General features: G+C 40.0%; 15 protein-coding genes and 2 long non-coding RNA genes across 38 annotated transcripts in view; 8 read left to right on the forward strand and 9 right to left on the reverse strand.

The window, feature by feature from the left end:
* herpud2 (HERPUD family member 2) overlaps positions 1–8,347 on the forward strand; it is an 11,789-nt gene extending 3,442 nt beyond the window's left edge. For both annotated transcript variants that reach the window (XM_074652962.1, XM_074652963.1), the window contains exons 3-9: positions 3,470–3,547; positions 4,276–4,377; positions 4,667–4,812; positions 6,145–6,270; positions 6,433–6,771; positions 6,999–7,110; positions 7,465–8,347. In XM_074652962.1, the coding sequence (XP_074509063.1) occupies positions 3,470–3,547; positions 4,276–4,377; positions 4,667–4,812; positions 6,145–6,270; positions 6,433–6,771; positions 6,999–7,110; positions 7,465–7,668 (1,107 nt within the window). In that variant the 3' untranslated portion in view covers positions 7,669–8,347. The remainder of the gene's footprint in view (positions 1–3,469; positions 3,548–4,275; positions 4,378–4,666; positions 4,813–6,144; positions 6,271–6,432; positions 6,772–6,998; positions 7,111–7,464) is intronic.
* Positions 8,348–17,790: 9,443 nt separating this feature from the next.
* tbx20 (T-box transcription factor 20) lies at positions 17,791–35,613 on the reverse strand. Its single transcript, XM_074652966.1, has 8 exons — positions 35,197–35,613; positions 32,378–32,615; positions 31,514–31,678; positions 29,306–29,414; positions 26,454–26,612; positions 24,790–24,866; positions 21,405–21,517; positions 17,791–20,809 (listed from the first exon to the last, which is right to left on the reverse strand). The coding sequence occupies exons 1-8, from the start codon at positions 35,324–35,326 to the stop codon at positions 20,481–20,483; spliced, it is 1,320 nt and encodes a 439-aa protein (XP_074509067.1). The 5' UTR covers positions 35,327–35,613; the 3' UTR covers positions 17,791–20,480.
* A 76,270-nt stretch (positions 35,614–111,883) lies between these two features.
* On the forward strand, positions 111,884–143,095 carry dpy19l1l (dpy-19-like 1, like (H. sapiens)). The gene is made up of 22 exons (XM_074652967.1): positions 111,884–112,270; positions 113,979–114,003; positions 114,103–114,190; positions 115,682–115,819; positions 116,761–116,881; positions 119,506–119,599; positions 119,840–119,897; positions 123,452–123,543; positions 125,470–125,569; positions 127,426–127,503; positions 131,606–131,692; positions 131,951–132,010; positions 132,328–132,408; positions 134,168–134,269; positions 134,646–134,717; positions 137,140–137,219; positions 138,007–138,031; positions 139,091–139,210; positions 139,372–139,546; positions 141,227–141,326; positions 142,463–142,588; positions 142,790–143,095. Exons 1-22 carry the CDS (start codon positions 112,030–112,032, stop codon positions 142,959–142,961), a joined length of 2,235 nt encoding a protein of 744 aa, XP_074509068.1. The 5' UTR covers positions 111,884–112,029; the 3' UTR covers positions 142,962–143,095.
* A 443-nt stretch (positions 143,096–143,538) lies between these two features.
* On the reverse strand, positions 143,539–147,235 carry LOC141778605 (uncharacterized). Its single transcript, XR_012596108.1, has 2 exons — positions 145,576–147,235; positions 143,539–145,519 (listed from the first exon to the last, which is right to left on the reverse strand). It is a non-coding gene; the product is annotated as an uncharacterized LOC141778605 (long non-coding RNA).
* Positions 147,236–151,378: 4,143 nt separating this feature from the next.
* On the reverse strand, positions 151,379–185,574 carry LOC141779820 (uncharacterized). The gene is made up of 28 exons (XM_074654855.1): positions 185,421–185,574; positions 184,901–184,965; positions 184,063–184,348; positions 183,526–183,671; positions 182,684–182,963; positions 181,547–181,695; positions 180,540–180,621; positions 178,767–179,085; positions 173,958–174,022; positions 173,433–173,497; positions 172,599–172,884; positions 172,065–172,210; positions 171,373–171,652; positions 168,494–168,641; positions 166,273–166,324; positions 166,105–166,165; positions 165,418–165,485; positions 163,823–164,102; positions 161,858–162,012; positions 160,977–161,256; positions 159,811–159,965; positions 158,930–159,209; positions 156,959–157,113; positions 156,078–156,357; positions 154,113–154,267; positions 153,232–153,511; positions 152,065–152,219; positions 151,379–151,522 (listed from the first exon to the last, which is right to left on the reverse strand). Exons 2-28 carry the CDS (start codon positions 184,962–184,964, stop codon positions 151,512–151,514), a joined length of 4,683 nt encoding a protein of 1,560 aa, XP_074510956.1. The 5' UTR covers position 184,965; positions 185,421–185,574; the 3' UTR covers positions 151,379–151,511.
* A 1,424-nt stretch (positions 185,575–186,998) lies between these two features.
* Positions 186,999–193,923, forward strand: LOC141778613 (uncharacterized). Its single transcript, XM_074652981.1, has 6 exons — positions 186,999–187,055; positions 187,217–187,284; positions 188,383–188,668; positions 192,130–192,284; positions 192,891–193,173; positions 193,387–193,923. The coding sequence occupies exons 1-6, from the start codon at positions 187,045–187,047 to the stop codon at positions 193,535–193,537; spliced, it is 954 nt and encodes a 317-aa protein (XP_074509082.1). The 5' UTR covers positions 186,999–187,044; the 3' UTR covers positions 193,538–193,923.
* A 4,765-nt stretch (positions 193,924–198,688) lies between these two features.
* Positions 198,689–204,031, reverse strand: LOC141778617 (uncharacterized). The gene is made up of 6 exons (XM_074652984.1): positions 203,951–204,031; positions 203,588–203,655; positions 201,986–202,271; positions 200,688–200,842; positions 200,104–200,377; positions 198,689–199,860 (listed from the first exon to the last, which is right to left on the reverse strand). Exons 1-6 carry the CDS (start codon positions 203,953–203,955, stop codon positions 199,710–199,712), a joined length of 939 nt encoding a protein of 312 aa, XP_074509085.1. The 5' UTR covers positions 203,956–204,031; the 3' UTR covers positions 198,689–199,709.
* A 2,724-nt stretch (positions 204,032–206,755) lies between these two features.
* Positions 206,756–210,862, reverse strand: LOC141778614 (uncharacterized). Its single transcript, XM_074652982.1, has 6 exons — positions 210,715–210,862; positions 210,357–210,424; positions 208,918–209,197; positions 208,479–208,633; positions 207,862–208,141; positions 206,756–207,059 (listed from the first exon to the last, which is right to left on the reverse strand). Exons 2-6 carry the CDS (start codon positions 210,418–210,420, stop codon positions 206,909–206,911), a joined length of 930 nt encoding a protein of 309 aa, XP_074509083.1. The 5' UTR covers positions 210,421–210,424; positions 210,715–210,862; the 3' UTR covers positions 206,756–206,908.
* Positions 210,863–213,172: 2,310 nt separating this feature from the next.
* Positions 213,173–225,585, reverse strand: nod1 (nucleotide-binding oligomerization domain containing 1). Of its 5 annotated transcripts, XM_074652969.1 has the most exons (13): positions 225,424–225,549; positions 225,200–225,275; positions 224,227–224,423; positions 223,869–224,043; positions 220,390–222,199; positions 220,198–220,281; positions 218,906–218,989; positions 218,695–218,778; positions 216,936–217,019; positions 216,759–216,842; positions 216,592–216,675; positions 216,384–216,467; positions 213,173–213,973 (listed from the first exon to the last, which is right to left on the reverse strand). In XM_074652969.1, exons 3-13 carry the CDS (start codon positions 224,401–224,403, stop codon positions 213,901–213,903), a joined length of 2,823 nt encoding a protein of 940 aa, XP_074509070.1. In that variant the 5' UTR covers positions 224,404–224,423; positions 225,200–225,275; positions 225,424–225,549; the 3' UTR covers positions 213,173–213,900. The 5 variants fall into 5 exon arrangements, with proteins under 5 accessions (XP_074509070.1, XP_074509073.1, XP_074509069.1 ...); XM_074652972.1 differs by lacking the exon at positions 225,200–225,275 and having other exon boundaries at positions 220,390–222,195; positions 225,424–225,585; XM_074652968.1 differs by lacking the exon at positions 225,200–225,275 and having other exon boundaries at positions 225,424–225,585.
* Positions 225,586–228,122: 2,537 nt separating this feature from the next.
* Positions 228,123–228,486, reverse strand: LOC141778608 (uncharacterized). The gene is made up of 2 exons (XR_012596109.1): positions 228,364–228,486; positions 228,123–228,293 (listed from the first exon to the last, which is right to left on the reverse strand). It is a non-coding gene; the product is annotated as an uncharacterized LOC141778608 (long non-coding RNA).
* Positions 228,487–229,011: 525 nt separating this feature from the next.
* On the reverse strand, positions 229,012–235,192 carry LOC141778607 (uncharacterized). The gene is made up of 8 exons (XM_074652973.1): positions 235,058–235,192; positions 233,746–233,801; positions 233,598–233,641; positions 231,902–232,131; positions 231,530–231,795; positions 230,299–230,412; positions 230,028–230,169; positions 229,012–229,585 (listed from the first exon to the last, which is right to left on the reverse strand). The coding sequence occupies exons 2-8, from the start codon at positions 233,782–233,784 to the stop codon at positions 229,446–229,448; spliced, it is 975 nt and encodes a 324-aa protein (XP_074509074.1). The 5' UTR covers positions 233,785–233,801; positions 235,058–235,192; the 3' UTR covers positions 229,012–229,445.
* A 1,539-nt stretch (positions 235,193–236,731) lies between these two features.
* On the forward strand, positions 236,732–245,523 carry dek (DEK proto-oncogene). 3 transcript variants are annotated; one of them, XM_074652980.1, is made up of 12 exons: positions 236,732–236,870; positions 238,816–238,977; positions 239,919–240,011; positions 240,166–240,275; positions 240,617–240,711; positions 240,915–241,044; positions 241,770–242,123; positions 242,562–242,738; positions 243,018–243,108; positions 243,634–243,776; positions 243,940–244,008; positions 244,938–245,523. In XM_074652980.1, exons 2-12 carry the CDS (start codon positions 238,854–238,856, stop codon positions 244,947–244,949), a joined length of 1,398 nt encoding a protein of 465 aa, XP_074509081.1. In that variant the 5' UTR covers positions 236,732–236,870; positions 238,816–238,853; the 3' UTR covers positions 244,950–245,523. The 3 variants fall into 3 exon arrangements, with proteins under 3 accessions (XP_074509081.1, XP_074509079.1, XP_074509080.1); XM_074652978.1 differs by lacking the exon at positions 244,938–245,523 and having other exon boundaries at positions 236,768–236,870; positions 243,940–244,093; XM_074652979.1 differs by lacking the exon at positions 244,938–245,523 and having other exon boundaries at positions 236,768–236,870; positions 243,637–243,776; positions 243,940–244,093.
* A 1,868-nt stretch (positions 245,524–247,391) lies between these two features.
* On the reverse strand, positions 247,392–336,527 carry LOC141778620 (atrial natriuretic peptide receptor 1-like). Of its 2 annotated transcripts, XR_012596111.1 has the most exons (23): positions 335,869–336,523; positions 331,748–332,561; positions 294,965–295,152; positions 289,641–289,754; positions 283,399–283,534; positions 267,324–267,418; positions 264,407–264,542; positions 264,207–264,291; positions 263,654–263,771; positions 262,627–262,701; positions 262,020–262,097; positions 261,825–261,929; positions 261,442–261,513; positions 261,147–261,309; positions 260,620–260,775; positions 254,362–254,530; positions 253,712–253,858; positions 251,762–251,885; positions 251,355–251,423; positions 250,218–250,392; positions 249,475–249,573; positions 248,959–249,202; positions 247,820–247,960 (listed from the first exon to the last, which is right to left on the reverse strand). XR_012596111.1 is itself a non-coding variant. In XM_074652988.1 (22 exons), exons 2-22 carry the CDS (start codon positions 332,502–332,504, stop codon positions 249,057–249,059), a joined length of 3,207 nt encoding a protein of 1,068 aa, XP_074509089.1. In that variant the 5' UTR covers positions 332,505–332,561; positions 335,869–336,527; the 3' UTR covers positions 247,392–249,056. The 2 variants fall into 2 exon arrangements, 1 of the variants encoding a protein (XP_074509089.1); XM_074652988.1 differs by having other exon boundaries at positions 247,392–249,202; positions 335,869–336,527.
* Positions 336,528–339,519: 2,992 nt separating this feature from the next.
* On the forward strand, positions 339,520–366,101 carry smarcc1a (SWI/SNF related BAF chromatin remodeling complex subunit C1a). 3 transcript variants are annotated; one of them, XM_074652985.1, is made up of 29 exons: positions 339,520–339,792; positions 341,907–342,026; positions 342,170–342,255; positions 342,459–342,540; positions 342,678–342,770; positions 342,911–342,980; positions 343,217–343,286; positions 344,431–344,506; positions 344,779–344,904; positions 346,370–346,488; positions 347,205–347,335; positions 347,999–348,058; positions 348,216–348,253; positions 349,092–349,213; positions 349,634–349,705; positions 349,813–349,926; positions 350,743–350,896; positions 351,064–351,174; positions 351,445–351,504; positions 351,869–352,127; positions 352,257–352,418; positions 352,618–352,686; positions 354,387–354,442; positions 355,851–356,004; positions 356,384–356,562; positions 357,028–357,162; positions 359,840–360,164; positions 360,929–361,054; positions 362,190–362,480. In XM_074652985.1, exons 1-29 carry the CDS (start codon positions 339,607–339,609, stop codon positions 362,279–362,281), a joined length of 3,447 nt encoding a protein of 1,148 aa, XP_074509086.1. In that variant the 5' UTR covers positions 339,520–339,606; the 3' UTR covers positions 362,282–362,480. The 3 variants fall into 3 exon arrangements, with proteins under 3 accessions (XP_074509086.1, XP_074509087.1, XP_074509088.1); XM_074652986.1 differs by having other exon boundaries at positions 346,394–346,488; XM_074652987.1 differs by lacking the exon at positions 352,618–352,686 and having other exon boundaries at positions 339,521–339,792; positions 362,190–366,101.
* A 14,689-nt stretch (positions 366,102–380,790) lies between these two features.
* Positions 380,791–441,560, forward strand: cspg5a (chondroitin sulfate proteoglycan 5a). Of its 10 annotated transcripts, XM_074652993.1 has the most exons (7): positions 380,791–381,385; positions 404,078–405,068; positions 420,360–420,548; positions 429,229–429,307; positions 433,572–433,628; positions 437,387–437,488; positions 440,496–440,636. In XM_074652993.1, the coding sequence occupies exons 1-6, from the start codon at positions 381,286–381,288 to the stop codon at positions 437,471–437,473; spliced, it is 1,503 nt and encodes a 500-aa protein (XP_074509094.1). In that variant the 5' UTR covers positions 380,791–381,285; the 3' UTR covers positions 437,474–437,488; positions 440,496–440,636. The 10 variants fall into 10 exon arrangements, with proteins under 10 accessions (XP_074509094.1, XP_074509097.1, XP_074509099.1 ...); XM_074652991.1 differs by lacking the exon at positions 437,387–437,488 and having other exon boundaries at positions 380,800–381,385; positions 429,232–429,307; positions 440,496–441,560; XM_074652990.1 differs by lacking the exon at positions 437,387–437,488 and having other exon boundaries at positions 380,801–381,385; positions 440,496–441,560.
* A 13,043-nt stretch (positions 441,561–454,603) lies between these two features.
* elp6 (elongator acetyltransferase complex subunit 6) lies at positions 454,604–458,309 on the forward strand. The gene is made up of 7 exons (XM_074653004.1): positions 454,604–454,881; positions 455,029–455,107; positions 455,326–455,396; positions 455,627–455,751; positions 456,071–456,278; positions 456,544–456,705; positions 457,582–458,309. Exons 1-7 carry the CDS (start codon positions 454,828–454,830, stop codon positions 457,705–457,707), a joined length of 825 nt encoding a protein of 274 aa, XP_074509105.1. The 5' UTR covers positions 454,604–454,827; the 3' UTR covers positions 457,708–458,309.
* Positions 458,310–458,890: 581 nt separating this feature from the next.
* The window catches only part of scap (SREBF chaperone), a 37,762-nt gene continuing 9,563 nt past the window's right edge, over positions 458,891–487,089 (forward strand). The window contains exons 1-15 of one of the 3 annotated variants that reach the window (XM_074653003.1): positions 458,891–459,142; positions 467,314–467,514; positions 471,125–471,245; positions 471,681–471,838; positions 472,917–473,137; positions 474,142–474,247; positions 474,830–475,002; positions 476,044–476,170; positions 478,593–478,705; positions 479,506–479,600; positions 480,090–480,188; positions 481,429–481,641; positions 482,250–482,638; positions 482,982–483,131; positions 486,629–486,830. In XM_074653003.1, the coding sequence (XP_074509104.1) occupies positions 467,393–467,514; positions 471,125–471,245; positions 471,681–471,838; positions 472,917–473,137; positions 474,142–474,247; positions 474,830–475,002; positions 476,044–476,170; positions 478,593–478,705; positions 479,506–479,600; positions 480,090–480,188; positions 481,429–481,641; positions 482,250–482,638; positions 482,982–483,131; positions 486,629–486,830 (2,289 nt within the window). In that variant the 5' untranslated portion in view covers positions 458,891–459,142; positions 467,314–467,392. Of the gene's footprint in view, positions 459,143–461,626; positions 461,843–462,829; positions 463,135–467,313; positions 467,515–471,124; positions 471,246–471,680; positions 471,839–472,916; positions 473,138–474,141; positions 474,248–474,829; positions 475,003–476,043; positions 476,171–478,592; positions 478,706–479,505; positions 479,601–480,089; positions 480,189–481,428; positions 481,642–482,249; positions 482,639–482,981; positions 483,132–486,628; positions 486,831–487,089 lie in introns of those variants that run through there. The other 2 variants (XM_074653002.1, XM_074653001.1) reach the window with 2 other exon arrangements.

Genomic DNA, 487,089 nt, shown 5'->3' on the forward strand with positions numbered 1-487,089 from the left:
AGTAGCTCTCATGTGCCATGGTTTTCTTTGCTGCCTTCGTTCTGGCTCTACTTAAGCAATTTCCCTCCGGATAAATAAAAACGTATCTAATGTTAGTGTCTTAACTTAAGAGTTAAATACACCAGGAGGACCAGGAGTGACTCCTGAAAGGTTACAATGATGTTTAGGTGGACATAGAACTAGATGCATTTTGGCCTTTGACTAAATTCTACCAAAAGACAAATACAGGGCTCTGACTAACAATTATTTTCATTATCAATTTATTTGCCATTTAGTTTTTCAAGTAATCAATTAACCGGTTGGTCTACAAAACTGTACAAGTATACAACAAATAATCAAATTACAATTACAATTTCGGCTTCCAACAATTATGAAAACAAGATAATCGACATAACACGCATTCCATTTCGCAATGACGCTCTCATTTTGTGTCTTGTGTTATAAATCCAGCGCACCAAATTGATGCATCTAACTTTAAAATGTAAGCTGCAAAATGTTCTTTCTAATCGCATGACATTCCCAAAGTCAAAGTGTAATCGTGTTAAATAATCGGGATCTCAATATTGACCGAAACAATCGTGATTATTGAAATATGAATAAAACTGAAATGAAAAAATCTTGTAAAATAATCCACATATTCATGAATCACTTCATTGAACGTTCACACATCAACAGCTGAAGTAACAAAGGATAAAATTAAACTGTCATTTTATCTCTTGAGCACCAAACACTCCTGTAAAGTTTGTAGTTTCATGGAGCACAGTCGCTGCCTGAATTCATGTCAGTTACAAAACTTGTGACAAGAATAAAACCCTTTTCAAACCACTCCTTCCAAACATGCTTAGAATGTTCCTGACAATCATATGACAACAAAAATGCTCCTGTCTTTACCCTTAGCAACGACTGTGTACAGGTTGTTAACAGGTGCATTGTGTGAATAGTTGAGCAACCACCTACTGCTCACACATCTGGTGAAAATAATCTCCTCCTAAAGTTACTATTTAACAAATGGACTGCTGGATTGTCATGGAGGAGTTGAGCGGTTACTTGGGGAACGCTGTAGTTTCCATGTTTGTTTCTATACCTCAAATTTCAAACTTTTTGACCGCTTTGCGCTTTAAAAAAAATCAGCGTTGCAACAGTTTACACTTAGCAGATTGTGACTGAAGTTGTGAAGTTTATGACGAGCAGACTGAAAGGGAAAAAAATGCCCTTTCAAATTTGTCTGTTTCATTTTGTCATGATAAAAAACAAAACAAATATAAAGAGCAAAGCAGAGCTGTTGTTAAAATGTCAGTGAAAGTGTGTGCCTCAAATCTGTGTGTGTAAAATAATCAGAACATGCTGCAAAAAGAGAAAGAAGACAATATTATAAAAGAAAGCATAGCACACATACAGTAAATGCAACCATTGACTAGTATTGTCAGTGAGAGTAAGGTGATAACCTTTGAGCTTCTGTTATTTTATATACTTCACTTGTCAGTTTACTGTCATGGGCAAGTGTAACTATAAAATGACTCAAAGCACAGAGCTTCATGAAGCACAGAGAATATGATCGTACACACTGGGTGTGCTTTTAGTAAGATTTGAAATATAATCTCTAGCCCAGCAATCTAATCTAATCCAGAGGTGCCGAATCACTCACCTCTCATGTTAGAACATTCCTCACAACAACAAGGTGGAAACAGAAACATCAGAGCCAACTAGAAAATGTTTACTCTAGGGCTGTAACGTGATAACGCGTTAACGCAAATTCATTTTAACGCCACTAATTTCTTTAATGCATTAGCGCAACTTGAGATTTTTAGGTCGTAGTGGGCTCAGTTTTAAAGCTAGAGCAAAGCTACTGGCATCATATCAAACTATAAACCTAATGAACCCATTGGTACCAACCATGTCATACTAGCTTGTCGTGAAAGAGGCTAAATAACGCTCCAAACTTACGCAAAATTTTGGCGAGGAAAATCTGGCATGGCCATTTTCAAAGGGGTCTCTTAACCTCTGACCTTTAGATATGTGAATGAAAATGGGTTCTATGGGTACCCACGAGTCTGCCCTTTACAGACATGCCCACTTTATGATAATCACATGCAGTTTGGGGCAAGTCATAGTCAAGTCAGCACACTGACACACTGACAGCTGTTGTTGCCTGTTGGGCTGCAGTTTGCCATGTTATGAATTGAGCATATTTGTTATGCTAAATGCAGTACTTGTGAGGGTTTCTGGACAATATTTGTCATTGTTTTGTTAATTGATTTCCAATAATAAATGTATACATACATTTGCATAAAGCAGCATATTTGCCCACTCCCATGTTGATAAGAGTATTAAATACTTGACAAATCTCCCTTTAAAGTACATTTTGAACAGCGATTAATTATGGAAAATCATGCGATTAATCGCAATTAAATATTTTAATCGATTGACAGCCCTAGTTTGTTCATTTAAAAGGCTGATGTAAAAGTGGGCTTGCCATGACAGAGCGTTAGCTGACAGTCTTGACCTTGGAAAACAGCAGTTGAGAAAAGTCTCACAACAAGGTCCATTCTGTAGCTGTTTTGATGCTCGTGATCATATCACATGATCTTCATAGGCACATGGAGTTTGATGGGGTTTCATGGAATTGTAGACCCTCAAATTTCCATTTTCCAGAGCACTTAAAGGACTTTTCATCCAGGTTTTACAAGCTGAGGTTCATTCTTGATCTTGGAAACACTTGAAACTTTTGTTGATGTTTGAGGTTTTAGCTCTCGGGCCCTTTATCTGTTTACACTGTAAAGAAAAGACTTATGTGGCTGCGATAGTCACACAGCCAGTGACGTAAATGCACTTGCCTGTTGCGTTTTTTACTTTTTATTTCAATGCTTGGCATAGTACATAGTACATACAATACAATACAAGAGATGAAAAGAAAGAGGAAAAATATAATATATAATAATGATAACAAAATTGAGAAAAAATGCCCTAGATGGAGTTACAAAAAGAAAACCTCAATTTATTGTGTGAGTAATGTCATTGCTGGACTCCATCTCCTAATGAAATTAGGTCTTTGAATCCTCAGTGAGTTAGTTATTAGTTATACATTTCATATATGTCCCACAGTTTTTGTATCCATAATTTATAGGTGGGAGGAGGGTTGTAATACATTTCATTGCCATTGTAAACAGAATTTGGAGTACATATTTTGAACTCCTTCCTACTATCCCCTCAGGTATAATTCCCAACAGGGAGAGTCTTGTGGGATGTCAATATGCATAATTTCCCCAGCAGCTCTGAATACATCATGCCATTATATTTTTAGCTTTGGGCACGACCAGAATGTATACACATAGTTGCCCACTTGCGCCCCACAATTCCTCCAGGCTTGTTGCTGTTTTAATAAATAAAAGAAAACGCATTTACACGGCTTTACTCTGTCTGTACACTGGTCATTTCTTTGTCTCACCATTCGATGCTGTTTGTGTTGTAGCTGTCCAAAGACCAGCGGCTGGTGTACTCAGGAAGGCTCCTTCAAGACCACCTACAGCTCAAAGATGTGCTTAGAACGGTAAGAGCTACTGTACTGCTGTGATTTGTGTGCACGCAGGTGAATGCATGGATACAATGTAGTTTAGCAACCCACCCAAATAGATGTGTCTCTATCTAAAAAAAGGTGTTTTAAATGTATTTTGATTTTTTTCTTCAACTACTACTGCAACTAACGATTATTTCCATTATCGATTAATCTGCAGATTATTTTCTCGATTAATCGTTTTGTCTATAAAATGTCACAAAATAGTAAAGAATACCCATTACAATTTCCCACAGTTCAAATTGATGTCTTCAAATGTCTTTTTTTTTGTCCAACCAAGAGTCCAAAACTCAAAATATTAAGTTTATAATCATGTCTGACAAAGCAAAGCATCAAACTAACACATTTGAGAAGCTTGGGCAAGCAAATATTTAGCATTTTTGCTTAAAAAAATGACACACATCCAGCTTGTTCACATGTCTGTGTGTGTTTGTGTGTGTGTGCGTGTGCTGTGGGGGAACTGAAACAGGCTGCCAGGGAAACAATAGCTGATCTGATGTGTTTTACCAACAAAGGGGGAGTATTGTGTCTGAATTCTGGCCCTTTCCACACTAATCCTTCCTCTCTCTCTCTGCTCTGTTGCTGCTTTAACCTCCTCCTCCTCCTCCTCCTCTTCTTCTTCTTCTTCTTCTTCTTCTTCTTCTTCTTCTTCTCTCTCTTCCTCCCACATCCTCGGCTTGTGCCCTGACCTTCTCGACCCGCAGCAGGATGAATACCACATGATGCATCTAGTGTGCAGCTCTCACAGCCCCCCAGCCTCGCCCATGCCTCGGAGCCCTTCTAACTCTTCTGCTTCTGCCTCCAGCGTGAGTAGCCTGACACACACCACACACTCTTCACCTCCTCCTGTCAGGCTCAAACAATGTGTGTGAGACAGCTTTGTTGTTTGGAGTTCAGGCTCCTTTACAGCTTTATGCTCAGTCAAACATTTATGAGAGCTGGTGAACCATGTCGACTTCCACTTGTTTGATTTAGAGTTCAGTCCCCAAAAACACTCCTTTTATGAAACATTCTGCTTTCTTTGTATTGATTATATAACAATGCAACAACGTGCTCAACTCAGCTTCTGATTGGTGTTCACATGTCGTCCCTCAGAGTTCAGACAGTGCCAGCTCCGCCTCCCCTACCAGTCAGCCAGCCTCCTCCTCCTCTTCTTCTGTCCCAGAAAGTTATGATGGGCTGAGGTATCGTGGTGGCGTCCCCCAGTACAACCCCCAGAGCCCTGCTGGTGTCCCTCAGTGGTAAGCAAGTCTCTGACGCCACAATATAACTGATACACAACTCATTCTCATTTCAGTGTTTTCTTAAAAATAGGGCAAAGGTGGTGTCAGCTGTGACCTACTGGACTTTTTTTCTTTGTAGAAACAGAAAGCTCAACTTATGACTTAGATAACCTTTTTAATTTATACAGTAAAGGAAGTCTGTTGTGTTGTCAATATATTTTATCAAGAAGTCTTAACTCTTTGGCGTACTGTGACTTTTTCTTGCGCACCGGCACTTCTCACAAGCTGCCAGTACTCTTTTCTGCCATATCAGGTTCTCTGTGAGACTCATAAAGCGATTCATAAAAGCGCAGTGCCAGCATATTTATGCTTCTTAAGCTGTATGAACATAAAAACAATGAGGGGAAACATCTGGACAAGCCACAAGTAGCACGGAGGAGGTCGGGGGGAGGGGGGATGAGAACGAGAATGCTGTAACTTATCAATACAATGTTTACAATGTGTTCCTTTTCTTGGGGGAGGACCCCCAAACCCAATATCTCCAAGTATCTTTTATTCACTGTTGAAATTCAGAATATCTCTGTATAATATGTTGGAGCATCCTGACTGGGACTCTGCTCCTAAAACCTGAATGATACCAGACTATAGGCTACAAATAACACAGGAAATCACTTTAACTATTAACACTAAACACACCACCGTAACCCTATAATGTTCCAGTTGGAATATTATTGGAGTATTATGGGCCCAATATAGAAGTTGCATAACCATAGTATAATAATAGCAATAAAATCTCAGCTGATTATGACTGACATGCTTAAAGAAATAATGAATAAATAGGAATAACTCACAAGAGGTTGCTGATACCGGCCGATACACACGCCAACATGGGAATAAGTACTGGCTCTTATTTTCTTCCACTTCAAGCACTGCCACACAGGCCAGCCGAAGCAAATCCTTTTTACAGTATAATCCTTAAAATGTACATTGAAATATTATAGGAACTATTTAATCTAATCTAATCCAACCCAACAGTCCTGCAATAAACCTGTTAAGACCTTTTAAGAAGCTTATGTCTGCGAGAGAGTTGCTGATTCAACACTATTGTCATTTGCGTTAGTGGTGTTGTGTTGGATTTCATTACACTGAAAGGAGAACTGTAGAATAAGTTTGAGGTCTGTGATCGTTACTTTACAAACAACCCGTTTAAGGAACCAAGAAGATTAAAAAAAACATTTAAAAATCTTCCAATGTGGATATTAATAAAGAGTGAAAACAGAATATGTTGTTGTCATTAGACTGTTTGTTGGTGTTAATACATTTAATAACAATGATAATATTCCTCCACAGGCCAGATGGAGCCCAGGTCCCTTTACAGGGCGACCTCCCTGCCAACATGCCCCCTCACCCCATGTACATGCCCATGCAGATGCTGTGGTGGCAGCAGATGTATGCACGCCACTACTACATGCAATAGTAAGTTGAAGAAATGTGTCTGTAAAAGGTCACGGCTGTTTATACCCTGATTTGATCTTTTTATAATCGCTACCATATCACGATTATTATTAATAATAGCGAGGGCTTAGTTTATTGTTGTATTTTCTTCTAAATATCTGAATCTTTTCGCTTCCTCATCAGTCAAGCAGCAGTAGCGGCCTCTCAGCCTCCCAGCGACCCCCCTCCTTCCCCTCCCTCCGCCTCGCCACATCAACCCGCCCAGCCCAACGAAGCCGTGCAGCCGCCGCCACTTGGGCCCAACCCGGCCCCCAACCCTCTACCCGAGAACCAGCCGGCCAACCCCAACATCCAGATGAATGCGCAGGGCGGGGCGGTGATGAACGACGACGAGCTGAACCGCGATTGGCTGGACTGGTTGTACACGGTGTCTCGCGCCGGCGTCCTGCTCAGCATCGTTTACTTCTACTCCTCTTTTAGCCGCTTCGTCATGGTGATCGGCGCCATGCTGCTCGTCTACCTGTGAGTCACTTATATTTTAGAGATGCATATTTTTACATTTCTCACATTTGCTTTAATTTCTATTCAGTTTGCTTATTGTGTGTTGATGACCAAAATCAGTTTTCACCAATTTTTCAATGTGAATTTTTTTTGTTTTGAAAGCAGAGTACCGCTGTTCAAACATGTCTGTATGTGAGGTAAAAGCTTTAAACCCACGTTTATGATTATGTTTGTGTTTCTTTCCTCAGGCATCAGGCTGGTTGGTTTCCCTTCAGGCCGGAGCAGCAGAACCCCCGAGGAGGAGAAAGGGCCGCGCCTCCTCAGGAGGAAGCAGAGAGACACCAGGACATACAGGAAATGGTGAGATGAAGAACGTCTCTCAGCCTCCTGGCTAATCTTGTTAGTTTGAGCTGTTTCTCGTAAATTTATGACCTTAATTTTGGAAATTCTGATTTTTATCTCTGAATATTACCCCCTCACCCGGCTCTGTAATTTATTTATTTATTTACCTACAATGGCCCTAATACACCATCCTACCCAATTTCTACCAAATTTTATTAAAATCAAATATTGGAGATTTACTGATGAAAATCAAAACATATAGTATTGGTCATTGACGAAGCTAATTATTAGATTGCTTGTCTGAATGTAGCATTACATCATCACTATTTTCTGTATCTCTAACATGGCTGTCTCCTCTCATCTGTGTCCCAGGAACGTCTGATGGATGAGGGGATGGAGGACGACGACAGCGGTGAGGAAGGAGGTGGCGGCCCTGAGGACCAGGCCCAGGCGGCTGCTGCTGCCGCCGCCGCCGCCGTCGTCCCCGAGCCAGGCTTCCTTACCACCGCGTGGTCCTTCATCAGCACTTTCTTCACCTCGCTCATCCCAGAGGGACGGCCCCAACCGGCCAACTAGGCAGACCCTTTCCCTCTGCCCTACTTCTCATATACCCCTCTTCCTCCTGCCAGCAGGTACCGCTCTACAGAAGTATCACCTTTACCACCTTCATCTTCACTGTCCTAAATACCCCCGAATCATCTTCAGATACCCCCACACGTTCAAATACCCTTTTACCCCAGACCGCCCGGTACCAACCCCAGCCAGTCGGCTACAAAACCTCCTACATGCTGCCAACGAACGGACCGATATTTATGACAATAAAGGAACATGTAGAAAGTTAATCTCACGTTGTGTTAATGGATTAAATGCTTCAGCAGTGAAAGTTGTTTTTTTCTTTCATCGGTAGTGAATTCATTGAGACATGGCGATGGTGAGAGACCCTGGAGGGAGCTGTCTTCCATTTTAAACAGTGATATGGTCATGCTTTTGAAACTTTTAAATGAGCGATGTGATCCAAAAAAAAAAGAAAGTGAGGAATCTCCCTAAAATGACAGGCAGATTTGTGTCGTTAAACCATGAAAAACCACATCCCTAAAGACATTTTCATGTTTGCACACGATGTGCATAAAGACATTGCAGCTACTGAAGCACATTGTTTTCCCACTCTGTGTATTTGAACATTATTTACACATGTAAGTATATGCATCTTTAATTCCTGAATATATGCTTTTTTTGAATAAAAATCTTGCTGCGGTTCGACTCGTCTGCTGTTTTACTTCCTGTTATTTAACCTGTAGTTCCTCTGTTGTCCTGCAGGTGGCGGTATGCACACACAGATGTTAAAATGGCTCAGAGTTTAGAAGGAAGTTTGCTGATTGAACTTCCTTTTATGGGACTTTCCTAAGTGTTCATGCAACAATTGTTTTCATACTTTGATGATTTCATTCTTTAAGTTTTGTAAGTTTATAGTTTACTTCTGCTTTTGCATAAACCTAAAATTATTTGTGACATTTTCTTATTTCCATATTTTCTGTTGGGTACCATTTTTTCCAGCACTAAGACAAAAACATTGTGACTTTGTGATTGCTTAAAATGGTTCATAGCATATAATTATTATAATATGAATACTATAAAAAAATAAAGTAATTTACAAAAAAGCAAGTTACAGAATATTTCACATATTGCTTCCCAATAATAAGAGCAAATATTAAAATGCAAATAGTAAGAAAGAGCAAACTGGACTATATTAAACTAAATGAAAATAAAATAAATAAAAAGACAACTTGAGTTCAATGAAATCAAATAAAAGTAACTTCAGGATAAGCTGATAAGGGTATGTTTTAAGAAGAGATACAGATATAATATGTATAACATAAATATGTTGCAACTTTACGCATTATTTTATTCGAGTAATTTTCGAGTAAAATTATTGTACCTACATTTAGGTTTTTATTTCACACTTGCTTTGGTAATGTAACGTTTCCCATGCAAATAAAGCACTTTTGAATTGAATAGATATAAAGGAGGAAACTGACTGTTGCTTTAATATCATCATTGTGCATCATTTTACATTACGCTTGTTATGCAGCTGAAGACTGGATTACAGGAAAATATGTATGAAACTATGCACAATACAGTATATGAACAACTATGCAGTCATACAGTTAAAACATGACTTCCAAGAGGTTTAGAAACCTTTGTTTCAGATTTCACAGAGCACACGCGTGTGAGGTTATTTCCCTGCAGCTCCACACTCATTCATCTTTTTTAGCCCTGCTAGCAGCGTAGCTTTAATGTCTGGTTATCCACCACATTTATCCAGACTGAATTATCTCAACAACCATTGGACGGATTGCCATGAAATTGTGTCCATTCATTAATTCATGGTTCCTTGAGGATGAACCTTATTGACTTTGGCGATCCCCTGACTTTTCCGCTAGTGCCATCATCAGCTCTACTTTGGTTTATGACCAAATACCTGCAAAACTATAATCAGCCAGAGCTTATAATGTCATGATTAGTATCCCATTTTCAGTGCTAATTAGCAAATATTAGCATGTTAAAGGGGTTACCATGGTTACACGTCTCCAACCGGGCAGGGAGGCTCTCAGGAAGCGATGACGTAAATTACTGCTCAGTGCATCCGAAAAGATACATAGTACTGTTTATTCACACAAAAGTATACGATAGTACACATATTGGGTATGTAATGCACAGTATGTGGTATCTTATTTTAAGAAATTAAATATTGTCTCATAATTATCATTATAAGTGCCTTGCTCAGCAGCTCAGTGGTAGAAAGGGAAAAGAGGTGTTTCAAAGACTTCACCTGCTGAGATGGTGTCTGGATCTATGGATTGTAGTGACCTTCAGCAACACATAGCCTCCACATTTTGCACAGACTTTATGACGTAGTTATATTATAAAAGAGCCTTAATGAGAGTTTGAATTTGGTCCCTGCTGGATGTTAAAGTTAAACATGTGCAGGCTCTGACGCTATCCTCACTGATAGAGAGGTGAGCAGGGAAGCAGCTCAGACAGCGATGCACTTCAGAGAGTCCTCCAAAACCCCCCTAATCAAATGACCATGGATTTTTGTGTAGTTGGTCGTAGAAGGCCCAATTAATTATGCATGACAGCGGCTTGACGGCCATTTGATTTTGTTATGCGCGCCCCCTCCGAGCCGCCGATCCAATCAGGTTAGGATCCCCCCCTCCCTTCCTCCCTCTCTCTCTCTCTCTCCCTGGGGTTAGACTCCCCTTATCGGAGGGAGAGATTTCTTTAAGAGGGTGTTTGGGGCCTTGTAGGACATTTCATCATCATAATAAGTCCTTGTTATGCAGACGGCTCTCTCCTGTTTCCCTGCTATCAGGCCTCGTTGTCTTTGGAGAGGCAGCAGTTGGGCTGGACACATGCCACGGAGATAGAGTGACTTTATTAAGTAAACAGGGAGAAGATGGGGATGAGAGATAGAGTGTGTGACACCTGTAAGGACGGGATGGTGATGCACTGTAGCACCTGCTTTCAGTAAAAGCACCCTGACTGAGCATGTGCAGTAAAAGTTTCATGTTTAGACAAGAACCTGACTGATATTACAGATATATTGTTAGAGATGATTACGTATGTGTGTTAACCGATAAGTAAAAAGAAAATGCTGAAGACGTGTCTGAATTTACAGAAAATCAGCAAAACAAAATGCAGATTAATCCATGTTTCCATCCACTACTGTTGTGTGAATATTAGGAGTTGGGTGCATCAAGACAAACAGTTGATGCAGCTAATTCTGCAGTCAGGTGCCATTAAAGCATTGCAGAGGAAGAGAGTGCAACAAAATGACCTAATTAAAAGACTACCAGTCTAACCTCAAATGATGTAGATTCATGTAGAAACATGATGGAAATATGACATTTATGTTTTGTTATTTTAGGGACAAAATAAGCGTGTCAGAGGTAATATTATGTAACATGTAAAGTGGATTTTCTCAACTGTGTCTGACACTGGAAGGAAAACTTTTACAGCATCTTTTAGCCGATGTAATCCTCCGACTCACTACTGTCAAAAACACGTACAAGATAACGTTTGTGATTAACGTGATTATCTTGTGATTCAATTGATTCCCAAACGTAACGGCATCCACATAAAAAAAAGTTTTGCATTTAGCTTAGAGTTCAAATTGTTAACCAAAGATCCCAATTTAGGCAGTGGTGAAAAAGTAAAAGTAGAAATACCATGTATTTGTAGTGACTACTTGCTACACTAAAAAGCCACTGAGGCGCTGCTACTGTGAGATTTAGTAATGACTTATGCTTCCAATAAATGCCCAGTTTGATCAAAAGTTCAGATTTATAACTCCCATCTATACAGCTCAACATTTGCTGTTCCTGTATTGTCCGTGATTCCTTTTCTCATGAAAAAAACCCAAACCAACAAGTGGCTAAATGATGATACAATAGGTCGTCATGTCAACACGTCCGCCTTCACAGCCTCGTTGTGTATACTAGCACTCATACGACCAGTGCAGTTTGTTTATAGCCTAACGTTAGCTTTTTGCTTCTGGCGATTGCATTTACACTTCAAACATTATAAAAGTGGTGTTTATTTGTGGAGATTGTTTTACTGAACAAAATGTGTAAGTATCATAAACGTTTGGTTGCCACAGAGTTTATTTTCTGGAATAATCCAAAATCCAGTGGAAAAATCCCATTGGTTTTTTGTTGAGGGAACCAGGGCGATGCTAACTTCCTGGTTGGCCTACACAAATGCATCATCCCTGCAGCTCTCTATAGTCCCAATATAGTTGCAACTGTCCCCAGTCTCCCCTAGCATAAAATGAAAGTAAAGTACCTCAAAATTGTACAATATAGTGCAGTACTACTACTGATTTTGGGTTATCTCATAATAGCATTTCTAAAAAAACATTTTTAGGGTCCCATAAATATCAGAAGTAATCTGACAGCAGCCTTAATGTCAGACTACATCTGGTCTCAGAAACCTTTGTTTGTAATCATTTATACTCGGGCAGAAATCCCACCGTTTGTGGGCAGCAAGTGAATTTAGTTTGAGCTCTGTCAGGAAGTCCTGTCGTCTCTGTTTGTCCTCGGGCAACTTTGCTTTCAAGGTGTATTTCCTCTAAAACGATTTTCCAATGTTTGCCAACAGGTTTCACATTTCAGCACAAACTCTTGCGTGTGTTTGTGTCCTTTGTCTTCCCTGAAGCACTTTGTGGCCTGTTTGTTAAAAGCGCTTTATCGCTAAATTTGACTTGGCACGTCTCGTCAGGACAGACTGCGGCTGATGAGACTCTTGACCTGCAGATAAAACATCCATTAAGTGGCTTGTCTGGGGCGATTCTCTACTCTTACCCTATTAGCATATTGTTAGTCATTTGCGAGATGGGTGCAGCAATGGATACACGCTGCCGTTGTTTCAGCCAGTCACCACGCCATAAAGAACCACCTCTCACTCTGCTGCTGTGCTAAATGACGTCTCCGACATTGTAATGCTCGCCGGCTGTCCTTCGCCAGACGATTGGAACGACCGCTAAAAGCCCGGGGGAAGGAAAAAAAAAGGGCCAAAATGCAAAATTGATGGAAATGACATTAGATTCAGCTCATGCTCCTCACTGTGTAAATTATGCCCCAAAATGGACTCTCTGGCCCGACTGTTGGCTCCAATTTGTTAGGCCATACCTCACGGTGGCTCGTCTTGCCCTTCCCCTCTCCCTTTAATCCAATCAGAGCCACACTGGATGTTATTTATTTGTTTATTTATTTATTTTCGAAGGATGTAACCGATTCTTATCAGGGTAGAAGTGGGGCCTTCTTCCTGGTGAAACGGTGACTAACGTCCAGCCATCGATCCGTCAGTTCGTCTGCGGTGGCGGGTGATGCTTCTGGTGATAGACGACAGGGTGTGTGTTTATATGTATGAGTGTGTATACTTCATGTAGTGGAGTCAATAGTGCAGATATGGGTGTGTTTTTTCAGTCCATGTATTGTGAATGAACATCAACAATAAACAGGCTCATAGGAACGTTATTTTGAGCTGATTTCATGTTTGACATTGTTTTGTTTTATTTTTAGTAATGAACATTTTTGGACCAAACGTCTCCCATCGAGTGCTGCTGCTTGCCTGTAATGTTTATGATCATAAAAGCATCGGCAAAATGCCTAAAATGTAAATCTACAACATTTCAGTGCTCCCGTTTAAATATGTTTGTGATGCATTTCAGTTCCAGGTCTATTAGCTCTACAGTAAATTATGATTCATGATCTCAGCGCCGGCTTTAATAATTCAAACTCCTCAGAGTTTCTGAGTGCATGTTGTTCAGTCTCATTTAGTCCATCATTCATTTTGTCATTTTTGGCGCGGATCACTCTTTGATTTTGTCTTGCAGGAGACATCTTCGGTTAAACACGGATAAGGCTGCTATTCTATAGCCTTCTATTCTATTCTAGCTGCGACAGCGACGCTGGTGTTGGTTTCACCTTGTCTGTGTGTGTGTGTGTGTGTGTGTGTAACCGGTTGACTGCTGCGTTGTGTTGGTCAGATAGTAAATACGCCGTGACACTCGGATCTCTTTATGGTTGACCTCTGTTTATTCTGACAGCCGAGCCGTGGCAAAATAATCATAACACCAAATATACAGTAAAATATAGCTGATAAACAAACAGAACCTCCATGTTAAATGTCAATTTGTAGTTTCTCCCAGTCAAAACAGATCAGTTTTGTGTAATTAAAACAACGAGAGAAGATATAGAGGGACATAATGACCCAGTTACATATGTGTCATCACGGCAAAATGTGATCTTGGAAACACCTACTGTAGCCGGAACTACGGCAGAACAGGTTTTGAGTACTTTGCCAGGTGTTTGTTCTGTCTGTCTGTGGACAGATTTTGTCACCATGATAGCGTCACAAACATGCAAGATGCAGTCATGAAACTTTATAGGTGTGTAGTTGAGATCAAAATGAAGGCACTGAAGTTGTAATTCCACCGTTTGGACACTATAGAAATTTGCTTCAAAGCTCGGCGTTCTTCCTGGGGGCTTGGCAGGAAGTGGGGAAGGGGCCATTGGCCCGATTTTGGCGTCGCGCCTGGTGTGATCCCATTGCAATATGGTCCCTAGTTCCATTACTGTCAACAAGAAAATAAACCAACTACGGAAAAAAGGCCATGGTTGCAATCATTTTAAGAGTTAATTATCTCATCATCTTGTTTTCTCAAGATAACGGGCTGAATATCTAAATAATGTGATAATAACAATATCAAGATAACAGAATATAACGTCAAGTTATTCCAACCACGTAACTAACAATGAGTTCACTAGTCTCTCAGAGCTTTCCAACTTCCCTTTCCTGTCTGCGGTTCTCAACCCCAAGCATTTATTCTTCCAGAAAATAGGTTGCACAATTTCCTAAAACAGCTAAGCTCAGTAGCTTTTAGCAACCTGAGGAAATATTGCATTTGTTGGGGACTATTTCCAGCGGCAGATTAATCCACATTTGGTGCTCTAGTGAGTATTTCTGGCAGCCGGACAGTGTATGTGGGATTGAGTTAAAATAAACTACAGATCAGTGTAGTATGAAGCGAGTTTACTGACAGCAAACACAGGATTACTAGACAGACAGGGGAAAACTAAGGGAGAGAGTGGCAGTGGGCTGGTAAATATACTGCAGGGGTTAATGGGGGGATGGGCAACAGGTGAGGCAGTCAGGTGATTTGGTGATAGCAGGATGAACAGGTTTACTGCAGGACTCACTGATGTGTTTTTAATAGTTTTTGGACAACAATGGGACTCTATGGCACAGAGGAGGAAGATATATCAGGCTTTGATACACATACAATACTTGTTATAGTAGTAGATAAAGCTGCATGAAAATGGAAATGCTCAAGTAAAGTACATGGACCTTGTAATTTGTGCTTAAGTACTATAGTTGACTAAATGTACTTAGTTACATTCACTGATCGAGGCCCTGAAACTGAAACAGCTAAAAGGAATTCAGCCATTATTCATTTTATTATTTAAATATACTTTTGTGACATGTCAAAGATGTCTTTGTTGTTTACTCATTTTTCAAAAATCCTGTCTTTGACTATTAATAAAAGTGTGATTTTTCATGTGATCTAAAAATGTCAAAGTTGTACTGTTAGTTACTTGCCGTACCAAATTTCAAGACTTTTGACCAATCAGAAAAATGTTCCTTATCATACTAAATATAGTCTTTGGGCACAAATGGGTTGAGAAAAAAACTCATTAATCTACTGAGAGATATAACTTTTTGGCAACAGGTCACAACCTTGTCTCATACAGATTATGGCTGATTTTTGCAGTTATAAATACACATTCAGAAAGTTTTCAGACCTCTTCACTGTTTTGCAGTCATGTTGCAGCCTCATGCTAAAATGTATTCCTCCCCCCCTCATCCATCTTCACGCAATACCCAATAATCACAAAACAAAACAGGATTTATTAAAAGGAAAAAAATGAAACGTCACATTGACACAAGACGCTTTGCTCAGACTTTAGCTCAGGTGCCTCCTTTTTCTCTTGATAATCTTTGAGATGTTTCTGATCGGAGTCCACCTGTGGTCACTTCAACTGGTTTGGACATGATCTGGAGAGACACACACCTTGAGGTCTCACAGCTGAGCGATCAGAGCAGAAACCGAGCCACGAGTTGGAAGGGACCCGCCTGCAGAGCTCAGAGACAGGACTGTTGTTGTTGACTGCTACAGAAACATTTCTGCTGCAATGAAGGTTCCCAAGAGCACAGCGGCCTCAATAATTATTCTAAGCACACAACCAAGACAATCTGAATGTCAATGTGATATTTCATATTTTTCTTTTAAATAAACTTGCAAAAATATTTTTTGCATGAACAAGTCTGTAAGAGAGTTATTAACATCTGGAGGTTTAACTTTATATGTATGAACTATTTGGGTATCAGCCGATACACCAGCTGACCACTAGGCGGTGCTGTAGGATAGGTTTGTGATAGTTGAAAGCCTCTCGACAACCACACAGGTGTTTTCAGTTATTGTGGCTGATTAGACCTCTGCTCAGGTTGCTGTGATTGGAATTTATTAGGTCACAAATCTTCATCTACCAATAAGAATGATAAAGTTGTAATTTGTCCAGGAGACTGAGGAAGATGTCACTCAATTAGTCTGTACACAGTCCTGAGAAGAGGTCTAATCAGTCATGTTAACTGAAAACACCTGTGTGTTCAGGGGCTTTTAACATTTAATATTTCATCTCATAAAATCCAAACTGGGAGATACAAACTTCTTCGAAGGACTGCTTACATTTTTGCATGGGAAAAAAAAAAAAAATTAATTACTCAGATAGAAAATGTCTCACTGAATTGTCAGGTGATACAGAAACCTAAATAAATACCTGTTTCAGTTGTTTTTAAATGATTTAATTTATTTCTGACAAGCTGTGATTCATGGAGAGAGAAAAGTGAACATAACGTCAGTCAGTGAAAACAATAACTCAAAGAGTTTTGGGTGGTGATATATATTTCTCAAGGTTTACAAATAACTATTTTTTTTTTTTTTAAATGCGGCATAATACATTACACATTATTTCCAGAGAGCAAAATAAATATATTGCACTTAAAAATCATCAAAACACAATCTCGTTCGGTGTCGTATTCATATTATGGCATACAATGAAAAGTTTTTGTTAAAAAAAAGAGATTATTTTCAGTGGTAAGTCGGTACTGTGCGTATGGTTCAAAAGGGAGAAAACGTGTTTTACATGTATGGAACTCAACATTCAGTTCATTTGTACAGTAAAGGACCAAGATTTGATTTCCAAAGCAAAGAAAACAAAGTACAAAATGTTTTTGACTTTTTTCACGAAACAGATGAGATAAAATGAACTGCTTGCACATGATTGATATGCAAGGGGTCAGAACAGAACATGTATGTCCATAATCACCTTCAACAGGCTTCATATGATGTACAAATGTGGCAAACTGAGACATTTACAGTGTTTGTGTAATCAGCTCATGTTTGTTTGAATTCTGCCTCCACAGAGCAGCACTTCATCGTCCATCACACACACCTAAATCAACACAACGCGCCACTTTTGATGGGTCTACATGTTGCTTTCACGACGCAAGAAGCTGAAATATTTCATGTCTTTCTTTGTTTTTTGTGCATAAAACGTGACAGACCCACTGCAAAAAGCCTCCATCCCAACCAGTCATTGTCAATTATTGTGTCCTTAAAAGTCATATTTTCCCCCTGTGGGAAGAATAATTTAAGTTATATATAATCCAACTTGTATCAGTCATCTTCTAGAAATGAAACACGTAACTCAAGTGATACTTGAATGGACACTTCAAAAAAAAAAAGTTTTAAGTAGAGCCTGATCACTACTGATTTTTTTAAGCTGATACCAATATTGATATTTGAAATTTTAATGAAATTCAAATAATGATGTCAGCCAATTCATAAATACATAACATAAGAAAACATATTTGATAAGCATCACTTAAATCGGTTTGGTCAAGAATTTAAAACTGAAATAATCAGCTTATTAATCGATTAGTCAATCAACAAGTACTTTACTACATTAATCATTTTTCAAACATTTAATGCTTCTCAAATGTCAGGATTTTATACTTTTCTTTGTGAAATATGATAATAAACTGAATATTTTGGGGGGGGGGGGGGGGTTTGGACTGCTGGTCGAAAAAAAAAAAAGCAATTTCTATTTGCCATATTTAGCTCTTAGAAATTTTAACAAATATTTCTAACTTCTTTTGGACAAAACTATAAAAAGCAGAATAATAAATATGTGTTTGAAAATAATATCTCTGGGAGACAAATCATGCATTTAGAAACACAGTTTCTAAATAACTTTAAACATATTTTTTCCTTTCTGTAACTGATTTTGTTCAGCCGACGTAAACACAGATAGTGATACATCGGTTTCAGTCTAGTTCTAGTTTTTGGACTCATTAGACAAGTTTCTTGATAAGATGGAGAGTTTTTTGATGTGGAGCTCCTGTGTCTTCATGATAAAATGTATTTCAAAAATACTAGCACTAATCATCACTCCAGGTAGGATCATCTCAACTGTGTAGCTTGTATTTCTCTATATTTTTCAAATAAATTACTCCACCAGTGAGCTGCCATTTTTATGCACCTGCACCGTTACTGAGTGTGAGTCGACTCCAGCAGCTTCCAGCCTCTTAATTCCTCCCTGCATGTTTTAAATGAGACAGCAGAGAGCCATTATTTCCAGGTGTGGAGGCCCTGTCGACACGCTCTGATACGGCCATGTATCAGCTCGGTAACACCTGCTAAAGACCGGCCGCTAAAAGGCTGCAGTCAACAGTTGGCAACTGAAAACACGGTGATGTTTCTCCACAGATGCTGCTGTCTGTTTGCAATGAAAAACATGAAACCACACTGCTGTTACACTTCAAAATGTTTCTGGACATAAAAGCGATTACACTGCATGATCAAGGTGTTCAAATTCTACCAGTGAAAACAGATTTATGAGGGCTTCCATTCATGGCCAGTTTCACACAGTGAATTAAAATATGACAACTTTAAAACTGATGATTTGAAATCAACACATTTTTGTGGTTGAATCCCTCTTATTTAAAGCCCGGTCACTCCAGGAAGCAACGCCACGAAATGAATCTGTGTCAAAGGCCTGGTGATTTGGGGACTACTTCCACTCTCCGGCTCTCCGTTCCCTCAAAAGGTCAGCACCATAGATTGTATATAAAAATGGACGACATGACACATCCCCAAAAGTGAAGCCAAAACATCTGGATCGCCCCCTGGTGGCCGGCTGCAGTATCGTTCATAAATCCCGCCTCCTCCATGTTAGTGGATGGGACATGGGCCAAACTAAAAAGTCGAAGTACACGTCAAATAAATTTTTCCCAAAGATGTTTCTGTCATTTTAGGTAGTTCTCATCACGATGACGTATGCTCAAGTGTTCATTTTTCTGATAAGTCTGGTTTTAATTAGTTATTTGATGCTATAAAAAGGGGGTGAGATGTCATGATTGACAGCTGTGAATGAGCAGATGTAACTTTAACTTCCCATAATCGTAACGAGTCTGTGTAATAGAACATGTGTCAATTTGATTGTAAATTAAGTTATAGAGATATTATGGTTTGTTGTTGTGTCCGTCTAGCCAAACAGCTACCATGGTGCTAACGTAGCAGCAAGTTGGCTCAAGTTAACAAGCTGCAGCCGTGCTCGGCTCGTGATTGGCTCGGGCGGATGTGTGGGCGGGACCTCCAGCCCCCCCGATCACTACTGCACAGACTCTGGCTCCAAATTACATCAAAATCTCAAGATAGCAGATCTCTTATCTGGGATATTTTGGCTTCACTTTTGTATAGTTGGAGGAAGTGGAGACGCGTCGTCCATTTATATATCCTATATACTAGTCTATGATCAGCACTGTCTAGACGATCAATAGTGGGGAAGTTCACCAAAGTGTCACGCCAGGTGAAATATTTGTGCAGATTTATCCACAGATTCTATTGAAATGAATTGATTTCGCTGCCAAAGTTTGCCGTTTTTAAATGCTGGTGTGACCGGGCCTTTAAAGTATGCAAGGAGCCTTCACCCCCCCATCCCATATTATTCCATATAAAGTTTACCCAGCGTGTTTGTCTACTGCGGTCAGCATGCGTCCTATGATTATTTATTTTTTTGCACTCTACAGTGAGAATTTTCCTATGAGTAAATGTTGCATTTTCATCTTTGTACAATGCATCTTAACATGTTTTTCAACAGAGCATGAAGTTTGAACTGTACATATGGCTGGCTTACTAGAAAACTGAGGAAAGCTGAGATTCTGATATGCTGAAATGTTCACAGACTCAGAGCCTCGGTGTCCAACATACTGTACTGTAGCATCAGATGAGTCTCTCCAAAAATCCCCATGTTGAAGGATCACACAGCAACCTGCCATCTTTAAGCCTCGGTGGAGACTGTTACACCTTTAGAGGATCTTCTAAATATTGTTAAAATGAGTTTGAGGATCCACTTTCCGTTCTTCAAGGGCCAAGACCAAACATGCTCCTTGTATCATCTCACATTAGGTTTTATAGTTCGTTTTGAGGTTGTAAGTGTTTGTATGATGTCATTAAAATGTTCGTAGAAACCTGCTGTTGTGTCCGCAGGTCCTGTGGAGGAGCCACAGTCCTTTTTTTCTTGATTTTTCTAGATCGGTACGCCACATCCTCTTCACCTCACTCTCTGTAGGTGAACTATTTACAAAGACCAGGGGGAAAGATACAAACAGGATGAGGAGTGATGAGGTGGAGCGGAGAAGTAACTGGTTGCACTGGATCGGGGATCGGAGCGAAGATCGGCCGTCTCCTCCCCAGGACGGAGTCATACAAAGGGCGTCATGACCGAGGAGGAGTGGCGTAGTCCCTGGATGGCGGCATAGGGGCCCTGCTGGAAGTAGTGGTGGTAGCGGGGCATGTGGAAGGAAGGGAAGGACGGCCCGCTGCCCTGCATGGTTCCAGCCAGAGCGGTGGGCGTCAGCGGCATGCCCAGCCGGCTGTAGGGGGGCAGGGAGCCCTGGATGGGGTGAGGCAGGGAGCCGGCGCCGGCGCCCATCGCCGACAGAGACTGTGGGTGCTGGAAGCCCGAGAATCCCGAAGTGGTGGTGACCCAGGAGCTCAGGGAGAGGTTGTCTGAGACGTTGAACGCTGAGCCTGCAGGAGACACAAGGTAGATGTAAATATTAGGGGTCATACATACTTAAAGGTTAAAGGATAACGCTGCTAATATTCTTTATTTTTCTTGTTGTCAACAAATCCAATGAAAATAAACTTCCTGTTCCTGTATGTCACAGAGCTCCATTGTTGTCCAAAAACACAGACATTGTTGTTTATTTTGAGTCAGTCCCAAATACACAGTCCTGCTGCAGGAAATATTCAATAGAGCACCAAATGTGTGAAAATAGTTCCTAACAAATGCACTATTTCCTTCCGTTTCAGAATAGGTTGCTAAAAGTACAGTGCCCAGCTGTGTGCCTTTTTAAAAAAGGAAATTTGTAGACTATATTTAAAGATTTACACCTTCAGTAGGAACCAATAAGCTTGAAACTGAGTCAGAAAGCAGAGACTAGAGATGGACAAAAACAGATAGCTGGTTTTTGGTCTTTTCATGGGATTTGTTGACAATAAAAGAAATACAGATTAACACCAGCCTCGTCCTACATTAAGTTCTTTTGCTCTTTTTGCAGGATGCCTCTCATCTCCTGTATCTGAGCTGACATGATCTGTTGTGGGTGTGATGGCCACTCACCTCTGGTGTGTACGTTGTGTCCGTCCTCGCCCATGTTCTCCTCGTCGCCAGCGTAAGTTCGGATCGGCGACCGGGCGTACGAGTGCTTGTGGATCAGATTCTCAACACTTTCCCTGCAGCAAAAGCCGAAGAGAGAGCCCCAAAATAAATCTCTTTTTTTTCCATTTTAGGTGTTTATTTTGTGGAGTTGCACCCCAATACAAATTCTTGTTTTTTCACAAAAGTTAAATTTTGGAATCTGATAAAATCTTGTAAAAAAGTGATCAAGAATTCAACATGAACATAACTCTTATCATCTTATGTAACTTTCATATATTGTATTAATGCAAAACATGTTTCAAATATTTAAGATGTTGTGTTTAACACATTACATTGGCTCCAGTTTTCACAGGGTCCCATATTTTGGTTGGTGTTATTACAGGTCTACCTGTACGAAGTCACACTCGTCAATACTTCAATCTTTTTTCTTAGTTAACACTTTTGCGTCACAAGATGTGATGGGTCACAGATTTCAGTGCAACACAAAGTATTTTTGTTCTGTTTACCAACTACGTTTCTGTTTGCATATTTCCTTGCATTCATGTAATATTTTTGTTGACATGTCTGTAAATGTATGTGTGTAGTTGTTCTCACGTTTGTGCAGACTGTGCATGTAGATTTTGGCATGTTTTGTGTGCATGTTCACCGTCCCACAAAGTGCATTAGCTCATTTGAGTCTTGTCAGATAGCACTTCTCAAACACAGTGACACAAATTGTTGGAGGAGGTAGTGAGCGTGTGTGTGTGTGTGTGTGTGGGTGGACAGGCAAGTGGTCTGTATCATGAGAGCCATGCGTCCACATTAGCAGCCACCCAAACCCCCCCTCTGCAGCTCCCGCCCCTCCAATTAGGTTAGGAAAGTGCAATATCTGTCAGCAGAGGAGTACAAATGTGTGTGTTTTTATCAGCGTCGGGCCCCTCCGGCACAGAGGCCACAGCAAACTCACACAATGCATGGCAGGGCAGGAGGGAGGCGAGGGGAGGTGGGGGGGCCGGGCCATGCTGGTTTCAATCAGTCACTGCAGCCAATTGAATTACAGTGTGTTTTAGTGCAGTGGCCGACTCCAGACTAATGTGATTTCTGCAGCTCCCTGAAGATCAATTGATCAGGTCTAATTCACAGCCCTCAAAAAGAGAAAGACAGAGGAGAAGGAGGAGGAGGTGGAGGAGGAGGAGGAGGAGAGGGGGGGCGTCTGGCTCAGATTCGGACGTCTCTGGTTTGGGATGTTTGATTGAGGGAAATGGGCAGATGGTTTGATTTTGTCAGCTGATTTTGGCCGTAGTGCCGGAATCAGGAATTACGAGAAGTGTGTGTTTTGGCAGCGTCCATAAAAAATCCTTTGGACTGGGATTTGTAACTGTAAATCTGTCTGTGTGCGTGTGTGTGTGTGTGTGTGTGTGTGTGTGTGTGTGTGTGTGTGTGTGTGTGTGTGAGGCATCTGTCTCATACACAATATGATACATTACTTAAAATAGCTTGGATATAATATAGAATAAAACTACAGTATAGTATAGGGGAAAATAAAGAAATAAAGGACAAAGGAAAGAATGAAAGAAAAATGCAGTGACAACAACAACAAGGGAAAATGAAAAGTAGAAAAAATCGAAAGGATGATTGAATGAAAGAAAAAAGAGAAATACAAGAAGGAGAGCTGGAGAGATGGAAAAACAAGAAAAGGAAGGAATTAAAGAAAAGAGGACAGACAACAACGCAAGAAAGGAAGACGGGAAGAGAAGGCCGATAGAAAGAAAGGAAAGGGTGAAAGAAAGAGACAACAGAGGAGAAAAGAAGGAAGAAAAGAGGAAAGGAAGGAAAGAAGAAAAAAACGACAAAAGAACAAAGCAGCAAGAAAAAACACAAAAAGAATGAAAGATAAATAAGGAAATGGATGAACAGAACTAGAAAGAAGACAAGAAATATGTAATTCAGAATGAACTGGAGAAGAAGAATGACAGAGAAAAGGAAGGACAACAAGGTAAGTGAAAGAAAGGAAGGCAAGAAAAAAAGAGAGTGATGGACAACAAGGAAGGAAAGACGGAGTAAAAGAGAAGACAGCGGGAGAAGAAAGATGAGAAATATAAAGAAAAAAATAAAGAGACAAGAAAGTAAATAAGGAAGTAAAGAATTAAAGAAAAGAGGAAAGACGACAACGTAAGAAGGGAAGTCATGAAGAGAAGGTAAAAAAGATAGAGGGCAGAAATGAAAGGGTGAAAGAAAGAAAGACAGCAAAGGAAAAAAGAAGGAAAAAAATGGCAAAGAAAGAAAAAAAAGACAGCAAGAAAAAACAGACAAAAAAAAGGAAAGACAAGAAAGGAAACGGATGGATAGAACCAGAAAGAAGACAAGAAAGATGTAATTCAGAATGAACTGGAGAGGAAGAATGACAGAGAAAAAGAAGGACAACAAGGTAAAACTGCAAAAATGCAAAATCTTACCAGATACCAATTACTGTAATTACTAGAAATTTAAAATATCGCGTAACACTTAATATAAAACACAATCACCTAACAAGTAACATTACAGTGACTTGTTTTTAGACAATGAATCTTGGATATCTTGTTAAGTGACAAAATACTACTTTTAAGCATTACAGGCTAATTATGAATCTATGACACACAGCTTTTCCTAATAATAGTGAAATATAGCTCACACTTAGTTCTCCGAGCTAATTTCAAGATCTCTTTTTATCATGAAAGGATTAAATATTACATTTTATTTCAAGAGATAATTTACAATTGTGGCAGATTTTTTTTGTTCTTATTAAAAGTGAAAACACCTTGTATTTGTTGTTTTTATTTTACTTATTTTTGGAGTAGCTTAGGAGGGAAGACACGAATAAAAGAGAGTGATTGAGCAACAAGGAAGAAAAGGCCGGGTCAAAGAGAAGACAAGGAAAACAGAAGAAGAAAGACAAGAAGGAAAGAATGAAAGAGGCAAGAAAGTAAATAAGGAAGGGATTAGGATTGGAAGGCTAAAATGAAAGAGAGAAGAAAAAACAGACACAAAAAGAGAGGAAGGACTTGAGAAAGGAGTGACATATGGAAAGATAGAAACAAAAAGGTCAGAAGGAAAGGCAGAATACAAAGATAAGAAGATGGAAAACTGAAATACAATAAATGAAGGCCAGGTGATAAATCTTGTTAGAAGGAATTATCTGTTTCATTCTGACACAAACAGAGAGAGATAAACAAAGTATAGCTTCTGTATTTACTAATGAGCAGCAGGATATCTAACACACACACACACACACACACACACACACACACACACACACACACACACTCCTCCCTTGTTGAGTATCTTATCGTGTGTAAACAAACAGTGCAGGACCCAGAATCCCCTGTACCTCTCCATGTCCGTCAGCCGCGACGAGTCCCGGAAACCTTTGGCAAATGGGTTGCTGTCAATCTTCAGTTTGGTGATCTGGAAACACAGCAGGAGAGAAAAGTGTAAATGTTTCTCCTCTTTTTTTGATTTAGCGAGCAGAGTATATTTACAGTCTGTTTCATGTCTTTTCTCTCCAGCCTCAACATGCTGCTTCCTGCAGCTCGGCTCTCTTCTCTACAAACACAATGGAGCTCAGGCTTTAGAGCTATTCATAGTCATTAATAGGGATATCCTGATCAAGGTGTTTTGGCCTCTTTAATATTGGGTGCAGTGGTGGAATGTATCTAAGTACATTTACTCAAGTACTGTACTTGAATACAATTTTTAGGTACTTGTACGTTACTTGGGTTTTTCCATTTTATGCTACTTTATACTTTTACTCCACTACGTTTTGGAAGACAATATTGTACTTTTTACTACGCTATGTTTATTTGACAAAATTAGTTACTTTGCAGATTCTGAATATTATAACAAAATATAAATCAACTCATAAATAATGACATATTGTTACAGATTAAGCTACCCAGAAGCACATAAAGTAATTGAAATTAGCTCCACCTTTACCAGCTGCAACATTAAAGTGATGCATAAATGCATCAATAATTAAAATTCAGTGATATAATATTTTTTGTTTTCTGAAATGAACCATTTTACATGAGTACTTTTACTTTTTAGATTTATCTTAAATGCAGGACTTTTACTTGTACGAGTATTTTTACACTGTAGTATTCCTAATTTTACGATATACAATATATACAGATATATATATATACAGATATATTAAGATATCTGTATACTTCTTCCACCACTTCAGATACCTATGATACTTATATTTACATAAATGTTGATTAATTATGTATTTAGATGTGTCCTGATCAAGTTTTTTTGGCCCTGATCCAAGGGTGCCAGTGGTGGAATGTAACTAAGTACATTTACTCAAGTACTGTATTAAGATTTCCATTTTCTGCTACTTTATACTTCTACTCCGCTACATTTTGGAAGCCAATATTTCATTATTAATACAAAATATAAATCAACTTCAAACATACTATACTAATATACTATGATATATTAGCTACTCAGAAGCATACAAAGTAGTAAAATATAATAAACATTTAAAAATATATATATATATAACAATATACATTACAATGTGCTCATATTTCTTCTGAAAAAATATGATATATATTAAATAAAATATAACATAATAATAATAATAATAATAATAATAATAATAATAATAATAATAATAATAATAATAATAATATTTACCTAAATGTTGATTTGTATCTAACAAATACGTCAGATGTTCAGGAATAATCTGGTGCTTGTCATTGAGTTTTATGTGATTTTATTGTATCATTGTTTGTGTTTTGTGCTGTTCAGTATTAAATGTAATTTCATATTTAGTAGCTGTTCTGGAGCTTCCTCAAGGTCTTCCTCAAGGTCAAGAATGAACTTTCAATCTCAACTTTTAAGATGATTGTGTTATCCAGTCAAAAGTTCCAGAACAGCTACTAAATGGAGCTTGTAGCTATTTTATTAATTTAAAATGTCATGGGTTTGGCAGTTGATCCAAAGAAGAACAAGAGAACATGTGGCTGTCAGCTGTCAATCACTCACCAGCTGGTTCTGATAGGCCGTGACAGCGGTGAAGACGGTCTCGACGAAGACAAAGGTGCGGAACTCCTCAGACTTGAGGTTAAGCAGTGAGGCGGTGTGTTCCTTCTTCTTGATGATGTGGCACCGCGGCTGGTACTTGTGCATGGAGTTGAGGATGATCTGCAGAAGACAAGCAGAGCCACAATCAATGATGATCGATAAGAAACATACAGGTTCAACAGTCACACTGTCAGGGACGACCAGCAGACAGAAATAGCATACAGTGTTAGTGTTGATGCATCTGGGTCAGGTGGGTGAAGTGGGTAGAAAAAGCTGACAGCAATCCTCTCTGCATCACGTTTTGGTAATGATCATAACTTTAATATCTTTGGTAATTTGAAGACATTACCTTGAGTTCTGAGAAATTATGTAAGGTATTTTTTCACTATTGTCATTGACATTTTTTAGACTAAATGATTAAAAAAATATAAAGAAAATAATCAACATTTCAACCTGCTTACCTAAAGTTTGCTAAAGTTTTTTAAATAATGACATTCTTTTCCTGATATTTTGTATTCTATAAATACATTAAAATATTGTCAAAAGATATAATAACATAAAAACAAATAAACCTAGAAATAAATATTGAAATAAATGTACATAGAAACATTTTTAGAATGGCATAACACTTCATTGTTTCTTCTTTGCTCCTGATTTTGCATATATTTTGCAATGGAAAGCAGTCATATCAGACCGACTTGCTGGTCTGGTTGAAAGAGGGAGAAAAAAAAGGAGAGGAAAAAAAACAACTGAGCTTATAAACTGGCAGAGAGAGACCAGGATGCAGTGCAGGGAGACAAAGAATAAAACAACGGTGGTGGAACAAAGAGAATATATATATATATATATATATATATATATATATATATATATATATATATATTCATATATAGAGAGAGGAGTGTGAACAGATAAAGTTGTTAACACTCCTCAACAATCGTCCTGTCTGGCTGCAGCACAGGAACCAGTTTCTATTTATCTTTCTCAACCACTGACTCAGTGTCAGTCCATTTATGTGTTTTAACACAATATGATAGGTGCTAAAGAGTGCAGACTGTCTACTGTAAGTGTGTGATACAAGACTATGCACTATATACTGTATATTACTTTCATATTTGCCAGTGGGGCTGATTATTTCAGTTGAGAAAGTAAAAAAAAAAAAGGTTCTGTTTTTATTTTTCTGAATGGTATTATACATTTTAGGATATTTTGGGGTGTATTTATTTTGGATACAGTAATGCTTTATTCACTTTCAGATTACATTACTGTTTTAAAATGTGCAGCTGTAGAGTACAAATTTATTTCATTTCAATTATTCATTCATTTATTATAGTATGTATCTCGCTAAAACCATACATTTCTTTACTGGTATGAATGATTTACTAACAGAAGCTGTGTGATAAACAGAATAGTATACAATATGTCAGTATTATTTCTATGCCACTAGATTGGATTCTATTTTTCTAAATGTCAAGGCTTCAGCAGCACTGACACAAACAGAAAATAAATAAAACAGATATTTGTCTGATTCTCAAATTATGGGGAAATTATTTCTTCATTTTAATTAATATTATAATGATAGAGGAGTTTTATTTTGCAATAATAACATTCATTTAGTGGTGGAAAAAATGCCATCTTACTCAACTTACTTCGAATACAGATGACCTCATGACCATGATCTCTTTTTTGGTATACATTTATAATATTTTTCTTAAAACAAGCAGATTACGTATATATCTTTTACCTGATAAAATATTTGTTTTAAATGATACATTTTAAAATATGTTTTGATATATTTATAAAATATTTGTTTTTTCATAAAATATATATTTTTTAATATTTAAATCCAAAGCCTGTTATATTTCTCTTTTACACAACTACTGTAAATTCACTATATGGATTAATATCAATCAAAAAATTATATAAAATAAATGAATCCAAAGTTAAATAAAGAAAAGGGTTATACAGTACAGCATTTTTGTTTTTATACTCACGCGCTATATTTGTTTTGGTTACTTCCATGTAAATGTCAGGAGCTATTTTTGGACTGGAACAAAAAAAAGTGTAACACACACACACACACACACACACACACACACACACACACACACACACACACACACACACACACAACCTTCAAGTTTCCCAGGCTGTGTCTTACTTTTGGCTAATTAATGGATAAACGTTAAATGTTTTTCTGCTCCCTGCTTGTGTTTGGTGGTATGATGCCTTCAGTGAAAGGAGGATTAAAGGAGCAATTTGCTCTCTGTCAGGTGAGTAATTATAATGCCACACCAGTCTTTAAAACATGACAGAGAGAGACAAAGCTTTTCATGGAGATTCATGACTGACTTTCTAACTTAGATATATTTCTGTACAATACATTTTTTAAAATGTTTTTCATTCAATTTGGTCGGGGGGGGATACCATTTTAACAATTAATCATTTAATTTAGATTGGCTTTTAATACCTAGTAGCGTTGTGACATTTTTCCTGTGCTTTTTATGTACCTTTTTTATGATCTCATGATATGTTATGTTTTTATTCCTGTTATTTCTTGATGTTAATGTAAAGCACTTTGGGTACCTTTTGGTTATTGTAAAGGGCTATACAAATAAATGTTGATGTTGATTAACAGGAGAAAAACACTATTCGACTTCAACATAACACCTGTATTATACGCCTGAGAACTGGAACTAGCTAGTATTAGTAACAGTAACAGTAAAGCCTCTATATGGGTTAATAATACTTGACGTGGCTTTTTTTTTATTTTTCTCGAGACAAAAGAGGAATATAAAGTAACAAGTGCTCACATGTCCGTGTTGATCCAGTTCGTTGTTTGTCAGTTTGACTTTCTCGAAGGAAACCATCTGCTTGACGAGCTGCTCTCCGGTGAACGGTGAGTCCGGGTGGACGTACAACCTGCAGGAGAAGAAGAAGAAGAAACAGCGATAATAACTTCCTCAGCTGTGATTGGCTGAGACGCGTTCGAAGAGAACGTTCGATAGCCAATCAACGCACAGCTTTGAACAGCGCTAATTAGGGCAATTATAAATCGCTTAGCTCAGCGCTGTTTAAAGTAACGGGTGAATATTGTGGAATATTCTTTTTCTGTTTTTTTTTTTAAAAGGGTTTTATTTGAAAGCAAATCATGTTCAGATTGACAAATTGCCCAAACAACATTTAAGCTATTGTTACTGTCATTGCTCCACTTTTTCCCGAAAAATTATTCGATTTAATTAAGCATATTTGGACAATTTATGCTGGGAATTTAGACCGTATGCATGCAGGCATTTTTTACTGAGAAATACTGAGGTCGTCCAGAAACAAAACGAGTCCCCATTTTTTTCAGTCAGGAAATACATTTTAGAATAGAAAAAAATAGAAAATACTTTATTGTGTACTTTTTGCGTGCAAAAGGAATAGGCTACATTTGTCTTTTGCATTTGCATGTGCAAAATCTGCTATTAATAATTTTATTTTTAGTGGAGGAAATAGTGACTCCTTTATTTATTTGCTTATTTTTGCTTTAGCTGAAAGTGGTCCAAGTTGAGTTTATTGAGTCTGAGGCCACTGAAATCAGCACATAAAATACCCATCGTGTGTAACTTTTAGTAGAATGTAAACTAGCTAAACCCCCCCAAAATTCTCAGTAAATAAATGTATTAATTAATTTAAAAAATAAAATACCTATAGGACATGACCTCTTGTCATTGCCTGGATGCATGGCATGTCGTGACTAATGCTAAAAATCAGGGCTTCAGCTGGTCTATTGGCTTGAATTGACATCTTCATGACATCAATCAGCATGGTATGAATGTTCCCAGATGCTTCCTGGTAAAGATTAAATTATTTCATCGGTCTCCATGACGGTGGTGGCAGCTCGCACAGCTCTTTTTGGTCTCCAGTTTTTTCTTTCTTCGCGAGTTGTTGAAGATGTTCAATTAAAAAAAAAAAAAAAAAAAAATCCTATAGGCCTATATTATATTTTCACAACTTGTTCGTTTGTCAACATTGCAAATTATCAACAAAATGCAACAAAATAAACAAAATAAAACATTATATAGCCTTTTGAATTTGGATTTTGCGATTTATTTATTATCTAAAATATTTGTATTTTATTTTTTCTTGCTCTTTGCTTCCCATATAGTGATGAAAATATACGTTATCCTTTCTAATACAGACTAATAGGTCTATATCTTTATGTCACACGAAGTAACAATATGGCTGATATATCTTTGTTATAGCTTTTCACAGTCTCTCACTGAGGATTTATTGAGGTATTATTCAGGTGTACCATGAAAGGTGAATCTCAGCTCTTTGGTCTCCAGTTTTTCTTCAAGATTTGTTGATGATGTTCAATTAAAAACAAAAAAGAAAAAAAAAATCCTATATAGGCCTGTATATTATATTATATTTTCACAACAGTTGATGTGAAGTTGAAACTCGTTCGTTTGTCAGCACTGCAAATTATTAACAAAATACACCACAATAACAAAATAAACAAAATAAAACATTATATAGCCTTTTGAATTTTGATTTTGAGATTTATTTATTATCTAAATTATTTTTTTCTTGCTCTTTGCCTCCCATATAGTGATTGTTTGAACACCGGCAATATTTGCACTATCTGTTTATATCATGTTTATTATTGTTTATAGCTTATTTTGTATATTGTATATTGGTAGAAATTTAATTTTTTTTATTCTTATTTTATTCTAACGTTTTTATCTATTCTTTTGTTATTACACTGTTTAACTTGCACCAACAAAACCAAAGCAAATTCCTTGTGTATACCTCTTAGCAATAAACACGATTCTGATTCTGATGTAAATATACGTTCTCCTTTCTAATACAGGACATCTAAGACTAATAGGCCTTTCTTATCTTTATGTCACATGAAGCAACAACATGGCTGATATATCTTTGTTATAGCTTTTCACAGTCTCTCTCACTGAGGATGTATCGAGGTATTATTCAGGTGAGCCATTAAAAGGTGTGCAGGTTGAATCTCTCTGTACCTGGCCGGTAGAGGAGGGTCTGCCTTGCCGGCCACCAGCCAGGAGGAGCGGTGGTAGGCGTACCGGTACCGCTTGTTGTCCACCGGGACGATGTCCATCAACACGATGTACTTAGAGTCCTGATCCACTCCGGAGAAAGACACCCGGATGGTGGGGAACATCCTCCTGATGGAGCAGGGACACATGATTATTATTAGTAATATAACAATAATAAATAATAATAATAATAATAATAATTATAATGATAATGATATTAATAATGATAATGATAATGATAATAATAATAATAATAATAATAATAATAATAATAATAATAATAATAATAATAATAATAATAATTGGACAAGTGTGTGTTATGTGTATGTTACTTTATGGCAAATCAAATCAAATAATTATCATCCAGATATTTTTAGAAATACTGCAGTCAAAAAAAAGTGATCTGACCAGACATATAGCCTACATTTTATACATATTTAGTTTCTTGGATTTTAATATTTTTCTTATTCAATTATTTGTACATTTTATTTCCTAAATGTGATTTCAGAGCCACGCAGGAATACATTTCTGGTGGGTAAATAGTCCCTTATAATCCCTTATAGCCTATATATTTGTTTGCACACATATTTGTTATCACCAACAAAACCAAAGCAATTTCCTAGTGTATACCTCTTACACCTGTATTATTATAATTACTACTAGAAGTATATTTTTTAATTATTATTGTTGTTGTTAAACCGTCTTGCATGGGGCTGTACATCATAAAATAATAATAATAATAATAATAATAATAATAATAATAATAATAATAATAATTTATTTTAATAATAATAATGAAAAAAAAAAAAAAATCAATTGATGGTTTACCTTCCAGACTTGGTGATGATCATCTCGGTGCCGAGATCGTGGAATTTGTCCCACAGCTCTTTGGTCTCCAGGCTGCAGGAGATCTTGGCCATCTCCTCACTAGGGATGCTGGGAGTTGTTGGGATGAGCGGCTCTGTGCACGCGGCGGGCGCGCTCCCGCTGAAGTCCCCGTGCGCGTCCAGAGTGGACAGGTCAGCCAGAGACTGCTGGTTGCAGGACGACTTCTCCACAAATTGCTCTGTTTTTGTTTTGACGGAAAACAGAGAAATAAACACAAAGTGTGAAGATGATTTTTTTTTTTTTTTCAATTATTGTCATCAGTGACATCTGTATCAGTATCACATCTGTGTGTCTTTAAGGAATACAAAGAGAAATACATGTTGGTAAATAAAGTCAGTGAGTCACACTCATATACTTTCATTTTGTGAAGTCCAACATATTACAACATAATACATATTCAAGATGATGCTTCTGTCCCAAAATATAAGATATTAGCTCCTGCCCTGCTTTGAACCTGCACATTATAATACATTCCAACATTTTCTGTTATAAATACTAGAAGTGAAGCTTTTATTCTTTTTTGTATGTTCAACATTGTGTAAAAAAAGATGCAACTTGGTAATTTATAGAGTATGGTGTTGTTGCTTTATATTTTAAGGGTTAATTACACTGACTTTTTATTCCCAGATTAATTTACCTACAGGTGAGTTGGATCAAAAACCCTTGACTGTGAAGAATCCGTCACACTTTCCATCACTTGTACTCAATTTATTAACGACGTTTCCACGATCAGAAGACTCCAGCAACACTTTCTGGCACATATTAAGGTCAACAAACTCCTCAGATATAAAAACAAACATGACATTGAGCTCCATTTGTAGTAAATTTACCCAAATTATAGAAAATAGGTTCACATCACAAATTATTTTGTTCCTCAGTCCGTCAAACTGTTAAATGAGAGTTTGGCTTCTAAATTGAAAGCACCGCAGCTACTTATTCATAATGTGTGATGTCATATATGTTTGTTGTTTGGTTAAATGTTATGTTTTGTTATGTAGACAAATTATAGAAAAATATCCTGATAATAAAGTGAGATAAGGGAGTATATTACAGGGCTGTTTTTTTGCATGCTTGCTTGCTTTTTTGAGTGTAGTGTTGGTGTTAACACTCAGGGAGAATAAAACATGTCATTTCCAGTTAATGTAATTTTTTTTGGGGTTAATTTTTGGTTAAAGAGAAATACATGTTGGTAAATAAAGTCAGCGAGCGTCCATGTAGTTTACAATCTAATACGTTTAATACATTTTTAATATTTCCTTTTATTGTTGTCATTATTATTACTGGATTATCCACACTGTTGAGTCTCCAGTGTCATGGGAAATAAAAGGGAATAACATTTTAAACCCTGCATTTTATATTTAAATCTATAAAATATGTTAATCGTGAAGGGGAAAGAAACACAATTTCACTCAAATTCTAAATATGAAAAGCTAAATAAATAAATAAATAAATAAATAAACTGGCTGTTCTGCCAGTGTTTTATTCTGTTTTATATATATATATATTTATTCACAAACAACATATACATTATATTTGGTGCAGCAACCCATGGATGGATTTCTGTTAAAATGTCAAATGACACAAAAGGTTCACCTATGGGACAGAAAATAAAATAAAATAAAATTCAACAAGTGTTCATTCATTTTATGTAAAAATTTAGATGATCCACACAAACAAACTCACATCACTGTGTCAACCTGTCGAATTACTACACATTCCCACTTGTGTTTTTTAATTATAATGAGTATTTTTAAAAATAGAAATAGTTCCATTTTAAACAATAACCTCATTTGTAAATTCAACAGGTTATTTTTTACAATTATTTGTGAAATTATGGGAATGTTGCTGAGGTTTTCTGTCACATTGTTTAGGCTACCTATGAATTTGTAGGTTATAGCTATAGTCTATATTCTGAAGCCTTGACCTTCATCGGACAGCTGTTTTTTCCCCCTCAGGATGTTGTAACACTCATATAGACTAATTATTCAACTTCTATTTTCTTCTCTGCTGCTGCTGCAGTGGTCCTACTAAATCCTTCATTAACTCTCAGGGTTTTTGCATAAAACAGTTGTAATCTTTTTTTTATATACTTTATTTTTTCCCTTTTTTCAAAGCTGTTTTCATATATGCAATCCACTGTTTTAAGAAATTATAACAGTCTATAAACCAACTTTTAAGCAGCTGAGTTTACATACAAACCCATCAAGTAACACTAGAGAGAAAACAACCTCAACATTCAAAACCGAAACAAAACCAAGAAAAGAAATAACAATAATAATAATAATGACAAAAAGAAAGAGTAGAGTTAAAAAAACAAAACGACAAAGCAAACAAAAAAAAATGTGAATTTTAATAATAATGAATAATTTAAAAATAGAAATTGTTCCATTTAAAACAACAACCTCATTTGTAAATTCAACAGGTTATTTTTTACATTTATTTGTGAAATGATGGGAATGTTGCTGATGTTTTCTGTCACCTTTTTTACGCTACTTATTTATTAATTTGTAGGTTATAGCTATAGCCTATTTTATAACCTATTTTCAGCTATTTTGGTTTCCTCAGGATGTTGTAACACTCTATAGACTATTTATTCAACTTCTATTTTCTTCTATGCTGCTGCAGTGGTCCTATAATAAATCCTTCATTAACTCTCAGGGTTTTTGTGCGTAAAACAGTTGTAATCTTCCGCACCAAATCACCTGAATTAAACTAAAATTAAGTGTTTTTATTATTATTATTATTACTTCCATCCTTACCGAGAGGCTTGATGGTGTTCTCCTCTGTCTCTTTGTCCTTACTGGGCTTCCCACTGGACATCAGAGCGGCTATGGAGAAAGCATTTGCCCGGGATGAGAGCTGCGGTTTCGGGGATGACGTGTACTCCATGTCGGTCGGTGGAAAAAAAAAAGGCTTGGACCAAAAATATTCCCCTTTTAATAATAAATAATAAATAAAAATGTAAAAAAAATCCTCAGAAAAAAGATCAACTTCGCCTGTTTTTGGCTCCAAGAAAAAAAGCGAAAAAAAAAAATACGCACAGTTTTGTCCTTCGATTTCGCTCTTTGCGCACAAGAATCTGCTCACTTTTGGAAACACTTGTCACTGCAGAGCTGTGAGTCTTGTTGGCTGCATGGTGAAAGACTAAAGGAGGCGGACTGGACTCCACTGACTGATCTGGTGCTCTTTGGGAAGCTTCAGTCTGGACTCAGCCTCCTCTTATAATCCCAGTCTGTCCTCCAATCACTGCCTCTGCTTCCACGTCACACTCCCACTGTCCCACAGCAAGCTCTGATACCCAGCAGCCAATTAAAAAACATGGAGCTGTCAGGGGCTTTTTGTTCATGCCAAAGACCCCTGAGAGAGTGTGTGGTAATAATATGACTTCATACACTGTTAAGAATTTCCCAATAAAATAACAGTAAAGTACTGGCAGCAGGGTTGCATTTATGTTACTGTAAAAATAACATTATTGTACTGTCACTGACATTTATAAGCTTTGTACTGTTAGTAGTTTGAACATTATTAATTTCACAGTATTTTACAGTTAATTTACTGTTTAAAGATACATTATATAGCACCTTTCTTTTACATTATCTTACTGATTTGTTTTAATGCACTATTTCTTTTTTACAGACATTTTAATAAACATTATTTTTTGCCTATAGATGAATAGACTTAGCAGGTTACAGACATAGGAATAGTCACACTAAATACAATTAAAGGCACTTGTTAGGAAAAAGGCTATAATAGACTTGTTGACACTTTTCCCAAAAATGTCTGTTGTACATGATTTTACAATCATGTACAATGTACAAGCCTCACATGAGCAGATCAGGTCCCAGAATTAAAAAATACTGCATGAAACTGTTACTGATGATACTTTAGACAGCTGATCAGCAGTAAAGTGCTGTTTTTTAAGAATGCATTATAGTTCAGTTAAAAAAACGGCCTATGAGCGTAATTTAACAGGTTTTCTTTTGTATTAACAGTAAAGCACTGTTTTTAGCAATAACAGGTTAATACTGTTGAAATCCTGCTGTAAATTAACAGCAATTATTTACAGTGTAGAAGTAAAACTTATATTTCCCTATACCCCTTTCTCACTTCTCCTCTAATAACTCATATATCATAGAATGATTATATAATATAATATATAAACTATCCCAGATTTATTTACATCCCAAATTAAATACATGAGCAGCATCCCAAGTTTATTTACAACCCACATATCCACCTGGAGTTAAAAAAGCAGATATAAACCACCCCTTAACGCAAACCTTTATCACAACTGTTCCTCAACCATATACAGTACCTCCCAAAAATATATTTTTTGTATAGCTTTTTAAAGTGATTTATATTTGTGCTCCGCTTCAACCCATCACCCAACCCATTCCACAAATACACCCCACAGACTGAAATACACATATTCTTCTTTGTTGTACGAACACAATATGACTTCATACTGTCTATACCGGGGTGATGAGAGAGGGGGAAATGACAAACATATGGTGAGGGAAATATCATTCTTTTGCACTCATTGCACAATATAAAGGAGAGGAATAAAAATGTACTTTATGTTTGCAGGACCTCTCATGGACCCCTGGAGGGCCCCAGACCACATGTTGAGAAACCCAGAATGTCAGAGACGCTTGCCCAAGATGGTGCTATTTGATAATTAATGGCAGCAGTAAGGTGATGATGACAGCTTCACACACACTATTATACTTTTATTTTGTGAAGTCCAACATATGAACTAAGATTGAAGATGATGCTTCTGTACCAAAATATAAGATATTAGCTCCTGTCCTGTTTTGAACCTGCACATTATAATACATTCCAATATTTTCTGTGATAAATACTATAAGTGAAGCTTTTATTCTTTTTGTATGTTTAACATTGTGTAAAAAAAGGTGCAAGTTGGTTATTTATAGAGTATGGTGTTGTTGCTTTATATTTTAAGGGTTAATTACACTGACTTTTTATTCCCAGATTAATTTACCTACAGGTGAAAACCCCTTGACTGTGACACACTTTCCATCACTTGTACTCAATTTATTAATGACGTTTCCACGATCAGAAGACTCCAGCAACACTTTCTGGCACATATTAAGGTCAACGAGCTCCTCAGATATAAAAAACAAACATAACATTGAGCTCCATTTGTAGTCAATTTACCCAAATGATAGAAAATAGGTTCACATCATTTATTTTGTTCCTCAGTCTGTCAAACTGTTAAATGAGAGTTTGGGTTAAGTACTGCAGCTACTTATTCCTAATGTGTGATGTAATATATGTTTGTTGTTTGGTTAAATGTTATGTTTTGTTATGTAGACAAATTATAGAAAAATATCCTGATAATAAAGTGAGATAAGGGAGTATATTACAGGGCTGTTTTTTTTGCATTGCTTGCTTGCTTGCATTGCTTGCTTGCTTTTGTAATGTTGGTGTTAACACTCAGGGAGAATAAAACATGTGATTTCCATTTTTTTGGTTAATTTTTTTGTCCCATAGCAGAGATGGCACTTTAGATTTTGCAATCATTCATTTTAAAATGAACGTCTCAAGTGAAAAGACATATATGACAGAGGTACTCCGGATTCTGCCTTTTGTCCTCATTATGTGGTGTGAGGTGTGTGAGACCCTCAGCAACTGTGAGAAATGCCTTTACAACACACACACACACACACACACACACACACACGCACACACACACGCACGCACACACACGCACACACACACACACACACACAGGAACCTTATTGAGTGCAGGAGCAGCAGTCTTGGGTTAATCCGTTCTGTGACACACACCAGTGAGCCCCTAATCTGTCTCTCACACACACACACACACACACACACCAAGCTCTCACGTGACAACAGGAAATGCAGGTTATTTCTATGAGGTCTACAGTAACAGTAATAATTGCTGTAACAGTGCAGCATCCTGGTTGGTTTTAATGGTGACAGCAGACCGGCCTGCAGTCTGTACTGCAGGTTTTCTAAAGCTGTTATCATCTTATTACTGTGTTTAGTCACTCATTCAATCTTATATCCAAGAAGAAAGCTTTCAGGACGGATTAAAGAAATCTTTTTTATTTCCTGTGCTTTTAACTTGATAGGGTCTGAATCCGGTCTAGACTTCACCTAAAGAGTCTTTATCAAAACAAAATGCTTTTTCTTCCTCCAGACGACTGATAGGTACTCAGGGTTCAACGCTAATGTTTCTTTGTTTTTTTAGACATGCCCGAAGTCAATTTTTAGTTGCCCCAATACAAATTGTTTCATTTCAAATAACAACAAAGACTAATTGTCATGTTTTATCCGCCTAGCTCTCAAACTTGCAGCAAACTGCTCAATACATAGTTGGAGTTTCGCCCACATCCTCTCCAACGCCACCCAACTAAACTCCTGTTTCCAGGATAACTGAAATGATCACTTGCGCTTCAGCTCTTAAACTTGTTCTTTACCCGCCGCCATTTTCTCGCAAGTGCCCAATCTGTACTGAGCTCAAGTTTCAAGTTTAGTTTATTTATTGATCACAATTAAAAACAACAAAAGTTGACCAAAGAGCTGAACAGTGGTAAAACAACAATACAATATAGAAGAAGGCTCACTCCTCAGCTACTTCCATCATCAGCTTGTGGAAAAAAAACAATGTGTTTAATTCTTTTTTACCACTTGCTTGATCGGGCAAGTGAGTTGCTAGATTTACTAGTCCAACTTGGCATTTTGCGTGCCCTGTTGCAAAAGGGCAAACCGTATTCTTGAGCCCGCTTGGTTTACAACAGCCAATCCGAGAATCAGAAGCAGCTTTATTGGACAAGTATATGAACAGGGCTGTCAATCGATTAAATATTTTTATAAATTTTTTTATCTGTTAAAAATGTACCTTAAAGGGAGATTTGTCAAGTATTTAATACTCTTATCAACATGGGAGTGGGCAAATATGCTTGCTTTATGCAAATGTATGTATATATTTATATTGGAAATCAATTTACATGACATTTTTTTATATGTTGATAGATTGACAGCCATAATATAAATGTATATATAACAATCAACAATGACCAACGACATACAATGTCTGTATACAAAGTAAAGTGTTTCTGTAATTGTAAACAAATAAAATAATGCCAAGAAATACATATTGAATGCATGAAGTAGGTGGTTATGTAAAGCATGTATGTATACATGTCTGTATACAGTGAGCATGATTCATATTTGACAGTGATGGATGTTGTTAAAGCACAGTGTGTATTTTAAACTGTAAATATATAATTCATATAAATAAATATATGTTTTAGTGTTACAGGGTTACTGATACTATATGACTGATATATTAGTTCACTATTGTTTTCAAAATGTAAATCAAAATGTTTGATGCTGAGATAGAAGTAAAAGCTTACGAGGAGCCCCTAAAGGCATCATGTTTCCAAAACGCTGACTTCAGATTTCTTTCCAAAGGTGTCAGTGTGTGCGTGTGTGTGTGTGTGTGTGTGTGTGTGTGTCCTCAATGTCACTCTCTCTCTCTCTCTCTCTCTCCTCTCTCTGAGATGGAGGCTCACATAAACACCGAGCCAGAGACCGGCGGAGCAGCTAAACCCATTAGGAGACTCCTGAATGCAGATCCTGCTGCTGCAGATATTTAATAAGAGACCTGCGCCGGCAAATCAGATTACCTTTGCAATTGCCAGTGGATAATGTGCTAAAAGCTTTCCCACTTAAGCGTTACTCCTTACTGAATATTATTCACACTTTGAGGGGCCAGAGCAGCCTTAAAGAAACAGCCGGCCTCACAGTGAACTGTGGGAAACAGATGGTGGTTAGTGTGTTTGGTGCCTTTCACAACTGAATACAGGATGAGACACAGATCAAACAGGGGAATTAGAGAATGCATAGTCTTCCTATTTTGTTTTTTATTCATGGTTCAAAAATTATAATACAGCTTATTTACATGTTAAGTGATTTTATCCCAACTTGTCTTTATTTCATTGAAAGTATATATTGTTTTCCACTATTTAGGGTGATTCCTTGTACCTTTGTATATACTTGTATAGTTTTGTACATATGACCTAGATTTATATATTAGTGTATTTTCTTAATGTATGTCCTTGTACGTACTTGCAACAGGGGTGGTATATCAGGTGTTTATATTATAGATATGACGGTTATTTATGGGGGGACATATTTTGTATTTATACTGTGTGTATATACTATATGTTCCTTTCTATACTATAATCTTTTTTATGTACCTCTCTGTAGCCCTGAGCTACTATCGGTGCATATATCTAATCTATAATGTATTTTCCTGTTAATATTGTTAAAATAAACGGGTGTAGTATGTCACATGTGAGTTTTGTATGCAGTATGGGTATTTAAGATGGCCACTCTCTACACATAAGAGCCTGGTGCTCGAAACGTTACAGCATAAAATCCTTCTAACGGGAGCTATTTGGTGTGCTGATCCATCGGTTTTATTACCTCCGCCAAGGCCGAAGGCCTAGGAAGGAGGTTATGTTTTCACCAGCGTTGGTTTGTTGGTTTGTCCGTTTGGAGGATTACTCCAAAAGTCTGCGATGGATTTGAATGAAATCTTTTGGAGGGGTGGGGTGTAGCACAATGAACAATCCATTCGACTTTGGTGGCAATCCAGGTCATGATCCGGCTTCGGGAATTTTTTTTAATAACTCCGCTCAGCCTGTGCATTAACATCACAGGATTTAAGACATGCGCAGTGTAACTGATGACGCGTTCATGACGCGTCACCCAGCGACGTACATGAAACCTGCCTTGGCGGAGGTCTGCGCTCTCCGAGTGCACTTCTAGTTCTAAAAAGTATTTAGTACCTGCAAAACATGTCTCTTTTAACAGGGCATGTAAGTCTTGAAATGTTGAAAACCTTACACCTGAAAATAATGATTTCCATCGGAAACAACTGAGCGAATCTCTTCTGTTGTTCAGTTTTTATTCTGAGTGGATAAAACAACTTCTTACAATACATTTATTAGACTATATTTTGCAGCGTGCGGTGCTCTTCCTGCGTCACATCAGTATTTCTCAGCAGCAGCAGCAGGTAACAGGATATAGGTGACGGCTCACCACACTGAGAGCCTACAAGCTGCAGCACTCAGGGATATGACGACGAAACCATCTGAACAATTATTCCCCGGGATAAATGGCCGCGGCGTGAAAAGGTCAGCAACAAACGACAGCCAATTCCCCGCAGAGTGGAATCTGAGGAAAAATAATCGCCCCGTGATTGAATTGCATCCTGGGACATTTGAGCCACAGTAATGAAATGGCTGTTGTTGTGACCCGACCCTTTCACCTCCACGACGATTCTTTACCAGATTACGGATCAGGCAGCAGGGGCGACTATTTGCCTACAGGAATACATTTAATATATGTACATAGGTTTGTTTTGTCAATGTAAATCCCCATTATCACAGATACTTGTGCATATTACATGTCAGCGTTCACCTGCAGGGCTGACGGGGCCACAGAGGGACGTTATCTGAGAAGAGACATTTATGACTACAGGTATAATATCCGCTCTTTAAAACTAGTGTTTAGCCACACTAGTGGCTAACGTCTGCCATGGAAATGTCCGTCTGTCGTTGGCCAGACTCACTTGGACAGACTTTGGTCCAGACTGAAACATCTCAACAACTATTGGATGGATTGCCATGAAATTTTGTACGAATATTCACAATTCTCAGAGAAGGAATTTGTAAGGTACCCTGCCTTCGCCCAATGTCAGCTAGGATCGGCTCCAGCCCCCCGGTGACCGTGAATAGGATAAGCGGTTATGGATAATGAATGAAATAATGTTGTTTTTGTCCTGAATACTTTTACAGAGAATGCTAATATTGGACGGGGAAAAAGTGAAGTTATTTGTTTTTCAGAACAAGGTTTATTTTCTGAGCTTTCGCGCTGTGAATGATAGCATCAACCAATCACTATTTGCAGACCGAGTTGCACCTAAATTAATGAAACAACAGCACGGAGGCTCCATAGTCTGAACCAGAACTACTAACTTTATTATTCTTTTCAACCTTGACAAAGGCAGCGCAGACCAGATCTACTCCTTCCATTCTTACCTTTCACAATAAAAGCCCTAGACATATAATATTCGCAGGCGAGTATTTTGCATTTTCGTGTCGTTTATTCTCATGCCTCAAAGCAAAGATGAAGTGAGCCGTATTGATGGGTTCATTAGTACTCAGTTTTATATGTTTTTATCTGCTGCTCAAAGTTTCTGATATGACTTCATATTGTTAAAATGGGATCAAATACAACATTGATGTATGCCAATAAAACAATATTCATGCAGAGAATCAGCGGTGTTTTCTTTTTATTGCAGAAACAGATCACATCAGATCACACATTAGCTGACATGACGAAGCTTTGATCTGAAGCATGTCTTCACCAAAGTGGACTCTTATTCACCTGCTGCATGAATCAGCCCTCCACACACACACACACACACACACACACACACACACGCACACACACACACACACACACACACACACACACACACGTCCAGAGCTTGAGGCATGCAGTGGTCGGTCTGTTGCCTCCGTTCATATGACTAATTAGACCAGCTTCACACTGCGCCGTTCCTTTTGATGCTGATCCCTGGTGCTAATTGCTGCGTCAGTCCCGGGCCACAGCCAGGTTAAGTTCAAATGCAGGACCGACGTCTCCACTCACCCCCACTCTGTCTCCCCCCCCCCAACAAACCCCCGTCCACCTCTACTCATCTCCCCCATGAAGAGCTTTAACAAACAGGTTTGTCACAAAACGCTTTATAGAGAAGTTAAGGACGAACACAGAGCCTAAGAGCAAACACGTGCGTGTTTCATTTATTATTATTTCACTAACCTATTAACAAATTTGTGAGCAAACTGGTCTTTTAGCAGCATTTTTAAAAGCAGTGCAGGGTGCTTTCAATGTTGATATAAATACGTTTCTAATCGTATTCCGCGCAAACAAACACAGGACTTTCACGCAGGGGACCGCTGTTCGTGTCCCGTGTGAAACCAAAAGTCAACGTTGACTGTTTAAAACTGTGACCGTAATTCGGGAGATAGTACGTTTCCCTCAAAATGTAATTGAGAATGCAGATTAGTTGTATGGGAACGTAATTTTGAAGGAGACAGGGTTGTTAACGAATAGGAAACCCCCTCCGAATTTCTGAATTTCTAGAAATTTCCGTAACCGTCTGAAACCGACAATGCAACATTGGCTAAATGAGAGAGTAGGCAGGGTTTGAACTTCTCTCTCAAGCTCGATTTTTTGTTTTTCACTCCACCATCAAGTGTGGTCGTTTCGAGCAGCTATAAACACTTTTACCCTCTGATTTGGTCGGAAGACATGTTGTACGAACTACTTTGTTTCGAGCATACCCTGACCTTGATTGTTTTTATACAATCTGGTCTTAATTCTCTTTGTTCTGGACCTAATTTCTTTTGGTAATAAAAATAGTTTACAAAAAATTTAGTCATTTTCACTCCGCAAATTTGCTAATCTCCAACAACATGGCAATGCATGTCTGCTGAAACCATTAAAGAACTAAAGATCACAGGGTTACTGCTACAACTGAAGAGTCAAGAGTCAAAATGTCAAGACTGAATGTTACGTTCATGAATGAATACGAAAAAAGTTGATATTTATGTATTTTTTTATATTTTTATCCAGAGTTCCTTGCTTGGCGTTAAATACTGTCAAACACACAGCTGTAGCTTCAAGATCAAGTCAGTGACTTTTGGATTATGGAGCATTTTTCCTCAACCTCCCGTCCTCCCCCCTTCCTTCCCCCCTTAAAGTCTGTTTTGCCCAACCTCAATGGGATTACACTGGGCCTTGGTGAAGGATAGGTCAAATGAAAAGAAAGAGGGGGGTGGAGGAGAGGGGCGAGGATGTGATGGATCAGGGGACTGATGAGCCACAAACACTGTGATACTGTGAGATGGAGCTTTGGGAGAGAGTTAAGAGAGGAGACGTCATTTAACTCTGCAACCACTTTATTTTTGAAGGACGACATCATACTGCCAACTGTTTTCCAAAAGCACAACATTTTAGATCAATTTCTGACGTTCCAGGCAGCCATTGATCTCACAGCTGTTTGCACAAAAAGGCGTATAAATACCACAATAATGCGCAAGGCGCTTAGCGTGCAATAAGTACGCCTTTCTTGATTTCCACATGTCATTTGTACGCCGTGTATCTTGTACTGACTGCAATGTAAACACATCCATGTATAAATGCTACGGTAAGTGTTAGTGACGTAGAAAAAAAAGTGAGAAAGATCAGTTATGGCAGGTGGGTGGGTGTGGAAGTGGATGGGTCCAACAAACACTGGACTTTTAACCAGGACATCCGTGTTCGAGACCGTTGTTTACCGGTGTTTTGTTTTGTACGTTAGTCTTGTGTTTTTTATTGACGTTTGTGACGTGTTTTCCGTAGTTGGGTTACGTTGTTTCCGTACATATTATACTTAGTTTACATACTTTTTTAAAGCCCAACTATGACGTTTTTCCTGACCCTAACTAAGTGGTTTTCTTGCCTGAACCTAAGTGCGGACGTTTGCATGGTGTACAAATGACACGTGAAAAAAGTGGCGTGCAAATGACACGCAAAAAGGCTAAAATGCGTACTGATGACACGAGGAATGTCTGTTTAACGTTGTGGTATTTATACGCCTCCCCGTGAGACCGGGTTGGATCTCAGTACATTGCGAAAATCAACATTGGACGTAACCGTTTGCAGAATTGTCTAAAGAATCATCAAAAAATCAATGTTCTTGCATGTAGCGATATTGTTTTTGTACTGTGGGGACACAGGAGGAGGTGCAGAGTCAGGACACCAAAGTATCTTTTAAATGAGGTGTAGGTGGAAACTAGAATAAAACCTTATAGTCTACTTGACTTTTCTGGAATAAAGTTTGTTTATAGTCTTTTCCAAACAGGCTGTAAGGCTTTCCTTGCATGTCTTGTGCCTGAAAGTGTTTTGTGTCCGTCCTTGTCCCTCACCCAGCCATCTGCCCTGTCTGTCTCTACACGACTATCGGACATTCAGCTGGTCAAACAAGTGTTAGATCTTTAAATGGGAATGTTTGACTCCACACTGAATAATTGAGGAGCTCTGTGGTTTAAAAAAAGGCAGATTAATGCACATCTACAGGCTCTCTGCTGTGCGTCCTGAGAGAGCGTGACAGACACCGACGTGCTTAACCAAACACCCAAACCCTTTTTGCAGCATAGCACGAACAACCAGAAGATTTTAGCGGCAGGGGGTGGTGCTAAAAGCTAACAGTGGGATTTTAGAAATACACCCCTCCACCCTGCAGCCTCCTTGTACATCTCTTTAAGGAGGAGTGCTGTAATTGTGTTGTGATTCTGCAGACCGCATCGACCCTGTTGACCCCCCGGGGAGGCTGTTTCTGAGACGTGCCAAGAGTCACATCTCTAAATATGGCCAGAGCGAGGGGGGGAGTCGTCTCTGCATGTTAGACTGTGGACTTCACCTCCGTGTCCTTCTATTAGTTTGACCTCAACTTCAGAACTCCACACTTCAGCTCCACAGATTTTCACTTTGGCAAGGAGAGAGAAGGCGGTCCGCTCACAGGAAGCTTCACACCGAGGCTGCAAAGTCAAAGTCAAAGCCAAGGTCATTGTACGACTTATAAAGTTGTATGGAAGTATTTCTTTTAAGTATGTCATTGCTTTCTTTGCATCTTCAAGGTTAAGCATTTGGTGCTGAATATTTGTAATATTTGTAATAGTAATATATACTTTTCTTGCTTTTGGTGTGTCATTTGTCCACCATATAGTCTGTACTGACTGCAATGTGAACGCATCAGCATGAATATGCTACGCTCAGAGCTAGTGACGTAGAATAAAAAGTGAGAAAGACCGATTATGGCGGGCGAGTGATGAGGTGGATGGGTCCAACAAACACACAACTTTTAACCAGGAAACTGGTGTTCGAGACTAGTGTTTTGTTTTGTAAGTTACATTAGTGACATTGGTGAAGTGTTTTTAATGTGTTTTCCGTACATGTTACGTTATTTCCGTACATATTGTACTTAGTTTACGTACTTATTTTAAGCCAAACCATGACGTTTTCCCTCAACCTAAGTGGTTTTGTTGCCTCAACCTAACTGTGGACGTTACCATAGTTTTGTTTCGTGGCGTACAAATGACATGTGAAAAGTGGCGTTTAAATGCCACATGAAAAGGCTAAAATGCGCCCTAATGCCAGCGGAACGTCATAGTACTGTTGTGGGGTGGAGCTAAGTACAACTGAACACTGAACAAGACATTTTTAGGCAACCAGAATGTTACAATTAACTTTGATGAACTGAAAACACACTGTGAAAGGGTTAAAGTCCTAAGACGAAAACACGGACAACTCCCAGACTGGACAACGCCGTGGTAGTGACCTTTCAATCACAAGGTAGCCACGCCCTGAAGCATATCCTACTTTATGGTCTATTTGACTCTAAATGGGACCATAATTTACTGAATGAACATCATGCTGTACTGAAGAAGACTTGAAACTAGCGATAGTGGGGGTAGCTGGGGGCTGCAGGCCGGATCTGAGAGCAGAGAGCAGAGAGCAGAGGGACGCAGGGTGCTAACAGCCGTCGGAGCGAGGGACTCAAAGGCGCCGTATGTGCAAAGAGCCCCTGTTAGTAGAACTGACTTTAACCTTTATTCAGTTCAAGACCCCAACAACCCAGAGCACCCCTCACCTACTAGCCGTCTAGCCTTCACAGGTGAGTGACGGAGATGCCAATCAAGCCTACACAGTCCTGACGGATCTAATCAACCAGAATAAGTGAAAACACCGGTGTAGGTGCACCACGGGTGTGGGAGAGGGAAAGAAATAAACCAAATTAGATAACCAGGATAATATTAAATAAAAATCCTGTTGTGATCGGGACCAAAGCGAGCCGGATCTTAAAGTTATCGAACTGTTTGTTCTTTTTTTTACATAAAATACATTCAGAGATTTAAACATCTAAATCCATAAACTCTCACCTTCAGTTAATCTCTCACACACTCTCATATGGACTACGTGTGGGATCGGAAAAAACGATCTATAAGCCGTAATCTTGCGTTCTCATGGCCTGTGTTCGTCTGGACGTGAACACTGCTACAAGTGGGATTAGCATCGTGGCTAAAATAACACAGAGGAAACTGGAGGAGAGCCAAACAGCCCAAAGAAAAGGTCTATTGTTGTCCAAGTATTATTATTGCATGGAATTACCTGCGCTTATAGTTACACCACACACACAGATGAACACACACATGCACAAACACAGGTTGAGATTATTGTACATGCAAACATTGTAAGCCACATTGTGCTAATTTAGCAGTTTTCACGTGTATTTGATAATAATCCATGCAGATGTTGCCTCCGTTGGGGTTTTCATACAGTACATGAACAGCAGACGAGTGATCGCCTCCTCCGCCGTGTCCCCATCAATATTATCGATCCTCCTGCGTTTAATCCTCATGTTTATCCGCTCCAGGTACATAATTGCTGGATTCCCGCAAGTGTGAAAGGCACAAAGAGCCGGCGTCCTCTCACCTCCGGCAGCCGATAACGTCAGAGTTTGCGGCGCTGGTCAGGATGTGAGGTGATCCGCTTTCAGTATTTGACCCCATTAAAATGGCCGTCGCGGGCCAGAGTTCAAGAAGAGGATTATGGCGTTTTACCAATGACCCGTTTGAACCCTGAAGGGTGCCACAGCGGTGATTAGAGAATATTATCAAGGTGACGTGGCTGAGACACAACACGGAGAGAGGAGAGAGGAGAGAGAGAGAGAGAGAGAGAGAGAGAGAGAGAGAGAGAGAGAGAGAGAGAGAGAGGTTGTATGAGTTGTATATTTTTAGCCATGCTGGCTCAGATGTTGTTCAGTCCGCCACTTTGGTTCGGACTGAAATAAATCAAAAACTATTAAACAGATTACCATGAAATTTTGTACAGACATTTATGGTTCCCGGACAATGAATCCTGACTGTGGTGATCCTGTGCCTTTTCATCTAGCGCCACCATGAGGTTGACATTTGTTTTGAGTGTCTCAACAACTTCAGGGCTGCCAACTTTTCAATTTAGTTTGCTGTAGGATAGTAAAATTACTTTATATTTTACATAGTCAGGGTCATCCTGACAGGATTACATAGAAAATCTTATCAAACCTCTGATAGAAAATATTTTATGAGAGTTTAAAAATGAGGACATTTTCTATCCGTTACAATGTATTTTGAAGGGATTTCCCCTTTAATTTTCTAATAGTAAAGTAAATGTAAAATGTGTTTAAGTTGTACATGGTCATTCTGAACATGACTCCATTGAAAATTTCAGCAAACCTCTGAAGGAAAATATTTATTCAATTGATTTATGAGAGTTTAATTGTGTTAAATGTGTCACCTATTAATGAAAACTGTTTTGTCAAATTGGGAATTCTTTGCTGACATTTGTTTTTTGTATATAAAATGTGAGAATCTATTGCTGAAATTGGAGTTTTTCTTCGTCCTTTTTGGCCATTCCAAGTACCGGTATCGTAACAGCACAAATAAACATGCATTAAAATCCAAGCCGTGGACTGGCTGTGCTGTGCTGCTCTGTCTTGTCTGTCCGTGAGCTGTCAGTGTCCTCTTGTCGCGACGTTATCAGTTATAATTTTGTTTTTCACTTGAGAGTGTCTGAAAAGTGTCTGGCAGCTCTGCTACAACTATTGTCCAATATTTTGGTTTATGACTAAATATATGCTAAACTAACTACATTTAGTAAATTTCATGTTTAGTTTCACTTATCTGATATAACAGAGGACAGTGATAAAAAGAAACACATATTAATCTTCGCTATAAAGGCATTTCCATGATCATAATTAAGATTTTTGAAGTTGAAGGTCTTTCTGGCTGAGGAGAGTCAGAGGAGCAGAGATGGAAGGATTGTGAGTGTTGAGGGAGAGATGAGGAGGAGGAGGAGGAGGAGGAGGGGGCCTCTTCCTCGTGCCTCCAGTCGAGCAGAAAATCTCAGCAAATTAGTTACCGCGACGACGGCTGGTCGGGGAGCTTTCATCCAGCGCAGCAGGGGAGCCGCCATGGGATCGGGATAAGAAGCACCCCTTCATAACAACATCTTCCCTCCCTCCTCTCACCCCTTCAGCCACTATCCAACCATCCATTACTGTTTCCTGGAGCAGCCGAGGGCTCGACGGGCTGTTTGGCTGTTAAACGGCTCTCCGGCATTAGCACCCCTGAAAAGGTGTCACATAAACACCAAGCAGCTGCTAAGAACTGCTGCAGACCCAAGAGAGAGGACCTGAATCTCTGTGTACAAGTACACAAAGAACACACACACAAATGCAATGACAAACAATGTGAACTTGAAATAATAAGGTTCCAGCATAAACCTCCAAAACGTTCTACACACTGTCCAAAGCCTGCAAACTGAAACTCTTTATTTATCAAATGGACAATGTGATGATGATGATGACCTACCATGGGTCAACAAGTTAACTCCTCTTTTTTTAGAATTTAGGAAACATCATCTGATTGATGAGCAGCTACATGAGTTACAAACTCAGTAAGACAAGTTTATTCTGTAGCACCTTTCAATAACAAGGCAATTTAAAGTGCTTTACATGAGAAATAAAAAAGGTATGCATACAAAATATGCTCACATCATAACATGGTAAACTGAAGCCCAACAGGCAACAACAGCTGTCAGTGTGTCAGTGTGCTGACTTGACTATGACTTGCCCCAAACGGCATGTGATTATCATAAAGTGGGCATGTCTGTAAAGGGGAGACTCGTGGGTACACATAGAACCCATTTTCATTCACATATCTTGAGGTCGGAGGTTCAAGGGACCCCTTTGAAAATGGCCATGACAGTTTTTCCTCACCAAAACTTAGCGTATTTTTGTAGCCTCCTTCGCGACAAGCTAGTATGACATGGTACCAATGGATTCCTTAGGCTTTGTAGTTTCATATGATGCCAAAACAATAATAATACAACAATACAACCTTAAAAATCGCAAGTTGCGTCGTGTTAAAGACATTAGTGGCGCTAGAACAAATTTGCATGAACGTTTACTCTGACAGGAGGTGAAAATCTGTAGGACTTTAGATTACTTTTATAAATTAATTTAGAAGCATATAGATTATTTTTGTAATTAGTTTCTATGACTTTATTAATTCGTTAGGCTATATTATTGCTGCTCTTTTCCACCGTGGTGTTTTCTCTCTAATCGGGTCTATTCAGGTCAACTGTATTTTGGATTGGGTCTATGTGGGTCGGGTCTGACTGTGCTTGTGAAGTGTCTAACTAAAGGCTCATAAAAGGATACAAATCCTCACAGTCCAGTGGGACATGCGTGTGCACACTCTGTACTCTACATGCATGTGCACACACTTTGTCTTCAACCCTCCAGAGAAATGCACTAACTGCTGAGGACTGTCAGATGCCCAGTGGACACACTGCTGCTAAAATCTATGGAAGACTGAACATACAAAGTATCACCTCTGAATGGTCGCCCATCTGCACACACACACACACACACACACACACACACACACACACACACACACTGTAAGTCAGTCTGTCACATGACACATACACACTGTCACACATCCCTGCAGCCCAACTCCCGACACAAATAAAAATAGTGTCCATTTTGTCAGCCGATACATTCAACGTCTCTCCGAGCTGAGGAATGAAAATCAATCACCTACATAAGAATCATGTTTTATCAGGTTTTAAAACATGCACGATTGATTTCTCCAGCTTCACTTCCAAAGATACAGAGCCCGGTGAGTGCAAGAGGGGATTTTAAATGCTTTTAAATGACTTAACGTGTTTCCTGAAATGAATAACTCCTGCCTTAGCGTTTGTTTTAATCTTGAACATTGTATTAATTCCCACTACACGTTTTAATATGCCTTTCTGCACGACCAGAGGCCTGTACTACGAAGCGAGTTCAACATACCCGTGGTATCTTCTCGTTATCTGGCTTAACGAACCCTAACAACCGGCATGCTAAACCGTCCTACGACGGTGGTTATCTACTCTGTAAATTTTAGCCTGGATGATGACTTTAAATTCTTCGTTTTTGTGTAATATAATTTTACAATCTGCGCACAGAGCTCCGATTGGTCAGTAGGCGGTGCTTTTATTTTAGTTGATCTCTTATCTCGAACATAACCTGCTCCAAAGTGGTCAGCATAAGTTACCATGGCAATCTGAACTGATGGTTAAACCTGAAGTTACCTCGCTAACCCCAAATCTTGCTTCGTAGTACAGGCTTCTAATCCTGCAACTTTTAAACTCAGATTGCTCCGTTGCTCAATAGACCGGCAGCCACATTGAATGTTCATCAATGAGCCACTAAAAAAAACAGCCTTTTTACACAAAACTGCACAACTTTAATGAGCTGAAAAGTGTGTTCAGTTTGTGTAAAATCAGATGTTAACAAATCAACAGAAGTAACTTTTTTCCTAGAAATTAAGTGTTGATAGCTCTGTCATTACTTTGCTGACAATTCCTCCGCACTGCTCTGAAAGAGAAGGTGTAGAATGACGGCGTGATGATAGATAAATGTGGCCAGGGACTTCTGTTTCTCTGTGACCTTTGACCCCTGCCCTGCCTCCCTGTCTGTGGCCGTTCAACGGCAGCAGCATGACGATGGATGACGAACACTCGCAGCACACAGTCGCAGCAACATATGTGTCTTTGAGCTCAGATGTGACAAACAGATTTACACACAGATATAAACACACACTTGGCTTTCTGGTCCAGTCTATGAGGTTGTTGAGGGTAGAGAGGTCAGGTCTAAGGGTGTGTGTGTGTGTGTGAGTGCTGGAGGATTAGCTCAGAGACAGACAGCCCGTCCCTGAACCCTCAGGCCTCCCACTGTGACCTGATGACCCCCCACCTCCACGGCACCCTGGACTCTGATAAACCCTCAGAGCTCCACACTGCTGGATCAGGATTCATGGCTGTTTCATTCAATGTATGCTCATACTGTACAACGATTCGTATGATATCTTACGATATCTTCATGTGTTTTCCTACGAATGTCCAGCAACAATTTTCACTCATTACATGCATACAGTCTTTTCAAAATCAACTTCCGTCTTCACAGGAAACAACTTGGTTAGGTTTAGGAAAAGATTGTGATTTGGGTGACAAATAAATCAATGTTGACTTCTGGGACACAAACAGCGGTCTGCTGGGTGAATGTCCAATGTTTTTTAACCCACCCGTCCTCCCAGACCTCCTTCCTATGCAACATTTGTTGCTCTTTATACTTCCTGGTTCACGATTACATGTATCAGATTGATTTTGTGGGAAATACACAAATTACAGTGGATTACTTTTTCGTAGGTATAGCTACGACCGATGTATGAGAGCAGCCTGTTTCATTTCTACATCATTGTTCAGGCTGACATCACCTTTTTTACGTCATTGACAGTGAGAATACATGTTCAATAAACGATAACAAACAATGAAGTCATGATAGACAAAGTAGTAACAATTGAGTAAAATTGTCAGTAAAATTGACCAGTGCATGAAAAACAAACTTTTCCTCTAGTGTCTCCCTTTAACTGAAAGTATTAGCTTCAAAATATACTTAAAGTACCAGAAGTGTCTGTGTCAGGTCAGTGTATTCAGCTCATAGATAAACTATCTCACAGATCCTAATAGTAGCTCCTTTACAGCCCATTAGTGAGTCACAATTATAGAATGTCTTAAATTAGTGAACACAACACGTCTCCGCTCCTATCAGCGTACCACTCTGGTCAGTATTGTCCAACACCCCCCTATTTACTTAGAAACCCAATCAGTTCCCTACAGACTGTAAAGGAGTTTAAAGGAGAAGATGCTCTCATCAAGGAAGTGCTGCCAAATTTCAAAATAAAATAATTATTGGTAAATTGTTTTGCCTGTCTTGTAAGTACTGAAAATGTATTTTATTTTATTTTGTATTATACTGGTATTATATTAATTATATATAATTGGATTCTGGTATACTTTCTTGTTGGATTCTTCTTTTTTTCACATATTGGATTTCATAAATAACTCCACAATTACAAATTCCCAAGAAGGAACTAGTGATTCCATTAATTCAAGTAAACGTCATGCTGTGTCAGTCGACGAGCCAGTAGCCAAGTTTCCATCAAAAAGTAGCACAAATCTTAACCAAATTTTTCTGAAAATCTGCAAAAGGAAATGCTAATTAATGCAAGTTACCATCCACTACAGTTAGGAGTTGTTTCATCAAGATCAACAGCTGGTGATGCTAATTCTCCAGTCAGGTGCCATTAAACTTTTACAGAGGAAGATTGCATAATTAAAAGATCGCCAGTCAAACCTTAAAATGGTGGGAAAATAATATCAATATAAATATGGCATTTCTGTTTCTTTCATTCTTTCATGTGAAGAAGGTTATAGTCTCCTAATCGCTCCACAGATTTGATGTTTTCATCTCTTCAGTGGATGTTCAAGTCACATGCTTCATTTCCATCATGATTATTTTTTCAGAATATGCAGATTATACACAATGATAGAGCAACACTTTGTGTCTAATGTCACAGTACATTCTGCATTCTCATATCTTTACAAATTACATCAATTAGCATAATTAAGTTTAGTGTATTTTCTAAAATCACAATCAGCAATGCTTACTCTAATTGGCCAGTTAGATGTGCTGTAAATAAAATGCTGTGTCTCATTGGACATTATCGAGCCTGAATTTACTGATGCATCAAAATGTTAAATAAAAATAAAAATCCTTTAGGGACAGTTCACTAAGACAACCCGATCTCATGGGAAGGCGTATAAATAGCACGACATTACAAGAACATTCCGTGTGTCATGAGGACGCATTTTAGCCTTTTCGCGTGGCATTTGTATGCCACGCAACAGAACTACGGTAACGTTCAGAGTTAGGTTTAGGCAACAAAACAACTTAGTTAGGTTTAGGAAAAACATCATGGTCGGGCTTAAAATAAGTACGTAAACTTAGTCAAATACTTATGGAAACAACGTAACATGTACGTCACTAGCTCTGAGATTAGCATATTTACAGGGATGCGTTTACATTGCAGTCAGTACAGACTACATGGCAAAAAAGCAAGAACGGCCTTCTTGTCGCACACTTTTGCCTGGCGCATTATCGCGTCATTCATGCGCCTTTTCGTGCTACGGGGCTGACTAAGAAGGGATGTCGAGGCATCCCTTCTTAGTCAGGCATAGATGGCAGTATTAATATTGTTAACTCTCTTGTCAGCAACTCAGTCAGGATCTGGCTGTGGTCTTTTGAATGATTCGGCTCCTCTACTTGTCTTATCTGAGCGCGCTTTGAGTGGTATGTAACGCTAACAGTGACGGCCTGCTGTCCTCCCACCCCTTTCCCAGGGAGGGGGGGCGGTCAGGTCTGGATCACTGTGTCTGTGTGTGTGTGTGTGTGTGTGTGTGTGTGTGTGTGTGTTTACTGTGAGAGTGAAAGTGTCTGAGCATTTAAGTAGGAAAGAGAAAGCTGTGTGTGAGTCAACCCCAGTGAGTCGGTCTGTCATGCAGGAAGGGCCTGTGCATGTGTGTTTGTCTGTATTTTGTGTGTATTAGTATCAGCAGGGGAAGAAGTATTCAGAACTTTAACTTAAGTAAAAGTCAAGTAAAAGTACCAAAGAATGACTCTGTTGCAAATAAAAGTCCTGCATTTAAAAGTTTACTTAAGTAAAAGTACAAAAAATATGACCATTACAACATACTTAAAGTACCAAAATTAAACATGCACGTTTGCAGAATGACCTATTTCATATCTGTACTTTTACTCAAGTGTTGCTTTCAGGTACTTCATCGATGTATAAATAACCTGAATCTGCAAAGTAACTAAACGTGACAATGTGTGTGTGTGTGTGCAGACTGGAGAACGGCGGTGCTCTGGTCCATACTGGGATGACTGGGATGGTGTTGACAGTGCTTTGCTCTCTCCATATTTGTACATGGTTAGTGTGTCAAGAAGTAGCCAAGGAGCTGAGAGATAAGGAGGGACGTCTGGATGGTGTGTGTGTGTGTGTGTGTGTGTGTGTGTGTGTGTGTGTGTGTTTTCACATACTCAAGGTGTATTTATATTATATATATTATATATTATATTGTCTACTGAACCATATCCCCAAATCAGAGCTCTGCACTTTCATGCTGTTTTTTCTATAAAAAGAAAAAGCATAAATGACTTCCTGTTTATCAGCCAATGAGACGACAGAGCTGCAGATTGTCATGGCGCGCTGTCAGTCCTGATTTCATTAGCAGGCCAGATAAGAGACATAAGACGACACAGAGAAAAGGAAGGATAATGCATACTGAGAGTCATTAGTTTTTGTTTCCAACATTTACTTATTCTATATAAATTTTATAGTACAAATGTAACAAATTTAAAAGAAATGAATAAAAATACATGTGGTTCAGGTATATATTTTAAAAATGGTGCTTTTTGTAAATGAAATTAGGACAGTAGAGGCCAATACAGTGCTTGCCACCGCAAGGTTGTGTGAGTTTATATAGAAAATAATAGCGGCATTAGTGTAACGTTGTCACATGGACTTGCATTTATATAGCATTTATCAACCTGCAGCTGTTGAGTGAAGAATCAGCAAGTAAGTAAACAAAATAACTTTGTAATGTAGCAAGTCACAATCTGTCTAAATACACAATAAAGAAGTGAATGCTACCAAAATGTTGTGCAAAGTAAAAAAAAGTGTTGTACTGTATGTAAAGTTTATTTTTATTTTTTTCTTTGGGCTGACCAACCCTGTCTCCGACAAAATTACGTTCCCATACAACTAAACTGCATAACCAAAATAGGTTTTGAGGGAAACGTATTTTCCCCCGGATTACGGTCGCAGTTTTAAACAGTTTTAAACATGTGGTTAACGTTGCGAATTCAAACAAAACAAAACAAAAACGCAACAAAACTACTTCATTAAGTTTAGGTAAAAAAACAACTGGGTTAGGTTTAGTAAATAAACATCATGATTTGGCTTAAAATGACTATGACATTGAAATAAAACAAAACAAAAATTCAACAAATGACTACATTTCACACGGGACACAAACTTTCCTGGGGGAAGCCTTGTGTTTGTTGGACCCAATCAACCACCCATCTCACCCGCCAGTACTGGACTTTCTCACTTGTTATACTCATTATTATACCAATAACGTTATTATTCAACATAACTTTCATTATACTACGTCACCTGCTCTGTGGGTCGCCCGTTGTATTACGTCACTCGTTGCAGCCATCCATGGATACGTAAAAGACAAACGTAATCCGCGGCAAAATATGTTTCCTTTCAAATGCAATTTAGTTGTATGGGAATTTTTAGGAGACTGGTCTTGGTCCACTCACACACAGGTGTTTTCAACTAATCTAATTAGACCTTCCTCAGAACTGTGTTGGTGTGTACATACTGTCATTGATTGGCTGTGACACCTTATGAGAGGAGGTCCAATCAGCTATTAACCTGAAGCACCTGTGTAGGTGTGAAGGGCTTTTAAACACTAAGACAAGAAAATGAAATACTGGAAAAATGAAAAAAAAATCAAATTGGATCTCACAAAGACACACAAACACTCACTCACACAGTTTTCAGTTAGTAATCAGGGAATACGGGAACTGGTCTTAAATGGCGGAGATGGATCCTGGTTAACTTATTTACCCATCAGGCTCTGCTTCCTAAAGCCTCAACTCTTTTTTTTTTCTCCTGTTTTAAAAGCTTTTCAGAGTGATAAGCCTCCAGTTCTCCCTCCCATGGGATGGATGATGCTGTTGTCACGGCAACCCTGAGACAACCCACCACCTCCAGACACACTTCCCCTTTTTGGTCCAGTGATGTCATTCAAGGCTTGGAGACAGACGGCGGCTAAACACACACAGTAAACACACGCACACACACACACACACGCACACACACACACACACACACACTTATCAGGGTCTCAGAGACATGGAGGACATCAGTGTTTTTGGTGGGGGGTTGTGGTTGGTGGTGGAGCCGTGGTGGGACGGGAGGTGTGTGTATGGGGGACTGATAAGGGGGTCCAGGGACCAGGGGGGAAGCAGAGAGCTGACAGGACAGACAGACAGACAGACAGACAGACAGACAGACAGACAGACAGACAGACAGACAGACAGACAGGATACAGTAGATTCTATCCTTATTCTATAGTGATCCTATAGCAAGAACGCCTTTCTTGATTTCCGCGTGTCATTTACACGACATGTATCCTGTACTGACTACAATGCATCCGCGTATGTAAGAGTGACGTAGAATAAAAAGTGAGAAAGACCGCTTAAAGTCAGCGGGTCCAACAAACACTGGACTTTTAATCAGGAGACCCGTGTTCGAGATTGTTTTTTCCCGGTGTTTTGTTTTGTAAGTTATGTTAGTGACGTTAGTGACGTTAGTGACGTTAGTGACGCGTTTTCTGTAGTTGTGTTACATGTTTCCGTACATGTTTTACTGAGTTTACTTATTTTAAGCCCAACCATGACATTTTTCCCTAACCCTAACTAACTGGTTTTCTTGCCTAGGTTTAGGCAAGAAAACCAAAGCGGTGTACAAATGACACGTGAAAAGGCTAAAATGCGTACTCATGGCCTACGAAATGTCTGTGTAATGTCATGGTATTTACATGCCTTCCCGTGAGACCTGGTTGGATTGGAGTGTTGTATGTAAATTAAAGAAGTACATTTATTTTTGGGGGCTGACACAACCATGGTTAACCCACAGAGGTGTTTTCACTTAATCTGATTACTGACCTCTTCTAAGAGCTGCAAAGTCAAAATACTTCATTAGTTGTGAACAAAACACACTGTTGTGTTTTCTGTTTTCTTTTTTTCTTTATTAATTTTTTATGTATATATATATATATATATATATATATATATATATATATAAATAATATATTAATTGTTGCAAAAATAAAACAGCAGTGACTTTAAAGGTGGTACAACAATGATAAGAACAGGGGAGAAGTACCCAAGAAAAGACTAAGACAACAAGGTGACATTCAGAGCTTGAAATGACAGAACAAACCAAACAAACAAAAGAAAACAAACATAACAAAACCAAAAAAACGGAAATAATAGTCATAATAATCTAGTAATAGCATCTTAAATATAAAAAATAAAAAAGATCACAATAATAATAAAACATATTTTTGAAATAATAATAAAATAACTAGGTGGCAATAATAAGGGCAGTTTTCTCAATATCATAATCCTCTGCTTTTTTCTTCAGCGTTTCTTACTTAAATTTACCTTGAGAATCGTAGTTATCATTTTCCATTTTTATGAAAGCAAGCTTTTGACTTTTTATTTAAAAAAGCAGTTGTACATATTTTAAAATGATGATTCATCGTAGAAATTCTCTGTGGGTCAAATAAATAACTCTTCACACTTTACAACTCTAATCTGTTCAAATCAAGTGTTGTCAGGTTTTAGTATTCTATCAATTTTTTATTATTCTATTTAAGTCTCAAGTCAAGAAAAGTCAGATTTATATGACTGAATATATCTGTATATAGCACTTAAACATGAAAGCAATTATTAAAGCACTAAAGTATACAGAAAACTCAGCTTAAGCTAAAGTTTTGGTGAATTAAAAAGTTTCATTCATTAAAAGTTTATTTAAACAACACTTATCACAATCAACAATTCCAACGTGCTTCACAAAAACAAAACATAAAAATTCACAAAAAAATGTGCAGTTATTTTTGCAATATTTAAGTAGAGCAGGTGTCTCTTTTTTCAGATATCTCCTGTTGGAGCGTTTTAGCTCTTAAAATGCTAATTATCGTTAACACTCAGTCGGTTCAGTTATCAGTTTCCTCCGGATGATAAAACTGTGTAACGCCTGTGAACAGCACTTCCTGTAACAGACCTGCCGAAGGAGATCTGCTGTTTATCTCACTGATAGGCCAGACTCCAGGAAAAAAAGTGTTGAGAACAGCAGCGTCTAGCTCTGTCATTTCACACGCACACACACACACACACACACACACACACACACACACGCACACACACACACACACACACACACACACACACGCACGCACGCACGCACGCACGCACGCACGCACACACACACACACACACGCACACACACACACACACACACACACACACACACACACACACACACACACACACACACACGCGCACACACATACAGAGGACAGAGTGATGCCACATGTGATGAGCAACAAGGAGGCTGCTGATTGAAAGCAGCACATCTCTCCATTTTTCTCTCGTAGATGGTTAAATGAACAAGGCAACTTGTTTTGTTTCCGGGTTGCAACTTTCTTCTCTGTTTACTGGCGGATTTCAGTCATACATAAAACATAGCCTGTACCGCCAACTTCTGACAAAACTACATAGCCGAGTTTATCAGCTCCAAACCAGTTGATGGAATCTCGCCTAATTTCCTTTTTGCAACATTTAAAAAGTTCACTTAAAATTCGTTTGGCAACTTAATGGAAACACAAATGCAAACTCTCACCTCAACTTTATTTATATAGCACCTTTCATACAATCATGCAGCCCAAAGAGCTTCACAGAGCAAGATTAAAAAAGCACAGACAAAAAACAAAGAAAAACTAAAAAATATACAATAATAATAATAATAATAATAATAATAATAATAATAATAATAAATACAATTTTGCAAGACAAAAGAATTACAACAATAAACAATAAAATGTTAAAATAAATAAAAGTCACTAGAATAAATAGGCACAAGAGGTAGAAATAGTACAAAAAACAATATATATATATATTCCTGGGAAGTAATAATTGTAAAATCAAGGGAAACCCCTTGTTTCAACCCGAGCCAAAGCCTGATATACAATATATTAGTCACTAGAAGCTTGGTGACGCAGTGACTATATGTCTATATGACTATATGACCTAGCTCGCACTAGTCAGTCATTAAACTAACGGGATCGCTAACAGGTCAATAAGTTCACACCATTTATTCAAGAGATGTATTTGTACTTTTGAGACTGTCTTGTCTCATAACTCTCTACAAAGCATTCCTCTTGTGTAGAGCAGTTTATACTACGACAGAAGAATAAGGTGGATGGAACAACACCGCTAATAAGTACACGATAGCTTCTCTTGCTATTGGTCAACAGCGTAAAATCTGGGTGTCAGAGTTTTCACCAAAGTTGAACTCGACGAACAGCGAGCGAATTAACTGATCGCTGCAATTCCACCAAAATGAATTGTCACAAAATGTTGTTGTTTTAAATGCTGCTGACCAGGCTGTAAGAAATAAAATTATAAAAGATTTTGTGTGTGTTTTTAGAAGGCACTGTGAATCACGGCACACTGAGTCTTCACATCAGCTAACCGAGTAACATGAGGTGTAAAATGGGTGGTGAGGTCAAAACAATGGCCGGCCGATGGAGAGGGAAGTAGGAGGGACGAAAGAGAGGAAGTAGGAAGAGCAGGAGGAAAACTGTCTGTCTCTCTGCTCTGAAGGTGGAAACAGGCTTGTGTGTTTTTCCCACACTGGTGATAGAGCTATCTGTGTCGGTCCCAGTCATCCTGGCAGTGCCCCCCCGTTCCCCCTCCACCCCTCCACCTCCACCTCAGCCCTGCATGGCTCGCAGGCTGTCCTCAGGAGGAGCCAGCCAATAAAGATAAGCTTGACGGAGGAGCCAGCCAATAAATGATAAGCCTCCGAGGAGCCAGCCAATAAAAGATAAGCCCCGGGGCCATGTCTGTGACTTCTTCACTGATCTTCCTTCGGCAGATACAAGGCTCCGCGCTGATATGTCTGGCGTCTCACTGGCATCCACACACAACATATATGCTGCTCACACAGCGCCATTGAAGCTGTATTTAAATCCAATTTCTTCTTTTGTGCAACCAGAGTTCTGGCCATCAGTCCTATCAGTCATGACAACAGCCTCATAATGGAGTCCATTAGGGCAAATAACATCAGGCTTTCAAACATAATCAACCATTTATTTTAAAGCTGCCGTCCTAAACACCTACTATATTTGGCAGAGATGCTTCCTGGCTGTACGGTAGCCTGCTAGCTGCATTATTATGTGCAGTTTTACAATGCAAAGTGAGGCGTTTTCACTTTCACTTCCAGTTTCACTTCCTCTTCCATCCTAAGTAGGCTGAGTGTCCATCCTTTTCATTAACACCTTGTTTCCCTGCAGGTTGCAGGCCTACTGGTCCCTTGAGAGTCTCCCCCATTTACCAAACAGTATAGTTTGACAACTTATAGACCCCTCTGGAGTCAGTTTTGGACGTTAGGGATGGGTCATTTTCCGCTCTTTGCATGCATAGTGTCTTTTTAAAATAAACTTCTATCATTCTAACGTTAGGTTTACTACTTTTTAGGTTTACTTACACAACAAAACTACTTGGTTAGGTTTAGTAAAAGATCATGGTTGGGGTTAAAATAAGTCAGTTTGTTCCGTAAAATAAGTATGCGTTTTACGTAACTGGCGCTACATAACTTATGTAAAAAAATAGGGCTGTCAAAGTTAACGCGATGATAACGCAACGCAAATTTGTTTTAACGCCACTAATGTAACGCATTAACGCAACTTGCAATTTTTACCTCATAGCGAGCTCAGTTGTGGTAGTGGACTTTCTTGCTCTTTATACTACATCAGTTGCTCCGAGCATCTAATAATGCCATGGATGGGTTCACATTGGAGTTAGTTGAAAGCCCGGTGCATCTCATACAGACGCTAAAGGGCGCCTCGGTATCACGCGCTGATGGGAACTGACCAAGCTGCATATTTGACGCATTAGGAGTGAGAACGGGTTGATCTGTCAAAGTGTCGTTGGGCAAGGCGCTGAACCCCCGAGTTGCGAAGACCAGCTTCTTGCATGGTAGTTCACTGCAGTATATTTACTAAGATGTTGACTTTGGCCTTGGATGTGTAACAGACTCTCCATCACGTTATCCACTCAGCCACTCAGAATCCAGACCTCTTACATTTCCGCTATTATTTTCCTCTTAAACGTCCGTGACGCTGAGCTGAGCAGATCAACAGGATGTCCAAAATTAATCAGACAAACAACAGAGTGTATTTTTCTTTATCTACTCCCGCTGTGATCATCTGAACACGAGGCCCACCACAGGAATCTGCAGCACATTTGATAATCTGACAAATGTTTAATAAAAGGCATTTTTCAGCGTTCATTTTGTTCTAATGGACGCTAAATGGGAAGTATACATCGGACATTGGCACATGAAGACAGAGGAGCCGTCTTTGAGCCAACAGAGATAAAGTGAGAGTCCTGCTCTGTCTCACACACACACACACACAAACACACACACTCACACACACACCTCCCTCCACCCTAACAGCACCCTCAGCAAGCCCCCCTGTTCTCTAGTCGCTAATGACGGACAGCTGAAGGCACACTCCTGGGGCGCCAATCAAATTTGCAGGCCTGTAATTGGATTATGGCGGGCAGGGGGGAGGGCTTTTATCTCTCCCCCTCTCTCCCTCTTGTTTGTGCTCTTGTCTGCGGGTGAATGATGGACAAAAGAGCAGCCTGTCAACGTCAACTCGAGGCTGACAGAGGATGTGTGTGTTTGTGTGTGTGCTGATTGTTTAGAGGTTTGGAGCCAGCTTCCACGGCTGCTGAGTGCACTGACATGACTTTGTTTTTATATATACGTCTATCTGTGTGTGTAGATCTGTTTGGAGGCATGTGTGAGTCTTTGTAGCTGTGTGTGTGTTTGGGTTTGAAGCAGGCAAAGAGCTAAATATCACTTAGCTCATTGCCTCGTCTCTGTTGCCTTTTCACCAAGGCTCAACACCAGAACGACACAAAGGCAGCTGTCCACCGGCCAAGTCTCCAAAAGGAAAAGAGAAGATGACAAATCACAGACACAATGGAGCTAACAGCCACTGGAGAGGCTTCGCTGAGTGAAGATGCTGCTGGAGATGAAGTGAAGAGAAAGACAAGAAATCCAGGAGAGTAGGGAAGCCTGCAGCGAGTAGTCACTCTAATAAAGTGCATCAAAAACATGGTTGGCTTGCTGGTTTTATTATCACTGACTTGTCAAAAGTATCACAAAGATAAAAAGAAATTAATGCATAATGTAATTAACAATGTATTAATCTGCAAAACATTATTGCTCAATGTTTTTTTGTTGGTTATTTTCTGCAATATCTGAAATGGTCATAGTTTGGTTTCAAAAGGTGGGACACCATGAAGTCTGTGATTCTTCAGCAGCACAAAACAAAAGAAAAATATTTGATTTATTTACATGCATTTATGATAATAACAACAATAAATAAATATTAACTTTATTTCTATAGCACAGTTCATGCCTGAATGCAAGCAAAGTGCTTTACATAAAAGCAAATAATCAGAAACATTTACAATAAAACAAGGATGAGTACCATAAAATATGATAAATCTGAATTGAAAAAGACAAGATAAAACACTTTGGGAAAAGCAATAATAAACTGATGTGTCTCAAGACTTTGTTTAAAAGTGCCTACAGTTATAAAGTCCTGCATCAAACTAGAACACAAAACAGTCTTCAGGTTTTCCATAAATTCATAATTAAATAATATAACATTTGGTCTGTGTTTATTTTTATTTATGAACTAATCCTGAAAACTATATTTGCTTTCACTGATAGAGAACTGGGACTGAAATAGATTCTATGACAGGAACACTGTACTTTGTAGCCTGATTTGATTTGACAGATAATGTCTTTTTAAAAAAAAAAAAAAAAAAAAAAAAAAAAAATTACACAATTGTCATTCTTTTATTCAAACACCTGCAGCGGAGGATGAGTTGTGTTTTGAGTCCTGAGTGTCCGCAGAAAACTAGGCCAACAAAAAGTCCAACAACACAAAGGTTAACTTGGCTGCACAGTAATAACTGAGGGCGATGATGAGAGATGTATATCAATATTTTTTATTAACTCAGACAAGAGGACACTGTTTAGTGAGATTTTAGTGAATAAATCAAACAAAAAATAAATAAAAGTGAGGGTGGAAAATACGGCTTCAGTATGGTTAAAATATATTCCACTTTTAGAAACTTAGACGAACCCATATACAAAAAGTCTGTGAAATTCATGTTTCCAAACGTGAAGACGTCTATGTCCAAAAAGAAAACATGCCGATGTATAGATTTACCGTATGTGAAATGCTGTGGTAATGTTCTTTATGTGAAATGTTTGTCCTTGACAAAAAAGCATGTGGCATACTGTAGATGTGATATTTTACACACACATGTGTGAAAAAATCTGAAAAACACGTGTCTATGGTGAATTGATCACATACTGAATTAAAAACTCCGAAGTTTAAATACATGAAAAGGAAGAACGAACAATGTTGAAGTTTTAGGGGGATTTTTCCTTCAATATTAGAAACTAAGAAGTGTTTTAGCCTCCTGTCTGTCACCCATGAAGACTTGCTCTTTGACCACAGCCAACACCGACACACACTCATCCACCTCGTACACACACACTCTAAATATAATATATATTTTTTCCCAGATGAATGTTAACCATCACCCTGGTTTTACAGCAGAGACACAGAGGAGCTAATCAGAGTAATGGCTCGATTAACTCACCACTGCTGACACACAGACGCACCCCGAGGCTGCTCAGACACACACTCCTCTCAGCACTACGTGTGTGTCCTGCTGTCAACATGACAGTAATGATGACGTCTGAACAACACACACACACACACACACACACACACACACACACACACACACACACACACACAGTGTACAAGACATGCATGGATAGAAATACACAGATACACAAAGACACACAGTCACCTGCTGCCTGGATTATGTCTCTCTGTCACCTGAACATCTGTTCTCTGTAGGACGGCCTATGTGTGTGTGTGCGTGTGTGTGTGTGTGTGTGTGTGTGTGTGTGTGTGTGTGTCTGGTGAGAAAGCTGGTACATGTATAACGACAGTTTCTCTTTTTGCTGAAATATCAAAACTTTTTTCAATAATATTTTTTATATTTAATTGTTATATTTTTAAAAAGGCTGCAAACAGCCCTGTTTTTCAGCCTTGAGACAAAACATTTTCAGATCATTCAATGGGAGTATTAACTGGTTTATTTAGTTTAAGTACAATTTCCCCATAAAAGGAAAATATTTTCAAAAATCACCAAATCTTTGGACACCAACATGGCATTTTAACTTATACAAAAATAATCAAATATCAAATTCAACATCAGATTGTCTGTTCTAGTTCACTAATTAACAGAACTAGTAATGTGACTGTAGTTGCTGAGATGTTTGGGCCCTGCCGGATGACTGACAGCAGGCACGCTTGTCACCCATCATGCTGTCAGTGTCGGCGGCTCTGGAGACGCTCCGTGTGGGAACGTTCTGGAAAAGCGAGCTCCTATCAGCGCTTTCACACCGGCGTCCTGTCACCTTCCTCAGCCGACACCAGTGAAGCAGCCAGAGAAGAGAGCGTCATGGTGTGAAACAGAGCCGCTAACTCATGTCACTGGTTGATTAAAGGTCTCTGAAACATCCAGGAGGGTCTATAGAAACAGAGAAAGAGTCTCTCATTACTACAGCAATGACTGCCAGCGTGCCCTTGAGCAAACCACCCAAAGGAAAAAAAAACGTCCTGTTGGAGAAATCTCCAATTTAAAAAAGGAAAATGCATAAAATGAGCGTTATTGTAATGTTGCGGTAGGTAAGGATATTTATTAAGAACAAGTGATGATAACCATAAAAAATAATCATGTTACGGATTTAAATCTTAACCAGTTTATGAAATTCTGCATACCTGTTTGTATGTATTACATAAGTGAACATAGTTTCAGAAACACCCATTTACAGTATTTTGTCATTTTGGACAAAATTGCATTGACTTACATTCATTCCACTTCCTCTAACTTTAACTGTAAACACTATGTGTCTATCGCCAACCTTAAACTTGACCTAAACCTAAAGATAACCAAAGAAAGGAGCCTTAACCCTAAAATGATTTTTCCCAATGTTGGAGGTGAACCCCCCCATAAAATGAATCTGTGAACAGATTTTAGTTTGTATTTAAATAAAATGTGTATAAGAGATCTGAACTGGCATCTTCACCTCTTGTCAAACAAAGAGAGAGATCGCATTTATAAAATGTATTTTAAGATGTAAACAAAAGAGTTGGGATGGGGTTACAAGATTGCTGAGCTAAACAGAAAATCAATGAGTGGTATCTAAATCCATAAATAAGAGACAACAAACATAAAACATGACTGACAGGCTTTAAAACCCAGATGAAACCCAGAAGAAACAGGAGTTGGCAGGTCAAAAATAGACAGAGACAGAGATATGAAGTGTCTAAGTTTGTCCATGTACACGCGCTGTGAGTGTGTCTGTATTTAGTCGTTGCTTTTGTGTTCATGCACGTTATTTTTCTGTTTATGTATGAGTGTGTTTCTGTGTGTGTGTGTGATCGCAGACAGGGCGTCTGGATGCTGCTGAGAACTTCCAGAGCCCCGAAGCAGAGTGCCTGTCCCTCAACCACGCCGGCTCTGAAACACACTCAAGACAAGTTAATCCTCCAGAGCTCGGCTTTATCTGCACCCACCCACCCTCCATTGCTCCCCCAACTCCTTCACTCCCTCCATCTCTCCCCTCCTCGCTCACACGTTCCCTCCGTCTTCGTCCCTCCCTTCCCGCTCTGTGATCGATCACGTACTTTGCTAGCGCTCGTTCGGCCCTCCATTCGTGGTAAATGCTTCCATTTCTCAAACTGTCCACATCCACTTCTTGCAGCAAACATCTTTATGTGGTTAACAGGGTGTAGGGTATTCAGTGGGTCCTTGTTCAGTTACATGTGGACATAAAGGCAGCGATTTGCCAGTAATTGTACTTTTCACAGTTTGGTATTTAGCTAGCAGAAAACTCATTTGATTTGACAATTGATTGATTTTAAATCTGTCTGTGCTAGCAGTGACGGTCAACTTGTGTTTTTATTTTCCAGCCTTGTCTTTATTAAACTCATATGTTCACTTTAGGGCTGTCACAATATCAGATGTTCACCACAAAATTATTGTAGCCAACATAATTCACGATAACAATATTATTGCGATATCTAAAGAAAAAATTGGGGAAAAAGTAAAATTCATATATAACTTTGTTTATTGGACAAACGACCCAACTGGCCCGAAGTGTTATTCCCATCTGGTTGAATCACCTGGTAAGTGACACTATTACATTTAATCAATATATGATGAAGTAAACGTAACTTTAAAATACGATTGATATATGATGTAATAGATTTGAATATTTGAGTGAACTCCATGCCGTTTCCGGACAGTAGGAGCGCTAATGTTACTCAATGCCGTTATGTTTTGACATATGTGATATCACGCAGGGATTTACACACAGTGCAACCTCAAGAACTACAGGTCCTTGGAAGCTCACAACTTCTTCACCAGTGGCTTCATGGGGGTTGTACTGGGGTCATCACAAAATGTCGAGGTCAGACACTGATCTGTTTGGTTGTGATGTGAAGCCACCCTGGAGGATGACAGACGCAGGCACAGTTTGTGTTGGTTCAGGGGGCTTACTGAACCCTGTAGAAATGCATCTATATACAGTATATGTTTTTATAATAACATATACTTATAATTTATTGTAATGATGACTAATATCGACCTTGTTGTGCCTTCATATTGACAGAATAAGAAACCAACAAGATAAGAAGATAGATTTGCTTCGCTTCGTCGCTCGCGAAGTTCATTCCAATAGAAAACAATGCAATCAAAGTGCTGGTGTTGCATTCTGTTTGAAGGGTGTTATATGTCGGCTACACACATCTCATTACATTAGACCTCTCTGTGTTGTACACATTACATTCCCTCTAGATATTTAGTGTTTTCCCCAGGTCAATCAGCTCCCGGCTCATTCCTCGGTCTAATCACCTCATTCCACCTCACCCGAGCTTCTTCGCCAATCTCTCCACCTGCACTTCATCCTCTCGTCAGATCAGTTTGTATTTAAGTCCAGGTTTTCAGTTCAGTCTTTGTTGGATTATTTTACGGAACAAAACGCCTAAGTATCATAAACATGTGTTTGCCAGAGAGCTTATTTTCTGCATTAATCCGAAAGCCATTGGCTTTTTGTCGAGGGAACCAGGGCGATGCTAACTTCCTGGTTGGCCTACAAAAACCTGGAGCGCTCTATTGCTTGTACAATATAAGACCTTTTATTTTAGTTGATTAATACCTGCAGCCGTCACACAGCAGCAAGAATGAAATCTTTAGTCTCCAATTTGAGAGTTTTATTTTGCGCACAGCAGCAGTAACTTCAGTTTTAAATTGTCATGTTTTCACAGAGCCATCAACAGTACCTGTGTCTATATGAAGTATCTGTTAAATGGCACGACTCTAACTGCCTTTCACATCTCACAGAAACAGTTTTTGAACAGCGTTGTTCAACGTGTGGATCAGCAGCTTGACCCTTGTGATCTTTACCGTCACTCTATAGGTAGAAGAAGCATCAGTCTCAATTTGCAAGACATTTCCAGGACGTTGTGTGAACTCATAACAGCCTTCACAGTCACACATTTAATAAGGATCTTCAAAATATGATTTTAACTTGACCTCGTTCTTGAGCAGGGCTGCAACTTCAACAGTTCATAGCAGGACTTGGACATTTCCAGGACTGTGAAAGAAGGAAAGCTTCCAGGTTTTCCAGAATGAGAGGGAACAATGTACATGTATGTGGAGAAACCGAAACTGTAAAGTTTTGATAAAGACCTTCCAGTCCTGGAATCCTGCTGCTGCCAAATTCTGTATTTTACAGATAGGTGCTTTCCCTTTGCCTGACGACAACGTATCGAAGAGGGATAGGTGGATTAGTGACATGGCCCTCGTGTCTGCTTTGGGCTTGTCCAAAGATAGGTCACATGACCCGGTGACCTACCCTTCTGCAGAGAGCGCCGTCTGTCAGCGCAGGCCTGCTGGGATGCAGAGCTCAGCATCAGACTCTCTCACACCATCCCAGAGCTGGATGCCTGAGGATTAAAGTGTGTGCTGAGAGGTAGATCTGTTTTGTTTCTCTAATGCGCTAAGTACTTGTGAGCAGTGTATAGGTGCACATTCAGGGAAAAAATGTGTGTGTGTGTGTATGATATTCATAAGTGTGCATGTATGTGCGGGTGTGATTGTGCGTCGAGAGTGTGTGCATTTCTTTAAATGGTGATTTGACTGTATAAGTACCTGGGAAATCTGTCAGTAATAAATACAGTGAAGCTTAAGTGTGTGTAAACACGTCTGCAGTACCAGACTGTGAAACGCTCTCCTGTGGATGGAGGCAGTTGGGAAAATCGAGCAGGTTTAGTGCCACATACATCTGTCTCTCTGATGTTTTTAATGTCTGAGATAACTGTTATTACTTTATAACAGACCGTTGCTATGGACGCAGCTCCTATGTCGGACCATTTTTGTGTGAAGTTATTGATTTCTTAAGTAAGTAGCCATGTAATGAGCGGGATAATGGACAGTAGGCAGGTCATTGTTATGAAATAAACCCCTTCAGGGTGCTGCAAGACCCCTCCGCATCACCCTGTCAGAGTTTATTTCACAACAATGACCGGCTCGCTGCACATTGTCCTTTACTTACTTACCTCCAATTTTTCCAAATATTTTTACACAAAATGTACTTAATGCACCAAAAGAAATCATTAAATTAAAGTACCTCACTGATATTATGTGAATTTGATATGTATATATGACAAATACTTGAAAGAAAGTAATGGACACCCAAAAGCACGGTTAATAATGCTGTTTTTTAAAAACTGTATTGATTTAGTTAGCTTGTCAGTATCCATGCAGACATGTCATTTAAAATCAATAAAACGTACAAGACTTTTTGATGTTGCCACTGCAGAGTATAGGTCATTTTTATTGGAAACGTGGGAAGAAATTGAATATTTTATCTGTAATAATCTGTCTGAATTAAAAAGTCTTGTACTTCAGCAGGAGGTGTTTATTTTATTTTAACAAAGTGAATGTTTTCAAAGGAGAAAGGAAGCCAAGGGGGTTTAGACAAAGTAATTCCTAATGAGAATACAAATATCCTGGTAAGTAAAGCGTAATCATAAAACAGAGATCAACGTAGTAATCCGCTCATATAAATGCTGAAGCAGTATCATCCTGTTCCTGCACAGCTGTACGTGCTCCACGGCTCCAGCATCATCTCCATTCCTTCCCCTCGGGGGGCTGATACTAAAGGCCGTCGACCCATTCGAGGCATTTACCGCGTCAGGGTGCAAAGTGGGCTGCCATTCTCACCCAAATCCTCCCAAAGCTCCCTTCTCTATCCCGGGCCAGGCCTGTGGAGAGGCAGGCCAGTCTCCACAGGTGAAGCCCTGGAGAAGATGACAGCCTCTCTTCAGCAGGGCTTAGCTCCTCTTGTGTGGCTTTGAGGCTCTCAGCCAGTGGATCCCCTCGGGGCCGTAGTTGCAGCTACACCCTCAACAACACAGGTACTGTTGTGCACTGTTTAGATCCACAGAGATGAATACCAAAAATGGGACATACAGCAATTTGTGCTGCAGATATAACAGACATGTTTATGCTCTTTGAAGTGAGCGGATCGCCAGCGGCCCGCTCCAATTGTCGTCTGTTAACACCCCTGCCGAGGAACGTTTGTTCACCGAGGAGGTGCGAACACTGAGGTATAACCTGAGAGATCAAAGATAGAATGGCTGTCAAGTGGTTTAAGTCGTGGCTTGTCAGTGACCTCAGTGAACGGAGGCAATATTACATCAAGTCCTGTAACAGTAACACACTCACAAACCACACAAATCTTTTAGGTGCAATACACTTGAGCACTTTTCTTTTTTAGGAAGGAAATGGCTACCTGAAGTTAATTACTTAGAGCCAGTCTGCAAAAAAAGGATTGTACCACAATGGATTTTAAAAAAGACCTCATGTCCTTTGAACACAGTTTGTATAATTCATGTTCTAGATTTATTTATTTAAAAAATATTTTGGTAACACTTCATTTTACAGGTCTGCAAATTTCAGTTTATTTGATACATTGTCAAGTAGTGTGTATAAATGACAAAAGTTTGTTTGGTTTGCTGCCCGGGATAGTAGATCAGCTGCTCAGCAGTTCAATCAAGGAAAGTGCCAACAGGTTTGCTTCATTATGTCTCTTAGCAGGGAGAGACTGGGCTCTGTTAAGATGTAGGATGATATAGGTGAGATAGTTCTGCAGTACATGATATTCTATAATGTTTGATGGGCTCATTGGTATGTGTGAGTGCCCCTAGATAGATTGAGATGTCAGCAGTAACTTAGAGATCTTGTATTAATGCTCTGTTCATTATTCTGTGTGATAATTTGGATGCTTGCTCAGTTTAGCTCCCCCTACACTTACCTGGTCAGGTGGTAGGGTCCAGTTAGGTGAGGCTCAGAAGATAAAATCCCATTCACTGGAGTAAGGAGGGGGGGAAAGGAGTTGGCAGCTTGCTGTGAAGCTGCAGCTTTCTTTTGTTTGGTGTTCTTTTGATTCATCATATTTGATTGATCATACCGTTCCCTCCAGTTTTCAGGAAATTGGACTCCTGAGTTCAACATGCCAAATTCGAAGAGCTCCTAAACAAAGTCACTAGTTGAACGTGACATTTGCTGAATTTGCTGCCTGTTTGCTACTTCATCATGTAACTCTAATGCACACTCTGGAAACTAGGTGGTCTGAGCCACGATGAACAGGAACTCAACATCTCTTCATTGACTCGTAAAAGCTGACACAAGCAAAACAACCGCTCATAACAAACTGCATCCTACTTCCCATGGCATGAATGAGCGAAAGTGTGAGAGGGCGTACGCGTTGTTGCTCTGCATTTTTTTTTACAGCGACCGGTTGTTGTGTTTGACGCCTGGTGTTTTGTTTAGGAAGAGAAAGCTCTCCGTGTCTCATGCTGATGGCAGTTCCCACTCGGGAGCTTTTGTCCTGAACTTGACAGCTTCTCATTCATCTAGACCAAAAACTCAAAAGACAGTTTGAAATGTCTTAGTCACCACTGGTTCCAACAGGAAACACTGACGATCAACATCCTGTTACATGAGCCAAAGATAGGAACCAGCCTGGTGAAACACAGCAGTTAAAAGTGAAAGCACACATTCTCTGACTGCAAGACAGTGGAAAGCAGTACAGCAACTTTTACACTTCACCGCTTTCGTTGCTTCAAAGTGAGACATTTTGCACAAACACTATCTGTTCAAAATGTAATTTAAAGGGAGATTTGTCAAGTATTTAATACTTTTATCAACATGGGAGTGCTTGACTTATGCAAATGTGTATATATTTATCATTAGAAATCAATTAACAACACAAAACTATGATACATATTGTCCAGAAACCCTCACAGGTACTGCATTTAGCATACAAAATATGCTCAAATTATAACATGGCAAACCCCCCTACATGATGTGCTTCGGTAAAACTGGAAAGATGTTGACAGATTCAAACTTCCTGGATCAATAACTCATAACCGAAGCGTTGTTAAAACACAAACAACGGCTCTTTCTAACCGTAGTAAGGTAGACAATGAGCTACAAGCTCATTTGAATCAAAACGAGCCGTCCTCCGAGCTGGACACATAACATTGGTCTCTCTGTGCAGCCGGCTGACACATGTTGTGTTTGTTATCTGTTTAACATGTACTCTCAGTTATTTTGTGGGCATTTTTGTGCACCATATCACCTCAGCTGGAGCCTGTTTTTCATCAGCGACCAAGGTATTTCTGAGATTATAGAATTATCTTTCAACATGTTTGAGCAACCCAAATATTGGGACACTCACTTGACTCACACATTACCATGTTAACTTTAAATTCATGTCCTGAAAGTGTATTTGTGTTTTTACTGAGACGGCAGCAGAGGAATGTCTCTGTGTGTGGTAGGGGGATATCGAGCAACGTGAGGAATGCTAACAGACTGCTGGTCTTTATTTGGTCTGGCTCTGGCTCTTATCTACCTCCGCCTCTCGCAACCTAACCTCGTTCTCGGTATCGACCAATCACAGCCCGGTTTGAACCCCGGGAGCCAATCCTAACGGAGGCAGGGCAAAAACGGCAGTAATCTTTTTGTTTTTCCGGTGAATGGGAAATCAAACGTAGACAATAATAATATGTTCAAAAGAATGTAGTTTGTGATAAGATGAGAAAGTGATGAATACAAACCCGCCATCGCTGAGACAATCAGCATCTTGAAATATTACAGGACACGTCAGTGAACAGATATAGTAGCAGTAGGCTATGATATGTTTGGTGCTAAAGAGCAACTTGCAGGTTGAATTTCTTACTAAAGTTATACTTAACTTTTCCTGGAAATTATCATTTTAACAGTTAATTCAGGATTTAACGTGTTTATAAGACATAAGGGTAAAAAGTAGGCCTTCTCAGACAACAACTCAATTTCTTGCCGATGGCCGTTATTTCTCATAACCCTTGTCCGTTCTCTTGGACGCCTAGCAGGCCCATAATTATAAGGCTGTGGTCCATCATATGTGTATGAATATACATTTCCAACCTCTTCAGTGTCAAGTCTAGCATTGGGATCCATATTTCTTGTTGTTAAACTTGACCTAGCTTGGTCGCTCTCCCTTGCTGTCACGTCAAATTAGTTTGTTTTTTTTGAGACGGAAATAAAAATGAATATAAAAACAACTCCAGATGTCACTGTGGTTTAGATGTAGTTCCTTCATCATTTTCCTACACACTTATTCAATGGGATCTTTAACCTGCAAGTTGCTCTTTAAATCTGAATGCAAAGCTGTACTGTCAAATGAATATTATGATCTAAAGTCCGCCCATGGTGCATAATCTGTAATCTGTACATTTTCACCACAAATTATTTCTGCATTCTCCAGACACAAACTTTGTCTGAAAAGTGAAGCCAATGCTGAAGTGCCTTAAACTTGCATTCTTTCTAATAGCCAGCAGGGGGCGACTCCTCTGGTTGCAAAAAGACGTCTGATTGTATAGAAGTCTATGAGAAAATGAGCCTACTTCTCACTTGATTTATTACCTCAGTAAACATTGTAAACATGAGTTTATGGTCTCAATCGCTAGTTTCCAGTCTTCTTCAATACAGCATGATGTTCATTTAGTAAATTATGGTCCCATTTATAGTCAAACAGAACATAAAACAGGGTATGCTTTAGGGCGTGGCTACCTTGTGATTGACGGGTCGCTACCACGGTGTTGTTCGGTCTGGGAGTTGTCTGTGTTTTCATCTTACAACTTCAACCCTTTCACAGTGTGTTTTCAGTTCATGTTGGTTAATTATAACCTTTTTTGTCTCCTAAAACTGTCTTATTCAGCGTTTGGTTTACTTAGCTCCACCATATTGCCCAGAGGAGGAATCCACCTGACTTTGCTGATCCCCTGACTTTCCCTATAACGCCACCAGCAGGTCAACATTTTGTCTTTTAATGAAATATCTCAACAAATATTGATCCAACACCAACATGAGGTTAGTCTTGTTTTCCTTAATTTGTAGTTATAGATACAAATTTGCAACTCAAGCAAAATATCTGGGACATTACTGGTTCAGTTTTGATGAAACTTAACATGAGTGCGTCTTCTCGTGCCTGCACAAGTCATGTGGAATAACATGTTTTTTTTCTTCTTGTTTTTAAGGTCTTAAATGTTCCTGAGAGTCATGTATTGAAGCCAAACATGTAACCTTTTTTTCTTCCAATCACCAAAAATGGCAATTGATGACATCATCAGATAGGGGTTGAGCTAATCTGGTCTTGTTGTCGGTCGGCAGCGGCGGCGGCAGCGTGGTGTGACGCGTTGCATCAGACTTGGAGCCACAGGGCTGCTCGGCTGCTCAGGATCTGGCTCTGCGGGGCCACAGCAGTGTTTATGGAGCCGGGCTGGAGATTAGCATGACTGCACACACACACATACACACACACACACACACACACACACACACTCTCTCTCCCTGTTTCTTTCTCGCAGGGTTTCCACTCTCAGACTGCTCATGAACACTCGCTGTACCCCTCCTCTTTTTTCAGGGGGTTCCCTTATCGTAGGCCTGGAGACTGGAGCAGCGACACTATCTACAGATGTGGGGAGGATGTGTGTATGTGTGTGTGTGTGTCTGTGAGCAACAGAGAGAGAGAGATTGAAGTGCTAGCGGCTGACTTGAAAAGGGTCAGAGCGTCAGATACGGCTGTCGCCAGCGCCGTCATGCCTTGGAAACTCCAACGCAACCCAACAAGGCATCATGGCAGGAGTTCACTGGAACCTTATCGCAACACACGGCCAATAATCACAAATGCTGTTGAAACATGAGCGCATCGGGTGATGACCTCATGCTTTTGAGGAAACATTATGGAGTTTGAATTTAGCCACTGTGAGATTTTAGATGTATATAATGTTCGGCGTCAAAATTTGAGCCATGTCAGAGAGGTCGAAGCAGAGCCCCACTAGACAGGTCATACATGTTTAGAGTATCACAAGGGGTTATGTACATATACAGTACATGACCACCAGTGTTTGTGCGCGTGTGTGTGTGTGTGTTTGATAAGGAGCAGGGTGATGGCGCCATGTTGATCCTCCTCTCAACAGCGCTGCAGTAGTTCCCATGCTGTCCACATCCTTTAATGAGTGTGATATGTGTGTTCTCTGTGGATGTGTTGCACACAGGATTTTCAGCTGTGTTTGTTTTTTATTCAGTGTATGTTTTATTCAAAACTCATTTTAACATTATACACTATAACTTTCACATTACACTGGTATTGCACATATTTTTGTGTGTATATATGTGTGTATTTGTATATCTTCCTTGTAAATATGATTTATTTTCCTTCCTCTAGGGCTACTTTTTATATACTCTGTTCTATTTTATTGTGTGATTCTATTCAAATTAAAATATTTGAGTATCTGTTTATACATTTTCCGTGTGTGTAGCATGGTGGGGGCTACAACTGCTTTTCATTGTGCAATCCTGTATTATATGATTTCAATAAAGCTGAACCTGGAACCTTGTACAAATATACATACCTTTTCTTTGACACAGTCCACGAGCGTAATAATTCAAAAATAGAACGAAAGAAAAACAAGCGAGATAAGTAAACAACCAAAAAGACTACAGATCACCAAAAATAAATAAATAATATATAACAGATTAACTAATATCCCAAACCCTCTCATAGATGTTGCACCTGAATTTCTTTTTTTTAAATCTGTCATCCGATAAAAAACTGAAGGAATTACGTGGGTGCAATGGTCCCAAATGGGGCTAATGAAAGAATGACGTCATACTACTGTCTAATTTTTCCTACATCTTGGGTTTCACGACCATTCCAACCTGTTCTGCAATCACCTGCCGCAATCTAAATCTATCTTTAAATTCCACATTTCTATATTATTTTTAATCTTTATTGTAAAATAACATAAAATAAGCCTGGCTAACTGTTAACTGGGGATAACAGACACTTTAAAGGTTGTTTGAGCCATGTTTCACGTTTTTTCAGAACCTCTTTCCAAAAAAAATCCCACAAAGCATGTAGAAATGTGCCCATTTGTAAACTGTTTTTGGTTAAATAACATCTATATACAATTTTATAATGCATGAACTTCTTGCTTCCTCTGTTGCCCTGCCAACATGTATTTGTGTTTTTAAATGTGTGTCCATGTGAGACTGTGTGTTTGATCTAGTCAAAAGAAGCCTATCTGTAAGTGTGTGTGTGTGTGTTGTCTCCAGAGAGGGGCATTCTGATACTATTGTTAGTGAAATCTAATCTGTGTGTGTGTGTGTGTGTGTGTGTGTGTGTGTGTGTGTGTTGTATGGGGTGGAGGGGTTTGGGCACCAGGGGATGGTGTGTGTGTTGTTGGTTTGGAGGACATTGTGCTGAGCTCGGGTCTTCAGCAGCCTCTTTCTCCATTAATGCTCCATTAGCCAAATTAGAGGCCTAATTGGGAAGGCGAGGAGAGCTATACGCTCTTAAAGGCAGTGTGTGTGTGTGTGTGTGTGTGTGTGTGTGTGTGTGTGTGTTGGGTCATTTACTGTAAAGGCGGACATTTAAAGGGACGTTTCATTTCAGATTTGAGGGCTCTTATCAGCAGGGCCTGTGAATGGATAAAGGTGCAATGTTGGATGAGAATCGTTGGGACTTTTTGGTTGAATATTGGACGGATCAGAGCTCTGACGACAGTCGCTGATGCTAATGGACCGTCCCCAAGCTTTAAAGGGACAAAGGCTGCAAATTTGATTAGCGAGTTATTAGCTAATTAGCTAGCTACTTACTGTGCTTGTTGCCCTCAAGGCCTGGTGGTGGGGAGGTTAACTGGAGGAGACATAAGGTAGTGTGAGTAGAGTATGAGCATGGCTAGGAGATTTTACAAATCTTAAAGTATTTTTGAAAATGTGAGACCCCACACATAACCACATGTTATGTTATGTAATGTTAATAGTGTTGTTCCTATAGTGTGTGGTGAGCAATGATTTGGCCAAAACAGCACACCACACACTTAACAGACTCCATTCGTGAACAACAAGAGTCCCGACTAAAACAAAAAAACTCGCAACAACTCTCGCGATCAAACGTGAACAAACATGGCGGACGACGGGTAAGAAGAATTAGCGATGTTTCTCGTTTTAACCAAGAGACATTTTTCTGATTAATAGTACGAAAAAATGTGTTTATTAACTTTCTTTAGTTGATACTTGATACTTTGGCTTTCTAATAAATGCATCTGTGTGCATGCATCATATTTGGCTGCATGCCTAGTGTGTGCGCTGATAAGAACAATAAAGCCTCGATCTGTGTGAAATTTCCCAGACCCGGCCTCTCTGCTGAAAGTGCTCTAAAGTAGTTGGCAGAAACAGCCGCTCCATGATAAACTGTAAATGACTGAGAGTTAGCTTAACCTAATCCCCTCTTGTAGGAGACCTGCAGGTCTCTCCAGCAACCTAACAGGTCTGTGTGTCCCGAGATCTCCACACCTCCGCACTTATCAAAGACTCGTATATCACACAAGTCTCTCAAAGCCCCTCTCGCTGGCCTGGCTCCACAAATGAATGCTCGCACGAAGAATTGCAATGCGGAGTGGAGGTGGAGGGAATAATGAGGGTTAGTTAAAGCTGCAGTGGCAAAGACAGGGTTCGGGTTTATGTAAAAATACATTTTAGTTGTATCTAAATTTATAAAAATGGAGCAGCAGTATATGACTTTAAAGTCACATAAGACTCTACATCAATTCCCAAGGGTGTAGGAGCTGGATTGGAATTGAGCCTTGGAGTTTTAGAAGGAACTAGTTTGGATGAAACATACTAGCAGTTTTACAGTTTTGCATCCCAGGTATCACACTCATTGATGGTAGCTAAAAATAGCTGCTTTTGGAAGACTGTGTGTCTCTCACTAAACCGAGCTGTCTCTCTCCTCACTGTTGAATCACGGCCTTGTTTACTAAGAAAACAGTGCAGCATCCAGGTATTGTGCTGCAGGATCAGCACCGAGGTCCGAGTCCGGAGAAAAGAATGGATGTTGGTTTGACGGTTTCTGCTCTAAGACACATCGGAGAGACAGACGACCAGGGTGTGTGGTCGCACAGGCTGGTGAACACAAAAAATCAAAAGGGTTTATCATTTCATGTTTGTGAAATATTCAGTTGGTAAAAATGGTATCATTCAATTGGTTACTGCGTTTACTTTACTTTATTATTTGAACCTTTCTCCCTTTTTTCCTACATGTACATATTGTTTAACGTCCCTTACAATGACGGGCTAACTGCAGTTATTTATTTAAACTGAAAGCACAAACATGTATAACAGCAAACATTAAAATAAGGGCATACAGAGATACATTTCTTTTTATTTTCCGTTATTTTGTTGTTGTCAGCTTTTTTATGTTCAACAATTATACAAAAGAAGTAGAATTTTTAATGAGGTAGAAATACCATGATGCAGGTTTTTAAAAGCACGAAAGATGGGAAAAGTGTCATGACCAGAAAGACTTTCACAAGCTGTATACTGGAGCTGCAGAATCATTTTAACATCGACTGTCCGAAATCTATAAGGGCCACATTGAGAGGAAAAAAAATAAATCTGAGATTTCAAGAATAAAGTCAGAAGTTTAAGAGAAAAAAGTCGTAATATTATGAAAATAAAGTCATAATATTAAATGGATTCTGTTCTCACTGCAATCGATCTGCACGAGGGTTTGCTTGGAAAAGACCGCTTGCGAGAGGTTGTCTCGGAACCGGTTGTTTTGGTCTGCACAAGAGAACGATTACTGTGTTCACAACTGCCCAAGAGTTTGATTAAAACGGGCTAAATTTTAATAGACCATATATAAATAATACACCACTTGCACATGTAATCACTGATGCCCCAGAGGCTCATGGGTGATAATCCACAGGCACATCTCCACCTCCACTTCTGAGACAGTCTAGAAGTGTCTGAGGATGATCAATCAATAATTTTAATGGCTGTTGTAAGTCTTTGCTGAGGATCTCTCTGGGGAGATGATGATCGATTATCATGTGATAGGGATGTGACAATGAGCACAAAATATTCTGATCAGATTTACATTTTTTAAACTTTATTTACCTGATAGCTTTGACTTTTTTGTTTTCGTAAATGTATTGCACCCTCTGATGGTCTCTTATTTTAAATGATTGATTGATTCTTGTCAGCCACAGCAGTTTGGGAAAAAATGATCTTGTGTCCGAACTCTCGACATCTTCCTTTATAAAGACAACCTGCTCTGCTGTGGTTTGCCCTTGGCCGAGGCGCTGTCCCCTGGAAACCCTGTCGATATCCAGAAGAACCGGAGCCTCGGTGGGTAACTGGGTTACCGAGCCTGTAATTTGTAAGTAATAGAAGTTGTCCTGGATGAGGGCACATAGATATGGTCCAGGAAATGTTTTTAAACGTGGGAGGCAGCGTGGAAGGGGGGGATCCAGAGAGGCCTCTCCACTTCAATCCTGGTAAACGGGGACAAACAGGATTAAGTTGGAGGTAGCGGGTTGGGGAGAGGGCATGCTTTCCTCTGGACTTTCAACAGCTCTGAGTGGATACTGCCAAAGAGGCGAGGAAAAATGGTCAAACGTACTCATTCTTTTAGCCGGGCTGGTCCGCCGTACGACGGCAGTTAATTCTCATTGGTGGAAAAGTGCAGCGACGTAAAGAGGATATTGTAGTTCTACCTGCAGTCGAGGGTTTTAGGAGAGATCGTGGTTGTTGTTCAGTAATTTATCTCTATTACTCGTATATGCACCTGAAGGTGGCAGTTCAATTAAATCTGATGACGTTAAGAAGGCTCTCAATATGCAAATTAAACCCAAATGTGGCACATGCAAGATGGTGACCTCAAGTGTAGAACAACATCCCATTTTTTAAGATCATGGGTGCAGTAAGTATGTTTGGGGCGGAACATTAGACAAAACATCCCTAACTCAAGGTCAAATTACTTGCTTTATCTGCCACTTTCAACTAGAGCTGTAATGGTTTGTGTATTCCTCCCGAACCGTCACGGTGTGGCGCTCGCAGCCGCAGACTACATGTTATACATGTTCATGTATTTTCAATTTCACAGCACTTTCTTAGCATTAAGTGACTTTTTGGCCTCACTGCTGTTGCATGTGCAGCCCAGTCGCCCGGAGAAAATGTCATTGTACGTTTCTGCAAACCACAGATACGTGGATTGTGGACGTTTTGCTTATCAGAGCAAGTGATGTAGTATATCAAGCGATCGTTAATGAAAGTTATGTGGTACAATAGCGAGTATAACAAAAGGCAGCCCGGGAGACCGCTACGTGTCCAATGTAAACGTTTATACGTTCCGTTGTTTTATGAAACGTTATTAAGCTTGTTACGTAACGTTACATAATAAAGTCCACTAAGGCGGTAGTTTTTTATTTTCGGTTGTTACGTTACGTTGGTAAGTTATTATTTTAACACAAACCATGATGTTTTACAACGATAACTTTGTGTCGTGTGTTTCTGCAAGCGTGACACAAGGCCGATATTAAAATATTTGTGATTCAGAAGCGTCGACATTAAATGTATCACGTAGTTTGCAGAAATGTACAATGCCAATTTTCTCTGGCGACTGGCTCGGCATGTGTGTGTGCGTGTGATTGACAATTCTGCAGCAGAGTGGTGAGTGTGATAAAGTGAAACTGTACGCACATGAAAACATGCCCAGGAGTTGCTGTAAAGTGAAAGAGCAACACTTTCTTCTCCATTATTACCACCGCTAAGGTGCCCTCAAGCAAGACACTTAACTTAACCTCTAAGCTGTTTTGTGGCCAACAGATCAGGCTGCTGTTGTACTGGGAAGCTTCCAGGTCAGGAGTGGAGTATTTGATAAAAGAGGATTTGTACTTTGGAAAATCTATCCTGGACAAAAATATGGGTAGAAGAAAAAATAAATCTTTAAAAAAAGAAAAAGGATCCTCACACACATAAACACACATTTCTTCTCATCCCTCAAGGAAAAAAAAAAAAGGCTCCTCTACTGGCCTTGTTCCGGCCGTGGTACAGTTATAGCAACATTTCACTCCAGGGGCTTGTAATTGAATAACTCCATCCCTATAAAAGCAATTGTACGGTTATTATCTTCTTAGGGCCCCATTTGTGTGGAGTGGCACTTAGGAGCAGGATAGTCAGAGGGGCTAATCTCATATTTGGATTTTCTTAGTCATCAGATTCGCCAATGTCATTGCTCCTGCTGCTGCTGCCCATTGCAGTCGGTGTGATGATGATGGGTTCGCCGTGACCTCCTGACTGATGAGTCTCTGTGTGTGTGTGTGAGTATCCGTGTGCTTCAGTATTGGCAGGCGCTGGCTCATCAATGAGGTCACTATCGGGTGTGTGCGTGGCGACGCTGTCAGTGTGTGAGGTCATTTAGCACATTCTCGGGGTTTGCGGGGGGAACCGTGGAGATGTTTGAGGGGGGAAGTGAATATGGATGAGATTGATGGACTGCCAGGAGGAATTATTTTCCCGAGCTGATCAATGTGGCCCAGTTAAAACCTTGTGATTTGATTAGGCTTGACCACTTAGCTAATCTCCCTCTCTGATTCTATGTCAAGCACATGCAAAGAAAGAACACTTTCCTGAAGTTATGCAAAGATAATAAAGGTGTGAATAGACTTTAGGAACATTTAGTGATAACAGAAGGCTGGCAGTTTGAATCCTTTGGCTGCCAAATCTGTGTGGTTTAAGGAAAGGTCTGATTTATTAAAACTTGGGTCTTATTTCTGTAGTTTTGTCCATAATTTCTATCAGTTTTGTTAACATATTGAGACGTATTGCTGAGATTACTGTGACGCTACAACGAAGTCCGACAAGGCAAGAAACAAGCTGACAGTTTAGACAGATTATCTAAACTTGACTAAGGACTAAACCTGACTTGTTTTGGTCTTTTTTCAAGAAAAGATGCCAACATCTCTTGTTTTTATCATTGTAGACAAAATATCTTTGGGTTTTCTTTGAGTGTTGATCAGTAAAAAAAAAAGCAATGTGAAGACATAATTTTGGGCTCTATTTTGTGACATTTTATTAATAAATTATTATTCAAGAAAATAAGATAAAATAAATCAATAAAGAAAATAATTATTAGTTGCAGTCCTAATGTAAACCACTTTATTTGGAGGTAAAACCAAAATGAGTGGACCTGAAATGTCAATAATGACCCCTCATTGCAAAGGAAAACACATAAAGTTGAGTATTTAAAGAGGAATGGATGTTAAAACAGACAGTTTGGGTGGTAATTTTACCATTCACCTTCATTTTGTCTTGAAATAATCTAAACTGTCAGTTTGTTTCCAATCTGTCTGATCGTCTGACTGCTCGTGTTTTTTGCCCTGTTGGACTTCTTTGCAATGTCAATATCATGCAATGCAATTACAATTTCATTACTAAAATTGTGTGGTGTTTATGTAACATGGCAAAAATAAAGGGTAAGGGTAAAATAATGGGATTTTATCCACCACCATCAGACCAGACTGAAACATCTCAACAACTATTTGATGGACTGGCATGACATTTTGTAAAGACATTCATGGTGCCCAGAGGATGAATGTAATTAAATTCACAGAATAAATTGTAAAAACTTTGGCACCATCATCAAATTTCACTTTGTCAAATACTTTGATTTAAGACTATACCTGCAACGTGACAATCGTTACGCGACAAACGTCACTAACGTAACTTACAAAACACCGGTCTTCTGGTTAAAAGTCCAGTGTTTGTTGGACCATAAATGGTCTTTCTTGCTTTTATACTACGTCACTAACTCTTACTGTAGCCTCAAATGTTTTCAGAAATAGATTTTGGTGGGTTGGTTAGACGGAATAACAGAAAGTTTAAGAGCAGGTCGCCATGTTGTTTCCTGTTTGAAACAGCGAGCAGAAAACCAGAGACCAATCAGATGGATTCCACGATAGGGTACGTCTTTCCTGTTAGCATGACTGTGGACTCTTAGTGTTGTTTTAACCCATAGTTTATTTCCAACCATGATCTGTTCCTTACCTTAATCAAGCAGTTTATAGCTGCCTGACCATAACCACAGTGTAGATGATATATGCAGATATTATAGGATTAATTAAAAAAAATCATTGACACTGAATTCTCAAAAATATCGCCATTAAGCGTAATCTTGCGTCAATGTTCCCCTTGGCCTATTAGATCATTTTAAAATGATGCAACTGCTGTTTGGACACGGAATCCTCTTTTTTGCTAGGTGCGTTTCTCATGTTTCTTTGAAATGCGCAGGAGGCGGAGCACTGTGTTGGTGTTTTTCACATCCAGATGGTTTCTGATCGTCAAAACCAAGAGCTGCACCCACCACATTATTGCCAACTCGATCTGCTTCTTCTGCTCTTCCCGGGGGTGAAAGCTGTCAGAGGGCATGCTAGACGATGGGTGTCAGACTAAATAAACGCCGGGCAGCCAGGCTTGTTTGTATGGTGTTAACAGTTTGACTGCAGAACCCCCACCACACCCCTTGAACCCGCCAAAAAAGAAGAACCCTTCCTTGATGATGAACCAGGGTCGGAGACGAGCAGAGGAGCCCCCACAAACTGAAGGATTTACTGGTAAAAATATACATTCTGGATGAAAACACACAGGTTGTATATATAATGTGGGTATATTTAGGCAGACACACAACAACACACACAATGAAAGGAGCTCACGTGGGTTCCAGCCAGTATTGATCTTTTAACATAGGATTATACAGTCTGGCTCTATAGGCTTAGCGGCCTTTAATTCCCTCACAGAATAGATAGACTGACTTTGGCTCTATACATATCTGGATCAATGCAAATCTACTTTCGCCCCAGCGGTTCAATTTTAAGCGAATTCCATTAGCCATAAGTAAAAGTTTTCTTGGGTAATGTGATTAGAGAAAGGGAGGAGGGGGGGCGCTCCTCACCGATGGAGTGTCTCTCTGAAAGCGGTGAAACGTTTCTTTTTTTCCTCCTTCCTCTTCTTCTTCTTGCATCTCTCTCCGCACGCTGTCGCTTTTTCTTTTTCACCGGCATGACCTGCGGCGGTGGACGAGGAAGTGTCGAGAGACTAACAGGTTGTGATGCACACACACACACACACACACACACAGACACACGTTAGCAGGCACATGACAGAAGGGTTGATTGATTCTGGTTTTTGAGGACTGACACTGAGTTTTTGTACTTTCTATATTACTGATATTTTCCAGTCCGCAAAATTGCAGCTTTACTTATGTCAGCATGAAAAAAGCCTCTCAAGCAGCTTTTAGAGCTTAGACTGCTAAAACCACTAGTCGATTTAATCAGTTGGTTGAATGACGATCTATAAATCAGTAATTCCTCATCAAAAAACAGTAATTTTGATAATGGATCGATGCTCGGGAGGTGTTGCTTTTCTCCGTTTTATTGTTATACATTCTAAATCTTTGGGTTTTGGAGTGTTAGTCCTACAAAATAAGTAATTTCAAGATGTTACCTTGAGCTCTGGGGAACTCATTTACCATTATTTCTTTAGGTTATATTGACTCCTATTCATTTTTATAATAATTAAAATAGCTGTTAGTTGCGGCCATAAACAAACATGTGGCCCTCAAAAGTCTCCTTTTAAACCTAAAAAGAAACCTTAAAAAAAATCAATGTTAGTTCTTGTAATTCTCCATGGCATTATTTTTCAGGAAATCCTTTCTTTAATGTGATTTTACATGTGAATGTATACGTGCATATGCATATACACTGATCAGCCACAACATTATGACCACTGACAGGTGAAGTGAATAACATTGATTATCTCGTTACAATGGCACCTGGCAGTGGGTGGGATATATTAGGGAGCAAGTGAACATTTTGTCCTTGAAGTTGATATCACATAAGTTTGATAAGTTGATTTTTCTGATTCCATCACGGAAGCAGAAAAAATGGGCAAGCGTAAGGATGTGAGCGACGAAGGACCAAATTGTGATGGCTAGACGACTGGGTCAGAGCATCTCCAAAACTGCAGCTCTTGTGGGATGTTCCCGGTCTGCAGTGGTCAAGACCTACCAAAAGTTGTCCAAGGAAGGAAAACCAGTGAAAAATATTATTATTTATTTTTTTATTATTATTTACTTATTCTATCTTTATGCTGCTGCAACACCTGAATTTCCCCTTTGGGGACCAATAAAGGCTTATCTTATATTGATAACTAAATGGAAAAAAAAAATGTTTAAAAACCCCAACGATAAAATATAATTTGTAGTTTTTAACAGGCTGTTCTCATCAAAATTGTCAGATTTTTGTCTCCATCATGTTGTCAAGTTTCAGCAGTGACTGACCGATATCTGATATTAAATAAAAGATCAATATCATCCCAATGCATTGGTCTAATCCTGTTACACACACACAACAGTGGATGAGACAGTAACAGGACAACTGACGTCCACTGATTGAACTTAATGCATCTGAGAGAATAGACACGCAACATCAAAACACACAAATTATTCTGAACATTGTCCTGAGTAGAAAATGTAATCACAATGACACAACTGCTCGTGTATTACGACCATTCACAGAGCTCCCAGCAGGCCCGGCTTTACCTACAACAATAGCAGCGCTAATATTAGAACAACAGGCCGTTATTCCTCTTCACTGCCACTCTCGTCCCTAACCTGATTTTCTTTTCCTTACAGTAATTCGTTTGGTGTTCAGATTGTTGGAGGGCGGCCTCACGCTGTGTGCGGAGCGGCAACTGCCTGTAAATGGACGCTGAATGTCTTTGTTGTGTTGACGGGCAGGAAGGAGAGGTCGCTGTCTGTCAGCCACCGGCTTTGTTTGACTCCTTTGATATGTCAGTTAAAGTGCAGGGCGGGACGAGCTCGGCCTGCTGCTGATTGTTCACTTTTGGTCCTGGTATTAAAATTCTGTCAATTACAGGAGAAGAGACTTTATGTCTCCATATGGTCCGTATTGACTTCTGCAGGAGGGACACAAATTAACATCGGTATGCTAACACCTTTATGTCTGAGTGAAGGTGGTTTATCCTCATAAGCAGGCTTAAACACATGCCCAATTGGTTGCATTAGCACATGCCAAGTCACTGTTGACTTTTTTAATATTCAACATAATCGGGACGAGTTGCCCGGCAACCAGCAGAGACTCCAGGATGTCATCCCTCCCAAGAAATAGTTCAACACTTTGGATTAGGTACAGATTAAACGAACAAGAAAAAAATAAATTAAACACATAAAAATAGATTTCAATTTTGGTTTGGATTGTATCTGTATCTGGAGGTGTAATGAGGTACCTCCATCAGGGGTGTAAAGTAACTAAATACATTTACTGAAGTACAATTAGTTCCATTTTATGCTACTTCATACTTCTACTCCACTACAATTCAGAGGGAAATATTGTACTTTTTACTCCACTACATTTATATGACAGTTATAGTTGCTATTTACATATAAATTATACAATAGTTAACACAAAGATGAATTCATATTTGTCTAGCAAAACCTTTTTTTCTTCTTTACTACCCGATTTATCAATTCCCAATCTCTGAATCCATCGGCTATCGGTCTGATGATACATCAGCCTCTGGGGGCTTTATTTCTGGGGTTCCGGTGTAGCCAGCAGATATCGGGACCAAGACTTCCTTTTTCCGTGCACTGCTCATTGTTTACAGTCCGATTATTAACTTGAGACTGGTGTTTGAGTCGAGGGACGAGTAGCCAGTTTACAAGCTAATTATAAATCAATAAAAAACTAAGTCATCATCAGATGATAGTAAGTGGGATCCCAGATCGCGTTTTGGCCTATGCATTCTGCCTCTTATCCTGTTGCCTACAGATTCTGCATTCATATGCAAATATCTATTTATAGAGAAGAATCAATCCCTGACCTCCCAGACTTATCTTGTGACACCTTATAGGCTGCCCAACCCCTAGTTTGGGAACCACTGGGCTAAACTACCTGATACAGCTTTAGTTAGTAGTTACTATGCAGATTCAGATTAATACAAAATATAATCAACAAATAAATGATGATATAATAGTATAGTTTAAGATCAAACTTTATTGAATCCCTGGGGGAAAACTCACAAGTTGCCCAGCAGATAAAGTAGTTAAATTAGCTGCACCTTTACCAGCTACAACATTAAAGTGATGAACACAGAAATAATTAGAAAACAATAATATAATATAGATCTGAAACGTGCCATTCTGCATAATGAGTACTTGTACTTTTACTTGTGTATTTCTCCACTGTGGTATTGCAAATTTGACTACAATATCTGAGTACTTCTTCCACCTCTGGTGATCACTTTGAAACATGTTAATTAGCTTTGGTTTCCAGACCATGTGGGTCAAACCTTCATTTTTCTTACTACACCTCTCTGTTCTCTCAGTATTCATCTGACGAGGCAGTGAGCTGAAGTACTGCAGTAAAAACCCGTCTAACAAGCTGCTGACAGCGCGCTGAATCAGGGGCATAAGCAAGGAAAACCGTGGAGATGGATTTAAGTATGCCCCTCGTCATTAGCCTCAACATAATCAAATCATTTTACTCATTCAGAAGTTCTCGGGGGCCCGGCCCGGGATGACGAACGCTGTCGAGAAGGCTTCATTGCCCCCTCAGTCTCGCTCTGCCTGCTGTCGCTGCTGTCCGGTGTGCTGCTGCTGCTGCTGCTGTTGCCAAACAAGGTCACTTAACAGCTTTTAATTGGTCGTGTCTGTCTCCAGATGCTTGGAAAAATATGTTGGCACTGCAGGTTTTAGTGAGTTAAATGTTAACTGTGGGTGAAACTGTGGCTAGAACACGTGCACTAATGGATATGAAGTGGAGATAGAGGGAAAAAATGGAAAAAGCTCAGTGGAAGTGAAAAGCAGCAATGTGGTAAAGACAATAAATATTCAACTTTTTTGTATTTTTTTCTTTGTAATTATTCTACAGTATTTCACGTTGCATCATGTTTCTCTACATTTTTTTTAATTTTAATTTGAAAACCAGCATAAATTTGGGGATTATATAGCACTTGACATCATGACACTGTTTTATTTCATAGTAGGTCAAAAGAAAGCATCCAAGCAAAAGAGAAGAAAATAGAGAGATGTGTTTTTCAGTAGAAGTGAAAACAAATATTTACATCTTGTTTTTGTGTCTGAAGACTTTCCTCTCATCTGTGACTCTTCATGTTTTCCAGAGCTCAGAAGTGATTTCTACTCTCTCTCTCTCTCTCTCTCTCTCTCTCTCTGCAGTACTTTGTCCTAATTGTATCTAAGGTCAGGATGCTTTTCGTGCTGTTATCTCCCCCTAGAGGTTAAAAGAGGAATAACACAGCTAGTGCCCATGTAACTACCTCTAGCTGGTTTTATAATGACCATATTTTTGCAGGGTAAGACAGGCAGTTTTGCATGACAGCTGCAGTTAAAACAAAACTAAATAAAGAGATGAAGAGAATTACATGAGGAGTCACTATGACATTAAATGCTAAATTGATCCAAAAACTTATTTCAACAAACTTGTGTTGGAAGTTCACATCCAAAAATGAGTATAAGCTTTTCTTTTTTCTGTTTTTTTTCTGTATGTTAAGTACAAAGAAATATAGCTGAATTTTATTGTCCCGCATGAGACACTTGGCTAAGAACAGACTCATCTGTCAGTAAAAGAGATTTAAAAAATAAATATCGCAGGTGTCCACTTTCATTCCATAATCTATATATTATGTATATTATGTATAAGAATATTCTTATACATGTACAATACAAAAGAAAGTATATACTTACTTTCCACTCTTAATATGCATATATGTCCTTAATTTTAATTTTGACAAGATATTTTCAAACCATTTTTCTTTGAACTTGAATAAAAATTTTACATTTGACAGAGATTACATTAAAACACAAATTATTTTGTAAATATATGTAAATAAATAGAACTGAATTTTTGCTCCAAATAAACAGCTTCTTACCTAGGTCAACAGATAATAAGTTGAGTTTATGAGTCTGAACCATAGACTATAAAGATGGACGACACGTCCCCACTTCCTCCCACTTCTACATCATTTGGAGCCAGAGTCTGTGCAGTAGTGATCGGGCCGTGGAGCCGCAGTATCGAGGTCATCCGCCCGAACCAATCGCGAGTCGAGCACGGCCGCAGCTTGTCAGCGAGAGAAACTCACAGCTGCCAATCATGACGTCTCACCCCCCTTTTATAGCATTAAATAAATTATTAAAACCAAACTTATCTGATAAATGAAAATGAACACTTGAACATAAATCAGTGTGATAAGAACTACCTAAAATGACAGAGACCATCTTTGAGAAAAATCTATTTGACGTGTACTTTGACTTTATTTTGGTGTCCTGTCCACTAACATGGAGGGGGCGGGCTTTATGACCTATATTGCAGCCAGCCACCAGGGGGCGATCCAGATGTTTTGGCTTCACTTTTGGGGAGCTGTCATGTCGTACATCTTTATATACAGTCTATGGTCTGAGCCGTGTGTGTGAGAGACTGTGATCTACTTGACTGTGTGTGCATCAAAGTGTGTATCTGAATTCTCCGGGTCCAGCTGATTCAGTTTGTTTGTGTTCGGCCAGCTCAGTGACAGACGTGCGCCGCTCTTTAACACCCTCCTGCTCTCGGTCAGTGAGAGATATATTGTTCCCTGGAACTTTTGGTTCCCATGAATCCGAGCTGTGTGTCCCGAGCTGGCAGCAGAAGAGCTGCCCGCCACATCAATTCATCAACACCGCCGGCCGCCAGTTTCACATGTGGTGTCTCCTCCAAGTGTGCCAGAGGTGTGTGTGTGTGTGTGTGTGTGTGTGTGTGTGTGTGTGTGTGTGGCCTCTGGACGGTAACACACAGCTCTTTTGTCTGCATATCTCCTTCTGACATTTTCCTGTTCTGTCTCTCAGTTTATCGCCACAATTCCATCAAATCAATAATTAAACAGCTATATTGCTGTAACGTGTTGAGGATCCATTTTTATTCACATTGATAGACTTTTTTTTAACTGTGTTCAAACTGCATGTGTCTTCAACTCATAACGTCAGGCAGTTGACAACAAAGTAACGTTACATAGAAAGTAAAAAATAGAGAATTGTACACTTCATCGGACAACTTGCATTCAAACATGCGCGAGTTGTCGGGAGACGCCACCGCAGTCATGGCAACTTTCACTTCCGTTACTACCACGGATTCATGATGTTCGTCCTTTTATTTCCCCTACTTCCTCTGAAAAAAACTGTAAGCTGTGTTCAGACAGAGCGCAAGGTGAATTTTAGAGGTGATCAATGGAAAGACGGGAGTCTTAGACTCTAATCTGCAGCACAAATTGAGGCAAAGACACATTCACACAAGTGAAAAAAATTGTAACTCAATCGAACAATTCGCTCTTACTTCTGGATAATTATTAAAATGCTTCATAAATGTACCGAAACCGTTTGAGGTCAGTCAGAGGCTGAGCCGGAACACACACACACACACACACACGCACACACACACACACACACACACACACACACACACACACACACACACACACACACACACACACACACACACACACACACACACACACACACACACACACACACACACAGTCCTGTTTCCATCATGTTAGAGGACATTACATTGACTTGAATTAATCCCTGGAGATTTACCCTAACCATAACCACTACTTGCCTAATCCTAACCCAAACCTTAACCTTACCCTAACCTTCCACCAAGTCTTCACCCTAATATGTAATGATTGACGTTTTGCCCCCAAACGGAAGGCGAGTCCCCACAATGTGACGGTGTAAACAGATTTATGTCCCTACAACATGAGTAATTCACACCCATTCCTGTACACATCATCTTTGCTTCGGTTTGTGGCTAATATGCAGCTGATATCTGTAATTGCTGTTTTAGGCAAAAAAAACACAGACTGCACAAATGGTCCAGCAGTTATATCAAAATCCACCTTATTTACATATAATATTGGCTTAACTGACAACAAAATTAACTTAAACATAGATTGATAGTTCAAATAAAACTTTTATTCCGCAAACAAAATGTGTGTAAATGAGAAAAGTGTAAATGTGTTATCGGCCCGTAGTGTTTGGTGTGAAGGCTGTCAATCAAGCTCTGGTGCAGATTGACAGTAAATCCATGCTGGAGAAAGTGAGATGTTACTGGAAAAGTGGTAATGTGCTCAGCAAATATTTGATTTGATAAACACATTTTTAAAAGCATGCATTTCATGAAGGACCGGGCAGCTAAAATATGTTGTTCAGCTTGCTGCCGTTTGTTAAAGAAAAAGAGTGATTAAGACAAAAGAAAGAAAATCATATTTTTAAATAAGTCCAGTGCATTTCACTGAGAGTCAGTGATAAACTGATGAACCAACACATCATTTATTTCACTGAGCCACAAGTCAGCAAATTCTTTACCACCATGCTTTTTGTAATCTTCAGAAGTCCCCCTCATCATTCATTTTGAACCAACTAAAAGCCAGTGATGGCAGCGTTTGATTTTTAGCCCATTTTCCAGATTAGAATCCAAACCAATAAAGCAGAGTCTGGCTTCTGTGTTTTTATTTATTAAAATTAAAGCCTGAAACTTTATCCCATCTGCTTAATTTGTTGCAATTTTCTCTGAATTAATCGTTAATGTCGCGGTAAACTGAATTAGGTCCCATTTGTGTTACAGCACACAGCAGTAGACGTCACTTATTCTCTCAAACCTGCCTCTAATTTATTCATTAAATTGTCCAATTCTGCTACACGAGTCAGTGGCTGTAAAGAAATTATAAGTAGACAATGAATTATTTATCCATGTTTGGGCCAGGGATAAAACAAATGAGTCTTATTATAGCTAAATGATGTTTTATTTATTTAGTGTGAGCCAAAAGGTTTATATCATGTTGTTAATTAATTAAAGTCATGTCAGGCCTGTTGGACTGTGTTTAAAATTGATTTAAACATACTTTGTATTCAAATTTAAGTACTTTGTATTTAGATTTTACATGTTAAATTACTATTTAAAGAATACTGACTAAAAAAAGATATGTTTTTTTTGTTTTTTTTACCCTAATATTGCTGATCAAGATGAATCAAACTTGGGTGTTTGTGCGTCAAATGAAGGTCATAAATCCAGTGAAGGTGTAATATTGTTACTGATGAATCTAAAATAAATCTCAAACTTTACAAAGTATATAAAGATGAATCCAAAGCAAAACTTGAATATGCTCATTTTGATGAGACAAACGATTTGTGAGTGAGAAGTGTCACCTATGATTTTAATTTAATTGTACTATGTCAAGCCATGTGTGTGTGCTGTATTCAAGCTATTTAGTATCCATATGAATATGTTAAAACTGCTGCCATCAGCCTGTGCAGTGATGATTTGTCAAGTTGCTCTTTAACTAAAGATGGGAGTCAATGAGGTTAATCATTTCTCCACTGGCTCCTCCGCCCGGCCGATCTTTCTTCGTTAGGACCTCGAGCCATCCGTCACGGGGAGAAAAAGCCTCCAAATTCTCTGAGATTGCCCGACAGTTTTTCAGCCTCATCCTTCTGCTTACACTCAAAACAATCATCAGAGAAGATAAATATGCACGGCGAATGCACAGCTATCGTAAAAATTGCCTCTATTCCGGGAACCTAATCCGTTCCGCTCCATCATCCGTCCAATTGACAGGGGTGGCCCGGTCCAGCGGTCGCGGACCAACCGCGGGCCGGGAGCCTCGCCACGGCCCGGCTTCGCGTCCTCGTGTCTTCCTGGACGCTCTGGGGCCGCAGCTGCTCGTCAGGGCTCCTCCCGTCTCTATTCTGTCAGTATCGGCAGCCGAAACTAAATAAAGATGTTTACTGACAGCCTAATGAACGGATGGGCCCTGGTGATTTAACCTTGATGAATGGTCCACCCAGGTGTTTTCAATAACGACAATAAGCACTGCAAGCCGCAGGCCCACTGATACTGGTATAATGCATTATTAGGCCATTAGAGGCAGGCCAAGAGAGACCACTTATGCACTGGCCTATCAATAATGCGGTGTCCCAGTCCACATTTGGGCCAGGGGAATTAGTCATACTGATATTCTATTTAATAAAAAAATCACAGGACGACGCATAAAGAATCTCATTACATTTTAACAGGGTTACAGTAACCCAGGAGGACTGCGAGTTTAATTTTCATAAGAGCATCCATTCCTCAATTATGTCAAGCAGAGAAAATGTAAATGGCAAATGGAATCCTAACAATATCTAACCAGCAGCGCATTGGCAGCAGAGGAGAGTGAAGGGGGGGCTGCAGCTCTGTGTGTGTGTGTGCATACTTTCTGATCATGCAAAAAAAAAAGAGAAAGAAGCCCACAATTTGTCAGTATAGTGTCTGTGTGTCTGTGTGTGTGTGTGTGTGTGTGTGTGTGTGTGTGTGTGTGTGTTAACCCACTCCCACCCAGTACAGCACACACAGAGCAGCAGCGAGGTGTGAGACCTCTGCAGTGAAAACACATTTTAATGTTGTGTTAATCTCTGTTAAGGTGTCTTAGTTATATTCCCTGCTGATGACTCAGTATTAATGATGACAGATGGTTTTGATAATGGATATTTTCATGTCGATGATGATTGCTGATGATGATTATTTTGTACTAAATTTGTTGTGAATGTCTAAATGGCATTTTGTGTTTTGACTGGTATGTAATTATATATCAATATGATTGATTCAATATGCTCTCGTCCCAACTCGTCACATGGGCTACTGATGCTTCGTCAGGACCCCTTGACGCCACTTTCTCACACACAGGGTAACAAAAAACTATGACGCTCGTTAACGTTGTGAATTCAAACAAAAGCACTTGCTTAGATTTAGGCAACAAAACTCCTTAGTTAGGTTTAGGAAAAAAAACATCATGGTTTGGTTTGAAATTACTTTGTTTGAAAAGGGACACGAACAACAGCCTCCTGGATGAAAGCACCGTGTTTGTTTTGTTCATTTTGTGGAAATGCTTTCTTTCTTGTTCAAGTTATGTGATGGAAATATTTCTTGACAGAACGCAGGAAATAGTTGCATGCATGCCACGCCTTGCCTTGCACAGCAGCTGGATTCTTGCAATATACCGAGATCACACGAAAATCCATCGTCGTAATGCACACATGTCGTACAGCGTTCTGTGAGGAGTTACTGGCAGCTACGGGCGTGGCTTCTGAGGTGTGTGACACGACAAGGAGAGGCGACTGTTCGTTCAAAGCAACAATTGCAGCTCTGATTGGCTACAAATAATTCCCTGATGAAAAAAACGTCAGGGTAGTCTCAAAAAACCCACATACAAATGCAGTGAAGTTCACAAATGACAAGCAGTTTGTAAATGCAGGTTCAACAGTTTGTAATATAACAACATCTGCTTCCAGTCTTTATGCTAAGCTAAGCACAGACATGAGAGTGGTATTGATTTTCACACTCTCTCTTGAAGAAAATAAAGTCAATAAATGCATGTTTTTCCCAAAATGTCAAACTATTCCTTTAATATTTGTAAATCTAAAACTTAGCAAAAGCCCAGATAAAATACATTTTCATGTGTGACATCATCTCAAAACAAGCCATGTCTCCTAAAAATGACGTTCCCAAACAACTAAACTGCATTCTCAATTACGTTTTACAACTAAACTGCATTTTTAAAAAAACATATTTTGGCACGGATTACATTTGTCTTTGATGTATCACAAATACGTTTGTGAAGATAGACCGCAGACAGCCACAGTAAGTGTCGTAGTACAACGAGCGATGCACAGAGCGGCGAGCAGGTGGAGAGGTGGATGGGTCAAACCAACACGGGACTTTCCCCCTGGAGACATTCATGTCCTGTGTGAAACTAAAAGTCAACATTAAGTAATTTTAAGCCAAACAATTGTGTTTTTTTGGGGGATTTTTTTACTACACAGAACTAAGTAGTTTTGTTGCCTGAAACCTAAGTAGTAGTGTTACGTTTTTTTGTTTTACCACGTTTTTAAATCTGCTTAAAACTGCGACCGTAATCCGCAACAAAAATTTTTTCCTCGAAATGTAATTAACAATGTAGTTTAGCTGTATGGGAACATAATTTTGTAGAAGACAGGGTTGGTTAAAAACAGTACAATGTGCATGTGTCAAGGGCCACAAGGCCGGAAAAGAAGAGTCAACAATTGTTAAGTTAGAATGATTTGGGCGTCCATTTTGCCTACACTGAGTTCATTCATGCTTTTCCCATGCAGAACAGGACACATGTTTCAAACATAGACACATGCAGACAAACACACACAAGTGGATCTGTATATTCTGTAGGACTCAAACACATATACATACAAATCTTTGCTCAGCTCACCGCGCGCCTCATAACCTCAAAAACCCAAAAGGCTGCTGCTGAAAGGTGTCACTCTGCACTCTGGCACCCCGTCTCTCTCAAACACACAAGCCCACAGACTGTCGGTAGCGGCATTGGCATGTAGCAAGAAGCGCCTGGGGGCCGAAGCTGAGGCCCCCTGCAATAATAAACTGCTAATTGAAGGACTGCAGTGAGCAGAGAGGTGTTAGCGGGGCGCCCAGCCGCTGAAAGATCACTGCAGCACGCCAGCCAGCCGAGGCGCTGAAAGAGCCTATTACACCTCGCCTCAGTACCTGGACCCTGCGCTAATGAAAACGCACACTCACACACACCCTGCCTGGAAGAAATATATACTCCTTACATCTGACCTGGCCTGTTGGACGAGTGGCAGGGAAGCACTGTGGGAGTGTTTGTCAACACTTAACGCTTGAACTGTTATAGATGCTATAACGATTATAAATCAAACATTAAAATGTGTGTGCATAGACTGCTGAAAAATATTTTACAGGCATGGTTTCCCCTACACCCAGTGCGGTGGCAATATTGTGAACAGTCATGCGTTACCATGGTCGGTTGCCTTTTGATGTCAAAAGTGGAGACAGTCTTCCCAACAAGAACAACAGCATCAGTCATTTCAACAAGTGCCCCAATACGATACATGTCTACGCATAAGTGACAAAGCCCTCTAGCGGCTGTAGGAATTATGACGGGAGTCAAGGAAGATGTCAGCTGACGTTAACAAAGTGCACTGAGGGAGGAGGTTGCGGTTGATGGCTGGGTCAACAAAACCAGCCCGTTTGCACGAAAAGGCGTATGAATGTCACGATAATACGCAACGCGTTTAGCATGCAAAAAACACCGGACTTTTAACCATGAGACCAGTGTCCGAGACCTTTGTTGACCATTGTTGTTTTTTAAGCTATGTTAGAGATGTTTGTCACGTGACATGTGTCAGATTTTGTCACATGTTTTTTTTTTTTAATGTTTTTTGATGTGTAGTTGTGTTACGTTGTTTCTGTACGTGTTTTACATTCCCTTACACTAATTAAGTGGTTTTGTGGCTAAACCTAACTGCGGACATTTGCATGGCACACAAATGACAGGCGAAAAGGCGAAAATGCGTACTTATGACACACAGAATGTGACAAACGTCACTAACGTAACTTACAAAACAAAACACTGGTCCATATTGGTCTCAAACACCGGGTTCCTGCTTAAAAGTCTGATGTTTGTTGGACCCATCCATCTCCACCCGCCCACCATAAGTGGTCTTTCTCGCTTTTTATACTACGTCACTAACTCTTACCGTAGCATTTATACATGGATGCGTTTACATTGCAGTCAGTACAGGATATATGGCGTACAGATGATGCGGAAATCAAGAAAGGCGTACTTATTGCACGCTAAACGCCTTGCGCATTATCGTGGCATTTATACGCCTTTTCGTTAGAACGGGTTGGTTGTATCCAGTTCTCTTTATACCTCCATGGTGGACGGGCCTAGCGAAGGGTTGATTCAGACTTGTAAGAACAATCTGCTGCATTTTTTTCGGCTCAGGAACTGGAATTTCCAACAATCAACCATGAAATGAATGCGTCATGGAAACCATCTCAGTGGCATGTTTGAAAATGGCTGCATGACATGGTGGTGAAATGGCCAAAGTTTTAATAGATTTCTCTCACAATGTCTCTGCCATCAGCAACTGGAGGAAACTCTTGAAAATGCCCTCAAAACACCTCCAACATCCCCACTGCTTCTCCATGCCTCTCTCTCTCCCCCCCGTCGGCCTCCATCTCACCCCCTCTTAGAATGAAGTGAGGGCCCGGGGAGAAACAGCCCCTTATGCGGCAAGCATGAAGCCATGCAGAACGCTCATAATCTTTTAATACTTGCACAGGCAGGAAAGATTAAACCGTCAGGGTGTTGACAAATGACAGAGGAACCTCGTCGAGTGTGTAGGTCACAGTGGTGGACTCTCACATAAACACACATACTGCGTACATAGTAGTGTATGTATGACCAACTGGCCAGGGTCTCTTCCCCTTAATTAAAGCAATTGGCTTTCCAGATTGCTTCCCCAATACTTGATCAGGTACGTCTGAAGCAGTAAGAGGATTAGTCAAAAATCGGCGTGGTAATGAGAGAGAGAGAGAAAGAGGGCACATACTGGAAGACGAGGGAGGGCAGACCAGGGGGAGAGAGAAAGAGAAATAAACACAGACACAGGCAGACAAAGTGTTTAAGTTGAGACAGAGAGAGATGGGAAATCTGGGAATGAATAGGCACTTCATTCACAGCAAGTCTCCTGTAAGGAAACATTAATAATTGCCTATGAGTGATTGTTTATGGTTATGAATGTTGCTTCACTGGCATATCTGTAATTAAGTACAATACTGTCAAAGCGGGTTGTAAGTGATTTACAGATTTGCACAACTCTTGCACGCTTGACTCATTTATTTGTTTATTTGTCTTCTACTCTTTTCTTCTTTCTTCTTTTTCTGACAGCAACGAGCCGAGCACGGCCACAGCTTGTCAGAGATTCACAGCTGTCAATCATGACGTCTCACCCCCTTTTCATAGCATCAAATAACTAATTAAAACCAAACTTATCAGAAAAATTAACCCTTGAACATACATCAGCGTGATAAGAACTACCTAAAATGGCAGAAACCACCTTTGGGAAAGAATTATTTAACGTCTACTTTGACCTTTCAGTTTGGCCCTTGTCCAATCCATTAAGGATGGATGGAGGGGGTGGGCTTTATGACCTATACTGCAGCCAGCCACCAGGGGGCGATCCAGATGCTTTGGCTTCACTTTTGGGGAGCTGTCATGTCGTCCGTTGAACGTTAAATTGTTAAATACAAGTCAATAAAGGAGAACATGAGAAGTAAATGAATACATAAATTTAGAAATTAGCAAACAAGCCCGTTCTGGTAAATATATAGTAGTTACTTAAAAGTAGCCATTATTATTTTAAAGGTGCCATTGATAACATTCAGCCACTAGATGTCGCATTCTTCCATTGCATTTACTTCACAACAAGTCGTTACCAAGTATTTACCGTAAATTGTAGCTATTTATCAGTTTTTTTCACACTGACGACCCAGGAATATCAACGTGGTTTTATTATTGGCTCACAAGCCTTTTTAGAAGTGGGAACCAAATGTCAGATATCCTCCACAGAGATAAACAAAACATATATTTTGGACCCTCCAATATTTTTTAAAATAATCAATTCACAATAAAAAAAAATTCCAGGAAAAGCCATACCTTTATTCGACACCTTTTTAAAAGCTCTGTTGATGTATTATTACTTTTTAAAATATCCGTCTATATAAAAATGTTATCAATAAGACCTTTAACCAACTAAGTGAGATTGATTAACTCTTTCATGTTGTTTGAGTTGAATAATTGTTTTAATTTGACAGTTCTTGGATTAATCCAACGCTTTGTTTAATTAATATGTTTCTCTCATAATTAAAACCAGGACAATGATACTCAGCACTTTTATCTCATGTTTAACATAAACCTTTACACAGGCTGCAGTTAAACGGAAAGCTCATCACGTCTCTCTCTGTCATTCACACACAAACACAGTGTGTGTCTTTTCTTTTCTCCATATGTTTGGCAGACAGTCCCACATTGCTGGCAAGTCCGGTCTCCATTAGCCGGAAGGTCCCAGCTGGGTGACTCTGGAGGTTAGTGGTGGTGGTGGTGGTGGTGGTGGCGGTGGCGAGGGAGTTTGAAGATGTGTGTGTGTTGGGAGGTTGCTGAGGGAAAGCAGGGCCCCTCTGGCATTGTGTAGGGTCTGAAAAGGAGGTCACTGATTTGGGCTAATTACATTACATAGACCCTACTCAGGGCTAGTTAGGTCTGCATATATTTGTGTGTGTGCTCTTGTATGTCTGCCTTTGTGAGGACCAGTTTGAGAGTGATGAGGAAGCACATTTTCTCCGATCCTCACTTTTTCAAAGGCCTGTTTGAGGGTTCAGACTTTATTTTAGGGTTAAGATCATAGAATGTAATAATGTTGATTTTTTGCAACCAGTAGTCACACGAGAGGGTGGAGCAAAGTACAACCGAACGCTGAATAAGACATTTGAACTGAACTGAAAATACACTGTGAAAGAGTTAAAGTTCTACGACAAAAACACGGACCACTGCCAGACCGGACAACACCGGGGTAGCGACTTGTCAATCACAAGGTATTCCCTGCTTTATGGTCTATTTGACTCTAAATGGGACCATAATTTACTAAATGAACATCATGCTGTATTGAAGAAGACTTAAAACAAGCGATTGGGACCATAAACTCATCTTTACAATGTTTACTAAGGTAATAAATCAAGTGAGAAGTAGGTTCATTTTCTCATAGACTTCTTTTTGCAACCAGAAGGGGTCGCCCCCTGCTGGCTATTAGAAAGAATGCAAGTTTAAGGCGCTTCTGCATTGGCTTCACTTTTCAGACCTGGAGGTAGCCCACTGGTTAAGATTAGAGTTAGGTTAAGCTAAGGGTTGGAGTCAGGCATGTGATTAACATTAAGGTTAGGGGCTGGGGAAGGCTTTATGTCAGTCAATGAGGGTCCTTACAACTATGTGTGTGTATGTGAGGAGATGAAGGAGTGAAAAGGGGAAAGAGGGATGTTACGTGCCGTGCTGTGTTGCATGTATGTTGTGTTTTTGTACCCTCTACTCTGTCTCCTCAGGTGCCGCCCTTCTCCTCCCCTGCACAAATGCAGTCCATGGAAGCACAAGGCTGTCTAATCAGCAATCAGGGCGGAGTATAAGAGAGCAGGAGAACGGAGCAGAAGTTGCCAGTGGGCCAAACGGCAGTATTCAATACTGTGTGTGGTGGTTGGCGTCGTGGTTGTGGGTGTGTCGGAGTCGGCATTGTTCTATTATGAATTAAGTGTGTTTACTGCTATATTGTTAGGAAGTAGTGTAGAGTTGTTTAATACCTGATCGTTCGCTGTCTCTGTGGAGCAGTAGTTTTAAATTGAGTACCTCCGAGTTGTTTGTCGCTGTACCCTTTTTAACAATAGCTTTAATTTGAGTGATTTAACATTTGTTATTGCACACAATCCTGTTGCCAGCCTCTCTCATTCCTGGGTTTACAAATTTATTTTGTTACTCCCTCCATCCCCTGGACCTTAAACGAAGGGGAACGTAACAAGGGAGAAGTTAAAGTGTAACAAAAGGGGTTTGAGTGTTGAGAAACAAAAGCAGTTGTGCACGTGACCTTAACTCAAACAAACAGGCTAGTGTCTAGAAAGGAACCCAAGTTGGGGAAACTCTCGCGAGATGGTTATGGTCAGGCATTGATCTCGAATAGTTAAGGTTAGGATATGTCGGGCAGTGAGTCTCGCAAAAGTTTGTACGTTTTTGCGGCTCTCAGATCAGATTCCGCAATCTGCGGGTCACCTTCCAGACACGACCAACAAACAGTGTCACCATCTATTACCAACACTAACATGTAGCTAGCCTTGTTGGCTAAACCACGTCACCTGTGTGTCTTCCTCTCTGCTGCAGCTAATCCTCTGTGTGTTAGCCTGCTGACTCTGTTGCTGCTCTGCTTCATTTGTCTGCACAGCCGGCGTGGAGCAAAGCCCGTCATATGACTGCATGCTCTGCACATCGGCTTAATCATATGGAAGAAATGATCACAGGGCAGGAAATTGCAGCACAGGGCCAAAGGAAACAATCTTTCTGCACTGACTTAAGCCAATCATGTCCTCTCTCTCAACCCGCCGCTTGGCCTCTCGCTTGCCCTCTCACTTGCCCTCCGTCTCTTCTTTTCAGCCTTTCTTCTTTATTTGTACTTTATGTGCTAACAGTCCTCAGATGTGACTGTGATTTATAAACTCAAAACTTATCGAAATATCATCAGTCCTTGAATTCATTTTCACCTTAAGGCAAATTATGTATTTAAATGTTTGTCTGCTTTGATATGTTTGTATATGTTTACAGCCCGTTCTCATTCCCAGAGCATCAAATACCGGCGCTTTGAGACCCACAGCGGGCTTTCAATAAACTACAATGTAAACCCATCTGCTCCAATATTAAATACTCAGAGAAAGTGGAAGGGGAGTGGTGACGTAGTTTAAAGAGGGAAAAAACACACAAAGGGCGGGCGGGAGTGGTGGTGGATGCAGTGGGCTACCTCCGGGTCTGAAAAGTGAAGCCAATGCGGTGTCTTAAACTTGCTTTCTAACAGCCAGCAGGGGGCGACTCCTCTGGTTGCATTAAGAAGTCTGATTGTATAGAAGTTTATGAGAAAATGAGCCTACTTCTCACTTGATTTATCTACCTCTATAAACCCCTTATGATACATGTCCACGGGGGGGGCGTTTTTTATTGTAAGGGATCACCTCGCTTCCCAGCATTGGACGCTTGATGGGCTGCTACTAGGCACTTGGTAATGGACACCTGATTGGACGAACGCTTTACCTCGTGGGCTGCTGCTCCCAGCTTTCAAACCAGAACCAACATGGCGACTCATTTGGAAACTTTCTTCTCTTATATTACAAAAATAATTCACTGAAATGTGTTTCTGAAAACATTTTATCATGCAGTTGCTGAATCTGTCTTTATTTTGGATCAACAATAGTTAGTTTAAAAGTTCCTACGGAGTATCCAGAGGTGGCAAGTCGCGCCGGACGCCCCTGATTTGCATAAAGTAGCCTAGACCTCAAATTTATGCAAATGAGGAGCGGCCAACATGATACCCCGTCCCTCAAGTCGTGCCGCCACGCTATCAGAATGCATTGCAATGGGAATCTATGCAGCATTATCATCAGTTCATCAACAATAAATGCCTAATCAAACAACTTCATACCCGTCACGTCAGAGATGGATGGCACGGATTTGCTGATATGAGTTTTGAGAAAGAAAAAGAAAAGCTAATAATCATCTGTACGCTGTGCTGAGCCCCCGGCAGCTCTGGTTTAATGAAATGAAGCTCTGATGTGTATCACACTCTGTTCAGCTTGACGTCTCCTCCTCAGTTTATCTCTCCATCAGCCGAGCGGCAGGTGAACTGGCCGACAGCTTTGTCCCGGGAAGCGAGGGATTCAAACGCTCAAGGTCAAGGTGCTCCGGTAATCCGGGCAGCTGTGTTACCAGGATTAAGACGAGGCCAAGGCCATCGTTCTGTCCACCTAAAACAGGTGTTACCATGACAATGACCTGGGGGGGGGGGCAAAGTACTACAGCTGCAGCACCAGCTCAGGTTGAAGACAGTAATGGGGAAAACATATGATCATGAGAGTAAAATATCACACGTTTTCATGCACACATACAGATACACACGTAAATACTCACATGGCAACAATCATTCAATCACACTTTATTTCTCTTTCCCTAAACACTCATAAGGACTTGTTACATCCCAGTCTCCTGATTAGGGTCATGTTTTCATTGTTTCCAGTTTTAGTTAGTATTTCCTGTTTTATTTTGGTATACTCACCTTGTCTCTCATTTCAGATCCTTCACTTCCTGCCCCAGTGTGTTTCCCGCCTGTGTGATTACCTGCCCCGCCCCAATTAGTTTCACCTGGGCCTGATTACCCCTCCTCCCTTGTGTATTTAGCCCTTTGTCTGTTGTCAGTTTGTCTGCTTTCCCAGTCAGCGTTACAGCCCTTTGTTCCTCTTGCAATCTTTTATTATATCTGCCTTGTGTTTGAGTCCTGCTTCTGAGTCCTTGTCTGTAGGCCCAGTGTGATAGGACTTACCATTTACCTGTTAAGTTATTCGGAAGCCATCAACTAACCTTAACATAAAGGAAAACTCCATCCTGCTCAGCTCAGTCTGTCCACATACATTTCCTACAGTTACATTAATTAGCAAAGAAATGTTTGAGCGATCTAAATATCAACAATAAAGCTTTGGTATCTGAGATTAAAAATCAAAGCGGGACAGACCGATATCTACACACACAGTTAAAGAGAATAAACCCCAATGCATTACAGGTACAAGACTTAATTTTGTTGTTTTGAGTTGTTTAGTTTTATTACAGATTGTAATACAGAATATAAATGTGTAGAGTCGCTAGTGTTGGCTCAATATCTCTGCAAAATGAATTAAATCACAAGTTTGTGGTAAGTTTGGATTCACTTTAAGTCATTCATTTAAGTTAATATTTATTTAGAGCCAGATTTAAAATACAATTCTAATAAACTTTTATACAGTAAATGTACAAGAGTAACGCCTGAACACCAGACGTTATGGAAAAGGTGGGACAAAGACAAGAACTTTACACTGTAGGCATTTTTTTTGTGCGATTAATTTGCATGTCAATATATATACACTGTATACTGTATATATACTGTATATATATATATATATATATATATATATAGAACCTGAGACCAAAGATTTTCATTGCCAATGACTGCTTTGCTGGAATTGAAAAATGACAAATAAAGAACCTTGAACTAAATACTAGATATAGTATGATAAGAAAAACTCACTTTTCAGCCAAACAGGTTGACCAATTTTGAAAATTCCACTTCCACCAAAGGAATTAAAAGATTCAGTTGCGAGCACAAATGGGTTAACCTCTTAAGATTTAAATCCTCTCTTACACTCACGCAAACACACCCACGCCGTGGTTGCGACAGCCGCTCTCTCCTGACTGATGTGGTGTTGTGGCCCCCGGGGCCCCTGGAGAGCGCTAATTGAATTGACTTCCAGAGAATACTAATGGGCCTTAATGTTGAGATAACTGATACTCAAACAACGAGTGATCATTGACAGCATGTGTTTCTGCTCCGTGATATACATGTCACAGCAGCACGGGGAGCCAGTTGGCACGTAAATCAATCCCCCCCCCCCCACACACACACACACACACAGTATTACTGACAACCTGAATAGGTCAGGCTTTCAGAATACAATTTCTTGTGCACAAAGACATAAAATTAGATAATCTTAATGCAAATAAATGATGTTTTCCTCTTCGTGGGTTGTATGAGGCTGACTGATTTTAGCACTATATACCTCAGATCATGCCTCAAACCAGACTATCACAGGGTTTTAATGTAGTAAATTAGAAAAAATAAATAAAACAACAATCTTACAAATATTGAAACTTTGTAAGAACATTATAGTCTAATGATGTCTCTATTGGGCTGGAGGACACATACAAGTGCAGTGCTGCTGTGCATCTGCAGTGTCCATTTTTCTTCCATTGCTTGCTCCTCCAGTTGAAACACAGCTTCCTGAGTTCCTAAAAACGTTTCCTTGGGTTCCTTGTGGTCGAAAAGGGATATTTAACCCTAAGTCCTAACCATCACATCTACGTGTCTAACACCAACCCATTGGGACCCGATTGGGTCTGAAAAGTGAAGCCAATGCTGAAGTGCCTTAAACCTGCATTCTTTCTAACAGCCAGCAGGGGGCGACTCCTCTGGTTGCAAAAAGAAGTCTGATTGTATAGAAGTCTATGAGAAAATGAGCCTACTTCTCACTTGATTTACTATCTCAGAAAACTTTGTAAACATGAGTTTATGGTCTCAATCGCTAGTTTCAAGTCTTCTTCAATACAGCATGATGTTCATTTAGTAAATTATGGTCCCATTTAGAGTCAAATAGACCATAAAGCAGGGGATGCTTTAGGGCGTGGCTACCTTGTGATTGACAGGTCGCTACCACGGCGTTGTCCGGTCTGGGAGTTGTCCGTGTTTTTGTCTTACAACTTTAACCCTTCCACAGTGTGTTTTCAGTTCATGAAGGTTAATTATAATCTTTTTTGTCACCTAAAAATGTCTTATTCAGTTGTACTTAGCTCGACCCTCTTGTCACTTTTGGTTGCAAAAAAACAAGATGACGACGACCAAAATGTCAAACTTGAGTCTTCAAAACCGTAGTCCACGAACCAATGGGTGACGTTACGGTGACTGCGTCCACTTCTTATATACAGTCTATGCACCAACCTTTACCGTAATCTTAACCTGAACCCAACCTAACATTAAAGAGGACCTATTATGCTTATTTTTCATGTTAAAAAATAATTTTTCTTTTCTCATACCGGCTGCGCACCTCTTTTCACCCTCTGTCTGAAACGCTCTGTTTGAGCTCAATTTGGTCCTCATAAAGGTAGCAGAAGTACAAGGGTACACACACACACTCACACACACACACACACACACACACACACACACACACTTGGTTACTTTGGCATCAATGGGTTGTCTTGCTGTCGTCCAAGCCAGAAGCCTCCTCCTCTGCTTCTTCCTCAGTTCTTGCAGCCATCTGGTAGATGTTTGTGCAGCAGAGACGACCTCGCTGCTCTGAAACCTTCAGCTTATAAAGACCGCTAAATGTTTCACACCTCAGCCTCGCTGACAGGACACACAAAGACACAATGTATGTGCTGTTTAGAGTGCTGCAGGGATGACGTGTTTTTGCAGGCCAACCCGGAAGTAAGCATCGCACGGGTTCCCTTCCATTGGGTCTTGGATTGATGCAAAAAATAATCTCTGTGGTAAAGAAATGTTTATGATCAGTTTCAGTTCAGCAACACTTTTTGAAGACATTTTTGAAGTGTAAATGCAATCACCAGAGGTAAAAAGATAACGTCAGGCTATAAACGAACTACACCACGGTCACACGACTTCACGTAACCACCACTAAGCTAAAGGCGGACTAGTGTTCGGCGTGATGATGCTTCGTTGTCTCATTTAGCCACTTGTTAGCAACCACCTTTTTCAAGATGCTTCAAAATTCATGAGTGGGATATTTACTTATGTATTTTATATTGTAGAACAAAATGTTAAAATAACCACAGACCTTATTTCAGGCATCTAACTAAAAACCCATTAAAACAAAAACATTGACTTTGAGACAAGGGAAGCAGAAGTGCAAAAGTGCCAACTCATTTCTGGGTTTTAGGACTCATTCCTGCAGGACTATTTTGAAGATGAATAAATTATACTGCATTAAAAAGAACAGATTTCCTGATCACCTGTTTTTATTTTCCCAAGAGTTTAGACTCCCAAAAATGAATCATGTGATAATGAGATGACATGACAAAGCACAGACAAAATATCATATATTTGCATTCATCTGGGAACACATTACACAACAAAAAAAAATGATAATATGACAGGAAACTACAGATCTGAATGCAATGCTGTAGTATGAGCTGGTTAAAGAAGGAAATCTAAAGATAGGTGACTGTATTCTGCAAAAGCCAGCCATTAAATGTGTCTTTGGGTTTAATTTAGACACAGCTGGTTTTGATTAACAGGAGGTCTCTTAAGCAACACACTCGATGAAGCATCTTGGATAGAGGGTGTCGTCAGCTCCCAGCCACAACACTGACTCAGCCAAAAAACCCTGACTGTACCCACCCACACCCAGCCGGTGCCTCTGCCATGCTGTTTGGTGTAAAAACAAATTCCCTCAGTGTAATCGCAAGCTGAGCTAACAGTTCTCAATAGCTTCTCCTTCACCGTCGTCCCGTCCAGCGACACCTCTGGGTTTCTGACAGCCCTGACGACAACTCAGCCTCGGTTATTGTATTTCGTCCGAGCCCGCCGGCTATGGATCAGCCGGGAGTTTGAGAAAATACCACCAGGAGAGTGAGGAGGAACGGGGGGTGGGAGGGCTTTGGAAATGGTGATGATGAAAGATGAGGCACGCAGGGAAGGGGCTTTATCCCATGCGATGTCCACATGTGCTGGCGGTTTTCAGACATGGCTTTGGATAGACAAAATGGGGAAGCACAAATGCATGGCGGTCCAACAACAACTGCTGCAGGGTGGTATAACAATAAGCATCCTGTCAGATGTGCGCGGGCAGTGAGAAAGCCTGTCTGAATATAACAGTCTGAGAACCAACTCGGTGAGAATTGTGTCCCATTTTGAGATAATTACCTTTAAATGTGATTATGATAGGGAATGAGACAGTTTCGCCTGGATTGTGAGGATTTTTATTACAGTCCGGTCTCACAGGAAAGCGTATAAATACCACGACATTACACGGACATTCCGCGATACATGAGTACCCATTTTAGCCTTTTTACTTGTCCTTTGTACGCCACGCAAATGTCCGCAATTAGGTTTAGGCAAGAAAACATGTAATTTAGGTTCAGGCAAGAAAACCACTCAGTTAGGGTAAGGGAAAATGTCATGGTTGGGCTTCAAAATAGATATGTAAACTAAGTAAAACACGTACGGAGAAAACGTAACACAACTACGGAAAACACGTCACAAACGTTGCTAATAACAAACGTCACTAACGTAACATACAAAACAAAACACCTGTCAAGAGTGGTCTCGAACATCAGTCTCCTGATTGTTCGTTTGTTTGTGTTTGTTATACTACGTTACTAACTCTTACCATTTATACGCGTTTACATTGCAGTCAGTACAGAATACATGGCAAACAAATGTCAAGCAGAAATCAAGAAGGGCGTATTTATTGCACGCTAAATGGCTTACACATTATTGTGGCATTTATATGCCTTTTTGTGTGAACGGGCTGTTTATTAAGTCAAGAAAGGATATATTTTATTTACATTACAGTATAAGCAGGCAAGGCAAGATCATTTGATTTATGAAGATCTATCAATACAAGTACAGTTTGGATGTTAATTAACCCATCTGTTTTTCCAATTAATTACGATTTTTGTAGTTCCTTCTAAATATCAACAAACCTCGATTAACTTGTCTCTATTTTCAGTATATCAAATTACATTTCCACAAAACGTCTTAGGACATCATGGGACTCTATAAATAAAGCATTACCAGAATACGTGTTGCATTAGTATGTAACTGTCTCAGACACAGGTTTCATTGAGATGTTTATTTCATATTTTTTCTCATAAATTCATGATTATTTGAGTTCAAACACTCGTTAAAAATGATTAAGGTAATAAATACAATTAAGTTAAAAGGGAAACATTGGTTAAAAATGTGTCTAAAATGTATCACCTTAAAATAATGTTAAAATCATAGACTGTATATAAGAAATGGATGTAGTCACTGTTTATGGACTGCCGTCTTGAAGCCTCGAGTTCAGCATTTTGGCCGTCGCCATCTTGGAATTTGACCGTCGTTTTTTTGCAACCAGAAGTGACGAAAGAGGGTACTGCATTTAGCATGAAAAATATGTTCAAATCATAACATGGCAAACTCAAGTCCAACAGGCAACAACAGCTGTCAGTGTGTCAGTGTGCTGACTTGACTACGACTTGCCCCAAACTGCATGTGATTATCATAAAGTCGGCATGTCTGTAAAGGGGAGACTCGTGGGTACCCATAGAAGCCATTATCTGTCACATATCTTGTGGTCAGAGGTCAAGGGACCCCTTTGAAAATGGCTAACACAGTTTAGTATGACATGGTTGGTACCAATGGATTCCTCAGGTTTTCTCGTTTCATATGATGACAGTATCTTCATTGTAGCTTTAAGACTGAGCACGCTACAACCTTAAAACGAATTTGCATTAACACGTTATTATCACGTTAACTTTGACAGCCCTAATAATAACATTACATAAACTCTATGATTAGATTAAGTGCAAAGGTCAAAGACACAAAACCCTGTCAAATTATCTATATACCAAGTATGACATGTTTAGACTCATGACCTCAGCTTTGACTCCATGTTCATCTCCTTCCTCCTTTTTTTCTGTGGTGATTCTCACTCGCAGCTTTTGGCTCCCAGAGCCGGAGAAAATAAACACACTGTCTCCCAAAAACTTCTCAACCCTCCCTGGTTTTCTCACCCACCTCCCAAGCCCACCACCACATCACCCTGAGCGGGAGTCGACGTGCAGATTCCCCCGGCGGGTGTCTGTTTGTGGAGTTTGAGGGAAGCTGTCATGATTTTACCACCAGAAAGTAGACGTTTTTTCCCCTCTTGCTCTCTCTCTCTCTCTCTCTCCGAGTCCTTCTCCAAGCTAAACAGATGAGATCAACTCATCTTTCCTGATGTTCCTGTTTCTGTCGCCAGATAACTATGGCACCATGTCTCAGTCCAATGGAACCAACATCACTGCCAGTCTGCTCAATTGACAGAATCCTCAGTTGCTACTTGAACATACAATTGTCCTTCTCCCTTTAATTAGCCTGCCAAATCTCTCCCATCCACAGATGATGATAACGAGGCTGCAGCTGTAGTGTGGCTGGCTACCATCAGTGAAATGTGAATTTGTTGAAACAGAACAAGAATACTAAAAAAAATAAGTTTTTAAGAAATACGCTCATATGCTCACTGAAACACTAACATCAAACACATACTTATACCAAAGGATCATGACTTTATTGTCTTTTATCCTTTTGACAACACGTATACAATGAAATGATGCCTCCTGAAGGCTGTACATATACTATTTATTTATTTATGTCATATATCATCTTATTTTGTCAATAAAAAATGTCAATTCAAAAAGAAAAATAATTTAAGTTTGGGTGTATGAAGCCCATGTGACCCCTTAAATAATGTTATAAACTAAGTATCTAATCTGCATCAGACAACCAGAGCCACTGTTATGAGATGCAGTTTATTTAAATGTTGAACTGTGATTTTAGAGTGCAGATATATTGTGATCCTTTAGTGACATCTACTGGTTTTGAAATGCTGGTGGAACTTGCATGAAACCAACAGGAATAATAAGGACAAATTCTACCTGACAAATTTTCATACAGTTAAATTTCATATCCATAACTTAGTCAATAAACAGCAATACGTGCTCATGGAGTTCAATCAAATTCACCTTTGCCCTCTCATCATATTATAAACAGTATATATATATTTTAAGTTTCATATTTATTTTTAATTTTAACATTTTTAATGTTTTTTTTATTTTTATTTTTTTAAATTTTTTTTCATATATTCTTTTTAATTTTTTTTTTTTTAATTTTAACATTTTTAATAATGTTTTTTTTGTTGTTGTTTTTTTACATTTTTAATGTTTTATTTTTAATTTTTAAGTTTAATGTTGTGTTGTTGGCACAACTGACAGCCGTAACCATCATGAAATAACTGCAGTTCCTCTCTTTTGTGCCACACAGCAGCAAAACGCGTTTTTAAATAATTCCAGTTGAAGTTATTTGTTTATTTTTTTTCATTATTTTTTTTTATTTTACATTTTTTTAATGTGTAATTCATACTGTGCAATATTTTCAGGTGGAGTTTCATTTCATGCTCACTGTGAAATATCATTTTCCACTTGTGCAATTTTGTTAATAGTCTGTTTATTGTCAATACTGTATATACTGCTCCTATTTTTTATACTTCCTTCTATTTAAATGTTTCATATTTTGTTACACTTTGTTTAGCTCTTTTTTGTCATGTGTTAGCTGCTGCATCTTGTTTTTTGCACTTTCCCCTTTGCTGCTGTACACTGCAAATTTCCCCACTGCGGGACTAATAAAGGAATATCTGATCTGATGATAAACATGTATGGTACCCTAATCAACTGCTCGGCGTTGTCATGGTTACCACCAGAAGCTCCTTGTAGTCACGGTAACGCTCCAGCAGAGGTCGCAGCATCACTAGATTTCTACTTTTAGTGTCTGAAGCGGGGAAACCAGTGAAAAGCATCACTCAGGTAGTAAAAAAGGGGGCAGATCCGAGGACCAGATACGAGAGAACTGTGGAGCTGCTTTAGCTCACACCCATCTGTTGTTTTTTCCTCTTCCTTGCCCCCCCAAACCTCCCTCTCTCTTCTCTTCCTTGTGTATATAATACTAATCATGGTGGCTAAAAACAGAAAGCAGACCGGGAAGAGTCCAGCGACCCAGACTCAGACTGCTGACCGCGACAGGAGCCCGCTTGTTGTGTCTCCTCCTGGTAAAAGTAGCTCTCGCAGAGCAGCAGGCAGAGAGAGCAAAGCTTTCAGCAGCTCTCATCAAAACGGGCTGTCTGGTATCAGACACAAGCTGGGGCTAACAACTCCCTCTGCGGTGGTGAAGCTGGGCATCACTCTCCTCCTCGGTAAGTTAAGGAGCTGTTAGCCTGTTAGCTTCTCTCCTATAGCTAACAGGCTGCTAGTAGCATTAAAGCTACATGAAGTTATCTCCACCACTGATTAGTCTGCTAACAGTTAGCTCACCTAGACGCTAGCTCGTCACTGTTAGCTACCTAGTGTTGCTGTTCATTCACATCACATTAAAAAGCACAGCAAATTGTGTCGGACTCACAACTCACATCTTAAATCAGGAGAACCAACTTTTACCTTCCAGGCAGGAGATTTATAGAGTCCCACGGTGCAGATTGAACCTGTTACAAACATTCATGTCTATTCAACTTCAACAACTCGTAACATAAAGCTATCATAAGGACAGTGCAATATGGTTAGACAGTGCAATATGTTAAATAGGGACAGTGCAAAATGTTAAATTGGGACAGTGCAATATGTTAAATAGGGACAGTGCAATATGTTAAATTGGGACAGTGCAATATATTAAATTGGGACAGTGCAATATGTTAAATTTGGACAGTGCAATATGTTAAATTTGGACAGTGCAATATGTTAAATTGGGACAGTGCAATATGTTAAATTGGGACAGTGCAATATGTTAAATTGGGACAGTGCAATATGTTAAATTTGGACAGTGCAATATGTTGCATCTGTGTAATATTGGGCTATTGTCTGTGCAATATGTTAAATTGGGACAGTGCAATATGTTAAATTGGGACAGTGCAAAATGTTAAATTGGGACAGTGCAATATGTTGAATAGGGACAGTGCAAAATGTTAAATTGGGACAGTGCAAAATGTTAAATTGGGACAGTGCAAAATGTTAAATTGGGACAGTGCAATATGTTAAATAGGGACAGTGCAATATGTTAAATTGGGACAGTGCAATATGTTAAATATGTTAAATAGGGACAGTGCAAAATGTTGCATCTGTGTAATATTGGGCTATTGTCTGTGCAATATGTTCAATTGAGACAGTGCACTATGTGAAATTGGGACAGTGCAAAATGTTAAATAGGGACAGTGCAGTATGTTGAATAGGGACAGTGCAAAATGTTAAATTGGGACAGTGCAATATGTTAAATATGTTAAATAGGGACAGTGCAATATGTTAAATTGGGACAGTGCAATATGTTAAATTGGGACAGTGCAATATGTTAAATTGGGACAGTGCAATATGTTGAATAGGGACAGTGCAAAATGTTAAATTGGGACAGTGCAATATGTTAAATTGGGACAGTGCAATATGTTAAATAGGGACAGTGCAATATGTTAAATATGTTAAATAGGGACAGTGCAATATGTTAAATAGGGACAGTGCAATATGTTGCATCTGTGTAATATTGGGCTATTGTCTGTGCAATATGGGCAAGATGGTAGACGGTGCAGTGCACTACCTGGGTGAAATACCTGCCATGGTGTGTGTGATAGTATGTGCCATTATGTATATGGACTGTGTATGTGTTGAAACATACAAAAATACAAGTATATCTTATTTTATCTTAAAATCAAAGTGTTCCTCTCTGCTTATGTGACATATTAGTTCCCACACGTGTTAACAGGTTTTTCTGACAAAGCTGAAACTAATGTTTTATATGATTTCTTTTCGGAAATGCACCACTATAGCCACCCATATTATTATCCAAGTGGTCTTCCTCCTTCTTTCTGGACCATGAATGAAGTAGCATTATTATTAAAGTAAATTGTGTCTGTCTATCCACAGCTGCTCTGACTGGGTATCTCCACTGGTGAGTTTGCTCCATCATCATGTTATTACTCATACTGTTACTGCTGTGTTTACTTTGTGGATGGATGCAGACTCACATATTTCTCCTCCTTATGATCAGGCATCACCTCACACAGCTGTTTGAGAATGACAGACACTTTTCACACTTGTCAAACCTGGAGAAGGAAATGGCTTTCCGGACAGAAATGGTAAATAGATTTATTTTTTTTATCAGGGAATGCTCTAATAACATTGTTTTGAAGCTGATGCCACTATTTCCTGATGTGAGAAACAGGTTAAGTGTAAGGTTATAGACTTGTTTTCAAAGGAAGATCATGGTGCTGCAGGGTAGGGCTGCACAATGAATAGAAATTGAATTGAAATCGCAATATGACCCACTGCAATTCATTTTTAAAAATATGTGTCAAAATAGCATTTTAAATTCAAGACGGATCTCCTGAGGCGATGCTACTTTCAAATTATGCAAGCTTTCCAACATCGTTGACCCTACCTTTAAGTAATTTACTGTGGATAATGCGATTGATGATATTATATTTTTGGACTGTTAGACAGAAGAAGCACTTCAGGGACAGCTCCTTGGGCTTAAGGAAATTATGACGGGTGTATTTTCTTTGACATTTTATAGACCAAAGGAATAATCGATTAACTAAGAAAATAATGGGCAGAAAGTAATGGGAAAATAAATGTGAGTTGCAACCCTAGTCACCATAAAGGTACTGTCACATAAGCCTTGTGTTCAACAAAATTGCTTCATATTCAGCCTTGAAAAACACTTCACGCTGTCAGTGTGGGTTATAAATGAGTATCGAGCAGAGCGATCACAAACTGTGGAGAGTCTGTGCGAGCGATGCTGCAGTTCGTAATCTGGTATTGTGTTATTGTACCGAACGAGGTGATGACACAGCACTAGATTGACTCTTCCAAACTCTGTTTCTATTTGACAACCAAGCAAATTTGGACAAAGGTGAATTCTGACCTGCGAGTCTGCCAGAGTTGACCAGGCATTAGCAACAGGAAAGCAGGCTTGAATTTGTCAGTTTTACAGTCTTAACTTAAAGTGAATGTGGGAGACAACATGAATATTCAAGGCAGAATATGACAAAACTGACTCCACATCATCTCCATATTCAGAAAAAAAAATCATCATTTCCTCCCACAATAGTATAACTGACAAAAACTGACACTTGTGATTCTAACAATATGCAAAATGTTGGTGCATTCCTAGTTTCTGTGGCGTCTGTTTTCTGTCGCTTTCCGCTGCTCGAGGGCTAAATCAGCAAATGGGTGTCATTCAATGTAGCATATGTTTATGCATCACTGTGTAGAAGTCGCTGATATTCAACATGCAACGCAGGCTTCATGCCCTTCATGAGAGATGACAGTGAAGGTGACGATTTTATCATATGCAAACAGAATATTTTTCTTCCCTCACCCCTGCTGTGTGCAACCAAATGGGCTGTGAACTGTTGCCATCTGCTGAGCCTCTATGACTCGCTCTGGTTTCTTCTGTCTGAGTTGTATGTTGTGTGGGGTTATATTTAGTGTCTGCCTGCTGTCTCTTTCTCTCCGTATCACTCCGTTCTCTCCGTCTTGATATTTCTCTTTCTAACTTCTTTCTCACATTGAGTTTTTCTGTATATCTTTAAGTTTAAGTGTATGTGTCTTCTTTTTGTCTCCAGGGTCTGTACTATTCCTACTACAAGACCATTATTGACGCTCCCTCTTTCCTGGAAGGCCTCCACATGGTCATGAACGATCGGCTGACAGAGTACCCCCTGGTTATTAACACACTAAAGAGATTCAATCTCTATCCCGAGGTAATTCTGATTTTGGAATGCTATTCTCATTCATATGATTTGTAGTATGGTAGCATTACCCATCTCAGGGGCGACTTCACAAAAGGATTGCGCGGCTTTTGCAGCCGCTAAACCTGCACAAATAAGACAAAAAGAAACCGTATAATTCTCAATGCACCCCCTGGCTGCGCTGCCAAGCAAATATCATCTTGGTGCTCCTGTGCTATATCATGTATTTAAATTAATAATAATAAATTATTGTTCTGTCTGCCATTGTTCTGCCTTCTGTGTTCTTGGCACCAAGGCAACATTTATACTTTGCCTCACATGAATAATTGCAATCACACCCAAAAAAGGCCAAATTGCACTCAGCTGCAAAACTTTATTGCGCTGTAATATCATTAGTGCAATATCTTTTGTGAATCGGATCTTGAGAAGGGTCAGATAGCTGTTGCAAGTGATGTGCAATTCATGGTGCTATACATCAGACCGGCAATATGTCATCCAGAGTAGGATCTCTGGGCCACGCCCCCAGTAATACAATAAATGAGCCTAACACTCCATCATTCACTTTACACCTTGTAATGTTTGCACTGTTAGCACTTTTGTGATGTTGGTTTGGTGATGTTATGTTGGTTTATTATTTACGTTGGCTGGTTTATGTTGGTTGCACTGTACAGCCGGAGAGGTACATAAGCATTTCACTGCGCATTATACTTGTATAATTGTGTATGTGATGAATAAACTTGAAACTTAAATTGTATTAGGGACTACGCTATTTACTAGTTTAAACAAAACAGTGCAGGAAAGATCAACATGTTCTGCTCAGGGCAGCAATCTCACGCTTACTGGGAAAGTCATGGAATTCTACAGGACTTCAGTGGGAATCCTGTGTGTTTGTACTCGCAGACATGTTGTTTAAACAGGCTTTGCATTCATTCTTATCCGTCTCTGCTCCACAGGTGGTCCTGGCCAGCTGGTACCGGATGTACACAGGTATAATGGGATACTTTGGGATTCCCACAAAGATGTGCTGGTCCATCAACAGAGGAGAGGGACTCACTCCTGTGGACAGCTGTGAAGGTAAAAGACTGTCGCCATGGAGCTGCAGTCTGATCTGCAAATACGCTCAATTGTGCACACACACACACACACATACAGACAGCAAGCTGAATGATGACTACATTAGTAGAAACTGATAGTTTCCCTGTTACAACTTGGAGCTACACTAACATTTAAAATACTCACACAGTCTCACGCTGAATTGACTAGATGACTAATCTCTTCACAGACTTTGATTATTTTCTTCAGACTGATGGACAGATGCAGTCAAAACAGCCTCACGGGGAGTTGTCAGTTAAGAGAACATGTATACATTTTACCTAAGGAATTGAACAAAGGACTCAAGCAGTCTTGATTCCTATTTATTTTTCTCTTTCGATCAAAACTCTAATGAAATTGTTTTTTCTACAGAAGTGCTCAACAGATTACAGGTGAATCGATGCCTTAAAGGGACTGTTTGTAAGAATCAGAAATGCTTGTTAACAGCGACACCTGTGGCCGTTAAGTCAACGAAAGTCAGCGTCGGGCTCGTGCTTGCTCGCTCTAAATAGACATGAACGAGCATCGCTCAAAACAGTGAGGCGACACACGTCAGCTAAAACCACAATATCACTCTATATTTCACCTGCTTGGCAGTAATGTTAGCTGACCAGACGGAGGTCTCTCCATGAATCAACGCTGATCCTAGTGTTGGAGGGTCGGAGGGGGACACCGGCACCCGTTCACAGACGATAACGTTTCTCGCTGCGGAGCCCTGTCACTTCACAAGACACGGAAAACTGGAGGAGCTGCAGCATTTATTTCTGCACAAACGTCCACTCTACATTTACTAGATATTCTCAGAGCTACGAAGTCTTCTGCAGTGTTTAGTGTGCGTGCATGCACATGAGGTGCAGTGAGCTGAGTGAAGGCAAGCAGGCAGAGGAGCAGAGTACAGCAGAGACTCCGGCCCGGAGACCAAAGCTACGGTCTCCCCCGCGTACTCCGACCGCGGCCAACACTGTTTTGCAAGACGGGCTTCACTAGATAGAACTTTGTTTTGTTTTGTTGCCTCCGTGTAGTTTGTGTTGGAGTCTTGTCTGAACAGCAAAGCCACACGCGAGCGCGCTTGGGACACCGACCCAGGTGATTTATACATATAAGAAGTTAAGTCCCTTTAAAGCAGTAACACTAGGGCTGTCAAAGTTAATGCTATAGCGCGTTAATGCAAATTCGTATTAATGCCACTAATTTCTTTAACGCATTAACGCAATCGATCTTTCGGGGGTTGTAGCGGTTCACAGCTAGAGTGAAAATGCTCAGTAAATCGACCTTGTTTCGGAAAAAAAATTACACCGCTTTTTCGCCACGTAATATTTGTGTTCAGTGTGAAAGTACTCATGACAAAAACAACAGCTTGAAAAAATATATTGACTTGCAAATTAATCGCACGAAAGACCCCAACCCCCTTCCCCCCCGGTGTGTAAAGGCCTTCAGGGTATTTCCGGAAAAAAAAAAAATATATATATATTTAATTAACAACTTAACCATCATAAGACAAAGAAAAGCAGCAAATCCTCACATTTGAGAAGCTGAAATTAGGTAATGTGTGCATTTTTGTGACTATCAAAATGGTTGGCAATTCATTTTCTGTCAATCTACTAATAATTGTTTCAGTGCTATTATCAATTAAAATAGAAAAAAGAAATTGAGGTGAAAGAATAGTGAAAGCTCAAAAATTCATGTCAGGAATCTCAAGCAAAGGTATGACATTAAGGATAAATGGCAGCAAAACAAATTTGTAGAACAACATGTATAACACAGCAAGGGACACATTGTTATTATTATAGTAGCCCCGAGGGAAACGCAATGCTTTTAACCTATTGCACACAAATAGATTTCTGCTATTCGCTCTCAGGAACATTTCCTCGAAGGCTAAATCTGCTGACGGTAAACAAGCTGTTGTCGGTTTTCCTTTGTGGAGCTGCAATCTGTGTGTTTCTGTCAGTGCCATTAGTGAAGCGAGGCACCCCCGGGTCGATGTACACGGGCTGTTTTCACAGTGTTTACACAAACCTGACGCAAGCTGCCTTGCATAAGAGCTCACAGTCAGAGAGTGGGAACATTTCCTGTAACTGTCGCACGCTACATTATTTTTGTGATACGCAGAGTGACCCATTTTCATACTGAGCTGCTGTTGGAACAAGCTCCATTTTCTGTTTGTTTCGTGATTTACCGTCACATCATGCCGATTCAACAGCTCTTCATAATGTCAACACACTTCCAAGTACCTTGTTAGTCACTACAGCCTTGTCAGTCTGTTCCTGCGTACCTGCTAATTCAATAAGGTGAAGTCCATTTGCGTCTACCCACTAGATCTCTGAGTACTAATTCAGGAAGTTTCTGTATCAAAAAGGGGACATATTATTATTCAGTGTAATAGATTCTTACATCTACTGGTTTGATTAAGTCAACACACTAGCTGGTCAAAGGGAAGTGTTCTGTAAGTTCCCCAGAACTCAAATATGCCACATCGTTCATCGATCATCTAATTCATCGACTAATCAATTGGTCAATAGTTCCAGCACTAGTTTCAATCTTTTTGTTACTTGACACGCTTAACTCTGAAAAACATTTGTCCTTTTCTTTGTTGTTGTGTACATTAGGGATGGGCGACCCTGCGTACTTCTACGTGACCTTTGTGTTCCTGCTGAACGGCGCGATGATGAGCCTGTTCTTCATTTACGGCGCCTACCTCAGGTAACTCCGCTCCTGCCCGGGGCTCTGTCCTGCTGTCACGCTCAGATACGAGAGGATTCAGTTTTATGGTCCAAGTCATCGCTCAGCTGTCAGCTGTCAGACCTAGACAGAATGCAATTTAGCAGTTCTGTCAAATATGGATGTGAAACACGAGATGGAGGCTGACCTTTCTGAATCTGTTGTTTGCTCTCTGCCTCTTCTATCTCCTGTCCCCACTTCTTTCCATTTTTTCCTGTTTAGTGGCAGTCGACTGGGCGGCATTGTTACCACGACGTGTTTTTTCTTCAATCACGGCGAGGTGAGTGGACTGCCCTTATTGTGACAGTGAGCCCAGAGAGCTGTTCGTACTATGATTCTGTGCCATAAGTCTCTCTGGGTGTACATTTCTGAAATGTGTAAAATTCAAAATGAAAAAGCACTTAAAAAGCAGAGGAACTCATTTCAGCCCTCAGAGGAGCTTAGAGTTGGTTTCAGCCGGCACTCAAAGCTTTGTCCCTCCTCCCACTTTCTTCTCTCCAGTTTCCTCCAGAACAAATAGCAAGTCTCTATTTTACGACATCAATATGCCGACATTTCAATCACACACAAACTCACAGGTGATGCTCTCCTCTTTCTTATTTTGTGCCTCCGTACCGGCAACGTGGCATAAACATCTACTTGGACTCGAGGATGAACTGATCAGATTTTGAGGATCAAAAGTCACTGTGACCTCACAAAACACATTTTGGCCATATCTTAAGAATTAATTAGCTAATTATGACAATTTCACAAAAATGTCTAACAAGATAAAATGATGAAATTATGACATTTTGGACAGACATGGATGTAAACTGTAACTTGACTTGGTTGGTGGAAGCATACAACCACGAGGTGGTAATTTAATTTTTTTGGAGGAAACAGTGGGTTGTAGCTCAGTGTTCGAAGTTGACAAACGTGTGAGATTGTAGTGTAAAACATGTTATGCTATATTAATAGTGGTGTGGGATTTATCAAGCGATAGAGACAGCTTCCCTTTTTACAAAAATGTGTGGCAGCCAGGGAACAGAAAACTGAGGAAGTCCTGATCAAATACTGAAAGTCCTGGTTCAAATCTATTAAGTTTATAAGGTTAAATTATTGATATATAAATAAAACTGGGAGAATGTGATCAGAGGTGTCAAACTCCTTTTAGTCATTGCATAATAACCTATAAATAACAACACCTCCAAATGTTTCCCTTTCTTTTAGTGTAAGGTTCAAGTGCATTCTCAAAATGTTCACAATTAATGAACAATTCATTTACAAAACAGATGATGAACAGCCTGAGATGTCTCGCTGATCTCTCGGCTACGACTAAAAACAGACGGCTGTTTCCTCAAAAAACCTGCCAGCAAATTATTATCTTCTCTGTTCTCAGTTGTCCTTGCAAGTTCTTATACTTTCTTGTATTATATTCCTTGAGCACTGAAAGGTGCTGTGAACACGCCAAGCACACTGGCTTCCCATTTATCTCTGAGAAGAAATAGGAACTAGTAAAATCTGTCACTCTGTGTCCACTTTTCTCCTTTTTGTCCAAGATATTTTCCACCGGCGGCTCCTGCATGAACCTTAGCCTACATTTGACAGTGTTGTGTCAGTGGGATCTGTAATAGCATATCCAGCATAGGGCCTGCTACTCTTATGGTCGACAGGGGCGTTTCTTAGCACGAGGGATGGCCTCGCTTCCCAGCATTGGACGCTTGACGGGCTGCCACTAGACACAAAGCACTCAGCGCCTGATTGTACGAACGCTTTCCCTCGTGGGCTGCTGCTCCCAGCTTTCAAACCGGAGCCAACATGGCGGCTCGTTTGGAAACTTTCTTCTCTTATATCACGAAAATAGTTCACCGAAATGTGTTTCTGAAAAGAGAAATAAGCCATGCAGTTGCTGAATCTGTCTTTATTTTGGATCGACAACGGTTAGTTTAAAAGTTTTATAGGGAGTTTCCCGAGGCGGCGAGTGGCGCCGGACGCCCCTGATTTGCATAAAGTAGCTCCCAGTGTACAAATAGGAATAGCAGTGCATTTCATTGAAAAATTGGAATTAATGACTTCTCTGCAATTTTAACACTTTGCAGAGTTATCCAGTTGGAAGGATTGGACCCCCTGGTGGGCCGGTTCTGACCCTCGGGCCGTATGTTTGAGACCCCTGCATTAGAGACTCATCAATCTGTTGGAGTTGGAACAAGAAAGAGTCCACTTGTGGTTGTACAGTGGCGTTAATAAAGTGTGGAGGTTCTTCCCTCACAAGTGATCTTTGGTCGAGTTCAGAGAGCAGCTTGCAAAGAGCACACAAACCTGACGACAGCCAAATGTAATTTTATCCTGTCATCAAGTTACTCATGGCATTTAGCGAAAGCTGAAATGATCTGCCGTCGGTGCCATTTGTCATTTTAACCCGGCGAAAATAACAGCCAGTGCCGGCTAAAGATGAGAATCTTAAAGTGCCTTAGAGATTTTAGAATATTATTAAACAGCATTTGTGAAATTTCAGTTCAGATATGTCGACCGTATTCCATATCTTTAACTCTAAACGGGTCATGTATTAGCAAGTTAACGTAAGTTTTGTCAGTTGATCGGTTACCTACACAACAGTCAGTTACACCTGACAGTGGGTGAAAATATTAGGAACAACTAATCTCTACATCAGTTTGTGTGGTGCAACCCGTTTTAATTTAGTCATGAAGTCCACTTAGTTTTGAAAGTCCACTTAGTAAACACGTTAACGTGGCTATGGTTGAACTTACGAACAGGTGGTGAAGCCGGCCCCTGCTCCCTGCAGTGTCCCAGACCACGAACAGCCCGCATGGATTAAGAACACAGAAGAACCCTCACCTAGGGCCGTCCCGGTGAAAGAATTTCCCCCCGCGGTGATAATGATTGGCTCAACAGAGTGAAATGCAATATTATTGCCTTTTTTGTGCAAATTAAGTCATTTAGCCTGATTTTAGTGCTATATAAATACATTTTATTATTATGCTATATTGTTGCTTTTAAATGATGACAGTTTTCAGACTAATTAAATATGTGTTTTATTATTAAATGCAGAACACATAAGGACAATGAGGCGCAGCGTTTTTGTCAGCTGAGAAGTAAAAATCCTCAGAAGTAAAAATGTCGGCGCAAGGTAGAGGACTTGCTCTGGATGAAGGGAAGGCTGAAGCACGTAGGGAGAGAAGACAGACCCACTGGTCCAGTTGTGTTAATTTCTCCTCAATTGTTGTGGTTCAGCACTTGTAGCCTACATGTAGGATGTGACGATTGGTCGTGGTGGTATTTGTCCTGCACCTCCTCTATTGTGATTGGATGGTTGGGTAAAAATTGATCATGACGAGCGCAGCATTTTACCCAAAGTTGAACATTTGTTCAACTCTAAGCGACAGAAAACACGTGCAACACTAAGTGTAGAACAGACTCTCAGCTCCTCGTCACGCTGCTGGCGTTTGTAGCATAGTGTAAATACGCGGCGCTGCCATTGCAAAGAATTCAAAAAAGAAAAATGTGAACAGAGCGGTTGCTTGGTATTGCAATATTGCGGTTATTGCGACAGCCCTACCCTCGCCTGCAGTATTGAGCAATAGACGTATGCCAGATATTAAATGCCTTCAGTCGTGCACACAAACAATGTTTCACTTGTATGTATAACTACAGGATTTAATAACTGTAGTTATTTATAAGCTGCAGAGGAAGAAAATGCTCGTGAATCACTAACTGCCTCTTTGTTTTTTGACAGATCGTTGCCAAGTGAATCCATTCACAGTGATTTTTGATTTGCCTTTTAATGTGCACGTTTTTGGTGTGTGTGTGTGTGTGTGTGTGTGTTTGCATTATCAGAGCACTCGTGTGATGTGGACTCCGCCCCTGAGGGAGAGCTTTGCCTACCCCTTCTTAGTCCTGCAGATGCTCCTTCTCACCTACATCCTACGGTAAACCCACCACCAGACTCTCCGTCTTAAAATCATCACAGTGCTCTGTGGCCTGTTAGCAATTTCTCCACATTACAACATTTAAATCATTTCAAAGTAACTTTCTTTCTTTTAAGTTTTATATAAAAATCTCAACTTGTCTCGATTCTTGGTCTGTGTAATTTAGTGGCTATTACATTGTGTATCGGTTAGGGAAATGGTATGCCTCAGAGTATATCAATTCCTTTTATTGATGCTGGCATCGTTTTCTGACAGTTGCGCGTTACTAAACACTGATGTCAGACTCGGGCGTCAACGCTACTGGAAACTTTTCAACAAGAAGGAGTCATGGCGGAGAAGAAGAAAAGCCCCAAAGCGTGGCTTTGTTAGGGTGGAAACAGCAACAATATGCTGAAACATCTTACATTGGCTTAAATTCCAGGGTTGTCATGTATTTGACACTCTATGCACGAGTGCCACTGCTTCCAAATCGAGCAGCACGTTTACCGAGGGTAAATATCCTATGTTAGCGCCACGCAGGCCAGGCTTAGCTTTTTCTTTTTCAGTTTTGAGTATTAAGTCATCAGTAACGTTATAGCTGTGAATGTAGCAGCGCAGTGTGTGTACAGTTTATTTGTCAGTGAATAAATGCTACACCTCCTCAGACCCAAGCCAAGCTCCTGTATCTTGCAACACCGGCTCAGACTCACTTAAGGTGGGCTATTAAGGTGGACCAGCTATTGTCCTTAAAGTGACAAGTCGCTCCTCTTAGATTTGCTCAGCTTTTTAAAAAGTTTTATTTGAACCTTTTAACTGATGGCATTAATCGGTCAAAATTATTAATGTCGGTTAACGGTTATACAGTTAATTATAAACATGCCTAGTCGTGGGTCCAAATTGCACCATATTCGACAAAGCACTCCATGGGTTCCCCAGCGTTACACCCGCCAAGTGTGAAGTCGATCGGATGAATGGTTCTCGAGATATGCAGAGGACATACGGAAAGGCAGAGATTCCTCGCTTTATAGTTAGATGACCTGAATTACATGCATGCTTTTTTTTCTACTCTGTTTCTACACTGTGTTCACACTTGGAGATAAACAGCTGTGTAGATGCTGAAAACCTGTGGAGACCTACTTTTTTTTCTACACAGAAAATTGATCAGGAATCATTAATAAAGAATCTGAACTATAAGCAGAATTGATAATGGCATTGATAACAATAAAATCTGATCAATTCCCATCCCTAGTACCAGTAGGTGCACCTACAGCACACATTGCCTGTAGTGTCATCACGCCCACCTGTGATCATCTCATGAAACATGCAGCTTTCTAAATGTTAATGGAACATTGTACAGTGCTTTGGTTTGGTATTCACTCCCCAAATCTAATGGTCTCTTGGTGCCTGAAATCTTTGATGGGAGAATAACAAAGTAAACATCAAAAACAAGGAAAAGCATCTGTTTTTCTTTTCATTTTCACACCCTGTTGAATATGCGAAACAACAGAAGTAAAACACGACCAAACAGCTGCTTCCTTGTCAAGTAATACAAGTAATACAGGCCCTCTGTGTTGTTGTAATTACTGGGGTAAAGCAAAGCTTGTTTCTGTTGTCTGCTAAATGGTGCACTGAAGCAGGCAGCGTGCTGAGCTAATATACTTGTCACACAGACTAGTAATCTTCTCATTGCACATCAACTAGCGGACGCCACCTATGTTATGCGAGCGCAGTCGGTAAACTGTGACTTCTTGTACCGCCGGCTTTAAAAGGAGAATAAACTCTGGCGTGTCATATTTCTGAGGCTGGCTCGGTACATAACCGGGGCTTTGTAGTACAATCGAGAGTTAAATTGTGTGTGTTTTCTCAGCAGTCTTAATGCATCTTCTCTTATCTCCTCGACACCCACACTCTCTCACCACTGTATTTCTCTCTCTCGTCCCTCCCCAGGACACGGAACCCGAGCAGGACAGCCATGGTCGCCCTGGGCATCTCCAATCTGTGCTTTATGCTGCCTTGGCAGTTCGCCCAGTTTGTGCTGCTCACTCAGGTAAACATAGAGCAAGAAAGACATTGAGAGAGAATGTGGGAAGAAAGCAGAAGGGGCAAAGAGATTAGGGAGAAAATAGAGACTTGGAGAGAACAGAAGACTCTGGCAAGGAAAGTGCCTGGATTGCAGAAGTTGGCCAGGATGGGAAAGAGACAAAGAGGTAGGAAAGAAAAGAGTAGGGCTGTCAAAGTTAACGTGATAATAACACGTTAACGCAAATTCATTTTTAATGCATTAATGGAAACTTGTGATTTAGGTTGGGCTCAGTTTTGGCAAGACTGAATATACTGGCATCCTATGAAACTAGAAAACCTAAGGAACCCATTGGTACCAAACATTTTAAACTAGCTTGTCAGGAAGGAGGCTAAATAACGCTACAAATATATTCAAAATTTTGGTGAGGAAAAACTGGCATGGCCATTTTCAAAGAGGTCCCTTGACCTCTGATCTCCAGATATGTGAATGAAAATGGGTTCTATGGGTACCCACGAGTCTCCCCCTTTACAGACATGCCCACTTTATGATAATCACATGCAGTTTGGGGCAAGTCATAGTCAAGTCAGCACACTGACATGCTGACAGCTGCTGTTGCCTGCTAAATGCAGTACCTCTGAGGGTTTCTGGACAATATTTGTCATTGTTTTGTGTTGTTAATTGATTTCCAATATTAAATATATACATACATTTGCATAAAGCAAGCATATTTGCTCACTCCCCTGTTGACAAGAGTGTTAAATACTTGCCAAATCTCTGTTTAAAGTATATTTTGAACAGATAAAAAATGTGCAATGAATTTGAAATTAATCGCGATTAACTATGGACAATCATGCGATTAATCCCGATTAAATATTTGAATCTATTGACATCCCTAAAAAAGAGATTATGCATATCCAAGTGCACCATTTACATCATTATTTAATAAATCTCTCTTAACATACAGTAGGAAAATATGAAAACCTAAGCATGTTTGAGTGGAATAGTTGAGACTGTGAAAAGGAAAGAATCTTTCAGAGACAAACACGTTAGAGAAAGAAATGGTAGGTTAAAGAGTGTAGGTTGGCAGACAGAAGAGAGAGAGTTTGAACCACGACTCCAGAACAAACGGGTCACTGCTTGCGAGCATCTGCACTCAGCAACGTTTAAGCCCACGCTGTCGGCAGCCCCCTCGGGGCCCCGCTGATTTTAACACGAGACGAGTTATAACAGCTTTTCCTTTGTTTTGTACTTGTAAGCTGCTAATTGAGTCTCGTCCACTGTATGCGTAACAAATACTGTATATCCACCCGCACTGCTCACGCCTCAGTCTGGAAGGAGGGAGAATAAATATACAAAATACACTGCTGGGTCTTATAAACAGTTTTAGAATCACACCCTATCCTATTTGGTGGCAATAATCTCTATAGTATTATGATACCTCATATCCCTTTATTATAACATACCTGTATATGGAGCGTGCCACTGGAATAATTAGACTTTAGCCCCATTTGTATGGGACTAGTATTACCTGGGGACCTGTAATAATTGCGGCGGTCGTCTGAGATATTAATCCTGTGCGAATCTGCCATGTCCTTAATTTGACAACTGAAAATCCCACCGCAAATTAACTACCATATTCTGCCAAACACAGATGTTTGTGCAAATCAGTATCTCTGTGATTTGGGGTCGTATTTTAATGTTTTTGGCAATGTTTTTCGTTTTCTCCGCTCCTTTTTTCTGCTTCTTTCCCAGTCGACAATTATGGAACCAGCGTTGTCAATTATAAATGAAAGATTTGACAGCATGTCATGTGCATGTTATTGTGTATGTTTCCTAGAGTATATTGTTATGGTTGTCTGTTTTTATTTTTTATTTTCTAGGTGGCTTCTCTGTTTGCTTCTTACATCCTGGGTTACCTTGGCGCCGCCAAGATGCAGTCCATCCTGGTCACTCATATGGTACAGTAGATGACCTTTCTAAAATCCTACATCAATCAATCCATCAGTGTTAAGAGGGTTTCTGTTTCCTAACTTTATAGATTTATTTTTAGAGCTGTACCGAATGCCATCATTTTTACATCCAAAGCTTCTATTGAGGTTTCTGAATGATCTTCGAATGTCTGTCGACATATTTTATGACGAAATCACCCTAAAAAAAATGGGGGAAAAATAGATTTTGTGTTTTTGTGGGTATATAAATTTATAGTGCTGTTAGATTGCTGCTAGACCGCATCGTTAATACAGGTGGGTGGCTCCCTATGCGGCAAGTTGGAGAGCAAACAGTTTTTTGACTGCAGTGAAGATGTTTTTTTTGAAAGGCTAAATGCCAACAAATATGAGTTAAAGTCCCCATGAAACGGATGTTAGAGCGTCTGTAACTGCTGTACTGTGATGTCTCTCACAGTGAAACAGAATATTTGAGCGGTGTACAGTTACAAGAGGGATTTAAATCAAATCATTCGCATTTGATAGGGCCGCTAAAAAGTGTGCGGTCTTACAGTTTAGCTCAATACGGAGCTACAGAGCTGAAGACTGTTGGCTCCACACACCTCCCTCACCTCAGCAGAATATTTTGTTAGATAAAAACATGTAAATTTTTGAAATGATTACATCTATCTTTTTATACATTTTGCCTTTTCGACTTTACAACGCTCCTTGACTTATTGGAAATGTTTGAATCACGCGAGGCGGAAACAATCCTTCGCAGCCACCACTGGAATCTAATTCTACAAATAGTACAATACTAATAATATTAGTGTAGCCTGATCTTTATCTGCAACTGTGCAGAAATACCGGCTTTAAACAGAATGAATAGACATTCGAATGATGATTTAGAATATGATTGTCAACGTTATGAATGAAGCCTCAAACTATTCGGTACAGCCCTATTTATTTGTTACTGGTGCACCATGCAGTGGCACCTCTGTAACTTGGTTTGATTCAACAGTGAAATGAATTACACCAAAGCACCCGAGCTACTGAGACAGAGATACAACAAAAGGATTCAAAAATGCAGAAAGGAAAAATGCAAATCACCAAATTGTGCAGGTGACCCAAAACAAACACGGAATGAAGAGAGAAAGGACCTCAAAAGAAACCAAATGTTAACCTGAGTAGAGGTTTCAGGTCTTTCACTAAGACTGCTCAGTAGTTTGATGTATCACAAATGTACATTAGCTTTCACTGTGTGTGAGGATTGTGTGTTGTGCCCAACCTAAGTGAAAGTCTTTTACAGCTGCTGTCCCCTGAGCTGTAATGTGCTCTGCCTCGGTTCTCCTTATCTCGCTCAGCTCCTCGGCCGGGAGAATTTCATGAGCCGCAAGGACAACACCAGCCGAGACAGGGATGACTTTCTTTCGCATTAACGATGCCGCTGTGCGTGCACAACTGCCTTTTTAGCATGAAATAGGGAGGATATGTGGGCAACTTTGTTCACCCTGCCAAGGACAAAAGTATATCTGTGTTGATGTGTAAAGATGTTTGTGTTCGGGGTGTGTGTGTGTGTGTGTGTGTGTGTGTGTGTGTGTGTTTTATTCTGGCCCTCTCCTGCACATTCTTTCCTCCTAATCCCCTCAGCATGCCAGGCTGTTAGCCAGCGCCTGTGTGCTCCACAGATAAGGAGAAGGCCCTTTGTGGTAAGATGGTGGAGATTTGTGTCAGAGGAAGGAATATGCCTCTGCATAATTTAGAGAGCTTGGCAACGATGACTTTGGCTTTGTGTGTGTGTGTGTGTGTGTTCAAGAAAAGAAATATAGAACCAAAACCATGCATGTGTGTCCTCTATGTGACCTACAGTGTTGTCGATGAGCTTGAGCACTGTCACTTGTTACGGGGAATACAACCGTGGAGGACCGCAACTAACAAATATTTTCATTATCACCCAATCTGTCGGTTATTAAGATAAGAGATAAGATAAGAGCGACTTTGTCATCCTTCTATATACAGTGCAGTACAGTTGCATAGAGGAACGAAACTGTGTGTCCCTGGTCCCCGCTGCAAAACATAACGAATGAAACATAAGATGCTAACAAGATACAAGACCAGGTACAAATATGTTGTGCACTAACACACATTTATTGCAATGATATAAATATAATAAATATAAGTAGTGTAAATAGATGTAAACAAGTTTAAAGAGAAATAGTGTAATAAAGAAACAATAAAAACTGTTTGTGCTCTATAGTTAATCGAGCGTCTAGGCAACCTGACAGCCGAGTTGTTCAGGGCGTATACCAAAAGCAAATGCATTGGTATACGCAAATGGGTGCAAATGCCCTGAGCAGCAAGCCCCCGGTTCGATTTCTGGCTGGCCCGACCATTTGCCGCGTGTCATCCCCCTTCTCTCTTTCCCCGCATTTCCTGTCTCTCTCCACTATCGCTATCAAATAAAGGCATAAAATGCCCCAAAAAAAATAATCTTGAAAAAGAAAAAAAAGTATTGGGTCTTTAAAATATTTTTTTTAAAATGTAAATCGCTCATCGCAATTTCTCAGATCCCAATTTGAATTGATCCAAAACCGCAAAATATTAAATTTACAGTGATGCAAAAGAGAGAAAACCAGCAAGTCCAAACATTGCAGAAGCTGGAATTAGTGAATTTTTGATATTTTAGCTGGAAAAATAAAGAATTAGTAATTTTTTGTGCTGAAACAATACTGAAAGTTGCTTCATCCATTTGTTCATCAACAGAATATTAATGTGCAATAATTTTGATAGTAGATGAACAATTTTTTCTAAACAATTATGCCAAAAATTCCCAGCTTGAAGCTTCTCAAATGTGACTATTTGCTGTGTTTTGCCGTGTTTTTTTAAGTCCTTTGGGTAATCTTTGGGTTTTTGGAAAACAAGCTTTTTTAAATATAAAGTTCTTATGTTCTATTTTATGACATTGTATATACCAACCAATTAATAAAGAAAATAATAACCAGGTTCATTAATAATGAAAATAGTAGTTTATTACAGCGCTAATCAATTATCAAAATGCAGCTGGCTCAATATGTAATTTGTATTTTTATAAATTAGTTGAGCCACTCTACAATCTTTCCACGCACCCCCTGGTCGTAAGTGCCCCTGGTTGGGAATCACTGCCCCACTGTATGCATTATTTCACTCTTCACTGTGGGATTAAGCATCAAGAGCTCATTGAATAGGATTATATTTTGCTAGTGGCTGTGTATTCAAAGTTTAATGCATTGGTTTAAATCTCTGGAGTGTTTTCAACAACACAGAAAGACTTATCATTGGCAGTTAATACAATATATCCCAGACCACCCTCCTGCTATAGAGAGGCAGAGATGTTGTGTGAATATGAGTATTTTTCTGAGACCACCAGAAACCTTTACAGACGCTGGCTGATCATGCATATTAGGGATTAATATTTCTCCAGAAAATAAGCCATTTTCTGTCCCGGAAGCAGAAGCACACTATCCCAGGAATCCTGGGAAATTTACTTTTTTTTCCCTCTTTTTTTTTTTTTTAAAGGTCTAACTTTAGCTACAGTCAAAACGCATTGCTGATATTTCAAGCAACACTAAATGCAACAAGGGGAATAAGCCTATGGGTTCCCAACCTCACTGATTTAAGTTTATTATTTCGTGGTATTAATAATTATTATGGTAAAAGAACGCCATTTATGTTGAACAACATTAGAATGAACAACGGCTGTCAAAGTTAACGCAATAATAACAAGTTAACGCCATTCATTTCATTAACACATTAACGCAACCTGCAATTTTTAGGTTGAAGCGGGCTCAGTTTTAAAGCCAGAGTGAAGATACTTCACTGGCATAATGTGTAAGCCTAATTTAAATGGTGGAGCCTACAACGGATGAATTTGGTTGGCCAAAAGGAAGTTACCGTTGTGCTGCTGAGTTTTGCATCCCTGTATTGCATCCACACGGGAGGACGAAAAGGACTTGCGTATTTCTGTTGTGATGTTTATTTGTTTTACGTATCAGTCTATTTGGTTTACACCTACTGTGGAACGTGACTAGTTTTTCCCAGAATTATACCTTAATGCACATCAAGCTGATGAATGACACCTCCTGTTCTCATCCCACAGATCACTCTCGGCGTCTGCTTTGTCCTCATGTTTGGCAACTCCATGCTGCTCACGTCCTTCTACGCCTCCTCGCTCATCTCTATCTGGGTGAGTTGGACCTTTTAGAGTCCAATATGCTACATGTTCTGAGCTTTATTGGGTCAGTCAAGATCAATTTGATCAGTGTATCCAGCTGGTCTAAAATAACAAATACATTTGTTTGAGTAAATGGCATTGAAGAGGGAAATGAAAATACAAAACCATTGTTGCGATAATATGTCTGTGTTTTATCATTTTGAGTAGCTATGGGTTATTTTTTTTTTTGTGGTTTTGAATTCTATTTTGGTGTTTTTTTGTTTTTTTCAGGCAATCATTGCATTGAGGGATCGATTTGCTCAAGTCTTCAAACCTGGCGTCGTCACCTGGGTATGCAGAAGTTATTCCTCCTTGTATGTAGACACATTATTTTGCCACTTTATTATGGCAGAAATAACCAGATCTGGCTAAAAAACATTCAAACTGTAATTTCATATTAAATTATATAAAATTATACATACTTGAACTAAAAAAAAATAAACATGCTATTGATTATACAGCCTTAATCTTGGACTATCGGTAAGTTTGCCAGTAACCAGCTCTCACTTAGATGAACAATAAAGCTAAACGAGGTAAAATATTGGGACCTGCTGGTTCCTGTCTGAGATGTGTGTGTGAGTGTGTATCTATTTCTTCTCTCTCCTCAGGTCATGCAGGTTTTGGCTTGGGTCGGCTCCACAGTTCTGCTCAAATTCATGCTGTCCACAGTCCTCTGTGCCTCAGATGATGTAGGCTACAGCAACTTTACTTTGAGAAATTCATGTCTCTGGAAAAACTGCTAATATTCAGTTTGAATTATGTTTATAGTAGATTACATTCCTGATATGACAATATTCAATTTTTCACTTAAGGTCAAAGTAATGACTACAAAGAGTTTCCATTAGGGCTGTCAAAGTTAACGGGATAATAACGCAAATTTGTTTTAACGCCACTAATTTGTTTAACGCATTAACACAACTTGCTATTTTTAGGTTGTAGCGGGTTCAGTTTTAAAGCTAGAGTGAAGATACTCGCATCCTATTGTCATATTAGCTTGTCGCGAAAGAGGCTAAATAACGCTCCAAACTTACGCTAAATTTTGGCGAGGAAAAACTGCATGGCCATTTCAAAGGGGTCCCTTGGCCTCCCACCTCAAGATATGTGAATGAAAATGGGTTATCTGGGTACCCACAAGTCTCCCCTTTAAGGGCCTTTACATTTTGAACAGATACAAAAATTTGCGATTCATTTACGATTAATCGCGTTCAACTATTATAATTGATTGACAGCCCTAGTTTCCATGTTCCTAGAAAGAGAAAGGAACATGTACAATTGATTTTTATGTATATTCTATATACTAGGGCTGTACCGAATGTCATGTTTTTACATTCAAAACTTCATACAAATCTTTGCATCAACATAAGACTGGACCTTATTCACAGTACTCTCCTAGAGGCAAAATTAAATTGTACCAAAACCTTTTCACACAAAATGTAATAAGCAGAGCACTGCTTTCACTTTCACTTTGTGCTAGGCTACATCCCTGCTAATACAACAAATCTTTGCAAGTCTTTGGAGACAAATAAGGTTCCAAAACGAGTAATATACAGTCATTACTCTTGTACTCTGGACTGCCACCGCAACATTCAGGAAAGTCTTTCATAGGCTGCTGCTGTATGATGCGTGTAGCTGCATGACAGCTCCCCAAAAGCAAAGCCAAAACATCTGGATCGCCCCCTGGTGGCTGGCTGTCAGTTTAAGAAAAGCTTGATTTGATATGCAGCTGAGTTTTCTATGAGCGTAGCACACATTTTAAACGTCAATAGCGCAGTCGATCATGTTCATTTAATTACGGGAAGCCAAAATCGTGATAGCGATTTATATTATTCGATTAATTGTGCAGCCCTACTTAACAACGTTCTGGAGTCATCGGACGTGTTTGGATCACACGAGTCGGAAACAATCCTACGCAGCCACCACTGGAATCTAATTTTACAAATAGTATAGTATTAATAATATTAGTCTAGCATAATCTTTATCTGCAACTGTGCACAAAAGTAACAGGTTTAAACAGAATGAATAGACATCCAAAAAAAATAAAAAGCTGTGCAGCATTTGATTGTTGATTTTAGAATTTTAATGTCAACGTTATGAACAAAGCTTCGAACAGGCCTACAGTTGCACAAAAAAACTTAAATCATGGGAAAATGTTGTGGATCAGTTCATATAAATGTTTGAGAATACACACTATTCCACACACACACTGCATCCGTTATTATTAAAGAATTTATATTCAAGTCATATGGGGTAGTCGACCCACAAGTGAAAACTTAGCTGCTAAGGTTTAGATTGGCTTCCTAAAGTTAACAGCCTAATTACGTGTCATATTGTTTAAAGCCACCATCAGAAAAGGTCAAACTGAACAATTAACATTTTAAACGCTTTAATGCAGAATATATAGAAAACATGTCTTTTTTGTGTGCGTGTGTGTGTGTGTGTGTTTTCCAGGCTCACATCAGTGGACTGATCAAGTCTAAGTTCACGAGCTACAAGGACTTCCACACTCTGATGTACACTTGTGCTGCAGAATTTGACTTCATGGAGCTGGAGGTAAAGTCTGCTTTTACCTCCATCAGAGTTGGCATTTTCCATCCTCGTGTCATTGTGTGCTGCAGCGTTCACAGATAAAATCCAAGTCTCAGGTGGTTTGGTATGAAAACCGCTTCTTTTTATCAGAGAAAAAGAAAAAAGCCTGCTGTTTCGTATCAAAGTGACGTGGTATGTCCTCAGTGCAGAGGGAGACAGATCTGGGCCTTGAATTTAACAAGAAACAGAAACCCGGCAGCTTGTTTTGATTTGAGTTCTGTGCCACACAGCGGCCTGGTTTCTCCTTTGTGTTTGCATGTTGTGACTGAGATGATCAGAGTACAGTGTCATACTATTCCATACTATCATATATTCCTTACTGTGTCTCTCTCTCCCTCAGACCCCTATACGTTACCTCAGAACATTGCTGTGTCCCATCAACATGCTGGTGGTTGCTATCATCGCTGGGAGGGTGAGTCTTCTTGTAGCTTTTGGACCAGACCTCAGACAAACACTTTGGTTTGTTGTCAAAGAGGTGGATCAAATCTGACCACCAAAAAGAGCATCTAAACTACACAAAGTCTGTCAGCAAAGCATAGAGAGGACATTAAAGAGAGTGAAGATCTGAGTGTGGTGAAATCCCAATCAGTACATTCACTAGCTTAGATAATTTAACTCACGGTCCTAGATTTTTCCAGAACCACATCTCGCGGTGTCCCACTGCACTACACTGTACGATCATCACAAGCTGCAAAAAACAGTAATAAAAGGGGTCAAATCACAGGAACTCCTGACTCAATCTGCATGCATACATACATAAATACACAAAAAAAGGACAAACAACACATCTTGTAAAATGCAGCCCAAAATAACAATAATATACACCGTAAACCTTCAATCAAAAGCCGAGCCCCAATTAGACGTCCAGTCTCTTTTACTTGCCGGGTGTAGCTACACCTTTTGACAAATAAACACAGGTCTCAATTACACGCCTCAATTTAACTTTTGTCAATATGGACATGCTACACATCGTTAGATCGGTTAGATTCTCCACAATTCAATCGTTCGGTTCATTTTAGGAGCACCAAATATAATTCATTCAGATTTACCGACATATTAAAAAAGAGAGACGAAAAACAGTGGTGACTCCCTACCTACCTTTGAATCGGTCTTAAAGTCTGAATATGTGTCCATTCCTCGATTATTTACATTCCTTTAGTCCGTAAGGGTCCACCGATCAAAAGAATCAAACCGTTTTTGGGTTGGACCGCAGAAGGCCAGCCCTCCAATCACAAAAGTCTGTCACTGAGTGACTGACTGAGTGATTCATTTACATGACTGGTCGACCGAGTGTTGGAGTTTCCTCATTGGCCGTGTTCTTTCAAAATGAAAAGGCGGGAACAGTTCTCGTCCAGTGCCCTCCGGCTGGTGGGCAGTTCTTGGCAGTTCTTCACCTTAAAGAAAAGGGAAAATTGTTTTTTTTGTTATTGTGGTTCTATAAATGTAATTTATGGTGTCGTGAGATTTCTGCTAGACCGCCTTGTTAATACGTGGCTCCCTTTGTGTGCAGAAATCTGGAGAGTAAATAGTTTTTCGTGGTTTTTTTTGCAGTGAAAATGTTTTTTAAAAGGCTAAACGCCAACAAATATGGATTGAAGCAGAATATTTCGTTAAATACAAAGGTGTAGTGAATTTTGGAAATGATTACATCTTTTTTCAATAAACGTTGACTTTGGACTTTACAATGCTCTGGAGCTATTGGAAATGTTGGAAACAATCCTACGCAGGCACTACTGGAGTCTAATTCTACAAATAGTATAACGCCAATAATTTTAGTGTAGCCTGATCTTTATCTGCAACTACCCGCTGGACAGTGCTTCGTTTTTGGCTCGACTATTTCAAACGTGGCGGCGGGTGACAAACTTTCTCAGTTTACAGCTAAACAGTACACTAAAATATGTTTCTCAAAACATTTTAGGCGAAAAATAGGCATTATCATCATATTTGATCAGCGCTGCCTACTTTGACTGTTTGATCGGAGTTTCGCGAGTCCGCTGCCTTGCGATGGACGGACCTCATTTGCATAATGTTGAGGTTTAGTCGTGATTATGCAAATTCAGATATGGCGACTGGTCAGTCAACTCGCCGTGCCTGATCCATCATGCAACGCGCGGCCGGATCTCCTGCTCTCCATAGAAAATGAATAGGATCCGTCGACTTCCCGTACATCAACAGACTTGGTGTATTCCCACCATAACGCCCGTCCTTTTACACTGTCTTGTTACACTCTGTGTGAAATAAGGAGTCTTCTGTGTAGTCTGTAGTAAGAGAAACTGTACAGATGTGAGTTTGAAGCCTCCCATCTCACCTTTCAGAACAATACAGCAGGCAGTCAAACATGAAGTGAGACGCTGGCTCACGGCCACAGGAAGACAAAGCTGGGAGTTGATCTGCTCTGATTACTACGCATACATTTATTCTACCCCTGAGAAGAATTGCTTGAGTATGGGAGGAGGGTTTTTTAAATTCAGGTTATACTCTTTCAGTGTCAGAAAACTGCAGTGGTCTTGTTTGCTCTGCATGAGATGCGTATTTGACATTTACATGTGTATATTTAAGCTTTGAGAAAGGAAGAACAGCAAGATTTATTCCTGAAACATGATTTATTTTTTTGGGTGGGGGAGAGGCGAGCATCAGAGAAAAAGATATTTAAGGAACTGCTCTTTATGTAGTCTAATCTCATTACGCCTTGCCCACGCTAAGCTAAGAATACATAAGTCGATTTGACAAAGCATGGTATGCAGTACACGAGCAAGCTGTTAGGAAGATCTTCTCCTGCAGTTGTTGGAAACATGACATTTAAAGGAATCTCCTTTGCATTTTATTCTAACTAGACTGTCCAGGATATAGTCCGGTTCCTGAGGGACGGAGGGAAGACGTCTGTCAAGCCTGAGGATGTGGATGAAGCTGCAGGGTGAGCGTCCTGAGGCCTCCTCGCTGGCCTTGTTGCAGATTTCACCATATTTACTTCTTCACTCTATCAATTACTAAAAGTTTTAAATAGGAAAATATGAATTATTTTGTAATAATTAGGGCTGTCAATCGATTCGAATATTTCATCGCTAATAATCGCATGATTGCCCATAGTTAATCGCGATTAATTGCACATTTTCTTATCTGTTCAAAATGTACCTTAAAGCTTTGTCAAGTATTTAATACTCTTATCAACATGGGAGTGGACAAATATGCTTGCTTTATGCAAATGCATGTATATATTTATTATTGGAAATCAATTAACAACACAAAACAATGACAAATATTGTCCAGAAACCCATTAGAACCCATTTACATTCACATATATTGAGGTCAGAGGTCAAGGGACCCCTTTGAATATGGCCATGCCAGTTTTTCCACGCCAAAATTTAGTGTAAGTTTGGAGCGTTATTTAGCCTCCTTCCCGACAAGCTAGTATGACATGGTTGGTACCAATGGATTCCTAGTTTCATATGATCCCAGTATCTTCCGGCTAGCTTTAAAACTGAGCCTAACCAAAAAATAGCAAGTTGTATTAATGCCTTAAAGGAATTAGTGGCGTTTACGGATTATTATCGCGTTAACTTTGACAGCCTGAGCAATAATTTTACATGTGTTAATGAGTAATATCTTGATGAATAGTAAATATTTGTACATTTAAAAATATACATTTTTACAATATTGTACATATTTGGACAGTGGACAGCTGAGTTTGTTCTGTGTTGCAGGTCTGAAATAGCAGCAAAAGGAGAGGTGAGAAAAAATACTTTTTACATCCTTTATGTTATTGTTAAGTATATGTATAGTCGTCGTGATGATAACACCTCAGTGTGAACTCGTAGGCTTTCTTTGCAGCGTTATTCCATTTTTCTGAATCTGTTTTATTTGATTAGATTCCTCCAGTGCGGTAACGTCTGCTCAGTTACTATGTCCCTAAGTGGTTTTCATCCCTTTTCTCATTACAAAGAAATGAAAGGCAGCTTCCCCTTCTGTTATGAAATCTCCTTGCGCTGCCTTTTGTCAGCTCTCTCTCTCTCAGCTGCTTCATGTCATTTTCTGTAATATCCCTACCAGGGCAAGAAAGCGTTCAGATGTTCATCCACCCGCCAACGTGTGTGGAAGTTTCCAGAGTTTCCCAGATAATTGCTTTAATGTTTCTGTACGGCTCAGTGAGTAACGCTGCAGAGCCCCGAGGGTGTTCTCACTCCTCACGGGGAGAGCCGTGTTCAAAAAGATGAAAGCGTCATGCAGATGTCATTATACAGTCCGTCCAGCAAATGAAGCTTTTCTTCAGAGTTCAGGTTTGAATTGGAGGGGAGCTGCCTCTAAAAGAGATCATAGCTTCACTAACAGCAGGGCTGCAACTTAGGGACCAACAGAATGTTTGTTTTCTTTTTTATACCCAAATGAGCTTTATTCTATTGAAGTGTTGTCAGCTGTGAAACAGAAAATGTTCCCATATACTCAGAACATTCCCCTGGGTGCTCTCAGGGTCATCTAGAACATCTCTGCCAATTCATTGTCTATGGAGCAGCTCCACACTTTATCACAAATCACAAATTCAAGTTTTAGCACTCTATTTTTTTCGATTTGGGAAAGAGTACTATGCTATACTAAAATACTATGCAATATGAATCCAGATAAAGCTGTTTGTTTACTTCAACGTTGTGGATCAAACAGCCTGTTCTGAGTTCTGTGTTTATCTTGTGTTTAACTGCCTCAAGAGAGTGGTCACAGTTCCTGGTAGATTATCGTCCTCTGCACCTTCTTGTCAGTTGTGATCAGACTGTGTGTTAACTTGTCTCTCTGCAGCTGGTGTACCACAGCCTGCAGTTGGTGGCGTTTGCTGTCCTGGCTGTCCTCATCATGCGTCTGAAGCTCTTCCTGACGCCCCACATGTGCATCATGGCCTCGCTCATCTGCTCCAAACAGGTCTGTCTGCGATTCAAAATAACAATATACTCTTCATAGAAAAACAGGTTTTTGTTTTTTCTAATGTCATAGCGTTACGTTTCTCCTCTCTTTCCCTCTCTCTCTCTCGCTCTCTCTCTCCCTCGCTCTCTCTCTCTCTCTCCCCCTGGTGGTTCTGTCAGTTGTTCGGCTGGGTCGGGGAGAGGTTTAAACACCAGGTTGCCGTGTTTGCAGTCATGGCCATCATGGCCATACAGGGAGTGGCCAACCTGCAGGCCCAGTGGGGGATCATCGGAGAGTTCAGCAACCTGCCTCAGGAGGAGCTTCTGGACTGGATCCAGGACAACACCCGTCCTGGTGAGTGAAGTCAAGTCACCCACTTCCATGGCTACAGTGAAAATGATAATCCTCATTATTGAGTTGGATAATCACAAAGTTATTCAGGATTACATTACAAGTTCATCATAAACTGTGACAAAACGCAGCACCGAGAGAGCTTCTTGTTCCACTTTCTATGCCATAATAGGTCTACCAGGCGTGTGTTCAGAGAGGTGCTCTCAATATCTGAAATACTGTCACAGTCACAACAGGCTGAATGAAAGTATTATTTCCTTCCAAAGGTCAGCGAGGTAAAGAGGCTGACATTTTTGTTGTTTCTCTACCCAGTGAGCATTGTTTTAGTGAATTGGAAGGTCAAAAGAGGTCTAGACATCTAAGGGCGTTTTCATATTAGCTGCGATTGATTCGTACCGTGCTGGCAGAGTTGCGTCATCATCCACGTGTATTTGTTTATGTTGAGATCAGCTGTTCCAATGGCGGAGCATCGTAAAACACTTCATTCAAACAAGATAAAACTCACCAAAATCGTCGCCATTAGTCTTTCCAACAATGACCAACCCAGGTTTGGACGAAATAAACTCTAGCAATTGCCACCTGCCAAATACAGAGTAAATTTTAGCTGTGGCAGGTAAAATCGTAAGATCACCTGCCACCATGGCAGATAGGTTTTCCTTATATTAAGAAATATTGTTTTTAAAAGCAATTCCAAAATTCCAAAAATATTCTGGGATTAAGGTTACATGATATATTCCAGATTTCTACAGTCTGGTAGAGCTGACTCAATGTTTACAATTCTGAAAAGTTCCAGATAGATTTTCAGAAGTGGCAGACAAAAACATGGAGTGGCCAGTAGAAATGTTCAGTGACCTGCCACAGTGGCAGATGAGGAAAAAACATAATTTCAGACCCTGCTTTGGGGTCAAGTTTACTCGGATCCGGGCAAGCACCCTAAGATTAAACCAGCTAAATTTGTTTGAAATGCTAACTGTTGTTTTGTTGTCAATATTGTTGAATATAGGTGGGCAATATGACCAAAATCTTCTACCACGCTATATGTCATTTTATATCATGGTAACAGTATATATAAGGATACAGTAATTGTTCTGTAAATTCAAATTGTATAATTATGAATTTTCATATAAACAAAAACAGCTGCCTCACATGAGACAACGCTTGAGTTAAAAACAAAAGACTCAAAACAGTAAAACTAAAATTCTTTCAAAATGGAAGCTTTAAGGTTCCTGAGAATAATAATGTCAGGTTTTTTTTAGGTAAACGGGTACAAATAAATACCAGCCTGACTTCAGTCAATGCAATATAAAAATGTATATATAAAGGTGAATCAACAAGGGTAGGCTAAATAATAGAAACACCTGTCAGTATAAAACAATACAGTTCAACACAAACTAAATCCTCCAAAATGATCATAAAGTTGACTGTTAATTTTTACAGAGTCTTGCCTCAAAATTACAAAACTAACTGTGATGCAAATAGATACTCTGTTGTTGTATGTTGACTGAATAAATCATTTGAATGGACATCTGCGAGCCAATCAGACCAGTATTTTTCATGGCCGCAGTATACATTTTTAATATATGAAGAATAAAGAACTGGTAGTGTAGATACTCAACAGCATTCCTGTTCCCTCCTGTCTTTTTTTGTCTTATTTTTTTGTGGTTTTGTGTGTGATTGATACAGATTCCGTGTTCGCTGGGGCCATGCCCACCATGGCCAGCGTGAAGCTTTCCACAGGTCGACCCATCGTCAACCATCCCCACTATGAAGACGCTGGTCTGAGGTCAGAGGAACTCACAGCAGCACAACTGCTCTCATGCTCGGATCAGAGACACAAAGAGAAAGCATTTGTTTGGACAAAACATTCATGTTTAGCCAGAATTTCATGTAGAATTTGTGTAAAATCAACATCTCTCTCTCTTTGTCAATCTTTTCCGAAATGCATCGTTTACAGTACACAGAAGGATATGTAAGGAATGATGTACAGCGAGCCGGTCATTGTTGTGCCCTGAAGGGGTTTATTTCACAACAATGACCTGCTAGCTGTACATTATCCCGCTTATTACACGGCTACTTAAGACATCAATTATTTGACACAAAAACGGTCCGCCAGAGGTCGACATCAGAATTGCGATCATAGCAACTGTCTGTTATACATAGCAACGGTCTGCTATAAAGAAATAACAGACCGTAGAACGCCGTGATTGACCAATCAGAATCGAGTATTCAACAAAGCCGTGTAGGAAGTCACATTAAACACTATCTTCAAACTTTAATTTTTTTTATACAACTTTATTTTATAAACTATGTTTTGTACAACTAAATTTGAGTTTAAATTCTGGGGATTGATATTCAGTGGAAGCTGGGTGGTCAGAAAATGAAATTGTAGAAATGTGGAGAGTGGACTTTAACTCCGTATTTGCCCAGAGAGGGCCTTCCTTATCTGCAAATGTAGTAATCCAATAGGTACATTTGGCAATGTTAGCTGCCCAATAATAAAATAAAGAAGACATTATTTGAACAATAACTTGATCACAAGCTTGTTCTAATAAGATAGTAAGATTAAAATTCAAAACAAATAAATTCACCCTGAAATGAAATCTGCATTTAAAATAAAGTCTGAACAAAGGGAACATGAAACAAACTCCTGAGATGACTAATTTTCAGGACCGGCAAGAGTGGGTGTTGTCCAAATATTTGCAGGTTAAAGTTCTAAATTTAGAAACAGAGAGCTGTGTGGTTGATTCAGTCCTCATTCACATAACTTTGTGGGCGGTTTATGACCTCTGTAATATTGGTGATCTGCATGTCATCATCATTTAGTATAATTTTATGATTTGACTGATGTATTACTGCATACAAGGTGAAGTTGTTCACCACCTTATGCATTGTAACGGTGGTGTGATGCGTTCCTCGCAGGGAGAGAACCAAGCTAGTGTACTCCATGTACAGCCGCATGTCTGGAGAAACAGTGAAGGGGAACCTGATGACGCTGGGAGTGGATTTCTTCGTCTTGGAGGATTCCTGGTGCACCAGGCGAACCAGGTACCTCAACACCATCTCACCGAATGGGGAACATTGTTACCCAGGGCCACATTTAGATTTTGGGCATTTGCTTTTATCCAGAGAGAATTACAAAGAGAAAATTTGCCGATTTTAATTTAGTCAAAATGCTGGACGGATAGTTTAATGTTGTTTTCCTTTCTCCATCTTCTCCTCTTTTTTCTTCCCTCTCTCTTTGTCCAGGCCCGGGTGCAGCATGCCAGAGATCTGGGACATTGAGGATCCCGAAAACGTTGGTAAAATTCCCCTGTGCACCCACATGTCCAGGAGCTCACGACCCCACTTCACCACAGTCTTTTCCAATGACATTTACAAGGTTCTCAAAGTCCCCAAAGCTACCAAAGATCTCAGATAACACCGTGAGATGGACTGGTTCCGCACTAGTTGTGCTTTCCACCACTTCTTTTTTTTTTTTTTTTACATTTTTACAGGTTTTGATCAGTCACTGCCATTGCTGCTTTTTACTGAAACCCCCACAGTTCCCCTTTTTTGCGGTGCTCTGATTCACTTGAGCGGTTGGACAGGCCAAAATAACTTGCCATGAGTCTCTTCACTCTTGGTGCGCTCACAGTTCTCAGTATTTGTGACTTAAAGGAACTCCCTGTTCCCCACATTTTGCCAATCATTCTTATTGCTGCATCTTTGTCATCCAGCGACGTTCCCATTACGTCCATTGGTGCCCAAGTGAAAGCCGAAAGTTGCCCTAGCGCTTCATTTAGTTTGATGCTTTGGTTCTGTTATATAGAATCCTTAGTTTAAGGAACATTGTCCTAAAAGAGATGCTGTTCATACATCAGTATTGTTTCTTACTGTATAGAATTCATTTTCTTTCACTTTCACACAAGTAGTACATTTTGTCTGGCCGGACCAATCAATGATGTCCACATACTGTGAAGCAATACCTTGACAAAAGCTAACTTTTTCTGTTGTTATGCACAGTGTTAATCTCTGAAAAGATTTTTCAGTAGTACACAATTTTTTTTTATTTATTTGTGAGTATTTTTAATGCAAATTTCAAGGTGTTAAAGGAATAGTTCACCCAAATACAATACAAATCGTATATAGTACTCACTCACTCTTAGGCTCTCTATGGTCCCAGAAAAAAATAGTCTTATCGACTGGCGTTAAGGAGAGCTGAGTGCCCGAAAAATGAAAGCATATCAGTGCAAACAGAATTTGACAGAGGGCGAACAAAAGACAGAAAAAAAGGTTATAAAACGTCTGAAAAATGTTGTAAAAATCCCTGTACAGCATTATCCAATTGTCTTGTATCCATTCATGGGCTCATGGAAATCCAAACACAACTATTTTTACGAAACTATTGCTAGACAAAGCATTTCTGGATTATCCTCCCGTGAAGGAATTTATTGTGCACTTGTGTGCGTTTACTCACTCGTGCTTTGAATTGATGACCCGCCTACGAGTAAATGCGCACACGGCGATGTTATAACCTCTTTTGCTGTCTTTCGTTCGGCCTCCAATGTTCTTTCATTTTTTGGGGCGTTTCACTCTTTTTCTGGGACCATAGAGAGCCTAGGGAGGTGAGTACTATATACAATTTATAATGTTTTTGGGTGAACAATTCCTTTAAGACATTTTTTTTAGAAGCCAACAGTGTTTTAAGAGTCTTGGAACCACAGGGGGAAATTCTGTTCTTGTGATTTGAAGCTTTTACAAATATTTTTACTACATATCATTCAGCCTTAGCGTCCAGATGGAATTGGTGCCATGCCATTGTTCCGATGGCCCATTATTCCAAAAACCCCAATAGTCAAAAAAATTTCCCATTCGACCAAAGCCTATTTGTCTGAAAGCCTGTTACCCCAATAAAAAAAACGCCCATTGTTCCGAAGGCCCATCGCTCCAAAAATACAAACTCTCCGTGCAATGAACAGAAGCACATGGCTAATTATTATACAAAATGATGTCATTGGACCTTTTCGGTCCCGTTTTTTTTTTTTTTTTTTTTCGACCAAGGCTAAACCTAACTAATCTCACTCCCCATGCCAAAAGGTAACCAATCCAACCAGCGAAGGCAATGAGTAATATGAAGGCGGAGTGGTGGGTCATGCCTTCGTCAGTAGGAAAAAAAATCGGGAAGGTCCGACAACGTCATTCTGCATAAGTGAGTGTGTATTTTCAGAGTAATGGCCGTTTGTTTCTGGAATAACAGCCTGTCAGACAAATGGGCTTTCGGTCCAGTAGGACATTTTTCAGACTATTGGGGTTTCGGAATAATGAGACGTCGGAACAATGGTCATTCTCCATTAGGGATGGAACGGTTCAGGTAAAAAATCCGAACCATTCGGTTCACTAGTCACGGTTCAGGACGTGTATGAATTGTTCGGTTCATTTGAAATAAGTTATGAGGCCGATTGTGTATTTTTTTCATGTAGAGTTAGGCTTCCGTTTATTGTCATACGAGAAATCAAGGCCTATTGAAGGAGGCTGCGACACGGGTGGACATGGGTCTCTAGGTATGGGGTTTAACACATGCGCAGTGTAACTGAATCTGCGGTCGTGCGTTGCTATTGGCTCGATTTCGGCGAGACTAGATTTTACTGCGCATGTGTTGATGAAACGTGACCCAGCACCCTTCACGGATGAAGTGGTGAAGTGCGGAAGTGCGGCTGTCACTCAGATTAGGAAATGGCGAGTAGACACGATAAAGTACAGTTAGAGGATCCACCAGCATCGTTTCACTCTGCTGTATGGGAGCATTACGGATTTAATGTTACTTATGAAAATGACGGGAAAAAGTGGTGTATAAAACGGCGACTGTGTAAGCACTGTGCAACATGTGTGGTTTATGCTAGCGGCAACACTTCCAATATGATGAACAATTTATGAAGACATCACCTCGGTGTGTCCGTCAATAGAGCAAGGAGGAGAAAGTCGGGTAGGAAAGAGCAACTCCTCCCCGCAGCATTTAAACAGCCTCTCAATCAGGGAATTGAGACATATTAAACTGTTCTTTTTTTTTTAGTATAGTTCTGGTTGAGCTTATGCTTCAATTTATGTTGATGGCCTTAGTCTATAATTACATCATATTTATATGAAAATAACAAAGCAGCATTTTTTGTTTACACTAATTACTGTAGAAGACTTATTCTTTCAATTAAGATTTGACAATGAAGAAGTGTTTATGTTCCTTATGTAAGTCATACTTTTGTTAAGGCAAACATTTGTTAACTTACTTTGCCAAATAAATGAAAAGCATGTTGACATCAGAACATGACCTCCTCGCTGTAACATAAATGAACCGAACCGAACCCAAAACCGCGACCCCAAAACCGTGATATGAATCGAACCGGTCCCAGAAAAAGAGTGAACCATTCCACCCCTAGTCCCCATGGAATTAACTCAAGAAGATTTTTAACAAAAGTTCACATGGTAGAAGAGCTTTCATTCTTAATTCAGTTTTAAACTGGTGGAAAGAGTTTTTTTTATGGCAAAACAAGAAGACTTCCTCTAATTGTGCCCTGTAACAGCTTTTTTGTAAATACCCAAAGTCTGTAAAATACCAACGTACGACCTTCAAAAGGTTCTTTTTGTTTCTTGAATTACTGTTTATTGCCAAAGGAAGTCTTATTATTAAAGCTGCGTATTCGGGGTACTGTAGCACATAAAAGATGTGTTTTAGTGATTGAGAAGCATCAGTTTGTGAGTTCTGTAACAGCCAATCCAAACTATTTGTAGCAGTGGATTTTAGGTCAATGGTAGCAGTCGTTGGTTCTTTCTTCAGGGCGCATTAATTCAATATTTCATAAATATGCTTATTTGTTTTCTTGCAGAGAGTTAGGTGAGAAGATTCATATCAGGTCTAGATATGAGAGTGGTATCGATCTTCTCATCTAACTTTTGGCAAGAAACCAATTAAGTGTCTTTCCCAAAATGTTGAATATTCCTATAAGAGGGAGGAGTTATCATGTTTGAGGAGGGGCAACAGGAGAAACTAACATTATTACTTCCTGATCCCTCTTCCTGCTGCAAGAGTGTAAATTTAAGCCACTGCCACGCAGACATTTGGCAGTTTCTGTTTCATGTCTACTCCTCCAGCATCGTGGCAAATCCTTCACAATTATGGGTAACTACTTATCAAATATTATGTGATGGGTTTTTTGTTTGTTTTCTTGAAAGGCTCTCTCAGCTTTAATGCATTTTTTGTATATGAACTTGTAACAGGTTGAAATCATTTGGGTACAACACACCTTGTTGCAGGTGATTTCATTGATTGGGCAACCGAATGAGATGAAAGAACAAATTTAAATTAGTGAGATGACACCAAACGATCATACATTTACAATTCAGAAAGTCCTGGTGAGATTAAATGTGCCGGAGCGAGCGGTTGAACAAATCATACAGTATACATTTAATCTGTGACATTTTGTCCATCTGATATCAGAGCAGTTTGTTTATGTACTACTCGTCCGAAGACTGAGGTTTCACGGTGTAGAAGTGATCTTGTAAGTCAAGTGCCCGTTTTTAAGGAGTGGGGCCGTCGTCACACTTCCCGAAATACTTTGACATAAATAGTTTATTCCTGTCGCAGGCGTAAATGTGTTTCAGATGTCTTTTATAATATTTGTCTATTTTGTCTGTATTTTAAAAAATAAAATATTTGCCATGATCACACCATTGCTTTTTTTGCCTTAAATATATGTTTGAAAAATATAAATCAGACTATTTTAGTCTTAGTTGTGGGGTCCTTTCTGCTGAAGGCGAGACTAAATTAGCATTACAATGCACTGGTGCATCACATGCTAAAGTTCTCTCTGGCTGAGAAACAGAGACTGAACAGCTGTCATCACCCTTGTGACAGAGTGGTAAGGAGGCTGAACAGGCTGAACTTTTGGAGGGAGGAGCACAGAGGAAGGTGTCATTTCTCTGTGGCTGAGAAGAACATGTGGCAGGATATCTTCTTGAAGATAAACTACATGTGTCTTCACTGTCAGTTTCAGAACAATAGGAAGCCAGGTAGCTGTTCACTCTTTCTCTCAGTGGAGGTTGAGGAGCTGACTCCATTCCCAAGGACTTTGAGAAAGACATTCTAATCTAAGCCCTAACAATTTCTCTTTGTATTGAAAAAGAGCTAACTCTGCTGAATGCAGGTCTTCTAAGTAACGCATGGCTTTCTTATCAGCTGTCTGAACTTCATGGAGGAGACTAGCACTTTGCGTTCTTAGGCTATCTACCTCTTTTTCCAGGGCTGCTTTACTCTGAATGGCAAGACTGGTCTGCCTGCGGAAAATCAGAAGTAAGCATTTCAACAATGAATCTTTGGATGCGGTCTGCGCATCACACCTGTCTGTGAGGAGCGATTCTATTTCTTTCCTGCACTCACTGAAACTCAACCTGCTGATGAGTTCAGGGCAGCCAGGGTTTAGATTCTGTGCTAGGGAAGAAATAAAAAGCTCAACACAGGGGTTCTCCATTGTTATATCTGGAATTATAGGGTGAAACTAAACAGGATGTCTAGTACAAAACAAAAACAATGTTGCTGGCTATGTTGTTGCGTTGGCAGACACCTTGTGGTGTAGTTTGGGAGGTACACTAGCCTAACAACAATGCACTGGCCTACACTATGGGGGGTATTCCCAGTGGAGGAGGGGACCAACTAGTGACTCTAGTGGGCATTAAACAAAAGGGGCCAGTAAAGTAAATAAAGGTTTACAAAAGAAGTTTGCTTACACACAACATGCACTAACTGAGATGCAGGGCAGTAACAGTTGTGATGATGTTTCTTAAAGGTGACTCAAGCTGGGACACGTGGACGTAACAACTAGGTGCAAACTTATATCACAGGGCTTTTAGCACGCTGTGGCTCTTATCTTAACTCAGGCTGGAATGCTTGGCAGTTACACAGCCAGGTACAAGCTCTCTATGTTACACAGGGCCGGTGGCAAGCTGTGTCATTAAAGGAACACTTAGATTAACAGCAAAATATGACAACTAGACCAGATTGCATTGAATACTTATTATTCAAATGCTGAACCAAAATTCTTTCAAGTTCTACAGCGTAGGTTAACTTGAATTAGCAGCAAAAGCAAATCTTATAATTAACACTATAAAGGCTTAAAGTGTTAATAATCAAACTCTCTCGAATAACAATTCTAACCACCATGTACTTGTTTAAAAGTACAGCTGGACTTCTACTCCTGTGGAGGACTAGTGCTGTAGAATGTAAACACTTTTGGTTTGTTTAGAATTGGAATATGAAATTTGTTTTTGACCAAAAATTAGGCTGAAAATTAATATTGCACAATTATGAACAATATGCCAACAATAATATTATGCCTCACACGGGGCACCAATATGTAGGGATTTGGCTGTAACAGGTTTGGTTATTAGCAAATTAATTAATAAAGAATAATATAATTATTAATATTAATAAAGATTATCAATAAACATTAATAATAAATGGGGCACCACCCTGGAATCAGGGACCAATAACAAATGTTAATATAGTCTCATTATATATGCTAAACTATGAATTTGGAATGTTGATTAATAATTAAATTAATAACTATAACCAAAATAGATAGTAAAGGTTGAAGGATATCGGAGTTCTTGACATAGCAGAGGTTGGCATTATTCACTCTTGTACAACATTAACCAGACCAGCGTGTATATTCCACAAACATTTATTTACAAGATAATAAAGGTGTAAAACACAATATTAATCTAACTAAATAACTAAACTAAACAAACCAAACAAAGTGTGTAAGCATGTGTGTGTCTGTGTGTGTGTGTGTGTGTGAGAGAGAGAGAGAGAGAGAGAGAGGGAGGGGGAGAGAGACGAGATGGCTTCTTGTCTCAAGATGTCTGCCTACAGACACTGTAAAACTACAAAGATGGCGGAATCAAAGATGGCCGCCAGCATGTCACCACATGGCCTCTTTGTTCTTTGGAACACATGTGCTCAGGAAGGACAGAGAGGGGGGTGATGTGGGGTTAAGATTATCTGAAGCTGTATGTTTATGTTTAACTAATTCACAGTTTCTGTATATGTCAGATAATGCAGTGGGTTACAAAAGATGGTTAGTTTGCATGCAAGACCTTGTCTATGTGAAGCATAAACTAAACACATCAGATGTGGCGAAGCCACCTACCCAAATATCAAATACAAATAAATCACCACAGTCAAACTCAATGAATAACATTAAACCAAATCAATACAAGTACATTCTAGAAATCAAAGTTGAACAGTCTTGCTCAGCCATGTGCATAATGCTAAGGTAAGCCCAGTACGTTACCGATCCATGGAAGAAAAGGGTTTGTAATTCCATGGGTTGAAGTTGTGGTTCCAAGTCAAAGATGTCGTCTTTGCTGTGCTCCAATCAAGTTGTGCAGATTGGTTAGCTTGGTGCTAACTTCCTTGCGGTTGTTGCTTGAAGTTAGGTAAGAAGGCAGGCTCTCGCGTCTTCTGCCTGAGAAGATCCTTGTGTTCCAATGGCTGTTTCCTAACAGGCCATAGAATCGGAGAGCAGAGCTGCTTCCGGTCTCTGGAGAGCAGCAGCTCACCTCAAGCAGGTCAGGAGGTGAGGACATGAAGAGCAGAAAGAGGAGGAACAAAGAGATTCCTCTGGTTTTGTCCTGGGTGAATTTCACACCTATGTGTGAAATGCTACAGTAGCCAATGGCTGAGCTGAGTCCACAGCCAATGGCTGCATGACTCAAGGATCCTGAGAAGCATAGTTCATTGTCTTTGCCACCAGAAATGGCAGGTCCCTACAAGTCAGTACAGGATACATGGCGTACAAAAGACACGCGGAAATCAAGAAAAGCGTACTTTTTGCATGCTAAACGCCTTGCGCATTATCGTGGCATTTATACGCCTTTTCGTGCTGAAATGGGATATGGGAATGCCAAATAAGTTCTGATGTAGTAAACATTTCTGCTGTCGCTATTTTCCTGGATATATCTTTAAATTTTCTTCGTTTCCAGACATTGCGAAACTACAATAGTCCGAAAATGTCCCAATGTTCTGAAAGGCCCATTGCTCCGAAAATACAAACTCTCCCTGAAAGGAACAGAAGCACATGGCTAATTATTATGCACAATTCTCAGACCTTCCCGGTTGCATTATCCTTTTCTCTACCATGGGAAAGGAATGACCCGCCCTACTCTGCCTCTGGTTGGCTTACCCTGATATTCTTACCTTAAACCTAATTAATCTCACTCCTCATGCCTAAACGTAACCAGCATAACCAACGTAACCAACCCAACCAACGAAGAGAATGAGTAATAAGAGACAGAGTGGTGAGTCGGGCCCTCTCCAGTTGGAACAATGACATCATTCTGCATAATAATTAGCCATGTGCTTCTGTTTGTTGCATGGAGAGTGTGCCTGTCCTTTCCAGTGTTTTTCGGGATAACAGACTGTCGGACAAATGGGCTTTTGGTCCAATGGGAAATTTTTCGGACTATTGGGGTTTCGGAACAACGGGCAGTCTTCAAATCATTTACCAAAAAAAAAACCAAAGGAGAAAGTGTTCCCCGTTCAAAGCTCATTCAGTTGCTGTCTGGCTGATGATTGGTCAACTGACTGTGCTGCTGCTCTCATATAGTAGGCTTATTTCACACCATTGTTGTAGATTGTTGTAGGCTGATATTAACAGAGAAATAATCAAAGACCCAGTTTATCTGACTAAGCTCCATGTTGCACATTTATTGGTTCTTTGTCATGTGAACAATCAAACTTAAGATGAGTACATAATGCAGAATTAGTTAAATTCTTGCAAATGAAGATAACTTTATAGCTAATCCAGGGTAGAGCCATACACCTCCACCTCGTACAGGGTCAGTAACTCCTCTCTTCCAGGGATAACTATGGTAACATATCGGCCATCCATCCCGCCGGAACACTGGAATTCAACAGTAGCACCTGCCGGGATGCTTGTGATCAAAGCACACCTGGTAGAAGAAGAAGTTGCAACTTAAACAGTAAAATAACTATTAACAAAATTTTATTCAACTATCAATTTATCATTTACGTTTATTATATTATTTTTTATAATATATTATTATTATTATTATTATTATTATTATTATTATAGTTGTCACCATTCATTTCTGTATGGGTCGGGCTGTAACATACGATCTGCTGTTACGTAAAGATTGGAGGTGCAGTGTTATGACCAGGACGTCAATTTTTAATGCAAAAATGACTGAGATTTTGCACACCAGAGAGAGAAACTGAAATGTTCTTCCTCCTGTAGCATAAATGTATTCCATCTAAATTACAATTTATTGACTTTTTAATATTAGTATTGTAATTAACAGGCGGTAAACTACCTGGGATTGCTGACATGGTTTTGTGCAAACTTGCATCACTAAAATCTGCTGCAGGTTTTGTGGGACCTGCAGGCTGGACACCCTCTGATCTGTTATACTCTATCTACTGATAAGAAGCTGTAGAACACTGAGATACAACATGGTACAGCTCAAATTCTCACCAGTTGGTAGTCGGTACCCATACACCTCCACCTCGCACAGGGTCAGGTACTCCTGTCTTCCAGGGACAACTATGGTAACATATCGGCCATCCATCCCGCCGGAACACTGGAATTCAACAGTAGCACCTGCCGGGATGCTTGTGATCAAAGCACACCTGGTAGTAGAAGAAGCAGAAATCACCAAATTAGCTACGCAAAGGTTGGCTGAGGAAATAGACAATTCATTTTCACCGCAACCATGTGTTTAACTTGACATACAACATACACAGAGAGCTTACTTATTAGGGCTTGTGACTGTTACCACATTTACTTTCAATTCCATACAAAAAAGCTAGACTGATAAATCAGCCAGGCTGATATATTGGCCGATATCAGCTTATTCAAATACATCTTTATCAGTGTATATGTCGGCCAATAAGTTACAAGTATCATGTCCCGCCCTCCTCTAAGGTTATATTTGTTATGTTTATGTTATTATTTCCTCTTTTATTTTGGTATACTCACCTTTGGTTACAGATAATTCACTTCCTGTGTGTTTCCCGCCTGGGTGATTGTCTACCCTGCCCTGATTGCTTTCACCTGTCCCTCATTAGCCCTGCTGTCACCTGTCCCTCGTTATCACCCTCCTCTCATTGTGTATTTAGTCTGCGTGCTCCCTTTGTCTGTGCCAGTTCGTCTTATCGGTTTCAGTGAGCGTTGCAGCTTTCCTGGTGTTTTTTTGGACCTATCTTCAGTGACCTTGACTCTGATCTACTCAGTGTGTTTGAGTCTTGCTATTGAGTCCTTTTTCTGTAACACTGTGATAACAAGAAATTACAGTATGGAAATGTCAAACATAAACTGTAAAAAAAAACTCCCAAATATGAATTTGGTAACACTTAAAAATAACCATAATTTATAAATGGTAAATTGATAGTTAATTAAACTATAGTTAACAGATATTTTACTGTTGAATGATAATTAATGTTTGGTAATTATTAGTAATGCTATAATTTTTGTTATTTTATCAGTAGTTTGTATAATGTGCAATAATTAGTTTATAAATGATATATTGTATCATAGCTGATAGGAGACGATAGCAATTACATTCTGATTAGTAAACTATTAGTTTATTGCTGTGCACATTATAACATCTTATTTACTATATTAAGTATTCGTTAATGGTACCTGGGATTGCTGACATGGTTTACCAGATCATCTCCAATGCGGATCTCAGCTCCATTGATTCGTTTTGGGACTGCATCAGCTCGGTTGGTTATGTAAACAGAAAACACTTTGTGGGTATTGCGCAGATCCAGTCGCCACCAGGGGTTGAGGTCGCCGTTTGTGTGACTGAGGGACCCATCATTCCAGAGGCAGGTTTTTTTCCCATTAATGGCATTAGATGCAACGCCACTAGAATACGTTGATGACTGTGAGGCATCTCCCGTGAGTGCCAGGTTCACTCCTGTAAAAACAATGTAGTATCAACACCGATAGGTGATTTATTTAAATGTAAATCAGCTTTTATTGACACACACAGGACATTTACTCTCTGCATTTAACCCATCCTATTAGGACGCCCTCGCAGTATGCACGTACATTAGCAAGTTGGCAGTATTTTTTCCATCGTATTATATAGCCTCCAGAATAATATCAATGTATTAAAAATGTCCGTTGTTCCCCTTTAAGGAGAAATTGATACTGTGTTCAAAGATGGCGTCCCATTCATTCCTATGAAAGTTGCTCAGTGCCTGCATAAGCCGAAAAAGCCTCTGTGGCCCATCGTCAGTACTGTCGGTACGGAGCTAAGCGCCAGAGACTTATATTTCTTCTATATGTTTTTGATCTATATCTTCTAGACGTTTTATATGTTAGTGGACTGGATGGATCAAATTCTGATAATAATAAGAGTTATTTTGGGGGTTTTGTGCAAACTTGCATCACTAAAATCTGCTGCAGGTTTTGTGGGACCTGCAGGCTGGACACCCTCTGATCTGTTATACTTTATCTACTGATAAGAAGCTGTAGAACACTGAGATACAACATGGTACGGCTCAAATTCTCACCAGTTGGTAGACGGTACCCATACACCTCCACCTCGCACAGGGTCAGGTACTCCTCTCTTCCAGGGACAACTATGGTAACATATCGGCCATCCATCCCGCCGGAACACTGGAATTCAACAGTAGCACCTGCCGGGATGCTTGTGATCGAAGCACACCTGGTAGTAGAAGAAGCAGAAATCACCAAATTAGCTACGCAAAGGTTGGCTGAGGAAATAGACAATTCATTTTCACCGCAACCATGTGTTTAACTTGACATACAACATACACAGAGAGCTTACTTATTAGGGCTTGTGACTGTTACCACATTTACTTTCAATTCCATATGAAAGAGCTAGACTGATACATCAGCCAGGCTGATATATTGGCCGATATCAGCTTATTCAAATACATCTTTATCAGTGTATATGTCGGCCAATAAGTGACAAGTGTCATGTCCCGCCCTCCTCTAAGGTTATGTTTGTTATGTTTATGTTATTATTTCCTCTTTTATTTTGGTATACTCACCTTTGGTTACAGATACTTCACTTCCTGTGTGATTCCCGCCTGGGTGATTGTCTACCCTGCCCTGATTGTTTTCACCTGTCCCTCATTAGCCCTGCTGTCACCTGTCCCTCGTTATCACCCTCCTCTCATTGTGTATTTAGTCTACGTGCTCCCTTTGTCTGTGCCAGTTCGTCTTATCGGTTTCAGTGAGCGTTGCAGCTTTCCTGGTGTTTTTTTGGACCTATCTTCAGTGACATTGACTCTGATCTACTCAGTGTGTTTGAGTCTTGCTATTGAGTCCTTTTTCTGTAACACTGTGATAACAAGAAATTACAGTATGGAAATGTCAAACATAAACTGTAAAAAAAACTCCCAAATATTAATTTGGTAACACTTAAAAATAACCATAATTTATAAATGGTAAATTGATAGTTAATTAAACTGTAGTTAACAGATATTTTACTGTTGAATGATAATTAATGTTTGGTAATTATTAGTAATGCTATAATTTCTGTTATTTTATCAGTAGTTTGTATAATGTGCAATAATTAGTTTATAAATGATATATGGTATCATAGCTGATAGGAGACGATAGCAATTACATTCTGATTAGTAAACTATTAGTTTATTGCTGTGCACATTACAACATCTTATTTACTATATTAAGTATTCGTTAATGGTTACCAAATGATTTGTAAACCTTTAAGAAATTATTTGCAAAACATCTAAAACATTACGTAGATAGATGGACCAGAAACCAACTATTAACCATTAAAACCATAGTATACTATCTAAATAATGTTTATAGATGTTTTACAAAGTAATCATTTAACAAGGTATTATAATCACCAGTTGCAACTTTATAATAGCCATCCAAATAATGTTTATAGACGGTTTACAAACCAATTATTAACCATTAAAAAAGTGTAACAATTATCTAGCTATGTAAAGTTTATAGATGTTTTACAAATATTTTCTAAAAGGTTTACAAATATTTTTTCATAATCAATAACAAATACTTACATAGTATATAAAATGTTGTACAACAATAAATTGCAAAAATAACTAAGTTAGTATTTTAATTATATATAAATTATAGCATTACTAATAATTGGTAAACTTTATTAATTATAATTTAATGGTTTGTCAACAGTAAAATAACTATTAACAAAATTTTATTCAACTATCAATTTATCATTTACGTTTATTATATTATTTTTTATAATATATTATTATTATTATAAGTGTCACCATTCATTTCTGTATGGGTCGGGCTGTAACATACGATCTGCTGTTACGTAAAGATTGGAGGCGCAGTGTTATGACCAGGACGTCAATTTTTAATGCAAAAATGACTGAGATTTTGCACACCAGAGAGAGAAACTAAAATGTTCTTCCTCCTGTAGCATAAATGTATTCCATCTAAATTACAATTTATTGACTTTTTAATATTAGTATTGTAATTAACAGGCGGTAAACTACCTGGGATTGCTGACATGGTTTCCCAGATCATCTCCAATGCGGATCTCAGCTCCATTGATTCGTTCTGGGACTGCATCAGCTCGGTTGGTTATGTAAACAGAAAACACTTTGTGGGTTTTTCGCAGATCCAGTCGCCACCAGGGGTTGAGGTCGCCGTTTGTGTGACTGAGGGACCCATCATTCCAGAGGCAGGTTTTTTTCCCATTAATGGCCCTAGATGCAACGCCACTAGAATACGTTGATGACTGTGAGGCATCTCCCGTGAGTGCCAGGTTCACTCCTGTAAAAACAATGTAGTATCAACACCGATAGGTGATTTATTTAAATGTAAATCAGCTTTTATTGACACACACAGGAAATTTACTCTCTGCATTTAACCCATCCTATTAGGACGCCCTCGCAGTATGCACGTACATTAGCAAGTTGGCAGTATTTTTTCCATCGTATTATATAGCCTCCAGAATAATATCAATGTATTAAAAATGTCCGTTGTTCCCCTTTAAGGAGAAATTGATACTGTGTTCAAAGATGGCGTCCCATTCATTCCTATGAAAGTTGCTCAGTGCCTGCATAAGCCGAAAAAGCCTCTGTGGCCCATCGTCAGTACTGTCGGTACGGAGCTAAGCGCCAGAGACTTATATTTCTTCTATGTGTTTTTGATCTATATCTTCTAGACTTTTTATATGTTAGTGGACTGGATGGATCAAATTCTGATAATAATAAGAGTTATTTTGGGGGTTTTGTGCAAACTTGCATCACTAAAATCTGCTGCAGGTTTTGTGGGACCTGCAGGCTGGACACCCTCTGATCTGTTATACTTTATCTACTGATAAGAAGCTGTAGAACACTGAGATACAACATGGTACGGCTCAAATTCTCACCAGTTGGTAGACGGTACCCATACACCTCCACCTCGCACAGGGTCAGGTACTCCTCTCTTCCAGGGACAACTATGGTAACATATCGGCCATCCATCCCGCCGGAACACTGGAATTCAACAGTAGCACCTGCCGGGATGCTTGTGATCAAAGCACACCTGGTAGTAGAAGAAGCAGAAATCACCAAATTAGCTACGCAAAGGTTGGCTGAGGAAATAGACAATTCATTTTCACCGCAACCATGTGTTTAACTTGACATACAACATACACAGAGAGCTTACTTATTAGGGCTTGTGACTGTTACCACATTTACTTTCAATTCCATATGAAAGAGCTAGACTGATACATCAGCCAGGCTGATATATTGGCCGATATCAGCTTATTCAAATACATCTTTATCAGTGTATATGTCGGCCAATAAGTGACAAGTGTCATGTCCCGCCCTCCTCTAAGGTTATGTTTGTTATGTTTATGTTATTATTTCCTCTTTTATTTTGGTATACTCACCTTTGGTTACAGATACTTCACTTCCTGTGTGATTCCCGCCTGGGTGATTGTCTACCCTGCCCTGATTGTTTTCACCTGTCCCTCATTAGCCCTGCTGTCACCTGTCCCTCGTTATCACCCTCCTCTCATTGTGTATTTAGTCTACGTGCTCCCTTTGTCTGTGCCAGTTCGTCTTATTGGTTTCAGTGAGCGTTGCAGCTTTCCTGGTGTTTTTTTGGACCTATCTTCAGTGACCTTGACTCTGATCTACTCAGTGTGTTTGAGTCTTGCTATTGAGTCCTTTTTCTGTAACACTGTGATAACAAGAAATTACAGTATGGAAATGTCAAACATAAACTGTAAAAAAAACTCCCAAATATTAATTTGGTAACACTTAAAAATAACCATAATTTATAAATGGTAAATTGATAGTTAATTAAACTGTAGTTAACAGATATTTTACTGTTGAATGATAATTAATGTTTGGTAATTATTAGTAATGCTATAATTTCTGTTATTTTATCAGTAGTTTGTATAATGTGCAATAATTAGTTTATAAATGATATATGGTATCATAGCTGATAGGAGACGATAGCAATTACATTCTGATTAGTAAACTATTAGTTTATTGCTGTGCACATTACAACATCTTATTTACTATATTAAGTATTCGTTAATGGTTACCAAATGATTTGTAAACCTTTAAGAAATTATTTGCAAAACATCTAAAACATTACGTAGATAGATGGACCAGAAACCAACTATTAACCATTAAAACCATAGTATACTATCTAAATAATGTTTATAGATGTTTTACAAAGTAATCATTTAACAAGGTATTATAATCACCAGTTGCAACTTTATAATAGCCATCCAAATAATGTTTATAGACGGTTTACAAACCAATTATTAACCATTAAAAAAGTGTAACAATTATCTAGCTATGTAAAGTTTATAGATGTTTTACAAATATTTTCTAAAAGGTTTACAAATATTTTTTCATAATCAATAACAAATACTTACATAGTATATAAAATGTTGTACAACAATAAACTGCTAAAATAACTAAGTTAGTATTTTAATTATATATAAATTATAGCATTACTAATAATTGGTAAACTTTAGTAATTATAATTTAATGGTTTGTCAACAGTAAAATAACTATTAACAAAATTTTATTCAACTATCAATTTATCATTTACGTTTATTATATTATTTTTTATAATATATTATTATTATTATTATTACAAGTGTCACCATTCATTTCTGTATGGGCCGGACTGTAACATACGACCTGATGTTACGTAAAGATTGGAGGTGCAGTGTTATGACCAGGACGTCAATTTTTAATGCAAAAATGACTGAGATCTTGCACACCAGAGAGAGAAACTGAAATGTTCTTCCTCCTGTAGCATAAATGTATTCCATCTAAATTACAATTTATTGACTTTTTAATATTAGTATTGTAATTAACAGGCGGTAAACTACCTGGGATTGCTGACATGGTTTCCCAGATCATCTCCAATGCGGATCTCAGCTCCATTGATTCGTTTTGGGACTGCATCAGCTCGGTTGGTTATGTTTACAGAAAACACTTTGTGGGTATTGCGCAGATCCAGTCGCCACCAGGGGTTGAGGTCGCCGTTTGTGTGACTGAGGGACCCATCATTCCAGAGGCAGGTTTTTTTCCCATTAATGGCCCTAGATGCAACGCCACTAGAATACGTTGATGACTGTGAGGCATCTCCCGTGAGTGCCAGGTTCACTCCTGTAAAAACAATGTAGTATCAACACCGATAGGTGATTTATTTAAATGTAAATCAGCTTTTATTGACACACACAGGAAATTTACTCTCTGCATTTAACCCATCCTATTAGGATGCCCTCGTAGTATGCACGTACATTAGCAAGTTGGCAGTATTTTTTCCATCGTATTATATAGCCTCCAGAATAATATCAATGTATTAAAAATGGCCGTTGTTCCCCTTTAAGGAGAAATTGATACTGTGTTCAAAGATGGCGTCCCATTCATTCCTATGAAAGTTGCTCAGTGCCTGCATAAGCCGAAAAAGCCTCTGTGGCCCATCGTCAGTACTGTCGGTACGGAGCTAAGCGCCAGAGACTTATATTTCTTCTATATGTTTTTGATCTATATCTTCTAGACTTTGTATATGTTAGTGGACTGGATGGATCAAATTCTGATAATAATAAGAGTTATTTTGGGGGTTTTGTGCAAACTTGCATCACTAAAATCTGCTGCAGGTTTTGTGGGACCTGCAGGCTGGACACCCTCTGATCTGTTATACTTTATCTACTGATAAGAAGCTGTAGAACACTGAGATACAACATGGTACAGCTCAAATTCTCACCAGTTGGTAGTCGGTACCCATACACCTCCACCTCGCACAGGGTCAGGTACTCCTGTCTTCCAGGGACAACTATGGTAACATATCGGCCATCCATCCCGCCGGAACACTGGAATTCAACAGTAGCACCTGCCGGGATGCTTGTGATCGAAGCACACCTGGTAGTAGAAGAAGCAGAAATCACCAAATTAGCTACGCAAAGGTTGGCTGAGGAAATAGACAATTCATTTTCACCACAACCATGTGTTTAACTTGACATACAACATACACAGAGAGCTTACTTATTAGGGCTTGTTACTGTCACCACATTTACTTTCAATTCCATACAAAAAAGCTAGACTGATACATCAGCCAGGCTGATATATTGGCCGATATCAGCTTATTCAAATACATCTTTATCAGTGTATATGTCGGCCAATAAGTGACAAGTATCATGTCCCGCCCTCCTCTAAGGTTATGTTTGTTATGTTTATGTTATTATTTCCTCTTTTATTTTGGTATACTCACCTTTGGTTACAGATACTTCACTTCCTGTGTGATTCCCGCCTGGGTGATTGTCTACCCTGCCCTGATTGTTTTCACCTGTCCCTCATTAGCCCTGCTGTCACCTGTCCCTCGTTATCACCCTCCTCTCATTGTGTATTTAGTCTGCGTGCTCCCTTTGTCTGTGCCAGTTCGTCTTATCGGTTTCAGTGAGCGTTGCAGCTTTCCTGGTGTTTTTTTGGACCTATCTTCAGTGACATTGACTCTGATCTACTCAGTGTGTTTGAGTCTTGCTATTGAGTCCTTTTTCTGTAACACTGTGATAACAAGAAATTACAGTATGGAAATGTCAAACATAAACTGTAAAAAAAACTCCCAAATATTAATTTGGTAACACTTAAAAATAACCATAATTTATAAATGGTAAATTGATAGTTAATTAAACTGTAGTTAACAGATATTTTACTGTTGAATGATAATTAACGTTTGGTAATTATTAGTAATGCTATAATTTCTGTTATTTTATCAGTAGTTTGTATAATGTGCAATAATTAGTTTATAAATTATATATTGTCTCATAGCTGATAGGAGACGATAGCAATTACATTCTGATTAGTAAACTATTAGTTTATTGCTGTGCACATTATAACATCTTATTTACTATATTAAGTATTCGTTAATGGTACCTGGGATTGCTGACATGGTTTACCAGATCATCTCCAATGCGGATCTCAGCTCCATTGATTCGTTCTGGGACTGCATCAGCTCGGTTGGTTATGTTTACAGAAAACACTTTGTGGGTATTGCGCAGATCCAGTCGCCACCAGGGGTTGAGGTCGCCGTTTGTGTGACTGAGGGACCCATCATTCCAGAGGCAGGTTTTTTTCCCATTAATGGCCCTAGATGCAACGCCACTAGAATACGTTGATGACTGTGAGGCGTCTCCGTGGAGTGCCAGGTTCACTCCTGTAAAAACAATGTAGTATCAACACCGATAGGTGATTTATTTAAATGTAAATCAGCTTTTATTGACACACACAGGAAATTTACTCTCTGCATTTAACCCATCCTATTAGGACGCCCTCGCAGTATGCACGTACATTAGCAAGTTGGCAGTATTTTTTCCATCGTATTATATAGCCTCCAGAATAATATCAATGTATTAAAAATGTCCGTTGTTCCCCTTTAAGGAGAAATTGATACTGTGTTCAAAGATGGCGTCCCATTCATTCCTATGAAAGTTGCTCAGTGCCTGCATAAGCCGAAAAAGCCTCTGTGGCCCATCGTCAGTACTGTCGGTACGGAGCTAAGCGCCAGAGACTTATATTTCTTCTATGTGTTTTTGATCTATATCTTCTAGACTTTTTATATGTTAGTGGACTGGATGGATCAAATTCTGATAATAATAAGAGTTATTTTGGGGGTTTTGTGCAAACTTGCATCACTAAAATCTGCTGCAGGTTTTGTGGGACCTGCAGGCTGGACACCCTCTGATCTGTTATACTTTATCTACTGATAAGAAGCTGTAGAACACTGAGATACAACATGGTACGGCTCAAATTCTCACCAGTTGGTAGACGGTACCCATACACCTCCACCTCGCACAGGGTCAGGTACTCCTCTCTTCCAGGGACAACTATGGTAACATATCGGCCATCCATCCCGCCGGAACACTGGAATTCAACAGTAGCACCTGCCGGGATGCTTGTGATCGAAGCACACCTGGTAGTAGAAGAAGCAGAAATCACCAAATTAGCTACGCAAAGGTTGGCTGAGGAAATAGACAATTCATTTTCACCGCAACCATGTGTTTAACTTGACATACAACATACACAGAGAGCTTACTTATTAGGGCTTGTGACTGTTACCACATTTACTTTCAATTCCATATGAAAGAGCTAGACTGATACATCAGCCAGGCTGATATATTGGCCGATATCAGCTTATTCAAATACATCTTTATCAGTGTATATGTCGGCCAATAAGTGACAAGTGTCATGTCCCGCCCTCCTCTAAGGTTATGTTTGTTATGTTTATGTTATTATTTCCTCTTTTATTTTGGTATACTCACCTTTGGTTACAGATACTTCACTTCCTGTGTGATTCCCGCCTGGGTGATTGTCTACCCTGCCCTGATTGTTTTCACCTGTCCCTCATTAGCCCTGCTGTCACCTGTCCCTCGTTATCACCCTCCTCTCATTGTGTATTTAGTCTACGTGCTCCCTTTGTCTGTGCCAGTTCGTCTTATCGGTTTCAGTGAGCGTTGCAGCTTTCCTGGTGTTTTTTTGGACCTATCTTCAGTGACATTGACTCTGATCTACTCAGTGTGTTTGAGTCTTGCTATTGAGTCCTTTTTCTGTAACACTGTGATAACAAGAAATTACAGTATGGAAATGTCAAACATAAACTGTAAAAAAAACTCCCAAATATTAATTTGGTAACACTTAAAAATAACCATAATTTATAAATGGTAAATTGATAGTTAATTAAACTGTAGTTAACAGATATTTTACTGTTGAATGATAATTAATGTTTGGTAATTATTAGTAATGCTATAATTTCTGTTATTTTATCAGTAGTTTGTATAATGTGCAATAATTAGTTTATAAATGATATATGGTATCATAGCTGATAGGAGACGATAGCAATTACATTCTGATTAGTAAACTATTAGTTTATTGCTGTGCACATTACAACATCTTATTTACTATATTAAGTATTCGTTAATGGTTACCAAATGATTTGTAAACCTTTAAGAAATTATTTGCAAAACATCTAAAACATTACGTAGATAGATGGACCAGAAACCAACTATTAACCATTAAAACCATAGTATACTATCTAAATAATGTTTATAGATGTTTTACAAAGTAATCATTTAACAAGGTATTATAATCACCAGTTGCAACTTTATAATAGCCATCCAAATAATGTTTATAGACGGTTTACAAACCAATTATTAACCATTAAAAAAGTGTAACAATTATCTAGCTATGTAAAGTTTATAGATGTTTTACAAATATTTTCTAAAAGGTTTACAAATATTTTTTCATAATCAATAACAAATACTTACATAGTATATAAAATGTTGTACAACAATAAATTGCAAAAATAACTAAGTTAGTATTTTAATTATATATAAATTATAGCATTACTAATAATTGGTAAACTTTATTAATTATAATTTAATGGTTTGTCAACAGTAAAATAACTATTAACAAAATTTTATTCAACTATCAATTTATCATTTACGTTTATTATATTATTTTTTATAATATATTATTATTATTATAAGTGTCACCATTCATTTCTGTATGGGTCGGGCTGTAACATACGATCTGCTGTTACGTAAAGATTGGAGGCGCAGTGTTATGACCAGGACGTCAATTTTTAATGCAAAAATGACTGAGATTTTGCACACCAGAGAGAGAAACTAAAATGTTCTTCCTCCTGTAGCATAAATGTATTCCATCTAAATTACAATTTATTGACTTTTTAATATTAGTATTGTAATTAACAGGCGGTAAACTACCTGGGATTGCTGACATGGTTTCCCAGATCATCTCCAATGCGGATCTCAGCTCCATTGATTCGTTCTGGGACTGCATCAGCTCGGTTGGTTATGTAAACAGAAAACACTTTGTGGGTTTTTCGCAGATCCAGTCGCCACCAGGGGTTGAGGTCGCCGTTTGTGTGACTGAGGGACCCATCATTCCAGAGGCAGGTTTTTTTCCCATTAATGGCCCTAGATGCAACGGCACTAGAATACGTTGATGACTGTGAGGCATATCCCGTGAGTGCCAGGTTCACTCCTGTAAAAACAATGTAGTATCAACACCGATAGGTGATTTATTTAAATGTAAATCAGCTTTTATTGACACACACAGGACATTTACTCTCTGCATTTAACCCATCCTATTAGGATGCCCTCGCAGTATGCACGTACATTAGCAAGTTGGCAGTATTTTTTCCATCGTATTATATAGCCTCCAGAATAATATCAATGTATTAAAAATGGCCGTTGTTCTCCTTTAAGGAGAAATTGATACTGTGTTCAAAGATGGCGTCCCATTCATTCCTATGAAAGTTGCTCAGTGCCTGCATAAGCCGAAAAAGCCTCTGTGGCCCATCGTCAGTACTGTCGGTACGGAGCTAAGCGCCAGAGACTTATATTTCTTCTATATGTTTTTGATCTATATCTTGACAAGTTCGGGAGTGACTGATGCTGGACAGCAGACTCAAGGTCAGCTCTGACTGGTTGTTTTCCTCCGGAATATTAATCAATTACAGTAACATAATATTGATTATTGATTGAGAGCCGGCTGTCAGTCACTCGCGAACTCTGATCAAATGGCCAAAATCAAACTAGGCAGCGCTGATCAATATATGAATCAATATTCTGTTACTGTAATTCCTATTTCTCACCTCAAATATTTTCAGAAACATTTTGTAGTGTACTGTTTAGCTGTAAAATGAGAAAGTTTGTGACCCGCCAACCATGTTGAGATCAGTTGAGAAAATGTCAAGCACAGCCTATAGGAATGCTTTCTCTGAAATAACCTGTAATTGGCCAAAGTCTCCCGTTACCTACTAGATTTTTTAAAAAACGTTTGGTCGGAGTTCGCGAGTGACTGACAGTCGGCCCTCATAGACAGCAGCTGGACGGCAAACTCCAGATCAGCTCTGACTGGTTATTTTCCTCTGGTCAGTGAAATCCTACAGATGCCATTAGGAGCACCGGAGGACACAGAGGCACATGATTTTTTTTCAGATTACCTGTCTCATGTACTACTGTCAGGATATATTTTATAAAAATAACTTTTTTTAATCATATTTGCTCCATTTCTACCCTCTGCTGCTTTAAATGAAGTCTCTCCTGATTGAACTGTTATTACCAACTCAAGAATTTATGCTGCTTCACAGTGAAAACTGCATCTTTCTCAGTTTTATAAATGTAGTCAGGAAAATATGAATTTTCTGAGCTGTATATTGTATATTAGCTATTATTTGCATACAGCTAATTATTAAATGACAGCACAGATGTGTGTTTTGAGAAATGTATGCAACTACATCTGGTGCTGTTTTATAGTTAACACATACATACAGATATTCCTACATTATACTTACCATAAGTGTAAACTGAGCACGTCCCCGAGACGAGCAGCAAAAGAAATACCACACTGTGTTTCATTATTCTGGTTGAGACAGACAAGAGAGAGAATTGTTAATAGAGTTAAAGCTGCAAATGCAAAATTCCAAGAACATTTTGACTGTTTGAGCAATGAAGACCTTCAAGAAGAACAATAAGCTGGAAGAAAGAGACAAAATTGAATTGAAGAACATATTAAATGTTTGGATTGTGTTCCCAAAATGACGACAGGGGTACTCACCAATTCTGGGTTACAGCAATATACTGTAGTTTTTGGGGTAGGAAGCTCAAATCTTGGAATATTGAGGGACTTGTCATTTACCAAGTATAGTAGTGTACTTATAGGGGGCTTATCAGGATAATGCAATTTAGCCAACCATCTTACTGTGCCCTGTAGGCACCTAGTTTTTACTAAATAATGTACTACTTCTTTCCTCTAAAATGCCAAATTGTTACTCCTTTGTTCTCAATATTCTTATATTTTTCTTTTTTTCATCCGCTGCACCACATTTTAATACCAGAAGGAATCAGTAAGTATTTCATTGTACCTTATTCATACAACAAAATTACACTGTAAATTATGGGATGTATGTTTATAAATTAATTCATAACATACAAGATGCATTGATAAAATAAATAAAATGAGAGAAATGTGAAAAGCTTACCCTGATTCCTGTTTCGAACAAATGTCCAATGATGTCCAACTCTGTAGCCAGAGCTTAAAACATTAAACCTTTATACCAAGCTGTTTGTGTAAACTCACCCACTCATAGTCAAATATTAATAGAGATCACATTCATCATGGACAAATCACATCACAGCATGGAGTCTACTCCCATGCATGTGTATCACACGCCTCTTCAGTTGATCCAGGTTAGTGGTCATCTAAGGACACATTATGAAATATACACTTGCTTACACAATGCTTACCCATAGAGGTATATTAGGACAGGCGCTGTTTGCGTTGGCTCAGGTGGCTCACTGAACCCCCCCGGTTTGCCGTAATAACACAGAACTAATAATTTATTGTTATGGTGACTAATATCGACCTTGTTATTTCTTATTGATAGAATACAAAACCAACAAGATAGGAAGATAGATTTGTGGTCTTTTTATTTACCTACTTTTTAAACAGAAGGTAGGAAACTTTCAGGCAATCTTCTGCAGATCTCCCTCCAGCCAGCTGCACCTTATTTAGGAATTAGGATTATAAGAAGGAAGATATTATTATTAGGAAGATAAGAAGATAGATTTGTGGTTTTTATTTGGGCCCGAGCACCGACAATGTCGGGCCGCGAGGACCCTATTGAAACTGTAGGAATTCTTCTTTTTCTTTTTGACTTGAAATTTGGTCAGGAACATCTAATAACCTTAACGATGAAAAGTTATTAAAATCCTGAGCTTTCATCGAGCGGCCTTGGCGTGGCGGCCATTTTGGGCCATTCGTCATGAAACAGGACGTTTTTTTAACTCCAATCTACATAATCCAATCTGCCTCAAATTTCTCAGGCATGATAAGGGTCCAGGCCTGACGACATGTACATGTCAATATTGAGTCACACTCACAGCGCCCCCTGTTGGCAACAGGAAATTAAATGTTTTCTGTTTTAATATACTCCTCCTAGCAGGTTGACCAGATGCACTTCAAATGTTGTCAGAAAAGCCTTAAGACCTTGATGATGCATTATTGTGAAGATTGTGAATTTTCTTTGAACGGCGTTGCCGTAGCAAGGCGGCCATTCGGCGTGATTCGCCATGAAACAGGAAGTTGTTGTAACTTCAGCGTACTTTGTCAAATTTGCTCCACATTTCTCAGCCTCAGGTGGTCCAGGCCTGAGGTCAGTTACATGACAATACAGACTCATAGCCCCCTCCCTACAAGTAATTGCAACTAATTTCGGGCTTCCAATTTTCCTTCATATCCTTAGTACTTTCTTGCCAGTATGGACATGAAGTAGGTCTTAAATTACATTCATAATGGTCTTAAAAAGTCTTAAATTTGACTTGTTGAAACCTGCAGATACCCTGTAAACACAAACATACACATTCAGAGAACCTCATCCCCTACATCACACCCCCTTTGTTCTTCTAAACAAAGTGGCCATGTGGCACGGCCATCTTATACATGCTGGTCAGTTTAATGTTGTACAAGACTGAATAATGCCAACCGCTGCAGGGTCTAGAATTCCAAGATCCTTCAACTTGTACTATCTATTGATATGGTAATTTTTGGTTATAGTTATTAATTTAATTATTAATCAAAGTTCCACTCTGATAGTTTAGTATACTTAATGATACTTATTCGTGAGACTGCATTAATGTGCTATCATTTTCTCTTTGTTTCAAAGAGTGGTGCCCCGAGGATGATTTAATATAAATTAAATCAAATTATTCAATATAATTCATAATAATTTTGATAATTATTGTTTACTTTTGATAGCATTTTAATGTCTTTTGAGGTTATTTACCAATGTAATTGGTTGCCCTGCTATTATTAATACATATTGATAATTTATTCATATTAATTGTATTAATATGAATAATTATTTGTTATATTTTCTAATAACTAGACAAGCTCCTATCTGCGTCCGCAACAGCCATAATAACTCTAAACACTACAAACTGTAAACACCTCATACTTGTGCAATAATATTTTTTAGTGTAATAGCTATTCACTGTTTAACACTGTTTTTAATTGCACTGGAGTAGCACTCCAAAGATATGTGTATTACGTGGGGAGTGAATGGTTACTGTGAATGTTATGTGAAAAACAGAGGAATGAATGCGTATTGTAGCCATCTGTTTCTTTTTATTTATTATATTTTTAACTGCACTGATCAGAAGAAGCGCTACAAATTTCGTTGTACCATGTACAATGACAATAAAGCTTTCTATTCTAAGACTAGAACGGTGCTGTATAAATGCAAGTCCATTTACCATTTATGCCACAAGTACTGCCCTAAAAAATCCCCCAATGGAATCACTGTCATACTAGGAGTTTACAAGGAAGTGCTTTTTGATTATTGTTATGCACTGTGAACTTCTTCAGCCCTAATCCAGGCGAGAGCCATACACCTCCACCTCACACAGACTCAGGAACTCTTCTCTTCTTGGGATGACTATATTGACGTAGCGACCGTCCATCCCATTACACTCAAACTCTTGGACACCACCTGACGGGATACTTGTGATCACAGCACACCTGGCAGAAGAAACAGAAATTGCGTTGTTAAATCCAAGAAAAGTTTGGCCTCTGTCACTTCAACAAAGGGCATTAAGCAGTTATAAAATCATACTTTAAACAATAAAACCAGATAAATGAGATAAAATAATAAATTATATAGTATAATATTATCCAGGTGATATAGAATCAAACCAGTTTTAAAATGGGTGCTTTTAGCTGACATTTAAAGCGATTTAGCGATACGGATTGTACTGTAAACAGTAATTTATCCACAGTTTAGGTGCCATGACAGCAAATGCATGGTCACTTAGGAACTGCGAGAACTGTCTGCACAGTGTCAGATAAAAATTAGGCTACACTAATATTATTAGTATTAAACTATTTGTAGAATTAGATTCCAGTGGTGGCTGTGTAGGATTGTTTCAAACTCATGTGATCCAAACATTTCCAATACCTCCAGAGTGTTGCAATGTCCGAAAGTCAAAATAACGTAGGTAAAAAAAACGTAGGTGTAATAATTTCCAACAACATACAACATATTTTTTTTATCTAACGAAATAGTCTGCATCAATCCACATTTGTTGGCGTTTAGCCTTTCAAAAACATTTTCACTTCGTCAAAAAACTGTTAGCTTTTCCTCTTGCTGCACACAAAGGGATGCATGTACTGACGAGTTATATTTATTAAAGAAAGTTGATTTAATAATTCGATGAATCACTTTATTCAAATTATAGATTTTGTTTGAGGGTTTTTCGGGTATTGTCATAAAATATGACGACAGACATTCGAAGCGTCTGCAGAATCTGTTTATAGAGATTATGACATGTTTCTGTACCTGTGATGGGTTTTGCACAGTGACAACCGAGAGATGTGCCGAAGCTTTTAAGGCCAGAAGAATCTAACATTAACAATATCTCTGTTAATCCAGTCCGTTTGCTTGCTTCCATGGCTGCAGAAGGCTGTTTTTATGCCAATTAGTTTCATATGTGGCAACGGGGTGTTGAAATGGGCAGTGGACAGGATCACACCGGCCAAAACAAAAACGGAATGGAAATGTCAAAGGAGAACGTACTGGTTGTATAGCACTGTTGTCGGAGAAACCAGTATTTCAACTTAGCATGTTTTCTAAAGCTCTGATGACATATCCTGATCATTTTGTAATTTATAAATGTATTAAATATTGGTCCTTTAAAGGGACTGTTTGTAACTTCTTACACTTCTAAATCAATCCAGGTCGGCGTCCCATGCGCACTCGCGTGTAGCTACACTGTTCAGATTCAGACTCCAACACAAACTACACGGAAGCACCTAATACCGCAAAGTTCTGTCTAGTGAAGCCCGTCTTGCAAAACAGTGTTGGCCGCGGTCGGAGGACGCGGGGGAGACCAAAGCTTTGCTCTCCAGGGCCGGAGTCTCTGCTGTACTCTGCTCCTCTGCGTGTCTGCCTTCACTCACAGCTCGCTCCACCTCACGTGCATGCGTGCAAACTACATACTGCAGAAGAGTTAGTTTAGCTCTGAGAATATCTAGTGAATGTACAGTGGACGTTTGTGCAGAAATAAATGCTGCAGCTCCTCCAGAAAAACAAAGGTTTCCCGTGTCTTGTGTTTAGACGGGGCTCCGCAACGAGTTACGTTATCGTCTCTGACCAAAACTGCGGTGTCTCCCTCCGGCCGCGGTCGGGAGGCTGAAGTAGGAAAAGCGGTCGGGAGGCTGAAGCAGGAAAAGCCAACACTAGGATCAGCATTGATTCATGGAGAGACCTCCGTCTTGTCAGCTAACATTACTGCCAAGCACGTGAAATATAGAGTGATATTGTGGTTTTAGCTGATGTATGTCGCCTAACTGTTCTGAGCAATGCTCGCTCACATTCAGGTAGCGCGTGCACACGGGCGAGCGCGAGAAACAGGACACTGACTTTCGTTGACTTAATGGCCACAGGTGTCGCTGTTACAACCAATTTCTGATTCTTACAAACAGTCCATTTAAAGGCAGAGTTGACGATGTTATCCAGTATACACTATTTGTTATATTGGTTGAAATGGTCTGTAAAACCCCAACAGCGATCCATTACTTGTGAGCTCTGAAAAAGGACCGGAAAGGAGCCGTCATTTGTAGCTGCTGTAATCTTGTAGAAACGTCTACCAATCACTGCCTCGCGGTCTGCTTGGAAAGAACCAATCACAATGCTCCCTGCCTCCCTGCTCGTACTCTACCCTTGGCGTGCACCAGCCTGAACTCAAAGCGCGTCGCCGCCGCAAGATTACTGGAGAATGGAAGAGAAAACTCAGCCAAAAGTAGCACTGCCGCAGTTACTTGTCATGAGGTAGCGTTGTTGAGTTGAGGTTCTCTCTCCGTTCTGTGTCTGTGAAGTAGTTACGATGCGGCGGTGCTCGTGCATGTGTGTGGGGGGGCGTTGCCTTGGAAGGAGCCCCGAGGGGAGGGGGTGGGTTTAGACGGAGCTCCTGAGGTGAAGCAATTTTCAAATTATGCTAGCTTTCCAACATCGTCAACCCTATCTTTAAGAATTGAACAAATTGAAATTTTGACTTGAACATGAATGTATTTCCATCCGTTTAGTAGATGAGATATTTCAGTCTGGAAAAAAGCAATGGACTGACCGCTCATGTGGCTAAAAATATTGATAAGACCAGCGGTAAAATATGTTGGGTTGAAATACGAAATATAAATGTATCTAAAGATGTAAGTGAAGAAACTAGGGATTTTAAATTAACAGGTTGTAAGCTACCTGGTATTGTTGTTGCCATAGTTTGCAAGAGAATCTCCAATGCGGATCTCAGCTCCATTGAGTCGTTCTGCGTCTTCGTCTCGGTTGGTTATCTTAACAGAAAACACTTTGTGTGTTTTTTGCAGATCCAGTCGCCACCAGGGGTTGATGTTGTTTTTTGTGTGAGTGCAGGAGCCGTCCTCCCAATGGCTGTTAGGATTCCCGTCTATGGCGTTATATGCAGTGCCAAACATATACAGTGACGACTGTGAGGCTTTTCCTTGGAGTGCCAGGTTCTCTCCTGCAAAAAGAACACGCCAACAGAAATGACCAGTGATACCTGGACTTCTTTGCGGTTATCATTACAACAAAATCACAACAAATTGTAGGTTTGTTAAGTGCACATGCAACATGTATGATTTCTGGTGCTGATTTTTTTCTTGCAATGTTGCAATTTACTTTCTCCTATGACTCATTGAGAAAATGTGATTTAATTTTGCAGTCACATTGTAGGATGTAGGATAAAGACAGAATTAACCACCATTTACAGTATGATTAATCACCATTTATAATATGATTATTTCTTTAGTGCAAATGTAGCTTTTAAGCACGTTGACTTAATATCATATAGTTTTGTTTTTGGCTTATACCACAGTTTATAGAGAAGATGAAAATCACTGCATATATATTCATGTAATAACTCAAATTCGTACCTGTTGGGGCACGGTACCCATAGACTTCCACTTCGCAGAGCGTAAGATACCTTCTTCCCGGCAAAACCACAGACACATAACGTCCCTCCACACGATCAGTGAAAGTCAGAGTGTACGACTGTTTTGAACCACGAACTGTACCAGCCCTAACAGAGTCAGAGAAAGAAATCAGCACATTTTATACCAGCAGTCCTTAAGGGTTCAACGTAAAGAGGAAAGAAACATTTTTGTCTAAGGAAATATAAACTGTAATGATACTACAGCTATTGCGCATACCAGTAGTTTTCCATTTTTCAAAAGAGGTTAAGAAAAACTTTTCAGACATATTTATGGAAACAGAATTTTAGCTTCAAGCATCTGGTTGGGTGTTTCCCATGGCAGCGGTTGACTGACATCTGAGAGCCGACATTGGTAACAATGCAAATAAGTAAAAATCAGACTTGAAACATTCTTTAACTGTTCCTATGAACAAGATGCTCACACAAACTTGCACTAAAAAAGCCAAGTTTTTTAAAATGCAGGATATTTCCTTACACTGGGTTTGCGGCACCATTGTCTTGTAACGAGTTTCCAATGTGAACCTCTGCCCCGTTGAGCCTCTGTTGACAGCAGTCTCCTCTGTTGGTGATGATGATGGAGGTGACGATGTAGGACTCCAGCAGGTCCACTCTCCACCAGGGGTTGGTCTCTTCGTCAGTGTGGGTGCATGATCCGGAATGGAAATTAGATTCACGATTTCCATCAATAGCGCTGTTGGCAGCACTAAACGCGTGCTCATAGCGGTCTGACTGGGTCGCTTTTCCACGCAAGGCCACATTTTCTGTGAATGAGACCATTAAAATGCATATAAAATTAGATTGTTTGTGAATTGTTAAACTTTAATCAGTGTGTCAACTAATAACTTTTTTTTAAATGCATTTACAAATAGAATTTTAAATTCCATTCCATTTATTTATGAATTCATTAATGTATTCTTAAATGATGTACTTAATGACTGTTTTAGCGTGTTTTTGTAAATCCCTTTTTAATTTGAACTATTGATTGATAGATTAATATTTCATTTGTAAATAACTTTTTGAATTATTTTTATTGCCCATTAAAATGTCAAAATAATTACTTACTTTGTAATTTAGTCCATTTATTCATAGATTAATAAATCAAATATATATATGTTGATTGCTATTTGTTATTGTACAATTAGTTATTAATCAATTAAATGCTTTATTACTATTCACGTGACTCTTGTGGTCCTAGATAGATAGAATATACTATACTATTTACTTTTCTTGCTGACAAAAAATGTTTACATCCACCTCCTGGTGATTTTTTACAAGGAACACATCACATATACTCTCTGATCATACTTACCATAAGTGATGGCTGAGCATGTCTCCAGGAGGAGCAGCAGAAGGAAAACACTGAGTTTCATCATTCTGGTTGAGAGAATCATTTATAGAACATAATTAAAACAAATTATACTTGTTAACCTTCTTCATTACTGTTATGAATGTATCATTTTAGAATTGTGAAGGAGTGATTATAACGGTAATGTTGGATGTGTTAGATTTCAACATTGATATAATATAAAATAGAACTGTATTTATCCAGAGAGAAATTATTGTGCAGCAGTTGTAGTGCAAAATAGGAAATACATAGTATAGGTATTCAGTAGTGGTTACATTTCACAATTAGGATTAAGGTTACACATATTACAGCTATTATTTGCTTCCTTATGCTGCAGAGGTGGTACATAACTACATGCTATGTAAACTATTTTACAGTATCTGTAATATATTCTCAAGCAGTGAAAAGCAAGTTACAGTAAGAGAGCAGGATACTCAGATATTGATGTACTAAGATGATCTGATGCAACCAAGAAATTAAAAGTGTTACCTGGAGACCCCGACCGTCTGATGATTCAATGACAAAGAAAAAAAGCTTCCAAACCCAAACCCAAACTAAGCAATTCCTGTGCTCTTTATATGCATCTTGGTTGAACCATATCCGACCAATCATAAGATATCAGATCAGATTCATCTTCAACACTTACCCAATCACATCCCGTTGGTTTACTGCATGCACATGAATTTCACTTCCCTATACTCGTGAATTCAATTTCAGAGGTTATCCAAGCACTTGCCAAGACGTATGCTGAAGATCTCACTAAGTACATTTATTCACATACGAGAACAATTTTGAGGTACTTTACTTGAGAGCTCCCTTTTTATGCTACTTTATACTTCTACTGCACTACACCTCAGAGGGAAATATTGTAATTTTTACTCCACTACATTTGTCTGAAAACTAAAGTTACTTTGCAGATTTTACAAACGTAACATGATCAATTTATAAAGTATGATACATTGTTATAGATTAAACTATCCAATAGTGTATAATGTATTAAAAATTAGCCCAACCTCTGCCAGCTATGATGTTAAAATACTGCCTACGTGTCTATGCATCAGTAATAATATTCCAATTGTATGATACATATAACAATATAACACTCTCATAAGCGCTACTCTACCTAGAGAGTACTTTTACTTTCACTCTTTCTGACAATATTTTAGTTCTTATATTAAAAGTTACAGTGTGTAAGATTTGGTGACATTTAGGGGTGTGGTTGCAGATTGCAACCAACTGAGAACCCCTCCAATCACTCCTCCCTTTCCAAGACTGCGGTAACGTGAGCCGCCGAGTGCAAAACCTTGGTAACGCCGTTCGAGTCGCTCGAAGGCCACCCTTACCATAATAACACTACTTTAGGAGCAACTGAAGTCAGACGGCGGCTGGCGGTATCATGGTTTGGCACTCTGCGGCTCACGTTACCGCAGTTTCACAAGCATGTTGGAGAACTACGGTGGCCTTCAGGTAATGTGAAAACGTGAATGGCTCTCTCTAGAGCCAGTGTTTGGTTTGTACGTTCTGGGCTTCTGTAGAAACATGGCCGAGCAACATGATGGACTACGTGAACAAGACCCACTCCCTATGTAGATATGAATGGCTCATTCTAAGGTAACGAAAACACGATTCTTAGTTTCATACACTAATGAAAACATAGTTCTGAATATTATATTCCATCTCTGCTAATAGATCCCCTGAAATGTTACACACTGTTCAAGACTTTTACATGTTACAGAATAGTTTTACAGAGTGATATTGCTAACTTTACTTAAGTAAAGTAAGTGAGTACTTCTTCTACCGTTGCTCACTGGACAACCTTCACGACCTCTGCAGATTGTAGCTTGATTGAAATGGATCAATGCAGCAGGAGGATTGGTTGAGCATGGGCAAATAATTTACACTTCATAAACTGATAAAGTATAATTCAGAGTGATAACCAACTACTTTAGAGAAGCACAGATGTCACTCTGGTTATTGTGGTCAACAGTCTAATGCTCATTACTCAAGACTTTATTGCATCATACTTACAGGGTGTTTGTCTGATTTGGGAGAGATCATTTGCAGTGTACTCTTTAACCAACATGTGAGAAAAATAGCAGAAAACGGTGTCAGCCTTTCCAGATGTACTTTTGACCTTGTGAGCGTGCAGTGGTTGGTGCAAATGTAAGGAAAGAATGAAAAACAACAGTATCTGTTGATGCTGAAAATGCTTAGTCGCAGATTTTTATTTTGCACAATGTGCACACTCCCTGAAACTTCTCTGTTTTATGCCATCACCACTTTAATATCTCAGTGTTTCAACATTTCATATGCATTGCTACTTCTCTGTTTTTCTCTCTGAAAACACACAAACGTAATCCAACTCTCTCCAGTTTACTTGTATTTATAACTATGAATATTAAGGCTTTATGGTATTTGATATGTAATTACACATTCTCTCTCACCACGTTGTGATTATGGGCCAAAATATGATACTTGGTGGGCCTCTTTTACAATATAACCCATAACTTATTAGGATCAATTCACCGTTGATTTTGGATTTCTGGACAATATAATATAATATAAAAATTATATATACTTATTCTCTCCTCCTTTGTCCTCATGTGGTTCCACACTTCAGCATCAATATTACATTACTGAAAATGCAAAGTAAGCACATTATCTTCTCATCTCTTTTTTACTGTTGTATCTCTGTGTTTATCTGACCAGGAAGTACAACGAGATTAATTCGGGATTTGACAGTAAACAGCAAGTACACGTGGCACATTTTTCAAAACAAAAGGTAGCCTATAAAAGGAAAACACATAATAGAAGTGCATGTTTACGTTGTTGCAATGTACATTCAGTTAATGTCGTAACCTCTAACCAGATTTAGTCAAAATCTAGTTTTAAGACCTCCATTCTATCAGTTGATACTGTGCTTTTCTAAATAAACAGTGTGTGTGATCATGGTGATGAAGGAATATGTCTCCCAGTGCAACAGTGTGGCTCACTGATGTGTTTTAATAGTTTTTCAACAACAATGGAGCTCTGTAGCACAGAGAAAGAAGATATATCAGGCTTTGGTTACAGAGACAACAGAATCATTGATTTAGGTCTTTTCATTGTGTAGCACGAAAGTGCAAGGAAACCTATTGTTTTTCTAAGGATTATTATTCCTTTTCTGCTGCGAGATCGCGTTTTTGAGGCCTTTCCCATCCCCAAAAACTCATGAAAAGTGGAATATGCATCAGAAGTCGCGAAAATTGCAAAGTTCTGTAGTGATTGGGCTCGGGTGTCTCCAGCAGGGCTCCATAGCGCCCCCTAATGATGGCAGGTTGTCAGAAAAAGTTACTCCGATGTACACGAAATTCAAGTATGTCATTGCTTTTTTCGGCCAACAGGAAGTCAGCTATCTTGGACTTCCTGCGTGATTTTAAAATTTACTAACACATGTTTGAGGACTTTGGGATGCACAAAAACTCATGAAACTTTACACGCACATCTAAACTAGTAATTACTTTGATTTAGTGGTGACATTTTGCTTGGGTGTGGCATGTTGGCTCTCTAGCGCCCCCTTATGTTTTTTAGCCTTTGAACATGCCTTTGACGCCCTTGGTATACTCGAAAACTCATGAAAGTTGTCAAAATGATGGACATCTGTGAACTTTACGTGAACATACAGCAATTGGGCTAAACGTATTTAGACGGCTCTATAGCGCCCCCTAACGCGTGGAAGGCCATAGTTTGGTCAAAGTTGATCCTATATTCATGAAATTTGGTATTCATATCTCACTCATTATTGGAAACATATTCCTAATTGGGATTCAGTAGCTCCACCCACTCGGAAGTCGGCCATCTTGAATTTTGTGTTTTTCATGTAATTTATGTATTTTATGCATACTTTTACGAACTCCTCCTAGAGATTTACGTGGATTACATACAAATGAACTACATGGGTTATATACTTGGGCTGTCAGAGTTAACGTGATAATAACCTCTTAATGCTAAATCGTTTTAATGCCACTAGTTAATCATGCGATTAATCTCGATTAAATATTTTAATCAATTGACAGCCCTATTATATACAGATTATAGTGCATTACTTTTCGTAGGTGTAGCTATGAACAGTTTACGGGAACAGCCTGACCAAGGAGGACACTGTTGGGGACAAGCACTTGAGGTGGCACCAAATATGCCATCTCCAACAGACCACGGTTGGATGGACTCAAGCGATTGGTGACTTGAGGTCAACTCTTCCACAGACATGCCAGTCAATCCTTGAACTCTTAACTTGTGGCTGCAAGAAAGGCTAGAGGTATTGCAAATGCAAAAAAAGCCTCCTTAAAATGCACAGCTCTGTATCAATGTGGAAGAGACTGTGAAGGAGACAGTGAAAATTGGTTCAACAACAACAACAAAACAATCAAACAAAGGCGTAGGGAAGAGGCCGGAGCAGATGGGTGGGTTAGGGTTAGAAACACAGGGCTTTCACCCAGGAAACAGCTGTTAGTGTCCCGTGTGAAACACAGAAGTCAACATTGACTTATTTCTTGCATAACTTCCGTACTTAAGTAACGCCACTTCCGTAGTTATTTTAACCCAAACCACAATCTTTTCTTAAAGGTACAGTGTGTAACATCTGTCGGCATCTATCGGTGGTGGTTGGAGATTGCAACCTTGTTTAGAAGAAGTACGGTGGCCAATGTGAAAACGCAAACGGCCTTATCTAGAGCTGTTGTAAGAGCAGCGTAGGTCAATTGGAGAATAGCAGAGCTGGCGGCAGCGAATGTGTGAGTTAGTGGAGCAGAAGACAGAGTTAGTTTAGCTTTGATAATATGAAGTGAATGTACAGTGGAAGTGGAAGTTTGTGCAGAAATAAATGCTGCAGCTCCTCAAGACCAGCAGAGGTTTGCCGTGCTTTGTTTCCCGGTGGCTGAGTGGAGTGACGGGGGTTAACTCCAGAGCGAGTAATGTTATCAACTCTGGCCCTAGCAGAAAAAGTTAACACCATGGTCTTGATTACTGATGAGCTGCAGCGATGAGTATAATAAATGCCCCTAATTGACATTGGGCCTTTAAATCTAACCAAGTAGTTTTTTTGCCTCTACATCACAGGGGCTTAAGCAAGTGCACTGATTGCTCGTGTTGCAGGACATTTATAGGAAAACGCATGAAAAGTAAGATATCATACGAACCATTGTATGAGGATACGTTGCCTCGGTACACTGCTCTTTTGAGGTGCTACACCAGTGCATCCTTAATTGGGGGAATTTTCTCCATTCCTCTTCCTTTCTCTGTGAACAACTCAAGACAAACTTCATCGATGTTGAGTTGGCTGCTGGTGCGCTCGTAGAGGAGAATTGGGAAGCGCTCAACAATGTAAATGACCTCCTCTCGAATGCTTTTTGGAGCCTTTGACAGAGCCATGAACGCCTCTGTTGCCATGTCATTGGCACCCCACGTATCCCATGCTCTCCTCTTGCTCATAGTTGCAAATATAGATACTATGTCACAGCCAGTGAAGGCATGGAGCACAGGAAGGGCCTTGGATTTGTCAGGACCCAGAGACTTGGCAATCTCATGGGCAGGTATGTATCTGAAGTTCTTGCCCAAGTCCCAAATGCCACCCATAGTTCTGTCCATGAGACACATGTGCAATAGCTAGGACCTCAACATCTGTGTCCACAGTGCACAGGGTAATATTTTTAGCCTTTTCTTGCAGAATCAGCAATAGCAGTATCCTTGTAAGTCTTCATACGTGCAAAGGGTAATCTGATCCGTTTTTTGCGGGTTAGATGATAGAACATTGGGTCTGCAACAAGCCACCAGGCAGAGCGCCGGGCTTTGAAGCAAATTTTCATAGTGGCCAAATGGTGGTACTACAACTTCTGTGTCCGTCATGTGATGCCATTGGGCCCGAAAAAACTTTTTCCCATAGACTTACATTAAGAAAGAGACGTCTGCTATTCAGCGGATCATTTTGTTTTTTGAGGTAAATCAACTTATCAAGTATGAACACTTGAATAGCCCTTGTTTAACCCCCTGAGGTCGAAGCTGTCGTATACGACAGGAAATTACTCTAATTACTATTTTTAGAATGTCTCCAGAACGCTGCGGTGTACAGACTTACTTGAACTTGCAGCTGCTTCTTCACCACCGTAGGTTTCTAATGAGGCTTGATCATATTCCTTTCAGACGGTTTGTAATCCAGCTTGGAACAACTGTGTTTTTTCAGTCTTCATAAAAGTAATATCTCCAACAATGAAAGTCTTCTGTGAGTATTTATCCATTCATCCGTGTTGAAAGCAGTTGTTGTTGTCGTTAGCTGTTAGTTAAAGCTTACAGTTGGCACGATTTAGCCCGTGGTGCAGTGGGTAGGTCTGTTGACGAAACGGAGGCCGTGCTGGTTGGCGCACGGAACAGCTGTTGATTTTGCAAGTTTTTTTATTTTATTTTTGCTTTTCAAAACAAACCCTGCACTTATTCTGTAAAGTGAAGATGAAGGAGTATCAGGAGCAGATGAAGAGATGGCTAAGAGGGAATTGATCCAGGTGATCATTTGTAAGTAACTTATATTTGTTTTCAGTATATTTGAAATACAAATGAAAATATGGATAGTTTTTATATTTGTACATTTGGTGCTCATTTGGTTAGATTTGTAAGTGGCTTACATGTATTTCCAGGATATTTAAAATAAAAATGAGAATATATACATTTGGTGTTCATGTGGAAAGATAGTGTTTATGATTTTATTCAAGGTATCAGATGATATTCCAAACACTGTAGCTATCAAGCAATCTCATATGTCCTCATATACTGTGTGAGATGTGAAAGACAAAAACACTTACTGGGTTGATATATATGATCCGATATTTCAAACCTTCAATATTTCTAATGATTTTTATTTGTTTTACAGTGATGATGAGCAACCGGCTGCTGAAGAGCCCGAAGAGTATCCTCCCCAGCAACAAACAAGGAGCTCTGCAGAGAGAAGCAGGAGGAAGCCATGCACCACAGGAGCTCACAGCCCAGTTGTGTGGAGTCACAGCTGCTGTCCCTTCTGCAACAGAGTGACAATCTCTGATCAACCTGATGCAAGCAGGAGGGCCAGGTATGGAACTTAGACTTGTGTACACTGCAGGCAGACCAGGCAGGTCGATCAGACTACCACCTGGAAGTGTAAGGAGTGAGGTACGGCCCTCTGGATCACTGCTCACAGGAACTGCTTTGAGGCATCGACAGTTAACTTTTTGTAGAAAAACAGACAGAAAGACGCCAGGACTTCGCTGTAAAAAAATTTAAATATCTTTTGATGCGTGTTGTTTAGAATGATAATTTTTTTCCCCTGATTCCCAAAACTTGGGAGAACATTTTTCAAAAGCCCAAAACCTTGTTCCTTATTGTTCTCTTTGTTGTTTGAATACATTTTTGTGAGATTCAATTTCCGTTTTGTTTTTCTCTTGTCTTTATGGTAATTTAATTTATTTATACATTAATGTGACATCACTGCAGCCTACATTTTCTGATGGCTCAGTTTGTCCTGAAAAAAAAATGTGTATGTCATGATTGTGCATTACAGTGTTGAGATTCTACAGTAATTATTACAAAGTTAGACCACACGGACCAAAACTAGCAAAAAATGGCCTAGACCCCAGAGGGTTTCAACAACGATTTAACAACAGTCTACTCCCACACACATGTAACACACTCCTCTTCAGTTGATCAAAGGTGCCAGTGATCATCTAAGGACACATCATGAAATATTCCCCAAAGATCATGTAATGCACACTCATTGTTTTCCTCAGAGAAAGATGACTGAACTCATCAAACAGTACCATTTGACTAGGATTTTTATTTAAGACATTCACAGTTACAATAATGCTTACCCTTAACTACAAAATGCTGATCATGTATGATTTCATTATGTATTATGGTAGTGGTGTCCAAACTACGTGCCACCAAACACCTTAATTTCTATGGCTCGGGAGTTTAAAAAAAATCATTAAAAAATCCCCCAATGGAATCACTGTCATACTAGGAGTTTACAAGGAAGTGCTTTTTGATTATTGTTATGCACTGTGAACTTCTTCAGCCCTAATCCAGGCGAGAGCCATACACCTCCACCTCACACAGACTCAGGAACTCTTCTCTTCCTGGGATGACTATATTGACGTAGCGACCGTCCATCCCATTACACTCAAACCTTTGGACACCACCTGACGGGATACTTGTGATCACAGCACACCTGGCAGAAGAAACAGAAATTGCGTTGTTAAATCCCCCAAAAAAGTTTGGCCTTTGTCACTTTAACAAAGGGCATTAAGCAGTTATAAAATCATACTTTAAACAATAAAACCAGATAAATGAGATAAAATAATAAATTATATAGTATAATATTGTCCAGGTGATATAGAATCAAACCAGTTTTAAAATGGGTGCTTTTAGCTGTATTCCACAGTTTAGGAGCCATGACAGCAAATGCATGCTCACTCTCGGTTTGCAAACGTAGGAACTGCGGGAACTGTCTGCACAGTGTCAGATAAAAATTAGGCTTCACTAATATTATTAGTATTAAACTATTTGTAGAATTAGATTCCAGTGGTGGCTGTGTAGGATTTTTTCAAACTCATGTGATCCAAACATTTCCAATAACTCCAGAGTGTTGCAAAGTCCGAAAGTCGAAATATATTGAAAAAACGTAGGTATAATAATTTCCCAAAATTCACAACATGTTTTTTTTATCTAACGAAATAGTGAATGGAAGAGAAAACTCAGCCAAAAGTAGCACTGCCGCAGTTACTTGTCATGAGGTAGTGTTGTAGAGTTGAGGTCCTCTCTCCGCTCTGTGTCTGTGAAGTAGTTACGATGCGGCGGTGCTCGTGCATGTGTGTTGGGGGGGCGTTGCCTTGGAAGGAGTCCGAGGGGAGGGTGTGGGTTTAGACGGAGCTCCTAAGGTGAAGCTACTTTCAAATTATGCTAGCTTTCCAACATCGTTGACCCCATCTTTAAGTATTGAACAAATTGAAATTTTGACTTGAACATGAATGTATTTCCATCCGTTTAGTAGATGAGATATTTCAGTCTAGAAAAAAGCGATGGACTGACCGCTCATGTGGCTAAAAATATTGATAAGACCAACGGTAAAATATGTTGTGTTGAAATACGAAATATAAATGTATCTAAAGATGTAAGTGAAGAAACTAGGGATTTTAAATTAACAGGTTGTAAGCTACCTGGTATTGTTGTTGCCATAGTTTGCAAGAGAATCTCCAATGCGGATCTCAGCTCCATCAAGTCGTTCTGCGTCTTCGTCTCGGTTGGTTATCTTAACAGAAAACACTTTGTGTGTTTTTATCAGATCCAGTCGCCACCAGGGGTTGATGTTGTTTTTTGTGTGAGTGCAGGAGCCGTCCTCCCAATGGCTGTTAGGATTCCCGTCTATGGCGTTATATGCAGTGCCAAACATATACAGTGACGACTGTGAGGCTTTTCCTTGGAGTGCCAGGTTCTCTCCTGCAAAAAGAACACGCCAACAGAAATGACCAGTGATACCTGGACTTCTTTGCGGTTATCATTACAACAAAATCACAACAAATTGTAGGTTTTCTTAAGTGACCGTGCAACATGTATGACTTCTGGTACTGATTTTTTTTTTGCAATGTTGCAATTTACTTTCTCCTATGACTCATTGAGAAAATTTAATTTAATTTTGCAGTCACTGTGTAGGATTTAGGATAAAGACAGAATTAACCACCATTTAAAGTATGATTATTTATTTATTAGGAGGTTACATTTATTGTCCTTACCTTTCTACAAATACACTAATTAAAGTACAACTAAATGTACCACTCAGCTGTGGCAAATTAAACTTTAAATGTAAGAAAAAAGGTATTATAGGATGCAGGCTAAAGGCAGGATTAATCACCATTTATAATATGATTATTTCTTTAGTGCAAATGTAGCTTATAAGCACGTTGACTTAATAACATATAGTTTTGTTTTTGGCTTATACCACAGTTTATAGAGAAGATGAAAATCACTGCATACATATTCATGTAATAACTCAAATTCGTACCCGTTGGGGCACGGTACCCATAGACTTCCACTTCGCAGAGCGTAAGGACCCCTCTTCCCGGCAAAACCACAGACACATAACGTCCCTCCACACGATCAGTGAAAGTCAGAGTGTACAACTGTTTTGCACCACGAACTGTACCAGCCCTAACAGAGTCAGAGAAAGAAATCAGCACATTTTATACCAGCAGTCCTTAAGGGTTCAACGTAAAGAGGAAAGAAACATTTTTTGTTTAAGGAGATATACACTATAATGATACTACAGCTATTGCGCATACCAGTAGTTTTCCATTTTTCAAAAAAGGTTAAGAAAAACTTTTTAGACATATTTATGGAAACAGAATTTAAGCTTCAAGCATCTGGTCGGGTGTTTCCCATGGCAGCGGTTGACTGACATTTGAGAGCCGATATTGGTAACAATGCAAATAAGGTAAAAATCCAGACTTGAAACATTCTTTAACTGTTCCTATGAGCAAGATGCTCACACAAACTTGCACCAAAAAAGCCAAGTTTTTTATAATGCAGGATATTTTCTTACACTGGGTTTGAGGCACCATTGTCTTGTAACGAGTTTCCAATGTGAACCTCTGCCCCGTTGAGCCTCTGTTGACAGCAGTCTCCTCTGTTGGTGATGATGACGGAGGTGACGATGTAGGACTCCAGCAGGTCCACTCTCCACCAGGGGTTGGTCTCTTCGTCAGTGTGGGTGCATGATCCGGAACGGAAATTAGATTCACGATTTCCATCAATAGCGCTGTCGGCAGCACCAAACACGTGCTCATAGCGGTCTGACTGGGTCGCTTTTCCACGCAAAGCCACATTTTCTGTGAATGAGACCGTTAAAATGCATATAAAATATGATTGTTTGTGAATTGTTAAACTTTAATCAGTGTGTCAACTAATAACTTTTTTTTTAAATGCATTTACAAATAGAATTTTAAATTCCATTCCATTTATTTATGAATTCATTAATGTATTCTTAAATTATGTACTTAATGACTGTATTAGTGTGTTTTTGTAAATCCCTTTTTAATTTGAACTATTGATTGATAGATTAATATTTCATTTGTAAATTATTTTTAGAATTATTTTATTGCCCATTAAAATGGCAAAATAATTAATTACTTTGTAATTTAGTCCATTTATTCATAGATTAATAAATCAATTTGTAAACTATTTATTAATGGCTATTTTTTATTGTACAATTAGTTATTAATCAATTAAATGCTTTATTACTATTCACGTGACTCTTGTGGTCCTAGATAGATAGAATATACTATACTATTTACTTTTCTTGCTGACAAAAAATGTCTACATCCACCTCCTGGTGATTTTTTACAAGGAACACATCACATATACTCTCTGATCATACTTACCATAAGTGATGGCTGAGCATGTCTCCAGGAGGAGCAGCAGAAGGAAAACACTGAGTTTCATCATTCTGGTTGAGAGAATCATTTATAGAACATAATTAGAACAAATTATACTTGTTAACCTTCTTCATTACTGTTATGAATGTGTCATTTTAGAATTGTGAAGGAGTGATTATAACGGTAATGTTGGATGTGTTAGATTTCAACATTGATATAATATAAAATAGAGCCGTATTTATCCAGAGAGAAGTTATTGTGCAGCAGTTGCAGTGCAAAATATGAAATGCATGTATTCAGTAGTGGTTACATTTCACAATTAGGATTAACGTTCCAGATATTACAGCTATTATTTGCTTCCTTATGCTGCAGAGGTGGTACATAACTACATGCTATGTAAAATATTTTGTAATATATCTGTAATACATTCTGAAGCAGTGAAAAAGCAAGTTACAGTAAGAGAGCAGGATTCTCAGAAATTGTTGTACTAAGATGATCTGATGCAACCAAGAAATTAAAGTGTTACCTGGAGACCCCGACCGTCTGATGATTCAATGACAAAGAAAAAAGGCTTCCGAACCCAAACCCAAACTAAGCGATTCCTGTGCGCTTTATATGCATCTTGGTTGAACCATATCCAACCAATCATAAGATATCAGATCAGATTCATCTTCAACACTTTCCCAATCACATCCCGTTGGTTTACTGCATGCACATGAATTTCACTTCCCTATATTTGTGAATTACTTTAGTTCAGAGAAGCACAGATGTCACTCTGGTTATTAGCCTAACGCTCATTACTCAAGACTTTATTGCATCATACTTAAGGGGTGTTTGTGTGATTTGGGAGAGATCATTTGCAGTGTACTCTTTAACCAACATGTGAGAAAAATAGCAGAAAACGGTGTCAGCCTTTCTCAATGTGCTTTGACCTTGTAACGGTGCAGTGGTTGGTGCAAATGTAAGGAACGAATGAAAAACAACAGTATCCGTTGATGCATAAAATGCTTAGTCGCAGATTTTTATTTTGCGCAATGTGCACACTCCCTGAAACTTCTCGGTTTTATGACATCACCAGTTTAATGTGTCAGTGTTTGAACATTTCATATGCACTGCTACTTCTCTGTTTTTCTCTCTGAAAACACACAAACGTAATCCAACTCTCTCCAGTCTACTTGTATTTATAACTATGAATATTAAGGCTTTATGGTATTTGATATGTAATTACACCTTCTCTCTCACCACGTTGTGATTATGGGCCAAAATATGATAGTGTACTTAGTGTGCCTCTTTTACAATATAACCCATAACTTATTAGGATCAATTCGTCGTTGATTTTGGATTTCTGGACCATATTATATAATATAAAAATTCTATATACTTATTCTCTCGATATTTCCACAAAGTCCCTAGCCAGAAAGTGAAAGAGCTCTGTTTTGTTTTCATCCACTCTCAGGAAGCCTTTACAGTTGGTTAGTATGCATGCAATATGCTTGAAATTGAATTTTGCATCTTCTCAGAAACTGTGATTTCTTCATAATACTTCTCACAATGTCACTGAATTCACCATTAACTAGTGTTCACCTGAACAGTTTATGATGTTGTATATGGTATCATTGTAATCCTAGACCATCAAAACATAGCGGTAGACATCACCTTTTCTGTATTATCATGTTTGGTTCACTAGATGTGATGCAAAATGCAAATTTGGTTGTCACGAAAAGTTAAATGGCCGCCACGAGGCGTTTTGGCAATCGCTCCATTTCTGAAAATGTTAAGTGCCCCAAGCTGTACAAGTGTACCAAGTGTGAACATCATTTTCACATATCACCTAGACTATAAGGCAAATACTATATTTCTTATTCTTTTAAGCCTTTTAACCTCTTGGTGCTGGACTAGGATTTACTGTTTGCTTCTGCTTATTCAATGCACACTTCAAGATCATAAAAAGTTGCTGATCCCTGATCTGTTTGATGGCCGAAATGAGCCTTATCTACATACAAGGGCAAAGACAAGTCTGTTGTAAATCATCAATGAACAACAGCATGTACCATGATGAGATGTGCCCATAAATATCCTTGTGTGTTGCACATCAAATCATATTCATTCATCAACACATCTTATTCGGCTCCTTGTCTTCTTCTGAGTTCATGAAGTTAAGGTATGTGGTTCTAGTTGAATAATGATGCTTTTAAATACACAGTTTTTGATGGTTATTTAATTTCTGTCTGCTTAATGTGCACTGACAGTAAAAGTATAATAGTACAATGTTTATTCCTTCAGTGTAATTATATTATTGACTCTCTTGTCTGTCTCAACCAGAACAATGAAACACAGTTCAGTTCTGCTTTTGCTGCTCCTTCTGGGAACGTGCTCGGCGTACACCTATCGTAAGTATGATCTGGCTATATCTGTGATATCTTTGTTGTGAAACTTTAGTCCCCCATGATCTGGCCAGAACTGCCTCAAGTGCTACATTTAGAAACAATAAGAGATATAGAGAGAGTTTTGACAGCGTGCAGTCTGAAAAGATGAGTTTTCAGTCTGCGATGGAAAATGTGTAGAGTTCCTGCTGTGCTGATGTCAATGAGGAGCTCGTTCCTCTATTGTAGAGCCAGGAAAGCAAACAGCTGTGATTATGTTGAATACTTGCTAGTGAGGGAGCAGCAAGCCGATTGGCAGTAGCAGAGCGTAGTGGACCGGCTGGGATGTATTCACCGCACGATGGGCAAGTTACCAGTGTCTTGAATCGGATTTGAGCAGCCACCGGGAGCCAGTGCAGGGTGTGGAGGAGCGGGGTAGTGTGGGAGAATTTAGGTAGGTTGAAGAACAGCCGGGCTGCTGCATTCTTGATGAGCTGCAAAGGTCGGGTGGCACATGCAGGCACACCAGCCAGGAATGTTTTCTTATATTTGGTTTTAATTAGTTATTCAATGCTATAAAAACTGGGTGAGACGTCATGATTGATAGCTGTGACTCTCTCTCTCGCTGACAAGCTGTGGCCGTGCTCGGCTAGTGATTGGTTCGGGCGGCTTACCTCGATACCGGCAGACAGCTGTTTTCAGTAAACAAACAGCTCTAAAAACCCACTGTATACTACCAGCTCCGCAGCAAACAGCAGGCAAACACAGTTAGCAACGACTTGGTGAACATAGTGGAGCATTTAGCAGTCAAAGAGACAGATATTTCCCATATATAGACCAAAAAAGAGCTAAAAGAGAGTGAATGTTGGACTTACATCCATCAAGTGGACACAAACACAACTCTTAATGAATGATCATGTGGCTCTTTAACTGCTGGATATGTCAATAAACAACTGTTGGGAAATAAGTTCATCATATCAACTTAAAAGGTGGAATATATCAATGTTGTGTTCACAACTTGTTTCTGCTGCCCCCAAGGGGCCAAAAAATAGGTTGTAGCAGGTTGAGTAATTTACAAACATTTTCCCATAATTTTAACGTGTATTTCAACTGTCTCATTCGCAGCAAATGTGGCCTTGCGTGGAAAAGCAACCCAGTCAGTGCGTCATGGGTCTGGATTTGGAGCTGCCTACAATGCTATTGATGGAAATCGTGAATCCAACTACGGGGCTGGATCATGCACCGCCACTGCTGAACAGACCAATCCCTGGTGGAGAGTGGACCTGCTGGAGTCCTACATCGTCACCTCCGTCATCATCACCAACAGAGGAGACTGCTGTGCAGAAAGACTCGACGGGGCAGAGGTTCACATCGGCAACTCTTTACAGGACAATGGTGCCGCAAACCCAGTGTGAGTGAACCTAATCGAGTTTAAGTCAAGTCAAGTTTAAGTTTCTTGTTCCTCTCCGCACAGGTTATGCAAAAACAGGAACAAATTATAGCCTTTCGCGCTCAAAGCGCCCCCCCTAGTCGCCGATTTCAATGAAACTTTCAGCGGATGTTTCAGCTACTCTTGTGAACGTATGCTGCAAGTTTGGAGACGATGGGCCAAAGGCTTGTGAAGTTAGGTCTATTGATGTGCTGAGCCCGCCCCTTAAAAATGAATTGGTCAATATCTTCACAACGCAATGACATATCAACAAGCTTTATGCAACTTTTGATGAGCCTGGTCCAATAATGATTCGCAGAAAATATGCCAGCAATCAGACCTACGGTTTAGGAGGAGATGTCAAAAATGTGTTTTTCAAAGAATTCAACATGGCAGAAAATCTAGTCAGTGGACTGTCATGGTCCAAGAGACTTTTTTGTAGATCACATTCAGCAGCACATGTCTGTCAAATTTCTAATCGATGGGACTTATGGTGTGAGGGGGCTGGCCGTGAAAATTTTTATAGCGCCACCATGTGGCCAATTGTTTTCATATTTTATGTGAAGCATTATGACATCATGTACAGTTATGGTACCAAGTTTCATGTCTCTAGCTCGTTCCAGCTCACAGCAAATTGAGCAAAGGCATAATTTAGCATAAAATGCTGAATAGGCCACGCCCACATGCACCGATCAATATCACACTTCAGATCTTGGTTAATACTTGCCCCCAGAGTATGTGCACCAAATTTGATAAAATTCTGTCCACCGGATCTTGCGATATAAGTTTTTGACAGTTTTGGCGCCCCCTATGGGTCAAGCGGAAAATGCTTTGGTACGCCTATTCCCAAACACGTACTGAAGATATCTACCAAGATTTGTGATGATTTGACTAATGGTCAATGAATTATGGCCAATTTCCTGCTAAGCTCCGACCATTGAAAAGTTTGTTGGTCAACAGATTCATAACGCAATGAGGTATCAACACGCTTTATGCAACTTTAGATGACATTAGTCCAATAATGATCCACAGAAAATTTGGTAGAAATCGGACCAACGGTTTAGGAGGAGATGTCAAAAATGCGTTTTTCAAAAAATCCAATATGGCGGAAAATAATGCCAGGCGGACTTTAGTGGTCCCAGAGGCTTTATTGTAGATCACACGGAGCTGCACATGTCTGTCAAGTTTCAAGTCAATCGGACTTACGGTGTGCGGGGCGTGGCCTTGCAAACATCGCATGTTTGGGCGTTAATTACAGCGCCACCATGTGGTCGATTGGGGTCATAGTTCTTGAGAAGCAGCTGCACATCATTTCCAGTTAGTGTGCAAAGTTTCATGTTTCTCGCTCATTCCAGCTCACGGCAAATTGCGCCGCTGCGGCAGACAACAAATAATAATTAAAGCCGCAAGCGGCATTTCGCGGGTTATAGCCTTTCGCGCTCAAAGCGCCCCCCTAGTCGCCGATTTGAATGAAACTTTCAGCGGATGTTTCAGCTGCTCTTGTGAACGTTTGCTGCAAGTTTGGAGACGATGGGCCAAAGGCTTGGGAAGTTAGGTCTATTGATGTGCTGAGCCCGCCCCTTAAAAATGAATTGGTCAATAACTTCACAACACAATGACATATCAACAAGCTTTATGCAACTTTTGATGAGCCTGGTCCAATAATGATTCGCAGAAAATATGCCAGCAATCAGACCTACGGTTTAGGAGGAGATGTCAAAAATGTGTTTTTCAAAGAATTCAACATGGCGGAAAATCTAGTCAGTGGACTTTCGTGGTCCAAGAGACTTTTTTGTAGATCACATTCAGCAGCACATGTCTGTCAAATTTCTAATCGATGGGACTTATGGTGTGAGGGGGCTGGCCGTGAAAAATTTTATAGCGCCACCATGTGGCCAATTGTTTTCATATTTTATGTGAAGCATTATGACATCATGTACAGTTATGGTACCAAGTTTCATGTCTCTAGCTCGTTCCAGCTCACAGCAAATTGAGCAAAGGCATAATTTAGCATAAAATGCTGAATAGGCCACGCCCACATGCACCGATCAATATCACACTTCAGATCTTGGTTAATACTTGCCCCCAGAGTATGTGCACCAAATTTGATAAAATTCTGTCCACCGGATCTTGCGATATAAGTTTTTGACAGTTTTGGCGCCCCCTATGGGTCAAGCGGAAAATGCTTTGGTACGCCTATTCCCAAACACGTACTGAAGATATCTACCAAGATTTGTGATGATTTGACTAATGGTCAATGAATTATGGCCAATTTCCTGCTAAGCTCCGACCATTGAAAAGTTTGTTGGTCAACAGATTCATAACGCAATGAGGTATCAACACGCTTTATGCAACATTAGATGACATTAGTCCAATAATGATCCTCAGAAAATTTGGTAGAAATCGGACCAACGGTTTAGGAGGAGATGTCAAAAATGTGTTTTTCAAAAAATCCAATATGGCGGAAAATCTAGTTAGGCGGACTTTAGTGGTCCCAGAGGCTTTATTGTAGATCAGACGGAGCTGCACATGTGTGTCAAGTTTCAAGTCAATCGGACTTACGGTGTGCGGGGCGTGGCCTTGCCAAAATCGCATGTTTGGGCGTTAATTACAGCGCCACCATGTGGTCGATTGGGGTCATAGTTCTTGAGAAGCAACTGCACATCATTTCCAGTTAGTGTGCCAAGTTTCATGTTTCTCGCTCATTCCAGCTCACGGCAAATTGCGCCTATTCGGCAGACAACGAATAATAATAATAATAATAAATCGGAGCAAACTTAGAAGGGTTATGCCCCTTCGGGGCTATAACCCTAATAATAATATCAAATTCACACAAACTCAATAGGGTTATGCCCCTTCGGGGCTATAACCCTAAATATAGAGCCCCCGGGGCCATAGAACAATAGGAGCAGCAACTTAGAGACTACACCTAAAGATGATACATTCGATATCCTGAGCATTAATATAGCATCAAAAAACGATTTGCTATGTAAAGATATAGAGGACTAATATCTACTTGAGCAGAGAATGAAGTCACTCTCCCTCCGTGTGTGTTGTAATCCAAGCTTTTCCTTGCTTTGTTGACATCGCTACGCTCTTAGTGCATGTTAGTGCATGTTTTTGCCCCACTGGCTAGCTCTGCACTGTTCTCATACGCTGGTTACAGCCGATAACGCCGTCTGACTGAAGACATCGTCTCAGATAAACACGGTTACCTCTTTTAGCACTTTCGCTGTTGTTTGCACTGTTTAGCGCTGTTAGCACCGTTAGCCGAGAGCAAGCCGTCGCCATGTTGAGAGCCGTTGAGTGAAATGCTCCCAATCTCATATTTAGCACCTTTAAGATTAAAGTGTGTGACCGAGTGCTGAGGTGCATTATGTACGTCCTTTCAAGTACTGCTGTTATAAAACAAATGCATGCACTGCTTCCTCTCTCTCTTTTAGGGTTGGTGTAATTCCTCATATCCCAGTGGGCAGGTCTTTAAAAATGACTTTTACCAGACTTGTGGAGGGACGTTATGTGACTGTGGTTCGGCCTGGCTTAAAACGAATCCTTACCCTCTGCGAAGTGGAAGTCTACGGGTACCGTGCCCCAACTGGTGAGAACTGAATATGTGACTGAAGCCACAAGATGTGATTTTCTAGGTGATGCCTCTGCCTCGTTTTCTATATAGTCGCGGTCACACCAGAGTTTAAACTGCATTCATTTGAATGAAGAAAACGAATGCATTCACTTCCTGTTACTAATAGATATTTCCTTTGCAAAGTCATACCGGCAAATCTAATATGCATCTCACCAGCCAGCTGGTTTATATTGAAAATGAAAGATCATCTTAAAAATATTCATAGTTGCTATAAATTGGTAAATCATAAGAAGAAACTGTAAAATGTTACTGGGATTCTGGGTAGTTGCAGAAAACAATTTGCACATTTGTTATGAATACAAAACAATTAACACATTTATTGCTGCTAGCTGCTGGTGCATCCTTCAAGTTTTGCTGTTCAACATGTATCTTCACAACTTTCCATGACCTCTCCATCTTTTACTGCAGTTTTTTCTTACCACTGGAAAGAGCAACAATGTGAAAATAGTTGTGATTTTCATTTTCAAAACACACACAGATTGGGGGTCACTTTGTTCTGCAGAGAGCATCAAGAAAAACTAATTATCAGTGCTGATTTTTGCAAATGTGTCCTTTATGCAGGAGAGAATCTGGCACTCCAAGGAAAAGCTGCACAGTCTTCACTGCATTCTACACGCAGTGCATATAATGCTATAGATGGGAATCGTGCTTGCTACTGGAGCCAGGATTCTAGTTCTTGTACAAGGGCCGACTTCAACCCCTGGTGGCGACTGGATTTGGGCAAAACCCATAAAGTGTTTTCTGTCAACATAAGCAACACTGTAGATTCTGTCCCACAACGACTTAATGGAGCTGAGATCCGAATTGGAGATTCTCTTGAAAACAATGGCAACAACAATCCCAGGTAGTTTAATGCCCATTAACTAACATACTACTAGAGCTAAAAGTTTCTGATTAATGGATAAATGTCATTGGCTTTGTTTGAAAAAAAAAACTAAGAATATACATTTGGCAAAACTTAGCAGTAACTTATGTCTATCAAATTCTTTAGACCCTTATTTAGTCCATTTATTCAAGTGATTATTTGATGAGTCAAAGTATTTTCTTCCTCTGCTAGGTGTGCCGTGATCTCAAGCATCCCTGGAGGTTTTACCGAAACCTTCCAGTGTAACGGGATGGACGGTCGCTACGTTAACATCGTCATTCCTGGAAGAAGCGAGTACCTGACCCTTTGTGAGGTGGAGGTGTACGGCTCCAGACTGGATTAGGTCTGAGAAGATTCAACATTCATATCAATGACATTTTACATTGGAGATGTTCAGCTGATGCTCTTGTACAGACTCCTGTTGGAATATAATATTAATAACTATGTTTTCTTTAGTGTATAATCATCTTATAATATGAATCGTGTTTTTGTTACCTTAGAATGAGTAGTTTATATCTACATAGGGAGCGGGTCTTCTTCACAGAGCTGGCTGCCATGTTTCTATAGTAGCCCAGAACGGACAAACCAAACACTGGCTCTAGATTGGGCTATCGACTGGATGCGTTAAAGTATCCTGGTCTCAAAGAGGATATAGACTTCACGTTTGTCGTAAAAAAAGAAAGAATCTCTGTATAGACTTTCCTGTGTTTCTCACTGCCTATGTTAAAACCTATATGCCTTTGGTCGTGTCATAAATTACAGAAGTACTGGTCTGAAATATTATGTCAAATGGAAAAGATATTTGATAAGGATTTAGAAATTAATCCAATGTCTTTGATTTTAGGAATCCCAAGTACAAATATAATTACTGCAGCCAACAAAAGGTTATATAACATTCTTACATTTGCTGCTAGAAAAAATATACTACTACAGTGGATCAGTGATAAGAAACCCTCTGTACAAGGCTGGCGAAAAGTGATATTTGAGATGGTCCCTTTGGAATATCTGACAAATATTATACATACCAAAGTAGATCAGTTCCATAATATCTGGCAACCCTATCTGAATTATATTGGACCCGAACTCTCTTCCATTATCTTACAAGGAGTCTCTTGAACATTACCTCATATATCCTGTGACTTCCCTGCACTATGGACTATTTCCTATGACCTCCTATATACATTTTTTTTTTTTTTTTTTACCTGAGCTGTACCAGTGTTTTTTGTTGTTGTTGTTGTTGTTGTTGTTTTTTTGTTGTTTTTTTCTCTTTTTCCTTTATCCTTATTGTGTTTGTGAAAATAGGAAAACCCAATGAACATATTAGTGGAAAAAAGAACAAAAAAAACAAAACACCAACAGTTGTGGAGTGGTATAAACTGATATTTGAGCTAATATCAATGGAATATCTAACATACAGATTTAAATGTAAAATGGGTGATTTCTTTAAGACTTGGACATCCTTTTTTAAATATGTTGGTGAAAAACTTGAACTAAAGGGTCTGATAGATTGCAATATTGAAAATTTGCCAAAGGGCCATTTTTGGGTTGTAGGGCGAGATATTTATTTGTTGACTTATTTATTTTGTTTTGTTTTCTTATTTTTCTTAAAATGTTTTGTTGCATCAGTGTCGACTGCGATAAATTGTAACGGACTGAGCGCCTCCTTATCCCTATTTATATACATACATAGATGCTTTGATTTTTCAAATACATATGTGATTGTGTAAAATCATCTCTTTGAGTATATTAGGTGCTATGTATACTGTGTGTTAGGGATCTAAATCTGGTGTTTAGTTATTGTGACCAATGTGTGCTGATTTATTGTTGGTTTTGTCGGTGTTTGTGTTTAAAAGCATAATAAAAATATTGTGGAAAAAAAAAAAAAAAACCTATATATGGGTACCTTTCTTCCATTTATGATGTATAAAAAAAATTCTGTGTAATTTCATTTTATGTTATTTCATGTTTTCATTATTTTCAATGTGTTTCACATGTCATGTTATTTTCCGTGTCATGTGATTGCCTCCCATTGGCTGCTGCTACTATATAGGTGAGGCCACATCCGTGAAGACCTTCAGTGGTCGAAACATGTTGACCTTTTTAAAATGACTTAGCTACTACAATGAAGGCTTTTTAATATGTCTACTTGTTATTATATTTTGGATTGCTTTTCTGTTTGTCTATGTTTATTTTTGCAAAGTACCTTCAATTTACGTTGTTATCTTACCTGAAAATATATCTGTAATCTGTAATTTACTTAACATCTAAAGAGTAAAAAAAGGTTACATTTACTGGTATGTGTATGTGTGTGTATGTGAGAGATGGCACCATCCAGTGGTGACACTATGCTGCTTGTTTTTCGTGTTGTATGCTTGTTCAGTGATGAATGGACTGACATTTTGCTCATATGATAGAGCATGACTCTCTTCTAAATAGGATCACCATAGAATTTTCCTCATGAGGCATATAAATCCAGTCTGTGACACTCAGACCCAACCCTTTTGATTGCTATTAAAGGGGACCTATTATGCTTTCATGATTTCTCCCTTTCCTTTAGTGTATTATATAGTTTTTTGTGCATGTAAAAGGTCTGCAAAGTCACAAAGCCCCAAGTCCAGCCCGAAAGGAGTTACTCTCCCCCACAGAAACACTGCTCCTGAACAGCCTAAAACGCCTTGACTTAAGTCCCGCCTTTTCTTCTGTAACATGGTGATGTCACCAAGTAACACACTTTGCCTTGTGGCTAGTTTGGCTTGCCCTTAAACAAAGCTAGTTAGAGTCGAAGTGGAGTCCAAAAAAGTTTGGTCCAGTTCATCCAGTTTCATACCAATCATAACCGTGGGGCAGCTGACCAATCAGAGCAGACTGGGCTTTTCGAGAGTGAAAAGAGGTGCACAGCCAGTATTAGAAAAATAAAGCGCTTTTTGAACAATAAGTAGAAACCCAAAACACAAGTATGAACCTTAAAATAAACATAATATGTCCTCTTACAAGTATGTAGGCCTAGTTTGATTTTGGGGGGCAGACAAACTACTAAAGTACTTCACACACAGAAATATTCTATTTCTACGACTACATACCTGTGGTTAAACACTCTCGTGCATGCAGCTTAGAGCCACAACTGCGTGCGTGTAGTTCGGCTTCCCGCCTCGTTCACTGGCCAGGAGCTGCACATGCAGTTGCTCACTTTTACAAAGTGTGTAAGACAGATAATCGTCAGGAGAAGAGCTAGTTAACGTTAGCTGTTGGACAGCACAGTCCTCCATGGCTGACAGTTAACATCAACGGAGGTTCCATTGAGTTACATTATCGTGTATCATCACTCTATTCAGTGAAAAAGGGGGGAAGGGCGAAGATGTATTATAACATTATCATGATGCGTTCAAATGTAGTAAAAAATTAAATGTATTTTTTTAAACATGTTTTCAAAAAACATAAAAGAATACAGAGATGCAGAATTTAAAGATATATTGTGGCAGGTGATTGCAGAACACATTGGAATTGGAAAGTGATGTTGTCACTGTTGTCATGACATGTCCCCTTCAAGTGTGAAAATACAGCTGAGTTAAAGCCAAAGCTCAATAGGAGATAAAACATGTTACAAACTGTTCCAGGTGGAATGAATGCAGGTTAAATGAAAACAAAGTGACAAGCTGTTTTTTATCGTTTTGATTTATTTCATCAAAGGTGACATAATTTGATGGATTTGAGTGTTTTTGAATTATCAAAAACACTTTCTTAAGATTAGGCAACAAAACCACTTAGTTAGGTTTAGGAAAAAACAACATGGTTGGGCTTAAAAATACTATGTCTGTAAAGTGAAAATATGACTTGACGTTGTGAACACGGAACACGGAACCCCCACTTTTGCTGGATCATCCAGTTAATAGCAGACAGCGCTGTTTCAATTATCTGACTACGACCATAAAGTGGTAGTGCATTTCACAGCAGTCCCTCCTTTTTCACTCAGTGTACATCCGCTGTCTCTCGGCTTGTGATTGCTCGTAGTGACGGCTGTTGTCGAAAACACAAACAGAAAGCCTAGAATTTTACTTTATCCATTTTAAATAAATTCTCCTCTGTGTTTATTTTCTACATCAACCAGTTACATAAAAGTTACTACGAGTATGCATACACATTTAGCTGATTTGTCACCAGATAACACTGTTACTTGTTAAATGGAAACACCTGTACATTGAGGAACAAAAGCCCTGAGGAGCAGGAGGAAGAAGTTCAGCCATCATTCTCAACCGTATATTGAAATGTGTTTGTGTTTCGGGTTAGAGTGAGTGTCTTTTGTCTGGTGAGGATCTTTGTTTCCCATCTAGGTGCTCTCTCTCTCTAACTGGCTGGAGGTGTGGGTTCAGTCTGGGGTGTGTCGGCTGCTGATTGGTCCGTCCATCATCTCTACAGTTTAAAAATGCTCAGGTAGTCTGACAGCAGCCTTGTTCGGTTCTCGGCCTCCAAACCTTTGTGTTAAAGCTGTGATCTAGAGATGAATTATAGCCTTAGTGCCCTAGTTGGCTTCATAATTGTGTAACTTGTTGTAGGTTTTCTTTGTTGCCAAAGATAGCACTTCAGTGGTAAGGGTGAACTGCCCTCATCACCCTACTCTACCCATAACAAGGCCTACTGGTGAAAGATTATTTTCAACTGTCAGTTGGATAAAACTGGCATCAGGGCATCACATCAGATTGAACTGTTTGTCCCTGCTCACCTTTGAAAGGGACTATCAAGTAATTTCAGTGTCCAACAACCAGCTCCGTCGTCTCCTTTTGGAATCATCAACCAAAGTAAGCTAATTTACAATTATTGGCTAATGACCTATTTTATTGGGTATAGTTTATTTTCGGTGAACAATTTGGATTTTATGCTGATGTTGCTGCCAGCTGTGTGTGAGAATATGTGGCCGCCGTGCCAGGCTATGCTATGCTGTTCATATTTGTCTGGTTGGATCAGAATCAACTTGATTGTCCAGGTATGAGTAGTAGACCTACACACATAGGCTATCAGGAATTTGACTCTGGTTATTTTACTCTCATTGTACGACGAAAATAGAAATACAGCTAAAAACAAGGTCAACAAATCTGAACAAGAGTGAAGAAAGAAGATAAAAATACATGTCAGGTGCCTGTAACATTACCTCTGATGATGATGTATAAGGCTTGTAGGATTAAATTGTGATACATAGCCTATTTTGGTTAACATATGCCTTTCAGAATCTTATAAGTAGATAATTGGTCTTGGACGGGACAGGCCCACCTGATTTTCTCTGTGCCCACCCACACTGTGATTTCTGCCTACGCCACTGCAGTGCACAGTAAGCAGACAGAAATTAAATAACCCCCCAAACTGTGTTTTTAAAAGCATCATTATTCAACTTCAACCACATACTGTACCTTGACTTGCAAAATAATCCCAGAAGAAGACGAGGAGCCGTTGTTAATGTTGCGTTGGTGAATGAATATGATTTGATGAGGACCACACAGGGATATTTATGTGCATGCTGTTGTTTATTGATGATTTACCACAGATGACTTGTCTTTGCTCTTGTATGTAGATAAGGCTCATATCGGCCATCAAACAGTTCAGAGATACATTTTTTATGATGTTTTATTATTTTTTATTTTGTTTCTTTGATTTTTTCTGGTGCTAGTTTTGTATTTGTAGATTCAGCCCATCGAGAAAGTGTGAAGTGCATTAAATAAACTTCAGCTTAGTTAAAACCTTTAATTGATGCAGAATGCAAACAGCAGAGCTATATATATACATTAGTTGAATATACATTGCAACAATGTTTAGGTAGACTTTTATTATGTGTTTTCCTTTTATAGGCTACCTTTTGTTTTGAAAAATGTGCCAAGTGTACTTGCTGTTAACAGTCAATTCCCGAATAAATCTAGTTGTACTTCCTTGTCAGATAAACACAAAGATAAAACAGTAAAATGACAGAATCTTAATGTTGCTGATACGCTGAGATCATAAAGGGCACAACTTCCTGGTCTGATTAGATAATATGTGTACTTTGCATTCTCAGAAATGTAATATTGATCCTGAAAGGGAAAACAAACAATGAAGTGTGGAACCACATAACAAAGGAGGAGAGAGTAGGTCCATAATAATATAAAATAAACTGTGTTTGATTTCTGTACACACTGATGATGATGGATGAATTAATGTATTGGTTGAATTAACAAGATTTACACGTCTCCATTATGGTCTGACTGGGCCGCTTTTCCACACAATGACACATTTTCTATAAATGAGACAGTTGAAATACACATCAAAATGTATGATGGAAAAATATTAACCTGTCAGTCATTATTCACTACATTTGTCCAGTCGGATTACTTTTTCACTGGAGTAGCTCTGGTTTAACAAGCTAGAACACTCCCATCCATCTGTAGCTAGCAAGTGAACCTAAAGCTATGATTGCAGTGAGTCTGTACAAGAGCATCAGCTGAACATCTGCAATGTAAAACGTTGTTGTTATGAATCTTGAACCTCCTCAGACCTTAATCCAGTCTGGAGCCGTACACCTCCACCTCACAGAGGAGCAGGTTCTCGCTTCTTCCAGGAATGACGATGTTAACGTAGCGACCGTCCATCCCGTTACACTGGAAGGTTTCAGTAAAACCTGTTGGGATGCTTGAGATCACGGCACACCTAGCAAAGGAAGAAGTGACTTTGTTAACTCATAATATGATCATTTGAGTAAATGGGTACTCTCAGAAGGATGTCTCATTTTGAGTTTTGAGTGTTAATGGTACTATTCTGCTAAATATTATATAAAGTTACTGCTAAGTTATGCCAAACCTATGTTCTTTGATTATTTTACTGAACATAAATGTGTTCCAAACAAACCCAATGACAGATATCCATTAATCACAAACTTGGACATTAACTTACCTGAGATTGCTGTTGCCATTGTTTTGAAGAGAATCTCCAATTCGGATCTCAGCTCCAACAAGATGTAAGACAGGATCACCGGAGTTGGTTATGATGACAGAAAACACTTTATGGGTTTTGATCAGGTCCAGTCGCCACCAGGGGCTGAAGTCTTTGCTTGTGTGAGTACAAGAAGCTTGGTGCGTGGCACGATTCCCATCTATAGCATTATATGCAATGCCTGTATCATGCAGTGAAGACTGAGTAGCTTTTCCTTGGAGTGCCAGGTTCTCTTCTGTATAAAGGACATATTTGCAAACATCAGCACTGATAATTAGTTTTTCTTTATACTCTCTGCAGAACAAAGTGGCCCCAATATGTCTCGGAAGTGAAATTCACAACTATTTGCATACAATGTTGAGAGGAGAGGTCATGGAGTTTTGTGGATGCCTGTCCACTTTGCAAAGAAGAGATCTATTATTAACAGGAAGTGCATACATTTTTGCCACTTTCTTCATTGAAATGAATGCAGTTCAAACTCTGTTGTGGTGCATCATCTAGAAAATCACATCTTGCATGGCTTCAGACACATATTGAACTCTCACCAGTTGGGGCACGGTACCCGTAGACTTCCACTTCGCAGAGTGTAAGGACTCGTTTTAAACCAGGTAGGACCACAGTCACGTAACGTCCCTCCAAAAGTCTGGTAAAAGTAATATTTAAAGACCTGCCTGCTGGGATATGAGGAATTACACCAACCCTAAAAGAGAGAGAGGAAGCAGTGCATGCATTTGTTTTATAACTGCAGTACTTGAAAGGTATAATGTAAGAAATAATACTAACACTTAACCTGCTGGAAAAAGAGTAGAGGCAGTCTTTCACACAGTAAATGCTACATGTTCAATGAGTGTGGCTATAGACGGGTTTCTGTGCAACATCATCACAGAGATGCGCGCGCAGCTAGGGGGGCAGAAAGGATGGCATATCTAGCAGAGTGAAGCTCCAGCAGAGATGACAAGGAGTTGTTGTGCAGTAAACTGCAGCAACCGCAGAAAAGATGGATTGAAAATGTTTAATATTCAGAGGGAATCACGTGCCTTTGCTAAAAACAGAAGGAGATTATGGATCCAGGCCTGATGGTAGGTAGCAGGTGTTCATGGCGAGCTGTCATGCTCCACAGATCGATAAAAATGAACTGATCAGCAACAGGGTGATCAACCCACACTCTGAAGAAATAATTATATATATTTAGCGACTATGCCTTAAAACTTAAAAGTGATGCAAGACTTTGTTACAACTCTAAATTGCTGTAACGTTACGCGACTATGGCGAGGAAAGCTCACTCTGGCATGCCGTAACGTTACATTTGGAAGGGAAGACGTCTGGTAGTCTACCGGGACAGCTGCTCCTCCACCCCTGGTGTCTAATGTTGATGTTTATCTGCCCAACATACAAAGAGCTGCTGTGTGACTGGTTGTACTAATAACAAGACCAAAATCCAAGTTGTTGAGTAAAGATTGTCTGGCGGCGGTCATCAAGAGGGGCTCACTAAACTTCAACTCTGACCGGATTATCAACCAAACAGATCCTGGTCACCCAAGTCAAATCACACTTAACTTTATGTCTGATCTAACGTTACCCATTTCATAACAGGTAATAATAATAATCAAATATCATACTAAAACGTCATATGATAATGGTATCTGTTGGTTGGACTCTGCAGGGGTCTAGTGTAGTCAACAAGAATGTACAAACAACTGACTGCGGTTTTGCCCTCTGAATGCGCACGCACCCAGTAATGTTTGTATACAAGAAACCCGTCTAGAATTTAGTCCATCATCTACTAACTAATAGATCATAAGATGAGCTGCATCAGCTCAACAATTTCATTACGTTCACTCACACTGGGTTTGCGGCACCATTGTCCTGTAAAGAACTGCCGATGTGAACCTCTGCCCCATCGAGTCTTTCTGCACAGCAGTCTCCTCTGTTGGTGATGATAACGGAGGTGACGATGTAGGACTCCAGCAGGTCCACTCTCCACCAGGGGTTGGCCTGTACAACAGTGTGGGTGCATGATCCAGCCAGGTAGTTGGATTCACGATTTCCATCAATAGCATTGTAGGCATCCCCATACAAGTCCCCATAACGCACCGACTGGGTCGCTTTTCCACGCAAGGCCACATTTTCTGCAAATGAGACAGTTGAAATATGCATTAAAATGTTTGATGGAAAAATGTTTGTAAATTACTAAACCTGCAATAATCTATTTGTTTGGCCACTTGGGGGCAGCAGAAACACGTTGGGAACACAACATTGATATATTATCACCTTTTGAGTTTATCTGGCGAACTTGTTTGCAAACAGTTGCTTATTAACACAAAACTAACTATTTGACGGCACCAGGAATAACAACTGGTGTCTGATAGTGTCTTATAAAAAAGTACAATGTACCAATACCAGTACCCTTAAAGTGATGCCGATACCAATAGAGTATACTTCATCCGATACCCGTCATGTGAATAGAAGCTGTGTCTAGCTAATCACCGCAGCACTGCACAGCGCTCATGTTGCCATTGTTAGCACTGTTCGCGCTGTTAGCACCGTTAGCTGCTAACACCATTGGCTTCTAGCCGCCAGCGCAGGTATCTCCATGTTCAGAGCCGCGTGCAGACAAGCAATCTCGGCTATATGGGTTGTAGCTGCTACAGTAGTGGGCCAATCACCTGTCACATGATCACCTGACTAGTTTTGATACTACTTGGTACTGGGTTATTTCAGTTGACACCTTAAAGGTGTCTGATATGGCTTTACCACAAAAAAGTTCACATAACTAGTTAAAATTCTTGGAATTACATTTAATCATTCTGCCTCACTGGAAAATTCTGAACCTATGTATATATATAATAATTATAAATATCAAACGTTTAGATAAGATAAGATGATATACTTTTATTGTCCCCATGGGGACATTTTTCCTGGACACCGTCCAACTGCAGTTACAAACACTAATAAACGATTCCACATAAGACAGGGAAACAGTTTCACAGAAAAGGATGTTTCAACACATACACAGTCCACGTACATAATGGCACATACCATCACACACACCATGGCAGGTATTGCACCCAGGTAGTGCACTGCATCGCCTACCGTCTTGCCCATATTGCACAGACAATAGCCCAATACTAAACAGATGCAACATATTGCAACTAACTGTTGGACACACTATGTCTCTAGTGTACGTACACTGGAGGCTTCAGGTTTCCACATCACACTTGTGTAAGTTGCATACTGGACCATGATTGGCTCCAAAGCAGTTGTGATGTCACAAAATCACCTCATACGTCTTACAAGCTGATATTCTTTACTCCTTCAGCAGATGAATGTGAAAACAACCTTCTAGTGTCAAACTGCACATACATCATTCTACACAGTGAAGCTCAAACATTCACTTTATTGTTTTATAACAGAGATATCACAGATATAGCCAGATCATACTTACGATAGGTGTAAGCAGAGCACGTTCCCAGAAGGAGCAGCAAAAGCAGAACTGAACTGTGGTTCATTGTTCTGGTTGAGACAAGCAAGAGAGTCAATAATAGAATTACACAGAAGAAATAAACATTATTATTATTATTATTATTACTGTATGAAATTCATCCCAGACCTACAACAATATTTGCTCCAGAAGTTAGATATCCAAAGTGCATCAAAATTAAAATAACTGTTATACGATGAATAACTGGTGGCAATTAAGAAACTACATGTGTTTAGCCTTAACTGTCAGTGCACAGTAAGCAGACAGAAATTAAATAACCCTCCAAACTGGATATTTAAAAACATGGTTATTCAATTAAACATATACTTCATACAAAAAAAACTCAGAAGAAGACAAGGAGCAGCTGCTTAAGATGTGTTGCTGAATGAATATGATTTGATGAGAACCACACAGGGATATTTATGTGCACATCTTATCATGGCACATGTTGTTGTTTATTGATGATTTACCACAGATGACTAGTCTTTGCCCTCGTATGTAGATAAGGCAAACAGACACAAGACTTTCACTGAGGAGATCGCTGTTTGTCCCGTGTGAAACGAAAAGTTAATGTAGCATTATGTAAGAAAGTCTGCTATAAAAGCGGTCGTTATTTATTTACGCTTATTACATTACGTTGTTACGGTTGTTATTTTAACACAAACCATGATCTTTTTTTCCAACCTTAAAGTGGCAATCTGGCAGATTTTAATTTAAATAAAAGTCGGTTTAATGCTCCAGGGATAATGTATTTTTGTAGACCAGCCAGCAAGATAGCATTGCACGGGTTCCCTCGACAAAAGCCAATTGGATTTTTCCATTGGATTTTGGATTATTGCAGTAAATAAACTCTGTGACAAACACACGTTTATGATACTTCGGTGTTTTGTTCTGTAAGATAATCTTCACAAATGAACACCACTTTTATGATTTTTGAAGCGTAAATGCAATCACCAGAAGTAAAAAGCTAACGTTATAAACAAACTACACCACAGTCGCATGAGCATGAGAATACACAATAAGGCTGTAATAATGGACGAGTCAGCATGATGACGTTTTGTAGTCTTATTTAGCCATTTGTTAGCAACCGTCTTTTTTAAGACCGATAAAGGCTTCAAAAGTCACGAGTGGGATATTTACTGACATATTTTATGTTGTAGAACAAAACGTTAAAATCTCTTCAGCTTGTGTTACCTTATTTCAGGCATCTAACTAAAAACCCATTCAAAAAACTCATTGACTTCTAGACGAGGGAACCGGAAGTGCTAAAATGCAAACTCCTTTCTGGGTTTTGGGACTCATTCCTGTAACACTCTTTATGGCACACTGATGAGTATTGTAATGATGAAAATGTGGGGGAAGGTCTCTATCTCCCTGTGGACACTCGAAGGGAAGAATTCTGACGTACTTGATGACGTTCACCTGTGTCAGAGGGTGTGGAGGATCACATTAGGAACAAAAACGTGCATCGAACGGCCGGATGGCACCTGGGCTTTTGCCCGGGGCTGTGGCACTGTGACGTGAGGGTGCTGTTTGCAAGTGTTGCTGACAGGGAAGACATCAGGCAGGGGGTCCGTTCCTGTGTTAGGAAGAGAGGCTGCCTCCTTTTAGGTAGAGAGGGATCGCGGACAAGTAAGTGCCTTTGCCTGGGCTTCGTGGTTTATTATGATAAAAACATAATACATATGCACGCACGTACACACAAACACAAACACACAAACACAGTTATTAATGGCATGCAAGAATAAGTAACTTATGTTATGTTTACCAGTAAGCTGTTATAACATTGCTGATAATAAAAAAATATTATTTTCCCACTAGTGTAGAAAGACTCACCAATCGCGTCGTGCAGCCTATGGCCACAGCACTGCAGTCTGGTCCACTTATTCAGGCTCACAGCTTTGGTGATGTTAGCCCCGTTATCGGTGGTGACGCACACTTGTCGAGCTTCTTTTAAGTTCCATGACAAGAGAGCATCCTTTAAACCTTGCGCGATTATCTCGACCATGTGATCATCCGGGAAGAAACTCGTTTTTAAGGCAATTACTCTTCAACTCCCAGTTGTGGATGTAATGTACAGTGATACTCAGGTTTGCGATAAAGTCCTTTTATACACCACACGGGGGACAACCCGCGTTACATTGACTATATTCGATGTATCGCCCACCACTACTCTTTTCAGTTACTCTTTACTTTTCTCATACTGGCTGGCTGCAGCTCCTCTTTTCACCCTCTGTCTGAAACGCTCTGTTTGAGGTCCAACCCCTTCCAGCCTCACAAGGTCAAGATGATGATAAAGGCAGTAAGATTCAGTATAGCTTTGTTTAGAATATTTGGAGGGATCTTCACAGTTGGTGTTTTAGCCATAAATGGATGTTAGAATTCATAAGCAAGTTTGGTTTGAACATTGGTATGTTTGACAAAAGAGGGAAAAAAACTACGAATTGTCTCCGCCCCCCCATAGTATAGAATAGTAGAGTCAAATTAACACTGCACTTATAACCCATTTTCTCATAGCTAGCTAGCTGAGAGTAAGCTTGGAGCTCGGCTCCATACCATATACTGTATATATATATATAAATGTTAATTTTCAGTTTGCAAAAAAGTTGGTCAATAGAAAGAAAATGTTTTCTTTTAATCATATCATATCCAGTAGCAGAAAAACAAAAACAAAACCAACAGGTTACATTACAACATTAGTTGAACTAGTGCAGTGCCCGTTCGGCCGATTGCTTGGCCTCCGCTATCGCTGCTTGCAGCTTTCTCGAGAATCGCTCATCCAAACAACTTCACACTCGACACTGTGCTTCTTTGGGTTCTCAGCAATACACATGCCAAGTGTGAGGTTGATCGGATGAAAGGTTGTCGAGAAACCTGAAGGACATACATACATTCATACATACATACATACAGTATATAGGCTCCTTCCATTTTAGTTAGATGTACATTGCAACAATGCAAACATGCACTTTTATTATGCGTTTTCCTTTTATAGGCTACTGTTTGTTTTGAAAAATACACAAAATATAACAGTTGTACTTCCTGGTCAGATAAACACAAAGACAAAACAGTAAAATTAGAGAATAGTAATGTTGCTGCTACATCGCCAGATGGATCATAAGTATAAGGTGCAGTAACACGGAGCAAGTAATTTATATACCAATGGCCATTTTGTGGGAAATGTATCCCTCTAAGCTATGATTGCAACAGGAGTCTGTACAAGAGCATCAGCTGAACATCTGCAATATAAAATGTCATTGTTATAAATTTTGAATCTCCTCAGACCTAATCCAGTCTGGAGCCGTACACCTCCACCTCAGAGAGGACCAGGTATTCGCTTCTTCCAGGAATGACGATGTTAACGTAGCGACCGTCCATCCCGTTACACTGGAAGGCTTCGGTAAAACCTCCAGTGATGCTTGAGATCACAGCACACCTAGAGGAAGAAAAAAATACTTTGTTAACTCATCAAATGATCATTTCAATAAATACTCTAAAGGTACTAAATCATTTGATAAATACAAATTATTGTTAAGTCACAGGCGGCAACCCCCGGTTCAGAAGTGAAGCCAATACGATAGTGCCCTAAACTTGCATTGTTGCAAAAAGAAGTCCGATTGTATAGAAGTCTATGAGAAAATGAGCCTGCTTCTCACTTGATTTATTACCTAATCTCTAGTTTCAAGTCTTCTTCAATACAGCATGATGTTCATTTAGTAAATTATGGTCCCATTTAGAGTCAAATAGACCATAAAGCAGGGGATGCTTTAGGGCGCGGCTACCTTGTGATTGACAGGTCGCTACCACGGCGTTGTCCCGTCTGGGAGTTGCCTGCACTTTCGTCTTAAAACTTTAACCCTTTCAAAGAGTGTTTTCAGTTCATGAAAAGTTAATTGTAACATTTTGATCGCCTAAAAATATCTTATTCAGCAATCAGTTGTACTTAACTCCACCCTCTCGTGTCACTTTTTGTTGCAAAAAATCAAGATGGCGACGGCCAAAAACCAAGATGGCGATGGCCAAAATGCCAGACTCGAAGCTTCAAAATAGCAGTCCACAAACCAATGGGTGACGTCACGGTGACTACGTCCACTTCTTATATACAAGTTATGCCAAACCCCTATTCTTTGATTTTTTTTAATTGAAGATAAAAGTGTTCCAAACAAACCGAATGACAGATATCCATTAATCACAAAGTTATAGTTATACTACTATTTAAGTTAATAACTGTAACCAACCTGGGATTGTTGTTGCCATTGTTTTCAAGAGAGTCTCCAATTAGGATCTCGGCTCCATTTATTCGAAAAGGCTCATTACTATAGTTGGTTATGTTGACAGAAAACACTTTATGGGTTTTGCCCAGGTCCAGTCGCCACCAGGGATTCGAGTTTAAGCCTGTGTGACTGCAAGAACCCTGGCTCCAGGAGGCAGCACGATTCCCATCTATAGCATTATATGCAATGCCTGTAGAATGCAGTGATGACTGAGTAGCTTTTCCTTGGAGTGCCAGGTTCTCTCCTGCATAAAGGACACATTTGCAAACATCAGCACTGATAATTAGTTTTCCTTTATACTCTCTGCAGAACAAAGTGACCTCCAGTGGGAAGAAGAAACTGCAGTAAAAGATGGAGAAGTCATGGAAAGTTGTGAGCATGCCTGTTGTTTATTTGGACATTTAGCTCAAATAGATACAACTTTGCAAAGAAGAGATGTATTAGTAACAGGAAGTGCATGCATTTAGCCCGTTTTCAACGGTATAGTTCAAACGGTGTGTCCGCGACTATATAAAAAATGAGTCAGAAGCATCACCTAGAAAATCACATCTTGTGGCTTCAGCCACATATTCAGTTCTCACCAGTTGGGGCACGGTATCCGTAGACTTCCACTTCGCAGAGTGTAAGGACTCGTTTTAAACCAGGTAGAACCACAGTCACATAACGTCCCTCCACAAGTCTGGTAAAAGTAATTTTTAAAGACCTGCCTGCTGGGATATTAGGAATTACGGCAGCCCTAAAAGAGATAGAGGAAGCAGTACATGTATTTGTTTTATAACGGCAGTATGAAAGGTAGCAACATAAAGTAAAAAATAACACCAACACTTAACCTGCTTGAAAAAGAGTAGAGTCAGTATTTCACACAGCAAATGCCACATGTGCAATGAGTGTGGCTATCATTTAGTGCACCACTAGTTAATAGATCATAAGATGAGCTGCGTCAGGATGTGGGTGGCTTACATCTGCCCAACAAAATCCTGGGTGAAACCGTGTATTTAAGAAGTCATTACGTTCACTCACACTGGGTTTGAGGCACCATTGTCCTGTAAAGAGTTGCCAATGTGAACCTCTGCCCCGTCAAGTCTTTCTGCACAACAGTCTCCTCTGTTGGTGATGATGACGGAGGTGACGATGTAGGATTCCAGCAGGTCCACTCTCCACCAGGGGTTGGTATGTTCAACAGTGTGGGTGCATGATCCAGCCCCGTAGTTGGATTCACGATTTCCATCAATAGCATTGTAGGCATCCCCATTCCCATAACGGTCTGACTGGGTCGCTTTTCCACGTAAGGCCACATTTTCTGTGAATGAGACAGTTGAAATACACATTACAGAGACAGTGTCAGGATTTGGCGACATCTAGTGGTGTGGTTGCAGATTGCAACCAACTGAGTACCCCTCCGCTCACTCCTCCCTTTCCAAGACTGCGGTAACGTGAGCCGGCGAGTGCAAAACCGTGGTAGCGCCGTTCGCCTCGCTCAGAGGCCATCCTTACCATAATAACACTACTGTAGGAAGAACGGAAGTCAGACAGCGGCTGGCACCCAAGGTTTTGCATTCTGCGGCTCACGTTACCGCAGTTTCACAATCGTGTTGGAGAACTACAGTGGACTTCAGGTAACGTAAAAACGCAACTGGCTCTCTCTAGAGACAGTGTTTGTTTTTTCTGCTTTGGGTTACTTTAGCAACATGGCAGACTCCGGGAAGAGAACCCGCTCCCTGTGTAGATATGAAGGACTCATTCTAAGCTAACGAATAAACAACGATTCTTAGTTCTGGTGATTATACACTATTGAAAACATACAGTAGTTCTGAATATTATATTTCATTCCTGTTAATAGATCCCCAGAAATGTATCACCAAACATTTTAAAGGAATATCCCGTGATATCCTGCCACAACCTATTTTTTGGCCACTTGGGGGCAGCAGAAACAGGTTGTGAACACAACATTCACATATCATCACCTTTTAAGTTGATATGATGAACCTGTTTTTAAACAGTTGCTTATTGACACATAACTAAATCTCCATTCGTCAGCACCAGAATTCTTTTTAGCTGTATCTGTTAAAAATCCCCGAGACATGTTTTAAGACATTTTTTGTTTAAGCTCGTCCTCAAAAAAGTTCAATTAAGTTCAATATTTTTTTCATTTCAAAAGTGCAATCTTCAGCTTCAATAAAGAGTTAATTCCAGTGTATGTTAACTGGAGGCTTCAGGTTTCCACATCACACTTGTGTAAGTTGCATACTGGACCATGATTGGCTGCAAAGTCGTTGTGATTTCACAAAATCACCTCATACGTCTTACAAGCTGAGATTTTTACTCCTTCAGCAGATGAATGTGAAAACAACCTTCTAGTGTCAAACTGCACATACATCATTCTACACAGTGAAGCTCAAACATTCACTTTAATGTTTCATAACAGAGATATTACAGATATATAGCCAGATCATACTTACGATAGGTGTAAGCAGAGCACGTTCCCAGAAGGAGCAGCAAAAGCAGAACTGAACTGTGGTTCATTGTTCTGGTTAAGACAAACAAGAGAGTCAATAATAGAATTACACAGAAGAAATAAACATTATTATTATTACTGTATGAAATTTATCCCAGACCTACAACAATATTTGCTCCCGAAGTTAAAAATCCAATGTGCATCAAAATAAAATAACTCATATAAGAGGAATAACTGGTGGCAAATAAGAAACTACACGTATAGTCTTAACTGTCAGTGCACAGTAACCAGACAGAAATTAAATAACCATCCAGACTGGATATTTAAAAACATGATTATTCAATTAAACATATACTTCATACCTTGACTTGCAAAAAAAACTCAGAAGAAGACGAGGAGCAGCTGCTTAAGATGTGTTGCTGAATGAATATGATTTGATGAGAACCACACAGGGATATTTATGTGCACATCTTATCATGGCACATGCTGTTGTTTATTGATGATTTACCACAGATGACTAGTCTTTGCCCTCGTATGTAGATAAGGCATAGGTAGATGATTCCTTTGATTTTGTAGATTCAGGATTCAATACTTTATTGCCACATCAACAGCTACTACTCATTGAAACATAATAAAATATACAGCCATAACAACAGAACACAGGACAAGACAAGTGAAAATAAATAAAGGAAATAACACAGTATAGCAGCTCATTGAGAAAGTATGAAGTGTATTAAATCAACTAAAGCTTAGCTATATCCTTAACTGAAACAGAATCTAAACAATAGTGGAAATTGTGCATTGTGTGTTGTGCAAACAATTTTGTCCAACTGTTTTTTCTCTTTGGCTGTGGTGCCCATGCTGGAATATAAAAGGTAAGGGATCCAGTCACAGCCTGATAGAACTGAAGCATCCCCTCTCAATGATCTAAACGTCTTGGTTTGCCTCATGAAGAAAAGTCTCTGGTGGGCCTTTTTGGATGATGGAGATGGTGTCGTCCACTTCAGACAAGAGGAGATGGTGTAAACCTGCTCCACCTTCTGGTCTTGGATGTACACAGGGACAAACTCTCTTCAGCCAGGTCTGATATCAGCTGACATACTGTATGATCCGTTCAATACGTTCACAGCTGGACAGGCTCTTATTATGTGTTTTGCTTTACCTTTTGTTTTGAAAAAATGTGCCACATGTACATGCTGTTTACTGTCAATTCCCAAATAAATACTGTACTTCCTGTTCAGATAAACACAGAGATAAAACAGTAAAGTTAGAGAATATTTATGTTGGTGATAAACTGCAAGGTGATAAGGCACAACTTCCCGGTTTGATTAGATAATGTGTGTACTTTGCATTCTCAGAAATAATCGATGCTGAAAAAGCAAACAATGAAGTGTGAAACCACGTGAGGACAAAGGAGGAGAGAATAGGTCCATACAGAAGCACTGAAAATGTGCTTGATTTCTCTATGCTGATGGTGATCAGTAAGCAATATTGAAGGAATATTGAAATTTGAATGTAGTCTACAGGTGCTGTGTTATAAATATAGATGGAACATGTGTGCATCTGTATGTGTTCAAGCAGGGAAGAATATGAGAATGTTTTTAAGTATTTTTATTTCAATGAGATTAATTTGCAAACATTAAGGCAGAGAATAAAACATAAATGTCTGTCAATAAACAAGGCATATAAGATTAGACAGAATATTAAAGGATAAACTAAGCAAACAGATGGAAAATAACTAAGAACCTTTTCTCAAGTACTGTGCTAAAGTACAATTTTGAGATAGGCCTACTTGTACTTTAATTAAGTATTTCCATTTTTTGCAACTATACAGTTCTGCTCTGTTACATTTCAGAGGAAATACTGTACTTTTTACTCCACTACATTTATTTTACAGCTGGAGTTACTTTGCAGATTTAGATTATTAATACAAAATATAAATCAACTAATAGGCCTAGGCTAAATTATGATATAGCCTATTATTATAAGCTACCAAGCAGTATATAAATAATTAAAATTAGTTCCACTTTTACCAGAGTGTGTGTGCGTATAATATAATACTAAAAATGTTTTCTTTTTTTTATCACTCGCAAAAAAGGACGACGTCTACTGTAGATAACAGATTTCTAAATGAAAAAAAAAGAAAATCGAAGCAAGGAATGTAAGAGTATCAGGGCTGGAAAGTCAAGTCAGATCAGTTATAGACCCACAGTTTTGGCAACAGCATGTAGATGTAAGGATTCTGCCATCATCACAGATGAATAAGTGTTTGAAGCTAAACGTGTGTGATCAGTTTGGTGAGAACAGTCATATCAGATCTCGTGTAGTTTTTGTTTTATAGAAACGCAAACACAGGAAACTTTAAATCGTGTATAGTCGTGCCTTTGTCAGCAGGAAGCAGGTGCAAATAGATTGCTGCCAATAAAATTGAGTCTCATGGTTAATATTAGACTTGGTTTTTAAGATCTCTGTTAACTACTTCACTTGTCAGAGTTCAACAGATTAAGTGTATTTATCAAATAGATTAAAGAGAGAAAACATGAAACATCAAGTCCCTCCAAAGATAACTCAAACTTCTGTTCAAGTTGTTGAACGCATGATAGCAATCATCTCACATATCTGTCTATCATGCACATAAACTTCATAATTACATTACCTTTTCTCTGTGGAGGACAACAGATGACTTCACATCGTATCAAATAAGAAAAGTCACCTACTTGCCAACGCTGATAACACACAGCCGAAACTCATTTTGCACTTGCATTTGCAACTAGCACTGTGAAAAGGACAAACTTTCCTGCAAAGAGATTTCTGTGTTGATTTTTATTTTGTTGATAGCACTGTCAAGAGTCCATCAGGAGAAATTCATACACTGATGTCATGCAACTGAAACATTCAGAAGGGTATCTGATCTGGGTAGTAAAGGGTATCTGTATATCTTTGCACAAACAGTAAACATTATTCACTCTTTTCACATTGAAGTACACGTCAACACAATCCACCAGCTATGTGGAAAACTAACTGTAATATGAGTAATAGTAAAATAATAAATAGAATACTTATTGTTTATATATACATACAAATCAAAACATGCAACTGAAGTCTATACAAATGTTCATGAAGAGGGAAGTCATTGGTTTGCTTTCCTCCTATTCATCAGTGCTTGAACTTCCTTTTTTCTTAACAGTCATGTCAACTGTCAAACATTTGGTCGAAATTCCAGGTAAAAATCTCCTACATGAAACCGACAGTTTCCTCAGTAAAAAACGGTCTCCTCAGCAATGAGTGATGTAATGCGTATGCAGTATTTCCAAACTTGTATTTCCTGTAGCAAGTATTTTGTTAATGCAGTAGCTGCCAGGAAGGAAACTTGATAGAATGGCAATGAAGAGGCATATTGTCAGACTTTGTGCCCACAGCAAAACAGTTGCGCCCAGGTGAAATCATACAGCACACTGTACCATTGTGCATGCATACAGTGAACACACACACACACACACACACTACATACGTTACTCAGCACATGCACGTCTCACGTGAGTGCCCAGCTAGTGGAACTGCAGCCTTTTCTCTGTCACAAACAGTTTCTCTTCCTCCTCAGTGAGCTGGTTTCCTTTCACACTGTAGGAACATGATCAGACACCATCAGACATTGATTCACATTCAAAACACATTTATGCATTCAAAGTATATACAGAATACATGGAAATGGCTCTGATGCTGTGAGGGATTTGTCTACCTAATTACTTCTACATCTACTACAGTGTGTAACTAATATTCAATTAACAGACAGTATAGAGTACGGTCTAGCCCTGTTCTATATGAAAAGCATCTCAAGATAACTTCTGTTATGATTTGACGCTGGATAAAAATAAATTGAATTGAACTGACTTAAATCATTAGGCACGTGAGCTCCCCAATGCACACCACAATCATAACAGTACATTAAATACTATTTTTGTTTAACAATTCCAACCCAAATTGTCCTTTAAGATACCTTCACATGAATTCAGTCTACAGTTGAACATGAAGGGCTGACCGCACATACCCATACAAAACAGACTAATTATCTCTGTAGAGAGTGACATCACCTGGTAGAGAGGGCTAATTCAGTATCCTGCTTTTACCAGTAAATGTTGTTGTTTCTACAAAATCCTTTATAAAAGAGGAAAGCTTGTGATTTTATCCATGGTAATATACTGTATTATAAATTAAATCTGTGATGTTTGACCACCTGGCGGCAGAGCAAACGCAACATTGACATATTACCTTTTAAGTTGATATGTTGAACTTGCTAGTAAACCATGATCATTCATCTTGAGTTGTGTTTGTGTACATGCGATGAATGTACATCCAATATTCTCTCTCTTTTAGCTCTGTTTTTGGTCTCCACCAACTCCCGAGGGAAATATCTGTCTCTTTAGCTGCTAAATGCTCCACTATGTTCACCAGCTGGTGTCTGTGTCTGTCTGCTGTTTGCTGCTGTGCAGTGGGTTTTTAGAGTTTCTTCTCTGAAAACAGCTGTCTGCTGCAGTAGTGCCGAGATCGAAAAGTGACCGATTGTGTTCTACTGTGGTTCAGAGTGGTTAGCCGGTCCCGGGAGTGGTTAGCCGGTCCCGGGAGTGGTAAGCCGGTCCCTGGAGTGGTAAGCCGGTCCCTGGAGTGGTAAGCCGCTCGTGTTCCTCCACCAAATACCTTTTCCTAACGGCAGTTGCTGCTTGAAAGTGGTAGGCCACTGTCAGACTGTCATACCAGCACCGGCTCCTGATATTTTTTCTGTCTTTATTAACAACATAGCGCCATAAATATAGATATGATAGACGTTGGGGTATTTTCTCACTATAATCTATCTTTTAAGACTAAGATAAAGGATATACCCCGATGTTTATGCCAATCATATTTATGTTGATACAAAACGACATATGCTGCTGCAGGGAGTTAAATGCTGTGAATTTATAAATGTAGATCCCCCTTCCTGGCAGACAGGCTGTATACCTGCCTCTGCGTACTCGAGCCAATAATGTAATTTACAGTTAAACTTTCAGGTGTAATCAATACATAAAAACACACACATTCATTTCAGACTATCCAAAAATAGATTATGGTGAGAAAATACCCCGACGCCTATCATATCTATGCTGGTAGAAACGGCTTATGCCACAATGATGACCGGTAATATGCCATAACCGGTACACATGCCATACGTATGCCTAGTAAATGTTCCACGACGTGGAGTTTTATTTATGTGTGATCGCGTGTTATTATTAAACATGCCAAAAATAATACAAGTATTATTTGGTTAATTGGCTCTAAATTTAGTCCGACTGGCTACAGTGGCTAAGGAGGCTAGCTATAGCCTCAGGGTACATCGGCAAGTATCAAATGACTTTATATATTTATATTTACAGCATTATGTTGTTAATAAAGACAGAAAAAATATCAGGAGCCGGTGCTGGTATGACAGTCTGACAGTGGCCTACCACTTTCAAGTGGCACCTGCCATTAGGAAACGGTATATGGTGGAGGAACAGGAGCGGCATACCACTCCAGGGACCGACTTGTGCCGCTGAACCACAGTGGCACACCATCAGCCACTTTTGTATCTCGGCGTCACTCGTCTGCTGTGGCCAAAAACTACACTATGAGAGCTGTGATAGTCAACCTAAACAGTTAAGTTGTGGGCCGCACAGATAAACAATGAGCTGAAACTCACTATGAAGCTCTGTAAAGACGAGGGGAGCTGCAGATTCAGCTGATAAGTCTCTGTAGGTTCATCTCTACTAGAGACACCTTTCACATTGTCACTTGATACATTGTTATTATAAAAATATCGATTATAGCCGCCCAATATCTATCAACCAATAAAACCAATTTGCCCCTCCTACCAGCTATCCTACCTTAAATAATAATATCCCATTGGTTTGCATTGACAATGAGATGTAACTGTCTAAAACAGTTGGTCCATGGCATTTGGAGGCCGTTAGAGAAAACAAAGGCCTGAAAGTCACTGTGAATTACACCTGATCCTCACCATATGTCTTTGACTGCTGTGATGTGAGTAAGAGCATCAGCGAGATGTTTAATCCCATCCACGGTGAACTGGTTGCTGATTAACCTGCAGACATAAATATATACAAAGCAGGTGACTTTCTGACAATCAATGTCTGACCAGGGTAATCAACAGGCCTTTACATTGTGTGAGTAAATACAGTGTGTTTATGCATGTGTGTTTTCTTTACCAGAGGTGGATTAAACCTGTGTTCGCTTGGACCAACTCAGCCAAGTGTGGAGCTGCATCATCAGTCAACTCGTTGTGCACCAACCTACAACAGAACAGACATGTACTTCTATACAGAGTAGTTGTGTTAGAACTGTGGAAATCACTCAAACTGAGCGACCCGCCTACCACAATATCCTGAGCGTGCTGTTCTCTTTCAGAGCTTCCGCCAGGCACTTCCCACCTTTAGATGTGATGTCATTGGCTGAGAGACTACAACACAGAAAAAAACAGAAATGAGTCAATTTAATCAATGCGTTTAAATCAGCAGGTTTTCATTGTCTTTGTAGGTAGCTGCCTTCTCACCTGAGGTTGGTAAGGCTCGGGTGGTGCCTCAGAGCTTCTGCGAATGCTTCTGCTCCCTCGTCGCCGATGCTGTTCCCCCACATTCTGCAAGCGAAGATATCAAAACCGTCATGATCTGAGCTGCATCAGCAAGCATACAAACACAAAGGGCCTGTCTTACTTAAACCAGCAGTATCCTCCAAGAGATTTTTTTTTTTAGAAATTAGTAGGGCTGTCAATCGATTCAAATATTTAGTCGCGATTAATCGTATGATTGTCCATGGTTAACGGTGATAAATCGCACATTTTTCTATCTGTTCAAAACGTACCTTAAAGGGAGATTTGTCAAGTATTTAATACTCTTATCAACATGGGAGTGGGCAAATATGCTGATTCATGCAAATGTATGTATATATTTATTATTGGAAATCAATTAACAACACAAAACAATGACACATATTGTCCAGAAACCCTCACAGGTACTGCATTTAGCATAAAAAATATGCTCAAATCACAACATGGCAAACTCAAGCCAGACAGGCAACAACAGCTGTCAGTGTGTCAGTGTGCTGACTTGACTATGATTTGCCCCAAACTGCATGTGATTATCATAAAGTGGGCATGTCTGTAAAGGGGAGACTCGTGGGTACCCAGAGAACCCATTTTTTAAAACGGATTTGCGTAAATGAGTTATTATCGTGTTAACTTTGACAGCCCTAGAAACTAGATATGTTTTCATGCTTTAAAGCAGCAGTGGGTATGAATGGAGCAAATATGATTAAACATTTTTTTTTTTATAAAACGGTCGCTATATCCTGAAAGTAGTGCATGAGACGGGTAATCTGAAAAAAATCATGTGCCTCTGTGTCCTCCGGTGCTCCTAACGGCATCTGCAAGATTTCACAGACTGGAGGAAAACAACCAATCAGAGCTGAGGAGGAGTCTGCCGTCCAGCTTCCACTCGTAAACTCCGACCAAACGGTCAAACTAGGCACGCTGATCAAATACAAATCAATATTCTGTTACTGTAATGCCTATTTCTCGCCTCAAATGTTTTCAGAAACATCTTGTAGTGCACGGTTTAGCTGTAAAATGAGAAAGTTTGTGACCCGGCAGCCATGTTAAGATCTCTTGAGGAAATACCACCCACCAGCTGGAGTACAGCCAATAGGAACACTCTCTCTCTGAAATTACCTGTGATTGGTCAAAGTCTTCCGTCACGGGCTAGATTTAAAGTGTGAAGACAGAGCCATGAGGAGGTGCAGAAGTCTAGTTTTCTCTCAGAACACTTGAATTACAATATGCTGAAAGGTTATTATGGAATTTTTGCCCAATGATTCCAGAAAATTGTTGACTACTGAAGCTTTAATATCACATTTTAAAACGCACACACATGCCCATCAAGATTAAACAAGTATAACAACTCCTCTCAAACTTACGATGCGTTATTCACCAATGGTTTTTGACCAGGGCTGTTAGCCTGTCAAGAATTGTGCGACTTGCTAAATCCCGATGGACGATTCTAATGGTTTGTCAAATTTGGGTTCAATCGTCAAATATATATATTTTTAAGATTAACATGTAATTTAACATGTTACGCATGTTTTGTTACTACTTGAGAGATAGTAATAAAACAATGTTTTTGTCACCATCTGAAACATTCCTCCATTAATGCTCTCTCGGAGCCTCTCCACAGCTTTAATGAGCCCAGCGGGATACAAACATCCTGCATTAAGTAAATCCAAAACAGCAAAGAGGTTTTACAGAAGTGAAGTCTTACCCCACATCAAATATAGAAGTGCTCCTCTGAATTGCGCTGGCCAAATACCTCCCACCAACACTAGTGATCTTGTTTTTACCAATCCTAAGGACAAAGCAATGTCAACATCAATTTAAGAAACATATGACCACAAAATATTCATTTTTACAGTTATTATAATCATCATTATTATAATATTCTAATTCTATATTGGTACAAGTTAGAAACATACTTGACGACTCGCAGCTTTGGGCATTCCTCAATTATCTGAGCCACTAGCTTGGCTCCAGCATCTGTGATGTGATTGTTGTAAAGCCTGAGGACAAAAATACAGATTAAGGCTCAAGATTCTGTTTCACTCTCAGAAAAACAAAAGCAGAATTGTACTTTATGGAGCACTAATACTTGTTTGTATAGCCAAAAATATAATCATGTACCCAAGAGACCAAAATGTAGCTTTGAACAAAACAGTAGTTAGAAATATAGTACACTCCCCTTTTACCCACTGGTTCCTTTTTCTTCTAATTAAAATGTTCCAATTCCCCCTGCACTGCAACTTCGTGCTGCTGCTACTAAAGCCTTGGGGCAAACAAATCTGCAAATATTTGCTCCACCTCTCATTAACTTCCTTTGAAAACCATGAACCAAGCACACAACTAAATTACTAGTGCATGAAGCAGCAGAGCAAGCCACAGCATTTTTGTAGTCCTAAACAGAATACTCCTGTTAGCATGAGGGCTATAGTCTCTACACTGACAGTGTGTATTAGCAGGTAACTTAAGTGTCTTCCACTAAATAAAACTCCATGTGAAACATCAAACTCTCCACAGCAACTGAAAGCAATTGTTTGACTAAAAACCTAGTCTAGACGGATATGAATAACACTTTTCATGTCATGTAGAACATGAATGTTACGTATAACTATGACCAGAACATTTATGGAAAAACTGCTTTTTCAAAAGTCAGGAATGACCTTTCAGTCCAACAATATAAGTCAACATGGACGAAATCTGCTCAGAAAAATTCTAATTTGATCTATAATTCCATGACAAGTAGGAAAACTAAGACTGGGCAAACTCTAACTGGACGATCGAAAGCTCCACAACAGCTACTGAGTGGACCCACATTCAATCAAGTACTGTATTAAAGAACAATTACTTATACTTTACTTGAGCATTTATATTTAATGCCACTTCTTGCTCGTACTCCACCACATTTAAGAGGGAAATATTGATGTTTTTACACCATTAAATGTATTTTTCTAGTTACTAGTTACTTTTCAGATGGGATTTTTAAAGATGAAACCACTGGTTCCCAACTTTATTGGCTTTTGACCAATTAGAAACCTGGGGCCACATTTCAGATGTCTATGACTGAAGGCCAATTCAATGCAGAACTTGTAAGGTGAGGTGAACATGTATTTGTAGTTTGTTGTACTGGTTCACTTAAGTAAACATTCTGAATACTTCTTCCACCTCTGGTCTGGTACATATGTATCTTGGAACAATTGCCAAATTTACTCACCCCAAGAACTCCACAACTTTGTGCTTACATAGCTCCTCTGCAAGAACCTCAATGCTGCTGTCTGACAGGTGATTGACACTCAATCTGAGGACAAGCAGTTTGATTAGTGTTTGGTTAGATGAGTTATAACATCAGTCTGAATATCCCTCAATGGAAATTAGAAGGTATTTAGAACATGTTTAGATTTTTTACCTCACTATTGTCATCTTGCAAAAGGAGGGCTTCAGCTGCTTCACCCCATAGTCACTGATGTTGTTGTTGTCCATGTCAAGGCCCAGGAACTTCTGACGGTGCTGCAGTACAAAGTTCAGGGCGGTGCAGTCACCTGAGTACACGTTACAGTAACCCAGCTTGATGATGCCAGCTGTGATGCCTTTCGCTGTCATCTGAGCGATGTCTTTGCTCCCTGTCTCAAAGATGCACCTCAGCATCCACAGGAAGTTGGGCAAAACATGAACGATCCTGCCAATGTCACTGTTGTAGTGGGGTAAGCCATGAAGATGGGACTTTACACTGGTGGAAAGGTAGGATTTTAGTAAGGCCCGTTTTTTCTTTAATAACACAGGAGATACCAGATGCTCCATCAGGCCGGTGTGAGCCTTGGACAGCAGTCCACTCAAGAACAGATTGGTGAACTGAAGGTGCTCATTAGTTGCAAATGGCGTCTTTTCACTGGACATTGAGGAGCCACTGATGCAGAAGTCAAAAGGCAGACACATTGATTCTCTTTTCCTGCTGCACTCAGCGAAGAACTTGAGGATGGAGCTGGCAGCAGCCTGCTCATCCAACACTAGAGCAAACGCCGCCAGGAAGGACTGGAGGGTGACATGGAGGACTTCAAATGTAGCAGGGCTTCCACTTGCATCATTCTCACTGACAGGTCTAAGAAAGCCCAGGGTCAGGTCCTCCTCTGTCAGGCCACACGCAGTGATCTCCTCTTGGCTGCAAATGAAGCTACCTCTCTCCATAACCTGAAGTGCTAGATTGGCAAACGCTGCGAGAGGCCTGAGCCCTGCTTTGAATGTCTCCGAGACACACCGAGTGCTTTTCTTCAGCAGAGATGGCGCGGGTGAGGCTGAGCGGCTGAGGAACACCTCAGACAGCAGGAGGAAGATGCCCGTGAGTGTGATGCAGGTTTCAGGCAGGTGAAAACTATCATGCATGGTGTGCAGGTGCGTAAAGCTCTTGAATACAATCCAGCAGAACAGCGGGGTGGAGCAGAGGCCACAGAGGTGGGGGCTTGCATCCAGCTGAACTGACACCAGCTCACGGTGCTCCTGCTCCTTGAAGTGCAGATCAATGTAGGTCTTCAGATGAGCTGGGGAGAATCCCCGCAGAGCCACCTTCTTTCTGATCACCCTACTCTGTATCTCGGTTCCTGTCCTGGCCGTCAGCACCTTCTGGGAGCCCTTGAGTAGTTTCCCACAGAGCAAGCTGTTGAGCAGCTGGAGGGGGTGTGCCTTGACTTCTGGTGACACCACTTCAGGAACATTCATCAGGTCTTTCATCTGAATCTCATCATAGCCATCGAATGTAAAAAGAACCTTCTCAGGGAAGCGCAGGATGTAGTCAAACACCTCATTATCTGGATCAAGATCTGGGTAGCAGTTGTATTTGAACAATAGGTCTCTGAGGGAGATCTGGTCTGTGTCCTTGAAGATGCTGAACATCCTACAGCGGAACTTAAAGAAGAAGATGGCGTCCGTCTGCAGCTCTTTCCTGGACCAGAGGTTCTGGAGCTTCTGCAGGAGGATGGATTTTCCCACACCGGCATCCCCCGACACGTAGATGGTTTCACCTTGGGGATTGAAGACCGCATGGTCTCCTAGGAGCTGGTCCAGACTCTCCAAGAAGCCCAAACTTTCATTGGTGTCGTTGAACAGTTCCATCAGTGTGTCAGTGTATAGGTCCTCCAAACGGGTCTCCTCTCGCTGGCCGTATGACATGATGAAGCTGGTGTCCCGGCTCATCTCATGCCTCAACTTCCCACAATACCTGCTGACTTAGAGGAGGCAGACAGTGAATTATAAGTTCCAGGGATTCAGTTTTCTATTTAGGACAAGACTAATTTTAACCAACCCAAAAATGTATGTTGTTTTTTTGTGTTTCATGTTTCTTTTATCTTCGCTGCAAACTAAATTTCCCTCGAGACGACAAAGTTAAAGGTTACTATTAAATTCTTAAAAAACATTTTTAAGTATCACGGTGACTTTGCTTCCCCCTTTTTTTAAATTTTAAAATCAATAAAAATCAATACATAAATAAATAAAAGGGAAAATTAAACAGAAGAGTAAATAAATAAGGGAATTAATACGAAGATAAATAAATAAAGAAACACATATTAAAACAGAAATATAAATTAATTAATTAATTGCTATATTTATCTTTGATATTATTTTTGCTAAATTTGATGACATATTTATTTATTTATTTATTCATTTATTTTTTATTTTGGCAGGTTCCGTCCTCCATACCCTACACACACATTTAGCAGGAAAAACAAGTCATGAACAGTCGTTGCGTGCGGCCGGGACCGCTCCTGGATCATGTGGCACACAGTTTTTCTGATGCACACCCACAGTTTTATTTTGGCTACGATAGTGGTCTAACCAGGGACCTTTGCTGCACATGTATCTCTCTGTGATAAAGACAAAAAAATGCCCAGCCATACTTACTATTTGAATTATATGAATTATAAGGTCCAGGGATTCAGTTTTCTATTTAGGACGAGACTAATTTTAACCAAACCAAAAATGGATTTTGTTTTTTTGTGTTTTATGTTTTTATCTTTTATCTATCGAAACTAAATTTCCCTCAAGACAACAAAGTTAAAGGTTACTACTAAATTCTTAAAAACCCTTTTCAAGTATCGCGGTGACTTTACCTCCCCCATGTGGATTATAGCCTGAGACAGGGCCCGTGTGTATTGTTACACACTTGTATTGACACAGGCATACCATGCCCAGAGTGTTTTCACCAGTTTTAGTGGCAGGTAGAGCAGCATTATGATCCCTGTATGAAATACATTTAGCAGTGGTGACAGGATTCCAGTTTTTGGTGGGCTATGGAAATGTGCAGATTTTTCTTCTAATTGTTCTACTGATTGAATAAGTTTAAAACATGATGGCTTGGTGTTTAATTCACAATTATTTGGACCAATAGAAGACAGGCGCATGAACATACCAGATGGGATGATTATCTAAAACAACTCATCACCTTACAAATAAAGGAGTAACATTCTTTGCAAAAACTATACAAAAGTCTGGAGCAAAGCACAGTGAGAATAAAAGGGAGTTAAAGGGGACCTATAATTCCTATTTTCATGTTTCTACTAGAATATGTTTACATGCTTTAATGTTCAAAAAACATCATTTTTCTCATACCAGGTGTGCTGCAGCACCTCTTTTCACCCTAAGTCTTAAACACTCTGCTTGAGCTCCTGCCCCGCCCTCTCGAAAAGCCCAGTCTGCTCTGATTGGTCAGATGGCCCACTGTTGTGATTGGTCAACCGAACCAAACTCTTCAGACTTCGCTCCAGCTCCGCGCGAAATAGCTTTGTTTGAGGGCGTGCCAAACTAGCCGCTAGGTAAAACCCCCTTACATGATGTATATGAAGCATAAAAAAGAACATCTTGGTGGCATAGACCAGCATTAGTGATTATAATACTTACTGGGATCTGTGTTGACCACTGTCATCACCGTTACATCACTTTTCGGGTTGTAGTTGATCTCTTTCAACCACGGCTGGAGGTCTATGTATGCATCACATACTTTATATATGACGTAAATAAAGTATTCGCAGGCCTCCTCCCCTTTGCATTGGACTAGATCCAAGATTTTGCGCACCTGAAAAATAATCACAGGAAAGAACGTCTGTGTTGGTTATAACGTCACAAACTTACTTTATTTTTGGATTTTTAACCAATATATATTTTACAGAGATTTAAAACAATGTATTTAAGATGTTTTTTTAATGAATGAAAATCAAACAAATGTTTTTTATTTAACAGATGTCTTTAGTTTTCCTGCCTGATCCGTCTTGGTGGCAGTTCGCTGTACGATCTCAACATCTTCTTCACAAACGAAGCCACAGGCCAACAGGTTGTCCAGGATGCATTGAATACTCCTCAGCCTGGACACCAGCAGCTCCCTGTGGTAGGTGAGGATGTTAAGGCACGACGCCTTGGCTTCTTCTATCTGACCCATATTTACTGCAGAACTGTCACCTGTGTGGGATTACACGTGGGCAGATTATGAGATAACGGGGGCACCTGGGCACAGACATTCAAAGTGCCCCACCACCTCTCTTACATAGGAGAAAGACACTCTTTTCATAGTCATCGTGAATCTCTTTGTAGTCTTTTCATGTCTCTTTGTGGTCATTTTGAGTCTTTTCCTTGCTGGCCCGTTCAGTAATCCATCCACGGGATTACAGATGACAAGGAGCCATTTAAGCATTTTGCTTTACGCTCTATAATCACATTTTAGACATCCCCAAATTACAGTAAAACCAGCCAAAATGATAATTCAAGACTTCTTCAAAGACAGTCTTTACACTGATATTACAGATATTATAAATGGACTCACAGTGATAACTTCAGAAATCTGCAATTGTGTTTTTTAACGAGTCCAGATAATATTTTTTAGATGTCTGAATAAGTATCCACATTAGAGAAGTACATGACCTGAGTCTGAGGCAATAAATCTATAAAAAAAAAACACTGCACCAATCAGTACTGGTTATAACGACTTGGCACTGGCACAAATAGTGCAGAAACAGGAAAATACACAAATAAATTGCCACAGACAGCTGCCCCAAAGTTGTTTACTTCTCAATTTTGACAAGTCAATGCTATACATATCTTAAACTAATTTAGTCGAAAAGTAATGACCAAATATTTGTACATAATTCTCCAAATTTTGTGCCAAAGCTGTTTCCTAAATCTTTTAATGGTCGATATGGTTAGTAGCTATAATGTCATACAGACAGTAAATCACTCACCAACTCCTGCCAAGTGGCACTCCTTAATGAACTGTCAAAGTGAACACATCCCCCTCTCTCTTCTCTGTGTTTAGCACTGGTAGGTGATCACAAAGTTACAAATATGGAAATGTGTTGTGTCATTAGTTACATTAGATGTTTGTTTTGTATCATATCTGTAAACTAAGTGTACTGCTGACTGTGGTCCAGTAGAAACACATTGATACACAACAACTGAATCTTACCATTGTGTTGCTTCCACACCAATATGCTGTAAACACTGCACTTCAAAATAAAACACTAGCGTTAAAAGGAACTGTTGCTACTGTCAAAATCGCCTATTAGATTACTTTGTGTACACTACATCTACTGTCTACAGATAAAAACTGTCAGTTGCTTTCTGTTGTAGGAAGTGAAAGTAGTCATTTCACACAATCTGCTGGTGCTGCATTCAGGTCCCCACGGAAATATAGGAATTTCAATCACAACAGGTATTTCTTATTGAATAATAAGACTACAAAAATATAAATAACTATTTACAGAGCCACGTGGTGTTTTCACTTTATTTTACTGTGAAAGATCTTGTGTGATCCCTGTCTTTAAGACACTGACCATGAATTGTAATGTGGGTTGAGTCTAACCCACGGATGTGCATATATAGCTGCCTCTTTGGGTGGTACAGGCACACCTTATAAGGTGTGCCTGTACCACCCAAAGAGGCAGCTGGCTCACCCCAAAAATCAGATGATTTTTTTAGTTATAGCCTTACTAAAACGAGTTACTATTACTAAGTAGACATCCATTATTTGCATAATGAGGCAGAAGTGCATAAAGAAATGTATAAAGAAAAGAATACAGAAATAAATGAGTTTGGAGAAATAAATTAAGGGTGCAAAGGGAAAATTGTGCAGGAAATAAATACATAAATACATTTTTAAAAAAATACATACATTTAAAAATAAATATAAAACAAATCAAAAATAAGTGCAAAAATAAATAAAAAATAAATGCAAAAATAAATAATTCGATTTAAAAAAATTAAATCAATACATAAATAAGTAAAAGGAAAAATTAAACAGAAGAGTAAATAAATAAGGGAATTAATACAAAGATAAATAAATAAAGAAACTAATTAAAACCGAAATATAAATGAATGAATGAATTAATTAATTGCTATATTTATTTTTGATATTATTTTTGCTACTTTTGATGACATATTTATTTATTTATTCATTCATTTTTTTATTTTGGCAGGTTCCGTCCTCCATACCCTACACACACATTTAGCAGGAAAAACAAGTCATGAACAGTCATTGCGTGCGGCCAGGACCGCCCCTGGATCATGAGGCACACAGTTTTTCTGATGCACACCCACAGTTTTTTTTTTTTTTGGCTACGATAGTGGTCTAACCATGAACCTTTGCTGCACATGTATCTCTCTCATTTCCTCTCTGTGATAAAGACGAAAAATGCCCAGCCATACTTATTATTTGAACTGATAGTATGATCTACTGAGGCATATTCTTAAATAAATTTGTGGAACTTTCCTCGCAGTCACTGACACACAGAAACCGTGACGTCAGTAAGTATTATTTCAACATGGGAGTATTAGTTTCTGGCTCTCTGCAAATAACTTCCCATAAGTCCACCCCATTGTCTGCTGTGTCCAACAATATTTGTTTTCGCCCCGGCCACCTAAAAGTTTAATATAGCATTTTTTTTAGATTATTTTGTTTTATATATATGAAACTTACTGTAACTTTTGTTACAATAAATCGGGTAAAAATCAGATAATTCTGAATATCTTGATTAGCTCTACAGCTGTGCCATAACTACATCAATCTACAATCGTATAGAGTGCAAACTCTGCAGTAAGTCCAATTGGAATTTTTTGGGTACTTGTTTGACAGTAGAGCTTTCACTATGGAACACTATAATGGGTGTAAAAGTACATTTCTCTACTTTTATCACATATCCATATCTACTGATCGATAATGAAGTATTGTGCATGCAACCTCCCTGCAATTTTAATTGAAATTCACAGACTGATGTGTATTATATGAAAGATAAAAGTCACTAAAAGGTGGACGTAGTTTAGAGTTGTCACATATAAAACAGCAAATTATAGAAGAAGAGTGATCAAATAATTATATTGTATTATATATAATTTTATTTTGCTTATCAGGTGTGTTAGTATGGACTTCCCTGCTGTAAGGCTAGAAATTGCTGTGGATTCATTCAGGACGTCACTCTTCCACATCATCTACACAGCAGCAACACGTGGCTGTCATGGAGAAGAATCCCTATTCCTCTTCAGCATCGTCCTCTGAGTTTTGACTGTGGCAAAGCATAAGGTACGTTCACCACTGCAGGTGACACTGCGTCATTTGTGCCAGTTGATCCATTGTTTTTGCCAGTGGTGGTCATGCAGCTGAGGCTAGTGGTCCATCATCAGTGCCAGCGTTGGTTTTTATCATCAAACCAGTGGCAGCTGATGGTGAGGCATCTGAGCTGGTGGTGGTTGCTCCATTGTGTGAAACTTCGGGAGTCCCCAGAAAAATGGGGAATAGTTTATTTTCACTCTTACACTGAGCCCAGACTAAGAGTCACAAGAGTGACTATACTCACTTCCTCCACTGTAGTTGACAACTATTGAATTCTGGTCTTAATCATCTAACAACCAAAATATTTTCAGATTGAGGTCCCTGAAGGGAAATCTTATCAAATGAGGGTCCATGACCTAAAGTGTATCCATTTAGGGGTCCTTGACATGAAAAAAGGTTGAGAACCACTGCTCTAGGCTACTATTATTTTATTCTACTCGTCCTATCTCTATTATTTACCCAAACTCTTGTTTTCTACTTTGTTTCACCACCTCTCGCCAGTGAGCTTAGCAAGCAGTCATTTGGGGTTCTCAGTAGTCACACACTTGTCTCCAGGAAAATGCACTTCTTTTGTTTTATTCGGTGAAGCCGCTCAAATGTATCTCTCATCTGGACTGCAACTTACAGAAACATTACCTTCCACCTTCTCTTCCCCCCTCCCTCTCAAACACAGAGCGAGTGACGCAGCGTTCAGTCCGTCTATGTAAGTGTCTCAGTCCAAAAGTCAAAATCTATTTATTTTTTCAGTAAATTTTGACTTTTGGACTGAGATGAGATGTAATCATTTCCAAAATTCACAACATGATCTAACAAAATATTCTGCTTCATTCCATATATGTTGGCGTTTAGCCTTTCAAAAACATTTTCACTGCGATCAAAAACTGTTTACTCTCCCACTTGCACCTGTACTAACGGGGCGTTCTAGCAGCAATCTAACAACACCAAAAATTACACTTATATGACCACAAGAACTCAAAGTCATATTTTCCCCAAATATTATAAAATGTTTTTTTTAGGGTGATAACATCATAAAATATGTTGATAGACATTTGAAGCTTCATTTGAAAACCTCGATAAAAGCTTTGAATGTAAAAATAAAGATTCCTGTGACAAAGTCTATCTTGCCTTTGGTTTCACAGTAAATGCGGTGGGAGATGTGACAATATGAGACCCAACCAATTAAAAAGACAAATTTACATCAAATTCATGCCATTAAAATAGTGGTTTAATAAAGTTTAGGTGAAAGTTGTGTTTTTTTATTTACACATCCAAAAGTACAGAAAGAATAGTGGAAGGAATGTTCATGATCTTGATGTTATTTCAATACACAAGTTAAACTTGGCACTTTTTTTTCCTCCAAAGGGGGAATGATAGAAAAAGTTTGAGAACGACTGGTTATAGTGATGAGCTCAGGAGCTTAAGAGTTCAAAAGTCTTACGGCCTATGGTATGAAGCTGTCCCTGAGCCTGGTGTTGCAGGACTGGATGCTGAAAATACGTCTAAAAGACTAATTAAAGGCCATAGCATTCAAACAATTTAAAGGCAAAAAACAGAATAAATGAGTGTGAACTAGTTAATTTGTGTGAACTGAACTTTGAGGTGGTTCTTATGAAGTGTGAACTCGCAGATCACTGGAGATTCATAATCATCGTCACACTCCACAGTTTCTAAGTTTTACTTCAGCTGAAGTTCAGCGCTCTGGAGAGACATGAGTCCACCACACAGAGAGCAGCAATCAGAACTGAGCAGGCTTCAGTTCCCTTTCTTTGCACCTTGTCTACCACGTCTCGTGCTTTTTCTTCTTTGGATTTTGTTATGGCTGACTGCATTTCATCATTAGTTTCAGACTCACTCCCAACAAACTGTGTCCTAACTCAGAAAAGCTACTTGTCAGCTGGGGCGCTGTCCTTTGCTGGGACGCTGCCCTCTGCTGGGACGCTACCCACTGCTGGGACGCTGCCCTCTGCTGGGACGCTGCCCACTGCTGGTACGCTGTCCTCTGCTGGAATTTCCCCTCTTGGTTCTAGAAGATAACCAGGGAAAAATACTTTTGTAACAATCACTTTTAAACAGCGATCTCTTGGAAATGGATTTTTAAATTGTATTATATTCGTCATATACGTACAAATGCATACATGAAATTTGACCTCTGCATTTAACCTATCCTTGGGGAGCAACTTGGCGTTCAGTGTCTCGCTCAAGGACACTTCGACATGCAGACAGTAGGAGCCAAGGATCGAACCGCCAACGTCGCGTTTAAAGGACGACCACTCTACGCACTGAGCTACGGCCTCCACCGTTCATTTAATGGAGCAATGACGTGCTGGAAATTACATGTAGCCTTAATAAAGAATGATATGTGATGTGGAGGTCCCTGAATGTACATAAGAGCTATTCTAGTGTATCACTGGTGTCTGAACTCTGACATCAGGTGGAGTGCTGCTGCAGGAGGGTGAAGTCTTTACCTTTCATTGACACGTGGCGTTTCCAGATTTCTTTGCTCTCTTGATTCGCGACCGTCACAGTCACTTTCTCTGTTGTTGTAGCCAGGAAAATTTCAAATGTTGGATGGAAATTTGGTCCATTCTTTATGTGAAATTGGTCCACCTGAACCCAAGAAGCAAGAGGTAAAAATGTTTACTTTCCTGATTGTGAATCTACAATACATGCAACCAAACTTGTATTCATGGTCATTCTGTTTATAAACATTAGAAGTGTAGAAATGACTTGACTCACCTCAGGCTGTATATGGGTGTTCTCAGGACAGTGGACACTGTAACGTTCACCAAAGTCGAGTTCACAGTCGGAGGACATCTTGATGTACTGAGAACGTCCTTGTTGGACGGCAACCTTAAGTAACAGGACATTTTCTATTAGTTTATGCTCAGATAGTCAAGGTAATTTAATGCACATTTAAAAAACACAAATTTTGAAACATGCTTTACAGAGAGATGCAAATTACAGTCAATTAAAAACACATGTATGAGAATATACTGTAATTAAATTAATAAAAGCATAGAATAATTGATTCTGGATAAAAACACAACCGCAATGCACATCTTCATCATTTGAATTCTAAGCGCCGTCTCCCATTTTTCTTTAACCAGAGCAGAACCAGGTTTATTATTTTCCGTTGGAAGATAGAATTGGAAGATAGATTTTGCAACTATCTTTTTTTTTTGCCCTCTACAGATCCACTGAACTGTGACCAGATGAATTGTAAATATCTGTGTAAGTGTGTTGCTGGAAACATGTAGGAATTCCTCAACTGTTGGAGGTTTCATCATCATCATACAGGTCGCTAATTATATGTTTGCCTTTTTGAGCCCATCACTGTAAAAACCAAGGTAGTCTTGAACATAATTTGAGTAAGTGGTGAGAAGGGAAAGTTTTCCTCCATATTTTAACAGACTGCATTATAATTGGATTGTTTGTTGAATCATTTCTCACATTTCTATTGGTAATGCAGTCTGAAACAAGTCAAATTTAATATGTGACTTTCTATTTGCATCCATGAGAGCGATTCTTATCTTCCAACCAAGTGAAATAATTCTTGGAATTAAGCTAGTTTACAAAAACTAAATTATTGTATTTTTTGAAAAGGCAATGTGATACAAACACATAAGTATTTGACGTTAATTTTATTTAATTTTCTCTGCCTGTAAGACTTCTCGGCAGAGTGATCCATCTCAGGAAGTCTTTTTCAGTTTTTTGTGTGTTGTGTTTACTATTTATGCCATCTGGTGGAAGTGTCACGAATGATACTGGCAGGCAGAAATACACACAAGAGAGAATATAGGGGGAAAAAAAGGGACGATCAATCTGAAGATTTACAGTTCAGATAGATTTAGATTTTCACCACAGCACGAGAAAGTTTTATAAGAGGAGCACAGTGTGAATCGTCTTTTTGGAAACAGCTGTGGCTTAAAACAAGAGTTTTAGGCTGATGGAGAGCAGAGAGCTTTACCTCATGCAGAGGGATGTTGGCCTGCAGCATAAATACATTGAGTACATGTTTTGCTTGGCTCATGGGTCGGAGGAACAGCAGAATTTTCCCCTTTACTGTCAGCGTGTCTTTCAGAAACCTTCGAACGACATCCCAGACCAGGCCAAAGGCAGAGAGGTGAGGGACCTTCACGACCACATGAGTGTCTGTAATCTCCAGCGGCTCCAAGATGCTCATACCATCATCAGTCATGTGGACGACAGACAACCCGCTATCAAGGAGCAACGCTGTGAAAGCAAAGAGATGTTAAGCCTTTGTATTACTGCTAAAACAGGCCAATTCTTTGCAATTTTACAAATTATTTCTTAACATTGTATACAGCCATGTCTTTACCTTCCTTTGTTTCACAGTGTGGGAGGTGGAGCTGACAGACGGCAGCATCCTCAGAACACTCGATTTTGTACAAGCACCCTGCAGGCGCCTTGCCAGCTGGTTGGAGGATGTTGTCATCCCATATGACAGTCTTGTACTTCAGCTCTGCCTCCTGAGCCATAACAAACACCATTCCAGTTGACTCACACCGGAACACACCTGGACCAGGACACTTGAACCTGTAGGATGTACTAATGTAACAAGCATATATCGGCCTGTTAGTCACATCATCTGTTTTCACTGACAGGTGTTCATATGTAGGGAAAGTGAGTGTGGTGTATAACAACCAGTGGACCAATGCACTCTCTTTTAGGTTGTTTTCAGATCTGTTTGTTTGCGATGTTCTGATTCAGAGACTAATTTGATACAATTGCGAGCGTCTAGACTGTAACTAGAAAACAACGTCCTGATGCATCGTATTTGAAGACGTGCCGCCTAAAGACTTTCCCGTCGGAGATGGGCTCTGGTGGATACCACCACACACTCGCAAGACAATTATTCTTGAGAGTTCTTAACTAACCCTAACAAACGAGATCACGCTAAGCGGTCCTACGACGGTGGTTATCAACTCGGTAAGTCAACCCAGGGTTTCTCAGTCTGGCTGTGAGCGCGTTCACATGAATGGGGTGGTGGTGTCTGCAGGTTATGACCAATCACAGACATGGACAAGTCTACTGACTTGCAGACAAGACAGGCAGAGCGGCACATTTTTACAAACGAAGAGTAAACTTTATTAGACAAATACGAAGAAGTTAAACACTTAATCCAGGCTAAAGTAACTCAGTTGATGCTGCCAAATGCAGGAAGAACAGCTGGCAAAAGAAACCCAATGTGTGTATGCATAAATTAACAGACTTTTTAATTTAACAGAATACTCAAAAGTCAGATATCATCGTCTAAATATAAAAAGCTTTACGATATGTAACGGAAGAATGAATTACACCTAATTATGCCCATTTTCAAAGTTGCGGCATGTGTGACTATTTGACTCAAGAGCAAGTCAAAAGAATAAATATAAAAACATAATTTAAAGCGGTAAACACCCACAGCATATATCCAGCTGTCCTTCCTGCATTTGTCAGTTTAAACTGTGTTGTTTTTAGCCTTGATTATGCCTTTAACGTCTTCGTATTTGTGTAATATTACCATACGATCTGCGCACCGATCTCTGATTGGTCAGTAGGCGGTGCTTTTATAAGAGTTGAGCTCTTATCTGGAAAATAACCTGCTCCAGAGCAGGTTAGCCGTTCAGCTTAGGTTACCATGGCGATCTACCCCGGTAAGAAGATAACCACCTTTGTAGGATGGAAAAACCGGGGTTAACCCTGAAGTTACCTCGCTAACAGCAAATCCTGCTTCGTAGTACAGGTCTTGATTAGATTATCTTTTTATCTTTGGCTAGCTCTATGGGCTGCCGGTGATCTAGCTATACCAACGTGAAAGAGCATCCCATCAGGCAATGCGTTGCCAGTTGTAGGGTGGTTTTGTGTTCTGACTGCAAACAAACTGCTCCAGAGTTTGAGTGGAGAGGAGCCGAGACCACCGTCTCCAGGTGGGTTGGTTTTCCTCCTGTCCTTTCCAATTTTTTGAGTCGTCAGCCACCACTGTGAACCATGAAAGACGTTGTAATAGTGTTTTGTCATTTTATTAGGACTACCTGTATTTAGCGTCAATGTGCTCAGGTTGGAAGGGTAATGGAGTCTGAAATTAAGAAAGCACAAAGTTAGTTATTTTAATAGAAGTTCTATTCAGTGGTGAAACCTCAATAAATATACTTCACGGCTGTACAATTGCTCCTCTCTCACCTTCTTGGCATCCTCGTCCAGGTTGGTTTTCACATCCATTTTGATATTGGAGTCGTCTGTTGGAGAGAAGAAGAGAAAGAGAAAGAACAATAATGAAACTTGAATGAAGGTAAGAAACACTAGCAGCCAAAATTCTTGAATATTTTCCCCAACAGCTCAATTGCATTTTGACTGGGCGTAATTACTTCATGTCTAAACAACAGTTAGAGATATCTGTAATTCAGTTCTGTCTATCCCAGGGGTCTGCAACCTGCGGCTCAGGAGCCACATGCGGCTCTTTAGCCCCTCTCCAGTGGCTCCCTGTGGTTTTTCAAAAATGGAAATGAAAAACTGTTTTTTGTTGACATTTTTATTTTTATTTATCATTGTTGTAGGTCTATGGTACGACAGTACGACAGAGTATTAGGGCCACACTGAGGAAAAAAAATTAAATCGGAGATTTCGAGAATAAAGTCATAATGTTACAAGTCGTAGGTTTGCGAGAAAAAAGTCGTAATATTATGAGAATAATGTCAGAAGTTTACAAGAAAATAAACTCGTAATATTATAAGAATAATGTCAGAAGTTTTCGAGAAAATAAACTCGTAATATGAGAATAAAGTCATGATATTATAAAGTAGTAATTTTACGTGCTATTTTATTGTTTTCTCGTAAAGTTATGACTTTATTCTCATAATATTATGACTTTTTTCTCATAATATTATGACTTTATTCTGGAAATCTCAGATGTTTTTCCCCTCAATGTGGCCCTAATACTCCGTAGTACATTGTCTCTTTGGCCCTCACTGTATAAGACTTATATTCTATATACTTAGACTACAAGCTGTGTTACCTTCATCACAATGCTCAAATGTTTTGCGGCTCCAGACAGATTTTATTTGTATTTTTTTGCCTAAAATGGCTCTTTTGATAGTAAAGGTTGCTGACCCCTGCTCTATCCTAAATAACATTAACAGATATTTTAAACGTGATTGTGACCAGTCAGACTTGTTGTGCGTGACATAGCTCATAGGAGGCTTCTGATTGGCTGTTGGCTCAACAAAGCCTCTGAACAGTGATAGCGGAAGCGTCTGCTAAACTTGGATAGTTCAGGTAAAGTTGGGAAGGATATTGACAGATTCTCGGATCAATAACTCAAAAGCGAAACCTTGTTAAAACACAAACAACATGCGTGTCTTTACTGCAGCCTACTGCGTATTTTACTGTACTCTACTGCGCGTCTTTACTGTACACTGACAGACAGCATAACTTAGTAAAATAAATGAATTATAAAAACATGAACAGTTTAATCAAGAATGAGAATAACACTCACCCTGCCTCAGTATCTTTTCCTCCTCTTTCTGCTCTGTGTCTCGTGTAAAATGGAGTCTGACTTTCAGTTTGCTTCCTTCTTCAGCTGAAGTAGTTGCTTCCTGTTTTGTTTGAACCTCCTCCCTTTCTATCAAAATCAGCTTTATTGGCTGCTGTACACAATATTTCGTTTCTCAAAGTTACACACAGTAAGTGTGTGTAGTGCCTACCAGAGGACAGATGGTGGAAGAAATATTCACATCCTTCATTTATTTAAGTAAAACTAATACCACACTGTGTGTAAAATGTTACACTACAAGTGCATTTTACTTAAGAAAGTATTAAAGTAAGCCTATTATCAGCAAAAATGTACTTAAAGTAAAAGTATAACTGTGTCAGTAAAAATGTTCCCTGTCAGTGTTTTACTATTATATCTGATGTTTCTGGATTACTGGTGCATTAAAGTGTATTTTGCATTTTAACTCATTTATATACTGTTGGCTAGTTTAATAAGATAAGATCAGATATTCCTTTATTAGTCCCGCAGTGGGGACATTTTCAGTGTACAGCAGCAAAGGGGATAGTGCAGAAAACAAGATGCATCAGCTAACACAGTAAAAAGAAGAGCTAAACAAAGTGTAACAAAATATGAACCATTTAAATAGAAGGAAGTATAAAAATAGGAGCAGTATATACAGTATTGACAATAAACAGACTATTAACAAAATTGGAAAATGATATTGCATAGTGAGAATGAAATGAAATTCCACCTGAAAATATTGCACAGTATGAATTACACCTTAGTAGTAATAATGATATTGCATAGTCATTATACAGTATAGTGCAGAATTATATTATGTGATATATGATATGATATTATTTTATATGATATGATATGATATTATATATATATATATATTTTTAAATTATTTTTTATTTGGAGACGTTGACACTTTACATGATCAAGGAATGTACATGTTTGTAGCATGATGTAATGAGCAGCATGTAATTTAAAGAGTGTTTCCATTTCTTTCTTTTTTTAAGTGTACATATACAATAAACATTGTGCCCGTCCACCCACCCATCCCATCCGTACCACCCTCCCAACCCGCCTATTCGTGGGGTACACAACTACAGTAGCAGAGAGGGAAAGAAGAAGAAGAAAAAAAATTAATCAAATCAGGATCGTATTTAGCTGCGCAATATGTCTAAATAATGGGAAAAAATAAATAAATAAATAAGTTAAATATATACATATTTACATACATACATACCTGCATATACACACAAATATATATACACACACACACACACACACACACATACATACAGTACATACACATACATACTGTACATATCCATACAAACACATGTGTACATACATACATAATCATAACATATTCCCAAGAACCCTATATATTTGGGGTGCCATGTGGAGAGAAACAGCACCATATCAGATTGACAGCAAGCTAATATTGATAAATATAGAAATAGTAAGAGTAATTCTATGAGATAAACAAATATACATGTATATATATATATATAATAATGTATAATAAATTATATTATATTATATTATATACAAATAAATATAACATAAAACTTTAAATTTTAAATAATACAGAAGGGGGCAGTAGTACTACGTCACCATGTTGGATCTACCAATAACAACACGAGGAAGAAAAAACGTCATCAACCCTTTAGTCCAATCAGAGGAGCGGCCGCCGCAGTAAGCCCCGCCCCCCTCAGAGAAACCGCCATCATGAAATTAAAATCTAGAAACTGACGCATGAGACGAAGCATCCTGCAGCTTTCTGCAGCTTCACAACAACAAGGTAAACTTCTCACGGCTTCCTCAGCTACACCGTGAGAGTTTGAACATTTGGACACATGCATACGGAGTTGTTGCATCGCTAAATTGTTATTTAATGGTTATTTCTCTCTCAGCTGTGTAACATTAACGTGATGGTAGCTAGTGTCAGTGTTAGCAGATAGCTGCAAGGACTAGCAAACGTTTACGGTGTTTTTATTATAGTAATAGTTAATAATAGTTAACTAAAAGCAACAAACACCAAGGTGGTAAAGGGGAGAATATGTTAGTTGTGATTATTTCCCCCCAGAGTATTTTAGAGAGCTAATTTAACCCGCAATAGCTCATAAGTTTGCAAAGGCTTTACTGTAAAGTTACAGCGCGCCAAATCCGCACCTGTGTTTATTGTGACGGGGATTAAGACACAAAACAGCATCAGTGTAATATGAAATGGTTAGCCGAATGATTCCTAAGAAACTCAGAAAGGTCCACGACAAGTCTTAACTTCCAGATATAAGATGTGATTGAATTCAAGAGAAGATTCCGCTTATTATGTGTGAATCCACGGGTCGGACTCGTCAAACGTCTGTCTATAGTGCCAGACTCCGTTGGGAATTCTGTCGTTTTTATGAATAAAAGCTCCTATCTGGTAAAACATGAGTAAACAATGCTTAATTTTTACACATAATGAATTATTAGAAGCCAAATTACTGTTCGGCATACGTCTAATAAACTTAAACTACATTAACTAAAGAATATTTGGTTGTGTCATAAATTACAGAAGTTCTGGTCTGAAATATTATGGGAAAATGGGAAAAAGATATATGATAAGGACTCAAATAATCACAAGGCACACTAGTGTTAGAACAAAATTAAAATGCCTTTATAGTACATGGCAATAATTGTTTAAAATGTTTTTTTTTTGTCATTTTAAACAATTATTGCCATGTAAAATAAAGGCATTTTAATTTTGTTCAAACACTACAATGTGCCTTGGATTATTTTTGAGGCAGATTTGCATTTTTTACTTTTTTCCACCCATGCAATGAGCCCTTCACAAGACTGAATGAGCCCAATACACCTGAAGGATCCAAAGAGCACCTGTATGTGATTACCACAGAGACCCAGCAGCGCTTCTACTCCATTGTCTTCAGATATTTGATAAGGATTTAGAAATTAATCCAATGTCTTTGATTTCTAGGAATCCCAAGTTCAAATATAACTACTGCAGCCAACAAAAGGTTATATAACATTCTTACATTTGCTGCTAGAAAACAATATATTACTACAGTGGATTAGTGATAAGAAACCCTCTGTTCAAGGCTGGCGTAAAGTCATATTTGAGATGGTCCCTTTGGAATATCTTACAAATATTGTACATGCATCAGTAGATCAGTTCTACAATATCTGGCAAAAACATATTATTTAAAAAAAAAACTAAAGAATATTTACATGCTGTTGAAAGACCTGGAAAATGCCAGTAAGTGGGCATTTGGGTTATGACGATTTTGTCAAACAAAACTAATCACGTCTTTGCGCAAGTTGGCAGTTTTTTTTATTAAACTGGTTGATTTTTTTTAATGGATATTTACATGATGCTGTCAGCCAAGATGCATATTTAACCAATCCCACAGGTTAAGATAATAAACAGTAGATTCTGCAGCATTGTGACAGGTACTGGGACGCACCTCACATTCAAGTGTGTGGGGATATTTTTTCAACGAAAGAAAACAGATCCATAAATCTAAATAGTATAACATTTCATTCACATATATTATGATTTATTTCTGTGCATGCAAGATCAGTGTTGTTGTTGTTCTTAATTCATATCTAGAAACAAGACTGCATGAACACTTAAGGCAGTAGCATTTGACTTTGTATTCATGACGGTGTATGTAAAATGCAATAATTACCAGACCAGCATGGAGGGGTTACGGTGATATAATCATGTATATTTTTTCTCCTGTTAGGATAAATTGATACTTGGACAGTCTGAGGCAGTGTAGACATGAGTGACGTGGCGGAGGAAGCGATGGACAGCTCTGCGGTGTCAGAGGAAGAAGTGGAGGACCAGCAGGAGACGTCACAGGAAGACCAGTCGAGTCTGAACAAAAGCAGCTCCAAAATATCTGGTAAAGTAAAGGAGATGGTTTACTCCCCTCTGCTCAGTCTTCTAGTCAGAAACTAAACACCTGACACTGATGAAATCTGTCTCTAGTGGTGAGACCTGTAATATCTAGGGATGTCACGATACCAGAAATTTCGTAGTCAATACCAGTGAAATTCCACGATTCTCGATACCAATTTGATACCATGGCAAAAAACAAAAGTAAAACAATAAATCTCATGCACTTCAACATCCCCTCCTTTATTACCGTTTGCACTCTGGATTTTGTTATGAAGTTAAACATTCCCTCTCTTATCTATTTTACATTGCTGTGAAAACATCTCCTTCAAACAGTATTTTTTTTCAAGTTTCTCACCAAAAACAGCATTTTGCAAGATTACATTTGAACACATCATGATCATGTTAGAATTTACCTTCGCTCATTTTACTGAATGCATCCCGAATGCGGGTGTTAATTTCGGACCCTGCAGGCATCGCGCGGTACCATTGGTATTGCAGAAAACGAGTACCGTCACGTTTTTAGAATTTTTGGCACGTAGTATCGGTTCTCGTGACATCCCTACTACCTGCAGTGGTTCACATCAACAGAGGGATGAGGACAGAGGACAGGAGGAATGACTGGTACTGACTGATGTCTGTGTTCTTCAGTCTTTCTAAGCTTCACTCAGTATTTTCATGTCAGGATATGATTTATTTTATTAACATTTTAAATTGTTTCCAGTGAGATATTAATGAGTTTATATAGTGACTTTGCTGTTGTAAACATTACTGTTGCTGCTCTAGAAACAACATTTAGCCTAGTTATATTTAAAATATATGTATATTTATAGCTAAAATGCACACTTCAATATTTGTTTATTTATCACAAGTCATATTGTCATCGCAATATTGAACAATGTTATCGCACCTCATGTCGTTATTCTCATTCTGTTGTTGCTGCTGCAGGTGAAATCATTGAGGGCAAGCGGGCAAAGAAGACGGTCGAGAGGCTCGATTTTCAGGCACCAAAGCAAATGGAGAAGCTCAAGATTGGAGATGGTAAATATCTAACTATGATGTCACAACTTAGATTTTTGTGTCGTTTTAAGCATTAGATAGCTGGATATGAATGTTTGTAATTGAAAGCTGCGCTTTCCAGGAATATGCCGATATGAATGAAAACTGTCGGCTTGTTTATGTCCCATATTTTCAGGTAGCGGCGATAAATTAGGAGACATTCCACGCACCGGTCACCAGATCACCAAGATGAAGCAAGCTGACCTTAAACCTCTGCACGCCATTTTGTTCGACAGACCAGGAAAGGTACAAACATCTGGATGATTTATGATGAACCAACATGGAGACAGAGACTGGTTCAGTCAATTGGAGTGAAGTTTAGTGGTTGAGTCTGTTATTTTCTTATTTATTATATAATTTATTACTGAGATCATCAAGCAAGAGACACTTTACCCTTCAAAACTTCATGTGAATGCACAGTAGGAAAAAATTTGTGCTGTATTTCAGATTGGCAGGTTATTACTCTAGTCTTTTTTTCATTTTGGTAAATCAGGGTTGAGTTACTACCTCTGCTGTAGACAAAAATACACATTTGCAGTGAAACAGAGAAGAATAACTTTTATGACATCACTTTTGTTTTTCATCAGATGGCCACATTAAAGAAGAACTTGCGTCTGTTTAACGGCTTTCCTTTTGACGCGGACAGCGAACAGTACACCAAAAAACGAGAAAAACTTCTCAAGTAAGTTTCTGGGCAGAGACACTTTTCCTCTTCAGGCATCATGTGGAATCGGAGAAGTGATTTTAGTTTTCTTGTTCCTAAAGATAAAGATAGTAAATGGCATCTGATTGGAGAGGCTCTCAGAGGTGAAAAGACGATGATGGTGAAGTGCTGTCTCAAACTGATAATAACAAGCGACGTCTTTTTTTTGTTTTCAATTGCAGGAATTCAAATTTTACCAACACCAAACTAAAGGTTGTCTGTGGTGTTTTGGATTTGGAGAAGAAAGGAACCCACTCAGATCTGGTCGACAGGATCTTGACTTTCCTCATCGCACCGAAAAACAGTGGGAAGGTGAGCAGTGAGCTCGGTAGCTCTAATCCATCATCCTTTTATTGTCAGTGAATCACAGTTTCAACACAGAGCAGTTTTTAGTTTATTCTTTTGTCTGTCTGCCCCCTTATGCCTAGTTCACACTACACTTTAGCCCTGATTTTCCGCTCTCCAACAGTTTTTGGAGTTCCCCGACAAAAGCCTCAGATTAGAGGCAAATCGTTTGCATGTGTCTCGCCAATGGTATCGCGTCATTTACCGTATTTTAACGCCTGTTTTTGTGACAAAATGTAGTCTTGAGACCTCATTGAAGATTCCTCCTGGTGAAAGATCTTGTAGTGTGTGACACCGGTCAGTCATAAAGTGTGTATACCACAACGACTTCAAGAGCCCCAATTACAAGACAGCAAGTTTTGTAGTGTGAACAGTACAGTGATCTGACGACTTTGAAAGTCTTGTAAGGAGGAGCTGCTTGATAGGTGTGCTCTTTTGAGTATTTTAAAGTGTTATCTTAGAAGTTCGATAAATATGAATCCAGATGTTGAGCTCAAGAATCACCGTTTTTTTCTATTCTTTTAAAAATGGTTGAACTAATTCTCTTAAATTAGTGAACAAATAGACTTGTGTGTAAATCAATCACAAACTTGTGCTTCATTATTTGTCCATTAGGAAAGTTTTAAGAGCGAAATGTTAGAAATGTTCTCCTTCTGGAAGCATCTTCATTTACCCTGTTTGTCCTTTGGCAGCGTCTGTCCGTGAAGAAAAAGAGGAAATCAAAGAAGAAGCTGTCAGGCGACGACTCAACGGCCAGCTCCAAGAAGAAGAGCAAACCCAAACCCAGGAGCTCGTCGTCCAGTCCCAAGAAATCCAAAACAGGAAGCAAGTCCAAAGCCATTGTCATGGACTCCAGTAGCGACGAGGATGAAGATGAGGAAGATGAAAAGGCGGGGGCTTCAGCTGAGGCTGAGGGATCAGATACAGAGGACAAACCGTCAGAGAAAGAGGAGGACCAGTCTGACCAGTCAGAGGAGTCTGCAAACGAAGAAGAAGAAGAAGAAGAAGAAGAAGAAGAAGAGGAGAAGGAAGATGAAGATGATGAGGTGAGGTTGTCTAGGCTGAGCACAAGACTGGGAACTAGTTTTTCTGATAAATCATTGTCAGGGAAAAAATGGTGTGCGTCCCTACTGTCAGGTATTCACGTTTACATATTATGTTGGTATACGAGAAGCGTAATGTAATGTGTGCATAGTGAGTGAGTGGTAAAGTTTCCTTGTGTTATTAAATGTACAGTAGTGTGTCACACACACACACACACACACACACACTCATACATGTTTCCCTCCCCACAAGTATTTTAAATCCAGCTTTGTTTACTTCCATGTTTAGCAGCATCACTGCATCGTAGGACTGCATCACGCCACCCGAAACAAAAATGGGGACCCCCCTCATAGAAAAACGGATACAATGTAATGAGCTGCTTGCCTTCGCATTTTCAGTCAGTTCAGTTTTTACATTAATCCACACACATTTTGTTCCAGTCTCCCAAATCAAAGTCAGGCAGAGGGAAGACGGCTTCCAAGAAATCGGCACCAGTGAAAAGACAGAGGACACCAGCGAAGAAGACGGGTCCTCCTAAAAAGAGAGCGAAGAAAGAAGTTTCAGATGAGTCCAAATCTGAGTCCGAATCTGACGTCGACAGTGAAGGTGACAAGAAGGTAAAACTCAAAGTCAAATGCATGTTTAAATGGTCTAAAATGCTCACAATGTCATAGAATTTAATTGAAAACATATCCTGATTCGGATATTATTGTTCTAGTGCTGTACATCCGTAAGCTTTATTCTTATTTACACCCTGTATTTCCTCCTGTTTTTTGTGCTGCTACGACGCTTTCTAAGCTTTCTACGCTTTCTTTTGTCTTCTTTAATCTTTTTGAAGTTCGTCTCTCAGAAGTCTTGTGATGTCGTTGAGCTGATGTTTGTCTTTTGTTTTACAGCCCAAAAAGAAGAAATCAACTCCAGTCAAACCTGCTGCCAAAACCAAGAAAGCCGACAGTAGCAGCAACATCAAAAAAAACGCAAACACAGGTGAGGTCATGCTAATCAGGGCTTCACATGTAATTATAAGTATTATTTTAAGATAACTGTTTATATATTGACTATGTGACCAAAACAACTGTTCAGAAAAAAATAATTTTGACAAAGGTTCTTTGAAAACAGAGTGACAGTCACAGTAGGGAAAAACTGATTTGTCTGACATAAAATGGAAAATACTTACAGCATAATTTTAGTTCCTTTTAATACAGATTGTCTATTATTTATGCATTAATGCACAAACAAGTCCGGTCTCTGAGTCAAAATCTGTCTGCAGCAGTGGTTGCATTACAAAAACAAGGAAACAAGACACATTTCTGCACAAACTGCAACTTCCACAGAACATTCACTGATATTCTTGCTTCTGCTCCGCTGCTCGCTCGTTCTAAATCCAAATGTCTGTGTTAAACCTGCGATAGATAGATGTGACATTTTTTGAGATGGACGACTTCCAGACCCTGGAGTTTGAGGAGCACGCCCTCAATTTTCTCTGTGCCTTTTTTTTTTTTTTTTCTGCAGCAGAGGACAGTTCAGACGACGACGAGCCGCTCATCAAGATGATCAAGAAATCGCCGACTAACGAGCATCTGAAAGAGACGGTACAGAGTCTGCTGAAGGAGGCCGACCTGGAGGAGATGACCATGAAACAGATCTGCCAGAGGGTAAAGAGCTTCCTCTTCTATACACATGCAGGACTGAGACGGGAGATACTCACACTGACTCGTGCATTAAACAGTCTAGATGTTATATGTTATTATACTGCATATTCTTATAAAATGTATTAAGAATAAATTAATCATTTATTTTGTCTTGTGTGTGTTTTAGGTGTTTGACACCTACCCAGACCACGACCTGACCAGCAAAAAGGACTACATCAAACAGACCGTCAAATCTGTGAGTACACACACCCTTCACAGCGCCCAGAGGGATTAGTTGCATAATTAAAAAAACAAATTCATAGGTTAAGAAAATATTTAGTTGTTGCCTCCCCTGCATGGAAATTGTGCACCAGGTCCCTTCTGAACAGTGTATGAAAACACTCAGAAAAAGTCTGTCTGGAAGTACCTGGTATTGTAATTTCAGGTGCAGACATGTTGACAATTATGCAGTTCCTGTTGGTCTCCAGCAGAGGTCTGTAAAGGGGAAGAAACAGACAAACGCCCAATTCCAGTCCTGCCCCTGCACCCTCCCACTCTGTGACTCCATTTGTAGTCACACTCACAGCTCAATGAAGCACCAAGCGGCCCTCTCTCCGGCAAGGAAACTATAAATAAATATCAGAAATACGTTATTGATCCCCGGGGGGGGGGGGAGAATAGAAATAAAGGAGTATGTAACGTGTAAATTATGTACATAATGCTACAATATAAACACAATCTATGTAAATAAATAAATATAAGTAAGTTCTAAAATTAACAAATAAGAATATAAGAAATATGTACAAATATTTGTATTGACAAATGCATATATATATATATATATATATATATAACACAAATAACCACAGTGCAACTATGTAAATGCAAAATACTGAGAAGTGGGATCTATTAAGTGCGTTTAATATAAATGTCAGAATGGTATAATTTAGAAATGAATACGAATATTTTCTTGAGTTTACAGTATAAATACAGTTTTAATTACAAAAATATAAATAAGAAATATATAAATGATGTACTGTATACCACAATATATAACGGTGCAAAAGGTATTAAAGTTTTGTTTTCGTAGTGCAGATTGTATCCATATTGCTCATCCTGAGGTTGACTTGTAAAAGTGTTAAGATTTGTTATCACTTCATGTTTCTTTAAATGTGTTTCTCATAGCTCATCACATGAAGATCTGAAGAAGAATGAAGTCGAACATCGGTGAAACTTCAGTTGGAATGACTGAAAATCTCCTTTTCATTAGTTTCATATCAATTTGTTTTTATACATGATTGTGTTTTGTTTCTATTCATGTGTGACTTGTGTATAGATCTTCAAATTAACTCAACAGTGGTCGTCATCATTGACAAGTATAATGTTTTCAGGCAAAGTTATGTTTCATGAGAAAAGAAAACATTTATTTTTTACACTTTCAGTGATCAAATCTAAAATGTAAGTCGAATGTTAGTCGTCATGTTTAGGCAGCAAAAGAAAGTCAGATCTTTGCTTTTGACTCACAGGACTTCACATTTCTATTTCTGGATTAAGTTTTGTAAATATATTTCTAATTAGGTGAAGCTATATTTGATTAACACACGTTAACTCATTGTTTTGTTAACTCTGGAAACTTTTTTTCTGGAGTTTTGTTTGCTTCTTTTGGTTGTTTTGCTCTGTCCAACTTTAATTTACAATTTAAAATCTTCCATTGAGTTGTACTGAGTAATTTACCTAATGATGATTAAAATTGTAACTTTTTTGAACAAAATTGTCTTCATGTGGTTTGAAATTTGTCTGCAAAACATTCACTGTGCAGGGGTCACCAGATTTGCAACATGCAAGCTGCGTTGTGCAAGAACATTTTCCTTTCACTTGTTTTGACACATTTTACTTGTGACCTGCACGAGCATGCGAGAGCCTCGACGACTCAAATGTATCTATTTTTGAGCAACAGTCTTTTGTGAAACTGCGGTTGCCTTAATTTGTGTTCACAAATCACTGTTGTGAAACAAGACTGGTTGGGAAATCTGGGGAATTTTCTTTGGAAATAAGAGAAAATAACTTCTATGGCATCTATAATTTCATTTTAAAATCACAGTTCTGCTTTGTGTTTTTGTCTGAAACACTGAATCCGTTCACTTTAATTGCCTTTGTGATTTTTATGTCAGGTTTCCAATTGACACCTATGTAGATTAAATACTATTTATAAAATATTAATATCAGTTAATTGAAAGATTTGAAAATGTGAAATTTTAGTCTGTTCACTCCTGGATGCAGAGAGGAGAATTCTCAGGTGACCTGATTTATTTATTTTTTTTGTCGCAGTTTCCGTTTCAGTAGTGGTAAGTATGTTTACTCAAGCAACTGATGTAGTTTGATTAGATTTTATTAAGGATCCCCATCAGTTGGTACCATAGCAACCAGCAAATCTTCCTTGGGTCCACATTAAGCACATACAAACACATTAAGATACCATACCAAAACAAGAATAAAATCCTTTAAAACTAGGGCTGTCACTCATTTTAAAATAGTTCATCACAAATTAATCGCATATTTTATCTGTTCAAAATGTACCTTTACGTATTTATTACTACTAAGGAATCCATTGTTACTAACCATGTCATACTAGCTTGTCGAGGCTAAATAACTCCAAATTTAGGCTAAATTTTAAGCCCTGTTAAATTTCTTTGGGATTCCATATGGATATAATACTTTAATCTTGATATTGATCGTTTAATATTTGTGATCATTGCAGGTTTATCGGTATGAGATGTTTGTGGTTGCTGATGAGAAGGACCCACACCTACTGAAGATGGGTTTTTATCAACATCTTGCTTACTTCCAGGTCATTTACAGGTGGTTGTGTTCCTCTGACGCTAAAATAGCAGAACTTTCTGTTGTGGTTTTGTATTATATGATGTTGATTTATTGTAGCACATTGTTTATTGTAGTGTAGCTGTAATCCACGGTGAGTTGTGTGGTTATTGAAGATCACTCCATGGTGTGCATTGTTTTTCAAAAAGTAGATTATCCCTGTTTATACCATGGCCACCAGCCAGCAGTGGTGGAAGAAGTACTCAGATGTTTTACTTCAGTAAAAGTAGTAATACTAGTAGTAAAAGTCCTGCATTCAAAATGTTAGTGTTTACATCAAAATATACGTAAAGTACCAGAAGTAAAGGTGGAGCTAATTTTAATGACTTTATATACTGCTGGGTAGTTTAATCTATAATCATTCATTAGTTGGTTATATTGTGTATTAATCTAAATCTGCAAAGAAATTTCAGTTGGAGTGGAGTAGAAGTATAAAGTAGCATAAAATGGAAATACTCGAGTAAAGTATCTCAAAATTGTACTGAAGTACAGTACTTGAGTAAATATACTTACTTTCCACCACTGCTTACCAGCAATGACGAGATTATTGTTCGAGATATGAGTATTGGTCTGAAATACTGATGAAGATGTGTCAATAAGTTATCTGAAAATAATGCACATCCTTCAGCCAATCAGAATAGGGTATTTTCTGTTATCATGGTATCAGCCTTAATATCTTCTGCCTCTTTGAAACACTAATGAACCACATGATTTTTATATTTTCAGCCAGCCGAACAAACTGCAGCCTGCAACCCAGAACAAACGAGCTCTGCACAGAACTTTATTCAGGTCAGTACAAACAAACACACACTGCTGGTTTGATCCCCAGTCAAAACACAGGGCTCATCGTCACTGAAGTGAAACTAACCTTTAATCCTAATAAAGGGATGCAGAAGTGCAACATCGAGTGAAAACGAGATACAAACAAATTCAAAATGATTGACAACAAAAGAACTAACTGACTCTTACTCTGTTGAGATGATAGCAGGTTATTGGTGACTGGAATCTCTTTAGATACACACTATGATGAGCTCTAGTTAATGATAATTTCCCCAACATGTAATACACATCTAATGGCACTATATAAAAATATCAGAGGTTTTTCATACGTTGAGACATTTTGAGGCTTTTTCAGTTCATGAATCTGAATTGGAGAACACATTTTTGTCCCACTGACAACTCCGTAACGTTGGCTGCTCAGGATGTTTCAGTCCACTGGTGGTTAAGAGGTGAGGAAGGCGTCCGAGCAGAGAGATGTGCAGAAAACTGTCTTATAACTCCGGCGTCACAGGTTTGATTCCCAACAGTCATTGCATCGCTGCGTGATTGACCTTAAACCGGTAGATGTGAAGATCATTTATTGTACCAAAAAGGGGCTTCTGTGATGTTTTCAAATTTATTTAAAAAAACAAAACGTCATATAATTGCAGCTTTTTATTTAAAAACAAAAGGGAAACATTTGTATATCTACAGAGAACTTGCTGCACCCAGATTTTAACATTTTAACGGATTCTGTAACTTTGTAAAGCTAGCCATCATTTATCAATTTTAGCAAGGTGTTCACTAATATTGCAAGTTTAAATGCGCCCTGCCACAGTTTATCTGATTTGCAGAAGTCGTGCTTTATAACACCTAGTCCCTTGTCTCATCCACTGCGTGGGAAACAACCTGGAAGTTTCCACGGAAAAGTGGCTATATGCTCCTTTTTTAACGGAGGCGGGGAAGCTTACATTTGCAAAACCAAGAAGTCAGTCTTCATCTTCGAAAGTATTTTCTCTTGTAAAACTGAAAAAAAAAATACATTTTGAAAACACTTCCGATAATGTCTAAATCTTGTCTGCTGAACTTTTGAAGTACAACCTTTGAGGCGGCAGATTCAAATCAACTCTAAAACCCAAATAATCACTTTCTCTGTAAAACATATAACAGACTGGATCTGGAACACACAATATAAAGTTAATATTCTTGTATTTGCATCTCTCTGCTCCTTCATTTACAGTATGCGCCAGCTCTTCATGTGTTCACTTTGATTCCTGGTTCTGCTGGTTTCAGACCAAGTTTTTACTTGCACACTTGTCCTTCTTCTTCCTTTAGTCTTTGCGGTTTTTTTGTGCATGTGCGTGGTGACTGTGTAAGTGTTTTCCTCCGAGTCGCAAAGTCTGAATCCTTCCAGGTCTCTTTTGTACAGAAATGAAAAACAACCAGGAGGTGGAGAGTCCTCAGAACAGGTCTGCTGCAGGATGACGAGGACCTGAGACGTCTGTCGAGATACCTTCTCTACTTTCCTCCCTTACACCTTCACTTTGTCTCCTTCTCTACCATTTCTCACCTTCATCTTTCCTTTCCTCCTCTCTATTCTCTTCTCTCTTTCCTCTCCTCCGTCCCCTCCTCTCTGTCCTCAGTCGTCCTCCTGTCTGCGGTGTTTTGTCATTGGCTGTCGCTCTCTCCCAGTAGCCAATATGTGGTCATCTTCCCTTTGCCCTTGACGTCGATGTCTCCTCTCAGCTCCAGCTGGAAGCAGTTGAACTCCAGAAGGACGTCGCGAGTCGCCGCCGACACATGGATCTTCAGCGCTGCACAAACACACACGGGTAAATAAGTTCATTTCAACATGTATTTGAAAACTTGCAACTTGCGATTTTTATGTTGTAGCTAAATTTTGGCAAGGAAAAACTGGCATGGCCATTTTCAAAGGGGTCCTTTGACCTCTGACCTCAAGATATGTCAATGGAAATGGGTTCTATGGGTACCATAGGAAAATCTGAATTTGTATTACTGTATTTATTAAGAAATGTAGTTATTTGAAGTTGTCTTTATGTCGACTACAGTTCAGTGCATTTCTGACCTTCTCCGCTGGACTCCATACGTGACGACGTGTTGACGGTGTCGCCGAACAGACAGTAACGTGGCATCTTCAGACCCACCACTCCTGCACACACCGGACCTACAACACACAGTCTGAGTAAGTTCATGCATCCAACCTGAAGTAAATAAGGTGGAGCTCAAACACCAATCTGTACCATACACCTCTTTTCATTGGTTTTAGTATTGGATGTAAAACAGCACTTGCTTTTGTTATAAAGTGATTTTTGGTTTGGTTTTATCCTGTTCTAAACAACCTACACATAACACACAACAAGCCAAAACAAACAAGGTGTTATGCATAAAATGTAAGCAGAATAAAAACACTAAAAGTTCATATTTATTTCTACAGTGGTCCTGACCGCAACACAGACTGCTGTGCCCCAGCTACGTTACTGACTCAGTTGTGACAGGATTTAATTATAGTACATTATTACTCCTTATATGAAAGAATAAAAAAATGGCAAGCTGATCCAAAAGATCCATATCATGAATTATAGGTATTTTTACCCGACTGCTGCTAAATAATGACCCCTATTAGCAATGTTTAACCATTTTATGTCCTCGTCCTTCAAAAACGACACATATCGTCTTATTTTGTACAACCTGTAAACGGATAAGATTATAGTCATGCATGACATTTTCTTAAAACAATGAAAGCCGAGAACATTGTGTGTTTTCTGAACATGTTTTTGTTGAGGTTGTACATGGACTGTATATTCTCACCGCTGTGTATTCCTATCCTCAGTTTCAGCTGTTGTTCTGATCGGTGGCAGATCTTGAAGGTTCGGACGGCGTCCAGCAGGGCGAGGGCCATGCGGGCGATCTCTCTGCCGTGCTGCTTCCCGTTCCTCACCGGCAGCCCCGACACCACCATGTAGGCGTCGCCGATGGTCTCCACCTGGGGGCGCCACGGGAACACAACCAACGGGTTAGTCTCTGAGAGGAACACCAAAGTCCTTTCACAGTGCACACATTTGCTATTTTTGGTCTGTTTTCTCATTTAATACATCTGTTGTCATAGTACATTTACTCAATTATTATACTTTTACTTTATTGACTATTTCCATTTCATGCTACTTTGTACTTCTAGTCCACTACATCTCAGAGAGAGAGATTGTATTTTTTTTTACCCGGCTACATTTATGTGACAGCTTAAGTTACTTTGCAGATTAAGATTTCACATAAACAAACATATGATAAACTCATAAAATATAATGCATTATTAAGATTAAACGATTGGTTCCTAAACTTTTTGACCTGTGACGTCTTCCAAAAAAAGCACCAAAGAGACATTTCTCCGTTATTTAGCCTACTTCTCGGCAACCTAGTTTAATCACGATTAACTATGGACATCATGAGTTTAATTGTGATTAAATATTTTAATCAACTGAAAGCCCTAATAAAAACATACAATTTAACTGTTTATGAAATAAATTAGTGTATTTTTATTTAAATATTTAAAAAATTGCTTTGATTAAAACAAAAATCTTGGCATTAGTAGTTCTGATTATATATTATAGGCTGCTTAGAGCTAGTGTCAACACGTCATAAATAAATCTCTAATATCTATTTTATATTGCTGTGAAAATATCTCCTTCAAACAACTGGATTTATTCAAGTTTCTAGATAAGATAAGATAAAATAGTGCTTGAACGCACCATAATGTAACTCAATGCAACCTCCTTTGACGTTCGCTGTTAGCTCCGTTATTTAGCCAGGCAGTACTGTGCGGCATGTTTTGTTTTAATAGCGTGTCGTGCAACTAGAAAGCATTAAAGGCCGATCTCCTGATCACATATTTCTACTGAATATCGGCTGATGATGATCGGCATCCCTAATAGTTTGGGTTGATATTGTCACCTTGTAAACATCAAAGTTGTCGATGATGGCATCGAAACAGGTGTAGAGGTCATTCAGCAGAGTCACCACCTGCAGGGTCACAACATTCGGCTGTAAACATCACTGGAGTTATGTATGATACAGATTTTTGTGATATAAAAGAATCATTTCTTGCAGAGTGTGAGATGAGAAGATACCACCCTCATGTCTGTTTTGTGTACAGATTAAACAAACGAGATATAATATCAGTGAGCTTTGGAGGTGTATTTTTGAACTTTGGTGAGTCCAGCCTTTATGCTAAACTAGGCTAATCCCATCCTGACTCCAGCTCTTCGCAGACAACTGTTAAGCACCGTCAGCTGAAACACATAAAAATAAACTGTGCCTATAACTATATACAGTATAATAATGATTGTGACTCTGCTCACCTGCATCGGTGTGCTCTCTGCAGAGATGGCAGTGAAACCCACGATGTCACTGAAGTAGATGGTGACGGAGTCAAAGGCCTCAGCTTGAACAGTCTCACCTCGCTTCAACTGCTCTGCTACTGAGCTGAGGGGAGAGAAGTTTAGAGGCAGAGAGAGAGAAGTTTAGAGGTAGAGAGCGGGGGAGAGGTACCAGATATGCCAGGATGAGGAAACGTATAAAATGGTGCAAAAACAGTATATGTAGTACTCACTGTAGTATATGCTACAGTGGTATATGAAGTACTCAATATGGTACTAACACTGACTTTTTTTATGATGTACTACACTATGTTTATACTATGACTATTTTGAGTATTTTTGAATTTTCTCGTGCCATACTTTTTAGGAAATAGTATACTAAAACTTTTTTTATGATTATTGATTATGATTTTTATGACAAACAACACTGACTTTCTTTTCGGAATACTATACTATGACTTATTTCGATATGCTGTACTATGACTTTGGACATCCTATACTAATTTTTTAAGACTTTTTTTCGTGATGCTATGACTTTTTCTCAAAATGTTATGACCTTTTTATGCCTTTTTTCAACATAAGCCTACCATACTATGACTTTTTCATGACGTTCTTTCTGTTTGCTGCTGCCTTTTAATAAATGATTTCTTACACTCTACTGTAACTTATATTCTTGTATTTTATACATGTCTTATTCCATCTTAGCTTGTTTTTATTTTCTATTCTCTTGGAATTTAAAGTATGTTTCTAATTGTATTTAAATGTGCTTTTATAATGTGTTTCTTTTGTACTTTGTCGAGATGTTTTAAATGTTTCATGTACATCGCTTTGTTGCTGAAATGTGCTATATCAAATAAACGTTCCTTGCATTGCCTTGCTATTCCTTTACCTTTTGTGATTTCGATGACATACCATGATATGAATTTTTTAATGATTTTTGTATGATTTACTATACTATGACTTTAATGATTTTTTATCCTATACCATGACTTAATATGATTTTTTTAATGACATACTATACTGGACTTTTTAACCATATACTGTACTATACTATGACTTTTCATGAATTGTTTTTGACATGCTCTACTATGACTTTCATTAAATCTTTCGACATACTATACTATGACTTTTTTTATGAAATCTTTTGACATATTGTACTATGACTTTTCTTCATGAAATTTTTCGACACACTATACTATGATTTTTTAATTATTTTTCTGACATACTATACTTTGACTTTTTTTACTTTTGACATGGTACTGTATACTGTGACTACTTTTTACTTCTTTTTGACATACCATTCTATGATTTTTAATGATTTTCATGACATGCTATACCATGCCTTTTTATGTTTTTTTAAGACATACTATACTATGATTTTTAATGATTTTCATGTAAATCGCTTTGAATTGCATTGTATGTGTTGGTATGTGTTATATCAAATAAACTTTCCTTGCATTGCCTTGCTATATCACATGTTTTTATGAGTTTTATGACATACTATACTATGACTTTTTTTTTTATATATATATCTTATGATTTACCATACTATGAGTTTTTATGATTTTTTATAACATACTACTGTATACTATGACTTTAATGATTTCTTTTATATAATATACTATTACTTTTTATGATTTTAAATGACATACTATACTGTGACTTTTTTAATGCTTTTTTATGACATACTATACTATGGCTTTTTTTATTATGACTTTTTATAATGTACTATAATATGACTTTTTACTTTTTTTCATGACCTTTTCAACATGATATACTATACGTTTTTTATGAATTTTTCCAACTTTTTTTCAGATTTTTTATAACACTACAGTATTATATGACTTATTTTTTTGTTTTATGATGTACTATACTACAATTTTTGTATTACTTTTTTAAGACATACTATACAGTAGTATATGTAGTACTCACTGTGGTAGTATCTGGTACAGTAGTGCTTCAGCCTTGCGTTTCTCCTCATGATAAGCTTGTGTTCGTTCCTCAACCAGCTCCTCCAGGTTGTTGGCGTACTGCTCCATACGAGACAGCAGGTTGTCCAGGATGTTGGTCCTTGACTCCCTGAACACACACGAACACACACGCACACACACGAACACACACAAACACACATATATTTTATTTTGACTCAATCATTCATACACCGCCCTGCAACCACAAATACTCACTAGCGTACCAAATGTGGATTCTTCACAAAATGATCCCAGTAACTAAATAAACATTATAAATTATCATGTTTATGTCGCCTACAGCTTCATATTTGGAGAAGATAATGAAGCATGTTGCTTTACTTTCATTCGATAATCGCATATCATGTGCCCTGCACTCTTGTGGCCTGAAAGGTGCTGAAAAATACTCAATATATTCAATAGATTTAGAAATCCAGATGTGGGTATACTGAGGGAAAATAACACTGGAACTTCCCGGCACTACTTCCAGGATATTCATGTTAAGATACACCTCTCTCTTGAGGTTTAGCATACGTTTGCCTCCGGCTGTCACTAGATGTTTTACAAATACCACCTTCAGGTTTTAACCATCCCTCTTGTTGTCAAAGCACTCACTTGTTCTGTTTGCGCAGCAGCATCCGAATGTGGTTGAACTCTGGTCTCTCTGTCGGCTCCTCGGCCCAGCAGCGCTGCATTAGCTGACCTAGCTCAGGACTGTGACTCTGAGGATCGATGGTCGGTCTGAGGCAGGGCCACTCGCCCAGAACCACCCGATCCACAATCTCTGCAAAGGGAGGGAGAGATATACTATGAACGCTCCTTGCAAGAAAAGACAATTCAGTCAACTTTAAAAGAACAAATACAAAGGGATTTTAACTGATTCAATCCTGTCTTAGCTTTCAGTCTTCTTCAGCAGATTGAGATGGTTCAGATGATCTTACAGTGTTTGGGGGAGCGACCAGAAATAGATGGATGGATGGTTTTTAAACAGTGTGGTGAAAATGAGAAGAAAAGCAGCCAAACTGGAGCGAGGAAGAGAAACTGCTGCCAAAAGTAGAAAAAGATGTTAATTATCTGACTAGTCTGAAATAACAAATGTGGACAGAAATAATAAAGTAGTTTCCTTGGGAAGTGGTCTTCGTTGTTTTAAATGCAACAAAAACTTTCCATCTTTAATTAATTCCTCAGAGCTTTGAAGTCCATTTGAGGATAAACATTTTTTATGGTCGAGTGGAACGAGACTCAGACTGACTCGACAGAAACAAAGTAAATCTCACCAAAACCGTTTTTTCATGCAGTATAAATGTGTTTTTATTGCCTATTCTGAAAATGGTATATTTGAATATTTGTGCACACTGGGGTCCCTAAACAGTCTTGGTATTACATAAATTGTGTATCACTGTAAAGCTGAGACTCTGGTGGAGCCAATGAGCCCAACTGTATTCATGTGTGATGATGTTAGTCCCCATAGTAGCCATTTCATTATATTGAGACCATTTTTTGAAACTTGACCTCACTGTATAAAATGACCTGTGGGGACCTCCAGGATAATCACAGCCTCATGAAACTTTACAGCCACAAACAACAGACCTAGGTTATTCAGAGGATGGATGGCTTTCCTAGGTAGATCGACAATAACGGGGTTTCTGAGCAGTTTACACAACAGAAGTGCTCGCCATCCAATCGCTGAAAAATGCAATCGAAAAATTGCTACAATAACTTGTGAGACATAATAGAGCATGGGGATGGCCATCATATACTTCCATTATCATGTTCTAAGACCTTATACACAATAATAATATACCATAATAATTAATTAATTAATGTTACGTTATTTCTGATTTATGACTAGAACAACTTGTCACACAGTGTTGAGCAGCATCTCAAATTAATCTTCGGGTTCCCAGCTTTCAGATGATGTACACCACTTCTATGTGACATCTACTGTTGACCTGCTATCTCCCCCTAAAGACTCCCTCTACTCCCCTAAAAAAGACAAATACGGGTCTATTGTGGGTCTCAGATTGTTAAGGTCCTACGGACTATGGCTGTTGGTAGTTGCTGGCTTTGTCTAAATATGCAAAATGTATTTTATGGGTTATTGTTGTTCAGACGGCTAAGCTAATACAGCTAATATGTGCGAACGTCAGTTGTCATTTGTTGCCACGGTTAATATTCATGTATTCTGCAGCCTGATAGAGAGCGGAGTGAAGCAGGGCGCTTACCGTCACACTAGCTGGCAGCTAGATCGCTGACGACACTGAGAGACCACGTGAAACCAACGTCGTTATACTATTGGCTCACAAGCCTTGTTAGAAGTGGGAAACCAAACATCAGATATCCACATGCAGATATTTTTTAAATGATTAATTCACAATCATAATGATTTGTTTTTAGGAAAAGCCGTACTTTTATTCAGCACCTTTCTAAAAGCTCTGTGGATGTATTATTTATTAGAAATTATTCGTCTCCATAAAAATTGTATGAATAAGACCTTTAAGGCCTAAGTGTGCTAAGTTAAACCTAAACTAACTTTCAATCTCAATATTAATGCTGAGTTTTAGGTGAAATCTTTTTTTTTCTTTCCATAATTCCTAGAAACACACTTCATCTATTACTCCGCTCTCCTTCTTTCTGTCCTCTGTGGTTTGGAAACAGAAACTTTTCCATGTCAACTTTAAGGTTTCTCAGCAATTTCGACCACGAGCCTATTTTAAATAAATGAGGTCTTGGCAGAGTGCAGGCTGACGCCTCTGAAACTGTTCGACACTTCAAGTCCTGGAAAGTGTTTGTGGAAAGCTGGAGAGGAAGAAAGACTGCCGGCTGATCAAAGCGTCGTCCAGCTGGCAACAGGTCGGACAAAAAGAAAAAGATAAATTGTTCTCTTTTCACCCTCTCAGTCACACTGTCTCTCTTTTGTCGGACTTCCCTCCTCCTCCTCTGTCAGGGTGTAATTGTTAGTTTCAGTTGTGTCGTGCTCCGTCTCTAATTCCCCTCATTCAGTCGCCAACACGACTCAATCGCTCCAAATCCCACCGTCTATCCGCCGCTGACCTCTGCTATGTTCGCCACTGCTCTCACCGCTTCCTGTCTGCCTGATCGACAACTGATTATTAAGTTCACAAATGAGGTAGAAAAGGCCAAATGAAACCGCTCTGCCAAAGCTGCTTCTTTGGTGTTTTCATTTAAAAAAAAACAAAAAAAAAACGTATTTGTCATTTAGATCATTTCTTGGCCTTGTTGCCACAGTAAATATAGTTTAGTTAAGCTATTTACTTGATATTTACATGTTTGTCTTTGTCTATCAATTGAAACACTGACTTGATATTTTGTGGAATGTTATACTATCAATAATTGATTCTATTGTCGATGTATCATTTAGTTTTTTCATTTAAAGTTATGAAAATATTCCCAGTTTGGATGATTATTATCTGATCTGCTTCCCTTACAACTTTTTTTTGTTGTTGAAAGAATTTAATAATAATCTGTCTGAAAAAATATATTCTATATATTTTCCTATATTAATTTGTGTTGTACATACTGATACATAATCTTGTCATTTTAAGGATTTTCTTTTGTAAATCATCCATGACCAAAACATATTGTCTCTAATAAAGTCATTATGATGATTTCATTTTCCTACGCACATCTACAAGCTGTGCACTAACACCTAGTTTGAAGGGTTAAAACTGAGACTTTCAAATTACTGGTGGAGAACAATCAGGCATCATTTTCCTTGCTCTGACCACCGTTATCGTCTCTGTGATGGAATTTTCCATCAATTCCTCTCTTATTGGTAGAAAGGTCAGAGTGTTTGTCAGAGTGTCCCTCTGTTGACATTCTTGGGTTGGAGTCCTGTCTAGAGGAGCCACCGTTATCTGTACAGCTGTGCCTGTAGTGGAGACCGTAGAGCCAGTCGCTAGGGCAACCAGGGTCAGAGATGCCAGAGGAACGGAGTAAGTCAAAACATGATAAGGGGTAAGACACTGAGCACCGGGGAGGAAGGGCAGAGTTGTGAGGCCTTCATGCAGAGAGCATCTATTGTGGAGACCTGACAATTCTCCTTGATCAAGCTTCAATAAACCTTCTTTTGTAAGACATCATCAGCTCCGGACCTCTTCCTTCCAAAGATAACTTGTGTATCAATTATTCCATCACAGTCTCCACTAGCACCGCACTGTTGTTGTTTGCTATCGTCACGTGACAAACTACTAGCAATCAGTTCTTCTTTGCTGCTCTAAAACAGTAGTTGCCAGTAGCAGCCATGGTACATCCAGGGCGACAGCACAGTGAAGGCTACTGTTTTGAAGCGGCGAAGAAGAACTGATTTCAGCTTAAAAAAGTCGATTTTTTTCTGGATTCATAAATTATGGGTATCAGATCGTTGCATAGACTGCCGTACTCGCCGATACCAAATTTCCCGTATCGAAACAACTCTAGTTAGTTGGTGTGAAATCAGGAGAATTCGCTGTGATGAAGCCCCGTCTGACTTCCTTCACTGAGCGCCCTTTCTGGGTGAAAACTTGCAGCAGATCTATGGTTTTTGTTTGTTCTTAGAGATTCATACTTTGGAAATCTGTAGTAAAAGCCAATCTCCAAACAAAACTTTCATTCCAAAAGACATCAGCCTAATCCTGACTTCAGATTGGTCCTCAATTGGAGGCCGTCTCCCCCCAAAAAAGAAACAAACTAAGAAAGAAAAATTAGGAAAGTGGACTCTCCAGGATGAGGTGGTTTCTGAGGTTTGGCCGACAAAACAAACAAATCCTTTAAGCTCTTTATATCATTTTTCAAATCTGTAGTTTATTCCTGGATAGACTGTTTTCAGTGGAACAAATGTGTTGCCAGCATGTGGCTACTAGAGTGCCAACATAAAACCCAAGAATATGTGTTTTTATAGGCTCTCTCTGTTCAGTCTATTTATTTTCTTTTTTTTCTGTAAACTAATTTATTTTCAGCACGAAACAGGCCGGTAAGTGTGAGTCCAGTATATCATTTGTTGGTTGCTGTTATTATTAAATTGAACTGCAGTCTCCACTTAACCAACCACCACAAACATTTATTCTGAAATTACAAACGGGTGTCCAGACAGGAAGAGACGGGGTTCAGCAGGTTTCTGTCTTGACCTCAGTAAAGTTTCTTTATCAGCAAACAGTGCTGTTAATGCTGTTCAGGTCGGTATCAATCAACACGACCTCCGCAGGCCCACTGAACATGAACCTGGACTTGAATATGAATACTAAAAAAGTAGCAAGCAAAGAAAAACAAGCATTCAAAAAAAGAATAATAAAAAAAGAATTCTTGCAAAAATAAATTTAAAAAGAAACTAGAATTACCGCCTCCGCCAACAAGTCAAGTTGCAGTTCACATCCAAGTCTGTCCAAAATGTCATCACTACATCATTTTATCCTGTTAGATATTTGTGTAAAATTGTCATAATTTGCATATGAATTCTTGAGTTATGGCCAAAAACGTGCTTTGTGATGTAACAGTGACCTTTGATCACCAAAATTGAATCAGTTCATCCTTGAGTCCAAGTGGACGTTACTAGTGCCAACTTTGAAGAAATCCCCTCCAAGCGTTGCTGAGATATCACGTTCACGAGATTGCACCAGACGGACAAACCGAAAACATAATACCTTCGGCCATGGCTATCGAATATATCAAATAATATAGAAAATTAAATCCACTGTTGTCCATCCATCTTTCCATTTCCTGATTTATATCCACATCCATGTGGCAGTTCAGGCATTTACAGATTTTCACAGAAAACTACCTGCTGCCAGAAGACAGTTCAAACCACATGAACTTCTGATGGTGAGGACGGTGTCCACAGATTCAAAATGTACGACACGATCCAAAACAGATGCGTGAAAAACCTACCTGAACCTGACCTGTATCATTTCTAGGGATGCACCGATTCTGGGCCGATATTGATGTTTAGAATAACAATTTGGCCGATAGCTGATGTTTTTGTTTATTTTGTTTTTGCAGTTATTTATTCCCTCTTCATTATAACAAATCTAAGCTGTTTTAAGCCATTCAGCATTTCATTACATTGTCTTTGTATGAGCACAAATTCAAACATACAAATTTATGAAACAGCCCTTAATATAATCTTCTTTCACATGAAAAATATTATTTTTTATTTTTTTAAATAACTGCTTCAAAAGCCTTTTCAGTTGCTATACAACTACCTACTCAATGAGAAGAATGTTTCAGCACTTATACAGCCCAGCATACATATTAGTAAAATTAAATGAAATGTAAATATAAAAGTGATTAGAAACATTTAAATGGTGTTTCTCACACATAGACTTTACTTGGGTGGTCTGCCCAGGTATATTTGATGACCCATTTTAGCATTTTTCATTTTTATTTTGTATCCATCCGAGAGAAGGACGCCATCTGTGATCGATTAACTAGTGGACTAGTAACAGCAGAACGCCGCCAGGGAGCAGATGAAGAGCTCTGCTCTGCTGGTGCAGCGTCGGGCCTCGCTGCCTCAGCTGTCCATAACAACGTTGTTGTCACTGATCTTTCGCCGAGACAGTGTAAAACTCCACACGGACGACACACATGCGCACAGCATCATGCCAGAGTTATGTCCAGCCAGTGGTTTCTTCTCTGAATCAGCAGCTGGTTACTGTTGTCAGAGACCGACCGAAAATAACCAACATGGTAGTTAACGAGGCGAATATCGGCCGATACCGATGTTCGGCCAATAAAGCGGTGCATCCCTAATAATTTCGTTTTTGAAAAAAATGAGAACTGAACTAGGAAGGACTAAGTCAGGATAATTAGACCCTGAAAAAGCCCCCAAATATATTGTTTTGATCAAGTGTCCACATACTCTTTAAAGCTGTGTCCTACCTTTGGGGCTGAGTGGGTATCCCTCCAGGAAAAAGGCTCCTCGGCGCAGCGCCACCTCCTGGAGGACGATGCCGAAGCTGTAGACATCTCCTTTCTGAGATCCCTGAGGAGGAGAAGACTCCATCCTGAGCAGCTCTGGAGCCATCCACAACCTCTCTGCAGTAGGAGGAGAGGATGTATATATATATATATATATATATATATAAAAAGAAATGAGTGGCGTTAAAAAGACTTTGCGTTAACGCGTTATCGTGTTAACTTTGACAGCCCTAGAAGAAAATTTAAAAATGTATACAAGTATAAAAAAAAGCGTTCTTTGGTATTGCCGCTGATTCTATCAACACTAGAATCGATACGTAGTCCTACATGATAAGGATCTTGGCACTGACACTGACTTGATTTTATGGATAAAGATGTAGATAACTTTGGAGCACATGTTAAGAGCAAAACATGTAAAAGCGTTCAGGATAAAGGCTGAAGGCACAGAGTTGTAGTAAAATGGATAAATGGCTGAAACGGCCACTCACGGGCGTAGTAGGAATGAGCGTCTTTCCCTGAGTCGCTCTCGGATCGGAAGCTGGACAAACCGTAGTCTGTGATCTTCAGGACGAAGCGGTTGTCCACGACACAGTTGGACGACTTGAGTTTACCATGAGAGACGATGACGCTGTTGTGGAGGAACAACATGCCCTGCAGAGAGAGAGAGAGAGAAATAGATAACTAAACATATTATCAGGTACATAAGATATTCATTGGAGAGACTATGAATATCAACAGCATAGAACAGATGTGGAAGATAAAACATGAATAAATTAAATGTACCTTGACGATGTCATTGATGAGAGAATATTTGAACATCCAGTCCAGAGTGATGCTGTCATTCTCCAAGATGTCCTGAAGACACAAAATACAGACTGTTAACAGACAGACAGGTCAACACAGGTAGACAAGACAGGTAAACACAGGTAGACAGACAGGTAAACACAGGTAGACAGACAAGGTTAACACAGGTTGACAGACAGGTAAACACAGGTAGACAGACAGGTAAACAAATATAGACAGACAAGGTTAACACAGGTAGACATATAGGTAAACACAGATAGACAGACAGGTAAACACAGGTAGACAGACAGGTAAACACAGGTAGACAGACAGGTAAACACAGTTAGACAGACAGGTAAACACAGGTAGACAGACAGGTGTACCTGCAGACTTCCTCTGGGACAGTACTCTGTGATGATACAGGTGTTGGGAGGGTCGATGCACGCTCCGATGAACCTGGTCAGGTGTTCGTTCTGAACGTCTCGCATCTACACAAACACAAAATATATAAATATATATAAGATAAGATAAGATAAGATAAGATAAGAATCTGAAGATGTGAACCATCAGACACTCACATGTTTGAGTTCAAACAGGACCTCCCTGTTCAGCTCGATGCGTTTCTTGTTGGTGTATTTAATGGCTGCGATGTTTCCCTGGAATAACAAAAAAAGAGAGAGAGAGACATCACTGGGTTGCAAAACACTAAATTTAAAACCTTTAACTCTAATCCTAAACATAATCCTGATCCTAATCTCAATTCAAACTATAAATCCAAATCCTGAGGAAGTCAGGAAACATGCAGGTCGATCAACGAAGTAATGGTAAAATATTTGCTTCACAAACAGAATTGGATGCTAAAAACTCTTTAGTATTTTTTCTTACCCAAGGAAACATTTAGAGATTCTTCCTGCAACTAATAGGCCATTTCCTTAACTCAGGGTAAATAAAAGAAATTTTAAGTGGAAAAACAAATGAGCTTTTGTGCCACCAACTTCCTGAGATTTAAAGTGCATCCCTTCCTGTGACAGGAAATAGCTTCTAGACAGTGTGAGAGTTTTGAACAACTGATGAAAGATAAACAGGTTTCGAGGAGCTGCATGTCGTCGCAGTAGAGGAGAGAACAGACAGTTCACATCCAGTCTGACTTGTTATCAGCAGAAAACAACAAAAGACCACACTGACCTTGTAGTATCCAGTCTTTGCAAACACCTGCAGGTTTCCATCTCCAGTCATCAAGGAGCCGTAGTTAGAGCCTCTCTGGAGACAGACACAGGTGGTGTAAGAATTATTCAGATCCTTTAAAGGAGGAAAAGTACTAATATAGTCCTGCGTTCAAAACTTACTCAAGTAAAAGTAATGAGTAAGTATTAACAGCAAAATGTAAGAAAGTTATGACATACTATACTATGACTTTATTTTTAGGACATACTATACTATGACTTTTTAAGGTCATACTATTCTATGACTTTTTAAGGACTTACTACACTATGACTTTTTTAGGACATACTATACTATCTTTTTTTTTAACAACATACTATACTTTTTATGACAGTGCAGTAAAATGTTCCCTGTCAGTGTTTTACTATTATATATTGGTATTTCAGGATTGTACTGCTGCCTTAATGTGTATGTTGCATTTTACTGATGTATACGTTTTTAACGTCTTTATATACTGTTGAGTAGTTTAATCTACAGCAATGCATCATATTCTATAAGGTGATCCTATGTTTGCAGTGTTGCTGTCCTGCGAGAACCCTGCATCTCTAAAAAGTCAACTTTTCATGGTGTTGGAAAAACAGCCCTGTTTCCAGCTTTGTGACGGATGCATTCTCCAGCTGATCCAAGAGGCTTATTAAAGAGTTTATTTAGCTTAAGTAGGAGGAAAATGCTCTCAACACATGAAGGAGCACTTCATCCTCCAGTTCATAACAAACATTCAACATCAACACATCTGGAGATACGTGGTTTTCACTGGACAGGAAGGGGATGAAAAACAGATAAATGTAGTGGAGTAAGAAGTACAATATGTACCTCCTCTGAGATGTAGTGGAGTAGAAGTATAAAGTAGCATAAAATGGAATTACTCACGTAAAGTATGAGTACCGAAAATTTGTACTTTTGTACAGTACTTGAGTCAATGTACTTAGTTATATTCCACCATTGGTGTGTCTGTGTGTGTGTGTGTGTGTGTGTGTGTGTATGTGCTGACCAGTGACAGTGTGATCCTGCTGCCGCTGCGCAGCACCTTGTCCAGGTTGCTCATCTGAATGTCGTCCCAGGAAATCCTCCAGAGCTGAGCCACCAGCTCCTTCTCCAGCTTCATCTTCCTGCAGAGAGAGAGAGAGAGAAAGAGAGAGAGCGAGAGAGCGAGAGAGAGAGAGAGCGAGAGAGAGAGAGCGAGAGAGAGAGACAGAGAGAGAGAGAGAGAGAGAGAGAGAGAGAGAGAGAGAGAGAGAGAGAGAGAGGTTACAGACCAACTCTGTTTGAAGCTAAAAAAAGGGACAGTCTCATATTGAAGAAATCATAGCTAACTTGAAGCACAAGACATGACAAGTTGACTTATCATGTACATTTGTAACCAAAACCACCATCTGTCACAAACCATAACCAGGTGCTTCGAGCATTGGTGAAAAGTAACTAAGTACATTTACTTAAGTATTGTACTTAAGTACAATTTTAAGGTACTTGGACTTAATTATTTCTATTTTCTACTACTTTATACTTCTACGCCACTATACTTCAATGGCAGCAGCAGCTCTCACCTGTAGATGAAGATGGTGATGGTGAGGGTCATCATGAAGATGAAGAAGACCACAATGGAAACCATCTGATGGATGGTGACTGTCTCTGTCAGAGAGAGAGAAAGAGTATTTAATAACCTCTGCATCCACATTCCACATTGAAACAACTGTAGATGATCATAACAACTGTTGGCTAATGTAAACTTGTTTTGTCCACTGACTTGCGAGGCAGATGGGGTTGTCATTCTTGAAGCCACAGACGGGAACATCAGGAGGAATAACTCCACCCAGCCAGTGCGGTGCTGTTCCAGGTATGGCAGTCAGCTCCTCCTCTAAACTATTGTACACCAAAATTATCTGGAATAAAACAAACAACAACTTACAAGATGATATAAGATGTTTGATTTAAGACTTGAGTTCATGTAAGTCAGAGTTTATGCAGATGACACTCTTCTTTGCCTTTATAATAATTTCTCATGCTAAGCTTCCAGTTCACTGTTGAGGTATTAATGCCTGTTGCACCTGGTGGAAGAAGTACTCAGATCTTGTACTTAAGTAAAAGTAGAAATACCTCAGGGTAAAATTACTCTACTACAAGTAAAAGTCCCTTCCCTTCAAATAATTTAAGGCCCAAACATTGAAAAATAACCACAGACCAAATGTATAAAAAATGTACCAAATGTGCCATATAGTGTAAGTAAGTAAAATTTGATTAGATGTTTTTTGTGATTTAGGTTAACTGGCCTTTTAAGACCATTGTGTGAGCTCCAGCCAGTTACCCAAATGTAGTTCAACATGTATTTTAAATGAGCGCATTTTTCTGCCACTGCGACAATTCAACTGTGAGATTGGCAGTCGAATTAGGCTCCTTAGATCGAATCGTCCAATAGTCAACTATTCGGGGTCACCCCTACTATAATGCATCATATTTTATAAACTGAGCAAATATTTATGTAAATGTGAAATGCATCAATCCCTGTGCTGCAGCAAAGAGCTACCACAGTGTTTACAACAGGAAGTGGAAAAGATTTCAACACTCCTTGCCTACCAAGTAAAAGCCCTCCAGGGAAGGTTAGGGGTTATTCTCCCACCACTGGCAGTGGTGGAATATAGGAAAGTATTGTACTTAAGTCCAATTTTCAGGTACTTGTGCTTAAACTGAGTATTTACTCCATTCCAGTACTTGCCTGGGAACCAGATGAATCTGCGAGCTCAGGTTTTATTTGCTCTGGCAGATGCGTCTGATCCCCCTCCGCTTAGGACAGAATTCCAGTGGCCTGAGATGTGCCGGGCCAATCACAAGCATTTATCTGATATGAGGCATGTTTGAGATGAAGACCGAAAAGAGGAACGCTGCTGACGCATAAAAACAACCAAGATGGCTGGAGCTGATGTGGAACTTCAGTAATGAACTAACTGGACGGTATATTTTCTCTAAAAGAAGAAGAGTAAATCGCATTCAAATCTTTTCTTGAGAACAAAGATGTGCTTGATGTACTTGCAGAAGTTTAACCCCCTGAGGTCGACGCTGTCGTATATGACAGGAAATTACTCTGATCACTATTTTTAGATATTAGGTATTCCTTTCAGACGGTTTGTAATCGAGCTTGGAAAAACAGCGTTTTTTCAGAGACTTCATAAAAGTTATAAATCCAACGATGCGTTAACTTTGACAGCCCTAATAAAATACAATTAATTATTTTCCAATAGTAAACCAGTGGTTTCCAGTCACATGCTTCTCCAGTCCATCCAACAGTGTGACTTTAACCAGTGCTACACTTCATCGGGTGGACCTGAGGTGGACCTGAACCAGAGTTCCTGGAGAATTCACAGAATTACAGACACGACGGAGGACAGACGCAGCCTTCACACTGAGACACCGAGAATGACAGAAATTATTAGAAAGTGTGAGGGAGGCTGATGAAAAGAGAGGTGTGAAGGTGGTGTGGAGGGTCGGTTAAGGTCGACTACATCTCACCTCTTTCTCGACTGTAAGCTGATGCTATTTTGAGGTTTTTACTCGTCCAAAAAAATGTCTTGTTCATGATTACATTTTCTTCCTTTTCAGACTTCTTCCAAAACAACACCAATCAGACGGGATTAATAAGTGGGTAGTAAAACATTTGTCCTGTGCCTCAGTAAATGCAATTGAAAGGTTTCGGACAACATTTTAGCCATCAGAAACTTAAGAATAGTCGCACATGCAGTGAAACCTAAGTTGAATGAACCTGTTTTCACAGCAGATATTTTGACATTATCAATTGCTTCATTGCACTGCAATAATTCCTGGAACAGAAATTATAGTCAAGGCTGTAAGTTACTTTAACTGCCCTTAACTTTAAGTCAATGTTTTCATATTCATATCAATCTTACAAATAACATATAATGGAATTGTTTATTGGGCTTTCCAAATAAATCGTAGTAGAATTTAAACTGAATAATTTTACACACTAACGTCACTTAAACATTTCTGTTAAAAAAGGCTTTATGATAGATACATATTAATACAAAATGTATGCATGTGCTCTACTGCTGAAATGATTTTTTACCAGAAAAACATGTAGAGGTGTTTTGCAGTCTCGCTGACGCCCTGAGTCAGAGCAGTAGCCTATATGAAATGTGCGAGGTAAAAAATGCTGCCAATCTCCGCTGCTTACAAAGCCTCATTATTATGAACGCACGGTGATAACTAACAGTGACCTCGATGAACAACATTTTTATCAATATCTCTCTTCTCTCCTCTGGATTTTGGCAGTCTGAAGATCTTGTGTAGAGAGATTTCAGTGAGTAAATAAAAACCTTAATATTGAGAGGGACAAAAACTGGATTTTATAAAGTGAGAGGGGCATGTCCCGCCATTCCCAGCGGACATTATGCCCTTGATTATATCTAAGGACGTTCGTTCTATGACAAGTCAAAATATCTATAGTGGAAAAGGTCTGTGAAACTGAATTATTGGGAACAATACATACATATGTAATAATTATAAGTGTGCTGAAAACCAAACAAACTCTAGATGAGATTAAAATCATTGACCAGCACATGTAATATTAATATTTATTCAATTTATATTAATACATACATATCTCTTATTTAAAAATGAAATATAATTAAAGATTAAAATATATTATTGTTCACCTGGAAGGTGCTGGTGTTGGTGTCGATCATGTCCCACAGAGCGAAGTCCATCTCTCTGTCTCCGTTCTCGTCCAGGTGGACAAGTCCTGTTACACCTGAGGGACATGAGTGAACATACAGAGTTTAAACAAACACGTCTGAACTGGATAAAGACCAGCATTGATACTGATTATTCATGTGTTATTCTTGATTTTAGTAGGTCTTTGTTGCTGCTAGTCTGATGAGAAAACGTGTGTAAATTAGCTTCAGCTACGGGTAGTTGTGGCTATCTCACCAGCTAGCTATAACTACCTGTAATGCTTACACTGTGGTTTGGTTTTTACATCGGTTTGTAGTTCCTGACAGTTTTACATGCTGTTTTTTCCCCAAAAAGCACACACTTCTATGGCATTGTCATTTTAATGTGGTAAAACAGATGTCTAAAATATTCTGGTCTCAACTTAATTTTGAGAACGAGGGTGCTGTAATTTATCAACTTTATCAACTTGTATCGCTTTTTTTTATTTGTAAACAAATATAATTAATGAAACATTATTTTAAATTGTTCTGAATCTGCTCTTTTAGGGAAAACATTTCCAGAAGAATTAATGTTCAGACGAAGGCTGTGATATGTGTAAATAATAACATAATCATTTAACAAGTAAGAATAACTTTATCCTGCTACATAATATGTAAGAGCATCCCAATAGGGACACTGCTCCTAAAACCTGAATGATACCCGACTATAGGCTACAAATAACACAGCAAAGCACTTTAACTATTAACACTTAACACACCACCTTAACCCTACAATGTTTCCGTTGGAATATTATTGGAGTATTATAGGCCTATAGAAGATGAATAACCCAAATATAGCAGCTGATTATGACTGACAGTATAATATGACACTGGCACTTATTTGTTTCCACTTCAAAGCCCTGAATGTAGTTAATGTGTTTTGACTTTGTCGGACAGAAATGCTGCGTGTTAGCCGACTAGCTTGGGGCCTGTACTGTACCTGGAGGTGTTGTAGTACACTGGCTCTCGACCTTTGTTTGTTTGACATGTCCCTACAACCCTATGACCTTTGTCCTTTCCTCAGTTGGTTTGGTCAGCTTCAGAAGCTGGACGTTTCAACCATTCATCTGTAACTTTTTTTCCCCCTTAAATCATAATTAAAAATTTTTTCAAATTAGCTGAGCTACTCCACAATCTTTCCATTTACGCCCTGGTGACTGCAGAAGTACCAAGTACCCCTGGTGTAGCAGCGTGAGAAGCAACCCCGACAGCATGCTCTAATACACTGGTTCCCAACCTGGGGTTCTCGACCCCCCCACTAGGGGTCAACAAAGCTTCACGGAGGGTCTCAAGGCATTCTCGATTTCAAGAGGTGTAAGACAACTTCTTTCAAAAATACACAGTTGGCCTATATCTCAGCATTTCATTCATTCCTGTGAAGAAAACTAAGTTAAATTTATATTTTTAAAGTTTGGATTATTATTTAAAGGGGCTAAATGCGAGATCGGGAGCATTTCTATTGCCTCCGCACAGCTATTAACATGGCGACAGCTGAGCAGCTAACAGCGCTAACAGTGTTAACATGGGGTGGAGGACCGAGGGGGTTGACTGCACCGCCTCTGATTTATGGATGGAAAAAATGTAAATAGCCATAAGAGGTTAATTACAGCCAATTAGCAGTTAGGTGGTGAGTGTGTGTGTGTGTGTGTGTGTGTGTGTGTGTGTGTGTGTGTGTGTGTGTGTTTGGTAAGGGGTTCCATCTCCATAGAAACCAGGCAATTAGGGATCAGGAGAGAGCAGGCAGTGATTGGTCAGAGTGTTCACACATGAAGACGAGTGTAAAATATAAAAGCATAAAATGAAGTACAGTATAGTACAGCATGTAATAGAACAGACTTATTACTTACTATCAAATATAATTATTGTTGTTGTTGTTGTTGTTAATGATTGTAATATGGAAATAACATGACATGAACACAAGATGCTTTATTGTCATTGCATGTTAAACACGAATATCAGGGCTGTCAAAGTTAACACAAATAATAACGCATTAACGCAAATTTGTTTTAACGCCACTAATTTCTTTAACGCATTAACGCAACTTGCGATTTTTAGGTTGTAGCGGGCTCAAGTTTAAAGCCAGAGTAAAGATACTGGCATCATATGAAACTAGAAAACTTAAGGAACCCATTGGTACCAACCATGTCATACTAGCTTGTCGAGAAGGAGGCTAAATAACGCTCCAAACGTATGCTAAATTTTAGCGAGGAAAAACTGGCATGGCCGTTTTCAAAGGGGTCACTTAACCTCTGACCTCAAGATATGTGAATGTAAATGGGTTCTATGGGTACCCTCAAGTCTCCCCTTTACAGACATGCCCACTTTATGATAATCACATGCAGTTTGGGGCAAATCATAGTCAAGTCAGCACACTGACACACTGACAGCTGTTGTTGCCTGTTGGGCTGCAGTTTGCCATGTTATGATTTGAGCATATTGTTTCATGTTAAATGCAGTAACTGTGAGGGTTTCTGGACAATATTTGTCATTGTTTTGTTTTGTTAATTGATTTCCAATAATAAATATATACATACATTTGCATAAAGCAGCATGTTTGCCCACTCCCATGTTGATAAGAGTATTATACTTGACAAATCTCCCTTTAAGGTGCATTTTGAACAGATAAAAAATGTGTGATTCATTTGCGATTCATTTGTGATCATCAATCATGCAATTAAACATTTTAATCTTTTGACAGACCCTAATATATGGATGGAACCTACAAAAAGAGGAAGGGTCATTAAAGATAAAAAAGATGATAAAAATAAAAATAAATTCAGTGTATGAGCTGGTTTTGTTCTGATGATATGAAAAACTGTGATGTCATGAGGGGGCGGCGTCAGATAATGATGTGGCGAGCGGCGATCAGGTGTCTTTATGTCTCAGGTTGACATTTAGAGGAGTGCTTCTTGGACGGGGGGGACGCGCTCCTGCCGCTGAAATGTCACGAGCTCTGAGAGCTTATTAAAGTCATAAATATATCACACACACACAAACAAACACACACACACACACACACACACACACACACACACACACACATTGTACCATGGGAGACTGTTATCAATGACCTGTGAGTTTAATGTGTTTCTGTTAAATGATGCATTGCTTTACAGGAATGATGTGTGTATGTGTATGTGTATGTGTGTGTCACTTATCTGCACCTGCGGCAGGTTTTGTCCACTTATGTCATTTTTAAAAATATGATAATTATCTTTTTCTTAATTCTTACAATACGAGATGTTTATTGCACCAATATACTTAAATAATTTGAGGATGTAAAACAACAGTATGATTTATGTAAGACTCACTTCAGTGGAGATATCTTCAACAACATCATGTATTGCAAAAAATCAGATAAGTTACAGAAAACTCTCCAGGTATGCAGAGTGAATAAAACTGTTGTGGCCCTTGAATTTGTCTGGGAAAGAGATTTGGGTGTGTCATTTGGTGAACAGGAGTGGGATGAGATTTGCAACAACTCCTGAAAAACGTCAAGAGATCTGAGGGTGAGGCTTATTTAATTTAAAATTTCACATAGGTTATATAGACTTGGTTTAAAGGATTCTGCAACCTGCTGGAAATGTAGTGGTGATGAGGGTACATTAGTACATGTGCTATGGACCAGCCTCCACTGTTATGGACATGCCCCAAAGTCCATTGGTTCTGGATGAAGATTCACTGTTTTATTGCTAATGTCATAAAAGTCCAAAGCTTTATATATATTAGGAGACAATAAGGTGATATCTGCTTTTGCACAATCCACAGGGTATGCTTTAGAACGTGGCTGCCTTGTGATTGACAGGTCGCTGCCACGGCGTTGTCCGGTCTGGGAGTTGTCCGTGTTTTCGTCTTACAACTTTAACCCTTTCACAGTATGTTTTCAGTTCATGAAAGTCAATTGTAACATTTAGGTCGCCTAAATTGTCTTATTCAGCGTTCGGTTGTACCTAGCTCCACCCTCTCGCGCCACTTCTGATTGTAAAAAAAACAAGATGCAAGATTTCAAAACCATAGTCCAGAAACCAATAGGTGACGTCACAGTACAACCCGATATCCTGCCAAAGCATGTAGCAGACCAGATGTCCACCAGAGGATAGCGCGTCAGGATCATGTTTTGCCTCGCAGAGCGTGAATATTAGACGCGTGTATGATGGTGCAGTACCAGCAGGGGGCAACAAAACAACTTAGTTAGGATAAAAAAATAAAAACCTCATGGTTTGGCTTAAACAGTCTCTGCACCATCTGAAAACACGTACAGTATATTCACCATTCTCTAAAATCTTGTCGTGCATTTACAAATCGGGCCCTGTGCTCTCCCACCTCCCACTACAGATTGATTACCACTCAGATTTGAGTGGTACCCCCCCCCCCCCCCCTCCCACCCACCTCCTGTCAGAGTCAGTGAATGGGAGCCGGAGTAAAGCCGGTTCATACAGATGGATTTCAGCGAGGGAGACAAACAATCGAAGCAGCTGCAGGAACAGAAGAAACCGTGAGGAAAATTTGCTTCAGGCTGCACAGAAGGAACAAACCACAGGGGCGTGATGATGGGCTCTCTAATACCTTTCAGCAGAATAAGCTGGTGGATTTCAGGTGTCCGACTCAGTCAAGTGCTGACACAGTTTGAAGGCATAAAAAAAGAAAAACGATTGGTAAAAAATAAAAAATAACAGGCAACAGCAGTCGGTTCACGCTGGGAGGGATTTCTGTACATGCTGTGATAAATCAGAAAACACTGCGGCCGCAACAAGTCCTCCAAATTACCAACCCGATATCACGCCAAAGCGTGTAATAGACCTGCCTGTCCATCAGAGGACAGCGTGTCAGTGTCACGTTTTGCCTCGCAGAGACGTGAATATTACACGCCTGTATTAACGTACACTACCAGCAGGGGGCAACAAAGCCACTCATTTATGTTCAGGCAAGAAAACCACGTTAGGTGAAGAGAAAACGTCATGGTTGGGCTTAAAATAAACACATAAACTAAGTACAAAAGAAAAAAAAAACGGAACCAACAAGGCATAAACCTTTAATGCGTAAAATAAGCCGCGCTGTTGCTGAATCTGTCTTCATTTTGGATCGACTACATTTAGTTTAAAAGTTTCTTGGGGGTTTCCAGAGGCGGTGAGTCGTGTCGGACGCTCGTGATTTGCATAAAGTCGCCTCAATTTAATGCAAATGAGGAGCGGGCAACGTGACGGTCCATGTCACGAATTGCGCTACTACTAGAATGCATTGCACGGCTGCTTACATGGACAATCAGTGTGTTCCAATCCGCGTACTTCTGTACTTACACTTGCTACTTTGAGTGCATAAGTGCATTCACACTGGGAAGTACGGCAAAATCCAGTGCACTCAAAGTACCCGGATGTTGTACTCAAAACAGTCAGATCGTTGCGTGTGGAACGCTGGACACTTTCCACACTCAGATAACAGAATAAAACAATACGTAAACATACCGGTGCATTTTCAGCCAACAGGAGGACACATCGTAGGCGCAGAGTGTTCGATTTGAGACGACCCTACCCCGCTGAAATTTACGCACTACTCAAGTGAGTACAGAGTGCACAAAGTGCACTACATTGAAGTGTACTTCTGGAAGTACGTGGATTGGAACACACTCAATGAATGGGATGCGTGGAAAGGACGGAGCCTACATGTACCATTAGAGGCTGTGACGTCATCTAAAGGACTTCAATGACGTCAAAGAACTTCCTCTTTCGCTTCTGAAAGACAACAATCATAATTCACATGTCCTGCACACGCTCCTGTCAGCTGAATCTAAACAGAGGTCGTTTTATGGTTGGGATCGAATGATGAATGTCGTCATTTGTCTCTCGAGGACAGGTCTCTGTGGGTCGGTGCATTCAAATCTGTGCAGCTGACCCTGATGAATACATCCACAGATCTGCTGTAATATTCCCAATCCATCAAACACGGTGAGAAGTGGCTGTCCATTAGTTAATGGAGCGGAAACGGCAGAGAGCGAGCTGTAATCTGATCTCCCTCTCGCTCCTATTCATGGTCTGTACAGCCCGCCTGCATCCTTCCTCTCATGTCCTATTTGTCATGGCTGTAATCTCAGATGAAATCGTATTACTCTGCCTTCCTATCTGTCGCTCTCATTCACGCCTTTTCCTCCTCTTTCATTCTCCCTACTATTATATCCTTTTTCCTTTTTCGGCTCACTGTGGCCTATCACCCTCTATTAACTATTAATATGCATGGATGAGGATTAGTTCCTGTGCGGAGGCAGCACCAGGCAGGATCAGACGGAGAATAAGTAGAGAGGGTGACAGAAAGATGTCCTTTAAAGAGAGTAAATTAAAAATAAAAATGTCAATTTTGACTTAAAATAAGCAAAAAGAAATACCAAGAAGATGAGGTGTTCTTGATCCATCACAATCACAGACAGTATATAAAGACGGACGACATGACAGCTCCCCCAAAGTGAAGCCAAAACATCTGGATCACCCCCTGGTGGCTGGCTGCAGTATAGGTCATAAAGCCCGCCCCCTCCATGTTAGCAGATGGGACATGGGCCACACTAAATGGTCAAAGTACACGTCAAATACATGATGGTTTCTATCATTCTATCATTTTAGGTAGTTCTTATCACGCTGATGTATGTACAAGTGTTCATTTTTCTGATAAGTTTGGTTTTAATTAGTTATTTGATGCTATAAAAAAGTGGTGAGACGTCATGATTGACAGCTGCTCTGAGGGAAGTAGTCACTTGTACGAGAGAGGAGATATAACTTTCCATAACCGCGATTGTCTGTTTCAAACATAAAGTTTATATAAGCGTCTTTATGTACAGTTTGTGGTTCATACAGTCACTGTTTCATTCACAACAGAACTGATCCCAACTGCGTCTGTTTAATAGAATTTACTTTCAAACAGAACCAGTACAGGTCTGTTTTTAGGAGCCTGTGTTTTGGTCCTGAAAGCCGAAACCTGTTGCCTAGTAACCTAGGATCAACTCATCCTAGGTTTATCCTGCTTATAAATCAAAGATTAGAAAAGGCTGACGAATCTCATTGTAACATCTGTGCTCTTTCATCACACGGCGTCAGAGCAGGTAAACAGGTTCATCACACCGCAGCATGGAAACACAATAATAATCTATACGGCAGCCAGGAGGAGACACGAAGCACAGTTTTATAAATGACTGTCTGACAGCCTGTCTGCTCTCTGCTGTCAGCTCACCCTTTCTCTCATTTCAGGCAAATGTCAAAATCATTTCTGAAGCTGGAACCCATCTCAGGGAACGACCAAAACCGTTTTCAGTTGTGTCTTTTAGTGTGACCGTAAACTGGCAGCGATCCTGGAGGTTCATCTGAGGGAGGAAACCCACATGACCAAGATTCACATCAATTAACTTTTGTCATCAGTGTTTCGAAAAAGTTGAAACAAGTTGCTGTGATTTCTGTCCATAATGAGGTAAATGAGTACCTATACCTATTACTGTACTAGACGATAAAATCTGAGCATCTCGTCATTTTACAAAAGGCTGTTTGGTTTATTCCTTAGAATAAAGCCTGAAATCCTCAGGAAATGATTTGTCCTCTGGAGAAAATTATTATCTGAACCAAATTTCTTTGGCAGTCCATCCAGTAGCTGTAGAGATATTTCATCAACAGTGCCATCCATAAAGCCACTTAATTAATCGGTTAATGGAAAATAGTATTGAGAAATGTGTTGATGAAGAAATAATAAGTAGTTGGAGCCTTGTTCGAATTTTAGCTTTAGCAACCTTTTCAAAAGACGTCTAAAACGGTCGTAAAACTGCAGTGGGTAGAAGTGGAGCAAATCTGATTAAAAAAAGTTATTTTTATAAAACGGTCACTACATCCTAACAGTATACATGAGACAGATAATCTGAAAAAAATCATGTGCCTCTGTGTCCTCCGGTACTCCTAATGGCATCTGCAAGATATCACAGACCGGAGAAAAACAACCAATCAGAGCCGAGCTGGAGCCTGCCGTCTCTGAGTAGCTGTCAATCACTCGCAAACTCCGATCAAAGGGTCAAACTAGGCAGCGCTGATCAAATATGAATCAATATTCTGTTACTGTAATGCCTATTTCTCTCCTCAAGTGTTCTCAGAAACATCTTGTAGTGTACGGTTTAGCTGTAAAATGAGAAAGTTTGTGAACCGGCAGCCATGGTGCGATCAGTTGAGGAAATACCAAGCACCGCCCACCAGCTGGAGCACAGCCAAACGTCACTCTGAAATGACCTGTGATTGGTCAAAGTCTCCCGTCACGGACTAGATTTTTTAAAGCCTGAAAACAGAGCCATGAGGAGGTGCACAAGTCTAATTTTCTGCCTATTGCAGGTTTAACTGTCAGCTTGAAACCTGTCCAAATGTAATTAATCAGCCCGGAGCAGAGCCCTCTTCACAGCTGCTACAGAGACATGGCGACGCTGCCGTGACGCTAACAGAGGCTGTATAAAAGGCCACGCAGTGATGGATGTCCACGGGGGGAGAAAAGAGAGACGGGCAGACAGGCAGAGATAGGAGTGCAGAGGGCAGCAGGGTGGAGGAGGGACAAGGACCAGAGCTCCAGCTGAAAGGCAGGAGGCTTCTGGTTTCACACAATTACATTTCAGGGCTATTTTTGGGGGGTCTCCTTCGCCGTCTTACAGGGGCTTCTGGCAATGAGACGAGGAGAGAAGAAAAATCAGTAACAAGGGGAGATGGATGAGAGGAGACACAAAAAACAACAAAAAACCTGATTGAATGACAGAAATGAGACAGAGAGAGAAGAGGAAATCAAAAAAAAATGACAAAAGAGATGGGAAATGAAGGACAGTAACTGAAATAGAGTGAAGAAGATTCACTTCATCTTCAGCAAGGTTGATTACAAAGTAAAAGGAAACATTTAAAGCAGACCTCATTATTATTTCACCTCATGTGTGCGAGACAAAACGGGAACCGACTCATTAACAATAAAAGAGCCATCAAAAACTCCAAAGGGGAACTTAAATTAGATGCTGATTATAATTAAAAGTTAATTATAGTGAGAATAATGTGCTATAAATAAAAGCTTCATTTCAACCATAATAAACATTCATTCATTATTTAATATTGAAAACTTTATTCTTCATTTATGTTTAAGTGTATTTGCCTGTAGACTAACTCAAAATGTTTGCATGTTCACTAAAAGACTCTTGAGGTTACCATATCTTGTAATTAATTAACTGGAAATTTACCAATTAAAAATCTGTCTCCATTTTCCCTCTGGTTAGTTTTTCCAGGACAGTTCTTGGAAATGATTTTGAAATTATGGCTCTGTAGAATAAAGCGACATCATTCTCCTCTTTGAATACAGGACAGCCAATCTAATTGAACTCTGGAGATTAATTTTTTAAGGTACCTTATCGTGGACCACAGGGATGGACAATCTGACAAATTCAAATTTGTTTCTTGAAGCTGCATGAAGCAATTCATTAAACAAATGGAAGTTTGTGTTGCTGGTGGTTTCTTTAACGTGGAGGTCACAGAGAGCGGTGACAGCAGAGACACTAATAGAGGTGAAAAAAGAAGTGGAGAGCAGGACAAATAAGCTGCGTGCACACATCTGACCCTGCGGTGTTTTCGTGAGGACTAAAGCTTCAGATGGTGAGGGGACATATGATAGAAAAAAAAAATCTAAGTGTAAATGCTGCAAATTACGACAAAGTGCAACAGAAACAGACTTGGTGAATAAACCACTCCACTGAAGAGACTAAAAGTAGCTGCAGAAGAAAACATGAGATGTGTGGAGCGAGACTGCAACCTTCCTCACATTAATCAAAGTATTCTCATACAACGGTTTGTATGATATCTTTCGTTCATTTTCTACAAATGCCTAGCAACAGGTGTCAATTTCCGCTTGGTACATGCATACTGTTTTTTTAAAATAAACTTCCGTCTTCACAGGAAAAAACTTCTTTAGGTTTAGGCAATAAAACTACTTAATAAGGTTTAGGAAAAGATTAAGGTTTGGCTTAAATAACTCTGGAAGTGGCGTTACCTTAGAATGTACCTTACGTGACACAAAAAAATCAAGGTACAGTGTGTAAGATTTGGCAGCATCTAGTGGTGTGGTTGCAGATTGCAACCAACTGAGTACCCCTCCGCTCTGGGCTACTGTAGAAACACGGCGGAGCAACATGATGGACAACGTGAAGAGGATCCGCTACCCATGTAGATATGAATGGCTCATTCTGAGCTAACGAAAACAACGATTTTTAGTTTCAGGTGATAATACACTAATGAAAACATATATGAATATTATATTCAATTTCTGCTAATAGTTCCCCTGAAATGTTACACACTGTTCCTTTAATATTATTATTTATTAGTTACAAATTAGTTTTTAAAACTGTTGCAGTGGTGCAGAATCAGCTCCACCAGCTGTTCATCTAAATCAACCAATGAACTCATATTCACACAACAGAAGAGGCCAGTTTTCTGGCAAAATCGGGTAAAAATTAAACAACGGTCCTATTTTTACCTCTGAAATAAAACTGAGATTGTGAGTAGTGATCCAGAGATGTGGAACGAGGCTGATAACGTCCCACTCCTTACAGGACAAAAGCTGAATCAACACTGAAGCGGTGAAACATGTCAATCATCATCCAGAAAGGGTGCTCTAGCTCACATTAAATGCCATCAATTCTCTCACTGTCAGTCACCGCTTTCCTCCTCCTCCACCCTGATGACCTCTTAGCCTTCAAAATAAAACACCACCTCAACTCTGAGGCTCAGCCAAGCAAACAGCACAGCCGGCACAGAGAGCTCCAGAGACAGAAACCCTGAGACCGATCAATCAATGCTGCTGCTTCGTCGTCTCGTTGGACAGATCGGGTGGCGACAGCTCGTTGTTGGCTGAGATGACGAGAGTGTCGTCGGCGTGGGCAGGTGAACGAGTCTGACCTGACTGAGGATGGAGAAGCTGTGAGTTTGTGTGTGTGCTTTACATGTGTGATTTGTGTGTTTTGGAGTGGTTACAACGGAGGAAGTTGGTGGAGTTTCATGTCATTCATCAACTGGATCTGCAAACTGAACTCACCTCTGACGCACAGAAACCTCCCTTCATACCCACAATAACAACTGTGGGTTTAAACTGGCCGCACATCTGAAATCACTGCAGTACGTCTAGTTCTCAGTTCGGACTGGCTGAGGTACATTCAGATGTTACAAAATCCACAACAAACCAACCTCAGACGGACCAAATAAAAGTGATTTTAGAGCAGCTGAAAGAGTAGTTTCCTGCACTCAAACAAAGCCACGTGCCTCCCACCTGCATCTTATTAATAGACTCCTGAACGTAGCACAGCATCAGGATAAAGTGGAAACAATTCCTGTGACATCTCCTGCAGTGAACGGAAATGGGCTTCCAGAGAGCTGAGCATGATCTCTGCTTCTGCTGTCTGTTGCCAGCATGGAACGAGACGAAGAGGAGGCCGAGCGATGCCATTTTCTTTCCTTCCCTCTCCCGTTTCCTTTTCCAGGATCCTGAAGAGAAGCAGAGGGGGAAACATCTGCTCTTCCAAAAGAAGCCAAAAGAACCAACCGACATGATGCGTCTTTTCCAGGCTCAGTGATGTGAAGCAGCGGGCTCACATTCACATTTACATCAGCTTCTTTTCTACAGCTCGGCCTGGAGCTAAGTGCTGTCTTTGTGTCTTCTCTGCCCGACAGCAGCTAAATAATAATAATGTCCTCTCAACACACTGACATTTACAAAGTTTAATATATCGGCAACACAAGTTACCTGCTTGCTACCTTGTCAACCAAGGAGACGGATGTACTTCCTGAAAAAATTATATTATTGATAATAAAACTGCCAAATGCAACATTCTCATCCAGTGCATTATTAAAAAATGCCTTTCGTGACAAAGAAATAACTGAAGTGATGCAAATCGCACTTCTGTTGGATTCCACTAGCATTTTGCTAACAGGTGGAATCTGTGTTGTTTGTATTGTCAACGGTTTTTGACATATCATGGTGTGTCCAGTAGGAGAAAAGTTTTCTTATTGTGTCCACTGGATGCAGCAGCTGAATCGCGTTAGTTGGCGTTCCGATCGAAAATAGCTAGAGTTGTTCCGATACCAGTATGCCTCGGACGCCTCCGATACAGCCTAAAGTGTTGGATCGAGTATCGGCGAGTACGCAAGTCTATGGACCGATCAGCCCGGCTCTGATTGGTTGTTTTCCTCCGGTGTTTATTTTCAGATTACCTGTCTCATGCACTACTGTCAGGACATAGTGACCGTTTTATAAAAAATACTTTTTAAAATCATATTTGCTCCAATTATACAAGTTGATTTACCTAAAAAAAAAAAGATCCTCTGATTTACAGATGTCTCTTTACACATACATGAACTCATCGCCGTTTTCAGTCCAAAATGGTGGCAACGCTGCCACAGCGCCATCTAGCAGCTGTTGTCAAAACAGCACCATAGTTTTATCTCTTTGTTTCTCTCTTTGGTACAGTGAGATGCATCATTCCCTGAAGTTTCAACTAAATCTGATCCAGGAGAGCAGGAATATTGTCCTGACAGTTGGCGGACAGTAAGACTGAGATGGAATTCAAAGTCCCTCAGTGGACTTGTTTCCAGTAAAACTGTCCAAAGAGATGTTTAAATCTAAATTATAAGCATAATGGAAGCTAGATGAGGCCACAGGGTCAATTCTTGCCATGTAAAACACAGATATTTAAATTTCTGCAGTGAATTGTAACATTTTGCTCGTTCTGTATGAACCAACAGCCTGTTTGTGATTCACATTTTAATCACTTTAGTAGAGAAAACTCTCCAAAGAAACTCCATGTGAAGTGGTGAGGAAGTGAGGGGTCAAAGGTCACAGAAGTCTGACAGCAGATGGATGAAACACTGCGATGATGGAGGATCATGTTGCATGATACTGTATCACTCCTCCTCCTCCTCTCTGGTCTTATTTATGGCTTTTATTGTGAAAGAGCAAAGTGGGACTGAGATGGTGCAATAAAAGTCCAACAAATTGAAGTGAATCATTTTTCAAATAGCGATAATAGAGCGGATCAGTGATGTAACACGGTGTGACAGATTCACTTGGTGAAACTGTTGAAATCATCTGGTTTGTGTTTAATGAATGAAACAGTGATGGATGGTGCTTTCATCCAGCTCCCCTTTCTTCTTTGCTATGTCACTATTTCCTCTGACAGCGGCAGGGTTTGGGTGGAGGTCAGAGGGCAGGACTGTAAAGATTAACGGATACTTTACAGACCTCTGCACGGGAAGCGAGGTATATTATATAATAATTGCTGAGCCTCTCTTCATTATATTCCATTATATTTTGAATTATCACCTGCCGCTTGAATTTAGTGTTTTCCTTAACAGAAATAAAAACATTGTTGTTGATCCAACCTTGTAAAGTGAGTTGATGTTTTTTCCTCGACAAAAAAAAAGATTTTTTTTCAAGGCTCCTTATGTGTTTTTAACCTACAATGGCCCTAATATGGCGTACATTACTGTGCCTTTGATGCAAGTATTGAGTTTGCTCTTGTTGACAAAATCATCAAGGTGGCACCAGATTGACATTAAATACCAAACTGTCGGAGCGCTCCGTGAAAACAGTTCCCTACATGTAAGCCTTAGACCTTCTCTGTCGCAGATGAATGATTCTTTATTTCCTGCCGAGCTTATATCAGAGCAGAACATACTGTACATTCTTAAGAGGTTGCATGGAAAACTGGCATTCACTGAGGGTGCAGCGTTGCAGATATGAGCTTTTAGATAAGCTCTCTAAAGAGGGAAATACAACACAATGAGACCAACAGAAGCCAAGGTCTGAGGTCACAAGTCAAAGTTAGACACTAACTCAGATTTTAGAATTAATTATGAAGCTTTTCAGAAGCTTGTTAAATACAGACCCAGGTCGAAGAAATAAAAGAAAAGATATAATAATGTGGTTTTTTTTGTTTGTTTCATTCAAATGTAAAAACATTATACAACCTACTGCCCAACCCTTTCCAAATCTCTTCCATCTGCTAGCAGGTCTGTTGATGGCCTGGATGGGGTGGCCCTGAGGTCACAGGGACCTTGATCTTTGACTACCAAAATGTAATAAGTGCATCCTTGAGTCCAAGTGGACGTTTGTGTCAAATTTGAAGGAATTCCCTGCAGGCGTTCCGGAAATATCTCGTTCATAATATCAGATGGACGGACAACCCGAAAACATAATGTCACCGGCACGGAGGCATAAAAACATCATCTCAACATCACTTTATCCGATAATGATAATAGTTTATGAATGTTATTACATTTCCATAACGTTAAATTCCCTCACAGCACAGTGAAGCTTTTGTCAGCAGTCTGTTTACACAAGTAAATAGAGACGTTTTTGGTGATTATCATCGTTGTGTTTTTCCTCGTCAGCCGTCTGCCTTCTCAAAACTTCACAACAGTTTGTAGAATAAAGTGACAACTGAAGGAGCTTCTGCAGGATGTTCACAGAAAATGCAGGAACAGGAGCAGAGCTTAGACTGGTTTATGTTATATTGTAGTTTTGAATGATTACCGCAGCAGACTGATAAGGATTCTTTAAACGATAAATAATATAAATTTGAATAAATCTGAACACTGGCAGGGTAATCAACGATCCACAATCTTCTTTAGTCATAGTCGATATGGTCGGCAATCGGCACCAAACCCCAAATCAACAGGCTCAGTCCCTGAAGGTCAGCCAAAAGGTGCAGCCAAAATCTCCTCACTTACCATAAAGGTATACTTCACCTGATCTATAATATATATATATATATATATATATATATATATATATATATATATAGTATCATCTGTGAATAGAATGGGGCGCCAAAAAATTAGCGAGTACGGTCTATACCTGCACTATATGAAAAGCATTTGAGATAACTTATGTTATGATTTGGCGCTGTATAAAAATAAATTGAAATGCATTGAACCACAGCGTCACCCAAGATTTTAAATCTGAATTTGAACACTATTTTTCTCAGTCGTCTTTCCCACAGGAGCGGAGCAGGACGCACAGACGAGATCACCTTGTGTCCTCACATATAATAACCTCAGCATCTCATAATGAGTTTGACCTCGGTGTCAGTATCATTTCATTCCAGTGGGTGTCACAGTTCTCAAGTGGTGAGCATTCATTTTGGAGTGACGCTCCAGCGTTAATTTGACTCGGAGTGTAAATGAAACTTCTCACTGAATCCATAACAGATAAGTGTGCTCAGGTGGAGTGGTTTGTGCCACAGCTGTAGATAATGAAACTCCAGAAGTTTATCAAACACACACACTGGTGCTCCAAAGTCAAAGCAGGTATTTGCCAGTTGACAGCTGACGAGAAACACCAGCCGTTACATCACGAAAAGAGACGACGTGCACACCATTTCTGCATTTTTAAATGCTCAAGGAAAAGTTCTCTGCTTTCTGTCATGAGTCAGAATGAATTTATCTTCTAACAGCACAGAGCTACGGCCCGGTACATGAACCAACAGCTGACAACAAACATGCTAAATATTCACTTTCTATTTTTGCCACAATGGAACCACAACTCAATTCAATGTAATATTTAATCACGATTAATCACATGATTGTCCATGATTAATCGTGATTAATCGTGATTAATATCAACTTTCAGCACATCCTAAGGAAGTATGGATGAATTTTGCTGTTGCCACTTTGTGGTGTGACATCTCTGTGAATCTCTGGCAGCTTCGAGAGGTTAACCGTGCTCTTTTAAAAGAGGGTTTGAAAAACGGTGGGGAAAGAAATGAATATTTTGAGACATGATAATACAGTAGCAACATCCACAGCCATGCGCACCATAATTCCCTGTTTCACGTACGTCCTCCTTCTCAGTGACTAAACTATTGCCCCAGACATGAAAAAACACTAACAACACAAAGAAAAAGGGATTTTAAGGAGCAGAAAAGAAGCAGGAGTAAAATGTTTTTACCCTGATACATAAAATCGCACAACAACGTTAAAAATGCACTGACCGTGGAAGGTTCGATTCCACATCCTCTTGGTGACGACTTTTCCCGAAGGCCGGCCGGCGGACATGGACATGGTCTCGTTCAGAGCGTGAGTGTAGAGCATCAAACCGTCATAAAATCCTCCAGCTATGATGTTCATCTGGAAGAGAAAAAGAAATGAACACTAAGAAAATAAACTAAAATCCTTTCTTATAATTGTCTTTTTCATTCACTCTTTCCTTGTGTATGAATCACTTAAGAATATCTATGTTTCGATTACTTTCTGTTATTTTAAATATAGATAGGGCTGTCAAAGTTAAAGTGATAACGCGTTAACGCAAATTTTGTTTTAACTGCACTAATTTCCTTAAACCATTAATTCAATTTGCGATTTTTAGGTTATAGCGTGCTAAGGAATCCATCGGTACCAACCATGTCATAATAGCTTTTCGGGAAAGAAGCCAAATAACGCTCCAAACTTACACTACATTTTGATGAGGAAAAACTGTCATGGCCATTTTCAAAGGGGTCCCTTGACCTCTGACCTCAAGATATGTGAATGTAAATGGGTTCTATGGGTACCCACGAGTCTCCCCTTTACAGACATGCCCAACTTTATGATAATCACATGCAGTTTGGGGCAAGTCATAGTCAAGTCAGCACACTGACACACTGACAGCTGTTGTTGTCTGTTGGGCTGCAGTTTGCCATGTTATGATTTAAACATATTGTTTATGCTAAATGCAGTACCTGTGAGGGTTTCTGGACAATATTTGTCATTGTTTTGTGTTGTTAATTGATTTCCAATAATAATATATACATACATTTGCATTAAAGCAGCATATTTGCCCACTACCATGTTGATATGAGTATTAATTTCCCTTTAGGGTACATTTTGAACAGACAAGAAATGTGCATTTACTTTGCAATTAATTGGCTTAATCATGGACAGTCATGCAATATTTTAATCGATTGACAGTCCTAGTAACCATCGTCATTTTATGCCAAACTATGATGTTTTTTACTCAACCTAACCAAATAGTTTTGTTGCATTTGTTTTGTTTTGTTTCAATTTACAACGTTAACCACACTTTTTAAACTGTTTACAACTGCGACCATAATCCCAGAGAAAATGAAACGTAATTGAGAATGCGGTTTAGTTGTATGGGAACATAATTCTGTAGGAGACAGGATTATTGTGCGACTTTGGTGTTTTAAGGGGTTAGTTCGAATTCACCAAAGTACTATAGGTAATACAATGACTATGGAAAAGTACCTCACACAACCCCACTTCAAAACATCTCGAACTATCCCATTACATGCACATATGGAGGGAACATTGGGCTGTCCGCATACTTTTATGTGAATAGAACTGACTGGGATCATGTTGTAAAGCTTTTGTGTTTGTCTGACTCACTGTTCCTGCTGTTTATCTAAACACTCCACTCAAACACCCAGATCACCATCATTACAAGCAGCCAGTATCAGAGAGGATTGTGGGTAATCATGCATTGATTTTACTCTAAAGTGATGGAGACACTTTGTTTTGAGTGGACTGGTCAGTCCTGCCAGTTGAACTGTTAATGGTCCCCGTTTCAAATGCAATTAAAATGCGATAAGAGTTGATTTCAGAGTCAGCAGCAAATGATAGACCTGTTCCATCAGCAGACGGCGATTTTCACTGTTACTCGTCTCAGTAGTGAGCTATTTAGAGCGAGTGATTGTTATGATGATGTTATCTTTATCATACTTACTATAGAATGCTGCAGGAGTGAGTCCTAAAACCTGGAAATGAGTTAGCATTTTTTGCACTTCCGGTTACCTCACCTTGAAGTCAATGCCAGGCTGCCATTGTAAATAAGAATTTATTCTTAATTGACTTGCCTGGTTAAATAAAGGTTTAATAAAATGGTTATTTTGAATGGGTTTTTGGTTGCAGTTATTAAGCTATGGACGTAAAGTAAAATAAGTCAACGTTGACTTATAGTTTCACACGGGACATGAAGAGCGGTCTCCTGGTTGGAGGTCTTGTGTTTGTTTGATCCATCCACCGTGACCTTCTCTCTATGCGGACTTCCGCAGACTATCATTACAAGTGTTTTTGTGATCACGTGGGCAACGATAACCTCACGAGATCGAGGCGGCCGCAGTTGCTCTCAACCGACTGCAAGCATATCTTGTGTGGTTGATTATAATAATAATGAAGGTTATCTATATAGCACTTATCAAAACGAGTGCTCATTACAAACTGCTTTACAAAGCAGACATAACAATAATAAAGGATAGAATCCAATACCAGATACACGCACATTTCCACATAGATTTACAAACAAATATAAATAAATCCGAACATGGTCTGTAAACTACGAGTAGCCTACAGATCAGATCAAACAGGATGTAACTATTCCTGTGATTTCCTGTAAATTCTTTGAAGGCTGCTGGAAACGGCTGGAAACTGTCCGACTTGATCGCAGCTTTTTGTCATCGCCCCCTGCTGCTGCCGCCTGATCTCGTCTACTTTCCAGGTGAGGCGCAGGTCCAATTATTCTACCAGAGTTAGCGGGTATTCCCTTAAACCATCAACTTTCCTCTGAAGACCCTGAAGGTCCGATCTGACAGAAGTGATGGGCCTGAAATCAAAACAACCGACTGATGACGACACTGGCTGATCATAGTATTTAAAATCCACCGATGTTGGCACGGAGCTGTGAGGAAACAGCGTGAAAGCCTGGTTAATGGTTAAAAATATAAAAGCCTGGAAATTACAGATCCCATGCTGGTTATGTCATCCCCCCCGCCTGATTACATTTAATGAGAGTTCCCCAGAGTTCAGGCTGGAGACGGATAAATGAGGACGAACAGAAAAATGATTCTCTGTAGTATTTCCACATTTTTATCCCAAAAAGTAAAAATAAGTTATCATGAGAGAGCTTCTGTCAGGGTGAGCAGAAGACTCTGAAGACCGTTATACATGCCTGTACAGGTAAAAGGTCGTCTGTAGATTAGAAAAGTACATTATGATCGTCATGTGACTGTTGGTTGTGTTGTGTTTGCTGCCATCTGTTTCCTTTGATGTATCCTGTTTCTCCACAGGGATCACTGAAGTGTCATCTTATTTATGTTGGTGTGTGTGTGTGCGTGTGCGTGTGCGTGTGCATGTGCGTGTGCGTGTGTGTGTGTGGTATCGAGCTCTGTGTCCGTTAACTACATTAGTGTCCCTCAGCCGTCTGTTTTCTGCTGATTAACTGGCTTCACAAAGCTGCCAGACAACCAGCCACACACGCATACGGTGGCTGATAAGGGACAAACTGGAGGCCCGTAATACAATTGAGCAGATTACAGCATTAAAGCGCTGTACACATGCCGCGTCTAAAAACGCGTGGAAAACGCCAGCTGTGCCGCTTTTTTTTTTTTTTTCTTTCCAATGTGCTTGGTTGTTGCGCTCCTGTTGCGCCTGCTGTTAGTGAGCAACCAAAACCTGCATGCTGCGATGGCGATGAAGTTGCGGTAATCAAGACAAAGATTTCAGGATGTCTTGCAACTGCTCAGAGCCAACAAATAGTCCGACATACAACCCATCGTAAAACGGTGTTTTTTAGAACATTTGTTCTTTGCACGAGTTAAAAACCGAGCTATTACACGAGCTTTAGAGCTGCCGGTAGGCGGATTTTGTTACCTTTGGACAGAGCCAGGCTAGCTGATATGGTATCAATCTCCTCGCTAACTTTACGGCAGAAAGTGAATCCCAAAATGTCGGTAACACTTTATATAACTATCATTTATAAATGGTAAATTGATAGTTAATTAAACATAGTTAATAGTTATTTAACTGTTAACAAACAGCAAAATGATAATTAATCATTATTATATTTATTATATATATTATTATAATAACTGTTAATTTATAAATAAAAGTCACACAATCAGTGAAAGTGGCTAACAACCTAAATAAACAGTGTTTTATTATTAGATTATCTGTCACCTTTTTGTTTCATGTCCACCCCATAAACATCCCAGGATCACTTTAGAAAAGCATTTGTGCTGGTCTGCACACATTCTCACCAGCTGTTTTATATATATATATATATATATATATAAATAAAATGGATGTTTCTTGTCCGTGTGTATCGTTTACACATCTGGCTTCAGGTTTCGGTTTGTTGTTTCAAGCTTTAAACTTCCAAACTGTCAGTAATGTGTGAGAGATCAGAAATGCACGCACACACACACACACTTTGGATGTCAGAGCTCTGTGGAAATACAAAATGTGTAGCACTTCCAAGCATGAACTCAAGGACCTCCTGTCCTTTACAAAATACCACAATATATCTGTCATCTGTACGTCACCCTTTTTATGTATAGACATCCGTTTCATTAGAATTCCACCCTTCTCCTCTGTGTTTCTGTTTATCAACGAAAAGTCTGCTCTCTGCTTGTAATCACACGGAGGAGTGAACTCACTGAGAGATTACTGGACAGACTTCACACACAACCTGTCATCGCCGGGGAAAAGGTGTTATTGTCATGTAAACTGTTTAAACTGGCTAAAACAGATCCTCCACGACGGACGATTTGTTTGTTTAACACAGAGAGTAAGTGATACTTGAAGGATATGTCTGTTGATAATCTAGATTTTTCTTCTCGTCAAACCAACAGTGATTGTATCTGCTAACAAGTATTGTGTGATACATCTTCTTCCTCTGTGCCATTGAGCTCCATTAAAAAACACATCAATGAGCCACACTGTTGCACTCATGGCTGTATTAAGAGAACTGGATACAGCGTTGTAGGCGGGCTCCGGTTCATTCCTATGAAAGTTGCTCAGTGGCGCATGAAGACTGCTAAATGCTAAATGTTTATTCCAGGTGATAAAACCAGCAGCACTTGGCACGGTGGGTGTTGTGTTGAGCAGATCTGTGATTCTAGGTGTGAGATCTGTGTTGTCTCTGTTTTTCCTTCATGCTTTTGTTTCTCTTCCCATCTCTGTCTCTGTCTATCTCTGTGTGTGTGTGTGTGTGTGTGTGTGTGTGTGTGTGTGTGTGTGTGTGTGTGTCATGTTCAACCTTTGTGCAGGACAAAGCGACAGGATAAGATCAGCAGACTAAATTACTTTCTGTAAACTGAATTGGCTCAGTCATCCAGCTGCTCCGACAGCTCCGACAACACTAATTACACATTTGCATAATAATGTCTTTTATTTCCATCTATAGCTACATTATTGATATTTTCCAGTGTTGAGATTGTCAGGTGCGTTATGTTTAATAACCTTATTTCCTCTGTGTATATTGACTCATATTTGTCCTGAGGATGGGGACGTTTGTCTGTTCAACACTGATGTATTTGTAAAACTCTTCACTTTTCCTCTAATGATGTAATCAACTGCATTACTAACAAAACAAGCAAAACGTCTTTACTTGACTTTTTCTGTTTTACCACAACAGCTTGAATATGTCCAGTCAGGTGTCTGAGAGGACTACTCCATATGACTGAATGGTCTTTCATGGTTTTAGCTTGTAGAAAGTCCTCTTTATAAATAGAACAAAACGCTGTCCTATGGTTCAACCACACTGACAACTGAAAGATACAAAGATCTCACTGAGCAACAGCTGAATAAGAGTAGAGGAAATCACCATCACCGTCATTGATAAAAGAAACTTGAAGCTGAGCATCAAAACGTGTTTTCCGACCAAACAGTTCTGAGGACCCCCTGAGAGGAAATGCCAACTGGGGAGTTCCCCTGATACACACCATCAAGAGATTTTTTCTGTTTGCATTCGCACTGCCAATAGGAACACTAAAGTGATCGCACACATCTCTAATGGCTAATTCGCTACGTTTCACAAGCCCTTCATGCGTGTACAAACAAACAGACGAACCAAGTTGAAACAGAACCTCCTTGGCAGAGGTAACTAACTGGATGTTGACCTGATGTTAGCAGATGTGTTATCTTGTTGGAAATGCGATCGTGAGTGACGGGTTGTATGTGGGTTTTGGCAGGCAGTTGCTGTCCCCTCTTCCGGGTACTGCGTACCGGCACTGAATCTTTTAGTGGTACGGAGTACCGGACCGTACCGGCCTACTTTCAATCACCACTGTGTTACTTACCTCCATCGGCGATAGATAGTGACTTAACAGACATTTATTTACATGAAAACCTTCTAGATTGCCACGGTTAGGTAAATGGAAAAAGCTTTTATCATTCAAATACACATGAATATTTTATATTTATGCTCACTGTGTCCAATCACCAGCGCACACACACTCACCAGTGACTCCTCTATGGTGTAGTTGAACATTTTCCTGGCGTCGGTCTTCAGGTTGTTGACAAACTGTCTGTACTCAGGATTCTGGGGCTCTCGGTACGTCAGGATCTTCACACTCTGAAAACAGGAAGAGAAAGATTTTAAATTGCTTTCCTGATAAACACGGACCGATCACCACGTACAGTACATGTTTTATAAGTTGTAACTATAAAACGTATAAAAGACAACAAGTTAACAGAATGAATGGGGAATTACTGTAAATGGGTGTTTCCTCGTGTTCTCTGATTGCATTTGGAAGGGAAACAGGAAGAGGAGTTGCTGCTCTGTGTTTACACCTGATATCATCAAACTGTGTGACATTATCGACCGGTGAAAAGTGCCAAGGCATGCCAGGCGTCAACAAGAAGGCATCTGGCCAACCTGCAGCAGTCAAGGTCAAAACTGGTGTTCAGATTTGGGTTTTAATATTTGGCATTTTGCCTGTGAGATTTTGCCAAATAGACGTCATATGAAGTAGATGACCTGATTATGCAGGGATCAGACTACACAATGGTTTTGTCTTTGGAGATGGCCACTGTGTCAGATTAAGCGGCCATAAAGTCAAGGCCGAGAGACATACATCAGACCAGCAACACATCATCCAGAGTAGGCTCTCACGACCACCAACAACCGCGTGTCCCTCAAAGACGGTATCAGAGTAAACAGAAGAAGTTGAAACATGTCTCCAAACTTCTACTTTGAACAAACCAATAATAGTAATAACACAAGGTGGCGAAAAAAATCAATGTATTGTGGATTTTTATTCTACGATATTGAGATTTTTTAATGCCAGAATCGATTTATATTTGCTTCATTTAAGTCTATGCAGAGGAAGAAGTCTGAAGTCTGAGTAACGTGACGCCATATCCGTTCCGTATGTGTCAAAAACAAAACAAACAGCAGCGAGCCGCAGTGAGCTGAGACGAGAAAGCTGAAAACGGCGGAGAGGTCTGAGTGGATACGACCTGCACGACCACATGTTAAATCCAAATTGGAGTTAATGACCCAAGCTGTCTCCCTGTATGTTCTGCACGTCTTTATCTGAATTCCTTCCCTGTGAGAAACCGGCTGAATGTTGCTTCACTCTGTCAACCTGTTGTCTCTCTAAACACACCGATGTTATTTGAGTGCAGCTCCTCTGTTGTCTTTTGTCCTGGTGACCAGTGATCCACACCACAGCCCGGCTCATCCTTCATCTTACTCAATTGTTATGTGACCACAGACAGGCGGAGCTTCACTCTGCTGCATACTCATTCTGCTCCACCTGCAGAACCACCACCAGCTGACTCGGTTAGCAGCAATGCCAACGATGCTCTGCTGCTGCTGCTGCTGCTAATGTCACATAAATAATAAGTTAATCAACCTGATTTCCATATATGCATTTTGTATACACAGTTCCCTATGTTAACATCTTATTTTGAAAAGCAGACGTAGTCCCACTTGTATACTTCCTCTAACTTCTCCAGGGTCGTCGCTAGCTCTCCCGTCAGCTCCGTTCTCTTTATACATCCATGGTCAGCTCCATCGGGGCCGTTTGAATGCATTTAACATCAATGTCAGTATATGGGTGCTCTACAGTTGTAGCGTCGGCTGATTTGACCACGGAGATGAGAGTGACGGCTGGCTTGACCGCACGTTACCGTAATACGATAACGTTTCCTGTCCATGACAGAGTGAGCATGCAGCTTTAGCCGTGATGTCTAGCTCTGCTTTTCCTGGTAATGTGTGAAACCCAAAGTGTTTCCATACTTTACTGGATGTGTAGTGTTTACCACTGTGGATTTAAAATGTGAAGGTTCAGGTTGTATCGACGTTTTCTACTTTCTCGTTCCAGCCGGCTGCGGTTTGTTTCAGATGACGGATAAGGGACAGATATGACGTCACGCTACTCAGACTACAACAATAAAAGCGGTAACTTCCTTCTACCTACGCATAGATTCATATGAAGCAAATATATTGATTCTGGCATTAAAAAAATGTATTTCAAAATCATAAAAAAAAAAAATTGCGATACACAGGTGAATCGATTTTTTGTTCCACCCCTATATCGGAAATGAAAAAGTGGTAAAAAGCCATCCCTAGTTCTTTTTACAGACACTCTCACTACAAAGTGAACTCTAAAAATGAACCCTAGTTTCATGTAGGTCTGTTTTTCTGATCTAACACCGTATGACAGTCTGGGAATTTAGTTTAGTTTTGCCATCTCAAGAAATCAGTTCTTTGATTGTTCTGTTTTCCTGTTTCTCCTGCTGTCTGGAGCTGCAGCGAGGAAATGACTCATAGAGAGAAGAAAGAAAGAGATGGAGAGAAGATGGAGATGCAGGAGGTGGAGGAGAAAAACATCCAATTTGTCATCCGCCTGCATTGCTGTGTAACACCTCAGAGAAGTGTGTGTGTGTGTGTGTGTGTGTGTGTGTGTGTGTGTGTGTGTGTGTGTGTGTGTGTGTGTGTGTGTGTGTGTGTGTGTGCGTGTGTGTGTGGAGGAGGGTCAGTAGAGAATAAAGCCAATTTCGAGTACAAAAGAGAAGTAGATGGAGATGAGAGAGGAAACACTTGAGAGAAACCTGGAAATCAGGTCCTGTGAGCGACTGACGTCAAACTCTCAGAAGATGCTTAACCCTTTGCCCTCCAGACTGAGCAACACTCAGCATCGGTGAGAGCTCAATGTCTGTCACTAAACTTGACCTTTGATCCTCCTGTGGTGTTGGGAAAAGAACATTTCACAGGAGAAATTAAATTTGCCTAACAGCCTTCTTCTTTCCTCTAGTAAGAACTATTTGAACAAATCAGTATAATTCAGACACCAAAATGTATTATTCATATTTATATTTATTATATTCATATGTTCCCAAAAGAAGAAGAGAGAGTGTTGCATAACAGGGGAGAATACTGTTGAACTTGGATGTTGAAGTTGTTTACCAGTGCGGAAAAGCGTCGAATCATTATTGAACCACAACGGTGCAACTGGGCTCTAAATATTGAGTTAATCTGTTTTTCTTTGGGCTGGAAGAGGTATGCAGACATATTGTAAATCCTGGTTTGGTGTGAAGCAACAAGTCCTCAATATTTTACCTAATGGCATCTGCAAGATTTCACAGACTGGAGGAAAACAACCAATCAGAGCTGAGCTGGAGTCTGCCGTCTCTGAGCAGCTGTCAATCACTCGCAAACTCCGATCAAACAGTCAAACTAGGCAGCGCTGATCTTATCAGCGCTGCCTAGTCTGAAATGACCTGTGATTGGCCAAAATCTTCCATCACGGGCTAGATTTTTTAAAGACTGAAAACAGAGCCACGAGGAGGTGCAGAAGTCTACTTATCTCTCAGAACACTTGAATTACAATATGCTGAAAGGTTATTATGAAATTTTTGTCCAATGATGCCCAAAACATTTCTGCCTACTGCAGCTTTAAGTCACAAACAAGTCCGCAGTGTACCCATTGGATGTCCAGACAACTATCACTGGATTACTTTGATACTAAAGAAATCTTAAAAAAACATGATGATTCTCAGGCAAGTTCTGTAGCGTCTTTTTTGTGAAATTTCTAAGAGATAATGATATCCTCGGGAAGTGTAAGTCACACTGATTCTAAAAAATATGACTCATGTCTGTGTTCACATTTCACTGAGTTATGAAGAAGAGAAGGAGGGAGAGTTTTGACTCTAATTAACCTCACGTAGTATCTTTCCTGGATTAAATCTGGATTTTGTTATTAGAAAGAAGTGATGTGTAAAATATTTTTATAGCAGGCTTCTCACTATTAGCAGGCGCTGCTCGTCACGTTCACCAAGAGAACTGACGTCACTGGCAGCAGATTATATCAGCAGTCACTAATTAACTTTCATTCTGTAACGGCTAAAATGAAAAGTCTGTCTGTCGTCTGGTTAAAGTGCGCTCTGGTGAACAATAAGGTACAGACGTCAGTGGGCTCCAGCTGTTATTTCAATGTGTCACATACACTCCGTAAACACTTTACATCCTCTGTTGCTTAGCTCGTTTTCTAGTTGGAGATGCAGTTTGACTGTTTCTGCCTTCTAACACAGCAAACAGCGATTATTGACAGCATGTGAACTGATGACTAATGCTGCTGTTTTTCTGCTGAGGACTGGTGAGAGCGTCCTGATGTCCTGATCTGGTCGTCCTCTTTTATTTCTATTCAGAGTATCGGATACATGTTCCAAGAAGCTGCCCTCTTTCATTCCATTGAAAGTTTTCATTATCATTGGACCTCGTGGCTCAAATTGTGTTTTAAAGGACAGGTTCACAATTTTTCAGGTCTGTCTTAAAACAACGGTCAGGTTCCAGTTTGAGCATTGAAACAGCTGTAATTATTCCTCCTGTTCATACTAGATATTAAAGGGCAAGTCCACCTGTGTTATTTTCCTTTACTTTCAAATGGAAACGCCCACTCAGCCAATGCAAAAAGCAGTGACCTAGGTTATGGATAATGTGAATGCATCAACAAAATCACGTATTTGGGCGTTAATTACAGCGCCACCATGTGGCCGATTGGGGTCATATTTCTTGGGAAGCACGTACACATCATTTCCAGTTATTGGGCCAAGTTTCTAGCTCATTCCAGCTAACGGCAATTTGAGCCGATGTGGCAGACAACAAACAATAATAATAAACCGGCACAAACTCAATACAACCCTAATAAACAATAAAGATTATCATGAAGGAGCAAAAACCAAATACACACGGCCACAAATGTAAACAGGTAACAGTAAGGTGCAATCAAATCAAATCAAGTGGGCATTTTCCAACATTGCAGTCTTCTTACTACAAAATTCCCTTCCCTATTTGTGGAGCCGTGGTGGAGATAACTCAAAGAGGAACCTTTGTACTTAAAAAATGTTTTTTTTAAAAATCAAAATTTGCAAATTAACTACTTCACAACAGCCGAAGTCTCATATTTGCTTCAGCTAAACTTTTGAATGTATTTAACGGAGAACTGTGGATTTTGTCTTTCATCATTTACACTAGAAGTATGCAAGGAAAAGATCTCTTAATGTTACAGCAAGCAAAAACAGTTTCATTGTTCATACTGGCACCTGACAATTGTTTTAAGACAGACTTGAAAAATTGTGAACCGGTCCTTTAATCTGTATGAAGGGAGAGTTGGGTCAGAGATGACCTCTAGTTGGGAGCCCGTGAAGCCCATTTAGTGTGTGATGTTGGGCTACACCTGACTTGACCTGAAAGCTCATGTGTTTATCTAAAGTTAGAGAAAGTGGAGTGAGATTCATTCAGAGAATTAATGTGTGTTTTGTTAATTAACTCTGTACCTGGAAGGCCTCCTTGGCGACGGCGTCGTCCTCGTCTTCGCGGGCCCACGGCTGTCTGCGTTTGGAGTTCAGACTGTCCCCAAACACATCGACGTAGAAGAAGACGTACTCCTCGTGAGGAAGATCTGCCTGCCGAAACTCAACCATCAACTTCCTGAAGATGTCGGGTGAGCAACAGACGAACATCACTGTGAAAAAAAGGAGACAATCACTTATATTGTGGTGGGACAGACATGGACAGTGTAAGTTTAACTTTTCCAACACGTGGATTAGAATAAAGCGGAGTCAGAGTTCACTGAAGTGAAAAGGTCTGAGTCAACAACAACTTTGAGAGGAATCAACTACAAGTCCCAGAGATCACTGTGATAAGAAACAGCTCATCAGAGAGCTTCAGATAGTGTTGCTGTGTAGTGTGCCTGAGGATGGCTGAGGTTAGAGAAGGAACTCAGTGGATAAATTCAGCTGCTATTGTGCAGCACTCTCAATATGTTAAAAACAATATGTTAAAGTGCAACATCAGAATTTTAGATATTTTTCATACAAAGTCCCCGATTCCAGGGGACCAAAAGTAATTAAGAAAACTGGACAGAAAGTTTATTGTGGAGATGATGAAACAGGACATTCAGACGATCAGACCCTCAGGTTAGACTAACCTTTTGGGAAGAGCCAAACAGTAAAATTATGACCCAAACATCCATCACAGTTTACGACCCACTTCCTGCTTCAACTTTACTGTTTGGAGATTGTTTGGCTTTTTTTTTGTATCTTAGTTAGAAATCCAGGATAATATCACCAAGAAAGAGAATTAAAAGAAAGGAGAGAGCTACTTCCACTAGCAGCCACACATTCCCACGACAACCTATCTCCACCACCATGTCAGAGAGCTTCACTGGTATGACTTGGGCTGCAGTCGAATAGTCTTTTTTGCTTAGGAAGGTTCGTAACGGAGTGAAATGACCCGGAAGTATCAGCCATGGTATGATCTGGTAGAATCCTCTAAATGCTGAGGAAAGGAGCTTCAACGCTTCCTTTCTTATCTCCTTTAGCATAGGATACACTGGACCATCCTTTACCAAAGGAAAGGAGAGAATAACATCCCACAATTCTTTGCGGCCACAACATTTAGAGCGATTTAGAGCGAGAGAAATTAATATGAGTGGACAGTGACAACCATTTCGTTTCACTTTATTTTTAATTATTTATTTTGAACATGTAACAAATAAGTGAAAAAAACAAGAATAACAAATAAAATGAACAGTAAACAAACTGTCAACAAATAATCAACATAAATTAATATTACATTTTATTTTATTACAAGTACAGCCGACACATGTCCCTACCCCTTCACCATAACTCAAACTATTTACTCAATATTTGTCATATATTCCTTTTTTTATTTCAATTCCAGCCTTGGTAATGAAGTAATTTTTATCAGTTGTCCACGTTAGGTTAGATAATCCTTTCTTATATATTATGTTGATGTGAAGTGTTCCAGCAGCAGAAGGACCTGTGGTATCTCTCTGTCACACACCGCGGGTGAAGCAGCCTGTCACTGAAAAAGCTAAACGGGGTGAACATGCACCTTTTGTAGTCCATCTTCAGATCATTGTAGTTTCACAATGGCAGACCCGCGTCACTAACATCCGCCACAATCGCATCATAATTATGGAGCCCAGTGTAAGTGCAGTCGGATCCTCTCAACACCACGGTTGGCTTTTGTCCTCCTGAATTCTTCTTCACATCTTTCCTTGACCTCATGATGTTTTCCATCGAGGTCAAGGAAAAATGGTTAGGAAAAAGACATTAGGACGTAATTATTTGTTTTTTGGACCGCAGCCTTGGATTACAATCTGCTGCTTATTCCCTCCACACATTTGTCATTCATCATCACGGCACAGCTTTATAATTTAGCGCAAAAAAAAATTAATATAAACGAAAATTTTAAATGAAAATCGGCAACTCACTTTGTACGTTAAAAAAATAAATAAATTACCATAACTATGCAGACGACACACAAATTTACATAACTCTATCACCAGGAGACTACAGTCCAATACAAGCACTGAGTGAGTGCATTGAACAAGTCAATAATTGGATGTGCCAGAATTTTCTTCAGCTGAACAAAGACAAAACTGAGGTCGTAGTTTTTGGAGCCAAAAAAGAAAGATTAAAGGTTAGTGCTCACCTACAATCTGTGATGTTAAAAAGCTCAGACCATGCCAGAAACCTTGGTGTAGTCATGGACTCAGACCTGAGCTTTAACAGCCATATTAAGACAATTACAAAGACAGCCTTCTATCACCTGAAGAATATAAGAAGAATTAGAGGACTGATGTCTCAGCAGGATTTGGAAAAACTAGTCCATGCATTTATCTTCAGCCGACTTGACTACTGTAACGGCGTCTTTACCGGTCTTCCTAAAAAATCGATCAGACAGCTGCAGCTGATTCAGAACGCTGCTGCTAGAGTCCTCACTAAGACCAAGAAAGTGGATCACATCAGTCCAGTTCTGAAGTCTCTACACTGGCTGCCTGTCTCTCAGAGAATTGATTTCAAGGTACTGCTGCTGGTTTACAAAGCACTAAATGGTTTAGGGCCAAAATACATTTCTGATCTTCTGCTGTGTTATGAACCATCCAGACCTCTCAGGTCATCTGGATCAGGTCTGCTTAGTGTCCCCAGAGTCAGAACTAAACATGCAGAAGCAGCGTTCAGTTTTTATGCACCAAATATCTGGAACAAGCTCCCAGAAACCTGCAGGACCGCTCCAACTCTCACTTCTTTTAAAACAAAGCTTAAAACTTTCCTGTTTGCGGGTGCCTTTTATTCTGACACTGCACTATAACTTTTACTCTTTTGAGTTTTATGCAATTTTAGCTTCTATCCTAGCTTTTATTTTTACCTTGTTTTTATTTTCTAATCCTTAATGTTTTAATGTTTTTAATTATTTCTTAATGTTCTTTTGCATTTTGTCGCAATGTTCTTGAATGTTTCTGTAAAGCACTTTGAATTGCCCTGTTGTTGAAATGTGCTATACAAATAAAGCTGCCTTGCCTTGCCTTGCCTTACGTTTTCACTTGTGAAAAAACAAGCTTGATCTGCAATAAAAAAAAAATTATAAATTTTTTTCCTGCAAGATGTTGCAGATTTTTCTGTGGCTGCTTTTCCCGCTTTAAGGGACTTTTTGTTTTATATTTAACAGTTTCATCTTTGTTTCTTTGTTTTATATTTAACGGTTTGATCTTTGTTTCTTTCATCAACATTTTGTTTCTATCTTCTGCAGGTTTCTTACATTACTGATTTTTAATCAACCTACAACCCAGTCTTGATATTGGTGCAGCTTACCGGGTTTACAACTTGCAATGAGCTGTACGAGGTTTGGCTGGTGTCTTCTTTTGTTGTTGGTCATCATCTTCTACACACACTTCTACTCCTACATCCTGGGACATGTTCCTGATGTGTCATGGACAGTTGCTTTTCTCCACCATTACAACTTTTTCTTCTTTCACCCACCTCTCCCATCTTCCCTCCTTCTTCTGTCGTTTACTAGGTGGCTCAAATGACAGTGAGCAGTGGACCAAACAGATTCTTCTTCACCTCATGTCAGATTGTCTTTGACTCAGATTGATTTATTCTCATTTTTCAGCTTCACAACGAGCTTCTCTGCAGGCATCAACACTGCTTTGGTCTCCATGTTGAGAGACAACAGATATTTTTGTGCATGAACAAATGACGGCACAAGAAACACTCAAGCAGCTGATCAAGACATTATTTTTGGTCTCTTAAAACTTGCATGTTATGCATCTAATTCTGACATGGTTCATCTGGTGTGGACACACATGCTATAAAGTGGTGGACACACTGCTGCCTGCAGGTGACAGAGAGTCTCAGGTGGATTACACTAATGCAGTCTTTAATCCAATTTTATTTTCAAATCCAATCTCAGCCTCTCCAAGAGTGGGAAACCAGATGTGTAATTAGTTTTCATGGCAGCTCTGTTACTATATATCATTACATCAGATATTTAATATCTTATAATCAGAATTTGAGCATTTCTGTAACGTTAACTTCTTCATGCTGATTTATACCATGTCACGTTTGGCCTTGTCAGCCGACACAGAAAATGACAGGAGGGAGCAAAGCTTACAATATATCACATTATATTGTCTGTATATTGTCTATATTTCTGTTTTAATTTGCTTCTATATTATCCATTGTTTATTTATTCTTCTGTTTAATTTTATGTATTTATTTTTTATTCATTTTTAAATGTATTTATTTATTTTTGCATTTATTTTTTATTCATTTTAAATGTATGTATGTATTTATTTATGTATTTATGCATTTATTTATTTATTCCTGCATGATTTTCCCTTTGCATTTCGCTTCTTATTTATTTCCCCAAACTTATTTATTTCTGTATTCTTTTCTTTATACAGTTCTTTACACATTTTATCAAGTAATTAATGATTACATTTATTTTTAATACTATTTTTGCTAAATTTAATGACATTTATTTATTAATTGAGTCATTTATTTATTTATTCATAATAAATAATAAATTGAACTTTCCACAAGTTTTCCCCTGAGATGTTTCCTCTTTAAAACACAAACCCAGAACTGCAGGAACCGTCCTGCAGTCATCAAGATGTCATCTCTACAATCAGACTTGAGAATAAAGATCCACTTAGGAACAAATGTCTCGGTTGCTGCTTCAATGTCTCTGTTTGCTCGGCTGTGAAATGAGTCCTCAGTGTGTTTGTGAATGGATGCTGCTGATCTAAAGTGAGAGGAGAAAACAATAATCAATAACAACATGGAGACCACCCAGAGTGACTCAGACAGCTGGAGGCGAGATTATCTGCCACCGCCACCGCTGTTGGTCGCACTGACTCATTTGTCAGAGGGGACATCAATGGGATTTAGTGTGTGTGTGTGTGTGTGTGTGTGTGTGTGTTTGTGTGTGTGTTGTCTGAAAGGCCTCTCTAAGAGCATCAGCTGTTCTAGTTACGCTGAGAAAAATCCATTAAGAGTCTTCAGTAGCTGATATTTTGTATCAGAACTCAGACCGGATCAATATGATATTGATGGAGTTTATTTGTAAAAAGACACTGTGAGGCTCTCAGGTTGCTAAATTACGAATCCGACTATGGCAAACGTATGACCCGCCCTACTCTGCCTCTGATTGGCTAGTACTCATTGCCAGAGCTACGCAGAGGCATTCTAGGTACATGCGGGCCTCCTTGTGAACGAATGAACTGAATTGAACTACAGGTGTGAAAGAGAACTAAATAAATTTAGGAATGAACTAGATAGATTACAGATATTTCTTGACCAACATTTGTCCTCTGCTGATTGATTTGTCTATTAAGTGTTGGAGTTTAAGTCTTAGTTACAGAGATGGCTTTAGTAATGCCCTGCTCCCTGTTTCTCGGATGCCGAGAGTCAAGACTATCTTGGCTTCCTCCCACATCTGATTCTCTGTGTCGGGAGCTTCAGGAAGTCTCCAGAGGCGTGATGACATTCCTCCGGCCTGCCGTTCCTGTCCCACCGCCTCTATTGTTTCAGGCTTTAATAACCTCTGTGCAGGAAGTGAACGGTGAAACCACAGAAACCACACGGGACTAAAAGCTTTCTTTCGATTGATACCGAGCGCGGAACTCCCTCCCTGCCGATGAGTTCCTAGTCTGTGAAATCTAATCGCTGCACTTCGTTCCCCTCTACCTGCACTAAAAATACTGATCTAAAAATATGCACTCTGCACGTTGTGACCTCTCCTCTCAGGCTCTCATTTCATTACCAAACATCATCAAACTTTATTCATATTCAGGGAGGGTTTGCCTCTATATTAGCACTGCCTCGATTCACATTTATATTTCACATGCAGACACTGTCTGCACCAGAGTTCATGAGGTCAAAGGCCCAATTCAGAGAAAAGCCATTCTCGCTTGGCTGTCCACTGTCTATCTAACAGTGCATGTTTATTTAGTATATATATATATATGTTACCAACTTTCATTTAGTAGCCTAACCACACGTGGGATGCAGGAAACATTGCCACTGAACATAAACCGGCCAGCACTCACTTTGTCCTCCAAAATGTGCAAAATAATTTAGTAGTGTATGAATGTAATTTTGAGGAGACAGAGAGGTCCACTTGGCTCTAGGGAATGTCCATCAAACAAGCACATTTCAAGCCCAGGCCATTGCAGTGAGTAGGGATGTCACGATACCAGGAATTTAGACGTCAATACCAATCAATTAGACCCCGGTAAAAAATCTATGTAAAACAATAAATCCCATGTACTTCAATAATTTGCATACTGAGGCCTGTACTACGAAGCGAGTTCAACATAGGGTCAAGGAAAGCTTTATTATCCCCTAGGGGCAATTTGTTGTACAGTCAGCAGTACCACACAGCCATCAAACAAAAGCAATAAATATCCTGACGGGAGCAACCTGAACTCATTGGACAGGGGATGGCTATAGATCAGCTAGGACTGACTGAGCCTTCTTCAAGGTCCTACTTTGGAACAAAGGAGTCAAGTCATTAAGGGTGGTGCCTGCAATTTTGCTGCACACTTTGATTATACCCTGCAACCTGTGCAACCCATACCAGCTGATAAAAGAGAAGGTCAAGACAGATTTGAAAAAACTAATTAAAACATTTTCATAAAAGTGTTGTCCACCTTAAAACTACAAAGTTTACGGTAAAAAAAAATCCGCTGATGAGCTTTGTTTCATACAGCATCCACCTGAGTCTCAATGGTTAGCCTGTCATCCAGTACCGTGCTAAGGTATTTGTATACTGCTGCACCACCTCAACAGCCTGATCATTAATCCTTACAGGAGAGAAGACCGTATAGGATTCTTCCTGAAATATACTATCATCTCTTTTTTTTTTTTACACACTTATATATAAAAAGGTCATGCACGGAGCTACAGTACAGCTAACGTAACTAGCTCGCGTCCTGCCGATTTCAACAACGATTTGTTGCACACAATGTAGCATCATCAGGGGAAAAACTGGGCGGGTCGATAGTGAGTTTACTGCGTCCCGAACACATTTTCTATTATCCCAGGGACGACAGGGCACCATCACCATACACCGGAGAACCGTCACATTTTCAGAATTTTGGCATCGACTTGGTACTGAAATACTGATTCTCATACAATCCCTAGCAGTGAGACTAACTAACCAACATAACACACACTGTGACACACGTTTTTTTTTTTTTTTACATGTATGTGCCGAAACATGTCATTGCTCTCCGGTGGACAAACTATGTGATGGAGACACTGACCTCAAACATTATCTGACATTTTCTATACGCTGATATGGATGTATCTGCAAAAAGATAATATCAGAGTTATCAGTCTAGCTCTAAATGTATATGCTTTAAAAGGACACAGGCTGGTGACTGTGTATAAGCGTCTGTATGAATGTGCTTTTTGGTTGATTGATACTTGGTGATGAGGGGGTTGTTACATTATCTGATGATGTGACAGGACGAGTCATTAGACTGCTGCTGCGTCAGGTGGACTCAGTGCCAAAGGTCAGAGTGCAGACACGACCCTGGAACCAGGAAGAGCTGCAGGAGGAGCCTCGAACGCGGCAGACCTCCCCTTGACCTCTGACCCCTGCACACTTCCTGACTCACACAGATGTGCTGAGATGAAAGAAGAACAGCTTCCACTTTCCACTTTTCAGTATGACAGCTCTGGAGATGAAAGGATTTTGTTTTGATCGTAACAGGGATCAGAGCTGCACAGAGTGGACCGACAGAAACACCAAACCCACCTGGACTCAGACTCTTTAATTAAGATCAGTAGAAAAAGTTTAAAAACTTAAAAGAGCAACGTAACTTTACATTCCTCTGTCATTAATGAGTCTCTGACTGCAGTTTCTCTCATTAATCCTGAGATCAGAATGAGTCTTCAGATCCATTTAAAAATCACAGAATTAAGCCGTCACGCAGCTGCCCTTTCTTTATACGAAGGGTGACGGAGAAGAAAGGCAAAGGTCGTGCAGGAAATAGGATGTGCTTCTCTTCTTAATCTCCTTTTTGTACCTGTTCACTCGTTCATCTCAGTGAAGCTCACGCATTAACTTTAAAAGTGTCAAAATTTCAAGATGATTTCGTTTCCTCAAAGCCAGAGGATTCAATAGAGACGATAATAACTTTATGACTTTTTCAACACATAAATGACGAAACAGGACCACAAAGGGTGGTTTTAAAATGACCAGAACAGTTCCAAAACACACACGATCCCCAAAATATTGATCAGAATTAAAGGTCACCTATTATGCAAAATGCACTTTTCCATGTCTTTTAAACATCAATATCTGTCCCCAGTGTGTCTACAGGCCACCATAGTATCATAAAAGACCATCCTCTCTCTTTTTCTCCTCCTCCGTTTGTCCGGAAATGGGTGCAGAAAAAAAAATCGCTTTTTTTCCTTCTCTTCTGACGTCATTAGAGAAATGCAAGCCATGTAAGGGTTTCCTGGTCGAACCAGAGAGAACCTTCAGTAGCTGACCCCGCCCCACAGCGCGTCACTGTCTCTCCTCCTCAACCTAACTTGAGCAAAGTCTGCAAGAACCAGCAGAACAGGCTTCATGTACTCCCATCATCTAAATATAACATGTTCTTTCACAAAGGCTTTATGTAATTACACTGTTTAAACAGATGATATTTATATATTATATATATTTGATGTCATGCATGTAGCAGAGTACAGGTAGTAAATAGTGACTTGTAAGCAACACAACACATTTCTGTTTCACAGTCAAACTTTATTTGAGTTGACAGATGACAATATTAATTATTCACAGCATTTGTAATCATCTCACCTGTTAGTTAGTTATGTGACATGGTACAGGAGAAAGTCTTCAGCTCTGGTAAACTATGGTAAGCTAAGCTCCGGTGGTCTGTAGTCATGGTAACACAGAGACAGCTACTACTGTAAATAATATACCATTACTCTGATCTTCCATACATTTATCTTTTAGCAGAAATAATGAACTGACTACTGTTTCACATCTTCTATTTTCCACCCTGATGGTCGCTGTGTTTACACACCGTGTCATAGCGGTAGCATGTAGCTAACCCGTTAGCATGTAGCTACATGCTAACGGGTTAGCTCTGTATCTCCCATCTGCTTTCAGCTATCTGCTCTCAGCTGTCTGCTCTCAGCTATCTGCTCTCCTCTGGGATGATTCTGTCGGTCATTTCTCACAGATGGATCTGTAAAGACAGACGTAAAACAGAGTGTATGTTTACGGTTTACAGAGTTGATGCATGAGGTAAACACTGAGTTAACTAACAGAGCTATAAACAGCATTATTTACCTGAGAGAAACCGTCAGGAAAACCTGGAATCTGGACCGCAGATGTTGATCATGTGTCGCCGATTTCTGATCAGATTCCTCCGGTAACGTGCGCTGGGTGAAGTTTCTGGTTTATAAACTTTAAAGTGGTTTATAAGCTCTATTCTAGCTGCTATCTCTCCACTCGTCTCTCTCTCTAGAGAGAGCTTCTCCGGGAGGGAGGGGGAGGGTGACGCTGTTGTTGTTGAGGAAGTTTGATTGACAGAAAACGCTGACCAATCAGAGCAGAGTGGGAGGGGACAGGCTGTGAATCAGTGGTTTTCAGACAGAGGCTGAATTAGGCTCTGAGGCAGGCAGACTCAGGCTGCAGTATGAGAAGAATAAAGGGTTTTTTGAACATTGCAGCATGTAAACATGTTCTAGTGCAACATTAAAATACATCTATAAACCTGGAAATGAGCATAATATGTGACCTTTAAATCACTTGAATCGAGGATGCTGTGACGAGCAAAATCGAATTCACCTTTTATACTCCTTGTACAATAAAATGCATTTCACAATGGCATGCCGAAAGCACCAACACTGTCTTTGAAGACCGAGGCCCACAATTTTGCCTAAAAGAAGAATGAATATAATAACAATAAGAATAGTAATACACTCTACATGCTGCAATGAGTTTGTTTTGTCTTCGGGCTTCAGTTTTTTTCCTCTTCGAGGAAAATATGTGATTCAGAATGATAATACAGTAACCAGTCCATCATCATCACCTTTCAACCTTATGTTGAATATATATGCGTGAGGATACTGCAATGAAATACAGAGCAAATAAGGTTACATTTTGATTTCGGATTCGTTCATTTTGTCTCCCAGTGGTGGAAGAAATATTCAAATCATTTACTAAGGTAAAAGTATTAGTACCACCGTATAAAAATACTCCATCACAAGTAAAAGTGCTAAAGTTTCCATACTTTACTGTATGTGTAGTGTTTACCACTTTGGATTTAAAATATGAGAGTGCAGGTCGTATCCACGTTTTCTGCTTTGTCGTTTCGGCTCGCAGTGGTTTGTTTTGGTGACAGATATGAAGTCACATTATTCAGACTACAACAAAAGAAGCGGTAACTTCCTTCTACCTCCGCATAGACTCAATTGAAGCAAATATACCGATTCTGGCATTAAAAAAATCGTAAAAAAAAATTTGCGATACATAGGTGAATCGATTTTTTTCCCCACACCTTTATATACTTTTGGTACTTTAATCTGTATCAGTGGATCTTATTTTAAAAAGTGGTGTTTTGTTTGTAAAGTAACAATAGCTCTTAAATAAATGTAGTGAAGAGAAAAGTGCAACACTTCTCTCTGAGATGTAGTTGAGTAAAAGTACAAAGTAGCATAAAATGGAAATAGAAAAACATTAGAATATGGGACATGCATGTGAACCTGCAAACAGACTTATGGGGTAACCCTGGGTTACAACTTCCTGAGTACATACTAATTATGTTCGGTAATTACACTGAGGCAACAGACCACTCTGCTGTTAATCTACCGTCAATGAAACTAAGCACAGCAGCTGAATGCTGATCATGTTGTTGTACTGATGGAACTAGTTCTGTTGAAATGGATGTTATGCTTCATCTATCAAGACAACAGGTGAACATGGAGCAAGTTTTTGTATCAAAAGCAAACTAAAACACGAGCAGACCAGGACACAGGGAGACGTCTTACTAAAATATGATCAACTATACCTAAATACTTCTGGGATAAAATCCTGCAAACCTTTCACACGGCGCGTTTGCATACAAAGTCAATGCAAAGAGGCTTATAGACTTGAATTTGCGCCAGGCGGCGCGAATGGCGTGAATGGCGGGACGCGAGGAGGAGTTGCAGGAGTTGAAATACTTCAACTCAAGCGAGAAACTCGCGTGACGCTGTGTCGTGAAAGCCTATCAGCATTGAGATTCTCCTCCTGTCGTCAGTGAACTCCTGATGTTGTTGAATCAGAAATGGAGGAAAATATATTGTAACTGTCTGTGGTCACCCAGAGCTACGATAGTACATCATGTCTGTACAGAGACCGGACCAAACTCTGTGTGGAAATGTATGTGTATAAACCACAGACAACATCGCTGCCGTATTTATGTCTAGATGACTTTAGCTTGAGTGTTGATGGAGCAGCAACATAGCCTGGCACTGATTGATCCAAACTCCATTCAGAAAACAAGCAATTTAAAAGTTGTTTGATTGTCGTCTTGCGGACAGACCTGAGAAAGAATGAATTCAGACTTTTTTTAAATCAGCATCATTATGTTGTTATTTCGGCATCATTTTGATTTGTTTACAACAACGTTGCCGCCGTATTTATGCCGAGATGACGTTATGTTGAGTGTTGATGGAGCAGCTACGATGTTAGCATAGCCTGGCACTGATCGATCCGAACTCCATTCAGAAATAGAGCAATTTAAAAGCTGTTTGATTGTCGTCTTGTGGACAGACCTGACAAAGCATGAATTCAGACTTTTTACAAATTAGCACCATTATGTAGTTTCGGCATCCAACAGTGGTTATTTCTTCCATGGTTGATGGCGGAAATGGCGAAAAGAAAAGTTGTTGGTATCTATGGAGACAGGCTCCTTCTCCTCTCCGGCGCGTCTATGAACACAAATGATACCGGCGATCCAACTTGCGCGAGTAAAGTGAGGTGAAAATTCACTTCGCTCTTTGTCTGAACACAGCATTAGAGTCATGATTACAGTAATGCCGAGAGAAAAAGGGAGAGAGAGTTTGATTAACTTGATCCTAATGTTCTCAAATGTTGTGTGATTTATAAATCCTGGCTTCATGTGTTTGTGTTTCAGGAAGTTGGACGTCCTGCAGCAAACAGCCGAGGAGACCAGCAGCCAGAGGTGACGAACTAGAACCAGAATCAGAACCAGAACCAAGCAGAAAATCCTCACAATGGAGGTGCTCAGAATAAGATTATATAGAGAGATTTTGTTGGAAAATGACGATTATTAAAATAGTTTACAATTCAGTTTCTGTTGGTCAACTAATCGACCAATCAACAAATTGTTTCATCTTTAAATAATATTATAAATACATCATTAAAAATGTGCATTAACCAAAGAAAAACCTTCACATAATGGCTCTGAGGTGTGAAGTCTACAGACTACACTGCTGCCAAACAACGAGGAAACACTCACTTGCTTTGTCTCGCCAGATTAAAGGTCATGAGAAATATCACTGCTTCTAACCTTTTACACTCCTCTACTTGTGTGTTGTTATGGTGAATGATATAAATGGCTAATTTTTGAAGCCCTAATGAGATGCTGTGATCTTTCCCAGCTCACTGTGTACCGTCCCTCTATTACTTTAACGCCGGGTACATTCAGTTCTCTGCTATTTGCATTGGATTTGAAGGGAAATATTAAAATCTCAGAGTCATTAAAAGCTGCTTAGTGAAATGTCAGAAGTCTCCTTCTGAGAAGTATTAATTCAAAATATCTATCTGCAGAATCACACACACACACACGACCCGCCTTTCAGAACCTTGACCCAAGTATTTTATGTATTCAGTGTTTAACATAAAGCCATGTTGTTTCTGTTGAATGTTTGTCACTTTCCTTCTAATAATAAACAATTTTAGCGTATATTATAGGTAAATATATACATACATTTGCATAAAGCAACATATTTGCCCACTCCTATGTTGATAAGAGTATTAAATACTTGACAAATCTCCCTTTAAGGTACATTTGCACAGATAAAAAATGTGTGATTATTTTGCGATCAGTCGTGATAAACTATGAACAATCATGCGATCAATTGGGATTAAATATTTTAATCCATTGACAGCCCTAATTTTAAGCTTTTAGTCTGATTCCCTGTACATAGTCAGTACGTATGTTACTAGATGGCTAACACCTATCGTAGCTGTTCAGCGAGGTAGCCCTCATCCGCTGCTCAGCCGGCCTGTATGGTCTGGGCATATGACTTAAACTACCCACACATACGCACGTGGACACTCAAACTGACACACCGCCTAATCATTTTCTATTGCAGAAAATCTCAACTTCAGCTCTGCAGGAGGCACACGTCTGAAAGGTTTGGACCTGCATCAGGTCTTTGTGTTTGCAGGGATTTCTGTAGAATGGACACAGTCGTTAAGAGGCTGTTTACAAAACAGGAAGTTTTCATAATGCTCCCCTGCTGACACAGCTGGATCAAAGCCAGAATACACAGTTCAGATACAGGTAAGAAATAAATATAACCTCTTATATATATACTGTATATATATATATATAACCTCTGACGACATCAGAGGGCTCTGTAGTTCTGCCTTATCCTCTTCACTTCTTTTCAGGGCTGTCAATCGATTCAAATATTTAATCGTGATTAATCACATGATGTCCATAATTAATAGCAATTAATCACACATTTTTTATCTGTTCAAAATGTACATTAAAAGGGAGGTTTGACAAGTATTTAACACTTTATTATTGGAAATCAATGAACAACACAAAACAATGACAAATATTTTGCAGAAATCCTCACAGGTACTGCATTTAGCAGAAATAATATGCTCAAATCATAACATGGCAAACTGCAGCCCAATAGGTGTGTGTATATATATATATATATATATATATATATATATATACACACATATTAGGAAGCTTACCCTTGGCCAAGTCGTGTATGCTAAGTGTGCCTTACATCACAGTTATCCACATTTTGACCTTGAAAAGGAAGAAGAATGTGTTTGTGTTTGTTACTTCAGGGCTGAAAGCATGCTGACAAGACTCTGGGCTGTGTGGATCAGCCTGCATTTGGCTGCTTTAATCATTCAGAGGTTAGGTTTTTCTAGTTTAATATGATATCAGTATCTTCACTCTAGCTTTAAAACTGAACACGCTACAACCTAAAACTCAAAGTGTCAAAGTAATTAGTGGCATTAAAACAAATTTGCTTTAACACGTTATTATCGCGTTAACTATGACAGCCCTGATTATTTTTGATAATTGATGTTTATTTTACTTACTTCATGCTTGTTTAGTTGTTTGAATGCTTCTTTACTTCCTGCATGGTCTCAGTTTGCTGTGTGTTTATTTAAAAGGAAACTAGAATTACCGCCTCGCGTTTGTATGCCTCCGCCAACAAGTCAAGTTGCAGTTTGCATCCATGTCGGTCTAAAATGTCAGACATGTTGGACATTTGTGTGAAATTGTCATAATTAGCATATGCATTCTTGAGTTATGGCCAAAAAATGTGTTTTGTGAGTTCACAGTGACCTTTGACCACCAAAATCTAATCAGTTCATCCTTGAGTTCCCTCCAGGCGTTATTGAAATATCGTGTTTACGAGAATGGGAATTTGTAGGATTTTCCATGAACTTTCATCAGATTTGTTCGTCAGTGCAGCAGAAAGCTTGACAGATACTGTACAGGAGTTATTTTTACCTCATGATCTGATATTGAAGCCTGGCTCCTTCTGTGAACTGACAGTAAACTGACCACCAGCTTTTCAGATTTTTGTCAATAGCTTTTTCTTTTATTTTTTCACAGTCAAAGCATCTCTACTTTCAGCCTCCAGCTTTCAGGGATATGGTCCAATGCAATTCTGACTTGTACTGCTGAACATACTGTTCTGTTTCCATAATTCATACACTACAATCACTTTGGGAAAATATGTTTTATTTTGGGGTAGTGCCAAACACATTCCCAGTTCTGAATTGATGTGTTTCACATGATCTCCACTCTTTCTGTTTTGTTTTTGTAGCCGATCACAGATCTAAATGTGGCAGAAACGCCCCGACTGACTGCCTCCAGTGAGTCTTAAAAACATTTTAAAACCATTTGGTTCATGGTTCCCAAGAGCAGAGTGTCTGTACACCCAACACACACATCACAGAGCAGGAACTGCCTCAACAGACGCTTCCTTCCATCAGCAGTAACATTGATTACTAGAGACAGACAGGATGGAGGGACAGACCTGGAGACAGTCCACTTAGACATTTAATCACTTATTGACTGACTGAAGAGAACTGTAGAACGTTTGGAAAATAATAACATTTGAGTTTTGCTTCAAGCTTATATTTAATAAAACCTCTAAAGATGCAAACTTTACTCTCTTTTCTCTGCAACGGTTTGTAACAAGTTGCTTCTCCTTAACGTTCTGAGACCGAAGGGAACAACATCTTAATAAGGAGTGTTTGTTTTGACGTCTCTTTATGACCTCCTTGCATGCCTGACACAGCTAATTGGGTCTGCTTGCTGCCGTCAGTGAAATGTGCAGCCCTAATGTTCCTGTGCATAATGTCACGCTGGATGCTGCTTCATAAGCACATCAGGTTGCCTCTCAGGCTCTTTAATTAGATACTTGTGTGAGAGAAATGAGAAGGCTGTCAGCTTCCTCTTCCTTTACTCGGCCTAATCAGAGCGGGAAGTCGGCAGCGAAGCGACGACCCACTGAGCTGGAACACACCATCTCCTCCTCCTCCTCCGTCACCACCACCTCAGCGTCATTATCACACTGTAATTCAGCATTAAAGCTCTTACTACATATAAATATATACAGGGGATCATTTTCCTCTCAGCAGTGATTGATGTAGCTGTGGGGTAGCGCTCTGTTTGAGCTTTTCAGTATCATAGACAACAGTGGAAAAAAAGGAAAAGTAGAAATACCACAGTGTAGAAATAGTAAATGTCACAAAAGTAGTTTTGTAACCTAAACCTAACCATGACCGTTTCACAACATTAACCACACGTGAACCTTCTGCGTTCTCTGCGCTCCTCCGCTCACTGAACCACCGTGACCAGAGAGATCACCGCCACCGCTATGTCTGCACTCAGCATCTCCTCTCCTCATCTCTCTGTGTGCAACATATCCTCATACAACGGTTCCTATGATATCTTATTCCTCCTTTTTCATTTGTTTTCCTACGAAAGTCCAACAACACGTGTCAATTTCTGCTTGTTACATGCATACAGTCTTTTCAAAATAAACTTCTGTCTTCACCGGAAACAACTTCCTTAGGTTTAGGCAACAAAACTACTTAGTTAGGTTTAGGAAAAGATCAACGTGGTTAGGATAAGGCAACAAAACTACTTAGGTTTAGGAAAAGATCGACCTGGTTAGGATTAGCAAACAAAACTACTTAGCTAGGTTTAGGAAAAGATCGACTTGGATAGGATTAGCCAACAAAACTACTTACTTAGGTTTAGGAAAAGATCGACTTGGTTAGGATTAGGCAACAAAACTACTTACTTAGGTTTAGGAAAAGATCGACTTGGATAGGATTAGCCAACAAAACTACTTAGTTAGGCGTTTCTCTTACTGAAGCTACGATGCCTTTGTGTTTCCTACTGGGATGTACTCACACCTGCAACGGGTCTGATCCTTCTCTCTCTTCCCGGCTGATAAAAAGACCAGGAGTCGCTGGATAAAACACATCAGGTAAGATAAGGTTACGTTTGTGTGTGGAACATAGCTAGGTTAACCAGCACATCGCACAGCACATCACATAGCCAGAACATCATTAGATACTCAGAAACATTTCATAAAAAGGACTGAAAGAAACCTGAGAACTGAAAGCCTGGAGCAGGAGCTCTGCTCTCCCTCTCGCTCTATTATCAACAGTTTTATATTCTGTCAGTCTCAGTTTAGGAGGTTCACCTCCCGCTGATGGAGCTGCTGCTGCTACAAATAGAAAGTGTGAAGACACTGAGATGGAGGAGAGAAGTTCAGAGAAAGATAATCACTCTTTTTCCTCACGTTTAGTTTCCCCTCAGCAGATTGTCCTTCACCTCCCCTCAGAGGTTTCCACTTTGGTCTGCAACTTCACACACGATGACCTTTACGGTGTTACAGAGCAATTCCAGCCTCAAGATCCAATTACTACAACTAACTAAAAAGAGTGGTGAACGCTGTTATAAACTTAGATGAAATGTCTGCTCCTGGTCTCAGGAGTAGTTTTTGATCTCAGTCCTTAAAGTCTCAGCGGACTTTGGCAAAGTGCGCTCTGCTCCCTCTTCAAATGAAAATAAGGTGTTGACAAAGGGAACTGTATATACAACATACATATATGGAAATAAGATTGATTGGATTATATTCATCAGAAGTATAAAACATTACATGTCCCTTATAAATTAAAAAGAAAATACCACTAATTTGTGAGGGAAATGTCTTTATGCTTTGATTTCTGGGTTGCTGAAAAAAATAAATAATACCTGACAATGGCTGATATATTTCGCTTCAGGACATCTCTGACGACATACCTGCTGAAAATCAACCTTTTTACTGTAATAATTTAGATATTTTCCAAAGTAAAAGTCCCTACACTGTAAGTGTATGATTCAACTTTTATCCATGGTCTAGTGTTAAAAAAGTTAACAAAAGAAAACACAATAAATTGTAATATCTAATCAAGCAATACTTGTATAATCGCAAGTATCGTGATAGTATCAAATCAGGAGATAGATGTATCGTCCCAGCACTGATAAATATATAGTTTTATTGTAAAAAAAAAAAGAGGCTAAGTATTTTCCTAAAACAGCTGCTCAATAGTTTTTATCAAATACCCTTTTTCCTCTAAAATTAGCGCATATATGCAGGTTTTTTAAACTCGGGGAAAGCTGCTAAAAATAGAAAATAGACTCCTTTCTCATTGCGAGTAGACGGTTATGCCTTTCTGTGTTTTTGTTTTTTCTGGTGTCACGTTCGATGTCACGAATGCGCCGGAAAACAGTGAAAATGTTTGTTACTTATTCAGTCTCTCCTTCAAACTCTCAAACCAGAGTTGGTGATTGTTGGAAAAGTGGAATAGACTAACAAAGACGGTTATGATGAGTTTTATTTAGTTTCTGTCCAGTTTGAATGAAGTGTGTTTTACAATGATCAACGAGGTAAAATTACTGTTTCATTCAATAGAGACTGGTAGCTTTGAGAAGCGCATATAAGGGCAGTTTCTTTTCACATCTAACTCGGTAAATTTAGGGTTTATTTCGACCAAACCAGAGTTGGTGATTGTTATGGAAATGTTAAAGGAGGATTAAGTATTTTTTTACACCAGCAATTTTACTTGAAACCGTGTCTGACCCACTTTACTCATCACAGTCTGCTGCTGTACTTCAAACACATCAGGTGTTAAACCCCAGAAACACACCTAATATAGACGTATTTGCTATAAGCAGAGTTGTTGAGTTCCAGTTCATTAGAAGTGGTCACTGGAGATTCAACATGGCAGACGGTTCAGGTCTCATTATGTAGTTTCTTAGCATTCCTTTTCTTTATTTGGTCATGTTATGGAACATTAATGCAACAGCATGAATCCTGCAATCATGTTGAATCATGTCTGAGACAGGAAAGATTGTTTCGCAAGCAATATTTCCTGTTTATAAGAATCCCACAATAATTCCACAGTGTAGTGATCCTATATGGCTATTATAGAAACCTCCTGTGCGCTGTGTTCAGGATGCTGTAAAGGCCTAGAGGGACGAGCTGCAGATAAAGAGAACCAGATGAGGTTTGGAGGATGTGTAATGCAGGTTGGTCAGAAGTGGCAGCAGCTCCACTGTACCGTCACATGTTGTACATTCGCTGAGCATACACAGTCCATTTGGCTTCTCGCCCGGGGCCGGGGCATCTCGCCAGGGGAGTTAATTGGCTGAAGCCGAAGCTGCGGGACAACAGAAAATTGAAGTCGCACTGCGAGCTCTGACACAACAGCGTGTTGTCATCTGCTTTACACTCCCTGCAGAGTCCCAGAGGACCCTCCTGCAGAGGAAGATCATGACCCACCAGAACAACAGCCCCGTCTCTGCCCTCATTTTCAACTAGCACTCTATCAGTCCAGCCAAGTCGAGACTTCTTTACTTTAGTGCAGAGACTGGGTCGGGACCCACAGGTGGGTCACAGGACATTTCATTAGGGTCGTCAAATAAATTGGTAGAATTTTTTTCCATAGTCATTCATTTAGGATTTATATCTGCTAGGACTAACAAAGTTAATGCGATAATAATTCGTTTTAACGACACTAATTTCTTTAATGCATTAACGCAATTTTTAGGTTGCAGCTGGCTCAGTTTTAAAACTAGAGTGAAGATACTGTCATCATATGAAATATAAAGATATAAAGAATGCATTGGTACCAACCATGTCATACTAGCTTGTTGCGAAGGAGGCCAAATAACGCTCCAAACTTACGCTAAATTTTGGCGAGGAAAAACTGTCACAGCTGTTTTCAAAGGGGTCCCTTGACCTCTGACCTTCAGATACGTGAACGAAAATTAGTTCTATGGGTACCCACGAGTCTCTTCTTTACAGACATGCCCACTTTATGATAATCACATACAGTTTGGGGCAAGTCATAGTCAAGTCAGCACACTGACACACTGATAGCTGTTATTGCCTGTAGGGCTGCAGTTTGCCATGTTATGATTTGAGCATATATTTGATACTAAATGCAGTACCTGTGAGGGTTTGTGGACAATATATGTCATTGTTTTGTGTTGTTAATTGATTTTCCAATAATAAATATATACATACATTTGCATAAAGCAGCATATTTTCCAACTCCCATGTTGATACGAGTATTAAATACTTGACAAATCTCCCTTAAAAGGTACATTTTGAACAGATAAAAAATGGTCAATCATGCGATTAATCGCGATTAAATATTTGAATCGATTGACAGCCCCTAATATCTGCAGTACACTTTTGTGCCACATGTGGGAGCCTGAATGTTTGTATTGTTTTGATAATTGTAGCCTTGAATTTAATATGAAAGGCTTGGATACATTCTGTTTCTTTTACTGATGAGAGGAAATGAAAAGAATGAGATAACCTGTTTGCTCTGCCTAAAAGCATTTATTTGGTCTCATTTATAAAGTATTGAACATGTGTATATGTTTTCAAAAACACATGACATATATCTGTTCCAAATGGCTGGTTTACTTGTTCAAGATAATATAAGGTGATGTGGAAATGGCAGTAACTCATAGTATCTTATTAACTAAACGCTGGTATCGGATCGGTACTCGGTATCGGCCGATACCCAAAGTCCAGGTATCGCTATCGGGACTGAAAATGTCGGATCGGTGCATCCCTAAAAAATGTAATACTAATGTTGAACAATACTTCATGTTAATGTTTATCTAATTAACCAGGAACCAAAACACAGGAGCCATTTCTGGACTGTATTACCTCCCAGAGTAAGATAAGTGTAAATCCATAACGTGCGTGGTGGGACGGGAAGCAGCCTAACAGTTTATCAGAGTGACTCGAGGTCCATTCATGCATATCTGCAGCCTCCAGGCCTCTGCAACAGCTGGGAGGGCTGCTGGGGGGTTGACTCATCTAAAATTCAAGTTTCTTACTCAATACATAAATATCTGATTAAGCTTCACTTTCCTTTTACAAAACACAACCCTTTCTACATATTATTAAAATAATTTACATGTCCTTGCCGCACGCTCACATCGTATTATAAGACACATGCTGGAACTGTTTCTTGTCGACAGTCGGTGTGCAGCTTCCTGAAGTCTCGTCATCACTGAGGTTGTTGGATTTAGTACAGAGGCCAAAAACCAAAACCTGTGCTCAGCGACAGTATCTGACAACCCGAGCTATTAGCCGGAGACGCTGCACAGAAGCATTGGGCGGATGGATACACTGTTGTTTAAGAAATAGTACCAGCGCACAGCTCCCCTTAAAACCACAAACAGTTGTGTTTGCGTACAAATTAAACCAGACACAACATGTTCATCAGCGAACTTTTGAGGTGTTGGCCAGGCTAGCTGTTTCCCCCTGCTTCCAGTCTTTATGCTAAGCTAGGCTAATCCTGACTCCAACTTTGTACTTAATACACTGGCATGACAGTGGTATAATTTGTATCATCTCACTCTTGGAAACAAGGTGAACTAGAGGGACAATCGGAGAGCACAGGCTTCCGCCAAGGCCATGCCTTATCTCGGATTTGTTAAAGAAATTGAAACAAATTTGTGTATGGATGTCCTCCAAAATGCTACAACCTGCCCATGCTACAACCTTACACCAAATTTCATGAAAATTCGGGCCAGTAGTATTTTTCTGTAATCGTGCTGACAAACAGACAAACAAACCAACCAACAAACAAACCGAACCGAAAACATAATAAGCAATTTTCGAAATGATGAAATGTTTCCTTTTAAAGCAACAAGAGCTCAAAGCACAATCAAAATAACGGCACATGCAATGGTTTCAAATGAAACTAGGAGGGCACCTGGAGAGCGCAGACCTCCGTCAAGGCTGTTTCCATAAGTGAAAGTAATGCATGTATTCGACCCGTGATTCGGATCCACTCCAAAATGTAATGGGTTCTTCCTTGGCCCATGCTGAACCCTTCCACCATGAAAATTGGGCCAATAGTTGTTCTGTAATCCTGATCGCAAACAAACCGAACCGAAAACATACCCATATATATATATATATATATATATAGAGAGAGAGAGAGAGAGAGAGAGAGAGAGAGAGATATACACAGTATCACAGCCTCATCAATGAGTCAGTGTTTCTGGTGGCAATGTACCCAAAGTTAATGTCATTAGGTGTACTGAGACAATCTGAACCAACTGAACTTTAGTGCTGATGTCTTCAGTTCTCAGTCCAGCTTGATATCACTGCTCTCACTGAAGCCGTACGTCTCTCCGCCTGGTTAAAACCTCCCGTCTTCTCCCGGCTCCTCAGCTCTCAGATTCCAGGGTATTAATCTTTAACTACTGCCAGATGGACGTGAACAGCGGCAAGGAAAAAGGAAAATAGGGCTGAATGCCCTGTGGGTAGATTTGTTCAGGATGATCGACTGCCCGCTTCGCCGCCGCCATGACGACAAGAGATGCAGCGGTGACATCACCTGCTCCTGTGCGGGAAGTCGAGGTCAAGGAGAGCGTGATGTCAGCGGGCACTTGAGCTCCGACTAGTTTTCCATTGTGAAATAAAAATGTGGCTTTATGAGGACGATGCTTTGTAATGTCACAATTTTACGAACCTTGTACACAATATAAATACGATTTGAGCCTGATAGGCATGTTGGTGTATGAATGTCTTCACTTGTAGTTAAAGGGTAACTTCAGTATTTTTCAACCTGGAACCTATTTTCCCATGTTTTTGTGTTCTAAATGACTAATGGGGACAACAATTTCTGAAATTGGTCCAGTATTGAGGGAGACCGATGCAGACGGCAGCCGCTAAATGGGCTGTAACGTAATCGCTCAACTCCTTACCGTCAGTTTACATCCACTACATCCAAGTGCTTGTTTTTGCCACTGACAGGCTCAGATTGTTATTAGAAGTGTTTGACAACAATTATGGAAAGGACCCTACAGAGAAATAAAACGGTTTCTTTACCTTTGGCTTGATCCGGTCTGTTTGTTGTTGTGTCATGTGACTTGTTGCCAGAAGCCAACGGTGGAAACGTGAGTGAGAGTTGGAGAGAGGAGTGCTGGTGTTGTCAGAGCTTGTTGTGTTGTGTTTATGCAAAATTTTGGTGAGGAAAAACTGACATGGCCATTTTCAAAGGGGTCCCTTGACCTCTGACCTCAAGATATGTGAATGTAAATGGGTTCCATGTTCTATAACACTAAGCTATGCTTTCTGTAGTCCAACACAACAAACTCTGACAACACCGGCATTCCTCTCTCCAACTCTCACTGACGTCTTCTGATCTTCTGAGAAATGTAAAAAAAAAAAAAAAAAAGACTTGGATCTTCGTATAAAAAAGAAATAATTTCCCACTTTTCATGAGTAATAGGTTAAAATCATTTTCCTTTCAGGATGCTGTGTGCCACTCAGCTCTGGGTACAGTTTCCTTGGCTTGATGTACTTTAATGGTTTCATTTTCTCCACCCTCCATGTGTCATCTGAGATCTTACACAGTGTAACGTTTTAATATGAAAGCTGTCACTTTATCTTGATGATCACATTGTCAGCTCTTCGACAGCATGTGAAGTAATCAAGGCCTGTTTTTGTTTTTTTCCTTCAGGATTGAAAGGACACAAAACACACACAGTGTGATGGTTTGATAAATGTGCAATTAGAAACGTCTGATGATTAGTTCAGAGGCCTCTCGCATCACTCGTTGTCTTTGTTCCCGCTGTGATTTAACGCCTCCATCAGCGCTCTCACACAAAGTGTCTTTATCAGTGATTATTGAGCAGCCTCATTCTTCACTTGCCGCCATGATCAGCAAAGATAACAGTAAACACGTAACGATGACAACTATAGGAGCTTCAGAGAACACTGAGCAGAACTCAGCAGGAGGATAGATTTACAGAGTACACCTGACTACACAACGTATTATCATACAACGCTTCGTATGATATCTTACGAAAAATTATTCCTGTTTTCGTACATTTTCCTACAAATGTCCAGCGTCAATTTCTGCTCCAGTCTTTTCAAAATAAACTTCCACCTTCACAGGAAACAACTTGGTTAGGATTAGGTAACAAAACCACTTAGTTTAGGTTTTGGAAAAGATTGTGGTTAAGTTACGCCACACCAGAAGTGGAGTAATTTAGTACTGAAGTTATGTGACAAAAACTACCTAGTTAGGTTCAGGAAAAGATCCTGGTTTGGATTAGAATAACACCAGAAGTGCTGTTAGTTAAGTACAGGACACAAACGCCGGTCTCCTGGGTGAAAGTCCTGTGTTTTTGAACCCACCCATCCACCCCGCCTTCCTCCCTTTATACTTCCTTGTTCACAATTACGTGGATTGCATACGATTTGATTTTGTGGGATATATACGAACTACAGTGCATTTACTTTTCATAGATATAGCTACAAACGAACAGACTGAATTACAACCTCTGTGCAACTTATGGTGACTTTAGACGGCTGCTTGTACAGTACACAACTAGATCACCATGAATATACTGTATGTCTCACAGTCTAATTTACTTGATCTTCCTCCACAGTTCCTCCAAATCCTGCCCACAGTGCTGCCAACATTACAAAAAACTCTGCTCAGTTTCTTAGGACAATACAGAGATATTTTCAAGTTATAATGACATTTTTCTTCCATCTATTCATCCATTTTCTGCTGCAGGGTTGCTGGCAGCATGCTAAGCAAGTTAGTCCAGACATCCCTACCTTGCCAGCTCCTCCTGGGGGATCCCGAGATGTTCCCAGGCCAGATGAGATGTATAGCATGTTCTGGGTCTACATTTCCAATAACTCCAAAGCGTTGGGAAATAAGTCAACATTTATTGAAAAAAATTGATGTTATAATTTCCAAAATTCACAACATGCTTTTATCTAACAAAATATTCTGCTTCAATCCAGATTTGTTGGTGTTTAGCCTTTCAAAAACAACATTTTCACTGCGGTAAAAACGGTTTGCTCTCCCGCCCGCCGTACACAGAGGGAGGCACTGACGAAATATATTCATTAAAGAAAGGTGATTTATTAAAAAACACATTGAATTGAATGGTATAAATGGATTTGATTAAGTTTTGATTTGCTTTGTTACAATTTTGAACGCCTGAGATGAAGCATAGCGAAAGTATCAACATCCATCAACACGCTCACACCTACTGGCAATTATTCTCTATTATTAGTGTAGAGGCGGTTACCGTTTTCACAAACATGTCCAGATTAAAACCTTTCAGAGTAGCCGGTATCTATATTATCAACAGCTGGCTGCTGGATAACAAAGTTGTTCGTTGCAGGGCTGGAAACTGAATCTGTATTACGTAACATCACTCAGAGGGACGCATGGTGGCTGAAATGAGTCACGGTTGGCATCGAGGTGCCTCCTGTAGAAAAGTACCTGTGAAATGTCTCTGAGATTGTAATGTCCCTCTGTGGTTCGTTTACATATGAAACAGGACGTTAATGAAAAAAACAGGTGGACCAATCACTGAACGACACAGACACTGAGTCTTAACAGTGTTGGGATGTTAAGCCACTAACAGTACCAAAGCTCAGTCTGTGTGTTGGGGCTTTTTCCTTGTGATGTTTGTAATCTAACAGCCAAACACACACCGCTCCAACCCACATAAATGTGCTGCTGTTGGTGCTGGTTAGATAAGACTAAGATCTGCTGGGGTAGCATGTGTCGACATGTTTCTTTATGTGTAACAAGAATCACTTTGTGTCCCAGCAGTTTAGGATATATAATTAAATAATGCATGCATGAAATAATGAACACTCATGCAGTGGTTATAAATTATTCATGCATTACTTGTCCTCCCTCGGGTCCTGGTCCAACGCTGCCTGCTACGATATGTATGTTACGATATGAGAATGGGTTGGACTTGACATGTAACCGAGACATCTTTCCCAAACCTTATCTGAGTGCTTTGATTTGCCTAAACAGAATATATTGCCAGGAGACTATATTATATAGGAAAACAAATGTAATAAAAAACTAAACCAGTTGCTTTTGGAGCCAGCCTCAAGTGTTCATTCAAAAAACTGCCGTTTTTGGCACTTCCGTGTTGGCTTCATTTCTCAGTACCAGAGGTTATCGCTTGGTTAAAAGACATCCTGAAGCCTTTCTGTAAACACACACTGATGCCAAGAAACACACCGAAATGCATTCATCTACCTTATTAGAGCTGCATCAGATGTTCCTGACTGGCTGACTCTGTCTGGATCTGAACCAAAACAGCCTTTAAGGACAGAGAGCAGACTGCCAGCACCAGGACAGTGATGGATAGATTTCTGCTGCACTGAGGCCAACGCTTTATACAGCATTTTAGCAGTAGCAGATACACCCGGAGAGGCTGCCAGGCCGCTGACTTTAGGTCCATTTGTGTTGGTTTGTGTGTGAAAGGAAAGCAGACGTATGGCAGAGGGTGGACTGACATAATGAGTGTGTTAATGAGACATGAAGTAAAGGTACATACTGCTCATAAACAAGACAACAACTCTACAACAAGGAATCTTCACAGATATGTGAAATGGAACTGACTACACATATAGAGGGCCCATGTCGCCCTTTAAAAGTTTGTCTTCATACCTTCCAATAGGTGGACGACCTGCTCTACCTCTGAACAACAGCTGTCAGTGTGCTGACTTGACTATGACTTGCCCCAAACTGCATGTGATTATCATAAAGTGGGCATGTCTGTAAAGGGGAGACTCGTGGGTACCCATAGAACCCATTTTCATTCACATATCTTGAGGTCAGAGGTCAAAGGACCCCTTTGAAAATGGCCATGCTAGTTTATCCTCGCCAAAATTTAGCGTCATTTTGGAGCGTTATTTAGCCTCCTTCCCGACAAGCTAGTATGACATGGTTGGTGTCAATGGATTCCTTAGGTTTTCTTGTTCCTTATGATGCTAGTATAGCTTTAAAACTGAGCCCGCTACAACCTAAAAATCTAAAGTTGCGTTAATGCGTCAATGAAATAAGTGGCGTTAAAACAAATCTGCGTTACCGCATTATCATGTTATAACATCAGCCCTAATAACATCATCACTCATCAGTTTAAGGAAATTTGCAACCCTAAAATAAAGCATTTTGCTATACATGCTGAGTTTTATACAATTTAAAATGCTTGTATTCTATCTTTAAAAGGATCATTTCAACTAGAGGCCGGGGAAGAAAGAAGGTTTCTTTTCTAGCTTTTGCCTTCGGCCTATAGGGCATAAATAAGACACGAACAATCACAAAGGAAATAAAGTTTTATAATGTTTTCCCTCTCTCGTAGTAAAAGTATGACACAGTACCACCACAGTAAATGTGTTGATTTAGTTATTCATAGATGCTGCACTTAGAGGGGAAGAGGTCCCAGTGAGACTGTAAATACACGGGGCCCAGATGTCCGTGTTGTTACACTGTATCATGCAGTCTGTCCATTTATGTAGATAAGCACTGAAACCATTTCCTGTCAATTATAGCTGACTGATGAAGGCACTTAAGTCTGGAAACTGAACTTCCTTAAACACTGCATGAGTACTTAAAACCAAACATTTAATATACAAAAACACAAAATATTTCAAGAAAATGTGATATTAATGGTGCAGAAAAAGTCTTTAGGGTTCAATATTTGAATAAATAAAAGTATATATCTTAAGAGAAGACTTGGAACAAGTATCTACAGAATAATATAAGTGACACCGGCTTACAATGTGAAAAAATGCTCGTTTTACCTAAAAGCTACTTACATTACATTTCTCACAGCTCAAACTATAAAGCAATAAATCAAATAATAATTATTATATTTTACTTTCATTCACCAGAACAATCCAGTCAGTATTTATACTGCTTCTCAGGGAATCTAGGGTGCATTTGTAAAAACAAGATTTGCTGGTTCAGGTTTTTCAAATGTGAGGATTTGCTGTTTTTCTCCATTTCATATCATTGTCAGAATAATTAATAAAACTTTGTCCGTTCTGGGTGAGGCAGATCTGAGGAATGGATACTTTTTCTTTTTCTCTACTTTCTCAATGCGTAGGTTCAATGGTTCCGGCTGTCATTATCTATTAGCCTACCGTACCGTCATCGTAGTGACAGAAAAAATGGCAGCAGACAACAGCGAACCAAGATGAGCTTTATTCATATGTTATGACTCGGTCAATAGTTTGTGTAGCTGTGAGGACATGTGGATGCTCATGGTGGCAGTTCAAGCACACATATTTGGATATTGTGAATTTCTGCATAGGCACCTCGACTTCGGCAAAAAAAGACAGCCATACCCTAGATTCGTCTCCAGTATCAGAGGTAGCTCCTTCCTTTTAATATCATGCTACGTAGCTAAAAAAAAAAGAAGATAATTAACATTTAGCGACCGGCATCGTTACATTATTAGCATCAATGGATGTTGAATTGCTTGGTAGAAGCTAGCTTTGTTAAGCCTAGAATTGGCACAAATTACTTATATTAATGTTCACTTAGCAATTAGTTAGCTATAGTTGCCCCACTTGTTTCATCAAAGTCACATATAATGGTAAAATTATTTAAGAAGTTGACAAAATGTGAGTTAAATCACACTTAGAACTGATTATATAGCCATAGTCACTGGGCAAAAAAAATAAAAATCAGTAGCTACGTGGGCGTCCTGTCATGCTCAACAGGAACGTTAATGTGCAAACAAGCAATCACCTAGTTACACATCCATTTCAGTTACTGCTTGCCGGTAACATTGACAATCCAGAAATGTAAGCATTCATTACAGTTTGACAGCGAGTCGCACTAAATGAGAATGACCAGTTAACTGGAAATGCTTCACTGCCCCCACGGTCTCCAGTGAGCCTTTATATAGTCATTCAGCTATCCACTCTTAATTAGCATCCGTTAGCTGTGAGAAGCTAACTAAACTGCAAATTGGCTTCGGTTAATGAGGGCAGAGCTGATTAGTTTAGAAGCAGTCCTGTGAAAGATTAACTACCGTCAGTCTCTGGAATCTCTAATTAGTTTCTCTTGTTGAGGCTCAAAGTGAATATTTTCAGTCTGTCGTCTATCTTTCCATGAGAGCAATCAAGTGCCGAGAAGTCACGATGCCTCTCTCGCCCCCCCTTGTCCTAATTGGTCGTGCTGTTATTGACCTTTAAAAGTGGCGGGAGGTGACAGGCCAGAGTCCTCAATCAGCTAGAGGGCTGTTCAATCACAGAAAGCATCTCTGTAAAACTCTTGATTCTTCCACTCAAAGGAGCACTCACAAAGTTTGTCTCGAACTTTTTGCATCAGGCATTTGCACCTAATTCAGACTGGCTGCTTTTTCAAACTGTCCTATTGTCAAATTGTTGCCTCTCGCGCTGCTGAATCTCGTATAAAACTATAAAGTAATTCACTGAATCTTTAAAAGGGTTTCAGCGAGAGTTTGAGACCCTTGTGTACTATCATTACCTTCAAGAGCTAAGCATTCATTTTTCTGAAAGATAAATCATTTTTCAAAATTTCCAGATTAATCTAATCTGGAATATCAATCAAGAACAACCGTTTGTGGTTTCAGGGGGAGTTACATGCTGTAACTATTTCTTGATTTAATAATATTGTATCCATCCGCCAATGTGCAGCGCAAGCAGCAACCTCCGGGGCTGAAAACTGTAGTTCATCTTATGACCACTTCAGGCTGGCTCCAAAAGTGAGTCAATCCCCATAGACCCCCATGTTAAAATGGCCAACTTCACAGCAGAAATAAACCAACACATTCTAGCTCCCAACTCTTCAAATACCTACACTTGGTCAGTGCCCCTCAGCATCAGAGACCGAACCATGGGGTACCCCTCGGGCATTACTTTTGGACGTGTCAGGGACGGCGTGTCGATATACGCTCAAGGCGCAAAATGAACTTCCGTTTTCACTGGAAGTTAGGTCTAGGCAACACAATCAGATTTAGGAAAACGGTCGTGTTTGACATTAACTTCACTGAGTAACGACTCACGGGACTCACGGGACTGATGATATTAAACGAGTCACGTTTTTATTTTTAAACTCTGTAATTGTTTCCACCCAGTTTTAGCAACAAAAGCAGAGAGACTGTCTTCAGTCTCTAGCTGAGCGAAACATTTACAGACTGACTTGTGACTCTAGACAAAATGATACTAATGTCCCACACAGTGTTTGCTTAACCTTGTTTTATCCAGCAGACGTGAACAAAGTGCTTTACATATGTACATTTTCCTAACCTGAAGCAATAATCCGTATTAAGCAATGGAAAGTCAACTACTAAAATTGAGGAGTTTAGGGTTAACTGCCTTGCTCAAAGGCACTCCCATGTTCCAATTGTTCGGGCTTTCCACACTCAGTGTAAGGATAACATTGACAGTGATGATGCTGCAAACACACTAACTGTTATTATGTATGCAAACTTCTGTAATAAATTTCCTTGTTTTGAACACCTGCTGTTCTTACATTCTCTCCTGATTTTCATGATTATAAAAAGGCGGGGAATTCATAGTCATTGTCTGGTGTCAGCATTCACCTTTCTGCATATAATGCTGAGAAGGAGTCACCGAGGGCTGGAGGGTGGTGAAGTCTAATCGTGTGTGTGTGCGTCGTCGTGCGTGCGTGCGTGCGTGCGTGCGTGCGTGCGTGTTTGTTTTGCAGCAAAGGTGGAAATGTTTTCCCCTCCTGTCGCTTCTCAGCGTGACTGGAACATATGGCTTTGCATTAATGAGACACAACCCAGTCTGAATATGAATCAGGTGTTCCGCCCGGGCTGGAAAACTTTTTAGTAGGTCATTGCTGTTAATTGGTTGTGTCCACTTTGGCTCGTCAGCATCAACTGTTTCACCTAAAGCCTCACAGTACAGCACAGCTGAGGGTACATTTCAATCTGTCTTTAGTCTCCAAAACTCAAAATTGTCTTTCAGTGGATGTGTCTCACAGTGAGATCCAGGACCACCGATGATCTCATACTTGTCAACTGTCATCTAGGACCGCCAAAATCACACAGTTGTAGGGCGCTTTAAAGTATGTTTAAAATCAGTAGTCATCTAAAACACTTGATTTCAAAGGACAGATCATATATGCAGCAGTGAAGACTTTCCAATCGTAGATACACATCAGTTTGGAGAGAAACTCTTAAGCTGTGACCAAAATCCCTTTCTATTTACTATATTATAGCTCTATATTTACTGTTTCGGCGTGTAATTTGAGTCTCAGTGTGAGATCCATGCACTGTATACAGGCTTGGGGAGTAACGGAAGACATGGAACGGTGTTACGTAATGAGGATACAATAAAAGGTAACTGTACTCTGTTATTATTAGCGGGATTACAATTTTAAAATACATTTTAAAATAATAAACAATACACTACCATCATGCAACACTTCATGACACAAGTCTCACACAGTGGCCTCTAACGTTAGTGAAAAAAATGCTTTCATTGGGTGGACATTTCCCCAGTCCGACCCTGGTCTGACCCACCTCTTGACCTGGGCGAGTCAGTCAACGCGGATAAACCCTTTCAGACACACAATCAACCCTGGTTCAACCCTTGTTGAGTCCTCGGTGTGAAAGGGGTAAAAGCGTCATGAGTAGAACTATGTCGAGTCTATGATATAGTTAGAAGTGAATGAGTGAACGAAAGACAGATTTCAGACGGCCTTCATTTCTTCCATCAGCTTCTACAACCATTAACACGGACCTCCTTAAAACTACAGTATTACTGATATTTCTAAAAAGAACGGTCACACTCTTTCCACGCAGCTTTAAGAGTCACTGCATGTTTGATTAAGTAGACAAAAGGCAGGGACACAAGGTAAAATTAGCTTGCGTGTGTTTGGCAGGAAATACCTACAGATCTGATAGGCCGAATGTAGTTTCCATATAAGGCGGCAGGTTCCTGACCTCTGTTAATAAATGCCCTGTCGGGAGGTTTTATGCCTCTGTGGGAACCGGAGAGGGAAGCTCATTGAGAGCCGGTGTGTTTATTTTTGCATGGTTTACAGATTAGTACACCTCCGCAGATAGAGGAAGCAGGAGACTGTGGGGTGGATTTATGCCTCTATTACTAAACTTCAGCACAGTGACAGGACAGATTTTATTACTAAAGCTGAGCATAAAGCAGTAAAGTGCTGCTTCGCTTCTCCTCAAAGTTGTTCTCACATGTTTTAACTACGTTTAACTTCCTTTGTTTTCATTTTCTCTGATTAAATCTCAACTCTAAACCATTTTTCAATTTCACAAATTGTCATATTTTCTTCGTAGGTTTTCCATGTTGCTACAGCTTGCCTCTATTTGCATGTCAAACATAAATCCAGCACTGAATATATCTGAATATATGAATTATTTTTCCATCTCATTTTAAATATTTGCCTTTGTTTTTAGTTCTTATTAATTTAAAAAAAAGATTTAGATTTGGAATGATTTCAGTGTTGAGGTTCAAGAAAGGTTTTGGGGCTGCAAATATGATTACTTTTTTATGAGTTTATCTGCAGAATATTTTAGCAATACATTTATTAATTGTTTGATGTTTGTCCAACTGACAGACCAAAACCCAAAGATATTCAGTTTATGGTCAAATTAAAGAAAGAAAAGCAGAAAATTCTACAATAGATTTCAGTGATTAACTGATTATAAAAATAGTTGCCGATTACTTTTCTGTTGATCGACTAATTGATTATTCCACTAATTGTTTAATTAAACATTTCTCCTTCTCTCCGTTCAATCTGCTCTTTTGTAATCAGAACTTAATGTAACATATCCTCCAGTAAGTCAGTTTATTTTCCACATCATTTAGCTGATCTCTGGGTGCAACACAAGACGTATCATTATTTTGAATCAGCTGCTTAAATAAATCGGAGGATGAAGTTAGATGAAAGCTGAAAAAACAAGTGATAAGACTCTTTAGTCAAACTGCTGTTTTCAAAGACAAGAATGAGCCTGTACCTGAGTACTGTATCATGCATGATGAGTCATGCATAATTCTTACAATAATTATACTATAATAAGTTCAATAAAGACATGTATATGTGAGTTTAATAAACCACATTTTATATTCAATATTCCTATTTTCAATTCAATCTTTAACCCTAAAGTTAGTCCCCCTAAGCCCCCCTTAAATACCCCTTGTACCCCCCTAGAAAAGACAAACAGGTCTATTGTGGGTCTCAGAGGGTTAACTGTCATTGTGAACTTTTTTTTTCTACCAAAAATGTACAAACGTGCTGTGATATGAAGCTGTATAGGTTTGATTCTGTGTCATTGTCGGGATTTTTGTTGTTGCCGTTTGTTTTCTGAGTGTTTTTGTCTCAATGTCAGAACATCAGCTGTGCACGTTGCTGCTGAGCACCTTTCTCCATTCTGGAAATGTGCCGCATCATTCACTGACTTTTCCACTGTGTCCTCGGGGCAGAGACATTTACAGCGCCGAGCTGTTGTCTGGCCTGTGGACGCATCGATTCGGCTCATATTTCTGCAGTGATGGTGCCCTGAGGCGAGGAGCAGGAGCTAATGTCTGACTTAACAACCTGAGCTGAACGGCTCGCTCGCAGGGGCAGAAAAAAAGAGATGACAGTGATAGGCAGAAACCATGACGAGCAGACAGTTTGTATAACTCTGTTCACATGAGCTCAGAATATCTGCTGCAGGTGAATCAACAAGAAAACACACTGCTGGGCTTTCTGCTCACAATGAGGACTTGCTTATTTTGTTTGTGTGCATGTGTAATAATGTACAGTAGGCAAGATAAAAAGCTTTATTGCAGTGCATGCTAACTGGATGCTATAAAACAAGATAAAGACTGATATGCTGTGTGTGATTCAGGCTGTATTTACTAGGTGAGAAGAACCTCCTAAATGTCAGCCTTTCAGGAACTGAGCTGCCTCTTTAATGATTTTTAGCTTGATAACCATGTGTTTATCCACAGACTGCACAATTTACTGTAAATCCGTTTTAATTCCAGACTCTTTTACGACCCCAATGTCTCCAGAAATAGCACATTCAGAAATCTTCCATCTGATAAAATGGTAAACGTGGCCCAAATCTTCGGTTTTAATCATCATGTAGTTGCTGCTGCGAACACTATTAGGAATCTATTAGGGACCAAACTGCTTTGTCAGAAATACAACAGAAGAAGAACAAATGTTTTAGCTGCTTTTAGAGATGATTAAAGCGCTTTGAGTGGTCGGAAGACTAGAAAAGCGCTATATAAATGCAAGTCCATTTACCATTTACCATTCATTTTTGTTCATTTCAAAGTCAGAAATCATCTTAAGATATCTGTTTCTAAAATTTCTAACAAGAATTTGCTGTGGACATTGATTGTACACAGAGGAAACTTGATATATATATATATATATTAGTATAAGCTTTAGGGTTGCCAAGTTGGGAAATTTAAGGTGAAAATCAACAGGTTTAAGCGGTTACAGCTTTAAAAATGGAAAATGATTTCTGTATAGAGGATAAACTCCTTTTGAAAATGCTACATATTCTTTTATTGAACCCTCTGCCCTTCATATCAACGTGTTTGTCCGTGATAAACATCACAACCTCAGGTTTTTATTAGACGTGCGGTTCTGCTGCACTTTGACTGCTCATCTCCTGCTGTGTTCTCACTCTGTAGCTCTGCAATTTGCTTTTTGTGTTTTTTATCTGAGCTGAGGCTAATTCCTGCAGCCTGGACTTAGCGGGGAAGAACTGAAGTGGAACACAAATAGAATGTTGATGATGAACCTGCTGCATCAAAAACACACGAGTGCATAATTATAAAAACAAAACTCTCTTTGAGATGTTAGTTCGAACCAGGCAAGAAGAAAGGGCAGTTAAAGGACAGCAGTCTGAAGGAATCTTTTCCTTTTGGATTGAATTACTGGAAACAGGAGACGCTGAGAAGCTGAGGCGAAAGGGATAAATCGATTCCATTTAGGCACGTCAATAACAGGCTTAAAAGAGCATTGTTCAATAAACACAGCTGATTGATCGGTTCAATAACTACACATATCGCAGAACTACAGACATCCTGGTATTCCCACCTCGGTCATATTGATGGATAAAACACATAAAGGTCTACTAAGTGGACCTGATGAGGAAATAGTTTGTATATATGTTGTCATAAAGGACATCATTAAAATCAGCTGATCACCGTCTGCTATCTCTGTATCATTGGTTCATTGATGCATCATCTGTGCAGCAGCCAGCTGACTAGTAACATCCAGTCACATTCATACAAATGTTGTTGGTCGCCTTTATACACTGTCACTTCTCACTATTACTCTGATGATTCTTAATGCCTACGCTACTTGCAGCAGGAACTTTCATTTTTCAGCATTTTGCTGTATTGAAGAAGACTTGAAACTAGCGATTGAAACCATAAACTCATATTTACAATGATTACTGTGGTAATAAATCAAGTGAGAAGCTAATTTTCTCATAGACTTCTATACAATCGGCTACCAGAAGAGTCGCCCCCTGTTGCCGATTAGAAAGAATGTTTAAGGCACTTCCACATCGGCTTCACTTTTCAGACCGAGAGGTTGCCGCATGATAAGCACACTTAATTTTCAAAATAAAGTATGGTACTTAGACCATAGCCAAAATGCTGTCCAAACAGACCCAAACAGAGAAAGAACAGCAACACATCAGCTCGGTGGCTGAGTGGTTCAGACACATGACCATATACAGCAACCACAACATACCCGTTTCAGCTCCGTCTGAGGAACTTTGTTGCATTTCTTTGTTCGCTCTCTCTCACCTCGTGTTTCCCATCAACCTCGACTGTCACTATCAATCAAGGCTAACAATGCCAAAATACAGAAAACAATGCTAGTTACTTTTCCTGCAGTTCACACTCTGATCAGAGCTGATACAGTTTGCCTGGATACACTTGGGTATTTAGATCTTTTCTCATAGCAGACATTCTGACATGTCATAGCAGAAAAAGCTCAGGGTGTATTTAATAACATTGATGCTGGCTGCAGTTCTTGGTATTGTGCGTGCTGGTGCATTGAAATAGCTTACCGGAACTGAGCCATTGTTAATGTCATTAATCCCACCTGTGCTTTACCTCCTGTAACAAGTCAAAATGTCTGCTGTTAAAAAAGGTCTATTAGACATATTGAGACCTGAGACCTGCGGCAACACAGCAGAACCCTGCCAGACCTGATGACCCTGCGGCCCTGTCTGCACGTATACAGATATTTTCAAAAACATCTACGTTATGGCCTCTTGTCCACATGCAAACAGAGTCTTAGGCTTTAGGAGTTTTTGATTTTGAAAACGCCTTCTCAGGTGCAGATTTTAAGGAGACATTAAGCAGCAACTCAACTTCGTCTGCATGATTATGGCCTAAATGATAATCATAATTATTTTAATCAATATTGAGATCATTCGATCATTCATAGATTTTAGGGACGAAATATTTTTATTGCAATTTCACATTTAAATAAACAGAGCGCTGCTTTGTGTTGTGCTACATTCCAACCATTAAAATCAAAATGTTATTCTTTTACTTTGTTATTGTCATCTATAGTGGTTATTTGCATAAAAACACACAATTCAAATGATTAGGAAATAAATTATTGTATTTCATTTAACTATGAAAAAAAAAATCTTGGCATTAGTAGTCCTAATTATATATCATAAGCTGCTTAGAGCTAGTGTTAGGAAGTTAAACAGGTTCTCTCTCTATTATCTATTTTATATTCCTGTGAAAACATCTCCTTCAAACAACTGGATTTATTCAAGCTTCTCACCAAAAACTACATTTTACAAGATAACATTTGAACGCATCATGACAACGTTATAATTTACCATCGCTCAGTAGTCATTTGTACTGAGTAGAGCTTGAACGCGTCATAATGTAACCCAATGGAACCTCCATTAACTCAGCTCTTCAGCTCCGTATTTTCAAAAATATAGACAGGGCCTGAATATAGGGTCAAGAGTGGACTTGTGAAAGCATCTACCTTGTAAGATGCAGACGAAACATCTCACAAAATGTTTAAGTTCCCCAGTCATATACTTTGAGATGAACTGCAAACTAAATGTACAATGAAAGTGACCAACATTTACTCTGGTGACTCACCTCGGCCGTCGTTCTGAATGTCAGAGATGATCTGGGAGTAGTTGACCGGCTTGTTCTCTTCAAACACTCTGTCAACGCGTGTAATGTTGATGTTCTTCAGCTCGGTGTACAAACCCTCCACAGCAAAGTAACATGGCCGATCGTCCACCTTGTTGTCACTGAACATGAGCAACACGTGCTCCCGCCAGCCAAAGTGCTCGCAGATCCGGAGGGCAAACTTCCCGAGCTTCTTGTGAGTGGGGCCTGTGTTGGTGATGGACGGGTAGATTCCGCCGTAAAATGCGACGGCCGGGGCGCCCGCCGTAATCATGGGAACGTCCCAGTGTGTGGTGAATAGGCCAACAGGGGAAGCGGTGTAGGAGCAGCCAGGACCGATGAAAGCCCACGGGTCGTACGCAAACTTAAGGTCCACAGCCATGAGCGGGGCGATGGACTCGGAGCAGATGCTGTCATTGTTTTCGCTGTTCTTGAAAGCGTAGGTGAGGTTGTGGTCAGGAAGCAGGGTGGGGTCGGCGTTGACGTTTTTTACGGCTCGCTCCAGGGCGGGACCGATGCGAGGCCAAGCCCACGGGTAATCTGTGTTGTTCTGTGGTAAAATGACAGCCAGCATGATATTCTGTTTCGCCCGGTGTTCATGGTGCTCTCGGGTTTGACGTCTCAAGCTGCGGTGTCGAGATGATCGCCCGGTGACCGGCTGTAGGTCGAGCAGAACCAGCAGAACCAGCAGGAGAGAGGTGCCCTTCTTCCAACGGGCCATCCTCCAGCCCAGCAGGTAGTCCACTTCCACCACGGCTGAATAATTGATCTCCGTAAACTGTAGACACACACAAGGGAGACATTAACTAAACATGCAACATGAGGTCCTGTTTGCTGAGCATGGAGAATGATGCGTACTTCCTCCTGTAACTAAAATCTAATAACATAGTCAGGACACCGAGACCTGCTTTGGTTGGTCATGGTCGAATTCACTGTAATCATTTTGTCTACGTCAGTCCTGAGTGGCTTTTGTGTGTTTGGGGCCATGCTGAGTCGTGAGAGAAAAACTCCCCGATGCTGCAAAATGAGAGGACAATTTTCCTGGCAGACATGCCCACCTCATACAACACAGAGTTAGCGTATAACACTGAAAGTAATGAGTGTTTTCTCAAGTTCAGCCTGCCCACATGAACATCTCAGACTGGGGGAAACGCATGGTCATCCTGTAATAAAAAATAGAACAAAAAACTTGAAATATATGCTCCAACATTTGATATCCACCTAAGAATGGACAGATTTAATAACAGACACAGCTATGTTAACTGACTGATGACAAAGTTTTTTTAATGTCTGTTTTGAAAATGATGCATCCAAGAAATATGTAAAAATTCAACCACTGATTTAGATATTCCAATAATGTACCTGTCTGTATCTGTACATTTTAGTTAGTGTTATACAAGAGGCAGCAGGAGTCACCAAGATATTATTCGTTATTAAAAGTTAAACAGTATAACCAAAAGGTCACTTTAATTAATTTAAAGGGACTGTTTGTAACTTCTTACACTTACACTCTTATAAATCATTGCAGGTCGGTGTTTCCTATGCGCACTCGCGTGTGGCTACGCTGTTCCAACACAAACTACACAGAAGCACCAAAACCGCAAAGTTATAGCTAGTGAAGCCCGTCTTGCAAAACAGTGTCAACTAATCCAGCTCCAGCCTCCCGACCGCGGCCAGAAGACACAGGGGAGACCATAGCTTTGGTCTCCAGGGCTGGAGTCGACGCTGCACTCTGCTCCTCTGCCTGCCTGCCTGCCTTCAGTCACACACCGCGCTCATTCTCACTCACTCCACGTCTCACGTGCATGCGCGCACACTACACACAGCAGAAGAGTAACATTATCGTCTCCGACCAACACTCCGGTGTCTCCCCTGTTCCTTCTGACACGGTCGGGAGGCTGAAGCAGGAAAACACAATAACAGCATCGATTCATGGAGAGACATTTGTCTGGTCAGCTAACATTACTGCCAAACAGGTGAAATATAGAGTGATATTGTGGTTTTAGCTGACGTTTGTCGCCTCACTGTGTTGATCAATGCTCGTTCATGTCTATGTAGAGCGAGCACGAGCGCGAGCAACAGGACGCTGACTTTTGTTGACTTAACGGCCACAGGTGTCGCTGTTAACAAGCCATTTCTGATTCTTACATAGAGACCCTTTAAACTCTGGTTTCCACTGACACAGAACAGCATACAGAGACTGTATTTGAGCTGCAGACACCTGCATGTATTTGGCTCATATTATAATAAAAGCACTACGAACTGGAAAATAATGGGATTTGAATTTGAAAAATAGTGCTCAAGTAAGTGCTCAATGACAGTGAGAATTTGAATTCGACCTGAGTCTAATAATCACTGCCATCGCATTGAAAACTATTTCAGTTCTCAAAAGTGGGAAGCAAGCAACTAACTAGGTTGCATTTTAGGTAATACTTTACTCTTAAGATTTTGATTTTTGCACATTTTACTCTGCTGGCTGTTGTTTTTTATTATTCTGCAGAGAAAGATTTTACAAACACACTGCTATGGAGAGCTCATAAAATATAATGCATTGCAATAGATGAGATCTGGACCTGCTACAACATTGAAATACTGCTGCAACAATAAATCATCAATTATTGAACAGTCTTTAGCAGAGCCCGGACAATACTGGATTTTTGAGGCCAAAGCCAGTTATATTCGAGAGTATAAAAACAATATATCGGCCAATATTTGTTTTGTATCATTAACACCTTAACTTTTATTTTGACCACTATATGTAGTAAGCGGGACATTTTACAAAAAATAAACTTGTTTTGGCAATTTATCAATAAGGCTTTCAAAAATCTGATGGGAGACTTTGGCCAATCACAGGTCATTTCAGAGAGAGAGCGTTCCTATTGGCTGTGCTCCGGCTGGTGGGCGGTGCTTGATATTTCCTCAACAGATCTCAACATGAATGCCAGATCACAAACTTTCTCATTTTACAGCTAAACAGTACACTACACGATGTTTCTGAAAACATTTGAGGAGAAAAATAGGCATTACAGTAACAGAATATTGATTCATATTTTATCAAATATTTTAAAGCCTGAAAACAGAGCCATGAGGAGGTGCAGAAGTCTAGTTTTCTCTCAGAACACTTGAATTACAATATGCTGAAAGGTTATTATGGAATTGTTCCCCAATGATGCAAACACAATTCTGCCTACTTAAGCTTTAACAAATATTGAAATTTTAACAAATGCTGCATGTCGGCACTATTGCAATTTCGATAATTTCATTTAATTGGGCTCATACTGTCAGCCTGAATATGCCTGTATTCACCCCTCTGTCTGAAACGCTCCGTTTTAGCGCATTTTGACGGAATTGCAATGGAATTGCGTTGCCTGGCAACAGCTTGGGTCCATGTGTACTTCCTGTCAGCTGATGACATTCACATACACTGCAACCAGGAATAAACTGGGACACATTTAGAATGTTTACGTTTAAAATTGTGTCAAGGGTCTTAATATTGTATATTCGTGACATCACAAATGGACAGAAATCCTGACGGCGTGTTTCAAATGCAGAGTTTCTCAATACGGGCTGTGTGTATTTCCCTGTGGATTGAGTGTTTCAATACTATCACAGTATTTATATAGGACTTAAGCCTGCTTTATAATTAAAAAAAAGATGAAAATCTCACTTTTTTATAATATGGGACTTTAAAGCCTGAAAACAGAGCCATGATGAAGTGCAGAAGTCTAGTTATCTCTCAAAACACTTGAATTATAATATGCTGAAAGGTTATTATGGAATTTTCCCCCAATGATGCAAACAAAATTCTGCCTACTGAAGCTTTAACAAATATTGCAATTTTAACAAATGCTGCATATAGGCACTATTGCAATTTCGATTTGTTAGTTAATTGTTATTAAGGTGCATGGGCATCTTACCCCATCAAGCCTCCATACATTATTGCATCTTTGTAAAGGACAAAGCTGCTGGAAAGCATCAATTCCCTCCAGACAGAAACATGCAGGGTCAAACCTCTCAAATGCAAATCAATCAATACATCCTATAAAACATGATATCACTTAGAAATGGACTTTCTTCTCTCTTACCTCAGTGGGTGTCTGGTTTCCTCTTCATCGTTCTCGGTAAGTTTTTGCTGATTTTAAACGTGGAAACTAGCACACATGTCCGCGTAAAGGTGCGTTACTGTGACAGCTCCTCTTGTCTGTTTGGATGGAAGAAAACGTCCAGAGAATATGCCTGATTTTACACGTTTTATGGTCGAAAAATGATTAAAGTGAAATGTCAGTCGATGTATACTTTTCACGGCAGTCCTTTAGGAAAGTAAGCTTCAGGGAAAATCACGTTTGAAAGTTTAAAAATGCGTAATTGTAAAAAAAAAAAGATACCCCATGATTGAAAGCCAACGTGTCCGTCATCACACTGACGTTGTTCACCTGTCAGCCCTTCACGTGGTTCAAAAATAGGTTTAGAAAACAACAAGAGTGTGTTCAAAAAGTAATAATCCACCATGAAGAGTGAGATGTTAACGCCAAACCATTCAGATTATATTTAAATCCTGCAGGTGAAGTCCTTTAAAACACGTTTTAGAAGAGTTCTCAGCTGCTTTCTGATCCTACAGGTGAATCATTCGGCTCCACTTCAGTCAGGTTTTTAAATCCATCCGCAGGTGTAAAGATAAACTGTGAGTGGTGTTGTTGTTAGTGAGCTGCTGTTTGACTGAGAGAGAGAGACTGACTGACTGACTGGTGGTGTGTCTGGGCGGAGAGCTGCTGGAGAGAGAGAGAGAGAGAGAGGAGGGGGGGGGGAATGGAGGGGAGGAAGGAAGGAAGGAAAAGTGAGAGAGAAGAGAGAGGAAGGAAAGGGCATGGAAAGGTGGAAAGAGAAGGAAAAGATAGGAACAATTGACGGAGATGTATAGAAAAAGAAAGGAAGGAGAGAGGAAAGGAGGAAAAGAAGGAAAGGAGATAAGGGAGTTTAGTTTATCACTGCATTAAAGGTCCCATATCATGAGGAAAATAAAGGTTTTTTTTAACATTACAGCATGTAAACATGTTCTAGTAGAAACACAAAATACAAGTATGAACCTGAAAATGAGCACGATATGGGACCTTTAAAGGTCAGTCTACATATTGGTATTTCTCTGTCCAGTATACAGTGTAACAGTCTGTCAGCCTCTAGCAGTGTGTTTCAGAGTCCTGCTCAATCCCTTTGCCCCCATTGTGTTTTCCTGTCATTACATTTTATAGCATGTGTTATCTTCCATCAGTGCAGGTTGAGGATTATCTTGTTCCATCATGGCTGTTCCCTTTACAAGCATTCTTCAGATCAATAAAAACAAATGCCAACACACAATTAAAATAAAGGAAGGACAGTGCTGCTGCTGCTGCTGCTGCTAACATCACTGTGTAGGCTAGTCCACCAGCTGGCTTTTATACAATCTGCATTTGTAAAGAATGGGACATATTGTATAAAACATTCAAGTAATATGTTTACCTTGATAAATATCATGTCAACAATCTACTGCTGTAGCCTCATTTTTACCATACAGACATGAACCTCCTAAATGTCCACAAGGACAACCACCTCAATTACCACAAGAACCACTACAGGGCCCCTAAAACCTCCTAAAAGACCTCCAGAACCTCCTCATTGATTAAAACCTACTAAAGAACCAATACAATCACCTAAGTCACCTAATTAATGTATATATTGTGATGTTTTCATTTTGTCTAATGTTGTTTTATTGCATTAGTTATATCTACTGTATGTTCTAATGTCTTGTATTGACTTGCCTTCTGTCGCTGCCTCTTGGCCAGGTCGTCAGTGTAAATGAAAATTGGTTCTCGATTGACTTATCTGGTTAAATTAAGGTAAAAAAAACAAACTAAAACCCCCTTGATGACCACTAGAACCTCTTTAAGTACCAAAGCACATCCTAAAAGACATCCAGAACCTCCTTATTAACCACAAGACGCACTACAGGACCACTACAACCTCCTAAAGTACCACTAAAACCAACTACTGGACCTCTAGAACCTTCTCAATGAAACCTAAAGGACCAATATAATTACCTAAATGACCCCTTCCTCTAATGGCCATTAAAACGTCTTATTGGACCCTCTAAGTAAAACCCCACAGTAAGTGTCACAATTCAAAGGAACCAATACGGACACATGCAGGGTGGTTGAATTACAGGGACTTTGTCTAAGAAGGCAACAGTTCAACAACAAGGGGAAGAAAGGAAGCTGGTGACACACTGGCAGCAGGTCAACAACACAGGGAACAGGCAGACGTACACAACAAGAACAGAAGTAGGATACTGACAGGCACGGATTGCTGAAACATGCTGGCATGCTGCAACACTGACAACCTGGTCCTGGAGCACAATGAGGGAATTTAGGTTCAGGTGTGCAGTGAGGAGCAGAAGCAGGTGACTGTCAAAGGGCAGAAGACTCTAGGGACATCTGGTGGACAAAAGGGGAACCACAGAGCCTGGAAAGTTCCTTAGAGCAGTGGTTCTCAACCTTTTTCATGTCAAAGACCCCTTAATTGGTACACATCATTTCACAGACCCCCCATTTGATAAGATTTAGATTCAGGGACCTCCATCTGAAAACATTTTGGTTATACTAAGACCAGAATTCTATAGTTGTCAACACAGTGGAAGTGAAACTTATGATCAGAATAGTAACTCTTATGACTCTTACTCACATTGGGCTCACTTCTATAGTGAATTAAACACTGAAATATTCCCCATTTAATGGGGGCCCCCTGGAACTCCCTCAAGGAGCCCTGGGGGTCCCCGGACCCCTGGTTGATATGTCTCATGTAATTGATCTTTTTTTACTTGTGTTTCCTTGTTTTTTTGCATATTGTAGTAGCATTGTTGGAGGGAGCAAAATAAATGTCATTGCCAATGACTGCTCCACTGTAATTGTTGTGCATTATGACAAAGACATTCAAGACTTGAATTGATAAAGATTAGAATTTTTACTCTGAACCACAAATGTCAACCTCATGTGGCACCAGAGTAAAAGTCAAAGAATTAGAAGTAAAGGCTCAAAGATCTCAGGAGATTAAAAGTAGAAGAAATAATCTGTAAATTCAGACAGATCCCTCCTTGGATGGCTGGTGGTGAGGTGGTAAAACGGCAAACCAAAGTAACAATTGATAGAAAAACAAAGGACAATAAATCCAATATAATCCAAGCCCCTATAATATCAAGTCTCGCGAGACTTAAAGTGTCAACATGTCTGCGGCTGCACATATCATTCGAAAACTTGACCGCTGACCTCAAGATGCCCATTTTATGATAATCACATGCAGTTTGGGGCAAGTCATTTAAAATTTTCATTGTACCTTTAAAGTACATTTTGAACACGTAAAAAAAATAAAAATGATTAATGGTGATTAATCATGGACAATAATGTGATTAATTGTAATTATATATTTTAATCTTGATTTAACTGACAGTATTATAACTACATTTCAATATATTTTATCAATAATATATATTTTACCAATATAAAAAAAAGCACAAGTAGAATCAAAACCATTCATTTTTTGGTTTAAAACGAAAAAACAATCGTATTTCCGTTTTTTTTGTTTTTGATTACAAATGAATCATGGATTATCCGATGATACCCAGACCCAAATTGCCTACATTTCCCAGAAACCCCAGATAACATCAAATCTCGCGAGACTTAAAGCGTCAACCCGTCTGCGGCTGCGCAATATCATTCGAACTCTGTCACTGTGAGCGGAGCGACGCCGCTGAGCAGAGAGAAAGAGAGAAAGACAACGCAGCTAACAACACACACACAATGGCGACCACGGCGACCACGGCAGGCGGGACGGGCTCAGGCTCCGGCGGACCGGCCACCGGGACCCCGCCGACCGCGGTGGGACGGAAGAAAGACGGCGGTCCGTCCACTAAATACTGGGAGAGTTCAGAGACGATATCTCAGCTGGAGTCGGTGCGGCAGTGGATCGGGAAGCACTACAAGAAGGTGAGCTAAGCTAAGCTAACTAGCACTGGTTCTCTGTAACGGCCCGCGTCCTGCTGGCACAATGGAGCTAACAGAGCTAGCTGCTGCTGCCGCCACACTACACCAACTAAAGCTTTAAGTGTATACTGTTAATACAGACTTGTGTTTGTGAGTTACAGGTGATACCCAGTTAGCACATGTTCGTGTTAGTATGCTGCAACATACTCTAACTTTACCTGAGCAAAAGATGTTTATCTATTAGATAGACCAACCTTTAGTTAGCTGGCTAGCTGCTCCTGCAGAGCCCTTACTAATAACACACTCAAAGTGTTTACAAACGAGCAGCAGATGGATGTTACAGCTGCTGCACATGTTCAATTTATATGTGCAACTTTTCTCAATTCACAAAATATTAAGGTAAACTTCCCATATGTGCTTTTAGAAAAAAGCCACGAGAAGCTAGCAGTCACGGGACACCGTGCAAACTACTTATAATATTACATTGTAGTCAGAAAATAAACTTCAAATCATCACTTGTGTGTGTGTTTTGCAAGCGACAGTTGTGTTTTTGTGCCTGAAGAGTGAGCGGTGTTGAGTTTTGTCAACACAGCAGCAGAACCAGACCTTGCAAGGCTCAATTCACCCACTAAGTTAGTCAAACAAAGACCAAAAGAGATCTCCTTCACAGCCATTACTAATAACCAACTGTGTTAAGCAGATGGATGTTCACTTTATATGTGCAACTTTCTCTCAATTCACAAAATCATCAGATAAACTTCCCATGTGTGCATTTGCAAAAGGCCACGAGAAGCTTATAGTCACGGGACACCATGCAAACTACTCATAATATAACCGCTCCATTACATTATAGTCAGAAAATGAACTTCAGATCATCACTTGTGTGCATTTTGCAAGCGCAGTTGTATTTAGTGCCTGCTCAACCTTTAGTTAGCTGGCTAGCTGCTCCTTCAGTGCCATCACTAATAACACACTTAAAGTGTTTACAAACGAGCAGCAGATGGATGTTACAGCTGCTGCAGATGTTCACTTTATATGTGCAACTTTTCTCAATTCACCAAAATCATCAGCTAAGCTTCCCATATGTGCATTTGCAAAAGGCCACGAGAAACTAACCAAATGTGCAAACTACTTATAATAAACTACTAATAAATAGAAACGCTTCATTACATTGTAGTCAGAAAATAATCATCAGATCATCACTTGTGTGCGTTTTGCAAGCTCCAGTTGTATTTTGTGCCTGAAGAGTGAGTGAGTGAGTGAGTTTTGTCAACACAGCAGCAGACCAGACAGTGTAAGGCTCAATTCACCCACTAAGTTCCTGTCTCTTCAGGAGACCTCTTAGTTCTTTTAAATCAAAGCTTAAAACTTTCTTGTTTGCTGCTGCCTTTTATTAAACCAGATAATGATCTTGTACTGCACTAGAGCTTTTATTCTTGTGTGTTATATTCTATTTTAGCTTCTATCCTATAGCTTTTACTTTTAGCTTATTTTTATTTTCGAATCTTTAATGTTTTTTATGTTTTTATAACTGTCTTAATTATGCCTTAATGTTCTTTTGCACTTTGTCGCAATGTTCTTGAATTTTTATGTAAAGCACTTTGAATTGCCCTGTTGCAGAAATGTTCTACACAAATGAATCTGCATTGCCTTGCCAAAAGAGATCTCCTGTCTGTTCATGCTCCCATTGAAACCCACTGACACACTTTAGCCGGTTATGTTGAAGAAATCAATCATATTAAATAAACTATAGATGAGGAATTGTGGCTGCAGTTTTGGAGACTTAGTTAAATACACCTGGAACTAAACACGTAAACATGCTTCTGCACAAATGCTAACCCAGATACTTGAGTTGAGTTTGTTTATATGATATCATCGTAGCTAAAACAGCTAAGTTGGATGTGTTTTTAAGGCTAGAAGTGGATCTCCTTGATATTAACCTCATTATAAATAGACCGGGTCTTGTGTCACCTTTTCCCCCGTTTAGTTTGGCTTGTCCTTTATTTTCATAGTCAGTTGTTTGTGACGAATTGTGCGGCTCTAGATGTGTGTGTATATGTTTCACTGGTGTGTGTTTGTGTGTGTTAATGACTGTTTATATCTGTGCTTGGTCCCAGTATGTCCAGAATGACTCCCCCTCCAGTAAATCCTTGGCGGGCCTGGTGGTCCAGCTGCTGCAGTTCCAGGAGGACGCATTTGGACGCAGGGTCAACAATCCGGCTCTTACCAAACTTCCTGTAAGCACAACACACTCATATTTTGTATTTCTATTAAAACCACATGCTTTTTGTGGTGTTTGTGTCCTGTGGCATTTATGAAATTCAGAGATAGTATATCCATAGTGCTGAAGTCATCCTCATTGTTTCTCTTCTATCTTCAGGCCAAGTGTTTCCTGGATTTCAAGGCAGGAGCTGCTCTCTGTCACATCTTGGGGTCGGTCTACAAGTTTAAGAGCGAGCAGGGGTGGTGAGTTGACTTGTGGTAACCTCCATAGAAAGACTTGTGTTGTTGACCTTAACTTTAACCCTTGTGTAGTGGTATTGGCTTTGTCATGCTTTCACTCTCTTGTTGTCACTCTTAAAAAAAACTCTGCGTTTGCAGCTGCTGTTTGTATTGTACTGTATTGCTGCAACCACATCTCATTGTATGTCTTACTGTTCTTTGTTCAGGCGTAGATTTGACCTGCAGAATCCTTCCCGGATGGACAGGAATGTGGAAATGTTCTTAAATGTAGAGAAGAACTTGGTCCAGGTACAACTCATACCCTTGCTGCTTTGATGAACAGTTCAGTGTCCCAATTAGCACTGTCTGTTGCAGTCTGCAGATGTTCTTTATGTATTTATGTGAATAAACTTTCTGGTTCTAACTTAATGTTTCTGTGCTTTTAGAACAACTGCTTGACCCGACCCACAGTCTTCCTGTCAACGGACATCGAGCAGAAACAAGCCAGTAAACTCAAAGACATCATCAAAAGGCACCAGGTGAGCCCAAACCTACTACGTCAAACTAGCCAAAGAAATTATTTGTCTGTGAATTAGAGAAGGGTTCTTTCTAATGACAAACTCTGTTAATCTGTGTCTTTGGTTGTTTAATATTATTTTCTCCACTCTGTGCTCTCCAGGGCACCATTACTGATGACAAGTCAAAGGCCACCCACCACATTTACCCCTCTCCATCCCAACAAGAAGAAGGTAGGGTTGAATTATCTGTAATGCACGGATTAGGTCAATAACCACATACTATTTAGGGTTAATTTTCTCCCACATGCAGTATCTTTAAAACCTAAAACTAGTGTTTTATTTATTGTATCAATGAAAAAAGTGAGTCGTTTGTAAAAATATAAATACAGTTATAATACTCCAGTGTTTTTTATAGTTTATTGGTCAATGTGTATATTCGTATCAGCATTGGTTTGTGTGTGTTGCAGATGAGTGGCTTCGTCCTGTCATGAGGAAAGACAAGCAGGTGCTGGTTCACTGGGGTCTCTCCCCAGACAGGTGAGCAGAGAGGACGAGAAAGAGGCTCACAAACACTCTTTAAAGTGGAAGTAGGCAAGATTGGAACAAATATGATCAACAAAAAGTTATTTTTATTAAACGGTCGCTATATCTTGACAGTAGTGCATGAAACAGGTAACCTGAAAAAAATCATGTGCCTGTGTTTCTTCCGGTTTTCTCCGGTGCTCCTAACGGCATCTGCAAGATTTCACAGACCGGAGGAAAACAAGCAGTCAAAGCTGACCTGAGACCTGCTGTCTATGAGAGCTGGCTGTCAGTCACTCGCAAACTCCGACCAAGCAGTCAAACTAGGCAGCGCTGATCAAATATGAATCAATATTATGTTACGTTAATGCCTATTTCTCACCTCAAATGTTTGCAGAATCGTCTTGTCGTGCATGGTTTAGCTGTAAAATGAGAAAGTTTGTGACCCCGCAGCCATGTTGAGATTTCCTGAAGGAACACCAAGCACTGGTCACATGTCCGGAGCACAGCCAATAGGAATGCTCTCTCTCTGAAATGGCCTGTGATTGGTCAAAGTCTTCCGTCACGGGCTAGATTTTCTAAAGTCTGAAAACAGAGGTCTTCTGAAGGGGCTAAACAGACCCAACATTTATATTCCATTTAAAAGTTTAACTGACTTCTATGGGAGTAGATTGATTTGAACAAACTTTCAGATTTCCCAAAGTAATTTTAAAAACAGTGCTATACTAACAGTTCTGTAGAATATTTGTGCTTTAAATTGTGTTTTGTTTTTTTATTCAGATTTGCAATATTGATTTTTTTCATTTTCTTGCAATTTTTCCACCATTCAGTAAATCTCCTATTTTTTATCCTTTCTATACCTGATAACTAAATCTCTTTCAGGCCTGTGTTTTAGTCTTGGAGACAGCATGTCAGTTCATCAATGATGTTCTTATCGCTGAATTAAAACAGATCAGCACACCAAATAGCTCTCGTTAGGACTTTTATTGCCGTGTCACTAACGAGAGCTCTTCAGTGTGCCGACCTATCTGTTTTAATTGTTAGATATTTCTTTGATCCAGCACCCCCACCTATCTAACCAGACACTGGATGGACGTGTCTTTCTTATTGCTTCTTATTGTACTTATCACTGACCCATGGCTGTTTTTTATTCTATTAGTTATGATACCTGGGTATCAGCCAGCGAGGTGGATGGGGACGTGGAGGACCCACCCAGCACTGACAGGCCATGGAAGGTGAGCAATAAAAAGTACAAGCAGAGAAGGAACTTTTAGCAAGTTCAACATCTTTAAACCAAAATGGAAAAATAACTTTGAATTTCTAACCTATGGGGCTATTGTCACAAAAAAACTCCCAGTGAAATAATAGTTAGAGCGTCTTTAGCTTCTGTACTGTGACGTATTCCCCAGTTCTAGTAGGATAAACAACAAATAATAAACGATCAGCACACTGAGATTCGATCATGTTGAACAGCGTGCCTCAACCTCTGTCTCCCTTTCCCACTCAGGTCCACGCCAAGTGGGTTTTAGACACGGATGCCTACAATGAGTGGATGACTGAAGAAGACTACGAGGTGGACGAGAACAAGAAGCCAGTTAACTTCCGTCAGAGGATCTTCCCAAAGGAGGAGGAGGTAGGTGATTGTGCTGTGTGTTTGTCCGTCCCAGTCCCAGAAAATCCTGGGTCTGAAAGTTTTCGAGTCCCTGCTGTTTGTCGTTGTTGTATGTCAGCAGCAACCACATGATAATATATAAATAATTGTTTTAACTAACCAACAAAAGACACTGAATGTTCAAATTGGCTTTTCATGAACATATTGGTCATGAATTCTGTACCGTATGGAAAGTTGGCGGTGGAAACATTTGAAAATTAGTCTGAATGCCGATTTGTGAAGCATGTTTTTGCTGCAAGTTTGTGTTTTGTTGCATGTGGCTGTGTCGTTGTTCTCCTTCGTCTGTCCTGTTGTCCGTTTCTTGCCCATCCTTTCCAAGCCTTTCCTCACTCTTTGTCTCCTTCTAATGTATTCAGGGTTTCTGTCTGTTTGGGAAAATGATTTTGAACAATTTCCAGAATTTAATAATCAGAACAAACGCTGGTAAATTAGTAATGTAGGTTTACTAGCCACACATTACTTTGCCTCACAGGACAAAAGCTTTCCCGTGACTGCAGTTAGATGCCATGTGAAGGATTCATTAAGAAGGACATTTAGTTCTAGTTTAAAAATTACACTACATCTTTTTGTCTTGTTCTATTCACTGACACCTGATGGAAGTACTCACACATGTTTCCAATAACATTTAGCCAACTGGCCCTGCAGATGTTTCAATGCTCCCACCTGATTGGAGGCTTATCAGAGGCCAGTTTGATTCAGAGTCTCTCCTTTACAGACATGCCCACTTTATGATAATCACATGCAGTTTTGGGCAAGTCATCGTCAAGTCAGCACACTGACTGCTGTTGTTGCCTGTTGGGCTTGCGGTTTTATGATTGGAGCTTATCTTTTATGCTATGCAGTACCTGTGAGGGTTTCTCGACAATATTTGTCATTGTTTTGTTTTTTATTGATTTCCCAAAAAAATATATATATATTTATTAATTATTTGCAATTAATCGCAATTAACTATAAACAATCATACAATTAATCCAGATTAAATATTTTAATCGATTGTCAGCCTTAATGTGAACTAAGACGATCTACCACTACAAAAGATGGGTTTGTTTTCTAAAGATAATTTATGGTAGGGCTAACAAATATTGTGCCTCCTGCAATTGTGCCGTGCAATAGGCCGTATTGCGATTTCGATTAAAATTTTGGTTAATTGTGCAGTACTAATTCAGAGGCAGATAAATCTTTCACCACAATGCACAAATCATGAAGTGAAGGTTTGGGTGAGAGAGAAGCTACTTTGAGATAGAGGACAGTATACAGGAACCCTAGTTGTCTCCTCCACCTCCACGGCATCCTCCCCCCTCCCCGCCGTCGTTCTCCCACCGCTTCCCCTCCTTGTGTGTGCAACCGTTCCATCCTCTCATTCTGCGGCTCTTTCTCTCATCCTCCATCCCTCGCTCCCTGCGCTGCACGGGTTTGTTCTGATCAGTCTTCCCGTACACCCGATCGCAAGGAGCGCAAGGCCAACTCTGCCAGCAAGAAGAGGAGGCGCTCGCCCTCGCCACCCAGCACTCCTGCCGAGTCCCGAAAGAAGGGAGGAAAGAAGGGGTAAGGAGGCCAGTTTTTAATATTCCCCTTTATAGCCAGAGGAAGAGCAAATAATTCAAGTTGTAAGATTGAATAAATGTAGCAGATAGGACTCAGTAATTTCCCTAAACAACTAGGCACTGTTTTTAGTGAATGTAAATAAATAAGAGTAAATAGTGCATTTGTTGGGGACTATTTTAACCGGCAGATAAATACACATTTGGTGCTCTAGTGAGTATTTTTGCCAGCAAGGCAGTGTATGTGGGACTGACTCCAATTAAACTACAGTTGCCATGTTCATGGTAATGGAGGAAAACGTTACCCAGTCCAACAGTGTGGCTCATTGATGTGTTTTTAATAGTTCTTGGACTTTCATTGGTAGTTTTTGAGTTTTTTATAGGGGTGGTGGCAAAAACAAAAATGTAGAATATCACCAGACATATTCTATCGAATGTCACCAAAGATGTCTATGCACTTGAAACCGAAAATAAATAATACAATGCAAGACATTGGCAGAGAAACAACAGTGTTAAGTCTAAACACACGCTGACTTTAAGTCCTCTGTGCTGATGGTTTTATTGTTTGCACAGCTAAAGATGTTTCAGGAAGCTGTCAGAAACAGCTTTAGATGCTTAATCTTAGATATTTAGATATGCTATACTGAATTGCTAAAATAGATTTTTTTGTTGAGGTTTTCCAGTGACATTTAACTGACTTATGACTCTCTTTGGTGTCAGGAACCCGGGGCCCCACTGGAAGCGACGGGGTCACAGAGGCGAAGAGGAGGACACAGAGGAGGACATGACTAAGGACCTGGACGACTCCTCGGCTGGTGCCAGCATGGAGGAGGGCAGCGTGTCCAAAAATGGTATGTGTTGATTTTAATACATGATCACTCTGAATGACCAGGTTGAGGCAGCAGTTTGATGAAAATGTCAAAATAACAGCTGTGCCATGAATGTTATCGTACTGGCAATCACAATCATGATCTACTGTGGTCTAATGTGCTGTCCAAGGCCAAAGTAGGAATGACAAACAATAACTGTTTATCATCTTTTCAATGCTTATTTTTATCTAGAAAATGTTGATCACAAATGCAATCAAAAGTTCCCTGAGCCCAGGGTGACATCTTCCCGACTGTTGGGGCAGCTGTGCCTCAGGAGTTATAGCGGGTTGTCCACTAATCAGGAGATCGGTGGTTATATCCATATCGTGGCGGGGCGCCACTAATAAGTCAAAGTCTGTAACAACTAGTGATGAATGAAGCTTGATCTCTATTCTCCTTAAAGATTCCTTTTAAATCCAAAACACACAATCCTTACTAAAGATGCTCTTTTTAGACCAAGTCCCATCTGGGATGTCCCACTTTAACAAAAATCCCCCCCACACACACATTCCTCTCGTTCTATCTATTTTAGTATCTTCTTTTGAAAACCAGAGTGCCGGATAATGCCTCCATGCCCACGGCTAAATTTCAGCAGTCTACGTATTATTACGTATTAATCTTTTTCCTCTTTTCTTCCATACACAGCAAATTCAAAGAAAGACAGTGAGAACACCCCTGTGAAAGGAGGGACATTGGCTGACTTGGGTATGTATTTATAACAGAATTAATCTGTTTAGTTGTGTATAAATTACAGTAATCAATTCAGAAGAACAACTTTTGACAACATTTTAAGATACTTTTCAAATATGAGTATTGGCCCTCGTGATTTAGCTCAACTAAAATCAGATTTTACTTTTTCCAGATGACATGGAGGATGACTCTGTGCTGTCTGGTGGAAAGGTGAGATGATTAATGACTCAGACTTCCTGCTGACTGTTGCCTGGCTTCTCAGTCGGTCTGCAGCTACCAGCCATAGACTGTTTATATGGACGACATGACAGCTCCCCAAAAGTGAAGCCAAAACATCTTGATCGCCCCATGGTGGCTGGCTGCAGTATAGGTCATAAGCCTGCCTCCTCCATGTTAGTGAATGGGACATGGGCCAACATGCCAACTATTTTTTCCCATAGATGGTTTCATTTTAGGTAGGTCTTATCACACTGATGTATGTTCAACTGTTGGACGTCATGATACAGCGAACAGTCTATGCTACGAACAACGAAAAATGATATAGACTGAAAAATGTCCACAGTGATGACAGATGCCCACCAGATGTTTTCAGAGCTCAAAGTGGTGTTGTCACAGTCAAACCTCTCAAGGATAGGATGTCATTGTTGACTAATGGTCTCAGACACATCCCACATAAAGTGCCATGTCGCTCTCTCTAGGAATTAAGTTTTCAATTATATGAACCTTAAATATCAAATGAAAAACACACATTAAAGAATCTGTAATCAGAAAAATGTAGGTTTTTGTCATACTGGATTTTATCTCCCATAAAATGTACTTGACCAAGAAATGCAACGTTTCGACCCTTCTGGGTCTTCATCAGGCAAAGACCATGGTATATATCGTATATACTCAATACATAATCGAGATAAAATGCATCAGTGGTGCCTGAAAGAATCACGAAAAACAGTCGCAGTAATTATATATGCCTGGAAAAAGAGAAATACAGCACAAGGCATCATCAGTCATCATCATGGTGACCTGCCTGACGCTTTGTCTCTCTCTGCAGGATGATGAGGAACAGGGCAAAGCTGAAATCAACCGACTGATGGACTCTAGCGAAGACAATGTGACTGAACAGACTCACCACATCATCATCCCCAGCTACGGTGCTTGGTTCGACTACAACTGGTAAGAGCTGGGGAACGAAGATAAACGCATTACTACTACACACTTTCGGATTTTGCCTTTTTATTTCATGTGGTGATGTAATGAGAACTGAAGGCACAAATATAATGTGCTATAATGCTGTACATCCATTTAGTTTTAAGAAGATTACCGAGGCTTTTGAAGAAGTTATATAAGTTGGAATCTTTTTATTTAGTTTAGTTTCTTTCTTTATTTGACAGGAACAGTGCATATCAATAAATATCAATAATACAGACGTTAAGAATAAAAGCATTGAAAAAATGCAATCAACCTTTGAACAACTGTTAAACAGGGTGTAATATAGCAAATAAGGAGCCACAGTCAATTTGTAATCATGTTAAATCATTGATCGTAAAACCAAATCTTTGATTTCTTTTTCCATTTGTGTTCCGTTCCTGCTAGCATCCATGAGATTGAGAGAAGAGCCCTGCCCGAGTTCTTCAACGGAAAGAACAAGTCCAAAACTCCAGAGATGTGAGTTTAAACACACACACCCATCATCCACACATTAGTTTTGTCACGATACCAAAATCGTGGTATATCATGCTAATCTCTTTGTGGTTCTCTCGACTCCTCGACAGATACCTGGCCTACCGTAACTTCATGATCGACACATATCGGCTAAACCCTCAGGAGTACCTCACCTCCACCTCCTGTCGCAGAAACTTGACCGGGGATGTCTGTGCCATCATGAGGTGAGAAAATTAAAAAAGACCTACTGCAGGTTTATATGTGCACTAGTGGTTGTAAAACTCCCCAATAAACAAAGTTCCCGATCCAATGGGAAGGTAAATGCTGTAATTTTAGTCATAGTGATGCAGTTATACCAGAGACTATGCATTCTTAAGAGAGGGCAATATACTCCATCAGAAGTTCTTGTCAGATGGTAAAATAGCTTCGGAAACCCCCCTCCCCCTCCCCCACACTTTTGCAACTTCAGATTGGGAGGGCTGTGCCCAAAATTTCTGTATACCAATAGTCCGACATCCACGCCCACTTCATGCTGTGATTAGCCAGCTGTGCAGAGGTGAGAAAGAAGCCAGCGTGGGAACTTCTGTCAAGCTCTTTTTTCATTCTTCATGAAACTATTTTCTTTGACTTTTAATGTGAACAAAAGAGCGCAACACCAGGACCCACTAGCAAACAACCGTAGCTTGGATGGTTCTGTTTGTTTACTTTCTATCCCCGGAACAGGGTGTTGCTCAGTGTAAGATTATTTGTGGTGGTTAAATATTGGTCCGTGGATAGATAAATATTGAAGCAACTGCTCAAACAACTAAATCAGGCACTGTATTAGTTCGGAGGTTTCACAACTAAGGGGTTTCCCACTAAGTGGCATATTGCCCAAAGATAATCACAGAGAATTGTGATGTATAGCAATAGTAGGCATGTAGTCTGCTGGAAAATTCACTTCAGCATTTCCTTTTTATGAATTAATTGAAATAAACTGGACAATTTCTCAAGAGACAGAAATAACATGTAATATGCTTTTGATTTTCTGCTGTCTCCAGGGTTCATGCGTTCTTGGAGCAGTGGGGTTTGGTGAACTACCAGGTCGATTCTGAGAGTCGCCCATTGCCCATGGGCCCCCCACCCACACCCCACTTCACTGTGCTGGCTGACACACCATCTGGCCTCATGCCCCTGAACCACAGACCCCCACCGGTAAGGCCGACTAAAATATACAAGACAGAGTGAGTGATGGATGGATGAAGGGAGTTTGTAAAATGGAAAAAAGTTGTTTTTCGTTGCTAAACATACCGAAAGACGTATCTACAGGCACTAAAACTACGCAAACATTGTTGCTCATGTGTTGTATTTCATCCCTCTAGATTCCTCCTCAGCAGCCAATGCCCAACTTCGCAGACAAAAACAAAGACAAGGCCATCGACCTGCAGAACTTCGGCCTTCGCACCGACCTCTACAACAAGAAAAATTTCAAGGTCGGCACACAACTCGCTTAACAACCCTTAATATGTTTTCCACATTATGATTTTATTTCTCTTGAGCTGGTGAGATGGTTTCTTAGGGTTTCTAAAAAGGTGAGCGAAGGGGAAAACGGGAAACGGTGATGAAATGGCCTAAGCCTTTTCACATACAGTATATTGGAGGCTGTAGGCAAAAATGGATGAAACCCTCTTTGCTATTCTACTTAAAATACTGCCAACACAAACTCTATCTTTATGTGATCATTTGGTTTTGGTTCCCTACAGGGTAAAGCGGTTAACTCCACCAGGGATTGGACCGAGCAGGAGACTCTACTGCTGCTGGAGGTGAGTCTCACGGGACATTAGAGGAAAAAAACCTGTTAAAAAAAAAATATTGTGAATATGTTTGCCTGCTGAATGCTGAAACTCAGTCTCTTCTTTCAATGAGCTGTCATAAATATTGATGGAAACATAAGAAGTAACGATTATTTTATTTGTTGATTAATCGATTAGTTGTTTGGTCTATAAAATGTCAGAAAAAAACTATTAGTTAAAACTTTAACCTCATTCACCTGTAGTGTCTCCCCTTAATCTGTTCTTCTGTCGTTCCATCCTTCAGTTGCTTTTATGATCCTGCATACCTCTGAATATTGCACACTAACAACATATTATGACTGACTTGTACATTCACTCCCTTCACCTCTTCCAGGCCCTCGAGATGTTCAAAGACGACTGGAACAAAGTGTCTGAGCACATCGGTTCGCGCACCCAGGACGAGTGTATCCTGCACTTCCTGCGGCTGCCCATAGAGGATCCATACATGGAGAGCACTGAGGCCTCCCTGGGCCCTCTGGCCTACCAGCCCATACCCTTCAGCCAGTCTGGAAACCCCGTCATGAGCACAGTAGCCTTCCTGGCCTCTGTGGTCGACCCCAGAGTGGCGTCTGCTGCCGCCAGGGCAGCTCTAGGTTAGAACTTACGAACGGAAGATGAAACTTAAGAGACACATCTTTGAAATCTGTTTGAGCTCTTCCAATAAGATTTTTTTAATCAAGTGACAGCCCTAAAATTAATAAATGTCCTCTCTCTGTCTGCAGAGGAGTTCTCCCGTGTGCGTGAGGAGGTGCCAGCTGAGTTGGTGGAGGCTCATGTAAAGAAGGTGCAGGAGGCAGCCAGGAGCACAGGAAAGGTGGACCCCGCTTTCGGCCTGGAGAGCAGCGGCATCGCTGGCACCGCCCCCGAGGAACCAGAAAAGACTGGTGAGTAGAAACACACGCGGTTAAGCCAGGTTTCCACTAAATGTTCCCGGGACATTTAGTCTTTTAGCCCAAATTAATGTGAAGTTTTGTCTCACAGCGACGACATATTTACTACTGCATAGTATTTACTGATGTACATTGGATCTAATGAATGAAATGCAGCAGAGGATAATTAAACTAAGAGCATCTGTCTCCACAGTAAATCATCTGTCTGCTGTGTGTGTTTCACCAATCAGCGACGGTCATCCCAGCAAACTCCAACCCAAAGGTTCTGGTATTTTCAGAAAGTATTACCGCCGGCCAGGGCCTTTTTGAGGGATATTTTGGGCCCCATAAAGTGTCCCCGGAACTTAATTTAGTCCCTTGTTCTCTAAAGGTTCTCACAAGTTCCTGCGGTGAAAACTGGGCTTTAGTCGTAGTTAAAGTCTCCCAACCAAAACTAGAAGCAGGAGTTGTCGAAAAAGGAAATGTTGTTGTGTCCCATGTAGTGTTATAACCGGTAACTTGATATTATTCATAGGAGGTTTGGCAGTTTTTGTTTTATTGTGATGTCTGTAGCCACTGGAGGGCAGCAGATAGTAGCATTATAACTAATGCAAGCTATTGGGCAGGGAGACACGTTCATGCTAACGGAGGAGTGGACAGCATCATCACTTTGTCTTGTACTCACATCCTTGGTTTTTCCTCCATCTTTGAAAAAATGATGGTCTTTCTTCGCTTAAATATCAGACAGAGATGATCAGTCTGTCCTGACATTTGAAGGCGATACACATATCAGTTTTTACCAACAGGGGGGGAGCAACACAGAAATATTGGTGTGTGTACGTCTGTGTGCCGTACCCAGTGGATTAAAACAACGGTGGCAGATGGGGCAGGGGAGTGGGAGGAGGGGGAGCAGAAAACTGGGTCATCACACTCCACCATGTGCTTATCTCGTTCTCTATTTTGCTCAATGCTTTTTTGAAATATTTCACTCTCCTCCACTTTGCTCTCTCTCTCTCTCTCTGTCTCTCTCTGTCTCTCTCTGTGTCTGTCTCTCTGTGTATACACAACACCAATGATTTGTTATACCTGAATTAATGCCCTCCTGAGCCACAGTTCCAATCAATAAGCTTAGATGCGTTCAGTGCCTCGCCTGAAGCGCTCATCCGACACACATCACACAATCAATATTCAAACCCTTAACACACGCTCAAGTGCACCCGTTACACGGTTTAACACTCAACCGTACACATGTGTTCATCCGGTCACGTGTGTGTGAGTGTAAGGGTGTGCGAACGGTCACACAAACGTCACTGCCTTTGCTTTGGACCAAGGTTATTGTAGTTTTGAATTTTCAATTAGTTTTTATTTTAGTTTTACTTTTGACTTTTCAATTTCATTTTAGATTAGTTTTAGTTGGTTTTCAGAATGTGTGCTAGTTTTAGTTTAGTTTGCGTTTCAGAAAGGTTTAGCTTTAGATTTATATATATTTCATTTTAGTTTTTATTTATTTTTTTAGTTTGTTTTTGTTAGGGCCAACTATAATGTCTCAGAAGAATGTAGCTACTGTATATACATACAAAATACATGGTTGGAGAACTGTCTAGGAATGGACATATTGTTTAATGGTCTTTGTGCTACTTTAGTGTCCGATGTGAAGCAATTGCGGCACAGCACCATCTCCTGGAAGGTCAAGTCCGTTCAGTTTCTGTGGTTCATTGTCACGAGAGTTGATGGAAATTCATGCCGTCTCCTTTTTCGGTAGTGATATACAGTAGCTAAGTGTGGAATGTATTGTATTTGTTCTGTCATTTCTTTGTCTGATTATGCATGAATGCGATCTCACCCTGTTTCTTGCTTATGTTCTTGGATTTTGGCAGCATAAACAATTCCTCCGTGAATAAAGAGTTGAAATGAAAATTTAGGCTGCAACACAACAATCTGAAGACATGAAGCTAATTTCTCCACCACACTTGTCACTTGCAGAAACCCCCGAGGCAGAGAAGATGGACACGGACACAGACTCACAGCAGGCCGATAAGGTAAGACCACCTTCCATTTATCTTCATGTATCCTGCATGTCGAGGAAATCTGTGTTTTCAGAAATTTAGTTTGCATTTGCGAATGAGTGGTATAACGGAAATCTCTGCTAATTAATGGATAAAGATGGCAATAATTAGTATTTCTATTATTATCTACTAATCCTATGTGAAGACCAAAATGAACAATGCGTTAGTCTGTCTCTAAGCCCACACTAAAAGAAATTTCAAATCTTAACAGATGTTGAAAATCTGAGAGACACCACACATAACGACATGTAATGTTAAATTTAACAGTTTTGTTCCTATAGTTTGTTTGTGCTTTGATTGTCGGGAGGAGAGAATCGACCCAAGATCGGCTTGATTCTCGTGTAGCGTGTTTCTGGCATTACTGACTTTCCTACCCTGTCTGTGGCACTCCGCTCATATCAAAGTCCTAAATCTTTAAAAGCTAGTAGCAAATATAAAGTTTAATTTAATAAAAAAGTAATAAAACAATAATAATAATAATAATAATAAAACAAGTTCCTAAAGAAAATACTATCTTAACACGTTTCCTCTCTCCCACTTAGTGTTTAAAGTAAGTTTTCCATTCATCTGCATTTGGTGTCTCTTGGTTCGGAAAGGCCCACCGGCTGAATGTAATGGCTTTTCTTTTTTTTAAAACGTTCACATTGTCCCCGCTCTGCTGGGCAGCTCGTTGGCTGAAGGCGTCCTCATTAACATCCATTAACCAGTGTCAGACACTGTGTCCAAATCACAGTGATTGTCCCCCAAAAAGTGAATAGGGTCACAATACAACCATTATTCCACTTTCCCTGATTATCATAACATTTACCAGCTATTACCTCAGCCACATTTACCTGTGTGGTTCTTTGATACTGTATCTCGGCCATTTGTCACATTTTTACCGTCTTTTGTGTTTTGCTTTTTCTTAGTTGTGTTTTGCAACCCCAAATGTTTGATTTTATCGTTTATGCAGCTTTTATGCAACACTGAATCTTACATTATCTTTTCTCATAGACTAACTTACAGTTTAGCTCTTTGCTAACTTGAATGGCCAAATGCTGCCTGCCTTCAAATTGAGCTTGTGGTTACGACATGGGAAGTCGTGTACACAATATGCTTGGCGTTCAAGTGGTTAAGTTGTGAGAACACCACTGCGAGGCAACGGCAATATTAATGTTACTGTCGGTGTCTTAAAGCCATAGAGGCTAATAGTTTACAAACATCAACAAAACACGTCACAGCTCGTGAACTCAGAGCTTTCAGAAATCTTCATATGGACTCTTCTCTTGAACACAGTAAACACGACCCCATTCATTTGAAGGCACCTTGAAACCTAGGCCTTACTTCCTGTGGCATTGACACTGACCACTTATCGTTGTGCGTCCGTGCCCTCATCCTTCAGGCGGAGTTGAAAGACGAGGCAGAGAAGCCCAGCGAGTCTGCAGAGAAGAGCGACAAGACGGAGGCCACAGACAAGGTGAAGAAGGAGGGATCTGAGGCGTCGGAGCGCGAGGAGGAGAGCGAAGAGGGAGGGGAGGCCAAGACGACTCCAGCAGGTAACACTGAGACTCAGGGTAAAATACAAATAAATGTCCCTCACATTTCTAGTTCATAGCTCACAACTAGGACATTTCATTATCAATTAGCTCCCAATTAAGGCTGCAACTATTCATTTCATTTTCGCTGAATCTGCAGATTATTTCCACAATGAAGCGATTATCCTATTGGTCTGTAAAATGTTAGAAAGTAGCAAGAAAATGCCCATCACAATTTCCTAAACCCATTCATATCATACATATCAGAGAAGAGAGAAAATATTCTATTCTGTGTTTGTACCCGGTGGTTGGCTTGTCAACAGCACGGTATTGCAATATTACGGTTATTGCAACATCCCTAGTTTGAAGTAGTAGTTACATTTCTGTCTCCGTCCATCAGACAAAGACAAGGAGGAGACCATGGAGACGTCGTCCTCAGACCAGGAGAAGGAGAAGGAGGAGAAGGCAGCTACAGAGGAGGGAGAGGAGAAGAGGAAGAAACTAGAGCACGACATCGGAGAGGGTAACATTGCCACTGCGGCCGCTGCTGCCCTAGCATCTGCTGCCACCAAGGCCAAGGTGAGATTACAGGAGTGCTGACACAGCAAACACACACTTTAGCAAGTCTGATCTTCCCAAGGTTCACCTGGCTTGTCATTTTGAAATCTTTGTAAGTCATTGGTTTGATGCTGTTAAGTTTGACTTGACTGTTGTGTATTAGAGCCTCAGGAGACGTGAGGCTACAACTTTCACTTTTTCATGACTGGAAATTTCTCAATCTGCTACTCTTAATGTTCTGTCCTCCTTTATGTGTACTGCACATCTGATTGCATGTGGACTACTGAATGTTTCTGGGAAAGCTGACAAGCATTCTGTAAGATGTGGGAAATATGTAAAGAAAGGGGAGGGGGTTCATCAACGGAGTAAATTCAGTCAAATTCAGGTCACGGAATAACTGCAGAATGAGCTAAACTTGATGTAATCGTTATCACAGTATTCAACATTGATCAGATGTTTACTCTTCCTTTTACTCCGTCCTCTCAGCACTTGGCAGCAGTGGAAGAGAGGAAGATCAAGTCTCTGGTGGCTCTGCTGGTGGAGACCCAGATGAAGAAGCTGGAGATCAAGCTGAGGCACTTCGAGGAGCTCGAGACCATAATGGACCGAGAGAAAGAGGCTGTAAGTCAAAAAGAAGCTATCACGCTTTTTGAGTGTGGAAGTTGAGATTAAGTGTGGATGTTATTGGTCAGCATTGACCCAGCACAACTGTATTAGTTCCATCATGAACATTTCACTTAGGGGTTGGAGATAAATTGAATATACTTGATGTATTGCATCTTGTTCTACGTGGGATGGAGAGGTCAGCTCTAATTGCAGAATATGTAGACTATGGCAGGAACTGGAGGACGGGAACGCCCAGTTTTTCTTCCTCTCTACTTTCTTAATGCACAGCTGGTTCTGGCTGTTGTTACCGTACATACTTCATCGAGACACAAAAAGAGACGGCAGACAACTGTAAAGCAAGATGAGCTTTATTCATACACGGTCATTCGACACGGTCAATAGTTATCTTGTGCCGGCTTGTGTAGGCAATTCAGACACATATATTTGGATATTGTGAATTTTTGTAGACACGAGATTTGTCTCCGGTATCCGAGGCAGCTCCTTCCTCTTTTTAAAATTGTTCTATGTAGCTAGAAATAGAGAATTAACGTGTCGCTACCAGCATCATTACATTATTAGCAGCAATGGATGTTGAATTGCTTGCTAGAAGTTAGCTTTGTTAAGATCAAATTGGTACAAATTGCCTACCCTAATGTAAAACTAAGCAATTGGTTAGCTATAGTTTGCCCCACTTTGCTAGAACGATCACATTGGTATGATCATACACATCAAAGGGTTGAATTGAACAGTAATGTTATTTTAGAGAAAATGTGAAAATCTTGAGATTTATCGTATGTTGCGATATAGCCTAAAAATATCGAGATAATATTTATAAGCCATATCGCCCAGCCCTGACTTCACTTACTGTATCTCTACACTCACTGTAAGGGCTCTCAGCTGTGGTTATTAATAATGAAGGTGATACTGTATGTTAAAAGAGGCACATCCATCACATTTTTTGAAAAGAAAGATGACAGGTGAAAATGATAATCATGATTCAGAATAGACTTTGTTCTTACATTAAAAACAAATACATGTCCATTAAATTACAGTTTGTTGTAATTATCCAAAAAGACCCAGTGTCAGACAGTCCTACTTCTGTGGTTGCTAAATTGAAACAAGTAGCCGGTAAATATTTGGAGTTCATCGGCCGATGTTGGCCACAGAACAAGTTGCTTCCCACTTGGTCCAAATCCTCCACAGAGACTGAAGAGTAGACACAGAATTACTTCTTTGTGAAGCAGCTGAATTGAGCATAAAACATTTTCCAGAGTGTATAGTCAGGCAAGTGAAAGTACCTGCCTCTTCAGGGCAGATGAATAGAGAACAGCCCCCTGTGTGTGTGTGTGTGTGTCCTGCCGCTGGACAATCCCTGGAGACGCCATTCAGAGTGTAAAACTGTGTTTTCGCGGTGGAGGCATCGGGAGGGTAGCCCAGTTTCACAGCTGTAAATAGTGCATGAAAAGGACTCTGGTTTACATAAGCTTTCCAAAGACTGGAGAGAAACCAAACCCGCTGCTGCCATAGGCTGTAAAACACTGAACTTCTACCAAAAAGAAAAAACTACAAGGAGAGTACAGAGTACTGCAGTTTTATACCGAGTCTAAGGCTTCACAGGCCTGTAGGAGCACCATCTCCTCTGCAGACCACTAAAGTGTACAAATGCTCTCTCATCCTCTTGTAGAATATTGCTGTTGAGCTTTACAAAGCCAAAACAGAAACTTCAAAAACAAGTTTTTCAAAGTGCTCAGTTCACCCAAATTACTAAAAGATATATTTTTCCACTTAGTCCTTATTGATTCTATCCATCCATTATCTGTAACAGCTTGTCCTATTCAGGGTCGCAGGGGGGATGGAGCCGATCCCAGCTGACATTGGGTGAAGGCGGGGTACACCCTGGACAACCATTCACGCTAACATGGATTGGACGTGACATTGGGTTACGTTTTGCTCCCATTCTAGAATAGAAATATATAACAGAGAAATTATAAGAAAATATAAATAAGAAATTGTTAATTACTTATATTACAATTTAATAACATTGTAAATAATAATGCTGAAAAATAGTATAAATGAATCAGAACATTAATTTAAATGTACATAAATAAATGCAGTATATGCCAGAATAAACCAGAGTATTGCACAGTTGAAGTTCATTATAGGGTTATAGCTGCTGATGGGGGTAAAAAATAGAAAACATAACATTTTCTATATATATATATGTTGTATATAATTCTACAAGACTTTGCAATTAAATGACCATGACTAGACTAGACATATTTGATCATAAATACAATATAACCTTGAACTTGTTAGCGTCTGTATGACGATATTAAATGTCTGTCGTAATTTGAGCAGTTTGTTTTTTTGTTAGTCGCATTGAACTTACATTTTTGTACGGAGCACAGTTCATGGCGAACACAAAATAGCGTTGCACGTGGTCAGTAAGTGCAACTGGTTGAGTCAGCACCAATGCAGGCTCGCTGTTGGAAGTTTTTTATAACCCACCTCCACTCCCTGCTAATTGGTTTGGGATGACACTTAATATGGCGGACCCTCCACGCCAACGCGTAAACAGAGTGGACGTGGGTAGGGACAGGGCGTATGGGCTGGATTGGGCCTTAGTGTTGGTAATAACAAATCTCTTCACTTAATCATCTTTCTTGGCGTTTCCTCCATCTCTTTGATGTAGTTGGAGCTTCAGCGGCAGCAGCTGCTCACCGAGCGCCAGGCGTTCCACATGGAGCAGCTCAAATACGCCGAGATGAAGGCGAGGCAGCAGATGGAGCAGCAAGCCGCCGCTGCGGCTGCCGCAGCCGCCCAGGCTCAAGGACAGGGCCAGGCTCCCGGATCTGGACCCCACTCGGGGCCCCCGCCATCAGGCATGCACCCTGGAGGGCCCCCGCCACACCACGGAGCACCCCACCACGGAGGGCCCCCACCCGGTGGAGCCCTGCACGCCGGCTACCCGCCGATGGGTCACCACGCCATGGGCCCCCACCACCCAGGACCGACAGGTGAGAGACCGAAACACAGAGCAGGTGGAGGTGTTCCCGCTGTCCATGCTGGCCCTGAAGAGACCCATCTTTAAGCGATTTTAATGAACATGGTGTGGAACAAAATCCACAGTCCTTAATGTGTGTAAACATACATTATGAAGTTCAACTGAAGTTAATATGAGGCTTCAGCAGTCTGAGTTAGACAAATCAAGTGGCTGTCTTTTAGGGTTGGGCGATATGTTAAAATTTTCCAACTGGCCACCGTCAGCCTAACAACTCGCAATTGCCGATATATTCACGTAAGTGTATGTGCGGGGGTACACAGCGTGGAGTGTACCCCCATTCCCCTCCCCCTGCCCTGCTGTCGTAGTTTCAGCTGGGAGATCAGCTGTTCTAGCAGTGGAGCATCATAAAACAAACACTTCATTCAAACTTGACAGAAACAAAATGAAAATTCACCAAAACTGTCTTTGTTAAGGCAAAGAAAAATCGACCTTGTTCCAAAGAAAGTGTAATATTCACGTTCGGTGTGAAAGTATTCATGACAAAAACAACCGTTCAAATATATATACGTGCAAATTAATCACACAAAATAAGCTGCCAGTGTGTAACAGCCTTTATAACTGCATAGTAACTAGTGACTTAAGGTGACTAACAATGGCAACCATATTTTAAGTTACCCTGATGCCTGGCAACCACTTTTAAAAGTTAGTTTTGAGCCCTGATGCGTAAAGAATGTGTAAAAAAGGAAGAATGATTTAATCCGATTTTCTGCACTACAGGACCAATGGGACCAGGCCAACCGATCCCGGGTCGTATGATGCCCGGCCCGCCCTCTGCTGGCGCCCCTCCTGGCGGCATGGCTCCCATGATGCCCCCACGTCACCCTGGAGCTCCCAACGGCATGTGTGAGTACAAATCTCCTTCTGCCACACGATGTTTGTTTTGTTCGTGTTTACATGAATAACCGTGCATGTTTGCGTGTCAGATTTGAAGGCTTTTTATTGGGATGTTGTGTACACCATTTAATTCACCAAAACCAGTATACTGTAAAATGCGGAGGTGTTTTTAGAATCCAGTATTTACACCGCAAACAACTTCAGAAAAAAAACAAGGTTTCTGGGGATCTAAGTATTACTGCGACCAGAGAGCTGACAGCTGGTATTTACTTTCAACGTCAGCTGCAGCTAAACGTTTGCGTCATTGGTGCTTATTAGCATCACATCGCACACCAAGCCTGTAGTTTGTGTTGGTTTCTCCAACCTTGTTGAGTCTGCAGCCAATCAGCAGCTGAAATCAGGCAGAAGCATGACAGCTTTATAAGTAAAGCAAAGACAAAAAAATGATTTATTTTCCATACATTTTCTTTTGACAAACGTTTGTGTTTCCAGTTGTGATTTGCTCATATGCACTTTACGAATAATGTAGAGGGAGTTAACTTATCCTTAACCAAAGTATCAACATGATGTTGCCAGAAAACCTCTATTTATGGTAATCCAAGAATATAAAATAGGACTTTGGTTGACTGCTCAGCAGACGTTTAGAGCACATCAGACAAGTGTAACTTGCTCTTTTTTTCTTTCGGGAATTAAAAAAGCTGCTTAAGTCTTGATCGTTTGTATATTATACATTCTGTGTAAGAAGCAACATTGAACCTTATCTGCTAAGAGGAGTGGTTCCCAAACTTTTTCACGTCAAGAACCCCTAAACTGACGCAAATTAGACCACGGACCCCCATTTGATAAGATTTTGTCGCAGGGTCCTCCTCCTGAAGGATTTTTGCTTTTAGATGTTTTATTACCTAAAGTGTATGAAACCCATGACCAAAAAGAGTAATAGATTTTGTCATTCTGTTATTTATGGATAGTGAAAAAACAATGTAATACCCTTTTTCCTGGGGACCTCCTGGAACCCCCTCAAAAACCCCTGCCACAAAAAAAGACCCCCCAGGTTGGAAACTACTATCAAGCCACTAAGGAGTCTCCTTCACCCCAGAAAGCCCGTTTTTATTGCTCTAAAAAACAGCATCTTTCCTCTTTCCAGACCCTGGCCCACAACCTACACAGGCTGAAGCGGTCCCTGCAGTTCCTGTGGGTCCTCCAGCGCCCGCGAGTGGACGAGTGGCTGACAACTAAGACCCCCCACCCCACACACACACACACACACACACACACACACACAAAACTAACTCTATCTCTGAACCCCTTTCTGATGGCCTTTGCTACTGGCTCGGTATATTTCCCTCAACACTCAAAACTACCATAAACTTTATCTCACACACACACACACACACACACACATACACACATATACACACACATATACACACACACATATACACATACAGACACACTCAGGGTTTAGTGGCAAGGGTAACCCAATTTTCCACACACACATGCAGAGTTCCTCTCAGGGCACAGCGGCAAGGGTCGTCTAGTAATAAACACTGTTTTCTGCTCTGTTGGGCCAGATGGAGGCTGGAGAGAATGACTCCGTGTACAGAAAACAAAACAAGGAGAGAGAACAGATAAAACACAGTCTGTCTCACCTTTTTTTTTCCTCTTTCCAATGCTGTGTTAAATGACACTGTAACCCCCCCCCTCCCGTCTCTCTTTAACACACACACACTTCTTCTTGTCTGGTGCCTCTTTCTGCAAGCCAAACACTAGGGGGAGCTAGTGAGACCAGAGGGACGGTCAGACATGCAGAGGTGTGTGTGTGTCTGTATGTGTGTGTGAGGCTTAGCAGGTTATTCAGATAGTGATATGAATAAAACACACACAGCCCGCCTCGCTCGTGTCTTGTCGAGTATCTACCTCTCGCTCCTCTTTAAATGATACACTGTAGTTCTGTGTGTGTGTGTGTTTGTGAATGTGTGTGTGTTCAAGCCAGGGTGTATTATGGCGGTTCACTCGTTTAACTCATGTTACCACAGTTTGTACCTCTTGTGTAATCTTTGGTCAAAAGCAGTTCAAATTGGTGAAACGAGGCAGATCAATGGCCAAAAAAAACTCCAAACTTGACGTGTTTTTCAAGATATTAAAAGTTTGTCTTTCCGCTACAAAAAATAATTTTCTAATCTGTTTGGCAAGATACATCTCTGTTCCTTGACGTAAACAAAGATGACAACATGTGCAGTCTGAAGGTGATCTGCCAAAATGTTGAAGTTTTGTTTAATATTTGACAGAAACTTGCTTTTTTCCTGACTGAATTTAAAAGAATAAGGTTTGCATTATTTTCTTATTGTCAACAAATCCCTTGAAAAACACCAAAACCAACCTAATGAAGATACAAACCTTTAAAAAAAAAAATGTCAGAAATATATGGTTTGATTTCTTTTAAAAAAAAAAAAAGACTTTCCTGAAACAGCTGGCCACTGTAGTTTTTAGCAAATGTTGCTCAAACAGGAGTAAACAAAGCCTTTGCTGGGGACTATTTTTAGCGGCGGATTAATTAACATTTGGTGCTCTAGTGTGAGATTTACTCAAAATAAATGTGTGTTTGTGGTAATGAAGGAGCATGTGGCCTATTGATGTGTTTTTAATAGTTTTTGGACGACAGTGGAGCTCGATGCTGCAGAGGAATCAGTTCATGGTTGGTTTTCTTTTGACTGGATTTGTTGACAATAACGAAAATATACAATATAACCAGACTCATCTTTTTAAAACATTAAAGCAAAAGTCTCATATCTGATTAGGCACAAACTGAGGCTAAAAACACCATCGTTCCTCCTGCCCCTCACCAACCACAGCACTGTAATACACACACACACACACACGGAAATGTAAGCTAAGCTGAGGCTCACACTGGAGGATGTGCGAACACACACCGACTTGGCCAAACCCTGCCACAAAGCACTGGACCACCACACACATAAACACACAGATATAATCTCCTGCTGACCTTCACACAGCCTTTACAGAGAGGGGAGACGCTGTGATGCAGCGCGACTGAAACATCAGAACATCAATGACACTCTTCCTCAGCGCGGCGGGCTTCTAGATGTTTTAGGTGCTGATGATACTGTAGCGAATAAACCCCGCCCCCAAACTCCTCTGCTCACTATTTCCTAACGCCTAGTGCTGCCTACCTCGCTAACCCCACCTCACACACACACACATTTTTGCTTTTTGGCCACTAGCCACGGGAAAACTAAGCAATATCCTCATTCCTGCTTATCAACCTATTTGTGGTTCGGCACACTGAAAAATACAGCGCTGCCAATGAGAAGCAATCATGATTTCACAGTTTAGTCCTCAAAGATTCTGTGTCCTGTGGTGTTGTAGCAAATAAAAAGGTGTGTAAACAAAAGGAACAACCACCAAACGTTTATTTATAGAGCTGAAATGAGTAATCGATTAGTCAATCGACAGTAAATTAATCGGGAGCAGTTGTTTTGTCATTTTTCAAGCAAAAATATCATCTGGTTCCAGCTTCTCAAATGTGAATAATTGAAGATTTTCTTTGTCTTGTATGATGTTAAACTGAATAACGTATAACTACAAGGAAATTACATTGACATTCCGCGTGTCATGAGTACCCATTTTAGCTTTTTCGCGTGTCCTTTGTACGCCACGCAAACATCCGCAGTTAGGTTCAGACAATAAAACCTCTTAGGGTAAGGGGAAATGTCATGGTTGGGCTCAAAACAAGTACATAAACTAAGTAAAACATCACATTATATTGACTGAAATGTGAATTCTCTATCAATTATTTTGTATTAAAACTGGAACCAGCAGATATTTGGTATTTTTGCTTGGTAATAAATTATCTAGAATGTCTGTTGACTAGTTGATTTAAAAAGATCAGCTAAAAAGTATCACAAGATCCATCAGTAGCTGTCCTATTGTATCACACACTATTCCTCAGCAGTTGATATGGTATTGTAGATGTTCAAATTTCCTTTGTTTCTTTGCATTTTAACGGCTATTCTGACTAAAAGTTAATTCTCGACCTTGGAAAACGGCTCAACAATCTCACCAGAAGATCCCCATTATTAGCTGTTCTGCAGCTTTTGGTCGTATTACGACTTCCTCGGCAGATGAGGTTGCCCAGTTGTCATGGAAATCCTTAAAATGCTCAAAAAACAGATTTGACCAGCTACAATTCCATGACTGAGGAACACCATGTGACACAATCAAAAGCTCCAGAACCGCTATTAAAGGACCATGTGACGACTGTTTTGCTCCCTAACCAATTGATTTCAGCCCTACGCAGTTTAAATCTTCAAGTTTAACATGCACGTTGGCTTGAAATAAAGATAAACTAATCTGGAGAGTAAGAAAATGTACTCTCCTGCTCACTCTACTCATTTCCTCACATGCTAAACCGATACGGCGTGCTCTGTCTTTCTTCAGTCGACACACAGGTTGATAATAAGCTCCAATAAGGTTGTTTTGATGTGAAGTCTTGACTCTCCTCTCCCCCTTCGCTAGCACTGTTAGTATCTCTGCTACCTCTTCCTTATTCATCTGCTAGCTACCTCTTCTAGAAATCTTCCTCTTGCTATCTGCTACCTCTCTGCGCACCCCTTCGCTACCTCTCGTACCCATTTCCTTTTCTTTTTAATCTCTTTTTATTTCCCTGCCCACGTGACTGCTGCATCACTGACTGTTGCCCTCTTCTTCTCCCAGTCTGTTGGAAGAAGAAAACACACAAAGACACACGTACAGTCGCTCTCATTCACCCCGCCCTCCTTTCCCATTCAACACCTTACCAGGCTTGTTATGTAATATCACTTAAATATGACGGGAATCCCCTTTACATATATTATCTTTAATCAATACTCTTTTGTGTTAATGGTAATGTATTTTTAAAGAGAAGTTTTTGTGTAGATGGAAGTTATCTCTGTTCTTTGGAAGTTTGTAGCATTTGTTTTTCTTTTTTTATTTTGTATGGGGTCTGTTGGTACTTGGACCTAGACACTGTTGAATAAACTGTTTTGTATGAGGTTGATATCCTGATATCTTCTTTTTTAAAATGGATTTATTTATTCCGGGTATAAATAATGTGAATGCTCGTACTAACTGAGTCAAAGTTAGCAGTGCTAAGTTTGGAAATAACTGAAATTCAGTATGTATACTCCCTCGTTCTGCAGTAATGACTGTTTTTGTGAATGGAGTCTGGTGGCTTTGAAGAGAGCGATATAACGGCTTCAGTTCCCCCGTTGGAAAGAGCTGTCTGATGTCAGGTAAAGCGGCTGTGGACGGGAGCAGCAGAAAAACGCATTTCAGACACCTAATAAAAATCGATAAGCGTACGCTATATTTAAAATATTTTCACCGCTTTACCTCGCCATCGGACAGCCCTTTCCGACGGGGGACTGAAGCCGTCGCTGTCTTCAAAGCCACCAGACTCCATTCGCAAAAACAGTCATTTTACGTCGCAGGACACGGGTGTTCTGGTCTACTGCTGCATCGAACGGTAAATTTGTGTAACTGACTTTTGGATCCAAACTAAGCAGTACACTGCTTAGCTTCCTGCCGGTACTCCTGTCTGCTTCTCCAAACTGGCGACCGCCATCTAAGTAACTGTATGTAACGTTAATACACTGACTATAAGGATGTATATACTGTATACTGTACATGTAGCAGTGTCATGCAGAAACCTACATCGGGTCACGTGGGATAAAGTTTTTAGAAGGGCGTGGGAAAACAGCATTTTTGAAAACTTGCATACCTCAACCAAAATTTATGAATGTTCAAATTTGAATACATAAGGAAGCTACAGAATGATATAAAAAAATAAATAAAATAATGTCCCTTTAAAAGCTGTGAAAATGCAGAATTTAAGTATAACGCAGCATCTCCACTACATGCAGCTGTTTGGTTATCAGCTGATAGACATTGAAGGTCACACCTGCCACACCTCACATGGTGCCTGCACACCAGATAAGCAGGTTTCCCAGCCAAGCGGCACGCCACTCATACAGGGCAGCCTTAACCCATAAGTAAGTGCTTAATCATCCTTTCTAGACTATAGTAAGTACAATTTGTGGCCACAGTTAAAACCAACACAAAAGGTTTATCCAGTAAACTGGTGAATGAAGGATTTGTAATCTGAAGATGAAGGTTGTTACTGTACATCCTGGTATTATTGTCTGTTTTTCACAAACTGCAGCTCCAGGAGGAGAAAGTGGATTATCTGTTTGCGTCTCCCTCTTGTGCCTTTGTGTTGGGATTAGGGACGCTGTTACAAAACATCTGCACATAATGCGTTCACAGTGTGTAAACTACAGTTTGTAGTGACATCACAGGCTTATCAAGCCATTGTGTTTGTTTCATTCTTAGTTGGAAAAATAGTGACGACGTTTTTACTCAGACTTCTTTCATCCCTCTCAGATCTTTTGTTTTATAGAGACAAAAAGAGTCTCCACACATTTGTCTCTTCTTTTCAGGTTTGATTTATAACATGTCCAACAAAATGCAGTAACACTTTATAATAACCATTAATAAATGGTAAATTGATAGTTAATTAAACTGTAGATGATAGTTATTTTACTTTTTTAAAAAAACAATTAAATGATAATTAAAAATGTTTACTCTTATTATTAATGCTATAATTTGTTTTTTTTATATTTTATTGTAACATTTTAAATACTATATTAAGTATTTGTTAATAATTACCAAATGATTTGTAAACCTTTAAGAACTTGTTTGTAAATCCTCTATAAACATAGATATTTGTAACACTTTGTTAATGATTAATAATTGGTTTGTAAACCGTCTAAAATCTTAATATTGATGGGTATTATAAAGTTGCAACTGATGGTTATAATACCTTGTTAAATGGTTAATAAATACCTTGTAAAGTATCTATAAACATTATTTAAATAATTAATTATGCGGTTATAATGGTTAATAGTTTCTTAAAAGTTCACGAATAATTTGATAATCATTAACAAATACTTAATATAATATATAAATAATGTTATGTTTGCAACAATAAACTATTAAATACTGATGCACTCAGAATGTAATTGTTAGCGTGTCTTTTCAGCTATGATACAATATATAATTTATAAACTAAAACACAAACTAATGATAAAATAACCGAAATAATAGCATTGCTAATAATTAGTAAACATTATTAATCAGGATTTTGCTGTTTAACAGTAGAATAACTATTAACTAAGTTTAATTAACTATCAATTTACCGTTCATAAATGATAGTTATTATAAAGTGTTACCCAAAATGCATTATCTCATCGACATGCAACAATGGGAAAAAAGTATAAAACAATATTATATCTATGTGATTTAAATGTAAGACATTTCTAAATATAAACATAATTACTAGAGAAACTACATAGAGACTTGTAGCAAGCCAGGAATTTGCTGTATAACATCCCATTAATTCAATCAGTTTTTAAAATGTATTTTAACTGATGTAGTAGTGAAACTGAGTTGTTAAACTATAGTAATTACATTATAGAGGTACAGTATGATGTACACAATCACTGGTTTCAGAGTGAACCGTGGTGGATTTTAGATTGATGCTGATTTCAGAGCCATTGGATTACTTTCTGTATTTCTACATCCAATTTGTTACAAAAAGCCTTAAATCATGGGCTTTTTGCCCGGCCTGGGACGCACGTGAGGAGAGACGATGCTTTTGGTGTGGTTGTTTTGCTCTCTGCTAGTAGCAACTGAGTCCTGCCGCTCTTCAAAACCTAATCCCAGCCGGCCGGTGCTGTAATCTGGCGAGAGGGGGGATTTCTCCGTCCGGCAGATTGACCATGAGGATGTTATTGAGAGGGATGAGGGCCAGAGCGTGATTACTCCCTTTGTGGGATGGGGAAAGAGGAGGGGGTGGGAAAAGGTCTTATTTCTACTTATTGTGTTGGAGGAGCAGGGCAAGAAGACAGCACTCAAGTATTGTGATAGTGCAGACAAAGTTTAGAGCTTCTTTTCATGTGGAGGCATGAACATTTTTAGCTCTCAATCATTTTGGTGCTGGATTTTGAGTGCAACTTCCAGTAGTTCATTTCGGTTTCACAAGTTCAATGTGACATTTTTACAGTCACAAGCTGGAGCGGCTCGGTTCCACCCAGTGACTCTGGGTCTGAGAAGTGAAGCCAGTGCAGAAGTGCCTTAAACTTGCATTCTTTCTAACAGCCAGCGACTCCTCTGGTTGCAAAAATAAGTCAGATTGTATAGAAGTCTATGAGAAAATGACCCTACTTCTCACTTAATGTATTACCTCAGTAAATATTATAAACATGAGTTTATGGTCTCCATCGATAGTTTCAAGTCTTCTTCAACACAGCATGATGTTCATTTAGTAGATGATGGTCTCATTTAATGTCAAATAGACCATAAAGCAGGGGATGCTTTAGGGCGTGGCAACCTTGTGATTGACAGGTCGCTACCACGGCGTTGTCCGGTCTGGGAGTTTTCTGTGTTTTCATCTTAGAACTTTAACCCTTTCACAGTGTGTTTTCAGTTCATGAAAGCTAATTATAACCTTTTTGATCACCTATAAATGTCTTATTCAGCCATCGGTTGTATTTACCTCCACCCTCTCGTGTCACTTCTGGTTGCTAAAAACCCCAGATGGCGACGGCCAAAATGCCGAACTCGAGGCTTCAAAACGGCAGTCCACAAACCAATGGGTGACGTCACAGTGACTACGTCCACTTCTTATTTCGTATTAGTCAAGCTGCAGATTCACAAGTGGAATTATGTGTTTATAGTGACATTTTATGTCATTATTGTGATACCTGCATTTATAGAAAATGAACATCAATAACACCACCTAGCGTATTTTAGTAGTCTCATTTAGCCACTAGTTAGCAACCGCCTTCTTTAAGACACGTAAAAGCTTCAAAATGAACAAGTGGGATATTTACTGATGTATTTTATATCATAGAACAAAACGTTAAAATTTCTTCAGTTTGTGTTAACCACATAGGCCTACCCTATTTCATCTAACTAAAAACCCATTGACTTGACATTGACTTATTCCTGCACCACTCTATTTAATATCAAACTGTATTTTAGCTTACTAATTTTAGCACGTTAACATTCTTTAACATGCATGGCATGCATATAATGGCATGTTAATATGCTAATATTGAGCACGAACGTTATCGTGTGACCATGTTATGTTGGTGTTGATGTCAAAGTACAGCTGAGGATGACAGGCGACGCACACGACTGACTAACAGGCGTTCCTCAAGTAACGTTAGTAGCATGGCTAAAATTGAAAGGGATGTTGTTTCAGCACATCTGAGTCGTTTTTAGACACAAAACTCTAGAGTAGATAATGTTAAGAATGTGTTTCCCTTTCAGGAGGCCAGCTCACGTGTAACTCTGTAGCCGTTAAGGGGTGTGTGCGTCTGATTAATTTTCAGTCTAAAAGGAATTCAAACGGGCAACCATCCAGTCCTGAGTCTGACTCTAAAAAACCTCCGAGCTGACCAACTGCCTGCCAAAGAGGCGAGAAAAACTGACCAATTTGCATTTTGCTGATGCTCCTACTGAGAATATCTGACAGTGAGTGAGGAAGAAGAGGTCGAGTGTTTTTAAACAAGGGCATTTTAACTTGACACAGGGGCTCAAACTGTGACCTTTTACTTACAAGACAGTCTGTCTCTTACCAGTCTGCAGCGATGCTGACCTCAGATGTCTCTATATTTAGGTATGGATTTCATATTCTTTGAGGTTTCGACTGTCTCTTCCTCTCATATTCAAACGATGCGAATGAAGCTGACAGCGGAGAGAAACATGATTGACACGTGTCTGTTGAGATTTGCAGTAAGGCAAACAATCGGATGAAGTCTGGCTGTAAAGTTCTTCCATCGGCCTGCGTCACATTCGAGAGGTTGGAAAAAGCTCATGGAGCCACATTATAAGACTTCATACATGTCATGAGACATCGCCATGGTTTCACGCTAAGATTTCATTATTACTGTGCATAGAGAGGCGAAGTCCCGCCCCTTCCGGTGGACCACCATTAGACCTTATTTCGGAAAAAATATGAATGGCCGTCAACGGAGAGGGACAAATTCTATTTGATCCAGTTTGAATTGCGACATGAATCACACATATGATGTTTGTCAATTTAAAAGATAATTTTGCAAGTCAAGAAAGTCACAGTATTTGTCGTAGTATTGTTTAGTTTTGTGTGAAACCGCTCGGTGAATTACATCTCTCGTCTCGCATAATGAACGTCACCAACACTGGCTAGATAACTAACTTAGCTATGTTCCACGCACAAATGAAATGTTATCTTACCTGATGCGTTTTATCCAGCAACTCCTGGTCTTTTTTATCAGCCAGTAGTACGAAACACACAGGCATCGTAGCTTCAGCGAGAGAGACGTCACTTACGTGACTTTTGGGTGTGTCGTCTTTCTAATTACGTATTTTCACAGTCTTATACTTCAACAGTTTTACAACAAACTGAGACTTTCTTGACTTGCAAAATGATCTTCTAAATCGACAAACGTGTTTAATTCATGGCGTAATTCAAACAGGATCAAAACAATATTTGTCTCTCTCCGTTGACTACCATTCAATAAGGTCCCATTGGGTCCACCGGAAGGGGCGGGACTTTGCCTTTCTACCAAAAAATAAGGATGCATTTGCAAGAGAGATACTTGTTATGTTGCAGTTTGTGCAGACTTTCAGCCAAAAATGTTTTGCACACTAGTTGATAATTAGATTAACTTAATTTCTGTATTCCTCTTCTTAATTTTTCATGTTTTCGTTGACGTTAGAGACGGTAAACAACAGTTAAATTCTTAAATTCCCTCGGCTGTATTCTTTCTGGTCATTGCTCATTCCCTTACATTTTTCAGTCCTTTTGACTTCTTCATCATTCAGCCCCCCGCTGTTGTAGCGTGTAAATAAATGAACGAAGCAAAGATAAGTTTTTAATAGGCTATAGCTGGGACCACACATACAACTATATAAATACAGATTCATCAGCACTCGTGGTGCTGTACGATCATTTGAGCTCTTCACCTCTTCCTCAACTAAAGACATGAAGAGTTGTGACTTGATATGTTCACACGTGAGCTTGTGTGCACTCTGAGCGTGTCTGTACAGTGTGTGTGTGTGTGTGTGTGTGTGTGTGTGTAAGTGAACACACTCCTTCGCCAGAATGTTTTATAATTAACATGGCCGCTCCCTCCGGCCTCCCACATCTGCACTGAATCTGCCACTCCTGATGAGCTTTACACTTTACAGCTCAACCGTTCTCATGTGCCTCTTTCTCTGTATTTTATCGGTCAGATCTCAACCCTCCCTCTGCTTTGTACCGTTTCTGACTCACTCACCTCCGATTTCACCTTTTCTCCTCACTTGCCTCTTCAACAAACCAATGGGTGATGTCACGGTGACTATGTCCACTTGTTATATATAATTTATATACAAACTATGGTCGTTGCTCCCAACTGAAATGTAAACTCAAAGTGCTAAAACCATGAATCCAATCTCGGCTGATAATATAAGCACCGTTTGTGTGTGTTCCACATGTAACTGTTTCTGCATTTCATCGTGTATGTGTGTGTGTCTTTTGATCCTGCAGCAGCTGAAACGCCGCAGGTCCTTGCCCTTTTGTTAGAGGAGCCTGTTGCTATAGCGATGGCTCCATAGTTACAGTTTGATGAGCCTGTGGCACCCAGCGTTCTGTCTGGCAGGTCGGTGTTCGAGGCCACTGCCTCGGTGATGATGACTGTAGATGTTTTGAAATCATAACCTCATCCACCTGCACCACCATAGAGAGTTTAACCAGAATTGTGTTGCTAGGAAACAGCTGGGTCCAATTTTGTTTCTAGCCAGCTGTTGACATTCACAAAACCTGCAAATAAAATGAACCTATTTAATGTTTATGTTGTTTATTGTTCTGTATTGGTGGCTAATAACACACAACATGTACTGTAAATATGGCAGTTTTTCCCATTATTCCAAGACTGATTATCTCCATCGCTAGCTTTGTAGTCACACCAGTTAAATTTAAATGGTCTAAATAAGCTTTTTATTTCATGTTTCATATGTTTGTAGCAGTTTGTTAACCATTAAAAAAGTGTATAGCTCCTTTATGAATAGCTGAATTGATTGTATCAGTGTTATATTTTATGTCGATGTGCCAGTGTGGTGGCTTTGCAGAGATTTTGTCACCGCCTTGTGGACACGTTTGCACAGAAGGTGTATTGCCAAGAAGTGAAAGTTCGTTCCATTGCAACATCAGCTCCCGCCAGCAAAGCTACGCTTCCGCCATTTGGACTGAAAACGATTACCGGACTCCAGTGAAACGTCCACCTAAAAAGTGCTGTCCAAAAGTAAAACTAAAACTACTGTAATGCCTATTTCTCGCCTCAAATGTTTTCAGAAACATCTTGTAGTGTACTGTTTAGCTGTAAAATTAGAAAGTTTGCTCCGGCTGGGTACATATAGAATATTAAATATATGTATATACTGTATATCACATGTATCGTACACCTGCACAGAGAGCTGACTCTGTGAAATATCTGTTTTAATATGTCAATATTGCAGGTTGTGTGTGGTCATGCATGTTCTCATAGTTGACATTTCACTACTGTGTGTGCATGCTTATGAGGGCATGAATGTGTGTGTGTGTGCGTGTGTGTGTGCACGTCGCACTGACAGGTTGCAGTCTTACCACACTGCATTGTGATGGCTGTGTGTGTTCAGTGCTTATAAATGTGTGTGCGTCAATAAGTGTGTGTGTGTGTCATAAAAAATGGAGAAGGCTAAAGTAGGCCAGCGGTTCACAGCATCACATGGGCTTGAAGGAGCCGTGCAAAGACATCTTCCTTCCCTCCCACGCTGTCTTCCTCTTTGTCCTCCTCTTCTGCCTCCTTCTTCCATCCCTCCTCGCCTCCCATCCTATCCTCTTGGCTCCTCACCTCTCTCCTCGTCTCCCCTCCTCCTCGAAGCCATTGTTCCCTCATTGTCCTTTGTCTGACTCGTTCGGCAGTACAGTGAGCAGCAAGGACCAAAAAAGACGACACTACACTCTAAAAGCACAATGATGGCCGTTATCATAAATAAAATCACAGTTTACAACAATAATGAACCTGATATATCTGTTTTGTGATTTATTCTTTGCTCTGAGATGAAATAAGACATCTGATTGATGGTGACAACGATGATGGTCGTCATGATAATGATGATGATAATGGTGACAAAGATGATGATGGTGATTATGATGATCGAAATAATGACGAATAATAATCATTATCCTTTTATCTATTGTGGTTCAGCGATGTAATAGATCCTCAAGAATAGATTCACACAATCATAGGGTCATCTCTGCACAAGTTATCCAAAGTGAGGCTGTAAATAAACTGGGAAAAAAAGTTTGGAAACTTGTGTTTGGTGGATTATTGCTCTGTTGTTACAATGCTAATTGGCATTATATTTTACATCGTTGGAAAGCCTGTTTATTTACCTTCACAATGATGTCCAACTTGTAAGGATCATGCATTTGTGGGATGAGCAATAATTATTGTTTTAAACAATAATAATTGTTTAAAACAATAACCTAAAAGAGACGGAAAGGCTCTGTATAGCTGCAGCGTTATGTCTTACTGTTCAGGATTTTGGCACCATGAGTAACCCTTTCACATTAATACGAATATTGATTACTGCAGGTTTTAAGTAATCTGAATACAGACATTGTTACAGGGATAGTTTGGATTGTTTGAAGTGGGGTTGTATGAGGTGTATTACCTACAGTAGATGGCGGTCGGCACTGAAGCAGAATCAATATCAGTTTAAGTGAACGCTATATTTAGAATATTTTCACCGCTATACGTTGTCGTCAGACATCCCTTTGTGACGGGGAACTGAAGCCATTATCTATGCTCTCTTCAAAGGCACCAGACTCCTTTGACAAAAACGGTCATTTTACCTCACAGAACACGGGGGTTGCTGGTCTACCGCTGCCATGATCTGTTAATTTGTTTGTGCTATTGTGTCACTTTGGTGACTCCGAACTAACCCTTTAAAACACCAAAGTCACACAATAAAGCAAAACAAACTTTGTAAGGTAAAGCAGTGAAAATATTCTAAATAATAGTGTTCACTTAAACTGATATAGATTCTTTAAGGTGGCTAAATTACATTTTGGTGCTGCCCCCCATCCACAGCAGTACATTGCTTTGCGTCTGTGCAGCTTAGTACCTCATATAACCCTTCTTTAAAAAATCCGAACTATCCCTTTAAGTCACGGTCGCAGAAGAAGCAGTTTTTGGAAACTCATTGGCTCTCATGTAGTCTGGCTTTGAGAAACATAGACTGGATTAGACTTGGACAAATATTAACGAGAGCAAAGTTTGGATATATTTTGGCCTCTATGGAGCAGTGGTGGTAAAACCAGTCCTGAAGACAGGGTGAAAACCTGCCCTCATTAATGCCAGCACGACAGAGCTCATCACAGAGTCCACCTTTGACTGATGGGACAGTATTAGACATCAACAAATATTAACATGCTCACAGTTGGGCTTTATTTTGAGCTACAAATTTGAGAAGAAGCTGTCGAGGTCGTGTCTGGTCAGATGTCAGAGAAAGAGAGAAAGAAATGTGTGTAGGTTTTGAGAAACTTGTATTGCATTAGGAAAACGGGGAATAACAACAGACTATGCATTTTGTGTGAGACTGTATGTGTTTAGCAAGGTTTTTTGAGGGAGTGGGAGGAAGCCTAATATTTAAGGGAGACAGAAATGGGAGGGGTTGATTATGAAGTCGGGGGACAAACAGTTTATTTCTGCTCTGGTTAGCAAACACAGCAGCCTGCAGCCTCTGAGACAAGAAAAGACAGTAAAAAAGAGAAGAGATGAAGGGATATTCATGGGAAAAGGGTGGAGGAATGGAGGAAGAATGAGAATGGAGGAATGAAAAAAGGTAAAAGAGGGAATAACTGATCTATAAAAGACAGTCATTGTTTGAACAAGACTAAAAGTACAAGCCAAGCTAGTGTTATAGGCTTTTCCTAAATGACAGGTCAAAATGTTTGCTGTGAAAAAGGCTTATCGTGACACTTGGCTCAACTGTCATCAGGTGCCTCAGATGTATGCTAAATGACTACATGCTACTGTACATGTGGGCTGGTGCTCGCCATATAGAGTGCTCCATGATGTAATTTTGTAGGCCGACCAGGAAGTTAGCATCGCCCTGGTTTCCTCGACAAAAAGCCAGTAGGATTTCTCCTTTGGGTTTTGAATTATTGCAGGAAATAAACTACTGCTAAGAACAAAACGTTAAAATCTCTTAAACTTGTGTTAACCACAAACCTTATTTCAGCCATCTGACTAAAAACGTATTCATAAAACTCAATGACTTCGAGACGAGGGAAGTGGAAGTGCTAAAATGCTAACTCATTTACGGGTTTTAGGACTCATTCCTTTAGCACTCTATTCTAATGTGATATTTAGACTTTGTAAGTGGAAAGTTATTTAATTATTTACAGTAACTCTTTTTTGGGGGGGTTTATTACTTAGGCCTATTTTTATTAGGCGGAAAGCAAAGGCAACAAGACAAAGTCAACTTAACTTCCCATGAAGCCTCATTAATTTGAAGACACCTGATGTAGCATTTAGCATGTTAGCATGGCTCAGCGTTCATCAATGCCAGTGTACTTGTGTCAGCCTCAGATATGCTAACGCACCATGGAAACATATAAGTTAGCATGCTTATATGCAAATGCCACATTTATGGAATTTGACTGTTGTGTGTGTCGTCTTTCTCTGTAGTCTTATTCTTCAACAGTTTGACGACAAACTGAGACTTTATTAACTTGCCAAATTATCTTATTTAAATTGACAAACATCATATGTGTGATTCATGGCACAATTCAAACGGGATAAAAAAAAATGTATTTGTCTCTCGCCTTTAACGACATGTTTTTAGTTTTTTTTCCAAAATAAGATGCCATGGTGGTCGACCGGTAGAGGAGGGACTTTGCCTCGCTATAATTAGGATTCATCTCATTGGACTGTGAATGGCCTTTTACACATTTTTAAACAATCACCGTAGGAAAAGCACAGGTGTAAATGATAAAAAGGATAATGGCTGAATTACATACAGCTGCTTCAGTTTCTGGGTCCTGGTGTTGTGCACGCTGGTTCACTGTCACACTGTTTAACTTCAACAGACACCGTTAGTGTTATTAGTAACACCTGTGTGTGTTTCCTACCACAACAACTCCAAACGTCTGCTGTGAAAAGGTCTACTCAGGGGCATTTTGCATTAAGAAGACTAATTTTACAACATACCTGCCTTATCTGGCCGACTCAGACTGTCGAGGACTCCAGTTAGCTTTGGCTTTGGCTCGCAGCCAGTATGGAGAGGAAGAATGACTACAGCAACCGGTAACTCTGTCAATGAACATAAGGGCATGTGAGTAAAATCTGAACCTATATCTTTTAATTTAACAGTAAACCAGGGCACAACATCTCATTTCCATATGTGCAACAAACAAGCTCCAAGGCCAGATTGTGTTCTCGTTACCAAGTATTGGTTCACTAATTAGTCTTGATACAATTGATGCTGCACGTATAGAGATATAGGTCATAAAATGACCCCAGGTCTGCTGGTACCCCCTTGCGGACTGGCTGTATGTGTTGGTTCAAGGGAGCTCCAGTTGTGAATGATGAAACAACATTGAATTTACACTAGTGAGCAATTTGACTTGTGCGCGGGTCACTCTGTTCTGTTCTAAGAGGTTTTAATTGCATCTATCCTGTTCAGCTGCTAACATAAACTGGCAAACTAAGGCTGTGTCTCAATTCACATTCTTGCTGTTTTGAGTGCGTACTGTAAGTGTGTTCACACTGACAAGTATGGCAAAATGCAATATGAGTACCCGGATGGTGTACTCATAACAGTCAAAAAGTTGAGTGAGGAACGCTGGACACTTCTCACCCTGAATGTTCGTCATCTTGGCTACATAGCGGAAGGGGAGGGGCCACCAAACTTGTGAAAATGGCGGCGTATTTTCCAGTTCGCATGAAACAGGGAGTACACACACAAGCAAGTAAAAGTAAAATCATGTTCATTTTTATTAATTTTTTATACAATTGTCAAGTGAGCAAACAAGCAGGCAGATATTTTGGGCGACAATCGCGGTCAAATGTTGGCAGTAATGCTCCGTTTGGTTGCAATTTGCCCTTAAAAATAAGAAGCAATCAAATAAGTAAGCAAGTAAGTACACAGCATAGACTGTAGTGTGAATGTAATCTTATTGTGCTCATAATGAATACACTGATGGTTGTGTGGATCTGTGCAGGATGGCAGAAAGACAGAGAAATGACAGGTACTTAGTACTCATTCAACATTGTTTTTGGCAACATTTTTTTCGGAGGATGCACATTGTTCATATAGAGTGTCCCTAAAAACATGTCTCTGCCAGAAAGGGACCATATTTTATAAGATTTAAATGGAAGCCACTAGAATGTCCACTTGACCTACTTTTCACAATTCACCAAACACATTTTCTATTCCACTAAACATTTTGGATTTCATTTCGTTGGCATTGCTACTGCTTTCACATGCACACGTACACATAAACAACCAACTGCAGACACACGCACGCACGCACGCACGCACACACACACACACACACACACACACACGCACACACACACACACACACACACACACACACACACACACACACACACACACACACACACGCACACAACATCTCCTGTTGCCCAGCCCCTCTCTCTTTATGCTTTTTTTGTGTGTGTGGAAGAATGCCCACGACCCCCCACCACCACCACCATTACCCCCGGGGCCCTTGGGCATTCATCACCGTGTGCATCCCCCCATCTACCCCTCCAACACACCCTCCTTTCACCCAGACACCCCCACGCCTCCCCTCCTCCTCCTCCTCCTCCTCCTCCTGATCCTCCCCCCTTTTGTTTGCTTCTCTGTGTCACACCATTAAACAAAGCTGGTTGTTTTGACGGCATCAAACACCACACTTATTTATTTTTTTTTACATAATCTCAAACTTCATCCTCTCCGACACACACACACACACACACACACGCACACACACACACACACACACACACAGAACGATGAAGGGGAAGTTAAGCTCCTTCGACCGATTTCCCTTGAGGAGAAAAAAAAAGTGTCCAGAGCAGAGTGTGCACTCCTATTGAGATCCAACACTCTCGGATGAATAGCAAATAACTGAGAGCTTTGGGAAAGAGAGCGAGGAGGAGGAGGAGGAAGAGGAGGAAAAGTTTTGGGAAAGGAAAATAGGAAGTGGAAAAGTCTCTCAAAAGTTGGAGTCTGAGAGGAGGAGGAAGAAGAGGGAGTACTCTTTGGGTTGCATGTGGAGGAAGGAAGAAGAGGAGGAGGGGGAATGTGTTTCCAGAAAGGAAGAGGAGGAATGTTTTTAGGGAAAGAATAAAGTGGAAGAAGAGAAGGACGGGAGGAGGGGAAGTAAAGGAGGAGGAAAAGGAAGGAAAACCTCTTTGGAGAGAGAGGACAAAAGGTTTTCTGGAAGCAAAAAAGGAAAAGTAGGAAGTCTTGGAAGATTAAGGAATAAGTGAAGAGGAAGAGGAATGTCTATGGGAAAGAGGAAGAAGAGGGAAGACAATAAAAGAAGAAAAAAGTTTTACGAAAAAAAGGAAGGATGATAGAGGAGGGAGGGAGGATGATAGAGGAGGGAGGGAAGTGTCTTGGGAAGGGGAAGCAGGGAATAGTTAGAGGAGGAACAGTTTTGGGAGATGGGGACAGATATGAAGATTTGAGATGAGAAAATGATTGGAAACATCTTTGACGAGGTGCAAGAGAGGACAAAACGTTTTGTGGAAGAAAAACAAGAGGAAAAACAAAAGAACATTTTGGAAAGTGAAGCGGAAGAAGAGGAGGAGAAACGTGAACACTTTGAGGGACGACAAAGTAGGAAAAAAGAAAGAAAAAGTAGGAATATGGGAATTTGAAAGGAAGGTAAGGAAGGGAAACATCATTGGAAAAGAGGACAAGGATGTTAAAAGTCATGGAAGATGAAGAAAGTGAAAGATAAATGTCTGGGAAAGAGAGAAGAGGACAAAAAGTCTACTGGAAGAGGAAAGATGTGGACGCTTTGAACGACAAAAAATGGGAAAAAGTTTGAGGGAAAAAGGAAGGATGATAGAGGAGGGAGGGAAGTGTCTTGGGAAGGGCAGGCAGGGAATAGTTAGAGGAGGAACAGTTTTGGGAGGATGGAAAGAAAGGATGGAAGATGGGGACAGATATGAAGATTTGAGATGAGAAAATGATTGGAAACATCTTTGACGAGGTGCAAGAGAGGACAAAACTTTTTGTGGAAGAAAAAAAAAGAGGAAAAACAAAAGAAAAATTTGGACAAACGTGGATACTTTGAAGGACGACAAAGTAGGAAAAAAGAAAGAAAAAGTAGGAATATGGGAGAGGGTAACGAAGGGAAACATCTTTGGAAAAGAGGACAAGGAGGTTAAAAGTCATGGAAGATGAAGAAAGTGAAAGATAAATGTCTGGAGAAGAGAGAAGAGGACAAAAAGTCTACTGGAAGAGGAAAGATGTGGACGCTTTTAAGTGACAAAAAAATGGGAAAAAGTTTTAGGAAAAGGAAGGATGGAGATGGGAGGAGGAGGAGGAGGAGGGAAGCGTCTTAGGAAAGGGGGGAGGAGGGATGAAGAGGAGGAGGAGGGGTGTGGGGGGCATCAACAACCCTCTTTCTCCTCCTCTGATGATGTGAAGGCTGCCGAGCGCGCTGCACTCCGCCGTGCGTTTGTTTCCCAAAAGCACCGATCTGTTCCGAGCCCAAACCAAACCAAGCTGAACCAAGCCAAACCACGGCGTGCGTCTGCGCCTCCACAACACCTCCTCCTCCACCACCACCCCACCCTCGCCTCGCCGTCTCCAGACCGCCGTTTCTGTGGCAATGGAGCCGTAAACCAACCAAACCTCAGTGTGTTTTAAACTGAGCCGAGCAGCGTGTGAAACAGCAGCGAGGATCCGAGGAGAGACAGCTGAGAACCAAGCGGCTATGGAGGAGAAGCGCAGGGAGGCTGGAGTCTAGACTGCAAATCAACACCAACACCACCAGGATTACTTTTTTTTGCAACATTTTTTTGAACTCTTAATATCTCTATTTTCCCCTCATCTTATTCTCTCATTACACGGTGAGGATGCAGAGGAAGGAGGCGAGCTTCTTCTGCACAGGATGCTGGAGAGTAGTGCTGCTGTCGTGCGTAATGGCTCTGCACTTGATCCCACTGTCTGTCCACGGTAAGAAAGAAAACTGTCCTTTTTCACTGTGCACTTTAATAATCATGCAAAAAAAAAGAAAACAAAAAAACGCCCACTTTTATTTTGCTTAATTTTCATTTTTGCTGCAGCAGCATGGCTGTCTGTGTGGATTCAGGGTACCTTTAAACACACTCCCACAGGGGCAGCCAGAAAGGAGGTCAGAAACTGTCCTTTTTCACTGTGCACTTTAATAATCATGCAAAAAAAAAAACCGCCCACTTTTATTTGCTTAATTTCTTTTTAATTTCTGCAGCAGCAGCATGTCTGTCTGTTTCTGTGGATTCAGGGTACCTTTAAACACACTCCCACAGGGCAGCCAGAAAGGAGGTCAGTGAGGCTCGGATTGTAGGTTATGGAGGCACTCAACTGGTATTGATAGACTCATGGTTAGTGCAATTTTGGTGACATCATTCCACACATTATATTGGTTTTGACATTTCCCAATCTGTGCAATAGACTGGAATAATAAATTGGATTTAGGAGAATCTGTCCTTAAAAAAAAATCTGAATAATACACATTTTTGTATGAATAGTAGAGCAAATATCACTTAATATCACACAGTAGTAATATCAAATTTCATAGGAGTCTTGTATAGATGCCTACAGGGGACATTATTGAACACTATGTCCCTGCCGGAGTATTTTAGAGATGTCACAGGAGACAAAACCGAAATTAGGTCACACTAAAGACACAAGTAGACAATATGAATACTATAGAGACACAAGGAGGCAACAATGAGGTCAACGTATACTCATTGGACACCATAGCCACACTGCAAGACAGAATATTAGGACATTGATTGCAAATATTGGACTAATATAGAGATATGTAAAGATATGAACATACAATAAGGTCGAGCACAATGCTGAGTATTGCAGACATTTTAAGTCATTGGGGGTTAAATAATATCGTTTAACTCACTCCATACATTAAAGGAGCACTAGTGACATTTTAGAAGCAGCAAAATCAGGTCACTGAAATCAACACTCGTAGTATTGCGGGCGCATTATTGGAGAAATCACAGAGATGTGTGACAGTGACAGCGTCCAGCCGATGCAGTAAACCAGATCCCTGGAGGCGCACTGGCACTACAGCGACACAAAGGCGAGGATTAGGGCTGGGGGACTTTATGAATAATTCATGAAGGGATCTGGACGGACATTCTGATACACACAGAGAGAGAGAAAAAACACACCAGAGTAAACATTAAAAAAAAAGACACAGAGGCTCTCTTTCTGTCTCTTTGTCTGAGATTCATTGCGCGCGACGGGCTACGTTTTACCGTCAGATTAATAATGCAGGAGCGTGCACGAGACGAAATCAGTCTGGCGTTATAATCCAATATAATCTGGCGGATTCTTTTCATCGCACTGGCTGAAATTCATGGAGAGTGATTTCAAGGTGAAGTCCCCCCTCCAAAAAAAGATGTGTGTTTTATTTGGAGCGCAAAAATCTGTCTGGACACCTTCTAAAGAGGAACATTCAAGAGCAGTGCTCCCTGTCAGCTGCACACATCAGCCAAATATATAATGATTTATAGCACACAGACCAATTTGTGTCCTTTCAATCATCAGCCTTTGCTTCAGTTTTCCCTTCAAATTGAATACATGAGGGTTTCTTCTTTTCTTTTTAAAGGGGCAAGTGCATTTGTTCACAAGTTACACCCCTAATGCCTTTAATGCCTTATGTAACATGTGAGAGCATCTAACCAATTTGTAAAGGACTCTATGTTAGAATCAGAAATTGCTTGTTAACAGTGACACCTGGCTGTTGAGCCAACAACAGTCGGTGTCCTGTTGATGGCGTCCGCGCTTGTGTTCGCATTACGTAGACGCGATCAAGCGCTGGTTGAAACAGTGAGGCGACACACACAAGACTGAACGTGATTGACAGCTTCACTAGATATTTTTTTGTGTTGCCATGGAGTTTGTGTTGGAGTCTGAGTTGTGGTGATGGCAGGTTGTTTGTCGTAGTTAGCAGACTCCATTTCTAACAGAACGTTAGCTATGGTTACAGACTGTTGGCCCTGAAGCGCAGCTGAAAATAAAGGCCCTTGTGAGAACGAATGACATCACATCGGTTGGTTTTTCACGGAAAAAAACGGCCCACATTCCTCACATTAGGATTGAAACCCAGAAAGTTGCGGAAGGTATCGTTTCATAGGTTAAGTTACAACCTGTTAACACAGTAAAGAAGAATTCAAAAACGTTTATATGTGTAAAAACTTACATACAGTCCCTTTAAAGGCTTGTCCAGGCAGTGTAATGCATATGATGCATATAATAACACTGTGTAGATTATTTCCCTTTAAGCAATAGTTTGACATCTAACACTCACGTCTGTAGGTTAAATGTGAAGCTATAACCAGTAGGCGGTTAGCTTAGCTTAGCACAAAGAATGGAAGCGGGGGCAAACAGCTAGCATGGTGCAAAAACATGCAAAGCTATGCAGAAAAACAGAAACAGGATCTTCAGTCAAACCAGCAGAGATCAGGCTTAAGACTCAATCTAACGAGAACACCAATTCCAAAAAAAAAAAAAAAAAGAATCCACCTACTACCTTTAAATGTGACTTATTAACATGTAGACTATATCTTGTTAGTTGGGGTGGTGTAGTTGTTAATGCTGTCGCCTCACAGCAGGAAGGCTTTGGGTTTGAACCTGCCGGCAGGCTGTGTGGGTTTTCTCCAGGTGCTCTGGCTTCCTCCAGTCCAAAAACATGCAGGTTAGCTTAAATGGTGGCTCTAAGTTGTCTGTAAGTTGGTTGTCCTTCTCTATAACATTTCAGGCAACGCTTGTAATTTTCTCTAGTCACACACATCATGGCAATGCTGGAATAGATGGGGCAAGGGACAGTCCAGTGGTAATGCAAAACTTATGGATGCCAACGGCCATAAAACTCCACAGAAGAAGAAGAAGACATTTCTTATTATTTTCAGGAGCTGTTTTTGTCAGGTGCCAATATTCTTGTAATGTATTTAATATTCAACAAGTTTGTGAGACAAGTCAAATCAGCTGCGAAAGCATCGGCATAAATGCAAAACAAGTTGCATCAGCGGAGTCTTGTGATTCAAAGGCATCTTTCGTCAGACGGACGTAGCCCTTTACGTACTTGTCCCTGCAATGTTACCGCTTTCATTCACAACTCAGCCGTACCGGCATTTTCCCTCAAATGTTACGAGGTCTTGAGGTGGGAAATTGGCGGTACAGATTTCCCTGAATATCAATCCCTGCTCCCTTTCACACATGACCCCATGCAGGAAATGTTCCTGAACATTTCAGGGATGGACTGCATGTGTGAAAGAGACTCATGTGTCACCCCTGTGATTGACTGGCGACCTGTCCAGGGTGGACCAAACTGGTTGACCAACCAACAGACATTGCCGTCCATAGAGCCATGCGGCTATATTGGCTAAACTGTGAGAAAAAAGATGGAGATTTTTGCAGTATTTGGTAGATCGATACAGGATATTAAAACCATTAAATATCACATCTTAATCAGGGCTGTCAAAGTTTAACGCAAATTTGTTTTAACGCCACTAATTTCGTTAACACATTAGGGCAACTTGTGATTTTTAGGTTGTAGCGGGCTCAGTTTTAAAGCTAGAGTATCATATGAAACTAGAAAACATAAGGAAACCATTGGTACCAACCATGTTGTTACAAGCTTGTTGCAAAGGACGCTAAGTAATGCTCCAAACTTGTGTCTAAATTTTGGCGAGGAAAAACTGGCATGGCTGTTTTTCAAAGGGGTCCCTGCAGCTGTTGTCGCCTGTTGGGCTTGAGTTTGCCATGTTTTTTTTGCTAAATGCAGTACCTGTGAGGGTTTCTGGACAATATTTGTTATTGTTTTGTGTTGTTAATTGATTTCAACTAATACATGTATACATACATTTGCATGAAGCAAGCATATTTGCCCACTCCCATGTTGATAAGAGTATTAAATACAAATCCTTTTAAGGTACATTTTGAACAGATAAAAAAAATTTGCGATTAATTACGATTAACTGTGATGAAACAATCATGCAATTAATCGCGATTAAATATTTGATCGATTGACAGCCCTACTACTCACCTTTGAGCACTAATAAGCACTTCATAACTCTCCTTCAGGAATATTTCTGTCACTTCTCATCAATGCTGCATCAGGGAGTTTTGTGTCAACTTGAACTCAGGTGGATATTTAACAAAAAGAGGTTGGCAGATCTGGTGCAGACGCCCTAAAACAACCTTGGGCTAACCCTCCTCCTCCTCCTCCTCCTCCTCCATCCACTTCACACACACACACACATCTTCTCGCTTCACCGGTGAAGTGTGGAGGCGGCAGCTTGCCCCACATCTGTGAATGATGCTCAGACGACCAAGGCCAACCGCCCCGAACTGACAATAGCCGACCAGAATACCGTCAGTCATTTCCCGTCGCCTTTTTCTCCGGTGGCCATTTGCAACCCTCCTCCTTCTGTGTGTTTAATACAGATGATATGCCGCCGTCCCTCCCGTCCTCCCGTCCTCCCGTCCTCCCCTCCCGTCCTCCCCTCCCCCCCATGCACGGTTAAACTGGTAGATAGGTGATTGACGGACTAATGGTGTCTGCACTGAAACTCATAGCCTCTTCTATGCCCTTCTCCTCCCTTCCTCCTCCTCCTCCTCCTCTCCTCTGGCCTGCTGACACATATCTGCTTGCTGGCAGATTATCTTTGATGTGCAGTGGGTTAATCTTCAAGCCAAATTCCCCCCTCCATGACTCCACTAACCCAATCCAGCCTTTTTGTTATAGCAGCATGCGGGAGGAAAAAGAAAGAAAAAAAAAAAGTCATGAAGATTTATGCCGTCTACAGCTCTGGTTATTGGTGAACAATGGCTTTGCAGTCTCTCCTTTGCATCTTCTCTGTCGCCACGGAAACCACCCACCATCCACTGACACCGGCTGGCAGAGGAGTGTGTTCGTGTCGCCGCCATAATGTGTTCACGCCTTGAATTTTATTAGGGCTCAAAATGTTGGATTTTTGCACACGCTGAAATGTCTTGCCAAGTCTGGTGGCTCTACGCCTGAAGACCATGCGTGTGTGTGTGTGTGTGTGTGTTGTGTGTGTGTGTGTGTGTGTGTGTGTGTGTGTGTGTGCGCGTGTCCAAACCCACTGGCAATGGGTGTAGTCCATCATTACCAGCTCTAATTTGTAGATGATATCATTATTTGTACTGGTGTATTCATTATTTCTGTAATATGATTTCATGCGCGGCATACTGTGTTTGTGATCTTCAGCAGATGTAATGTGCACATTTCACTGTTGGCAGTGCAAACATCAGCGTTCTGACTCTGATTTTAATGAAAGGAGAAAAGATGTAAGCATGTTCAGAGAAAATCTGTCAACGTCGGTATACTCATAATTTTTTTTTTTGTGCATTTTCAACCTGATGTCATGGGAAGGCGTATAAATAGCACGACATTACAAGGACATTCCGCCATTCATGATGATGCATTTTAGTAGAGATGTTTCGATTAAATTTTTTCCTTCCCGATACCTATTCCGATACCTGAACTTGCGGTATCGGCCGATACAGAGTACCAATTCGATGTGATAAAGCGTGATCTAGTTATTATTATTATTATTATTATTATTATTATTATTAAACAGCTGTTTACTACTGACCATGTATGGATATATGATTACTATCTTTGTTGTATGGCCTGGCTCAGGTTAAACCCCTTGTAAAAACATGGACAACGCGAGCGAGCGTCAGTGACAAAGACATCGCATTGTTTTCTATTGGAATGAACTAACTTGCTGCAAGCTACGAAGTGTTGCGCAGCGTGCTATTTTGAGCTGAACTTTTGTCCGACGCTCTGTTTCTATTTATTCCTGTCGATTGTTTTGAAAGCGCTGCAACGGACAAGGAACGGCTGATTGGTGAAGTTGAAGGAGTTATAAACGATACTTCCTCATTTCACTACAAACACCTAAATAAGGTGACAGCAGGCTGGAGGGATTGCCAGGAGCTTGAAAGTTTACTTAGGCTACTGTTGGCTGTATTGTTTGTCATTTTCAGTAAATATCGCAGTATAAAACCTGTGTCTTCTGTTTAAAAAACAAAGGTCAGAAGAGAGCAAGTAGCCTACTTCTCACCCATCTTTTAAGTGGTTACGTCAGCACTAAATTGGGATCTGTAGTGGCTATTATGTCCCTCATCCCAGATAAATCTGTTTGTTGGAAACCTACGTGATCCTAATCTCATTTGTGACATCCCCCCACCTGGATCTGCCTGCAGGCCAACTTTAGAATACTTATGTGGCCACAGGCTTGACCCGACCAGCTGCTGGCTTCTACTCTGTTTTAAAACAAAAACAATCTCCAACCAAGACAAGAGTTTTAGGGCCGTTTGAGAATTAACCTCCGTCCATACTACCACGCCTGAAAATGCATATCACATGACCATTCACGTACACTGGGCATGTAAACGGGAAGCAACGTTGGACACAGGAATTGAAATTGCAAAGCGCTCAAATAATATCTTCCCTCCTGCGCATGTAGGCAGTAGTAACATTATAATATGCAGAATTTAACTGCAGAACAGCTGATAGCAGAGACAACAAGGTCAGCAAACGCTTGTAACTCGTTATCCATGTTGAAATTAACCACTGGTGGTCGAGGCTGATGTCGTTTATTTTCTTCTGGAAAAGGTTGACGTGATGGGACGTGACGAATCTGGGAAGGACACGTCGTGACTGATGAGACCCAATCGAGAAAAAAAGCAACCCCGGAGTTTTAAAACTAAAACGGGGTCAGCAGCTTTTTCAAACGTCTCCGTTTTAGGGGCTCAAATATGCCGGAGTAGAGTGAACGTTAGGCATAAACGTAGCAAAAGTTCTGCGTTTTTACACCAAAATGTATGTGGATGTAGCCTTTACTATACTGTACATGTGTGTGTGTGTGTGTGTTTAGCCTCCTCTGAGGTGCAAATGTCCTCATATAACAAAGTTATAGTTTATTTTTCATAATCTGGAATATGTGATGATGTAATGAGCAGGGTTTGTTAACAGAGCTATAGCCTAGATGTTTTACTTAGTGTGCATCGTTATCACATAAAAGCACTGCAGCCAGTCAGAGTGGTCTCCACCTGAGGATCCTCTCAGACAACACCGACTGGTAGTAGGGCGTATTTAGGTCTCTAAAACTACAATATGATGTTCACATGTGCTAACACATAACTGAATTTTGAGAAAGTCAGCAAAAGAAAATGTCAATGAATGCTTGTTTTTATCCACTTCCATTATGCGATTATTAGGAGTTGGTTCATCGAGATAAGCAGTTGGAAAACTAATATACCATTGCAGAAGAAGAGGGTGCAACACGGTGATGTAATTAAAAGAGCGCCAGTCGAACCTCAAACTGTAAAAAGGAGGAAAAGGAAGGTTACATCAGATCTGTGTGGAGCGATGAGGAGACTGTTCTTCGTCTCTTCAGCAGAGCGGAAGCTTCAGTGGACGTTGAAGTCACATGCTTCATATACGTCATTGCTTATTTGCTAAATCTGTTTCCATTGATTAATTCAAGATTTTTTTTTGCATTTTCTGCGTTTCCCCTCAGGTTTTTTTATGCGCAAAGCCAAAAAAATGCAAACAAAGAAAGGTGGATTGAAACGCACCTGGTGTCACTCTTCTGACATATATAAGATTCAGTCAAACGTGCACACTGTACAGCGTCTGTCATCCTAGTGTTCGCAGTGTCTCTCACAGACGGAGCCCGTCGGTGAGAGAAATCACTCTGATTGGCTGCTCAACTTAAACGGATCGGTGCACGAGAAGAGAAATGGAAGTGGGGAAAGCAAGACAATGAGTAAAGTCAAGAGGGCACACACAGACGGATCTTCTCATTCATCATCTTCATCTCATCTGATCATTCCAGTACACAGATATTTTCAAATTTTCAAGTGGTGAGAGAGAGTGGTGTGAAAATGGTCGGCAAACGCCGCTTCGTTTCATGTAAGTAACATAACAACGGCTTGTATATCCGCAGTCCTCCTTCTTCTGGTTTCCCTTTTTGAATGACAAATACAGACTACCGCAAACTGCTGGTCTCACACGGGCGCAGACCGTAGTCTTTGCGGTGTGTTCGAGTGCAACTTTTTTGGCCAAGACAAAGGCGACCTGAGGCAACGCAACACTCGGCCTCCATCGCCGCTATTTCTTTGATGTCGGCTTGGTGTGTCTGGGCCTTTAGCATAAAAATCATCTATATATCTTACAAGATAAAAAAAGTCAGCAGCAGCCTTCTAAAACTCATTAAGCACATTGTAATTCAAGAAGTAAGTGTCCCTTCGTGCCGGTGTTTCTCATCGTCCTTGTCAGCGTCCAGGTGTTTTTCGCTGCCGCTCTGACTCGCAGGTGTGACAGTTGTTGAGGGTGTCATTGTCGCCGTCCTCGGCGGTGGTCGTCCAGAAGTTTTTGCCGCAGGTGGAGAAGGTCATCGCCGAAGTTTCATGAGCGGCCTGACAGTGAAGGGCTCCTTCTGTCCTTCCTGCTCAAAGACGAAACAATTAGTGTACAGTAGTGTGTGTTTTTTTTTTAGCAGTGCTGAGTTGGCGTTGTTCTCAAACTCTGGGTGCCCTTGAACAGTAATTTACATGTTTGTGTGCGTGTTCATGTAGGCGGTATGTGAGAGAGACATGGTGAGAAAAAGATGGAAGATGCAATAAAAGCATATATTTCTGTTTGTGCGTAGGCTTGCACCTGTCTCTCTCTGTGTGTGTGCTACAGTACGGCTGCTTTAGACTTGTCTCTGAATCAGTGTGTCCTTGGTAAAGCAAGTCATTGAGTTCATAATCGTGCACGAGCTCCCCTCTCCTCTCCGGCTGGCGGTGCACGTTCCACGTTCCACGTTCCACGTTCCACGTTCCACGTTCCTCCCCAGCCCTCTTCTTCTGCTGCAGACTGTCATATTAACATTCAGACCGCCCATCACATGCTTATGCGCACATACACACACACACACACACACACCTCTCATGGCACCAAACCAGGTTCAGCAGAAAGAAATTAGAGAAGAGGATTTATTTGGTTTGTGTGTTTGATGTTTTCTCTTGTGGGATGCGTTTGCTTCAAAGATTATGTTCAGATTTGCACAATAGAGCGAAATCGACTACAAAAAAAAGAGTTAGAGCTATAATGATTCGTCGATTGATCAGTCGATCGAGAGAAATGCTTCTCAGATGTGAATATTTTGTGGTTTACTTTTAGTCTTCTATGATAGTAAACTCAATGTCTTTGGGTTTTGACCGTTGGTCGTAGGAACGAGTCATTTCAGAAAGTCAACTTGGGCTTTTGGAAATTGTGATGGGCATTTTTTCATTTGTTTTTTGACATATACTAACTGATTAATCGAGAAAAACTTTGACACCTGAGACCTTTTTCTCATCTATTTCAAGCAATTTATGTGTGAATAACCAAGTGCAACACTATGAAGGTCTCCCAGGGAAGACTGTCCGAAAGTGTTTGACATTGCCACCATATTTAAAACAAATATTGTATGTCAAGTCCGTTCAGGACAGCTATAAACACTTTTGCTGTCCGACAACCCGTCGAATGATCTTTTACTAACCAACCCGTTACCATAGCGATGTCAGGTCAGTAAACGTTCAGTAAAGAGTCATTGTAACCATTTTGAGAAGCACAGACAAACGATGTCGTCCTACTGATTAGAAAACATTCTGGATCACAATTACAAACCAGTGCGGTGTTTACACTTGTGTTTTCAATGAAACTTTTATGATCGGATGCGCCAGATTGTGTCCACACGTGTGTACGCACTTGACCCCTCAATGCGACCTGCCTGATTGGAGATATTTTGTGGTCAAAGGAGCGGCTGTAAAACGGTGGATAAACACATTTAATTTCCTATAAATTCTTCATAATAAATGCCTCCCGTTATTTTTACTGCTTACTCCTTCTCCATTTTTGAGGCAGTAAAATCAGGAAATGTTGGGTGTTCATCAGCAGCAACTGAACACGAGTCAGACAGCGGGTCACAGCTGTGCTCCAGAGGAACTCCAGTGTGGGGGGGGGGGGATGATGCAAGATGATATACGTCTGATATATTGTCCGGATTGCGCCCACATGCTGTCCACACCTCACTGGGAACCGAACTCAATGCGAGCCAGGCCACCTCGGCATGTGGTCTGGCTGATCGGATCCCATTGCGAGCAAGATCCGATCTCGAAGTGTACAGACTTGACCGTCCTGGCATGATCGGATGACAAAAGTGTAACCACAGCCAATGTATCTTTCATTTAAGTTGGAGGAAGACTTGTATATGAGGCATATTGTTTATAGTCATTTTTACAATTTTACATTTTTACCAATTTTCACTGAAAGATTTTTTTAAAAGGAGCATATTTATTCAAACAATTTTCACCCAGATTTCATGTCTCCACACATCCAAAGGCTGTCAGCTGTTTGCTGCAAGAAGATGCTGACCTCCACCATTTATGTTATAGTAAAGTCCTCTTGAGATTAACACGGCCGATTATTATGCATGAGTCCCCTTGAATGGTTGGGTTGGGGATAGTATTTTCAAAAAACTATTTATCTCGGATTCAAGTATTTTTTTCCATCCAATTGTTACCCGTTCGTGTTCAAAATAAACGCCGATCATTTTAAAATAGAAACGGAAAATAATGAGCGCGACGTGTAGCCTACTGTAGATGTCAGACTAACTACTTAAAAATCAGTTAAGAGTGGGAGATGGGAAGATGGGAAGAGAGAGTGTGTGTGGGTGTGTTTTCACAGCCATACATACATGCTTATGCACTTAAATTTTAATTGACTGACCGTTCAAAATCAGGTCACAGGGGAGGAAAAAAACAGGCTGTGTAGATGCGTGGATGCACACATGCAGTATGCATGCACTTAACATACACACACGCACACACATTCACAAAGCTGATCAGTGTGGCCTCATACACGTGCATGCATGCACACGTGTCCACAGGAATTGCACAGTATCACATTTTTCAACCTCATAAAAGCACAGTTCTTCAAAGATAACCACATTATTATTAGGTGTGTGCGTCTGTGTGTGCGCGAGTGTGTGCGGATGCAGATCTTGTCGGGTTTTGCAGCGCCGCATCGGCTCTAGCGAGGCCAAGGCGGAGAGCGTTTCCATGGCAACACATCCTTCCTCCATCCCACCACCTGTGGAGTCAGAAAATGAAAGGATTTATGTGATGGAAGGAGACAACAGAGAGAGAGGAGGGGAGAAACAGAGACAGAAAATGCTCGGAGAAAAAAAGAGAAGATGACGATTGAAAGGATTTATTTGACGAGGAGAGAGAGATAAAATGAACTAAATTTATGAGATAAGAAGGGGGAGATGAAGAGGAGGTGAGATGAGATGACAAGACAGGGAGAACAAGAAAGAAAGAAAAGATGAATGAAAGAAGGAGAGATTTAGGAGGAGTGAGAGCGGCTGGTGTAAAATCGATGGAGAGGTTTTCAATTAGAGCTGAATGAAGATCTGTGCATTTCCTCTTTATATCGATGTTAATGAGCAGCGTTGAGTAAAGATAAAAAAGCCTCATGTCTTATTCATTAGTGAGTGAGTGTGGGAACGAGAAAAGAGCGTGTGTGTGTGTGTGTGTGTGTGTGTGTGTGTGTGTGTGTGTGTGGTTCTCTTGAGGTTCAGATATTTGAAGCTAAAATCAATGAGAATGACTTGAAGAGGCTCTCTCTCGCTCTGCTTCATCTCCGTTCACTCAGCTTCGCCGGTCCGCACAGAACGGCCATTTTCATAAACGTTAATTAAATCATCCCTCCTGTGTGTTTTAATATCCCCACACTGCAAGAAATACAGGAAACTGTCACACTCAAGTCAGTAGTTCAGTTTAATAAGCAGAGAAGGCTGAACCAACACTAATCGTTGATGCCTAGTCTCCAGATCAAATGTTTCTATCACATTATATGAATGTGTTCATTTGCAAATATTTGAGTGAATATTGACGATTCTTTATTCAACTGATTTGGTTTATTAATTTGCACAAATAAGAAAACTGTTACTAATACCTACTAAAAATAGATTATAGTGAAAAAGCATCTCACCCAGAAAGAAATAAAACAGTAATTTTTAAATGAGATTTTATCAATAATGAAAGTGACATTACTAAAGTTAGCTGTTGCCAACTAAAGGACGGGGAATGCTTGAAAGTATCTAGTTCGTACACTGTGTCATCTTGCCGTATTTAAAGGCAAAAAGGTTTATATCTGATCTGAATGGCCACAGTTCAAGGCAGGGTGAAAAGTCCATCTTATACCCTTTTCCCACCAAAATTAGTGCGTATATGCAGGTTTTTTAAACACAGGAAAACCCGCTAGAAATCAAAACCTTCTCACTCTCAACTCGTCAAATACCGCCACTTGGTCAGTTCCCCTCGGCATGGGAGACCGACACACGGGGTACCCCTATTGCATTACTTTTGGATGGACCAGGGACGGCTCGTTACATGCATAGTGTCCTCTCAAAAATACACTTCCGTTCACTTCCTTCACAGGAAGTTAGGTTGAGGCAACACAACCACTTAGTTAGGGTTAGGAAACGGTCATGGTTGACGTTAACTTCACTGACTAGCGACTCACGTCACTGATGATATGTGACTCACGAGACTGACGATACGAATAAGTCACGTGGCTATAGACTGACTTGACAAAATAAGTCGACATTACTTTTAGTTTCACACGGGACACAAACAGCGGCCTCCTGGTTGAAAGTCTTGTGTTTGTTTAACCGATCTATCTTCTCCTCCCACCCACCCTATTTGGACTTTCTCACTCTACATCAGTTGCACTGAGCGTTTAATAATGAAAAGGTTGGGTTTACATTGGAGTTAGTTTAAATCCTGATGCATCTCATACAGATGCTCGATGCGTCAGGATCAGACGCCGACGGGCACTGACCACACAAACGTCGGTATTTGAAGAGTTGGGAGTGAGAACAGGTCGTTTAAATAGTGGAAATTGCATATTTGAATACTTAGTAGATCATGTGAGATATGACGCCATATTGAAATGAGATTTTACCCGTAATGTAATCAGTGAAATTAAAACACATTTATGGAGATTTCACCGCCGCGTCGTACAAAATAGAACCTCCATATTGTTTCTACGGGAAGCTTTTGTTTGTTTGCCATTCAGTGTCCAACCTTTCCCCATCTCTTTCCAGTCTGGGTCAGCAAATTGGCTGGCGGGCCCTAACTGTCACGACCAATCAGGTTCCTCTTTACAGTCTGTCACAGCCAATCAGGGTACCCCGGGTCTGTGGGTCGCTTTAGTGGCTTCCCCTCTCCAAGCTGATCTGGGGTGAACAAAAGGCTAGGCCTGAGGGTCGGCGGCTCGCCAGGGAAGGCTAACAAGCCTTGGCCTTGAGGCATCATCACCCCCAAACAATCAGTCTGACTCTTACGTTCCCACCCCTCCCCCCGTTTAAGGTCCAGGGGATGGAGGGAGTAACAATACATTTTAACCCCAAGAATGAGAGAGACTGACAAACGGATTGTGTGCAAAACAATTATACAATTTATTAACAAAAAATGAAAAGTGTACAAACACCTACTTAAAACTACTGCTCCACAGAGGCAGCGAACAATCAGGGAGGCACCTGAGGAGACAGAGGAGAGGGCACAAAAACACAGCACGGCACGTAACACCGACACACACACCCACACACAAGAAGACAAGAAGACAAGCCAAACTCTTCTCATTATGACCATCCACACCCTTCAACAGAGGAGCTGGAAGCCACCCCAATTACCAGTGGGTTATACTGGCAAAGAGACAACACACACACACACACACACACACACACACACACACGCAAATATAAACAAACACACAGACATGCAGTTTGAGGAATCTCCTTATGTAAGACTGTTTGATTATCTCATGTTGAGTGGGAGGGAAACAAACAAAGACTCTTTTATTCCTTTAGTTTTGTCTCATTTGGGCCTCAGTCTGTCCTCAGTCTGTCCTGGACCCAGACTGAGACTGAAATCCTGAACCAACCTATCCTGATTCAACCCGACCCCGACCCGCCAGCTGGTGTCTAGTCTGCCAGGTCTGTGGCTCAAATAGGGTCAAAGACTCTGGTCAATGTTGGTTTAAACAATCTGTTTTACGGACTCATTTATTGAGTCCTAGATTGTTATTTTGTTTAAAATAGTCAAAGAAGCTACCACAAAGTTGAGCTCTGCTGGACTCGACTCACTTTTTGGTACCTGTACTTTTCTCGATGCTGTATTATTAATGTATATTCATTTTCCTATTTTTTCTGATCCTTTTATCTTATCTCCAACACTGTAGTGTGTCGGTAACCAGCAGAAATCTCTCTTCAGAACAGGCTTTTTATGAATTAAAGTGTGTGAGTTTCACAACACATGGGACCTTGAATTCATTTAAAACCCCGCTGTACAGTATAATTTCACAGACACAAGGGCTTCAATGAGATAGGGCATTTGTTTACTTTGTGTACTACTTAAAATTATCTGAATTAAAAAAACACAACTGAATTTCCAATCATCTTAAACCGTCTTAAACTTGTGATTCATCTCCTCTTATATATAATATTATTATTGTACAGAACCTAAAGAAATATATGAACATTTTTCAGATGCATTAATACGTTAGTTGGCACGACTCGTGGCACCTTTAATAAATTTGACAAACAATAATTGACAGACGGACATCACTTCATTCTGTATGGGCTGTATATTTTCTACCATAACTATAGAGCATCAAATCGATCTGTTGTGTACCGGTGTGATGCAGAATTTACTTTCTCGAGCTGCCACAGAGCCGCCACGCTGCTCCTAAACCAGCTGTCTGTCAGAATGTTCCTTCTCGTTAATCCAATTAGGCTAACGAGGCAGTGAAAGGGAGACAACCCCACTTAATTGGAGCTCCATCCAGAGATGCATAGTGAGGCTTCTGGCACACTGACATCACTGTGGTCTCCTCCAGCAGACCACCTGAGTTCTGATGAGTGTGAATGTGTGTACGTACATGGTACTGTATGTGTGGGAAGTTTGTTTTACAAGACATGTCAGGGCAGTGAGAGACTGAGGACCTCTTTAGCTCATAATATGTATTTTACAGATCTTACTTTTTATTTGCTCCTGGTTAATGGTGGTGGGAATATGGATTCACTGTTGTTGTGATGGGTTTAGTTTCCTTGACTAGACTAATAAGTTTACAGACAGGTTAGCAGCTCTGTGAGGCTGTACTACTGAATGCGGTAACACTTCATTTTACAGGTCCGCAAATGCCATAATAATTAGGTGATAATTAGCAAGTAACCTTTTTGAAATTTCTTTGGAATTACTACCTTTTTTTGGTATCTACTTTACTTACTTACTGGTTTTTTTTACACGGTACTGCTACATTTACTTTAGTAAAGATCTGAATACTTCTTCCACTACTGTGAATATGCATGTAAACATAGTGTAGTACACTCAGCAGTTCAGCTTGAGGATATGGTGTTAAAGATTTTGAACATGCAGACTCCTCCTGCAGATTGAGAAGCCTGTGTTGACGTCTGCAAGCCAAATTTTGGATGCTTGCATTAAACCAGTCATGCGTTGGCCTTTAGCAAATGTTGCCTCTTGTACCAGGAGCATCATACTGTAATATAACCCGGCTGAAGCGGCGTGAGATTTGAGGCCACTGATAGTAGACAGTACACAGAGGATTGAAGATCTCTTTAGTGTTCCCCCTCAGGTCCAGACAGACTGGCAGAGTGGGAGTAAGTGTCCAAAAGTCTTTCATGGATCATGAAAGCGTCTCCCTTCCTCTCTGTCACTCTTTGTCACCGTCTCTCTCCGTCCCTCACTTTATCACATCCTCTCTCAGTTTTTCTCTCTGGCTTTTCTTCTCTCTGTCACAATGTGTCACTTCTCCCTGTTCCCTCGTTACCATCTCTCCTCATCACCCCCTGTCATTCGCTCTGGTTGTGCAGCAGCCATTACTGTCACTTTTCCAGTCTGTGCAGTTTGTATTCATCAGGCTTGTTTGCAGCAGCAGCAGGAGGAGGAGGTAGTTGTGTTGCGCTCATCCGGACAAACTGTCACCTAATGAGTGTATTGCTGTCAGGTGTGAGGGTGTGTGTGTGTGTGTGTGTGTGTCGTCGTGAAAACACAAGACGAAGGCGAGTGTTACGTGCCTAAGAGAGAGGCGGACGTTCACGGTCTGAAATCTTGATTTCCTGGTGAGCATCAAGCATTCAGTGTGTAAAATGCTTATGTGTAGTTATAGTAAAGCCTGTGTGTGTGTGTGTGTGTGTGTGTGTGAGCGTGGTTTTGGCACATCATCCTTAGGCTGCTCAGTAGATGTGTTAAACAGCAGTGGATTGTGGGACTGCCGGAAGGATTAGCCCGAGAATGACCCCGGCTTCAAAGACGCAGCTCGTTGTTGCTGCAACAGAAAACCAAACTCTTCCACCTGTCAAGCGCCTCGTGGCTAAAGTGACAGCCTCACGCCTAACGATGACAGGAAGGTTTTCATGAAACCATAACATGCATGCATTCATAAGGAATCTCTACTGATCTAGTGTTTATTCAGGAAATATTACAGGCACACTGACACAATGCAACTATATGATCCTCTTCACTGGGAAGAGGAGCAGCCATTGGTAGGGAATAACATGCAGACCGCAGCAGAAGTATTTTGTTTTATACAATGAGTTATCGCACTGAAACGCAGAATTCATTTCTTTAAAATGGAAAATAGAAGCTGAGCCAATATCTCCTGTATGAGTATTACACAGACCATAATGCTTCTATGGTGCTAAATCTTGAGTTTCTGGTAAGGCTGCACAATTAATCGAAATTTGATTGAAATCTACTGCAGTTTTCAAACTGCAAGAAGCACAATATTTGTTGAAGGTGAAATGTGTGTATACAAATGAAACATCTTTGTTACAGATCCCTGCAAAAATCACAGCATACTTATGTAAGGGATAATGTACAGCTAGTGGGTCATTGTTGTGAAAGAAAACCCGACAGGGCGATGCCGCACCCGACGCGAAGCAGAGGGGTCTCTCATCGCCCTGAAGGGGTTTCTTTCACAACAATGACCTGCTAGCTGTACATTATCCCGCTTATTACATGGCTACTTACTGAAGAAATCAATAATTTGATACAAATACGGTCCGCCAGAGTCCAATATCAGTACTGCGCCCATAGCAACGGTCTGCTGTAAAGAAATAACAGACCCCAGAACCGTGATTAACCAATCAGAATCTAACTAAAAAAGGCAAATTGTGTTAATGCATTAAAGAAATTAGTGGCGTTAAAACAAATTTGCATTAACGCGTTATTATCACTTTAACTTTGACAGGCCTAATTTCAATGTTAGTGTTTTAACTGCTTGTGGTGCTTTTGCCGTTACGAAAGTACTTTCTCAATTACGTTTAGACAACGAAATTACTTGGTTTGGTTTAGTAAAAGATCGTGTTTTGGGTTAAAATAAGTACGTAACCTTTGGTTAAGTAACTTTTGGTTAAGTTGTACTTTTGGTTTCAACTTATGGACACAAACACCGTCCTGTGTTTGATCCACCCACCCCCACCTCCTCCCTATGTGGACATATGTAGACTTTGATTCAACATATTTGTGATACGTCAAATACAAATATAATCCAAGAGAAAATATGTTCCCTCAAAACGTAATTGACAATGCAGTTTTGTTGTATGGGAACGCCATTTTTAGGAGACCAGGCTGGTGCTAAGCGTATATTAGGAGTTTTTTCTTGTTTTATTGGGCTGGTTGAGAATTCTGTTAAACCCATTAAGACATTGTATATATTGGGCTATACAAGTAAAGTTGAGTTTATTTGGCATCAGTGATTAAAGGTCAGGTATGTGATCTATGGGCCATCTTCACTAACTGGTTTCCTGATTGTTCTGCTGCAGTTTAATAAGTGATGAAGTCATTAGCTGCCTGACTCGTTACTATTTGAGGGTGTGTACCTTGTTTGCTCTCAAATCAGACATCACGTCATGTAAGACATAACACTTTGGTGGAAGTCATAATAAATGATAAACTACTGCCTGTGTAAATGGAGCCTCACTGAGAGTTGCAGAGACATTAAGAGATGGACAGATTAAAATCTCAGAGGGTCGGGATCAGAGCTTATCTTCCGTCAGCAAAGATCCTCACAGATATCCTCACATATGCCATTTGGTGGAGGCTGTTTACCAAAGCTCCTTATTCGACCACAAGTACACTCATTTACTCACCGTGGGTGATCAGGGTGGCGGTTGACCCCCAACCCAGAAGACATGTTGTCTGAAACAAAATGTATAAATTGAATGTCAACCCTTTTCATGAGCGTAGATGACATTGATGAGGCAATTGACTGCATATAAAATGATGGTGTTAATTAATCATTTTATTATTAAAGATAAGTTGATAAGATTTCTCTGCTGATTAATGCAGTCACCTTTTTACTAAATGCCTCCTGGGATATGCAGTAGTAGTGTCAACCGAGGCCTGATATGGAGCCACTTTCTGGTTGGCGATGCACTGGCCCGACCTGGTTTCACTCCCACGGCGTCAAATACCGACTTTGGTCATCATGGCGTCTCATACCAACGCATCGAGGCACACTTCTCAAACTTCACAAACAACTCCAATGTAAGCCCATCCGTGTCATTATTAGACGCTGAGAACAACTGACGTAGTATAAAGAACGAGGAAGTCCGCTGACGGCAGGAGGTCGGGGAGGTGGATGGGTCAAACAAGCACAGGGCTTTCACTCAGGGGACCAGCGTTCGTGTTACATTAGGTCAAGTGACTTTACGTCACTGAGTCACATGAGTAGCCTGTATATCAGAAGTGGACGTAGTCACCGTGACGTCACCCATTGGTTTGTGGACTGCAGTTTTGAAGCCTCAAGTTCGGCGTTTTGGTTGTCGCCATCTTGGTTTTTGCAACCACAAGTGACACGAGAGGGTGGAGCTAAGTAAAACCAAACCAAACACTGAATAAGAAATTTTAGACGACCAAAAAGGTTACAGTTAACTTTCATGAACTGAAAACACACAAAGGGTTAAAGTTCTAAGACGAAAAACATGGACATCTCCCAGACCAGACAACGTTGTGGATCAAGACTACTTTGAGCTCAGCGTTCAGGACCTTTACTTGAACATTATCAGCAGTTGCATGTTCCATGCGTGACTCGTTACACTTCGGCCCCACGCCGAGCCTGACCCAGAAATATATTGAGCCCGCCCCATGACATCCTCCACACGTCACACGACAAGCTGATTACATTACACCACAGTAGCGACCTGTCAATCACAAGGTAGCCAGGCCCTAAAGCATACCCTGCTTTATGGTCTATTTGACTCTAAATGGGACCATCATTTTCTAAATGAACATCATGCTGTATTGAAGAAGACTTGAAAGTATTGATTGAGACCATTACATCTGTAACTCAAGTTACGTAACACATACTAGTACTTATTTTAACCCACACCATGATGTTTTTTATAACCTTAACCAAGCCTAATCGAGCTGTGTTTCACAATGTTAACCACGTGTTACAATGTTAACCACGCGTGAACCCTCCGCATCAATATACTATGCCGGGGGCTGCTGCCCAAGCGGGTAAAATATGACAAGTAGGGATGAGATCACGTTGACAATGCAGTCATGGAGTTGTTTCAGCATAAAGTACACTCACTGTGTTTGGGACAATGAAACAACCCAATGCAGCAGTTTCTTATGTGGATTTCTGTTAGTGCGATAATCGGGCTGAATTGTCATTCAGTCTTACGTCGTTTATTTTGCTCTAGCCAATCAGTGGTGACCGGCGTATCCGTCCCTTCAACATCAATGTCAGTCTACACTGAAATTGCAGTAGTGGTTGCTAGGTGCAACTAAACGTTTGTCATGTCGGTCAAATAAATATTTCAATTTAAGAGTTGTTATTTCTGTAAATGAACTTATAACAACCTCTATAGCCGTATCGATCTCATCCAAGCTTGTCGCCATGTTTATATCCATTTTTCTGTGCTCTCCAAAACCCCAAAACCAATAGTGACAGTGACAGTTTGAGCCAAGTGGGCGAGGTTTGCCCTCCAACAAACAACACAGGCTAACAAACACATATTTCTCTTGGCTGGTAGTGGCTGAATCCAAATGGAACAAGGTACTGTAGTGTTTCTGCCATCACAAAGTGAAATTACAGTTTACCACCACTACCTACTGCTCGATTATCAGCAGATAGAGCTTTAACGTCATACCTGCTGCTTCATATACCGCCTTCAGTCCTGCCAACTGGGGTGCAGCTATTGAAAACAACACCAGGCCTGTTGATTGCTGAAAAAATGTAGGAGATTCAGCCATTCAGAAGTCTGGAACCGGGCCAGATATCTGTGGCATAACGGTATATAGTAGCTGGCTTTGGGTACACAGACTTGTTAGCAGGATAGATACAGTTTTAGTCTGTTAAGAGAAACTTTTGATGATGATAAAAAGAAAAAAACTCAACAAATTGTTTGTTTAATTTGTAGATAAAAACAACATTAGTGTTATTGTAAAGTTTATTTCAGCTCAGGCTTGTCTCCTTCAGAAAAAAACAGTTTTCATGATGAACAGTCTCTTCTTCATCTTCACATATTTAAAGCTTTCTTACAATTATCGGGACGCTGTCTTGTCTGCGTCTCCTCATGATCATCACCTCCCCCCCTGCAGGGCACCCCCGACATCTCCCAAATCCCTCCTTCTCAAACCCCATAATCCGTAATCCCGGCTCCTCGCCATTCAAGTACATTAGTGTATTATTCCTTTAATCCAAAGGGGGAGCAACCGTAAAGCAGCTCTTTGCATGAGTCAACGATCCGCCCTCGGATGAAGTAATCGACCAGAGGATAAGTATACGGCCAATCACGTCTCGTTTTAATTTGTTTCACCCATCGGGTTCAGTGCCAGACTCCTTGAGCCCAATTTGTCCGTCACATAATGCAGAAAGACGTCAGTTTGTGATGTCATTGTGTGGCAATGGACCACTGGTGTGTCTTTGGAAATAGTGACCTAAACAAGTTGGTGATTGTATGTGTATGTTTGTATTTAAAGATCCTTTTTGGGGGATAAATTTGCATTCAATATATACCACTGAGATTAAATGAGATGTCTTTACTTCTGGGAACTGACAGCAAGCCTTACAGAAGATGCTGTTTTCACCACTCTGTCCCCAACCAGTTTATTTTCAACCCCTCGATTGTTGAATTTTTCATAGTAATGGTTGCTGCATCTTCTGATGTCATGGTGCGTTGTCTAGGATCAGCATTTTTTTCTACTGCTGGCTGCGCAGAGGGACATTTTTCGACAGTTAAAGCTGTGTACATGTTTCCTGAGCAGTTTGATTTGTCATACACATGTTTTAGATTCAGTGTCACATACACTTTCCAAGGATATCATTATCTCCGATATCCATTGGGAAAAAAATTCCATAAAATCACAAGAAGAGAGAAATCATACATATATTGACAGGCAAATTGACATTACAGAACAAAATCACCTTGAGATTATACATATACGTACGAAAATCAAATGTAGGCCTACATCTAAACCATCAAGTACAGAAATCCCTATTAAGATAGTCAATAACTGATGTCCATCTTCTTAGAAAAATAGGCATTATTAGTTGTAGCTGGGCAGTCATGAGTTCCAGCATGTAAACATGTTTGACTTTTTGTAACCATTGAACATCGTGGGAGGGTTAGGCTTCATTCAATTAATAGTAATTATTTTTCTTGCAACCATCAACAAAATATGTAATATATAACAATCCAAACAAAAGCAGGTCCAGGGGAATGTCCCAAAGTTTCTCTATTTCTTCATTGATGTTCTAGCATCACGTTTTTAAAATGTTCTTCAGTACTGAAGTAATCCAGTGATAGTTTTCTGTACATCCATGGGTACTTTGCAAAAAGGAGCTGTTAATAGCTAATTCGAAATACATGCAATGGCAAATGATACTTCCTGTTGTTACCTCCAAATTATGGGAAATGTAGTTTCAAAACTTAGAGCATGATTATCCGCCAAATAGATGTAAGACAAAGAATAATAACTTGTTCATCTGTGGTGTCCAATTGAGGACAAATGCAATGTGAACAAAGCAAAATGCACAATACTTGTTTTTTTTTTATTTCATAGATATTTTATATATTCAGGAGTATTTTCTGTCTATTTTATAGATACAATCTCTCAGAGTCAGTATTTAACAATGTTGGTGCTTTAAATCAAACCAATTACTTTCTCCCTAATGAGCCCAACAACACTCCGGTTACTGGAGAGCATTAAAGAGCTTAAAGTTTTTCCTGAGCTGATCGATACAAACTGAGCTCTGTTTTTCTCTGTTTCGTCTAAGTGAAACCATTTTCACCTCATTAAATTTGCTGAAGTTCTGTGTTTCCTCTACTGAGAGGAAAAAAATCTGGCTTTATAATCAGTCCATGGGGCTTGGTGAAAGGTTTACAAAGATAACACCTTCATGGTTTAATGGGAACGATTTAGATTTTGATGTATGGGATTGATTACAAAGCTAGTGTTTTCCTTTGAAAACTTTAAAACAAATCACTTTTCATTTGTTATATTTGTACTAAGAAACTTTTTTTGTGTCTGTAGGAAACGTCGGGGCCAATTCCACCGAGCCGGACAGTGTGGCCAATGTTACCTCCCTGCTTAGCGAGGAGGAGGGGCCTGTCAAGGTCAATGAGGTCGTCGTCGCGGTAACCGGGATGAGCAGCTCGGCCAGTCAAGACACTGTGACCCCGAGGGCTGGCCGGATCCCCCGCGCCGGCGAGGAGGACGAGCAGAGCAGCGGCATGTTCGGTGAAACGGTGGTTCCTGCGTTGGAGGAAGTGGGCGTGGCAGCCCCGCCCCAGCTCAGCCCCGATTCGGCTGAGACTGAGCACCTGCTGCCGAGCAACCCACGCGGATCGGACGTCATGGACGTCAGCGAGGAGGAGGAGGAGGATGAGGAGCGTCTGCCACACACCGACCCGCCTTGGATCCACGCCAAGGACACAGCCGTGTTTGACCTGGATCGCCTCTTCACCACCACCGCCCAGCCCTCGGCCCCCACCAACCCCTCTAACCCCGATGTCCTCCACGTGGACTTCTTCGACCCCTCCTCTCGTGGTCGCGGCCTTGACCTAGCCCCGCCCTCTCCTTCATCACTGGCCCATGAGCTGCAGGGAGGCGACCCGACCTCCTGGGCGATGCCGGACAACTACGACTACCTCACACCCTACGAGGATGGCGTGTCCCCCACCGCTGACGAGTACACCTACAGCACCACGACCGACGCCTACGAGAGCGACGAAGACCTCCGGCTCTCCGCTGGGTCTCCGGCTCGCTCCAAGCCACGGGGCCCAGGGTCTGGCCCCCTCATCCCTGGGGCGGCACTTCCTGGTGCGGGAGCTCCGGTACCAAACGTCCCTGTGGCGGCTCCTCCAGTGGCCTCACCGGTGGACGGGTCAGACGGGATGGGCGGATGTCGCGTGGGCTACCAGATGGTGAACGGAAGTTGCCGCTCGCCCTGCGACATGCTGCCCAACTACTGCTTCAACGGGGGACAGTGTTACCTGCTGGAGGGCATGGGAGTCTTCTGCAGGTACGACGCCACATAAACACAAAGAATATAATGCACAGTTCATTCGCAACACAAGCCAATACCACTCAGCAATACGCGGGCCATAACTTTGCAGGTCCTCCAAGTTGCACCATTCTAACTAAATCATATAAAAACAGTACTCAGGCCAAAATGCCGAACTTGAAGCTTCAAAACGTAAGTCAACAAATCATTGGGTGACGTCATGGTGACTACGTCCACTTCTTATATACAGTACAGTCTATATGAACCTATATATCATATGTCTAGAAACATATTTCTAAAACATGTAGTGACTTACTAAGACTGTAAATGAAAGGAGTAAAAAACAAGCAAAAACAGCCTACAGCTCAAAGGGTTAATCAAGAAAAAGCAGAACAAAATCATCCATTTTTCTTGAAAGATGTACATTTTACAAAATGTTAAAAAACCAAAGGGTTGCAGCTGCGTAAGGCTTCACCGGGGTCAATCATTTGCATGTATAATTAATGATAAATATACTCTGCAGCATCCACAATGGGTTCCACACAGCAATCAGACGACAGTATTTAAAATAAAATGTTCTGTCATCTGATGTACGAGACACCGTGAAACTCTAGATTTATAGAGTTATTCTAGTGTTGTGCTCTCCTGGTCAACAACATGTGGAAAAGCTCAAGTGCAGAATAGAAACCAGTGTGTTATTGCTCTTTTTAACAAGCGAGTTTTATGAGGAAATGTTCTTCTGCCAGGCTGTATGCTGAGATTCGGTTTTGCTTCGTGAGGCTTTGGTTTTTCTTTGTCATGCAAACTGTACACACAAAAACACACATCACAGTATGAGCACATACATGAACGGAGCACAACACGCTGTCTCATTACTATATGACCGGCCTTCCAGGCATTAGCCGCAAACTGCAGTAATGACTTTCCCTCGATACTCGATCCAATAGGGTTGCCACGGTGATGAATCTAGGTGGAGGTCAAGAGTCAAACGGATTAAGAGAATCATTTATGGAAATATGGTGTAAGCCACAGAGTAGTTCCAGCTCAATGCGAGTCCTCTGGCAGTGCATCTGAAAGTCAACAATCATCTGCGGATCAAAACGTCCTGATCTGTGATGAGAACAGCTACACTTGAGTTTCAGAAAAAACAACACATCACATCAGCATGCCGGGTTCAGGATTAGAGCTGCTGCAGATGGGGGACGGATGATGTGAGCTTCGTCCGATAGCTTTCCTGATTTCTAATACTGTGTAATTGCGGAACTGATGTTGTTTATGATATATATTAAAGGGAATATGAAGGGATCAATACCAAACCTGCGTTTAGAAGCTGCAGTCATGCCGAATCACTCCTCGTCTGCCTTTAGATGAAAATTTATGAAATTACATTTATTTAACCTTGAAACGTTTCCCTTCCCTGATCCTCTGTTTCTGTTCCCTCTGGTATTCTCTTAAGGGAGAGACACCATACAAATGAGGCATTATCATATTAAATATTGTGCTAATTCTCATACATTTCCAGAACAGATATCTGAACATTGGATAAAGCTTTATTTTGTTGACATATTAGAGTTAAATGTGTTTACAGAGGAGATTATGGATATCTCTTTTTATCATTCCATAAATCCTTAAAAGTTTTTAGGAATTAAATGTTGTATAAATCAGGCTATGAATGATATATGAACAAACCCCTTTGTAGAAACTATCAGAATATAGATAGGAATGAAACTGGAAAGTTTGGTGGATGTAAGTGCTAGTGAAGTGGAGAGTCAGCCGTATGAATTGTAAATTTCCATACATTTTGAAGACACTAGGTGAATAGGGTAAAAATGTTAAACAAATAGATATCATCATGAAACTTATCCAGTTGATGACTTACATTAAGACAATTTTCTTTGTTTTGGGAAATTTTAGAATAAATTAAATTAAATATGCAAATGAGGCATTATCTCATGCTAACTTTTGGTGTATTTAGGAGAAATCTACAGACACAAACAAACAAAGTAGTAAAATAAACACCTAAATGTGTATTTTGGACGTTTTCTTTCCACTAGTCTGAAAGAAAACATGTTATGGAAGGTATATCTATATATCTATATAGATATACAGTATATCTATATACTGTACATCTTCCTCCATTTTGGACTCTCTTTGCTCCTTCAAAGCTCAAAATTGTGTCAAATTCACCAAAGTTGAACTTGAGAGCGAATCCATAGGTAGCGGTGATTCCACTGAAAGTCATTGATTTTGCTGCCAAATTTTGTCGTTTTAATTGCTGGTTAAGGCATTTACAATCCCCTACAGGTGAAAGATCCATTATGCTCTTTGAAATGTCTTATTCCTGTTGATAATTGGTTAAATGTAAATGATGTAACATCACTTTGAGATACTTTAATTGGCATTACACAGTGAGGTACAGATGATAGTAAATGCTTAAAACATCAGGTCTAAACGTCAGATTTAGGTGTCAGTCCCTGAGAACAAAAAAAAAAAAGACTTCTTTCTACGACCGCTATTTTGTACTGATGGTCAACATCCATACAGTAAGAAATCCATCATACAAAAGGTATGAAGATCAATTTATACACCCTTGGTTGAGGGAAATGGCTGCTCAAAAAGTGATTTAACAACAATTTTATCACATTAAAAAACCCACCCGGAATACAGTGAATATCTCAGACTGATCAGATCTATTTTTTTGTCCAATTTTCAATCACATAAACGACGCAGGTTTCACATTTCAAAATGGTAAGATTTTAACATACATTTCCCTATAATCATGAAACCAATGAAACAACCAATCAGTGAGAGGAGACTTCCAATTAGTGAACAGCTGCACAGATTAACATGCAAATGTATGCACGGTGGCGACCGGCCTCCTGACTGGAGATGATGGAGGAGATATCATCCTGCCAACAGCTACACTCACAGACAAAAACACCAGACACAGTCGCAGTCTAAACTAAAACAGAGATGCTGAATGTCTCTGAAAACATCCAGACAGTCCAGATTGATTTGTTCTGAAAAAAAAACAAGGCCAGATGTTTATGTCATCCATCCTGTATGACCCTGTGACCTCCCTCAGCTGAAGGTTACATGGAGCAGACCACAGCATCACGACCAATCCCCATGCAGCGACCCTGCTTATAGCCGACCTCTCACCTCCGTTTATCTCAAAAGTTGGCAGTCGCATCATGATTTGAATCAAAATTTGAGAATCGTTGAAGATTATTATTTGATATCCGCCATTTGAAATGAGAGCGTTTCAAGTCTTCTTCAATACAGCATGATGTTCATTTAGTAAATTATGGTCCCATTTAGAGTCAAATAGACCATAAAGCAGGGTATGCTTTAGGGCGTGGCTACCTTGGGATTGACAGGTCGCTACCACGGCGATGTCACGGTGACTACATCCACTTCTTATATACAGTCTTGAGTAAATCTTGAAAATACAGCTTCTGTCTGGCAGCCCAACAATGTAATACATTTTTTATTCAATTTAATTTAAAAAAATTTTAGAAAGAAAATGTTATAAATATCTAGAATTACCAGTAACTGAACAGGAAGCAGAAATCCTCACTTTTCTGTATCCAAACTGCAGATTACGAGTGTTTATGGACTGAAAGGGAAATGGAGCAAAGCTCACACAGCGATGTTGAAAAAAAAAAAAAATGTTGCTAAGCGGACAACATGATCCAGATATTTAGGGCAGATTTTAGGCCTCCGTCAGCAGATAGTATCAGTGATGAACCTCCTGAGAGTGAGTCAGGCGAGAGACTGAGAGGCGTTTGACTGCTGGGCAAAAGTGTAATATGGGTCAATGGAGCGCTGGCACAGATGAGGACCAATATGTTCCTCTGTATGTGTGTGTGTTTTTGTGTGTTTAGACATGATTGTGTGTCTGATTACACATGTGACTGAGTCTGAGTGTGTTTAGTGAAACTGTATATTTGAGTGCTTGTGTTCCGGTGCGTGCAGCTGAACTGGAGCAGCTTCATACATCAAGCCAATTCAATTACAGCGGGATGAATGTTTGGACCTTTTAGCCCTCCGCTGTAAAACACATGACCCTTTGAAGTGCTGTGTACTGACCTCAGACCGGCCTGTCGTATCTCTTTCCTACAAGCAGAAATATGTACCCGCAGGCCGGGAAGCTCCGTGTAACTGATTACATGTTACCGATTACCTGCCGCGACACTTTTCAAAGCTGAAAATGCATCCGTTCGAGTTGAAAATGTTTCAATAGGAACAAGAGATGTGTTTTTATCCTGAAGTTAAAGGACACAAAGCGTGTACGGAGCAGAGGAGGAAATATATCTGTTGCTAGCAGTGGTGGATACCTGAAAGCCACACTGTGATCTAACCAGAAAATGACTTTAGTAGAAGTTAAAGTCACCTATTTGAATATTACTTGAGTAAAAGTCTTAAAGTGTTTGTTATTTACTATACTTAAGTATCAAAAGTAGGGCTGTCAGTCGATTAAAATAATTAATCCAGATGAATCGCAAATTAATCACACATTTTTTATCTGTTCAAAATGTACATGTACTCAAGCCCAACAGGCAACAACAGCTGTCAGTGTGTCAGTGTGAGCACTTCGATTGCACTCGTCCATAACGCGAATGATGTAACTTGCAAGCTGTAGGACCAATGATTCACCAAACCCGCTTGCTTGCAGTAGCAACGAAGATGCTTAGGAGAAATGTATCGGAGTAAAAGTACACATTTTATTCAGGAAAAGTGAAAGTTGACAGAAGTATAAAAACTAGGGCTGCCAAAGTCAATGTGATAATAACGCGTTAACGCAAAAATCATTTTAACACCGCTAATTTCCTTAACACATTAACGCAACTTATACTGGTATCATATGAAACTAGAAAACCTAAGGAATCTATTGGTACTAACCATGTCATACTAGCTTGTCAGAAAGGAGGTTAAATAACGCTCCAAACTTGCGCTACATTTTGGTGAGGAAAAACTGTTATGGCCATTTTCAAAGGGGTCCCTTGACCTCTGACCTCAAGATATGTGAATGAAAATGGGTTCTATGGGTACCCACGAGTCTCCTCTTTACAGACATGTCCACTTTATGATAATCACATGCAGTTTAGGGCAAGTCATAGTCAAGTCAGCACACTGACACACTGACAGCTATTGTTGCCTGTTGGGCTGCAGTTTGCCATGTTATGATTTGAGCATATTTGTTATGCTAAATGCAGTACCTGTGAGGGTTTCTGGACAATATTTGTAATTGTTTTGTGTTGTTAATTGATTTCCAATAATAAATATATACATACATTTGCATAAAGCAGCATATTTGCCCACTCCCATGTTGATTAGAGTATTAAATATTTGACAAATCTCCCTTTAAGGTACATGCTGAACAGATAAAAGATGTGATTAATTATTTTAAGTGATTGACAGCCCTAATAAAAATCCATGTAAAGTACAGACACTCCCAAAAAATACTTAAATATTATTACTTTGTTCCGTTACACCACTGGTTGCTAGTCTTCCAGAAACAAAACACACCTGTACGACTGCTTTCATTTTGTAAGATTTGAACTCTAAACTTCAGTCAGTCTGTACAAACACACTGATCTCTTTTTTTTAAGCTATCTGCGGCATCTCCGGCACTGGCTCTCCTGTCCCTCTGACTGATGGGAACTGACAGTGTTAGCCTCGTAAATTGCTTCCTCCTCTGGAGCTGCACGACTGAGGACCATATTCGGAGAAACAGATGAGAAAACAGAGGAAGAGAAGGAACGAGGGTGTGTGAAAGAGATGAGGGGTCTTTGTGGCAGAAAAAGTTACATGTTGAGAGAAAAAGAAAGCGAGGAAAATTTAAAACAAAAAAAAAGGAGTGAAAGAGTGACAGGAAGAAAAAAGAGAGCAAGAAGCTATCAACAGGAAATAGAAGAGAGACAGAAAAGAGTGAGAGGTGGAGGAGAAACGGAGTGAGTCAGAACCTTCTAACGCTTGCCAGTATGGAAACGACTCGGGAGAGCCAGGTCGAATTCACTGGTGTGTGTGTGTGTGCGTGTGTGTGTGTGTGTGCGTGTGTGTGTGTGTGTGTGTCCTGCAGCTTGATGTAATTAAGGAATCTTTGAGCACCAACAGCAGTTTGTATCCATTTTAGATTTCAAGATCACATCATGGAAACACACTCATATACACACTTATATACACACATTCACACACAAATACCCCACCCCTCACTGGGTGAAGCAGGGATCACTTCCAAGTCAAAGAGTGTGGGGTCGTGGAATCAGGCCAGAGGTCAAACACACAGGAGATTTACGACTGTAGAGGAGGTCGGGACAAAAGACAGACGCACGCACGCACGCACGCACTCACACACACACACACACACACACACACACACACACACACACACACACACACACACGCAGTCAGGAGATAGTTAGCTTAGCATAAAGACTGAAAGCAGGAGGAAACATCTAACCATGGCATCTATCCAACATTTTAAAATACACAAAACCTCTAAAAGCTCACTGATTTTAATGGACACCTGCCAGCCAATCAGAAAGAACTGTTTTTTCTGCAGCTATGGTGTACAAACCTGAATATAACATAATATCACATGCAGAAATAAAGAAACAGAGTGGGTTTAGTTTGCTTAGCAACAATGCAAATGTACAGTATGTGTCAAAAGTCACCAATGGGATTGCACTGATTTGGATGATTCCGTTGAAATGAAATCATTTCAGGCATAAATCACTGTTATAACAGCTGCTGTGATTGAAGACTGGTTTGTCCACCAAACTTAAATCTATTCACCAAACTTTGTAGAAATCTATTTTGATGTACAAGCAATAAACTGACAAAAGCTCTTCGGTGGAGTTAACCGCCAACATCCATTTTGCTTTTCATAATTTAGTGCATCAAGATGACTCCATGTGTCAGTCTTCCTGAGGGCAACACGAGCATCTTTAGTGCATTCCTGGCCAATGGTTGTGGTAACTGGCTGTGAGGAAGGGACACATCTGCATACCAGTAATTGGTTTGCAGTTTATGGTATTGTGAATGCTCTCTGGGGACGCAGCGGTTTAGTCTAATAGGTTTTTGGTCACAGTTGTACCCAGAGATCCATGCTGATTGAGTCATTTCTGGTGTTAACCAGCCTCTGTTTATATGTGATAGCATGAAGGTTAGTTAGTCAGAGTCTGTTGACAGCAGAGACAGACAGCTCTGCAGAAAATCTAATGTAAATGTGACAAGCAAACAGAAATGTACTGAATTATGTGTTAATATTTTGCTCACCAGAGATATGAAAACATTTGTTTTGAATGGTGCAATGGAAGCTTTTATTGGACTATAGAAACCGCAGTATCACACTTATACAAGACATATTGAAATACAGGGTAATTTGTTCAGAGCTATTTGGTGCAGCTCTCTTCTTGTCTTCCCACTTGGCCTAAATCCTGGAAAAATAACTATTTAACTCGTCAAAATGTCTGAAAACATTTTTACCATGGTTTGAATCGGGCGGATTCTTCTAATGCCAACTAGAGAACACTGATTATGTCGTCATGTTTTCAAATTGAGAGATTTAGCATTACTGGGCTGATTGGATGGGGCAGTTTTCTCCCCACTGTGGTCGAGGTTATAATGGTTCCATCTGCGTACTGGAAGCCGATGCAGTGATATTTAATTAAAGCTGGTTTGTTTTGAATGTGGTGCAGAGGACCGGATGCCTCGGGAAATACCAGGAGGATAGCTGATGAAAGACAGAACGCATGTGACTTAAAATAATACAATAATGAGTGTGTTTTTAGATGGATGGTCTTGTATACGATTAATATCTTTTTGTTCACTTATCTATTTTATTAGTTTGTCTAAGTTGCCAGATCTTTCGGACATCATGAACACGTCGCAGCACAGACCTCCAGTATTCATAATTTGTTTTATTTATCATCGTCTCTCTACCATCTGATGAATGTGTCACATGCTCTCAGACAGCAGCACATCAACACATTCACAGTGAAAGACCGACTGTAGCAGCAGGGTGTCAGTATTCTTCTCAGTGTATGAAGTAAACAACAACTTATAGAAACAATGGAAAGTATTTTTATTTATTTATTTAATCTTTATTTAATCAGGCAGTCTCGTTGAGATTAAGATCTCTTTTCCTAGAGAGACCTGAGAACAAGAAACATTAAAAGAACACAATCAATATACATATAAATTCAAAATTCAAAACCTGCCTAAGTAATTGAGTCAGTTCAGTCATAATAAACTGGTGCTGGTATAGATGCTGATAGGAAATCAGCATACAGACAGTAATATGAACTAAAGAATTAAGTAAAAAAAGTGTCTCTTAAAGAATAAAAGTGTACAGTGGAGAATTGTCTTTACCTCACCCAAACATACAACAAAAGCAGCACAAGAACATGCAACATAGGACAATCAGAATCCCCAGAAAAGAGGTTTGGGAAGCACTGATGTAGCGGGTGAAATCATCCAGTGAGGTCTCTGGTCAGGCATCTTTATCTTGTTGCAACAAAACAAAAGCAAATCTACTTTTATCCTCTGTCTTGCTTCATTAAACTCCACATTAAGTCATCTAATCAGATGAGATCACTCTCTACCGCTCCTTCTCTGTCAGCATTTTAAAATCAAATCCAGTTTTTAATCCTGCCTTCAGTCTGACCAGTGCTCGTCCCTCCCCGCCCAAAGCCCTCAGCGTAATGAGAAAGTTTGCTTTTATTCATCAGAGAAACTCAAATGAGGTTTTGTTTCAGAGCCAGTATCAGTAGCAGATGTTTTGTCGTCCAAACTCGTGATAGAAATTTAGTTCCCAGAGGCACCGAGAAGAACCTTCTTCCTGTCCTCTGCTGGCCTTTTATTTCTTTCTGGGTGTTGCAGATTTGACTCACTTTTTCCTTCCTTCTTCCACTCTCTGCAGTTATTGCATGAGAAAATATGTATCGCTTCAAGGAAGAAATGTTTAGAAATAGTGTTATTTTAATGCAAATACAGGATTTATGCTAAAATATTCAGTAAACACCCCGCCGTGCCCTCTCCTGTCAGTCCACATCCAGCTCTTTTAGGTTCCGGCCTTCTGTTTGCTCGTTCTCCCTCTAACCTTCCAAAGACCTTGTTGAAATACATTTCTCCGTCCATGATGCAAAAGAACATTTGCTTTCCCTTTGCATGTTTTACTATTTGTTTGCGTCATACTGTTTCCATCCTACATCTTCTAGATGTGATATTTTTTTCAGTTGAGAAAGTAACTTAGATTGAATGTGTAGTCAATATATCAAAAATAATGGCTTCTACATTTTCGGAGCCGTCCGCTCATCTCTGCAGCTGGCAGTCTTGTCTTGGTAAACCCTTTGGTAATTTAGTGGTGAACATAACATTAATATATCATCACCTTTTAAAGGACCAGTGTGTAGGATTTGATGGCAACTAGTGGTGTGGTTGCAGATTGCAACCAACTGAGTACCAATCCGCTCACTCCTCCCTTTCCAAGCCTTTGATAACGTGAGGCGACAGGAGCACCGTTCGCCTCACTCGAAGGCCATCCTTACCTTAATAACACTACTTAAGGAGTAACGGAAGTCAGACGTTGGCTGGGGGTACCACGGTTTTGCACTTGCGGCTCACATTACCGCAGTTTCACCAGCATGCCAGAGAACTACGGTGGTCTTCAGGTAATGTAAAGGCGTGAAAGGCTGCTCTCTCTAGACCCAGTGTTCGGTTTGTCTGTTCTGGGCTACTGTAGAAACATAGAGGACTCCGTGAAGAGGAGCCGCTGCCTATGTCGATATGGAGGGCTCATTCTAAAATAACGAAAACACAACGATTCTTAGTTTCAGGTGATTTTACACTAATGAACACACTGTTATTTTAAGTTGATATGGTGAACTTGTTAGCAAGCAGTTGCTTATTTACACATCTAGCAGTTAAAGTCAATATGTTTTAGCTCTGTTTTTGGTCTCCATCAACTCTGCAAATATATGTAAATATATATATATGAAATTTGACAAGTAGGTTCCTGGATATGTATAAATTAATTATACTTACACTTAAGTGGCAATCGGCAATTAAAATAACAGCAAAAAAAGGAAAGTGCGTCAGACCGGATATGCCCAAACCAAGCCAATAGTGGTGAGCGTCATCCAAACCAGGAAACAGAGACGCTAAGGCTGTAGTGACAAAACCTCTGAGTGTATTAGATTGAGAAATGTCATTCAATCTCGCTTTAAGCAGCAGTATCGACTCTTTGGGTTGGAGCTGATATCAGTATTTTCAGTTTCCAAAAATACACACCCCTGTCTGTTCTCTGGTGGCCTTTAGCCGTAAACCGACTGACCCGTCTGTCTTTAATTGGACTTTCACACTCTCCTACCGCCCCCCTCGTCTCTCACCCTCCATTACTCCTCATCAAAACCAGCAGGGGGTCTTATTAGAGGGCCACAACCCCACCTGCACCATTGTTACCCTCTCTACAGTTAAATTAAAGACTCTCTTTCTTGCCCCAGTGGGCCAGCTTAATCAGGTAAATATTGAGAGGAATTGTTAGCTCTTTGTCATGTGGCTAGTGCCGCCCTGACGCAAATTTAGCTGTATTCCTGCCGGGCTGCCGCAGCTCTTTAAATGCGGCTGTGGTGAGCCGCAGCGATGGAGATAATGATGGGTTGGGGAGGGAAAAAAACCCTCTGCTGTGGGACACAAAGGGAAGGTCTGTGGGACACGTGGGAGGTTTTATAGAGGGAAGTAGTGGGAACGGGCGGGGGGGGGCTGGTCGACACATCTCAGCCAGAGAGGGATCGTGCTTGTAACGTTGAAAAGAGGTTTGACAGTAGAAGTTATTTTGTCCCTGATGAGGAGCCATTTCCAATTAGATTTCTGCTCTGTGCAGCTGCCCTGGACGTGAGACTTTTCCTGAGAAGGAAATCCAATCCTAAAGATTGTCTTCGAAATTCAGCCAAGAGCCGTTTCCTCTCGTGTTAGCTTCTTAAACTATGTTCCAAATCTTAATGGATAAGGCCAGTGTCATTCTGTGCTTTTCTTACCGTCAACAGATCCGACAAAAAGACCAGAATCAAAAATGTGTTGGCACTGTCACCAAAAATCACTCAAACAGGAGTAGTAGTGCATTTGTTGGGGACTATTTTCAGCTGCAGATTAACACATGTTCGGTGCCCTATAGCCCTGACAGCATGGCTATCTGCAGGAACTTTGACATTTCAGTCACAAATCTGATCATCTGCACCATCGTTGGTCCAGTACGATCCTGAATCAGGGGTGCTTTAGTGAGTATTTACAGCAGCAGGATGGTGTATGTGAGATTGACTCAATATAAACTACAGTGTGTGTTTTCATGGTAATGAAGGAACACAGAGTGGGTCACTGATGTGCTTTTAGCCCTGCTAGAGGCATACAGTAGCTCTGGGGATGGTGGTCAGTCCACCACTTTGGTCCAGGCTGAAATAGCTCAACAATTATTAGATGGATTGTGATCACCAACAGTTACGAAACCTTCCAAAATAAAATAAAAATAAATAAATAAAATGACTTGATAAATAAATAAATGTCATTAAATGTAGCACAAATTATATTAAAAATAAATGTAGCCATTACTTAATTGATGAAATGTGAAAATAAATAAATAAAAAATAAATGCAAAAATAAATACATAAATAAATACATAAATAAATAAAAGGCAAATTAAACAGAAGAGTAAATAAATAAGGGAATCAATTCAAAGATGAATAAATGAAGAAGGAAATTAAAACAGAAATATCAATTTATGTCACATTTTACTAATTAATTAATGGCTACATTTATTTTTACTATTATTTTTGCTATATTTAATGACATATTTACTTATTTATCGAGTCATTTCTTTATTGATTGATTGAATTTAGATTTTGACAGGTTTCCGTCCTCATATCACAGAGCCACTAGCATCACTGCAGACTCTTAGTATTTTTGGACAACAATGGAGCTCTATATGGCTTAGCGGACATGCATCAGGCTTTGGATACACAGGCAGTAGTTGATAGTACAGTTCAGTTGATTTGTGTTTTCTAAATCATTTTCTCATTTATTTACAATTATAATCCGAACCAGAACATTCACCTGTTTCCTCCTCTTGTCAAAGAAGGAGAAAAAAAATCAGTTACACGAACTGAAAGCAGAGACATGATTCAGCTGGAGGCGCTCTGTAAAGTGCAGGAGGGAGGAGGAGGAAAGAGAGATGGCAGGGAGGGAGGGTAAGATGGGGAGGTAAAGAGCCAGTGAACAAGAAAAGAGATTTTCAAGAAGACTAGCAGCGGGAGAGAAGAGGGAGGAGGGGGAGGAGGGGAGGGAGGGAAATAGAGAGGAAGAAAGAAAAGAAAATGGGAACTAGCCGCTAAAGAATGACTGTGTCCCTGTGGACGGCTGAGCGAGGATGCGTGCGTGTGATGGAATGACATGTCAGCGCCGCATCTGCTCCGTTTTGTCGCTCAGCTGGGTTGCTATGACGACCAGCACATCCTCGCTCGCTCGCCTGCTTTCCTCATGCATCCCTCCCTCCCTCCATCCAACTCTATCTTACATAAACCTCCTCTTTGTATGAGCGCAGAATTGCTCGCAGGTTCAGTGCATTGAAGTCTCCCTGAAAATGTGATATCGGGCATCATCCCTCTCTCTCTTTTTCTCTCTTTCTCACATATGCCCACACTCAAAATGTCTCCTGGCTCATTGCCAGCGTTTTCCCTTCAGCTGGCAAATTAAAAGCGTCGAGGATTCAGGAAGGATACGGGAAGTGGGTCGGTGAAAAGAGCCTGTTTAGCATGTAGGGAACGTAGCCGGAGCGGCCATATACGCCCCGACACCTCCATTCACTTTATACTCCCTCATGTGTGTGTGTGTGTTGATTTGATGTCCACATGTGACAAAGAGAAGAAAAGGAGAACAGTTAATTGCTCTGTCATTCGTTAATTAAAGCTGTTCTGTGCACAGCTTCGGTGGTCATTTTGGTTCCATGACCCCGGGATGCTCTGATAAATATGAAAAATACATGAATAAGAAAATGAGCATCGTTTCCTTCACGCTTGAAAACCTCCCTCTGGCAGTTTTGTGTTTTTACTCTGTGTTTGTGTCAGACACTCTGACAGGCCTGTGGTCAAAAACAACCAAAAGGAAAAAATACTTTCTTTACCAAACAACGCTTCCATTACCTCAAACTGGATGTCCTCTTTGACAATATGACTGCTCGTATGAAAGTAATATTGACACGTGGTAGAAATACTCACCAAGATAATAATAATTTAAAACACTGGATAACGACCGATCGTATAGATTTAGTTATTCAGCTGCCGCCGCCATGGAGTTGGTCGGTGCGTCCAGATGGAAATGTCTTAATTAATACAGATGAAATCCAGTTCATGGTGCCCAGAAAATCTATCCTAATGAGCGGCTGTGGCTCAGAAGGAAGAGCGGTTGGTGGTCATTGGTTCGATCCCAGGCCCCTGCTGTCTACATGTCAAAGTGTCCTTGGGAAAGATACTGAATCCCAAATTCCTCCTGTGACTGTGTGTGTGTGAGTGTGAATGGGTGAATGCTGGCTTGCAGGTCGCTAAGACTAGAAAAGTGCTATATAAATGACTTTGATCAGGGGTCACAGGGTCTAGAAGTTCACCTGTACTTCACTGCAGCAAGGTGAAACGCACTGGAGCTCAGTAAAGACGATTTTCTGGGAGTGTCAAATTATTCTACTGAGGCATAAATCTAGTATTTTTAATAGAAACAGGTCCTGTGGTCACACCCACAGACAGAATAATGCACAGTCTTCCACTCATGTGACAGTGAAACAGCGTTAAAGTCTCGTTAAGTGGTGAAATAGATTTGCAATTTTACACGCCAAACAGTGTGTAGACAAAGCCATCTGCTTTTAGGTCCCCAGGCGGACGCCACTCTCTGCCAAACGGCTACGGAGGGAATCTGGGCCTCGGATGGCGGCTGTGTGTGTTTTCGTGCGTGCGATCACATACAGTATGTGCCCGTATCCACACATGGATGGCGATATGCATTGTGTAAGATCTTATAAACGCAAATGTCTTTTATGATGATGTTTGACAGACTGTGTTTGTGTGTGTGTGACAGCAAGTGTGTCTTCATAGCTGGAAAATGCCCCGGGCTCTTTTTCATTTTCACTCTCTATTTTCAGACACACAAAGTGATATTATCCTTTTTGAATACAGCAAAGCTCAAACCCCGCCAGCGAATCTTCCATCCCGCTAACACGCCTGCGGTCGATTACTCCACAATACCACTACAGACTTACGTAACATGTTGTGAAACATTTGAAGTTTGACTGCACACCAAAGTAGTTAAATATAATCAGGAACAGAGAGGAAATCCTGAACGTTCACAAACACACTAAACTGGAATGGAGAGCTGCTCAAAGCCACCATGACTAATATAAAAATCGTACTTAGACCTGCAGTATATTTAGAAAGTTTTTTGTTTTCCTTTCAGCATATTAAAGTGTTCTGAGAGAAAGACTTCTGCACCTCCTCATGGCTCTGTTTTCAGGCTTTAAAAAGCTAGACTTTGGCCAATCACAGGTCATTTCAGAGAGAGAGCGTTCCTATTGGCTGTTCATTAGACGGAGGCAGCTGATAATCATGCTTGAATTCTGATCAAACTAGGCAGCGCTGATCAAATATGAATCAATATTCTGTTACTGTAATGCCTATTTCTCGCCTCAAATGTTTTCAGAATCATCTTGTAGTGTACTGTTCAGCTGTAAAATGATAAAGTTTGCTCCGGCTGGTGGGCGGTGCTTGGTATTTCCTCAACTGATCTCAACATGGCTGCCGGGTCACAAACTTGGTTGGTTGTTTTCCTCCGGTCTGTGAAATCTTGCAGATGCCATTAGGAGCATCGGAGGACACAGAGGCATATGTTTTTTTCAGATTACCTGTCTCATGCACTACTGTCAGGATATAGTGACAGTTTTATAAAAAATGTTTTTTTTAATCATATTTGCTCCAACCTGCCTACTGCTGCTTTAAAAGCCGAATGCAGAAACTGACATGCTAACACACAATTCACTGAGTCTGAGCATCTTGTGGAATCACTAAGATGTGGTGTTACCCAACTAACCATTTCCTCTTTTGTTCTTTATTTTCTTTCCTTTCTGTCTGTCTGCTCACTACTCCTCTTATTTCACACCTCTCATCTTTTCATCCTCTCTGATTCCTCTCTGCCACGTCTCTGTATTTCAAAACCTTTCTTCCATCTTTATCCCTCTATTCCCTCTCTTCTCTCGCTGTCTCTTTTTAGATGTAACGTCCAGGATTACATCTGGCACAAGGGTGCTCGCTGCGAGTCGGTGGTGACCGAGTTCCAGGTGATGTGTCTGGCTGTGGGCGCCTCGGCTCTGGTGGTCCTGCTGCTCTTCATGATCATCGTCTGCTTCGCCAAGAAGCTCCACGTGCTCAAGACGGAGAACAAGAAGCTGCGCAAGCGCAGGTGAGGCTCCACCAAGAGTCTGAGATATTCACACTGATATCATTTTAAAATATGGGAAAAAGACCTGGCTCATTGGAAGCATGATTCAATCCAGTTTTAACAGAAATGCATGCACATTTATGGTTATTTAGTCTTATTTTTGGGGCTCATACTCCCTAGATTTATATTCAGTAATGCTAACAAGATCTCAGAGAAAAAGAAAAGATGTAAGATCTTTGTTCTCCACAAAGTAGCACGTTTCTGATGAAGAAATATACAAACCCAAGTGAAACTCCATCCGTCAAGATCTCCTTTTAGTTTGCGCGATGCGTCCCGCAGGCTCAGTGGGTTCATTTGTCTAAGTTTAAAAGATCAATCAAACAAAACTAAAAAGTGAAGTCTTTAGTGCCTTGCTCAAAGGCATTTTGGCGCAGCAGATTTATTATCCGTTACCCGGCAGACACCGAGTCTCGGCTGCGGTACATTAACTCCCATCAATGTTAAAGATTGAAGGAGAAAGCTTTGTTTCTGCAGCTCCTCTGGGCCAAACTGCTGCCCCGGCTTGTGTTGAAGTTTAGAGAATGACAGAGACAGACCGATCGATAGTAAGAGAGAGAGAGAGAGAGAGAGAGAGAGAGAGAGAGAGAGAGAGAGAGCACAGGGGGAAGAATTTTGGTAGAAATAAAATCTAAAGGCTAAGCAGAACAACCAACATCTTTAAACTCTCACTGAAATTCAATCAATGTCAGTGGTGTCTAGAAATAAGTCTTAGAGAGTATTTAATTAAGTATTAATAAACATGTGGCTCATATTTGTGTTGTGTAATGTGTTGATCAGATCAAAATCAAAAAGGTCGTCATACCTAAACATCAAAATCAACAAAGGGTAGTATGAGCATTTTTCTGATGTGGAAATCATCAGAAATATCAGAATTAGAATCCGGTTTATTGCTGAATAGGTTTTCACATACAAGGAGTTTGCTTTGGTGTATTATTGCATAGACAAGAAACATACTGTATATATATATATATATATATATATATATATAAAATTACAATACAAGTATAAAAAATATTATTTCAAAATTAAGAAATATATACATTGTAACATTTTAAAAAGAAAGAGCAAGGCAGGAATGTGCAAGAATATATTATAGGGGATGTGCAAAGCTTCACAGTATCATCTTGTATTTGGGCTACTACACCGTTTGTAAAGTGATGCACTGTGATTCGTATATATTCCACAAAATCAATTTGCATGTAATCTGCGTAATCGTGAACCAGGAAGTATAAAGAGCGATACAGTCCGCATAGGGAGGAGGTTCGGGGTGGATTGGTGGGTCTCAAAACACATGACTTTCACCCAGGAGACCGGCGCTCGTGTCCTGTGTGGAACCAAAAGTCAATGTTGATTTGGTTGTCAGGTAACTTCTGTACTTAAGTAACGCCCCTTCCGAAGTTATTTTAACCCAAACCACGATCTTTTCCTAAACCTATCCAGTTTCCTCGGAAGACGGAAGTTTATTTTGAAAAGACTGTATGCATGTAACGAGTGAAAATTGACATGTGTTGCTGGACATTCGAAGGAAAACACGAAAAATGTTTCGTAAGATCATACGAACTGTTGTATGAGGACACGTTGAATACAGTAACTATACGTCACACTGTGTTCTGCTTTGCTGCTGAACATAAATACGGGCTGTTTTATGTGCTTGCTTAAATGACAGAAGCTGTTGCTTATTTCTCTTATGGACTATCTCTGAAACTTCCCTCAGATCTGCATGAGGCAGTGGCCCCAACTGATAGATAACAAATCAATATTTAGTAATTGGAAATCACAAAAAAATAGTTCTTAATTCTTAAACAAACATGTCTTCGTCCTCCTCCTCCTCCTCTTCTTCTTCGTCTTTGGAAGGGTTGAGATTTGGAAAGAAAAATATATTTTCTCGTGATGGAGCTCAGACTCACTGAAGATTTCCGTTTCTCTCTAAAGATACCAACTGATAGAATTTCAAGTAGAGCCTGAGGGATACATCAGCAATACTGCAGTGGGAAAATAATCCAGTATTTCAAAAGCAAAAAGCGATAGGTTAGGTCTTTTTTTTATACTTTTAATAATCTTGTAACCCCTTCAGATTTATCTTGTGTTGGGAATCACTGATCTCAGTTTGGTTATAGAAATAAAGAAAGACGTACTTATTGCACGCTAATCGCCTTACGCATTATCGTGGCATTTGTATGCCTTTTTGTGTGAACGGGCTGAGTGGACAGCAGCATGTGTACTTTGCAGGAGCAGAGAGGGACGAGGCCTTGGCGTCCTGAGCACAGGAATTATTTTCCACCACGATAACCTCCTCTCACAGTTACAACAATGACTCAAGATTCAAGAATGATTGAGGCAGTAGAGGTCCAGGGCCTGGCTCAAGGACATACAGTATCATAGGGATGGAAACTGATATTTTTCTGCTGAGACATTTCAGTTTGTGTGCACCAGTTTAATTGTCATCACATAGATGAAAAGGCTAAGAAAAAGCCTTTGAATTAGATTTATTACTCCTTGTATCTTCTGATCAATGAAGTTCATCTTATTTTATCATTCATACACAGATACAAGTAGAAGCTGTAAAGGTGACGCTGAAATTTAAATCATCCCACATTTGAGTCAGTGAAAGTGAAGTGGATGAGAGGAAGAGGAGGATGAGGAGGGTCTGTGAGAAAGAGGAGGATGGGGGGATGATGGGCGACAAAGAAAAGAGATGGAGACTGTCTGTGGGAGGAAGAGGGGATAGGATAGATCTGCTGAAAAAAAGGAAGCGAACAAGTGAGGAAGACAATGAAGGAATGCAGGAGGAGAAGAAGAAGGAGGGAGAGCTGATGGCGAGCTGATGGCGAGCAGCCGGCAGAAAACCAGATGACAGAACAGATGAGGGAGGCAGCGGGAAGAGGAAGAGAAGCCGGTGTACACTCTCAGGAAAGGGGGCTCTGTGAAGGACCAGGAAAGGGTTCTGGTAGAGATGTTTTTGATTCATTAAGGATATTTATTGTGCAGGATCAAGCTCAGATGCTATTAGTTTTGTTTATTGTGATGTCATTTCTTGGAGGATCTCCAAATTTTCATATCTCTAAAATCTGTACAACCTAAGCTAAAAGGTTGTGTAAGTCAACAAACCAAAATAAAAAATACAAAAATCTGACATTTTTTTCATAAAATGTTACTAAATAAACACACATCCAAAAGATTTCTTAACACTCCATAAGTTATTTCAACTATGCAGACTTTTTAGTTTTTGAGATATGCTAATTCTTTAGTGCAAAGGCGTTTTTGTTACGTTCCGCACGTCATTTCTTTTCTTTCCATAATGCACTTTATAGTCTTGATATTGTAGAGCGGGGCAGCGTGCACAACAACACGATCAAATGTGATTAATGGAGGGAAAAAAATGGATTCAAGCAGACGTTGAGTTCTTGCCGTTGCTGTGCTATTGAATTATATAGTTCATTAAATACAGCTAATATCAACCTTTTGTCTGTATTTGCCATTGTCCCACTGTTCCTACCACATCTACCGGCATCAAAAGAGGAAGGAAGTAGTAAAGTAGTAAAGCCCGCCTCTTCCTTGATTTGATTGGCTGCCTGGGCCTGACATTGACGAGCTGAATTGAACTGAAAAGTTGAGAATATTTTAACTTTTATGCGCTTCTAAAAACTGCTTGAAAAACGTGACGCGCAGCGCAAGATAAGATAAGATAAGATAAGATATCAGGTGAGATTAAAAAAAAAACTCAGTTTTTATGGGAATACAAAAGTCCTATGAAACAAACAAGCAAATATCAAAAATGAGAGCCAGTATATCAGCAAATTATTTATACTTGTTTTAAGATAATCTGACTTTTAGGACTAAAAAATAGAGATAAATGATGACATAAGATGGAGATATTTTGCTGTGTAAATGTAGAGGTGGAAACATGAAACTCCAGAAATTCATTTTCTTTATGATTTATATTTTTCAACCCTCATCTTAAAAAGAATAAATAAATCCTGCTTTTTTCGAACTATTCATCACAGCAAGCATTGCATGATGATCGACAAAAAGGTTGCAAACTGTTAATTAACAGTCATGTGTATGATGAGATATTCTAATTCTATCAAAGAGTCAAAAGGAACCTTCATAGGAACCTTCATAGGAACCTTAGAGAACCTTTGAAAAACCCTGAAAACACACATTTTTGTGTAAAATATACGGAGAGAGAAAAAGACTCCGAGGGAGGTGGACTGAGTACAAACTGAAGGAGAGAACGAGAGTGACAGACGGATTGAAGGACTGGATTGAATACAAAACGGAGTGGGGGGTGTCTTTGGTTCTGTGTTTTAGTGTTGATCTCCCTAGCAACAGAGCTTGTCGTGGATGAGCAGCAGCCCGGCGATCGAGCGCCGCGGATGCAAATGTGAACCGAAGGACCAACCTTCCACACCAGATCCCACGCTATGGGGACTATTTTTAGCTCGACGGAGAAGGTTGTCATGCTAGTCATGGTGAGGAGGAGATTATGGAAGATGAAGATGATGGTGCGGAGGAAAAGTGGTGCAGCCAGTAGCAGCCTCAACACTAGCTAGCAGATATTTAAAAAAGGGGGAGAAGAGGGTGATGTCATTGGTACTCTGGATCCAGCTGAAAGTAGGGCAGTCTGAACAGGAGGGGGGGAGGGAGGGAAAAACAGGGGGAGGCGGGGTTGACCTACATACAGCTGTGCGACCTGAGGGGTGTGTGTGTGTGTGTAGCATGAAAGACAACACAGCCTCATCAAGTGGTCGGCTAAAAGAAATCAAAGAGGAGCGAGGAGGAGGAGGAGGAGGAGGGTGACAGAAAAGAGGAGTAAAAAAGGAGGGCAGGATGAAATAGGGGAGGAAGGGGCCGTGAAGGAGAAACTGTTGCGGGAGAGGAGAGAAGGAAAGAGAAAGTGAAAGAAAAAGAAAGAAAAAGGAATATGAGAGGGAGCGGTTACAGAGAAAAAAAACTCAGCATGACACATTCAGAGGAGAGTGTGTGTGTGTGTGTGTGTGTGTGTGTGTGTGTGTGTGTGTGTGTGTGTGCGAGCGAGCACGCTCTGCTGACAAGGCTGATGAATACATGAGACTCCCACACTCCCCCATCTGCTGTGGGTAATCGCAGTCGCAGTGTTTCTCTGCCGCAGTCGAGATCAGACTCAACATCCTGGTCAAAGATGGAGAGAGATAGATGAAAAGAAAAGATGGATGACATGGAGACATTTTCTGAATCTGTATCATTCCTGAATTCATTATAAAGTAAAGACATGTTGGTATCCTCCTTTAGGTAAATGTTCAATACTCTGGAGCGACACATGGTGTTTTTTTGATCCGACGTCCGTATCAATAGGATCTTTTGTCTGTGCCTTTAAAAACTGTTCCAAATCACTACTGAGATAACAACGCTGTGTTTCAGGTTTGGTTAGGTTTAGGGAAAGATCATGGTTTGGGTTCAAATTGGGGCTGTCAATCGATTACCTCGCCATCAGACAGCCCATCCCGATGTGGAACTGAAGCTTATACAGTATATCGCCTCTCTTCAAAGCCACCAGACTACATTCACATAAACAGTAATTTTACCTCGTAGAACACGGGAGTATACATACAACCCCACTTCAGATTATTATTATTATTCATTATTGATTAGCTTTGATTAGCTTACTTACGTCACCGAGTGGGTGTTTCCATTTAAAAAAAAAAAAAAAAAAACAGAATGCAGATGGACCCGCCCTTTAAAGTTGGATGTTTTGCTGTCATTGTTATTGGGAGAACAGTTATGAAAGTTACAGAAAGAGTTGCAAAGCAGTATTTGGTGTCTGGGGCCATGATGCATGAAACTCCGAAATGTGCACACACATTCTTTTTGTCAAATTGATATAAAGCTTTGTGTATGCATGGTCCTCAAATATGTTATCTTTCATCTCGACAATTGCAAATGCAGCACTACAAATTAATCTACCAGACGTGTGCTTGTAGGTATTTAATTGGCTAACGCAGCATCTTGACAGATGATGTTGTTGCGTTGTAGTTCAAGTTTTTTTGCCTGCGTTGTTTTACCGCAGCTCATTGTGTTGGTAGCCACACTGGGTCCACGGACTGACAAATGATACGATGCGTGGGACTATTTCTTGGTAACTTGTATCGGTCGAGGCAGATGGCCGCCCACTTAGAGCCCGGTTCTGTTTGAGGTTTCTTCCTAGAGGGACGTTCTTCCCGCTGTCGCCCAAATGCTTGCTCATGGAGGAATGTTGGATCTCTGTAAATTAAAGCGTACGGTCTAGACCTACTCTATGAAATGTGTCATTAGATAACTTCTGTTGTGATTTGACGCCATAGAGATAAAATTGACTTGACTTGTATCCACATAAATAAAGCAGAGTGAGAGGTCCACAGCTGGTTTCTGGTGCTAGACATTGAGATCACAAGTGATGATAGGAGAACATTATCTCTGTCTGTCTCTCTCTCATCATAACCTCGTCTTTGATTGTCCTGTCACGGCGTTCATGAAATATAAATACGGAAGCTCGCATGAGGATCAGAGAGTCGGGTGCTTTTTGGCAGGAAGTAGATCACAGCCTCTTTAACTATGGATATGACGGGGGAGTGAAGAGATGAGAAGGAAAAACACAGCGAGAGTAAAGGTTTGGGTGCGGGGCAAATGACAAGTCGTTTCATATATGAGAAGGAAGATTTGTGTGAGAGAGAGGAGACAAAACTGTGACACTCTTGTCAAAGTTAGCATTTCATTTGGTCCCCGAGACAAACATCTCTTCACTTTGACAAGTCGGAGTCGAAAGAAGAAAGAATAAAGAGGATGAAATTCAAAGAGTTCAGTCAAAAGGGAACTCCCAAAGTTTACCGCTTCCCCGACAAGATGAAAGGGAAGTCTGTGTTTATCTGTGTCGAGTAATATCTCATCCTAGTTGATGTGATTATTATGCTTTTATTTTAGGTATTTGTAAGGGACTGTGAGCAATGTTAAACAGATAATGTGCTATTTGATGTGTCATTCCAGAGTTATCTTAAAGTCAACTTAAAGAAATAGCTCGCCATTTTTGGGGAAATCCGCTTATTTGCTTTGGACATCTGCATGTCCCTGGTGACAGTTATAAACATGCAAAACTAAACCACAGGATAGAAAGTACTAAATTATGCACAGCATCACTAATCACACTATACGTTCATATTAAGTTAAAAACAAGGGAAGGTGTGCACTATAAAAACTAATACAATGCAGAGTAAGTGCAGAGTCGGTTAATTTTTTTTAGCCAAAGATTTATTTTTGTGTAATTTGTTTGTGTTTTCATCTGGTAGAGCGTTCCATTAACTGAAAATGCTAAAAAGCGGTGGATATTTAATTTGTGCAAATGCCAAAATGGGCATGTTACTCACTTCTTGGGGCAGAAAATTATTGTTGAATGCTTTCAGCAGGTTCATGCAATGTTTCAGTGTTTATTTCCACAACTATTTTAGGTGAACTAATCTGTAATCTGTAGTCCCTAGACACATTGGTTGCATAGTCTACCTGGAAACTACCAGACCTGACATCATATCAGGTCTGGTAGATTAAGTTCATATATCATTAGAGAGGAGTGTATGTCTTTGTAGACAATTAGAATCAAAACCTGTGTGTTGTTTAAAGCAGAAACAGTCTGTTTTTGTCTCCCTGGTGCCTCCCTGTTAGATACTGGGTCAAATGTGAGTCAAAGTTTAGCCTCTGTGACGACTCGAGGGAGATCCAGGTAAATCTGATGAACAAAAATGAAACATGTTATTCTCAGTTTGTTGCATCACAGACAAAATGTTTTGTTTTTTTTCTTCTGTTTGCCGATTGACAAACAGAAGACGTAAACTTTCTGTCTGACTAATGCTGCTTTCTTGCTTTTTTTTCCTCCCCACTCCTTTTTTTCTTTCTGTCTGTCTTTCCTTCAACAATGTAATCTTTGTCCTAAATATTTCCTTTTTCTTGCCCCGTTTGTCCTCTTTCTTCTCTGTTTGTTCCATTTTGTTTCGCCGTCTCTCCATTTGTCTGTTTTCATCTTCCTCGTCTTTGCTCGACTTGTCTTTTTTCTCCTGCTCGCACCTTCTGGATCACCTCCTGTAAATGACACTTTGTCCACCCATCTCTTCCTCCCTCTTCCTTTTCCTCTTCTTTGATCCTTTTCAAATTCTCAAATTGTTGTGTACTCTTATTATCTTTCCACAACTCTTTTTCATTATCTGGACTCTCTGTACCCTCCTCCTTTTTCCCTTGGCTTGTCTCTCTTCTCATGCAATCCTCTGTTTTCCATCTTCCTTGCCTCGTTCTCCTAAATGTCCTTTATTCTTCTCTTACTTTACATTTCCATCTCCCACCTCCTTGCTTCTCTCTAAATTTCCAAACAAAACTGATCTTAATTTCTCCACATCTTCTCTCCTCCTTTTTCCCGACATCTTTCCCCTCCTCTCATCATCGTTTCCTTCACCTCTCAATATCATCTCAATCTTTTCCTCCTTCTCTTCACTTCCTCACAATCTCTTTATTTCTTTCCTCTCTGTTACCTCTTCTCCAACCATTTCCCTCAAACTCTGTTCCTCCTCATACCATATTTATTTTGCTCCACCTTTCACCCATCTTCCTCTCCACCCCTTCCCCCCCTCCATCCTCCGACACCCAGCAGTAAGTACCGACCTTCATCGGAGCAGCACAATGATAATTTCTCGCTGTCCACCATCGCTGAGGGCTCCCACCCAAATGTAAGGAAACTGTGCGACACCCCTCCTAACGTCCCTCATGCCCGTGCATTGGCTTACTATGATAACATTATCTGTCAGGTAACGTGGTTCTCGCCTCTCTCTCTCACCCCTTTTTCTGCATCTCCCCCGCAAATCCTGCCCGGGCCCCCTGACTCCCCTCCTAATGCATGGGCATGAGTATTCTCAGATACTCCGAGGTGTGCAACGCTAAGGAGGGGGATGGGCGGGGGTCGACGTGCGAGGAAGGACAGTGGGAGTTTTCTCAAGGGGGCGAATATGAATCCAAAGGGTTGAGAAGGAAAAACTACAGGATGCACATAGAGGCATACACATTCTAGACAGGACTGTCATGCATTTTGATTGTGTTTTTGTACCGTTTTATAAACCTTCTTCAGAACTCTTCCACAGAACCTTTTCAATCTATAGCCTAGATCTTTATATATTTTCAGGGTAGTAGTTTAGCCAATTTACCACAAATCACTACTAGAATATATACAGTATACATATAAACCCTTTTACAGACGATGTCATGATTACGTCACAGTGTTAGCTGGAGGCAAAACAAAGGAAAGACTGGAGGCAAACACGAATCAACTCAGAGTAGTGGGCTAAAGTTATACATCAAAACCGTCATCTTGCTTTGTTGTTGGCTGCCAGAATTGATATCACACATACAAGTACATATAAACGAACAAACTGCACCACGGTCGTGAGTATACACAACGAGGCTGTAAAGGCGGACAAGTCGGCTTGATGACATTAAGTAGTTTCGTTTAGCCACTTGTTAGCAACCGCCTTTTTTAAGACACAAAAATTCACGAGTGGGATATTTATTGGTGTATTGTATGTCGTAGAAAAACATTTTTAAATCTCTTTAGCTTGTGTCAAACACAGACCTTATTTCAGGCATCTAACTAAAAACCCATTTAAAAAGCCCATTGACTTCCAGACAAGGGAACAGGAAGGGCTGAAATGCTAACTCATATCAGGGTTCTGGGACTCATTCCTGTAGCACCCTATATATACATAGGCCTATATATAAAATGCCACAGGTGCAAGCAGTGTCTGAGCCCCTGCAGCATGTTACCATGGCAACACGATGGCTGTCAAGTCTTATTGATTTAGTTCCCCTGGTTTATTGCTTATTGATCCTATTATAAAGGTGACGGCAACACACACAAACACATAAGAGATAACAAAAAGTAAAGAGAGTTCATGTAGAGGTGAGAATGTCTGTAAAAACCAAGTCTTAAGCCATAACTTATTATTTTAGGCATGTTACACAACACCCCAGCAATTAATTTTCACTGAACGACATCCAAGAAACGCTTAATTGCATACTGACAAAGAGAAGATGCAGCATGAATCAGCTCAGGGCACAAACACAGCCGAGGTTAGAGGTTAAATTCCCCCTGAAACCATGCAGACTGAACATTTATGGACGGTCCCCACAGTGCAGCTATAACAAAACCGCCCTGGCTTTAACTTGCCCCCTTTAAGAGAGAACTCCCACAATCCTTCGCTGCGACCCCTCCCCTCCCCGTCTCTTTCTAACCTGCTCTCTCTCTGATCACCTCTTGCATCAGTGTGTCATGGCATTTTCTGCTCTGTCGCTAACATGCGCCACCCGGTGGCCATGTCAGCCACTGCAGCTCTGCTTCGCTATCTGTTTACAAATCTGTAATAACACAATGTCTGCTTTACTTGTTTATCCTGAAAGTGGGTGGGTGGGTGGGGGTGGAGGTGGGAGGGACTGTTATAATTGGTTTAATCTCTTTTCTTTGGGGGGAGGCAGGGGAAGGATTGGTGTCACAAACAGGTAAGCTAAAGGTGTGGGACTTTTTGTGAGAAATGGTCGTGGGTTATCAGGATAAACATCTGAGATGCAACGCCCCGCGGCTGCCTGCAGGCGGCAGCAGAGAGCCGACAGGTGCCTCGCTAACTGACGCATGGGTAGCTAGTGGCGGCTATGCCATCGTTGTAGCAGCATGGGTAGTTCTAGTGCTACAACCGAGGTAGTTTGTTTTGTTTTCATTTGAGTCTTTTTAAGATGTGGTACCACCCTCTAACAACTCCATCAGTAGTTTTGTTCCCTTGTAAACCTACAGCAACTAGTCGTATCTCTATAACGCTCATCTTTTTCATCCTAGCTGAACAGTTTTAGACAAGTGTCTCATTTTAACCACAGCCAAATACCATTTTCACTACCTTACAGACAAGAAATCCCAAAAGAGTGATAAAAAACCCATCTATCATCATCTCCTTAACAATATCTCTAAAATGTCAACTTCCTAACTCAACACCACCTACATATCACAATCCCCCAAATCCCCTCTCCTCCACTGGATTGAATAGTATTTGGAAATGCTTTAAATGGTTTGTTTTAGCACACTTAAAGGTACCCTGGTGAAGTTTTGCACGGGGAATGCACATGCAGGCATCGAGCATTTGTGCAAGTCAATAGAGAGGCCAAGTCCCTCCCCTTTTATCAGCCGGGAAGCGAAGGAACGAGCGAGACCCGTTGCTGGTGTGAGTACGTCCCGGTACGAAACACACAGGCATCTTAGCTTCAGTGAGAGAGACGTCACTATACGTGACTTTAGGATGTGTAGTCTTTCTAATTACGTATTTTCACAGTCTGACACTTCAACAGTTGCACAACAAACTGCGACTTTCTTGACATGCAAAATTATCTGTTAAATTGGCAAACGTGTTTAATTCATGGTGCAATTCAAATGGGATGAAGATGATTAATTATATGCACATCACGTAATAGGTGCGAGGCTATCAGAACAGCGTCAGTAAAGAAAAAGGTAACGCCTGCACACTACGCCATGAGGCAATTCAAACGGTATCAAACAAATATTTGTCTCTCCCCGTTGACTGCCGTTCATATTTTTCCAAAATAAGGTCCCATGGTGGACCACCAGAAGGGGCGGGAGTTCGCCTCTCTATACATATCTACGCTACCATGTCACTGATTGACTTTCGGTGGCAGTAATGCGCCAGAAAAGGCAGGGAAGACTGCAAGCTAACAAACCATGCAGGTTTCAAAAAAATCATTACCAATCAGCTTTGCAAATGTTAAATGAGGGAAAAAAATGCACTCAGCGTGTTTGTTAGGCATCAAGGATACTCTGTTTGTTTGGTGAGAAACAGTGAATGTGAACTTTGTTTACATGGAAACTGCACAGGGTACCTTTAAGTAACAAATAGGGTTGGTTCTGATACGTGGTTTACCTATTTGGATCTGGTTTCAGGTTGGAAAAATCTCCAAATTTGCTAAACTCTGAGACTAAAATAATCTGTTAACAAATCTGTTGTCTTGCTTTTTTTTTTATTAGCAAAAAGTAATATGCAGAACATTTGCGTAGCTGTATTCTCATTTTTAGTTGACACTGCTTTCACTGGTAACATATTAGCAGTAACCGATTAACATTAATTCCAGTACCATTCCAGTAACTTTTTAAAATATCGAAATTAAGTTTGGCTACTTTATTTGCCGGTGTCTGTATTCTGTTTAAGATTGTTTGCAAAAAAAAGAAGCATCACTCTGTTGCACCACTCTGCGATCACTAGCGGACTGTGTGTTTTTGCAAGGGTCCATATGAGGCACACTCTACCGCTGTGTGTCCATCCATTTAGCCTAAAACAAACAGAACAGATTTCCAACTACTATTCAACCCAGGTTTATTCTCTAACACATGTTCCAACCACATACAAAACTCACTTAGACATACATAGTAGGCTTCCCCAAACCAAAAGGCATACCAACTCAACAATTTCCCCTCAAAACACACCCACTAATAAATCAAATAACCTCAATTCCCTTCCACACTAATAGCCCAGTGTCTGTGTCACGACGGTGGGGAACCTCACCAGAAATATCCAAACCTGTATTTACTGTGCTAATACAGAATAACAGCACCAGAGAGTCTGTGTTTGAGCAGAGTCGGTGTCTACCTCAGAGATACTGTAGCCAGCTGGGAATATCAGCTGACGTCTGAGAGGAAGTCTCTCCTACTGTTGGTCTCTGTCTCCAACACTCAATCTCTCTCTGTCTATTTTATCTGTCTGCTTCTATCTCTTCCTGTCTGCCTCCTCTAATCTCTCTGTATCGTCTCCCACTCGTCCTCTCTCTTTCTGTCCTCTTTCGATCAGTCCTCTCTCTCTCTCTCTCTGTCCGTCTCTGCCTGTCTTTCTCTGAGGATGCCTTGTATGGTTTTGAGGAGTATAACCCTTTGCCCCATCCCCCTCCCCTCAGAAAACCATGAGCAGATACACCTGGGAGTGTAAGACCAAAGAGGAGTCCGACTGTGAGGTAAGACCAAATCCCAAATGTCAGATAGTCCCGACCCCCTCTCTCACCTTCCCAAACAGCTCTCTCATTGTTACTGTGGCCCTGTCAATCACCCTCTCTCAACTCTCAGTGGATCAATCGTACCCCCTCTCACCAAAAACAAAATAAAAACAAAAAGTATATCATCAGTCAGGAAAACATGAAAAGAGACAGATCCACACACACAAAAAGTCACCTGTTAACGTACTTCATTACCTAACTAAACGTATGAAATCCGGTTTACCAACACTTTCTGGCAGACATTTAGTAAATATATAAAAGAGAGTATATGAGCTCCAGTTGATGTTTATAATGGAAGCAAACAAGTGCAGAAAGATTATTAATTTATGCTTAAAAAAACTGTGTAAAATGAACCTGTACTTGATCCAGTTTGTGTTTGCAATGAAACCCGTCACCCAAAAAGACACAGAGTTAAGGCCTGTACACACTGGGGCATTCTTTTGCGTGTGATTATAGCCCTGTTTCCACCGCAGGAACTTACCCCCGGAACTAAGAACCTTTTAAGGAACTAATTGCATTTCGACTAATTTGCCAGCAAAACATTTTTTGTTACAAGGTTGATTTTTCTGAACTTTCGTACAGCGAATAAAGGCATCAACCAATCACGTTGTGCGGAACTTGCACATTCAAAACGTACACTATAGTGTACAACAACACGGAGGCACAGTAGTCCAAACCAAGACGGCAAACTTTATTCCTCCTTTGAACGTTGACAAAAGCAGCGCAGACCAGATCCACCCCTACCATTCATTCACAATAAAAGCCCAACACATATACACTGTGTAACTGTTTACCAGAGGCAAATTCACTCAGAGCATTTTGCTTAAAAGGAAACTCAATAAAATAGCATATAGTAGTTTATGCTACATAATAATTTAGCTCAGACAGACTGCCAGACGCTGTGCTGGGTCAATAGGATCCCGGTAGTTGGTCATCTGTCTGCGTGAATCTATTCAAACATTTTATTGAACAAGTGTTACAACTGTCGCAAATTTGCATCACTGCCGGTATGAAAAGTTTTGATGTGAAATATTCGCAGACGTTGTTTATTCGTCACGCCCCCGGTGTGTAAAGGCCTTTACATGCAAGCCGAGGTAAAACCATGAAAATTGTGTGAAATCGCCCTTTAACACACATTAAAGATGCAGAGCCTGAGGTAAAATCCAATCCCAATCACAAACAGACATAAAAAAACTGCATTGGCAGGAAACCTTGTTGACCTTGTGAGGACCTTGTTACACGTCCAGACAGACGGCGCACCTCCTCCGACACACACACACACACACACACACACACACACACACACACAAAATGCTGCATTTATAGAGAAATTGAACCATACAAAAACAGAAAGATGACCATGTAAAAAAACATGCGCACACAGACATTTCGCATACAGCCAAGACACACATACACACTCACTGAACAATAACACAAAAAGCACTTATGTTTCCCTGCAGTAATAGAGCGCTTTGTGTTTCATTCACTGCAGTAGATTGAACCCTCTTGTCCTCAATCTTCCCTCCACAGTAATTCAGCAGACTCCGGCCACACGGTTTCCTCTGCAGCAAACGCTGAAATGGAATTGTTTCTTGTCAATACTAAATAAATTCAACACAGAAAATGAATTGACCGGGTAGAGCTGGCCGCATTTCTACCACAATTTAATTTCCATCGACTGAATCTGCTCTCAGACTGACTGATCAACACTCAATTGACCCTAAAATCCAAAAGCTACAGGCATGTAGTAGAACTGTATATTTTAAAACTAAGTATATTGTCCTTTTAATTTGAGTATGATCATATGATCCTTTATGCGGTTATTTATAATATTTTATTCTTCAACACAGGCCATTTCGGTAGAATATGACAATAGAATAGAAATAATTTAGTTTTTCTTTTGTACGGCACTTTTTAGGCGGACGTTTTACTGGCATCCGTTAGTTGCTTTCAATCCAAAATGACGGAAGCATAGCTTTGCGGATGGGCGCTGATGTTTCAGTGAACAATAGATTTTCACTTCATGGCAATATACGTTCTTTGGTTGACGTTAACTTTACTGACTAACGACTGACGTGACTCACGGGACTGACGATACCAATGAGTCACGTGACTAACGACTGACGTGACAAAATAAGTCAATGTTACTTTTAGTTTCACACGGGACACAAACACCGGTCTCCTGGTTGAAAGTCAACTAATGACCAGTCCTCCTTGTCTCCTTATTCCTCTGCACTCCATACAAACACAGACATGCACACAAACCTGACACTCTTGAATGCAAACACAAATGTAGACACATGCTGTATATACTCAGAGAAAAGAGACAGTCAGTAAACACAAACAAATCACAAATAAGTATGTAAACACACAAACGGAGAGAGGAGCACGTACAGGCTAATATTAACTCTCTCTCTCACACACACACACACACACATACCAATACAAATATTTTAATCTGAAGTTTATGAGCCCAATCGTAACAAACACACAAGATGTACTGACTCTCAAACAATGTAAATTCAAAACATATTTAATCAGCTGCAGCGAGATCTGAAGAAAAATACTGACAGACACAAACACAAACACCTGCCTGCACTTTGAATCCAACCAGAGACACTCACCACTGTTTTTGCCCTCACAATCATTTAAAAGAGACTTTGATCACATAAAATCTACAAATAAGTGCATTAACCTGTTGGAAAGGTATTTTCCCATCTGGTATAAATTCCAAAAGCTTCTGTTGTGTCTCTGGACAGAACAGCACCTCCTTTCAGCAGCAATGATAATTCTTCCAGTATCTTTAAATTAACATGAAATTAATTTTGCTGATGCTGAAGTAGGTCATGTAGCACCTTAAAGGAATACTTCACCCCGAAAATGACCATTTGTTTATCCAACCCGATCTCACAGGAAGGCGTATAAATACCACGACATTACAAGGTCATGTCATGAGGACGCATTTTAGCCTTTTTGCGTGTCATTTGTACGCCACGCAACAAAACTATGGTGACGTCCGCAGTTAGGTTTAGGCAACAAAACCACTCACTTAGGTTTAGGAAAATATCATGGTTGGGTTTAAAATAATTACAGAAAATGAAGTACAACACATAGGAAAACACGTCACAAACATAACTTACATAATAAAAAACGTGTGTGTTTGTTGGACCCATCCACCTCCCCTTCCGCCCGCCATAAGCGGTCTTTCTCGCTTTTTATTCTACGTTACAAGCTCTGAGCGTAGCATATTTACGCAGATGCATTTACATTGCAGTCAGTACAGGAGTACATGCTGTACAAATGACACGCCAAAAGCAAGAACGGCATTCTTATAGCACGTTTTTTGCCTTGCGCAATATCATGTCATTAATAATCCTTTTCATGCGACCAGGCTGTAATTCCTCCCCGCATATGAGAAAAACAAAGTTTTCTTCAAGAATTCAATGTAACACGGGGGGAGTAATTTGTGGGTGAAGTATTCCTTTAAAGCAAACGTACAGTCCTCTCTCACCAGCCCACTAAAAGGACATCAGGAACTGTCCATGTGCCTCCATCATCATCATCATCAGAACCCTGTTTATCTCTGTTCCTACTCCCCCCAAAATGACACCCGCTCTAAAGTCCTCGTGACTCTGTGCCTCCCACCCACTGCCCGCCCGCCTCCCCCCTCTCCACCCATGCACAACAATGAAATCCAACAAACGAAAAACATTTTCCAGTTTCACGCTGACGGGAGGACAGAGGGCCCCTATCCCGTAACCATGGAAGTGACGTATCCACACGTCCTGCCTGAAGTTACTATCTAGGCCAGCAGCCAGCGGGTAAATGCTCTCACTGCTCTTCCTTTCTAAAAGTGCCATTGAATTCAAACATTCAATTAGGGTGTGTTTAGTTAATGGCTCAGGCCTCAGGGTCTGGGATTTGATGTGTGTTTGTGTGTGAATCTGCCAACCTGTGTGTCTGAATGAATGTGTCCATCCCATCAGCTTGTGTGTGTGTGTGACGAAGAGGCGCAGTCGGGCGCCCCCAGGATGCCTCGGCACAGCAGGGTCGATGATGCCATGCAATATTAATGGGGATAAGAGGCTGGAAAAACAGAGCTAAAATGGACTCCGCAAATCAATGTGTTCCCTCTGACCTTAATTAAATTCAGATGAATTAAATTGAACTCTCTTAAAAACACGCCGTTTTTTCCCCCCCAGTGACTGCTTGGGTATGTATGACGGTGGTACCCACAGATAATCAGCCAGAGTGGAGGGTTTATTTGTCTCTTTGTTTTTTGTTTTTGGGACAATAAATGCGAAGGAGGAGGTGAAGCAGGAGGAGACGGGGCGTTCTGCATGAGCGATCATTGCTGCACACGGGGGCATATTGTAAGGGTCTTGCATGTGGATGTGCATGTGCTTCCTGGGTTGCTTGAAGAGGGGCGGGGGGGGATGTCGCTCATGCAGCTCACCTCACTGTCTCCTCAACCAAACATGACATGCCAGTCGAGCATGATGATTATCAAACCAATGAAACAGCTGCTACTGAGACTGGTTTTGCTTGAAGCAACAGTACAATGATTTTGTTGAATATTTGATGGTATTTTTTCTGCATTTCGGCAGTCTCTAAAGGATCATATCAGTGTTTTTAGCTCTTTTACTACAAATCAAATGAACCTCATCATCAAACAATACTTCTGTTTTAGAAAGTTGGATTTTCAACTATTCCAGGTATCCACTGGTTTCTGTTCTTTGCTGTACAATTTGAAAATCTGAAGTTAGCCGACTCTTGAAACTTGCTTGAGTTGTGTAACCCATCAGAGCAACATCAAGTCTGCATTCATTTGCGTTACACTTGTGACGACCCTCTCCAGCCAGGAGCCTGCAGGGCGGAGTCCAGTCATCATGGAGATTCAGTTCACCTGCTCTTGCTGCCAGACTATATGTAAGCCGGTGGCAGTCAGTCAGTCTGTCTATCTCCCCTGGCTTCCACCCTGTTTGGTTTTGTTACATTTAGTTTATCATTACATTTTGGTTTGTCGAGCCTTGACCCGGGTTGTGACACACTATTAATCATCATCTATTTGATTTGGTGAATTTCTGGAGTTATTTTAAGCCAAACCACGATCTTTTCCTAAACCTAACTATACTATGTACTATATTATTCTTGACATAACCTAAGGAATTGTTTCCTTTGAAAACAGAAGTTTATTTTGAAAAGACTATATGCATGTAACGAGTGGAAATTGACACGTATGTCTAGACATTCATAGGAAAATGAACGAAAAAGGAGGAATAACTTTTTCGTAAGATATCATACGAACTGTTGTATGAGGATAAGTTGTACTTAATGTCTGCTGTGAAAAAGGCCTTCATCTTTAATTACAAAATGCAAGCAAGTTTCAAGAGTCTGCTTATTAACCTTCACACTGTACAGAAATTAATGGAAACCAATAGCTACCTGGAATAATAGATCCAAAAATCTAAAACTGTAAAGCGAGTGTTCTGAAAAGGTATTTGTAGTTAGGTAAAGTATTTGTAGTTAAGGAGCTAAAACTTGCGAACACACTGGTATGGTCCTTTAAAGCATGGTGGTGGAACATTGCAGTGCATGAAATAAAAAGACAAATCCAAAGCTCTGGGATTCTTCAAAAGCATATTGAGCCTGAGTTCATCTTTGTTTTCTTCAACCATATCAGAACTTCAATGTTGTACGATTCTGCAAAACACTGGATTACGTTCACTGACAACAATTTTTATGTCTTATGTTAACGTACGTAAAGTTCTGGCTTTCTACAATATCTGCACAAGGTTTGGAAAAGCACATGGTTATGGTAATTAAACAATGTTTACAGTATGGTTAGGGTTAGGCAACTAAAACGTTAATGTTAGAGAAACATTGTGGAAACGGTTAATAAAATGATAAATGTTAATTGCAGGGCTGTGACGAGATGTGAACTTTGGTATTCTGCATGAAAACCAGACCTTTACCATCTGCCTCGCTCCATAGGAGACAGACTACTTCCTGAATTGGTGCTGAATGTTGGCGTTGGACGTAAATTGTACAACACATTCTCATTCCCAACTCGTCAAATACCGCCACTTGTTCAGTGCCCCTCGGCATCGGAAACCGACTCACGGTGTACCCCTCTTGTGTTACTTTTGGATGAACCAGGGACGGTGTGTCAATATACGCTTGTTACATGCATAGTGTCCTTTCAAAATAAACTTCTGTTTTCACAGGAAGTTAGGTTTAGACAACACAACCACTTAGTTAGGGTTAGGAAATGGGAAGGAAACTCACGTGACTAGCGACTTACGTGACAAAATAAGTCAACGTTACTTTTAGTTTCACACAGGACATAAACACCGGTCTTCTGGTTGAAAATCCTGAGCAGACTCTCACGTTATTAATACTACTTGCTCCGACCATCGAATAACGCCGTGGGTGGGTTTACATTGGGGTTAGTTGAAAGCCCAGTTCGTCACATACAGACGCTAAAGTGTTCCTCTGTGCATTGGTTTCCGATGCCAAGGGTAGCTGCCCAATTGGCTGTATTTGACGAGCTGAGGGTGAGAATGGGCTGACTTGTGAGGTGCAGAATCGTCCAATATGGACATAATCCCTTATAAAGGGATAAAGGGCTGTTTTTCTTTGCCTTTAACAAAGATGAACGTGGTCTTTGAGGGAATCCAGTGCTGATGGTTTGGTCAGAATTTGCTGCAGAGTTCTTAAAAAGAATTCAAAAGTAAAGTTTTCCACCAATTGGCGGGGTCAAAGTTGCACCTGAACATGATAACTGTGGTTCTAACTGTCCTTTCTGCCCCGCCCCTCCCTGGGTAGGATGATCCTAATTCCCAGAACAAGCTGGAGGACCCGGTGAAGGCCCCGCCCAAGGAGGACGACTCCCTCAACATCCACAACTCTCTGACCCCCAAACACGAGAACCACAAGGTCCTGGGCGAGGAGAACTCCTCGGAGGTAAACTCACTGCAGAACAACATGATGTGAAAACAAAACAAAAACAAAACCACCCCAGCAACCTGACAACACGAAAACGACGAAAACGACAAGGTGCGCCGGCAACGGGAGCCCCCCCAAATCCCTCCCTGCTCTCAGCCCGTCCGCTGCCGAGTGCGCCTAACCGGTCAACCAACCAACCAACCAGCCTGCCAACGTACCAGCGAACCAACCCAGTCTGCGACCGTCTCCAACACGGCAACACTGCCACCAAGCGGCCCGGGCCGCTGCAAAAAAACGTACACCACCACCGCCGCCGCCACTGCCCCCTGCTGAGAGTAAACCCCCTCCCACCGACCTCACCCTGCCGCCGACCTTGCAACCCCCTCCTACATCCACTCACACCCCTGTTTCGCAGCCCCCCTTGTTGCTTTCACACTACTCTCCTTTATCTCTCTTATCTTGCACACATGCACACACACACACACACACACACACACACACACACAATCGAAGCACACACACACACACACACACACACACACAGTGAAAAGATGAAGACATAAACATGCTTATATGTATACACACACATAAACACACCTTCCCCTGCCTGCATTGGTGTATTTTGTAAAAAGAAAGAAATCATACAGAAGTTTAAAACGTACGTAAAACGTCATTGTAAAAAAAAAAAAAAAGTTAAGATAAAGCTACTGAGAGGTTTTGATGTTTGTCTGACTAATCCAGTGAGTATGTATAAATATTGGAAAAAAAATTGCTTGGATTGATTTAAAAAGAAGCAACACAATGTGTCTTGGTTTTCATTGATGTGATTTCTAATCCTTTGATGTACTTGTATTTTTTGTTTTTTTTTGTACTTTTTTGGGACTTCAAACAGAGAATAAACAAACAAGATTCAGACAGTTGTTGAAATAAACCTTTTTAACATGACCTCTGTGGATCCTGTGTTTTCCTCGGCGTAGCCTCCCCCTTTTTTCCCCCCTGAACTCTGCATGGCTTTGAACGCAGCTTCTTAGATCCTTGTCATAAATGTGCCTCCCTGCTTACACAGACACACACACACACACACACACACACACACACACACACACACACACACATTCATTCAACCTTTATTTATACTTGAGAGAGGAAAACAAAACAACAACAAGGAGATATACCATCAACTCCATATAAAGATGGACGACATGGCAGTTCCCCAAAAGTGAAGCCAAAACATCTTGATCGCCCCCTGGTGGCTGGTTGCAGTATAGGTCATAAAGCCTGCCTCCTCTATAGTGGATGGGGGATGAGATATCATGATTGGCAGCTGGGGGTCAATGATTGGTTAGGGCGGGTGACCAAGATACCGCGGCTCCACCACCCAATCACTACTGCGTAGACTCCGGCTCCAAATGACGTTAAAATCAAGATAGCAGCTCCCGTACCGGGGTATTTTGGCTTCACTTCTGTACAGTGGGAGGAAGTGGAGACGTGTCGTCCCTCTTTATATACAGTCTATGGGATATAAACAGAAGAGGCAATATTATTATAAAAGTAGAAAAAGCCCTTTTCGATTAGGGGACAACCGTTAGTTTTAATGTTATTACCACACCAGCAACAAGTTGTTTTTAAAAGATTCTATTGCTATTAAATCACTGATTCCAGGTTATCAGCATATAGACTTTCATATGAGCTTGAAGGTTCATTATTGATCTTAAAAATAGCAGTTATTTGGCTTTTCTGTAGCTTTCAGCCACATCTCATGGCCTTCATCTGCAGATGGAGTTGTCATGGCCACAATGACAAACTTAGGTTCCATGATAACAACTAAACCAATCTCTGTGACAACTGAGCCAACTTGATCTGCTGATTAGGGCCAGGAGATGTGGCTGAAAGCTCTGGGATAACCACACAAGTGGATCAAAATGATGAATATGGATTTACACATGTGAAAATCTAAACTGACCTGAAATGCAAAAACTGTGCACATTTGTACTGCAGTTGAACCATTTAGTTGATTGTCAATATCTATAGGAAAAGAATCCTGTTGGTGAAAATCTCATAACCCTAACTAATGATCTTTGTCTCATAATAGGCCTTTTTGACGGAAGACATTTTGCAGGAAAAGCACAGTTAAAGGGCAAAGTGTGCAACTGCCCTGGGACCCCAAAACTCTAGGCTTAATGTGTCCAACTATGTTAATTTGATAAAAATGTGTTCAGGAATATGCAGCACTAAAGCACCATATCAACTGACATGATAAAGGTTGGTCCTGCTTCATTTTCTAATCTGGAGGGCCCTGTTTTCTGCTAACACGTTGCATATAACACGTAGTGTTTTAGCACAGATAAACTGGGAGCCCCAGGGAGGTTAATTGTCCCTTGCTGAGGTGAGAAAAGTATATAACTCCTGGGTTTGTGAAACCAAAACATTCATGACAGCCAAAATATGATGAAGGAATTTTAGAACTACAAGGTTTTGACCACACTAGAGCAATTTGGTATATTACATCAGAAAGTTTCACATACAGTAAGATAGATAGATAGATCAATAGATAGATAGATAGATAGATAGATAGATAGATGTACTTTAAATTTAAGTTCTTACATCAACAACATTATAGGGAATAATAACCAGGAGGTCAAAGGTCAGCATGTTTCAAATATATGCCTCTGTGGGACTGAGTTTTACCATCTCCAGGGTCGACAGCTGCTCTACTGAAAAATCGTCTTCACAGCACATAAATCATGGCGGCTAACTCCAGGTACCAGTCTGCTGCTTCTGCATGTTTCCTGCCTCCAGAGACGCTTCCCTGTTTCCATCTGAACGCATGCACACAGCAGACTGCAGACACACTTGCAAATAAATAACACTTACAGATGCACATATACTGTAGCATATGTACAGTGAAAAATGCAAAGACACACATATTAACAACCTACCAACACATCAGAACAAAGTCACATGTAAAGTGCCTATAAAGTTAGTTTACAGCACAAACTGAAAACAACACAGTGTTACAGATTTATTGAAATAGTTTTGTTCAAGGAACTGCAGGTGACAAAAGTCGTTGGTTGATAAATACATGTAGAGAAACTGTCTGTTGCACCCTAAACAGGTGAGTTGGAAAAATTAAACACACACTGTCAGCACTTAATTTATCATAGATGCAACGTTTCTGTCATGGACCTTCGTCAGCTATCAAATTCACAATATAACATATTATTATATTATATTATATATAATATAACAAACAATATAAAATCAATGGAATACAACTGGGAAGGCACTGTGAGAGGGTTAGTGTTAGAGTTAGTGGCTCTGGTGTAAAGATGTTTGATTCTGAGAATTTGATGCCTGATGAAGGTCCAGGACAGAGATGATGTGTCTGTTGTAAACTGTTTGCAGGAATTCAACCTTTTTCTGTCAAATGGACGTATAGAAATGAACCCTGCATATCGGTCCTTGCATGCTGACACACGGCCACACACACACACACACACACACACACACACACACACCTCCTACACATATTTCAGCTCTGCTCAATAGAACTTTTTGTTCCATTCAGGATGCTGAACTGGCACAATAGAGCACACACACACACACACACACACACACACACACATACACATATATGCACACTTACATTCATACATGCTCAAAGCATCTGTCAGCTTCCCATGCTCACCACCACTCTCCTTCTCTCACACACACACACACACACACACACACACACACACACACACATTTATGCTTCTATACTTGTGAGGACCCTCTCTGACATTATGTATTCACTAGGGCTTCCAATTGATTAAGATATTAATTTGCAAATGAATTGCACATTTTCTATCTGTTTAAAATGTACCTTAAAGGGAGATTTGTCAAGTATTTAATACTCTTTTTTAACATGGGAGTGGGCAAATATGCTTGCTTTATGCAAATGTATGCATATAATTATTATTGGAAAGCAATTAACAACACAACACAATGACAAATATTGTCCAGAAACCCTCACAGGTACTGCATTTAGCATAGAAAATATGCTCAAATCATAACATGGCAAACTGCAGCCCAACAGGCAACAACAGCTGTCAGTGTGTCAATGTGCTGACCTGACTAAGACTTGTCAAACTGCATGTGATTATCATAAAGTGGGCATGTCTGTAAAGGGGAGACTCGTGGGTACCCAGAGAACCCATTTGCACTCACATATCTTGAGGTCAGAGGTCAAGGGACCCCTTTGGAAATGGCCATGACAGTTTTTCCTCGCCAACATTTAGCTTAACTTTGTAGCGTTATTTAGCCTCCTTCCCAACAAACTAGTGTGACGTGGTTAATACCAATAGATTCATTAGCTTTGTAGTTTCATATGATGCCAGTATCTTCCCTCTAATTTATTTATTATATAATTATTTAAAAATCGCAAGTTGCGTTAATGCGTTGAAAGAAATTAGTGTCATCCTCAAGTCACTCCAGACAAATTCAAATCAAGTTTTAAGTCACGTCTCAAGTGATTCAAGACCAAGTCCAGTCTTGAATCAATTCGGGATAACTCTCAGTCGAGCCTTAGTAATTAAAAGTCGTCATTCTTTGAATGTTTTTACCTTCAGCTCTCAAGTGTCTTAAAGCAGTCAAGTTTATGTCAAGTCTCAATTCCCAATTTTTGTGGCTTAGTCTCAAGTCTACAGCTGTAAGTTTAACCTTAACCCTTCAGACAGATCTTAGCCCTTTTGTGCAAAGGCTGACTCTAAAAGTATAAAACTCAAATTGGTTCCCACAAGGATAGAAGTGCAACAGCAACACACACACACACACTCGTTCACCAGTGTGATAAACAGCCCTGAATGGGTCTCAGATGAGGCCGCCGTGTTGCTGTGCCTTTGTCGGGTTTCTCCTTTGGATCAGTGAGAAAAGCGACGGGTTAAACAGTGTTATTGTGGGGGATCCTTCCCAGGGTGGAGGGGTGCTGATGGATGGAGGGTGGGGGAAGGTCTGGGTGCATTTCTCTTTCTTCAAATAAATAGAGACGGGGGTAAGAGAGCATTTCAGCCAACAGAAGGGTGGAGAAAGGACTTTTTTTATCCAGAATAAGAAATAGCAGCAGGCAAGCCACGAAAACAGCAGTAACAGTGATTATTACCCGCTTTATTCCTGTCAGCCTCTCTCGCTCTCTCACACACACACATACACACTTGTGGAAGTTGGCACATGCAGTAGCACATGACTGCACATGCTCAAACACACCCACACACACACCCACACTAAAGGAGGGTCCTCTGAATTGAAACAAGTGAGGCCAGAAGTACCAGTGGACGCCATGGCAACAAGTGGGCATTACATTACCAACAGCGAGCAGTGTAGCAGGATGGGGGAGGTGCCGTCATCCCTCTGAGAGTAACACTGTGGCACAGTGAACAGAGGAAAGCAAGTTTCATTAATTTACAGCCACTAAAACACATTTTAAAAAGGATTATAAATTATTAAAATGCACCGGAAGGTGTAGCAGCTATAAGTGGAAATCTGCCTCTTTTCCTCCATCTTTGGTGTGAAGCGCTCATCACTGTGGTATCTCGCCTTTTCAGGGATTAGCTGTCAATCAAGCTTCGTGGGAGAGACAGCACCGCCTGTTTCTTTTAATGTTCTGGTCCAAATCCAGATACTTTAAAAAGCACCATTTTCTCAATTTCATTTTCATCCACACTTTGTTATTTTCCACTCCTGAAAGTTATTTTTCTAAAATAGTCAATACAATATTGCAGATATGTCCAATTCAAATTTAAACGAACGTTAACTAGAATACCAAACGTCTTCCCTTCAAAATGTAACGTTGCGGCATACCGGAGTGAGCTTTCCTCCGCCGTAGTCACGTAACGTTACAGCAATGTAGAGCAGTAACGAAGTCTCGCATCACTTTTAAGTTTAAAGGCATAGTCGCTAAATATATATAATTAATTCCTTAGAGTGTGGGTCGATCACCCTGTTGCTGATCAGTTCATTTTTATCGATCTGTGGAGCATGACAGCTCGCCATGACCACCTGCTGCTTTGCTAGCGCTGTGTGACGAGAATGCTTTCGCCCATCAGGCCTGGACCCTTAATCTCCTTGTGTTTTTAGCAAAGGCATGTGATCCTCTCTGAATATTAAACATATTCAGTCCATCTTTTCTGCGGTTGGTGTAGTTTACTGCACAACAACTCCTTGTCATCTCTGCTTTGGAGCTTGGCTCTGCTAGACATGCCGTCCTTTCTGCCCCCTAGCTGCACGCGCATCTCTGTGATGATGTTGCACAGAAACCCGTCTATAATCTTTAAAATAAAAAATTATAGTAAATGAATCACGTAAAGTTCAGATGGCACTGATAATTTGGAAATGTAGTGTTGTACGGGCTGTTCAATGCTTTAGGCTCTAGGAATTAGATAATGAGGTCAAGGTCAGAGCTGCAACATATTCAACAAGGCATCCTTGTGACTGTGAAAGATGATAATGAGAGCTTAGAGGAATTTAAAGAAACTGATGTTAACCAACAACATGGATCCCTCAGAGTAAAGCAGCAACTGGTTGATCCGCATTTATTACAGCAGTAAAAGGACACATTAACCCTCTTTGAGTGTGTGTGTGTGTGTGTGTGTGTGTGTTTTCCATGTCCGCTGACCTTTCCAACATTTTTCACCACATCACCCTCTATCTCCTCTCTCTCTCTATCTTTCACTCACACTTATCTACTGCTGGCGGCGATTTCATGCATCTTCAGACAGAAGGGGGCGTTGTTGCCATGGAAACCCATTCTGATGCTACAGTCTGAGCAGACGAGATCCAAACTCAGTGACCTCCGGGTTCCTCTGCCTTCACACAAACACACACACATACACATACACACACACAGATGGACGAGGCAGATTAAGTGACTCTTATGCAGCTTTACTGTCACCTAGTAACAAACTGAAGCATATCAGAGCATTAAAACGACTCTCCACTTCACATCCTTTAGTCTCTGCATTTAACCCATTCTAGTATTAGGAGCAGTGGGCAGCTACTATGTAGCGCTCGAGGAGCAATTTGGGGATCCGGTGCCTTGCTCAAGGACACCTCGGCAGTGCCAAGGATGCTACCATTTCACATTCCGTACTTGGTCCGTGCGGGGACTTGAACTGGCGAGCCAAGTCCCCACGGACAGAGCTACTGCCGCCCAAATATCTGCACTTGGGCTGTATGCAATCCTCTGCATTTAACCCATCCTTAGGGACAGTGGGCTGCTGTAAAACGCCCGTAGCGAGACAACTTCAGGTTCAGTGTCTCGCTCAAGGACACTTCGACATGCAGACAGTATGAACCATATGCACTCTATGTTACACAACTAGCATGTTACCAATGTTAGCTAATGCCTTCGAACTTTTCACTTAGAAAAAATTTATAAATGTGACTCGTCAAATGTTAGTCTGGAAAAACAGACAGATACTCGTAGATATGAAAACACTACTTCCATATCTGTGGTGGTGTTTCTATCTATCCGTAAAGAGATGCATTTCCTTTGCGTTGAGCACTGGGTGTCGTAATCCGTATACTATACGGATTTACGGACACAAAAACTGTGTGGAAACAAGGCGTGGCAACTATTAGAAAACTATTCACTATTTCACAGCAAAATATAAAAAAATATGATATATTTTCTTCTTTCCATCCCATTTAACATCTCATGACCCCTAACATTTATCTTTTGATCCCTTGGAGTGGATTTGATGTTGGGAACCATTTGGTTGTGCAAATGCCAGACAAATGTATTGCAGTAAAAAGTACAATATTTCCCTCTGAAATGTAGTGAAATAGAAGTAGAAAGTAGCATTAAATGGAGATTCTCATGTAAATTAGAACAAGTAGTGAAATACAAGAGCCTCAAAATTATAGTTACTTTCATTTTCATCTGATTTAAAATCACGCAGCCCTGCTCTCATTACAGCAGGACTTGAAGGAGACAAAGAGCTCAGGGGTATAAAATGTGTGTGGAGAGGGTAATGAGGGTATAAGAACTGGGAGAGAACATGGTGGAGGCATGTCAAGATTTTTTTTCTCTCTCTCTCTCTGCTGTTCCGAGTCAAACCTGCTGGGACTTGGGATTCATCAGCAGCCTGTGATTGGCTGACGATGTGGTGGAATGATGGTGTTAGGATCCTGGAGGGGCCGTCGTGATTGGCTGTTGCAGGCGCACACACACATAGTAGTGCATGATGATGGAGGCAAACATGCACACACAAAGTCATGCATGTATGTATGCTGCAAAAACACACATTAAAAATGCTCAAATTAACACAAAATGTCCACATTTCAATGCACATGCATGCACAAAACAAAACACATAGCGACACATATGTATGTTCTTAACATAGAATTACATGCGTGCACGCACACAAGCACACAGTGTGCCTCACAAAGAAGAGATTGAAAGCAAAAGGAAAGAAGAGAGAAGCGAGGGGGGGGGGTGTAAAGTCTAAATGAATCGTTCTGGCACCGTCTAGTTTACTAATGAGGCTCTGAGGAATGCTGCTGATCAGAACAGGACCCTTTGGCTTCTTTTCTGATGGAAATGTAGGGATACATTACCAGTCTAAAGCGAAGTAACCCCCCCCCCCACCTCCTTTCTCCGTCCTGCAATACATGTGAATGAGTGACTGGTTTGGCAGCAGGGTAGTGTGATGACTTCACAGGGCTGAGAGTAATGTGACCCAACTGTTCGCTTCAGGAAATGATGATAATGCCCTTTAATCCGCAGCAAAATGGGTCTTGATTTGTATATATTCTGTTAGTATATCTATGTCAATTTACTACTTTTATACGTCAGTAACCAGTCTATTCCTGCATTGTAAGGTGACCATCGACTTGGAGCTCCACCTCGCCAAGAGGACTAAGTTCAAGTCTTCCAGGGGTCCTTTTGCCCACTACGACGTCTACCTCTACAAGGCGCCCAAAACCAAACCCCGGATCCCCAACGGGCCCCGTGTCAAGACTGTTAATGGCCCTAGCCGAGCTAAGGGCCGAATCCTGCGATGGGAAGACGACACGTACCCTCCTTCTCCCCCCTGTTCTATCTGCAGCCCCGACAGGGCTCGCTTGCTGCCGGCCTCCATGATCACCGAGCTTCAGCGGTCCAGACCGTGGACTCTGAGCCCCTACACCGCCCAATGAACTGTTCCTCATATCTTGTTGTCTTGGCTGTCATCTTGAAAATCGTTCTGTGAATGTACATTATATGTTGTATTTTTGTTGCCGTTTACCAGAAGAAAACTTTGTAAAGAATTTGTACGGGATTTTGCTTACGTAGTTTGACATACTGTCAAGTTGAAACAGGAAGTTGGAGCATATAGAGGTATTTAAAGTGTCTCTTGGACCAGGACAATAGACAGGCAAAGTCCCACCCTTTCTTGACTTGCAAAATTATGTTTTAAATTGACAAACATACTGTATGTGTGATTCATGGTACAATTCAAACAGGATCAAAAAAATTATTATCTCTCGCCGTTGACTATTATTCATATTTTTTCCAAAATAAGGTCCCATGGGGTCCACTGGAAGGGGCGGGACTTCTCCTCTCTATACAGTCTATGGGACATGACCCAGACGAAGTGGATGCTTGCATGTATTTTGCTGTAGACGACCACTGGCCTCCTCTGGCAGCTGTCAAAAATTCAGAAATGTTCGCAACTGGGAATGTTTATATGTATGGTGTCTTCAGGGAATAAATACCCAGTAATTGTTATGTTGCAGATTTAATGGCAACGGCTGTGACATGTTGAAAAAAATGTATGATGTTATTTTTTGTTTTAATTTTATTCTATCTTCATATTCTGTGTCTGCTACTGCGCAGTGACATAAACATACACAACATAAACATTAAGCTGTTTTCTAGGAAGTAAAACATCCTTACAGGATTTTGGTATTTTCTGAAAAACATTAGGAAAATAATGCTTTTGCCATTTTTTTTTTTAATCTATTTTCAATTTATTGATTATTAACTGATATGGACAATTAAAGCTTACTGCATTGTGACGGTATTGAACCTTGGTGTCTTGCTCAGTAACATTTCAGGGACTGTAGGAATCATGGAAAGTGTCTAACCACACAGGCTGCTGATAACCTTCGCAGAGACAGAAACACAAGCATTATTTTACTTATACGTTTGAGTGTCTCTGCCAACAGTTATACCAGAACAAGCAGGCAGTTTGCCAAACGACAAATCAATGACAACTCATTGGATTGTTCTATATTACTCTGCTCATATGACACAGCGTCTGTACTGCGATCATAAACGTCTGACTCAGTAGCGTAAAATAATACTGATGTCTGTATACACGTGTTAGAATATTAATTATGTGACACTTTGTGGTTCCCTGCTGGAATAATCTGTTTTTACTTGCAGACAATGTTGCAGAAAAGTAGACCATCTTGATTACTTGATTTGCCAAAGATTCTCATTCGGAGAACTTGAACTTGATAACCTTTGATGGGTTTTTTTTAGCATGATTCTTATTTTTTTTTGGCTCAGTCTCACCGCTCTCATCAACTTTCTTTCCAGAGGATAAACTGATAAACTCGCTGTACACCACTTGCTCAGAACCAAACAGCAGACAGACAAATTTAAGACACCAGCTGGTGAACGCAGTGAAGCATTTAGCAGCTAAAATGCCAGATATTTCCTTTCCTAGGAGTTTGTAGACACCACCAGCAAAGTTAAAAGAAGAGTGACTGTCGTACTTATATTCATCAGGTGGACACAAACACGACTCTGAACGCTGATGTTGTTTCAAATCTGCTGGATGTGTAAAAGTTTCCTCAAACGCCTGAACAACTTTATAAGGTGATAATATGTTAGTGTCATGTTTACAATTTGTTTTGCTGCCCCCAAATGGCCAAAATTAAAACTATTAAAGCAGCTTTAATTTATCATTTGGGATTATGATATTTTAAAAGATAGATTTGAGAAACAAATTATTCAACTAAAGCAAACAACCAAGAGCCAAAATGCTTTTGGTGTGACAAATATAAGGTGTGGTGAATTGACTACAACAGAAACAGTGGAAATAGAAAGGATTGAGTCATGTGAAATTACTGATAACATGTGAGCTACACTGCAGTGCAGCAGCTCAGGGATGGTATTGTTCTGCCTGCGACCTTTAGGAGAGCTATGTTATTAGTAGGGCAATATGAATTTAAAGATTAAAATGCAGATTCATTGCATTTGTAGTCTTGATGTGTTTGATATTGAGCTGCTGGAGAGCTACACACTGCCATCTGCTGATTCAAAACATGATCAGCTGCTAATAATCTATCTCCCATTTTACTTGAAGGTGTCTTATTCAGCTGTTCTGCATGAACCACGAGTATAAGATGGATGACGTACATTAACCATCCTGCATTCAATCATACTTGAATAAAAATGGTATGCAGGTTTTCTGTTTTTCTATTCAACGCAGAGCCACACATACCTTTTGTTGGCATCGATCTTCAGGAATGATCTTCAGCAGTGGATGATAAAATAACCATCTTTAGCAGCTAAAAAGATAATAATAACTTTATTATAGAGCGCATTTCATACAAGAAATGTAGCTCAAAGTGCTTCACAAAAAGAAAATGCAACACATTCAAACAATGGCTCCACTATGTCCACGAGCTAACTGTGTCTGTCTGTTGTTTGGTGCTGAGCAGGTAGTGTAGAGTGGCTTTTTAGAGGTTTTTCCTCAGCTTCCTGCTGCGGCCGAAATTATGAGAGTGGTGAGAGTGAACGAGAACAGTAAAGTTGTGGGCTGGACACATAAATAATTAACTGAAACTCACCGTAAAGCTCTGTAAAGCCGAGGGGAGCTGCAGATTTGGGTGATAATCGCCTTTCACACATTGTCACATTTGTCATTTGATACATTGTTTCTTATAAAAAATATCTATTATAGCAGCTTTAATGTCTCTTTTCTCCTTTTAAATAACCCCTGATAGTGCTGGATTAAAATATTCTGTATTATACACTTGAAAATTATAATGTGCACCCCTGATTTTACTTGATGTTTGTGCAATGGAACAAAAATCAACAACAACAAAAAAAACTAAAATATCACATAATGTACATCTTCATAAAAAGCATCTTCTACTTCACTAATGACTTGATGCTAAATTCACTTGGAAAATAAAAACTCATATTTCTAAACAGAAAGAAGAAGAGCTTTGTGATTGTACTGGGCCCATAATCCAGAGGGTTGATAGTTTGAAACAAGCGTAGGGTAAATATTCCTCTGTTACATTTCAAAATGTTTAATTAAAAATTAAAAACATATCTATGCATATCTGTTATTCCACTCAGATACATGTAGTGGAGTAAAATGTACAATAGCCTATTTGCCTCTGAGATATAGTGAAGCAGAAGTGTAAATTAGCAGAAAATTTAAAGGTCCCATATCGTGATCATTTTCAAGTCATTCTTGTATTTTGTGTTTCTACTAGAACATGTTTACATGCTGTAATGTTAAAAAAAACAACTTTATTTTCCTCATACTGTCTGCCTGAATATACCTGTATTTACTTTCTGTCTGAAACGCTCCGTTTTAGTGCATTTCAACGGAATTGCAACAGAATTGCATTTGCTAGGCAACAGTTTGGGTCCATGTTTACTTCCTGTCAGCTGATGTTATTTAAATACACTACAACAGGTAATAAACTGGGACACATTTAGAACGTTTATGTTTAAAACCGTGTAATGGTCTAAATATTGTATTATTTGTGACATCACAAATGAACAGAAATCCTAACGGCTTCTTTCAAATGCACAATTTCTGAATACGGGCTGTGTGTATTCCTCCGTATATTGAGCATTTTGATAGTTTAACAGTATTTATAAAGCACTTCAACCTGTTTTATAATATAAAAGACACGAAAATCTCACTTTTTATAATATGGGACCTTTAAATTCTCAGACTCCGTGGCAGAGACCCTCATTCATGCCTTCATCACCTCCCGTCTGGACTACCTTAATGTAGTCCTGTCCGGGGTACCCAGCAAAGCCCTGGACAGACTCCAGTATGTCCAGAACTCAGCTGCCAGGGTTCTCACCTGCACTAGGCCCTGGCAGCACATCACCCCTACACTCATCCACCTTCACTGGCTTCCAGTCAAGTCCCACATCAACTATAAACTCCTCATTCTCACATACAAATCCCTCCATGCCCTCGCCCCTCAGTACCTAACCGACCGTCTCCGGAAACTACGATCCTCTGACACTGTTCTGCTCTCCATCCCCCACACCCAGCTGAGAACATTCGGCGACAGAGCCTTCAGCGTCGCAGCCTCAACCACCTCAAACACCAGCTGTTCATCAAGGCCTATGATCTCAGCTGACTCTTCCTACACATCACTCTTTTAATTACCTAGCTATAGTTTCTCCTCTATGTTATTTATCAGTATGATTTTGTGTGCCCCCTTTGTAAAGCGTCCTTGGGTTTCTGAAAGGTGCTATATAAGTCCAATTTATTATTATTATTATTATAAATACAATTAAGCTACCTCCAAATTGTACTTGTACAGCACTTGAGTAAACATTAGTTACTTCTCTCACAACTACCACTACTACTCATTAACACGGCACTACCAACAGGAGGCGGTGTCTTCAATCTAATAAGGACACAAACACACAGAAGAAGTCAGACCCACAGTTTCAGTACGCATGCGCGAGTTCCACACCCACCATGTGCAAACAAAGATCGTCTATTAAGGCAGCTGTGCTAAACTGTCACCATGGAGACCATTATTCTGTCACAGACCTGAGGTAGTTGGACCTGAGGTAAACCCTCCCATGTAAACTTTCCAATTCAGTCTTCAAACTTAAGATTCTGTTTTTGTGTAGTCATCTAAAATCAATAAAACTCTCAAAACATAATTAAGAAATAACGTAAGATATTAATTTAGCAGTCCGTGGTCCAAAAGATTTTTCCGCCAGGTGCAGAGTGAGACCTCCTGTTTGGTTTTTACCTAGTCTTCGATAACTAGCATGCTACTTGACGTTAGCACAGCAGCTAGCTGGTAGTATCTTTGTTTATACTTATTAAACCTGCGAATTTACAAGGCACGTTTTGAGATTAATTTCTGTTTCACCACTCCTATTTTGTAACGTTGTTTTAGCTCCTCTTACAGCCCGTTTAGCTTGTATTATTCACAGTTAGGTTATCTAGTAGCATTAGCTATGTTTACAGAGCTCAACAGCATCTTGAACACAACTCCAGACAGCTTCACACAGGTGAGGACTTCACATCTTTAATGTATCTGGTATGGTAATAATGCACATTACACGTTGCTTTATTAAGCTGTAACACATTATTCTACATGTTAACGTTACTATGGTTGAGTTAAACCATTCTAAAGTTTGTAACTTTGTACTCTGCAGGGAGAGTTTGTGTTGCTCTCGGACAGACAGAGTGATGCCTCTTTCCTCATTCACCACTTCCTCTCTTTGTACCTGCGAGGTGAGTTATCACCACCTGTCAATGTCAACATGAAAGGAACTGTTCATTCATGTCTGAGATTTAGCTTGTTCTGAACCACAGTCTCTCTGTGATTGACATAACATTTTGGATGGTTGTCTGGATGTTGTCTGTGTGTGTTTGTGGGGTAAGCTGTGAATTGAATTGCCCTTCTTGGGATCAATAAAGGTGTCTGAATCTGAATCTCTTTTTTATTTCAGCACGCTGCAAAGTGTGTTTTGTGGGTCTGGTGCAGTCCTTCAATCATTACAGTGCAATCAGTCAGAGACTGGTGAGTCTACACTGTTGACATCCTTGTGCTGTATTCTGATTTAACATGTACAACATGTAAGAGAGCTGTTATCTTTTGGCTTTTAGTTTTAGGTACAGTATGAGAATAAAGCTTCTCTAGTTAATTTGTAAAATACATATTGATTGTACTTGCTAGCCCTGTATATTTTAGCTTGGTGCCATTATAAGTGATGACACTGAATTTGTGTGTGTCTGTGTGTGAATCCTCAGGGTGTAAGCCTAGTCCAAGCAAAGGAAAAAGGTCAGCTGGTTTTCCTAGAGGGACTGAAGGAGTCGCTGTCTGTTTTGATTCCTCAAGAAAGCGACTCCGGTAGTCAAGCTATGGACTTCTTCAGGTAAAAAACAAATGATCACTCACTTTTTGGTAGGGTTTTGTCACTTTATTTTCTTACCTGTACAGACTTATATATTTTATCGTCATATGGCATCACGGTTTATTTGTAACCCCCATGTAAATGAACTTAACTGTAATCATAAACTATTAATATGAGTTTGTCTATCTGGATTACCAATCCAACAGTATTACATTTACACTAGGGCTGTCAATCTCTTTCTTTCTCTCTCTCTCTCTCTCTCTCTCTCTCTCTCTCTCTCTCTCTCTCTCTCTCTCTCTCTCTCTCTCTCTCTCTTTCTCTTTCATGTCTCTGTCTTCAGGGATCCTGCTGTTGGCCTGAAGAGTCTGTATGAGTTTGTCCGGTCCAGTTTGACCAGTTCTAGTGGCGGGGAAGAGGAAGCAGAGGAGTGGGGACCCCCGGTGTTGCTGGTGGATGACCTCAGTGTGCTGCTGAGTCTGGGTGTGAGCGTTGGAGCCGTGCAGGACTTCAGCCACTACTGCCGAGCCACAGTCTGCTCCCAGCTACAGGTTAGATTCATTCTTGCTGTAGAATCAGGATTTATTTGAGATGTATACCGTTGAATCCCAACCAGTCACCCCTGGTTGTGCCGACTGATGTATATCAGTCGGCACAACCAGGGGTGACTGGTTGTGATTTAAAATGGCATTTGCAGTTGTATGTATCCATAACCTGTATTTACTTGCTGTATGTTCAATAAGGGGGTTAAGATGAAGTGAACAGCTCTAATAAAAACTCTATGTCTTATCACCATAACTTTGACTGTGACTGCAGGGCAATGTGGTGATGCTGGTACGCTGTGATGGGGAAGAAGAGGAGGACGACGGAGACGATGAAAGCTCAGAGAGACTTCTGAAGGGCCTGACCCACCAGTGTAGCCTCACTCTTCATGTACAGGGTCTCCCCACTGGCTACTGCAGGGACATACACGGGCAGGTGAGTGTGTTTGTCCGTACGGTTTTTCTGATTTTACATTTTACAACACTTCATAGATATGCTTAAAGTCCAAGTGTATTGCATTCAGGTGAGGACAGTGCTGCGACTAAAGATTATTTTCATTACTGAGTAATCTGCCAATTATTAGGGGTTGGGCAGCTCAACTGCTGGTCTCTCTTGTTTTTGTCAAAATTATTATTATTATTACTATTAATACTACTAATAATAATAATAATATTAGGGGCCGGGAAGCTAAACTTTGAAAATTCATAACAAATCAGCCGTACGTGCTACAACTTTGCAGCTTCCACCAAAATGTAGCCCAAGTGTGCAGAAATGTTGATATGCTTCAACCTGGCAGGAATCATGAAGTTCATCACTCTGTTTTTCTCAAAAACTGTAAAACTAATTAAACCTATCTCCTCCCACATTTTTTGCTTAATTGACAACAAACTTTCCACAAACCATCATTTTTGAATTATCAGAAATTGAGCCCACAGTGCCTCAAATCGTTTTAGTGTAAACAGTACTGTACACAGCTACTGCAAATTCTCGTTAAATAAAGCTCCAATGTTCATGAAAATAAATATCAAAATTGAGATTTTTGTTTTGTTTTTAGAAATATTACTGTATAATGATAAACCTAGATTCATGGTGGGGAGACCATTTTTGTTTTAGTTGTTTGATTGTACCTTTTTAATGTATTAATATATGAGGGAAATCAATGCACATACGGTATCAATAACTTAAAAGTGACAGAAATGGTGATACACATGGCATAAGGTCTGTAAGAGGTCACATATCTACAGTATAGCAAGGGAAAAGTGCAAGACACAATAAACATGTAAGTAAATCAATAGTGTTGTTTGTTTTCAGGTGGAAGTGTGTTGGAGGAGGAAACAAGGTGATGGGCAGCACACACAGAAGAAACTCTTTCAGTACAAGGTCCATGATAAAGGAGCCTCCTTCTTCGCTCCTGGGACATCCAGCGCTGTTCTCTAGTTCCACCTTTCAACATCCTTGTTTGCCACTTGTCTCTTTTACATGCGACAACCGACTTATATTTTAATATCACCAGACAATACAAATGTTGAGTGTTTAGCTGCCAAAGTGGTTGGCCAGGCTTTACGTTTGAATGCTCGCTAGTGTCAACGACCTAGCCTGGACCCCCGGCTGGCTGTCTGGAGGACGGACACTGTGATCCTGCCAGCTGATAGCCTGATTCCAGACCTCTGAATCGCTGCACACTTCTCCGATTTGTTTCCGCAGCTATTCAAATGAGTGAAGTGAAAATAAAATGACACTTCAGTCAGATTATCAGGCTGGTTTGCTGAAGGTATGACCACAGAATTATGCTATTGTCAATATTTGGTTACTAGTTTGAATCAGTTTTTGTGTGTTGACATGCATGCATGCTATGAATGCAGACCGTTTTACATTTGGGATGGATAGCGGACATTAATGGACAATGGACTGACTGATACTGTAGATCAGGGGTCAGCATCCTGCGGCTCTGGAGCCACAAGCGGCTCTTTAGTCCCTCTCCAGTGGCTCCCTGTGGATTTTTAAAAATGGAAATGAATAATAAATACATTTTTTGTTTACATTTTCATTTTAATTTATCATTGTTTTAGGTCTGGTACGACGGAGTATTAGGGCCACATTGAGGGGGGGAAAAAAATCAGATTTCGAGAATAAAGTGATAATAATATAAAGTAGTAATTTATTCTCGTAATATTAAAAAAAAAATTCTGGTAAAGTTATGACTTTGTTCTCGTAATGTTACCACTTTTTTTCTCGTAAGGTTACGACTTTATTCTGGAAATCTCTGGAAATATGTTTTCCCTCAATGTGGCCCTAATACATTTACACTTTGGCCCTCACTGCATTAGACTTACATACTATATACTTAGACTAAACTGTTACCTTCATCACAATGCTCAAATGTTTTGCGGCCTAAAATGGCTCTTTTGATAGTAAAGGTTGCTGACCTCTGCTGTAGACCAATAAATAAAACACATTAATCACAGGGACTGCTGGTATTTGGCTGAGAGAATAACAAGATGATTATTTCCAACCCAAATGCCCCTGAATGCATTTTGATTGAATAAAATCTAATAAAAATGGTGTAAAACATCATTATCCATATGCACACTAGAGGTCGCCCTTGTCCTTTGTTCTGCACACACACTCTGCAGAGTGAGAGGTCGAAGTGGAGAGGTCTCTCGCTCTCTCTCTCTCTCTCTCTCTGGAATTTGACAACCAGTAGATGTGAAACACTTGCTCCTCCTTGCATGTCAGCATCCTCGACTCGAGGCATACAAGATAGCCTTTAGCTAATCTCCAAAACAAAGGACTAACACGTCGAGCTGCTCGTCTGTTTCTCCAGTAAACCCACAGCAGCAACTACATCTGAGGATCTCTGAAGTTTGTGCAGGCAAGTGTGTGAAAGATATAACCCTGTTAGCATTAGCATGGAGAAAGCATGTGGAGCTGCTGCATTGTTTAATCCCTCCACAATGTTAGTGAATGAGCTTTAAAGCCATAGCTGCAAGGTTGTAGTTGTTGGGCTCAGTTTTGTGTTGTAAAACCAGTCATGAACCCTGGACAAACCATATTGTGCAGCTCAACGTCGTCACTATGCTAATAAACAAGCTAACGAGCGTTCATTTGTATTAGGCTGCAAACTGCTCTCTTAGTTTCACACAATGACAGCCATGTTAATAAGGTGTTGGTAACACCTGCCCCTGGTGGTATGGATGACCCCAGTTTTTCAATATATTCTGGTTAATTCGTGGAAATAACACATTGAGGAGCTAACATAGCTAGACGCTAGCATGCTATGTGTGCCAAGGCCTATAGAAGAAGGTTAGGTCACATGGTCTTGGGTTTGGGGTAGGACGCATGCGCAGTGTGACTGAAGCTGCGGTCGTGCTTTGTGATTGGCTCAAAAGATTCTACTGCGCATGTGCACATATGATACATGTTCAAGCCTCCTGTTATAGTCCTTGGTTGTGGCTAGCTAACGTTAGCTAGTCACACAGTAACGTTAGCAATGAACATACTGATCTGAAGGGTTTGGTTTAATGTGAGGTAGATGTGGTGTAAAGAGCTTTTACTGAAGGATAAACCTGTGGTGGATTACTCAATCCTAGGTGAATCCAGTTCTGCCTTGTAATTGTGTCTACTTAATGATAGAAGTTAAACTACTCTTATACTCTATTTATTTGAGGACACATCCTAGATAGCAGGTTTACACTTAACAGCAGCAGGTCCCTGAAAAGGAATTCATTTATGAAACTACCTTGAGCCCATTCAGGACAAATAGAGAGGCACATATGTGTGTTATCTTCTTTCTTTTGAGTAGCATTAATAAATTAGGACATTATTTGCATGTGCACAGCTCAGTGGGTTTTTACACCTTCTTATGTCAAACTATAGAATTGTTGACAAAAGGCCATGGACTGTTTGTTGGTTGAGGTGTTGCTAGAGATCTAATAATGAACATACTGATCTGACAAAGGTTTAATGTGAGGTAGATGTGGTGTAAAGAGCTTTTACTGAAGGATAAACCTGTGGTGGATTACTCAATCCTAGGTGAATCCTGTTCTGCCTTGTAATTTTGTCTACTTAATGATAAATGTTAAACTACTCTTTTCCTCTATTTATTTGAGGACCATCCTAGAATAATCTTGTGTGTGACCCCCTGGGCACATATAGGGTTACATGTGTGTTATCTTCTTTCTTTTGAGTAGCATTAATAAATTAGGACTTTATTTGCATGTGCACAGCTCAGGTGGTTTGACAGCTTCTCATGTCAAACTATAGAGTTGTCGTCAAAAGGCCATGGGCTGTTTGTTTGAGGTGTTGCTAGAAACCTAAGAGATAAGATATTCCTTTATTAGTCCCGCAGTGGGGAAAAGTGGGATAGTGCAAAAAACAAGATGCATCAGCTAACACAGTAGAAAAAAGAGCAAAACAAAGTGTAACAAAATATGAACCCTTTAAATAGAAGGAAGTATAGAAATAGGAGCAGTATATACAGTATTGACAATAAACAGACTATTAACAACATTGCACAAGTGGAAAATGATATTGCACAGTGAGAATGAATGAATGAATGAAATTCCACCTACAAGTGAACATACTGATCTGACATGGGTTTAATGTGAGGTAGATGTGGTGTAAAGAGCTTTTACTGAAGGATACACCTGTGGTGGATTACTCAATTTTAAGTGAATCCTGTTTTGCCTTGTAATTTTGTCAAAGTCTACTTAATATTAAAAGTTAAACTACACTTTTACTCTATTTATTTGAGGACACATCCTAGAATAATCTTGTTTGTGACCCCCGGGGCATCCTTGTGGTCCTGGCTTTGTGTTAACCACTGTGCTAGCGGCAGGTGATGTTGCCACAGGGTTGCATCAGCCCCGATCATCCCTGCATGTGTGTTCACTGTCTTGCGGTTGTGATAGCTATTTCACCATTTTGGCAAGTTTATCTTGATCTAGCTTGTAAAGACAGGTGCATGTGCTGGACAAAGATGACATTTGAACACTTTACTAAGTGTAATATTGTGTTTATATCTACAGTATATTTGATTAATTATATATCTGCGGATAAAATTAATCAAAAAGTAAAACTTTTGTGTCCTCATTGTCTTCTTCCTCTTAATAATTTGTCAGAAATACAGAAAATCCTTGTGCGGAAATGGAGACTGCCTGTTACACATCATTCCCTATTACATTATGGTTACTGATTGACAGAGCATTTCCCTCTTTTGCCATCAGCTCTGGTTGTAAAAGGCTGTGTTGCAGTAATCTTCTGCTCATCCACGTCGAGCTGGCCTTTACAGCAGGACTAATGGGCGTCACTGATCAGAGGAGCATGCTTTCACATTATGCAACTATGGGATTGAATGTGGATGCAGTTATGTTACGGAGAATGGACACAGCCTAATGCTTTCTGGAATGCTCTGGGTATTGGTGTAGTTTTTGGCCTACAGTAATTCACTTGAAGATATTTGATAAGGCTCGTAAATGCATTGCATGATACAGAAGATGGCTGATATGCTATTGGAATCTATAAACCCAGGAGATGCCTTCAAACTAGGTATTTTAGGGTGTGTTGAAAAGAGGTAAGCTGGTATTTTTACTTTTTTTTCCTAAATCTCCCAAGTACTATCTTAGTTTTTAAATAGTTTTGATCCAGTTCATCCATAAACTTAGTTCATCATTTTGCTCACAGTAATCTTGTAGGCATGTGGCTTTATAAATCTACCTTAATCTGCAAGCCACCTAATTAAGCTGCGGAGACACACAATGATCTCCCTAACTGAATTTGCGCTTGCAATGTGAAACACTGTCAAGGCTGTCCCTGTGTTTTTGTTTGCCGGCTCCTCATGTGGGAGGCATATAGACTGTTCTTTGTCAGACTATTAGTTTTCCAGCACGTATGCACTAAAGCACAGGGTTATTTACACAGAGACATTTTCCATGGTGTTGTCATGAAGATGTATTTATGGTTTGTTGGGTTTAAGCAGAAATTGTATTTTTTATTCCCTCAGCCATAGTAGCTGGTATTTCCCAACAAACACCATCCAGCCAGACAAAATAGGATTTCCAAACAATTGCTGGTCACCTGCCAAAGTGGCTGAAGAGATCACAAACTCATGAGCCTGAAACAACAGTTTACAAGCACCCAGTCTGTGGCTGGTATTCATTTTGTGCCCTGGTTGGGAAGTTTTGGTTTTAAAGCCTCCGTCTAACTTGTCATGCTTTTGAGATGTGAGCGTCTTGGCGTGCTGGCTCCATACAGGATAGGCTGTCAACAGAGGAGGAGGAGGGAGGCAGCAGGGGGTGGCCATAGGCCATAGGCCCTGAGCCCTGCTCGTTGAGTTTCCGATCGGCTCAGTCCCGGATTAGTTCACTGACGGAGATGCTGCTGAGCCTTTGCCAAATCAGTTCTCGCTTCCACACTCATGTAACCCCACGGCACGCAGTGAACTGGACATACAGCCGAGAGATGGAGGCATTCAGTGAAAGTTTTCACTTGCGAGAAAGTGAGCAGCACCAGAGCCTGGCTGAGAGTCGACTTTCCTACAGAAACGGAGAGCAGAAAGGCTTTAATTCAAAGGCTGTTTTGACCTTTGCAGAACCCATTGTGCAATATTACCGGGACACTGCTGTTTTTACTGTATAGGGTATTTATAACAGCAGATCAAGAGACTCCTGAGGCAAATTCCTCCCAGGGAATGTTTCCGTTGCTCCCGGGGGGACGAGCCGAGCAGTCGCACACTCTGCCTGAATCAAGAAGGGAGCACGCCGTTAACCACAAGGCACTGTTTAAGCTCCAAAAACCCAGTGCTGCTGCTTTCAGGGGACCTAAACGGCTGCGAGCCAGAGAGATCACCTGGTGTCCCATTAGCAGGTACGGTCTCAGAACAGTTCAAGGCTTGTAGATGGATACAGGACAGAGCTGTGTTGTTGTGTTTTGGCATGGTTGACAAATAACACGATGCTGAGGCTTAACAGTCAGTAGAATGAGACGCTGTACAAATCCAGCTGCAGCATGTGTGCCAGGGCAGCCGGTTAAACATTTGTAATAGAGCAGTGTGTAACTACAAACACTCGATAGGCAGCGCTGAACCGGTCTGCTGAGTAAACAGAGAGAGACAAGAGCCGAGATTGGGCAGAGAAGTCAACAGGAGATTGAGTTGAAATGGGAAACTGAAGGAACTGATTTTATTTGAACTTGTGAGGTGAACCACCCATAAGGCAAAGATTTCACTTATTGTTTGTACTTGGATCTTGTTAACCTGAAATCAGTGCTCAGGCTGCTGACAATCACAAAACCATGATCATTTGTGTATATATATATATATATAGTTTTGAGTCTGCCTGCGAAACTTATTTTAAATGATCAATTTAATAACCTTCAGTGGAATCTTATTGTGGCGGTTAGAACATCCAAATTTCTATGAATCGCTTATTCAAAGCATATTGTAATCAAAAACTAACCAAATGAGTCATGCAAGTTTTCTGTTTTACATATTTGAAGAATTTTGTCTAATATAATGCACGGTAGTGACACACAGTTCATTGCAGTAAGCATACATTTTAGGTGTTTAAATGTTGCTGGAACCAAATGGATTTGTGGAAGTTTTGCTTTAAAAACATACTTTAAAGATTATTTGATTAATGAACAGATTCATTTTGGAATAATTTGATTATTCTGATTGATTTTGTGTACGTTTACTCAAACATTATGAATAATGAAACCAGATAAATATTCTTTCTAACATTGTGATATAGAGTTCAGTCATATTATCCAGTCCTATAAGCTTTGAGTGAACTGACTGCTAGCTGTAGTATCACTGAAACCATTTAATGCAGAATATTGCTGCCATCGCTGAGGAGCTGGCGGATTGGCTGGTGTCACGAAACATTAAGCTGCAGCAACTATTCACCATCACTAGTGAGGAATCAAGATTAGGGCGATTATAATGGTTTCGTTATCTATTAATCTGTTGATTATTTTCTCCATTAGTCGATGAGTCGTTTATAAAATGTCCGAAAATAGTTAAAAATGGCCATCACCAATTCCTAAAGCCCATAGAGGAATCATCAAATGTTTTGTTTTGTCCAGCCAACAGACCAAAGCCAAAAGCTAATCAGTTTACAGTGATATTAAACACAGAAAAGCATCAAATCCTCACATCATAAAACCTGGCAACATGACTGTTTTGATAACTTAGACGATTAATCGATTGGCGTAATAGTTGCCGAACTTGCTGATTAATTTTCTGTCGATCAACTGAATGATCAATCAACTCATTCTTTCTGCTCTAAACAGAATAATTGTGTCGAACATTGTTCCAGAGCTTCCTATTGTGAAAAGAATACACTTTAAAGCATCTGTTTCTTGAGTTTATAGGTTTGTAAATATTAGGGCTGCAACTGACTATTACTCAAGATTCATGGTTCAAGATTCAGGATGTTTATTGTCACTCCGTTTAGTACAATCGTGTGAAATGCTTTCGCTGGGAGGCTCCATAAAAGAAAGAAAATAAATAATAAATATAAAAAAGACATATAAAATATAATACAATAAAATAAGTATAAAATATCCATTTAAGAAAAAAACAAATATACAGACAAATTGCGTATTTCACAGGGGTTGGATTGCACTTTGTGTGTGTGTGTGTTATTCATTTAGTAGACTTATGGCTCATGTTTGAAGATTGTGAAAAATGCTCATCACAAGTTAGAAGAGCTAAAGTTGATGCCATTCAATCTTTTTTTAATTTGTCCAACAAATGGCAAAAGATAGTCAATTTGCAATGATATAAATAATAGAGTGCAGAAAAGTCTCATATTTTAGATGTGTGTATGTGGATATTTCCTCCCTAATAATGATTTCTAAAATAGTTGTCAATGAATTTGAATCTATGAATCTACTAATCGTTTCAGCTTCCAGCTTATCCCTCTGTGCTTTCCTACCTGAGTGGAAGTGGAATTTACCCACTATCCAATAACAAAAGGCTGTTGTCAGCTGAACCTGGCGTTTTTTTTTTTACCCAGGTGTGATCGACGAGACATGAACATCTGTTTGCTTCAGCCTAGCTGCTCAGCCGGAGTTGCGTGTTTTCTACTGGTGGGAATGTGTCCACACCTTTTTGGCTGCTGAATGAGCTGTGTGTTTCAATGTTGTCTAGCATGTGACCCCAGTATGAGCTGGTCTGAAGGAAAAACACACCGTGCATTTAGTCAGCAGCATGTGTGCCAAAACCTGGAGTAGCATGTAACTAATTAGGTGTTCAGGACAGAGCTCCACTTTAAGAGCTGTCCTCTCTCTCTCTCTCTCTCTCTCTCTCTCTCTCTCTCTCTGTGTGTGTGTGTGTGTGTGTGTGTGTGTGTGTGTGTGTGTGTGTGTGTGTGTGTGTGTGTGTGTGTGTGTGTGTGTGTGTGTGTGTGTGTGTGTGTGTGTGTGGAGATGTACCACAGGATTTGCCCCCATGAGATACAAGTAGGAATGCCACTATACCAGAAATTCGGTACCAATACCAGTGAACTTCCGTGTTTCTCAATACCCAAATCTACCACGGTAAAAAACAAAACAATAAATCCCATATACTTCAACATACGATCCTTTATTACCATTTTCATAGGTTTTTCAAATTTATTATCAATCCTCGATGATCCGCCTGAAGTTTCTTACCAAAAACAGAATTTTACAACATTACATTTGAACTAGGGATGTCCTCGACCAAAGAATTCCTAGTCGACTAATACTTTTGTCGACCAAATGACTAGTCGATTTAATCGACAGATCTGTAAAACTGGGTGTCTCCACAAAGAATCACACAAAAGCACCACTTTAAATCTTGTGTTTACCAAAGATGTGCTCATTAGTTTCTTAGAAATGAGACACTTAAGCATAAAAAGTACGACTAAATTATCGACTAAAGAAATCAAAAATGCACTGTGCTGATTGATTTGTTAATTGATTTTTCTGGTCCTTAATCTCAAAACTGCCATGACAGACTTTTTTCTGCCACAGGACAATCTTTGAGGGGAACATTTACAGGCTTAATGAAAATCACTCAGTCACTGAGTACAATGAGTGGACAGCAGCATGCTGGCACACATAAGAAAAAGCCTTTATGTGGTCTGCAATGAGACAGTGATTTATGGTGCCTTCAAATGGGGTCGTGTTTACAAGATGAGTCCATATGGACGCCCCCCTCTTGTGGTATTCACAACCTCGTATGTGGAAAGTTTCTGAAAGCTGCGAGTTCAGGAGTTGTGAGGTGTTTGTTAACGTTGTGAGAAATGGCAGCGCCCATGGAAATTTATTTTTTGGTGCATAATAACTTAATATATTGTAATTTTAGTCATACTGTATATTGTTTTTCTTGGTAATTGTATATATATAAGGCACCATTACTCTGGAGGGTAGGCTAACCTGTGAATTTTGATAATGTACGATGACATTATCAGCTCTCCAAGCCGAGTGCCTGTTGAAAAATGATCCAGATGTGGAGTTATTATTGTATTAAAATTGGTTTGTTTGAGAACAATAACTTCTGATGTTTGAGATCAAGTCTTAGTATTCCCCCGCGACCCCTAACGGGATAAGCGGTTGCAGATGGACTGTTACTGATCACTTTCCACACAGACAGTGTATTGTCATTTTTACATATTGTTTCACATATGTATTTATTAACCCCGAACTTTCAGGAAGCACACTAGAAAACTAGAAGGCAGCCAGAGATTACATACATTATCTTTGCCAGAGCTGCACAGCACTCTACATTTATAGTTTTTAATAGTAGAACGTGAACAATTTTCAACATTTCGATACAAATCTGAATTAAAATATTCACACATATATATGGACAGTTATGCAGCAACTATTTGAATTTTAATAGATACATTTTCAACACACACCTTCGTCCTCAAATAGATTTTACACTATACCACAGACCTTTCTTGTCTGCGAGCTGATTCTGTGTGTGTGGGGAATACATTGCGGTAGCTTCTACAATGTGCAAGGCAAACCAACAAATGTCTATCCGTTAAACTATCGTCTCTCTCACTCCTCCAGGTCCCTGGATGCCCCACGGCGCACCGTCCTCGGCCGCGCAGTGCTTCCAAATGGCCGGGAGTTGACCCCGCCCACCAGGATGACGCTGCGCGAGCAGCTGAGAGAGAAGATCTCGGCGGCTTTCTACCGCCACGGGCTGCTATGTGCCTCCTACCCAGTACCCATCATCCTCTTCACCTCCGCCAGCATCCTCACCTGCTGGTAGGTGTTCTGTCTGGGGTTTACGTTTAAATGTTTCTATGCTCAAAACTTAAATGAAATTCTGTTTGTTTGACGCTAGACATTTGGAGCATCAGTATAAATACGGGTAGTAGTAGTTTGTTATTGTGTGTCTCGCTTGGAGAAGACATGGAAGTATTGTATTTATGTTGACGAGAAATGGCCGGCTTCCAACAGCTAACGTTTCGAACACTCATCCTGTTGATTTCAACACAGATTTGTTCACAGTGAACCATTGTCAGGTAAAAATAGGGTGCGTCCCATCAGGTTTAGTAGTGCCATGCTGTTGAGCGCTTTTTTGAGCCGTGGCTCCAGTCCCAAACAAACTGAAACATGATACGGTGTGCGTATGTGCCATTGTGCAAGCGTTACTGTCGGTAAGCATCAATTAGAGGACTCAATAGTCACAGAGGCATGAGATGCCAAGAACGCGGACAACTACGCTTCTCTATTCCCATCACTAGCATTTTCCCTGCATGCCAAAGTGGCGGATGTCCTGATGATTTCGCCCGCCACTGCCAACAATTTACCCACATTTGGCGGGTGCTAATTTCAGATGTATGACTAAACATCTTAGTATTGCCTTCTACTTAGTGCAGACTCCCTTAAAACATGAGAGAAAAGCAATCCAGTGTAGACAGACTGAATTGAAGAGAAAGTGATTGGACAGACGAGTAACCGGCTCAGCTCCTCTGAACCGGCCATCTGCACACACACATAACAGCCCCCCGCCGACACCGCGACACAAGCATTCACTTAACACACGCACATTTCTACTCTTGCTAAATCTCTGGTCAAAAGAGAGGACATAGGTCACAGAGTTTGGCCTGGCTTCATCAGCAAAGGCATTGTAAAACAATCTCAGCAATCTGAAACACAAACATGCACCTGCTGCGAGCTGTCCTCGCAGCACCTTGCAGCAGGGGTGCAGAGCAAACGGGCGGCTGACCACCACCCGGGGCGAAGTGAAAGAAAAGAGCTTGACGACGGGGATGTTAAAGGCAGGACACCGAGCAGAGGGCTGTGAGAAAATGGCCCTGTGAGAATGGGAGGCCTGTCCCTCCATCTGCCTGTCAGGATGGGGGCTGGCTCTGCACAAAAGAGGCCTTTGTGGAGGTACAGTGACCTTGCAGAGTGGGGGAGGCATGGAGGGAGGAAAACCAAGAGACAGAAGAGAGGTTTCTATCCAAACTGACAGGCAATTTGTAAAAGGGAAATTTCTTACTTACAGCATAAAATGACAATACATTGTCCGCGTGGAAGGTAATAATGTTACTGATCAATAACGGTGACTCAGCAAATACCAGGCCCTCCCATCTCTCCTCCAGATAATACAGAAATACTAAGACTTGATCAGAAGTTGTTATTGTTCTCAAACAAATGTATTTTCTTCAACATAATAACTCAGATCATTTTTCAACAGGAACACTTGGAGTCTTGTATGATTTACAAATTTGTAAAGCTGATAATGTCATCATACATTATCATAAATTCACACACATTTAATGTATTCACGATAGATAGCCTTCCCACCAGAGTAAATCATTGTCTCATTGCAGAACACACAAAGGCCTTTTCTTATGTGTGCCAGTATGCTGCTGTCCACTCATTGTACTTGGTGACTTAGGGATATAGGTGATTTTCATTAAGCCTGTAAATGTTCCCCTCAAAGATTTTCATGTGGCAATCAACTAGAGCTGCAATGATTAATAGATAAATTGATTAGTTGTCAACTATTAAATAAATCACCAACTATTTTGATAATTGATTCATCAGTTTGAGTACTTTTTTAAGAAAAAAATAAATAAATTCTCAGATTCCAGCTTTTTAAATGTGAGTATTTTCTAGTTTCTTTACTCCTCTATGACAGTAAACTGAATATCTTTGAGTTGTGGACAAAACAAAACATTTGAGGACGGCATCTTGAGCTTTGGGAAACACTGATCAACATTTTTCACCATTTTATAGATCAAACAAGTTATCGATTAATCGAGAAAATAATCAACAGATTAATTGATTACAATCAACAAAACAATCAACACAGTGCATTTTTGCCTTAAAAGTAAACGGAGCAAACAGGCAGTAAATAGAAACTGTATCATTGTGTGTAATTCTCTGGTTTATCAGTGAAGTACACTGCAGACTGGACTGAACTCTTTGCTAACTTTATACGAGTCCAGCGCAGGTCAAGCACACATTGAGTAGACCTGCATCTTAAAGGGGTATTACACAGCTGCAATCCTCCTCTTTTTGCATGTGCCATTTTATATACAAAGTTTTAAAGGCTCTTTATAATTAAATAGTGCAAGAAATCTGTCTTTACTGCTGTTCTGACTAGCTGCTAATATAAATTCAAGCTTGGTCTTGACGACAGCCCATGTGGCCAGCTTTTCTTGAGGGGCTCTATCTCGACTCGACCGCCTACTGTAAAAGCTGATATATTGACATCATGCTTGACTAATGTCAGTCTGACACCTTAGCTTAGTAATGCTTGAGTGCTTGTGGTTTTACAAGGATTTAAATTAGCTGTGTTTTTGTTAAACGAGCTATAAAGGAAATTCAGAGTCTGGGCCAGGATTGCCTACACACGGCTCTCACCTCTGACGTCACAGCAAACATGGAGGGTTCAACGTTAATGTTTTTTTTTAATTCTTCAAAAATCTACTTGCCCAAGGTCAATTTTTACTTGCCCCTACACAAATTGTTTTATTTATTAGTGATTATCAAATAAAGTTATTTGTCATGTTTTATCCGCCTAGCTCTCAAACTTTCTGCAAACTGCTCAATACATAGTTGGAGTTTTGCCCACATCCTCTCCAACGCCACCCAACTAAACTCCTGTTTCCAGGATAACTGGAATGATCACTTGCGCTTCAGCTCATAAACTTTGTCTTTACCGCATTTTCTCGCAAGTGTCTGATACTGTGCATGTGCAACTCTCAACAGAGAGGAGAAGGGAGTGAGATGGCTCAAGTTTCAAGTTTTGTTTATTTATAGAGCACATTTAAAAACAACAAAAGTTGACCAAAGTGCTCTACAGTGGTAAAACAATATATAAAAACTCCTTAGCTACTTTTCTTTTTTACCACTTGCCCGATCCACCTCTCCTACCGCCACTGAAAGCTCATCTGTCAGCTATATCACTGAGTTGCCCAACACCACCATTTTAAAGTGAACTTGTCGGCCCTACACACACAAACAGGACAAGAAATTAGTGGTTTGGTGCTCAGAGGGAACTTGTTCCATAAGGACCCACCCATTTCCAGGAGGAATAGGGAGGGGGTCTCTCCAGGTAACACTTAATCCTGCAAGAAAAGCCGGAGGCCGTGGTGTCATGTTCTCTGAAGGTGTTGCATAGTGAACACACACACAACACGTGTGTATCAAGTATCTGCTGGGTATAAGCAATTTTGCAGCTTCACAAATACTAAGACGTGATCTGGTTCTGCATTTCATATCAGAAAACATTGTAGCTGCTCATCAGTCTGAGAAAGAAATAGTTATTTGTTGTAACTACTGCCTAAACAATGGATTTATGTCAAAAAATTAAACTGTACCCTGTCACCCCCTCCCCCAACTCTCCCTCTCTCAGCTATCCGTTATTGAGGCTTCCCCTGCCTGGGACGGGTCCTGTGGAGTTCACCACAGGGGTGCGAGACTACAGCGTCCCTTCCCATGAGCCTCAGGGAGACCTCGGAGAACGGCCCGACTGGGTAGGAGAAGAGAAAGCACACACATTTATATGCATCCTAGAATTTGTCCTTATTCTTAGATTCCCTTAACTTTGAATCCTAAACTTCATCTTAATCTACAACTAATTATAATCTTAAATCAGAATCCTAACCCTAAACTCAACAACACTGTCCTCACTCTGAAAGTGTAAAACAAGTTCTCCAACCCAGACAAAGAAGTTACAAAGTAAAGATGGAGGCTCATAAATAATGAAAGACAAACACAAAGCGATGGCTCTCTTGCTTGTCAGCGGTAGTTTTAATTTACAGCAAGCCTTTGAGGCAGGAAACTTTACAGCATTGACAGAAGACTTTCACTGTCTTGAGTTCTCGTTTAAAAAAATAAATCATTAAACCTGCTAATGTGTTTGGATCACTGGACAAACTGATTGTGTCCTGTTTGTGTGTTTGCTGTAGTACCGGGGTCCTCCGGTTGCCTACATCCAGCAGGTGTTGGTGAAGGCGGCGGTGTCTCCGTGGGACAGCAGCCTGGTGCCGGTGGACGTGTTTCGGTCGCCGCTGGGTCGAGCTTTCAGCCTGCTGGAGGAGATCCGCAACCACGTCCACTCTGACAGGTAAACACACACCTACATACTGGTAGAGGACAAACCACATGTTCATTCTTTTCAGTAGAAGGATGTCAATACCTGTATACTATGGAGGATGGAACCTGCCAAAATAAAAATAAATAAATTGATAAATAAATAAATGTCATTAAATGTAGCAAAAAGAATATAATAAAAATACATGTAGCCATTAATTAATTGATAAAATGTGACATCAATGCATTGCTTCTTTATTTATCTTTGTATTAATTCACTTATGTATTTACTCCTCTGTTTAATTCCCTTTTATTTATTTAAGTATTTATTTTTATTCATTTTAAAATGTATTTATTTATTTTTGCATTTAGTTTTTATTTATTTTATATTTATTTTTAAATGTGTATTTATTTATGTATTCATGCATTTATTTAACTCTGCATGTCCCAAAACTAAGGCTGCAACTATTATTTACTCAATTGATTAATCTACTGCTTACCTTCTTGATTAACCGATTTAAAAAATATTCAGCTCAAAATGTAAGAACAGAAGTTGTTGTCTTCAAATCGCTTTTGTCTGAACAACTGTCCAAAACCCCAAAATATGTATTTTTTCTTGATTAATTTGTTATCAAAATAGTGCAAATTAATTTTAACTAACTAACTAATTTACTATTTTGCTTTTGGTATGAGAGAATGAAAGAAAAACATCGATGACCTTCAAATAAATTGTTGACTTCCAGCGAGATAGATAGTCGGGCACGTGCTGTCTTGCAACGCTGTGTTTGTTTGACAACTGTACTTTACCAAGCACTGATATGAGTGCTGATTCGTAGAACAGTTTCTCATTTTGCTTGGAAGTTGCACAGTGCAGTTTATTTTGAATGTTCAAATCTAGAACTTTTCTAGAGTAAAGAGAGAAATTAATAACACGGTACCTCCCTTGTCTTATTATTGTTCAATTATGCTGTAAAATTGATAGATTAATGTTATCTTCTGTTCAAATAGTAATTACAATTTTTTTGAGCTTTGTTAATATCAACTACTCCTCTCTTATCACCTCCTCCCGTCTGTTCCTCACCTCTGTCTTCTCCTTGTCTCTCCTCTGTCAGCTCTGGGGTTCGCAGTCTGGAGACGCTGTGTCTCCAGGTGACAGACCTGTTTCCAGGGTTACGGCGGATGCAGTCGGTGCTGCCAGAGCACGGCTGCCTGCTCGTTTCTCCCGGCAACTACTGGCAGAACCAGCGGGAGCTGTTTGACTCGGACCCCGACCTCCTCAAGACCATTCAGAAACATGAGCCGAAAGGCCTGCACACCTCAGCCACGCTGCGAGGTAGGGACGAGGAGGCTTTTTGTTTTTTTTACTTTAAACTGGCTGTAATCCATGACATGAGCTGGTAGGTCTTGTTGAGTTGGTATCCAAATGAAGCCTTCAGTTTAACTTTAGGAGTGCTGTGCTCTTCATGTTTTGAGACATTAGGCGGCCTAGATTACTCACCATATCCAGTCTGAAAGGAAAGGGCATTTTACTCTCTAATCGAGGCTGCCGGTTCCAGAGGTGAAGGCTTATCACTGAGTGTATGCTGAGCATCTTTGATATAACAATTTGGCTCTTATCTTGACTGTCGGCTTATCAATGTAATGGTTTGTATGTTTGTTTAAAATGCATCATGAAGTTGCAAAATAAAGGAGTGGAGTTTATTCCAACAAGGCAGTCTGCCATCATTCAACAGGGAGTAATTGTAGGGAGGTAGTGAGCGGGGGATTAGTGGTATCAGAAAACTAAGAGGCTTTCATATTGACAGAGAACAAGCCGTTTCATTCCTTGAGAACTTAGTGAATTGTCTTAAAACTTTACCCACTGACACAGTGAACCAAATCACCCTCCCTGACTGGGCAAAGCCAGCTCAGCATTCTGCCTCACCTTCCAGCTCAAGCGATTTAGAGGTGGGGAGCTTATTCTGGAGCTGTAGTCAGGGACGGCGTGGCTGATGGATACAGTCAGAATGATACTCTTGTTCACATTGAAGGCCAGCCAGACTGGCGACTAGGGCTGCACAATATATAGTTGTTGTTTTTTTATCGTCATCGTGATGTCAACACATTCCAAATAAAATGTCTGAATATTCTTAAGAATTAAAAGTTCATTACTCTTTTAAAGGGCGTACTTGCATTATTTTGCTATTATATTGTCATTATATCAGTGGCATAAAATAGCATTTATCGCACTTATTTCTAGGACAATATATTGTCCAACAAAGTTAGTTATCATGACAGGCCTAATGTGCTGCACTATGTTTGTTTAATAATTTGTGTCTGTGTATTTGTATGTTTTAGACCTGCTGTTTGGCGTCCCTGGAAAGTACACTGGGGTCAGTCACTACAACAGGAAGAGGGTGGTGACATACACAATCACTGTAGTGCTGTCCAGCTACGATGCAAGGTGAGTTAGTTATGCAAACGAAGAGAAATAGAAGTGCGTTTTTACTTGAATTTTTTCTCTCTTTTTTTTTTACTTTTGCTCAGAAATCACACAATGGCTGTTGTTTCATCTGTTAAGAGAACATTTAGTTTAGTTTATCACACTAAGCTGAATATATATATATATATATATATATATATAAACTTGAAACTGACATAATGCAGAGTCTTTCAGGCACCGATAGTGATTTTCACTATTCACATAATAAATAATATAATTCCTCTAATGTATTTATTATATATATATTTTTTTATTTTTTTCGGATGTTTTTCAACGTTTTTTCCACATTTTACAAATTTTTTTTAATATTTTTCAGACCCTTTTCACATATTTTTTGCAGATATTTTTCGGACATTTTTCACATTTTCTGGGGATATTTTTCACATTCCTATGTTCTTCAGTTTTCACTATTTGTTTCACACATTTTACTAATAATTTGGGGATATTTTTCACACATTTTAAATATATTTTTAAAAATATTTTCACATATTAATTGGGATATCTGCAGTGCTGATGATGATCTTGATGTCTGTGTGTGTCCAGGTTCCTGGGCAGCATGCGGGCCCGACTAAAGCAGCTCCACCCGTCAGCCAACTGCAGCCTGAGAGACGACCACATGGTTCACGTCCACTTCAAAGAGGAGATCGGCATCGCTGAGCTCATCCCCCTCGTCACCACATACATCATCCTTTTTGCCTACATCTACTTCTCCACACGTTAGTCCCACTCCCTGCCTCTCTGCTCTGTCCTGTGGGACTTGTTCCACCATACTTTTTCTTTCTTTCTTTTTTCATTGTTCACACACACACCACTTAATCTTTTGAAATGTGCCAAAGATCCAGACTCGGGCCTATTGCGCCTTTGTGTGCGCACGTGTGTTTGTGTGCCAAGGTTGTTCCTGTCTGGTGCAGGGATAATCCTCACACAGGAACATTGTACACTGCTGTAAGAATGCACCCGCCTAACCCTAAGCGACTTGCGTGTGCAAATATTACTTCAGAAATCAAACACACACATACTCAGCCAATTAGTTGATTCATGTTTGGCACCTTGTTAAAGACATTTCTTTCCAAATTGAATGTGCAAAATTAACTTAAAATTTTATGTTTTTAGTTTCAGATTTTTAACACAAAGTTCTTGATTCCCATTCAAAAACATTTTTTTTTATCATTAGAATAATTATTTAACTTTTTCCCTTTTTGCTGACATAGTAGTAAATTATTCTTCCTTTTACGTTAATCAATTTTAAAGAACATTATGTAGTTAGATCTTTACAATGTAACGATTTTCAAAATTTAAGTTTGAATGCAAAACCTTCATAGCTTGAAAAATAGTCACATTGGTAAATGCGGAGGTGAAAACAAGAAGGTTATAAAAGTCTTAAAATAAGATGGATTCATGTTGAAACAATTATGGATTATAAAACATAAATGCCTTTTTGAGTTCTTAAAAAAATCATGTTTCTTGCTCCACTGTTGGCTACATCAAGAACTTTCAAGATCATGTTTATTTTAATATCAGATTTGGTATTTTATTTCATTAATCATCTAAAATCTTGAGTTTTCAAATTTCCTTTTTATGAAAATCCTGGTGCAGAATTGATAACCTGGGTGATGAAGTAGTCTCCTCAGCAGATCACCATCATTTGTTTGAGTGACTTCATGGCTCGGGTATTAAATAATTAAAAAGTTAATGAAACAGTTATATGGATAGCTGTCGTGTCTTGCCCTCATCATATCTTCTTTTCCTCCCTACAGGTAAGATTGACATGGTGAAGTCTAAATGGGGTCTGGCTCTGGCTGCTGTGGTCACAGTCCTCAGCTCTCTGCTCATGTCTGTGGGACTGTGTACGCTGTTTGGACTGACACCCACGCTCAATGGAGGGTAGGAATGCCCACGTTTTTCTACGTGTTTCAGTTTTGGAAGATAACCAAGAAGTTTTTGTCTCCAACCTTGTGTGTTTGTTAGTTTGCCTGAAGGACAGAAACAGAGATGAATACTGAGAGTTTGTGTTAATTTTTGCCAGTAGAAAATTGTTAGTTTTTACCCAAGGAATCCATTGGTACACTGGTACACTTCAGCACACTGACACACTGACAGCTGTTGTTGCCTGTTGGGCTTGAGTTTGCCATGTTATGATTTGAGCATATTTTTTATACTAAATGAAATACCTGTGAGGGTTTCTGGACAATATTTGCCATTGTTTTGTGTTAATTGATTTCCAATAATAAATATATACATACATACATTTTTATAAAGCAAGCATATTTGCCCACTCCTGTGTTAAGAGCAAGCAATGTAGCATTTAAAAGTCTATTTATTAAACAGAGTCTGACAGTGCTCACTCCACATAAAACATACATTACATCACTTTCAGCAAAGTTCATGGAGGACAATGAGGGCGAAACAGCATCATCGATCTGTTTTAACTGAATATTCTCTGGTCTAGCTCAGCTAAAAACACACAATTCTTCAGCATGTTAGCTTTGTCGTTCACTACCGACAGGCTGAGCCCCGTACTCTGAAACACGAGAGCAGAGGATACTGATCATGTGGAATATTAGCAGAATGAATATAGGTGAAGCACTGCTTTGGTTTACGACCAACTACCTGCAAAACTAATAAAATTCCCATCAGTCTCAGCTGTACTTCATTTTTAGTATTAATTAGCAAATATTATGATGCTAACACGCTTAACTAAGATGGTGAGCATGATAAACATTGTACCTGCTAAACATCAGCATGTTAACGTTGTCATTGTTAGCAAGCTTGTACATAATTTTTTTTGACAGAGGTAGTTTTATCAAGACCAACTGCAGTGGAAACCAGACCAAAACAATTAATCTCCAACTTATTTATGGGAGGTCACAGAAAAGTTCTGCAGCCCTTGTTATGCTCTGCTATTGACATTGAAATGTATCCTGTTAATATTTACAGCCCCAAAAGGCCGTTACAGTTTCATCATCTTATCTTAGTCACAGAAAGACAAGGACGCTAACACACACACTTGCACACACATACACACAAACCAGCTATTGACTTCCCACTTCCTCTGCATTGACTTTACATGGATTTACGTTAATGTTTACAGCAGGTGGGCAGAAAAATGTGTGTGTTAGTGTGGATGAAGAAGAAGGGGACGGGGCGTGGATGTGGGTGGGACTCCGCGAGGGGGCAGGGATACAGCGATATTGACATTTAATGGTTGTCCAATCATTTGAGGATTTTTAGGAAGCAGACATTGTGGCGTGACAACAGCACACTGTTGTCCAACCACTGACCAAGATCCACGCAAGTCCGCTCTGGGCTGTGCTTGAACTTTCTGTGTGTTTGCATAAACACACATCAAGGTCAACATAACTAAAGATATGAAGGCACACTACACATTCTGCTTACTCATCGTTGACTCCACATACCGGGCTCTTGATATAGTGGAAGTGATAGGGAGTGTGTGTGTGTTTATTATGTACAGTGTTACTGAGTGTGTCTGATGTCACATGCAGAGCTCTGTGACCCAGTTATACACTTCTACAGTACAAGCTTATCTATACTCTCAAATTAATCTCTCTGTGCATTTCAACAGAGGAGGTAATTCCCCGCAGGCACCTGCCAGGTATTGATTCATAAATGAGCGTAATTATTTGCTTAGAGGTACAGTGTGTAACATTAATTAGCAGAAATGGAATATAATATTCTTCACTATCATTAGTGAATAAACATCTGAAACTAAGAATCATTGTGTTTTCGTTAGCTTAGAATGAGCCCTCCGTCCGTCCCATTCTCATGTATGCTGCATCTCCGGCATGCCTGTAGGGAAATTCATTACATCTGACACAAACATCCACTGAGACTCAAAGATAAACTGATTAGAATTTGGTGGTCAAAGGTCACGGTCAAAAGCCGTGTTTCCATTCAATTGTGTCGCGAGTTTTAAGCGAACTTTTGAAATTTCGCAGAAAACGAAATGCAAATTAAGCCCGTTTCCATCATCTGGTTTGGAGTGAATAAACTCGGCTACAGCATAGTTTCATCAGTAGCTGGCACTATAGGCTACACATGGTTGTTATCTGCCAGTAATTCCAGCATTTGCATGCTATGGGAATATCTGAGAACACGGTCAATGTCACCTCACAAAATGAATTTGGCCATAACTGACAATTTCACACAAATGTCTAACAGGAGAAAATGATGACATTTTGGACAGACATGGATGTAAACTGCAACTTGACTGGTTGGCGGAGGCATAACTGTAAGTCTAGTTTAATTTTATTCCTGTGTTTGAAGTTTCGTTGTTTTCTGTGTGCAGGGAGATTTTTCCTTACCTGGTGGTGGTGATCGGCCTGGAGAACGTCTTGGTCCTAACCAAGTCTGTGGTGTCCACCCCCGTCGACCTCGAGGTCAAACTCCGCATTGCTCAGGGTAAGACTACATTTTGTAAATTCTACTATTCACCACACAGTTATCCTACAAAATAAATCAAAGACTAGTGTATGGAAGAGCAAGAGGATGTATATCTGGGCTATTATTTTATTGATTAATTTTACAGTAAAGAGTTATTTTAATAACATTAGTAAGATATTCAACTTGATAGGAAGCTATTTCTTCGATTTGCTGAGTGACCTAAATCCATTTAATGTAATTATTAGCTTGCTAGCTATCCTGCTAACGCAAGCTACTTAAAACATCAAGTAAAATATGCTTTACGTAGCTAAAGTTTGATGGTTTCAATTGAATGTTTGGGACATCACTAGCAAACGGCTATGACTACAGTATATATCTTAAGAAGAATGTGTATTCTTCGGTGGAGGAAAATCAGGATGGTTGCCTTCAGTTGAACACTTTTCTTATTACACGGCTTTGTTGAATACTCAGTTCTGATTAGTCACGGCGTTCTATGGTCTGTTATTTCTTTATAGCAGACCGTTGCTATATATATCAGACTGTTGCTTTGAATGCAGTTCTGATGTCGGACTCTGGCGGACCGTTTTTGTGTCAAATAATTGATATCTTAAGTAAGTAGCCGTGTTATGAGCGGGATAATGTACAGCTAGCGGGTCATTGTTATGAAATAAACCCTTTCAGGGTTATGCATTCACAGCAATGACTGGCTCATTGTACATTATCCCTTACATAGCTGCTATATTAATGTTCAAAATCTCATGTTTATAGCCTTTAAGTATCACTTGTTTGTTTCTTAACTGTTGTCATTATTCCTCCAGGCCTTAGTAATGAGAGCTGGTCTATCATGAAGAACATGGCCACTGAACTGTGCATCATCCTCATTGGATATTTCACTCTGGTGCCAGCTATCCAGGTAACAGAAATATGGTTGTTGCATCAGCAAAAAAAAAACATTAGATATCAATAGTCATACATAAAAAAGGAAAAGGATAAAATCAAAGATTGCATAATTCATCAAAGTTTCAAGACTAAGCAGTAATACAAAAACAATTATATAAATGTACAATATACATAGAAGTTTGTTTATAAGTTGAGATGCATTAAAATGAAATCCATGAAGTGTTATAAATCTTTGCTAAATGAAAACCTTTTAGGATGATTTTTGAATAACAATAATATAGATGTTGATTGATGGAAGTAGGTTGTTCCAAAGAGATGGTGCTCTGTATTTCAATGAATATTGATTAAGGGAAGTCTGACAATACGGAAGACAACTTTTCATTAAGCTGTAATAAAAAGTTAAAATACCGGATTGGTTAATCAATGAACAAAGTTAGAAATGCTAACATTAACTTTGTCTGTATGCTGGTCTGATGTCTCCGCTGGTTTCTGTATGTTGTAGGAGTTCTGTCTGTTTGCTGTGGTTGGCCTGGTGTCTGACTTCTTCCTGCAGATGTTCTTCTTCACCACAGTGCTGTCTATAGACATCCGGCGCATGGAGGTGAGAACTCTCACTTGTACATACAGACATTTTCAATCATGACTACGTTCAAATCACAGATAGAGGTTTCCTCAAAAGTAAATGGAAGTAAAACTCAGCAGGTTGACAATTGTTAGGATTAGGGATGTCAACGGTTAATTGGTTAAGCCTCGATTAAGCTTTCCACAAGGACAGTCGCACGGACATAAGCTGGCGCGAAATGGTGACAAGGAAACGTTTGGGTCTTTTGTAGTCCGTGCGTGTTTCTCCGCATGGACAGGCGAAAACCTGCAGCACGGAACACCGGTGAAGGGCCGTATCTGACTATTGAAAATGTTTCAGTTCAGAATCGATGCGTCATGTGATCGGATCTTCTCGTCAGCCTTTCATAAAGTCCATGGATCAAACGATTTAGAATGAATATCAGCCAATAACGATCGGTGGTCGATCGATCGGAGCACACTCAACGTTGATCTCATCAAAATGCGGAAATGAACTTCAGGAAATCCAACAGAAAAATAAAACAAAAGGCAAGACATTTACAACACAAAATGTTAAAATTTCAGCACCTCTCAATGGATAGCGCTTCGAAATGCAGAGCCAAAGCTCATTGAGTCAATGGAGCGCCGGACTAAAAGGAAAGCACCTCCTGTATTTCACGTCATTTTGCATTTTTTTTATGCTGTCAAGAACAAAACTAAGCGAAACTGACTTCCCTAGTTACGACTGTTTTGAAGTCTGCGTGGATTTATTCTTGACAAACAGAGGCACATACCGTACAGTATCTGAATCAGCCATAATAATCTCAAATGTAAACATGAAGATAACATGAAAAGCTCAAACACAGACAACCCTTTTCTCATGAGCAGATATAGGTAATAAAGGAGGTCAAATGGAAGTCACAGGCCCACATACATTCACCACATAGTTTTCAGATTACTGTTTTCACACACGCACTTCCTTTTTCTTACTTACTCTCCTTTTTGCTGTCACACACATACTGAAACCTTTCATTTGTGTTTAGCTCAGTGCCCTGCTAAATGAGCATTAGCACCATAAGCCTATACATTTACATACACAAAAAAATCAGCTTACTCTTAAGCTCTTAATCTTTAGAAGAATATGTGGTAAAATAGATACATATGGCTGCAACTAATAATTATTTTCATTATAAATTAGTCTGTTGAATTTTGTTGTTGGATTAATGGTTTAGCCTTCAACACAGTTTCCCAGATGTGTAAACCTTTCATTCCCCTCCCAGCTGGCTGATTTGAACCGCCGCCTGCCAGCCGAAGCAGGACTACCGCCACCAAAGCCCGGCCTGCTGCGTCCACGCGAGGTCCCCCCTCCCCCACGGCCCTCCCCCCACACAATCACCCTGCAGACCCCGGCCTTCAGGAACCTGAGGCTTCCCAAGAGGCTGCGCGTGGTGTACTTCCTGGCCCGCACGCGCCTGGCTCAGCGCATCATCATGGTGAGAAGATGGATTCAAAACAGACTGTAGATGTGTACTGTGTTATGAACAATCTGCTGTTTGTCATTTTGTCTTACATTGTTGGCTTCCTGTGCCTGGACTTATAGCATTCTCATTGTATTAATGTCACAAAGACTGACAGGAACATTCGCTGTTAAATATTTGCTAGTTCAGTGACGCATCAGTGTGGCTGCACCCTCAAGATGACTTTATCATGTGTGCCATGGCTTTAAAATGGAGAAATAGCTTTGCAATTGAAACCACATTAACAGAGACAGGTAGCTTATGCTGTGTTTCATCTACGACCGACACAGCAACCGGCTACAAGTCTTTTTCAATAGAGGCAATGAAACTACAAACTGACAGCTGGTGAAAGAGAGATTAGTTATTATGACAAGTCTATATGACAAAGAACACATTATGCCTGATGATCGCACAGTGTGATATGATGTATGACTGTAAACATAAATGAATGAGAGAAATTCCTTTTGTAAGGAAAAGTACTGGAGGTGGAGACGTGACTTTTTCAGGCGTCACTGAACACCAGTTTAATGAAAGCAAACGTCAAAGCAACTCGAGCAGAAATCATTCGTTTGCTTCATCTCCAGGTTGGCACGGTGATCTGGATCGGCATCCTCGTCTACACCGACCCAGCTGGAATACGCACCTACCTGGCTGCACAGGTGTCTGAGCAAAGCCCCCTGGGAGATCCCGGAGGAGGCGGTCTGCCCCCGCACCTCGGGGTGGCCCCCGTCTTCCGTGGAGGAGATCCTACCAGCACCCTCAGCATCCACCCCCCACCAGATCCAACACCCTTACCTGAGAACCAGTCACAGGGCCACCATGGCTCCGCCAGGGCGGGGCCCCTCCCCCAGGCCCCACCCCCCGCGGTGCCGCAGATCACCTGGGGAGCAGAGGATGAGGAGGGCTGGAGGAGGCTCTCCTTCAGGCACTGGCCATCGCTCTTCAGCTACTACAACATCACTTTAGCCAAGAGGTGAGTTACAGTAGAAGACGATTCAGAATTTTGTTCTTTACTCACTAAAAGGGACTTTGACTCAGAAATGGCTTGAATTCAAGGATTGAGCAGATGTCATAACAGCATAAGCTCATTCATCAATTATATAAACTGGTTAAGATATCTGACTTTATCAACCCGTTAAAATCCAATTTAATCAACAAAAAAGTGCATCCAACCCAATCATACCATTGCTCTCTGTATGATCAGGTTGGATTGGCATGTTCTTATGAGGGCCCGAGCACCGACAACATTGGTCCGAGGAAGTAACAGTCGCTATATTCTCGTGTACTACTGTTTATTATTGTCCATCCTGTTTCAGGTACATCAGCATCCTGCCTGTCATTCCCGTCACCGTTCACCTGAGCCCCCAGGAGGCCATTGAGACACGTCACCCTCAGGACACGAGACACCCCCCTCCATCCATTCCCAAGGTCTCTGCAGATCTACAGACGGACCTCACCCTCTACAAGTTAGTACACACACACACTTGAATTTAAGGACTGAACCAGCCTCTTAATCAGGGTGTTGACGTGACGTACACTTGAGAAACATTATTATTGTTGTTTTCTAAAGTGTACAACAAGACAAAACGTCAGACAGAGAAAGTAACCCTAGCGGTTCAATAAAATAACTCAATCCAAAGTCTGACTAAAACTAAAAGTGAACTAACAAGGTCAGTTTCAACAGCCAAGCAGATGGTTATTTGTAAAATACTCGGGTCGCAAGTGACGCAGATGGGCGGAGCAGATGGAGAAGTTTGTGTGGAGCTTTGAGAATATCGGTTTGCCGCAAGGAGAAACCCGCACAGTATAAAAGATCCAAACGCTTCCTCAACAATTCCACGTCAGCTCATGTCTGTGCGTCCGTCCTTGCGGAAAGTATAACGGATGTTTAACCCAGTATTTTGTCTGCAACAACTGGCAAAATGCTCCCACCCAAAAAGGGGGGAAAAACAATGGAAATGAAAACATCTCTACAACGTGGTTGAATTGATGATATGTGTTTATTTCCTGGAGTGGCTTTCTTTTTTTAGACTGCTATAAATTGATCAATTTGGCAAAACATTTTTGGGAAATCTACACTTGGTTTGAAACGAAACACTCACACACAGATTAGTGTGATCAGGGGCCACAGCAGTGAAAGGTCCTTGGCCTTGGGTCCTTCCACCAGGGTGTCATTGAACTGATTGCACAGTGGATATTGAAACCTGCAGGATTCTTCATCTGGATGTAGAGCAGTAAAGTAGAATAGGTTCCAAGGTGGTCTGGAGTCAAGGTCATGTTGAGCTCACACTCATGCAACACAGGCGGGGAATAATGACAAATGTGATTTTTGTTTGTTTTTGATTAGCATTTAAATTAATATAGAAAATCAGTGTGATACTGACAAGTTTTGATCATCAAGTTGTGCTACAAGTCAGAAAAAGAACATGCAAGAGCCTTCTGTTGTGGATGTTTTATAGGGTAAAATGTTTTGAAATACACAGTGTATAGGAGGCCTTTTCTTTTGCTTCTAGAAGAAAGGAGAAGCTTTGTCTTATGGATGCATGAAGTGCACTGTGTCAAGTGTCACTGGACTGTAGTGACAAGGAAAAAGAATAAAGATATGGGAGGCTGATTGTTATCTACACGTTCAAGTATTGTCTCTACATGACTGGACCAACTGGTTGCTTTAAAGGTACCTGTGATGTAACAGTGGAGAGGAGGATCGTTTTTCCTGTATAGTCTCTGAGAAATTAAATTTGCTACTCGGTTAAATGCATTTCTTTTGCTTACATTTTAGATCTTCAAGTAATAATAATTCAAATAAAGAAGCACTTTCCAGCTCCCTCTGTGTCCCCCTCCCTCGCCAACAGCATCAGAGTCGCTGTGTTGTGTAAGCCAAAGTGTTGTCACATTGACTGCCAAGTGGAAGGCTGAGCTCTTCGTTTCATCTTTGGACAGTAGATACGAAGGCTATCAGCTGGTCAGGGTCGTGACCCTCACAGCGAGGAAGTGGCAGCTGAGTTTACGGCTTGTTTAGATGACCTTGAGACAGAGAGAAGGCCGGTGTGATAAAGGTGAACATGCTGTTACAATGAGATTCAGAGCATGTTGCAACAGGTCGATTTTTTTCTAATCACTCGGAAAGATCTTTGCATGAAGAAAAAAAAAGAAATGCAACAATGGAGCATGAGTAATACAGGCAGTCATTTCACACAAATGTTCCATACTCATCGAGTCATATATGACTACGAGCTATTTCAAATTCACTGCTCACTCTGTCTGCACTAACCAACGCTGCATCATTGCTGCCCTCGTCAGAGCAAATCTTTCATCTCCCCAACCTCCACCTGTATTAGCATTTAGATTTGTTTGAACTCCCAATGGGGGGTAACGTTACAGCTCAGCCAAGGAGGACACCAATGTTTACATGTCGTGCTGTCATGAGCACAAGCCTCTCGTCCATGAGTAGATGAGTGCTTCCTTCTGTGCGGTGATACGTTTGGTAGCTGTAGTTCGGTAGAAATATAATAGTTCCTACATGAAAGTGCTCACAGCAAGGTCTGGATTATCTTGAGTAACCGGGTCATGATTTCTGGAAAGAGACATTGATGTTGAATTTTTCAAATGTATTTTTTTTTTTTTTCTAAAAAAAAGATTTTCTTAGATGTATTTCCTAGTTCCGTTAAATTGGAGAGAAGGCAGACATATCTACGGTACGGGTGTAAGAAAATATTGATACACATGAGTACCGCGATATTATGTTGTGCGATACTATATAGATTCTCCAAAACACTGTATACATTTTTAATTTACCTTTTAAAATGAAAACTGTTTTTTTCTTCAGACGCACGCAAGTAGACGGGGCAGAGTAAAATAAAATAAACATTGATCCTGCTTTTGATTTAGATGATCGAGATCGGAAGTTAACTTCAATCGATTTCAGATTTAGAATCAAAATTGTGACACCCCTGGTAGGATTATAACACCACACAGCCACACGTTCAGCTGTTCATAACGGCACATCACAAACCTGTCGAAGACTACAAAACACTCTTTTTAGGCTTTTACTGACCTGCTAATCTATTTAGGATTAGTGACGCTGTGTAATTTCTTTAATCATTACATAAACAAGGTGTTCCATCTGAGTTTGTCTTAAGTATCTATTTAAACTGGGAACAGCAAATACCTATCACTGTAAATATTGCAACAAACATGTACGTAATCTTTTCAGCCTCTCAAACACTAGTGAGAAATGGTGTGCGTCTTTGTGTGTTTCTCAGTAATGTTATTGCTTATCGGCAAAGAGACCAATTTTCCACATTGTTTCAAATCCCAATTTTCAACCGCTAGAATCACAATATGGCACACGTTTCCCATATTCAAGTATTGAGAACAGGATATTTCCAGGCACCGTCTCAGAATCAGATTTCTGACTCTTTCTGTGTTAAACCCTGCCAAGATCAGATTTATAAAATAAAGTCTCGAGTATAAAGTGGTCTGAACACACTTGCAAAGTGCACTTTGCATGCATGCTTCCAGAGTGTTGACTTATCAAGTACAGTTTGTTTAGATGGGCACATATCAAAGCCGTCACTAACATCTGCACCTCCGACCTCTTGTAAGAGAACAAGGAGTGAGAACACCAATCCAACAGACAACAGGGCATGACCCCAGAACATTATCAATAAAAAAACATATAAAATACGTTTTATTGCCACCAATTTCTTTAACGCATTAACGCAACTTGCGCTTTTCAGGTTGTAGCGAGCTCAGTTTTAAAGCTGTGAAGATGCAGTGGTGCATTTTGTAAGTTTATTCAAAAATATTTTTAAACATTAATGAAATGAACAAATGTAAAGATGTGTCCACTTGAAGAATGTGGCTGTACTGAGCGGGTCCACAGTGTGAATTTGTAGAATTCAATTCAGCTGACTACAAGAAAAAAACATTTGTCTTCTCCTTTGTCCCTCCTTCCATCCAGGGTGGCAGCTCTGGGCCTGGCGGCGGGCGTCCTGCTGGTTCTGCTGCTATTCTGTCTCTACCGAGTGCTCTGTCCACGTAACTACGGCCAGAACGGTGTCTCCCACGGGCGCCGGCGCCGAGGGGACCTGCCCTGTGACGATTACGGCTACTCGCCACCGGTCAGCGAGATCTCACCGCTGCTGCTGAGGGGCCACAGTATGGTGAGCATTGGGTTGATCTTTTGGGGTAAATTTATTTGCAATGAATAGTCTGACAAAAGTCTTTTTCTTAGTTGTTTAGTTAAAAACCCCTGGGACAATGATGAAGACTAGATCTTGTCAAAATGTGTCTGTTGTAGTTTGAACTACTCATGACTTTCAGTATCTGCAGATAGAGAACACTATATGTAGCCACACTGTAGAAGAGAAAAACAACAAATCAGTAGCCAATACTCACGTCTGTTAAGATACGTGTGTGAAC

Source organism: Sebastes fasciatus, chromosome 12 (genome assembly GCF_043250625.1).
Source record: "Sebastes fasciatus isolate fSebFas1 chromosome 12, fSebFas1.pri, whole genome shotgun sequence".
Lineage (NCBI taxonomy): Eukaryota > Metazoa > Chordata > Actinopteri > Perciformes > Sebastidae > Sebastes > Sebastes fasciatus.

Coding starts and splice junctions, on each gene's coding strand:
- dpy19l1l (XM_074652967.1), top strand. CDS start 112,030: ATGGTGGCTAAAAACAGAAAGCAGACCGGGAAGAGTCCAGCGACCCAG. Junction 114,004..114,102: donor CTGACTGGGTATCTCCACTG/GTGAGTTTGCTC, acceptor CCTTATGATCAG/GCATCACCTCACACAGCTGT. Junction 127,504..131,605: donor CCATCCTGGTCACTCATATG/GTACAGTAGATG, acceptor CTCATCCCACAG/ATCACTCTCGGCGTCTGCTT.
- smarcc1a (XM_074652985.1), top strand. CDS start 339,607: ATGGCGACCACGGCGACCACGGCAGGCGGGACGGGCTCAGGCTCCGGC. Junction 339,793..341,906: donor TCGGGAAGCACTACAAGAAG/GTGAGCTAAGCT, acceptor GCTTGGTCCCAG/TATGTCCAGAATGACTCCCC. Junction 354,443..355,850: donor ACTCACAGCAGGCCGATAAG/GTAAGACCACCT, acceptor CTCATCCTTCAG/GCGGAGTTGAAAGACGAGGC.
- LOC141778614 (XM_074652982.1), bottom strand. CDS start 210,420: ATGAACCACAGTTCAGTTCTGCTTTTGCTGCTCCTTCTGGGAACGTGC. Junction 208,142..208,478: donor CGGATACCGTGCCCCAACTG/GTGAGAACTGAA, acceptor TCCTTTATGCAG/GAGAGAACCTGGCACTCCAA. Junction 207,060..207,861: donor AATGGCAACAACAATCCCAG/GTTGGTTACAGT, acceptor TTCTTCCTCTAG/GTGTGCTGTGATCTCAAGCA.
- tbx20 (XM_074652966.1), bottom strand. CDS start 35,326: ATGGAGTACACGTCATCCCCGAAACCGCAGCTCTCATCCCGGGCAAAT. Junction 31,679..32,377: donor ATCATCACCAAGTCTGGAAG/GTAAACCATCAA, acceptor CTGCTCCATCAG/GAGGATGTTCCCCACCATCC. Junction 24,867..26,453: donor CGGCCTATCAGAACCAGCTG/GTGAGTGATTGA, acceptor CTGTGTTTCCAG/ATCACCAAACTGAAGATTGA.
- LOC141779820 (XM_074654855.1), bottom strand. CDS start 184,964: ATGATGAAACTCAGTGTTTTCCTTCTGCTGCTCCTCCTGGAGACATGC. Junction 156,358..156,958: donor TGGGTACCGTCTACCAACTG/GTGAGAATTTGA, acceptor TTGTTTTTACAG/GAGTGAACCTGGCACTCACG. Junction 153,512..154,112: donor TGGGTACCGTCTACCAACTG/GTGAGAATTTGA, acceptor TTGTTTTTACAG/GAGTGAACCTGGCACTCACG.
- LOC141778607 (XM_074652973.1), bottom strand. CDS start 233,784: ATGGATGTGAAAACCAACCTGGACGAGGATGCCAAGAAG. Junction 233,642..233,745: donor TGGACGAGGATGCCAAGAAG/GTGAGAGAGGAG, acceptor TCTTAATTTCAG/ACTCCATTACCCTTCCAACC. Junction 232,132..233,597: donor CACATTGACGCTAAATACAG/GTAGTCCTAATA, acceptor TTGTTACATTAG/TACATCCTACAGGTTCAAGT.
- dek (XM_074652978.1), top strand. CDS start 238,854: ATGAGTGACGTGGCGGAGGAAGCGATGGACAGCTCTGCGGTGTCAGAG. Junction 240,276..240,616: donor TGTTCGACAGACCAGGAAAG/GTACAAACATCT, acceptor GTTTTTCATCAG/ATGGCCACATTAAAGAAGAA. Junction 243,777..243,939: donor TGAAACAGATCTGCCAGAGG/GTAAAGAGCTTC, acceptor TGTGTGTTTTAG/GTGTTTGACACCTACCCAGA.
- elp6 (XM_074653004.1), top strand. CDS start 454,828: ATGTTTACAGAGCTCAACAGCATCTTGAACACAACTCCAGACAGCTTC. Junction 455,752..456,070: donor CAAGCTATGGACTTCTTCAG/GTAAAAAACAAA, acceptor CTCTGTCTTCAG/GGATCCTGCTGTTGGCCTGA. Junction 456,706..457,581: donor GCAGGGACATACACGGGCAG/GTGAGTGTGTTT, acceptor GTTTGTTTTCAG/GTGGAAGTGTGTTGGAGGAG.
- nod1 (XM_074652968.1), bottom strand. CDS start 224,403: ATGGGTCAGATAGAAGAAGCCAAGGCGTCGTGCCTTAACATCCTCACC. Junction 217,020..218,694: donor ACTTCTATATTTGATGTGGG/GTAAGACTTCAC, acceptor CTTCGCTTGCAG/AATGTGGGGGAACAGCATCG. Junction 216,468..216,591: donor ACAGGTTTAATCCACCTCTG/GTAAAGAAAACA, acceptor TTATGTCTGCAG/GTTAATCAGCAACCAGTTCA.
- LOC141778620 (XM_074652988.1), bottom strand. CDS start 332,504: ATGGCCCGTTGGAAGAAGGGCACCTCTCTCCTGCTGGTTCTGCTGGTT. Junction 260,776..261,146: donor CGCTCATTCCTACTACGCCC/GTGAGTGGCCGT, acceptor CTCCTACTGCAG/AGAGGTTGTGGATGGCTCCA. Junction 249,203..249,474: donor TATGGAGTCCAGCGGAGAAG/GTCAGAAATGCA, acceptor GTGTTTGTGCAG/CGCTGAAGATCCATGTGTCG.
- cspg5a (XM_074652992.1), top strand. CDS start 381,286: ATGCAGAGGAAGGAGGCGAGCTTCTTCTGCACAGGATGCTGGAGAGTA. Junction 381,386..404,077: donor GATCCCACTGTCTGTCCACG/GTAAGAAAGAAA, acceptor TTGTGTCTGTAG/GAAACGTCGGGGCCAATTCC. Junction 429,386..440,495: donor ATGATAACATTATCTGTCAG/GTAACGTGGTTC, acceptor CTCCCTGGGTAG/GATGATCCTAATTCCCAGAA.
- LOC141778617 (XM_074652984.1), bottom strand. Junction 200,843..201,985: donor AATGGTGCCGCAAACCCAGT/GTGAGTGAACGT, acceptor TCTCTCTTTTAG/GGTTGGTGTAATTCCTCATA. Junction 200,378..200,687: donor CGGGTACCGTGCCCCAACTG/GTGAGAGTTCAA, acceptor TCCTTTATACAG/AAGAGAACCTGGCACTCCAA.
- LOC141778613 (XM_074652981.1), top strand. Junction 187,285..188,382: donor GTGCTCGGCGTACACCTATC/GTAAGTATGATC, acceptor TCTCATTCGCAG/CAAATGTGGCCTTGCGTGGA. Junction 188,669..192,129: donor AATGGTGCCGCAAACCCAGT/GTGAGTGAACCT, acceptor TCTCTCTTTTAG/GGTTGGTGTAATTCCTCATA.